This window comes from Dendropsophus ebraccatus, chromosome 5 (assembly GCF_027789765.1).
Source record: "Dendropsophus ebraccatus isolate aDenEbr1 chromosome 5, aDenEbr1.pat, whole genome shotgun sequence".
In the NCBI taxonomy this organism is placed as follows: domain Eukaryota; kingdom Metazoa; phylum Chordata; class Amphibia; order Anura; family Hylidae; genus Dendropsophus; species Dendropsophus ebraccatus.
This window is the reverse complement of record NC_091458.1, coordinates 99012523-99447417: the sequence shown is the minus strand read 5'-3', so window position 1 is coordinate 99447417 and position 434895 is coordinate 99012523. Positions and strand designations below refer to the sequence as shown.

The window sequence follows — 434895 nt, the reverse complement described above, 5'->3', positions numbered from 1 at the left end:
AGAAAAATCATGTGCTTCACCTGTTTTTACATGGAGCTGTGGTAAAAAGCACACGTTTATTGCATGGTTTTCAGGCTTGACGTGTGAACCCAACCTTAGTGCTCCTAATCTAGTGTTTTAGTAATAATGACCTTGTGGCCAATTGGTCTGTAATCCGGGTAACGACGTCCATTATATCATATGAAGAGACATTGTAACAACATAACCTTAGACAGAAATCTAAGTCTCCCTTAAGCTTGATGTCCCAAGGTCCCTAAAAGTAAAGAAGTCTTCGGCACTCTTGTTTTAGATGGTTTAGTGATGTACACACACAGTGTGATTAACACCTACAGATCCTCCTCTACACAGGCTGCAGCAACATTGAGAAAGGAGGCCCTGGCAGCAGCAAACCTCCCTCCAGTCGCAACTCCATATCCCTATTTTATACTATTGCATTATACTAGAAATGTGAACTTTCTGGTCTAGTAAAGTATATCACTAAAGCATTTAAAACAAGAGTCCTCCGGACTATATATTCTACAGAGTGGAAGCTCTTCCAAATAGCACCTTGGAATATACCTAATTGTGCACCCCTAAGGTCCTTAAATGGCATCTTAACCTACTGATAGATCCTAATTGGGGACATAAAGCGGTTCATGAGATTTTTTGTATATGGTGCTCTAATTCCCCCACTGTATGCATAAGGAGTAATAGTTTTATTAATATGCGAATTAGCCTGTTTGCTGCATCAGGGGAAGTCACCAACTTCTCTAGCACTGGCCCCAATGAATACTATACTGTCCCCCTGCAGCCACAGTCACTTCAGATGGGCAAATGTGCTAAATAGCATATTAATAAAGTTTTTATTAAATACTAACTGCACACTGGATGACTACAGTAACGGTCTTGTGTATGTCTTTGTATTTTCCCCTGTTAATTAAATTATATATACTGTAACTGCACTTTCAGGTGACTTTTCAGAACAAGTGGTCATGAGGGAGGATACATTTGTGGCCAATATAGAACATATGACATTTTTCACCAGTGTCCCAGTCTGCGGGCTCCATCTGGAAGTTGTCCTGAGCTAGTAGGTGGAGACTAGCTGCTTTAAGGACTCCGCCACACTGCACAGGCACAAAAAATCAGATCCTGCTTCTCTTTATCTCTATGGCACACTCTCAAAAACAGAAGCAAAATGATGGACATAAAGCACAACAAAAGCAGTGTTAGCACTGTGATGAGGTATCACATGCTGCAGTCTCTGGGGGACATTTATTAAGTCCGACGTTTTTTACACCAGACTTAAAAATGTCCCTGCATCTCTGGCGCTATAGAGATTTATGTAGAGGCGTACTGCCTCTACATAAATCCTGTGTGCGTCGGTGCGCATGGCAGAAAACCTACGCCACCCGAAAGGTGGAGTAGGTTTTCGGCGTATCTTTTGCTGAAGCAAAAGATAAATCGCGTGGACTCTGAGTCCGCGCCCCCCCGTCCCGCCCCCTCCACACCCCCACCCCGCCCCCTCCACACCCCCACCCCGCCAGTGGAAAGTGCCGATATGCGATTATTCGCAAATCGGCCATTTGCGAATAAAATAATACGCACTTTCCACCGATATGCACCTTAATACATGTCTCCCTCTGTGTCTTCTGTCTTCGCCTCCCTTTGCAGCTAATGCCTCTTCCTCCTTCACAGCATGTTACTAATCCTTTAGTGAGCTGATCGTCTTTTACGTCAGTCAGAATGGACTTTTTGCAGGTTTTCAGATTTACTTGTACGATTGAATTATGCAAAATTTATTCACAGTGCAGTGATCCTACAATGTGATATAGACTGTGATGTACGTTTTAAATATTTTTATTTATTTATTTTTTATTTAACAGTTCAATAATTCACAAAGAAGTTCTGAAATATTTTTATTTTTTTACCACAGTGAAATACAGCAGGTGTTCCTGAAATGTACTCAATGAACCTTCATACATACAATATTTCATATTTTGTACTCAAATGTACATTAGCAGAATAAAAAGAAGCAGATGAGATGTAGTCTGTAAAGTGCAGTGACAAGTACTTAGAAATCACAGGCAAATATTAACATAGTTCCCGCGAAAAGGGGCTATTTTAGCACAAATGTCGTCACAATATTATTGAGGAACAGTCAAATATTTTACAAATTATTTACAAATAACTTACAATGTATGAGAAGTCCACATCTGTACAGATTTCTACTCTTTACCACTGACTAAAAAAAAGTATATAACATCATCAAATTTGGGGGCAGTAAGAGATTGTCACTTGGCCCTGATTTGCTTCTCTGTTTGTATATACTTCAACACTAAGGTGTCCGCTATACATATGACCCCTTAGGAGTAACGGATAATGAAGGACTTTGTCAGTATTGGTAGCAGGAGCCAAAAGTGTTTCCCTAAAATATTCTAGATGTCCAAGAATGTGAAAGATTTATACAAGAAAAGATAAAAAATACTAATATTGGCCATAACAATAGAAATACCTACAAATAAGTCTACACACCACTTTATGACTGGCAGCAGTCCTTTGGCCAACAGCTACCGGAGCTGATGGGTGGCTAGTAGGCACATTTTACTGCATATCTCTGGATAGACTAGAGAACTAGACGCTGACTGGCCAGCTTAGAACAGGTATAAAAAAATCAAAGCATTTGTAGAACACATACTGAGGTAGTTGCATTGCTTAGGAGACCTTCCATGTAAAGTGTTAGCTCTGGGGATGTATACAAAGCACACCATTTAATGTCCTTTATTACATTTGATCATGTATTATTATTCCTTGGATCAGAACAAGCTGCAACTAATGGAAGCCTACGGGGGAGATTTATCAAACATGGTGTAAAGTGAAACTGGCTCAGTTGCCCCTAGCAACCAATCAGATTCCACTTTTCATTCCTCACAGACTCTTTGGAAAATGAAAGGTGGAATATGATTGGTTGCTAGGGGCAACTGAGCCAGTTTCACTTTACACCATGTTTGATAAATCTCTCCCTATATGTCTTGAAACTATGCAACTTGATGATTTAAAGGATTTTAAAGCCAATTACAGGTAGATTTCCTCACATGTTCTACATCGCTTTTTAGATTTAAAGAAAAACTGACAGCACGGCCATTACATTTCCCCTATTAAATGAGCGGGGTGCATAGATACCTTTATCTTTGTTGACTGATCCAGCACGTTTGTAAAAGCTGATCTTTATTTCGTGGCAAAAGTGTCACAGAGGCGGCTTTGTGACATTGTTTGTGCCTGCCCCGCTTACAGACTACAGCTCCGTCATTACGCACCCCCGACTCTCAGCTTGACAGCCAGCTTATCTTCCGCAACATTCTAATACTGAAGATGAGGCAGCTGTCAATCATTCTCAGAGGAGGCGAGGGCAGCGCGATGATGGATCCGTGGTCCAAGAGTGGGGTGGGCACAAACAATGTCACAAAACAAAGATAAGATATTTACATACCGCTCACTTAATGGGTAACTGGAGACTGGCAGCACTGGTATATGCATATCCATGCTGTCAGTTTTCCCTAAATACATAAAATTACAGGGTAACAAAAGCAAACATATCTCACTGGCTTTTGTCTTGCCTTGCCATGGATAATTGTTTTTTTCATTCATTGGCAAGGTTACTTTACTTTTCTATCTACTAAGGTCCTAAAGCAACAGCTCACCACTAGAGTGGACTGTGTATGAAATATATTGACCATGTGCATTTGTATCATTCAGAAAGGAAATTTAAAGTGTAAATCTAATTTCAGAAAACTTTTGACACACGAACATGTTAAACATTTTCATTGGGGGGGGTCCTGGGTGCTGAGACCCCCTGTGAGGAGAAGTGCTGAATAACGTGAAATTATAAGTACAATTTAAACCATATTACATTTCATATTTGATAAAATATTTGAAAATTCTGGAAGTGAAACTGAATGACAGATACTAGTGATTAGGTCTTTACCTTTTGGATGATAGACTAGTGTTTGTCTTTTATTTCATGACATTGGAGCTTCAAATTATAAGATGTAAAGCATCTCAATATATTTTAATAAGTCATGTCAGGTTCATATATTTTCTTTTACACTTGTATAGAAAATAAGAATATTTCCTGTACATATATAAAAATAAAGTTTGATTTCAAGGCAATAAACACATATTGCTCCTAGGACATTTTTGGACTCTTCTATCTTCTTGACTAGATAACAGTATATATTAGTCTTAGTAGTGTGTATAACTTAAATGAACACTGGATAATGCAGACAACTTACAGAAATGGCACAATACATTATGTCACAAAATATAAGGGAGGGTTATTAAGGCATGTGTGTAATGTGTAATGTCACACATTTCTGTGCAAGACTTATTTGTGCAAGAAATTACAACTATTTTACATCACACTGCCCAGTTTCTTAAAAATGTTGGCATGGCATAGTATAATGCCCCCCCAATAGCGCAACAATTACTGTGTAATGTATGGACTACCAAAGATATGAGAAAGTATAATTTGAAGTAAATTCCCCTATAATGTTCAGAAAGTAATGAGGGGGGGGGGGGGGGGGGGGGGGAGGGGCTTAAAGATGAGTGTTAGACCCGGAGCTGGTACTTGCATCTAGCAGACATTATAGCAAATTCTGTGACATATATGATTGAGATGGGGATACCTCTTTAAGGCTTTACTGAGACATTTTGTTTTTGCAGCATTACAAGAAACATGGAAAAACTGCATGTAATAATACAGCCAAAGGCTCAGGTATATGGCTGTACCATGTCCAAGGAATTTGTGCAGCAAGTCATGTTATCTCCCTAGTAAAAGTCCCCATACGCCTTTAATAGTTCAGATGTCAGTTATCTCTCTCCCGTCCTCCCAATGTACAAGAACATGCAGCACGGGTGAGCATTTCTGTGTTCTCTATGGTGAGGGGTGAGCCGTAGCCAGACAGCTCTGACTGCGGCTTATCTCTCCAAAAACAAAGGGGTCATGCAGTGATTCTCCATCACACCCAACCCCTATAGGGACGGAAGAGTCCCATACACCCTATACTGGGATCCGAACCCGCTGCAAGAGGTTTGTATGGACAACGAAAATAGGTGTATGGGGACCTTAAGGTGCTGTAATGCCTCTATGTGGTCTTTTACAGGCTCAGTCAGGTACAACCCATTGCTTGCTTCTAAGAGAGGATACCACCATACATATGAACTTTTATGGAACTGTCCATAATTTCATGAAAATCAGTGGCCTAGGAAAGTACAAAAGGAGGTTTTATGTAGCCATACAATAACCATGTATATAAGCTCTTAAAGCTAGACTAAAACAGATCAATTAATGAAATACGGTCTGCTATTATCCAAATGGTGACAGCAACTTGCTGACAGTGGTCCAGGCAAAATGTTCCCAGGTAATATATGTAAAGTAAAAATGTAGACAAATAAGCATGCAAATGAAATTACAACGACCAACAACGTTGTATTTTTTCTTACAAATTAAGGTGCTGAATAAAGAAATCAGTGACTGAGCCGCCTTTAAGGGTTATTCTCATTATATCTCCTATCTGGAGATCTGTGGATGGTCGACAATCTGATCTGACAGTCAATAAATCTGACAGTCAGATCCTCACCAATCTGCAGGTTAATGTGATGAAATGATAATACCCCTTTAAATGGTATACGGTTTGTACATGTTCTTTATACAAATGTGAAATTTTCCTATAAGATGACAGTAGTGTTCTATGAAAAGGAATAGAAACAGACAAGTGTAAACAAGCTCAGCAGGAGACAATTGGATGACAGGAGTGGTCTGCCCCTTTAGCAATGAACACAACCAGTTGGTAAAAAATGACTATAAACTGTGCATTGTACTTACATTCTGAAATCTACCATAGTCCCTGCTGCTCGTTCCTGTTGCATCCTCGGAAACTATCATGGTATTATATTATATCTATTTATCTATGAGGTATTATACTGCTAGGTCACATCCCCCCCAATAGCAGTAGTCTCTGGTGATGAATTCACTAAGAGGAACAAGGTGTCTGATGCATGTATGTGCCATCCTTATTGACAAAATATGCAACTGAGGCCTGCTGCTTATTGAGGACGCAGCCATTGCAGGGTAAAATTGGCAGAGACTGGCAGTGGTAGTCAGAGAAAGGATCAGGAGGGACAACCTCTTTAGGCAGGACACAGTGATCTGTTATCTGTAGTCATAGAATACTGAACCTGTACACATCTACCGTAGGTTCACAAATTCACAGAATTTTTATGTGCATTTTTAACAACTAGCAGGGATGAACCTTGGAGGTTAGAGAGGGATATTGCAAAACCTAATCTTTTTGTATAACCACTTTCGGCAATCTCTTCTATTCTTATAGATATATTCATTTATATCCTTTATATTCTATTTCTCTATACAAATATAAAAGTGCTGATCAGTGAATCATTATTTCCTGTACACCAGTAAAAATATCACCTATGAATAATAGAAAATAATTTGCCTACCCCGGGATGGCTGCGTTCACTCTCTACTGGCTAACCATATCAGCTTTTTAACTGCTAATTCACACCGACCACTAAACACAGTGACGTGAACTACAAATGCTTGGCCTGACAAGTGGAAAAATAATTTTGTATCAAATTGTCATGCTGTGAAAAACTTGACTTGGTTTTCTTACAAACTGCCACAAGATGGTGTCAGAAAAAAGGTGTGAAAGAAAAGAAAGTCTATTGAGACTGGTATTTACAGTACATCCGGCTGCAGGGAACTACAAAAACTAGTAGAGACACCATTTGAAAACATACCATGGAACAATATGGATGGCACCATTGCCCAGTAAGTCCTAGAGAGGTCATAAAACGTTCCACAGTATGGGTGAAATGCTGACGGAATAAACACTGTTTATAGATTTGTAAACTGGATGAAGTGCGGTGTTAAGACTTGGGTCTCTGGCACAAGACATTAGTGAACACCATTCTGCCCGGTTCTTTCCCCATAGGCCCTCTAGACGAACATGAAATTGACTGAGGCAAGAATATTGCCTTTTCTACTTCCATCCTGTTCTTCTCACTTGGCCTGAAGTCTGGGATAGCCTGGCCACGACACATCCGATTTGTGCACACACAGTTCACGTTCAGCTCTTGATATCAGAAAAGCTGGTGCAACTTGCATTGTAGCTTTCACTGCAGCTCGATGAGGTGCTTAAGGTGCTAGAAGCAGTTCCTGATTCTATACAGAGAAAAACAAGAACATTATCACTGCATGTCCAATAATCCGCTGCAAACAGGAACAGGCTGCAGGCTATCATCCTACCAGAGCTGCTGAGTGAATGCACTGACTTGGAAGCCCCAATGAGTATCATCAGGTTGCTGGCAGGCACTAATCCCTCTTTGTTGGTGCTCAGATTTTTTACAAACCTGGAATACATTAAACAATGGATAAACACAATCATGGATTTTAACAGATAAAACAAGTAGCATTAATAGCTATATCTCAGAACTAAGGTTGATTTATTAAAGTGGTTACTCAACGCTACACAAAAAAAAAATAATCCACCACCAAAGTACAAGCATGCTGATACCTGATCACAGCCATGCCAGAATTGCTGCCATCACTCTGCTTCACTTTGCAATGCCATATCACTATGCTATGTATATTCTTATTGACATTAGGGGAGGCTTAGTATTGCCACTTTATCACCCCTTACTGCTGCCCATTAATGAAAATATACTACACGACACAAGAAAGTTATACTACACAATATCCCTCCGAAATACCCTTTAAATTTAATCACTGTACCACTCCTAATATTTCTTGGTTTGACTGGTTATTTGAATATATACAACACTGATAAATGTATTAGTTATTTGTAGAAATGAGAAAAATCTACAGAAATCATGGTCCGATTCTTTCAAAGAGAACAGTGATTGAACAGTGGTAGTGCAGAAGCAGAGACTCCTCTCAAAAACAGGAGTTCCTGCTACTGTACAGTACATGGAGCAGCTGTAGAAATTTGCTAGGTGAATGCAGAGTGCCCTGCTCAGCTAATGTAATTGTGAGTATATCTGGCAATATATACAGCTTCACCACTTGTCTACAGACCAGTCAGTATACAGGAGTAGGAAACACTAATGATGTAGGGCACCACAGAAAGTGCATACAGGACTCCTGTACATTTCATGGTGCTGTGCACTATTAACATAAAGGGCCACAGATACAGTATCTAGGTGATTTACCTACAAAGTTGTAGATTCAGACAAATGCTAATTTTGGGGGGGAAAATTTGGAATTTATTTGATTAGTTTCAAATTGATTAGCTTATCTTTAGTTATTTGCTTAATTCATATTTTGGTTTTGGTGTGGTAAGAACTCAACCTGATACGAGTGCACTACTTGGTTAGCACCTGTGTACCGGATAAATTCGTGCGAAGTGGTAGGCTCTCTAGTAATCACCCTTTGTGTAAAAGGACTACATTAAGTATGATTAATTTAACATTTATATCCTTTACTTGTGTAGAAAAAAATTAATAAAACAAAGTTATAAATAGATTATATGCACATTGCACATTGACAAGCAGTATATAGCAATAAACTTAGTGTTATAAATTGTTAAAAACATGAAAAATAAAAAATTATGAAAAATAAAATATTATATTATTAACGTAGAAGTCTTGTGGTGAATACTGTATATATACTATATATATATATATATATATATATACAGTATTCACCACAAGACTTTCTACATTAATATAAGATTTTATTTTTCATAATTTTTTATTATTAACGTAGAAAGTCTTGTGGTGAATACTGTATATAAACTGAAAGTCTTGTGGTGAATACTGTAATAAACAGTCTGTTGTAGGCCAGCTCACCTGCCGTGGTATTGCCCTTGGTGCACGGTAAGACCCGGAGCCAGGGTCACAGCATACAAAAAAGGAAAAGTCCAGCACCAAAATGGCAAATCCCATAAAGCTTAGTCTTTATTGTAATTCTTCACATCAGGTACAGTCAATAAATAAAAGTTTACGCGTTTCAGCGCTTCTCGCGCCTTGTTCGCAACTTAAACACACTGGATGCAAACCCCATATCTCTATTTAACCCCTTAGCGACCCATGACGTATCTAATACGTCATGGCGCCGCGGGGGGTGTTCAGAGCGGGGTCCCGCCGGGACCCCGCTCTGAACGGCGCTGATCCCGGCTGACACGTGCAGCCGGGCAGTGCCTCTGTTAGCCGGCGCGGGTCCCGTTGCCGCGCCGGCTAATTAAGCACTTCAATGCAGCTGTCAAACCTGACAGCTGCATTGAAGGGCTTCAGACATCACATCCCTGGTGTCTAGTGGGTCGGATCTCCCCCCCGCGATACGATCACGGGGGGGAGATCCGTTCTTCTGCCCGTGCCGGGCCTCAGTGTCGGAATGACGCTGATCCCGGCTCGGCAATAGATTGCTATGGCCTGCAGCAGGCCATAGCAATCTATGACCGATCTCATGGATCTTTGCTGTGTATATACACAGCAATGATCTCTATGAGAGATCATTGCTGTGTATATACAAGCCCCCCAGGGGGGCTTCTAGTGTATGTAAAAAAAAAGAAGTAAAAAAGTGTTTTTATTAATAAAAAATCCCCTCCCCTAATAAAAGTCCAAATCACCCCCCTTTTCCCTTTTTATAAATATAAATTAATAAATAAATAAACATATTTAGTATCGCCGCGCGCGTAATCGCCCGAACTATTAATTAATCACATTCCTGATCTCGTACGGTAAACGGCGTCAGCGCAAAAAAATCCCAAAGTGCAAAATTGCGCATTTTTGGTCGCATCAAATCCAGAAAAAATGTAATAAAAAGCGATCAAAAAGTCGTATATGCGCAATCAAGGTACCGGTAGAAAGAACGCATCATGGCGCAAAAACTGACACCTCACACAGCCCCATAGACCAAAGGATAAAAGCGCTATAAGCCTGGGAATGGAGCGATTTTAAGTGACATATATTTGTTAACAATGGTTTGAATTTTTTACAGGCCATCCGATACAATATAAGTTATACATGTTATATATCATAGTAATCGTAACGACTTGAGGAACATGCATAACAAGTCAGTTTTACCATAGGGCGAACGGCGTAAATGCAAAACTCCCCGAAATCAAAACAAATTAGTTTTTTTTTCAATTTGACAGCACAAATGATTTTTTTCCGGTTTCACAACATATTTTATGGAAAAATTATGCCTGTAATTGCAAAGTACAATTGGTTTCGCAAAAAATAAGCGCTCATATACGTCTCTAGGTGAAAAAATGCAAGCGCTATGGACTTTTAAACATAAAATGGAAAAAGCAAAAGCGCAAAAACGAAAATTGGCTTGGACCTTAAGGGGTTAAGGATAGAGATATGGAGTTTGCATCCAGTGTGTTTCAGTTGTGAACAAGGCGCGAGAAGCGCTGAAACGCGTAAACTTTTTTATTCACTGTACCTGATGTGAAGAATTACAATAAAGACTAAGCTTTATGGGATTTGCCATTTTGGTGCTGGACTTTTCCTTATATATATATATATATATATATATATATATATATATATATATATATACACATACACAGTATATATACAATATTAACCACAAGACTTCTACGTTATTTTTCATGTTTTTAACAATTTATAACACTATATATTGCTATATACTGCTTGTCAATGTGCAACGTGCATATAATCTATTTATAACTTTGTTTTATTCATTTTTTCTACACAAGTAAAGGATATAAATGTTAAATTAATCATACTTAATTCATATTTTATTTATCAAAGTTTAAATGTAAATTTGTCAACATATACCGCACAACCAACCATAGTAAGCTGTGTTTGAGTTTCCATTTAGTATATTACATTTAGTATATTACATGTGTTGCCATATCTATTCATTTTGAGTGTGGCTGGATCAGCACCAGTGTACACATTACACATAGACTGCGAGCTATGCTACATTTCTTTTGAAATTTCACATTTAGCAATTAAAGGTCATTTACTTTACTTTATATGCATGAAAAAATCAATGTCACAAGTATCTGACTGAATTATGGTCAGGACAAATACATGAAACACTCAGAACAGTCCGTACCACGTTCCGTCCTCTTCTTCACGTATCAGCTGAACTACGTCTCCACTTTTCACCGGAAGGTCCTCTGACCCACGCTTTTCACAGTCAGCTACAATGGTATATTTACCTGGACTCTGAAATCACACAAACCATATTTCACAAGTAGTTCTCAAACACATGTAAGGCAAAACTAAAACATATATATGTTATAAGAATTTTAGATAGTGTGTAAATAAGAATTCTACAGATTACATCCATTTTGCAGCTACTTTAATACACTGTAGATTTTCTACACACTAATCTACTGCAGAAAATGTGCAGTGTCTATTGACAGTGTGAACCTACCCATTGACACACTGGAATGTTTCCTATATTCTAGAGCATTTTATAGGGGGATGCAGGTTTTAACATGACATTTAACAGCACTACAAAAACATGGCCACTTTATCCCCTCTCGTCTCCAGATTGGGTGGGGATTGGGACTCAGTTCCATTGAAGTAAATGGAGCTTAATTGCAAACCACACCTGAACTGGAGACAAGAGAGGGGGGAAAGTGTCCATGTTTTGTAGCGCCGGATAGCCCCTTTAATGTAGTAAGTGTGGGCTTCTATGGCGTTTACCAGCTTTTTCTCTGCAGTTTCTGTTGCTTCATCCTCTGCATCTGAAGAGTTCATCGGATCTTCTCCACTGGACCATCCATCGTTGTTCTCTTCTGAAGCATCTAGTGACTGGGATGTCCGATTCCAGCCTAACAATAAGTAAATCAAACCGATAACACACAGACTCAAGACAATATGCTGTCTTTTTAAAGAGATGACCTGATTGCAAAATTCAGCGTAAAAGTGTTTTTGTCTATTCAACCTGGCCAATATTCAGGAACAAAGTGGCACATTATTAGCTAGTGGTTGGCAAATCTATTTGTAATGCATATATCTGTAGTAGTAAATCCACACTCCATGCTATTAGGAATATGTATACGTTTCATGTATGTCATTTATAAGCCATGCCTCCTATAGTTCCTAGAGCCACAAGAAGATTAAAAAGCAGACTGTGTGTGCTACATAGATAAGTCATGAAAGGAAAGACACACATCCACTGCAAACTCCTTATACCTCTTCGACGCATGTCTGCTGAGGTCAGGTGAGATGTACTAAGCCATTTGGACTTCGTCAGAGTAAGAACTGAAGCCATATCTGTGAAAGAGCTTGTGATAAGTTCTCTAATCCTAAAAGCACTATTGAATGTGAATGTTAGGTTACTGTATGTTACTGAATTTTACTAAGCACTTAATTTTACTAAGCACCTACAAAGCTACAGGAGTTTTTAATTTGAGAAATATGATGATCCAATCCTACATCAATTGGGAACAAATATTATTAACACAAAACAGGTTAAAAAATATAAACATACAACCACTCATGTATCTATCAGTAACTTATATTGGTAATAATTCTTCGGAGGAAGAAAGTTCCTATGCGACATATACACTTGGTGCATGGCGTAATGGCAGTCTGAAAAATGAGACATTGAATCACTCTACCTCTTAAACCAAATGGAGTTGGGTCACTCTTTACTTCGTGGCGTTTAGTTTTTTTGTCGGGGCTGGTAGGAGAAGCTGCAGAAGGACGAACAGGAAAAAACATAGAAACACAGGTAGTGAAGATCCAGAGAGGATGGAATGATAAATGAGTACAGTTCATACCTTTGAGTTATTGTGGGATGCAGTTTGCTTTTTAGATTTCTGTTACACATGTGTACAATAGAGGCATATGCTATTCTTCATGCTGCCCATTTTATGCTGTGTTTCTTGCCTGTAGAATATTAATATTGTAGATGCCCTAACTTAAAGAGCACCATTTGGTGACAATACACTCTATTTGTTATCATATGTATCAGAATATCAATTATACCTATTTTGATTCCGAACTGACAAAAGGTCTAGATATTTAGAAACTCAAATTCTCATTATTCTCATGACATATGAATACTATTTTTCATCTATGTACTTGGCATGAAGACATCCAAGACCTCGGAAGATGCAGTGGATGCAAGTTTAATGAATACCCATTTAAATGTTTGGATTCCAACAAAATAACAGCCACATCTCAAGTCTAGTTTTGGTAAAAGTCTAGTTTTGGTAAAAATACAAAAACAACTACTTTTCTAGGTACTGAAGTTTGGAATTTTGAAGACTGTCAAAAGACTAGCACATAATGTATCATAGGTGTCCCAATGAAAAAAAGGTTATTATACGGGGGACCTATACTGTATAGTATATCAACTAGGATTCAGTCACCACCATAAGAAAGCAGCATAAGAAAGTGACAAAAGCTTTGATTTAAGCATTGTATCTGTTATACATTCGAGTTATGTACTTTTTGAGAACTTTACACTTTATTAGTTGCACCACTTACATTGAGCGGAAGCGGAAATCCTCAGTATTCATGAGTTGTGGACTCTCCCTGCTTCAAGCCACTTTCTTCCCATTGCTATGCATAAGGAGTAAATCAGTGGCTGGAGGGTTAGCACAGTAAGGGTCCTATTCCACGGGCCGAGCAGGGCCTGATAAACTATGTAAACGAGCACCGATCTGCTAGATCGGTGCTCGTTTACTGGGCCTATTCCACGGCCTGACAATCGTTAGCGAGGGCTGCAGGGACATCATTACCGATGTCCTTGCAGCCCTTGTTTCATACATTACCTTTCCAGGCGCAGGTCTTCTCCTTCTCCCGATCCCGCACGGCAGCATCAGCTTCGGAGCGGCCTGACTGAACTGACAAAACGCTCAGCCAATCACTGGCCCCGATCCTGGCCAGTGATTGGCTGAGCGCTCTGTCAGCTGAGACAGGCCGCTCCGAAGCTGCTGCGGCGCGGGACCGGGAGAATACCTGCGCTTGGACAGGTAATGTATGAGGTTTTGAAATCGACCGATGATTTTAGGTTTGAACCTAAATGAACTATCAGCCGATGACACGATTATCGGCTGATCGTTCTCTCTATTCCCAGAGCGATAATCGCCCAAATCGGGCCGATTCGGCCGATTATCGCTCCATGGAATAGGCCCCTAAGTACTGCTACTAAAAAAAGTGTAAATTTCTAAAAAGGACTACATAATATTAACATAAAACAATCACAACAATTAGATTATGTCTGTCATTTCCTTATTCTGCCATCAGAGAGGGGGACCATATATGCCCAGAAAATTCTCTGTTGGGAATGAGGACCAGTCCCCCATTCTGAAGATGAATGGAGCTCCTACTCACAGTCCCACTGGTTTTTGCAAGGTGGATCTACTAGAAAGTCTTTAGTTGCAAAATTCCAGCCACCAGGGACATTTGTGTATTTTTATAGATTTTCTTATGTAGCGGTTATAAAGATTTATATGAACATTGCTTCCATTAAAATACATGTGTAAAGGTTCCCTTTTCCTTCTTCCACAGTAAGCAGAGTAAATATACTAGAAGCTGCAAATGCTTACAGAAGGCTTGAGAAGATATAGGGCTCCTACTAGCAGTGAAATGAAGGCAAAAACATAATGTAGGTTGGACAATATAGGAGTCAGCACAGATTTTCTCAGGTGTTAAAGGGGTAGTGCACCCCAAATTTTTTTCTTTCAAATCAACTGCTGCCATGAAGTGCCAGAGATTTGTAATTTACTTCTATTAAAAAATCTCAAGTCTTCCAGTACTTATCAGCTGCTGTATGCCCAGCAGGAAGTGGTATTATTTCCAGTCTGGAGAGCAGGAGAGGTTTTCTATGGGGATTTGCTCCTTCTCTGGACAGTTCCTGACATGGACAGAGGAGGCAACAGAGAGCACTGTGTCAGACAGGAAAGAAAACACCACTTCCTGCTGGACACACAGCAGCTGATAAGTACTGGAAGGCTTGAGATTTTTTAATAGAAGTAAATTACAAATCTCTGGCACTTCATGGCAGCAGTTGATTTGAAAGAAATTTTTTTTGGTGCACTACCCCTTTAAGTCTGCAAACTAAGACTATGGCCATCTCCTTTATGCTCTTCACAGTGGTGCAGCTAGAAAACATTCCAGAAAAACTCAAAGGCTACAACACATATTTGTTTAGTACATGAAATTGTTAATACAGTGGGTTTGACGTTAAAAAGTGAAAGGTCCTTTAAACATTAGTATTTTATTAGTAACATTTAAAAGAAAGAAAAAAATACTGGACTGAACAAACTTATCCTATTTAGAATATTTTGGGGGAATTTAGGTATGTCTTCTTAAAGCTCCATTGTTCATTATAGTATCTTTTGCATGTTACGCTAGTTATAGCTATTGAATCTTTCTAAATAGAAAAGCATATAGATTCTCATGAAGTCAATGATAGGAACATCTACAGCTGCAAAGCGGTGCAATAAATATAGAGAAAGTAGGAGTTTTGCATCAAGCTGAACAAGAACAGAACTTTCCAACAAGACCCTAAGCACACAGCTGAGACAACACAGGAGTGGACTAGGGACATCTCTGTAAATGTCCTTGAGTGGCCCAGCCGAGCATTGACCTGAACCCGGCTGAACATCTCTTGAGAGACCTGACAGAGCTATAGAAAAGAAAAAGATCATACCAAAAAACACTGGAGTCTGTAATCGCTGCCAAAGGTGCTTCAACTAAGTACTAAGTAAAGGGACCGAATACTTATTTCAATGCAATATTTTAGTTTCTCCATTTTTCATAAATTAACAAAGATTTCAAACATTCTATTTTCACTATGTCATTATGGAGTATTAAAGGAGAAGTCCCACCAAGGTGAAAACATGCAGAAAGGCGGGGGTGGGGGGGGGGGGGGGGGGGGGTAAGGGGTGTGGGAAAATAATAAACAATGTAAACTTACCTATCCTCGTGCGCCATAGCACAGCTCTGCAATCTCATTGACAGCCACCGGTGTCCTGCAGCTCTTCTAGCTGCAACGTCATGTACCCAGCTGAGTGATTGCTCGCTCAACCAATCAGTGACTAGGGCAGGACACTGCCCCATTGACTGACTGGTTGAATAGGCAATCACTCACATGGGCCCTGATTTTGCAGCTTGAAAAGCTGGATACGTGACATACCCAGTTGCCAGCTGAAGATGACAGCCAGTGGCCATCAGCGAGACCCAAGAGTGGTGCAACAGAGGTGGGGTGACTTTACTTGTTTATTTTCTCGCACCCCCTGCCTGCCATTTTTCAATTTCTTGGGACTTCCTCTGTAAAGTGACACTGTCGCCCTCTTTTTGCATTTTAACTTACACAGGTGTAAAAGGTAAATTTAGCAGTTTTCAAACCTTATTTTATATCATACGTCATGCTGCTTGTTCAAGTAAGAAGTAATCTTTTATCAACTGCAGATTGTGCTAAGTGGGCGGCAACAGCGCCACACGGTCCCACCCCTCCATAATGTCATAGGCACATAGGCTCATGCCCCCTCACCGACTATTGGAACAGACTGGCCTAAAGGTTTAGGCCCGACCCCTCTAGGTCATCCCATACCAATGGGCGTCGAGGGGTGGGTCATATGTGCCGATGATGTCACAGAGGGGTGGGGCCAATAGTGGCGTTGTTGGTGGGGTGCTGCCCTGCCCACTTAGCACAATCTGCAGTTAATAAAAGATAATTTTTTTCAATTTTTGAAAACTGCTAAATTTACCTGTTACACCTGTGTAGAGAAGTCAGAATGCAAAAATGGGGTGACAGTGTCACTTTAAGAACTGAATCACAGGGAAAGCTTCTTCAAACCTAAACACTCTGCATTTAATTCCTGGCTGCTGGAGAAGTTGGGTACTGCCTTTGGGAGTTCTGGATAACTTGAATACTGCCATAGGCTGCATCCAAGTTTTCCAGGCAGTCCTCAGGCTGTTTCCACCTACTTTAGATGCAGGGAGTTAAATGCTGATCGTTTGCATTCTTTAAGACCATGCTGTTCATTATCTGATATACTGTATTAGTGGATGAAGTAAGAAGAAATATTAAGCAGAGTCAAGGATAGTATGGTTAGTGCATAGCATCTAACTGGCCTTAGATTACCTTTCTGAGTTTTGAGGTTAGGAAAACCCTGCAAAGTGAAGCGCTTTTTTGAAACTGCAGAAGATTCTGAGGTAGGGCTAGTTACTGTGCCATCTAGAAAGGAGAGAGACACAGGAGACAAGAGAAATAGAGCCATGTGGAATTCACATATGCACATGCAGCAGTAGGGAGAGCAGCAGATACATAAGGCACCAAAGCACAGCCATTAGATTGGAGTTTATTATAGGGTGCTAGAAGGTTGTATCTACATTTCATCTCATATATCACATTTATGTTTTTTTCATTCTTGTTATAAAAAGGACATAAACCATAGAAAACTTTACTCACCTTTACCTTTCTCAAGGTACTTTGGTAATGTTACTAAGGAGGATTCAGGGTTTATTAAAGGCTCAGTTTTCCTTTCCTCCAGTTTTTTGACCTTTCCAGACTTACTTCTTAAAGGACTGAAAAAATGGGTTGGAAAACTTAAGTAGTTAGCTGATGCAATGGTAATCTTAGCCCTGCATGAACTTGTTTTCAAGTACTTACCTGGTACTAGATGGAGTAGGTAATGGAGAACTGTTGGTCTGCTCCACTGGCTTGTGTTGACTGGCTTCTGCAAATGTATAACCGGTATAAGTTATTTTTAGGGAACTACAAAACACAAGCATGAGAACTGGCATACTATGTTCTCCTTGTTTAAACTAAGCCATGGTCAGGCATGTGCTTTGCCACTCCATACAAATTCATGGGCCAGATAAAGACAGCAAAATAAAGTGCTCGGCTATCTTCCTCTGGCTCATAGACTTGAATACAGCAACAGAGGAACATGAGAAAACATAGTTTCATTTACACAGGGAGACAAGGGGCCCTGATCTCATGAGTGGTGGGGGACCCGGCAGTTGGACCCCAACTAGTTAGACCCTCATTCCCTATCCACAGAATGAGAGATGTTTAATTTTCTGTAATATAAGACCCCTTTTCACCCTTATGTGTTATCTGACACGTCTAAACATATCACTACAGTCTTTCTTTATCCGATACAAAATTAAAAAATTGTGTATTTTTTAAACTTTTCAAACTACATAATATGACTTTCACTCATTAAAAAAACATTGTCACCAAGTCAGGATATTGAACCCTTATCAAAGACTAAGCCTCATTCCATCAATAAACCCCATATTTGTAGCTCATTTGATCTCTTCCATTACATTCATTTGATCTCTTCCATTTACATCACATTTTGGGGATAAGTAACCGATATATATGCCTGAATACTTTAAAAGAAAGTTGCAGACTATACGTCTTTGGACCCCTCTCACATGACCAATGCTTCTTTGCCGAGCACAGTCAATCATGCGGCCATTTCATTTCCGCATAGTTTGCAGCACATTCTAGTTACATGGGAAGATGTGCGGCTGAGTTTACACCACAGTATCTGTCGGAAACCTTTTTGAAAGTATTCTGATGTATACTTACAATGTAGCCTAAAAAGTTGAGTGAATGGGGCCCTGGGAGCACATCTGTTTGCATACTGAACAGGATCCCTAATTCATTATGTAAAACAATGGCAAGTGATACAAATATAAAATATCCATATCAATGAATCAATAACTGCAGAACTTGGCAAAGCTGAGAAAGGGGAGGACCCTGAAATATTGTGCCTAGGTCACTTCCTTCCTATGGGTACAGGGTGAAATATATTTGATGTCTTTGTGATTCTGTGAATTTACTCTTTTTGCAAAAATATAAGAATATTTGCTGGCAAGCTGCACACGTGTCCTATTTTCTATCTCTTGGATGAGTCTGTAGCTTGGGCTAGCACCTAGCTTTGTTGGACACTGCTCATTAAGTGTGTTGATTGAGGTTTGGGTTGTAAAAACTTTTTGTAAAGCAATTTGAGGCCAACTGAGGACATGAGCCTATGTAAAGAGAGGTGCTATGACATATACGTTCACTCAAAAAGGAGATCAAATAACATATATAGAATACACAATTACCTCTACAAGCCTGAAGCTGACTAGTCAGAACTTTTCTGATTTCATTTACCCAGGTGGCTTTTATTTCAGATGTTGGTGCCTGTAAGAAGATAGAGTTTTCTAGCAGGTGTCTTAGTTGAAATGGTAGACTAACTTGTATAAGAGAATACCTTTTTTGTTATAATGTTCTTCTTCTCTACATAAATGTTACAAATTTGGATTCCCACATATAGTATAGAGCACATAGATGTTTTACGCTGAATTTCAAATTCGGTTTTTACATTTTGACTATAGGATATTATGTGCAGATTTATGGGGTAAAATGATTTAATATAAATATAATTATAGTCAAATTTAATAAGTAAAAAACTGTACTTTGCTTTCCTTTCCACATTATGAAATATAGTACAAAAATCATACTATGTACAGTCACCATAACATGCTTCTTGTGTATTCCCATAAGAAATAACAGACTACATGTAAATCATGTTAGTTTAATGTTATCTTAACAAATCAACATTACCTGCACAATATATACTTCTTCTCTTGCATTGTACCAGATTTCAAATTTCCTATTGTCCCCTTTTACATACTCAGTAATTCCAACAGATGCCATCTGGCCAAAACAAAAATAAGATTCTGTTATAAATTCTAAATAGTATTTACACACCTCTTTGTACAACTTAATCAGGGGTGAGCAATTAATTTTCCCATGGGGCCACATGAGAAATAAAATGGTCTCAAAGGGGCTGGTGCGCATATCCCCACCCCCCCTCTGGGCCCTTACAGCATCTCAGTGTGGCTCTTGCCGACTCCAATAGCACTGCCCCACGCCTGGTGGTACATGCTGCCCTTATGTTTACCTGGCCCAGCGTAGTCCCTCAGTTTTTGTTCTCCTGGCTCTCTGGCACATGAGTGATGTCACTTGTGCGCCAGTGAGCATGGAGAGAGAACACCGAGGGTCTATACCAGGAAGAGTGAGGGGGAGTGTGTGCGTTTTGGGGTGGGGTGGGTGGTTAGAGCAGGGACCCATACACCCACGTACACTCTAAACAGTACGTTTTGTAGCCCCATGAATCCTGCACAGCATAAAAATAACATACAGAGTGCGGCTGACACTATGAGCTTATTATTGATTCAGCAGCACAGACGCTCTGATGCAGGCCGGTCAGAGTTAGTCAGTTGGCTGGATGTGTCCCCCGATGGGGGGGGGTGCACTCATACACGGGGTACAGGCTGGGGAACACTGACGGGGTACAGGCTGAGGAACACTGACGGGGTACAGGTTGGGGAAGACTGACAGGTCACTGTCACCAGGAGACAAGGAGCAGTGACACTGCTACACTCCAGAACTGGGGTCAATGTAAACCCTTACTGCTCCCTACATGTCATAGGGATCTGCTGGAACTAAGAATTCCCTGAACACCTACACAATTTAAAGCGGGCTTCCATCTTTAAAGGTAGGGCTTCCTAGTGCACATGGTGCACAGGATAGGGAGACACCAATGCCAGGACCACCAAACTGATGCCACGTCCCTAGCCTGCACACAGAACCCCCCCCCCCCCAGCTCAGTAACCCCGGCACTCAGCACTCATTGTGCCCGGTTTGTGGCACCTCAGGTAAATAAACACCAGCGACAGAAGACCGGAAAGTGCAGCTCCGCCCCGGGGTGGAATGTGTGAGGCGGGGGGCTGGATGGGCGATCTCCGCGGGCGGTGGTGTAATGTGCCATGGGCGGCCAGACGGGGGGGGGGGTTGGCGGTCCTCAGGCCGGCTATCCTGTGTGACGGGGGGGGGGGGGATTGCTGCGGGCGGCCGGGGGAGCACAGAGTGGGGGGAAATGGGGTTACACACTGGGGGGGCTGCTTTTAAAGAGGGATACAGTGATCATCATCAGCAGCAGCTGTCACTGTTTCAGTGTCCTCCCTCACTTCAGTGGACTGAGTAAGGGTGCGTTTACATAGAGAGATTTAACTGACAGACTTTTGAGCCAAAGCCAGGAACAGATTATAAAAAGGGAACAGGTCATAAAGGAAAGACTGAGATTTCTGAAATCCATTCCTGGATTTGGCTTCAAAAATCTGTCAGATAAATCTCTCTGTGTAAAAGCACCCTTAGAATCGCTAACCCAGTCCATTAAAGAGAGGGAGGACACGTGTTTCTGACTCCGAGGGTGGGGGCCAGGCATAGCCGGCTCCAGGTTTTTGTGGGCCCTTGGGCGAGAGAGCCTCAGCGGGCCCCTATGTATAGCACACCTCGGGGCACACCTACCAAATAAAGTTTGACAAAATACCGAAAAAACCCCCCGTAATTCAGTAACTCACAGGTGACGTCTTCTTTGATCTGAGGCGATTGCTCTCCGTTTCCTCTCCATCTGGCCCAGACCTCCATGATGATTTCATCCAGCTACAATTCATCTCTTCAGAACCTGTCAGACAGACATGTTCGGCTTCGCACATTTCCAGCCACTTCCTTCCCTTTTTCCCACCCATAGGCTCCTATACAGTAGTAACTCCACTGTTTGGTGTCATGTGCAGTAAAGTAAGGAGGTTTGTGGGTCCCGTGCTGTGCCCCCCATATAGTAATAATGTCCTAATGCTGTGCCCCCCATATAGTAATAATGTCCCAATGCTGTGCCCCCCATATAGTAATAATGCCCTCTGCCCCCATAGAAATGCCCCCTGCTCTGCCCCATAGTAATGCCCCCTGCTCTGCCCCATAGAAATGCCCCCTGCTCTGCCCCCATAGAAATGCCCCCTGCTCTGCCCCATAGTAATGCCCCCTGCTCTGCCCCATAGTAATGCCCCCTGCTCTGCCCCATAGTAATGCCCCCTGCTCTGCCCCATAGAAATGCCCCCTGCTCTCCCTCAGCACAAGAAAATAAAAAAATAAAACATACTCACTAATCCGGGCGGGGGACGGGTCCTCTTCTCCCTTGTGTGCGCCTTGTGGATCCACCAGCAGGCGTGATGACGTCATCGCTCTGCGCCTGTTGGTGAGAGCGCATCCATGCTAGAATGGACTAGAATGGAGGTGCTAGAAGGAGGTCGTCCCCCTGGAGTCTGTGTTCTAGCTTCTTCACCATAGAGAATGGAGTTACAATAAGAGACATTACATGAAGTATACCAGGGGGAACTACAACTCCCAGCATGTCCAGCCTGTTATTATGGGAGATCAGAGGACATTACAGAAGGAGATATAATAGGACTACAACTCCCAGCGTGTCCAGCCTGTTATTATGGGAGATCAAAGGACATTACAGGAGGAGATATGAGGAGAACTACAACTCCCAGCATGGACAGCATGTTACTATGGGAGATCAGAGGCCATTACAGGAAGAGATATGAGGAGAACTACAACTCCCAGCATGGACAGCCTGTTACTATGGGAGATCAGAGGCCATTATAGGAGGAGATATGAGAACTACAACTCCCAGCATGGACAGCCTGTTATTATGGGAGATCAGAGGACATTACAGGAGGAGGTATAAGAGAAGGACTAAAACTCTCAGCATACAGAGGGAAGGTATAAGTGAGCCCCGCCCCCTCATGTCACATGACAATGATCACAGGTCCTTCATCCATATGCAGCCTCTCCCGTTCTCAGCCCCGCCCCCTTATGACGTCACCACAGGTCCTTCCCCAGTGCAGCAAACACGGCAGGTCCTTCCCCAGCCCTCCCCTGGACTTGGGGTCGGCAGCACCCGCTCTCGCGGGGGTCGGTGATGCGGCGGGCGTCTGTCTCACTGCTTGGGCAAGTGTCGGGGGCCCCTTGGGCGGCCGTGGGCCCCGGCATTTGCCCGAGTATGCCGGGTTCTGACGCCGGCCCTGGGGCCAGGAGCAGGGAGTGTGTCGGGTTGGACTGAGATTTGATGATTCTATGCATTTGGTGGGGGTGAATGCACCTAGATAACAGCAAAACTGTGCAGAATCCATAATAACTTTATATTGGAAAGATGGAAAACTATAGGTGGGCAATGAATTAATGCAAAAAATAATTTTGGGGGGAATACCCCTTTAAGGATAGGTTCACACTGCATTTTTGCAATCCGCTTTTTTCATCCATTTTTTGCAAAAAACGGCTGAAAATCGGATGGAAAAAGCGGATGCATTTGTGTGCATCCTTTTTGATCCGTTTTTCCATTGACTTCCATTGTAAAAAAAACGGTTCAAAACGGATCCTTTTTTTTTTTTTAACGGACACAAAAGTATTGTCAGCTATGTTTTTGGACCCGTTTTTTTTACAATGGAAGTCAATGGAAAAACTGATCAAAATGGATGCCCACAAATGCATCCGTTTTATTCATCGTAAAGAACGGATTGCAAAAGCGCAGTGTGAAGCTAGCCTAAGCTGGTATTCTACTATTTTACAATTCTTCAGTACACAATAAGAGAGTAATGAATCAGGGGCTTTATATGCCACTATTTATATGCCTTTGTTCAAATTAACACTATGGTTTCTGTTAATATTTAAGCCATAACTGCTTTTTGGATGCCATTTTTTTGGGAAGGTCCTAAAAACTCCTAAAAGGTTCTGAATGACTTATAATGGGGCCCATCAGGTTTTGGGTTTCTGTTTTTGGAGAGCAAGAAAAACTGCTACAGAGAAAAAAAGCAAGTGAAACCTGAAGAAATAGTTGTAGCAGTGTGAACGGAGCTTTTATGCTCTCTGTTTTTTGTAAAGGACATTAATGGTTAATAAGTAATCCACTGTGAGATGGGGAAAGATTACTGCTAACAGTGAGGCAATCATTGTAGGGTGACGGTAAAGTGCTTTTAATCGACTTACATTCAAGGAATGTTTGAAGCTATAGGAAGGCGCCTTCTCATATCCCTCCCCATTCTCTTCTCTCTTCTTGCAGAACAGTACAGCCTTCTCATGCAGGAACAAATGCCTCTGCATGGGTTTAAACCTTGCCAGGTCCTTTACTTTGGAATGTCCCTTTTTATGTTCTGTCCAAACATTAAAGGACCCTTGCATCAAAAGTTTACCAAGATCATTCAGGTTTCCCTGGAATGGAGAATACATAATAATGGTAATCAAAACTGTAACAGGAATGTGTGTTGGACAGAATACACTATAATGCTTAAAAGGAAAAGGTTTCTTGCCCTGATAGGCAGGGCAATCCAGAGACGAGGGTCAGTAAAGTGTGAGCTACCCATTACTATCTCCATGAGCTAAAATATCCTCAATAGCTACACTTCTACAAAGATCCTCTTTCTGGGCCATTTATTTCACTGATCACATTTGTGTTGTGCTGTGCACTGTGGTAAACTAAGAAAATTATTGAATTAAAATTGGGTTTCCTTGGGATGTCTACTCTTTTCTCATTGAAATAAAAATTTAAATAATGTAAAATGTATAATGAAAATAAAAAAACAAAACAAAAAAACTAAGTGGCTATGAAGGCTTAGAAAATATACACCTACCTTCTTGGAAAAACAGCAACAGCCATTTTACAGGTTGTGAGTGGTATTAAAATTCAGCTCCATTCTCTTTAAAACAACTGAGCTTTAAAACCATGCCACACAAACTGGAGAGAAGAGTGGTGCTGTTTCTGGAAGAAGGTAGTCATGTTCTTCTAAGCCTGGATAACCCATAGAAACAATTCTATAATCCATGACTAGATATTCATGGCCTAGTCTGATGATAGGCCATCAATGTAAAAGTCCTTTGATAAACAAACACAATAACATACCATAGGAGTGAGCTATAGATGTCCGAGACCATACATTTATGCAAGTTAAAAAGTGGCACCAATGAAAATAACCACCTACTTCATATCCAGTAATAGCTATTTGGTGCATGGAGTCGTTGACAGCTTTGAGAATGCCAAGAATAGATGCCAAAGCTTCCTGCAAATCTTCAGCACCTTCACAGTTCTTACTGTACTTCAACATTTCCTATGTAGAACACACAATTAATGATAGATATTTTTAAGTGATTGCAGGATTTTTCCTTCGAAAATATCTGGCTCTGTAGTTCAGTTTCTCCTGTGCTCTCGTCTAATCCATGGTTTTTGGCATAAGCATGTCATATCAGTTCTTCAACAGAGCGGTGAGAGGCTATGCTGATCACCACAGGAACAAGAAGCTCCAGCATAGTCACCAACTGACTACTACACCTGTTTGTATGTGTGGATTTAATGGAATTTGCCTATTTTTATACAAATAGATATTAAAGCCTTAAGCCGCAATTACACAGGGCCATCAGAGGGAGCAAGTGAGCGCTGACCTGTCAGGTAAGTGCTCACTTGCTCCGCATTTCCTGCTCGTTGCCGGCGCTATGACATGCACCGACAGCAAGCAGTAAGTGCAGAGGGGCCGTGGAGAGATGCAGGGGGGCTCTAGATTGTCCAGGCAGTCTATTGGAGATAGCAGCGGTCTGCTGTCGCCACTACTACACGGAACGCCAGCAGCACATTATTGCTATTGTTGTGTTTCATGTTTCAACATGTTTGAAGTCATTAAAATACAACGATCAGCCGACATGGTGCGTGTCAGCTGATCATTGTCTTTTGTGCCTGCCATGTATGTGCTTTATGCAGCTGTGCTTGAGGCATGGCTATATAGCAGGGGTCCTCAACTGGCGGACCACAGTCTGAACGCGGACCGCAGAGGCCAGCTGTCCAGACCCCTGCTGCAGCTTACTATACCTGTATACTGAGCTGTGCTGCTCCCCATTCCCGATGCTGGACTTTGCACAGTAACTATGAGCGCTCTTACTACTGGGGGAGTGGACAGGGGGAGTGAACAGAGGGACTATATACTACTGGGGGAGTGGACAGGGGGACTATATACTACTGGGGGAGTGCACAGAGGGATTATATACTACTGGGGGAGCACACAGGGGGGCTATATACTACTGGGGAGCACACAGTACTATATACTACTGGGAGAGAGCACAAGGGGACTATATACTACTGGGGGAGCGCACAGGGGGCTATATATTACTGGGGGAGTGCACAGGGGGACTATATACTACTGGGGGAGCACAAAGGGGGGCTATATACTAGTGGGGGAGCACACGGTACTATATACTACTGGGAGAGAGCACAAGGGGACTATATACTACTGGGGGAGCACACATGGCGGCTATATACCACTGGGGGAGTGCACAGGGGGACTATATACTACTGGGGAGCGCAAAGGGGGACTATATAAGGGCTGGTGAGAGACAAAAAATGCCAGTTTTCCCTCTAATAAGCACCAGTTCTGTATGTAAATAGTTCAACAACGTTTGTGAGAAGTTAACAAAACAACACGTTTACTACTGATGTTCAGTTCGGACCTTCACATGACAATAAACCCCGGTAAGTGGACCTTCACTGAAGGTTGTTGAGTACCCCTGCTATATAGATTGCCTGTCAGCATTATGCCCTGTGACCAGCTTAACAGATTACAAGTCTATATGTATGTATGTATGTATGTATGTATGTATGTATGTATATATATATATATATATATATATATATATAAACATTATCTAAACAAACATACATATTTTGTATTGCCATGTCCATAACAACACTAACACATAACAAAATTATACTATTATTTATCCTGTATGGTAATATGGTAATATGTTAAATATGGTTAATATGCCTCACCCCAAAAATAATAAAATGTTATTTTTACTGCATGGTAAATAGTGTATTTTTTAAGACGCACAGGTAGCATGAAAATGATGAGACCATGCAGTTCCTGGCTAAGTCCGCCACAGTGGGAGCTGCTCTTTCTTAATGAGTCTGGCTAATAGAGGGATCATAAGCATGGGAATCCCTTTATAATATGTCTATATGCCCTAGCAGTGCCTATGGATATTTGTTGTTTTGTTGAGACAAACTCAAAATGATTTCTTTTGCACTAGAAAATTCAGTGTTACATTTATAATGTGTGCAATGACTAACGATACCTTTAAAAGCAATTGGTACTTTGTTATCCTCTGAACTGGTTTCAGTAGGTAGGAATCCAGGCTTAGCTTGTGATCCAGTTTCCTTTGACATTCCTACAAAATTCAGTATTTTAGTTAAACTGATCCATTAGATTACTTGCTGCATATATATATATATATATATATATATATATATATATATATATATATATATATATATACACAGTCTTACACAGTTACCTGAAAAAAGGCAGCATCAGAGCACTGGCGCCACAGACTCTCTGAGCGGGGCTTGTTCTGGCAGTACTTTTCATATATCTGGAAATCTTCCATCTAGGTTTGTTTGGAACCAACAACATAAATTCACTATTAAGTAATTCAGCCATAAACATAAGTGATCTACATATTCTGTCTTTGTTACATAGCAAGAAGTCTTTGTGTAACCATTATACATACCCTTTCTAGAAAACACCTCCCTACTAGCTCGGGAAAATCAATGTAGGTCTCCAACTCTCTTAAGAATATTCTAAAAAAAAACAACATAAACCCAAACATTTGATTAATAAACCTGTCACTTTTTACATATTAAAAGTATGTCATAAAATTGTATATCGCAAAAAAAAAAAAAAATCTATATCCTCTCAGATATGTCATTTATCTTCTGTTGCTGCTCTTAGGTTCTTCTCCATTCAGGAGACACCACATATATATTCATTTCTCCTTCATTTAAAATTTCTAGTGTGATTTTGGTCTGGATAACTGCTTATATTCTTGCAAAGATTTTTCCACTCTTATTACCACGGAAGAATCCCTACAACTATCACATCCCTTCTGCAAGGGTAATATCTCTTGCTGTCTTCCAGAAAACCCATGCGTGGGTTATAATGAAGCTTAAAGCGACTCTGTACCCACAATCTGACCCCCCAAACCACTTGTACCTTCAGATAGCTGCTTTTAATCCCAGATCTGTCCTGGGGTCCATTTGGCAGGGGATTCAGTTATTGTCATAAAAACAACTTTTAATCCGACAGTGCTGTATCTAACGGCCGGGGCTTACATTTGTATATGCATTAGACTGGCACACCCTCTCTGTCCTTCCATCCCACCCTCCTCATCATTAGGAATGCTCCAGGCAGATTGCTTCCTATTCCCCACCTGTGTGTATAATGAACATGGGCTGGATCGTTCATACACCTGTGCAAAGCTCAAACAGCAGTAAATGTTCCTGGATCATTCCTAATGATGAGGAGGGTGGGGAGGAAGGACGGAGAGGTGGTGCCAGCCTAATGCATATACAAATGTAAGCCCCGGCCGTTAGACACAGCGCTGCAGGATTAAAAGTTGTTTTTATGACAATAACTGCATCCCCTGCCGAACGGACCCCAGGACAGATCTTGGATTAAAAGCAGCTATCAGAAGGTACAAGTGGTTTGGGGTGGGGGGGCATAGTGTGGGTACAGAGTCGCTTTAATCCTTTTGGGAATATACTCTTCTGGGGGAAGGACCACTTTGCCTCCTTGTAGTGTTTGAAGTGTTTATTGTTCTTATGTAATTATATAGCTTTGTGGATACATGTATTGATTGTAAGCAAATGGTTGATGCTCCAGTTCCATATTCTTTTGCATTTTATGTACTAAGCCCAGTCCAATCAGTTGCTTCTCCCAGACAGTCTTACAAGAATGCAACATGTTTTCCTAACTTTACTTATATATAACCAGAAATGCAACAAACTTTTGTTTGGCCTTTATATTATAGCATCCTATGAAAAATTAGAGGCAAAAAAAAATCACCTGTTATGAAAGTGGTAAATTTCTTCCATGTTTCCAAACAACACATCCTTTTTGTTTAGAAGAACTGGAGTAAGGAGATGCATGGCTAAGGGATTCTCCATCTCGGCAGCATAACCCTACAGACATAAGAAGCCAAACATTAATTAACTACTGCATTGAGTGTAAGAAGGGAAGAGTCAGTGTACATCTGAAGATTAATAGTTGGCTCCAGAGACAAACACTACATACACTTTATGAGCGAGTTAGTGCTGTAAACACATTTTTTTTTTAAATGTTGTAGCTAAAGTATATTATATGCATATTATACTATTCTCAAATAAAATAAAAATACATTACAGACATTTACTTTAACTTTTCTTAAAGATTTTTTTGTATAAAGGCACATTTTTTGAAAATTTTGTGGAAATTCCTTACTGCAGTCCCTGGATCATTATCCAAAACACTGACAGTCAATAAAATTTCTAAGAAATACAAGATCTGGGTTTTATTAACTTCATTCATTGTATTATTGATATAATAATAGAATTATAGAGCATGACAAGGATAAGAACTCTTATAAGAATACTTTATTATAAAACATCATACCTCGAGCACAGATAGAAGCTCTTCCACATACACTCTTTCTGTCTCTAGGAGTTCGTTCATAACATGCCTTGAAACAAAAGAAAAAGTTACAAGATCTTTTTATTGGATTGTATAGCCCAGATAGAGTCCTCTAAACACCTTATAAGTATATAAACTAACAGATGTATTTAATACAAAACCAACATATGTAGTAGTTTAAAAAGGAGTGCACACAGTAAAAACCATCATACAACAGTATATGCTACGTACCTTCGTAGTACTGCTAAGTTTTCTTCATCTTCCATCATGGAAGAACTCCTAACTTGACCATCTACTTCAGTCTACAAGAAAAATACATGGCAATTTAATACAATTCTGCAAGAATAGGAGGCCCATCAAACACATTGAAGATGACCTGTCAACTGCCTTGACCTGTCCTTTATAATAAATACTTGCATTCACTATGAAACAACAAATGCATGGGATGTTTTTATCAACTGTGGAGAACTATACATTCTATTCTCTAAGGGCCCTATTCCACGGGACGATTATTGTTCGCATAATCGTTAACGATAAACGATCCATACAACCGCTATTGCGAAAGACCTAAAATCGTTCACCCATTTACATGAAACGATAATCGTTACTTATGATCGTTCTTGTGGTCGTCTTGTCGTCGCTATTGTGTTCGTCACTACTGTGAACGACTGAACAACGTCTTATTCAATGCGAACGATTTGCGAATGAGCAACAATAAAAATAGGTCCAGGTTTTATTAAACGATCAACGATTTCTCGTTCGGTCGGTAATCGTTAATTGCTATTCAACCAAACGATTATCGCTTCGATTTGAACGATTTGAATGATAATCGTCCCGTGGAATAGGGCCTTTTTTTTTTTTTTTTTTTTTTTTTTTGTAGAGTCCATCCGAACCCGAACGATCGGCATTTGATTAGCAGTGGCTGCTGAACTTGGATAAAGCTCTAAGGTTGTCTGGAAAACATGGATACAGCCAATGACTATATCCATGATTTCCACATAGCCTTAGGGCTTTATCCAACTTCAGCAGCCACCGCTAATCAAATGCCGAAAGTTCGGGTTCGGATCGACTCGAGCATGCTCCAGGTTCGCTTATCTCTAGCCCTTAGTTATTCCTCCTAGAAATTTATAACTACATTGTCAACTGGGTGTTTCCATTCCCCTATCCTCAAAGGAGTGTGCCTCTACATAGTCTGATAATGTTTGCACTTACTGGGCAGGGTCACGTTAGGAACAGACTACCTTGCTGTCATATATACCTAGATACTCAAAAAGAGAAACACCACACAGCAAGCTTCAGGGAAAATGCTCCAGAATTGTCTGAAGTGCTGACGAGATGAAGCTTTTTAAATCAAAATGTAACACACCTTGGCTCTTCGATAGTTCATTCTTCTGTGAAGAACATTTTCTGCACTACCTCGGTGTTCAGAGGCTCTCTGGAGAACTAGAGGGGGGGGGGGAACTATTGTCAATTACTTTGTTACACTATAGTATATCTTTTGCATATGTTAAAAGATAGGATAACGATCAAATGAATGAATGAAAGTAAAACTGACCTGGAGAAGAACTAGGGGACTTGGTATATGCTTCTGGCCTAGGAGCTACAGGCTGCACGGGCCGAGTTTGTTTGGCTGCCAGTTTCCGCAAGCTTCCTTTCCTCTTCTCAAACATCTCTTGCATACTCTGCTGCTTCTGGAACACTTTGTTGACATGTTCCTGTTGTGTAAAATAAAAAATAAATTTAGATTTATATCAGAATTTACAATTTCAAAGAAACTGCTCGAATAAATAAAATACCAAAAACTTGCCTGTAGTTCTGGAGTGAGAATCCCTTCATACTGGGTAAGAACACTTGACAAATCTTTAAGAGAGTTCTCTGTGCCACTTTCAAGGAACTTTTCAATCTCTTGCAGTGCAGATTCCGCTCCATCCTGAGACTGGAACTTATCCACAGGTTGAGAAGCCAACAGGAATATGCCCTCATCACACCACTCCATGGTCTAAAAAACATAGGTAAAATCATAAGGAAATACTACAAGTACTCTACATTTCCTAGTCATCCAAACACAGAGCTGAGGCAAATACAGGACTGTTCAGCTACTATTAGGTATTGCTTGCCTCTACTGTGATTGCAGCTACTCTACCTATGACACCAGTAGTTGATGCATATGGAACAGCAATGCCATTTTAATTTAGGCTACGATCACTCACAGCAAATCAAATACAGAAAAAATACAACCGTAAAATAGGTATAAAATACTGCCATATTTCCAATCTAATAATGTGCTACATTAAAGTATATGAAAAATAACACTTTGTAGACATATCATAAAAACTTTAAAGTAGCACTTTATTAGATTGAAAATATGGCTGTATTTTATACCTATTTTACTGTTGCATTTTACTGTGTGTGACTATAGCTGCAATTGGGAATTACAATTAACCATTGTTTTACAGATCTTGATAGTAACCATGTAGCAAAATAAAGAAAGCATTACAGGAACAATGAAGAAGAAATATAAGATATAGGCAATTATATAAACTAAATGGACAGATTAGCAAAAGGACAGTAAGGCTATATGCACACATAGTTCTGAATTAGTGTTAATTAGGGCTATTTTGCTGTGAATTAAAGAGTTTGCTGTAAAAAATCTCTAATGTGAACATAACCTAAATGCAATAGTTGGAAAGACAAAGGTGGGTAATATCAGGAATACAGATGGTAAGATTTGTGGAGGTGTCCTTCACAGCGAGAAAAAGGGGAGTAGACACCAAAAGACAGAAAATTGGTGCAAATAAAAATGTATAAATACGTTGTAAGCACACTAGCAATATCCTTACTGTCATTTAATAACTAGTTCTATAAGCTGCTATAGAAAATGTGCAAGGTAAAAAGCATATGATTGCCATTTATCACTAACCTTCTCCAGACGCCTGTGAAGTTCTAGAGACTTATGAAGCAGCTCCCGCCTTTCCTGGATATTACTACTGATGTCACCGCATAGATGATGAAGCTCATTGCACTTTGGGAGGATGGAGTCCACAGCATAGTGGTTATTTAAGATGAGATGGTCACCCTCCCTTGCTAAGACTTGTGCCATTTGTATATTTTCCTAATGAGAAAAGAGAATTCCTTTTTTTTACAGGCTGGAATAGCTGCAAGAGTATAAATACACAACAATATGTAAAATTGATTATGATTAAGCCTAAAATTTTATCAACCATATAAAAGGACAAATACTTTGGCAAGACAAAACTACGTACGGCATAATTATCCTGCACATATGGTTATAGTTTTATTTGGCTGTGTTTTTTCCATAACCATAGCAATAATGCTGCTATCTTTTATAAGAAATAGTTTTTTTTTGCTGCGGTTTTAGGAATATTGCCACAAGAAATGTAATGCAACTGTGCCACAGGAGAACAGCCTAAAGCGGGCATAAACAACAATAAAAGCATGTGCACACCCGGGAGGAGGCTGACTCCTCTGCTATGGCACACACTGCCTGTGCTGTAAGATGGCCAAATACAGGCACCATAATGGTGAGGAAGCTTACCTGTGCCCTTTCCTCAAATGTGCAAAGATCCTTTAATATGTGTTCCACATGGGAGCAGCTGTTCCCCACATCACTGAATGTTGATAACCTCTCATAAACACTGTCCAGGGTTGCCTTGATCTAAGTGTAAAAAATATTTAAAAAATTACACATACATTTTTACAAGGCCAACAGAGAATATATCGAAGATGTTTTTTTACCAATTTATTCAGATTATCTACCTCACCTCTCGAAATTTTGTCTCAAAATGTCGCAGTTGTAGGCACTGTTCAAGCTTTAGTTGATGCTTTGTCCAAAACTCATCAAAGGCTGTTTCTGTTTCATTTAGTTGATTAATAAGTCTACAGAAAGAGGAATACAAGACCTCTATAATGCAAGAATACACACAGAGCAAAATCACAAATGCCTCTAACATCAGCCAGTTTACCAAGTTGTAACTCTGTAAGGGGCCCTTACCAACTGTACACCATTTAGAATTCTTGTCTTATTTTATGGGGGACAGGGGCTTTGGTTCCCCTGTGATACAAAGTCATAAAAACACTATAGACAGAAATGCTGCATGCTCGGGTCTGCTAATCCAATGCTGCATGCTCAGATCTGCTAATTCAATGCCCAAGCATTCTCGAGTTGCGCTTATCTCTAGTAGAGTTCTTACATGAGTACAAATACATTTCTGAACACATTCCCCAGAATTAAACAGATGAAAAAGAAAACAGACTAAAAAAAAAAGAAAACCAAAAACACCAAACACCAAAATGGGTGGATTCAGGATTCCACAACTAGCTGCTGACGTTTGGTAATGTATCTGGTCTGTCATGTGACCATCTGATGACGTTCCTTTAATATCACTGATGTCATTTCCTTTTTGGACAGCTGTTAATGATCAGTGAAGTAACGTCTTATGATGTGGGGTGGTGAGTCATCATTTCTCTTGCTAATCAGTCACAGTGTTGTTGGCAATGATCAGTTAGATGTGATATGATTGGCTCATGTGTTGGCTTTGTTTGGGGTGGAGCCAAAGCATATTTATTGGTACCAACATATAAAAGGCAGCTAATAGTGAGGACCAGTGATTGCCTGTTTCTCCTGATGAAGTTGGTTAGGCAGTGAAATATGTAGAGGGGGGCTCTATCATTGTGATTTTATCAGCAATACATCCAGTGTGTTTATAATAAGCTAGGATTCTGAAGACATTGCTTGGCACTAATTATATTATACCTGTTAGGGAATTATTCACATCAATAATTAGCACTGGATGTATTGTGGTTTTAACAATTTTTTGCATCCATTGTTTTGTTATATTAAGACAATAATATATAAAGGTTACATTTTATGAAAAGAGGGTAGGGTTTGATTAAAAGGGGTATTGTACCCCGGGCCTTTTTGGCTTGTGGGTTTAGTAAATACCACTTCCTGTAGGACATACAGCAGCTGATAAGTACTGGAAGACTTGAGATTTTAAAATAGAAGTAAATTACAAATATAAATATAACTTTCTTAAACCAGTTGATTTTGAAGAAAAAGATTTTCGTTGGAGTACCCCTTTAATTAACTTTTCTAACCCATCCACCACAATAAGGACCCTGACATTAAACGGACTCAACTCTCTTGAGCCTTAAGACTACAAAATGTACCCTGTTATTCAGGATTCCATTTTCATGTATGGTAAATATACCAATAATGCACTTCTAAGTGGCTAAACACAAGGGGTGACTAGATGTGTAAATGCTCATCTTCTTAATAGCAGAAGCTACCCCCCCCCTTACACTTACACACAACCAGTAACTAATCCTCTATTCACACTACCATCATGGCTTGAGTCATAAATGGAAAACATAATTCCCTGTGGAAGCTGTTATACAATGGACACTATTGATGTTCAGTGGACCCCAAAACTTCTGATGGGGTCCACCAAGTTCTTTTATTTTGATAGGAAAAAAGCATTTAAAAAGCATGACAGCCTTCCCAATGTGTAACCTTAACCTAAATACTTTTCATGCTGCCCCCCACGTTTAAATGAGGGCTGTGCTCCAAATACGGCCCCGAGAATATTGAGCCTGATATTATTTTAAGCTAAAGCCTGGGTTTTAAAATACCAAGATCTAGCCCTTACCTTTAGCAAGCAACTAAAGGCGTGCCATAATACGTATGTTCTTAACACTGAAAAAGGTTAAACCATTTAAGTGAATGTTTTAATTTTCATACAGTACTATACAAAATGCCTCTTTAAATAGTAGACCTTAACTACAGGCCCCTAAAGATCACAGCCCCATCATATGGTTCTTGCTCAAGTAAGGAAGCTATGGGGAAACCTAATTCACTTGCTGTACAACAGGGGGGCAAAAATAGGTAGGATTAGAGAAATATGGTTGATTACTTCCAAACATGGAGTTTACTAATCTTGTACTTTCACAGCAGAGGAACTCTTCTTAGCATCACACCATACAATGACATCTATACAAAGAGTGTCACAATAACGTCATGCATAAAAACATAATGAGTGTATATACAAATCTGAATGTCCACACCTTTCTACTGTAGTTTGGTTATCCTGTTGGTCCTGGTTCATCCTATATTCAGGGTCCTCTCGAAGAGGCTGTCTGATCCGTTCCAAGATATCATGTCCCTGCTTTAATGCTAACCCCAGATCATCCTGCATCAAATAAACATGACCATCTATTGAATTAATACAAGTCATATGGCCTTAGAAAGGAGTATTGTCAAGGTTCAGCAAAGACTTGCAAAGACTTTAAAGAGTATCTGTCAATAAAAACATCTTTTGACACGTCATCAGACATGTCAAAAGTTATTGATCACAGCAGTCTTGTGGCAGCCGCTATGGAAATACAATCAGAGAGAATGACACGGCCGCCATGCTCTTTCCCCAGCTGTATCTCCTGATCACAGCTGATCTCATCAGAACTTTTGGCATGCCTGATGACACGTCAAAAGGTATTTTGTATGACAGGTACTTTTAAATATATATATTTAGAAATATAAATTTGTTATATGTTGCTGGAGCCACTATAAAAACAAAACAAAGAAAGGCATACTCACCTACCTAGGTGCCCTGCAGCTCCCCTTGTGACATCATCTGGTCCCCCTCTAATCACTCTCCTTCCTACTTCAGAGACAGACTTGTCTCATCAGTGATGGCATACTTAGCCAATCTCTGATTGAGATGAGACATCACTGCAGCCAGTGAGCTGCTATTGACCTAAGTAGGTGAGTATACCTTTTTTTTAATAGTGGGTCCCAGCAAGATATAAAGATTTTACATGCCCAGTACATACCTGTTAGACCACCAAACTTATTTCTATATTTTATAGAAATTTATAGAAATAAGAGCAAAGATTTTACTTGTAACATATTACTCCATCTTCTAGGGACACCTGACTTGTGAAAACTTTTACATGTTGTTACAAACATAATTATAGAATGTATCAAATATACTCGCCTTCATTTTATCTTTCTTTTCTGTGTGCACAGCTAAGAGAGAACTGGTGGTAGTCACATCATTGGGCAACTCTGTCTCAGCTAATTCTGTCCCAAAGGACTGTAGGGTCTGTGCTGTCTGCTTCACCATCAGGGCAAAGCTTTCTATAGCCTATGGGAACAAAGACATGGTAAATGTCAATGCAAGAATATATGATTCAGAAAACACTAAATACTACACCAAAATATCCCGCAATGTGTACAACAGTAGCTGCATGTAGTCCCAGAAAAAGAAATGTTATAAGGACTCACTGTGCGATGTAAGAGCCAGTTTTTATGACAATAATCCAATGTGCCACCAAGGTCTTGTGTCAGCTGTGACTTGTCAATATAGTTCTGTAATTCTGCTGCTGAATTCAGCATTATGATCTGCATACACAAGGGAAATACACTTTTTAAAAGAATGTTGGTGTGTCATACATAAATGGGTTTTTTACCTTCTGCAAACTCCAAATTCACAGTTGGTGCTTATAAGGTAAAGTATATGTGTCTTACATGTGTCTCTGTGTACTATACAACCATCTGCTAGGAGACTAATTTGTAACAGACAGGAACATACTGAGCATCCATGTACTCTAAAGGAGGAGTAAGGCAAAGCTGTGCCAAAGAAAAGGTATGTAAATCCTTAAACAGTGCATAGCCATCTGATGAGAAATAATATGGTATTGCTGTTGACGTTAACTGGACTTCTCTCAAGTTTTCTTTTACCACTTGGCTAATATATGTGCACACCCCATTACATAGATGGGTTTCCCATGTCAGCTACACCTATTATAACAATTGCTTCAAATGAAGCATGCAACAATTTCTACAAAAATATTACAATTAAGCCAGAGTTTTCCAACATGGCCCTGTCATAGGCTGTCATCCTTGCAAATCATGTTTGGCCAACTGTAAAATATACATAAGGAACCACCAATCGAATTCAAAGATTCAGAATAATGATATCAGCTGCTACCTATGTCGGAACACAATTCACTATACTGAAAGTGGTAGTCTAATTTTTATAGTGAATGCCCAGGGCACATTCCAGATCCTGTATGGATACTCTGCAAGAAGTCTATGCTTCCAAAGACATATAAAGTCTTATCACTTATTTATTACATACTTAATAATAAAACTATGCATTATTTCACTACTATTCTGGGACCTTCTTCAGACATAATAAAAAACCCAGCACCCTGTGTTTTCTACTTCATAATGGCGCTCAAAAGAGTGTATAAAACATACTATGCTTGATGGAGATCACAGAACAGCCTATGATGATATAATTGGGCAAATAAAATATAAGGGCAAAAAGGCTTTAAAAATGTTTAACTACATGGTTCTCCTGTACTTGTCACTTACCGGTACCTTCATTTTAAAGTCATCTTTGTTGAATTTGAATGCAATGTCTGACAAGGTTCGCTGTAATAATCCTGAGGGCCGCAAAAGAATAACAAGCTGCAGGTTCCCTGGGAATGATGCCTACAAGAAACAAGATGAACCCTGAATACAGGAATAAAATAACATAAAACATAATGCATGATGTAATGCTTTCCACTGCCCTATTTGCTTTTCACGAAGTCACGTGATGTGACGATACGCGTAGGGTCTGAAGTCCGGAGCCCTATTCCAGAGTCCTGGGTGATATACTATGCAATAGATATTTTTTCAGCTATTGACGCTCTGAATTTAGGGTGCCACAGCACATGGTCACTTTTTGGATAGGTTGATGAATTTTTTCACTGATTATTATACTTAGTATTTATTTATTCATGTATTTATAAGAGCACGTGCACTTTAGTAGATATTCACTATAAGTGTCAATGTCTGAGACATATTTGGTTATACAATATACAGGATCTGGAGCCAATATTGTTTTTCGGGCTGCGGTGGGAGCGACATATATATTTTCATGCGTGTTCCCAGTTATGGTTCACCTTTATTGGGTTTTTAGGTGTTTTTAAGTGTTTGTCCATTTGCTTTGTTTGTCATTGTATTTTTTGATAATAAAGATGCTGAGATATTGATTCATTTGTCATACGTTTGTGGGTGCGCCATATACTGGGCCTATATATAGTATGTTTTATTTGCTTTTCATGTCATCTATTCACTAGTAGTGTTGAACGGACCTGTCAAATTGTTTGGGTTAGGCAACATTTTTCTAACCCGATCATTCGGCATTTGATTTCCCACGGCTGCAGAAGTTGGATGCCCCTCTAGTGTTGCCCAAAGGCTGTATCCATGTTTTCCAGTACTCCCTAGAGTGGCATCCAACTTCTGCAGCCCTGTGGAATCAAATGGCAAGCGTTCAAGTTTGGAATATGTTGCCTAACCCAAACAATTTGACAAATCTATTCAACACTAGTAGTAAATAGATCAGTAGATGACGGAGAATCATATGCAGAGCGTTCAGGTTTGGAGAGCGTTGCTGAACCTGAACTGTTTGAATGGTCTGCGCAACACTATTCACTACTATCTGAATGCAAGTCTTAAAAGAACCCAGTGGGAATTTCAACCTTGCAGAAATTTACAGTATAATACAAGTGGAGGGAGCTTTTGTTTGTTTTTTTAGCTCCATTCACATCTACTACAAAAAAAAATCTGCATGGAGATCAGGGATTGCTATGTTTTTTCAAATATATAATATCATGGCATGGATTTCAACTTGTCACCGGAACAATGAATCAGATATGCTGGAGTCTAACACGTTAAGTAAATCCTTCCTATATCCAACATGGGCCATTGGAGGAAAATTGTGAGGACCCATACTGTGCACTGGAGTACTGGCTATCTAACATGCACGATCGGCTTTAATACTATAGGTTTCCCTGGTATTTTACTGACCCCAAAGGCAATCAGCTTTTTTTTTTTATAGGTGCACTAATGTGTATGTCGGCACTCCAGTTACTAAATATGCAACCACGGGCTTAGCCATCGGGGGTGCTCTGCTGTAGTCACAATTCAAAAATCAAAACAGAGAGAGTCAGTAGCGGCACTCACCCATAGGTTCTAGATGCTTTATTTCAAAGGCAGGTAACAGACGAATACAGTGCAATCCACAGGAAGAGCTACGAATCGTTTCACGCTACACACGCTTCAACAGGCTTTCTTTATAGTAGTGACTTTCAAGTAAAAATGGGTATGCTGTCCTCATACTACGACAATCTTTTGTGGGTTTTATTTTCAACTTTCTTTTATTTCAATTTTATACTATATTATATAAACCATGTGTGGTACAACATATCTATATATAATGCGGTTCAGGGAAGAAAAAGAGTGCTGCACCTCACACCTATGGCTGATACTAGTGCCCCTAGGCTAAATAAAAAACACATCAGAATTTTGTGTATGAATTGATCAAGCCATACTGCCCCATGTACCTCGTGCCGGTATCTGATACACATGGGTCCCTACACTAAGTCCACACCGTGCCAGTCAGTGGCGACCAACCCCGCAGGCACGCACAGTCAGGGAACGGGGGCCATGGGACGGCCCTGCGACCCCCATGTCACAGGACCAGACCCAAAAACACCACACCAGAACCCGGCCAGCACCGCCGGCGGAGAAGGTCGCCCCCAAACAGCACAAGTCTGGATGAGGTGTTGCACTCACCATAGCTGCGGCAAACAGAATGGGAAAAAAAAATCTATATATCTATATATAAAATGCCTATCCACACTCACCCAAAGGGTTAAAAAAGTATATTGTAAATAAATGGGGAAAGAATTTTTTTTTTCTCATTACAGTTAGAGGGTCAACTATTCCTATTATTTATGATAGATCTTGCAGCCAGGGAAAAAGCTTTGTGCACAGTATTAAAGGAGATTTTTAAAAAAACATCAGGTGGGAATATAATAAACAATCACTACTTACTGCTCTCCATGCCTCTGCTAGCTTACTGCTCCGGGACACCCGCCAGGCTCCGGGAATGACTTCAGCTGGAATGGAATCAGTGACTAGGGTGGTACACCTAGGCAGCCACTGATTGTCCTAATGGGGCAGTCCATGAGCCGGGTCAGTTTTTCCCCCCGAATCGTGTCGAAATCGGAAGTCGGGGGGGGGGGGGGGGGGAAGGGGGGGATTCCTTCTGGTGGGGGTCCAGGAGCCTGTGATGCGGTGAAGCAGAGGCACAGGGACAGGTAAGTAGTAATTATTAATTATGTAATTAATATGTAGTAATTATTATAACAATGAAGGCAATAGGGGTCCATATGGGAAAAGGCACTCTTATCCACGTGCAAGGCATGGAGAGGTTTTAATTTGCTAAAAATTAATTCATGTATAAAAATGTTAAGATGCAGTCAGCATGTTTCTGCTTGGGCCCATGCTATCTCACAGGTCTGTGCAGGCAATAGAAGTGATAGCAGCTTTAATTTTACTTTCTTCCCAAAACCCCAGGTGCTTAAGTGATCCCCATCAGCTGCATTTATCTTGTTTACCATTAAACAAGCGTGGTCTAACAGTTTGGGTAACATCAGAGCAAAAACAGTGGCACTTCTAATTAAAACGTAAACTTACTTAAAGCAACTCTGTACCCACAATCTGACCCCGCCAAACAACTTGTACCTTCGGATAGCTGCTTTTAATCCAAGATCTGTCCTGGGGTCCGTTCGGCAGGTGATGCAGTTATTGTCCTAAAAAACAACTTTTAAACTTGCAGCCCTGTGCCCATGGGAGGCAACCTGCCTGGAGCATTCCTAATGATGATGAGGGTGGGGAGGAGGGACAGAGAGGTTGTGCCAGCCTAATGCATACACAATCTAAGCCCCGACGGTTGGGCATGGGGCTGCCAGTTTAAAAGTTGTTTGTTAGGAAAATAACTGCATCACCTGCCGAATGGACCCCAGGAAAGATCTTGGATTAAAAGCTGCTATCCAAAGGTACAAGTGGTTTGGGGGGTCAGATTGTGGGTACAGAGTCGCTTTAATGTGTATCTGTCAGCTGGAAGTTTGGGTCTCCATGGACACGAACACACAATGAGACCGTAACATTGCGACGCCCATTCTGATCTGATGGGGGTTGCTGACATGTACACTTTAAGCCTCAAAAAAAAAAGTAGGTTGGGGGTATAGCTCTCAGGACAGTCAGGGCCACAGCTGTTTTCCTGCATTTATTGCTTTTAGTAACGGGGCAGTGTTGAGGGACCTAGGCATTGAGAGCACATAGCCTGCTACCCAGAAAACAGCTCTGTATAGCTCTGTTTCTATTTATAGAGCTCAGATTCCCCTGCTTCCTGGCATTGGTTCCACTACCTGAACTGGGTTGGTTTACAGTGAGCTTCTCCTATTGATGGCTGCAAGCCTCCAGAGAAATAGAACATTCTTTTAGGTCTCTAAAAACTTCACAAAAAGGCAGCAATAACCCTAGTGTACCCTAGATACAGATTCAGAATACCTTGGTATTCTACAAGATGGTAATTCACTTGCTCTCAAAAGGAGTTGCTGGTCCACCAGTAATGATTAGCTTATGGTGACATTTGCCACAATGACATAGGAATCAAAGGCATACTTACTATAGAGGCAGACCATATGGCTGCTATGGGGCCCTAGGAGAGAGTGGGCTCAACTGTGGATAATCCCATTCTTTTTGCTTCAGATAGGAAACTGTGCAGGATTCCTTTCGACAGGGAACTGTATTATCAGCAAAAAGGGATGGGGTATTGATCTAACGATCATGGAAAGCATAAAGGGATAAACTCCAGACGTTTCTGTTTTAAGATGGTAAAAACAGACCCTATGCTAGGGGACCAACTTTGATTTTAGCTGTGCGGTTCCCTTTCTGTTAGGAATGTAACATCCCATGGCAGCAACTTGATGGTGTGGCCATTTTGGTTGCTAGGGGTCCTTTTTACACGGCCCGATATGGGGCTGTGTATGGACCCAAATAAGCGCCCATCAGCAAAATTGGCACTTGGTTCCAGTGTCTTTATAAGGCACAATTAATTGTGTGGGCATTTAAAGTGTCACTGTTGTTATAACGTTCAAAATGTAAATCAACAGTAGATGTGATATCAAGCAAGTTTGCAATTTACATTATTTTTTGTTGTTATCATGCAGTAAAACAGAGCTATACTTACCAGAAATCCAGGTTAAGTCTCCTGAAGGCAGATTTTTAGTCTTGTGCTGGTTGGAAAAAAAAGAGACTAAACACTTGAAGTCTGAACTGTACCAAGTGTCACGATTCAATGTGTCCGTCATACAAATGACTGCCTTCTCTATGAGTGCAGATGACCTGGGAAACATGGGACTTCATGTGTTTAGACTCTTTGCAAAAAAAAAAAAAGAGTGCTGTGTTTTCCATAATAATAATAATAATAATATGAACGTAAATTGCTAACTGTTGATTTAGGTTTTAAAAGTTATAAAAACAGTGACACTTTAAATACATTATTATTGGCCACACACTGGAATTTAGTGGACTGGTGGTAAAAAGTCTGCAAGTAGTTAAAAACAAATACTTTTTTAACAGCTAATGGTCATACACAACATGGCAGGTAGTTACACAATGATGTACGATATGGAGGGTGGGGAAAATGTATAAAAAAAAACAATACACCCGCTACAAACGCCAAATGCCTGACAGAAACTAGTCCAGAGATTATCCAGAGCTGGACTACCGGAACACTCTTCTATGTTACAGACTAGTAAAGCTGCTGTCTGTGGATATCTGCCAACCTGGAATTACAATGGTTTCATGGCCTTAGGCCTAGTAGAATTTATCTTTTGGGATGACATCTACGTTTAAAAGGCAAAATCAATTTTTATCCTATGCAGACAATTATACCTAAAGGTCAGGCTATCTTGCCTAGTGTAATAATGCATACTTAAAGTACAGTCCATTTTGTAAAACCTGTTTTCATATACCCTTTTAGGGAATTCTGAGTTATGTAATATTTCCCACAGATTACAGCTGATCGTGGGAGGCCCCAAAAAATAGCTTTTTGTGATCTGCATAGTGTCACGGGTGACTGTCCAAAGTGGAAAACTCTTTTACATTGGTCATTACACAGGTATTGCCAAATAACTAGCAAGAAAGAAGAATACAATCTATACAATCCTTGTGTCCCCCTGACCATGGACTCTGTATCTGCCCTTAGCTCCCAACTTGTTTAGATATTTGGGTAGTCACTTTAAGTTTAAGTCTAATGTCTAGGTCTACATTTTTGTGCAGTAAATACAAACATGTTAGCTCTCCTATGATATAGATTATTAGTATATAATTATTAGGTATAGCAGGTTAGGTGTTTGTTTTGCAAACAGATCTACAGCACAGCATCCATGATGGGTATGTGGATCACTATTATGTAGGCCTCAGAATCTTTGGTTTCTACAGCATTGCAATGTTCTATCTATAAATACAATAATTTACTATATGTAGTTACAAGAACACATTAAGTTAATAATTAATGTAGATTTTACGGTTATTCTTCACACTCTAATTAGTGATTGCGACCTGTTTATTCCATCAAATTTCATGCATTGCTTTCGATTACATGTGTCACAAGAGTCATTTTTTTCTTTACCAATAGCAGATCACATGACCGTTATGGCAGTGCAGGCCTCTACAACTGAAGAATAGTGACACCTTATGATAGGAAATGCAGTAAGAATACATTTGGATAGATAAAGAATGGTGACCTTAGATGTTGTACAATGCCCTATAAACAGGAGAACAGCATAGTATTTTTTCTGTTATAAAGAGACTTACTGCAATCCTTAGTATTGATGCTTTTACAGATGTCCATTTGTCCAGCCTTCGGTCGATGACTAGGATGAAGCCAATTCCTGCATCTTGTAAACTAGGTGTAAAAATAGGAACAGGGAGCTGCAGTTATTATTATTCCACGTGCAGATGCTGCCTCCTAACTATGGTGCAGTTTTTTAACCCCCTCTTCTCCGAGCTGAAACAAATATTTACAATGAAAGACAAGCAGCGGATTTTGCCCAGAATCAATGTCACCTTCCCATACAGGGTCCACATAACAGGTTTCATGAGACCCATGCAATGTCGCTTATTCCATTTTGGTTCAGTCTGCTGCAGCTTGCGTGCTTTTAAATTCCCTCCTCACTGCAACTGCAAATGGTCTTAGGGAAGAGCCACCTCTCATCCTTAAAAGCAAATCTTGCATATCCATACAGCTGCATCAATTAAACAGGCCATACAATCCAGCAATTGGTTCCCGGGAATCCACCTTGTTTAAGCATCCGTTCACTTGCAGGTTAAATCTATTCACATGATGACGGTTCCAGCTTAATCATAGCAGCGTAACACATTTGGTTAGTGAGGGGATGCTCATCTCCGAAGAAAAGCCTCCTCATTGCTGGCTGACGAAATGACCTTTGTTTTTTCTCCTTTCTGCTCTGTTTAGCTGCATATGCTCTAGACAAGAGTATACATGGACATATAGCTAGCTGCTTCCAATCGTGGATGTCAGAGCAGGGAAATTGTGCAGTGCCAGCATCTGACTGGGGGTTGGGGCCAATCACAGCAGCTTGCAAGAATGAAAAGGCAAAAGCTTAAAGACTGACAAGAATAGCTAATAACCAGCACACTATGTGAGTGCTGGATTGCATCTTGGGAAGTGTTTCAAAATCAAACTGATGGACAGTAATTTTAACTATAGAGGGAGTCCCTCAAACTTATGCTGAGCAAATAGGAGATCACAAATTAAATGAGATTAAAAAAAAAAGAGGATATTTATATCTGATGTGCCAAAAAACCTGACAAATGTATTTCATGAGATTTGAACAGGAAGCTAAAAAAGCAAGTCATGATTGCAGCTTGTTGAATGTACAATTTACATAGGACAATTGTTGGGAATGAACAGCTGCACGAATGTACTTTATCGTCCTTGAGACCATTCACTTCTATAACTGTCAGCAGCCCTTATTTACACAGAATAAAGTGCTACCGATAATTTTCCTCTGATACAGACAATAAAGCATTTGCTTGTTTGTTGACTGACCACTGGGCCTTTTACATGGGGCTTTTATTGGGAATGCATATTCTGTTTGGCTGATATTCACCCAAGGTAAAAGGGCCTATTCTCAAAGCGTTAAACACAACTGATATCTTCATCTGACCTTTCTTTTTATTAAATGATTATGTTCTAGGCTCCAAGCTATATTGAGTTTATAGAGTTACAAAGTTGATAAAGTTAAGTTAAAGGACAACTCCAGGCAAAATGTATTTTTAATATGGTATCACATAAGGAAATTTAGACAAATTTCTAATATACACTAATTATGGGAAATGCACATAAAAAGTTATTTCCCTCAATTTAGTAGATCAGGCAGACTTCAATTTTCCAAAAAAAACGGTGACGTCACGAATCAAATAAGGGCTGGGTGTAATTCCTATGAAGCATCCAGCAGGGGGCGCAGTGTATAGAGAAATTCCATAGTAAGAATAACTATATCACAAGTGCCAGCAGCCCCATCCACGGCACATAGGATGGGGCTGCTGGCACTTGTGGTGCAGCTGCCCCCGTGCCAGCAGCCCCCCCAGTAAACACCTCCACCACTGGTCTGAGGTCTGCTGTCACGCGCGGGGGGGGGGATGCTGGCACTTGTAGTGCGGTTGCCCCCCCTACATCAGCAGACCTCAGACCAGTGACCCCCCAGGACCCCATAGCTTACCCCAGCACACCCCCTTTCACCGGCTGCCCCCCGATCCACACACAGAGGAGATGCATATCCTTGGGGGGGCGCTGGTCTGAGGTCTGCTGTCGGGGGGGGGGGGAGCACTACAAGTGCCAGCAGCCCCGTCCTATGCGCTGTGGACAGGGCTGCTGGCACTTCTGATGGGGGAGGTTTGGGTTTTTTTCAGGGTGGGTGGGCGGCTGGTCTGAGGTCTACTGTCCAGGGGGGCAGCCGCACTACAAGTGCCAGCAGCCCCGTCCTATGCGCCGTGGACGGGGCTGTTGGCACTTGTGATGGGGGTAGTTTTGGGGTCTTTAGGTGGTAGGGGTGTTCACTGAGGGGCTGCTGGCACGGGGGCAGCTGCACCAAAAGTGCCAGCAGCCCCGTCCTATGTGCCGTGGATGGGGCTGCTGGCACTTGTGATATAGGTATTCTTACTATGGAATTTCTCCATACACTGCGCCCCCTGCTGGACGCTTCATAGGAATTACACCCAGCCCTACTTTGATTCGTGACGTTGCGGTATTTTAGGAAAATTGAAGTCTGCCTGATCTACTAAACTTAGGGAAATAGCACTTTATGTGCATTTCCCATAATTAGTATATTAGAAATTTGTCCAACTTTCTTTATGTGATAACATATTAAAAAATACATTTTGTCTGAACTTCTCCTTTAAAAGACAAGAGTCCATCAAGTCACTCCTTTCATGGCAGGTGCAAACTACCCAATATTATGTAAAAAAAAATCCTTTATGACTTCAAGAATAGCAATTAAAATAAATCCCTGGATCAACATTCTAGCTCTATAAGTTCAGTAACTATAGTTTGTAATATGATATTTTTCAAGGAAGGCATCCAGACTTGTTGAATCAACCATTACAACATCATGTGGTGGAAAATTCCATAGTCTAACTGCTCTTACAGTAATGAATCCACGTCTGTGAAGATGGTGAAACCTCCTTCCTGTAAGATATGGAGGATGCCCCCTTATTACTATTACAGACCTAGGCATAAAAAAAAAAATAGAAAGATCTTTGTAGTGTCCATTTATATTCACTGCGATCAGATTGCCTCTAAGTAGTCTTTTTTCCAAACTAAATAACCCCTAAGTAACACAAAGGCTGTACGTACTATGTTCAGTTTAAAAAATTATAGAAAGGTTTATTGAGAAATGCACAGGTTATTGATATACTTTATTCCTTCCTTGGGCCAGCACTGTCATCATAGTCATCATAGCTATTGGCACATTGGTATAACGTGGTTTTAAACTACCTACTAATACTCCTATCATTTGATCTGCACCAGTACTACTAAAGCTTGCTGCACCAGCGCCTATGCACCCGAATCCTTGCTACTTGTGGACCTCCACTGGTATTACCTGCTTTACTCACAGTCTGCTCTGGGGGACCAGAGAGTCGTGAAGGCAGCAAACCGCTTAATCTACTTGCGCCCAGTGTTGCCGTGCTCGTAGCACGACCGCATCAGGTGAGTGTACGATTCTCTCACCACCTGTACCCCCTCTTTGTCAGTTTGCGGATTACACTTTGTGCGCCCTGTGGTACCTCTCCTTCTTTTCTTTGTAATTTTCTGGGTTGACACACACAATGCCCAAGTGACTACAAGGTGAGTCTTTCTCCTACCCCCTCTTTACCCTGTGGTCTACGGTATCACACAAGGTGCCGCCTCTTGCCTATTCTTTTCTTCATTCCCTTAATGACCTTGGTTTGCCTCCTCTGCACCTGCTATAATTCAACCATGTCCTTCTTATATGCAGGTGACAGTAGCGTAACTACTATAAAGGCAGACCACGTCACTGCTATGGTGCCCTTGCACGAAGGGGACCCACAGGCCCTAACTGTGTGCACTCAGGATGAACACTCATTTAATTTAATTTCTGCGGCTCTCTGACTAACAAAGCAAGAAGCCAGGGGCTTCCTGCCCTGCCAGTCTCGCTTGGCACCTCCAGCCACAAGAGGCCACCTAATACACATACCTACCTGGCCTGGTGAAGTCCCCTGACGTTTGTTCACCAAGCTTCTGTCTGGGGAGAACAAAGGAATGCTGGGGGACTGCGCCGGGCCAGGTGTGTGTGCGTGTGTGGGGAGGGAGACCATACAGGATTCATGGGGCCCCCATACAGTTTTTTGCTAAGGGGTCCCATGAATCCTTGATACGGCCCTGGCAGGTGCCCAAGCCAAACTATGTACTTATCTGTAGCATCTAAGTCTCATCATTTTACTTGCCTTCACAGCTGCTGCCTGACATTGCCCACTAACACCAACCAATACTCTGAAGCCCTTTTCTGGGGCCAGCTTACCCAGTGTATTACAGTGCTTCCTCAAGATACAATGGTCTCAGATTACTTGTTTTCATCATACAGTACAATGGTCCCTTTTGGATCATTATAACTTGAAACCATACTCGAATACAATGCTAGACTGTCAAGATCTGCAAAATGTGTCAATTAGAGATGAGCGAACCTCGAGCATGCTCAAGTCGATCCGAACCTGAACTTTCGGCATTTGATTAGCGGTGGCTGCTGAAGTTGGATAAAGCTCTAAGGCTATGTGGAAAACATGGATATAGTCATTGGCTATATCCTTGTTTTCCAGACAACCTTAGAGCTTTATCCAACTTCAGCAGCCCCCGCTAATCAAATACCAAACATTCGGGTTCGGATCGACTCAAACCCGAACCCGGTTTGCTCATCTCTAGTGTCAATGGATAGAAGATCCAGCCAATCAGATTTGGAATCTGACCAGTAAAACTCCAGTATTACTGAAGCACATGCACTGATCGGCTGTCTCTACAGTAGAGTGTAGTACCGCATGTTCTATACTACTCTTTACCTGTGCCGGGAGGAGCTGATCCTTTGGATACCAATGAAGGCAGCTCATTTGCAGCTCCAGCAACTCTTTCTGACTTTTGTATGCAACAAGTGGTTTTAGATGTATTAGCCATCTGTTCATTTTTCTTTAATCTTATTTTCTTTCTTTTTTTTTCAGTTGACATTTTCAGAACCAATTACCAGTTTTTAATTTGTGTTTTGATCTCAATATACAATATTTACAACTTACAATCGTCATCCTGGAACAAAATAATATTATAACCATGGTAATATTTAAAAATATAACCTTATATTGCCACATTAAACTGTGTCCATACCTATAGTTTTCACAAATCCTTTCCCCTAGTGCTACAATATGTTATCCTCCTCTGCAATAATTACCTTACAACGCTTAGTGTCATCTGCAAATATTACATTTCCACTGTCATCCCTCTAACAATGTTAACAATAAACATATTAAAAAGAAGAGGGCCTAATACTGACCCTTGTGTTACCCCACTAGTAACCCAATGTGAATATGTACCATCAATAACCACCAGTGCAATAATCGACCGAATAAGGCCGATACAGCCCATTATCGCTCTGTGTAATAGAGAGAACGCGTCGGGCGTGCATGGCTATTACATAGCCGACAGCTGATGATTGTAGTATAAAATAATAAAGTATTAACTTACCTTACCACTTTCCCAGGTGTCCTCCGAGGCCTCCCCACTGTCTGCAGCTTTGCCTTCTGTTCCAGTGTTTGCCCTGAAAGGCCACGACCGCTCAGCCAATCACTGGCCAAAACAGGGTGCCAGCTGCTCAGCCAATAACTGGCCACGGCCTGTCTGAGCGGCTGCAACCTGTCAATGCAGAGACTGGAACAGGAGGCAGAGCTGCAGACACCGGGGAAGGCCTCCAAGGACGGCCTCCGAGGACACCAGGAAACGTGGCAAGGTAAGTTAATACTTTATTATTTTACACTAAAGGCTAACGATGTCCGTGCAGCCCTTGCTGCCCAATAGTCTGCCTGTATAATAGCTCAGTAAACGAGTGCTGACCTAGCAGATCAGCGTTCGTTTACAGTTTATTATCGGGCCGTCTAATAGGACCCTAAAACAGTTACCCTTTAACACGTTTCTCCTAGTGCCAGTATTCCTATCTTAAAAACCGACCTTTCTTCAGTTTATCAGAAAAACAATAGTACATGACAGATTGGCATCCCAAACAGTAAACACATTTTACCAATATACTGTACATATATGATATTATACTTAACTTGGCACCCCATTTGCTATGTGTCCATGCTGGGGAACACACCCTGTCGTTCTAGAATCTTCCTTTATCGTGATACTTAATTACAAAAACTTGTGGAAGGGCGTCATCTGTACCCAGTGCTTTGTGTGTTTTTGTATTTTTAAGGCAACACTCCACTTTTTGCTGAAATAATCAGTGATATCGGAGACAACAGGAAAGTTATATTATCTAAATACTGTAGAGAAGGCATTTAATAAATTAGCCTTTTCCTCATCCCCCTCATCACAGTTTTATTTACCCACAATGGCTTACATCTGTCTCTTAATATGGTAATATGAATATGTTATTAATACCCAAAGGGTTAGTTACTGGTGTGCAAACAATAAACCCTTGGCCCTCCCTAGAATGGCCAGGACTTTGTATTGTATTTCTGGATGAAATAGACCATAGCTTAGTATAAACCAGAGCTCAGAGGGTGTCATTCTTGTGATGTATTATCACCTTTAACATTAGACCTAATCAACTAGCAGGAAGCTCTGGAAACCCATCCCAAGGACTTAGGGGATAAAAAACATAACTTGAACAATATTCTCTAAAGAATCCATAGCTTTTCCTAGATTGTTTTAACCCTTTTAACTTCTGGAGTGCAATGTGTGTGTTTAGTACCCATCGGCTTAGAGGGTAGTGGATGGTGGTAGAAGGTTTCGTACCTGGGGAATGTGGACTGTGTTGGTAGTAAGGGATTAACCAGTGGCGTAGCTACCATAGAGGCAGGGAAGGCGGTAGCTATGGGGCCCGTGGAGGGAAGATAAGAGCCTCCTGTGTCCTTTTGCTTAACCCCTTATGTACTGAAGTGTGTAAATGACCCAGTGTTCTCTTACATGCTGCAACACAAAAAAAAGGGTTAATAATTAGCTCTCTGCCTCACTACTCTGATAACCTCTGACCTCTGTTCTCAGAGGTCAGGGGTTATCAGTGAAGGAGAGAGATAATTGTCTTCTGTGTTAACCCTTTGTGTTGCAGCATGTAGGAGAACACTGGGTCACTTACACACTGCAGTAAATAAAGGGTTAAGCAAAAGGTAGTCTGCTCCTGCACCTATGTATATAACCATGAGGCTCCTAATACGCTGTTATAGTTAAATACAGTGGATGGACAGAACAAGCAGACATTGGCTTTCTCCTCTGCCAGTCACTGTTGTGGCATTCTGCCTCTAGCCACAACAGATTTTTTTTTTTACCACATCACCGAATATATATATATATATATATATATATATATATATATATATATATTTATATTTATTATTGTGAGTAGGGGGGCCCCATACAGTTTTTTGCTATGGGGCCCCATGAATCCTAGCTATGCCCCTGGGCAGTTGCCCCCGTCACTTGCTATGAAGATGTGTATATGACAGCGCTATGTTTTAGAAGGAGAAGCTACCCACTTCCTCCATTACTGGAATCACCATGTCAGGATAAAAAAAAAAATTAAAAGACAGATTTATCTAAACTACTTATGGAGAAAAGCGGAATAGTTTCCTATGTCACTTAGCCTGGCTCTGAGACCCTTTGGAAAATGAGAGTAAAAATGAGGGCAACAGTTACCCATCAGTCATTACTCTCAAAGGCAAAGATTCAATCAAGCACAGTGAGATATATGGGGTTCTCCCACAATGGCTGACTGCCCTAGAGGGAAGGTAAGAACCTCATGGGTAACCAGTTAACAAAAAAAAGCAGCTCCCATGGCAGCTCATCCAGCAACAAGAATGGCCAAAAAAAGCAGCAACTACTGGCACTGCCAAAGGTTTTTGCAGCTAGTTCCATGTTGAGTAGCTGACCACCAGGCCACGGTCCTCTTAGGTAGGGGGCACATTTATCATTATATGCCCTGGTACATGTCACGGAAAAGGCACAGATTCTTACCTTTTCTATGGCGTAAGTCCCATTCACCGGACAGGCAGGTGGGGGGCGGCAAGGTGGGGAACAGGCATGGCCTCCAAACACCTACGTTATTATGGTTTACTCCTGCAAACAGGCGTAAACCATGCCGAGATTTACACCTGCTCTAGAGCAGGTGTAGTTTTCGGCGCAGGTCCTGTCCGCTTTACTAAGAGGTGTGTGCCTCTAAGTCTATTCGGCCAGATACATAGGGGTGGAGCTTTATTGATGAATGTCCCCCACAGTATGTACACAAAATAGGACAAAATCCTCAAGAAAACTGCACAGCAATAGCTGAATGTAATGTAATCAATATGACTATGGAGATAGCGTGTTCTCACTTATTCAGATGAAACCCTCTAGTCTAGTAGGACATGCAGGAAAGCCTACAAAAGCTGTGTATCTGTACACGAAACAGCCCATTAAGAACTTAATAACCTTTACACTTGCTTTGATGCTGTGAACACCGTCCCCAGGCTGGAATGGATCAGTAGCTGAGAGCTGGCCAGAGACCTTAGATTATAACTAGGGATCAGAGACCACCTATTTGTAATGTCCTTTTGTTTCTTCTTTATACCCTGTAACACCACCAGTTCTAATGTGGCATACCCAATGGCAAAAAACTAGACCTGACCATACTGTATATAAGATATTCCGGCTGTAGGTTTACAGAGCTATGTGTTCATATTTTGTTAGAGTAACCGAGATGATAAAACTAGTCTTACTTTTTAATAGCTACTAAAAAAAAAAAAAATCATTCTATGACTGAATTCTAGTTGCCGGGTCCCTGAGGGGTAATGTTTCTATTAAAGTCTTCCCTTGAAGAAATGCTGGGGATATTCTGTCTCTGCAGCAAGAGCTGTCACATGTGATCTCAACAAGTGGAGGACTAGAATGCCTGCAGTGAGACCTCAAAGTGACGCTCTGTTATACAGCATGACACACTGCTGCAGCCAAATCCACCGCTCTCATGCCCTTTTAATGCCACTTTTACATATGAGCATATAGTCTATGTACATATTTACACCACCCATAATAAATACATAGCAATGCATACATCTTACTAGTACTAAGATACACCATGCATGTTATTCAGTGCACATAGAAAAACAATATAAACATAAAACGTTTTATAGCTGTAATTCAGGGGCCCTATTCCACCTGACGATTATCGTTCAGATTATCGTTAAATCGTTCGAATCTAAACGATAATCGTTCGGTTGAAATGCAGTAACGATTAACGACCGAACGAGAAATCGTTGATCGCTTTATAAGACCTGGACCTATTTTTATCGTTGCTCGTTCGCAAAACGTTCGCAAATCGTTCGCATTGAATAAGACATCGTTCGGTCGTTCGCAATAGATACGAACGCAATAGCGAATAAATACGGAAGAAGAAACGATCGCAATTACGATCATAAGTAACGATTATCGTTCCATGGAAATGAGTGAACGTTTTCAGGTCTTTCGCAATAGCGGTCGTTTGAGATCGTTAATCGTTAACGATTATGCTAACGATAATCGTCCGGTGGAATAGGGCCCTAAGTCACTGGCCCTTCTTTATAGTATTGTGACTATGGACAAAGACACCATCTGCATGGAGTCTGCACAATCTTTCAATGCTCATGGAATTCTCTGCAAGGTCCTGCCAAACATTTTCTGTTCCGGAAATAAGTGGTGAAGACACCCCCCCCCCCCCTACCCGTGAAGCACCAAAGCCGGGACCGCCCAGGACCTCAACGGCGCTGCTCTGCCCATTCATGATGGGAGTTGTAGTTTTGCAGCCTGTGGCTCTCCAGGTTGCAGAACTACAACCCCCATCATGTCATATTAGCAGTACATAATAGGGGTTGTAGTTCTGCAACAAATTTGAGGATGACACAGTATAGGAGGGGGAGCCAGCAGCACAGTAGAACTACATCTTCCATCATGGTGTGTGGACTACAACTCTTAGCATGGTGTATAGGGTAGGCAGTAGAACTACATCTCCCAGCATGCTGTGCGGGACTACATGACATAATGGGAGTTGTAGTTCTGCAACAGATAAGAGGATGGTACAGGACATGAGGGGGACACAGCACACAAGGGGGAGACGGACAGTGGCATGATACACAAGGGGGAGGTGGTGGCACGGTACACAAAGGGGAAGTGGTGGCACAGTACACTAGGGGCGATGTTGGTACATGTGAAGTATGTGGAAAGTATTTGTTCATATTGAAAAACTTCTTTTTTTTTTTCCTCATCAGGAAACCCTGAAAGCATTTCCTGGTGGTTTCCTGGAGGTAAAAACTAATTATTTTCAGAAAATACTGAAGCCTTTTGGGGTCTCTTAATCAGGATTTTCAGAAAGTATAGGGGAAATATGAAGGGGAGATATATAAATAAATAAATATATATATACAGTGGGGAAAAAAAGTATTTAGTCAGTCACCAATAGTGCAAGTTCCACCACTTAAAAAAAGGAGAGAGGCCTGTTATTGACACCATATGTAGACCTCAACTATGGGAGACAAAATGAGAAAACAAATCCAGAAAATCACATTGTCTGATTTTGTAAGAATTTATTTGCAAATTATGGTGGAAAATAAGTATTTGGTCAGTAACAAAATTTCATCTCAATACTTTGTTATATATCCTTTGTTGGCAATGACAGAGGTCAAACGTTTTCTGTAAGTTTTCACAAGGTTGGCACACACTGTTGTTGGTATGTTGGCCCATTCCTCCACGCAGATCTCCTCTAGAGCAGTGATGTTTTGGGGCTGTCGCTTGGCAACACGGACTTTCAACTCCCTCCAAAGGTTTTCTATAGGGTTGAGATCTGGAGACTGGCTAGGCCACTCAAGGACCTTGTAATGCTTCTTACAAAGCCCACTCCTTCGTTGCCCTGGCGGTGTGCTTTGGATCATTGCCATGTTGAAAGACCCAGCCACGTTTCATCTTCAATGCCCTTGCTGATGGAAGGAGGTTTGCACTCAAAATCTCACGATACATGGCCCCATTCATTCTTTCATGTACCCGGATCAGTCGTCCTGGCCCCTTTGCAGAGAAACAGCCCCAAAGTATGATGTTTCCACCCCCATACTTTACAGTAGGTATGGTGTTTGATGGATGCAACTCAGTATTCTTTTTCCTCCAAACACGACATGTTGTGTTTCTACCAAACAGTTCCACTTTGGTTTCATCAGACCATAGGACATTCTCCCAATACTCTTCTGGATCATTCAAATGCTCTTTAGCAAACTTCAGATGGGCTTGGACATGTACTAGCTTAAGCAGTGGGACACGTCTGGCACTGAAGGATCTGAGTCCCTGGCGGCATAGTGTGTTACTGATGGTAGGCTTTGTTACATTGGTCCCAGCTCTCTGCAGTTCATTCACTAGGTCCCCCCGCGTGGTTCTGGGATTTTTGCTCACCATTCTTGTGATCATTTTGACCCCACGGGGTGAGATTTTGCGTGGAGCCCCAGATCGAGGGAGATTATCAGTGGTCTTGTATGTTTTTTATTTTCTAATTATTGCTCCCCAGTTGATTTCTTCACTCCAAGCTGGTTGCCTATTGCAGATTCAGTCTTCCCAGCCTGGTGCAGGGCTACAACTTTGTTTTTGGTGTCCTTTGACAGCTCTTTGGTCTTCACCATAGTGAAGTTTGGAGTCTGACTGTTTGAGGGTGTGCACAGGTGTCTTTTTATACTGATAACAAGTTTAAACAGGTGCCATTACTATAGGTAATGAGTGGAGGAAAGAGGAGACTCTTAAAGAAGAAGTTACAGGTCTGTGTGAGCCAGATATCTTGATTGTTTGTAGGTGACCAAATACTTATTTTCCACCATAATTTGCAAATAAATTCTTACAAAATCAGACAATGTGATTTTCGGGATTTGTTTTCTCATTTTGTCTCCCATAGTTGAGGTCTACCTATGATGTAAATTACAGACGCCTCTCATCTTTTTAAGTGGGAGAACTTGAACTATTGGTAACTGACTAAATACTTTTTTTCCCCACTGTGTGTGTGTGTGTGTGTGTGTGTGTGTGTGTGTGTGTGTGTGTGTGTGTGTGTGTGTGTGTGTGTGTATATATATATATATATATATATATATATATATATATATATATATATATATATATATATATATATATATATATATATATGTTGTGCAAAAACAGCAGTGTGCAGAAACTTCAAAAGCATCAGGAGAATTGTTGCCAGGCTTTGCACACATCATCACGCAAAAATTTAAAAAGTAAAAATAAAACACAGATATACTGTACAAAATACAGTACAACAGCACCTGGAGCACAAGAGGTATCGGGATGGTAAGTATGTCAGTGTGGTACACCCATCTTTTTATATATAAAAAGTTTTTTTTTCTTTTTTAACTTAACTTTTTAACTTAACTTAACTTAACTTAACTAAGGAAGCATACTCCTTTAAAAATTTAGGCAGAATTCTTGCCAGCTACCTTCTCTAATATCAGAACAAAAAGCAGTGTAGTTAATAACTGAGGGCATTTATTCTTCCTTATTTATATGAGCTGCTCTATAATATGATTTGCCTTAACATAAAAGGCTTCATGGACTGGGTCCAAGACTGAATCTGGGAGTACCATTGCATTCTGTATCTTGCCATCTGTAAGGTCTCTACACATAAGTATATAAAACACCAGGAGGTTTTGCAACAGAATATCTTTGATGGCTCAACAACCCTAGTAATGGTGCCAGCAGACATTTTTATGCAAGAATAAAGCTCTCTTGGTGTTCAAGGCCGGCTTCCATCCTCACACCAGTGCAGCATAAGAGATGTTAGATGGACAATGACCATTAACTTGCTTCTACCTCCCCATTCCCCACAAATTTAGTTTCTTTTTACTGCACATATTTTCCATTTCTACACCTATTTGTCCCACACATTGCCACCTTAAAGGGGAACTCCGGATAAGAAAAACTTGTTTTCTATTAAAAGTACATTAAAAGTTATATAGATGTATTACTGTATCTGTGCGGTTCTGCCACACTGGTAGCTGATAGAAATCCAGGAAGTGAAGAAAATGGCCTCTGTGCCAATTCACATTATCTCCTGCTCCCATTGCTCTTCCCCCTTAGGAGACAAATCTTCCATGCCTCTGTCTCACATTGTGTGTGTTTGCTGAGCACAGAATGATGATGCAGACAGGGGGCAGGGTGTGATGTCACAGGAGGCTTGGCTGGATTCCCCAATCCCCTGAGTGATCCACCATCTCGGAATGGCCAGAAGTAGCTGCTGCACAAATTTTGCTGATTGTGATGGGTGGGGGACTGTGATGATCAGCTGAGGGCAGTGGCGGATTATGATGTGGGCGGTTTGGGCGGCTGCCCGGGGCCCAAGGCTCCAGGGGGCCCATGCGGCGCTGCCCACATTAAGATATAATATAGCAGCGCCAGCAGCACATCACTTTCAGGGCCCTGGGGTTGCTGGGACCGGAACATGGGGGCTGGGGGAGGCAAGGCTGCCTGGCAGTGGGACCGGACCGGACAATGATTATGGGGGAAGGCTGCATAGGGGGGCCAGAATGATGGCCATATGTTAAGGGCAACAGAAAACCAGGTGGCAAGATGTTAATGGGGGGAGGGCACAGCAAAGGACCAGGTGAGGTGGCAAGATGTTTATTGGGGAGGGCACAGCAGGGGACCAGGTGAGGTGGCAATATTATTGGGGGGTAGCAGCAAGGGACCAGACATTATGTTTATTGGGGCCAGCAGGGAGGGGAGGCAGGCAGTGTTTATTGGGGACAGGGGGGCACAATGTTTAATGGGAACAGCAAGGGAGGACCAGCCAATTTTTTGTGGGGGCAGCAGGTAACCAGGAAATGTTTATTGGGGCAATAGAGGCTTTCTATTATGGAGTCAGCAAGGGGGCTATTATAGTGGGTGCAGGAAGCAGCAGCCTAGGGGCCATCTTTTATATGTAACATCAGCACAGGGGTCCATCCATTACTGAGGAGGCAAGGAAGAGGTCTAATAATCAGGGCTGTGGAGTCGGTAAGCCGCAGCTCCGACTCCAACCCCGACTCCGACTCCTGAATTTTATCAGGACCGAATCCCGACTCCTGCTCCTTCATAAATGCCTGGTCAGATACCAGGGAGTTATTTATCACAGTGGCCCAGCAGCTTCTCCCTAATGTCCTACATGATCATGGGGCGACCTCTGAGGGAATAAGGAAAGATATAAAGCAGCTTCTCCTGTGTGCAGTGGATGCAGCCAGTCTCCAACCTCAATGCCCACTACTCAGAACTAGACTAGATGGAGCTGGTGGTCTTTTCCTGCTGACAATCTTCTATGTTTCTAACTATTCACCATACACAAAGAAACACTGCTAACAATGCCAGGTTCCTGTAATATAGAGGTCAGCCATAGTGATAGAGAGAGGGGGTCAAACATAGGTAAATAGAGGGCTTACTATGGGGACATGCCATAGCACACACACACACACACAGCCTGCTGCAGCCATAGTACACACACACAGCCTGCTGCAGCCATAGCACACACAGACTGCTGCAGCCATAGAACACACACACACACACACAGCCAGCTGCAGCCATAGCATACATACACACAGCCTGCTGCAGCACACACACACACAGCCTGCTGCAGCCATAGCACACACATACACACAAACACACACAGCCTGCTGAAGCCATAGCACACACACAGCCTGCTGGGGTGGACAGGGGGCAGGTTGGGTGGAAAGCCCGGGGCCCAGGGTACATTTAATCCGCCACTGGCTGAGGGAAAGCATTCCATTCTGGGAACTGCTCAACCAGGTATAGTTGCACTATAAAGGAAAATGTTTTTCCAGCCCTTGAATCCTAAAAAAACGTATCTTTGATAGCAATCCATAATATAAAAGCCACAGAGTGCGTTCTTGCCGATTTGCTAGATGTGTTTCAGTTTCCTTATAACCTTTATTACAAGGATACAAGGTAGCCGAGATGCATGCTGAAATTTTTTTTTCCTTTTTGATGCTTATTTCCCTGGTTGTCCCTGGGTTAAGTTTCTTGCATATCCAACCAGACCTCATGAATTCAAGGTAAAATGATTACATTATGAATTTTTAACGGCACATCCATGGTTGCAGCGGTTTGCACTTTGTTTATAACTGCTAGTTGCACTGTGGATGTGTTTGCCCTGTGACAGACACCATTCCTGACCTTCACCAATGGCTATAACATTGCTCATTACACATTGTAACCTACAGTAATAGCAGCAGCCCTGAGGCAATGATGAATTGCCTATACAGTGAAAACTTGGATTACAAGGAATGTGCTTGTAATCCAAATTATATATCAAGGCTAATTTTTCCATGAAAAATTATTAAAAAAGCAGATGATTCATTCCACAAAGAATGTGTTCTATATTAATAAAGAACACTGTATCAGTAAAGAAGGGGTTAACCAGTCAACTCTCCCTCCACACACAACTCCCTCCCAGCTGGTGCTGGTACCAGCTGGTACTAGTGCGGCTGCCTGGAGTAGCTATAGGTCCAGGAGTTAATTCAGGGGTCAGATGGAAGTAGCGGAGAGGTGAACAGGTACCGGATGAGAGTAGGAAGGCGTCCGCTCACTGGCAGTTGATCAGGTAGGCTTTGGCTTAAAATGAGAGTGCTTTCTGCTCAGTACAGTATTAGGATAGGGACACAGAGGTGCTTGTATTATGAAATCTAGCTAGTTTACAAAGTCACAATTTTCTTTTTAGCGTGTTAGCTTTTATTTTAGCTTGTTAGCTTGTCTTGCAAAGTGCTCTCAAAACCAAGTTACTTGTAGTCCAAAGTTTCACTGTACATAGAAACTTTAAGGGAAACTAACAGCAGGTCAGAAGACTCTATCCTGCTATTGTGGTGTCCCACTAGGGGTGTTACTGTTACATACACCCTTCACAAAAGTCTGTACTTTTTGTGGTCTTATTATGATGAAAGTTGTATTAAGAGTTGGCCACTAGATGTCGCTGTATAATGTGTATATATATCACCTCTCCTCTCTGTCCTTCTATTTCACTCTTTTGACCCAATCACAGTGCACCCTACACGCTGTAAATGAGGTTAGTCCCATGGGTGGGGGAGGAGCAAGAATCTTCTGTTCGGGGCAGTGTGGAGAAAGGACGCAAACTAGACAGCTCTCCACAGCAGTCCTATCTGGGCCTTGGCCCTCTGCCAGGTCCCAAAATAGTCAGTCTTAGCCAGTACCCCGCATGGGTAGGATGCAGGACAGTACAATGTTACCAACCTTCTCACAAGTACCTATACAAAGCAATATGCAGTGTTAAGCCTCTCAGGAGAGGGCTAGCCAAAAGATAACCTAAACCCACAACGTGGACAAGGAGAAGTCACAGAGCAGGACAGTATCCACTATAGAGCCAAAGAGCTAGGAACCGGTCCAGACAGAGCAAAGCTGCGATAAGCCCATGAACTCCATCTCGCGGCGCAGGGTGTCAGCAGGGAACCCTAAGCATTCCGCTCAATCCAGGTAACAAGGTCTGGGACCTGTGTCACCCATTAGTACGGTTCGGCCCACGCTAGTGGGCATAAGGTGGTGTGAAGACTGAAGTCAAAGGTCAATACACAGGAACAGGTTCTCTTCTTCTTATTATTCTTCTTCTAAGTATTCCACCTTATCCTCCAACATCCCTGGCTGAGCACATTACTACATGGGTTGAGACTCTCACGATATCCTCCTCTCTGCTACTCTACCTCAACACAACTCTAACAACACAACTATCTCCTACACTGCACTTATCCTACAGATTTGGTCGTCCTATGCTTAAGTATTTATTGGAACTTTGTCAAGTGTATGTCAGAGACCATCTGTATTGCCTGTTGCACCTTTACAAGTAGTAAACTAACTCAACGTTACTCCAAGAGTCTTTGGTTATTCATCACCACCTACACAGCATACACACCGCAACCTTGGGACACTTCCCCTTTCTGTGGGTGGCGGGTCCTGCTCTCCGGGAGGGTAATTATACCGCAGAGCAGGGCAGCCCAGCCTGGAGGAGGGGAGTTTAATTTTATCTCTATGAGGTACACAGGGAGCTGCTGTCAGTATATATATTGAGCGCAGTTACTAATACTGTACACTGACCTATTTTACTATAAAGTGGCCAACCCTTTTAAATCTTCAGTCTCATTATTAGGTAAATAAGGCAGTTTGGTGTACTGGGGTTGGAAATACAGGGGGCTGCACTGAACCACCCCTTCTGCCTCTTATCCCACACTCTACAGTGATGAGCACAAGAGTGATGTCACTGCTAAGTGCTGCCTCAATATTCACAAGGCAGATGAAGGGCAGATAGGACAGATCTGTGCCCCATCCCCTGAATACTAAAGCACCTAATTTATACATTACTTGGACTAAAGATTTAACTAAACCAGTGCTGGGGATGAACGTAAAAAACTACCTTTATTATTTGCATACCATGCTGTAAATGTAACAACATGTTACATTAATAAATTGTGCCCTGCCATTGGCACTCTAGGAGGTGCCACCTAACCCTAATGTCAGTCCTATAGGGAGGGGAAAAATGACTTTAATGTGGTGCTTCTTCAGAGGAAAAAAAATCCAAAATGGTTATCCAAATCTGCCATTCCCTGATTGCTTACCGAGTCGGTGGCACCACTGGATAGATATGAATAAAAACATTCAGAACGCACCTTTGCTGCCTGTATCTGCATTTTATTTTAAAGGAAAAAGCTCTTTATTTGAGAAATGAATAGTGTCAAGGAGGCAGGCCCTATCGTTCCCTGGGTCCTAGCACAGCTATGCCTCATTGAGCTGCAAGCACAGTGATCAGCCCTGATTAGGCAAAGGGGCAGGCATACAACACAGGCAGAACAGCGCTTGGACCCAGGGAGCCATACGCCCACCTCAGTGACATTCATTTACAGCATAAATTAAAGGGGTACTCTGGGCTGGGGTTATTTTTAAGGTATGACTGGGGAAGGGATGGAAATAGAGGCCGCCGGTCACTTACCTGGTTCCAGCACCGGGTCCTGGATCAGGCCGCCCCGTTCTTCCATCCTGCAGCCGCTTCCTGGTCTGAGCTGCGGCTTGAGACGTGACGTCTCAAGGCAGCTCAGCCATTCAGCGTACATAGCGGAGTCCCGCCTCGGTCGCTGAATAGCTGAGCTGCCTTGATCTGGGACCCGGCGCTGGAATCGGGGAGGTAAGTGAACGGCAGCCTCTATTTTCACCCCTTCCCCGGCCAAACCCTAAAAATAACCCCAGCCCGGAGTTCCTCTTTAAGGCTTTTTTTTTTTTTTTTTTTTCAAGGAAAATAACAAAACAGACACACTTAGCAAAGATATGCTCTGTGTCTTCCTTCATATCAATCCAGTGGTGACACCAGCTCAGTAAGCAGTCAGGGAGCGACAGATTTCCTTTAACAGTGGTGATCTGTCCAAGGATATGACTGGTACACCCACTGTACAAGGAGGTGAAAGTCTCAATGCACTACTGAGTATAACCATTATGTCCTGGAACTATTAATCATGGCAACAACAGGCTTGAGAAAAGGGATACAGGGAAAATGGAAGGGTGTAGCGTTACATGGCTGCACTATTTGTTCTGGTTTGGCTCTTTAACAAGGGCAAACAATCCATTTGTTTTCTGATGTTAATCGGTCCCACGCCCTGCAAAATAACATAGAAGAAGCTAATACTGACTGCAGGGAAAACATGACAATAGCTGATTCAGTCACCTATACTGTGTGCAGATGAAAGTATAACCTGAATGTATGACCACAATGTGTGGGCCTCTCATTATACTCCAGCAGAGCACATTCATACCTGGGAACACTGGTTAAATATGTCAGGACATTCTGGAACTCAGTCTCTGGGATCTCACTGAAGGCTGGATATTCCGGAAACGTGATGACCGGACAGCCATTTTCACCCCTTCCACCTATAAAGACAATGAATTTTGTGAATAACAGGGGTATTCATAAGGGTGGGGTCACAGGTGCTAGAAATGTAAAAAAAATATATATATATCATCCACACAATAAAGAACAAATAAGCACAAAACACACTGCTGGCAATTGACCTAATGTTTGAACATAAAATACACAGGATGTCAACTGTCAAAATCCACAATTAATCTACAGGGCTTGTGGATTTGCTGCAGAAACATATCCCTGGATGTTAATGCCTACATTTTATGTTTGATATCTTGTTTAGCATAGATATTATTTCTGGAAATGTCTAAACTTAGGCTGCATTCACACATCCATTTCAAGATCCGTGGATGAAGTCCACTATCTACCTCCGTGATCCGTGAAACTGATCCGTTTTGCAACAGTGTCCGTGTTTCTTCAAGCTTTTTAAATTACACTGATTACATCACATGTGTGTTTTTCAGGGATTGCACAGATGTCAGATCCGTGCAATCCATGATAAACATGGATCATAGACTTCTATGGGGGAACCTGTGCCATGATCTCGTCTGAGTTATGACCTATTTCCTATTTTTTCATGGAACAGATTGCGGATCTGTAAAAAAACACAACGTGTGAATAGCCCAATTGAAAGCTATAAAAATGTCCATGATCACAAATCCGTGGTCACGGACAACTTCACAGAACGGGTCAATGCAGCCTTAGTAAAGGGGTAGTTCAGCCCAAAAAAATTCTTTCAAATCAGCTGGTGCACAAAGTGCCAGACATTTGTAATTTACTTCTATTAAAAAAATGTCAAGTCGTCCAGTACTTATCAGCTGCTGTATGTCCTGCAGGAAGTGGTGTACTCTTTTCAGTCTTACAGAGTGCTCTCTGCTGACACCTCTGTCCATGAGAGGAACTGACCACAGCAGTAGCAAATACCTATAGAAAGCCTCTCCTGCTCTCTAGACTGGAATGAATATCATTTCCTGCAGGACATACAGCAGCTGAAAAGTACTGGAAGACAGTTGTTTTTATTAAATAAAAGTAATTACAAATCTCAGGCACCAGTTCATTTAAAAGAAAAAATATTTTGCTGAACTACCTCTTGAATCATTATTAGGTATATGGCCAGTATGGAAACGAAATGCCATAACATAAAATGCTATTTATCCAAGAGGATCTACTTCTAGATATTCGGGGTAAAAAAAAGATCTATTAATGTCTATCTCCTATGTTCTCCATGTTAGTGCTGCTATCTCTTGTCTCACTGTGTGAATTAGTTCTGATACAATGAGGTGTTCTATTATATGTACCTATGTATTACAATGCAACCATCACCGCAGTCTGTAGAGAGGACAGTGCTGAATGTATAATTCACAGTCTTGTTACTAGCAGACACTAGATGGCAGCTTAGGACTGTGCAGCAGATATTGTTATAACAAGAATCCGCCATCAACATGCAGTGACCAATATTAAAAGCCAGAATATATACAGAACACTAAATGTCATTTAACAGCTTAATATTAAAGGTAATATATCATCTAGATTTTTTTGGACTGATTAGAGGCAGGTACTAAAACATGTTTTTGTATTTTTTTTGTATAGCATTATGAGGTCTGCCATCTTATCTGAGTTATTGTAACAGAATTTAGAGATATACTTTAAAGCAAGCCACAAGGACTATAGGCAAGAATAGACCCAGCCTGTCCTATTCAGATAAATAACAAAGGCTTCTGAGCATGCTCAGTGATCTTTATAGGGGTCATTCTACAGGGCAGGAGGTCCAGAGTTGTGAGCAATGGCTATTGTGTGTACCTATATTATCTGTATACTGGAGGGCACTGAAGGGAAATCATCTGTACAGAATAGGAAGCCTTAGCTTCGTTTTAGCCCTAGTGGCCAGAGTTAAGACTGCAAGATTTTAGGATTTAAAACAGGGATGGGGAACCTTCGGCCCTCTAGGTGTTACAAAACTACAATTCCCTTCATGCTTGGACAGCCAAAGCTTTAGATTTAGCTTTGACTGTCCAGGCATGATGGGAATTGTAGTTTTGCAACACCTGGAGGGCCGAAGGTTCCCCATCCCTGTTTTAAAATATAGATAGTAAACTGCAAAATGGGTCAAAGTAGCACATGTTGTGTTTAACATAGTTGTGCATTTTATACAGAAATGTGAACAGCTCCATATACTAGCATTAGTTCTATATTACATTCCACACTCCTGTGTAAGAACTCCAAAGAGAATCAATATAGGAAAAGAATAGCACCATGTGTAAATACTCTACTGTAAGGGGAGTAACCATGTAACACTTAAAGGAGAAAGTACTAAAAGTCAAAAATCTCTCAGTTGTACCTGCAGCAGCCTCAGCCTTATTGGTCCTATATTATGACAACTCTGTTTGTTTTTCTATTATTAAAACATAAATCTGCTTGTCCTATAATGTGACTAGTTCACACAGGAACACATGTGGTTTTTGATGCATAATACATATATTGAATCCGGGAAAGTCCTTTCAAGGACAGCACATATCTGCAAGACACTTAAAGGGGGAGATTTATCAAACAAGGTGTAAAGTGAAACTGGCTCAGTTGCCCCTGGCAACCAATCAGATTCCATCTTTCATTCCTCACAGACACTTTGGAAAATGAAAGGTGGGATCTGATTGGTTGCTAGGGGCAACTGAGCCAGTTTCATTTTATACCATGTTTGATAAATCTCCCCCTTAATTGTGAATTTTTAGATTTACAATATGTAAGGCTGGGTTCAGACTGCATTTTTACAGTCTGTTTTTTTCATATGTTTTATGCAAAAAATGGATGAAAAAACGGATGAATTTGTGTGCATCCGTTTTGATCCTTCTTTTCCACTGACCTCCATCACAAAAAAGGTTCAAAAAAAGGTATAAAAACGCATCCTTTTTTAGCATACACAAAAATGTAGTCAACCAAATTTTTTGTGTACTTTACAAAAAATGTATGCGATTTGATCCTTTTTATGATTCATGTTTTTATAATGAGAGTCAATGGAAAAAAAGGATTAAAATGGATGCACACAAATGCATCCGTTTTTTTTTTTGCATAGAACAGACTGCTAAAAAGCAGTGTGAACCCAGCTTAAAGGGGTTATCCAGCCCTACAAAAACATGGCCACTTTTCCCCCCCACTGTTGTCTCCAGTTCAGGGGCAGTTTGCAATTAAGCTCCATTAACTTCAATGGAACTGAGTTTCAAAACCGCACCCAAACTGGAGACAACAGTAGGGGGAAAGTGGCCATGTTTTTGTAGCGCTGGATAACCCCTTTAAGGTATGTGACTCCCTGTAAACTACTTACTGTGCTACAGACACTCATAAATAAACCTTATTTAAATATGGTGACGTGAACTTGTGTATTGAAGAAGGCATAAAAAAAACAAAAAAAAAACTGGCTGTAACTTGGGTAAACACCCATAGATCTGTCACCAGTGTCTGGAAAATAAAGCGTGAACAGGGTAAAGTTGACAAGTTTACTTAGTTACACAGTGACACATATCCTGCTTCAGTGTGTAAAATTTATAGACACATGTTCATAAACTGCTGGAAACCTACAAAAGCCAATATAATGCATACAGCCTGTGCAAAAATATACTGACGTGTGAATAAAGCCTTAGAACCCACAGAATGGTCCTGTCCAGCAGTACAGAGACTCTCTGCAGGTAGAGCCAAAATAAGCAGCACAATCCACATGCATGCAGATTCTTCACTGTGGATCTCACCCCTATACACAGAAAGTAGTGAAACCAATTACAAATCCAAAATCTACAGAAAATTCTGCTGTTTTAAATGTGGATCAAACGAAGGGAAAATGTCATGGCAAATGAATGGCAACAACTGCATTTATCATCTTTGTTTTTATACTCCCTTAATTCTGCCCCCCCCTAAACACTGACTGTCATAGTCACAGGCCCCTAGGTGACAGCAAGTTACAGTACTTCAAGCCAATGCAATATACTCGCTTTTCATCCTTTGCAACCATGGTCAAACTATACTTGTCTGTCTCTCTAGAAAGGACACAATGCAACTGGAATAGCAACGTTTTAGTCTATCATTGAACATGACAACCCCCAAAATACATACACTGTTCACAAGAATAGCCTTTGAGGGAGAATGACAGAAGTGTATTTAGGCCTAATGTTCGGATTTCAAGGACCACAGTACTGCTGCATACAGGTAATCACGCATGGGCTATATGTAAGTACAGTAAAACTCCTAAACTATTAATCCAGTACCTTGATCTGGAAATCCCACTTACCCAACACACTGTACAAAATAGTCTCATGCTGGATTTACAGAAAGTGACCTGGTAGGATTGTGGAGATCAGGACTGCAGTGGTCATAGGACTGTGGTACAGATCAATAAGATTATGCAAGAAGATACTGTATGCACATATACACTGGTGTGTATATATAAATATATATTCACAACAGGCACACATGAGATAGAAAACAGAGTTGTTCATATAAATTATATATAAGACATGTCATGACACAGACTGCTGTGATGTGGTTGATTCTCTCACCTGACAAGTATGCAAACTGCTTCTTCAGCTGATCTTCAATATCAGCTGCACACATTGGGAAGGTATCCTGATGCATGATGTCATCTGGAAAATAGCAAGAAAATACAGGCATTAAATAAAATACAGTAAATCAATGTTTTAAATTCCAATTCCAACTACAGCATGACAACCACAGCAAAACTGCTTACACTTCATGAATGCATCAATTTGGCTGCACTTTATTTGTATAGTTTAAGTGAAACCCCACAAATGTACAAATAACAAGACACATCCACCATGACTTGTTATTTGCAAGTGCAATTTGCTATTTCACACACGACCATTTTAGTAACTTTAATTTGCCGGAACTAATTTCCGAGCCGACACCCAGTCTGTCAAAACTATTTATTTATAACAAGACGTGTTAACTCTGAGATCTTCTGATCTGTCCGCGGCTGACAATCTGAGATCGTTTCTGTATTCATTAAAAAGTTACTTAAACGATACATTTGCACAATGTCTGAAAATGACAAACTGGCAAGTAATAATTGCTGCAACATACTGCACACCAAAATACACAGCCTCACCCAATAGCAGTAACATAATACTAGCCATAAAATATTTTATGTTGTTGTTGAACAAATTTACAAGCCAGGGTTATAAAATAAGGTATACTCACCTGTTTTCTACTTGCTGCACCTTGCATTACTGTTTATATCCCGACATGACATGTCTTCAGTACTAAAGTATTGGCATGCCATGGCCCCCTTCTGCCAATCAGTGCTAATCGGACCACTCAGGCCAGTGATTGGCAGCTGGGTGAACTGGGGGAATGCATCCTTACATAAACTTGTAAGACTCTGCTCAGCATTAGGAGTATTCAGATTATAAAATTTAGGACTGTGGAATTTAAAGTCTGACAGTAGACTTGGCACCTGTTTATAGCTTTCTGTGTGATGTATGAGACTTACGGTGCGTTTACACAGGCAGATTTATCTGACAGATCTTTGAAGACAAAACCAGGAACAGACTATAAACAGGGAACAGGTCATAAAGGAAAGACTGAGATTTCTTCTCTTCTCAGATCCATTCCTGGCTTTGGCTTCCAAAATCTGTCAGATAAATCTGCCTGTGTAAACACTCCTATAGACTACAAACAGTAAAACAACAAATTAAAACATCAGCCTCATAATTCTATTTTATTTTTTTGTGTAGGCACAGGGAATTGGACTCATTAAATAAATTCTATATCACATTTACGTGTTTAAGATCATGTGCTCTTTGTTGGTATGGTGCCGACATGCAAGATAACGGCTGATCAGCAGTTTGGCAGAATGGCTGCAGCGGCACCTATACACAGGGAACAGTGCTGGCAGCGGAGATTCAGGGATGATGTATCAGGGAAACCAGCGGTGAGTGGCAAAGACCAGGAGCTGTTAGAAACACAGTGGAAGGGGGAATCAGGGCAGGAGAGTATGCTTGAGTTTTTATTTTCATAGCACCCTAACTCACTTTTAAAAATAAATAAATGGAATTCTTTTGCTTCTGTTGTCCTAATGGTCCCGACCTCAAGGAACCTTCACTTGCCCTCTTACAAAACATGTGTCATCTTGAATTGTTAATAAAAGGAGAAGTCCAGCAAAAATGTTTATTAAAGTATTGTATTGCCCCCAAAAGTTATACAAATCACCAATATACACTTATTACAGGAAATGCTTATAAAGTGTTTTTTTCCCTGCACTTACTACTGCATCAAGGCTTCACTTCCTGGATAAAATGGTGACGACCCAACTACCAGAGCAGTGCGGGCTGTGGCTGCTGGAGAGGATGATGCCACAGCACGCACTGCTCTGGGAGTCGGGTCATGAGCAGCCGGACAAGCAGATACAAGTCAAAAGTAGCCGGACAAACAGATACAATATGCATTGGAGCTACACAGATTTTACAGCAGTCAAAGGATAGAAATTTATTTTGATGAAGACTAAAGAAAGACTAAGGGTGCTATTACACGACCCGATCATAAACTGTAAACGAGTGCCTTCCTGCTAGATCGGTGCTTGTTTACTGAGCAATTACACAGGACGATTAGGCAACAAGGGCTGCACGGACATTGTTAGCAATGTCCGTGCAGCCCTTGCCTTTAGTGTAAAAAATAAAGTGTTAACTTACCTTCCCATGTTCCCCGGTGCCCTCAGGCTTCCCTGGTCTCTACAGCTCTTACTTCTGTTCTGGTCTCTGCACAGGCCGCCGGCCGCAGCCTGTCTCGGCCAGTAACTGGCTGAGCGGCTGCAGCGTGTCAGTGCAGAGACCAGAACAGAAGGCAGAGCTACAGAGACCAGGAAAGCCTGAGGACACGGGGGAACGTGGGAAGGTAAGTTAATACTTTATTATTTTATACTACAATCATCAGCTGTCAGCTATGTAGCAATAGACGCCCATTGCCTGATGATTCATCTCATCAGCTGATCGTTGTCTCTATTACACAGAACGATAATTGGCCGATTACCGCTCTGTGTAATAGGGCCCTAAAACGTTGCTTACTTCTGCATTTAGGAAGCAAACGAACAGCAAAAAAAGAATCAGTGCAAAGAAGCCCATATACTTATTTCCTTTTAGCAAAAAAACCCACTTCTTTTGTATGTTACAAACCATCATTTTAGATTAAATGAAATAATAGGAATTTTGCATTTTAATGGCATTTAGGAGGTCAAAACAATGAATGTGTCAGCAGATAACATAAAATCCTAAAGAATTCAGTTTGCTTAGTGCTCACATTATGTGTTATGTAAGATGACCCTGTGGCCATCACATCTGCCTATCTTTAGAAAATCGCTGCAGTATATATGGCGAATGGCTGAATAAAATGTAGGAATGCCTCAGACAAAATAAACATCTCATGCAAAATGAAATAAAAATGCAAAGGGTTACTATTCTCATTATTATTGCTATTCTGATATAAAAAGGGACATTGTAATTCATGATCTCCCCCCCCCCCCCCAACAAGCTTGGCAAGGCAAGTATACAATACAGGACTTTATAAAAATAAAAAAAGATTATTAACATCTCAAGAATTTTTATACATCCAGACATTAGTTATTAGTAAATCCAATCACAATGATCAAATATGCTACAGATACATATCTGTGATCCTGGACCACCGCTGATTACACAATATTACTCCCATAGCTTCCTTCATACATCGCTTTTTGGGGGAAGGGGGGAACATCATGAATATTTTAAACATGTTTTTTTTCAGGCTGTAACAATTCTAGCCAACCATACTATGCATAATGCATGTTGCATTAAAAAAAAACAAAACAAAAAAAACAGACACAACAAACACTTAAACAATAAGGAAAAACACTGGGGAAAAAAAGCAAAGGGAAAAGAAGAACAAACTTAATGGGGGGAATGTGCACTTATCTTTAGGCTACAAACCCACTTGACGGGTCTGCAGCGAGTCCCCTTGCTGCGTATTTGCAGCGAGACTCGCTGCAGATCCCGGCCCTATACTTTTAATGGCAGAAAAACACGCAGCAGGGATGTACATCCCTGCTGCGTGTTTGTCTTTAGCCCACCCCATTAACCCCGAGCTGATACTTCACCTGATCCAGGCTCCGGCGGTTCCCGATGTCTTCAGCAAGCCAGAGCGGGGACCAGGTGAAGTATATGCTCCAGCCAGCCGCCCGCAGCCCCTTTAACACCTCCCGCAGCCCCGGCCGCCTGATCGCCCCCCGCGGCACCGATCGCTCGCACGCCCCCCCGCAGCCCCGATCGCTCGCACGCCCCCCTGCAGCCCCGGCCGCCCGATCGCCCCCCCCCGATGGGGGCTGCAGGGGGGCGATCAGTGCTGACGGGGGGCGATCGAGCGGCCGGGGCTGCAGGGGGGCGATCGGTGCTGCCAGGGGGCGATCGAGCGGCCGGGGCTGCAGGGGGGCGATTGGGGGGGCGTGCAAGCGATCTGTGCTGCGGGGGGGGGGGGGCGTGTGATCGGTGCTGCGGGGGGGCGATCGGGCGGCCGGGGCTGCGGGCGGCTGGCTGGAGCATATACTTCACCTGGTCCCCGCTCCGGCTTGCTGAAGACATCTGGAACCACCGGAGTCGGGATCAGGTGAAGTATCAGCTCCGGTGGGGTTAATGGGGTGGGCTGCAGACAAACTCGCAGCAGGGATGTACATCCCTGCTGCGTGTTTGTCTGCCATTAAAAGTATAGGGCCGGGATCTGCAGCGAGTCTCGCTGCAAATACGCAGCAAGGGGACTTGCTGCAGACCCGCCAAGTGGGTTTGTAGCCTTAGGTATATAGTTGGATTTTTTTCACAGATTCTATTTATGAACCCTGTATTGGACAGGCAAATATTTTTTAGATGCAACTTTTTTTTTAATCTGCCTGTTATGAATATTCACCCAAAATGCATAATCTGGGCTTTGCGCCCAATTTACCATTTGTGACTTTTTAAAAAGTTGCAAAATCTGGTGCATTCCTACATGTAGTCAGTACCCGGTAACTCATTTACTATGAAAGTGTGACTTTTCCATAAACCACACACAATATATTGAAACAAAATAAACTGCAGTACCGTCCAGGATGATCTTCTCTGATCCCGGACGGGTCATGTATCGGCCAGTGTCTCACGCCATGTGAACATGGCCTAACAGTACACATTTCACAGAGTAGATAAATCTTTACACAGACTTTAGTGCTTGACCTTTTGTGCTTGAGGAGGTGCTTGAAAAGAAATAAAAGAGGTAGTTGTTGCAGTGCTTGTAGGGTATAGTGGAGTACAGTAGAGTAGCGTAGAGGAGTTGGCCAGAGGAGCCCCAACCCAGTGTAGCAATGTACTGTGCCGGAACCTGAAGACATCCTAGTAGTGAAGAATTACTTGTACTTGCGCATAGACTTTGGTCTGACCACCTTCTGCCCCTTGGTATCGCCGAACCCGTCCCAGTAGGGTAGTACAAGCCCCAGCTGTGGTTATATGGGTGTAGCTAGGTGTCCGAGGTGTCCCAGTTACCTGCACTGCGCTATAGGATACGCAGACCTTATTTACGGTGACTTTGTCCTATCGAGGCTAGTTCCTCTGTACTCAGGATACTGCCCTGCTCTGTTCTGACGGGTTCTGGTGTGAGTCAGGGTATCCCTTGGTTACCTCTCCCTTTAACCCTTAGGCGACCCTGGATGTACCCGTACGTCCAGGGCCGTCTCCCCGCGTTCAGAGCGGGGCCGCGCTCTGAACCGCCGTGATCCCGGGTGCCGCATGTAGCCCGCTACTCGGAGGCAGCTGTCAAAGATGGCAGCTGCCTCCGATTACTGGCTGCAGATGATCGGTGGTGGTATAGTGGGGAGATCGCTCCTCCGAGACGTTGTCCCGGAGGAGCGATCTCTGTACCTAATGCCGGCCGGGGACTGCAGCAGCCAAAAGCAAACGAGTGCCGATCTCATTGATCTTTGCTGTATAACTATACAGCAAAGATCTCAATGAGAGATCTGAGTGCATATGCTTCTAGTATATGTGTAAAAGTAAAAATAAAAGTGATGTTATAAGTAAAAAGCCCCCTCCCCTAATAAAAGTCAGAATCACCCCCCTTTTCCCATGTTATAAATAAAAATAAACAAGTAAATAAATAAACAAACATGTTTGGTATTGCCGCGTCCATAGTCGCCCGAACTATTAATTTATCACATTCCTGATCTCTCACGGTAAACAGCGTAAGCGCAAAAAAATCCCAAAGTGCAAAATTGCGCATTTTTGGTCGCATCAAATCCAGAAAAATCGATCAAAAAAGTCGCATATGCGCAATCAAGGTACCGATAGTACAGATCATGGCGCAAAAAATGACACCTCACACAGCCCCATAGACCAAAGGATAAAAACGCTATAAGTATGGGAATAGAGCGATTTTAAGGAACGTATATTTGTTAACAATGGTTTGAATTTTTTACAGGCCATAAGATACAATAAAAGTTATAGATGTTATATATCTTTTTATTTGTAACGACTTGAGGAACATAAGTCAATTTTACCCCAGGGCGAACGGCGTAAAAACACAAACCCCCCAAATAAAAGAAATGCGTTTTTTTTTTTTATTTCACCACACTTTGAATTTTTTTCTGGTTTCGCAGTGTAATTTATGCAAAAATTCAGCCTGTCATTGCAAAGTACAATTAGTGACGCAAAAAATAAGGGCTCATGTGGGTCTGTAGGTGGAAAAATGCAAGTGCTATGGCCTTTTAAACACAAGGAGGAAAAAACGAAAATGCAAAAATTGAAATTGGCCGGTTCCTCTAAGGGTTAAGGTGCTTAGCACTGCAGGAACTGTTGGTCTCTAACTGCATCTGTACACTTCCGTGACTAGACTGAACTGAATTGCACACTTCCTCCGCTAACTCCTCCTTCAGGGGTGAGTGTGTGTGGAGAGCAGGGAAAGGCAGAAAGAGAGAAAGCACCTTCTATTGGTCAGCAACAAACATATGGTATAACAAACATTAACCCATAACTTCCTGCAGCTATGCAAAGTAGGGTTAACCACTTTATTTCTCTATAGCTGAACAGTGAACCTCAAAGTATGTTTAGGATATCCTGGCTTGCGGCTAACACTGGTAGAGTGTGGTTAAACAACAGAGACTTTATGCAGCCCCCTAACATGAAGGGAGGAGACATCTATTCTGTATATTCTACAAAAGCGGCCTGCACACTAGAATGCTCTAAATAAGATAGATGCAATGGTTTATGGAAAGTCATAAGAATAACATTCCTGTCACAAATATACAGTGACAGCAGTCCCCTGTTATTACATAGTCTCCTCTGACAGTGAAGGCAGCAATACACACTTATTTTTATCACTTGATGTTTTCTTCTTGTCAACGCAAGGCAATGCTCTACATCTGTGCCATATGTTTACAACAAGTCTCCTCCTGCACGCGCTAATCTGTCATGTGACCCAATGACTAAGCATGGCCCACATTTATCTGCCTGAAATCAAAGATTTTGGGTTTTACACATAGCAACCAATCACAGCTCAGCTTTCATTTTACCAGAGCTCCTTGATATATGAAAGCTCTCTCCCTATGACTTTACATTTATTCACATTGAATCTCATTTACAGAATGGATGACCAAACACTCGCATGGTCTGAAACTTGCACCGTCTGGTTTTTCCCATGAGAAAGCAATTGGTTTCATTTTACCAGAGCTATGAAAGCTAAGCTCTGATTGGCTGCTGTGGGGAAAAAAACAGATAGATTTGATTTGATTGATAAATCTGGGCCAATGTTCTCTAAATACAGAACATATCAAAGACTGCCTTCAGTCCCCGCACATTACCCATACACTGGAAAAAGTAGTTACAGAATGGCATTTACTCAACCTCTTCCTGCAGTGTAAGGCCCCATTCACATCATGTTTGATATAAGCACAAAAAAATATCCACTGTGGGGGACCTTAAAGGGATTGGCCATCCTACAGCTGTTTAGTAAATGAAGTATTGCTGAAAATGCTAAACATATATGCTCTATAATAAAGCTCCACCCCCTCGTCCCTGCTGTCGGCTGGATGGCTCCTCCATCTATAAGATGGCTTCTGTTGCAGGGGCATGGGACTAGTGCACGTGACTCTGCTTCCTCCATGTGCATTCACCTGTTTCCTGGACACAGTGAGGGGAACCCATCTACCTCTTTAAGGAGGGCGGGAACTGTCCAGAACAGAAGAGCCTTTCTTTGGGGATTCCCATAGAAAACCTCTCCTGCTCTGGACAGTTCCTGTCTCGGCCAGAGATGTCAGCAGAGAGCACTGTGTCAGACTGGAAATAAAACAACATTTCCTGCATGACATATAGGAGCTAATAAGTATGGGAAGACGTGAGATTTTTTTTATAAAAGTAAATTACAAATCAATATAACTTTCTGACAATAGTTAATTTGAAACAAAAAGATTTTCACTGGACAACCCCTTTGTGTGAAGGAGCATAGGATATTTACAAGTACAGAAACATTACATATTACATATTACATAGATTGCATAAGGAGCGTAGTAAATACACACAAACTCTTTATTGCTGTCACTGAAAATGACCACAAAGATCAGAAATTATTATATATTGACAGAGCCGGACTTTGACTAAAAAGTAGCCCTAGCACTCAAACACAACACAGTCAATTTAGTCAATTTAAATAACTGCATGCAGAGCTGTAGTACTGATTTCTAGTGCTTCCATGGGCAATGTTAGGATCCTAAAACTCAGGGGCAAGGACCCCAAGGCATATGTCCCTCTCCCCCACATATATAGAAAATAATAAATACATACATATAATTATCAATATCAATTAAATACACTAGACCAAATACTATCTCAATACTGTTATTGAACAAAATACTTAACACAAAAACCAATATTACTAAATAAACCAGTATAACTATAACACCCTTCAGATCCTACAGTAAATACAGTACAATTAAATGGAAAAAGCTCAAATCAAATGATGTCCCAGACCACCAAAATGACTTAATTAAGCAACAACTTTCACATAGACTGTTCTCTTTTTGCATAGACTGCTTTATACATCCCCATCTTTCTCACAGACTGCTCCCATGGCCCCTCCTCTCTCACAGACTACTCAACATGCCCCATACTCTCTCACAGGCTGATGGACATTGTCCACCCTCACATTTTTAAATTACATTTTTCTATCAGTAACTTGATTGCGCATATACGACTTTTTGATCAACATCCCAACGTCCCGGAGGAGCGATCCACCCCACTAGACACCAGGAAAGTGCTGGATCCGGTAATCGGATGCAGCTGTCATCTTTGACAGCTGCATCTGATTACTGTATTAGGGGGCACAGCAATCGGACCGTACCTGCTAATACCTGCGGCCCCGGGCTACAAGCGGCACCCAGGACCGCGGCGGTTCAGAGCGGGGTCGCTGTGCAGACCCGTTCTGAACACCTCTCGGGGACATATGACGTACAGGTACGTCATATGTCCCTAAGAGGTTAAACAGACTGCTTTACAAGGTCCCCTTCTTAGACATAATGCTCCCATCTGCTACAGACTGCTCTCACTGGTTCACTCCCACAAAGACTGCTCACCCAACCACACATACTACTCCCAGTGACATTCTATGTCACACTATCTTTCAGTCCATGTATAGCAGAAAGCTAAACTGTTCAGTTTTTTTTCCCTCCCTCCAATGATCATAGAGATCAGTGCAGGGAAGGGATAAAGGGGACTGTGCAATTGCATTGGAACAGCCACACAGTTCTCTGTATAACTGCGCAGAGGGCTTTATCAGTACTCCACCTGATCACTAAGGCTGCAACATAGGAGGTTTTATTTTGTAAGAATAGCTTACTTTTATATTCTATTTTGTACTGTGTCCCTTGATGTTTTCTAACATCAACAGCTAGTAAGGCATCATTCAATGCACTGGTTATGGGAACATGTATGTTCAATTCTAAATACCATTTTACAGTTTATATATAGATATAACCTACTGAAATATAAATATAGCAAGTACATTCCCAAGGCTGCTAATGGAACGCATTATAATGCTTGCTGGCAGGCTAATACATAGCAGCTTAACCGAGCTCTTATAATGCAGTGGTATAATTAGTTTTTCCAAAATCTGATTACTATATAAAGATATTGAACAAGCAGAAAATGTCAGCTGTAAAAGCTCTAGAGTAAAGCTCTAGTGTGTAATACGGATGGATTCTCAAGATTAGTAAAAACAAACCGTATTTACTGTTTTATGTTAATTAATTCTTTATGTTAATGGGGTACTCTGGAAAAAAAACTGTTTTCAGAACAGCTGGTGTAAGAAAGTTATACAGATTTGTAAATGAATTCCATTGAGAAATCTTAAAGGGAACCAATCACGCCGAAATTGCCCCCATTGATAAGGAAGCGTGCTGGTACATCAGCCAGCACGCTTCCCAAACATCCCCCTGTCCCCTCTGTCCCCTCTTTTGTTAGCCCGTAATCTTACTTTTGCGATGTCCCGCGCCGTATGCTAATCAGCCCTAAGTAGTCCGGGTGGGCTGAACTAGTCAAGGTGGGCTGTACTAGTCACGGGCCTGGGCGCTGTAATCACGCCCAGAGGGGCGTGATTCAAAGACCTTCGCTCCACCGACGTCATCTCTGGCCCGCGTTCACGTCGGCGGCGCGCCGCGTCTTTCGCATGCCGCGCATGCGCAGTACGGCGGGAGAAGACGCTGACGTACTGCGCGTGCGCGGCGTGCGGAAGACGTTAGCGGCGCTTGCGTTCCAACGCCGACGTCTTCCGCACGCCGCGCACGCACAGTACGTCAGCGTCTTCTCCCGCCGTACTGCGCATGCGCGGCATGCGAAAGACGCGGCGCGCCGCCGACGTGAACGCGGGCCAGAGATGACGTCGGTGGAGCGAAGGTCTTTGAATCACGCCCCTCTGGGCGTGATTACAGCGCCCAGGCCCGTGACTAGTACAGCCCACCTTGACTAGTTCAGCCCACCCGGACTACTTAGGGCTGATTAGCATACGGCGCGGGACATCACAAAAGTAAGATTACGGGCTAACAAAAGAGGGGACGGAGGGGACAGGGGGATGTTTGGGAAGCGTGCTGGCTGATGTACCAGCACGCTTCCTTATCAATGGGGGCAATTTCGGCGTGATTGGTTCCCTTTAAGCCTTCCCGTACTTATCAGCTGCCATATGCCCTGCAGGGATGCATTCTTTCCAGTCATGGTGCTCTCTGCTGCCACCTCTGTCCCTGACAGGAACTGTCCAGAGTAGTAGAAAATCCCCATAGAAAACCTTTGGTGCTTTGGGCAGTTTCTGTCACAGACAGAGGTGGCAGCAGAGAACACCATATCAGACTGGTGGGAATACACCACTTCACCATAAAGTAGCTAATAAGTACAAGAAGAATAAGACTTTTAAATGGAAGTCATTTACAAATCTGAGTAACATTCTGATACCAACTGATTTGAATTTTTTTTCCAGTAGACTACCATTTTAAAGAGAAACTGTGCAGCCTTGTTAAAAAAACAAACAAAAAAAAACAACTTTCAAACAATGCAAGGTTCTTATCCATGTTCCCCCCTGACACTCTTTATGTGCTTTTACGGTAGTCCTGCTCTTCTGATGCAGTTCTCTGCCTGCTCCGTCTCTCTTGCTGTCCCTCTTCCCATGCACTGCTATCAGACTACATTTCCCAGTGGTCTTTGCAGTACAGTCAGAATGTCCTGTTTGTCCAACCCCCATACCCCCCCCCCTCCTGCACATACACTGCCCCTCCCAGAGGTGGCTCGGACTCCTCTGTCAGAGATGCTGCCTAATGGCTTATTCTTCAGCTCCTCTGTCTCCCCTTCCTCAATGAGAATCTGAGCTTTTTTCTATATAGACCAATGGGAATACAGAGACCTCTGCTTTTACCGCATGGTAGCTTCGTGGTTAGTACTTTAGCCTTGCAGTGCTGCCATACTCCAAAAAACATACTAAGGTTAGATTGGGAGCTTTACTGGGGACAGGTCTGATGTGACAATTTCTGTATAGCGCTGTGGAATACATTGGCACTTTATAAATGAGAGAAATAAGTAAAAGGTAAGAGAATAATAAAAAATGGAATTCAAAAGGGTTGATAGCCTTTAAATGCCACCATATGTACTTAAAGAGGATGTACCACCAGGTACATCCTCTTTAAGCTGAACCCACAGATCGAACGGCGCCGTCACGGGGAAGCCCTTAGAATGAATGGAGCCGCGTCATACAGGGGAGGGAACTCCCTCCCACTGGGGGCGGCCTGGCCGGCCTCCAGTGCTTGAGCACCGGTTGGTTCCGGTGCATAGTACGGCGCCATGCACGGGAACCGGGCCGCGGTCCGTTTTTCCCCATGATGGCGCCGTTCGATCTGTGGGTTCAGCTTAAAGAGGATGTACCTGGTGGTACATCCTCTTTAAGGTGTTTCCCTTATAGTAAGTAAAGGTATATTGTTAGGATAGACAACATCTAATCAGTGGGAGCCTGACCACTGGGATCCCCAGAAAATGAAAGGGCTATAGCTCAATCCATGTGAAAAGTGATATGTCACAATATGAAATACTGTATACTAAAGTACTGTAAAAGTATATGTAACAGACTGCAAACATTCGGCAAAGTAAAGTTTGGGAAAAAGGGCTATTTTCTCTTTATTCAGTCTGGCAGTGGTAACTGGAAAACAGCTTGCACAAAATTTACATATCAAGACTGGCAGTCCTAGAAAACGAACAACCATCTGGCATAAGAGAGCGCAGACAGCAGCTCCCATTAGTCCTTCTGCCTTTCTGAAAACTATGTTTGTAGATCCATATTGACTATTCAAATAAAGGTATAAATGTATAATATTTACTAAAGGATATATACTGTACACTATACATACACACACATGCATGGGCATAACTACCACCAAGCAATAGCGACCGCCAGATCAGGAGCCCGGTGGGCCACTCCTGCCATGCTCTTCATTATATGCAGCACCTGGTGGCTGGGCGGGCCTTTAGGCTGCTGCAAATGTTCCCTTGACATAAGCTCCTGTGTTAAAGGTTATGACTACACTTTGACTACAGGTTTGTGGTCAGTCGTGTGTGTGTGGGATCAAGAGTGTGCTATAGGGCCCAGCCATTTCTAGTTACGCTCCTGCACACATTCCAAAGGAACACTGTCTGGCTATAGCTATCTAGTAACCACCCTACTGTATCCATTAACAGTATTTACTCTAGCAAAAATAAAAAAAGAATAGATGCTGTTTTGAAGACAAAGGGTGGTCTACACCAAATAGTTAGATTCTCTTGTGTTCATTTATTTTGCAATTTAATTGATATAAAAAAAACCTTAGTACATTTATCTGTTGAAGACTCTCACGTTGCAGCATTTTTTCCTCACCTGCCTAGAACACTTTTGCACACTGCTGTATATACATGTAAAGATACATATTTGTGTAGTGTGTATATGTCTATATACTGCAACTTGACACCACACACATATTAGAGTAGAAGCCTGTTAGGTTTTAAATAGTAACAACGTCCTCTAAAGCTAACAAACATTTTACAAGGGAAAAAATAATAGACATTTGTTTGGCTGACATTGTTATAGGGAGTACAGTGTGGCTGGCACTCTCTTTATACAGGGTTTCTATTTAAAGCATACCCTGTTGTTATATCTAATGCAAACAAAAAACAAAAGTTAGCTCTGGTGAGCAGAAGGCTTCAGGTATTTGCTCTCCGGGCAACCCCTTAAAGTGGGTATTACAATGGAGTGCCGAACAAAGAAACAAGTCACTCCCATTTTCCTAATAGATAAGGGTTACACTTTTGAAACTCCAATCAGACATTTAAACAGGAATAACTAAGCAGATTGATATCTATCGTCATGGGATAGGATTCAGTATAAGCTGTAACATGTCAAAATCCCTGCTTATTCTGTGTTAAGGAGTCCAGTGGGCGGTGTCTTTCAATAGATTTTATTTCAATCAATAAATTACAAGTTATACTGAATCTTTTCCCATTAAGATATATATCAATCCTCTCAGCTCCTTCTGGTCTATAACAAGATGACAATAGCTAGACAGCATTTTTATGGTGAGGGGTTCCCTTTAATAATCTGACAGAGACAAAACTCTGTGCACATATACAGTCAAATTCAATGTGCATCTGAATATTCACAGCACAAATCTAATGTTAGCGGATTTCTTACCTAATGTAAATCAGCTATGTCAGGGCTTGGAATGCACAGTTATAGAGTTATTGTATGTAGACACTATGGAGCATTGTTTCCAACTGGCATTGTGCTGTTTTTCCAATGCTAGGAGGAAGATACTTGTCACATCACTGTTTGCACCTGGACCGTGATATCTGTGTATGGAAGAAAACGTTTCTGGCTTGGAAAGATGGCATGCGGTCCGTTCGGCAGGGGATGCAGTTATTGTCATAAAAACAACATTTAATCCGGTAGTGCTGTGTCTAACGGCCGGGGCTTACATTTGTATATGCATTAGGCTGGCACCACCTCTCTGTCCTTCCTCTCCACCCTCCTCATCATTAGGAATGCTCCAGGCAGATTGCTTCCTATTCCCCACCTGTGTGCATAATGAACATGGGCTGGATCTTTAAGACACCTGTGCAAAGCTCAAACAGCAGTAAATGTTCCTGGACCATTCCTAATGATGAGGAGGGTGGGGAGGAAGGACGGAGAGGTGGTGCCAGCCTAATACACATACAAATGTAAGCCCCAGCCGTTAGACACAGCGCTGCAGGATTAAAAGTTGTTTTTAGGAGAATAACTGCATCACCTGCCGAACGGACCCCAGGACAGATCTTGGATTAAAAGCAGCTATCCGAAGGTACAAGTGGTTTGGGGGAGGGGGGTCAGATTGTGGGTACAGAGTCACTTTAAGGCTGGGTTCACACGCTGTAACTGTGCGGCTGTTTTTTTTATGCGGCTGTAAATGTGCGGGTGAAACTCCGGCCGTGGGAAAAAATAGACATGCGGCTCAAAACATACGGTCATTTACTTGGAAATCTGGTTCAACTAAAAATAAGAAATAAAATGTTAAGAAAGTGATGGAAACACCTCTGGATGCATCTGGGAAAGCAGGGAAACAGTTTACATGAATTGCTATTACCGGGGTTTGCGATCCTCTGCACTATAGCCGATGTCTCTCATGGTTAATATATTGAATTAATAAAACACATTTTCTGTCTAATAAAGTCCCTTTTATTGTTCAATAATTAAATGTAAACGATTCCATCATTTTGCAATTAAATATACTGTTAAAATAAATATATATATAAATAAATGTATATTTATATATATATTTATTTTTTGACAGTATATTTAATTGCACAACGATGGATTCGTTAGAATTAAATTATTGAACAAAGAAACTGTATTTATTTCAACGAAAATGTGTTTTATTAATTAAATATTAATTAGTACAGGAAGCTCTATAAGCCGTTAATTCATATTCCCGGCAATAGAGCATTCTGTACTAATCATCACTTTACTTTAATGAAAACATCAAATGTTTCTTCTAATTATGTTATCACAATAGCATTATTAGAAGAAACATTTAGAATTATATGTGCGCTCAGCTGATTGGCTGTTCGGCTGAGCGCACATATAATTAGCAGGTCCGCAGTACAGTGACTTCATTGTGCTGCGGACCAGCGAAGAGGACACATCGGGACATCGGATGGTGAGTATAGAGCTCTCCCCACCCCCTCCCCGGCACTGCACCCCTCCCAGCAAGGAAGGGGGGTCAGTTAACCCCTTCCTTGCTGGGATGGGTGCAGTCTGACATCAGTCTGGCCCCCAGGGGGTTTAGGGGGATGCAATACATCCTCCCTTAACCCCTTGGGGGCCAGACTGTAAGCAGCAATCTGTAAAGATGCTGCATACTGTAAGGAGCACAACACCGCTCACAATGATGGGTGTTGTGCTCCTGTTTGTGTGTTTTTTTGTGTGTTTCTCCCTTTTTGTTTTTCAGATATCGGTATCCTGGGGATTACGTCGGATTCCATGGACTACGTCGATGACCAGCGGTTGTTCTTTGAATTTTTTTAATAAAATGGTCAATGAGGGGTGTGGGGGTGTTTTTATTTGAATAAAAAAATATTTTAAACTTGTGTCTTGTCTTTATTTCTTTACTTTATAGACTTAGTAGTGGAAGCCGTCTAATAGACGGAATCCATTACTAAGTTGGGGCCTAGTGTTAGCCGGTATAAAATGGCTAACACTAACCCCCTATTATTACCCCAGTACCCAATGCCACCAGGGGTACTGGGAAGAGCCGGGTGCCAGTGGTCCCGGAGTGTCAATATTGGCGCTCCTGGACCGGGCGGCAGCAGGCTGGTAAGATTTAGGCTGGGGAGGGCCTAAACCAATGGCTCTTCCCACCCTGGTGTTACCAGGCTGCTGTCGTTTGGTTTTTAACCCGGCTGGTTATAAAAATAGGGGGGACCCTATGCGTTTTTTTTTTATTATTTATTTATTTAAAAAAAAAAAACGCATAGGGTCCCCCCTATTTTTATAACCAGCCGGGTTAAAAACCAAACGACAGCAGCCTGGTAACACCAGGGTGGGAAGAGCCATTGGTTTAGGCCCTCCCCAGCCTAAATCTTACCAGCCTGCTGCCGCCCGGTCCAGGAGCGCCAATTTTGACGCTCCGGGACCACTGGCACCCGGCTCTTCCCAGTACCCCTGGTGGCATTGGGTACTGGGGTAATAATGGGGGGTTAGTGTTAGCCATTTTATACCGGCTAACACTAGGCCCCAACTTAGTAATGGATTCCGTCTATTAGACGGCTTCCACTACTAAGTCTATAAAGTAAAGAAATAAAGACAAGACACAAGTTTAAAATATTTTTTTATTCAAATAAAAACACCCCCACACCCCTCATTGACCATTTTATTAAAAAAATTCAAAGAACAACCGCTGGTCATCGATGTAGTCCATGGAATCCGACGTAATCCCTAGGATACCGATATCTGAAAAACAAAAAGGGAGAAACACACAAAAAACACACAAACAGGAGCACAACACCCATCATTGTGAGCGGTGTTGTGCTCCTTACAGTATGCAGCATCTTTACAGATCGCTGCCTACAGTCTGACCCCCAAGGGGTTAAGGGAGGATGTATTGCATCCCCCTTAACCCCCTGGGGGCCAGACTGATGTCAGACTGCACCCATCCCAGCAAGGAAGGGGTTAACTGACCCCCCCTTCCTTGCTGGGAGGGGTGCAGTGCTGGGGAGGGGGTGGGGAGAGCTCTATACTCACCCCGATGTGTCCTCTTCGCTGGTCCGCAGCACAATGAAGTGACTGTGCTGCGGACCGGCTCATTATATGTGCGCTCAGCCGAACAGCCAATCAGCTGAGCGCACATATAATTCTAAATGTTTCTTCTAATAATGCTATTGTCATAACATAATTAGAAGAAACATTTGATGTTTTAATTAAAGTAAAGTGATGATTAGTACAGAATGCTCTATTGCCGGGAATATGAATTACCGGCTTATAGAGCTTCCTGTACTAATTAATATTTAATGAATAAAACACATTTTCGTGGAAATAAATTCAGTTTCGTTGGTCAATAATTTAATTCTAACGAATCCATCATTGTGCAATTCAATATACTGTCAAAAAATAAATATATAGATAAATATACATTTATTTATATATCTATTTTTTTTAACAGTATATTTAATTGCAAAATGATGGATTCGTTAGAAATAAATTATTGACCAACGAAAGTGTCTTGATTACAAAGAAAATGTGTTTTAGTAATTTAATATATTAACTATTAGAGGCATCGGCATTCGGCATCATTGCCGGCTATTTTTGAAGTACTCCGTACGGACCGCCTGTCAATCCTCGGCCGCATGTTCAGCCGCAAACAATGGTCTTGTTCATTTTTTACGGGTCCGTTTACGATAGGGCCGTAGATAAAGACATAGTGTGCACTGTGCAGCCGCATATCCTATACTTCCAAGCATACACACGAACCACCAAAAATACCGCCGCACAATTACAGCCGCAAATACAGCCGCACTGTTACAACGTGTGAATAAAAGGTAAAGGAGTAAATGAGGTTCAAGAGGAAGTGTTTTTAGGAAACAACTGAACTCAAGAACAAGAGGTTAGTTGGGCGAAAGATCAGCAGCAACGTGAGAAAATGTTACTTTACGGAATGAGTAGTAGATGCTTTGAGGAAACTTTTAGCAGATGTAGTTAGTAAATCTACAATAGCCTGCCTGATGTATACATGTATCTATCCTAAGATAATAAAAAGAGAAATACTTATAGGGCAGACTAGATGGACCCAGTGGTCTTTTTTTACTGACAATCTTCTATGTTTGTATACTTCTATATAAAGCCCACACAAAGAGCACGTTAAATCACATCTGCGTGTTATTATCGGGTTAATCAAGGCAGTGAAAGAGTTGAAAATTATAGTTTATCATACCAATTATCTAACTTTTTTGTACTTCAACAGATATACCCACCGACTTAGAATTGGAGGCAGCATGCCGGTGAATGTTCACCTGCCTTAATGCAGCTAGTCACATGTTGAGAGGCCTGCAACTTGAGCTTGCAGAAATGCAGGCAATGCTGGCAAGGCGACACCAAAGCCAGAGTTAAAAAATTTTAAAACTTTTCTTAAAAATTATTTTTTTTATTGTTCATAAAAATCTCATTTATGTATTCAGTGTTTGTCTTTATTTTTTCCATTCCTTTTTATCATCGACCTTGCTGCATATTTTTCTCACATGCCCAAATCATCCAAGCACATGTTAATAATTATTTAATCCTACAGTACCAGTTGGAGGGCTGTAGGTATAGAGGATTCTAATAATGCACAGTTCACAGTTGAGCTTATAGGAATAGAGCTGTAATAACTAAACAAATGCACGTACACAAATGAGATGTACGTTTGATTACTGTATAAGAAATGTCTCCTATTTCATATTTTTCCTGATGGACAGAGGGCATTTTTCAGCTTATAGGAATACAGCTGTAATCACAAAACAAATGCATGTACACAAATGAGAAGTATGTTTAAATAATGTATAACAGATGTGAGCAGACCAAAATACACTTTTGGGCACTATGTAGGAATTGGCAAATCCAAATGAAGCCTGCAATCCCAAAGATACGTATTGCTGTGGCTGCAATGGTGTCTATGGACAGAAAAATGATTGTTGCAAATATGCTAGTGTAACATTGATGAACACCCCATTAATCTCTTTAATCTCACTACCTATCTGTGAGATAGCTGTCTGTACAGAAAAGTAAGGAGACAACGGCGCCCAGAACACAGCACAGTGACTACTCAAAATGGCTGCATGCAGTCAGATGATACACTGCGATAGCAGTCTGTACAGCACAGTAACTCAGTGAGTGAGTGAGGAGACAATGGCGCCCAGAACGCAGCACAGTGATTAATAGAAATGGCAGAATGCAGGCACACGATGGTACACTGAGATTGCAGTCCATAAAGGACGCTGAATGAAGAGCAAATGGCGCCCAGAACGCGGCAGTGTTTTTTATGTGACATGGTCATGTGATTTTAGCAGCCAATGAGACCCCAATGACGTTTATGCTCTGCACTGATTGGCTGGCAAAAAAGGCGAACGCTAACTCAAATGAACAGTAAAATGTTTGGTTTGGTTTGAGAAAATCGAGATGTTCGACTCGAACTTAACTTTTCTCACACAGTTCGATCAACACTAGTTCTGTATCACCTGTATGACCTATAAATATATATATATTCACACATGATGTATTGCAATGGCAATCTTCAAACTAGAAAAAAAAACAAGAGCAAGTCCTCAGGTAAAAAACGAACCTGCTTATCTGCAGCATCTACTCCATGGTGTGCAGATTACATATAATAGCCTACTAACTGGAGCTTGAAAGCTGAATTATAAAGCATTGGACGCTAAGTACCTGGTAGGCTGAATTACCATGTTGTATTTTACAAAGAACATTTTCTTTTGCATATGAATGTGAGCACAGCTGCCGTCTTTAACCTTACGTCTGCTTCTATGAATCACACCTCTCAACATCCTACAAACCATAATGGTTCAGGAAAAAAAATCAACACTAGCATTTTGCTCCCATCAAGCAAAACACATTACTAATATGTGACGGGAGTAAAGAAAGGAGTACACGTTCTTCAAGATGGTCAAATTAGAATCATAACCATTTCCCACAGCATGTGCAGACTCCTACACAAAGTAGAAGAAATGAACTGAAACATGCAATGGTGGATGTCAGGCAATATTGACTCATGGCTGCCTGGTCACTTAAGATTACATGATAACACACACACACACACACATATACATATATATAATATATATATATATATATATATATATATATGCGCACTGGACCCCTGCTGGGATTCTCAATCTCTACCCCCTTGCTATGTCATGACTAGAGATGATTGAACAGGGCCGAGGTTCAGGTTCAGGCTGTATCCCTGTTTTCAAGGCGGTACCCCGGGCTGTCTCCACCTTCCCCACGGAACGGGAAGGCAGCTGGAGTCAAATGCCGATGGTTTGGGTTCGTACGAACCTGAACTTCGGCCCTGTTCGATCATCTCTAGTATGGATGGTCCGAAACTGCAGAGGTTCGGGTTCATATGAACCCGAACGCTCGGCATCAGATTCCCGCTGTCTGCCCGCTCCGTGGAGCAGGTGGATACAGCGGGAGAACCGCCTGGAAAACTGGGATACAGCCTATGGCTATGGCTGTATCCCAGTTTTCCAGGCGGTCCTCCTGGAGCGGGCAGACAGCGAGAATCATTACCAAGAGTACGGGTTCGTACGAACCCGAACCGAACTCTGTTCGGACCATCCCTAATCTCTTGTCATGACTCAGCTGACGGATGCTCCTCTCAGCCAGTCAGTGACTGTCACTGATTAGCTAATTCCCCCTTTCCCACTGAGTTGAGACGTACTATCAAAGGAGAGAAGATGACATCCAGTGGGGTCCAGGAGCCCAGCGAGGGCATAGGGAAGCAAATCTTTTCATTATAATTTTGCCCTGTCAGTTCCATTTCTAATTTTGGTTAAAAAATTACTGAACAAAAGACTGATGGAAATAACAAATAGCCTTAAGGTGACACAGGGACATGTCAAAAGTTTTTATTGGTTGGGTCTGAGTGCTCAGACAGGAAGTGTCAGGGGAAAGATGTACTTCTCTATATGTCTCACTGCTTGCTGAATAAGATGGGCTCCATAGATGTAAACTAATGTCTGGCCCCTGCAGCTAGATGGGGAGAGAAGCACTTAGTGATTGTGGGGGTCTGTGCATCCATACGATGACCATGATCAAAAAAGTCTTAATGGCATGTCAGTTTTTTTTCAACATCTCTCTCCAGATCTGGTCAAGTTGTGATGGATCTCATTGGTTTGAAGTCCATTGTGATTGGCTGTGTATATGTGCTATTTGGTTTAAGGCCCCCTCCCCTTTCTCTGGATGAAATAGACAAAGTTCTCTCCATTTCCATGTGTTGTCACTTCCCCATACTAGTTCCAGCCTAGATAGTCTGTTTCTATAGTTACAATAATATTTTCAGGAAGAACCTAGTAAAAATGTCAGATATTACACTATATTGACACCACACCTACACTACAGTATATCAGTGATCAAAAACAAACAGAGAAAAAAACCTATAATCCTATATCTATTTTCAGAGCAGCTACTGTGCTTGGTGTTATCTCTAAACACAGGGAAAGTGACATCTTGAGTGGTAGAAATAAATAAATAAAAAACAAACTAAGATATTTACATGTTTTGGACTAAATGAGCTCAATATAAACTATGATTAAATGAGTTTTCTAGGCCTTAATAAAATTCCCTTATGGCTGGGACCAACAAGAAAAAAGACAAAACAAAAACTTGTACTTGTACTTGTTGGCAGCAAGTTTATGGGTAAGTAAAGGTTTTCAGTTTGGTGTAGGAAACTCTGAAAGAAGCACATGCACTACCACTATGTCATGCCGTCTGTTTTCACTACCATGCAGCGTCACCTGTCATCAGCCACTATCTTAAATTTCAGATTTCAAACTGCATCCTCTCCCTTTCACATCTGGTCTTAAAGAAGTCAGAGCAAAAAAAATCTGAACGGACAGGGGCTGTAAGGAACATAAACAACCTATACTTACTGGTCCCCGTCCCTTTGCAGCACCGCCGCCCACTTCTGGACCCCCGCCCGGGATGACAGTCAGTGACTAGGGCAGAACACTGCTGCAGAGACTGACTGGCTGAATGGGCTATCTCCCATAACTTTCTGCTACGTCGTCAAGTAGTAAATAATGGAGAGAAGATGACATCTGGGGGGTCTGGGAGCTACATGATGCAGCGCTGCAAGGGCACTGGGACCAGTAAGTATACAGTAGGTTGTTTATTATGTCTCCCCCCCCATTCCCTGCCAGACCTATAATTATGAATTTGGGCAGACTTCTTAAATCCCATGATGCACCAGCACAGCATCATCTCAAGGGCAGCTAGAGCCAGTGCCATCTATGTCTGCTGGGAAAGCACTGTAATAATCATATCTATATATCTGCAAATAATATATTCTTTATTCTTGAATATCTTCTAAATAGTCAGGGAGCAGGACTGGATCCCCTCATGTGGAATCAAGGAAGGCTGTATGAGCTATGCTGAACTTGATAAAACTGAAAAACACCACTCATCATTTCTCAATATATTAATATCTGTTGTGAAGTAAAGCCCCTTATCTCTATGTTTATTGGCTATATTAATAGATGACCTCAGTGGCAATAGATGACCTCAGTGGCAAGTTGTTGTCTACTTTTCTTTTGCACTAGTTACAGCCTATGTGTTCTAAAGATAAAATGCTTAATTCAGTGATGCCCAGATTATCTCAAGTAGGGGACAGCGCTCATCCAAGGGTATACAAGAAAAAAAAAGGGGGGGGGGGGGAAAGGAGGGGGGGGGGGGGGAAAGGAAGAGGAAAGGGACTTACCCAGTGTATGTGGGTATGGGGAATCCCACTACACCAGTATCCAAGAACACAATGTATCCCCGATCTCTGTTATATGTAACATCCACAAGGAGGGCGCTCAGCAATACCCGAGAAGGAGAGTCCACCCCGGTATATATATGGAAGAGATATGCTTCTATAGTCCCCATCTCTGAGCGCTGCATTTTTTGTATTTTATTCTCGCCCAGATTATCTGGTATATTAATGCTCCATAGTCATTTTATATGTTTTATTGTAGCCTTAAACAAACACAAGATGCGGCAAGCCTTGAGATATTTTTACACGGAATGCAAAAACCAGGCATAAGAGTTATATAATAGTGCGCTTAAGGGCTTAGATAAGTAATGAGGACTCTAAGCTCTGGGCAATTATATGATCTTAAAGTGGTCTTGCCACTTGGAATTAGCATTACTGCATTACAAATGATGTCACTTATTCCATCATGTTTTGTACATTAATTTTCACTGTTGCTTAATACATGGTCCAACATGTGGCCGTGCAAGGACGCAAACTAGAATTGATCAGCAAGATTACTGTGACTTTACACGGCACAATAATCAAGCGGCCGGGCCACACAAATGCTCCTTATATTGTTTGTGCAGCCATGGTTTGCATATACTGTACAGCAAACATTTGCATTTATCCATGCTATAAGTCTCCAGATCACACAAGCAATGAAAATATACTTACTGCGCTGCTGTGTGACCTGGCATCCCACTCTCTGACTCTCCCGTCCTGCTTTCTGGCTGTCACTGCCTCATCTGGCTATCAATCATTCTGAAGGTGACCACCTGAAGGTACTGCCAGTAGCTAAACAGCAGGAAAGAAGAGCTGAACAGTGGGATGCTGGATATCACAGCAGTGCACTAGGTATGTATGCACTGTGTGGGGCATCGAGAAACTGACAGCACGGATATATGAATAGCTGCGCTGTCAATTTCCCTTTGCTATAAGCCTGGTCCTGGTATGAGAGCCCTGCATCACCTTATTCCGAACCCACCAAATAAAGGTGTATGGGCAAAAATAAGGCCCCTTAGTGACTGCCATAAAAAGGCATATTGGCAGTTACTAAGGGGCTGAATATGTTAAATAGCTAAAAAAAGGTTCAGGAGGAAAGTGTTTTTATTTAAAAAATTAGGTTGGGGGGGGGGGGGGAGGATCAGAAGCAACGTGAGAAAATATAACTTTACTGAAAGAGTAGTAGATGCCTGGAACAAACTTTCAGCAGGTAAATCTACAGTACACAAATGTAAACCTGCCTGGGATAAACATATATCTATCTATCCTGAGATAATAATAAAGGAAATAATATAAGGACAGACTAGATGGACCAGGTGGTCTTTCCCTGCTGACAACCTTTTATGTTGCTATGAAAACAACTAAAAGTGTCAGACACTTTCCAAAGGAATACATTTCTAATCAGCAAGTGGGAAACACAAACAATCCTCATCATCACAGCCATCAGGCCGCTCAAGGAAACAGATTAGTGGACAATGGAGGTAATGGAAAGTTATTTGTAAAGGAACAAGTGATGCAAAGTAACATGAACACAACATGGAAGGCATGAGAGAGTGGATAAGGTCACACACTTTCTGGAGCAGAGGAAATAACATAATAAAAGGCACCTTTTATATGTATGCATATGGATTCTTGCTGTCATGTGTCTCTCAAACTATTCAATAATGCTCTGTCAAACATTTCTACTTCTTAAGTAGCGATTATCGTAAAAAAAAAAAATTGTGATTATCTGTCAGTGTAATAACACCCAATGATCAATGAACGATGAATAAAAATTCATTAATTTTTGTCTTTCAACATGTACCAAACATTACAGAGACCATTGTTTAAAACATGTTATAATCCCTGATGATCTTTGTCTTCAGTGGTGATAACTGGCTAGTGTATACATGTCCTTTGGTACTAGGGAGAGATCATTTCTCTGCTATAGTACACAATCTGATAAGGATAGTTTGACTTTGCTTTGGTCTATGCAGAGAATTTCCTGCTGCTAACAACCAATACAAGGTGACAATTAATATTTCTATATACATGAGAGTCAGGCAGTCACTTTTAGGTGACACAGGGCTATAAGACCCTCATGCTTAGTATAGTTGGCGCATGGTTCCTCATGTAAGACAAGGTTGTTCTCTTTAATCCATAGGACCTGGAGCCTAGATCTGGAGTCTCTTTTCTGATGTCCATTTTGCTCATTATACTTGCACAAGTTACCCATTATTTTTCTCTTATGTGTCCTATAAGATCAATGGCTCTACACCCCATTTCTCTTCCTCATAATCTCATGTCTGGATGTAAAGATACCTATACACCTTCAAAAGGTGTCAACCTCTCCCATTCACCCCAAATGTTAATGTGTTGCGAACCAGGAGGCAAGAGGCAGCTCTGGCTAATGTATAAATGTAAAAAAAATAAAATAAAATAAAATACAAGGCTTATCAATTGTGCAGGCAGGACTGATGGATTGTTTGTGCAGCCCTTTCCTGCAGTCATCCCCTTATTAGATGAGAAGATGTAGAGGTTATGAGATGTTTTTAGACAGCAATTGATTGCTAGACCTTTGTTTAGTTGGTGGCTGGCTGCTGGCCCTAATACACAGGGTGACAGTGGCCTGTTTGACTAGTAGTTGCCCTGTGTAATAGGGCCCTTGGTCTTCCTTTAGGTCTAGGCTTTTGCACAGTAGCAAATCAGTACAGGCAGAGCTGCACTGTAAAGCATGAGGGAGAGAGAGAACTACATCCTATGGTCCTGATGAAACAGACTGATTTCAGATGACATCAGACTTATTACTATTTACCACCATTACTATCAGGGCTACTGGTCGTAATGGAAGCTATGCAGCTAGGACAGATCCTGATTCACCAGACTGATCCAACTAACTGGAATGAAGTGCACCAAGGTCCAGTATCTATAACAGCAATAACAACGCTGCAGTCTGCAATATTCTTACTGTTACAATTACAGGAACTAGGAAAGGACCCCCACACCTAATGTATATGTGAATTCAGTATAAGCTACACAGTAGATCATAGCTTTGCGGACACACTGTACATGCAAATACTCAATACAAAAATAAAGATAAGCTTGCAGCTATTTTGGGAATATGGAAAAGAAAAATCAATACAAGCATTATATTAAAGGGAGGCCATGACTAATTACTGTGTATTGATAGCAAAAGCAGGTCAAACTAACAGGAGACGCATGTCTGTAGATGGAGAGCAGCTACACAGGAGGACGTAAGATGTCTATACACTGCACAACATCCCATTAATGTTAAACAGAACAGTGTAATACTTCACTTCCCTGTGGTGGTGCAGAAAAATAAAAACTGCTGCCGGAGTTCTGCTCCTGGCTTAATGCTGAGACTCCTCTCCTCCCCTTTGCCTCCTATATAGTTAGCTAGATATACAGAGCATCAGTCAAGCATGCACATGGCTCACTCCATACAAATCCTTAGGAGAAAATTATACAGTCTAACATTTATTACCTATTACATGAACTACTTCAGAAGTGTTTTCTGGGGCCTACTTTTATTGATAAATGTGTAGGGTCTGTGCATACTTTTTGCACGTATGAACATGATTTCTATAAATTCCATCTATGCTGCAAATTTTCCCCACGCGTCTGTCCGATATGTAACAGTGTTGTTATCATACTTTTGTGACATTTTTCAGCGGCTATATACTAAATAAAGCCCTCGATGTACTGAGTAAAGCCCTTGTCTGCCATGTACAGTGGTGTCAGTTAGTCAGCTAGCCTCTGCCATTGCTATGCATGACTGTTTACGCTGCAAACCATTATGTTCACATATACTGTCTCTCATCAGTTTGTGGTACTTCAGAGCTGCAGTCACGTGTTCACTTATAGTCAGCAGAATTCCCATTGACACAATTTTTGTTTAGTATTCGCATCTCCATTAATTTTAATTGTTTAATGCTTTTCTGTCCATCCCTGCAGACATAGGGGCACATTCATTAAAATTGTCTGTTGAATTTTAAATAGCTACTGTCATGGCCTGGGTCCAACCCCCCACCCCCCACCCCAGTGTTTGTTAGTGGTGGGAGAAGTGCCTGGTTAAGTGCTTCATTGCCCAGCTCATCACCTTTTCCATCTAAGAAACCATTCACACACTATGGAATCGGCACTGAAATTCTATGCGGAAACCGCCCTGCAAGGACTCCTGAATCCTGCCTTCTATCTGTTTGAATGGGAGGGCTTGCACGCCTCTCCACTCAAAGAATTGAGGCCTTCACATGGAATTTCAGTGCCGATTCTGTAGTGTGAATGGGCCCTTACTGCAGGAGATGTTCCCCATTGTAAGCATATGGAGCCTGTCTTCAGTAATGAGAAGACGACCACAGTGACCCAGGGGGCAATAGTATGTTTATACAGAGAGATTTATCCGACAGATTTTTGAAGTGAAAGCCACAAATGGATTTCAAAAGAGGAGAAATCTCAGTCTTTCCTTGATGTCTTTTTCTACGTTTAGGGTGCCTTCACACCTACCGGATCCGCAGTGGATCTCACTTCTGCGGATTCGCAGCGAGATCAGCTGCGGATCCAGTATCATTCACCCCTATGATAGCACATACTCGCTGTGAATATGTGCTTTAACTCCCCCCCCCCGCTGTCCACAGCTGAGCGGGACCGGAGCCGGGAACCTCACTGCAGCCGCGCCGCAGGGCAGGTACTGTATATGCTCTCGGCGGCTGGCTGCAGAATGCGGCCGGGGATGGGGGATGCGGCGGGGCTGTGGACAGTGAGGAGTCAAAGCACATATTCACAGCGGGATGTCAATCCCGCTGCGAGTATGTGCTATCATAGGGGTGAATGGTACCGGATCTGCGGATCCGGTAGGTGTGAAGGCAACCCTATAGTCTGTTCCTGGCTTTGGCTTAAAAAAAAATCATAACCATAAAGTTCTTATCCAAGCACTTTTCTTGCCTCTCTCTGACAATTGGTGAGGTTCAGAATACCCAGACCCCAGGTGTCATAAGTTTTTTTGTAAGTGACAGGGACACTTTAAGTCATGCCCCTTGTGCAGAAGCCATGTTCATTGTACAAAAAACATGTCTCTTTATCAGAGCAGAGGAGAAGGGTCTAAAACACATACTAAATGTGCTCAGCATGTGCACCAGCTCTTTGTGGTGTAGTTTCAATAGCAAATCTGCCCCATTGTTTAGGTTGAAACAGACCTTTTTTTTTTTTTTAACAAAACAGCCCACACGGTAACACTTGTATCGGCCACCCTGGAAACTACCGGTTAAATGCTATGAAATAACATAGTAGTGAAACACAATTATTTCAGTGATCTAAGACTGTCAACAAACTGCTTTTTCCTTACCATAAATGCAGTTAGGAATAACACTTTACATTGGTCAAATAATCTGTCTTTAGCCAGCATAGGTTAGATGTCACATATTAGAGGATATAAGAAAACATATGAGGCCAAGAAAACTGAAACAGGAGCTAAAGGATGCAGAACGGAGCAGGAGGCTTATACTCCTTTGTTCTAGCTCTCAGTGGGGGTCTCAGCACTTGGACCCCTACCAACCAAAACATAGAGCAGTGTCACAAGTTTCGTAAAATGGCAGTAACCCTTTAGAGACCATTTTAGAGTACACTACATTTAGTGAAGTAAACCAACTTGTGATTATTTCTGTATCATAAGGAACCTTTCCATCATTTGGGGATAAATCTTCATAGGCGCATGGAGAGCACTCAGTGTGATCATTGCTGAACAAAACTTTTATACAAGCCATGACTATTATAGTAAAATGATTATAAATACAATATAACTAGAGATGAGCGAACCTCAAGCATGCTCGAGTCCATCCGAACCCGAACGATCAGCATTTGATTAGCGGTAGCTGCTGAAGTTGGATAAAGCCCTAAGGCTATGTGGAAAACATGGATATAGTCATTGGCTGTATCCATGTTTTCCAGACAACCTTAGAGCTTTATCCAAGTTCAGCAGCCCCAGCTAATCAAATACCGAACGTTCAGGTTCGGATGGACTCAAACACGATTGGTTCATCTCTAAATATAACCTTTCCTGCAATACACCAATGTATTCCATAGTCAATTATAGTAAGCAACAAACAATGAAACAAATATGTACTGACAATGAAAATAAAGAAGAGGGATTTTATTCAATGTGTATGTTTATGCTTATTACAACAGCTACTCTTGTGTACAAAATGCATACCTTGAGCCTTATACACATGGCAGAGTTATATGTGCTTCCATGCCATTAAAGAGTATCTGTCTTTAGAAAAATGTTTTAAAAACTTTTGACATGTCGCAGAGATAGAAAGAGTAGAAGAGTCCTATAGCATCGTGTTATCAATGAATTAAAAGGGTTATCCAGCTCTACACAAACATGGCCACTTTTCCCTGTACTGTTGTCTCCAGTAGGGGGAAAGTGGCCATGTTTTTGTAGCGCTGGATAACCACTTTAATCTCTGTACCAGAACAGGGGAATAAACCTTCATTGATTATAATACCAATGCTACACAACTCTTATACCTTCTATGTCAAGTACCCACATCTGGAATTGTGGGTTTTCCAGCGTGCATCCACCCACTAGAATGACCATATTGGACCAAGTTCCCTGGTGCTGTGGGAACTGCTAGATCGTCGCTCGTTTACTGGACCTATTACATGGCCCGACATCGTTACCGATGCCCTTGCTTAACTATAAACATTACCTATCCACGTTCCAGGGCTGCTGCTGCGGTCTGCTTCTCCACGGGTCCCGCGCGCTCTAACTTCAGAGTGGCCTGTCAGCTGACAGGCCGCTCAGCCAATCACAGGCCGTGACAGCAGCAGCCTGTGATTGGCAGGGCGGCCTGTCAGCTGACAGGCCACTCTGAAGTTAGAGCGTGCAGGACCCGGGGAGAAGACCGCAGCAGCAGCCCTGGAACATGGATAGGTAATGTATATCGTCAGTTGCCGGCCGCACACCGCTATTACACGTAGCGGTGCGCGGTCGGCGCCCGACGAAAATAGGTCAGAACCAATATCAACGATCAGCCGAATATTGTTGTAATTGGCTGATCGTTGTATTTATGATATGGACCGATTCGGCCGATTATCGTTCCGTGTAATAGTACCCTAAGGGCCCTATTCCACCGGATGATTATAGTTTGCATAATCGTTAACGATCTCAAACGAACGCTATTGCGAAAGACCTGAAAACGTTCAGTCATTTCCATGGAACGATAATCGTTACTTATGATCGTAATTGTGATCGTTTTTTTCTTCGCTATTTATTTGCTATTGCATTCGTATCTATTGCGAACGACCGAACGATGTCTTATTCAATGCAAATGATTTGCAAATGTTTTGCAAACGGGCAACGATAAAAATAGGTCCAGGTCTTATAAAGCGATCAACAATTTCTCGTTCGGTCGTTAATCGTTAACTGCATTTCAATCGAACGATTATCGTTTAGATTCGAACGATTTAACTATAATCTCAACGATAATCATCCGGTGGAATAGGGCCCTAAGTCTATAGAGCCATCCAGCCATCACACATACACAGAGCATGAAGAGAAACACACAGCAGTGTGGTCGTTTTCTGGCTCATTCTACTGATCGGTTGCGGTCTGAACACTCAGACCCCCGCCTTTCAAAACTTTTGACACATCTCTGTGACATGTTAAAAGTCGTTTTTTTTTAAACTTACAGGTATGCTTTAAGTTGTAGACACTCCTTGTGCTGTCATATGAGCTCCATCCAGCGCCATATTACCACCATATTATTTGTCCCTAGAATCAGTCTGCCATATGTAATCTGATAGGACTTCCTATGTCTTTTTATGAAACTAAAGGCATCAGGGTGCAATGTAGCCTTTGATTCTTCCAGCTGACTTTCATTCAAGCAGGGTCAGGTATGAGAAGGGGGATGAGGAGATGTTAGAGGCCTCAGCATTTTAGGAGCTTGGGAAAGCCTCATTGCACAGGAGAATAGATACATTTCCTATGCTATGAAATCACAGGCGGATAAATAAAAAGGTACTACAATATGTGCCTCCTTGATCTAACAGCTATCGAACAGTGTCAGCAGTTTGAAATGTTTGCAGCTGACAGACTCAGTTTAACTTTATAGACACAGGAGATACAGAACAACATTAATGTATATCATATTTACATATACAATGTATAATTCATGGCCTACATAGGGAAATACTAATACCAAAAACAAAGCAAAATCACTATTAATGTCTTTGGCTATCACAATATTATTGTTGTCTTCAGGCATTGCTTATTGGCATTGGCATTAAAGGTTTGGTTGGCACCTAAAGCCATTTTGTTTAATTTCAGAAACTTCCCAGCAAACTCGGAATGTAGCAATGATAATCATCAATGGCATGGGGTCAATAACACTTAGCACCATGACCAGTACCATATCACTGTCTTTTGACTCCACTGTGATAATAGTGTCACTAGCAGTTGTCATTTGGGTTATGGTCATATACCAGGTACTATCTTCATTAGCAGCACTTTCATATGGAATATGTCCCTCTGAAATATTGTACTTGGCTGTATTTGACTGTAAATTGCTAAAAATCTCAGAAATCTTTCTCCTTGTGAAGACCTAGTTGGTACAGGGATATTTGTATGCAATGTGCCTTGGCAAAAATGTGGAAAATAGCTCTCCTGTAGAAGAAAGAAAATTCCCTCTTTACTGGAGATGAGCAAGCTAACAGTAAGTTTGGATTTGCACAAACCTGATTGCTCGGCACTTAAATCCCGCTCCCTGGAGAAGATGGATGCAGCCCTAGGACTGCCTGGAAAACATGGATACAGTCTATTGCGTGAACCCAAACTGTAAGTTCGCTCATCTCTAGTAGTTACACAATAAGCCAATGTCCAAGCCATAACAGAGTCCTGAGACAGGACTAGAGAAGAGCCTGAACCAGGGACACCCATAAGTAGACAGCATTGTTTTGGAGTTGTCATTCCCTATCCGTACAAAATAGGCTTCTAGTTAGTTGACAAATGCAAAAAAAAGTAACAGATATTGGAATTACACAATGCAATGGAAGCTAAAGTTCTCACCAATTTATTCAACACAGTTTGTCTAATAGTTAATATGATCCAACACCAGTTAATATTTGGATATGACACATGAGATAGAGAAGGCTGGAGGCCGCTGTTATTAAGCTCATCCTGGGATACTATATGCAGTGTGAAAGGTAAAATAATACAGTTCACAGGTAACCTAAGATTTTCCTCATTTAGTGAAGATTCCTAAAATCTTGGTAGGTTATATCCCACCCTGAGGACAGACATGAGGAGCATGTCATAAAAGGCATTATAACACACAAACTGGAGAGAGTGGAACGGCTGCACATCCCATCTATGGCTGATACTAATGCCGCTAGGCCTATATTAAAAATTAACACCAGAGTGTCTGTATATGAATTGATCAAGCCATATTGCCCCGTGTACCACCGCGCAGGTCCTCTGGTCCACACGGGTCCCTACACTAACTCCACACCGTGTCGGTCAGCGACCGCCAACCCCGCAAAGCGTGCACATGCAGGGAAGGGAGGCCATGGAACGGCCCTGCAACCCCAATGTCACAGGACCAGACCCAAAAAGCCCCACCAAAACCCAGCCAGCACCACCGGCGGGGAAGGCTGCCCCCAAAGACACAAGTATGGATATGGTATTACACTTACCATTGCTGCTCTCACAGAATGGGGAAGACAAAAGGTCCAGACATGTGAGCACAGACATATCCTGCTAATTTTGGTCATGTGGGTCTTATAAAGGAGTGCTAGCTGTTCAGAGAGGGAGAACTGTGAAACACGAACTGGAGAGAATGGAACGGCTGCACATCCCATAAACCCCATGCATTCAGCATTAAAGGGGTTATCCAGCTCTAAAAAAACATGGCCACTTTTCCCCCGCTCTTGTCTCCAGATTGGGTGGGGTTTGAAACTTAGTTCCATTGAAGTAAATGGAGCTTAATTGCAAACCACACCTGAACTAGAGACAAGAGTGGGGCAAAAGTGGCCATGTTTTTGTAGCGCTGGATAACCCCTTTAAAGCCAGCATGAAATCAACATGTAAGTGTGTAGCGATAATAAACTCCTGCTGCACAGCCCCACCTCCTAATCTCTTCTGCCCAGCCGCGGCATCTCTTCTGCTCGTCCGCAGCGTCATCACGTGATCAGCGCCGGGATCACCAGTGCCGTCAGTAGGAGGTCGGGAAATAGCATAGGAGGCGTATCAGCATGAGGAGAAGCTGGCACGTCACGGAGGGGGGAGGAGAGGGATGTGAATAACTGGAGCAGACTCAGCCTCCTGTGCTTGAGCACAGGTCATTAGCATATTACTTTATCGACGGTTTTAACAGCAACCGGACAATGGATTGAAAAAAGCTCCGCATCACTGGGTTATACATTACAGCGCATACACGGTGGTATGTATATTTCAATATAAGCTGTTTGGTGGTACATCCTCTTTAACCCCCCGCCACCGGAGCGTATACTTCATCTGCTCCCCGCTCCGGCTTTCTTCGGGGCTCCCGGCGTCTTCACGTCCCGTTCAGCCAATCAGTACGCTGTGGCAGGGCAGCACACTGATTGGCCGAGCGGGCCTGCCGGGAACCCCCAAAGCAAGCCGGAGTGGGAAGCAGGTGAAGTATACTCGGGCTGCTGACAAACTCCACATGTCCATCCTGCTGCGAGTTTGTGTGCCCAGAGTGTACGGGGCAGGGATCCGCAGAGAGAAATCTGCTGCAGATCCACCCAGTATGTTTGTACCCTTAAAGGGAATCTGTCAGGTTTCTACCAGGTACAGAGCTGCAGACAGGTGTGGCACTTCAGATTCCAAGGTAAATGCTACAAGCAGATAGCAGATAGAGGAACTTTTGAGGAAAAACACAGTTTTATAACTTTGCAAATGGCCATCAGCAAAGACAAAAGCATCACTTGTTTTATCTCCTTACCACCTACACCTATCGGCCTGTGTCTGCAGCTCTGTACCTGTTACGGACCGGACAGATTCTGTTTAAAGACAATAGTGATGGTGGGGGTCTTATATCAGGGCTTAGAATATTACCTGCCACAGGCACTAAAAATCCTAGTACTAGTAATTCAGTACATACAGTAGTTTTAAAATGGTAAGGAACCCATAGTTATATAGTATAGGGTATATATAACAAGCTGATCGGTGAGGATTTGATTGCTGGAACCACCACCAATTTTGAGAAAGTAGGTAAAATATCCCCCTAATGAATGAAGGGATGTTGGAAATAATCCATTAAAGGAGAACTCCAGAGATTTTTATACTTTTGAAATTCACTTCTTTTTATAAATCTCCACCCTTCCAGTCCTTATCTGCTGCTGTATGTCCTGCAGGAAGTGGTGTCTTCTTCTCAGTCTGACACTGTGCTCCCTGTCACAGACTGAGGTAGCAGCGGAGAGCAGGGTGTCAGGCTGAAAAGAAGACAGCATTTCCTGCAAAGCATACAGCAGCTAATGAGTAATGCAAGGCTGGATATTTTATTTTATAATACAAGAAAATTACCAATTGATTTGATTTGATTTTGATTTGAAAGAATTTATTTTTGCCAGAGTACACCTTTAAGTTATAATACAATAAGTAGTAATACTGGCTGAAGATACACCATTTGCAGGAGTAGGAGTGTCCAAGAAACTACCTTTGTGCACACTCAGCTGTGGCAAACATATCAACTTTCATCTATTAATCCGCTTCACAAAAGCAGCTCAGGTGTTAAAATACCAGCACTTCAGGCTGTAATACACACACCTCTGCAGAGATCTGACAAACACTATGGGGTAGCACCAACTAACTAGAGAAAGTACTCTGTGTGTGGAAGAGCAGGATCAATATTTGTGCAAACCCAGGATAAAGATAGCATACAGATGACATCAACATGAGCACAAAATGGTAACCTCTAAGGTTAGTGCAACACTGGGACGCAGTACTTGGAGCCCACAGGATTGCATACAACTGTAGCTGTAGCTCAATAGTTAAAACTGAGCAAATAGTGCCACAAAACGCTAGCCCAGGCCTAAATCTACCCACACACAGAGCCATCTTTCATCAGGATCATTGAAACTAAGATGGAAATTATTGTATACCTGAATGTCCACAAAGAAGAGTTTTCAATCTCACAATGCATCACCCCTATCTCATAGTTAACCAATATCTGATGTTTGATAGGGGGAAAGGTGGTAATGGACTAAAAGGTAAAGAGTATTTTCCAATAACATACATTTCACTAAATCAGATCATGCTAAAATAGGACATCATTTAATTGGTATTGAAAATGCATTGTCCAAGCGTTTCATTCACTTATTGTTGAAACTGCATTGTCCAAATGTTTCCAGCTTAGCAGGCCCCATGTCGCCATGGACAGGGGGGCTACTAAGAAAATGCACTCATGGTGGTCACATCCACCCGCGGCATTTGTTGGTCACACATGCGCTGTCCCTGTATAGTATCCCTTCTGTAAATGTGCAGAGAAGTTGTGGGAGAGTATCGGCACATCAAGGTAAATGTACAGCCCGCCCACATTTTCTAGACACAGCCCAGAAGTATAAAGATGGACGAACTGAAATTGTTACATTATAAAAATATCTTACCCATATAAAAAAAAAAATGTATCCTGCAAGTGGTGACAGTAACAGCTAATCTGTTAGTGGAAAACCCTTTAAGTCAAGTTTACATCATCAGATCAATTTGTAGCATTCATTTTGGTCAATTCATGTATCGCCAGCTTAACTGAGCTAAGACTGATGCAGAATACACAGAAACAACAGGTCAACCTGAAAGAGTTAACAAAAATAGGAAAAAACAACACACCTGTCCTTCTCTTGAGAAGCAGCCATAGTTCAGAGATGTCCTTACACAGCAAGGAGATGAGGCTTAATGTCATGTTGATCCAGACAGACTTCCTATATGGTCTCCTCTACAAAGTGACCTATTTCTCTGCAAGTTGGTCTGAAAAGTACAAAGAGAGCACCAAACTCTGCCTTTCAGTAGAAGCCAAGCAGTGAGGATACAATACCTTTCTTCAAATTACACGCAAAGCTAGTATGTTTTTCAGCTGGGCTGGCGTGACAGTCTGACAAGGTACAGCACCTTCCTTTCTGTCCACAATAGATAGTTGTAAAGAAGGCTGAAGCCTCCCCGGGCGTCATACCTCAGCACCGGTGACAGATACGCATCTGCTAAATGTTGCTGAGCCTCAAGCAGTGTTTTTAAGACAATTTCCTTACAACTTTGTTAAAAAGCCTCTTACCAATGGCCGTCAGAAACCTCCCTAGAGGGGCCCTTCATTTACTAACTATCGACCTCACAAGTAAAGCCATTCCTCTACCCTAAGGAAATATTCGGTAAAATAGACAGCTGTCCTCTCTGGTGAACTCTGACATCAGATGCACAGATACTGTAGAGAGATTCTATGTTTTAAACACATAAAGTCATAAAATGCTTGCATGGCATGAATGGACATGGGCCGCTGTAACTAATAATTGACAAAGGAGTTTAATGCACGTGGTTAATACCAGACAGGCCATCCGTCAGCAATGGCATAGACTTAATAATTGATATGTGGGATTACACTACTGCTGCTTTACCACTTGTAGGTTGTCTCGCTTTATAAGATGATTGCTCCAAAATAGAAACTCATAAAGCTGTGGCTACTGGTAACTAAAATACTTCACAATGTCACAATGTTACCTATGCTCTCATCTGAAACAAAAGCAGTTATCTATAAAATATTTATAGGAATCATGAAAAAGGGACAAATCTAGGCCAAGAAAGGCCCTTACCCTACAGTCCCTACCTACTGATATGTCCCTATAACGCATGGGGCGCTTAAGATGAAGGTACATTTCTTACCTTCATCCTCGGCATCCAGGGCTTATTAGTGCACTGATAACATGGATTAAGGGTGCCTTTACACATGACTGATTCCCAGCAGATTCCTGTGATGTCGGGAGACCGCCCCGTTAACCCCCGGCTGGCCGGAGTATATACATTACCTGCTCCTGGATCCAGCTTACTTCGGTGGTTCCCGGCTGCATGTCCCGCTCAGCCAATCAGTGTGCTGCGTTGGAGCGGTCTCCCGACATACTGCGAGTATGTCTGCCCATAGACTTTACAGGGCAGGGAACCACAGCATATCTCACTGCAAATTCGCAGCGAGAAATCTGCTGCGGATCCGTCATGTGTGAAGGCACCCTAAAGGGGTTATCCAGCGCTACAAAAACATGTCTACTTTCTTCCAGAGACAGCACCACTCTTATGGTACTTTTACACAGAGCGATAATTCGCCCGATCGCATGATTAACTATTCCGAATGAACAATGTGTTTTTCATAACGATCAGCATTTAGACGGCACAATATATCGTACGGAAAAATCGTTTTGCGATCATTTAAGCCTATCTCACACATAGGTTACATCGTTGAAAGACTGTTTACACGGAACGATCTGTGAATTTTTTGCGAACGACCAACAACGATTTGAGAACTTGTTGAAAGATCAAAATGTACAATTTCTCGCTTGTCGCTTGATTGTTCGCTGTGTTTACACAGAACGATTATCGCTCAAATGCGATCGTTATCGTGCAAATTCGAACGATAATCGTTCCGTGTAAAAGGACCATTAGTGTGTCTCCAGTTTAAGTGCAGGTTTTATAACTTAGTGAATAGAGCTTAAATGCAAACTACACCTGAACTGGAGACAAGAGTTGTGCTGTCTCTGGAAGAAAGGGGCCATGTTTTTGTAGCGCTGGATAACCCCTTTAAACTACAAACTCCATGAAAATGGCACCAAGGATGAAGGTAAGAAACATCCCATGCTGATATTTCCCATGCGCTATAGGGACATATCAGCAAATCAAAACAGGCAAGCAGGCCTTCACAGCGCTGCTCCGTGTCTCGCTGACAGACTCAGAATGTAATTTTTAACTGGAATCTGGATATGTCATGTACTAGGCTCTTCCAGTTGCACCATCACGGCCCAGCTGAGTAGTTAGTGACTGGGGTGCTGTCTTGCCTGAGTCACCGATTGGCTAAGCAGGCAATCTCTCAGCTGGCCACTGTGATAAATTTAGCAAACGCTCATTCATCGGCTGATTGAATCTTTTGTGTAGCCATATAAAATTATTGATAACTGGCTGCACATCTACTTGTCTGAATAGAGACGGTGCTGCCAATAACAATGGATTCAAATGGCCGTGCAAGTAATATAAATAATAGTAAAATATAAATAGTAGTTCATTGCCCGCTATCTCTTTCCCCATTAACTTCTATAAAGAGCAGCCACTGGGCAAGTGTTGCACTAAAAAAGCAACTCATGTGTATTTCCGCACTACAGAGTTTTCTGGTTATTTTATAGCTTTGCTCTTTACATATCATCTAACTTTAGTGCATTTTAAATAAAGTACAAAAAACAAATCCAGAATAGTATCATGTATTTTATCTTAAGAGACATCACACCTTATAATAAACTGACTAAAATAATTGCAGATAGCATCCCAACTGTGCCAGCTCTCGGGTGCAGAAGGCCCCTCTAACATCAGCTGAATTCATTGGGAAGACACTTCTTACAGTCTGTCACAATGCAGTCCTACATCACAGTAGAAACCACTATGAATGTTTCATGACAGTGCTGAGGAATTGGTGCATGAACATCCCGGGCTGTATTACCCCCTTCTTTGCTCAGAGAGATGCCTTGGACCAGTTGACTCAATCACTAAAAACGTTTTTGGCCTCGCTGGAAGAAACTTGGGCAGCATCTCTATTTAAAGCCTAAGAAACATGACAAAGCTAATGCACATGAAAATCTGCATCAAAGTGTAGAGGTTAGGCTCTTTATACACCATGTTAGTGGTGTCTGTTTAGTGTACATGTAAGTATATCTTCTATCGCATAAGCCAAATGTATTGATAGACCCCAAACACCTGATTGAGGCCAAAGAGGTGTAATTTTGTCCTCCAAGTAAAAAAGTATACAGAATGGTATGTATACCCCACAAACAGGAAAAAATGCAGTATGGAAATACTCCATACAAGCAGACAGTTATGCTTTTTATGTGAAGCTATATTATGATGACCTGGCTCAAGAGGACCAAGGTTCTGACAAAACATTGGGGGAATTTTATCAAGGGCTTTTGGGCTAAGTTTTATTTTGCCTGTTTTGAGTACTCACCCAAAAATTAGCAAAATCCAGAATTTGCGCCCAATTTATCATTTGCAACTTTTTAAAAAGTCACAAAAACTGGTGCAGGCTTACGTCTGGTCAGTACCAGGTGAATTTGTTTGTGACTTTTTTGCAACTTTTTACATAGAAGCATTTACTATGGCAGTGCGACTTTTCCATAAATCACACACAATATATTGGAAAAAAAAAAACAAACAAAAAAAAACACCAACCCACATTAGAATAGTCGCACACATTACGCTCCTACGGGTGCCTTGACACAGAGAGATTTATCTGACAAATTTTTGAAGCCAAAACCAAGAACAGACTATAAACAGGAAAAAGGTCATAAAGAAAAGACTGAGATTTCTCCTCTCTAAAATCCATTCCGGGCTTTGGCTTCAAAAATCTGTCAGATAAATGTCTGTGTAAAGGCACCCTGAGTATATGTACCCCAATGAGCTCCAAAGCTTCAGCAGACATCATCTTAAATGGATTTGGAGCCATTCACTTGCTGAATGGCTAGTATTATAGGCTGATCATACACAACCTTTTGAAATGTATTAGGGATATGGCATGTGTGCCACCTGCATGAATTAGTAGGGAATGAAAATTAGACACGCTTAATGGTAGGTCACATGGTCACACACGCAGTAATGTAATGAAAATGCAATGTTAATGCATCATTTAATTGTAGTAATTGATGGTTTCGTTATTAATCATTTCATTGCTGTCCAGCGGTCCTTAAAGTGACTCTGTACCCACAATCTGACCCCCCCAAACAGCTTGTACCTTCGGATAGCTGCTTTTAATGTAATATCTGTCCTGGGGTCCGTTCGGCAGGTGATGCAGTTATTGCGCTAAAAAAACAACTTTTAAACTTGCAGCCCTGTGGCAAACTGGCATGGCCTAAAGTGACTATGTATAAGGCTGGCACACCCTCTCTGTTCCTCCTCCCCGCCCTCTTCATCATTAGGAATGCTCCTATTCATCAGCTGTGTGAATACTGCACATGGGCTGGATAGTTAAGGCACCTGTGCGGTGTTCACTGGAGAGGAAAAGGAAAAATCCTGCCAGTGGCATTCCTAATGATGAGGAGGAACAGAGGGGTGGTGCAAGGTTAGGGCACAGATACTCTAGGCCACGGCAGTTTGGCTCAGGTCTGCAAGTTTAAAGTTGTTTTTTAGGACAATAACTGCATCACCTGCCGAACAGACCCCAGGACAGATCTTGGATTAAAAGCAGCTAACCGAAGGTACAAGTGGTTTGGGGGGGGGGGGGGCAGATTGTGGGTAAAAATTCGCTTTAATTGCGTTAACACAATGAAACTCCACCGAATATGGAAATCCCATTAGGCTATGTTCACACATAGCATGTAATTAGCGCTATTTTGCTGCAAACTGCTTGATTTGCTGTAAAATAGCGCTAATTAAACACTACACACCCACTGCTGAATGTCACAAGTTATAGTGCTTTTACACAGAGAGAGATTTATCTGACAGATCTTTGAAGCCAAAGCCAGGAACAGGCTATAAACAGATAACAGCTCATAAAGGAAAGACTGGAATTGATCCTCTTTCCAATCCACTCCTGGTTTTGGCTTCAAATATCTGTCAGATAAATCTCTCTGTGTAAAAACACCATTAGAAACTGAATTTGACACTGGTCCTAAGCATTTTTAGCTCCACATCTCATCAACTCCTGTAATCTGGAGTCCATTGCCCTGTGAATCTGCTAGTAGACTACAGACAACCATTTACACTAAGCACCTCATGTAGTATGTGACATTTACATTAGAAGCATAATAATAACAGTCACTGTATAGCTGGCCTTCATAAATAAGCTGGACCTATATAATCCATACGCTATACTAACCGCTGCATATTTATTTCATTTTCAGTCTATGCAAAAGTTAATATGGTTAAATGTTATGCACATTAATGGCAAACAGCTCGTTGTAAGCCAGCCTGCCCTCCTGATTCCCAGGGAACACAGCAAAGCATGAGATCACATGCAACTACTGCAGGAAAACAGCCTGCCACTTAACCTGACTGCTGAAAGACAGCTCTGCCATGTTACCCTTACCTGCATTACATCAGGACCACACCGAGCTGCCTCAGGTCTGGAAAAATTATAGCTATTAAACTGTACTCCAAAGCCAGGGAGAACATCTGCACACATCGCATATCTGCTGAATGTCACAAGTTAGAAACTGAAAGAAGTTACAACTGAATGTACATCACATGATACGGGGCTGTCCTACATATAGTATCTTTTACAGATTCTACATAACTAAGGCCCTATTACACGGAGCGATTATCACTTAGAGAACAATCAGCCGACAAAGTGATCATCGGCTGATCATTTCTTTAGGTCCAGACCTTAGAGATGTGCGCCCAAAGGTTTATGTGTAATAATGATACGTGTAATAATTAACTGGCCTTACCATGTTCCCCGGTGTCTACCTTCTCTGCACTGACAGGCTGCCAGCCACTCGGCCAATCACAGACCGAGATAGGCCACTTAGCCAATCACAGGCTGAGACAGGCCGTGGCCTGTGATTGGCTAAGCAGCTGGTAGCCTGTAAGTGCAGAGAAGGCAGAGTTTCAGATCTAGCAGATTGGCACTTGTTTAACCCCTTAAGGTCAACGCCAATTTTCGTTTTTGCTCTTTTGCTTTTTCCATTTTATGTTTAAAAGTCCATAGCGCTTGCATTTTTTCACCTAGAGACTTATATGAGCGCTTATTTTTTGCGAAACCAATTGTACTTTGCAATGACAGGCATTATTTTTTCATAAAATATGCTGCGAAACCGGAAAACAATCATTTGCGCTGTCAAATTGAAAAAAAAAAAAAGAACGTTTTTATTTCGAGGAGTTTTGTATTTACGCTGTTTGCCCTATGGTAAAACTGACTTGTTATGCATGTTCCTCAAGTTGTTACGATTACGATATGTAACATGTATAACTTTTATTTTATGTGATGGCTTTTAAAAAATTCAAACCATTGTTAACAAATATATGTTCCTTAAAATCGCTCCATTCCCAGGCTTATAGCGCTTTTATCCTTTGGTCTATGGGGCTGTGTGAGGTGTCATTTTTTGCGCCATGATGCGTTCTTTCTATAGGTACCTTGATTGCGCATATACGACTTTTTGATCGCTTTTTATTACATTTTTTTCTGGATTTGATGCGACCAAAAATGCGCAATTTTGCATTTTGGGATATTTTTTCCGCTGACGCCGTTTACCGTGCAAGATCAGGAATGTGATTAATTAATAGTTCAGGCGATTACGTGCGCGGCGATACCAAATATATTTATTTATTAATTTATATTTATAAAATGGGAAAAGGGGGGTGATTTGGACTTTTATTAGGGGAGGGGATTTTTTATTAATAAAAACACTTTTTTACTTTTTTTTTTTTTACATGAACTAGAAGTCCCCCTGGGGGACTTGTATATATACAGCACTGATCTCTCATAGAGATCAATGCTGTGTATATACACAGCAAAGATCGATCAGATCTGTGATAGATTGCTTTGGCCTGCTGCAGGCCACAGCAATCTATTGCCGAGCCGGGATCAGCGTCATTGCGACGAATGCAGAAGCCCGCGGGGGGGGGGGGGGGGGGGGGAGATCCGTCCCACTAGACACCAGGGATGTGAGTAATAAAGCACTTCAATGCAGCTGTCAGGTTTGACAGCTGCATTGAAGTGCTTAATTAGTCGGCGCGGCAACGGGACCCGCGCCGGCTAATAGAGGCACTGCCCGGCTGCAGATTGCGCCCACATCCCAATTCCTCAGAAATGAAGATCATCCAGCTGGTACTGCAGTATTGGCAGGGATGATCTTCTCTGACAATGACCTCCAGCGAGGAACCATAAGGCGGGGTCACTGTGACCACCACTACATGGTTGTGGGGAGTTTTTATTAAAGGGGATTAATATGCGGAGGAAATACCTGGTGGAGGGAGGGGGAGAGTCAGGGAGAGGAGGGGGTGGGGATCATAAGTATAAAAGGGAAGGTAACCTTGTCAAAAGCCGGACAAATTTTTCAGATCCCACCCACCCACCCTACTGTTTTGTTGTATGGTTCATTGCAATTGCAATTGTCATTGTTGATCCAGGGTTTTATTCTGATTGCCATTTTGTCCAGAAGGAATTTTCTCCCTGTAAAGGGGCAAATTGCCATCGGCCTCATGAAAGTTTTTTGCTTTCCTCTGGATCAACACAGTAGGATTATACTGTAGGTTGAACTTGATGGACTATTTTCCATCTTATCAACTATGTTACTATTATGTGACGTGGAAATCGCGATCCTTCATCCAAGGTTATTACGGGTGCATTAGAGGCCCCTTGGCAGGGACAGTTCTGCTTTGCGGTAGCGCTGCTGTCAAGGGGGGAGGGGCTGTCTAGCATACTACCCTCAGGAATGGACTTTCTAAGTTTTCTGGATAAAGGGTTGTGATTTGTGTTGGGCCTCCCCGTTTGTACTTTAATGTCTCGAATAAAATGCAGCCTACGCTGCAATACTTTCCGCCAAAGTATGTTGTGTTTGTATTCTTCTGAGTTTGTATTGTATAGGTTCTTGGATTATTGTAGGAGTGGGGTTAGCAGGGGTTAGCAGTGGGGTTCCCCCCTTACAACAGATACTGTGGGATCTGGCAAATCCAATGTGCCGTCATTGGGCTGGAAAAGTGAATTCCCAGAGTGGCCGTTTAGCACATCCTGATAGCAGGAGTCATATACTTTATTTATTGGCTACCATTATATTTGTGACTATAGATTAACATTAGCACAGTATTATAGATTACAACACAGATACAATAAAGATTTAAACTACGCTCATATGAAAACGGTCTAAGTCCACTACAAACTACAGAGCAATGCTAGTAAATAAGGTTATACCAAACCCCAAACACATGCAGCAGAAACAATCTGCCTATTAGTACCACATATAGAGTCCATATAACACACAGAAGGCTATTAGATGATTTGCAAAGCAGACTTTTTGTGATGTTTACATCCTCAAAATATGTGTATTTTAGGCAGGTAAATAGCTGACAAGAAGTAACTTGCACTTCATTTTATGTCTATAATTACTGTGGATGTAAAATCTGACACTTTACAATTGAATTTAAAAGGAATTCAGTAGGGAATCCAAAACAATAAAAAAAAAACAATCAATCTCCCAGTATTTGGATGTTTGTTGAGACATAAATGACTTATAGTTGGACTGTGGCACATCAAAAAAGGCCCAAATACAGTGTGTACACATAGCCGTACAGGTTACCTTCATTGTGACTAAATCATGTAAGGAGTTATAACTGGAGCATGTGAAAGGTGTAGACAACGTATTGCAATGTGGAAATGGAAGGGCACTATTACAAAGAATGCTCTTCTACCTATAAACAGATCTGGTTTTGCCTGTCGGCCTATAGCAGGGGAGAATATTCTGACTCAAGTCATTTATATTCTGCATTGGTGTGACATTACAGTTGTATCTAGCGCAATATCTCACAACAAACACAAGGACATTTGTTCTTGGCTCTTGAAAATGTTCCAAGTTGATAAACCTGGTGTACTGAGCATTACGACCAATGTTATAACCTCCTGATAATGCCTAGTGGTTGTGTAGACAGGAATAATACTAGCTATAAATATCATTACAATTATTTATTCTTCATAACATGTTCCAGGTGTCTCCTCATTTACCATCTGAGATCTTGTAGCAATGACCTTTCTGCATCACAGTAAATTTCTTTTCAAAGTGAATAATCTATCCTTTGAGTTAATCCTGTTTAAACCTGGGGAGATTAGAGATAAATACATTTGTTATAGGAATTTATATAATTGCTAGTTAACTGCAGAGCTTTGGTCACATGAAACACTATCTGCGTAAGGTTGGTGTTATCCACAGTGGCAATTCTGTGGCACGTTTTTCAAGCGGATTGAAGGGAAATGGTAAATATAAAGTTGATCAATAGTGGTTGCTCTTTTAGTTACATAATAAAGAATGACAATAAGCTATAAACATAAAACAAATAGGATAAAAAAAAAAAAAATTCAGACATTAAGAGTTGCCTTTAAGCTTCGTCATACCATAGATTGATATCTCCGCAATAGTACATAATATCCAAGTAACGTCAGTGATCCAAATATCCAAATAAAGTCAGTGGTCCAATATCAAAACTGAAAGCGGACTAGTGGCGGTTGACAAAAATGACAAGCACATACTCTTGGTCTAACACATGTATAACATGGAACGCCTTATGTGCCCTCAGGTGAAAAGTCTATCATGTGAACATAAATCCGCTGCACGGTAGTTTCCCCATGTTCTAACACTTGTAAGGTTACTTCTCTCTAGAACATATGGAAATGGATTTGTTTCGTTGCTAAGCTACTTTAAAGTTTTCCTCCTGCAGAGGCACTCTAGGGTTAGGTATAAATACTTAAAATACTTGTAATGCTCCACTCTACAAATATAGAGAGTTGTGGTCACTAAAGAGCCCTACCTGTATCCTATGTATATATTGGAGCAGATAAAAGGAGCATAATCAGGGGCTTAGGGGAGAAGACGAAGGCTGATAAAGACTGCATCAGAGAAATGCTTCTATGACAGACTGAAAGCAAAGCTGTACAACACAAACTTATTTTTTTTAATTAAAACCCCACGAAAAAGTGTTTTGTACCATAATAAGTACAAAGCAAGAATAAAAGATATTTTTTTCAAAAGGTGTCCTTGGCCAAAAAAAAGTTTAGGTAAATTTGTTAGATAGTCAGACTAGGGTTACCTGATAGCCCAGTGCAATAAACAACGTTTTCACGCTAGCAATGGAAACACACCACTTCCATGGCTTAGAGTTGTTTGCACTTTAGCTGTCACTTTGAAACATAGCTGAACTGACAGAATGACAGGGCACGATGACGCAGCATGAGACAGGATTAACACTGTGTTCTGTGGCAGATTACTCCCAAACATGGACCAGCATTAATTGGATACTGTAATGTAGTTACCTAAAAGGGCTGGCGCAAGAGCAAGCACAATCCTTTACCCTCCATACTAAGCAGCTTACATTTTTTTAACCAACAAAACAAAATTACAAATCAAGCCTGACTCTGTTTATGCATACAATGCGCATTGACAGGATACTATCGTGTAAAATTTTGTAACATGTTGATTTAAAACTGTAACAACAAAACCATGAAATGACTTAAAAAAAACATCATCATACAGGAATAATGGCTATGCCACTCAATACCTATGACCTGGCACCATATAGCTCTATCTTGTTATGCAGATTTCTTCACATACACATAAAACCAATGAAAAAGCATCCATGTAAACTCCCAGGCTGAGTTCCGGGTTACTGTTAGTCTTCTGCGGTTATGTCATCACTCTACCTTTGATGTATGAGCACGCTGGTATTTTCTCAGGTAAGAAAACCTGTTTCACATCCTTTTCCGTAATTTCCAGGAACTTCACAGTAGAGAGGTTTTCACAGATGGATGCTCCCAGAGTACAAGCATCAATCTACCCTGAGTACTTACACTGTACAGGTTGGCAGCAGTGATGTGGCAGTACTCTGCTAATGGCACTGACAGGCAGACTGAACGGGTCACTAATTAAGAGGCTGGGCATACAAACACTTCATCTTGGCAAATGCTGGAACGTGCACCTGCCTTTTCTGTGTTGAAGGTTGTTACAGAGACATGGTTAACTCCTTCCTGCTTGACTTTATCCAGGCTATGAGAATGACTGTAAGACTATAGTATACATACTTGATTATCAAATATATAAGGTTAGTGAGCTTCCTAATTCTGTGCTTCTGTTATCTGCATCAAGTTTTGTCACATTCACAGTTTTTACATAGTAGATTGTATCAATCAAATACTAGGTACTCATAATTTCTAGTTTAAGGCTATGTTCACACAACAGATCTTTTGCATAAATCACGGCCGTTGACGCAATTTGCAACAACGGTTGTGATTAATGCAGAAGATTCCTTGTATTTGAATGAATGGAATCCAGGCAGGAGTGTATACACATAGTATACGCTCTGGCCTGGATCCCTAGCGGCCGAACTGAAAACCAACATGTCAGTTTTGTACAGGTCACACAATGGAGAGTGCAGCTCCGACCACAATCTCTATTGTGTTCAACGGTGAATTGTGATGCGGGTGCACACGGATGCGCTCGCATCCCAATTCAATAGAATTGAAGTTTATAAACTTCACTGACACCGACCTAAAGGTCTAAGGGTAGAGCTACACAGCCACTGGTTGCTCAGTGGTTAGTACAGTTTCCCTTTACACTTGACCCAAATACCACCTAGGATAACATCTGTTTTATGTTCTCCCTGGGTTTGCTCAAATAAGCTGATAGGTCAGATTGCAGATTAGATGGGGACAATCTAAATAACAAGCAGAAGCTCTGTACAGAGGTGTGGATTAGAGTATTTATGGAATTTCACACAGTTAAAAATCTGGTCATAAGATTTTTGTCTGCAGATCCTTTATATAGGGGAAGGCTTGCAATACTAAAGTCTCCAAGGTCCTGTGGACCATGGGTGCTGCTGGTGTAGCCAACAAGACTGCTTTTATCTCCTGCTCATTCTGGACTGCTAATTCCCAGCTTGTAATGATTTTTAATTGCACATCTTTAAATTTAAAAAAAAGTCAGGCATTCGGATAAGCGTACCTTAGGATTAGCCTATTAATCTAAATTTCTAGACATTAATAGGGACTGTTTTGCATTCAGTTGTTTTTTCTTTTAGAAAAGACCAGGCTAGGTAATAAAAAAACCTGATCAACATTTCCTGGTCCCATTCTTGACAAACAGTAAATGCCCGCTTAGCCCTTTACTGGCGACAGTGGTGACCTGCCCAGCCTGCAATTGGCTGCACCTGCATTTTCTTGTGTCAGGATGCTGTGATCAGGGTGGAGCCGGGCACTGCCAGAATGACAGTGGTGGCTGCTTGCTTTCTACCCAGTCTGGCCCATATAAAAGTAACTAATGTCAGATGCCCTCTAACTTTTTTTTCTATAGTACAATAATGATTTTGAGCCTGCCATGTTTACATTACATGCCAAACCGTGTACAGTAGCCTACAATCCACAATGCCACTATAATTTGTACTTACGCTGCACAGAACAATCTAGGGTTATGCACATCTCAGACAGCCAGTGATATCTTTCCATCTCCTCAGTTGTGATCCTTACGTGATCCATTATGTCTCCAGTGTCATGCTTGATCCAAGATCCTTCTGCATTTTGTGCCTTCTTTCCCACACACAGCTTTCTATACCAATAAGGCAAACACGCACCGCTTTGTCATGTGAACTTTGTACCTCAAACAGAACAGGTCGAAACCATCTGTCTTCTGAAATTCACTTTTTGCTCCAGCAACTTTGTATCTTACAGTAATTATCCTGTAAGTAGCCTTTCCCGCCCCTCTATTATTTACTTACAGTAGGTGTGTGCCGTGAAAAGCTATTGAAGCATCGGATCTCAGGGCAGAACAGGTGGAAAGCTCACTACTGTACAGTCGTTTCCTATAAGATATGAGCAGCAAGTTTACATCTTAAACCTGTTTGACAAGCCTCCTAACCTGTCTTGGTCAGATGTCAACCCTATATAGCAGAGGAGACTGTCTATGTCCGCACACTGCACAGCAGAATCCTCTATGGATGAAGATTTAGAGAATGAGAAATTGGCTGAACATATTGTAAAGAGGTGTTCTGCCCTATACATGCAGGATTTGTATTACAGCAAGTACACTAAGAATAATGGGTGAATACTGTATGTAGTCCTTTTAAAATGATACTTTGATTCAGATTCTGAATCATGTTTTAGACTCCTCCAATCTTTATGATTATCTTTACATTAATGGGTATATAATAGGACATATCTAAAGGTCAAAGTTCATGATATACAGTATAAACTCAGAACATTTAAGTAGGTACTGTTTTGTATCTGATATTTTTGATACAGGAGTGAAAAGCAGAGCAGGAACATAGAAAAGATCGTGGTTAGAGATGAACTGGAGCACGCTTGAGTCCAATCGTTCGGCATTTGAATACCAGTGGTTGAAGAAGTTGGATGTAGCCCTAGGGAGTTATGGAAAACATGGATACAGCCTTATGGCTGCATCCAACTTCTTCAGCCACCCATATTCAAATGTCAAATAACTGGACTTCAGCATGCTTGAGCTGTAATCATGGTGTATTACACAGGTGCTATTGCAGCGGTAACTTGCCTAAGGGCACCACTCTCTGGCATAGTATTATGGGGCCCAATGGGGCACTTTCCTTTTGATGTTATTACTTTGTCAGCATTACTATTTGGCCTACATGTCTTCATTGCCTCTATGGTGGGAAATGCGACACCATTTTGTCGCTACTGTCTGGCCACAATGTGGGGACTTCTCAGATTGTAGGGAACTTTAAAACTACTTTAGGGTACGTTCACACGTATCGGATCCGCCGCAAGACCCGCTGCGGATCCTTGCCCTGTACGCCCTATGGGCATACAAATTCACGTTAACCCCCTGGCCGCTGGAGCCTATACGTCACCTGGTCCCCGCTCCAGCTTGCTTCGGGGGTTCCGGGCACGTCCCGCTCGGCCAATCAGTGCGCTGCTCCACCGCAGCGCACTGATTGGCTGAGCGGGACGTGAAGACACCAGGAGCCCCGAAGCAAGACGGAGCGGGAACCAGGTGAAGTATAGGCTCCAGCGGCCGGGGGGTTAACGGGGCGGGCTGCGGTCAAACTCACAGCGGGATGTGCATCCTGCTGCGAGTTTGTCTGCCCATAGACTGTACAAGGCAGGGATCCGCAGAGGATCTCGCTGCGAAGTGAGAAATCCGCTGCGGATCCGGTACGTGTAAAGTACCCTTAATGAGCTATTAAAGGGAAATTAACTGTTGGTTGCGAAAATTCTTACCTGCTATGTTCTCATAGTGCTGGGGACACTGAGACCACCCTCAATGCACAGATCCGCCACACTGAAGGGACTCTCCTTATAAATATTTATCAGATGCTCATCACTGCAGAATGCTGCTTCAATATTCATGAGGGGGAAGCTAGCGGGCAGGCGAGATCAGTGCACTGAGGGTGGTAGTTCTGTCTGCAGTGCACTAAACCACCTAATTTACATATTAATTAAACAGAAGATTTGACTATGGAGCTGAGGATGAAGGTAAGAAAATTCTCTCCAATTTCAGTGCCCTGTGTCCAGATAGTGCCTTGAGGTCCCGAGCCCATTTTTGAAATCTGACTATAACCTATCCTAGAAAATGGCAAGAGTCTGCAGCACACCGGAGTAAAGGTGAATAGTGTTTATTCCATCAACAGGTACAGGATACCTTGTGGCTCCTACCTTGCTCTATAACCTATCCTAGCAATTCTGAGACTGTTTTCTCATGACATATTGTACTTTAGGTTAGTGGTAAATTATGGCAGACATGTGAAAAATGCTCACATTTACATTCTACGGTCACCATGCGGGTTTATTTATGTGATAATTTTAATGGCATAGTCATTACGCACGTGGCAATACTAAACATGTGTACTTTTTTTATGTTTTTTTTTCCACATTAATTATTGCATTGGGGGCTATTTTGTGTGTTTTGAACTTTATTTATATTTTTATTTGTGTGTGTTGTTTTTACTTTCTCACCATGAGGACTTCACTATAGGGATTGCCTGATGACAGGCGATTACAGTGCAGTACTGATCTGCATTGCACTGTAACCTGCCTGTCATAGGCATTGCTTGAGACTTAGCCTTAGGACTGAGCCTCATGAGCTTCCATAGCTATGACACAGGAGGCCTCAGGGAAGCAGGGATGCAGGATGGCATGGGCGCAGCTCCTGTGCCTGTTTCATTCCAAGACCTAAGTGTACATCCTCGAGTGTAAAAAGTTACAGCTATGCCCTCAGTCCTAAAGGTGAAACTTTTGCCACTGACAGTGTACAGATAGTAGGCAAAAAAACACATTATCCAGAGAGTCTACAGTACAGTATATTGGTGTCCATGCTGTAAAGACTTGCCTTGACTAGGTTTACATCACATTAGTAGTCTCAATTTAAAGTATACACAGAGAAAAGCTCCTAACATATATGTTTAATAGAGACCATGATGAACACCATTCAAAATAATCCATCACCTACAGGCTGTTATAGCATTTGTAATATATGTTAAATCAGCCATAGATTTTTATGGTATCCATAAAATGCCCATGATATTTAAATCTAATGGATTCTTTTAAGGGAAGCCACACAGTGGCATCCAACAACCATAGGCTACCATGTGCACGAACAAAACAAAAAATATATATAGTACAGCTACACATTGACCTATGAGAAGAAAAGGACAGGTCTTCTGGCCTACTTTGAGCCAGTGCAACATGTATGTCAGGAGTTTTGTCAATGTAAACACTAAACTAAAATAAGTTTAAATTAAAGCGACTCTGTACCCACAATCTGCCCCCCCCCCCCCAAACCGCTTGTACCTTCGGATAGCTGCTTTTAATCCAAGATCTGTACTGGGGTTCCTTTCGGCAGGTGATGCAGTTATTGTCCCAAAGAACAACTTTTAAACTTGCAGTCCTGTGTCCAACGGCCGTGGCCTAGTATGTGTGCCCTAACTTTGCACCACCCCTCCGTCCCTCCTTATCATTAGGAATGCCACTGCCAGGATATTTCCTATTCCTTTCGCAGTGAAGACTGCACAGGTGCATCAACCATCCAGCCCATGTGCAGTATTCACACAGCTGATGAATAGTAGAAAATCTGCCTGGGGCATTCCTGATGATGAGGAGGGCAGGAAGGAGGGATGGAGAGGTTGTGCCAGCCTAATGCATAGTCATTATAGGCCACGGCAGTTTGGCACACGGCTGCAAGTGTAAAAGTAGATTTTTAGGACAATAACTGCATCACCTGCTGAACAGACCCCATGACAGATCTTGGATTAAAAGCAACTATCCAAAAGGTACAAGCGGTTTGTACCACTTGTACAAAATAAGTTTCTGAAACAATGAAGAATAAAGGGTGGAAACTATTTGAGACTATGACTACAAAGACTTTCCTATAAATATACAATCCATTTTCACCGATTTCATTTTGATTGATTTGTTCAATTTTTGAATAAGTCAGAATGGTAGATGGAATCAGTCTAATAATACGTCCAGCACATGTTCCTAAATCCTCAAAGGAAAGCAAAATGGAACTTATTGCTGTTCTGATTTCAGCCCTTCTGTTTTTCACATACTTCCTAAATACTGGACATGGATCCAAATACTTTTATAACTTTCGGTTGAATTCAACATATTTTAAGACTTGTCATTAAGTGGTCTACCAGGCAAAGACTGAGCCTTCCTTTGTGACTATATGTCAACGGTTTGCTATCACAATACTGTCACCCAAAGCTTTTTCACAATTCTATAGTGTAAGGTCATAAGTGGCCTTTCTCTGTACTGTTGTAAAATCTGATACCTGTACATCACTAGATACAGAAGCATCCTAATGATATGCATTTCCAACAATACAATAAATCTAATCGCATCTAACAGTAGCTTTCGGTCACAGAGCCTAAAGCCAAACACTAATAAGTACTGTAAAAATGACAAAATACAATATGTCAATTACTCTGCAGTGTAAGGATTGTATTCTACTAACATTACCATGGTACTGACAATACAATACCAAGTTGACATCTGGTAGCCAAGTACACAAACTTTGATGTAAGGTTAAAGGTACACATCCACAAATATTAAGGATTCCTGGAGATGAACAATGAAAGTATTAGCTCACCAGAAGTTGCTTGACTGGAGTTCATTCTCCCCCCTCTCCTAGGAAGTAAGCGGCGCATTGTAAAAGACACACTGCGATGGAATTGCGTGACCCTGGATGAGAACCTAGGGCCATGGCCTTCGGTCTTCTCTCTTAATCTATGCAACGACATGAGTGGTTCTTGGATTACAAGGTCATGTTATCACAAAGTAAAAGGATGAATGTCTTCCCTAGTATAGAAGTAAACCAATTTGATGTTCTGTAAAAAATTAAAAAAAAAAATAATAATTTCCACTGTTGAGTATACAGGTGAACTCCTCTTAAGATATCAAATCTCCTGTGCAACAGAAGTGACTTTAAGTGGTTTCATCTTCATTAACTTAATACATAAAATCCAATGAGAAAAGGATGCAGAATATTTTCTTCAGCTTTTTGCAATCATCGCAGTCCCAATAAAAAAGCAAGCTTCTAAGTGTCTTCCTGTGCATAGATGTGTAGGTTCCGTATTCAGAGAACTTCATGCACAAAGCGAGCAGTCAGAAGTCCAATACTCATCACACTCCCTTTTGTGTCATACCATGGTTTCTATCCTATTACTGGAGGCTATGACACACTCCAAAACATCTCAATGGGGAGATAAAACCACTTATTCTGCAAATAAATAATCCCGGAAGAAAGAAAAGCTGCTGCTAAACTTCCACATGTATTTTGCAAGATGCAGTAGGACGACAGCAGGGGAGAACGTAAATGTAAAAAAAAAAAAAGTTCCCAAAGAGCTTCCAGAAAACAGCAACGCCTGGAAGGAAGGGAGGGAAATGATTCTCTGTGTTCTTAAACATCACAATGAAGACTACTGCTGCCTTGGTTTGTTTTAAGAAAGACAAAAGGGGGAAAATGATTGTTTCAGATTTTTTTTTGGCAAGAGCAGCTATTTCCACCGTTCTGTGCAGCCTTGCCCTCCACAATGAGGGGTCTAAGTAACCTCACACCACCAAGAGAATGAGGCTGTAACCTGGCCGGGTGCATGAACTGGTTAACAGGTCTTCATTGAAGACACCTGCCTAATCCCTAGAGAGCTTATTACGAATGACACTCCATTTCCTAGGTGACATGGTTACAGAAATAGACTGTTTATCACATTAGCTGGCAGTGGAAAAAGATGGCAATCATTAAAAGAAAACTGTGATCAAGCCATATATATGTTATTTCACATATGTGTAAATGTGTAAGGATGTTCTTGCTAACAGCACCATACGTTTCATACATTTCCTATGTACAGTTATATGTGTACTGCTGAAGCTAAATATTCAGGCTCACTGCCAAGAAAAAAAAAAAACAGGAGACATGTTTCTAATGTACTCAGAATGCAGCTCAATGCAGAGGCCTGGATGACCCAGAAAGCCCTTTATAGAAAGACATTCCTCAGAACTGATGTCATGGCTGGTAAGATAAATACACCATTTACCTTGCATTTTTAACGCTATAAATTACACCCTGAACTACTCTGAACCAAAGGCGTACTCAGAAATTTTACTTGGAGGGGAAGTCTGAGGTCACATAGACTGATAAGTTAAGCTTTCTATCTAATGTATTAGACTGGTTTTGGGTGCAAATAAAAAGGATGCCAGCAATTTCATTATCACATTTATAGGCTAGCTTTTATTTCCATGTAATATGTCAGGCCAGGCTCATGGTGACAGTTTGAGTGAGTCTAGTCGTCTAGTCTGGGGTATTCTACTGGTAGTTCCTGGGTGAGTTCCTGAGAAGACCAGCACATAAGACAGGGTTCCTGAAGGAGTCCTTTCCACGGATTGGTCCTGTGGCCAGCGGCTGAGTGAACTAAGACTGTAAGCCAAAGGGATAAACTACTGCTTGCCCAGTCCTAAGGAAAGGTATGGTGGTGGGCTCTCCCCAGTTGTGCAAGTCTGCAGCAGATCAGCAGCAGATCCGCAGCAGATTGGATCTAAATAACTGAACACAGCATCAAATCTGCTGCGGATCCGGTGTGTGTGAAGGCACCCTTAAAGGAAATCTGTCAGCCCCCTACCTAGCCCCCTACCTAGTAAGGAACTGACTCATTCCTTTTACAAGATCAGGTAAAGAAAAAAAAAGAAAAAAAGAAAAAGCTCACAGCTGTAATTAATGGTCCGACAGAGGATAATATTTCTACAGCACAACAAACCACAGCAGCTCATCTATCTAATAAAGAGGTTTTTCTACCTAAATGGAGAATTTACAGCCACTTGGAATCTCTTCCGAGGTTCATCGCACCATCAGTGTCTAAACGTTGTGAGCTCATTCTGCAGAATAAGGTCAATATTTCATAATCACAGCTATTTACTTAGGTATAAGAAGATGGGTAGGGGGCAAGAATACAAAAAAAAGTTAAGTTATTGAGTGGTCTCCTGACATCCATATCCTAGAATATAAGGTTATAAGTCTTCTGCCCCCGCACATCAACAAGCAATTTCATTAATTATAATCTGATGTTGCAAAAACAGGATGGCGGGTAAAGTGGATTTACTTGGTTGAAAGCATAATAAATACTAATGGTGTGTATACACAGAGGGAGATTTATCTGACAGATTTTTGCAGCCAAAGCCAGGAATGGATTAGAACAGAGGAAAAATTTCAGTCTGTTCTCTGTTTATAGTCTGTTCCTGGCCTTAGCATTAATAATCTGTCATTTGTGTTAACTCCTGATCTGCTCTTTATATTAGGACACAATCCCCACACTCAGGAGAAGTTAAGAAAGTGAAGAAAAACTGCTGGCTGACAAGGATGAGTGAAGAAACTGTAATTAACAGAAAATATGATAAATGGGCACTAGCTGTAAGTGCCTGGCATGTTACTCGGGAAAACTATTGGTTATCAGACAGAAGTATGTTTCCATAGGCATGTATACCGTGGTCATAATTTTTTATATATATAATATATAGTGGTGCCCTGGATTATGTGCATTATTCATTCCGGGACTTTGCTTGTAATCCGAACCGCTCTTAAACCAAAGCAAATTTTCCCATAAGAAATCACTGAAATGCAGACAATTGGTTCCACACCCCAAAAATAATGAATTTTTATTCTGAATAACATGTAGAACAGGTGAAACAAACAATGATAAACAGCTGAATATGTGATATTATAAGTTACTGTACAGTATAACAATCAGCATGTGGAGTATAATGTATAGTAAGGGCATAAACCTGAAAACACTGCAGCAGTTTGTAGATACAGGATAGAGCTGCAGATCCTCATAATGCAGTAGCGTAGTACAACAGGCTAGAATAGAGAAGCAGGGCTGTCAAAGGTCTGGGTGGTCACATGACAGCAATGGGAAAGGGGCGTGTGCTCAGCATGGACCAATCAGGACGTGAGAATCACAGGAGCTGTGCAGGAGGACAGTGACAGAAACTCCTGTATATAGCACTGTGAATGGCTGAGTGTGAGTGCAGGCACATTATAGCAGCAGTGTGTATAGCTGAGTGTGAGTGCAGGCACTTTATAGCAGGAATGGAGAGGATTAGAAACACAAGGAATGACAGAGACTGCAGGACAGATGTGGGCGCAGTATAGCAGCACTCTCTGTCTGGGGAGAGAGGGGTTACAGATAAGAACAGATTACCTCCACAGTCCTCTCCCCTGATGCAAGCACCAGCCTGAAGTGGATCTGCTATGATTTGGAAGGTGAGGGAGACTTCCTGGGTCAGAGTACAGTGCTGTAGACCACACTATGCAGACCATGCACCTCCCCTGCTCACCCTCCTACCCAGTACAGGAAACTCTTAAACCAAGTCACAATTTTGAAAAACTGTGAGCTCTTCATGCAAAATGCTCTCAATACAAGTTACTCTTAAACCAAGGCACTACTGTATTTATATTAGAACATGCCTTAGATATGATTTACCTGATTGACAACACAGAGAAGCATGCATTCAAAGAGTGTATTCCTCCTGCCAATTAGGGAAGCGCAGTAAGCATGCCTATGTGATCAGGAGTGAAAATACAGATACAATAAACAGCTATAAATCCCAATCTAAAATCAAGAGTTCAGAGGAAACTTTCATCTCTGCTGTTTAAAGCGAATGTACCATTTTGCTTGCTAAAAATTTTTTTATACTACCTGGTCGATGCTGGCGCTTAGATCCCGGTGGTGTGGTCTGCACCAGTTTCTCGTTCTGCAATTTAGCCCGCTCTATGCAATGGATGTGGGTCAACATACATCTGGGATATCTCCTCCCCTGGATTACAATCCTCCATCAGAATCATGTCTGGCGGCGTCAACAAGGGGAGGGGATATTAGTGAATAGAGGGAGCTGGGCCCACCTCTAGTGCATAGAGCAGACTGGCGCAGATGGCAGGAACCGGGCGGCGATTTGAAAATGGCTACCGGGATCTACAAAAAAGTGTTTTCAGTAAATGAAGTGGTACATTTGCTTTAAAGCTGGGTTCACATCAAGATTGCAATTCTTCTGAGTAAGCTGTTGAAAGGACAGCCTGTTTGGCGAACTGCTGAGAGCAAGCTTGCAGGCTGCTCACCCTCTATTCAGTTGTGTTAGCATTCTTACAACTCTGATACAATTAAAAAGCTGGATGCTGTCAGGAACAAGGGCTCGCTTTGCTCTCTGTCCTGCCACTAGATACCACTTCTGTCATGTGGGACAGTACTATTAGCTCTGCCTGCCCATAGAAGATGTACAGAGGAAGGACTAAGGGACTATTAAATATAGATCCCAAAGCATTAAATAATAAAAACATATTTGGTATCATCATAACCATATAAACCTGAACAATAAATGTATAAGATCAATTACGATGTTTGGTATAGGTCATAAAATAATAAACAAAACTGCACTCAAACTGCTTTTTTATGCATGTTTGAAAAAATAAAAATGAATATACACTAAATGGCAAAATATATTTTAAAATAAATGTTACATATAAAGTACAACTCATTCTACAAAAAAAGCTGAAGAAAAACAGACCAGATTCCTTCAGCTCACGTTAAAAGATATTTCTTTTTATTTCTCAATTCATTAAAAAAGTAGCCAACCTTCTCCACAATTTTGCTCTACAAAAAAAGCTGCTTGACTTCAAAGAGGAAAAATAATAAAAATTGTTCAGGTCTTCAAACCCAAAACTGACTAGTGGTGACTGCTTAGGCTTATTTCGATGTAAATCCATAGTATACAAACAAAACGTAAAATAAATACTCCCTTGTGGCCTCACTCTTCTGTGCACAAAAGTAGAAAAATTATGCATTTATTACATCAATAATACAATCTGTCTTACATATTATATCAAGTGGAATGCGTACAATAATAAATGCCCACCTATCAAAATGACGACTGGGCCCATGAAGAGGAATCCCAGCTCAAGTTGCCAATGGGTGGCAGAACCTCAGACTCTTTTCAGCACCACATTTGCTGTATATGATGGTAAAGCTCCTGGCACATACAGCAAATGTATTCCCAATCACTTAACAGAGGACAGAAAAGTATCCTTTTGGCCTCTGGTTGGGTGGTGTTTAGAGGGGTCTGTGTTTTTCTGATGGATGAAATAGCTCTAAACTTCACTAATTCATAGAGCAGAATCCTGTAAATAATTCTGTTCTACATGGTATACATATTTTTAACAAATGAGTCTATATACGACTGATGCTACTACAAAGTATAATCCGTCATGGCTTTACAGAAGAGGTAAACTTTTAGAGTCCACTGACATTTATATCCATCAGACACCACAAACAATAGTGTGAAACGAGGTGGTTAGATTATGTTCACATTTCCATTTGTGGTGCTCCACCAGCAGTTTTGTTTCTTATTCAGGATCTAAGTGGACAAAAAATTACTGCATGCAGTTAAGTCAACATGATTTTTCAGGAGTCTGTCTGAATCAGTGCCTGTTATTGAATGGACTGCTTGGCCCTGTTCTGTGGAGCCAAACACTGAACAGAGTGTCGGCCCTCCTCACCACAATAGATTCTGTATGGGCCCCCATCTTTTAATAGGGGGAGTACATAGAAGAGAACATCTTACAAAACTTGTAGTTCTAAGGGCTAATGCTCACATCCGCAGAATTCAGTCTGTGCTCAAACTGTGTTCTGTGGACTGGCCCTCGAGCTCCCAGCATCATTAATTATGATGTCTGGAGCTCTGGTACTGTTTAAAAATTCCCACTAATGTACTGACACAGCAGTGTGGCAATTTTTCCCCTTTGCCAGTCCTTCCCTCTGTGCCTATCCTCCCCTATCTGTGCCAGCCTTCCTTGTTGGCCACAGTAAGCAGCTCGTGGCCTCTGGTGTCCATGGCTACCATTGGGGCCGGCAGTGCAAAGAGGGACCAAGACACAACCAAAGACACATCCCTAACAGCACCCACAACCTAAGACCTAACCACACCCAAACACTTCTCCCACAATAATAGGGCAGCACAACACTGATTTTCTTACAGCATTTTCTTCCCTCTATGCCAGTCCTCCCCTCTCTGTGCCAGTCTTCCTCTCTGCCAGCCCTCCGTAAGCAGCCAGGACACAGGAGGCCTAAGGCCTAGCGCCGATGGTGAACAGAGGTAGAATTCTCCCTCTGCACGTGCTGACTGCAGCATTTATAGAGTTACCTGTCAGCATCAGAGCGCGACTCCAGTGCTGACAATTGCGGTGGGCCCCACTGACTGTGTCATCCAAGACTGTTAATTAATGTTGTTACGGCTATATTAATTATTACAGTGCAGCATTGGGGGGGGGGGGGTCACTAACAGCCAGGGTCAGTCTGTGCTGGGTGTTCCAGTGGCAGGCTAGTGTGGCTCCCCGTACAACAACACAAGGCCAACTCCCAGCAACTCCCACTAAGTTAAACCAACATCAGTATTCACTTTCAGACACTATGTGGGATTTTCATATACATTGGCAAAGAGTACTTGGCTTTAAAGACACCACAACATCTTCAGGGACCACCAAGACACCAGATAGCATTATCATTGACTTGATCATCTTAAATATCATACACCTTTTTCCTTGACTTAGTAGACATGTAGGAATCCCATACAAACCTACTGCATGACAACCACAACCCTTCTCACACACGTTGACCCAGTGTAGGGATAGGCATCCTGCATAGGAATGCCCACACTGAGGATTGACATAGTGGTCAGGCAGGATGTCACAGGATTCACTATTTTTCAATACCCTTTCCACTTGTAAGTAAATTACAATAAATAAAAACTAAGTTTGACTATACTTGGTGTTGTACTGCAATTTCTCTCTGTAGGTTTAAATAGGCTTCATTCGAGAGGTAAGAACATTCAGTCTGCTTGTCTGATGTGCCTCAGTGGTTATTCATCGTGTCTCAGGTAACAGATATGCAGCGATCGAAGAATGTATATTCATATAACTGCTTTCAAACATTTGTGGTGGTTTGTTTAGCGGGTTGTGATGTATACCCTGTCTATGGAGATGTTTCATGCCTACAGCAGAGTTGTGATCGGGCCATAGTAACAGTGGATGATCCGTGAGAGTTATCCACAGGTCCACAAAGCATACTAATCTGATGACTACACTAAACAACTGTCCTTTTGACCTTGTAATAAATGACACATGCCACATATACTTAACCTAGTTCTTTATACCACAACTGAGTGACATAATTGTGTTTCATACCTGCATTGTTAAAAGCTAGGTTTTAACATGCATAGTGTCCTATTGGAGTTCTTCTTCCTTAGTTTAATTTGCGAATGTTCTACTGTAGATGCATTTTCTACAATTAGAAACCCAAGGCCAGTGTTTTACTTGGAAGACCAACAGAAAAAATCTGTAATCACAGTAAAGAATTCACCTAGCTGAGAGGAATATGGAGCGCAGCACATCCAAGAGTGTGGGCACCAGATGGAACACTGGTTGGAGAAGCAGTCCTCCAACCTCTGCCTTGAAACTGGAACAATGTGGATCTCAGGACTTGAAGACGACCCCCTCAGCATGGACAGGCTGGTTCCCTCAGGTGGTAGACGCACCTCTGGTGTGCTTAGCAAGGCATGCTAAATGATGACACTGGCTCTGTATACTGCAGGGTCAGCATACACAGGAACACTGGAACTACACTAGGCAACTACTGAGCACATGGCAATCTCCACCCTTTTTATTCTACAGGGAGAGGGCTCCCATTGGTATAGAAGAGCCTTCGGTAACCTGAGACTGAGGGATTGGACCGAACAGATGGGAAGACTTCGAGCACGTCTGTGATAGGCTCGTAGGCAGGTGAGGATGCTGACAAACCACCACTCAAACAGGTGGCAAAGGCAAAAATGTGCAATCATGTACACAGTTATTCCTTAATGTCTTGCAACATGTGCTTGTTGTAAGTGAATAGAACATATATAAATACACAGACAAATGCAGTTTACATACTCTTCATCCACAGGACACCCTCAAGTCTGGGGTTGGCAAAGTCTCCAAAAGCTCTCTTACACAGGTCAATCATCAGGCTTTTAAGTATGCTTAGGAACACTCATTTATGATAAGTGGCACATGTAAAAAGGCCAGCGATCAGCCAACAAATGAGTTGCCATTTAAATTATCGCTATCGATACAGATGACGTGTGGCTGACAGTGGTGAATTAAGTGGGCCATCTGACTGATCAGGCCTTGTGACAGCTCGGCAAATGCTTGCTGATCACTGAGACTGGCGCTCTTCATCTACAGCTCATTGACCATCCTAAAGCCTTTTGACCATTAGAACATAAAACTAAGTAGGGTTTCAATTTAATTTTTATGTATTCTAAATTTGTTTTTCTGAATCTAAAATTAAAATACTGTAAAGAACATGTTGCAGTTTGTTCCATTGAGGGTGTATACTCTACAGTAGGTGCGGAACCCAGTCCTTGTAACGCCCGGAGTAGTGGATCCACTGGACCGGGACCAGCGATGGCACAAACCTCACCAGGGAGCGGAGTCTAAGGGGCCGCTGGTTTTCACCAGAGCCCGCCGCAAGGCGGGATGGACTTGCTGCGGCAGGCGACCCCCAGGTCGCTACCCCTGGCTTGGTTGCTGGTGACGGCAGGCGAGGCGTGACAGGAGCAGGTACTGACAATGGCGTGTAAGCGTACCGCAGGTGACAGGCTGAACACAGGAACAGCAGAGAGACGGGAAGCAGGAACCAGGGACTAGGAGTAGGGACTGGGTAGCGGACAGGAATCAGGAACAAGGACTAGGGACCAGGTAGCGGACAGGTATTAGGAACAACAGGGAGCTGGGCCAAACGCTATGGGAAGCATGTAGGGGCTCCAACACAGGGAACAGGGCAAGCTGGGATTTATAGGGGAGTGATTAGGTGCAACTACCAATTAGGAGCGCACTGCCCCTTTAAATCTGAGACAGCCGGCGCGCGCGCGCCCTAGGAGGCGGGGACGCGCGCGCCGGCCGGCACAGCGGGAGACAGGAGCGTGGAGAGGTGAGGCGCCCCCCGGGGCCGAGGTGATAGCAGCGCCGGGTCCCCGACTATGGACACCGGCTGCTGCATGGGGCAGGAAGCGGTCGCGGCGGCGGCCCGGAACGCGGGACGCCGCCGCGGCTGTGACAGTACCCCCCCCCCTTTGGCCTCCCCCTCTTTCTTGCCTGCAGATGGCACAGGAAGCCACAAAGTCTTTGACATCTTGAAACAAACTGGACCACCAGTAGTGGCGAGAGATCCGTTGGCCGGTCTTACGGACTCCAGGGTGCCCGGCCTCCAACGAGGAATGACCCCACTTCAAAATACCTCTTCGAAGCGCAGGGTGAACATGAGTCTTTCCGGGGGGTACTCTCCGAAGCGAGGAGGTGACGACTGGTGCTAGGCGATCAGGCGGTAAAACATGGCAAGGGACTGTGGGTCTGTGGACGAGGACCTTCTGTAAGTTCTCCCGGTGGTGAGAGGACCCGACCTTAGTCTTGGGTACGGAGAGAGGGTACACCTCGGCAGAGAAGGCATCCGCCGAGTCTTGGTCTTCTGCCGGTAGGTCAGATAGAGGCTTGGCTGGGACAGGAAACGACATAGTACACTTGGTCTGAGGTGACCTGAGACACTGGTTGGAACAGTCCTGACCCCAACTGAGAATCTCCCCGGTTCTCCAGTCCAGTTGAGGGGCATGTTCTTGCAGCCACGGGAGTCCCAGGAGGACCGCGGGGGAAGAATGGGGCAGGACGTAGAAGGATATCTCTTCTTGATGTAAGGGACCCACCTGGAGGACTAAAGGTGCGGTCTGGTAGTACACACGGTCGGTAAGAATTTCGCCTGTGACCGAGGAGATAGTCAGGGGCCTGGCTAGTCGGGTCACGGGTAGCCGCCATCTTTGGACCAATGTTGCCGCAATAAAACTGCCTGCTGACCCAGAATCGAGGAAGGCAGTAGTCTGATGATTACGTCCTGAGAGAGTCCGGATGGAAACTGGCATAGACAGACTTGGAATGGTGGCATTCACACCTAGGGACACCTGTCCCACCGGACCTAGGTGCGAGCATTCTCCGGATGTTTGGGGACGTAGGGGACATCCCAGCCGGAAGTGATCGGAACCACCGCAATAGAGACAGAGATTCTGCTCCAGGCGCCGGATTCTTTCATCAGGCGTCAGGTGAGCCCGTTCCACCTGCATAGGAATCTCAGGAGAGGGTTGGGACATCGAAAGGTCAGGATTCTGGAAAACCGGCGCCAGCTGGGGATGGCGACGGGAACGGGTTAGTAAATGTTCATGCCGAACCTCCTCCTCCCTCTCCGAAAAACGAGTATCAACTCGGGTGGCCAGTAGAATGAGTTCGTTCAGGGAGGTAGGCAGGTCTCGGGCAGCGAGCACGTCTCTCACACGACTAGACAGGCCCTTCTTGAAGGTGGCCAATAGGGCGGCCTCGTTCCAGTCCAATTCGGCTGCCAGGGTGCGGAACTGGATGGCGTAGTCACCAACAGAGGAGCTGCCTTGAGAGAGGTTGAGGAGAGCAGTCTCGGCTGAAGAAGCACGGGCAGGTTCCTCAAAGACGGAGCGAAACTCGAATAGGAAGGCCCGGAGATTGGCAGCAACTGGATCATCACGGTCCCACAGTGGCGTGGCCCAGGCCAGGGCTCTACCCTCTAATAGGCTGATGATGAAAGCCACTTTAGAGCGCTCGGTGGAAAACTGACTACTCAAAAGTCAAGAATCCTCTGCACAACTTAGAGTCCCCAGAGTACTTGCTTGGGAGGGCCAGTCGGAGTGAAGAAGAAGCGTCAGGAGGTGGTGTGCGCTGGGCAGTAGTCTGCTGCTGTAAGGCGGCAGTGAGTTGCTGGATCTGCTGTGACTGTTTCTGGATTTGTTGCGCCTGCTGAGTGACCACTCTGTCGACGTCACGGAGATCGGGCACCTCGCCGGGATCCATGGTTGGAGCCTACTGTAACGCCCGGAGTAGTGGATCCACTGGACCGGGACCAGCGATGGCACAAACCTCACCAGGGAGCGGAGTCTAAGGGGCCGCTGGTTTTCACCAGAGCCCGCCGCAAGGCGGGATGGACTTGCTGCGGCAGGCGACCCCCAGGTCGCTACCCCTGGCTTGGTTGCTGGTGACGGCAGGCGAGGCGTGACAGGAGCAGGTACTGACAATGGCGTGTAAGCGTACCGCAGGTGACAGGCTGAACACAGGAACAGCAGAGAGACGGGAAGCAGGAACCAGGGACTAGGAGTAGGGACTGGGTAGCGGACAGGAATCAGGAACAAGGACTAGGGACCAGGTAGCGGACAGGTATTAGGAACAACAGGGAGCTGGGCCAAACGCTATGGGAAGCATGTAGGGGCTCCAACACAGGGAACAGGGCAAGCTGGGATTTATAGGGGAGTGATTAGGTGCAACTACCAATTAGGAGCGCACTGCCCCTTTAAATCTGAGACAGCCGGCGCGCGCGCGCCCTAGGAGGCGGGGACGCGCGCGCCGGCCGGCACAGCGGGAGACAGGAGCGGGGAGAGGTGAGGCGCCCCCCGGGGCCGAGGTGATAGCAGCGCCGGGTCCCCGACTATGGACACCGGCTGCTGCATGGGGCAGGAAGCGGTCGCGGCGGCGGCCCCGAACGCGGGACGCCGCCGCGGCTGTGACAGTCCTATAATATGCAACAACCTTGCAAGACTAGATGCTACCAACAATCTACAATAGGTAGAAAAAGTGTTCTAAAAAACTCAATTTAATCAAGTAATCTGCTAAAATTGTCTGTAGAATAGATGAAATATTTAGCAGAGCTGCCTCTGCCGGATGTAAACAATCTATTTGTAGCACAACATAATGAGTACAAGTACGCACTTCCTCTGAAGTGGATATAGAAGAACTTCCTGAAGCTCATTCTGCAATCTCCCATTCAGGAAACAGGTTAGTGTAGGTAGTCCTTTCTGATCATTACCTTTCCATGTCCCAGGAAATCAAAGTACAGAACAGTTTAGATTTTGTTTAATTTCCTTTAATTGTGAGTAATCAGTGGAAAATACTCAATGAAAATGAGGCTGTAATGTCTAAGATGGTCTCTGGCTATGAGGGAAAGCTTGTCACAAATTTCTCTAATTTGTTCTATACCTCTAAATACAAAGTCTTATTTTTTTTTAAATTAAATGCTTTTACATTTTTGTATTGATTTTTCAAAAAAACACGTACCAACTATTCACTCCCACCAGAGGTGTTTCCATCCCACCCTCTTAACTAGGAATGCAGAACAGAAATGCATGTGTACATAACAATGAGCAGTCACTCATAAGTCTCTTCCTTACATCTCCGCTGCTCCCATAGGCTTCATTCTATGTTTTGTCAGATTGCACCGACCGCCCAAAGAATGAGCAGTGGAGATGCACGCGGCAGCCAGCGGAGTCTGCGGAAGGTGTTCCGTTTAGATTTCGTAGTGTGCACATACCCTTACTCAAGGATAGCTTCAGCACTAAGTATCTCCTTTTATTGACAATCCTCAACTGGGCCTATACTCTTCTATCATTTATCTTTACTTTTGACAGGGTATTTCATTAAAGGAGTACTCTTTTTTTTTTTTTTTTTTTTTTAACCAACTGGTGTCAGATGGTGCTATACAGATAAATCTTCCAGTATTTATCAGCTGCTGTATGTCTTGCAGGAAGTGGTGTATTCTTTCTAGTACAGTGACACAGACCCTTTTCATGAGTAGGTAAACCCCTTACAGAAAACCTCCTTTAAAATGTAACTTTTATTCAATCAAATTAAATATATATTAACCGAGATGAAAAATGTGCCTTTACTATCTGGCACATGTGCAGTGTTCAGACGGATGATGATTAGAAGAAATACTGCCTGGGGTGTTCCTAAAGATAAGGAGGGCAGGGAGGGGGGATCGAGAGCCTAGGGCATAGACACTCAAGGCCATGCCAATTTGACACAGGGCTGGCAGTTTAAAAGTTGTTTTTTAGGATAATAACTGCATCACCTGCCGAACAGACCACAGGACAGATCTTTGATTTAAAGCAACTATCCAAAGGTACAAGCAGTTTGAGGGGCATATTGTGGGTACAGAGTCGCTTTAAGGACCATGCACACAACGTGGGTATAAGGCCTAAGTAGGACAATATATCTTTGGCTATTCAACAGTTCAGAATTACCACTTCCATTAAAGGGGTTATCCAGCGCTGCAAAAACATGGCCCCTTTACCCCGCTCTTGTCTCCAGATTGGGTGGGGTTTGAAACTCAGTTCCATTGAAGTAAATGGAGCTTAATTGCAAACCACACCTGACCTGAAGACTAGAGCAGGGCAAAAGTGGCCATGTTTTTGTAGCGCTGGATAACCCCTTTAATGATTGGTATGTTGGCTTTGGTGCCATTTTACATTCCAGAGATACATAGAGGGAACTTAAAACATTACACACACCACCACTAGGTTTTGGTGAAGGTGGCTCCAGTGTGAGTGGCCCAAAAATACAGATGTCTTAAAAAAAAAAAAAAGAATTTCAGAAATTAGCAGTCAATTCCAAATTAATATCCAATATCCCGCAGCTCTGGTCCCCTGGTCCCAGCCGCTTCTGGGAGTGGGGACCTGTGACGTGACGTGTGTGGCCTGCTCAGCCAGTCAGCAGCCATGGTGGGACCCTCCTACGGCCGCTCACTGGCTGAGCAGGCCTGACACGACACTTCCTAGGTCCCCACCCAGGAGTATAAAGGACAGAGGAACAGGAGCTGTGGGACACCAGTACCAGCAATGGAGCGGGGAAGGCGAGAGCATGTTACTTCTTTCATCCTACCGCTCCATGGCACTCTGCCACAAATCACCCCAGCCCACAGTTCTCCTTTACATTTTCCATGCCACATACATTTCACTACTAACTATACCTTGGTTTTGTCTTGGCTTTTGGGAACAAAAGCATCTGCTTTGCCTACTACCCTTGGTAGTTCTGCCCATGGCTTCTGGAATTATGTATATGTACATGGGACCCAAGGGATCCCATGACAATAGGGCTCTCAATAGCCAGCCCGGCCCCCCTGCACTCACCACATCATCGCTGACATCATGCCCCCCCCTGGGCGCAATAGATCGGACCCTGGATCCCACCTGATGTCGGCACCACTCTCCCTTCCTCTAGACCCCTCTGATTTCCCTAGGCTGCCCGAAGCACCCGCCACCGCTCTCCTCCCTTCCGGATCTCACCTCGCACATTGCTCTCTTCAGCAGAGCGATCCCCCATCAGGCGCTGTGATGACATCATTGCACCTGCTGGGGGATCCCTCTGGCGGCCGACAGGCTGGAGAGAAGAGAGCCAGAAGACAGGAAGACCGGCTCCCTGTCTGCAGGATTAGGTGAGTATAATGTTTTGTGTGTGTGTGTGTGTGTGTGTGTTTTGGGGCAATGCAGGGGGACACTATTACTATGGGGGCACAATAGGGACATTATTATTATATGAAGGGGACAATAGGGGTATTATTACTATATGGACGACACAGCAGGGGGCAATATTACTATATGGAGGGCACAGCAGGAGGCATTATTACTATATGCGGGCACATCAGGGGAGATTATTACTATATGGAGGGCACAGCAGGAGGCATTATTACTATATGGGAGCACAATAGGGGCATTATTAATATATGAAGGCACAGCAGGGGGTATTATTGCTATATGGAGGAATTAGCATAGGGCATTACTACTATATGGAGGCACAGCAGGGGACATTATTACTATATGGGGGCACAGCAGGGGACACTATTCGTATATGGGTATAGAAGGAGGACTTATTACTATATGGAGGGCACAGCAGGGGGCATTATTACTATATATAGGCAGAGCAGGGGCATTATTCTTATAGAGGGGAACAGTAGGAGGCATTACTACTATATGGAGGGCACAGCAGGGGGCATTATCACTAAATGAGGGCACAGCAGGGGGGCATTATACCTATATAGGGCACAGTAGGGGGCATTATTACTATGTGGAGGCACAGCAGGGGCATTATTACTAAATGGAGGGTACAGAAGGAAACATTATTCCTATATGGGGGACCAGCAGGGAACATTATTCCTATAGAAAGGGGGTAGCAGGATCCTAGATCGCCCACGTTATCCGAGTGGGTAACTTTGGTAAATACTGTTGTGTCCTATGAGAATTTGGTATTTAAACAAAGGGGGTGCCCTGCCAAACTCCAAAAAGTATGGGGAATGTGGTGTAAACACTCGGCTACTAATTATTCCGCGAATGGCTTTACTTGCCTTAGGGATACCTTGTCTGCCTCTAATTCTTAGTCTTATGTATATTTAGGATGTTTACTTTTACTTTTCTTTCCTCTTTTATGTACTGATAAGATTTTCTTATTTCAACGGTGAGTTGCGGAGTTCTTTAGCTCATTTTTTTTTGTGTTCTTGGGTATGTACTGACCTTGCTTTATGTTGATGTTTCTGTAGTATGCTTCTTGCCTCGTAACTAGAATTGGATCATAACTTGGACTATACTTTTGCGGAACCTTCTTGTATTCATGTCTTCCTGTATGCGAACATATATCCTGTATGTATTTACGATGCCTGATACTTTTAATAAACGAGTTTAAAAAAAGAAAGAAAGGGGGTAGCAGGGGGTATTATTCTTATATGGGGGCACAGCAGGGGGCATTATTACTATATGGGGGCACAGCAGGGGACATTATTCTTATATAGGGGAACAGTAGGAGGCATTACTACTATATGGAGGGCACAGCAGGGGGCATTATTACTAAATGGAGTGCACAGCAGGGGGCATTATTACTAAATGGGGGACCAGCAGGGGACATTATTCTTATATGAAGGGTGTAGCAGGGGGTATTATTCTTATATGGGGCACAGCAGGGGATTCTACATACGGGACAACCTAGATACCTACTGACTTTACCAAACAGCGGAATTACTACTAAGATGATTGTCTGGCAGGTTCTAAAGAGACAAATTGTAGCTGCAAGAAATTAACATGAAAGTCTAGGCCAAATGGAGAGGAAAAGGAAAGTGATGCCTCAAATCAAAGAAGACGTCACCTGTGAGTCACTGAATGATGTTTTTGTAAACAGTAGAACATTATTTGGTAGGGGTACAACACTGCTCTATACACACACTACTTGCTAGTAACCCGAATCTTGAGAAAAGCCCCCCTTGTTTCCCCAGGGCTGAACTGAGAGAGGTGTGGGGGGGGGGGGGCTTTTATCAAGATTTGCCCTGTAGCCAAAATGACCTAGAAGCTGTCTATAGATGGGTATTATCTCCCTAGTCTATTCCTGGCTTTGGCTTCAACAATCTGTCAGCTAATCTGTCAGACATCTGAACCCATAAGAAATATAGCATGGAGCAATGGCAACGGATCGCTGCTCTCAACATCGTTTGTCTTTCAACATGTTGAAAGACAATAAAAGACAATGATCAGCCGACATCGATCATGTCGGCCGATCATTTTATTTTATTACGGGAAGCGAAATCGTCTGTATTTGCTGATAATCGGCCAAATATGGCCGATAATCGCTTTGTGTAATAGGGCCTTAAGACTCCTTGTTGGAGTGAAACACGTGTGTTTACACAAAGAGATTTGACAGATTTTTGAAGCCAAAGCCAGGAATGGATTTGAGAAGAGGAGAAATCCTAGCCTTTCCTTATAAACTGTTCTCTGCTTATAGTCTCTTATAGTTTCTGGCTTTGGCTTTAAAATCTGTCAGATAAATCTCTGTGTAAACTTGAACATTACTTGAAGGAAAAGGTATTAATGGTGCGTTCACACCTACAGGATCTGCAGCTGATTTTCTGCAGCAGATTTCAGTTAAATAACTGAACACAGCATCAGATTTGATGCTGTGTTCAGTTATTTAACTGAAATCTGCTGCAGAAAATCAGCTGCAGATCCTGTAGGTGTGAACGCACCCTAAAGAGGTATTTTGCTTCCATAGGATTGAATATATGTCCCATGAATATTAAATGGGTACTGTCATTAAAGGGAATCTATCAGCTGTAATTTGCAATCCAAACTGCTGGCGCACATGATACCTTTCTTATTTACAGCTGTGCTTTCAGTGTGTGGTAACATGCTTTTTTATTCTCTAGTGCAAAGAGCCAAAGAGAATTTTCCAAGCTCCTGAAAATCTGCAAGCGGAAATGCTTCCTCTCTCTCAGTCAGTACTTGATTGACCCCTAAAGGTCCCAAGCAGGTTTAGGTATAGTGGTTTTACAGCTTGCTGCCCTTCAGGAACCTGGGAAAGCCTCTTTGTACCAGAGAATAAACACATTTTTTTTACATTCTGGAAACACAGCTGGGTATAAGAAAGGTACCACGTGTCTCTTTGACCTAATAACTATTTAACAGTGTCAGCTGTTTGTAACATGAATAACAGCTGACAGATTCCCTTTAATAAAAACTACAGGAAAGCTTTCCTGTACCCAAACATGTCAATAAACTGGACTCATTCTTCATTATGAATGCTGTTGGAACTTTGCTTACATTTATTTTGCCTACACGAACGATTGTGGGCTGACCGGACTGGCATTACTGCACTTCTCCTAAGGTGCTATTGGAACACTTTCTCGCTTTTGTGGATGGCGATGACTGACAGATGGGAAGTGAAGCATGCTATTGTGAGCTTCTCTCCCTGATCAGTGAAAGCCCAACCAATCAAAACTTATGACATGTCCCAGTGACATGTTCTCCTGACCTGTTATTTGATCCTGACAGCGGCATAATGTAAATCTCTGGAGCTAACTAGGTTAAAAAAAGAAATAGAGCTGGAAGTAAATGCGCAACACACAGATTTTTCCTGGCTCGTTCTCCTGATAGGTCGCTGTTTGAACAATCAGCCCCCAAAACTTTTTTTTTCCCATGACCGTGCCCATTTAAATGAAGATTCTTGGTAATTACTGTATCAGTGTGGCCAAACAAACCACTGAATTTAGGGGACTTGCAGAGATCAAAGTTTTGCCCTAAAAATTGGCTCTTTGAACTTGATTGTAGGAATAAATTATAAGAAAGTTGGCCTAGTTATTTTCGTTCCAGATTCAAACTTGCAGGGAAAAAAATCTAATTCACATATGCTAGACCTTAATAGACATCTGAGGGTGTACATCCACAGAACAGAGAGTTTCACTACAGATGATAACCTCTTCATTGTCTTTGCTGGTGTGAGCAAAGGCTACAGGCTCTTTAGGCCATACGGTAAACAACAATGGGGACTGCTAACATAAGAGACTCAGAAAGCTGTGTGGAGACTTTGACCATTCAAGCTCCACTTGGGATTCTGAGAAGGAGGATATAAAATGCAGCTCTCTGATTTTGGAGGTAGCATCATTGCTCTGTATTACATTCGCAATGTTGAAGGAGGCCCCGTTAACATTTTGAGATCATTCTACTAGAACAAGATCAACTTTATGAGCAAATGTGAATTTATTACCGTTTGGAGTCTTAGAACATGACTTAAGATATAAGCCAAGCTGGAAATCTCTCAAGAAGGAAAGACTAACCACCAGCTGTTTGGAGATATATCACCAGTGAGGGTTGGTTCACACTACGGAATTTGCACAGATAAGTTCCTGCAGATTCCGTGGCTCGTACCCGTTCACGGTGGTGTGCATATCCGCCCGTGCCATAGACACCATTCTATGGCCGAGCTGATACAGCGTTCCGTCAAAGAAACTGACATGTCTATTCTTTCGGTGGAACGTGGAATCGGGCCGGCCATAGAATGGTGTCTATGGAACTAGCGGATAAGCCGTGAACGGGTATGAACCACGGAATCTGGCGGAACTTATCTGCACGGATTCCGTAGTCTGAACCCAATCTAATGTTCTAAAACTCCAAGTCAGATTAAAACACTGACTTGAAGAAAAAGCTACCAAAAGGTGGCATTAGAGAGCTTCTTTTTATATCCTTATTCCCAAAATCCCAAGTGGAGTGTGGATGGTCAAAGTCTCCACACATCTTTATGATGCTCTCCTCAAGGAAAATAATTATCCCTTTGGTCCCACAATGATCGGCCTCTCTGCAGCCAACCCTGCTCTGGACTGACGAGGGGCAATATCTCTGGGTTGCCAGGATGCAGATAAGCTACACCGAATGGGCTAACTTACATTCAAAACCCAGGCCAAATCTACAGACTCTAAAGCGCAAACTACAGGGAAAAAACAAAAGGGCAAAAACAAAACCACATCAAAATACTGTAAATAAAATGTGAATAATTCCTGATATTACATGGTGTACATTAGTAATCCTTTCAGATAGTAGTTTTCACATTAATTCTGTTGGTTCACGCATATGTGAAAGAAAATGACCATTTAATAGTTTATGATATTTATCATTCAATTCTTTTTTGTAGGTTAGAATAATATCTAGGTATTGCAGTTTTTATACTGTAACATGCTCATGGTGTACAGGAGAATGAAGTACCAACCATACACGTAATCACATGAAGATGCAGTTCTCCCTTTAACCTTCATATCACATGTGAAAAGCCATGTGTCAGCATATTATTTCCATAGTAACAGAACCATTATGCTAGAACGGTCATTCACATAGCCACCAAGTATTGTTATCATGCAATTGTGATGTATGGTGCCTTTAATTAACACTTTAAGATGCAGTGCCTATTCCACACTGGGCTCTTAAGCTTTCACACATGTGATATATGACTCAGACGTGAAACAGCACAGAGTGATTACCACTGCAGGAAAATGCTCAATACAGAACCAATGCATATACAACTAATGGTATGATGCCAGTTCTAAAATACTGAAGATATCAATGTGATGATGAAGTCCCCAATGACATTGACAGCATGCATGGTAATACACTCACAACTTGCAACAATTAAACTTATACCATATGAAGGGCACTCATGCAGGAAGGTGATAAACAGGGCCATGTGCACACATTTGTCCCTAGAAAGCTTGGTAAGCCATGCATGACATCCAACGTCCCCAAGCACCTTTGAAAGGACAGCGTGTTACTAACGGAACAAAAAGATTAAGATGAGACAGCTCCTCCTACCAGTATTTTGAAAAACCGCATTTAATCTCCGCATCAGTTCTTCTATGGCCATCTCAGCATATGTCGATGTTCACTTGCAAAAAGAGAAAAGATCCACAGAAAGCATTTTCTTCTGTCTGCTAAAGAAGCGGCTAAGCTACAGCAGAGCTCCCCAGCACTGCATTTCAATGAGCTCCAGGTCCTTGCCTGACACAAAAGGAGGTGGTAAGTGAGCACATTCTCCTCTCTCCTCTGCAATACACAGGCGACTCGTTCACGATTGGAGGCACCATCATGATGAGTCTTTATCACGTCAGGGTCACTAGAACTTCACACCAATATCTATTTATGACATGATGAAGCATTGTTTTCTTACATTTTACATACTGTACTATATAATATCAGAGACAACACACTAACCCCTTGCACAGGGCAGGTGCATTGCAGAAGGAACAATTCTATAGTATGATGGGATTTTTGACACATGTACTATAGTGTGAGCTTTACTGGCCTGGGTTTGGTGACACACAGGTTACTATATTAGGGAACGGTAAGCAACAGTTACCTGTAAAAAAAAAATCAAAAAAAAATCTAGATACTGCTGAAGGGGCAGCCTATAGTTTGCCAATAAATATTCCTATTTCACTAGTTTATATGGTTAACACAAGTATAAGCCAAGTCCATGTGGTCTTTCCTCCTCCTCTCCCAATGTGGTGTACATTACTTCCTCAGGGTGCGTTTACACAGACAGATTTATCTGACAGATTTTGGAAGCCAAAGCCAGGAATGGATTTGTAAAGAGGAGAAATCTCAGTCTTTCCTTTATGAACTGATCTCTGTTTATAGTCTGTTCCTGGCTTTGTCATTAAAAATCGGTCAAATAAATCTCTCTGTGTAAACGCACCATTAGTGATGGCCATTTGCTTACACAAATTACTACACAAGGAAAGGCATCACTTCAGGCTATTTTCACACACAGAGTAAAAAAAAACCCACAATAACAACAATTGTCTGTAATTTTGAGTGAACAGTTGGGCAAAAAAAAGCATTTTTTGCAAAAGCAGGTTGCAAATACTGAGTATGTTCATTATTTGGAAGGTCAAAATCAATTACGGTCATTATTCTGTACTATGTGTGCACTGTCAACCAATTTCCAATTGACTTCAATGGAGTGCGTTATTATAGAAAATATGCCCATATTTTTATCTCCAAATTACAGCCGTTTTTTAGTATTTTTTTACTGTGTGTGACCATAGCCTCACTGAGATGGGAGCAACAGTAGGACAGCATACCTCTATGGTGCATGGCTTTATATCAGTTCATTATGCAGTAAATGAAAATGCATTTTGTAATCAGAATAGGGGGAATTTAACCCCTTAATGATCAAGCCAATTTTTATTTTTGAACTTCAGTTTTTTCTTCCTCATGTTTAAAAGGCCGAAGCTCTTCATTTTTTCATCTACAGACGCATATAAGATGAGGTGAAATTGAAAAAAAAAAAAGCTATTTTTCAAATCTGGGGGTGTCTTTACGCTGTCCACCATGTGTTAAAATTGACATGTTATCTATATTCATCAAGTTATCTATAATTATCATTTTACTACTTTAGTAAGTAGTACTACTTTACAAATACATAAAGTTTAAAAAATTGTTCTATTCTTTTGGCCTATGGGGCTTTGTAATGGCTTATTTTTTTGCGCCATGATCTGTCCTTTTTATTGGCACCACACTTGCGTATATGTGACTTTTTGGTCACTTTTTATTGCATTTTGTTCTGGGATGTAATGTGACTAGGGATGGTCCGAACCCGCCGAGGTTCGGGTTCGGCTGAAACCGAACGCTCGGCATCGGATTACCGCTGTCTGCTCGCTCCGTGCAGCGGGTGGATACAGCGGGAGGACCACCTGGAAAACTGGGATACAGCCTATGGCTATGGCTGTATCCCAGTTTTCCAGGCGTTCCTCCCGCTGGATCCGCCCGCTGAACGGAGCGGGCAGACAGCGGTAATCATTGTGGATGGTTCGGGTTCGTATGAACTCCGTACGAATTCGGTTCGGACCATCCCTAAATGTGACCAAAAATCAACTTTTAAACTTTTATTATGGAATGAGATTTATTGACACAGTTGTGTTCAAACATTTGCATACCCCTGCAAAATTTTAGGTTTCTTGTCCTTTTTTCAGAGAATATGAATGATAACATTTTTATTTTCCCACTCATGGTTAGTGGTTGGGTGAAGCCATTTATTGTCAAACTACTGTGTTTTATCTTTTTAAATCATAAAGACAAGCAAAAAAATCCAAATGACCCTGATCAAAAGTTTACATACTCCAGTTTTTTATACCGTGTATTGTCCCCTCTAACATCCATGACAACTTGAAGTCTTTTGTGGTAGTTGTAGTTGTGCATGATGCTCTTTATTTTCTCAGATGGTAAAACTGCCCATTCTTCGTGGCAAAAAGCCTCCCGTTCCTGTAAAATCCTGGGCTGTATTGCATGAACAGTATGCTTGAACTCTCCCCAGGGTGGCTCAAAGATACTGAGGTCAGGAGACTGAGATGGCCATTCCAGAACCTTCACTTTGTTCTGATATCCAAGGAATTGATAATGACAGTCAGCAGTGTTCAAAACTGTGATCAACAAATGTAAAATCAGAAGCTCTGTAAAAACCAAACCACAGTAAGGTAGACCAACAAAAATTTCAGCCACAACTGTCAGGAAAATTGGGAAATCCACAAGTCAACTGCTGGGAGAGATGTTATAAAGGGAAACAACAGGATATCTGTCTGTCTTTCACATGAACTTTCTGCTACCCAGCCAGCGAATAGAGAAACTAAAGGCTGTAGAGACTGAGACTTCACTGGCAATATACTCATGGACTACAGTAAAAATATTGCAATGCCGACTGCAGGAATACAAATGTTGGATAGGTACAGTAGTTCAAAATGGTAAAAAATATACAGCATTTGTCATTTTAAAAAATGCAAGAACTGAAACCTGAGAACCCACATATACAGGATATCATAGGCTCTGTGAAGATATAGACAGAGTCTATGACATTGGCGAGAAATGAAGACTCTTACTGTTAGATTAAGCACAAAGGATTTACACATTGTCACACACCAATGATGTGAGTCCATCTAACTAAAGAGTAAAAGGACAAATACACAGAATTGTTCAGTTGCCTTCTAGAACAGACATGTCAAACTCTGGCCCGCGGTGCCATTATTTTTGGCCCGCCTAGGAAATCCGAGGATTCCCTAGAGCTGGCCTGCGGTGCTATTATTTTTGACCCTTTTAGTGCCGGGACACTATCACCCAGCAGTGTCCCGGCACCTATCCCTGCGGCGGCTCTGATCTCCCTCCCTCCAGCAACAGCAGCTCACCCGCGATGCATACTGTGTGGGTGATGCTGCTGGGGGAGGGAGAGAAGTCAGGGCCGTTCCTATCAGCCGGCGACCACGGGAGGCACCGGCACTGACATCCCCCGGACCCCGCTCAGCTCTCCATAGTACCCCGACTCCCCTTCCCTGCCGGAGCGCACTGTGAGGATAGCAGCAGCCCGCCCTCCTTCTGGCTCAGCATCGGATGATGGGTCCAGGGATGTAAAGTGCGGATGCTATGTGTCGATTGCGCCCATGGTGTCAGTGCGCTCCGGCAGGGAAGGGGAGCTGAGTGGGGTCTGGGGGATGTCAGTGCCGGCGCCTCCCATCTCCTCTCCACCCCCATCATCTCCTCTCTGCCCCCCATCATCTCATCTCTGCCCCCCATCATCTCATCTCTGCCCCCCTCCATCTCCTTCTCTCTACCCCCATCATCTCATCTCTGCCCCCCATCATCTCATCTCTTCCCCCCATCATCTCATCTCTGCCCCCCTCCATCTCCTCCTCTCTACCCCCATCATCTCATCTCTGCCCCCCATCATCTCATCTCTGCCCCCCTCCATCTCCTCCTCTCACCCCCATCATCTCCTCTCTACCCCCATTACCTCCTCTTTGCCCCCCCCATCATCCCCTCCTCTCTACCCCCATCATCTCCTCTCTACCTCCATCATCTCCTCTCTACCTCCATCATCTCCTCTCTACCCCTTCATCTCCTCTCTGCCCCATCATCTCCTCTCTACCTCCATCATCTCCTCTCTGCCCCCATCATCTCATCTCTACCCCCATAATCTCCTCTCTGCCCCCATCATCCCCTCCTCTCACCCCCATCATCTCCTATCTACCCCCATCATCTCCTCTCTGCCCCCATCATCTCCTCTCTGCCCCCATCATCCCCTCCTCTCACCCCCATCATCTCCTCTCTACCCCCATCATCTCATCTTTACCCCCATCATTTCCTCTCTACCCCCATCATCTCCTCTCTACCCCCATCATCTCCTCTCTGCCCCCACTACCTCCGCTCACCCCCAATCTCCTCTCTACCCCCAATCACCTCCTCACCCCATCATCTCCTCTCTACCCCCATAATCTCCTCTCTGCCCCAATCATCCCCTCCTTTTACCCCATCTCCTCTCTACCCCATCATCTCCTCTCTGCCCCCGCTACCTCTTCTCACCCCCATCGCCTCCTCTCACCCCATCGCCTCCTCTCACTCCATCATCTCCTCTCTGCCCCTCCACCTCCTCTCATCCCCATCACCTCCTCTTTTTTCCTCTCCCCCTTCACCTCCTCTATCCTCCTCTCTCCCCTGTCCTTCTCTCCCCTTTCACCTTCTCTCCCTTCCTCTCCCCTTTCACCTCCTCTCCCTTCCTCTCCCCCTTTTACCCCCTCTCTCTTCCTCTGCCTCTTCACCTCCTCTATCCCCCTCTTTCCTTCTTTTCCCCCTCAGACCTTACTCTCCCCTTGATCTCCTTGTGGCTTGGAGGCTGGAGAAGAGAGGAAGACCCGCTCCATGCCTGGATTAGGGGAGTATGATTTTTGTGTGTGTGTTGGGGCAGGAGGGGGAGGGAGTAGAATGGTGGGTATTACTATGGGGGCAGGTGGCAGGGGGCATTATTACTATATGGGGGGTCATGGAAGGGGATATTATTTTTAAATGAGGGATCCTAAATACGGGGACAACCCATACACCTACTCACTTTACAGCGCATGACACCCAACATGCCACTCTGGGTCAGGGTGTTCAGACCCCCACCGCTCATTAGATGGGAGAAGCATGCTGAATTTCACTCCCTGGCTCCATTTTATCTCTGTCTCACTGCAAGAGACCTTCTTTATGTACTGATTGATGGCCCCAGGCAGAAGGTTACGAAATGCACATCAGGGTGGTGGCGTCCTGGAGGAAGCTGACCATTATTAATTCTAGGTAACATTTGTACTCTGTCTCAAACAAGTGTGGGATGTAATGTCAAGCTAAGACAATTGTGGGTCCAACAACAAGATAAGTACAATTAATCTGCATTTGCACTTTATTCTTAATATTATAATGTAGACCCTATATTGATTCTGTATATGCAACATGTCCTAATTATGTACTCTTTTGGTGGGACTGTAGTAGTGTGACAATACAATACTAAGTATACAGTATCCCCCGGGACTGATACTGTCTATTAATGCATTGCTCTTTTTTTTAATACATTTTTATGTGAAATATGTTTATTAAAGATGAATTTGCTATAGAAACTCAGTATTAGTGTTTTTGTATTTTCCATATTTGTACCCGAGGTAGTGTTACAACTGGTGCACATATATAGCAATTGCTAAGAGATATTTAATTGTGCATATAGAAAAATTGGGGAATCAATCCCAATTAGATGGGAGAAGCGTGCAGCATTTCACTCCCTGAACAACACAAATAAGTACAGTGCCAAGAAAAACACTGGGCTACTGGGCTATTTGTCAACACACATAAAAGCACAAAGGGCCATGAGCCCAAAAAGAGCCCAGATTACCCTGTGTAAACAATATTTAAAACCTAACTTTTACTAGTAGAAAATAAAATAATATAAGTAACATGTGACAAAAGGGATTAAAACTCCTATACCACAGCCTGAATAGTACCAGACAGTGGTACTAGGTACAAATCCAAAGTTAGCTGCAGACTAACTAAAGAGTAGAGGTGGTGGTAACAGACATTTAAAACTTATGGTCCTTTTACACGGAACGATTATCATTTTCACGATAACGATCGCATTTGAGCGATAATTGGCTTGTGTAAACACAACAAACGATCAAGCGATGAGCGAGAAATCGTTCATCTTGGTCTTTCAACATGTTCTCAAATCATCGTTGGTCGTTCGCTGAAAATTCGCAGATCGCTTTGTGTAAAAAGTCTTTCACAGATTCACCCTGTTTGTGTAATGGGCTTAAGCGATCTTAAAACGATCGCAATAAAAAAAAATTTCAAACGAATTATCTCCTCGTCTAAACGCTGATCGTTATAAAAACAAAATCGTTGCCTCAAAATCGTTAAACGATCAAATTATTGCACATCTGCAAAGAGTTTTTTATGTTCTCTCCGTGTTTGCGTGGGTTTCCTCTGCGTACTCCGGTTTCCTCCCACACCCAAAAACAACCATTAATTATAAAAAAAATATATATATATTGCCTAGTGTAAAAGGACCATTAGACACTGCCACCACAACTAATTTCACTCTAAGAGAAGCATCTTCAGGTGTAGGGCGAATTAATTTCCACCTGTAACATTGCGGCTATGTGATCCAGCCTGTGTCAAGCTTGATAAAAGACTATTGCATGGTCAGCACCCTTCTGCAGGTTGATACAAATGTTAAAAAGGACTTGAATCCTGGTGGTGCTGTTGGTGTAGTGAACTTTGTACTTAGCCCTCTGGATAGGCCATCAATGCTTGATCAGAAGGGTGCTGACACCTGGCACATTTGCTGATCAGCTGTTTGGCAGAGCTGTGGCTCTGGCACATACTCAATGAACAAGGCTGGAAGCCGGGTTACTGCAGCACAGCTCTCATTCACTTCAATGCCGATAAGACATTGATTGCCGTGATGATAGGCTATCAATTTAAAAGTCCAGGAATACCACATTCCGGCATCATAATGCTTATCCAAAAATTTCCTAAATATTTAAATGGGTATTCTGGTGATAGAATTTTTTTTTATAACAGTGGATTGAGGGCACATTACAAAAAATAAATAAGGTGGCATACCCACCTGCCCACAGCTGGTGAGTATGCAGGTGACAAAGTAAACAAATAAACAAACTGGTCCAATTGTTATTTTTACAGTTAGTGTTTAGTGTTTAAACAGTAAAAATCTCAGACTGCAATACCAGGTATAGACCTTACTAACTATATAGCACTCTCCCTGATAATCAAATTGGCAGCAGCAGGGGTGCCACAGGCACCACTGTGATATCATTATATAAGTTCTGGAAAAGCATTTTAAAGCAAATGAATCACTAGAAATATTTCCATATATACCAATTGGTGCGGTTATGCACATTGGAACGGTGCAGTCTATTCCTCCTATTGCAACCCAGTTCCGAAGATCTCCTTTGGTTTGTATATATGTATACGTTTAGTTTGGTGCACTGGTGTTTGCGGTGCTTTTTAAATAGTTGTGCATGTAAGTACAGTAGTGCGAATATCTAAAAAAAGTTGTACCCTTAAACAGTTTAAGAGCTCCCGGCATCATGGTGAATGATTCCAGGAGCTTCAAAACTATTTTAAGGCTGGGTTCACACTATGTATATTTGAGGCTGTATTTGGTCCTCATGTCAGGTCCTCATAGCAACCAAAACCAGGAGTGGATTGAAAACACAGAAAGGATCTGTTCACACAATGTTGAAATTGAGTGGATGGCCGCCATATAACAGTAAATAACGGCCATTATTTCAATACCACAGCCGTTGTTTTAAAATAACAGCAAATATTTGCCATTAAATGGCGGCCATCCACTCAATTACAACATTATGTGAACAGAGCCTTTCTGTGTTTTCAATCCACTCCTGGTTTTGGTTGCTATACAGCCTCACAAATACAGCCTCAAATATACATAGTGTGAACCCAGCCTAAAGGTGCAATACAGTACCTAGTCCCCTGCTCAGTAAAAATCCGCTCAGCCAATCACTGGTTGCACGATTCAGAGATCATTGGGGGGAGTGCAGACAGGTAAGTATTACTACCTATTGCATTTTTACGTTAGAATTTTGGCATATTTTGTCCCTTGTAGGGATGTTTAAATGAAATATATAAAAATTTGAGATAAATTGCAGATATACCACCAGAGTTCTAATGTGTCTTGCAGAAACTTATTACATTAAATTTAGTGTTGGTTGAGGCTCTTACCACCTGGACCCACACCGATCAGAATTTATCACATCAAAAGTTTCTCCATCCTTAACTTCTCATAAAATAGTTTGTTATGTTGCCGTGATCTAATCTGATATATATATTATATGTCTTAACTTGTAAATATTAAACATGTAGATATTTATTCAACAATCACAGTTCACTCCTCTTATCTGCAAACTAAAGAAGCATTTAATGAATTCTGACATTTTTACCTTTGAGTTTACTAGATGAGGTTTGGGCAGCCAAGCATTTACAATCATTCTTGCTACTGTTACTGGCTGCCTTCACAAACAATATGTAAGAGGCTGCAGATGTGGACCTGCTGTGCTACCAAACTGATCTGACTTTGGGCCACACCAGAAGGCAAAGAGCCCTCGAAAAGCCCTTATCCCGCTCCAGGATGTGGAAGCTGTAGAGCAGGGTTTCTCAACCTGCGGTACGCGTACCACAGGGGGTACGCGCCGCAGGTTGAGGGGGTACGCAGGAGGTGTGCAAAAAAATTAGCACTGTTAATCAGCAGCGGAGGGCTGAGGCTGGGCAGAGGACATCCTCCACATCGGGCCGCCAGTGTAGAGTTGGTGGTGGTGGGGGGTCACTTGTCATCCTCATTGGCTCCCCAGCAGCTCTCCCATCCTTGGGCTCTTCTCCTTCCCCTGTCATCTTGTGGCACAGGCTGTCTGTGCCGCAAGATGATGTACCCCGCAGTGCTGCGTGTTGGCCTTGGTTATGTGACAGGATGGACACACTGCAGCTGAGGAGCACCCACTGTTCCCGGTGCCCCCGCTGTGACAGACAGCAGGAAAACAAGTCCAGGGGCAGAGAACAATGTGGATGATCCGGGTGGCCACCCAGAAGGAGCGATGGCCATCCGATCCGCCCACATTGTACCCCTATCCCGCAGCTGCACATCACTGGCTCTGCCTCTGAGTGATGAGATGTGCAGGGGCACACTGACAGGCAGCACCACGTCGCGGGCAGATATGTCCGCATTAGAGACATGGAGACACATGAAGAGTGCAGAAACATCAGGGAGTGTGTGTGAGGAAAGTTTTTTCTCCCATCTATTATCATGAGTATGGGGGCTTTCTACAGGGGGCCCCATGCCAATGGGGAAGGGGGGTATACACAGGGGCCATATGCTAATGGGGGCTATCTACAGGGGGCCATAGGTTAATGGGGGTATACACAGGGGGCCATAGGTTAATTGGGGATATACACAGAGAACCATAGGTTAATTGGGGGTATACATAGGGGGCCATATGCTAATGGTCGGTATACACAGGGCCATATGCTAATGGGGGTATACACAGGGGGCCATATGCTATTGTGGGTATACGCTAATGGGAAGTATACACAGGGGGCCATATTCTAATCTGGGGTATACACAGAGGGCCAAAGGTAATGGGGGGTATACACAGGGGACCATATGCTAATGGGGGTACACACAGGGGGCCATATGCTAACGGTTGGACATACAGAGGGGACTATATCCTGATGGAGATTTGGGGCATAGGAAAACCAATTGGGGAACAGAGGGGGCATATAAAAAGTATATGGGGCACATAGGGGGCATATACAAAGTATAGGGGGCACAAAAAAATATTGTATTTAGTGGTCTGCAGAATTGTGCGTGCAGCTCTTGCTGTGATCAGTCTGAATCAGCAGCAGATGATTTTTAAACAGGTTTAAAGACAGTACTCGGTCAGCTGATGAGCTCCTCTGCCTTGGCTGATCGCCGCTGTCTGTATTACACCGGACAATATCTGCCTTATTTGACCGATAATCTCTCTGTGTAATAAGGCCCCAGTGATGAATGTATTCAAAGCGGGATAACAGGGGAACAGCACAATGACAGGAGAAGGGACAGATCCTCTGTCATGTATTGTACTTGTGACTGCGTCTAATCACTGCTATATACTCTTCTATAATCTGCAGGGTGTAATACTCTGCAGCATCTGTGCACACCTGGTATGTGGTATCACTGCTGTATACTCTTCTATAGTCTGCAATAAAGTGTAATACTCTGCAGCATCTGTATACACCTGGTATAATACCACTGCTGTATACTCTTCTATAGTCTGAAGGGTGTAATATTCTGCAGCATCTGTGTACACCTGGTATCTGATAGCTATATATAATGGCTGTATTATTGATTATATTGGTCGTGTACACTTATTTTTCTTCTGTGATAACTCTGGGCTTTACATATGTAAGAGAATGGTGACATAGTAGAGCAAAAAAATATTCTGCTCAACACAGTTAATGCAATTAGTGGTGGTGGGAGATATATATGTGGGCTGGTGGGGTTTGTGTGCCAGGGCTGCTTTTCAGTCCCAGTCCAGCCCTGCCTGGCTGCAAATGGAAAATGTATACATCTACAAGGGGCCATGTATCTGCTTTCAAGTGGTTCTATATGGTTCCAGGGGGACATGTATGTGGCTACAAGGGGGATGTATATGGCTGGAAGGGGACATTTATCTGGCTACAGGGGGCATATCTTTTTAGGTGCCTATTTGACTGCAGGGGTCATACCTGGTGAGGGACATGTCTGGCAGCAGAGAGCATACCTGGCTAGGGGCATATCTGGCAGCAGGGGGCGTGCCTAGCTAGGGGCATATCGGGCTGCAGGGGGCATGTCTAGCTAGGGGCATATCGGGCTGCAGTGGGCATACCTTACTAGGGGCATATCGGGCTGCAGGGGGCCTATATGGCTGCATGGGGCATATATGGCTGCATGGGGCATATATGGCTGCAGGCGGCATACCTGGCATCAAGAGACATATCTGACTGCAGGGGCCATACCTAGCAGAAAGGGGCATATCCAGCTACAGACAGCATGTCTGGCTGCAAGGGGTATATCTGACTCCAGGGGACATATCTGGCTGCAAGGGGGCGTACCTGGCTTGGAGCATATCTGGCTGCAGGGGGCATATCTGGCTGAAAGAGGTATATGTGACTGCGGGGGCATACCTAGGTGAAAGTGACATATCTAGCTACAGGCATATCTGGATGTAGTTGGCATACTTGGTGTATATGTCATAGCTTGCTTAACGGGGGATAACTGGCTGCAAGAGCACCTAGTGACTGGGAACATACGTGGCTGCTTGGGCCTGTCTAAATGGGGCATATCTGGCTTCAGGAAGCATTGCATCTAGCTACAGGGTGGCCATTAGTACTGGACACAGGAACTATTTTTGGGAAGAGGGCATTATTACTAGAGTAGGCGGATTTATTATTGGAGAAGGGGACATTAATATTAGACATTACTACTGGCATTACTGGGTCCTACAGATCAGTCACATTGTTATGGGCGGTCTGATCAGAACCTTTGGCTGCAGTGTGTGATCTTGGCCTTATTTAGGCAACATTTTTAATGAATCCCCTCTTGGGGGTACTCGGCTGGAGCATCTCATTACATGGTACTTGACATGAAAAGATTGAGAAACACTGCTGTAGAGGATGCCAGGTCACTCCATAAGTGTGCTCCCAGTGTGGGTAGTGGCTAGTCACAAGAACTAGACAGCGCCAATGCGGGGCATTGCAGAACAGGCAGAATAAGCATAGTCAGCAAGAAGGGTTTTCCATGAGAGAATTGGTACCAGAGTTGTTTGAGGATCGGAGCAGGCAACTTCAGATTCAGGTCAGACAGTGTAAGTTGGCAACAGGAGACAGACTGCAAACAGTACACAAAGGGTCAGGCAGGCAAGCGTAATCTGAAGAATAGGCAAAATGCATAACAATGGAGTAGCAAACACAGGAACACAAGGCTCCAACAATGCTCAGGCAAGGAGAAACAGACAAAGCAACTCTAAATAGGTGCAGACGTAACAGGATTGGTGGAAGGCAGAAATAGGTAAGGGTACATTGCCAGTAAGCAGAGTAGACAGGACCAGGACAGTGCTAGCAGCAAGTCGCTTCTGGCGTTACACAGTAGCGTTAGCAGGACAAGCAAGACAAAAAGAACCTAAAGTGAATGTATCTTTTCCTGACAATAAAGATGAAAGTATAGTTACTGCATTTTGTTTCGCTAGATGTGCAGGCAAAGAAGACATGAGACATTTGTAAAACCATAAAACTGGCATTATAGGGGTATTCCCATCTCGAGATGTGATCCCCTACAATCTACAACCCGATAGTCGATAAACTTAATGGCAAGCTCAAAAACATTCAACTTTCAACTCACTTTTATGAGTTAAGATATAATATTGAAAATATCTGTATATATTATGTGCTGTAAACACTCCTGGTATTGTCCTGTAAATATTGTAACAGGACACTGCCTAGGATAATCCTGTGTGCATCAGTCAGTCACTTTACTTTCAGGTATGAAAAAGCAAAGCACCATAATAAAGAGAATTCATCACATCTAACATGTCATCTTCTGCATGAACAGTATGGGAAACGCTAAGCGGCGTGGACATCCTGCCCTTCTGTTATGTTTTCTGTAATGCATGCTATGCTGACACCTAGTGGAAAAATACTGCTAGGACATTTCAAACACTTTTTTAAATACCATAAAATACATAACAAAACTGGTGCCGAGCAAATTATTGACCTACAGTAGATGTAAGCCAGTCATAAGGTGGCATAAGGATAAGAAATGTGTCAAGTGAAAGGCTAGCCAGTTGTTATGATTACATTACATTTAGCCACATTTTTATATATGTCACAGAGAGAAAGAAATGGTGTGCACAGCACAATGTTCAATACATAAATAAGTGTAGCAAAGAAAAGCCAAGCACCAACTAAGAGTTAAAAACATTTAAAATGAGACCGCAGATTTTAGGGTTTTTTCCAGTATGTTTGGACCATCTGCGGTCCAATTATAAATGTTTTTAACTCTTTGTTGGTGGTAAATGTAATAAAGATCATTTGTATATTTTTCCGATTACTTGGTGGTATTGTGTACATAATCATTTATGTTATGTTCGCTTTTCTTTGCTACACATTTTCCTAAATGTAGCACAATTTCTGACTCCTAAATTCACTATAGAACAATCTCCCCCACTGTGTGAACAGAATTTTACATTTTTCCATTAACACTTACTAGGGGAGAGGGATAGGTTGCTGTAACTCACCGATTATAATCTGAACCGGTAACAATACTGCAATTAATTACCAGCACTGATCCTACAGCTGAGCAACCCCCAAGTGGTTGACATTGCGTGAAAGACTACAAGTAGAGGGAGCACTTTGGCAGTATACATACTGTACTTGCAACACTTTTTTTTAGTACATGTCTGTACATTATTATAGGGACAGCCATCTTTCCTGAGCTGCCTCCTTTAACAGCATTGAGATATATGCTTTCCAACAAGCCTTGTGGACGTTGCCACAACTGACTGAATACAACTCAGGTTTGTGACCTGTGGAGGGGTCATGGTGAAAGGGAGGAACAACAATACTGTGCATGGCCCGGATACAATCTTATCTATATACTGGTATCAGTAACCTTTCATTGAAACACACTCTTTGAAGTGTCAGTTTAGTATTAACCTTAAAGACTGATTGCAAATTTCAAGATTTCAGGATTTCACCACCCCCCCCCCCAAAAAAAAAAATGAAATAAAAAAACACAATTTAAAATATATAATTCCTGATGACACAATCCCTTTGAAGAAGGAGTTGCCACTTTTCAGTGATGGCTAGAAGCAGAACATACCTATTCTCCGTAGGGTGTGTCCCAGTGCAACTCCCCCCTCCCCCTCTTTATCCTCACTATTATAATATTGGCTTGACATGATTTTTGGGACAAGCATATTATCCGCCTATACGCCTGGAGGGATAATACAATATGCCTTCTTGCTTTATATGAAACAGTACTATGATTTGTCATCATAATGTTTTATTTCTTATAGAACTTCTGCAGTACCAGCGGCTTTACAGCAATACAGCCTATGTATTTGTTGTGATCAGGAAGCCTCCCATGCAGCTTAGGTCTAAGCCGAGAACAATTGTTGTTTGTGTCTGGTTCTTGTACCAGTCTGGGAAATCATTGTATGTGGTGGCAATGTTCTCAGATATAAATTGCCTGCTATCACAACGCTAAGCACTAAATGTCGCCCTTGCACTCTGAGTCTTACATCTATTAAATGTTAATACTAATACTCTACATGTGAATCTTCAGCTATTTCCTAGTTCCAATGTAAAAGAAGTCAGTTCTATCCTCTGCTATGAAGCCTACAGAGCTGGATTACGTTCTGTGTATTTATGATAGCGAGTTACTTATTTACAGCGGTGGCGCTGATGGGGAGCGCCCCAATGAAGTGCCCCTCACTTGTGCTAGTCTGAAAGAATGCAGTCTTCCTAGAAAGAAGCAGACTTACCTCGCTAAGCCTCTCTCTCCTTCTCAAGACTCAGCAGGCTTCTAAGCAAACTGAAGAATATTACCAGGAAGTTATGTGCCGTCAGTCAGATTTTTTTTTTTCTTCTTTACAAGATTGTTTTTAGAAACTAACGATTTCTCCTATAAAAAAAAAAAAACACAAATCGGAAAACACCCGCCCCATTTGTATCCAAAGAACGGAATATCTTCTGCTAAATCTGAAGCCTGCTCCTATTCATAAACTCTCGAGGAGCCTAATGCAGTGTGCTTTCAATGCGTTCATCACCATGGAAACCACTCGCTGCAAAGTATGTCCCAGTCACAGGGAATTTACATGATGGGACAAAAGTTAAAGGGAAAATCTCCTGCATTGAGATGACCTGTATCTGCTACCATAACAATACTGCCTTTATGATAGAATATATATATATATATACACCATGATGTACAAATGATTAGGCTGAGCAGTCATGGACAGAGCGGGCATGTTCAGCAGATTGTCAAGGCCATGTCTACAATAGGGTAACAGCTGAGGGGAACAGTTGGGAAATCCTACACCTGACCTAATATCTTCCATGTCACACGCAGTGTTGGCTCGCTGTTATCTCCTGCCCAACAGTGAAGCAGATAGCTACAAAGGAAGTGACATGATATTATATCACAGACGTCTTCAAGGGGGTCTGGAAGCAGCCAGTACATAATGTAATGCATCATAAGAATTCATGCAGCCAGATTAATAATAAGCCTCAACTCTTAGATTAAACAGTAAAACCCTCCAACTAACCTAAAGGCAGGCAGCTGGGGTGACGCCACATAGTCATGGGAGGTTACTGTGGAGCTTCTCTCTGGGAAATCTTTGTATGCTGCTCTGAAGCACAGCAGACAGGAATCAAAGCCATCCCACCACAGGCTGACAGCCTTGTCAGGGGCATAACTACCACTGTAGCAGCCATAGCGGCTGCTATGAGGCCTGCCGCATCAGGGGGCCCTGTGGCCTGCTCCTGCAATACACTGGGCCCCCTGAGCGGTCATCATTTGCAGCACCAGGTGGCTGAGCAGCCCTCCTGGGATCTGTAAATGTCCCTTTAACTGAAAGCACTCCTGACAAGCGCTTGCAGTTATGACTACACTTGACAGCTTAGGGGGCATTCACACGTCCACAAATTTACAGACGGGGAAGGTTAGTAATGGTTTCGTTCTCCGCCCGGCATAATGCGTCAATATCACGCCGGCAACGGGGAACTTTTTCAATCATCACGTCTCTGCCATTACAGTACTGTGTCAATTCAAAGAGTTTGCTATGGGGCCCGGCCATTTCTAGTTACACCCCTGAGCCTTGCTTACAAGCAACACAAAACCAATTTTACAGTATTATATGTCTATTATGTAATTCGCCAGGCTGACTTTAACACAACTCAGAACACAACATGTAATACCACACTATACATTAAGGCTATGTTCACACTGCGTATGATTCCGTCCGTAGTGTGAACCGCGAATATACGCACGTAGTTTTCAGGTTGATGCGTTCACTTGAAAGTATACGATATACGGCCGCACAATGCACACTACGTATGAGCTTACGGCTGGATCGTATACGGCGCCGTGAAAAATGAACAAGAACATTGTTTGAGGACGGAAATATTCCAACTCACGGCCGTGGATTTCCATGCGGTCTCGTACGAAGTACTTATTTCAGCCAAATTGAACTTGATTTTTCGATCCAAAAGGTTCTGTGTGGTTTACGGGGCTGGGCGAAGATTTCCAAGTAAATGACCTGCCTCAGATTGCTTCGAAACAAGCTAGGGAAGCATAACTGTACTACGGGCGTATGTTCGCGGTTTGTACGCATCCGGCAGCATGTCTATTTTTCCCACGCCCGTAGTTTTAGCCGCACATGTACTGTGGCGTACAATCTACGGACGGAATCATACGCAGTGTGAACATAGCCTAAATGTGCATTCTTTAATGTCAGACTAGTATGTTCCCAATAAATTTAATATACAGTGGTACCTCGGTTCTCAAATTGCTCAGTTTGCTTTGGTTCTCAAACTCTTGCTTGGTTCTCAAACACTTTTCGGGCACCCAGTCTTGAAGTACTCGGTATCTGAACATTTTTGGGAGCGTGGATGGTGGGTTGAACCTGGTGAGTTTAGCACTTGTGAGGCTTCACATACAGTACAGTACTGTATAAGACTGCTGGAGTGCATATACAGTACAGTAGTAGTACAGACAGTGCACCATCATCTCCCATCCTGTACTGTATAAGACTGCTGGAGTGCATATACAGTACAGTAGTAGTACAGACAGTGCACCATCATCTCCCATCCTGTACTGTATAAGACTGCTGGAGTGCATATGCAGTATCCCAGAACAGCCCTTCTCATGCTCATATTTTTATTATAACTAGTTCTGTTCTGGAAAGCTATGGTCCACTGCAAACTGCGTGTATTGTGTCCCCCTTCTCAGTATTCAGGTCTGCCATTTCAGTCATTTATTGCATGTGTATTCAGGTATCAGTGTCTAAAGGTATTATGTCGCCTCCTAGTGTTCAAGGATGGTACTTCTCATGTATATTCCTCTGTATATGCCTAATGGTGTGATGATGCAATGGCTGGATGTCACGTGACTGTGCCCTGCTTCCATGGTAACACCAATGGTCATCGAGCTTTTGGCTGGGGTTACCATGTGACTTCCTGTGCTACCTCAGTCTATTCCCTGCCACAGAGGGGGTAGGTTGTGAGTCGAGTCTTGTCCTCCACCATCAGGAGACAAGTTGTGCTTTTGTCCTCTCTCTCCCTGCTAAAGAGAGAGGCCTCTGTGTGCTCTGCTGCTCCAGTCCACTGGCTGTGTTCCTGTCTCAAGTCTCAAGATTCTCATCTGGGTGTCGATTCTTCAGTCATTCTTCAATTCCTTTCATCATCATCTCCTCAAATCATCAACAGCAAGTATTTCATTCAAGTCTCATTCCACCCAGCATCTCAGCTTCAGTTTCACTACTACTCCCATCATTCAGCACGCTACTCTCACAGCCTATTGCAGCATCACCCATTACTCTGCTTTATCCAAGATTGCCTTATTCCCGGTTGCATCCGGAGAGACTGTTACTACTAGTTACCACCGTTACAATAAATATACAACTACCGTTGTTTCTGAACCTTGGCATTGGTGTGTTCATTGGTGCCCTGACTAAGGACAACGAAGAATCGCACGCCCAGTATTCCCGCATGGTCAGGAGCCCGGTTTCCAGCTGTATCACCCTCGTGCCTACACCGTGACCACACTACATCCTACAGCTGCCCCGGTTCCTGCACCCTCACAACATCTGCACTGCGGAAGTGGCCCCCAGGGGCCAGGGCGTAGCACATATACAGTACAGTAGTAGTACAGTCAGTGCACCACCATCTCCCATCTGTTACAGTGCTGGGGCGGGGGGGGGGGGACTCTATACAGCAAAGGATGAGTGAGGAGTTAGTGACTACTGTCTTATAATTGCTGGTGTTGTTGAATGTTTCTTGTATATAATGTACTGTACAGTATATAGTGCATCCCTGTAATGTCCTGTACAGAATAGTTCTGTTCTGTACCGTAGAGATTAAACTGGGCACTTTTTAATGTAATAAGTAAGTATTGTAGGTAATTATTGGTGGGTGCTGGAACAAATTAAACACATTTACTCATTTACTTTATTTCCTATGGGAAAATACTGCTCGGTTCTCAAACTGCCTTCGAGACAGAGGTACCCCTATATATATTCACACACACAGAAAAAGTATTCATCTGGTAAAGGTCTAAATTCTGGGCTATTGACTACAAACCTGTAGAGGTCTCAACTCCCTCAGGTCACCTTAACGTGGTGAGTTGGTACATTCTGTTTTATCAAATGGTTTGGTAAGAACCCTTATTTTTTATAATAATTTGAAAAAATTTGAACTGGTTTTTATTGTATGTATGTATGTATGCTGGAGGGAGTATATGCTGTCCTGACACTTGCAGTTTGCTGCAGCATTTTTCTATTTTTGTCTGTATGTTAGCCACAGCAGCGTGCAAACTGCATAGTGTGAACAAGTGTTAATGGAGTGCTGTATGATGTATGGTTACCTATCCTTTCAAAATTAAATGCTGCCATCTGGTGGTATGCTGTTGAATTGGCAATTAGGAGAATAGAACAATACTGTTTATATGATTTACTTGCATTTTACATTTTTGAAAATTATAATATTTAAGTTTTATAAAATTATATACAACATACCAGTTTTAATGAACAGTCAAAAGAATAAAAATTTAATCTATGTTTTATTTTAATGAATCCCTGACAAATATTCATAGACACCGTATACCAAAAGTTAGGGATATTTGGCTCGCAGGTGAAGTTTATGGAAAACGTAAAATGTTCCCACTCCAGTGATGATATATCATGAAAGTAGGACATTTAACCCATAACCCTTGGAGTTTATTACATTTCTGTTGTAAATGGAATAAAGATCTGGGGAGTTTCCTGGCTATGGAGAACCAGTTTAATGCAAATTGCCATTATAAAAACCCAAGCAGCAAACTTTGTGAAAACTTAATTAGTGTCAGTCTCAAAAGTTTTGCCATGACAGTAGTATTTCTTGGCAGCCAGTCAGACAAAATAGATCTCTGTTCTGGCTTAAAGAAGACGTCCTGAGTGGACAGCCCCCTGTGATATCATATCCATGTACCCTAACAAACTATTTATGTTTTATAAAACCTCAGTGAGGCCATGCACCTGAAGTGAACAGGAACTGCCGTACCAGGCACAGCTGCCTATATGGATGAGCCACCGTGCTTGTGTAAGCAGTTATGTAAATGGTGAGCTCACAGTTGGGTTTATAAAGGATGTAAGATGTGTTGGACCTGCACCAATAAAACATTGAGGGCCCGTGAAAAAATAAAATAGGGAAAAAATTTCATAAATGTTCAGACATTTTTTTTAAATAGTGCTGCTGTATCAGTAATGTATGCAACGTCCTGAAGTCCTGCATTATGGGAATGATGGTTCTTATCAGTTTAGTGCTGATATCAGCCCTAATTTCTTGTCATCAATCACAACTTCCTCTGTAACTATTAGGTCTTCCATGGAGGAGAGAATGGCAGAGTGGAAGGGGTGGGTGGAATATTTTTGTCTAGTGCAAAATATCTCCTGTTGTATCACTGACATTCCCTATGTCACACTGTCTGAATTATACTGACCACTTCCCATCAATATGTTTGCCAAGAGGAAGTCCTGAGGTCAGAGCAGGCGGAAAAGCCTCATTTATACCAAGAGGGTTCCATTTCACTTATCAAACTAAAAGTACCTTGCCTGAAATGTGTTTAAAATGACATTTACAACATATTCTGGTCTTTACTGGGCGATGTAGGAGCCATTAAAATAAATACATATACAGGTTTAAATAATAAATATGTATTTCAGAGCCCTGCTTATACTTTTAAAACAAACTAGAAGACGCAGTGCCAGTATGAATAGGACATCAAATGCTCCTCAAATGGGCTTGATCTACATATCCCCAGGGAGGGGGGGATATCTTGACCCCCACTATCAAGTAAAAATACCATACAACTACACATACAATTAAAAAGAACTCTAAACTTTAAAGGGTTCTCTCCCCTGATGATCACAGTCAAGACCAGAGGGATAGATAGGTAATTGGTACTTGTACCTTTGTAGCCCAGCTGCCAATCATCATTACCAATTAGCTCAATAAATTGGTGTTTACTATGTGGTTAGGAAAGTATCAATGAATCAATTAAGAGCACTGAAGGCAGAACGGCACAGGAGGATCGCATAGGAGATCGCATCCTTACCGCAGGAGGGGTCTGATGATGCCGCAGGAGGGGGTCTGATGCCGCCGGAGGGGGTCTGATGCCGCCGGAGGGGGTCTGATGCCGCAGAGGGGGTCTGATGATGCAGGAGGGGGTCTGATGCCGCCGCAGAGGAGGTCTGATGATGCCGCAGAGGGGGTCTGATGCCGCCGCAGGAGGGGGTCTGATGCAGCCGCAGGAGGGGGTCTGATGCAGCCGCAGGAGGGGGTCTGATGCAGCCGCAGGAGGGGGTCTGATGCAGCCGCAGGTTCAGACTGAGGAATTCTCGCGGAAAATGTCCGCGGAATTCCGTCAGCTGTCCGCCCGGAGATCCGGAGAACTATAGATCCCAGCACTTCTATATACTGCTGTGCACAATAGGAGCATGAGTTATCCATATTTTTCTACGGAAATACGGATGCCAAACATGTTGCAATCCGCAAACAATCCGTAGACAATTGATGTCAATGAGAGCATCCGTGAAAAAATCTGGGTCCGCACCCGGTCCGCACTAGGACATGTCCTTTTTTTTTTACGGATTGATTTTCATCCATTTCTGCTACTGATCGTGTGAATAGCCCAATAGACTTCAATGTGCACTAACTCGGATACGGAAATACGGATCCGTAAATTACGGAACGTGTGAATAAGGCCTTAGTAACTTTTTTTGCTCAGAAGATAATAGCTCTCCCCATTAACAGTTTTCTAGCAGAGTATATGAAGATGAATTTCCTGAATAAGACCAAATGATTATTATGAATTACAATTATCAATGTAACAACACTGCATCTCCCTCTTCCTTCTAGTTATACCTCTAGCTATGCTGCAAAGCATCTTACTGCTTTCCTTATACCCTGGCTAAACTAGTGAGAATCATAGGCTTTCAGAAATCACTACCGCTACATGCTTGTCTTCAGGAATCCTGAATAACACAGAACTGCAAACACACTACTCACTGCAGTCCCCATTATTTTCACATATTTTCCAGTAAAATCATTTTCCATATTACAGACATCTGCAGAAACATCAACCCTATTGCACACGTTTATGTCATAGACAAACAGATAAACCTTAACACCCCCACCAAGCCTCTTTCCCCAGAACAAGTGAATGCTTGTAGAGCCAAAAGTTAGTGTTTCTAGTGATAGGGAGAGACAGCTGTTGGCCAAGTGAATGTCTGGCCGGCAGCTATGAAAGTTGCATAGGAACCTGAAAGAGGTTGGCCCCACCTTATCCCCACTGCTCATTTGTAATGATTTTCCCCCTACAACAAGTTAAAAATTTACACCAGCTGGTGTAGATCCTGGATAGGGCATGAGGGCAGTGATTCAGCAGAGACCAGTGTTCCTTCCCGTTTATGCGCCCTACGGTTATTAAAGATGGATGCAACCCTTTAGTCTGGATACAGTGCTAGCAAACTCTTGGCCATAACAAAGAATTCAGTATTTAATTTATGCAATTATCAGAAAAAAAGAGAGCTCAAAATGGGGGGGGGGGATTTAAATATAAGAGGTCAGGTTAATGCATGTACATTGATCTGGCATAGTTGCTATCCATTGTTGTTATGTCGAATCAAATAATGTATCAAGCAGCATTGTTTTTCCTTTTTCCAACTATGCCACTTGGTCCCTATTAGTGATAAGCGAATAGTGAGATATTCAAATATTCGATATTCGTACGAATATCACATGAATGATCGAATATTCGATCCCATTAAAGTCTATGGGAACAAGTATTCGATTAGTGAAAAACATCTATTTGACCAGTTGGAGGGTAAAACGGAAGCTGGGGGATTTGAACGCGTATCGAATATTTATCGAATATTCGCGGGATATTCCTACGAATATCGAATATCTCATTATTCGATCGAATATCTATTCAATAGAACAGTATTCGCTCATCACTAGTCTCTATGTTGGTCCAATGGCATTCCTTATTTTAGTCCATGGGGCACCTGATGATGCCAGATACATTGGACCCAGCTTGTTGCATCTATGACAGCTCCAGATCATCTTAATGTGTAAATGTGTACCTAGCCTAAGAAAGTCTTTTTCATTATACAATGATTACTCTTACTTACAGAAAACAATTTTGATCAATATCACTTATTTTAATCATAATTCTACTTGTGAATGGCTTAATAGTTCACCTTTAGAATACACATTTGTTTCAACTATTTGTTATATAGTAAGAGGTGATATCTATACTCGGCAGAAGGGGCACGCTATCTAAACAGTCACTATTATTAAACTGCTAACTTAATGAGAACCTAATGGATCCCACAGTACCTGGAATGTCTTATTAAACTACATTTTATGCTCCACTGCCCTTTTACAGTAACAGTAAAAGCACAAGATGAAGAATCATCAACAGTCAACTCCTACATGGAGAGAGTTGGGCATCTCACATTTCATATACTGAAAAATCCAGATATTTCTCTATTTGCTTAAATTTTGTTTTATGAAGTTGCTGCTTCTAATGGAAAGCAAAAAAAAAAAAAAAAAAAAAGGACCTCAATGAGTGAAAAAGCAAACATTCAGCTCTACAGTTTGATGTCTTCCTACTTCCTAACTGGGGCTTTAAAAGAAAATATCAATTAGGAGCTGCATTACTAAACAAATATTTACTTAACTGGCCAAAGTATCAAAGTTTCTAGTAGTTTTGGTCAGGCAGGCTCCAAACAAACACATGAAGGTCAATAGAAAACCAAATGTGGCCTGAAATCCCACTACCACTGTCCATATTCTTGCCTACAGGTTACTGTATAACACACAGATTTGCAGCATGTTCAGACTCTTTAAATCCTATTCACATGTCTATGAAAGCAAATTTCAGTAGGTTTGGGTTAGCAAAAACGCTGAACGCTCGGGCATTTCACCCCTGGTGGCTGGAGAAGATGGATGCAGCCATTCGGCTGCCTGGAAAATGTGGACACACTGCACTTTCCCTACCCTCTATACAAAACCTCCCAACATGGTGCTCTTTAGGAACGCTTCATTCCTACCGGTATTTTGCTCATCAGTGTGCGGGGCTTTGAAAATTTTGAAACTGGGCTCATTTGAAAAAGGGTTTTGGTGCCAGTTGGAATCCACCGCTATTCCAAGAACCCAGCCAGAACCATTGGACGATTGTCAGCAGAAGCCTGTGCCTTATATATAGAGGCTAAATAGAGTTGTACATAAGCTTGTACATACACATGCAGCACCACGGTGTACTTTTTTTCCCCTCTTTCTATGTATTTATTACTTAATGTTGCCCCCTGTGCAACATCAAAAATGTTGTGAATGATTGTACATGAAAAAAAACCCTGATGCATGGGAAAAAAGTGTCTTCAGAAATTAATCATAGAAAAACATCCGTCTTTATTTGATTATTTCCTTTATATAATCAGGAAACTAGTATAGACCTCCCTAGCATCTGTTTCACATGAAACCTGCCCTCTTCAGCTTTCCATCCTCCTAAGAACAGCATAACAATCCAAAAATACTCAATAATCCAAAACACAGAAATATCTTTACTTTGAAATTAATAATTATTAAAGTACAAAATGTTTCAAATGGATTCTGTGCTAAAGTAGATGAATTATAATGATGGACACCATAAAAAGGAATACATTTCTCACTAAAAGTCCAATTAGAATAGAGGTAAAACACCATTACATAGTGTAATAATTACAAAAGCATAATAATTACCAAAATAAGCTGAAATAGTAAAATTTTTACCTTTTTTCTTTTAATTTTTCTTTCCTCAAGAATGCAGCACAGAAGGCATGTTCCATCCCCTTGTGTCCTTCCTAGAACTGCCCACCTAGAACAATTAAGCTAATTAGAGTTAGGGTACAGCATAAATATCCAGCAACCACCACTACACATGTATAATGAATAGACCAGACTTATGCAAAATTAACATTTACTGGGTGGGTATTTGTGTGCTGCCTTCCGACTTGAGGAAAGAAAAATTACAGGTACAAATTTTGACTTTCCTCATTGTCCTCAGGCAGCACAGAAGGGATATGCATAGCATAACACAACAAATACATGGGAGAGGTTAAGTTTGTAAAGCTGCACTCAACACTACTGTACCAAAGGCTGGATTTTGGTCACTGATGTCCAGCCTGTAGTGTTTAGAGAATGTAGATGCTGAAGACCAAGATGCGTCATTGCATACTTCCTGAAGAGGAACTTTCCCAAGACATGGAGATAGCATGAGTGGGCTTTGATAGGAAAGGGACGGTTCTTTGCCCTCAAGTCTATACACTTCGTAGTTCAACATCTTTATTCACTTAGCGAGAGTGTCTTTAGAGGCCTTCTTCCCCTTGTTTGAAACAAATTCTCCTACAGACGAAAAGGGGCAACCCTAGATGTGTAAAGGAGAAGAGCTCTCTTGATATCTTAATTGTGTAATCTTCTTCATTTTTGGATCTGGAAAGACCACAGGTTTCATTATTGATATTGTTATCAGACCCAACTTTTGGAACAAATAAGGGCACAATTCTTAGGCTTACTCAGTCAGGAACAAACTTGAGGTAAGAAGCACATGAAGATAGGGCCTGCAGCTCCAAGAGTCTTTTGGCTTATGTTATAGTCACCAGAAACAGAGCTTTGTATGATAGCCACTTGAAATCCACTTCATTCAGGGGCTCAAATGGAGAAGACATAGTACTTCTAAGAATAAGACTTAAGTCCCATGCAGCAACTAGAGATCTTAGAGTAGGCCTCAGATTTTTTAAGGCCTTGAAGAACCTTGTTATTAACGGCTGATTAGAGAACTTCCCCTCTGTAAACACATTGATGGTAGTCATAAGTGAACTTAAGGTATTTGCTTTCATACCTTTATCAAAGCCGCTCTGAAAAAATTGCAGGATGACAAAGACAACAATGTCTTCCTGGTTATGCTGCTGAACCCACACGTTTTCCACAATTTTCTATAGGTAGCACTTGTGGAAGGCTTTCTTGCTGCCAACAGATTGGTGATTATGTACTTATGCAGCCCTTGGCTTCCTAAATTGTCAGATTAAAGCAAAAGACCTTTAGATGTAATTTGTGAATTTGTGGATATAGGAACCTCTTCTGGTACAGTACATCTTTGTGAGGTGGTAATGTCCAATAGAGGCCCTGTGACAGCTCCAACAGGACTGGAAGCCAGACTCTGCAAGGCCAGTAGGGGGTCACTAGGAAGGTCTGTGGTTTGTACCTTCTCACTTTGGCCAGGATTTTGGGAATTTGAGGCACTGGAGATAGATGTAAAGAGATTTTCACTACCAAGACATGGTAAAGGACATCCAGATTGGGCCATTTGTTCAAAGAGCATAACCTGGGGACTGGGGACAATTGGATCCGGTTGCCGTAAAGTCCTATCTGTCTAAAATCTGCTTGAAATAGACAGGATTCATGGACTATTCGCTTGGTTTTAGTTGAATATGACTGAGGTCTGATTTGCTGTTGTCAATCCCTCTGATGTGAACCCCAGTGAGGGAAGACACTGCCTCCTCTGCCTCTGGAAGGGACAGAGCAAGAAAAAAAAAAACACATATGCAGTTAAGCTTACTCTAAATAGCTTAGTTGTTCTAGGTGGGCAGTTCTAGGGAGGACACTAGGAGATAGAACATCCCTTCTGTGCTGCCTCAAGACAATGTGTATTTTGCATATTCTTCGAGTACTCTTCATTTCACCGATTATTTTGCTTTTGTTCAAACTAACTCTCTTCTAGGGTACACACAACATGTAAAGGATCTGCAGCTAATTTTATGCTGTGTTTCAATTTAGTTACAATGATATCTGCAGTATCAAATCTGTGACAGATCCTGTATGTGTAAATGGAACTTTAAAGTGAATCTATCAGCCTACATGCTGATACAGTTTTGTGATCAGTGCTGCTGTACTTATTCCAGAGGTGCCATTCATTCAGTGATCTGTTGTGCCATTCTACAAATATCTCTATTTTTCGGTACACGCTAGTTAGCAGGTCTGGTGCTCTGGAGGTAGGCCCAGTGCCCCAGTTGACCAATATCCCCCCATTACTTTTTTTTTTTTTATAACTTACGTTTTATAATTTTTGAAACAAGAAATATAAAAACATCAATACAAATATCCTTTCACCTTTACATTATCCAATACATTATACCACGATTATCTTTGATTTGCTATAAAGACCGTATGTGAACGTACCCTTATTTTAGTTAACAGTGACAGCAGGAAGAAATGTACATTACTTGTAAATTATTGACACAAAGCTTACTCAAAAATTGTAAGCTGTGATGGACATAAAATTTAAAAGATAAAATACAAAATTGTTCTTCATATAAGCAGCATTAAATATGTAGGGACAAGTGAATAACTACCATAATTACAGAGCACGGGTGCAACAGTATAGCACCACTGCTATAGACAGTTACAGTATATACAATCAGTAGCAAGAGTTACATTCCCTGCTTCTGTGAAAACTGAGCTGATGAGATATGTAGTCTGGATGGGAGCCCCATAGTTATGTGATCAAAGGATGCTCCCCCAGCATAAAAAACAAATCAGGCAAAGGTTACTTATTACTAGGGTAAAATTATAACCCATCCCTGTTATTGGAAAACCCCTTGATATCAGTTCAGTGGAGAGGCTCCTTTATTAGGTAATGCTTTAAAAGACATTAGAGAGTTTAAACATGATAGAACTATCATTTTTCATGTTAAAAGATTCTCTGTATATCCAGTATTATAGCAAAATCTAGTCTACTCACTCGCAAAATCACTTTGACAGCAGCATATAATATAGCCCCATTAATATAAGTGGATAAACATGAAGCAAAATGTATCAACAAGCCCTGTCATTTTTTTTTTATAAAATAGTAAAACTTCCTTTGAAAATCTTAATCTCATTGATCCATGGAAGAAGCTTGTCATGTATTGCATTTGTTTTTGCAATGTGCCACCCTAGGGACGTTTCAGCTGACTAACAAAGCAACCAAGAAACCCATAGGGAGAAGAAATCCTTAGAAAAACTACTGCTCCCTTATCGAATAGGATGAAACAACAGATGCCAGCAAGTCTGGAGTCACAGACAACTCTCCAATGACTATCACAGCAGCATTTATATGAGAACACTCAGAATCTTACCTGCCAGCATAATAACACATGTACAGAAATAATGGTCACTATGTAAAGGTCTAGTGCTCCTATCTAGTAAAGAGACCAGAGTCTGCAAAAAATAATGAAAACTTATGTTGGCAATTGCAGTTCTCAATTAAGCCACATGACTCTTCTAATAACAATGCAATCATACATTATATGAGTGCAATGGTCTCTAGACATATGTGGAGATCATCCAGACTACCAGCAGAACAGGCAGATCTTCCATGTTGCTACATGAGCATCTGGCAGCTGCAGAGAGTCACTACTCACTCCCGTGGGTCAAAAGACATTATACCACCACTTACATGATAATGCCTTGAGGACAGTGGCCGGGTAGGAACAAGAAATAGTCTAAGCGATTTTGTTGTTGTTGTGTGCACCATTTGACTTATTATTTTGGCACTCTAATAACTTTCTTAGCACTCTGTCCATTATCATCATAAGAACTGTTAAAAGGAGCCATCTGGGAATATAAACGAGTGAGATTTTATCCCAAAGTCCATTCATAAAACAAAAATACTTTAATTTCCTATAGAGCCGACACCTCTACTATAAAATTCCTTTTAAAACAGCTCAAGCTGTCAATGACATGCTTTAAGGGTGCAGTCTGCATTTAATAGATTAAGATGGTAGTTATCTCCCAGATGTCAGATGTGCATATGTACTGTATGGGGGAAATTGGGGGAGATAGCTATAAGCCTTCAGTTAGCAAAAAGTAAACCAGACGCTTCACTGTTTCCACATTAACTGTGGGATAGAAGGGGTTTTTTTAGCCATTGAACTAAGCCACACAGCTAGTCGGATTTTAAGAACATCAACAACAAAGACAGTGGGAAAGAAGCTCACTGCTGCCTCAGAAATGGATGGGGCAGGACTATGAGATTATACCACCATACACCCCTTTTAATACATAAAACTTAGCACCTGCTTATCTGCTGCAGGTACCTTTTTTCTTGGTCAGAGTAAAATAAAACATCCTGATTGCTGCCCCTTATGGTGTGTTTACACAGACAGATTTATCTGACAGATCTTTGAAGCCAAAGCCAGGAACAGACTTTAAACAGGGATCAGGTAATAAAGAAAAGACTGGGATCTATCCTCTTTTCAAATCCATTCCTGACTTTGGCTTCCAAAAACTCAGATAAATCTCTCTGTGTAAACGCACCCTTAGGGTGCGTGCACACTACGGAATTGTCGCGTATGAGCCGTGGCGTATTCCGCCCGTGCCATAGACACTATTCTGTGCACGGGCGGATTACGCGTTCCGTCTAAAGAATGTCAATTCTTTCAGCGGAATGCGTAATCCGCCCGTGCACAGAATAGTGTCTATGGCACGGGCGGAAATGCGCGCCGCCGCCTGCGGGGACGAGCGACAGAATATGCCGCGGGTTATACGCGGCAATTCCGTAGTGTGCACGCGCTGAGGAATGAACATGTTCATTCTTCAGCACAGACAAAGCAGGAGAGCGCGCCTCCCATAGACTCCCATTATGAGAGGGAGGCTAACGGCATTCCGCTGCGAAATTCCGCTAGTTTTGCTCAGTGGGAATGAAGCCTTAAAGTATGCTGACACTGGCAAAAAAAAGTCCTGAGAAAAAAAAAAACACACCTCAAGATCAGGTTTGAATCTGCTGTATGATATTTGGTGCTGATTTAAATACATAAATGTACTGGTGCATTATATGAGAAATTAATGTAGAGCTGTTCATCTTTCAATAAAGCAAGTGAAGTAGATGGTGTGGATAAACACAATACTGTATGTCTGGGAGCTTATCAGAACAATACACTGTATACATATAGACTGCAATGTGCATTACCTGTTCATGTTAAACAACACTGTAAACATTTAAAGTTGTGCCTGATCATACGACGTAATAGACAGATCATACACATATAATAGCCCTGATAATAGTGCCACAAGCACTTTTGGGATTTGTATCTTCTGTAATATTCTTCTTGGCACAATAAACACAGAAAGACAAATCTAATGATACAATTAGAGGCCAATTAAAGTTGGATGGAGTGCAGGAGCAAATAATACTCCTAAAGATGAAAGGGGCTATAGAACAGGCATGAATTATAAGGATGACCTTCCTGATCCAAGTTAATATGTTCCCTTATCTGGGGGCCATCTTGCAGATTTAATCATGCATGTGTCCTGCAGAATCTCAGCAGACACACAGGACCCTTGTTTATGCTTCCTCAGTCCTCCATCTCTACAGAACATGCTAAAATCACATTGATGTAACAGTATAGTTTTAATAAGGATAAATAATATGCTTAATAATTATCATTGGTAATAATAATACCAACAATAACAACAACAACAATAATAATAATAATAATACTAATAACAATAATAACAATAACAACAACAATAATAATAATAACAATAACAATAATAATAATAATAATAATGTTATGTAAATAATCATTCACATAAAAAAAAAATAATGCCCGAAGGGGGAGTTTTTGAAATTGGTCATATAAGTGATTACAATATTAGGCTATGTTCACAAAACGTTTTTTCCGCTGTTTGCAAAAGATGCCTGAAAATAATGATCATGTTTAGAGATGAGCGAACCTCAATATTTCTAAAGTTATGTGAACATAGCCTTAGAGTGGAAAAATAAGTTTATTGGGGATTTACAAAATCAAACCAGTAGCTAATTGAAGAGCAGGATTAAAGAGCTCACCATGAGGCCTCAATACTTAAAGGGCATCTTTTAGCAACCGATCCCTGCCCGAGGTGCTGACAGTGTGCTGTAGTTAGCCGTGCAGTGGATTATACACAATCTTAGGTCTCCTACTGTAATGAAGAGTCAAAGAGGAGTTCTCAGTGTTTGTGCCTCACTCAGTGAACCATTTCCAGTACTGCTCCATCCAGCTCAGATAGTGGGTCCCAGTCATCAAACCCTTCCTTGTTATCTTTTATTATATGTATGCCAGAGCCCATGGATAATGTGGATAGAGTATAACTTCCCTTTAATACTTCTATCATTTTTGGTTTGACAACATACAAAGTTTTGTTAACTTTCTATAAGTAGAGATTTCCTTTCAAATTAAGCTGCACATTAAAATCACTTTTATACTTTGCAAATAAGTACATAGCTATCCCTGGTATGTTGTTCTTTTTGGCATTTTTTCCCTTACAAATTCCCCACCATCAGCAAAATATATGGGAAATGTATAGAAGCGCCTGTTCTGTTAATAGGCTGCGGACAGGGGCCAACACCTCGATGACAAGTGGTTAATGGATTAGAAAGAAAGTATTTCCCCACAATTACAATCCACTAGAATTAAAATAATCTTATGCTATAATAACATTACAGTATGTAAGAGATCTAGTACGGACAAAAAGAGAAAGGAGCTGCTGCACCTCACACCTATGGCTGACACTAACGCCTCTCGACTACATTTAAAAACCAATGCCAGGATGTTGGTATATAATTTGATTAAACCATATTGCCTCATGCACCACGTGCAGGTTCCCTGGCCCACATGAGTCCCTACACTAACTCAAAACTGTGTGCGACCTTAAACCCCGCAAAGCGCAAAGCAGGGAAGGGAGGCCATAGGGTTGGCGGTCGCTGACTGACACGGTGTTGAGTTAGTGTAGGAACTCATGTGGGCCAGGAGACCTGCACGTGGTACATGAGGCAATATGGTTTGATCAAATTATATACCAACATCCTGGCGTTGGTTTTTAAATGTAGCCGAGAGGCATTAGTGTCAGTCATAGGTGTGAGGTGCAGCAGCTTCTTTCTCTTTTTGTCTGTAAAAGATCTAGTAGTTATTAGTTATTAGTCACTAGTTTTTGAAAGAGGAGCAACATTAAAGAAACATTGTGATATTGAGACAATGGGAAATGAAGCCACTGGTTTTGTAACTCTGGACTTTGTGTATACCACAATACTGTCTTTTTGCTTGTAGATTTTATTACATGAGATTATTATGTAACATGGCTGAATCATAATGAATATGTAATATTATGAAAAGAATGTGAGGCGTTACTATTCACTATCATATTCCTATCCCAGGGCATGTCATTCTGTCCAGGGATTCAGCAGGGTGGGAAAGGCTAATAGAATCTGCTGCAAACACAGGATACACATTGCTAAAGGCTTTTACAGTCTTCCATAACATGAATATCCTATTGTATATCATGCTATATTATATACAGACAAGCACATATATAAAGTGCCTGATGAATGATAATATAATTGTGTGTGTCCTATCCCTGTACTTTATATTGTGTATATAAGTGAAATAAGGTCACACTCCAGTGTTGCCAAATCATTCATTATTGCAGTACTGAATCAGATGTCATGTACTAAAATAGTCCTGAATGGTGCACGGTCAGTGTCTAATTCAGATCCTTGCTGGAGAAGCCCTTCTCACCTCACATGACCTTAGGATCAAGCTAGCCATGCCCTCCAATGACATCTGCCATGATGAGTACATGCTAAGTAAATCAGTATGGCAGCCCATAGATTATCACCTTATAGAACAACCTAAGACCATTTACTACTAAACCATACTCTAAGACATTTTATGCAAGGTGACACTGCTATTTACTTCCAGAAAGCACAAAGAAGAAAATAGACAGTAAAGAATTACCACATCCTGCAGAATACTACAGAAAATAATCCTCGTATACATTATATATTGTACAGGTTATACAGGTAATACTTCAGATCCTTCAGCTAAAAACTGTGGAACAGTTATTTTACTTATGCAGAGGCAACACAGATAGAAACAGTGAAAATTCCCTAACAGGAGAATGCCGATGTATTTTGTCGTCTATTTACTGAGGCTGTTGCTGTGGTTTTGGGGGCACTTATCAAATATTTACGGATTTTGTGACTGCGCATTTAAGACGAGTGGAATATGTATAAAAATGCCTCAATACAGATGGTGATGATGCCGCTTAAGGGAACACTTACCACAACTGTCTGCTTACCTACGTTTCTAAAACGTGTAAGTCACCTATGCTGTCAAAATGTCTCACCCCATTATTATTTAGTGGGGTAATTGCCACTGCTCAGAACAATATTATGGCTCCAACCTATACAGAATTTATAGCTCAGAAGTGACAGAGCCTTATACTAAGAGCAATGTCTTCACTTTCTGTGGATTTTTTTTATATATAATTCCCTCTGATAAGTGGGGATCCGAGTGCTGAGCCCCCCCCCCCCAATCACTAAAAATGGGTGATCAGAATTACTTAGCTGAGTGCTGTGCCTATTCATTTCTGCTGTGCTAGTTGCATGGGCAGTGTACGGATTTATAGAAACTCCATATACTTTGTATACATCTGTGCACTGCTCAAGCTGCTCTCCAAGCAGAGCCAAGAGACGCAGAGATAAAACGAACCAGCACAGCAGTCAGATGAGCACTTCTGCACACCTATTCTAGTGATCATTGAGGGTCTCAGCACCCCGATTCCCATTAATCAAAACTTTTGACAAGGCCACAGTGCTGACTCACCTTAGTCAGTGACTGGCTGAGCAAGCAGTTTTTACAGGGATCAGATAGAGGCGATAATCAGCAGGGAAACGAGAGCTATCAAACAGCAGCTGCAGGGAATCGAGCTGGGTGAGTATGCAGTGTCCCAGTACAGGAAAGATTCTATATATTATAGTACTGGAACAGGTTAATGGCCACTGCAAAGAGCTCAGCTTATATTGCACCCCCCAGTGTTCAAGTTTGGTATCATCCTTTGTATTCCTCATATTCTCCTATGTATGTTAATTTGCATATTTTTATGTGCTTGTCACATGGTGTGGTGAAGCAAACGGCCTAGTGTCACGTGGCTTTCCCCGGCTGCCATAGTAACCCCAATAGCCGTCAAGCTTTTGGCTAGGGTCAGTTGTTCACTCCCCTTCTAGTTGGTTGTTCTCCCTCTACCTTCAAGAGGGAAGGACGTGTTCTCTGCTGCTCCTCAAGAAAGGCGCAACCTAGTGTGATCCTCTCCACTATCTCAGAGACATACTCCGGTCCAGTCCTGACCAGTCTCATTCTCAAGATTCTCCCTTCTTTTCAAGATCCGGGTACCGTTCTCCAGTCGCTATCTTCTTCTCATCCTCAACAGCAAGTATTCTCCTCAGTATCATTCCACCCAGCATCATTCTCAGGGAACTACTACCCTCATCCTCCGTTAAGATTCCTCTCACCCAAAGTGACACTATTACACTATGGCCTGTTGCAACATCACCCATTTGCTCAGTTATATCCAAGTCTGTCTATCACTGGTTGCATCCAGAGACTGTTGCTATTGACCACCTCCGTGTTGATAAACGCACAACTCCCGTTGTTTCTGAACCCTGGCATTGGTCTAGTTATTGGTGCCTTGACTAAGGGCAACGAAGAATTGTCCTGGGGTCCCAATGCTCAAGTTCCCGTGGTCTAGCCCTGCACCCTCGTGCCAATACCGTGACCATAACATCTCCATTCTCTCTCTTTTTTTTTTTTTATATAAATCTTTAAGTGAACCTGTCATCATATACACTGACCCGATAAGCATAAATCTATTCTGGCACCATAAGTTTGGGTATCCATGGATACGACTATACCAGGTCAGTTCTGTGCACAAGCTTTTTTTGGATTTGATCGGGCCTGAGCACAGTACCAACCCGGCGTGGTTGTATCCTTGCATACACAAGCTTCCTGAGCCCAAATGGATTTCACACAGATTGGGTCATAACAAGTGTATGTTAAAGATTTAGTCTAGGATAGAGTTAAAATCATATGGGACAGAAAAGTGGACAGTAGTGTCCTATAGAAGCCTGTAGATACTTTATACCGTATTATTGCTGAGTACAGCTTGGAGATTGTTTAGAGCTTTAGTACAGCCATGTGCATGAGGCCTGTATACCTGTCATGATGTACCCTGACTAGAGATGAGCGAACCTCAAGCACGCATAATTAAGTATCTACATGCTTCTATGGGACACTACAGTACCTCTGTATGACTTACATTTTTTACACAGAAGCCTATGATGGTCTTTTTCTGTTTGATACGAGTTCAACTAAGTAAATATTCTGTCGTAGAATAAATCTTCAACATACATTTATACTACTGAATCACAGGGGACAACATGTACCGCTGTACAGCCTCCTGCCCACAGCTCTGGGTATAAGCCTAAGACTTAGAACAGAGATCATTAATGTGCTCTAAGGACAGATACGTTTCCACAGAGATCAATACTGCAACAAATAGGAAGTGGCCTTGTGTAACATATACATTATTTATCAGGGGACATTGTTAGGCATTATTCACACAGATTAGACTTTTTTTGTTGACAAACACTGATTTTCTTTTTCAGAATTCAGTACATAAAAGAAAATCATTGCAAAAGTTTAGGAAAACTTTAAGGGGAAATGTTACATTACAGCATGGGTAAAAAGAATCATCCCAGGGCCTTCACTATTAAGGAGACTCTACCTCCCTGCCATACATAGCCTTCCTTAAAAGCTATCTACATCTAGGCATCTGCTAATTCTTGCTTTATATGTAATATGGTACAAAAAACACAAAACAAAACCGTTTCTACAGCCACCATCTTACATATATTGTGTGTCCTGTTTATAGAGTAATCCTTAAGAATCAGCCTGATTTTCCAGTCTCCATCCCTTATCCCTCCTCTCCTGAATAGTCCTCAAAATTGATTTACAACCAGATCTAAGGTCAACATTGATCAGCTTACAGAAAGGTTTTAAAAGCTATTACACTAACAGATATCTGACAGATTTTTGCAACCAAAGCCAGGAATGGACTATAAACAGAATAGGCGATAAAGAAAAGACTGGATTTCTCCTGTTTTCAAATCCAATCCCGGCTTTGGCTGTAAAAATCTGTCAAATAATCTGTTGGTGTAGTAGGGCCCTAAGCAAAAGTTTTAATGAAAACCTATGGAGCATGCTTTTTGTGCCCCATTTAAAGGCGCTGTGCAATGCCTTTCCACTTTTGCATGTGTATATACTTGCTCTTTACTTCTGGTCCTAGGCACTATATAGTAGTGTTACTTGGCACTGTTCTATTAATTGGGACAGTATTGTATTTGGAAATGTGATTAAAACTTCACGCTCTGAGCAATTCAAATACTTCAGGATTGTAACACTTTTTCCCCTTGTATCCCTTAACAATCCATAAAGAAAACCTTCTGTGTGTCTCGGTGTAAATTTATAGTCACACAGAGGTGCAAATAGTAAGCTAGGATCGTCACATTCAGGATCTTAGTGATACTGATCCCACCTACAGTCATGTGAATAAGTTCCCATCTACATAAAACATGTCTTTCTCTCTAAATATCAGCTTTCCAAAATGTTCTTCCTGATTGCAGAAAGCATTGCTAATAAATCTGGTTTAATTGTTTCCTTACCCGCTTGTGTATCCAGCTCAGGTTGGTCATCAGGGACGAGCTGGATGACATCAGACACATCCACCTGGTGATCATTCTCTTCTGTTTCATCCTCGCTGGAGGATCTCGGTGTAGCAAAACAGATGCTACTTCCAAGCTCTCGGCACAGAAAGAAGGTCCAACACTCAGGCATGAAAACCAAGTCAGCTCCTGAGACACAGGAAGACATGGTAACAATAACCAAGTAGACAGATTTTTATATCAAAAGATGATCATAACACAATAAAATTATATACAAATAGTGTTACCAGAAGTATAACTTTGGTGTTATTATTCAGTCTATGCAGTTACAGTAGATGAACTACTGATGATGTCATGACTTCATCCAGAAGTATTAAGCAAAAGGGTGTGTATGGCAGAGAATAATGATGCACTAACACGCTGTAATAGTGTTATACTAATGGGAATAGAGGCAAGAGCGAAAGCTACAACCATCAGGCTTAGTCAGATGAAAGATGAAGCTGTCCATATAGCAACAAGCTCATGTGATTTCCCATACAGGATATGGTGTGAGCTTGCTTACTCCTGAAAATATCACTAGAGGATTGCTTACAGGGTCATATTTTCAGCCGGAGCTTCCTCTATACTGTATGTATATTGTATCCCAGACAGGGAAAGAATGAGAATATACAGAGAATAGAGAATCATGGGGATCTTCAATCCATATTGTCACAAAGACAATGTCTATAAGGTCTAAATTAAAACTTCCCTGTTGTTATCACCACTACAAAAGTAAATTACAGGGATTATAATACAGGATGGAAGCAATTTTCATGTTTCAGGAATACCAAAATAAAACTCCAGATAAATCCTCAGTATGCCTGATTGGAGACAAAATAAAAAATTCTATTAAACCTGGTATACAGGTTAGAGAAAAGGGTTAATTCCTTGTTAGAAAACATAGTAATGTGCCCCACAGAAATCCTGTAGTTGTTTCCACTTGGTTAACGGGACAACACAGTCCAATGTGATCAGGAGTAATCCCCCCCTTCCCCCCAATTAACTTTGTTGGCACATCACCAAAGTGTATACCCGTAATGGTGATTGGCTCTAGCACAGCATAGACAGTAATCATCACTCACTGTGCAGAGGCTGACACTTTTTCAGTGCATCTGCTGTTTTGTTTTTTGTTTTTTATTGCAGGAGGTGTTCTATGTTTTTTTTCCCACAGAAACATTGGCATTTTCCCCCATAGACTTATAGGGGGGACAAATAAAAACTATATGTACAGTATGTAAGTTAATTGGCGTTTTTTCCCCCAATTCTTCGAAAGAAAACCTGCAATCACATTATAAAGAATCACATTACTGAACAAAAAAACAAAACACAAGGCTAAAACACCTACAGTAAGGCAAAGTAAAATGAGAAAATAGCAACAAAAAAAAAGCAAGAAAGCAGTTTTGAAGCCTTTTTTACCCCACAAATGAGTGCAAAAGCTGTGTCTAAGGGTATGTTTACACAGAGACATTTTGAAGCCAAAGCCAGGAAAGAGGAGAAATCTCAGTGTTTCCTTTATAACCTGTTCTCTGTTTATAGTCTGTTCCTGGCTTTGGCTTCAAAGATCGGTCAGATAAATCTCTCTGTGTAAAACGCACCATAAGGAAAGCCTAGGGATAAGTTTTCAATCTTTTGTTGACATTTATTGCACTTAAATTGATCAATCAGGAGATGCAACTTCAGCAAGGTCTATCTTATAGTGCGTTTACCTGAGATTTATCTGACAGATCTTTGAAGCCAAAGCCAGGAACAGACTATAAACAGGGAGCAGGTCATAAGGAAAGACTGAGATTTCTCCTCTTTTCAAATCCATTCCTGGCCTTGGCTTAAAAAATCTGTCAGATAAATCTCTCTGTGTAAACGCACCCTTAAGCTATGCCTATATGTGCCCTTTTTATCATTTTGTATGTGATTTTGCAGTGAATTTTCAGATATGTACAAAGTATTGCACACAGCGGGTCTCGCTGTATCTTCGTTTAGCAGTGTTATCAGTGCAGAGACCAGCTGTGATCAATAACTTTTGACATGCCTGATGACATATCAAAAGTAATTTACAATAACTTTAAAGTATGAACACACCTCAACAGGTTTGGTAAACTGTTTAAACAGAAACATTGTAACAGCATTTTAGTGTTATTCAGGATTAGAAAAACATAGTTGTTTTCTTTAAAAAAACAGCAAAACCCTTGTGCTCAGGTGGTGTGAGGTAAAACAACTTATCTCCATTTACATCAATAGAATAGCACACTGAACCCATGATGCTGCCCATGGTTTTCTACTGCTAGCCCATTGCACCTCTGAAAGCAATGCTATTCATTATAGTGAGGTTCAGTAAATAACAAATAAATATTTTATTATTGTTATGATTACCTGGATGGTAGTTATAACAATTTATTGAAAGTGCATCTAAGAAAGTGGTATTATCAGAATCAATGTGATCAGATATAATACTACATTGCCTTGTATTTCTGCTAACATCTGTTCTTTCAATGTATGCAAGACACCAGAGTACTGTAATAACCCCCCCCCCCCCCATACACACACACAAATTACGCTCTTAAAAAGTGTCCCATTACCCCACATTTCATAGCAGTTCCCAATCAGACACACTGTGACCCATGTATCATATGCACACATGCCATCATATACTGTAGGTTTCTCTAACGCTCCTGTATGACAGCTCTATGTGATTCATGAGGTTTATATAACCCTGGCTCACAGACACTGCAGGCATACTTGATAACACTTTCTAACAGGTGTGAATATAGTACATTTTCTCTTTGTAGATATCCCCCATGGCAGCTGAATCGTGTATGGTTGAGTTAAATATGAAGAGATTACAAATGAGGCCTGTGTGTGAAAACTGACATAGTGTAATATTGTTATAGTGTCATCACTAGGCTCCTTTCACACCATATTAGTAGTGATGATCGAATAGATATTCGATCGAATAGTGAGATATTCGAATATGCGATATTCGTACGAATATTCGATAAATATTCGATAAGCGTTCAAATCCCCCAGCTTCCGGTTTCACCCTCCAAATGGTCAAATAGATGTTTTCACTAATCGAATACTTGTTCCCATAGACTTTAATGGGATCGAATATTCGAATATTCGCGGGATATTCGTACGAATATCGAATATTCAAATATCTCACTATTCGCTCATCACTACATATTAGTAGTGTCCGTGTGCTTTATGCATTGGGAGATCTGGCACATAAAGCAAATTGTACCCATAGACCCCAATCACCTGATGGAGGCCAAAAAAGTGGTAGGAATTTAGTTTTTCTGCTGGGTGGAACAGTGCCAACCTTTCCGCTATTCCACCCAGTTGGGTCCTGTACAAAAAGAGGGAAAAAAGATGCCTTGTGGTATTTTATTTTAACATGGGAGTCTATGTATGAGGTATGTCACAAATGCAGAATAGCTATACAGCAAAGGTATATGGTAGATAACTCCCTGCTGGGGTGCAAAGACCCTTTTCCATTCTCTAACCTGATCTTTCATGGAGTTTAAAGAGCTGCAGGAAGCAGACCAAGCCAAACCTATGACATGTCAATTATTTTTAAGTAATATTTTAAAATCAATCATTAATTCACATAAAATCAAAGTGTAGCCCTGGTGTAAATGAGTGTGCCTGTGTGTTACTGTTTTTAAGCTATAAGTCCATTTAGCAGGAAGGAAGAGTATAAGTCCTACAGCTATAGTTTGGATATTTTTATTTAAATCCACCCCTCGTTTTGATAAAAAAAAACGGAAGGGAAAAACTGCAGTGGTGGTCAAATATTGTGTGTAACACCAACCTAAAGACAGATACAGTCTATAGGAATACAATGGGGCTTATTTCCTAATACTAATGTACACGTGAACAATACAGCACTATAGAACTGTACTGTAGCATACACTGTATTGCCTCCTAAGATCATGTTGCTTAAGGAATACAGGAACGCTACGATGTGCAAAAATTGTGGAAATCTCTGCTAAATAAGAGGCACTTGTGCCAGATACATTGGTGGTAGGCATTATGAAGAGGCTTTCAGCTTAAGCAAATGAGCACCATTGCTTTCAGTGGTGCACTACCTACTGTAAGAAGCAAATTCACAAAGAACTTGAAGTGAAGTCACCTTCAGGTCCATCTGCAGCTACATCTGAAGAATGCAATGACCCAGCAGATGCCGTTCACATGTGTCCCTCTGCACTTGGCCAGGTAGATGCCTATTCACATGTGTACCTCTGCACTTGGCCAGGTAGATGCCCAGTCACATGATGTGCCCCTCTGCACTTGGCCGGGTAGATGCCCAGTCACATGATGTGCCCCTCTGCACTTGGCCAGGTAGATGCCCAGTCACATGATGTGTCCCTCTGCACTTGGCCAGGTAGATGCCCAGTCACATGATGTGTCCCTCTGCACTTGGCCAGGTAGATGCCCAGTCACATGATGTGTCCCTCTGCACTTGGCCAGGTAGATGCCCATTGCCTCTTGCTGGGGGCATGGGTTACCCATCTGTCACCCCTGATGACTTGTGTATAGATCTGGTGGACCACCTCTAGGTCTGTGCCCACCTCCCTGGGTATCCCGGTGCAGTACCCAGCCCCGGCAGGCTGATCCGGTATGAGCCGCAGGTGATGCCTGCAGCTGGCGGGGATAATGCGGAGCCGCCTGTGCTCCAGGATCCCGGAGGATACCCGCACCTGCTGTCTGCTCCACAATAGCCGGCTGTGCCTGACCACTAACAATGCCGGCTCTGTGCCACCTATAAAGTTCTTACTGTGCAGGTGTATCCTGGTGCTGTGCCCTGACTGCCTGGCAGCATACTCAGCGCTGCACCGCCGGCACTCACCTCTATACAGGGAGCCCTCCACAGCAGCACCTCCACCGCCTGTCCGCTCCTATCCTTCTCCTTCCCGGACAAACGTGCTCTGCTCCTGGCTGCACAAGCCGGCTCCCTGCCCGGGCTGTCCGGCCATACACGGGCTGGAGGTGTGGACAGCGAAGAGGAGGTGGAAACGGGATGAAAGTCGCAGGAGCCCTGCGGACTGGAGGCAGGATCCGCAGTGACCCGCCGGCGACACCTAGCGGCCGCTGCTAGAACAGCCCCGACGGCTGCAGAGACAAGGACGGTGTGTGGTGACAGGCTGCGGCGGCTCCCTGCCCTGACTGAGCGGGGGAGCGTTTCCTTCAGGTGTGTATGTGCACATTAATGCGGTTATTGGTGTGTATGTACACTATATAAGAAAACAGTATAGATGAGGGAGATTTATGGAAACTGGCACATGACAAGTGGATCAGGCTACAATGTAAAGAAAAGGCGGGTGCCACAGATAACAAGTGCTGCCCACCAGCTCAGAAGCAATGTACCATAGAGACCACACTACATTACAAGCACAATAGATAGACACAGGTAAGAGAGGCTGCTAGGCTGCCTTTACACAGAGAGATTATCTGACAGATTCTTTAAGCCAAAGCCAGGAATGGATATGAAAAGAGGAGAAATCTCAGTCTTTCCTTTATGGCCTGTTCTCTGTTTATAGTCTGTTCCTGGCTTTGGCTTCAGAAATCTCAGCTAAATCTCTCTGTGTAAAGGCTCCATAAGATTGCATTCACACGTTCCGTGAATTCAGTCCGTGCACAGAACATATGCAACGGACCAGATTCACGAACCTCCTGGTATCATTTATGTGTATGATGTTGGGAGCATCGCAAGTGTTTAAATCTTTGCGGTACTGTACTGACATGGCCACACACCTTTTTCATTAAAACACCATGAAGATTTAAATAGGTTTGTGAATCCGTTACATTCCACATTTTCCGTGTACTATACTTAGTCCTGCTAAAAACGGTGAAAGGACGGCGGAAAAAAAACTGTGTGAACAACAATAAAATGTCTGGTGTTTGCAAAAGACGTCCGAAAATAATTGTCGTGTGCGCCCTAAATGATAACATAATAGCAAATATCTAAAAGCATGAATACTGCAATATCTGCACAATCTGAATTGAATTCGGACGTCTTTTGCAAACACCAGATTTTTTTTGTTGTTCACACACACAGTTTCTTTTCTTTTTTTTTTCGCCGTCCTTTTACTGTTTTTACTATTAAATTCAATGGACTTTTCAATTGAAGACACATCCAAAGGTCGATTTGTCCTCTGGAACTAGAATAATGTACCAACAGCCATCATTGCACTGACGGGCAGCCAAACATTGAAATGACCGACATTATTTTTTTCTTTTAAAAAATGGTGAGGAAAAAAGGTAGTGGGAACATAGCTAAGCAGTGACAGATATGGTCAATTACACACTTCTGCCTCCATATGTTTGCACAGTCGCAGCAGCCTAATTCATCTGCCACTAAGGGGACTGTCTACACCCGGACACCCACACCAAGGGATTTCCCACCAAGGGGTCCACGTCACTCTGTGAGTATGCTACATACGAAAACAAGCTTTGTACATACTGTAGTTTATTCACTCCTGACGGACCTGCTGTGTGCAGCACAGGCGTTGGGTTTTTGGGATCCTCTGCCCCATACACAGACATGGCAGGTTGTATGCTAATGTAAAATCTCCATTTCATATATATCCGGTGATATGTCCTTGGGTGGCTCTCTATTGGATTGTTTCCATCAGATATTGCTCTATTTAGCAGGACTAAGTATAATCTTGGTGGCTTATGCTGCGTTTACACGAAACGATAATTGGCCCGATCGTACAATTAACGATGTCGGAGTAACAATTTTTTTTTTTTATAACGATCAGCGTTTAGACGGTACGATATATTGTGCGGAAAAATCGTTTTGCGATCGTTTTAAGATCGCGCGCCCACAGCCCGGCCCCCCGCTCATCCGCAGCCTGGCCCCACGGTCAACCGCAGCCCCTTGCGCCGCCCCGATCGCAACCCCCGCCGCTCCGATCGCCACGCCGCTCTGATCACCGATCGGAGCGGCGGGAGTGGCGATCGGGCCGGCGCAGGGGGCTGCGGATGAGCGGGGGGGGGCCGGGCTGCGGATGAGCGGGGGGGCCGGGCTGCGGATGAGCGGGGGGTCGGGCTGCGGACGCCCGGACTTTAGCTCGACGACTGTTTACACGGAACAATCGGCGAATTTTTTGCGAACGAAAACCAACGATTTAAGAACAAGTTAAAAGATCAAAATTTCTCGCTTGTCGTTCGATCGCTCGCTGCGTTTACACATACGATTATCGTTCGAATTCGATCGTTATTGTGCAAATTCACACGATAATCGTTTCGTGTAAACGCAGCATTAGGATGTGCCATTTGTATGTTTTTTTTAATGCAGTTTGTTATTCAATATAAATTATTTCTATTCAGTTCTTTAGTGTGCTGAATCCCAGAGTCTACATGTATTATCTGGAGAAGCGGTGTGTTGGACTGTATTGTTATCTGGAGTAGCACCTGAAGCACCCAGTTTTTGATTATTCTTTACATTATTTAGTGGGGCCAATATAACTTCATCCCTATATAGGATTCTGGCTGGACCTATGGTGGAACTGCCTGGAGCATGTACTGTGCCTCCTGAGGTTAAATCGCCTCCACATCTGTAGACCATGATATCTATCTTGGTAGGTTAATGTGTTTCTCTGCAACACTGTCCAGCATTTTATACTGTATATTACATGCACATACTGGGCCTTTCAATCTCTGAGACCTATTGATGCCTCTCCCTTCCTACTACAGTATATTTAAAGTGGGAATCGTGAACGATCACTATGATATCTTCCCTGATATCCCTGATGAACTGTGGTAGGGTCGGGTACGAAGATTTATGCCTATGTCTTTTTAGTTGTAAGGTCTATCACTATTGCTCCATATCTATAATGCTGTGTCACTAATGGCATGATTTTGTGGAATCGTCATATTGAAGGACCACTATAGTTGTATATACTCATATGGGACATTTTATTTATGTACCATATACATCATTAGCTATCACTCTAACCTCCATTGCTTAAGACAGAGCCATAAAGGCCAAACACACCATGTATTAATATTTAGCATGTATTAACATTTGCCCCTCATCAGTACAGTGCTGGCTGACTGCAGGGATGCCACAATGATTGGCCTCTCTACAACCAGCCTGCACCCTGCTCTGTGGCAACAAACCCTAAACAGCTGTTTACAGATGGGTAACTTATCCATCTAGAAAATTTAGGCTTGGTTTAATAAATCCATTGTCATGTTCTTATTTTAATGGAATGTATTAGCTGTAATTCAGGTTTCAAAACAGCTAACATTGTCTGACAAAAAAGGTTAAGTCAATGAGGCATATGGTACCTTTGATATATCCATCTGTGCTTCCAGACTGTAGAAAAATGCAAAGATTCGAAGAGGCTTGTCCATGCTCCTAATCTGCTGCAAGCTAAAATGTTTCCTTGATCCCCCTCCTATCCCTGATCCTGCTTGGACCTCAGCCTTCAGCTAGCTGTCAAAAAGGCACTGGGATGGGAGGGAGAATAAGGAGGCAGACATTTTGCACAGAAAATATTTTCCTACGTTATGGAAGTGCAGACAGATATATGAAAGGTACTATGGGGGAGATTCATCAAACTGGTTTAAAGTAGAATTGTCTGTCGCCCCCTAGCAGCCAGTCAGATTCCAGTTTTCATTCCTCACAGATTCTTTGAAAAATGAAAGGTGGAATCTGATTGGTTGACAATTCCCTTGACCTAATAGTTATCTACCAGTTTCAGCAGTTTGGAACCTGAACTGCAGCTGACAGCTTTCCTTTTAAAGGGAACCAACCAGTAGTACACAACATATAACACTGTTAGCAGCTCTGCAGAGCCGCTAAAGCATTCTCTTCCCATACTTGGTGTGCCATCTATAAGGTATATAGAAGAAAACATTGTTTTATTTCGCTGTGCGCTCCAGGGAAAGGTGGGAACTAGTCATTTAAGCGGAGCTGGCCCTTAACTTTTCATGGCCCTCTGCCCATCAGCGTGCATAAAGAGGCTTCTAAACGGCCTCTTTGCCTGCCAAACATCCCTGCAGACAGGGTCGTATTTCCCACTAGGCACTCGTGGTCCAGTGCCTAGGGCAGCACCTTTCAGGGGGCAGCACCAGGAAGCAGGGGAAAGGAAACAACTCCCCCCCCCCCTTTTTTTAGTCTCCCACTTCCTGTTCCGCCTGTGGGGTGGGGTGGGGGGATGGGGGTTATGGTGGTAATGGTCAGGTCTGGTATGGCAGTGTTTCCAGTCACAGTATGGCGATATTGGTCAGGTCTGGTATAGTGGTATTGGTCAGGTCTGGTATGGCGGTGATATCCAGTCACAGTGTGGCGGTATTGCTCAGGTCTGGTATAGTGGTTTTGGTCAGGTCTTGTATGGCAGTGTTATCCAGTCACAGTATGGCGGTATTGCTCAGGTCTGGTGTGGCGGTGTTAAATGTGACCCCTGGAGCTATTACTTACCAATCCTGTGGTGAGAATTCCATCAGACAATATGCAGACGGCTCTAATCATTGATTTAATATGGAAATTTATGTTTTTAGCAGTTACAAATGATAAAAGTTATGATTCAGACAATGTTTCTACGTGTAGAGAAATGCAGGTGGCGAAAACCATGCTACCATTTCTTCCCCAGTAGTCATGTGCTGTTACCAGGATTATTGCCCATACACCTATTGATTACCGCATGAGCGTCTGGTTTCGGCTGGTGGTGACGTACAGTGTGGGAACAGGGCCTAAGACCAGACCATATCAGATATCAGAAACTAGAAAATCATGATGCTTATTGGTGAGTGAAGATGGGGCGTCGTCAGGTTTAGTGCCTAGGGCAGCAGCAGCTGTTAATATAACCCTGCAGAGTACACTGACAGGCAGAGAGCCATGACTAGTGACGGCCTCTCTCCCTGCAGCCTGCACCAGAATAAAATGTTTTCTCCTATATACCCCAACGGAGGGCGGCACACAAAGTATAGAAAGAGGAGAATGCTTTAGCAGCTCAGTTATACGCGTTGTAGTAGTGAGTGGTTCCTTTTAAGGAGTCAAACACTGATTTGAAGTAATAGCTACCGCTACAAGGTGGAGTCAGAGAGCTGCTTTGATTATTCTCCTCTATTCTTAAAGTGGTACAGCATAATAATTAGACAAATGGCCTTCTATAACTTTAAAGAACAGTGCAGCTTCTATTTTTCAAAATGACCACAGACCAGTATAAAGAGCAGCGGAATCATTTATTATAAATTCATATGGTACATAAAAAAGTAACTGTTCATAGGTGTGCCATGTATGAGTGCCGGAAGAGTTTGTACAGTACATGACTCATGATTAGGAGCCATACCGAGCTGCCTGGCTGCCATCCACACATTCCCCTTGCAGGTTGTATCTTCTGGTAGGTATAAATGGCACTGTAATAGTAAGCCATATGCTCTGGGCACGGGGTGCCAAACAACATGGTTTTGTAAATCAAACCTGTGTAGAATGCTGTGCAAAGGCTTTGTTAGCGGATACGCTGAATTTGTCTGAACATATAAGAGAATACCTCTTCTTATGACACATGGAGTTTATATGACAGAGCTGTAAGAGAGCAAAGCACAGTTATAATGCTTGACTTTAGAAGTAACACAATTGACAATGTGACAGGAGGCACTACATCTACTGGAATACAACAGCCACAATAATCATGGAGAGCCACATACTAATAGATACATTAAGGAGGTTTTCACTAGAGAACTTGTTATCAGGTTCTTTTTTGTATTGATAAAAAAAACTTATGTGATAAATAAGCTGTAAAAAGCAATCAATCATTTCAGTTAAGAGAACAGCAATAAAAATACAGAAAAACTGACTCATACAGTTGACATTGTATGGAATCCATGTCTTCATATGGTATGTAGTACAATCGACATAAAACTGGATGAAGCAATATACTCTTTTTTGATTTACCATTCGCTTTTGAATTCTTACATTAGGTAAAAGAGCTGGATTATCAGAGTTGTTGGTTTATTGGTTATTTGATTCGAGGCATCTCTGTTACAACAACAACCAATACATAATTATAATTTATGTACCTTTTATTTTATTTTACTACTCATATAACTTTTTTTTTCTATTATCTTTCAGTCTATGTGACTGTGTGGGGGCTCACTTTTTGCACTATGTGTAGTTTTTATCTGTACCATAAACTATATAGTGATTATTACATATATGTGACTGTTTCGGGTTAAGCAACATTCTACGAACCTGAACGCTCAGTATTTGACTCCCAGCTCTGGGAGAAGTTAGATGCCTTTATATACTGTATAGACTGTAGCCATGTTTTTCTGGCAGCCCTAGGGAGGCATCCAACTTCTCCAGACGGTGGGAATCATAGAGAATGCTACCAAACTCAGAAGGTCTAGCAAGTCTGCTCAACAATGATCATTATTTATCTGACTTTTTTCTGGGATGTGATATGAGCAGAAACCAGTAATTTTGGACTTTTGCCATATTTTTGCGCTTATTCTGTTTACCATGAAATATCAGGAATGTGATAATTAGTTAAGGTAATTCCACAAGCAGTGATACCAAGTGTGTTTGTTTATTTTTTTTTACATTTTTTTATTTGAAATATGGGAAAAGAAGTGTGCACTTTTATCGTACCCCTAGGGAACTTCTAGGAGCAATAACGTGATTGCTCATAGAAATCAACGCAGTACATATGTACTGCATTAATTCATTAAATCAGCATTCTTTTGCTTCAGCCTGCTAGAAGAGGCCTCGGGCTGCACTGAAAACAAATCGGCACCCTGCATCTCTCTGGGGAGGTCATCCAGACCATTGGACCACCAATGAGGTATGTTGGGGCCATTTTAATGACACTTGTCAGCTTTGACAGCAGTGTCTAAATGGTTAAATAGCTGACATAGGCTTTTGCTCTGTGCTGGCTATTAGCAGGGTTCTCCAGCTGCTTATAGCAGCTGGGAGTCACAGTGCCTTTTTCAACAGTCCTGAGCCTGCTTTACACCCTGATGACAGCACCAGGATGAGCATGGTGTAGATTTCTGTGTCCGCCATGAGGCAGGCTCAGGTCAGGACAGTTTTACTAAGAGGCGAGACCTCTTAGTAAATCCGGTGGGGCAATTGGAGACAGGGAGTAATTTAAGATCTTAAGATGTCCCCCACTGTGTTCGCAGCATGTTTGATGTTGCAAGTTTTCAGCTGCGTAGCTTTACTCCTGCTTGTTTCTATGCTTAAAAAAAATCTAAACAAAACATTCAGCAGAAAACACTGTATACATGAATGCACCTTTAATAGGCTTTACAAGAACGGCTTTCTATAATAAACAACTCCTTTACGACAACCTACTCCACAGCTTGTGAATTGGCATTGGTAGATAAGGGAGGGTGCATGGGCAACACATTTGTCAAAACATCCTGGTCAAACCCAGCTTCTCATGGCATTTATAGTTTGGAGCACATTTTTGGGCCAAATTACACCGCAAACAAAAAGATATACATAATATACCAGCTTTGTCTACATCAAAGTGTCATATTTATTAAAGGAAGAATGCCAAAATAATAACTGAGGTTAAACGAACAGCGGGGGGGGTCAGGCAAAAAGAAAGGAAAATGTGCATAGAAAATTTAGGCAAATGAGAGATGTATGTCTAATCAGGAATGCATACAGCAATTCCTAGTCCATAAAGCCAATATCTATGAGCTGTCATAAATATTTCACAGAAGATACCTGTTATTACTACTAGGTGAGAAAATTTAGATAAGATAACAAATATGAAGTGGCCAATTACTATTACTGTGATAAGTAATTCAGAAAACCTATCCCAGCATATGGACAATATATAAGGGAGCCCAGTGCTGCTTAAATATATTATTGGCTATGTATATAATACTGCTCTGAAGATACTGTATATGGTTGGCCAATAACAACTGATGGTGCTGGTTCTGGTGTGTTCAGAGATAGGACCTGTGTCACCACATCAGCTTCATTTAAATAAAGGGTTGTCATGGGGTGAATCATGTCTTTTTGCTGCGTGAGGCAAAATGTGAAATGGCCTTCCCCAACACAGATTTGCAGCAAAAAATATGACAAAGCCACAAAGTACAATAATCTTTGGGACTAATCTCTATGCAGCCGTGTGCAGAACTGCTGGGCTGGATGTTATATTGCTGATCCCTGCAGTCCTAGGGGAGGGGTGCCTGAGGCAAGAAGCTGATCTCACCTCATGGATGTTGTAAGACTGGTGGAGATGATCTGTTTAACATGTGGATAAGTTATTTATAAAAAATACTGTATATTTTACATTTTTTCTTTAATTGGCATTTATACATTATACCATTCCTTACAACAAAACTGATTTATAGGGATATACCCAGAATTTATATTCAATGTTACATTTCATCAAGTGCAGAAAAGTTATCATTGTTATTATGGGTAAAGTTTTTGCTGTGGTACCTCGATATTCGAGGCCCAGTGTGTATTGTACAGCTTAGATTTACCCATATAGTTTCTTTTGTAATAACATTGATACATCAAAATCACGCTTCTGTAAGCCCTTAATGTCAAGTATCATACTGAATATAACATTTTAAGAACTGGAATCGAAACGAAGGATAAAAAAGGATAAACCTTTCACTTAAACAGAGTTTACGCGTTGTATTTTGGTAACATTTTTACCCAAAACCTGGAATGGGTCAAAAACACAATAAGCCTATGTTCACACATAATTTGGTCAGTCTTTTTTTTAACCAAAACCAGGAGTGGAGCTCACAGGGTGAATTTATAATGGAAAGATTTTCATAGGTTCTGCGTTTTCAACACACTCCTGATTTTGGTTGAAATTAGACTGAGACTGATGGGAATATTATGTGTAAACATAGCCTAGAGGTGCAAATCTTTCCGTTATAGTTTTTCTTGGTCAGTTCCACTTTAGCTTTTGACTAGAGATGAGCGAACCTCGAGCATAAACCCGATCCGAACTTTCGGCAATTGATTAGCGGTGGCTGCTGAAGTTGGATAAAGCCCTAAGGCTATGTGGAAATCATGGATATAGTCATTGGCTGTATCCATGTTTTTCAGACAACCTTAGAGCTTTATCCAAGTTCAGCAGCCCCAGCTAATCAAATACTGAACGTTCGGGCTCGGATCGACTCGAACCCGAACCCGATTCGCTCATCTCTATTTTTGACTAAAAATACAGACCAAAATACTGCTGTATGTGTCATCATAAATTAAATCGGCAAATCGACAAACCAAACATTAAGTGGTCACTTCTATACAGCACTATCCTCATTTACATTATGATTATCTATGCACTCTTTAGTTTAGTCACAGCAATATTGTTAATAAAATATAGTTGTGCATACTCATACTTTTTTTTTATTTTACATATATATAGTGGTACCTTGGTTTAAGAGTAACTTGGATTGAGAGCGTTTTGTAAGAAGAGCTCACAGTTTTTCAAAATTGTAACTTTGTTTAAGAGCATTGCGTAGAGTGGTCTACAGCACTGTACTCTGACCCAGAAAGTCCCCGGATAGACAGTGCTGCTATACTGTGCCCACATATGCCCTGCTCATTCCTCCATGCTCCCTGCAGTCTCTGTCAACCCTTGTGTTCCCCATCCTCTCCATTCCTTCTATTATGTGCCTGCACTTACACTCAGCTATACACACTGCTGCTATAATGTGCCTGCACTTACACTCCTGCCCTCCTGCACAGCTCTGTGATTCTCACTTACTGATTGGTCCATGCTGAACATGCTCCCTTCCCTATTGCTGTCATGTGACCACGCAGACCTCTGACAGCAGCCCTGCTTCTCTTTTCTAGCCTGTTGTACTATACTACTGCATTATAGAGATCTGCTGCTGTTTTTTCATTCTTATGCACTTACTATACATTATACTCCACATGCTGATTGCTGTACTGTACAGTAACTTATAATATGATATATTCAGCTTTTTTTATGGTTGTTTCATTTGTTTTACATGTTATTCAGAATAAAAAAAAATTATTTTGGGGGTGTGGAACCAATTGTCTGCTTTTCAATGGTTTCTTGTGGGAAAATTTGCTTTGGTTTAAGAGTGATTTGGATTACAAGCACAGTCCCGGAATGAATTATGCTCACAATCCAAGGCACCACTGTATATATAATTTGCTCTTTTCAATAAAAGTAATTTCTGGTCAAAAATATTTTGTTCTCTTTGAGAAACAGTGAAATGAGAAATGTGTGCAGTGATTTGTAAATTCATTGTTAGGGTGCATTCACCCACACAGGATCTGCAGCAGATTTTATGGTGCAGACTTCTTTTCAAAATAGCCAGAGAGGAGTAGGGTAAACAAAAACAGCATGCACTTACCTCCCCAGCTCCAGCGCTGGGGACTGCTGTCTTCAACTCTGACTCCACTTCCCATGGCCACTTCTAGGTCTGAGTGGGGACCTGGGACAAGATGTGTCAGGCCCGCTTAGCCAGTCCATGGCCATAATGGGGTCCTGCCTCGTTCCAGGTGCTCACTCAAACCTAGAAGCGGACAGGAACCAGAGCGAAAGACAGCAGACTCCAGCACTAGGGCCGGAGAGGTAGGTGCATGATTTGTTCACCCACCTCCTCCCCATCTGTTTTGAAAAGAAAAGTCCTGCGTTCTTTGCCACTGCTATGATGGCAACTAGACATCCTTGGTGGCAACATTTTTATCAAAGTTGCTCCCCTAGTGTAGGCCGCAGAAAAGGTGCAGATTCTTAACCTTTCCATGGCATACGCCAGGCATAACCCCCGCTCACCTGATGGACGGACAGGGGGAGCGTGGCAAGGTGGGAAAAGGACCTAGGTTAACAAGGTTTACGCCTGGAAACAGAAGCAAACCTAGCAAAGAGTTACACCGAAGCAGGTATACATTTTTGCATTGTCCCTGCGACAGGAATGCGCCTCTTAGTAAATCCAGCTGGGAAAATGGCTGTGGGGCTTTATTTAAGACTGGCTTACGAGTACTCCAGACTTGATAAATGCCCCCCACCGAGTACAGACACAACAGATTCCATTGCATTCAGCAGCAAACATGTAATTCCTTCTTCAGTGTGGTCCTTCTAGCAATCTCTTTGAGCTTGGATCTTCAATCTCTAAAAATTATGTATTGGGAAATGAATTACTAAACGATTTTTCTGGCATAATACTTGAAATGATAACTTTTTGCCAGGGAACATTGAGGTCTCACTTTTTTTTGTCTATAAATAAGTACACAGTTTTGTTCACAAATGGTATGAATGACGTTTCATGAAAAAAATGTCCATGAAAATACAATTTTATTAAGATGATGTGAAAAATAGCTTTCAGCGACAAAGAAATTACACAGATAAAAAAAGAAAATTCAGAAAAGGCTCCATTGTATTATTCAGGTAAATTTGAAACTGTGTATGACTGAATTAAAGTGTTCCTTTTATTAGAAAAAGGTCCACACATGTTATGCAGACATGTCAAAGGTTTTGATTGGTTAAAAGACGATAATTGGCCGGTCCATTTACACAGAAAGATTATCTGCCAAAGATTTGAAGCCAAAGCCAGAAACAGACTATAAACAGAGAATAGGTCATAAAGGAAAGCCTGATATTTCTCCTCCTTTCAAATCCATTCCTGACTTTGGCTTCAAATCTTTGGCAGATAATCTGTCAGATAATCTTTCTGTGTAAATGGACCCTAAAGGTGGCAGCTATAAGCTGAGGAGCAAGAAAAACACACGCTCATCAGCTGATGGCATCTTTTGTGTGGGCGGGGAAGTGTGGCCAATAGCAATATATTTAAATGAGTGGAGGGCACTGCAAACAAGAGCTGATCTTGCGGAGAAGCACTTGTTTGTGGCCTTGGTTAGCTGAAGATCTGTTAATGTAAAAGGACCCTTCTGATATTTGGATATAGCCAGGAGAAATGTAAGAGTTTGTGCTTCACTCCCTGGCTCAATGCAATCTCCATAACTCTGCAGGATAGACATATAACAGAACTATATAGGATATAGGATATAACAGAACTTGTTTTCTACAGCAAGACAGAGATTGCACTGAGCCAGGGAGTGAAGGGCTCAGCCGTGTGCTTCTCCCAGCAATACATCCAGACCCTGGCGGATCCAAACGTTTGACATGTCTCTTAGACATAGCAAAAGTTTTTTCTAACAATAGGAACTCTTTAATCCCAAAGTAGTCATCTGAAGATGTGGTGATAAAGTAAAATATGGAAAAACTCTATACTTACAAGTAATATAGTTAGTGTCATTTTGGTCTTGAGAGCAGATCTTGGAGGACACAACTTCCAGTGTTAGTTTACACATACCACAAATGCATACATAAATCTATAGATGTATATGTATGCATTACACATCCGTAGACACTGTAACATATTGCTATACACAATGTAAGCACATCACATATTGACTTCAATTGCACTCACACAGAACCCGTTTATTATTCAACATTTTCCAGGTACTGTATTCTCTGCCAAAATTTGGTCTTGTGTTTTTCGTAACACACTAGCATAGTTGAGGTTATTGCCCCATATGACAGGTTTACTACACAGTATTATGGTGTAGCTAGGAAAGGCTCAAAGCAGTAACCTACAAATGTACTGTAGCAGACCTAAAATTGCCCTTTAAACCTGGGGGGCAGCATTGTATTTACTGAAATCTAATACCTTCCGCCCTGATATAAATATTATCCAGACAATGACCTATTAGTTCAGCTAACATATTTTTACACAACAATGTAAAATGTATTTTAAACTATTTATTTTTTCCCCTCTCCATGATATGTTTTCAGCAATGTCCATAGTAACATCAGTTGTAAATATGCACGGCTTGTAAGAAACAGTGTATGTCACAGGACACAGCACACATCTAGGAAGTCCTGGGAGAAACTACTGGGAGAACACAGGTATTACATGAACAGATTTGGCAACTTACAATGAAATGAGCGTTACACAGAGTTTCTTGAAAAGAAATGAGCACAAGAGAAACACCAGCTTGTTCTTTGGGAACCAGCAGAGGAGAGAAAGAGAGAGGAGGATCTTCAGTTAGCTGACATATTGTGCTCCATCAAATATCAACTAGTTGACTACAACATGTAGTAAAAATCATCCACGCACACAATTCAGTAGTATAAAACAATAAAAGCAAATGTGACTAATAAACCACATAAATCTCTGGACAGAGAACGGGGAAATGTACAGTGCTATCAGTTACACAGTACCAGACTGTGAAAATTGTTCTTTGCTTTAGTGTTTAAAAAATAAAATAAGCAGCAGCCTCAGGCTTCTATGGTCAGACAGCAAGTAGGCATCTGAGGGGCTACAGTTTTACTAGACAATCATTTTGCTGCATCTCCCAAATTATAAAATAAAAAATCAAGAGTTTGTAAAGGCTTGCAATGGTGATGTGTCACACGGATGTTTCCAAGCCTGACCTGCTGAGGTATGAGCCCGTGCTGGAGCTATAGCGGGTATTGGAATAGCCAAAGAGGGATGGGAGTTTGAAATAATCATTGCCTTGCCAGTGAGTGAGCATCACTTTTTTAGAATAATAATTAGACCTGCTGGCCGCAGCGCTGTTGAACTCGTTGCTTTGGTAGTTTGGGCTCTGCATGGAGGCTAGAGGTGTGAACTCAGAAACGTGGTCCTGAGACAGGCTGGAAGCATTCTGTCGAGAAAAAGAAGAATGTTAAGACACAGAAAACACTCAGGGTATGATCAATGATTGTGCGCAATGAAGGAAACCTTTTAGAAACATTGGGTGTATAGAAAGTCATTTTGCACTGTTTTCACTTTGAGCAATACAGGAAAAATGCTAGCCATGCTGTTGACAGATCTCATTGAATCTCTTTTTTTATTCTAATTTAGGTTAGACACAGGGACAGCTAAGCTCAATAAAATGTGAATATATAATACTAATAAATGGCCTTGTTCACACGTTTTTTCCTCTCCATTTTTGAAAAGAAAAAATTAAGTTTGAGTTTAAAATGATGTCCGTCATTTCGCTGTTTGGCCGCCCGTCAGTGCAATGATGGCTGTTGGTACATTATTCTAGTTTAGATGGACTAATTGGCCTTTGGTGTGTCTTTAATTGAAAAGTCCATTTAATTTAATAGTAAGAACCAGGGCTGTGGAGTCAGCAAGTCGCAGCTCCAACTCCAACTAGGACTCCTGAACTTTATCAGGACCGACTCCTGACTCCAACTCCAGCTCCTTCATAAATGGCCAGTCAGACACCAATGGACTTATTTGTCCAACTAGCGTAAAGTAGATCAAGCTCAGCAGCTTCTCCCTAATGTCCTACATGATCCTGGGGTGACTTAGGAGTGAATAAGGAAATATATAAAGCAGCTTCTCCTTTGTGTGCAGTGGATGCAGCTAGTCTTCAGCCTCCATGTCCTGAACTACTCACAACTAGACTAGATGGAGCAGGTGGTCTTTTTCTGCTGACAATCTTCTATGTTTCTAAGTAAATATCCACCATACACAAAGATACACTGCCAGGTATATACAAGTCCAGATACCTGTGATATAGAGGTCAGACATAGTGATATAGAGGGGTCAGCCATAGTGATATAGAGGGGTCAGCCATAGTGATATAGAGGGGTCAGCCATAGTGATATAGAGGGGTCAGTCATAGTGATATAGAGGGCTCAGCCATAGTGATATAGAGGGCTCAGCCATAGTGATATAGAGAGCTCAGCCATAGTGATATAGAGGGCTCAGCCATAGTGATATACAGGGGTCAGCCACAGTGATATAGAGGGGTCAGACATAGGGACAGATTTATCTGCTATCTGTCAGCGTCCGGACTCCTGAATCTTCGTGGCCCCACAGGAACTACCTCCTCAGCCAGTCAGTGACTGCAGCTGTGTCCCGCCTCACTGATTGGCTAAGCGGGCATTTCTGAGTGGGGCCATGACATCACAGGATTGGGAGCATGTTGCTCTGTGTGGTAAATCAGACTTCTTTATAATGAGCCCATCCCCTGTCCCCCTTTAATTTCTGCCTATCTCTCTAACACACACAGCCTGCTGCAGCCATAGCGCACACAGCCTGCTGCAGCCATAGCGCGCACACACAGATACAGCCTGCTACAGCCATAGCACACACACACATCCTGCTGCAGCCATAGCACACACACATCCTGCTGCAGCCATAGCACACACACAGCCTGCTGCAGCCATAGCACAAACACACACACACACACACACACACCCTGCTACAGCCATAGCACACACACACACACACACACACACACACACACAGCCTGCTGCAGCCATAGCATACACATACACACACAAATATGCCACTATCTGCATTTAAAAAGCATTTTCCCCCTCCTCTCCTTTCTGTCATCCACTGCTCAGAATCAGGAAATCTCGACTGTTTTTTTATCAGTCGGATCCTGTCTGACCTATTGAGAGGGGAGGGGGGAGGAAAGACGGAGGAGAAATGTTGGCAGCATAGAACAGAGGACAAAGGATTACTCAGTGGGGGAGCTATTCAGAGGTCAGAGAGGTCAGTGGTGACTGTCAGAGGAGAGAACCTGTGATGCTGCCGTAAATTAATTAATTTGTTGTCTGGTGCCTTGTTTCCCTCTCTCCATAGGGAAACCATGAAGACAGGGGGGAGAGCTTCAAACTGCTTTTTCATGATAAAAATTCATTTTTCGGCTAATAAACCCAATTACAAAGTTTCTTAAAATCGCCTGTACTATTGTTTTCAGCAAAAAAAAATTTAACGACAGTGACAATTTAACCTCTTAAGGACATATGACGTACCCGTACGTCATATGTCCTCATTAGCACTTCAAAGCACTTTGAAGCGCCGCGGTCCCGGGTGCCGCGTGTAGCCCGGGACCGCCGCTATTAGCGGCCACGGTCTGATCGCCGTGCCCGCTAATTAGCTAATCGGAGGCAGCTGTCAAAGTTGACAGCTGCCTCCGATTACCGGAGGCAACCGTTCCCTGGTGTCTAGTGGGGGAGATCGCTCCCGGAGGAGCGATCTCCGTTACTGATGCCGGCCGGGGACTCGTCCAAGATGGCGCCATCCCCGGCTCGGCACTCGTTTACTTCCGGCTGCAGCCGGAAGTAAACGAGTGCCTATCTCATTGATCTCTGCAGCATATCTATGCTGCAGAGATCTCAATGAGAGATCAAAGTATATATACTAGAAGTCCCCCAGGGGGGCTTCTAGTATATGTGTTAAAAAAAAGAAAAAGTGTTGTTTATAGTAAAAACCCCCTCCCCTAATAAAAGTCTGAATCACCCCCCTTTTGCCAGGTTTTAAATAAAAGTAAACAAATAAATAAATAAATAAACATGTTTGGTATCGCCGCGTGCGTAATCGCCCGAACTATTATTTAATCACATTCCTGATCTCGTACGGTAAACAGCGTCAGCGCCAAAAAATCCCAAAGTGCAAAATTGCGCATTTTTGGTCGCATCAAATCCAGAAAAAATGTAATAAAAAGCGATCAAAAAGTCGTATATGCGCAATCAAGGTACCGGTAGAAAGAACGCATCATGGTGCAAAAACTGACACCTCACACAGCCCCATAGACCCAAGAATAAAAGCGTTATAAGCCTGGGAATGGAGCGATTTTAAGGAACGTATATTTGTTAACAATGGTTTGAATTTTTTATAGGCCATCAGATACAATAAAAGTTATACATGTTACATATCGTTTTAATCGTAATGACTTGAGGAACATATATAACAACTAAGTTTTTCCATAGGACACACGGCGTAAAAATGAAGCCTCCCCAAGGAAAAATAATTGCATTTTTTTTTTCAATTTCACTGCGCATATAATTTTTTTCTGGTTTCGCAGCATATTTTATGGAAAAATTCAGCCTGTCATTGCGAAGTACAATTAGTGACGCAAAAAATAAGGGCTCATGTGGGTCTGTAGGTGTAAAATGCAAGTGCTATGGCCTTTTAAGCACATGGAGGAAAAAACGAAAACGCAAAAACGAAAGTTAGCACGGTCCTTAAAGGGTTAAGGGGTTAAGCTTAGGAGTCCAGTGGGCGGTCCTAATCCCTGATTAATAGTTATCTCTCCTAAACCCAGAATAGACAGATGTTCAGATGAATAAATAACTAGGAATACCTAATATGTTCCCATGATCATGTATATCAATATGCTAGGCTCTTCCTGCTCTGTAATATGCTGCTTACAAACTTGACAGCAATTTCAATAGGTGTGAACTTAATACCTAAAGGTATACATCTGGGAATAAACTGTGCTACATGAATATCAATGGATTAACCAAGACTTCAATCCTCAGACAAATCAGAGCATTACATACAAGGGTTATCTTATTGAAAAATAGAACAAATGACAAACTGCTAAGATATAACATAATATAATACACAGTACTCACCCGGCCGAGTCCAGCATCAATGTTATCTGAGTACCATAAGTACATAAAGGTGCTGTGGCGGAAATAAGACAGTGCTGGACTCAAGGTGAGTATAGCAGATTTTATTATTTTATACCAGTAACAGGCTGTCATGTTTTTTTTTTTTTTATTTGAAACCTTCTTCAAAGAAGTTGATAGAGAATAATATGAACAGATCTGTAAACAGCAGATTGTTGATGTTCTCCAGTTATATTTTAACCTTTTTTTGAGCTGTGTATTTTCGAAAAAATCAGGAAAGAAGCAGTCTGAATGCATCCTCACAGGGGGAAGTAATATTGCACTGTTGTGCAAGAGACACACTGTATTCAGGTTATTAAGGCTGGCTTCACCCACTTTAACATGAGAACAAACAGCCATTCACTAGATATAAAAGTATTTAACATTGTATAAAACACCTCTGTAGTCCTAACATGACACCCACTTTCCATAGACTGTAGTATAACACATTATTAGATTGGAAAGACAGACACCTTTTATATCTATTTTACAGCCCGGTCCCAATGTAAAATAGAATAAAATGGTGGTGAAAACAGATGTCACTCACAGCAAAACGTTTGGAGGAGAATGTCCAGAGTTTTATCACATCAGAAGGAAAACGCACATTGGTCACACCTATGTATCATTGTTACCTAGTCAGTGTATTTGTAGAACTTATCTGTCAAGCACTGGAATCTTCCAGAAGTCTCCTTTCAATCTCCAAATTTTGTTTCAATATCTTCTGTAAGGATGAGGAAAAACACTAATATCTGAACATGCATGAGTGGAAGATGTGTACTTGTATGGTTCATTGTGGGTCTATGACCAGTTTAGAACTTGCACCAAGCCAAATGCCACCGTAAATACCATTTCGATGGTTGGTTTGCTGAACTTCATGGTCTGACTGGTTTTTGTAGGTTTTTGTGCTTCAGATACAGGTACTGTAGCGGCACTGCATAATCACTGTAAAAGTACTGCTATATAATACTGGGAGAGTTACACTTTACTGACAAATGAGTAGGGAAGCAAAAGCCCACACACAAAAACCTACACTACCGATAAATCCTTAGCCCCCCCCCCCCCCCCCAATGTGTTTGCGTGTCAGTGGATAACTTGGCCTTGAAATCTTTGCACTGCTGTTGCCTGACCTCATGACACTTTGTATACGTATGCTTTATGTATACTTTCTAATGCAGGAGCTTCTCTTTATTGAGGTTGTCTGTAAAACATGGATACAGCCAATGACTATATCCATGTTTTCCACATAGCCTTAGGGCTTTATCCAACTTCAGCAGCCACCGCTAATCAAATGCCGAACGTTCGGGTTCGGATGGACTCAAGCATGCTCGAGGTTCGCTCATCTCTAGTTTTGACCCCTTGGCAAGTTCACATGTTTTTTCTCATACAAGCCTGTTTGGTGTTGACCCAGCCTGTCTGAACACTCTTCTCCACTGCCATGCACTTATCCCTGGCTAGATACTGTTGCCAGTTGTGGGGCTGTGGTTTCTGGCAGATTGAGTAAGTAGAGGCAATGGTGTGGGTGAGAGCATAGCTGTACTGATCCCTACCTGATGTGACATTATCACAGATATTCAGGGAAGTAAAGTGCAACTCTGTGGGGTAATAGGGTTATTTACTGGTTTATGACCTTGTTTTAATGTGAAAATACAGGGAAGCCCTACACAACAGTGTTACTCCATTGTATATGTACAGTATGTACAGTTGAAGTCAGAGTTTAAATACACTAAGGCTGAGGTTATTAAAACTCCTCCCAAAGACTCCATGTCAATAATTTATAATTTTAGCAAATTGTTTAGGATATCTACTTTCTACATGAAACAAACAGATCATTTCATTTATAGTTCACTATACTGAAAGTTTTTAGTTGATCAGAAATTTCCATACACCAAGCTGACTGTGCCTCTGAAAATCTTGGAAATCTCAATAATGTCCTGATTTTAGAAGCCTCAAAAAGACTTACTGACATCATTCATGACATAATGACATCAATGCTGAATGTGGCTAATGTGTATGGAAGCTTTTGACTTCAATTGCACCTGGTGAAATGTCATTCTGTCTATCCAGCCTCCTTAACCATGCATGCTTGTGTTTTTAGTAATGGTGGTGGGCTTGGTGAAGTATGTTATTTAATGTAGTATACAAAATATAATGACTGATACATGATTTCTTGTTTCTAGTGGCTTCTTTGGTCCATGCTGTAATAATGTATAATGTGAACATATACTGGAAGAGTGATGTCAAAAGGGTACAATGGTGAAAAAAAACGGTTTTCAACTCAACTGCTGTCAGAAAGTTACACATATTTCCATTTAAAAATCTGCAGGCCAGTACATATCAGCTGCTGAATGTCCTGCAGGAAGTGATGTATTCTTTACAGTCTGACGAGGTGCTCTCTGCTGCCACCTCTGTCAGTGAAAGGAACTGTCCAAAGCAGGAATGATTTTCTATGAGGATTTGTAACTGCTCTGGACAGTTCCTGTCAGGGACAGAGGTGGCAGCATAATTTACAAATCTATATAACTTTATGAAACCAGTTGATTTGAAAACTATTTTTGTATCAGTGTACCCCTTTAAAAGGAAAACCAGTCACTAGTTTCAGTACAAACCATGGCAGCATGAAATGCGGACAGACTCCCTTATTACAGTGATACATGATTCACTCTGAACGGCTCTGCCGATTCAGAGAAGTCATAGTTGTATCTTTGGCCAAGAACAGGGCTCTAAGACTCTGAGGTGGGGACTGTCCCTGAATGACACATCTCCTCTTATATAAGTATAGGATAAGCAGACTTTTCCAATTGCTTGTAGCCCCATTCTGAGCTAAAGTAAATTATGGGGGGAGATTTATCAAACATGGTGTAAAGTGAAACTGGCTCAGTTGCCCCTAGCAACCAATCAGATTCCACCTTTCATTTTCAAATAGTCTGTGAGAAATGAAAAGTGGGATCTGATTGGTTGCTAGGGGCAACTGAGCCAGCTTTACTTTACACCAGGGGTCCCAAAGCTCGCATTAGAGTGAGGACCTGAGGGACTACGTATCAGGGTGGTTTGGGGAGGCACCCCTTGGCAATGGGCTTCCTTCTTTGGAGAGAGGGATATCTGGCTATTCCCGTGTTTTGAGACTCGTAACTGAGGCTCCACGGACCCCTTTTTTGCATATTCAAATTTTGTAGGGGACAATCAATGGAGACTCGTAAATGAGTACTCCATTGGAATTTTTCACTGTTCTCCCTGAGTTCAGTGATTGTTGTGTTTTGTTGGTCTATTTATCATTGCCCCAGTAGCCAGAATCCTGCTCCACACTGACGAGGGGCAAATACCCCAAAACTGCAGTCTGTGGATGGATACCTAGCCTTGGTAACCCTTGTGTTATGTCGTTATACTCGCCACAGAGTTAGACTTTGACTCACAGGGGCCACCCTGGTGTTTCCCTATTTAGGTCCTAAAGCTCGCAACAGAGTGAGGACCTGAGGGACTACGTATCAGGGTGGTTTGGTGCTCTCCCCACTAGGAGGCACCCCTTGGCAATGGGCTTCCTTCTCTGGAGAGAGGGATATCTGGCTATTCCCGTGTTTTGAGACTCGTAACTGAGGCTCCACGGACCCCTTTTTTGATAAATCTCCCCCAATGTTTTCTTTGAAATGGCAGACTATTCAGTGTGAATCATATATCATTGTGATAAGTGAGACAGGCAGTGTTTCATGCTCCCTGTGGTTTAGGCAGCATGAAACTCTAAAAAGCAAAATGTGTGCCACGGGCATGTGAAAGCCTGGAAAGTCTGCTATAAAGTCTGATGTCAGCTTAAACATTGGTGAGCTCCAGCTTGAAGTTAGTTTCTTTTTTTAAGCAAGAGTGAAAAGTGATCTAAATGTGATTGCTTCAGAAGATTTTTTTTTTTTTGCAAGATAGAAGCAAAGCCTTGAATAATAGAAGCAGACACAAATAAAAGTAATCTCAAAGGCATATAAATCCTCCAAAGATTTTGCTGCTGTTTCCAGCCAAGCCTGCTCCTCCCACTGGCAATGATCACAAGCTGATGTATTACACTGGAAGGGGGCCATTACACAATAAGCAACACACACCCAAGTAGTGCACTAAACCATGCCGAGCAAATAATGACAAACTTGCTTCTTTTCTAATAGTTATCATCCTTGTTCTAAAGACTGCTCTTCTGTAATGAACTGAATGTGTTTATTATTGGCCTTAAGGTAACCATGCACATTACATAGCTCATGGAAGAACAGCTCCTTTGTCCTATAACTATCAGCCTGACTCCATCATTAACATACACTTTTAGTCTGGCTGAACAAACATGTTATTTCAGTAGTGCAGGGGAAGAGTGGCTGTCAGATACCATGTTCACACAACGTATATTTTAGTAAAAGTACGATGTGATTAATACGTTGCTGTATATGGAATCCTGGCCTGAGCTTATACACATGTTATACGCTCCGGCTGGGATCTCTAGCAGGGCCGCAAAAAACTGACATGTCAGTTTTCTGCGGCCGCTATTCATTGAATAGCGGCCGCAGAGAACCTGTCAGTGCACACAATTGCTCTGACCGCACACTCCATTGTGCCCGCATCAGAACTCAGTGGCGCTAAAGCACTGCGATACCGGATGGGATGATCTTATCTGAGACGGAACGGCTGGTATCATACAATGTGTAAACATAACTGTACTCTGTATCTTTGAGGAAACAAATGGATCCACAGGTAAATCTAATAGGCTGTGTTGACACCAGGCACGTTTGCACTGCACTTTGCAGCAGATTTTTGGTCTGGAATTTACAAGAAAAAATCTCTAAAAACCCTTACATTAGAGCTAATAGTAGGGCGTGAAAAAACTAGTGGCTGAACATCTCATGCTGCCATCAATATTCATACAGCATAATATAAACTTTTTGATCAGGATCTGGCCGTTTGCTGCATGCAAACCAATAGGGCCCTTAATCCTGGCATTAAATCATCATAAACATGCATATAAGTAGGGAAATACCGTATAGCATGGCAGAGGATGAAAGACAAAAAGGTATCAATGATGCCTTAGGCTATGTGCACACACAGTATTTTTACTCAGAATTTTGGTCAGTATTTTGCAACCAAAACCAGGAGTGAATTGAAAACACAGAAAGGCTCTGTTCACACACTGTTGAAATTGAGTTCATGGCCGTCATCTAATGTCAAATGATTGTCATTATTTTAACTGCTGGATGACCAGTGTAACAGACTGGGAATGTGCACAAGTTGCTATAGACTTTTTGTAGCTGCTGATACTATCTTATGTATTACTATGGGGCCTTGCTATCCTGTGTACCCAGAGTTAGCTTGATACCTACCCCTGGCATGAACTGGAATGTTTCATTACTAATAGTCAGTGTACTTTTCCTTCTTAGCTCAAGGCAGATCATTTCTGTTTTGATTTTTAATATAAACTATGAATACGTATTCTTTTAATACTGTAGCATGCTATACCAAATATAGCTATAAACAGCCACACAATGCTCCCGGTCTAAACACGTAGTCATTGCTAAGTAGATTAAAGACTGGCACATTTAGAAACAGAAACATAGAAAGAAAATCAGGAAATTCATACAGAAGTCAGAAAAAAGTATCACCTTTAGGTCCATTAGAAAGTTATATTGTTCGTGGTCTGAGAGAGCATAAAGATGGTGGACTGCTCAACAGAAAGGCACGGTTGTTTAGTCTGTGAGTTCCCCAGAAGGTGGCAGCAGGTGCCCACGTGCAATGTGTAAGCAAGGGAGCAGTTATTAACGCAAAGCAGGTAGGAGACAGGATAGGAAAGAAGCAGAAAGAAACACAAGGGATGTTTCATTAAACACTAAAGCAATGCTAATGCATGTTAGTCTAATATGAAATAAAAGCTCAATAACGTGAATGGATACGTTCTTCACATTAATATCAATGTGTAATGTACTTCAATACAGTGGGACTTTTTCAGGCAAAGGCACCACAACGGTGTGTAATGAAGCAATCCTATTGAATATACATTTTATGTGCATGTACTAATATTGAGCTTTTTTTTTTTTTACAGTACAGACATTGGTTACAAATCACATAATACATAAAGTTATAGGCCATAGAGGCTAGAAGCACAAAGCAGCATCTAAACATTAACTATACCGAAATATCTAATGCATAAAAGGGAAGCATGGTTGTTAGCTTACATACTGCAAGTGCAGGTTAACATATAGTTAGAGAGAAAACTACTGAATGCAAAACACAAGGTAAAAAAAAAAGGTTCTACATAATAATGTCTAAGAAGTGTAAAAAGAATGTTCAAAACTTTATTGCTACCAGGTTAGGCTGCTAACACATCACATTGTAGGGCTAAGTTACTGGTATTTCGACGTATAAAGTGGCATACCCATGGCCAAACCTTTATAGACTACATATAGTCTACTATTGGCCTGTATTCCAAACATCATAGTCTGCTTAGTTTTTGAGAAACAGACTGCTAGTAGACTTCTTTTGGTCAATTTAAGGTCTTGTTATGTCACAGTATACATCACAGTACATGAGAATGATCTGTTGCATAGCCCCAAAGCATGATGTTATTAGGGCCGTACTGCACAGCTCCAATAATAATGACTATATAGAATGCAATATAAATCACAAGGTCTGGAGCAATTTTTTTTTTTACCTACAACTATTAGTACAAATGGGAGGGTAGATTACCTGGATCCTTTCTGTTGCTGTAGGCCACAACTGTCTGCATATGACCTTCTTGAGAACATCAGGGAGAAGACTGACTGTAATAAGGAGTAGAATCCCCAGCCATGCAGGACCACTGGACAACATTTGCATGAACACATAATACATCCTCTGATAATTGAGAAAAGGCCTGAAATAGGATAAAATACATTAGCCAATACATAGTTGTAATTTGTTTGAAATGAAATGACTATGTATGAACATAAAATAACAAAACCATGTAAACATTTTCTGAATAAAACACAGATAATGGATGGATGCAATGCCTTTTCCTCCCATTAGAATCAACAGGAGGGCACAAAAATCACTTTGACATGATTTTTGTGCATTTGTGCAGAATGACATTGAAGCTAAACCTCTTACTAATCTGCAACAAATCTCCTGCCTGCTGGCAACAAATGCGCAGAATCTCCACAGCAGAAATGTATGGGCTCTGTGGGAGCTGGGCTGCAGTACCCAGCATGGCTACAACAAAGTATAGGAAGCTGTCTGCTTCCCATTTTGCTGGGGTTGTGGCTAGTGAACAGCTGACCTGTAAAGTTGCTTTTCTGGTTGGCAAATAAAGGTTTCACTTCTGAATTCCTTCTTTCTTTTATGACATAAAAGTACTTGATATGACAGGTATCATTAAATAAGAATATATTTTGCAAAGTATCAACAGCAGGTTTCAGACACAGAGCATACAAGACATGAACTGACAGTAACACAATACTGGTGTATAATAATAGCAAGCTGGCTAAAGTACAGGGAGCGTTAATAATTCATATCCGTCCTTTCTGCATTGTATTCAAACCCAGACATCAGCTGCAACCTTACTGCCAAATAAGTGTCATGGTACAAGAAAACAACACAACAGGAAAGCCTGATGTTAGAGAAATCCATTCTATAGATGTATATTATGGACCAGACTCATCATAAAAAAACAAACCATATATTAGTAACCCACTAAATATTATATATTGTATTGTACTGTTGCAAAAGGCTAAAAACCGCACCAGGGCTAACTCTTAATGAACTTTACTAACTGATTGTAAGTAAACAGCAGGGTGATCTTCAGGCCCCTCTAATATGACCTTACTGACATGCATATCTTATCAAGCAAGGCTGGTGGGGTAGGTCGAAGCCACTAGGGACCACCGCAATGTTCATAGTTCAGGCAGTATGAAAGTAATGACTGGTTCCCTTTAGGATATGCATGACAGTAGCCTAAAGTCATAGTATAGGGGCTTGAAGATCACCCTGCTATTTCTTTTTCCTAGTCCTTTCAGTTATGATTTAAAATTTTTAGCTGTGAAACAGTTTTTAGCTTTAGCACAGATCCTTATTGTCTATAACTAACATAGATAAGCTATTTAATTCATTGTATATTATAAAGAACAGATGGCAACATAAAATAATGGCTTGATTAACATAATACATTATAGCTAGAAATAGAAGGGGGAAATAGTGTTGCAGTTGTTGGCTTTGGCTGGGTTCACACTACGTTTTTGCAAAAAACATGCATTTGCATGCCTCCATTTTGATCTGTTTTTGCATTGACTTCCATTATTTAAAAAAATCAGTTTATTTAACATACACAAAAATGTAGTTGACCTATTTTTGGGGCCGTTAAAAAACTGATCCGTTTTTTTTAAATGGAAGTCAATGGAAAAACGGACCGGAATGGATGCACACACATGCATCCTTTTTTTCATTTTGCAAAAAAGGAAGAAAAAAACGGATTACAAAAACAAAGTGTGAACCCAGTCTTTCTCCGTCTGTATCTGATGCATGCTGCAGGGTAAAGGAACCTGAATTGCAAGGCTGGGTTTATATTACGTTTTTGCAATTCGTATTTTTATTCGCTTTTGCAAAAAAAAAAAAAAAGGATGGAAAAACAGGTGCATTGACTTTAATTATTAAAAAAAAAAAAAAAAAAAAAAAAAAGGATCAAAACGCAAGTGATTTTAAAGGGGTTGTCCAGCGAAAAACTTTTCCTTTCAAATCGACTGGTGTTACAAAGTTTTATAGATTTGTAATTTACTTCTATTAAAAAATGCGCCCCTTATGGTCTATGGAAGGGAATGAGGTGGATGAGTGAGCACAGAGAGGAGAAAAGGCAGCCCTGCACAGCACAACATCCTGCAATGTTATCTCACCACATTCCCAGACCAGCACTGGGCAGTCTGACTTGTGAATCCAGCGTTTTATGTACCCAGATAGTCTCCAAACTGCACAGGCTGTTTGTCTCTTCTACCTGCTGACTCATACCCCTCAGCCCCTCCCCCACCATAGGTTATAATGGACACAGCAAATGCATCTTTATTTTGCTCCGCTGTAATGTAGACAACTTTGCCTTGACAATGCACAGATAAGTGTGTGTGTGTGTGGGGGTGGGGGGGTGGAGGTAGGAAAACAGCTTTTTGAGTACCGAAGAAACTTTTTCTTAATTAAACATATTACAGAGTTTCTTAAAATCACTTGTACTATTGTTTTCTGCAAAAATAAATGAAATGACAGTTATACTTTAATTGTATCAGACTCAGCGCACACAGCAAAGCTCTAACATTAGACCAAGCATTAAAAAAACACTAACGTCTCTAACTTTAACATACCTCTACAACAGAAAAGGCAACCCGCGGCCCTCTAGCTGTTGCAAAAGTACAATTTGTGCCAAAGCTCTTGCTGTCCAGACATGATGGAAAGGGTAAATTTGAAATAACTGAAGGACCACAGGTTCCCCTTTCCTGTTCCACAGCTATAACTATCAGTATGCCTTATTGTATAATAACCAGATATAGAGGACATTTATCAAGACTGGCAGGACCTTGCGCTGGGCACTCCGCTGAGAGTAGTGGTAGATGGCAGTACCAGGTAGGATCCCGGGCAGCTGCCTGCCAGATGTTAGGTCATGGTTATGGCACGAGGGGATGCAGCTAACCAGCAGGAACCTGACCATGCGGAGCCCGAGCAATTCTTCGTTGTCCTTAGTCAGGGCACCAATAATAACACCAATGCCAAGGTTCAGAAACAACGGTAGTTGTGTATTTATGATAACGGTGGTAACTAGTAGCAACAGTCTTTCTGGATTCAACCGGGTATAAGGCAGACTTGGATAAGGCAGAGCAATGGGTGATGCTGCAATAGGCTGTGATGGTAGCATACTGAATGATGGGAGTAGTAGTGAGACTGAAGTTGAGATGCTGTGCGGAATGAAACTGAGATGAATACTTGCTGTTGATGATTAGAGAAGATGATGAGAGGAATGACTGAAGAACGGCACCCAGATCTTGTGGTTAGGATGAGAATCTTGAGGACTTAAGAATAGAGCACAGCCAGGAACACTTCTGGTGAAGCTGGAGCAGCAGAGCACACATATCTCTCTCCTGACATGGGAGAGAGGACACACACACAGCCTGCCCCCCTGAAGGTGGAAAACAAGACTGAGGTAAAAAAAAAAAAAGTCACATGGTATCCTCAGCCAAAGTTCGATGGCCATTGGGGTTACTATGGAAGCAGGGGCAGTCACGTGACATCCAGCCATTGCATCATCACACCATTAGGACATATAAGACCAAATATACATGAGAAGTACCATACTTGAACACTAGGGGGCGACATAATACCCTAAGCACTGATAACTGAATATGTATACAAGAAATGAATGGAATAGCAGACCTGAACACTGAGAGGGGTGACACAATACACACAGTTTGCAGTGGACCATAGCTTTCCAGAACAGAACTGGCTATAATAAAGGTGCAGAGATAAAGTGGCAAATAAATACTCGGTTCTGGGACACTGCACCTGTGCCTGTCATCTACAGTGTGTCTGTCATCTTTGCTGTTCTGCAGTAGGTATAGATTTCTGCATGGTTTACCACTGCCAAGCGTAAACCATGAAAACTTTGGACGAGAGGAGGTCACGCCTCCTAACCCAACTGCTGTGACCACCCACCCACCGAATGAGTGGGGCTTACCCCTGGTGTATGCCACCAAAAAGGCAAAATCTGTGCTTTTTCCATGGTGTACACCAGGGGTGCATAATGATAAAGGTGACCCATAGAGTGCACACAATTATTTAAACAACTGTAGGCTGCCCAGTGGAACAAGTTTTGTTCTTAAAGGGGTGCGCCATAAACTCACCAATCCCACACTGATTGTTTGATACCTTTCCCACTTGTCTACGCTTCTCCCGGTCCTAGATTTCAACTTTTTCAAAAGATCTCAGTTTTACATCATGGCACCCAGCTGGAATAGAGGGGGAGGACAGAGGAGTGGAGACAGAGAGGGGATTGAACGGGGCCAATTCTGTCTTAACTGGAGTTCCCCTTTAAGGAGCTGATAAATGGAGAACCAAAATAACTCTGTGGTTAGCACTGCGCTCTATAGATGTAAAAAAAAAAATACTGATAAAAATAAAAAGGTATTTACGGTCAATAACAGTTGTATGGGGTGTCATCTAGAATGGAATGTGTTGACACTTGGCTGTCATTTCCTCTATCATTAAATGACTGGTGAGAGGTACTTCTACTACTATTTCTACAGTTCTAGCTTTAAGGACATGCTATATATACATATGCCACAAGTGAATGGTAAATATGTTTTAGGAAAGCACCAGACTTACCAGACAATACCTCCCCAAAGCAATGAAAAAACAATGTAAAAAACAAGTGATCCCCAAATGACAAAATGGTTTATCCATGTCCAGTATTGTGTATCCAGTGCAAGCTAAAAACAGCAAGAAACAAACGTTATTTGGCTGGTATGTACATTGGTTTGATATATACATTTACAGTAAAGGCTGTTATAAAATAAGTTGAGAGGTGTCATAATGAAATGTTCAATACACTACATACCATTAGTTCTCTCCTGTCTAATGTTGATTATTTGTACTTTTTGAAACATTTGAAGGGATTGTCTGCTTTTGGTACCCATTTGTATATGTCCTGCTCTGGTATGCTCACCTTCACAGAATGACTCAGGGGTGTCTAGTCTGGACAAGTGAAGTTATCATATTGCTTTAGCGCTAAACATTTATCATAATTTAAATGGATTATCCAGCGCTACAAAAACATGGCCATTTTCTTCCAGAGACAGTCCCACTCTTGTCTCCATCTTGGGTGGGGTTTTGCTGCTCAGTTCTATTAAAGTGAATGAAGCTTAAAGTGACTGTACCACCAGGCCCAGGCAGAAGCACTGGAGGCAGGCCGACCCACCCTTAGTGGGAAGAAACTCCAGCCCCTCCATGACGTGACTCCATTAGAATCATTGGAACCCTATCATAGAGGGGCTAAGGTTTCCTCCCACTAAGGGTGGGTCAGTCTGCCTCCAGTGCTTCAGCCTGGGCCTGGTGGTACAGTCACTTTAATTGCAAACCGCACCTGAACTGGAGACAAGAGTCGTGTTGTCTCTGAAAGAAAGTGGCCATGTTTTTGTAGCACTGGATAACCCTTTTAATAAACCACTCTCACTTTAATCTCTCATCAATACTTAGCCATCCTTATCCTATGTTGTTAAAATACACATAAAAATCCTATTTAGACAGGAAGACATTAAATTATTAAAACACTGAAAAGTAAACTGGAGCAAAGTCAAAAGCAGATATATAAATGAATATACATGGCCCCTTCCACCTAAACGCTCCATTATAATACATATAATTTGGTTGAGTTTCAGTTTCAGTATAGCCAATGTCACCCATTACCTTGAGTGTCACTGTGAATACCAGGACAGTAAATACCAGTGTTCCAAAGGTCCAGTTTCCCAGCATCTAGTTAATATGACACAAAAGAAATAAGTTACTGAAATGGGTATTGACTCACAGAAACAATGATGAGACTACTAATGTACCTTTCATGACTGTCTGGTCAAAGTAGTTACAATAACCTCCGGAGATTGGAAATAGAAGTAAACATACTATTCACCATGGATACGAGTCATCGTATGGGCCCAGATTTATCAAATAAACTGGTGTAAACTGCCCACAGTAACCAATCACAGCTCAGCTTACATTTTACTAGAGCTTAAACCTAAGCTGTGATTGGTTGTGGTAGGCAGTTTACACCTGTTTCTGTCTTATACACATTGATAAATCTGAGCCAGTTGGCCTAATATATTACAGCAAAAAAAGTCAAACTATATCAAATAAGGTTGGTTAACACGTCACTGCCATTTTAGTGATCAGAAAAAGGGTAAGGTTAGGGTTAGAGACCCTAACCCTACTAACTCTGACCTCTAATTTATCCTCAACTTTGGGTTAGGTACACAGTGTGCTGTCTTGGTGATGAAAAATCTTGGACACAGCCATTGGGGAGCTCATACAACACTCTTCAGGGCACTTCTGCATGAATATATTTTTTCGAATTGAACGCTTAACAACTTTCTGAAAATGTGTTAAAGATGTACTCTAGCCATTTAAAATCTGAATGCGGATTGGCTGAGCAGGCTGTCACTGGCTTGTAAGTCCTTCTCGGCAGTAGCAGCGGGCGCATTTAGTGGAGGAACCATAGATGCCACTGGAGGACCCGGGGGATTGTGGTTAGGTAAAAATATGATGTATGTTATTTTCAATGCAGCACCATAACACAGTAACATTGAATTTTGCTCTGTGGCAAAATTTAGTGTTGAAAAAAATTCCTATAAAAAAGGATAGCTCTTATAAACATAGATAAATAAATAAATGCATCAATCAATCACACAACCAACCAAATAAGTAACTTTATATCCCTGAAATTCTAGTACGTGACCGGTTATGTCTATTAGATAAATAGTTACAAGCTGTACACATATCCAGTCTATGTACCAACATTCAAAAATAGTTCTCACATCTGGCCAAACTACTACTTAGCAAATACAATATAACACAAAGTGCATAATATAAAGTATCACCTAATGTAATATCATTGCTAGACATAATCAAATCTAATCGATAGTTCCCAGAATTAGTCATTAAATTAGATCAAAACATTCATTATTGCAGCATATACAGTATACACAACAAAATGTCAGCTTATACAGCCTATCTGCATCAAAAGACAGGAACACTGACCAGATCAATACTGCAGGAAGAGACCTTCATAATAAGTTAGGACAAATATATTTTTACAAAGTTGAATCATTAAGAATTTATAGGGGTTTTTCGGGACATTAAGAAATTATGGTAAGTGCAGGGGATGTTTAAAATAATGGAAAAAAAACCCCAAAAACTATTATTCACCTGTTTAAAGGGGCTGTCCAGTAAAAATATTTCTCTTTCAAACCAACTGGTGTCAAAAACTTATAATGTTGTTTTATTTTCTGTCTGACACAGTGCTTTCTGCTGACTTTTCTGGCAGAGACAGATTCATATAAAACCGAGACAGAGTTCCTGTCTCAGCCAGAGATGTCAGCAGAGAGCAGTGTCAGACTGAAAATAAACCAACATTTCCTGCATGACATACAGCAGCTAATAAGTATGGAAAGACTTGAGATTTTTAAAAGAAGTAAATTACAAATCTATATACTGTAACTTTCTGATATCAGTTGATTTGAAAGAAAAAGATTTTTGCTGGACAACCCTTTTAAATTCTTCAGCATCAACCCTACTGGTGTTCTCTGTAGGTTTTTCTTTATGTTCTTGCACCATTAACATGCTGTAAATCTACCTGACCACTGGAGCCAATCACTGGCCTCAGTCATGATGCTATCATGTAAGGCACATAGCCGCTAAGCCTAGTGATTGGCCACAGAGATCACATGGATATGCCTTATGTCAGCACTACAGAGGAGTGAACAAAGACCAGTAGGGATCACTGGAGCTAAAGAATCGATGAGTAATAGTTGTTATTTTATAAAGTTTTGTGCTCTTAGCCTAACTTCCACATTGGACTACACTCTTAGAAACACGTATAATATGTTTCAAAATTCACAATATTTCAAGTTCACCGTAAAAAAAAAAAAGCTCACTCATTGAGCTAGACACTAAGATTTTCCAGCTTGAAGAACCTATTGGAGTCAGGCATAATAGGCTTTTGCAGCTAGAAGCAGCTAATAAAAGTAGTAGAAAGGCACAGCATACCAAAATGGCAGATTCTTACCATGTATGTGTTGGTGGTCAAGATCTGATGAAAGCAACAGTGGCAAAAGCAAAAGAAACAGAAACATAAAAATGCACAGCACAACAGAAATAAAAAATAAATAAACCAGAACATGTAAAAACTGGAGGTCTACATATCAATGCAAAATAGGATCAATGAATGTGGCCAGTAACTAGGACAACCCACTGATGGGCCAAACTCTGTTCCTGTAATTTATAAGATTGTTTTTCATCTAGAAGAAGCTTGGGCAAAATGCACATCAGGACTCTATTGTATTGTGTTGCCCCCCCCCCCAAGAGTTATACGAATTACCAATATGATAGCAGAGAGGATGATGGCATCCCTCTGCCATCATCCTCTCCAGCAGCCACAGCCCGCACAGCTCTGGGAGTCGGGTCGTGACATCACCATGTTATCCAGGAAGTGAAGTCTTGATGCAGTAGTAAGTGCAGGGAAAAAAAGCACTTTATAAGCATTTCCTGTAAGCGTATATTGGTGATTTGTATAACTTTTGGGGGGCAATACAATACTTTAATAAAAATTTTTCACCGGACTTCTCCTTTAAGGAAGGTCCATTTATTGCCTGATTCACTATCAACTTATATCTACTTTGCGCCTTTTGCATGGTACAATTTCTTGTCTTTATGTTCTACTTATATAGTTAGGTGTTGTCCCTAGATACTGTATATTATTTAGAGATGTATGTTTGCTAGTTGTGTAGCTTTGCTTTTATTCTTTATTTGTTGGTTTGGTGTTTCTATATTTTGTTTTTGTATTCCAGGAGCGGTGATACATCAGTTAATTATTTTTAATATGTATTATTTCACATACAATTTTACACGTTCAACACACGTTCTCATATCTAAAACTGGTACCGGACTCGAACATTGAGGAGCTGTACTATAAAGGGAACATTTGTACTTTAATAAATAAATCAGTGAGTTTAATTCGACTAATAAAAAAAAAATCTGCCTCTTTTGCTTTAAAACGTAAACCAAGTAAACTGAAAATGGCTTAAAAATAACAGATGATGTAATGCGTCATGTCGTAAATAACATATTATTATTACCAATCATGATATTAAACAGTAACCTGCAAAGCGAGAAGCAGCAAAAACATTGCCTTATGACATGTAGGTTTTCAATGTGCCTTAATAACAACAAAAAACACAGTGGGGTACATTTATGCGTCCTGGCATACGCAACAGAAAAAGTGCAGATTTTTGATTTGCACAAAAGTCTGTGCCTTTTCTGTGGTGTACACGCTGCTTGCCTAATGGATGGGCAGGGGAGAACGCAACAAGGTGTGGAGGAGAATTGGTATTTATCATGATTTACCTCTGCAAAAAGGAAAAAAATTCTGCACCTGCCCTGCCACAGGCGCAGTTCCCGCTGGATTTACTAAGAGGCATAGTAAATCTGGCAAGGTGAATCGGGGCGAGGGTTTATTTAAGTCTTGATAAATGTTCCTTAATGACTACTCTCCTATTAAAAATGAAACATATGCTAAAGATACAATGTAGCATACACATGACACCCAAATCACAAAATCCATGGGGGGACATGTATGAAAAGGCGAAAATGCCTTTTTTTGGCGTAAAAATATTTTCAAAGGGTATTTTTGTGAATATTTTTTTGCATCTGCCCCATCTGCACCACTTTCGCCAGTGGGATGGAGAGGGGGCGTTACGGAGGTGCGGCTGCACATAGAGGGGGCACGGCCTCTGTGTGTGCTTCATTTATAATTTTTCCCTGGAAAAATGATACTAAAGCCTACGCCAGCTCTGAACTGGCGTAGGTTTTAAATGGCAATGCGCCTCTACATAAATCCCCTGAGCTCCGGAGCTGCGGAGACATTTGTAAGCCCGGACTTCATAAATCTCCCCCAAGGTCTTGTATAATATGCATTAAAAACAAATCTCATTTCTTTTCATTGTGTCTTGCTGATCTGTGGTTGTTACAGTACAGGTTCACCACCTTGATTTTCCCAGCCCTTACCTGCCCGTTGCTAGTCACAGTGGCATTGTCAAACAGAAAATATGCCCCAAAGAAAAATATGACGGCATCAAACAACCCCAGGAAGGTCCAATAAATAAACAGACGCCAGCGCAGTAGTGCATTCTTTGCAATGTCCCTGTGTAAGAAGAATAGATTAGTGAGATGCTGCCCATAGTATTCCTCTATGACACATCTACTGATTTAAACAGACATCATTAGGAAATTACTTTCTCATTGTGATTTAATCATCCTGTCAACTTACAGTATAGTACAGTGCTGCAGAGACTGGAACACCAGGGTGACATCATGACATATGGAGCCACCAATTTCACTGATGCAGCATCTTACATAAATCACAAAACCATTAACTTCCTAACAATGAGGAACATTTTTTTTTCCACTGTGCATTTCAGCAGCCTTACTTTTTTATTTTCTTTTTAGCTAAAACGTCGTTTAGCTCTTTATGTTTGTATTTTAGGTTATTTTTTTTAATGAAATATAGCCCCTATTGTTTTTATTTGTTTCATCTTTGTGTTATTGATCCTTCATAACATGTTAAAGAAATTGTTTGGTTTTTATAGCTTTATGAATGTCAAATACGTAAATGTTATATTTTTGAGAACCCCCAGGGCTGACTGTAGGAGATTTAAGGTGATGTCCGATTTTGTCACTAGAAAGCCATTGAAATACAGTAAGCAAAGAGGGAAGAGTATTCCAGTGTTACAGCAGCAGTCTGTCACCATGGTTGCGAAAGGTTGATAATAGGCCACAACATTGCACTGTGGTGTGGATTAAAGACATAAAGGGAGATTTATCAAACTGGTGTTGAGTATAATTGTCCTAGTTGCCCCTAGCAACCAATCAGATTCCACCTTTCATTTTTCAAAGAACCTGTGAGGAATGTAAAGTGGAATCTGATTGGTTGCTAGGGGCAACTGAGACATTCTACTTTACAACATGTTTGAAAAATCTCCCCCATAGATTTTTTTCTACTAAAATGCTGTCTCCATTACATTAGATTTTTTTGCGGATATTTGATTCAGTCCAGCAAGGCGTGCAAAGAACTGGGATGGTGTTGAGTAATTGTGCTGCTTATTTCTATTTTTACAGTAGTACACAGTCCACATGATTCTCCCCAGCAACCTGCCTTATATCTGCTCCCCAATCACTCCAGCCTGTGTGAGCTGTCCTCCAAGGTTTATGTCCTCATGTCCACCCTTTGAGCTGGTGTGTAACTAATTCCCCCTCCCTGATGTAATCATTAACAACGAGAGAGCAGAAAGTTTGTATGATTTCTCTTACATTCTGTTAGTAGATGCTAAATGGTAGGAAATTAACACCTTTTAGAAAGTCGCTTTACATTGCATACAGAAAACAAATGAACAATAGTGTACAGTTGGTTACTGCAAGCTATGAACAAAAGAGGGAGGTGTTGAAAGCAACCCCTATTGAACAAAGCAACAGAACAAGCTGTGTACAATTCAGACACTAAACGCAGCAGAGGGAGCAGGCTTAAATGGAATCTGTTAGCTGTTATTCATGTTCCAAACTGCTGACAATGTTAGGTGTTAGGCCAAGGAGACACATGGTACCTTTCATATATCCAGCTGAGCTTCCAGGATGTAGAAAAATGCTTATATTCTCTGGTACAATGAGTTAGAGAGACTTTTCCAGGTTGCTGAAAAGCGTCTGGAATGCTTCCTCTCTCTCCCTCCCTGCTTGCCCTTCCCAAGTAGACTCAGGTACAGAGGAGGGGGTATTATAGTTTGATGCACTTTAGGAGCTTGGGAAAGACTAGTTGACTCTTTATATTGCAGCATTAAATACATTAAACCTGGAAGCACGGACGGATATATGAAAGGTACCATGTGTCTCCATAAGCTATCTAATAGCTTCAGCAGTTGGGAACAGGAATTGGAGCTGACAGATTCACTTTAAAGAGTACTCACTCTCTCTATAGATAGATAGATAGATAGACAGATAGATAGATTAGTCAACCATGAACATTATACTTTCACATTGACTCTCCGTACCTGTATAGCGTTGGATCTCTTTTCAGCATTTCCATGCTGACATGTTGCTCAATTAGACTATACAATAGGATAGGCAGTGAAGTGAAGCTGATATTGTATAGTGTCAGATATGCAGTGTCATATAAAGGCTGTAAGACAACAAAAGCACAGGATGAGGAACTCTTTGTTGGACACAGATGTAAGAAAAATGTAAAGTAACAAAAAATCTGCAGGATATAATGTGTTGCATCACTGACCTGTTGTGAAAATCCACAGAAGAACTGGTATAAAAACTGAGGGAAAATAAAGCAGACATTCTGAAAGACAAGTACAAAGGGTTATGGTGTGAGGGACCTGCTACAAGCTGTGTAACACCCTTTATAGTCTGGGGTGGACTGTTCTCACCTTATAAAAAAAGTATTGGACAAGCTCTGCTATTCTAACGTAATAAAAATGACCATGGACAAGCAGCATCTTTTTTAAATGCTTGAATTTAGGGATTGCATAGTCGCTGTTTCTGGCTGCCTGTCGTCCTTCCTTCCCAATAATGCCTGAAACAAAAAAAGGTATAAGTATAGTAAGGAAATTTGCAGCCTACCTTCCTTTAAACTTTGGAAAGTACATGTACACGAGGGGTGGCACTATATCAGCCCAATTATTAATCTTTTATATGGCATTTCAGCAGATTCTTGTTTGCTTTTGTTGTCTTTTTCTCTCCTTCTGCACCCCCCCTCCTATCTGGCTCTTCCATATCGCCCCCTCCATACCTGTATCTAGAAGATAGCAGTTAAAGAGGTGGCATTTTTCTATGATAAGATATATTATAAAGTTTCTTTTATTTAGCTGTACTACAGATCTATGTAAAGTTTGCTGAAAAGAGAGTGCCTATTTACCTTAGATGCCCTATGGTCTCCACTCTTCATCTGCTACACTTTAAGTAATTTCACACAGCGTTTTTTTTCCCTCTTTGTTTTTGAAGAGAAAAAATGACGTCCGTCATTTTGAGGTTAAAATGACGTCCGTCATTTCACTGTTTGGCCGCCCGTCAGTGCAATGACGGCTGGTGGTACATTATTCTAGTTTAGATGGACTGATTGCCCTTTGGATGTGTCTTTATTTGAAAACTCCATTGAATTTAATAGTAAAACTGTGAACGGACGGTGAAAAAAGAAAAACTGCGTGCGAACAACTAAAAAACAACATCAAGTGTTTGCATAAGACGTCCAAAAAGAATTGTCATTAACATTTTGATGTCCGCACAGACAACATCTGTTATTTACTACACTATGTGCCATGAAGTCAAATAACTAACGGACGTCTTTTTTAAATAGCCTTATCTCTTCTTTTTTTTTGTCGTTAAGTGAACAGAGCCATATAGTGCATTCTGTTACATTCTGCTAAAATAAAAAGAGAAAAATCTAGTTTTTCCCATTATTCTGCACTCCATACCCCATAATAAGAAAGTAAAATGTTATACATTTTTGCTTTACTCTTTATTTCAGACACAATAGGTACAATTGGATTTAACTTTTTTCCCACCTCATTTAAAATAGCTTTTTAAAAGAGAGGGACATACTAAGGGTAAATTCACACGGGCGTCTCGCATAAAAAAACCGCAGCTAATCCGCAGCTAATCTGCACCTAATCCGCAATACACGTATTAATAATAATAAGAATAATAAATGTATTGCGGATTAGCTGCGGATTAATATTGTGCGAGACGCCCGTGTGAATTTACCCTAAGTTTGGTAAATACGTACCAATTCCAACATGTGCTTCAAGGATCATACTGACATCATTTGCACCATCTCCTATCGCAAGTGTAATTGGATGTTCTCTTGATGTCTTTATTAATTTGACAATCTGCAACACAGAAAACATCCATGTATGGGATAGATTTATATATGTTTCATTTACAACATTCCGGACTTTTTATGGTAAAAGATAAGAAACTTATGTGACTAAAATGTGGCAGCTTTTTTTAGGTGACAAACTGTGTCTTTTAGGGAATACATGTTAAGATATGTTATTGCCCAACGAAAAGGTATGAAAATGACTAATAGACACTTATTATGGGAAACGCACCTATAGTTACTTTTTCCTGCACTTACTACAACATGGCGTGTTCAGGTCTCTGTAAAGTTGGTGATGTCACATCACATAAACTGTCGGCTCCTGCTGCAGCGGTGGGACAGACTGAAGCAGCAGGTGTCAGCAGTTTATGTGATGTGACATGATCAACTTTACAGAGACCTGAACACGCCATGCTGTGGCAAGTGCAGGGAAAATAACTATCAGTTTATTTCCCATAATAAAGTGTCTATTAGTAATTTTCATAACTTTTGTTGGACAATAACATATCTTAAAATTATTTTGCCCGGACTTCTCCTTTAAAGTTGAAGTTATGTATTTAACGTCAAAGAGGTGAGAGAGACAACATGATACCTTTCATATATCCATCTGTGCTTCCACAACCTACAAAACACTTTTATTCTCCTATGAAAAGTGTCAGAGAGGCTTTCCCAAGCTCCTGATCTGCTGCAAGCTGGAAAGCCTCCTTGTCATGTGTGTTTCCTTGACCTAACAGCATTAGCAGTTTGGAACATGTATTGCAGCTTACATATTCACTTCAAAGTGTCATTGTTGTTATAACGTTCAAAATCTAAATCAACAGTAGATTTGAGATAAAGCAAGTTTGCAATTTACTTTCATTATTTTTTTTTCATAACACACTTCCTGTGTTATGACTTTTTTTCCCCAAAGAGTCAGAAAAACAGGAAGTCCAATGTTTCCCAAGTCATCTGTGCTCTCACAGACAAGGCAGTCATGTGATTGATGGACACATTGAGCCGTGATTCTCTGGACTGGACGGAATTCCTGTGTTTAGTCTGGTTTTTTTCTCAACCAGAAAATCTGCCTTCAGGAGACTGGACCTGGATTTCTTGTAAGTTCAGCTTTGTATTACACCATGATAAATAAAAAATAAAAAAGAATGAATGTATATTGCAAATCTGCTTTATATCACATCTACTGTTGACTTAGATTTTGAAAGTTATAACGACAGGTACACTTTAAGCCTATTCCTTTCCATTTGTGTCTTATATCAGTGCTGCATTGCCAGACAATTTACATTGTCAATAGTAACTCCACAGCTGTACATGCTGATATATGAGCTAGAAAATCTGCAGCTCTTTGTTGTCTTTGTAGTAGTATCTGTGCTGGGATAAGATTGCAGCTTTTATGGGACAATCATACAAAAGGTTCATTAAAGGAAAACACAATTGTTATTCGAAGGAGCTGGAAAGCTGAACCTGAATGTAGGGAAATGGTCTGTGCTTACGAGTTGTACTGAGCTCTGGGGCATTGCTGTGCACAGTAATATGCAGGCTTCATGCATAACTAAAAATGCACATGGCTTTGAGGTCAATAAATACCTGTGCTTTTTGCAAGGGGGCCATCCGGCAGCACAATACTGCACTACAGTTCCTGCAGATCTCTAGGAAAACCTCTCTGTAATTTGTAGAGCTCCCGTCCTCTCTGGGTTTCATTATTAATGAAAGTGCGGCTCCATCAATAATTAATCCGTAATCTTGGAAATCTGTTGAAAACCTACACCATTTAGGAGAAAAACAAACAGTATAAACTGGATGTAGTCATCCGTTACAGTCATTTGCCTAATGAAAACCAAACCTGAGCAGAATGTGACGATGAAGAAGGGTTTCTCAGGTAGTTCTACAAAAGCACTATTGATGGCAATGCAGATTTACATGCAAAACATATGTTGTCTCAATAATGGTAACTAGGTACTTGCTATGATAAGGTGGTAAAAGTTTGGGTTAGACAGCACTCACACCGGTAAAGAACAGACTCCATGATGGATATATATATATATATATATATATATATAATGAAACGCGACAAATCTGACTGATATATAATAGGTTTGTCAGGATCCATAAAGTTTATTACATTACAATAGCACACTCTGCTATTCAGCCATCAATGATCATCGAATCCTTTCTAATTGAATTTAGAGAAGTGTGAACAGAGCCTAATTAGTTCATTATAGGATCTGAAAGCTGCAATGCAAACAGTATCACAAAGAGGAGACTCATTTATTAGTGCATTCTCATAAGAAATTAGTTCACAACTACAGCTGATAACCTTATGTATTACAGATTAGTTAACCCTTTTAGGATCGGTAAAAAATGGCCTTAAAGTGACACTTTCACCCCCTTTGTGCATTCTGACATCTCTACACAAGGGTAAATTTAGCATTTTTCATACCTTATTTCATATCATACGTCATGGTGCTTGTTCAAGTAAAAAGTGTCCTTTTATCAAGTGCAGATTGTATTAAGTGGGCGCGGCCTCGCGGCATTAGCGCCACAACGGCATCGTTGGCCACGCCCCCTTGACACCCATTGGTTGGCCGACGTAAAGGGGGTGGGGTCTAGACCTTTCAGCCAGTTCCAAAGGCCGACGAGGGGGCGGGGGCCAACTGTGGCGTGGTGGGCGGGGCTAACTGGCGCTAATGCCGCAAGGCCCCGTCCACTTAACACAATCTACAGTTGATAAAAGATGACTTTTTACTTGAACAAGCACCATGACGTATGATATAAAATAAGGTGTGAAAACCGCTAAATTTACCCTTTACACCTGTGTAGAGATGTCAGAATGCAAAAAGGAGGTGACAGTGTCACTTTAAGGACCAGGGCCCATTTTTTAAAATCTGACCTGTCTCACTTTATGTGGTTATAGCTCTGTGACGCTATAACTTATCCATGCGATTCAGAGATGTTTTCTTTTGTGACATATTAGGTGACGGGTTAGTGGTAAATTTTTTGGCCAATATCTGTACAATTTTCTTGTGAAAAATGCTCAAATTCCATGAAAAATTGATAAAATTATCATTTTTCTACTTTGGATTTTTCTGCGGTCACAATGCAGGTTTTTTCATCTGATAATTTTATTGCCAGCTGTTAAGCACACGGCAATACTAAATATGTGTGCTTTTTTTCTACCTCATTATTGCATTGGGGCTATGGGGATTGTATTTATTCTTTTACTGTCCCCCCGTGGGGACATTATAATCTGATTGCCTGATGAAAGACACATTACATTGCAATGCTGATCTGCATAGGCACAACTGATCTGCCCCCAATTCAAAATAGCAGTAACTAGCAAGTATATTTTTTATAATACACAGTCTATATGTAGAATATAAACAACCATAATTTGTCTTGGCCTTGTTAGGTCCAGATAAAAAAAAGCCTCAATATGCCATATGTCAACTGAATATTAAATGGGTACGCAGGAAAAAATGTGTTTAAAACACTGCTTTAATAAACATATATTACTTTGTAATATACCATTATTATAAAAAAGTAATTTTTTTAATGTATATTTGCACTTACATTGACTGGCAGCAATGAAGGGCAACACAAACGCCTCTGCTGCTACTAACATTTGTGACAGGAACTGCATGGCTATCTAGGCTATGAGGTTTCTGATCCCCTGCTCTGTTCAAGCCCTGCCGCCCAGTGCTTTAAGGCCCTATTCCACCAACAGATCTAACGACAGATTATCTGCCAAAGATTTGAAGCCAAACCCAGGAACAGACTATAATCAGAGAACAGGTCATAAAGGAAAGACTGGATTTCTCCTCTTTTCAAATCCACTCCTGGGTTTGGCTTCAAATCGTTGTTGGTGGAATAGGGCCATTACTGAGTAGGGTCCCGACCCCCCACGTGTACTGTATATTATTATATACAGGGAAAGCTGCCCAACACAATCGCTGTGTCTGGTAGCCTCTGCACAGGGAGTGGTAACTGATATCAGTGCCCGCTCTGCTGCTAGCACAGTGGGCAGTGATAGTAATAGTCATAGCAGCATTTCAACACAGCAGGGGATCCAAAACTGCAGGACTTAAGGCCCTATTCCACGGGCCTCTCGGCGCTCGTTTGCTCCTCGCTCCCCGTTCACTGCCGCCGCTATTCCACGCGGCAGCAGCGAGAGGGTGAGTCCAGGGAGGGCCGGGGGGAGCTGCGGAGGGGCTGCTCGGGTGATTGCTAGATCGTCCGGGCAGCCCATAGCATACGGCAGCGTCTGCTGCCGCCACTCCTATTTAACGGAGCAATGGCAGCAGATCGTTGCTGTATCAGTAGTTTGTTTTTCAATGACTGCAACGATCAGCCGACATGAATGATGTCGGCTGATCGTTGCCTTCTATTCCACGGGACGATAATCGGCAGTAACGGCTGAATACGGACGATAATCGTTCTGTGGAATAGGGCCTTTTACATATCTCTGCACTTCCCGGCACAAATGTTGGTGGCAGCCAGGTTTGACCTTTGGGGTGTGCAACCTTCCCTGCTGGCGCATCACTCCCGGCTAGCTGAGAGGGGAGGGAGCGCTCCAGCAATTGTGGTTCGTTCCTTTACCCTCTCCTGCGCTGTATCATGATGTCACCTGGCACCCACGCTGCACGTTGCAGTCCTGATTGGCTTGACGTGTGCCACGGAAAGCCGCGGTGGTGCCTCTTGTCACCTCCTGCGCTCTGGGAAGTACTCTTAGCAGAGGGAAATGCTGGGGGGAGTGGGGAGCTGGAGTGGGTGGGTAATTGTTTTTTGTCCAGGGGGCTTGGGGGGCAGGTCAGGTAGTTGTTTGTATGTCTAGGAAGGATGGTTGGTGGGTGGTGGATGTTGTCTGGAGGGATGGGAGGCTGTAGGATTTAATCAATGTTACTATTAGGGGGTCTCACCAGAGGCCCTGGGAGGGGGGGAGGCATTTACCCTAAAGCCGCCCCGGTGCCAACATAGGGGGCTGTGTTATTTTATATTTAGTTGGCATACTCCATATTATATATACCTATATATGAACAGGTTGGATAATTTATGGTTCAAATGATAGAATCAGGGATTGATCAAATCCCGGAAAATGATGAAATGGCCAAGCCGTTCCATCATTTCCCTTAAGAAAGTAAGGGATTCAATCAAATCCCTGACCCCTTTCAGGGAAATGATGGAATGGAATTCTATCATTCCCCGCCGCAACATAAAAGTTGCTTACTGCCTGTCGGGAGGTCTGGTGCAGAAGGTCCTGGACGGGGAGCAGAAAGGGGGCAGCAGACGGGCGGACAGGGAGCAGAGCAGCGGCCTTTCACCCCTGTGACATACCTCTCAACAGGGACCTCCCTGGACCTACTAGCAGGCAGAGTGGCACGCACCGGACCTTCCGACAGGCAGTAAGGAACTTGTATGCTGCGGGGGAGATGATAGAATTCATTCTACCATTTCCCTGAAAGGGGTCAGGGATTCGATCAAATCCCTGACTTTCTTCAGGGAAATGATGGAACGTCTTGGCCATTTCATTATTTCCTAGGATTTGATCAGATCCCTTAATTCTATCATTTTACTGCATATATATTTAGGCTAGGTTAAAAATTCAGTTAGATAAAAGCAAAATGCAGCTGCAATTTTCAGTCAAAATAAACAGGTGAATATACATGTGGGAACAGGTAAAAAAATGGCGGTATTTTTTTAAAAGCAGGTTTTAAATAATGAGCATGGCAAGTCCTATCAATTACGGCCATTGTATACAATTTCTCATTCACTTTAATGGAACACATTATTATATTGAAAATACAGCTGTATATATTTTATATGAACAGTATATAACCTTGTGGGTTATATAGCATGTTAACATTATTATATAGGGTGCTACAATATTGTATCTGTAAAATTTTTGAGTATGTATTTATTTTGCAGTCCTCATTTATACCACTAGGGGTCTATAAACACGCCTGGGATAGACATATATCTATCCTAAGATAATAAGAAAGAAAATACTAAAAGGGCAGACTAGATGGACCCAGTGGTCTTTTTCTGCCGACAATCTTCTATGTTTCTATGTTTCTATAATTCTTTAGTATACTCAGTATACAAATTATTATTGCCTGTCAATAATAAACTAATAGAAAATCCGTAAGATCCTCCCTCTGGCACAATCAAATGGCCATATAGTCATGGCCATATAAACTGCATGCGGTTTCACTCATACAATACGCTGGACGTACCCTGAGAAATTGTCTCTGGTTAAGCTTTCGCTATGTCTGAGGACAGTCTTGCTTAACTCAAAGAGCACATCATGTAAACTTTGCTCCTCTATTTTCTTTGTAGTCAGCTCCAGTAGTTGGGTATTTCTTCTGAACAGTTTGCAGGCATAACAGGTGGCGGCGGCAGTCTCCATTTTGTCTCCCGTCAGTACCCATACTTTCATGCCAGCTTTCTGTAAAGCTTCAATTGTATCAGCTGCTTTTTCCTGGAGTCTGTGGATAGATGATAACAAAGTAAACTGTATCCTTATGTCTAGTTGTCATAATTGTATCTATATACAATGTATATATCTACTGTACTGTTACTATTACTGTAATTTATTTACACAGCGCCTTAGGCTGCTCATCGTGATCTCAAGTGATTCTAGCATGCATTATAACAAAAAAAAATTCATTGTTTACCAGACAAAGCCTGAGACTTCTAGCAGTGGCTGTGGTATACTACAACTTTATGCCATTCAAGTAAAAGGACTGAGCTATAATACTAAGCAAGAAAGCTAAGAGTTGGACATCAATCTAATATTGATGGGCTATTCAAAACCTAAGCTATCAATTTTAAGGAATAAGGAATCCCTATGAACCCAGGACATAACACATTCCAGTATTTGTACAGAACATTAATAATGTGTCAGTGAACCTGTCTTCTACCGCCGTGGCACCCAGTAGAATCAGGTTCTGCTCTATTTGTTCATAGGCCTCGGCCAGCTTTTTCTCTCTGTCTTGCAGGGCTAGCTGTGCACTCTTGAGCAACTTTTCAGCAGCTTCATACTCTTGTTGTGAAAACCTTTTGTATGCGACACATAAAGTCCTCAGGCCTTCCTGTAGAGATGAAAAGGACAAGAAAAACATTAGTCCAGTCACAGGAAAGCCATCCACAGGGTTGCATTGGTAAGCATATAAGAGTAATGATAGCATAACACTGTAAACATGACTAACAGTCTAACCTCCAGCTAGATACAATGGTTAAAACAATTATACCCTATAATCCTCTGGGCACAGTCTTCCGTCTCTGTGCTTCATTATTAAAACACCATGGCCTTGGGTATCAAAACTGTCTCTTGGAAAAGAAAGACCTTGGTACTCATAGCTAGCATTCAACTGCTATGTTGTAATCCAAAATAAGAAAGTGATGCATGGACTCCAATAAGGTGGTATAAATAAGATTGTATTCTAAAAAGGTTTTTGGTGTACGCTTAACATATGTATTAGGATTGCTCCTGACACATACGCATATATATCCATAGGGTCCTGTTCACTGTGTGTATATCATAAGAGTCGTCTTGGCATAAGTTCAGGATGTACTGGATTTGGACAAAACAGCTACAACAACTCTACAATAGCTCTATATGTGCATAGCTGAACTGTTTCTGACATGTCTTCCATCACAGGTAACATAGCCCTGTAGCTTATATCACTGTTCATAAATAGTGATGAGCAAACATGTTCATTCGCCGATCACAAACAAGTTGTTCGATGATTGAAATGGTCATAACAATCATTTTCGAACATATTCGAACTTGCAACTTGCGTAATTTAAACTTTGCACCTGACAATCTATACGCATGTGCGTAACTCTAGACCAAAATGTACGCAACTGTGTAATTTATGCTTTGCAACTATCCTTATCCATAAAGTTTATTACTTCTGCTGTTTCTTTCTGTTAATCTGTTGATAGGAACCTGCCAGGGGCGCCTGTGACCTGAGTTGCTGAGTTGAGGAGAGTATTGATGATCTCAGTATGCAAAAACTTTACAAAAAAAGAGTTTTATCAGTAAATTGTGAAAAGTAAATTCCTTTTGTATCCACAAAATACATTTGACATTTCTTTATTCCCCCTTCTTTTATTTAATAGAAAATACGCAATGAATCCACAATTTGGATGCTGCAGATTTTCAAATGACTTCAAATCCGGACTGAGAACCTTCTGCGTATCTGTCCTGTGTATGCATACCCTAAATGTATAATGTATATAATAGCTGTCTTAGCTACAAGAAGTTAAAATAAGTATTTTTGATCAAATACTACATAACTAATATATAGCTATTTCATGACCTTACGAGCAGCATGGGTAATATGGGCATTGCTAGTAGCCGCCAATGTTTCCCTTGCCAACAGCTATATGTTGTGACTGTACACAACAATTATAGAATCCCATTACATGTAGAAGCTATAAATTCACTGGGCACATCCCAACATGAATTACTTTACAATCTATTTGTGTTATCCTGTGCTCAGATCATTTTCTCATGCAACAACGGACGTAATTTGTACGGTGTGGAACACTGCCTTATCTGCTATGGGTTCCCAGCCGGAGAGTATACACATTGTATACACTCCGGCCGGGATACCATACTGCTCCGCAAAGAACTGACATGTCAGTTTTCTGCGTCTGCAATTCAGTGAATTGCGGCCGCAGAAAGACCTGTCAGTTCACACAATAAAGCGAGCGGCTCCGGACGCTTGCTTCATTGTGTGCTGTGTGAAGTTCTGATGTGGGCGCGCGCTGATGCGCCCGCATCAGAACACTGCGTCCGGAATGATCATCCGGCCGGTACTGCAGTACCGGACGGGATTATCTTTGCAGAGACCGGCCGTTCCATGACCCGGGCGGGTCACGGAACGGCCAGTCTATCACGTAGTGTGAACATAGCCTAAGGGCCCTATTACACCAACAGATTATCTGACAGATATTTTTAAGCCAAAGCCAGGAATGGATTCAAAAAGAGGAGAAATCTCAGTCTTTCCTTTATTCTCTGTTCTCTGTTTATAGTCCATTCCTGGCTTTGGTTTAAAAAAATCTGTCAGATAATCTGTTGGTGTAATAGGGCCCTAAGAGTGCATACCTGCCTCTCCAGCTCTTCTGGCCCCTGCTGCACTCCCATTCTGCCAGTTCCTGATGACATCCTGATCCCTGATCAGCCAATCACAGAGCTGAGCAAGACATCATTAGAAACTGGCAGAACAACAGTACAGCCAGGACCAAAAGCTCTGACAGCAGGAGCAGCAAGGAAGCAAGAAAAGTAAGTATTCAGGAACCATAATTTTTGAATGAAAATAAAACAATGTGTGCACAGAAGAAAAACAGTCTGTATTTTGCAAAAGCAGGTAGTAAATTACGCAACAGACTGAAGAAGAGAATAATGGTTCTATAACATTTGCATTTGCATAAAATAACAGAATATGAGCATTCAATATGCATTACCACAGCATTGCGTTCAACTCTGGCTCGTATTTGATCAACTTTGCCTTCTCTGACCCTGGGAAATATAGAAGAATCTGCCCCTTTGCAGAATAAGAATATGTCACCTGTAAGTAGAGAAGAAAGATGAGTAATCTTCCTGTAACTGAGAGGGCAGGGAATGAGTAATGCTTACAGACATGCAGAAAATGTACAGGGAAAAATGCATTCTGCTTTCACACCTTACTGACTAACCCCATGATCATTCGCTCCAGGGTCAGATCTCTTAACTTTTCATTATATGTAATGTAGTGACACACCCAAACTTTATACAAAGGATGATGTGTTAATGGCAAAGCAAATCCTTGGCAGATCCAGGAACAACAAGCGTGAACAAACAACGTAAAATCACCAACAGAAGTAAGAACTAGAAAACATTCTATGCATAAAACAAAATATGTGTCTCATTTTATAGGTTACATATGGACTAATGTTCTCTCTATTAAAGAAAAAAATATTTTTGAAGAGAAAGTAGAAGCTTTGTGCCTTTGTGTCACATATTTACTTATTTAATTCCATTAAAAGGTGGGAAATAAGGATGGTCCGAACCTGCCGAGGTTTGGGTTCGTACGAACCTGAACTCGCGGCAATGATTCCCGCTGTCTGCCCAATCCGTGGAGAGGGTGGATACAGCGGGAGGACCACCTGGAAAACTGGGATACAGCCATAGCCATAGGCTGTATCCCAGTTTTCCAGGTGGTCCTCCCGCAGACAGCGGGAATCATTGCCGAGAGTTCAGGTTCGTACGAACCCGAACCTCTGCAGGTTCGGACCATCCCTAGTGGGAGACTCAAAGCTATTGTAAAATACAAAAAAAAAAATCACTAAAAACTGATTTCTACCATATGTAAATGAACATGTGCTATTATTACTGTGTTTCCCCAAAAATAAGACAGGGTCTTAAATTATTTTTTTCTCTGAAAAAAAGGGCTAGGTCTTAATTTCAGAATAGGTCTTATTTTTTTCCATGAACACAAATGACACATTATGCTTCATTCCTTATTTGTACTCCACAGAGTAGTCTTTTCTTTTATAACTCTATAACTTTTATAACTCTGTCTGGGGATAAAAATGTACGGCTACTTATACAGTACACCCTATAGAGAAGAGAGAGTCCATTTGATTTGGGAGACAGAATACAGGACTCAGAGGCAGGCAAGTGGATTTTGCTGTGCCATGGAGGGGAGTGGATGGCAAAGGCATAGCCATGGCGGCGGGTAGTGGGGAACTTGTCCAGAATGGTTGGGACCTATGGTATGCCTAGTCTCCATTTCAGTAATGTCACATGACATAACTTAGCACTGGAGATTCTGACTATAACTAGGGCTTATTTTTGCACTAAGGCTTATATTTTAAGCCTACTCCAAAACCCCTGTAAAATCAATCTAGGGCTCTTCTTCATGGGGCTTATTTTTGGAAAAACAGGGTATAATAAGCTGCACTTAGGGTGAGAATGGGCACCTCTACTCATAATAGTATGCACACCCTTCCTGCTGCATTCCACAAAATTACACGTACAGTATATGGCTCTTTAATGAGTTAGGGTTAACCAAAACCACCATCTTAAATGGACATTGAGGAGTTGGTCTGTATGTTTTATTAGTCTTCAGGATGCTGTAGGAAGACATGACTAATACATTTTATGGACCTAATGTCTACAGTGCTGTCATCTGACACATCAGTCAGCCTAAAGGTACAACACTATTCAATGATATAAGCCTCGGCATACATTGTTAGAAATAGAACAATATGTTGCGTAGAACAATATATGCATGAAAGTGATAAAATACTATATCGGTGACTATGATAACTCTACCTGAGGCTGATTTCACTATGACACTCATACGTCTTCTTACTGAATCAAATGTTAAAACTTGTAGTAATTCAAATCTGTGAATTTAAAAGATAAGAAAGTAATGAAAAGTTATTATAGGATCACTAAAGAAAATAATGCAAAACTATACACATCGAGAGGCAACACTTAAGGCCCTATCATACGAAACGATTATTGGCCATTATGGATGATAATCGTCTTGTCTAATAGAAGGCAATGATCAGCCGACATGAATGATGTCAGCTGACTGTTGCTGTCGTTTGTCTTTTATCATGTTGAAAGACAAACCACTAATATAGCAGCGATCTGCTGCCGTCGCTCCGTGGAAAAGGAGCGGCAGCAGCAGACCACTGCAATCTGCTACGGGCTGCCTGGATGATGAAGAGATCACCCGGGCAGCCCCCCCACAGCTCCCTGCGGCCCCCCCTGTGCTCACCCACTCGCTGCTGCCGGGTGTAATAGCGCCGTCAGCGTGCGGAGAATGAGGAGCAAGCGAGCTCTGAGGGCTTAACTCTCCTCAGAAAGAAGGTAATTTTCTTACCTTGATCCTTGCCAATGTTTTTGAGGTATATGTAGTCTATTTATTATGCTAATGAAACTTTTTGGTGCAGTGGGTGGGTCTACTTGCCACAGTTAACTAATCCGCCACAGCTGGCCCCCTTCTTCTAACAAATATTAGCAAAGCGCTGCCCCAATATTTATTATAAGGGACCGGTGGATTGGTGCAACCTTTTCTCTATAGGGACATAACAGTAGATTACATGCTTCTAACCAGCTGGTAGGTTCCCTTTAAAGTGGTTCTTATTTTAGCCTATTCCTAAGCACATGACTGAATAACTAACTTCTGTTAGGTTCCTTACAGCTACGAATATCTGCTTGTGTACTGTAAAGGGCATCAACACAATCCCTTTCTACAAATGGTCTTTAAAGGACAAGTGCCATGAAAAACTTTTTCCCAGTAATTGAAGCACATTACAAAGTTATATAACTCTGTAATATGCTTCAATCACCTATCTGCCTCCCTTCCCTGTCTTTTCCCCCCTCCACCCCCCACCAGGAAGTGTCCTAACTGACACAGACCTAATGACTGCCGTCACCGTCACCAAGCTCTTCTCTCAGCTCCTTCTCCTGTTACAGCAACCCCCCAGCGGCTGCTGTAACAGGACCTAGAGCAGCCCTCCTGCTGATGACACCTCCTCACAAGAAGGAGCTGCCTGGTGACTGTGACGGCAGTCATTAGGTCTGTGTGAGTTAGGACACTTCCTGGTGGGGGGTGGAGGGGGGAAAAGACAGGGAAGGGAGGCAGATAGGTGATTAAAGCATATTACAGAGCTATATAACTTTGTAATGTGCTTCAATTACTGGGAAAAAGTTTTTCATGGCACTTGTCCTTTAACTGTACAGTACATTTACAGACCCTCTGTAGATAAACCCAGTTCTACAGACTTTAGGCTCCGTTCACACGGAGTAAAACTGACCGAGTTCCACCGCAGAAACCCGATAGCCTCCGTGTCATAACAACAATCTATGGGAGGCTCGGACAGGTCAATTCTTCAGCACGGAGAGAGGAGTTGGGGCGAGTCATTATGACACAGAGGCTGGCAGAATTCCGCCAGTTTTACTCAGTGTGAATGAAGCCTTACAGAAAAAAAAATGTGGTAAAGAGATGACTTGCCACCTCTACACCACGGCCAAGCACATGTAATAGTCTGTGGGATAGAATTATGACTAGCACTGTACCTTTAAATCTACAGACTTGGAGTGCACTCAGGATACCTTGGAAGGTCACCTATATGTCCCTATTGAATATAAACTAGAAGTCTCCATTTCATCTCAATCTTCAGTTTAATCTACTCCTAAAACTTTTAATGCCTTCTAATCTAAAGTATATATGTACTTTCTTTGCTACAGAAGTCTGGCTAGCACAGGTCAATGAGCATCTGGCATGATAACGTATTAATGTCTCTATAGTAAATGCCTCCGCAGCTTAACCTAGATTCATGGTTTCTATTTCTGAATGAGTCTCTGACACTTGCTGTATTATTCATGGATCCTGCTGAACATAAGCTATAAAGTCCACATGGATCGGTGCTAAAGAGCTATGGAACTGTAAAATTAGATGTCCAGCCACAGCCATCTTATATGTATTTTCATTAGATTTTTTTATTTCCTAGATGATTGAAGACAATAAGTCACAGTGACCAGTGAATCTGCTGACTCAAGTACCATACCTTTCAATGTCATTTTCCCTATTACAGATTTCCATGTAATTGTCTTTTAGTCTCAGAAATGTATAGCCAAGCCTGAAAGGAGAAAGAAAGGTCACACTAACTTCAGAACTTTACGATTTCATTCCAACTTAAGAGGCTATGCCTAAAAAAAAGAAAATAGCATTCTCACAATCTAAATACACTCCTCTTGCCTTGCAGCATAGTCCTCAACATCAGCATATACTAGAAGATTGCTATGGCACATTCATCTATTAGTAGAGCCTCCCATATAACAGTAAATAATTTATAGTCATCATTCTACCCTTGATGTAATGGAAATGAGCACTACATGCTCTGACTTTCATGCTGAGCCTAAGACAGACTTGGCTTTAGACAAAGCAGCCAATAAGAAGAGGCAGAGCTGCAGGGAAGAGAAAGAGAGGGGCCAATGATGAGACGGAGGAGGTGTGTTTGTGACTACCGCTGACTCCTTGTAGGCCAAACTTTAGTCAAAGATCACAGCCCTATGGAGCTGAGATATTATACTGTATGAATATATATACTATAGATATATATGTTTATACCAGGCACCTAGGTTTTTGAGTGATGGGTAGTGACCTAGACAAAGAGCATATCAGGGGAAGTTTTCTAAATTAGTATATTTTCAAAAATATTTAACTTGATAAGCCCTACGAGATTTAAGTGTAGCTTTCATTGGAAAAAAAAACATGTCAAAAGTTTTGATCGATCAGGTCTGAGTGTTCAGACAAAGACCAATCAAGAGAATGAGCCGGGAAAAGTACGCCCACAGCACATTCTCTCCTAGCTCTGTGCTATTTGGCCTGGACGGCCGCATAATGTAAATCTACAGTATGTAGTTGTTTAGGTCAGACAGACAGAGCGGGTAGAGGAGAGCATGGCAGTGAGGACCTCTCCCACCTTGTTCTTCTGATAAAACATGCAACAGCTCATCGCAATGACAAGATACAGACCCAATGCAGGTATGAAAATCGCTAAAAGCAGCCCCCCCCAACTGCTAAAACAAATCTCCATAAAAATAATGAGGCTCTTGGTTACCATTTATAAACAGTGTAAACCACCCCACCACGGTAAGGTGGCTCAGGATGGGTCTACACTGTACTTTAGCCTTTCCATGGCATATAATAAGCCTATGCTCTGGGCATGCAGGATCCAACTAATACTGGCAAAAATAATAACCACCTGGGGGGATGGGTGGAGTGCACAACCAAAGTACAGTGTAGATCCACCCCAAGCCACCTTATTGTGGTGGTATGGTTTACACTGTTTGCAAATGGTAACCAAAAGCCTTATTACTTTTATGGAGATTTTTTGGGCAGTTGGGGGGCTGCTTTTAGTGATTTTCATATCTGTATTGCGTCTGTATCTTGCCATTAGAGGTGAGCTGTTGCATTTTTTTTGTGTTTCTGAACTCTAAGAGTCGATCGATCAAACTTTTGTCAAAGGTTTTTTGTAATAACAAGTACTCGTCAACTCTGTTGGTTGAGACTTTAACAATTTAAAAATCTTTAATTTGTTTATTTACCTTATGATATATGGTAATAAAAGCATTATTCTAGATCAGGGGTAGAAAACCTTGGCTTTCCAGCTGTTTTAAAACTACTACTCCCATAATTCCTGGACAGTAAATGCCCTAGTAGTTTTGTAACAGTGGGAGAGCCAAGGTTCCCTACCCCTGTTCTAGAGTTTACCATCCACATTTCCCAATACAATGAAGAGGCAATAGGTCTCAATGCTATTTACTAAACTAATCATGCATAATGACTGTTAAAATTTGCCTTGAGTAATATGTGAGAGAAATAGATGCTTACCGTTGTATACCTTCAACGAGAGCCACTTCATCAGGAGAGGAAGAAATGTACACGCTGGATTTCCCAGACTGACTAGATTTCCTTTCCCCATCAGCATGGTCTTCATCTTTAACTTGCACAGTGTGGCAGAGGGTGAGTGCACGAAAGAAGAGTTCCTCCCTCTCCTGGGATTAAAAAAAGGGATCAATATGTATGAGGACAGGCTGCTTTACTGTTTTGTATGGTAATAGGTAATTATTCTAAGCTTCAAATAAATTCACTTTAGAAAAGTGCCCATTGGAGGTATACATCAGGATACTGGCAGAAAGGTAAGCCAACGTACATGACAATGTACCCACAGTGGGCCCATTCCCTTTGATTCTCAGTTTCTGAATGTATGACCATGTTTTTGGTCTCATATAAACAGTATACTTTTAAATATTGTATCATATGGGAACAATCAACAAGCAGTTTAGTATATTTAACACTTGTGGGATGAGTTCAGCTCTGAAAACTTGAACATCTGAACAAGCATCACATGCTTTAATATGTAAGTTGTAATATGTAAAAATGATACAAAAGTGGGAAGAGTGAACACAGTCTCGGGCCTCACACACAGCCCGGTATGCGGTATTATTATGGTACAGATCTGTAGTACTATACTTCATCATCATTTGGCCAAGTATATGAGGGATGCACCAAAAGTGAATGTGGCACAAAGCCTACTGTCATTTCTTTTTTGCTAATTGTACTGTTACTGGACACTACCTGGATATGTTAAAAAATTGACTAATGGGAGAATTGGCTCAAACATCAGCAGTGTGATGAACCTCCAGATATATACAGTATATGGATGCTCACAATACCTGAATGAACTACACTGGAACATTGGACTAGCCACACCAGAATCAATTAACCAATGTTCCACTTGCCACCACAATTGCCAGATCTAAAACCTTGCAACTTCCTTTTGTCCACCTATTATCCACCCACTCCCCCCACCCAAGCCACAGATCAGAATTAAAGGCAATGATTCACTAAAACAGTGAAGTAGATATCATCTAGACATCTGCTGTGTAACCATTGGAAATCATTTTGAAAATTTGTAGTGTATAGCTAAAATTTGGATAGCTAGTGTGTCTTGTCATGGTATGAATACTGAGGCTATCATTTTGCACCATGTTCTTTGAATCATCCTGCATTTTAAAGTAATTAACGTAGGAAAATAAAGCAGTACTTTTCCTCCAGATCCTGGTGATGAATCGATCATGTCAATGCCCATACAGTCAGGAAGGATCTGACCATTGCAGATGACATGTGGTATGTACACATGACCTTCAATGCAGCATTCAATAAACTCCATGTTGTTCTCTGTTAGAGTCCCAGTCTTGTCTGTAAATATATACTCAACCTATAATTCCATAAAAGCAGAAAAATAAAGACAAGAAAAGTAATGAAGAGGTCAACAGTGAAATACCAAACATAAAGTTAAATTATAGGAGAGAAGGAATCTTTATTATTTTTCCCTATTTTTTACTAGGCGTCATTGATGCATATTTTATACAGATTAATGAAAATATAGAATTGCTCACTTAAGAGCGCTTCAGCCATGAGCCCAATTACTGTCTGCGACTGTATTGTCTGAATCTATAAATACCTACTATTAAGATCCGCTAATGGCAACAGTGAGTTTATTAGAAAGATTCCAAACAGAAGGTGCTAATTATTTCCCCCCACTCATCTCTCCCTCCATATCAACATCCCTGTGTATTTACAAACAGTGCACTCAATCAGACGTAAATACCAGCTGCTTTCACCCACGTGGCTATGGATTCACGCTGAAAAGCAGATGTACCACCGCTAGTAACAAAATGGTCAGTCACTGCAGCTCCGGCAAATACAAAGAACTACAGTGCCTTCCCTGGATCAACACAGTAGGGTTTCCCTAGGTTGAACCTGATGGACTCTTGTCTTCTTTCAACCTTATTTACTATGTTACTATGTTACAGCGCAGTGTACAATATACCTCTATAATATGCTGGTGTGAAACGTTGTAATGACCTCTATGTGATCTACAGTGTGTCAGTGTCAAAGAAAAATCGAGATGCTTCACCTGTCCAAGCTCTTCATTCAGATCTGATGTGTTCACAAGTGGGCCTTCTCCTGTTGTCTCATCAAACATCTCTTCATCCCAGGTGAGGAAGTAAGAACCCAGGAATTTCTGCATTTCCACAGTGACATACATAGAGACAGGGATAATGTAGTTGAAAAGAACCATGAAAGCCAGGAAGTCTGTGAAAGCTCTGATAAACTGAAAGGGGACAAAACAGACATTTCATCTTCACAACTCCACAAATAATTATTAGAACAAAGTGAGGGGAGAAATAATAAAGTGGGTGCAAATAGAAATAGAGGTGTTAAAGGGGTACTGAGAAAGTTTATTTTTATTTTTTCAAATCAGCTGAGGTCACAAAGTTATATAGATTTGTAAGTTACTTCTATTTTAAAATCTCAAGTCTTTCAGTAACTATCAGCTGCTGTATGTTCTACAGGAAGGGGTGTATTCTTTTCAGCCTGACATGTTGCTCTCTGCTGCCACCTCTGTCAACCTCAGGAACTGTGCAGAACAGGAGAGATTTTCTATGTGGATTTGCTTCTGCAACAACTGTGTCAGACTGGAAAGAATAAATCACTTTCTGGTCTCTCACCACCTCAGAGGTCTTCAAACAGAGGGGATGTCATATGTGGTAACGCAGGTCCCGCTAATCCAGGTAGCTCCAAAGGTGAAGGGTAGGGACCTACTGTAGCCCTGATGGTCCCTAAGAAAGGTGCACCGGGCATAATAGCAACCATGTATGGCTTTCCAGGACAGCTGTTGCTCCGGAGGGCTATTATGCCTGGGTATTATGCGACGGGCCATACGCCGTGACGCTGCACAATTTAGAGGACGCTATAGACCATTATTTAGCTAGTGACTATACACCTGATCTGTATTTGTTGCACTTTTTACTCTCTCCCCTGATGAGTCCATGAGGATGAAACACGTAGGAAGTCTATGGAAGGGTGAGTGTAGGGTCCTGGCTTAGGGGTAGCACAGGGCAGGGTCCGCCCTTATTAGGACAATTAACTTGATGGGTTCCAGAGCGAGCGGGGATACACTGGTGCACCTTTCTTAGGGACCATCAGGGCTAGTTGTCCCTACACTTCACCTTTGGAGCTACCTGGATTAGCGGGACCTGCGTTACCACATATAACATACCCTCTGAAGACCTCTGAGGTGGTAAGAGTACCTGACCAGATTTTGTTCGGTAGTTTTTGGTACCTAGATGACTCTCTGTGTAGTACCACATGTATATATGTATATAGCCGGAGCTTTCCTGATTTATTTGCATATTGGTGCCCTTTTTCTTGAGTTTTATCTTTTAATGCATATCTATTAAATGCTATGTTTTAATATTGGGATACCACTCAGTGGTTATATTGTATTACCCGGGTATTGGAGCTATTGTGGCGATTGTTTCTGTGATTATTTCTGCAGGACGTACAGCAGCTGATAAGTATGGGAAGACTTGAGATTTCTAAATTGATCCTATGAATTTAGGAAGGTATTGGCAAACAGTCATCAATTCTGATTCCTTATGTGCATAGTTTTTTTCAAATGAGAAGAAAAGCAGTCACTTTTGGTTCTATATTTCTAAGATAGAACAGAGGATTAAGCAGAAAAAAATTTCAAAACATGATATCTAGGGCAAATATTAATGACTACAAAACATACACTGCACCATGCCAAGTGTATTTTCTCTGGTGAGTTTTGAGCTGGAATGTTCCTTTAAAAAAATGAGCTATGCATTTGGTAAATGAGGGCAACATTACTGTTACTATTTGTTCTACTTAGTATAAATCTCCTCCGTCATGTTTTAGAAACAATTGCACAAAAGTACGTCAATTAACATTAAGAATTGGAGTTATATATAGAACCAAGGAGCAGAGGAGCGCGACAGAGAGGAGAACAAATAGGACAAGAAAGCTTCTAAAATAAACAGTAATGAAATGAAAGCTACACAGGAGGAGAGCAAGAAACCTTAAGAAGGCAGGAGAGCGGAGGAAAGCGAGCACACACAGAGTGCGGCAGAGGGAAAGTGGGGCAGCCGAGGAGAACTGTGCAGGGTGACAGCTAAAAGAAAAATAGTATGCTAAAGAAAGGAGGGAGCGAGATGACTGTGTCCTCCGCTAACCATGGATATAGTCAACTACACTTATTCTTCTAAAACTGTGATTCAGATAACATTTCCCTCTAAAGTCAGAACATCTTTCAATTGTCCTTCAGACTCTCTACGCAGTTGTCTGTGATGTACAAGCTTATCCTCTTAGGATGGCTCCAGACATAATGCATGTGCTGCCACGACTATAAAAAAAAACATATATTTTAACTATATTGAAAAGTGTCACTAAATTCGATTTTTCAATAGAAGAGAGGAGCACAAAAGTGAAATAGGAAAAAAAGTCAAGAAAAAACAAAATGCACATACTATGGTATATATATTTTTTTGCTTTTTCCTTCTTTTAACAAAGGTATGGTAAATGGTAGGTGTATGCAACTGTATAGCCATATAGTAGTTGCACACATTTGCAAAGTATTTGATATCACGCTTCAAGCATTTCAATAATTGTATCTGTCTTAGGGCCCTATTAGAGAGCTCCAGGCTGTCTGTAAAGAAGAGACAGTCTTGGTGAGTCTTTACAAAACTTCATTAGTAGTGCAGCCCTTTCTGCCATTACTATTAAACGGACATGACAGCCAGTAATTTTTTTTAGCATTTCAAAAAAGCCTGATCAGCCAACATAGGAGTCTTTTCTCTTTTGTGGCTGATCGCCGTACTGATTCCCTTGCGGTTTTCATTGTCCTGTTTGGCCGATAATTACCATGTGTAATAGGGCCCTTAGAACCAACTGTTTCTAAGAATCCTGGTAACAACTCAATGGTATTGAGTACAATATTGGTATTGAATACAATGGTATTTAAAGGGGAACTATTAGCAGGTTAGACAAATCTAACCTGCTGATATGTCCCTACTGCACAGAAGACACCAAGGAGGAAGGTATGTGTCTTACCTTCCTCCTCTGTGCCGTTCTGGTGCATTTAGTAGTCTGCCCCACGGTCTGCTGAGACAGCTAAGAGCACTGGGGGGGGGGGGGGGGGATACCTAAAGCGAGAACAGTTGTGCTCAAGTTGGAAGTAATTGACTGAGCAAGCAGTCACAAGAACCAGAAAAAAAGAAGACAGCAGCTGTGGCATTGGCAGCTGAGTATAGTTGCATTTTTATTTAACACTGCATTGGGTGGCATTAGATGCCCCCCTGATGTAAAAAAAACTTTAATGCTATGTTTACACACTGTCAAAATGGTGTCCATTTTTTTCCGGATGGCCGTCATTTAGCTCTAAAAACGTTGATCTTTTGTTAATGTTAGCTACAATACAGCCACCACTGGTGCTAAATGACAGCCGTCCAAGAAAAAACCCACCATCATTTTGACGAACATTTGATGTACAAATGAGATCTTCTGATTTCAAGTCCAGGATTTCTGTGTCATGTATTTTGTTCTTTAAATATAAACTGGTGCACAGGATACCATTCAATAATGCTTCTGAAACAAGGTAAATGGGCACTTTTCTACGGATAATGAAACAAAAGAGTTGCTATAGGTATCAGTACATGAGAACTACCAGCATAATACTTCTAAAGCTCCAATATGTATCCCGAAATAATGCAGATCGATAACACTTAAATATGGCACTTATTGTTACAGTAAATACTGCTCTACATAACATCCCAGAACATCACACACAAGTCAATTCAATGATCAGTCCTCCTACAAAGTAACACAAGATTTGCAGGCCAGTACTGTTCTTATAGGCCAAAAACATTAAATATTAATTACACAATTTCAATCTCTTTTTATGATAAAGAGCATGCAGAACGTCACAGATCATTGAGTGCACTCTGCTGAGGAGACACTAGGAATGGACATGCAGGATGGATATCTATCTGATCTGGAAGCCACTTGGCTCATATTTCTGCTTACACTTACCGTATCCATCTACTCAGTATTAGAAGAAGTCATTATAGAACCTTCACTTTTGCACTTTTGTTAAAGCTAAAATGTGAAAAAAATGAACTCTAATTATTACCAGATTCCTTTGTCTTTCGGAGTCTGTTTTTTGGTTGTACCAAGGCTCATCACGGGAAGCCTCGCTTTGCCACACATACTTTAACACAGTGTTTATTAAGGCTTTGCTGATCAGAATACACAGGTACACAATGAGATAAGCATTCATGGACCTAGAAGGAAGACATTTTGTGTTATTTGCATGCAAACATGGAAACGACAATTACATTTGTCATCATTGGTGACATCATTTGTCATCCTTGTTTTAAAAGTGTATGGTGGCACCTACAGTATATATAAACAATTCCTAAACACATATTTTAACCATATTCTGTACTCATATGAGAGAAAGTGATTAGATATTATCATAGGCTTTCAAGGCTTTGGTGAACAAACTCACTTTTACCCTGTCAGCAGATTGCAGCCTGCCATTTTAGTCAATGCAGGAAATTATGAATCAGACTACTGATGGCATAATAGGAAAGATGAGCTTTCTTCAGTCGCTCCTCTAGGACATCCCTACACATCCTATTGAAATATATATGCTGTCCATTTTTTTCTTTACTTAACATTCAGGATATGCAACTGGAAACCCATACATATGTGAACTTGCCATAAATTTTTTCAGCTGTGTTTGACTTACAGAGGGGAAAATAAGTATTTGATACACTGCTGATTTTGCAAGTTTTCCTACCAACAAAGATTAGACGTCCTTACTTTTTATTCTAGGTACATTTTAACTGTGAGAAATAGAATCTATAAAAGAAATTTCAGAACATTATGCTGCGTTTACATGCAGCAATAATTCACCCAATCAAACTAATGACGATTTCAAAGTACAATGTATTTTTTTATTACCATCAGCATTTAGACGGAACGATATATCGTTTGGAAAATTCGTTATTGCGATCGTTTTAAGATCGCTTAAGCCTATCTCACACATAGGGTAAATCAGTAAAAGACTGTTTACACGAATCGATCTTCAAATTTTTAGCAAACGACCAACAATGATTTGAAACCATGTTGAAAGATCAAAATGAGTGATTTATCGCTCGTCGCGTGATCGTTCGCTGTGCCTATACGAGACAATTATTGCTCAAATGCGATCGTTATCACGAAAATTTGAACGATAATCCTTCCGTGTAAATGCAGCATAAGAAGCTCCTTCTACTCTGCACTCATTACCTGTATTAATCGCACCTGTTTAAACTTATTACCTGTATAAAAAACACCTGTCCACACAGTCAATCACACTCCAATCTCGCCACCATGGCCAAGACAAAAAAGCTGTTCAAGGACTCCAGGGATACAATTGTACACCTGCACAAGGCTGAGATGGGCTACAGGACAACAGACAATTGTTGGTACAATTATTAGAAAATGAAAGAAACACAAGATGACTGACAATCTTCCTTAGTCTGGAGCTCCATGCGAGATCTTAGCTTGTGGGGTAAGGATAATTCTGAAAAAGTTCAGGAATCAGACCAGTAATACTGTTATGGATGCACCTCAAGAGTGCTGTCATATTGACTGACTGTTCCAAATTACAAGTTATAAAGTTTATAGTGCGCACTGAGAATCAAACACCCTGTCATCTTTATTCAAAGATGGCAGCCAGTTTATATATCCTGGGGCATGTGTTCCCTAAGGCTCGTCTCAGTCTTTCATTGGCTGAGGTACAAAAGGAGTTAGTTACGTAGTGCTAGTAGCTTTAAGGAATTTAAACATCTCTACTTGTTTAGAAGGTCAGTGCCATATTGCAATGGCTTCACTAAATATACAAAATATCACATCCTTAACACTACTCAGGAGTACCTGGCCTATCATGACAATGACCCGGAACACACAGCCAGGGCAACTAAAGATGGAAACTAAAGAGTGGTTCCGCAAGAAACATTTCAAAGTCCTGAAGTGGCCTATTCAATCTCCAGACTTGAACCCAATAGAAAATCTTTGCAGGGAGCTGAAACACAATGTGGCTCAGTGACGGCTCTAAAACCTGAAAGATCCAGAGAAGATATGTATGGAGGAGTGGGATCAAATCCAAAAACTTGGTAAAGAACTACAGGAAAAATCTGAATTCTATAAATGCAAACAAAGGTTTCTGTGCCAAATATAAAGTTCTGTTTTTCTACGGTATCAAATACTTTTTCATGCAATAAAATGTTAAATAAATAATTAATTAATTAAAAATCAATCAGTGTGTCTGTGAATCTGTTTCTCACAGTTCAGCCTTACCTAATGGTCTGTTTACACAGAACGATAATTTGCCCAAGCGATTGTTTAACGATTTTGAAGCAACGATAACGATCAGCGTTTAGACGAAGTGAAAAACCTTTCAAAAAATCGTCATTGCAATCATTTTGAGACCGCTTAAACCCATCCCACACATAGGGTGAATTGGTGAAAGACTGTTTACACAAATCGATCTGCGAATTTTTAGCGAACAACCAATGATGATTTGAGAACCTGTTAAAAGATCACAATGAACGATTTCTCGCTCGTTGCTTGGTCGTTCGCTGTGTTTATACAAGCCGATTATTGCTCAAATGCAATAGTCATCGCAAAAATTGGAACAATAATCGTTCCATGTAAATGCACCATAAGGAAAACTAATGTCCTCTCCATTGTAGGTGGGAAAACTTGCAAAATCAGCAGTGTATCACATACTTATTTTCCCCACTGTACAAAAAAAAAGTAAAACAACAATTGACACCTTATAAGTGTGTATGTAATTTGCATCCACATACTTAAAGGAGTATTTCTATGGGGCAGACAGAGGGAGAAAAAGCTGTTTAGCCAGACAATATCTCCTCTAGGAAACATAGGAAACCAGATACAAGTGGCACCATAAGTCCCAACTAGCCCGAGGCCAATATCTCTTGGATGGCAGCAAGTATATTACAGTGGTGCTAGTTCCAAATTGCAACAATGTGAACAGTTCAGTAGGGACAAAGAAGGAAACGGAACTGCACTCACCGGTAAAAAGTCTTCATCTTTAATGGTCATCTTAAAATCCGATACATGTGGAAAAGGTGCAAGTGGTGTGCAGTGGCGGTCTTTGGCACCAAGCACCCCAAGCGATCGCTTGGGGCCCCCAACATCCAGGGGGGCCCCCACGCCCTGCTCTTGTGGTCAAGACCGCTGGACAGGGCCGCTGCCCTGCTCGTTGCTACCATCTGAACTGTAACTATGAGCACTCATAGTTACATGCAGCAGCACTGACAGGGCGGGAGACATTGGCTCCCTTCCTGTCAGTCACTCTTGTGGCCGCAGGAAGGGTTTTCCCTGCGGTCACAAGTGGCAGCTTTGTCCTTGTGGTGCCGGCGCTCCAGTGACATCACTGGAGCATCGGCGCCAGGACAAGTAGAGTGCGGCCTCTTGTGATCGCAGGGAAAACCCTTCCTGCGGCCACAAGAGTGAAGAGAAGAGGAGACGCCCGGACCCAGGTGAGTATAAGTGTTTGATTTATTGTGTTATATACTATATGGGAGGAGGAGCACACAGGGGTCTGTTTAACTGGGGGAGCACACATCGGGGGTCTATATAAATGGGGGGAGCACACAGAAGGGCTATATAACAGGAGGAGCACACAGGGGGGCTATAGACTACTGGGGCTTCACAGAGAGGTCTATATACTACTGGGGGCAGCACACAGGGGGTCTATATACTACTTGGGGCAGCAGAATGGGGTCTATATACAACTTGGAGAGCACACAGGAGGTCTATATCCAAGTGGGGGAGCACACAGGGGTCTATATACTACTGGTGGGGAACACAGGGGTCTATATACTACTGGGGGAACAAACAGGGGGTCTATATACTACTTGTGAGGCACACAGGTGGTCTATATATAACTGGGGGAGCACACAGGGGTCTGTATACTACTGGGGCAGCACACAAGGGGTCTATATAATACTGGTGGGGCACACAGGGGGTCTATATACTACTGGGGGAACCACACAGGGGGTTTATATACTACTGGAGGAGCACACAGGGGTCTATATCCAAGTGGGGGAGCACACAGGAGGTCTATATCCAAGTGGGGGAGCACACAGGGGGGCCAAATACCCCTGAGGGAGCACACAGGGGGCCTATATACTAGTGGGGGAGAACACAGGGGGCCTATATACAACTGGGGGCAGCACACAGGGGGTCTATATACAACTGGGGCAGCACACAGGAGGTCTATATACTTCTGGGGGAGCACACGGGGGGGGCTATATATAACTGGGGGAACACACAGGGGTCTATATACTAATGGGGGAAGCAAACAAGGGGTATATACTACTGGGGACAGGACACAAGGGGTATATACTATTGGGGGCAGCACACAAGGAGTATATATTACTGGCGGTAGCGCACAAGGGGTATATACTACTGGGGGCAACACACAGCGGTCTATTGTTTTGGAACGCATGTCGAGGGGGGGGGGGAGACATAACTTCGCTTGGGGCCCCAGAAATGCCAAGACCGCCCCTGGTGGTGTGGCAGACGCCACGGAGGTAGGCGACAGGCTGTTTCATGCCCTTCCGGCGCTTCTACGGTCCGTAGACCACTTGCACCTTGTCCACATGTATCGGATTTTAAGATGACCATTAAAGATGAAGACTTTTAACCGGTGAGTGCAGTTCCGTTTCCTTCTTTGTCCCTACTGAACTGTCTCCTCTAGGAAAATTAGCTCTTTGCCAGTATCCATGCCCACAACAATGAGCTCATGTCAGATAATGATGAATTGTGAAAGGGGTTGTCATATTAATCTACTGTATACATAGACCTTAAATAATTAAAAAAAAAAATGATAAAAAACCCATAAATTACATTTTATGTTACTACATTTAGTAACATAAAAGATAATAAAGTAAAAACTGAAATGCATTATAATGTGGTTTTAGAATCTCTACCTAGAAATGTGGGAAATAAGATTAATGTGTTGTAAATGTACTGTTTAGTAATAACCAAAAAAGTCATTCACATAAGAGCACGACTATAGAACTGGATATTCTGTCTATGAGATGTGGTGGGTGTCTTCCTACATTTAATTGTCACATGTGCTTGCCCTTATGAATAATGGATGAAAGCATTTTACTTTTCAACAGCAGATCTTTTCTGTGATTTGGACTGGTAATTTAATGCCATCTTGGTTTCCATCCCTGTATATATAGCAACACCTGGAGATAGAAAAAAAGTGTAATGGGAGATTGTTACTCGAGTGCATTGAAGATTAACGACTTACTCAATTAACCACCACACAATCAACAATATGGCATCCTATCACAATGTAATCACTATTTATATGCCTGCACTAAACTCCTATCAGTCTATCGTAAAAGTAGCATCTGCTCCTCAAAACTCATTTCTCCTTTTAAGATCTATTCAATCACGCACCAGCTTGCCAGAACAAACCCAGCAATGTTTAATATGTCACTTTTCCCAACTTGCTTTGCAGGTTTACACATAGAAACTCACAAAACGCAGAAAACGAGTATCTAGACTGTCCTTATATTACTTTCTTCATTTTTATTTTTGGATAATTATATCTTATCCCAGGTATTTTAACATACTGTGGACTTACAATTTTAATGTGAATGTATAACTTCTGATATGTTATAGCCACATGTCAGAGGTTTGTATTAGTAAGGCTGGGTTCAAACTGCGTTTTTGCTATACGTTTAACGTATACATTTCAAGGAAAAAACGGGTGCAAAAATGGATGCAATTGTTTGTCATCCGTTTGGATCCGTTTTTCCATTGACTTCCATTATAGAAAAAAAACGGATCAAAACGGATGCATATTTTTTTAATGGACAAAAAAGTAGTGTTGACTATGTTTTTCTGTCCGTTAAAAGTAACCAATTAAAAATGGATACATTGAACGGATTGCAAAAACGCAGTGTGAACCCAGCCTAAGGGTCCAGGTACTGAGACCCCCCACCGATTGCTAGGATGAAGAGGCAGAAATGTTTAGCACCACGCGCTCTTCCCCTTCATCTCCGCTCTTACTGCTAAAGTAGCAGTGGACAGCATTATATTAGAACCTATGGAACTAATCATGTCTACAGGAAGTTCCATAGGCACCATTATAATTTCGTCTTTTGCTACTTGAGATGTGAGATTGGAAATGAAGTGACGGAGCTCCCACTGCTAAGCACTTATGCCCCTTTGTTGGCCTGCTGCATGATGGGAAATGTAGTTTCCCGACCAGCAACATTTTGGACATAGACCAGGTTTTCTATAAAGTTGTAACCCAGGAACAGCGGTAGGTAATTGGCAGGAATTGGCTCAGGGGGGCTTGGTGTGTAAGACTTGAGAGGTACATATTTTTTTTTTAGCTCATGGGTGGAATACTCCTTTATGGCCCGCCAGGCATCCACTAGTTTGGGTCACTCATGCTCAGTTCATTTACAGTCACATGATCTGTCCCATTAGTTCTGGCAGTTGGTTTTAATTTCACATGCAGCAAGGAGGATTGTGAGAAAATGTCTGTACTGCTGCAAACAGCCACAGGGTCACAGTTTATAAAGGAAACCAGGAAATGAAAAGATCCATGGGAAAGAAAAATGGTACATGGATGTAAGCTACTTTACGAAAAACAGCATAGTTGTTCTCCTTTACATATATCTATGTGGTACACATCTTCTGAGTTTTATGATTTCTCTAAAAAGCTACATAGCGTTTTTTATTGCTTACCAAAGATTCTTTCTGTGTTTTTCAATGTAGCACCACGAAGTAACAAATTTTCTGATCCCAGAGGCCTAATAAAATACAAATAACACATACGGATGTAATAAACAGAGTTCGTGGAAACAATAATACTTCTAAAGTATTATTTTATGAACAAACATCTACAGAAGTGAAAGAAAAGGAGGCAAAGAAAGGTATATTAACTAACCTGGCAGCAGGGTCCTCGGTTTTACTATAAATGTTGATCCGACCAACAAATCTAAACAATAAAAGCATCATGTAAAATAAGTAGGCAAAGTAATACAACTGTAATAATACATTAGTGAATGCCAACAAAAGTCTGATACAGCTGCAGTGAATGCAGCTGATGCCGATATCTATGTTTCAGTGAAACACGGGTCCCTTAAATGTTTGTTCAGCATAACAATCCTCGATCGCTAGCCCTATTCTGCTTTTCTGGCAGATACACTTAGCAGATGTAGCAGGATGGGGTACATGCTCTGTTATGGAAGGCAATGGGATTGTTAACTATGTAGAGGGCAGAGTAAAGAAGTGTTGTGGCTGTCACTTTAACAAGAGCACTGTAGTATCTGCAACATGTTTCTCTCCTGTTTCTCTTCTGGTAGGTTTATATGATTGGACACTGTACAATACATATCATATAACATTGCTTTTTCCCATCTGTCTTTTTACTTCCTCCCTCCCCATTCACTTATTGTTCCTCTTTTGGTATACCTACTGGTCTACTCTACCATCATGCGGTATTGATATTCGTCATTGACAGGCATTCTTACTTGTAAAGATCTGGCTGAGGTTGTTCACACTCTATGGTGGCGTGCAGAGTGTCCATTTCTTGTTCATTGTGAAATGCTTTTGTGTCTTGTACAGAAAAATATGTCTAGTTTGGGGAACAGAAATATATAAAGTATATATGTATTTAATGAAGTGGGTTATGACTGTTAGCTACTGATATATCACATACAATACTGCAGAAGAAATCAGAATAACACAGCACAGGTCTCAGCACATGCACAGCTTGTTACCCTCTGGGACTGTATCTGATGTAATGAGTTGTGTCAACATAGTTCATATCACAAGACAGTTGTCTATGGCTGCACCTGTTTTTAGGATTAGTATGAGAGCAGCACAGTACTGAAGATTAAAATGTAAAATCTCTTAGTCAGAACATTATTTAAAGGGGTTATCAACACTGCCTTACTGTTACTCCCATACATTAAAAAAAAAAACAGTAAGAGATATTACTGTGACTTATACTAGAATTGTTTTCTACTGAGTATACATATTATAACTTATCATTTGATAATCATTGTGTCATGTGTCTTAAAAATGATTAAACATGGACGAGCTAAAATCACATTTATGCTTAAATCCTTCCATTATCTGTATAGATAACCAATACAGACAGTACAAATAACCCAATGAGACTGTCACCAACCCTGCTGACTAGACACTGATAGCAGTACAAGAAAGCATATATATTATGTATGACAATGAGTTGAAGGAAACATGTTGCTATGAGAACAATCCAACCCTTCTAAACACTAATATTTCTCTGAGATCTCTATACACATGGGAATGTATTGCAGTATTCGCAGGTATACAGAGCACTGCATAGGAGCTATCACTGTAGACATACTGGTAATCTACTCTCCCTGACGAATGGTAAAATTAACATGCTCTTTAACGTATACCAGTCATTAAAAAAAAAAATTATAGCACATCAAAGAGACCTGTCAAAAGTTTTGATCAGACAGGGTCTAGGTAGTCAGATCCCCACTGATTGCTAGAATGAGTGTGAACATGCTTAGTGCTAAGTATCTCACTGCTTGCTCTATAGACTAACGGCCTTATTACACGGGGAGGTTATGGTGCGAAAATTAGTTATATTGTTTGAATTTAAACGATAATCGTTCTGTGTAATTGCAGGCAACGATCGAAAAATCGTTCATATGTCATTGCTCGTTGATTTAGATCTGAACCTAAAATTATCCATAATCGTTCCCTGTAACTCCACATTCGTTCGCTCAAGTTCTGCATTTTTTCATTAATTGTTCAGTGTTTTTCTGGGATCAGAAGAAGTAAACGATCGTAACTAACGACCATCGCGCTGTGTAATATGGTGAACGATTTCAGGTTAACGATAAACAATCTTGTTTGCGATCGTTTATCGTTAGTCGTTAAAAATTGCTCCGTGTTATAGGACCCTTACAGTACTATAGAGACTGGAGTAATTAGGCAGAGAAGTGCTTAGCTGAGTGCTTCTCCCAGCCCATTCTAGCAATCTCATGTTCCTATGACATGTCAAAAGTTTTTATAGAGGAGAGTGACACTAATATATAACATATAGTAACTAGATGTAACATATATAGTGTAGGCTATCAGTGTAGTACAGCCAATATTATCCTCATAATACAGGAAGAGACATATGTGCTTACTTTGTGGCTGGATTCTCCATCCAAACTAGCTGTTGTAACAAAACACGTGCCATCCTCCCTACTCGAGGAAAGAAGTATCAGGTCACATGGAAAAACTTCATCTTCTTTTACCATAACAATGTCTCCAACCTAGAGTAGTAGAAAGAGGTGTAATAGAGAACATTTAAGTGTGTGCTGGCTATGCTAAACATAAGTCACAAGTTCAAAATCATAAGCAGACATAGCAGTATAGCCACAACCCATATTATCACCATAGTAAAGACACCAGAATTACAAACTGACTCTCACCCTAAGTTTCCGACTTTGCTTTCGGACTAACTTGCCATGCTGGATAACATGGACAGAATACTGGTTCATAGCATTATCAGCTTTGTGCCTCAACCAGTCTTCATAGCCCTGTGAAGGTAATAGAAGTAATAAAGTTACAGGGTATACACTTTTCATTTAAAGACATTGGATCTCAGGTGTCACATGAATCACTAACCTGTTTTATTGCAGTCACAGTGATGACAAAAAATAGTGGCAGGCCACTGGTTATTGGGCTGGTTGGGGTATCAATAATAAGCTGCAAGATAACACAAAGCAGAGTTAAACAGAATGTCAGTATTCATCTACTAATTTCCTGTGGCTTGATAAAAAAGTTGTTAATGGATTAAATCAGTGAAAATTAACCATAGTCACATAAGCAAATTCTGTAGGAGCTGTAGGCTCCCTGCTCCTCCAATTACTCTCATAAGCTACAGCCTCGGCTAAAGGGGTACTCCTGAGAAAGAAAACAGTTTTCAAATGAATTGCTGCCAGAAATTTGTAAACACTCATGCCCAAGCAAAATATAAAAAAAATCTGCATGCCAAGAGTACCCCTTTAAGTATTAAGGGCAATGCAACTTTCTGAAAATCTTCTATAGTGTTACAAATCTAAACACAGCATTCTTAGGAAATTTCCATTGGTTGGAGAGCAAACTCCTTATAATTATGTAATGCTATGTACAAGAAGCATCAATCAGCCTCCATCTTGTTGGTACTTTACATCCCAACAGTTTTTTCTCTTGTACTGAGGAACAAAGCAAGGGGTGTTTCACAGGAATTCTGGCGACATTTATAGAAACACAGTATTTGAGGATGAGAGGAAACTCCATTCTAGCCAGTTTCCTGTCTACTGCTTTGTAAAGTGTTTTGGGTTTTTGTAACATTACTATAGAAGTAGTTAGTTTGTTGAATTTGTTCAACTTTTAAAGTTTATGTACAAAAATAATGCCCATCATGAGTCTGCAACTAATTATATATTATTCTTTTTTTATATATTTATTATATATATATATATATATATATATATATATATATATATTTATTATTATTATTATTATTATTATTGTTATTATTATTAATATTATTATTATTATTGTTTTAGGCTGTTAGGGCACATATCCCCCTTGTTGCTGTCATGAGTAGAAGGGGCAGTTTATCAGAGCTGCAAAAAGAAGTAATAATTGTCTTTCAGGCCAATGTTGGCAGTATTTCTGAAACTGTACAGAAACTGTGTGACTTGTTGACTTGCTGCGGTGGTAATAAGTGTGTCATGAGTGGACACATAGCACCACTGAGAATAAGTAATGTGGAAAACTGCGAAGTATTAGTAAAACTGATGTGAAAGGTGACTGTCAGCTACGAATGTGCATGACAGCGGACCAATACACTACAGTGGAGCAGCTCATTGTCAAAGTGAACCAATAGCCTACCAGATGTGGGTCTAAAACAACAGTTCAGTAAACCCCAATGCTTATGGAAAACCGAAACCAATAGGTGGTCACCGCACCTCTGCTGATGAAGTGTCATCCGCAAAATAAGGCTTCAATTTTCACAATAGTATTGTAATTGGACCTTCACTGATTGACAAAGGAGTGTCTTCTCCAATGAGTCCCATTTTCTGCCTCATGGAACAGATGGACATTGGCTAGTCAGGTGAGAAAGGTCAGAGAACAAAGACACTGCAACCATTACTGGAATGACACATACTGGTGCTGGCAGCGTTACAGTCTGGGGAATGTTTTTGTGACATTCTATTGGTCCACTCTTCCATGTGGGAGACACTCTGAACAGATTTGAGTATGAATCCATCTTTACAAATCACATACATACTTATGTACTGAGATCCCTGAAGCACATGGGAACTTCCAGCAAGATAATGTAACAAGTTAAGTGGCTAGAAAGGTTGAAAGATCAAGACCAAGACTTCCAAGTACAAACATGCCCCCACAGTTCAGCAGGTCTGAATCAAATCAAGCATCTGCCAGACCAACTACATTGCTGTGATTGCTCTATAGATCCTCTGCCATGTATCCTACAGCAGCCATTGAGTACACTGCAGTCTGCAAGGCTCCAGATACCTGGGATATCCTACTAAGACCTTAGGAAGTCTCTGCTGTCCAAGTTGTACATATACACAAACAGAGATATAGCAGATCTCCCCTACACTACAGCCTATATGTGTTTTTATCCTGAGAAGGGGATATAGTATTGGTCTAATATCACTGGGTTCTAGTTACAAACACCACACCTATAAAGAAACAACTGAACCTCCATAACGTGTTAACGTACAAAAAATACTTTATTACATAAAAAAGCACATACATAGGGAATCGTACTACACAGTGAACTGCGACTGAGAAAATACATTAAAAACCAACAGAAAAAACATACAAATGAGGGGTGCTACTGTCAGGCAATGTGTAGAGAGATGATCAGGGACAAAATACAATTCATTGGTATACTACCATAAACCCACCCTAAACCAACTCCATCTTCACAATAGTCATACAAAATGTATTATCTTACCCAAATGGAGGTGATGTACCAGCCGGACAGTCGGCCCCACCCCAACGCACGTTTCGGTGAACAACCTTTATCAAGGTTTATCAAGGTTTATAAAGGTTGTTCACCGAAACGTGCGTTGGGGTGGGGGCGACTGTCCGGCTGGTACATCACCTCCATTTGGGTAAGATAATACATTTTGTATGACTATTGTGAAGATGGAGTTGGTTTAGGGTGGGTTTATGGTAGTATACCAATGAATTGTATTTTGTCCCTGATCATCTCTCTACACATTGCCTGACAGTAGCACCCCTCATTTGTATGTTTTTTCTGTTGGTTTTTAATGTATTTTCTCAGTCGCAGTTTACTGTGTAGTACGATTCCCTATGTATGTGCTTTTTTATGTAATAAAGTATTTTTTGTACGTTAACACGTTATGGAGGTTCAGTTGTTTCTTTATAGGTGTGGCCAAGTTGTACATAGCAGTTAGACTGGATATTATCTGGTGGTCTTAAAATGTGACTCAATAGTGTACATGCACCTTATAAAGTAGCTGCTCTAGGACTTAGGGCTCAGAGGTGAGTATAGTCATGTATACAGTACATATGTACATTTGTGGGTTATAAAGCAATATTGATATCCATCTATTTAGTTGAGTGCTGGGGAACACCAATGCACAGTCACTGTCCTCCAATCAAATCTCTGTAGGTTTCTACCACCCTATGCATATCATAGGATAAACAGAAAAGCAGGCGGCCATTTTCCATAAAGAATTGACTAGGAAAAAAAGGAAGTGCAACAGAAAGATGGAACGGGAGAGCATTTAGGTTAAATTTTATATTCAGTGTTTAATGTGAAGCATCCAATTGCCCTATACTGTATTCTGCAAATGGTTTTATCTGTGTTAATGCACAGGTAAAATCCACATCAAATATGCAATTAATATTTTTAGTTACATTTTTCATATTATAAACCTTTGCGTTAAAGGCTATGTTCATTCGTTTTTTTCAGCTCTGTTTAAAATTACGTCCGTCAAAAGTCATTAAGCTGTCTGGCTGTTGGTACATTATTATAGATTGTGTTACCAATTGCCCTTTGGGTGTGTCTTAATTAAAACGTCCATTGAATTTAATAGTTAAAATGGAGAAAGAACGGTGACAAAAGAAAAACTGTGTGTGAACAACAAAAAAAAAATGGCCACTGTTTGCAAAAGACGTCCAAAAATAATTGTCATGTTTAATTTTACATCTGCAGTGATAACGTCCGTTATTCAATACGTTGTGCATTGGACGTCTGTCTTTTCATTGACTTCAGGGCAGTGCCATAAATCGCGGCAAAAACGGACGTTATTTTAAATTGCAAAAGTGGCCGCCTTTTTTGTATTTTTGACATTGTGTGAACATAGCCAAAGCCTAAATTCTCTCATTAGGTAAAAAGTCCCCTATGCCATACTAGAACATAATGTGTATGACATAATATCCGTTCTAGAAGATTATACACTTTTGCTTTGGTAAAATAAAAATCTATACGCTTTCCTGGAGAGCATGCCCATCAACTTCTTAACAAGTAATACCAAGTAATTTTAGTTTTGGATGATTAATGTTCCCAATTAAAGATAAGTGTAGATATTGATAAAATGGAAAATGATCATAATATTATGGCTAAGTTATCAGAATCATAAGAGACATGGGCTTTCAATACCTGACATGCAATCTATAGTAATGATCTTTCCAAAACATATCTTCCACAGATACTTATGTATTAAACTAACTTCTTTTTTTTTCTGGTCTTGTTCTGTCTCGACATGAAAAACAGCTTGATTTCAAGTTGAAGATTGTAAAATCAATAAGTAAGAAATAACTTCTTGCAAGTTTCTCCCAAGAGTACTGGACATTTGGAAACATAGATGTGCATTCAATGACCAACTCAACAACTGGTTGGTTAACTTTTTTGGGCAATCATGGCTTAAAGAGGTCGGGGAACAGATTCTGCAAGATGGCAAGCTTCCTCCAAACTCAACTTGACCCACACCTTCTGCAGAAACTCCAACAGTTGGTGTCAATTTAAAAAAAAAAACGGGGCAGATCCCATAGCCTGTTCCATCATATTCCAAACATGTCCAATGGGGTTACAGACGGATGAGTTTGTAGGCTAAGGGTACTATTACAGGAGGTGATGACAGCCCGATCGATATTTGCTAGTTAGGCGCTCGTTTACTGGGCTTATTAAACGTCCAAGGCCGGTCATCCAAGCCCGATGACCTAGAGCATTGTGTTGTTGACAAGTGGCACTGTGGTCAGTAAAGACCTCTTGAAGATATGGGTGCAGAAAGTCTTTGGATATTAAATCCCTGTCAATTCAATGTACACCACATAGTTATTGTGGAAATTTGTCTTTCTTGGCCTGTGCCCACATTAGGCTTGGTTGATCCATTGTGGTATGATGCTGAGATACCAAATGTGTCACCTGACATTCACCTCTGGGATATAGTCTACTACTGATTGATTTTCTTTCAGATGTCTGTCCATGGTCTTTCCACACTCTTGATACCTCGGTTCGAGTATAGCCAACAAACAAGCTTTTAAGGCCCTATTACACTAAACAATTATCAGCCGTATTTGTCCGATATCGGCCGCTTCGGGCAATAATTGTATGGTGTAATAGAAGACAACGATCAGCTGTCATGAACGATGTCGGCTGATCATTGCTGTCATTTGTCATTCAACATCTTGAAAGACAAATGACCAGGATAGCTCAGTTGAACAGGAGTGGCATTAGCAGACCGTTGCTACCTTCTATGGGCTGCCCGGACGATCTAGCGATTACCCGGGCAGCTCCCTGCACCCCCCCCCCCCCCGGCTCTTACCCGCTCAATGCCGATGCATGTAATAGTGCCGGCAGCGAGCGGGGAACGAGGAGCAAACAAGCGCTAACAGCGCGTGTAATAGGGGCTTTAGAAATGCCAGAACCACACCTTTTGAGTTTCTGAAGTCACCACAGTTACCCATAACTGCAAAGAAGGTGTCAACACATTATCCTATTCACAACCTAATGTGTTGTGCCCATTGTATGATGTTGTTTTATTGGTCACAAGATGCCATGCATCAGCTGTTACTAATGAAGTCATACAGCTGTGCTGTTTTGTACTACAACTGAGAAAATTTACACTAGGTTCAGAAAGTGTATACATGGGTAATAACTTTAAAAGACCCTAAAAATATTTCATACCAAGACTTTATATCATCTCTGGATCCTGAAATCCCTTATGGAGTCTAACTGCTGGCATTGAAATTCTTTACGGTGATAGCTCAAGTTAATAAAAATAAATTAATGTTTGCAGTCTCCCATAAATAATGAATATGAGATGATCAGATTGACTGATAAAACATAAATCTATAAAATATAATCTCTGATCACTCCTGAGAAAGGAAAGTGTCTTTGTAGTTCAGCAGGTAAAGATGATAGTCTCCAAAAAATAACTACCTAGATTCACTACTAAAAGTGCAAAAGAATTCTGGCATAATTTGTTTAAAGAAATGGCTCACATACTGTGCGCTGCAGTACCAGTTGGATAACCTTTAAAGCTGCTGAATTCTGATGCAGGCGCATCCGAATTCTCCGAGGCACACGATGGAGCGTGCGGCTGGAGCCGCACACTCCATTGTGTGAACTGACAGGGTTTTCTGGGGTCGCTATTCATGACTCAATGAATAGCGCCACAAAAAACTGACATGTCAGTGTATACATTCCGGTCGGGATTCCCTCAGCGGCAGTACTACGTAAGTACCATAGGCCGTGGTCACTATTGTACTTACGTAGTGTGAACATGGCCTTATGCAGCATTGAACACTGACATCAAGAACATAAAATCTACTTTAACCTCCTGAAATATATATTTTTTTGTAATATCTTAAAGGGTTGTTTCGATATCGACACAATATGTCTTCATTGGACAACCCCTTTGATTTCTTAAAAGATTAGGAAGCCATTATATGTAAATATAATATAATGTGTTCTTTTTATTATTAAAAAAAATTTAAAAAAGTTTTAAAAAAGTATAATGTAAAAATAAATAAGTAGGAGACTGAAATTTGAATAGTAAAAATGCAACACAAACCATTATATTACAATATATTACATATTCAGGCGGTCCTCCCGCTTTATCCACCCTCTCCACGGAGTTGAAAGACAGCGAGAATCATTGCCGAGAGTCTGGGTTCGTACGAACCCGAACCTCAGCAGGTTCGGACCATCCCTAATATTGACATTTACCAAAAAACTTACCTGTACAAGGAAAATAATTAGAAAGTAAAAGTTTGCTATTCTTCTGAACTGTTCAAATAGGTTCTTCGGTATAAAGTTCCAAAATGTGTACTGAAGGAACAAACAAAAATCATGTGTTAATGTATTGTACTGGATACATTTCAGATTAGCGTAACACAAATGAACAGAACTCAAAATCAGTGCTCAATGGTTCAACCTGTTTTGCATTTACTATTATTTGTGAAACATAGAATATGTCTATAGGTATATATTGTGACAAAAGCACAGTGAGTGTACTATATCGGGTTATAGCAGGGCCTGTTGCTCGTTGCCATGCCCCACCTGTCCATGATACTGCAGGGAGGGGGGACTTTCAGGACGAACTATTATGGGGGTGACATTCATTTTAAGATTTGTTCCCCATAATGTATCCCCCCATACTGTAAAGAACAATATACAATGTCTCGACCTCTATAGCCACACAATTCACATAATCAGGCAGGGCCCCCCAGCCTGCATAAGGACAGCACCCCAAGAGTTACATGACTTACTACTAAGCTCTGAACTATAAGCCTATTGCTCTTATAGTGGAATTATGTTGGGCTGTCTTATGGGTAGATGTGTTTTATCTACCACCATAAAACACATTTCTTCATCCATAAACTTTCAGCGTTACTTTTTTACTCAAAAAGAAGCATACTTTACATATTTTATTGGTTTCGTACTTGTTTTATCTCTAAGAAAGCATTTGCTTTTCAACTCCGCCTATTTCCCAGTTCAACAAAGGACACTCAAATAATATTCAAGGAGCACATAACTTCAGCCTCAAACAATAGGAATGGAAGTACATAGCAACATTAAGTAGTAATACAATGTACCCTGCTATCTTGGAAGGTAAACACTTACATGCTCTCATTCTGAGAAGGGTTTCAACTCTTACCACTCCATATTTACTTTTATAGCATCCAGCAAAAGATAAAGAAGGGACGCTTTATTGTTTCTACAGTTTCATATCTTAAGTACTGTAATCTAGGTCAATGCACTTGTGGTTACACACCCTAATATAGCAGATTTACTGCACACTATCATAGAACAAATCTCAGACTTTCCTTGATTTATGTATTGAGTATATCACTTACACCATGTTAAATAAAATTACACTTCAAGAAAAATTTACTTTTTTTTTTCTGAAAAATCTACTTAAAAATAGGATCCAGGGTTATCAGTGAATTCTTTTAATCAGTTTCTGAGTTATCTTGGAAACTCATAAGTATTAACTCCCAATAGAAGCCATTCAAGTGTCTCCTATAGCTTTTCCAATTTAATGCTAACAGCATATTATAGCGATTGCATGTCTATCATCTTTAACTAAATTACTCTAATGCTAATGCCTGCTTATGCTTATGAGATGGACATTTTGCTCTCCACTCACCCTTTTTCTGTTTCAGTCTGTGTTGTATGCCTGACCCAATCACATTTTGGACCAGACCCCTGACCTCCTATATAACACCCCTTAGGCCCAATTAACAAACACGGCGGAATACCATGGCGGAGCTCTCCGACACTGAATCCCGCCGTGCTTAGTGTCCTTTACTGAGTGAATAGGAGGGTGCATGTGTGTCTGCATCCTCCCCTCTCCGCTCAAAGAATTGACATGTCAACTCTTTGGGCGGAGACACAACCAAAGAAATTGCACAAATAATCTAGAAGTATAACAAATCCTTTATTACCATATACATCATATACATAATATTAAAAACTCAAAGTTTCCATGGGGAATGACACAGATAACACTAAGGCCTTTGGGCGGAGAGCAGTGGGAACGGAGGCGCACAGGCCCTTCCATTCACTCACTGCAGGACACTGAGCTTGGCAGGATTCAGCAGCGGAGAGCTCCGCCGCAGAATTCTGATGTTTTTGCTCAGTGTGAACTAGGCCTTAGTCTATTTACCCCCACTGGCTATAAGACTTAGTCAAGTGTGCTTAGTGTACACCTGTTGCTATCTCCTGTATTGTTATTCCTGGCTTTTCCTGACCTCGGCTTTTGTTTTCCTGACTACTCTATGTGGATCCTGATTTTGTGCTGCACTGTTTGGTTTGACCACGGTGTATAAGACTATCCTTTGGTGTTTGTCATTCTTGCCTCTGTTCCATATTTCTACTATAGCCTCAGGTAATGGACCATCATCGTGGTTGCCTAGGGTAGTTTGAGGCAAGTAAGCAGGGTCAGATGGGTGGGACCAGGCTAGAACTCACTGCCTGTGCCCTCGTCCCTTCTCTAATCAATCTCACCTGCAGTCGTGTCAATTACAATAGGATTTTACATTAATAGTTGACTGAGAACTGTTCTGAGCACTTAAATGGAGACCATTGGTGGTTGTCACCCTACATGTAAATAACCAAGTATGTATTTATACCTGTATTTATGTTTCCAGATTTTTTATTTTTATTATAGGAGATGCTGGGGAGAGTGTGCATCACTTTATTAATTGCTAGAATAGAGAAGAAATCAGGCGATACCTTTTGGAGGCTAACTGAGTATATTTGATTGTAAGCTTTCGAGAGTCTAGCTCCCTTCGTCAGACATGATGTTATACAAAACTGAAAAAATCACAGACTTACATACACACTAGACAGAGATCAACAAAGGATTTTAGAAATTATTAATTGCTGTCACTCAGTGCCGGACTGGGGTATCTGGGGCCCACCAATGAAGAACCAGTGAGAAACAACATGTCAGTCATTGTTTGTGCAGGTTCTAGGGCTGGGGGCCCATCCTCTGGTCCTCTGGTGAGCCAGTCCGACACTGCTGTCACTTGTAATAACTTTTGATATGTCATCAGCATCAGTATCCTGCGATACAGTCAGCTATATATATATATATATATATATATATATATATATATATATATATATTTTATCCAACTTTTTTGCTTCAGAGACTATAATGAAGCAAAAGAGTCTGAGTTTAGGGAGAAACATGTGCTGTCACACTCTCTTCTTAGCTGTATCTCAGGATCGCAGTGGGACTCAGCAGTGAGACCCGCTGCCATCAATAACTTATGACATTTCTGGTGACCCATCAAAAGCTATTATAAATGACAGTTACATTTTGAAGGGTCTATCCAACATTAGAAAAACATTGACACTTTCCTCCACAGACAGCACCACTCTTGTCTCAAGTTTGTGTGTGTTTTTGCAACTCAGTTCCATTGAAGTGAATGTAGCTTAATTGCAAACCACATCTGACCTGGAGACAAGAGTTTTTTTTGTCTCTGGAAGAATAAGGCCATGTTTTTCTAATGCTGGATAACCCCTTTAAGTCCTGGTACACGCCTTTAAACCTACATACCATGCACCAAATTTTTGTTTGGAATATACCACAATTTTTCCTGCACCATGGAAGGTTACCCCAGCTGAAAAACTGAATGACTGGTCATAGGTCATGAAAAAAAAAAAAAAACAGGAAAAAAATTTCTCATTCCATAAGGTAACAGAGCAGAGTATTGCAAAATAAGCTAAAGTGGTATATCAATAAGGGTGTACTTTTAATGAAGGTCACCCTTACAGAAAAACAATTTTGGAAGTGTTTCTAACCATTGTGGCTAAGCCCATTAATTGATTTTCAAAGAACTGGTACCCTTGAGGACAAAGCAAGGTCGGGAAGGCCAAAGACTACTTCAGAATCCAAAAAGTACATCAAGTTCAGCTAGATACTAAGACTAAAGACATTTCATCATCAACAATTCATTATGATGCACATTCAATTATTAAGATTAGGAAAACAATTGTGCCTGGGAAAAATATCCGCTGGATATCTAAAAAGGCACAAATTAGGGGCCATTGATTTCCAAAATTATCAGCTTTTTCAGACACATAAAGGGAGAATTTATTTCATACATGGAGTCAGAATCTATATTTACTAATCTATTATGGCAGCACAGGAAAACGCAAATCAACAGTGTACACCTCACCAGGCCCGATCCAAGGTCCAGAAGTTGTCAAAATATGCAATCCAAGGCAGTACTGCCTTTATTCACATCATGTGCTGTTTTAATATACTGTAAAGCCATTTTTATTTACTAATCTCGGGGTAGTTTTTCACAATTCCCTAAACCACAGCTAAGGTTGGCAGTTATTGTAGCAGTTTTTCATTTAGTTCATTTTAATTTTTTGAGCCAAAGTCGATCAAGCAGAAATTATAGAAAGCACTGTATACTAATATGAAAAATAGGCACAAAAAATGGCAAAAATTAGCAGAAAAAGTTTAATCCTCAAAGCCCCCCCAAGCAGGAGGTTGTCTGCTCCTGCACCTATGTATTAAACCATAAGGGCTCCTAATGGGCCCTTATAGTTAAATTCACTGGACAGACAGAGCAAACAGCCATTGGCTGTTTGCTCTGCCAGTCACTCTTATGGCTGCACGCAGGATTCTGCCTCTGGCCACCACAGATTTTATTTTTTAGCCACACTGAACATATCTATTTATTGCTTTGTGTTGTGCGTAGGGGCCCCATGAATCCTAGCTACACCCCTGGGCCTGTGGCATGAACAACTTATATGCCATTTTGTCCATCTTCCCAGCATCTCTTTATAGTGCTACCTCAACAATTCAAAAAAGGAAAAAAAACAGGAAAAGATTTGTATGTATTCTATGTGAAATCTCTTTAGGGCAAATCGTTCTCTGTGGTTCTGCAACAGATCTGAAAAGTATATAGTATTTATGAAATGATCAATAGCCTCATCTTTACAGTACCAGTCTCCGTGCATAAAGATCCATGCCAGGGTCATAATGTCTCAGTCAATATCCATGTTTCTGCTGAGTGAGCGGATGGATAGCATTCTTGCAGTTCTCCATGTGCCTCTATCTGATATACTATAAAAGTTAACTCTCTTCTTTGTAAATTTGTCTTGTGTGGGTTATGGTGTGCACTTACCTTACAGTATGATGCTAAAAGTGCTAAAGGAGCACTGTGGTCTTTATAATAATAATATAATATATTATTATTATTATAATAATATATATTATTATAATATATATAATAATAATTTGTGTGGTCATGATCCATGTAAAACTGCAGCTCCACAGAGTTGGACAGTTTTCTTTTTTAGGCCCTCCCTTTCCTTCGCTATTAGTACCTGTACGTTTTGGCACTGTTGAGGGTCTAGATAGCCAAGGGTGCTGCCATAACTGCTCAGTTCTCAACATGGAGAGCCGTGACTGCCCCCTTGGCTAACTAAGCCCTCCCTATAGCTAGGAAGTGGGAAGGACTAAAAAAAAATCTATATAAAAAGCACAGAATATTTGAAACAGCTGTATCCATGTTATCCAGGCAGCCCTAGCGCTGCATCCATCTTCTCCAGCCACCGGAAGCATTTGGGTCAGCGCAAACCTTAGCTTAATGTCTATGGGACAGAAGCCACCAGGGCACACATTTGGGGTACTAAAGAAATAAAATGGTGGTCTAACAGCAAAGCTGTCTGGCTTTCCAACAGCAACTAATCAGAGCTCAGAGCTTTTCATGTCTTTATGAGTGCTGTGATTGGTTGCTTTGGACAGTTTTCTTTTCAACCCCCCCCCCCCCCCCCCCATTGTATAAAAAACAGCTTTCATTCTAATGAAAACCTGAAAAGGAGGCAAATGGAATTAATCAATTCAATCTTTAAGGGGTATCGAGGCGCTAAACAATTATTCACTAAATAACACACATTACAAAGTTATACAACTTTGTAATGTATGTTATGTTAGTGAATGACCCCCTTCCCCATGTTTCCCCCAACCCACGCCATGGCTGCAGCGAGTCGGCCGGCCTCCCGAAGATTGCATCGACAGAAGACGGGGGTCGACACACGTCAGGTATGTATAGCGCACCACACTTTCGGGTACACGTGCGGGGGTGGGGGGACACCAGAAAGGGGCGATTCACAGACATAACATACTTTACAAAGTTGTATAACTTTGTAATGTGTGTTACTCTGTGAATAATTGCTGAGCGCCGCACTACCCCTTTAAAGCGTAACTGTAATTTCAGGGTCATTTTTCTGAAAACATTAAATATCAACAGTACAAGCGATTTTAAGAAACTCTGTAATAGGTTTTATGTACTAAAAGAGTTTCCTTCTGGACTGAAAAAGCAATCTCCCAGCCTCCCCCCTCACTTCAGAAGAAGCAGGATTTCTGTCCCCATTATGTGGCTATGGAGAGGGGAGTCGCTGTTAGGAGTGACTGAGCACGGAGGATTTCTGCAAAGCACAACACCCTGCAATCTTCTCTAAGTAAGTTCATAGATAAGCACTGACCTTTCTGACACCTGAATTTAGAGTTTTAGGTGCCCAGACAGTCTAGAAACAGCTGACCTTCATGTCACCTCTTCCTGCTCCCTCATCTCCCTCGGCCCCTCCCCCCTCCATAAGGATAGAATGGCGAGAGCAGAACCCGTCTTCACTGGCTTCTCTGTAATGAAGACGTGTTTGCCTGATAATGCACAGATAAGAAGTCAGGGGGGGAGGCTGGGAGATTGCTTCTTGAGTACAGAAGGAGGCTTTTTTGGCTGATGAAACCTATTACAGAGTTTCTTAAAATCGCTTATACTACTGATTTCTGCAATAAAAAAAAACATGACAGTTACGCTTTAACCTCTCAAGTACGCATGACGTACCCGTACGTCATGTGTCCTTAAGAGGTGTTCAGAGCGGGGCCGCGCGGCGACCCCACTCTGAACCGCTGTGATCCCGGGACCGCCGCGTGTAGCCCGGGACCACGGCTATTAGCGGGCACGGTCTAAGTTGACAGCTGCATCCGATCACTGTATGCAGCTGTCCCTGGTGTCTAGTGGGGGTGAATCGCTCCTCTGGGACGTTGTCCTGGAGGAGCGATCCACACATCCTGCTCCGGCCGGGGTCTCCGCCAAAAATGGCGCTGATCCCGGCTCGGCACTCGGATGCTTTCGGCTGCAGCAGCCGCAAGCATCCGAGTGCCAATCTCATTGATCTTTGCTGTATAAATATACAGCAAAGATCTCAATGAGAGATCAGTATATTTATACTAGAAGTCCCCAGGGGGGCTTCTAGTATAAGTGTAAAAAAAAAAAAAAAAAAGTGTTGTTATCAATAAAAAGCCCCCTCCCCTAATAAGTTTGAATCACCCCCCCCCCCCCCCGCCTTTCCCCATGTTATAAATAAAAGTAAATAAATAAATAAACATGTTTGGTATCGCTGTGTGCGTAATCGCCCGAACTATTAATTTATTCCATTCCTGATCTCGCACGGTAAACGGGGTAAGTGCAAAAAAATCCCAAAGTGCAAAATTGCGCATTTTTGGTCGTATCAAATCCTGAAAAAATGTAATAAAAAGTGATCAAAAAGTCGTATATGCGCAATCAAGGTATCAATAGAAAGTAAACATCATGGCGCAAAAAATGACACCTCACACATAGACCAAGGTATAAAAGCGTTATAAGCCTGGGAATGGAGCGATTTTAAGGAACGTATATTTGTTAACAATGGTTTAAATTTTTTACAGGCCATCAGATAAAAGAAAAGTTATACATGTTATTTATCGTTTTAATTGTAACGACTTGAGGAACATGCATAACAAGTCAGTTTTACCCCAGGGCGAATGGCGTAAAAACAATAACACCCCAAATAAAAGAAATGTGTTTTTTTTTTTCAATTTCACCACACATTGAATTTTTTTCTGGTTTCACAATGTCCTTTATGCAAAAATTCAGCCTGTCATTGCAAAGTACAATTAGTGATGCAAAAAATAAGGGCTCATGTGGGTTTCTAGGTGGAAAAATGCAAGTGCTATGGCTTTTTAAACAGAAAAAACGAAAAAACGAAAGTGCAAAAATGAAAATTGGCTCAGTCCTTAAGAGGTTAAGGCCCTATTACATGGGCCGATCTGGAGGAGCAAGAGAGGTCCAACCTGTCAGGTCGCTGCCAGTGCTATTACACACACCGACAGCTAGTGGGTAAGAGCAGGGAGCTGTTCGAACGATCTTTAGATCGTCCACATGGCCCATAGAAGATAGCAGTGGTCTACTGCAGCAGACCGTCACTATAGTTCTAGTTTTTTTCAACATGTTGACAGACAAGGATCAGCTGACATTGTGCTTGTCAGCTGATTGTTGTCTTTTACCAGGAACTATTACACCAAGCGATTATCGGCCGTAACGCCAACAATCGCTTGGTGTAATAGGGCCTTTAGCATGGACTCTTGAACGACTTAAATTGACCTTTCTCATAGTAAATAATAAATAACTTCTTTTAGAAAGTTCTAGAACTTCCTAATTATGACATCTGATGATTATGCTCTTTTTCAATAATTTAAACCAGCACTACGATTATTTCATTAACTAATCATGACCTAGCTAATGCTAGATACACACAATGCAATGTGAACCATACGGCCATAATGCTTAATGTTAGCGGATGCCTGGATGAAGTTCTCAGTAATAAATTCTTTATTATACAATTTTTTTTTTGTTCAAACCAAATGTAATTATGTAATCCAATAAACATTTCCATGCAACGGAGATTAAATAAAATAAAATTGGCTAAAGAGGGTGATTTTCTGATTACCTACGCACGGTTAGCAGAGTTAATAGTAGTGCAACAATCAGCTGAGCATGCAGCTGTGCCGCTTTTCATTAGCTTCAATAGGAAAGTATCTCATTAACACTGGACAACCTATTCTACATAATCAATAATTTCTCTAATTATAAAGTTTAGGAATAACATAAGTCAGGGACCTGACATATAGACATATAAATCCTTGCTTACATCTGTTTAGCTACTGGTGTTTTCCTTTCTATTATTAACCCTAAACTACTGTATCACCAGCATTCACAAGCACATATATACAAAGTCAGGAACTGCAAATGACGCCTATGGCTATGGCTGTATCCCAGTTTTCCAGGCGGTTCTCCGGCTGTATCCACCCTCTTCACGGAGGCTGCAGACAGCGGGAATCAGACGCCGAGAGTTCAGTTTCATACGAACCCGAACCTCGGCCAGTTCACTCATCTCCACTGACAAGTTGTTTAAAACAACCTTCCTGCCGAGTTCCTACAAAATCTGTGTGTAAGTGTACCTAAAAGAACTGATGCTGTTTTGAAAGCAAAGGATAGTCACACCAAATACTGATTTTATTTAGATTTCTCTTTTGTTCAATTACTTCCCATTTGTTAATTGATCAAAATAAACTAATGGTGTGTTTACACAGAGAGATTTATCTGACAGATTTTGGAAGCCAAAGCAAGAAATGGGTTTGAAAAGAGGAAAAAACTCAGGCTTTCCTTTATGACCCATTCTCTGTTTATATGTTCCTGGCTTTGGCTTCAAAGAACTGTCAGATAAATCTGTCTATGTAATGCAGCATAACACTCCCATGTATTGTAAAATAAATCCCTGTGGACCTAACTGTGCTCTGTTTCAGGGGGAGGGGGGCAGGCAGGGGAGTTTTAACTTTTCTGAGAAGAAAAGGCCACAGTCTGGTCCACAGGGGGTTAATTTAACCCCTGTGGGCTAGACTGTGGTCCGTAGGTGGGTGGGAGGGGGTGACAGTCTGGTCCCCAGAGAGTTAAATTAACCCACTGTGGGCCAGACTGTGCTCCGTTAGTGGGGGAACGGGGGAGACATAGGGTTAACTTACACTCCAGTCTTCTACCGGTCTTCAGACAATCAGTGGCTGAGATGGGACCCTGCTGCAGCCGCTGATTGGCTGAGTAGACACTTGTACAGTGTCAGCTCATCCAATCAGCGGCTGCAGCGATGTCCTGTCGCAGCCACTAATTGGCTGATGGCAAATTTAAACAAGCAGAGCCCGGCATACTTCAAGCTCAGTGCGCCGGGCTTTGGTAAAGAAGGAAAACATCAGAGGTGAGCATGGACACTACCCCCTCCCCCCCCCCCCCCCCCACACACACACACTGCACCCATCCCAGCAAGGAAGGGGACACTTAACATCCGTCCTTTCGGGTATGCATGAATTGCATCCCCACTTAATGTGGCCCCCAGGGGATTGCATCCACACTTAACCTGCTGGGGGCCAAAATGATCTTACACTGTACCTATAGCAGCAAAGAAGGGGCTTAAGTGCTGCCCTTACTTGCTGGGATGGGTGCAGTGTGGGGGCAAGGGGGGAGTGTCTATACTCACCTACAATGTCTTCCTTCTTCACCAGAGTCCAGCACACTGAGCTTAAAGTATGCTGGGCTCTAGTTCTTCAAATTTGCCATCATTCAATCTGCAGCTGAGGAGGGACATCGCTGCAGCCACTGACTGGCTGTGTTCACACTGCACAAGTGCCTGCTCAGCCAATCAACGGCTGCAGAAGGGTCCCGATTCAGCCGCTGATTATCCGAAGGGTAAGTTAACCCTATGTTGCCCCCCATCCGCCCATAACGGAGCACAGTCTGGCCCAGAGGGGGTTTATGTAACCCTCCAAGGACCAGACTGTCAACATGTGGACCCCCTCTGACCCCCCTACAGACCTCAGTCTAGCCCACAAAGGGTTATGTTAACCCCCTGGGGACCAGACTGTGGCTTTTTCTTCCCAGAAAAGTGACACAAAACGCCACAATTTGCTGGAAAAACGCCAAACCGTCTGTGTTTGCTGTGCCTGCTGTGTTTTGGAAAAATTGACACATAGCCTCAAGAATGCCACAAAGGGGCAAAAACCCCACTCCAAAAAAAAAAACATGTGTGTAAGGGTCCATTTACACAGAAAGATTATCTGACAGATTATCTTTCAAGGATTTGAAGCCAAAGCCAGGAACAGACTATAAACAGAGATCAGGTCATAGAGGAAAGCCTGAGATTTTTCCTCTCTTCAAATCCGTTCCTGGCTTTGGCAGATAATCTGTCAGATAATCTTTCTGTGTAAATGGACCCTTATGCTACGTTTACACGGAACGATTATCGGGCAAATTTTTGCGATAACGACCGAATTCGAACGATAATCGTACGTGTAAACACGGCGAATGATCGATAAATCTTTCATTTTGATCTTTTAACATGTTCTTAAATCGTCGTTCGCAAAAAATTTGCCAATCGTTCCTGTTAACAGTCGTTCACTGATTTTACCTATGTGTGAGATAGGCTTAAGCGATCGCAAAACGAATTTTCTGTACGATATATCATTCCATCTAAATGCTGATCGTTATGAAAAAAAAAATCATTACTTCGAAATCGTTAATCGTACGATCGGCCCAATAATCGCCTCGTGTAAACTTAGCATTAGGCATATCATAAACTTCCATTGACTTCCTAGCTGCTGGCATTTTTGAAAAAAAAAAAAAAAAATGCCATGGTATTTTTATTGTCATTTTTTACAAATTCTAAGACAGTGTGAAGACAGCATGGCTATCCAGATATGCAGACCACAGGAGCACTGCATACATAGCTTTGGTTTGTATATGGTATATATACAGTATATTTCCTAAAACATTTTGCCCTGTTTTAAAAACCACAAAAGTAAATAGGATTTAACTTGGTTCTTATTTTCTTATTAAACAAGAGAAATATGAAAAATATTGTAAACCCCTATCAAATATATCTCGCCTTTATATAAAATGAGCAAAATAAACCAGCCTCTCAGGATTAGGATAGCCTGCCATCTCCACCTGTCACAGTAGAATGTTCAGTCAAAGCAAAGGATACAGAAGAAAATGACACCAGGCTTTTGTGTAGCACACATGAGTGCGATGCTGAGCCGCCCAGAGCTTAGAGCATCAATAATAAGCAGAAGCAGCTGCCGCTGTGGAAGGCTCCAGCCAGGTAACTACACAGGTGAGTTGATCTAGAACAGTAAACAAGCTTACCTTTGAGGAGACGATCCTGTTATCTGGATACCTCTGAGGAATGTAAGCTTCAGTGCCTGGAGGAGGCTCTTTGTGACCGACATAAATAGTGCGATTGTCTACCCAATTTTCTTCTCCAGCACACTAGGAAAGAACAAGGGTTTATTGCATGAGCTTGTTAGTATAAAGAAGATATTTTTCTGCATTCAGTTCAACAAATTATATATATAAAAAAAAAATTGAATCATACCATTAAAAGGTACTGTGAGCTTCTATTGTTTACAACACCACTTGCACTGAGCCATAAGAACAGAATCAAATTTTTTATGTTACTTAGGCTGGGTTCACACTACATTTTTTCTATCCGTTTTTGCAAAAGCATTTGATCCGTTTTTCCATTGACTTTCATTATAAAAAAAAAAAAAGGGTAAAAACGGATCCGTTTTTTCTTTTTTACGAACACAAAAATGAGGTCAACTACGCTTTTGTGTACATGAAATAAATGGATCTGTTTTAGGTTAGCTTCATACGTACCGGATCCGCTGCGGATCCTGTACTGTGAAGCTAAATGGGTCCCATACACGCAGTGGATGTCTGTATAGGACCCGGCCTCTTTAACCCCGCCTCCCGCCCGCAGCCCCGATCCCGACTCCCCTCGCTTCTCATCAGCCAATCAGTGCACGGCAGCACTGATTGGCTGATGGGTAGCGATGGGAGCCGGGATCGTCACACACAGCCGCGACGCAGAGCAGGTAATGTATCCTCGGGGCTGGCGGCAGGGGGGTTACAGGGGCCGGGTCCCATACAGGCATCCACTGCATGTATGGGACCCATTCAGCTTCACAGTACAGGATCCGCAGAGGATTTTGCTGCAAACTCGCAGCATGAAATCCACTGTGGATCCGGTATGTGTGAAGCTACCCTCAGGGTGCCTTCACACCTACCGACTCGCAGCGTTAATAACGCTTCAAGTCGGCTAGGTCCTGGCAGATCACTGTCAGTACATACACGCAGCGGTCTGGACGACCGCTGCGTGTGTGTAAATCTGCCGGCCACTTAACCCCTTCTGATGCCAGCCGGCCGCCTCCCGCTCAGCTCTGTATACATTACCTCCTCGCTCCACGGGGTCCCGGCGTCCTGCTCTCCCGCCTGGCCAATCAGTGGCTGCGGCAGGGCAACACACTGATAGGCCGGGCGTGGGAGCAGGACGCCGGGACCACGCAGAGCAAGAAGGTATTTATACAGAGCGGAGCAGGAGGCGGCCGGCATCATAAGGGGTTAAGGGGCTGGCAGATTTACATACACGCAGCAGTCGTTCAGACCACTGCGTGTATGTAATGACAGTGATCTGCCAGGACCTAGTCCGAGTCGGTAGGTGTGAAGGCACCCTCAATCCATATTTTCTTTATAATGTAAGTCAATAGAAAAACGGATCAAAACGGATTGCACACAAATGCATATGTTTTTCCATTCGTTTTTCATCCGGGAAAAAACGGATTGCAAAAACGTAGTGTGAACTCTAATCCGAATTTAGTTGTTTTTTTTTTTTTTTTTTTTTTGCATTTACTTTAATTTGTTAGGGTATGTTCACACTGAGTAAATCAGGCGGAGAGTTCCGCTGCGGAATCCCGCCTCAGTGTGCCATTGGCTGTCTCCTCCGCTGCCGCCACTCTCCGCTCGAAGAAGTGACATGTTACTTCTTCGAGCCGAGAGCGGCGGCAGCGAAAAAGCACGCTCGTCCATACAGAAGCAGTGTCACCCTGAGACGGACGGGGTTCCACCTGATTTACTCATTGAGAACATACCTTAGGGTCCATTTACACAGAAAGATTATTTGCTAAAGATTTGAAGCCAAAGCCAGGAATGGATTTGAAAAGAGGAGATATTTCAGGCTTTCCTTTTTGATCTGATCTCTGTTTACAGTATGTTTCTGGCTTTGGCTTCAAATTTTTGGCAGATAATCTTTCTGTGTAAATGGACCCTAAGGTATGATGTTCACAATGAGTAAATCAGGTGGAAGCCCTGCCGTTCTCGGCTATTAAGCAAAAAATGCATATTTTTCGGCGGAAAATGGCCACATGTGAATAAATTTATTCGCAAATGGCCATTTTCCGCCAGGGGGGCAGGTAGGGGGTTTGGAGGGGGTGAGGACTCTGAGTCCACTTAATTCATCATTTTTTTTTGCAAAAAAATTATCAGGAAACCTACTCCAGCTCTGAGCTAGCGTAGGTTTCCTCAGCACATATACTGGTGCGCATGGGATTTATGTAGAGGCAATGCGCCTCTACATAAATCTCCGTACTGTCGGAGCTGCGGGGAAATTTAAGTCCGGCGCAGAAAACGCCAGACTTAATAAATGTCCCCTTTAGTGTCAAGAAATTGTAGGCAACAATGTCAAACCACACAGTAGCTCCACTTCCAAGCACTAAAGTGTAAATGTACTACAGTGTGTCAGAAAGGTTATGTAAGGTCAGATCCCAATAAACAGTAACCCTGACTAGTAAAAACAAAAAAGGCTGCAATATTGCCAGAGCGTATTGATTCCATTTATCTATATACATGTCCCTTAAGCATTTAGGGGATTGATTGGTTGTGTCTGTACAGCTGGCACACTGGTCAGTTGCCGCATCCCATGAGATACTACATAAGGCTTGATAGCAACTGTGCTTCCTGAGAACTGAATTCCCCATGTACTGTATAAATAGCAGCAGAAAGAAAGGCAGGGGTATTGAGCTACGTTCGTGATATGTTGCAATACACAGTAAGCAAGCCTTTTCTATTGCTAATAAATGACTAAAAGTAAAAGGAAATCCTGGAGCAACTAACCAGTGTCAAATTATGTGATTTGTACAGGGGGGAATAATGAAGCATGTTAAAATGACCAGTGTATAAATTCTGCAAGCTGCTGGATACTCAGGAGTCTAGTATTTTTTACCACTGACAACTACAAAGGAGGGAAGGCAAATGATGTTTTACAATATCTGGGTGATTTAGATAAGATGGAGGAAAACCTGTGCCTATGTTTGTTGAAAAGGGGACTCTTGGTGGGGGAAAGAAAGCTCCAAGGTGAGAGAAGAGCACACCTCATAAATCACTGATACTGGAAAAGGAAAGTCCCAACGGAATATATGTGTCTTATGCTACATTTACACGGAACGATAATTCGCCCGATCGTACGATTAATGATGTCGGAGTAACGTTTTTTTTTTTTATAACGATCAGCGTTTAGACGGTACAATATATCGTACCGAAATTCATTTTGCGATCGCTTAAAGCCTATCTCACACATTGGTTAAATCAGCGAACGACTGTTCACACGGAACGATCTGCGAATTTTTTGCAAACGATCAACGACGATTTGAGAACCTGCTGAAAGATCAATCCTTGATCGTTCGCTGCGTTTACACGTACGATTATCGTTCGAATTCGACCGTTATCGTCCAAATTCGCACGATAATTGTTCCATGTAAACGCAGCATAAGGGCCCATTTACACAGAAAGATTATCTGACTGATTATCTGCCAAAGATTTAAAGCCAAAGCCAGGAAAGGATTTGAAAAGAGGAGAAATCTTAGGCTTTCTTTTATGACCTGATCTCTGTTTATAGTCTGTTTCTGGCTTTGGCTTTAAATCTTTGGCAGATAATCTGTCAGATAATCTTTCTGTGTAAATGGACCCTAAGCAGACAAGATTCTGCATATACAAACTCTACCCTATGACAAGCTTACCCACAGAAAAAAGAGAAATAATAAAGAACAGGTATGTGTTGTAGTGTCCTGCCACCAATGTCATAATAAATTCTATTATTCTTTGGTCGCTGCTCCACAACTTTATTTTAACCTTTATTAAAGGGGTACTCCGGCGATTTTATTTCTTTCTGAGATTTGAAATTTTACTTCTGTGTAAGTCCTACGGGAAATGGTGTTTTCCTTTCATTCTGAAACAGTGCTGTCTGCTGCTACCTCTGTCTGTGTCAGGTACTGTCCAGAGCAGTAGCAAATCCCCATAGAATATGTCTCCTGATCTCCAGACTGGAAAGAATACACCATTTCCTGCAGGGCATATAGCAGGCGACAAGTTCTTGAAGACTGTAGATTTTTTTTTATAGATGTAAACTACAAATCTCTGGCACTTTCTGGTACCAGTTGAGTTAAAATATTTTTTCCCTGGAGTACCTCTTTAAAGGGAAATTATCAGCAGGCCTTAATCCCACCCCTAAGCTTTATATTCACATCCCCCTAAGCCTGATTTCAGAACCTAACTTTATATTCACAGCCATGAGTCTGAACCACTTCCCTTTTCCTGAACGGTGAGATGAGAATAACTTTTATTTCATAAAGGGGTTAATGGCTAGCCTTATGGGGGACTGAGGCTAGCAGATATTTAATCTTGCCCGACAGTGCAGCTTTATCTATTTATTTTAATTATTTGGGAAAAAACACATACAGCTTTTCATAAGTAAACTAAAATTGATAACCAGTAGAGATGAGCGAACCGGGTTCGGGTTCGAGTCGATCCGAACCCGAATGTTCGGTATTTGATTAGCTGGGGCTGCTGACCTTGGATAAAGCCCTAAGGTTGTCTGGAAAACATGGATACAGCCAATGACTATATGCATGTTTTCCACATAGCCTTAGGGCTTTATCCAACTTCAGCAGCCACCGCTAATCAAATGCCGAAAGTTCGGGTTCAGATCGACTCGAGCATGCTCGAGGTTCGCTCATCTCTAATAACCAGCCATAAAGTATAGCCTAGTATAGCCTTGTCTCTATTGATAAAGGAAAGGTACCATAAGCATTCAGTGTATATAATGAAATATATGAATAATTTAAATTCACCATTGTAAAATGCATTATGTTAATGTACAGTCTACAAAGGTATGATTGACAAAAAGGGCAAAGTTACCTGCCCTGTTAACAAGAGATGTAAGCAGGGCAAGCCGTTTCCCATTACCGTATAACATCTTGTCAGTGTACCATAACAATTGGAAGGAAAGCAGACACAATGCTCAAATTACCCTGCTCCAACTGGCAGAGCAGACATGCTGTTTGACCTGACCGGCTTGCACTTGTAAACAAGAAATTAATGTTTGCAATAAAATGCATTCTGGGAGAGACAAAAAGTGCATATCAGTTATCATTATAGAGCTCTTCTAGCATGAGAACTGGATGAATAGAAGCATTACAGTCTATACAACATCTTAATGTAAATCATTCCATTTAAAATAAATACTACATTTAAAAGCCATTACAATGCTATCCACAAGCAACAAATGACATTTATTAAAGAAATGGTATCTGATGAATATGCTGTCTGACATTGATGGGTCTAATGTTTATATACAGTAATACCAGAAATCATCTTGTTTAGTAACTAGTGTTTTAATGAAAAAAAATGGAAAGGCCAGTTATAGCGCAGTCTGTCTGGGACATAAAACCATCGATTGGGCCGTTAAATCAAAGACATACAGTACGCTTGGTTCCTAGCCATTGATTCCCCTTTGTATTCGGTAAACACTACTTAGGGAAAAATGTGCTACTTTTGGATGTCTCTGATGTTTCTGAAATAAAAATAAAATATTAGACAAGGGGAACTTTACTAAATGCAGCTTTGAATTGTTCCTGAATATATTTACAATGTTGGGTCCATTCACATTACAGAATTGGCGCAGAAATTTTGTGCAGAACCCTTCCTGCTATGTGTTTCAATGGGAGGCCTTGTGTGCCTCCGCTCTCCGTGCCTCTCAAAGAATTGACATGTCAATTCTTTGAGCGGAAAGGCGCAGAGAGTGGAGGCACACAAGGCCTCCCACTAAAACACATAGCAGGCAGAATGTGGCGCCAATTTCATGGGCGGAGGTTCGGCACAGAATTTCGGCACCAATTCCATAGTGTGAATGGATGCTTAACCTCTTTTGCATAAAAAGTGGTCTTTCATGGGGGAGTGCAGTAACCTGGGGTTGCTTGGTGATAACAGCAGTGGGCTAGGTGTTGGTGTTTTGACTGGGCACTTGTCACTGTGGTCAGGAGTGGTGATGTCCAATCCGGAGTATACTAACACTATGCTTTTTAAAAGGTAGCACTGGGTGTATAGGAGTCCAGAACTTAACCAGAATAACACTAATCTTCATTGCAATACAGTTGTAGACTTTAAAAGTGAAAGTGCGCAAAAGGTAGTCACAAATATAGGTGGTAAGAAATGCCCTTTCCCTTGATGGACAACACAGAAAGCTTGGTTTGTGCGCTTGAGTGTTGCAGTGCTGACCACAAAATCATTGCCAGTCGCTGGCTAGTCAGTGTAACCATTCATTATCTCACAGGGATCAGTATTACATTATGATACTAAAATGATTGTATTCACGCCTTTTTGTAGCAATTTATCCTTTCATTTAAATATTTATTGTTTAAAAGAAAAATTAGTCACTTGTCAGTTGCTAAGCAATTGCTTAAGCGATTTAACTGTATGTGTAAAAGAACCCGTAGTCCCCAGTATGGCTCCCAATCTTATTCCTTGTCCCCAGCATGATTCTCCTTCTCATTCCTAGTCTACAGCATGACTTCCCATTTCATCTTATTTCTAGTCTTCAGCATGGCTTCCCTTCTCAATGTGGCTCCCACCATGGCCCTTTTCTCAATACTGTTCCCCAACATGGCACCCTATGTCACTCCTGGCCCCATGCATGGTTTTTACCTTATCTTTGTCTCCAACATGGCTCCACATCTCAAATCTGGTTCTCAGTATGGTTCCCCAAGTTCTTTGTATTTTTAGCATTCATCCCCATCTTATTCCTGGTCACATAAATGGCTTTCCACTTTATTCCTTGATCCCAGCATAGTTCCACTCATTTCTAATCCCCAACATAGCACATGACAGTGCTATATACTTACCTGTCCCACTCCGCCGCAGCTTCGTATTTCCAGGCCGTCTGCTCTCTGCAGCAGCCTGGGAACCAGCAGTAGCAGCAGAGCAGGACAGGTAAGTTACATCACTCTCATATCCCCCGTAGCATAGCAGTTTATGTGATTATCCCGGACAACTCCTTTAGCCATAGAACAGTGTCAATTTGGATAATGTATTGCTAATGTTAGATTTAGCACTGCTTATAAGCTCATTATTTTTGGTCTCTTCGTATTACTGTCCATTTTTTAGTTGAATGTGGGTCCTAATCATCACTCAAGTTAAATGTGGCTCATGGCCATGCAGTTTTGCCACAGATAGGTTTCCAAACTATAGCTTTACCAGCAAAACCATGTGTCCATTAACAACTTATAAACTGCGCTGATTTTTAATAAAACTGTATAATGTGTTTTTTATGTTGTAGACACTTGACTGCTTGGCAACCATGTTGTGTGGGTGCGTCGTAATACAAGACTGTGCTTCATATTAGGCTATCTCAAATAGATCTTATTGGACTCATGGCTGATATGTGCTATAAAGTATTTAAGTGATTGTTGGGGGTCCCAGAGCTTAGATACACATCAGTAACATATCAAAAAAATGTTTTTATTATTGAAGGCACTATTGATGGTAGGTTTTTAAATTTCTTTCTAGCCTATTACACCTTAGCATTGGACAGATGACAGTCGCCTTAAATCTCCTTAGGCAGATAACACAGATAAAACCTTGTTTCCTCTCATTTAAGACGTCTAAGGATAATTGGAATGTCTGTCCCTGTATACAGTAGACTGTTCAGAATTAGCTGACAAATCTCTGTGTAGCCAGCTTAAAGGGGCCCTTTGGTTCACAGTAAAAATTTCACAATTTATTTGGAATAAATGGTGCCCTCCTTTTCATCCAGAGGGGACTGGGAATGGGATGAATAGCAGCAACAAGACTAAGGCCCGTATTATACAGGACGATTATCATTTGAAAAATTGTTAGATTGTTCTCATTTAAACAATAATAATTTTGTGTAATAGCAGGCAATGATTAAACGACCAACAAGAAATCATTGATCATTTGATAGAATCTGGACCCATTTTCATCGTTGATCGTTCGAACATTATTCGGTGTAATAACCAGTGGTTCGGGCGTTCCCTGGTCTATCAGCCAGGAAAGGACGAGCACAAGAACGACCGTAAGTAACGATCATCATCCTGAGTAATAGGGTGAATGATTTAAGATTGTTTGTCGAGGTGGTTGTTTGAGATAGTTTATAGAGATGAGCGAACCGGGTTCGGGTTCGAGTCCATCCGAACCCGAACTTTCGGCATTTGATTAGCGGTGGCTGCTGAACTTGGATAAAGCCATAAGGCTATGTGGAAAATATGGATATAGTCATTGGCTGTATTCATGTTTTCCAGACAACCTCAGAGCTTTATCCAAGTTCAGCAGCCCCCGCTAATCAAATGCCGAACGTTCGGGTTCGGATGGACTCGAACCCGAACCCGGTTCGCTCATCTCTAATTGTTTATTGTTAATCGCTGAGAAATCATCCGATGTAATACCACCCAAAGAGATGAGCGAATTTACAGTAGTAGCAAAGCTAAGTGCTTCACTAGGCTCGGTGGTTGGCTTGTCAACCAGCTGCCTTTGAACTCTGTGGCCCTCCATGCCACTCTGCATGCCTGGAAAAGCTGGCTCCAGTCCCGGGAAATGGGAGAAGTTTCACAGAACTGGATCCAGCTTTTCCAAGCACCCTGAGTGGAGCAGCTCTAAGTTCAAAGACAGCTGGCTGACAAGCTGACCGCCGAGCCTAGCTAAGCACTTAGCTTCACTACTACTGTAAATTTGCTCATTCCTATTATCTATTCATTCTGTATAGATAATAACATTGCGTATGTGGACTTGGGTGTTGATTTACCAGTGCTTTCCTCCACGCTAAATCCTGTTTTGCCTCTTTTTAATTATTGAAGTATGAAGAACAAAATTATTTTGAAATGTTTTGTGATGAAATAACAATTTCTAATGGTTTTCCAAACATCTTAAAGGGGAACTAACCGCAGATTAGATGAATCTAACCTGATGACATGTCCCTATTGTGCAAGAGGCGCTGAGGATGAAGGAATATCTCTTACCTTCATCTCCGTGCCGTTCCTGTGCACATAGTCCTTCACTCCACAGTATGGTAAATCCGCTTGGAGCAGTGGGGTGCCGTTAGGAGTACTTCCCCACCCCCATAACAACGATCTATGCCTGCCCGACCGGGGGCAGGCTGGATTTTTAATGGTGGTGGGGTAGTACTTCTAACTGTGTTACCGGACCAAGGAGTAAATTACTAAGTGCACAGGAACTGCGCCAAATATAAATGACCCTTGGTGCCGAGTATGACCTTCATCCTTGGAGCCTTCTGCGCAACAGGGACATATCAGCAGGTTAGATTTGTCTAACCTGCTGATAGTTTTCCTTAAAAAAATTCCCAGTATGTTGCACTAGTTATGTTGGGAAATGTAGTTATTTTAACTTTCTGCTTGATGGTCAGTATCATTTTTCCACGTAGGGGACATAAAGAAACGGCAGTAAAAGATTTGATGCGTTTTCTGCTTTGGATAATCCGCCTCCTGCAACTTGCTGTATTGTATAAGGAAATCTTGCAGAAATTAGTCAGTTATTCCAGTAGTGCCTTTGCAGAACACACTACAAAATGCCCAAGGGCCATCAGCGTAAAGCATAGGAATACCAGGTCCTCCAGAGCAAGAAATTGTCTCTGTAGCTGTTGTGCAGTCAGGCAAATATATGAGGGTGCTGAACCGTCTGTGGATTAATTCCTTAGGAGTTTTCCCAACCACACAACCCCCTTATTCTTTAGTTATTTTACAATTGCCTTGCAAAATATCTTATAAACATAGTTAGAACAATAAGGTTTTCAGCAGTAGTGATCCAGAAGAGCCTCCTGATTTTGTGTCTGAGGTCAGCTAACCATTTTCAGTCTATAATCTGACATATTCAGCCTTCTACAGTTTGCTAACTGGATCTTGAATAAACCTCAAGGAAGGGACAAGGTAATATAATGACCACCCAAAAGAATTGCTGCATGAACAGTTTACACATCATTTTAAAAAGAACTGACAACCATTAACTTTACTTATTGATGGAGAAAGAAGTATTTATAGAATAGAATATTATTAATGTCTACCTGCTGATCTAATGATCTGTAAAAATAAATAGTGTTTGTAGCCAGAATTTGGAAAGTCATCATTACTGGGAAGAATCAATTTTATTCTAAAGGTTACATCACAAATGGCTGTCATTGCCTATGCTGATCCCGCAGGGGACCGTTTTGTTCCTCTTTTCCATTATCTTTCAGGCGACAGAAGATGCTGTACACTACAAATGCTGTATGAGATATTTATATCTCTGCATCCAAAGATTGTATTTATGGGACTGACATTGATGATGATAGTAATTTACTGAATTTGGCTTTCCTTGTACTAAATGTATACATTAGAGACTGTTCTGAACATCAAATAAGGCCATAAGCAAATCAAACCTTACAACTCCTTCTATGTATATAAGAAATACTGTCAGGTAAACGAGAAGAAAATCTATTTATACGTTTCTTCAGAAAAGAAACAAGTAGATCAGGCAAATACAATGCAGTGTTTTATACCTAAATGCAATATATGGTAACTACCGTATTTTTCGGACTATAAGGCGCACTTAAAATACTATGATTTTCTAAGAAATTGTAAGTGCGCCTTATAGTCCAGTGCGCCTTATATATGGACCGGGACAGCTCCGGCCTCCATGGCGCAGATAGGCTGCTGAGCTCACATCTCCCCGCCACACAGCACAGCGCAGCGCTCCCTCACCTGGACTACCGGCCCATGGCTCCGCAGGCCTGTCCTGCTGTCCCGCTCTCCCGTTGTAGCGCTGTACCGCTCTCCCTGCTCTCCGCAGCCTGGGTACAGGCTCAGGCATAGGCTTCAGGCATAGACTTTCATAAAATAACGCCACCTAGTGGCTGGAGGTTATAGAGCAAACTGTACTGTACTGAAGCTAACTAACTATGGTGGCCACAATGCTCCATGCAGAATTCTGCCAACGGGACTCGGTAGCAGAATTCTGCCTATCCTGCATGGTGCATTACGGCCACCATAGTTAGGAGCCTTAGTACTGTGACATAGTAAGGAGCTTCAGTAAATACAGTACTGTGATCAGCAGGTGACATAATAAGGAGCCTCAGTAAGTACTGTGATCAGCAGGTGACTTATGATTTCGTTCGTTCAAACTTATACACTATAATGCGGTGCGCCTTATAGTCTGGTGCGCCTTATAGTCCGGTGCGCCTTATGGCTGGGTTCACACACTGTATACTTCAGGCAGTATTTGGTCCTCAAGTCAGGTCCTCATAGCAACCAAAACCAGGAGTGGATTGAAAACACAGAAAGGCTCTGTTCACACAATGTTGAAATTGAGTGGATGGCCGTCATATAACGGTAAATAACTGCCATTATTTCAATATAACAGCCGTTGTTTTAAAATAACAGCAAAAATTTGCCATTAAATGACGGCCATCCACTCAATTACAACATTATGTGAACATAGCCTTTCTGTGTTTTCAATCCACTCCTGGTTTTGGTTGCTATACAGCCTCACAAATACAGCCTCAAATATACATAGTGTGAACCCAGCCTATATATGAACCTAGATGGCTTAGCAGGCTAAAATTGAAGGTGCGCCTTATAGTCCGAAAAATACGGTAAGTACATTTTTTGTTAATTTTCACAAAGGTAAAAATAAAATCAAAATAATTTAAAGGGCTAATCTAGAGACAAATAAAGTTTTTACTACATTGCTGTAAAAAAGTTGTATTACTTTGTAATATAAGTTTATTAAATATCTACTTCGGTCTAATGTTTGTGTCTCAGGAACTGCAGGGATATCTAAGATGTATAAGAATATACAGTATACGGAAGGGGGAAGGATACTGTTCTGCAAAGCACTGTTCAGCAATGATGAAACAGAGCAGGGGGTCGGAAAGTGCAGAGATTAAATAGTCCTACAGTTCCTGACATAAATGTTGGTGGCGGCACAGGGAGCAGTGTAGCCCCTTAATGCTGCCAGTCAACAGAAGTGGATATGTGTGTAAAAAAAATACAGTTATAGTATAAGGTAACTTGATTTTATTAAAGCAATGTTAACAACAATTTTTTGGTCCGCAGTACCCTTTAAAAAAAAATTAAAACTTGTATGTATTTAAAGGACAACTCTGGTAATTTTTTTTAAAGGCAATTGAAACACATTATAAAGTTATAGAATTAAGTTTTAATTACCCTTACAACCCCCCCCCCCTCCCCCGGAAGTATTGAAATGCATATGTAACTCATCCCTGTCAACCATGGCCGCCGCCCTCTTGTGTGGATCATGCGTTCACAAAGGGCCAGCTATACTGACCAAGCCGGCTGAGTAGCTGTAAGTCATTTGACGCTTGCTCAGCTCTGATTGGCTCAGCAAGCTGTCAGTCATCTTATGCTGCCAGCCGAAGAAGGAAACGCCGAAGGCATAAAGATGCCGAACATAGCTCTGGGGACCCACAAATGGCGGGAAAGTCAAATGAAGATGGACAAGAGAGTTAGGCACTGGGGTTACCCTTTAACACCATTTTATTTTTAATGTACCAATGTTTCCTGGAATGCTACTAATACTAATATAATAATGCTAGGCTTACAACAGAGTTTAGTAAGACTTTCTCTAAACACGGAAATTGGTTCAGAAGTTAAGGGTGCATGCTGTTACCTCATCTGAACAATTCTGGACTGCTAGCTTTTTTATTAAATTATTTTGAGGAATGAAACAAAGTCCATCCTCTTTTAAAGAAATGTACGTCACTCTGCAGTACTGCATGTTCATATTGGTGTCTGGTCACAGAGGAGTTCTGCTGACTCATATCCTGATATATGTGGCTGCTTCTTTTTAATTAACTTTAGTGTCTTGGCTCTATTGTATTCATTTTCCTATTATATTTTAAATGCCAATGTTTGTGGAGGCTAAAATCTCAATCCTATGTTTCTGTATTTCATTGACATCTTTTAACATAAAAACTAGCAGAAATTGAACATTTTACTTGGTCCACTTGGTCCATCTAGTCTGCTCTTTTAGTATTTCCCTTCTTATTATCTAAGGGTAGATATATGTTTATCCAAGACTGGTTTACATTCTGTTATTGTAGATTTACCAACCACATCTGCTGGATGTTTGTTCCAAGCATCTACTACTCTAAAGTAATATTTAAATACTTAAAAATTTCAATCATGTACCCCCTTTCCCTTCTTTCCTCCAGACTATACAGATTCAAATCCTGATATGTTCTATGCCTGACACCCTCCACTATTTTAGTAGCCTGTCTTTGCACCCGTTTAATTTGATCAATATCCTTTTATCAATAACCACAGTCAGGAATAGGCTGAACAGACACGTAGCTGGGGTTACAGAAACAGCTGTATTCATTGGGGCAGATATATAACCTGAGCCCCTGGCGTCGCCATGGAAAAGGCACAGATTTTTGCACAAACCACCCTATTTGGGCCAAAATTGAAGCCTTTTCCGTGGAGTAAGCCCCTCTCACCTGATGAGCAAGCAAGTGGTTGTGGCAAGGCAGGGAGGAGGCGAGACTTGCAAACAGGCTTAAACTGTGGCAGAAGTCTACACATACTCTAGAGAAGGTACAGATTTCTGTGCCCACTGTGCGGCAGGTGCAGGTTCCGCTGCATTCACTAAGAGGTGTGCGTACTGCATATTGCATACTGCATACTGGTACTCATATTTTTTAAAGATATTGCTGGGGCTGCATAGACAATAATAAGCAGCCTATTCTCACCTATCACACTCCTCTGGGGTCCGCCACTGACTGAAGTGGGACAGCACCATGGCCAGTGACTGGCTGAGCAGGTTGTCGCTGCCGAGATCTGTCTCGGAAGTAGCGGCCACAGCGTTAAGTGGGGGACCTAAAGATATGAGAGGAGGACCCCCTAGGAAAGTGAGAGTAGGCTTTTTATTATTTTTTTTATGCAACTCTAGCAATATCTAAAAAAACATATGAATCTGGAGAACTCCTTCAATTGTTGTAATGTATGGTGTGTTTACACAGACAGATATCTGACAGATTTTTGAAGCCAAAGCCAGGAAAGGATATGAAAATAAAATAAAATCTTAGTCTTTTCTGTTTCCTGTTTATAGTCTGATCCTGGCTTTGGCTTCATAATTCTGTCAGAGAAATCTGTGTGTGTAAACTTACACTTAGTGAACTGAAGGTGAGGCGACTACTAATTTTAAGTATGGTAGTCTGCACCTGACCAGATTCCCTATTGCCAATGTTTTGTATTATTATATCATTGGTTTCAAAGACATATATTTTCAGCTTTACAGGATTCTGCTTAGTAGTAACAACTGGATACTGTATACTAATCCATAATATATGAAGTTGTGAATGAGAAAATCACTAAAAGAAATAGAGACGCTTTTCTGATAGGGAATGTGATTGTTACATGATGTAAAAGAGTGTGTATTGTGTATCATAATCAGCAGGAAGCACACATATTAGGCTAACACCACTTAACACATACACATTCTCGAGTTTTTACAACTAATGTGCACATGTTATGCTAAGCTGGCACAATGATGAAACACATGCTTACTGATGCAGAAACAAGCCGATACAATAAATGTGATAATGTACAGATCCACCACTGCTAAATTTTAACATCTGAACGCCAAGTTTTCACAGTGTATTATACAACTACTTGTTAGATTCCTAATGCACATAGCATTCTATGCAGTAAAAATTGCTTGAGGATTTATTGCTGCTGATGAGTCTGAGAGGTTACATAGTTGTGGCCAGGGCATTTCACAATATCTCAACGTGCTCTTCATGTCGTCAGGCTCCACATTCTGGATTGGTTACCTAATCGCTTCCAAAACAATATGCCTACTTTAAAAATGAAACTTCTACATATTACTAAGTGAGAGAAGCAAATATGTAGTTGTATTTCCTGCCACTCAACATATTCAACAACACTGTAGATCACGCACATCGGCCCCAATCCCAATAGGGCTTACATACTGAATATCACAAACACAATCAGTTTCTTTCAGTGTTTGTAACCTTTTCTATCTATCACAGTTGTGCGTTCAGCTGCAAGAGGTTTATATGATGGACAGCCAGGATCTCCCAGAAATAGAATGTGTGAATGGATATTTATGGTCCATGGATACCGACACCTACCTGGCATCTGCCCACAGCTGTCCACATATTTGTTATACAGAAAAATAAAGGATCCATAAAGGCATTTCTGCTTTTCCTCCTTAGTGTTAAAAAGGATTTAAATAATCCACAAAATACGTTTGCAAAACAAGCATCAGTACTAGAGCTCCAATATGCCTCAACCCCTCCCTTATTGATCCAGTGATAGAATCAAATCTATTAAAAGGCAAACAGGCAGCTCATCGATTACCTGAAATAGCAGATTGATTTGAAGGCTACCATTAAAGTCCTGTGATTGGTAAATATAGCGAGTAGATTAAAGCTTTATTTCATCTGATTAAATAAATGCAGAGCAAAAATGAAGCCATGATACATCACCAGCTATCACTCTGAGGTTTACAACCTGCCGTTCAAAAGACAAGTGTAGCACAGGGACTTTACCGCTCCAGCACATAGTCTTCATGTTACATGACGATTTCTCAGTTATTATGTAATTAGACAAAGCCTCATCCATGGAGATCTTAGGATACATTCTTAGGCTATGTTCACACAAGATATGTTTTGCAACAACAGCCGTGATTTAAAAAACATAACACATGGTATACACTCCGACCGGGATTTCATCTGGCCGCATGAAAAACTGACATGTCAGGTCTGTGCGCTCGCTATTCATTGAATAGCGGCCGCACAGAACATGTCAGTTCACACAATGGTCCTCTCAAAAGAAAAAAAGCATATGCACAAAAAATGGTAGCACATCACAAAAATCTTCATTATAACACTATTATAATAAAGATTTTTGTGATGTGCTACCATTTTTTGTGCATATGCTTTTTTTCTTTTGAGAGGATGATGTACTACTTATATGCATTGGTTTAGCACTCCATGATTATTAGTGGTGCCCACTAGCTTTATATATGTAACAGTTCACACAATGGAGCGTGCGGCTCTGGCGGCATGCTCCATTGTGTGCAGCGGGACATTCAGATGCGCCCACATCCGAATTCTGCAGAAATGAAGATCATCCAGTCGGTACTGCAGCTCCTGCCGGAATGATCTTCAGTAACACTGGCCGTTCTGTAACCCAGACGTGTCACAGAACAGCCGATGTTATACGTAGTGTGAACCTGGCCTTAGGGAGTGTTCACATGTACCTTATCGCACTGAAATCCACAGTGATACTAATTCCCATTAAAGTCTATGGATTTCCATTCCACCACGAGAATAAAGTGGGGGAGCGGGAGATGGTGCTGGAGGGCATTGGAAGAGCAAAGACAAGGAAGAATGGCTATATATATATATATATATATATATATATATATATATATATATATTTATTTTTTATTTTTTTTATTATTATTTATTTATTTATTTTTTACTGTAACAGCAGCACTGTATCTTAACTTTTACACCGCTATGTCCATTCTCACAGTGGAATGATAATCTGCTATGGGAATGGTGTGCCAGAGACTTTAATAACAATAAGTATTGAAGTGGATTTCACTGTGAGAAACTTGCAGTGTGAATATCGCAGTATATGTGAACATACCCTTTCATCATTATAGTATCAGTGGCTCTATCAGTAGTTGTCACTTTTATACACAATTGCCCAGATTTATCACTCTGATGCAACAATCAGACACATTTTTGCCTCCGACAAACAGCAACCAATCACAGCTCAGCTTTCATTGCTATTTTAAACATAAATGTGTCTGATTTTTGTCTCGGACAAACTGATAAATCTCGGCCAATGTAGATGTCATTGAGGGTACATGGTAAGTTGCATGTATTTTGTAGAGGCCTATGAAGCCTGGTTTGCACAAGTCATTTTCTCCAAAAAGAAAAATATAAGGTCACAAGCAATTGTTTGCCATCATGTATCCTCATGGTGTCACCATGGCTGTAGTACATTGACTGTCACTGCTATACTGCCTTGTGCCAGTCATGGTAATGGGGATACTTTAGCTGTTATAGGGACACTGGTCAAGTTCCACAGTATAGTTGATAGTGGTACACATGGCCTAGTTTGATCAGCTATAAAAACACAATTTAATTAAATAAATTCTTTGCTCCCAGTGTAAAAATATATGTATTATTAAAGGTTTTTTTCAGGCAAAACAGTCTGCTGAACTCTCCATACGATAGGTCATCAGTCATCAATCGGCACCCACACTATGAAGGGTATGGGGCCAGTAGCAGTTGGTTTCATCCACTGTGTAGCGGTGGCGATGTGAACCAGGTGCAAAGGTTCACCTGTTTTGACCAGAACCCCCCTTTATTTCAGATTATAGTTAGTTTGTGTTTTGTGTTTTTTACTATGTCTAATACCACAAAGTAAATGAATAGGATTGTACAAGTTCGGAGTGAGAGAGAGTATTTTCTTAGAGCACATACAGAAGACCTATGTCATAAGCGTTCTCATCACATAGTCACAAAGCCAACACTGATATGCACATCTTATTAAACCAATAGCTGCACTGGCCTTAGGGTCTACTTGTTCCGGACTTACTCCTGTCAAAGCATGTTTACTAAAGACTCTGATCAGGAAACTATATATAAATCCTAGACACTTTCCCTAAATTCCAGACTGATAGCAGATTTAACAGTCTTGTTGATTTAAACTCCAAGTTACAAGTTTACACTGGGGAAATTATTGTCAGGGTTTGTTCATTTCCAAGGAACTATAATGAGAATAGCTCAATGTAAATGTATAGAATATCAAGATAAAACTGAAGGATTTATCCTCTCTTTCCCTGAGTAACAGCTAAATGATAGAAATTTGTTTTAATGAAGACTATTTAGAAAGTTGGTTCATTTTGCATTCGGCAAAGAATCCAACAATAAAAAAGTGTCCTTGCTCGCCAAATTATTCCATAAACATAGTCCATCAAACAAGGGTAGTTTTTACAATACATTAAATCTTCCATAGACTTCAATACAGTCCATAGACTTCTACATATACTGCGTCCCCTGCTGGACACTCCATAGGAATTACACTTGATTCGTGACGTCACGGTTTTTGAGAGAATTTGAACACTCCATGATCTACTAAATTAAGGGAAATAGCCCTATATGTGCATTTCCCATAATTAATGTACATTAGGAATTTGTCTAACTTTAAATAAGAAATAACATATTAAAAAATACTTTTGGACAAACTTCTCCTTTAAAATGGAACTATGCACAATTGTAACCGGCATTATTGAAGTCAGAAAGGAATGTTATTTCCCTTATGAAACATAATCGGCAATGTTTTACTTGAGTTTTTGTCTGCTCTCTTCCGGATCAATAAACTTATTTATAGAATAAGTATCTCAGCGGATTAAATGGAAGGTTGGTTGAATGTAGTGGAAATACTCCTCTGTTTCTCCTAACGTCTCTTACCACATTTCTAACGGGAGTTGGTTATGAATAATAAACAAATAAATACATGGAGACAAATATTACAGCTGGATATTTACAATTAGCGCGATCAGCGGGTTGAAGAAGAAAAAAGTAGTATTAACTTACTGGTAAGTATAATTAGGATTTCATATGAACACAATGGATTTTCTTCTGGGAGCAGGCTGGACATAAGCCTGTACTACACTATACATTAGACATGCATTGCAGTACTGGGTTTTTCCTCCTGTCGTTTTGGTGTTTTTTTTCTGTATATTACGTTTTCTGTGCCAAACCATTAAAAACACAGAGGAAAAGGTGAGATGGTAACTTATATAATAATGGGCATTCAAAACACCCAAAAATTTTACATAAGGCCTCATGCACACTTGTGTTTTAATCAGAGGTGCAGAACAAAACTTTGGTGGAGGTGCAGAACTTTTTCTCTATTTTTGTTCCACTACTGGTTAACTAATGCAAAACATTGGACAACATTTTGCCAAGTAAAATTGGTTTTAAGGTGGAAAAAACGTCTACATTGTAAATTCCGTCTAAAATAGAGTATGCTGGAGAACTGTTGAAAAGAGTGTTATTGTACACTCTTAATCATTCCTAAGGATGTGACATAGGGAAAATCAAGCCTATTCTTGGGATTATGGCCGGCGTCAGCACCCTGCAATATCTGGCAAGTTCAGGGGCCCTCTGTTTCTGGAGGATGGGGGGGGGGTGCCTAGTCTTTTATTTGTAAGGGCCCTAAATGATGCTGGTGGGCTGATCAGGAGCCAGGTGAGTGTTGGTGTTTGTTTCTGGGGGCCTACTATATATGGATGCTATGAATGCACAGATGGAACTAACTGCTATATGGTGACACAGAGGGGACCCAACTACTAGATAGAGGCACAGAGAGGACATAACTGTGACATGCATGCACAGATTGTGGCTAACTCCCATACAAAAGGTCTAACTACTAGATTAATGGACGGGGGAGTTACTACTACTATATGGGGGCACAGAAGGCACTTGAATATTATATGTATGCACAGAGGAGAATAACTACTAAATGGGGGCACACACTGGGATAACTACTATATGGGGACACAGAGTGACCTAACTACTATGTAAGGGCACAGAGGAGATCTAATACTATATGTGCCAGAGCAAGGAACCTAATAGATTTCTCTGGCAAATTCTGCAGAGAAGAGTTCTAGCCTGGGTCAGATGCAAAAGAAAAATGAACTGTGATCAAAGAAGACGTCACCTGTATCCTCATCTTTTAAAAAAAGTTATGTTTTAACAATTTCCAACTTTTGCATAGATGTGACTTTTTAGTTACTTTTTATTCTGTTTCCCTCTGGAATGTGATGTGACCAGAAGACAGCAAATTTAGACTTATTTTTTTTATTTGACATAATTGACCATATGGGATCAGGAATGTAATAATATAATAGCTAGGTCAATTCCAGATGCAGTGATCCCAAATATGTTTTTTTTCTGTTTTCGTAAGTCGGAGGCAGGAGAAAACTTCTAGATACTCCATTAGCATATCCATAGAGATTGACAACCAATCAGGGTCGGTGAGACAGGGAGAAACCTTCAGGTACCTGCTTGTGGTTGCAAACCCTGTTCCTGGCCAGTGTTGTAACTGTGATTGAATCATATATCACTATGCAGAGGGAGCTTGTTTCATGGTGCCCATGGTTCGGGCAGCATTAAACCAGTGACAGCTTAGCTATAGTAACTGTTCCTAGTAGCACTGAACAGGAAATATCCATTGTAGCATTGTATGAGAGACCACTGATCACAATAAATGTGTTTAATTAATAATTAACCTAATTTACATCTAGCCTGATATATATAGAGAAGAAATAATCAATACCACAAAAAATGTATAGGAAAAGGATAATAAATAAAAGTTTTGCATAGAACTTTACATGCTGGATGTCAACAGCCAACATTATAATAAACCGGAAATTTATTGTTGTACTCCACCATTGTTGGCAGCAGTCAAATGATATTTCAACAAGGTTTACTAGAGAGATAGTTAATAGTTGTGGATAAGCACAATTTCAGGCTCCATTTGAATCTTGTTTTTACTAGTTTCCTATGATGCAATTCTGAGATGCACTCATCTACAGCATAGCGAAATGCAGACAAATTAAGTTATCTTGTGGCTATTCCTCACATCAGGCATAATGACAATGCAGACTCTCATCTCTGGTAATATGTTTTAAACAATGTATAATGGTTCGGATTCAGATTTCAGTCACTAGCATTGGCATCAAATATCTGAATCTCACATTTAAAAGGTTATTTACTAAGAATAAACCAGAAAGATACACAGAGGTAAGGCTTTGTACATAAAGGTTTCATCTGTTCTGTTTTTACAGGATTCTAGTGGGATATATGTGTCTCCCCAACTGAAATATATATGTATATATAATGGGTCCTCCAGGTTTTCATGTTTTTATTTCATTTCTCCAGGTTACAGAAACAATGTAGCTAATGCTGCTATGCCATTTACCATTAAAATGAATTGGAATTACACAAACTGCGTAAAGCAGCTGGCTCAGCTGTTTTTGGTTTCCCGACCACCTTATGCAGTCACATGAAGGCTGGAGGGGGCTGGGCAGCCCTTATTCTAGAGAAAGAGGTGGGATCTGCATCTATCTGAAATTTATAGCATGTAGTATGGATATAACCTAAACCTCCCAGTTGAAAATAGCTCTTTAAGGCCGAATGCTTTGTCCTCCAGAGGTTAGGTGGCTGTTTTGGCAGGGAAGATCTTTTGATAAGAGACTAAGGGGCCTATCACACGGAGCGATTTTTAACGATTAACGACTAACGATAAACAATCGCAAATGAGATTGTTTATTGTTAACCTGAAATCGTTCACCATATTACACAGAACGATGGTTGTTAGATACGATCGTTACTACAATCGTTATTGCGATCATTACTATGATCGTTTATTCCTTCTGATCCCAGCAAAACAATGAACAATGTGCAATTACACTGAATGAGTAGGGAACAAATGCAGAACTTGAATGAACGAATGTGGAATTGCAGCGAACGATTAACGATAATTTTAAGTTCAGATCTAAATCAACGATCAACGACATACAAACGATTTTTCGATTGTTGCCTGCAATTACACAGAACGATTATCCTTTAAATTCGAACGATATAACGATTTTTCGCACAATAATCGTCCCATGTAATAGGGCCTTGAGGCTGCAGGGAAAATAACTGTGGATAATTGCTATCTGGATGGCACTTCACGGGAAGGAGGAAGTCCGGGCACATGGGAATATGGCAGCATTGTAGAAGCAGGCGGGTATGTATACCACTTTATTTTCCTGCCCAGCTTATGAAAATGTTTTCCCTGCGAGAACAACTCTTTAAAATACTCTTGATTCTCCAAAAAGTATATTACTTTGATTCTGGTCTTGCCAATTTCCAAGACTTCTTGCAAGATTTGTGCTAAATGCTGGATTTTTTAATTAATTTCATGACTATGGTATGGCAAATAAGAAAAATCCTACTTAGTTTCTTTATACATGACTTGTTGCAGGTGTGGTTGAATGCTATCAGCACTGCCTGGACAGCTGGCGCATGTATACCACACCCACTTGTGCTATTAGTTTGTCTAGAAAATGACTAATTTAGTTAAAATGTAACCTAAATACTGAACTTTCTTAAACTTAGTTTAATATAATATAGCGTCTCAGAGGTCAGTTCTATTTACTTCTGGCATGCAATTACAGTCCTAGATCTGTATTTCAGTGCCCAGACAACTATTAGGCCATTTTCACACTGCAGTATTTTAGACAACATTTAGCAGCTTCAATGAGAAATAAAACTCAAAGAGAAAAAATATACAGTGATAGAAAGAAAGGACCCACACCTACCGTAGTTAAAGGTATTTGTTAACTGTGTAAAAGAGCCTGATCAGCTGTTTCCAAAATTCTACCCACTTCCAACCATCACAATTAGGGGCCCTAAAGTTATCCAGCTCTACAAAAACATGGCCACTTTCTTCTAGAGACAGCACTGCTCTTGTCTCCAGTTTGGGTGCAGGTTTTGAAACTAAAGGCCCTATTCCACAGAACGATTATTGTCCCGTGGAATAGAGTGCAACGATCAGCCGACATCGTTCATGTCGGCTGATCGTTGCAGTCGCTTGTTTTTCAACATGTTGAAAAACAAGCGACTGATATAGCAGCGATCTGCTGCCGTTGCTCCGTTGAATAGGAGCATCGGCAGCAGACGCTGCTATATCCTATGGGCTGCCCGGACGATCAGCGATCACCCGGGCAGCCCCCCCGCAGCTCCCCTCCTGCACTCACCCGCTCGCAGCAGCCGTGTTGAATAGCGGCGGCAGCAAGCGGGGAACGAGGAGCAAACGAGCGATGAGAGCACTCGTTTGCTCCTCTAAACGACCCGTGTAATAGGCCCTTTAGCTCCACTGAAGTGAATGGAGCTTAATTGCAAGCCACACCTGAACTGGAGACAAGAGTGGTGCCGTCTCTGGAAGAAAGTGGCTGTGTTTTTGTAGCACTACATAACCCCTTTAAGGGTCTGTTTACACACACAGATTATCTGACAGATATCTGCCAGATTTTTGCAGCCAAAACCAGAAATGGATTTGAAAAAAAGAGAAATCTCAGTCTTTCCTTTATGACCTGTTCCCTGTTTATAGTCCATTCCTGGCTTTGGCTGCAAAAATCTGTCAGATAATCTGTGTGTGTAAACCGACCCTTATTCTCAAAATAGGTAATGATATATCCGGTGTATATGCCATAAATGTCTAACATGGGAATATCAATTTAAAGGTTACCTGTTATTATGTGCTGCCACTTGCTCTCCATGTGGCTTACAAGGACCAATAACTAATGGCAGATAATATATGACACTTTGGAGAGTCACACTTAATTGTAACTAATTCCTACGTATTTACTGTGGACTGTCTTAGTGGCCTTGTGGACGAAACATAAGCAGCGGAATACTGAAGCAGTAGAGTGGTTGAAAGTTGAACAAATCTCATACACATGCTGAGAAAATTTTCAGCATGTAATTAAATTTTTATTTTAGAAATTCCCAACCTGTTAAAGGATAATTCCAGGCTATGGTGATTTTTGGCAGAGTGCTGGGGAGGATTTAAGAAGTAGCATTCTCTCATTTCCCCCCGTTCCAGCGCTGATGCCATTACCCCTCAGCTGTAGTCCAGCTGTGACGTGCCAGCAGGGCCGCCGATAGGGCAGTACAAGTGGTACTGCCGTATGGGGCCCAGACCCTAAGAGACATGGGGGGGGGGGCGCACGGTCCCCCTTGCCACCTGTTTTTGAGCATCCCGAGAATGCTTCTCGGGATGCACTGATCACTTCGATGTTCCGCCCGCACATTGATCGGGCGGAACATTAAAGCGATCAGAATACAGGAGCAGGACCTGTCAGCGTCCTCCTCCTGTATTCCCTCCCATAGGCTGCCGGCACTTCATACCAGCAGCCTATGGGAGGCCGGGCCGTGACCTCTCCGGCAGGCGTGATCATATGACGTCATTACGCCTGCCGGAATTCCCGTCCCTGCGGCTCGCAAGATGGAGCCCGAAGAGGAGGAAGAGCTGCTGCCTGCAGCCACAGCGCAGATTAGGTATGATGTTTGGTTTTTTAGGGGCACCTCTGGGAGCATTATTAGCTCATGGGGGAACCTCTGGGAGCATTATTAGCTCATGGGGGGCACCTCTGGGGGCATTATTAGTATATGGGGGCACCTCTGGGGGGCATTATTAGTGTATGGGGGCACCTCTGGGGGCATTATTAGTATATGGGGGCACCTCTGGGGGCATTATTAGTGTATGGGGGCACATCTGGGGGCATTATTAGTTCATGGGGGCACCTCTGGGGGCATTATTAGTACATGGGGGCACCTCTAGGGGCATTATTAGCTCATGGGGCATCTCTGGGGGCATTATTAGCTCATGGGGGCACCGCTGGGAGTATTATTAGCTCATGTGGGCACCTCTGGGGGCATTATTAGTGTATGGGGGCACCTCTGGGGGCATTATTAGTGTATGGGGGCACCTCTGGGGGCATTATTAGTATATGTGGGTACCTCTGGGGGCATTATTAGTATATGGGGGCACCTCTGGGGCATTATTAGTTCATGGGGGCACCTCTGGGGGCATTATTAGTTCATGGGGGCACCTATGGGGGCATTATTAGTATATGGGGGCACCTCTGGGGGCATTATTAGTGTATGGGGGCACCTCTGGGGGCATTATTAGTACATGGGGGAACCTCTAGGGGCATTATTAGCTCATGGGGGCACCTCTGGGGGTATTATTAGCTCATGTGGGCACCTCTGGGGGCATTATTAGTGTATGGGGGCACCTCTGGGGGCATTATTAGTGTATGGGGGCACCTCTGGGGGCATTATTAGTATATGTGGGTACCTCTGGGGGCATTATTAGTATATGGGGGCACCTCTGGGGGCATTATTAGTTCATGGGGGCACCTCTGGGGGCATTATTAGTTCATGGGGGCACCTCTGGGGGCATTATTAGCTCATGGGGGCACCTCTGGGGGCATTATTAGTTCATGGGGGCCACCTCTAGGGGCATTATTAGCTCATGGGGGCACAGCAGGGAATCCTACATACAGGGGGCACAGCAGGGGATCCTACATACAGGGGGCATCCCACATTCCTACTCGCTTTACTGCACATAACACCAAACAGTGCAGTTACTATGGGAACCTACAGGGGGGAGAAAGGAAAGGAAGTTGCTAGAAATGTGCGGAGCCTAAATTGTTTGTCTCGCAGGTTCGGAAAAGATGAAACGTTCCTGGAAGAAATCATCATGGAGGTCTGGGCCGGATGGAGAGGAAAAGGGAAAGTGACGCCTCAGATCAAAGAAGACGTCACCTGTGAGTCCCTGTATGACACTTTTCTTATTTTGTAGAACATCATTTAGTAGGGGCGCCCCGAGGTGACAGCTACTACATTATCTGTACTCAGAGATATCACTGTGTTATCTGTGGTGTTACATAGGACTGCAGGTGACATCTACTACATGATCTGTACTCAGAGATATCACTGTGTTATCTGTGCTGTTACATAGGACTGCAGGTGACATCTACATTATCTGTACTCAGAGATATCACTGTGTTATCTGTGCTGTTACATAGGACTGCAGGTGACATCTACATTATCTGTACTCAGAGATATCACTGTGTTATCTGTTGTGTTACATAGGACTGCAGGTGAAATCTACTACATTATCTGTACTCAGAGATACCACTGTGTTATGTGGTGTTACATAGGACTGCAGGTGATATCAGGTGATTTCTCCAGGTTGCAGAAGTTCAAACTTCATCGTGCCCTGGTGTGCTGGTGTCTGTATACATGTGTGCTGGTGTCTGTATACATGTGTGCTGGTGTCTGTATACATGTGTGCTGGTGTCTGTGTGTGAGATCAATTCTAGAGAACTGGCTCATATACCCCATTTTCCCCAGTGGCTTAAAATGTAACCTCTGTTATACAGTTATAAAATTGTAGAACCTAAATGTGAACAAGGTGCAATTCAAATAGAAACTTACTTGTATAGCTGTCTCTTGTGCTCTGTATGCAGTGCATTATATTCACCCTTGCAACGTACAATTTATAGCGTGTCTACAAGCCCATCGGGGCTCATTATGATGGAGACTAAAACTTATACAAGAGTGGGGTAGGGGTTCCCCTGTATTCAGAATGCTGTTGAGTGCTAGGCAATGCCCCGTCTGGGATTATTGAATTTCGAGGGTCTATGCAGAGCAGGATAAAGACACCTCTGCTGCACAAACAGGATCTCCTAGAAAGCGTTCTCACTGCCATGTATTCGCTATCACTGGCTTGGGTGAGCTAAACTAGTCTGCCTGGGGGGCTGTGTGATTTGTATATGCTCACTAACATGGAACAGCCTCATTATATTAGCCTTATCAACATATTCTATGTTAGTGAGCATACCGGGGGGGGGGGGATATTGGTGAACATATACAAATCAAACAGCCCCCCCAGACCCTCGAAATTCAATAACCCCAAACGGGGCATTGCCTAGTACTCAACAGCATTCTGAATAAAGGGGAACCCCTACCCCACTCTTGTGTAAGTATTAGTCTCCATCATAATGAGCCCCGCTGGGCTTGTAGACACGCTATAAATTTAACGTTGCAAGGGTGAATATAATGCACTGCATACAGAGCACAAGAGGCAGCTATACAAGTAAGTGTCTGTATGGTGACATTTAAATTGCACCTTGTTCACATTTAGTTTCTACAATTTTATAACTGTATAACAGAGGTTACATTTTAAGCCACTGGGGAAAATGGGGTATATGAGCCAGTTCTCTAGAATTGATCTGAACCAAATTATACCTCCCAGCAAGGCGTCGGTCGAACACACAATTTATTTTTTTTATTAATGTGGGGGGCCCAGACACTTTGGTTGTATGGGGCCCCGAAATTCCTGATGGCGGCCCTGCGTGCCAGGCCCCCTCAGCCAGTCAGCGGCCAAAGTGGGGTCCCGCCTCAGCACTGACTGGCTGAGCGGGCCGGACACGTCACGGCCCAACTCAGACTTAGAAGTGTCCGGAACCAGGGGGGACAAGAGCTGCAGGATACTGGCATTAGTGCTGGAGCAGGGGAAAGTGAGAGCATGTTACTTCTTTCCTCCTCCCCAGCACTCTGCCAAAAATACCCTAGCCCGTAATTCTCCTTTAATTTAAGTTTCAGATCTTCAAAGATTTGTTGTGGTTTTCCCCATGTTATTCATTGGAAAAGTCAAAAGCTGCAATAAAACCAAGGCAGTTCCCTGAGGAAGATAACGAAACGTACGTAGGGACGTCTCTTTCTGGTGTTCTGGCAGCATGGGTGAGTGCAATAGAACTAGAGGATAATAGTAGCTAATTTTAGACCCCTTGTAATTTGTATGTAAGCATATGGGATATTAGGAGACTCTTTAGCTCCCAGATATATATACCCCTGTGCAGCATATTGAGGTAGAGTGCTAAAACAAAAGATATTATCATAGCTGCACCTTCCATGATGATTTATATCTGCTGACACCAGTTTTTTATGTAATGTTTTTTTTACTTTTTGTGGTCATTTTTTAATTTTACTTGAATGAGATATAATATGTATTTGGTACCAATGTATACATAATAAAAATTATATATATTTTTTATGAACTAAGCCCAGTGTTCGTTTGTATAAAATAAAACCAAGGGGTTGCAGATTTTGCTAAACATTTTCATTGCTGGAGATGGGGTGTACTGAGAATGAATGTGTAACTGTCTTCTGCAGTGGAAAATCCTCAGCAAAATCTGCACCAAATGAGCTTAATTTGATGCAGAATTTCTGGAAGATATACAGGACTGTGTAGCATTTAGGCTACTAGTAAATAAAATCATCCAAAGTCCAGTGCAGTAAACATTTTTGTCTACCTGGGGATCTAGGGCAGTGAAGGGGTTAATATGTTATGCCCAGTATGCCATGAGAATTAAAACAATGAAATTGTAAAGTGAATCTTTCAGCTGCAATTCATATTCCAAACTGCTGACATTGGTAAATAGTTGGTAGGGCAAGTTGACACATTCCCAGCCGGATTTACAAAGAGACGCAGGCACATTAGTAGAGACGGCTGGCCCTGCGCCTGGCCAGGCATTGAGCGATAGTCTACAACTGCTCTGGAGCAGGCGAGCGTTATCCAGGGAGAAGGCAACAATCAGCTCCTTCTTCATGACGTACGACTGCCCGAGGTGTATCGTTAATAGATCTCCCCATAGTACCTTTCATATATCCGTCTGTACTTCTATAATGTAGAAAAAGTCAAAGAGGCTTTCCCAAGTCCCTGAAATGCTGAGGGCTGTAATGCCTTCTTCACCCCATCCCATCTTTATCCCTGCTTGATTGACAGCGGAAAGGGATGAGAGAGGGCGAGGAGATGTTACAGCCCTGAACATTTCAGGTGCTTGTGTCTCCTTGCCCTAACAGTAATCTTATTGTCAGGAGTTTGGAACGGGAATTTCAGATGACAGATTCACTTTAAAGCGACTCTGTACCCACTGATTCCCCCCCTTCCCCCAACTACTCATACCTGCTTGTAGCTTATCTGAAGTGCTGTCTCCTGGTATGTTTGTCCCCTCTGTTTGTACTTTCTTTCGGCTAAAAAACCAATTTTACTGGAGTATATGCCGTGTCTAAGAGGCGGGCCGAGAGCGTTCGTGTCCAGGGAAAGCGCCGCCTGTGTGGTCTTGGGCTCGCCTCCCCCTGCCTTTCATCCTGCCCTCAGCCCGCCCTCTGCGCCAGCCGCCTCTGTGGTGTGTCCCTGCACCGCCTCCCATGCCTGTCTGTGGTAAACCCGCCCCCCAACACCCCCACCCCTCTTACGCTGTTTACGTCCGCTTCCGAGTCCTCTTCTTGGCTTCCGTTGTGCGCAGGTGCGAACGTATCCCGCGCAGGCGCATTGATGCAAGCGGTCTTCTCCAGCCAGTCTAGTTGGTCATTGCGCCTGCGCGGGATACGTTCGCACCTGCGCACAACGGAAGCCGAGAAGAGGACTCGGAAGCGGACGTAAACAGCGTAAGAGGGGTAGGGGTGTTGGGGGGCCGCACACAGGCATGGGAGGCAGTGCAGGGACACACCACAGAGGCGGCGCTGACCCGGGAACGTCGCTGACCCGGCAACCATGGCGCAGAGGGCGGGCTCAGGGCGGAACGAAAGGCAGGGAGAGGCGAGCCCAAGACCACACAGGCGGCGCTTCCCCTGGGCACGAACGCTCTCGACCTGCCTCTTAGACACGGCATATACTACAGTAAACTTCGTTTTTCAGCCGAAGAAAAGTACAAACAGAGGGGACAAACATACCAGGAGACAGCACTTCAGATAAGCTACAAGCAGGTATAAGTAGTGTGTGTGTGGGGGGGGGGGGGGGAATCAGTGGGTACAGAGTCGCTTTAAATATCAATATTCCTGGTTGCCTAGGTGGTGAAGGGGTTACTGTCAGAACCTGGCGGTTTAAGACAATGAGGTGATGGAAGGAATAAAAAAAATCATTCTAACTTGGTAAACTTGTTTAAGGGAAAATTCACACGTACAGCATTGCATGATATATACAGTATGGCCTATGGCTCTGCATTCTCACAGCGGATTTTTGTTCCGCTGCAAGAATATAGCTATTGCTTACTTAACTTATCAGCTGGCGGGCTTTAAACAAGCTAATACTTCACCTGAAATCTGCTGCGATACTGCAGGTGTGAATCTAGACTAAGGGCCTTATTCCACAGTAACGATAATCGGCCGGATCGGCCCCATTTGGCCTGATTCGGCCGATTATCGTTCGGTGAAATAGAGAGAGCGATCAGCCGATGATCGTGTCATCGGCTGATCGTTCATTTAGGGCCAGACCTAAAGTTTTCATTCCCCCACCACGCATCGCTACTGTTGAATAGCGGTGCGCGGCGGGCGACTGACGATTTGACAAGCAGCAGCATCATCATACATTACCTGTCCAGGCTCCTTCTCCGCGCTGTCTTCATGCCCGGGTCCCGCACGCTCTATCTTCAGAATGGCCGGTCAGCTGACAGAGCGCTCAGCCAATGACAGGCCGGGACCGCCGCGGCCTGTGATTGGCTGAGTGTGGCCTGTCAGCTGACCGGCCATTCTGAAGATAGAGCGCGTGGGACCCGGGGATGAAGACAGCGCGGAGAAGGAGCCTGGACAGGTGATGTCTGATGCTGCAAGGGCTGCAAGGACATCGGTAACAATGTCCTTGCAGCCCTCGCTCAACGATCATCGGGCCGTGGAATAGGCCCAGTAAACGAGCGGCGATCTAGCAGATTTACATCGTTGATCGGGCCCTCCTCGGCCTGTGGAATAGGACCCTAAGGCTAGGTTCACAGGTTGTATAAACAACGGTCAGTCTGCTGTGAACAGACATTGTTTAATGCTATCTACAGCCAGAATTAATCACGGTCATTAATTCCGGCCGTAGAAAGCGTTAAACAACATCCGTTCACGGGGAAGCCTAATACCCTAAGAGCACATTCACACGTTCCGTGTTCGCTGCATGAAACACGGACGACACTGACGGTGAATGCCTGTCCTGGACTATTTCCCCGCATGGTAATATAAGGATACATCATGCAGTGCAAGTAAACAGTCAAGGACAGGCGTTCACCGACTGTGTTGTCCGTGTGGGAAACCAGTTAGAATCTCTACCGCACTGTCATTACAGTCCAGGTCAGGCATTCACCCAGTAGTGGATTATAATAGGGGCGTTTCGGGTGGCAGCCCGGGGCCCTGAGCTCCTGGGGGGCCCATGACCACCCAAAAAGACTTATACTTTCAGTGGTGTACTGTCACCTGGCTACAGTTCCGCCATGATTTGCAAAAAATCACTGTTTTTTATGGCAATTTTGCACAAATCAGGACATCATGACATTATCTGTCCTGTACTATGAACGCCAGGCTAGTGCTGCCATAGTTACAGTGGGGTGGGGGGGGGCCAGGCTTGGTGAACAGCCCGGGGCCTATGGTACAGTTAATCCGCCCCTGCATTCACCATTCGTATTATCTGTGTCTATGGAGCGAACACGGAAAGTGTAAATGTGGATTAACACTGAAATTGATTACCTGCTATGCTGCATAGGTGCCCCACCAGTTTCACTTCACTTCCAGATTCCCTCTGAAACAGTAACGGATCTTTGCCCTTCTCTTTCTCTGTTTTATATGTGTTTCATTTGTTCTAGAACCAAATTAGTGTTTTTAGCCATTATTGTTGTAGATTTAGTATTCTATGATCTCGCTCTTTTCTTCTGAGACCGGTTTCTAGTGCACCTGCAAGCACTTTGTGATTTGCATTGTATAATCATAATACCTTATTTCTGCATTGTTGTCCAGCTATCAAATACTAATATGTGACATGGCACTGCAGTGAAAAGTTCTATGTGTTAGTAAGTAGAATTCTCTGATATAAAGAAGTGTTCATCTTTGGCACCTTACATTTATGTAATGAAAATAGCTTGTGAGTCACATTATATTGTTTATGCTGTTTTGTGATTAAAATGGATAAAACGAGTATAACATTATTTCACCTTAAAGAGATTGCCCAAAAACAGACCCACTTTGTCAGTCTCACTGTTTAGAGATTCCTGTTTACTGTCCCTACACATTAATTGAGCTGGCACCCAATATTTGTCAGGTGAAGAACAGGAAGCTCTCAGCAGGGGGATCAGCACTATCAGAATGGCACCTACAAAGGTTCAGCTACATCTTTAAAAAAAAAAAAAAATAATAATCCTGCTACCCTGAGCAGTTTTAAACATTGAAAAAAATCCCTTCAAAGGACATTTTCAATTATTAGTTTTTGTTACATTATTAGATATGACTGTAGACGGTTAAGTGTTTTTTATGTTGTAATTATTTACTTTTTTACTTTCCTGGGAAAGCCATATTTCAGACAACACTTTGTTGTTGTATTGTATGTATGGACAGTTTAGTCTGTGTTTCCACAAACTGTATATTTTCAAACTGCATTCTGAACTCAGTGGAAACCACGCCTGCATTTCTCTCCCAATAGCCTTGTGACGTTTACGAGATTATTGGCAACACTGCAAGGATATTGGGGGAGAAATGGGGGCCTTGCTTCCACTGTGTTAGGAAACAATTGTGATCACATGGTTACCCAGTCTTAGGCTGCATTCACACGTCCTGTAAAATTTTAGGAACCATTCAAATCAATTCACTCACATGATCCCCACCGTAATTAGTGACGTGAAAAAAAAAGGACAGGTAATAGTTCGGAGGAGGATCGCGGCACGGATCTCCAAATAGAAGTACAGCTCCCTGCCTTCCGGCAGCAGAAATAAGAAGAGCAAATAATCTGACAACTACTCTTCTATCACACGCACCCCCCCCCCGCCCCTGAACTGGTTGGCTTACAAATGTTCACCAGAGGTGGCGTGGTCCCCTCGTTGCCTTCTTCTCTCAGCATGGACCAGCGTAGTCCATACGACTTTCGGTGAACATGTGTAAACTTACTAGCACGGGGTTAGTAGTCGTCAGATTATGCGCTTCTGTCATCTCTGCTGCCAGGCGGCGGGGGGGGGGGGGGGGCTGCACTTCTATTGGGAATCTGTGACGCCATCCTCCTCTGGGCAAGACCTATTTTTTCACAGAGGGGGTCGCGGCACGGATCATATGAATGAGGCCTTAGAAGAGCACTTTATGGCAGGGATATTAATTTATAGAAAAATGTGACAGTGTATTCCATCAACAGGGAGTGATGGAGTACTGATCATCCTTCTTGTTGTGCATAGAATTGCTAAACTGCTTTACCTATGTCTCTAGATGTACAATATAGACGTCATTAAATCCCCAACCTCTAGTAACCCTGCCCCAGTTTACACAGCAAAGCTGGCATGAAAGCTGCAGAAAACATGAGGTGTCAGCCGTTTAATCACAAGTGTTATATTTTAAAATTTATATTTTATACAGTTACATAGAAAGGAAATCAAGGCACAATACCTATTAAACCCATAGGTTTAAAAGTAAAAGTCTGCTTGAAATACCATGGCACTTCCTGACGATACATTCTGTGCAGGTACAAACATGTTGTAAGATGTAAAGCTTGCTGTGGACATTCCACACTTTAGGAGATAAGACTTTGTCCACACATGCATTGGAGGCTATCAGCGTTGATGTAAAAAAATGATAAAAACACCACAACCAAACCCTATGGATGCCAAGACAATGGGGTCCATGAGGGGGTAATTAGACTTGGCGTGGTATAAGTCATGTGAACATAGCCCAAGAGCCCTATTACACCAACAGATTTCTGACAGATTTTTAAAGCCAAATCCAGGAATGAATTTGAAAAGAGGAGAAATCCAGTTTTTCCTTTATGACCTGATGTCTGTTTATAGACCATTCCTGGCTTTGGTTGCAAAAATCTGTCACATAATCTGTTGGGGTAATAGGGCCCTAACACTTTTTTTTATATTATTAAGGCTACAATTACACATCCATAGTCTTCTCCGCAGCCGCGGACTCACAGCTACAGACAGGACTACGGATGTACACCTGCAACCTGTCCATGGTTGCACGGGCCCCTTAAAGGAGGAGTCCGGCAAAAGTTTTTATTAAAGTATTGTATTGCCCCCCAAAAGTTATACAAATCACCAATATAAACTTATTATGAGAAATGCACATAAAGTGCTTTTATCTCTGCACTTACTACTGCATCAAGGCTTCACTTCCTGGATAAAATGGTGATGTCACGACTCGACTCCCAGAGCTGTGTGAGCTGTGGCTGCTGAAGAGGATGATTGCAGAGGGATGCTCAGTGTCCCTCAAGTGCCCTGTGTCCCTCTGCTATCATCCTCTCCATCAGCCACAGCCCGCACAGCTCTGGGTGTCGGGTGGTGACATCACCATTTTATCCAGGAAGTAAAGCCTTGATGCAGTAGTAAGTGCAGGGAAAAAGCCCTTTATGTGCATTTCCTGTTATAAGTGTATATTGGTGATTTGTATAACTTTTGTGGGGAAATACAATACTTTAATAAAAATTTTCACCTGACTTCTCCTTTAATTCACTACAGGTAAGTTGTGCCACAAATACATATCCATAAATTGATGGATATTTATAGGGTCCCATAGTAATGAGAAGGGTGCGCAATTGTGTTGCATTCTGGGAGTTCATTAACCATAACATAAAATGCATGTCAAAACTATAACAAAAATACACAGTGTGAACCCAGCCTTAGTGGCAAAAGCCCACGTGTTCCCGCTGTGCAAACCCATAGAGAAGTGAGTAATAGCAATCAACACTCCAATTAACCATAACACACAATGGTTAGTATGGCTGGGGGCTGTACTATCCATTGTTTGCACAGACTATTTTGTGTGGCCGCAATCCAGTGAATTTAGGCTGCACAAAATAGACATGTCAGTTTTTTGTGCGGCCAGAGAGAACAACGGCAGCACCGTATGTTCCATAGAAACAAATGCGGCTAGCCGCTGTCAATAAAAGTACGGCCATAGCTCAAATCTGCAACAACGACCGTTGTTTATTGATTTTTTACGTTGTGTGAATGTGGCAAAATGGTACATCTGTAATACACACATATTTACCATAGACATTAAAGGGGTTATCCAGCGCTACAAAAACATGGCCACTTTCCCCCTACTGTTGTCTCCAGTTTGGGTGGGGTTTTGAAACTCCGTTCCATTGAAGTAAATGGAGCTTAAAGGGGTTATCCAGCTCTACAAAAACATGGCCACTTTCCCCCTACTGTTGTCTACAGTTCAGGTGTGGTTTGCAATTAAGCTCCATTTACTTCAATGGAACTGAGTTTTCAAACCCCACCCAAACTGGAGATAACAGTAGGGGGAAAGTGGCCATGTTTTTGTAGCGCTGGATAACCCCTTTAATTGCAAACTGCACCTAAACTGGAGACAACAGTAGGGGGAAAAGTGGCCATGTTTTTGTAGGGCTGGATACCCCCCTTTAACATGCACCAGCTGAGAGGGCCTGTACAGGGATTGTGCAGAACTCTTTATAAGGCTTCCTTGTACAGTGCATCAACAGATGTGCAATGGGTGGATTGTACATTACATCTTCATAGACATCTAGAGAGGAACCTAATTGTCCTTAATCCTCTGTGTAAAATAGGTTACAGCAAATCCTCTTTCCATATCAGCAAGGGGATTATTCAGCAGCGCCAGTAAATAAAACCATCATTTTAGACAGAGTAGTTAGACAGGTCCCTAGAAAATCTCCCCTGTAATAGCAGAAATGGGTCTGTTAATTCAATTAACTTTGCTGCTGCTGATATTCTGGGAAAATTTATCCACAGTAATTATCAGGAACTCTTGGCTTAAACCACCATTTAATATTTAGCAACTGTAACACCCTTTTTATGGATGACCAAGTCTTATTGCATCTGATCAGTCTTTTCTATTATTTGACATAATGTATAGTGAACACTTAAGCTTAATACAGAAGACTTGGACAGCTAACATGTTGTTATTGGAATTGCAGCTACAGTGTATTTCAGTGCTTGCCAACTGTATAATCCTATTCCCCATTCATGACCTCCAGTAAACAAGTCATGATACTGTGGTTCATTAGGGTTCAGCTACACTTGTGGTGGATAACAGGTTAAATAACAGTACTTCTGACTAAATCTGTATCATTGATTTTTCTGTATCTAAATGCTAAAACTGAAATACCAAAAAAGTTGAAATATCTGATTAAAGGGAACTGGTTACATTGCACATGTACCGTAGTTGGGTCCACCAACATCATGTTATAGAGCCAGGAGGAGCTGAGCAGACTGACATAAATTTGATGGAAAGATTCAGTATATAACATTTATTCATTCATTTAAATCTCTAATCTTTCCATGCTTAGGGTTCCAGTTACAGGTTACAATACTTTCCCATAAAGATACATAACAATCTACTGAACTTCTCTGGCTCTATAATACAATGCTGATAGTTCCCTTAAAAATGAATACTGATGATTTTAACTCTTCTTTTACCATGATTCCTTTACTGGCCACATTTCCTCATGCAAGGCACTGGTCAATGGCAGATAATCTGTGAGCCAGGGAAAAGGTTGTGATTTATACCTCTACATCCTTATAGTTATGCCCCTGCCTCATAAATATTAGTCAAAAGTTTGTTTTTATGACAGTGCCCATTTTGTCTGGCCCAACTTGCCAATTTTGGTGGGACTAGCCGACCAAATAATGTGTATGGGGCCTGACTTCCCTTGGTCCTAAGCTCCACTTAGGACCCAGCCCTATTTAACAGGCTTGTAAATTACAATGCCCCTTACATTGTCTATGATAATATCTATGTAGTATATACCATTTAATTTAATAAGAACGTAGCCAGATATAAACTATCTCACTGTCCTCATGTTTTACAATCCTGTGTCTGGGAGAAGGACTGTGGAACAATACTGGGGTAAGCATGTTCTTTGCTTAGCAGTAGACAAGTGTAATGCTGCGTTTACACGGAACAATTATCGTGCAAATTTGCACGATAACGATTGAATTCGAACAATAATTGTACCTGTAAACGCAGCAAGCGAGAAATTGTTAATTTTGATCTTTGAACATGTCCTCAAATAGTCGTTTTTGTTCGCAAAAAATTTGCAGATCGTTCCGTGTAAACAGTCGTTCATCAATTTAACCTATATGAGAGATAGGCTTAAGCGAAATGATTTTTCTGTGTGAAATATTGTTCCGTCTAAGCACTGATCGTTATAAAAAAAAATCGGAACTTCGAAATCGTTAATTGTATGATCAAGCGAATTATCGCTCCGTGTAAACGCAGCATTACATAGCCAGATAAATGCAGTCGCTCAGTATATCAAGTTAATAAGTCTGCTAGATAGAATATTTAAATAGACTTCCTGTACAAATGTAGTAACTTATTAATTATTAAATATATCACTGTTCTCTAGGGTTTAAACACAGCCCCTTTCCTTCCCACATAGGCTGCGCTACCTGCCACTGTTGCCATGGCAACCCCAGCTCATTCAGAGTGACTACCTTCCTGGATGCCTGTGCCTGGATTCTCTATTACTTTCACTCAAATTATATTTTCTTAAATTTGAAAATACCTTCAATGGTGTTCAGTAATAGTTTCATCAGGAACATTAACACTAGATAGACATCATGACCTAGATTTTTCAGCTTGCAGCAGTCAGCATGCAGAGATATGCAATAGTTTTCTGTGGTCGTCTTATGACATACTCAGAACATAAAAGGGAAATCATTAACCAATATGAAAGGTGTTTTTGTGACTACAATAAACCTTTTTTTTTTTTTTTTGAGTGTTAGTGCAAGTTTCCATTTGGATATTGAGTCAGTGTGATCTATTCATGCAGTCAAAATGAATTAATAAGGACTTTTACTTCACGGAAATTGTAATAACATGCCCGTGACAGGTTCTAGTGTCGGTATAGGTTTTCATTCGGATTTCACTCTAGGATAACAGTCCAGCTAATAGCAAAGAAGCCTTGCCAAGCTCATAAAGTGCTGCAAGCTGGAATCCCTCCTCGTCCCCTATCCTTGCCTGCCTGACAGCCAGCTGAATGTAGAGTCCCAAGCAGGGTCAGGAATGGCGGGGAGGGGTGGCAAGGACAAGGAGCAGTTCCTGCTTGCAGCACCTCCGGAGCTTGGGAAAGCCTTTGTGACTTTTTGCCCTTTAGAATAGTTTTTTTGTTGTGCTCTGGAAGCATAGACCAATATGTGATAGGTAACAAGTGTCTCCTTGACCTAACAGCAGTTTAATAGTGTCAGCAGTTTGGAACTATAATTGCAGCTGACAGATTTACTTTAATTTACATTGTAAACCCCAGTGGGCACAGGACTCAAGATGAATGATGAAAATCTCTGCATAGGTGCACTGGACGCTCCATTTATTGCAGGGCGATTGGATTCCTGTTCTTGGGATCGGTAAGAGTCCTCATGGTCTAACTCACAGAGAGAAGCCTCTTATTCCCTATCCTATGGAGAACAAACCCAGATGAGAAAACCTCTTTAAAGGGGTGGTGTCATGAAGAAAACTAGTCTGATACATTATGCAAAATAAAACATATTTCTAATGTCCAATGCGGTTCCCAATATTTATTGTTTGAAAGATATAGTATTGCTAATCCTGCTTTGTTTCATAACCTGCTGCCTATGGTTAAAGGGGTAGTGCAGCGCTAAACAACTATTTACTATTCTATTTTTCTTCCCCATGTATCTATTCACTTCCTGGTTTCCACTCTGAACTGTGACCTTGCTGCTACCATGTAACAGTGCAGACATTTTCCCACAATCCTCCTTGCTTTTTTTGTGAGCTGAAAACCATCTGCCAATACTAAAGGGACAGATCATGTTACTGTGATTGAACTGAGCGTGAGTGATCCAAGAAAGTGGATGCCTGGCGGCCTTAAAGGGGGTAGTGCGGCGCTAAACAATTATTCACTAAATAACACACATTACAAAGTTATACAACTTTGTAATATATGTTATGTTAGTGAATGGCCCCCTTCCCCGTGTCCCCCCCCCCCACGGTAGACCCGGAAGTGTAGTGCTCTATACTCACCTGATTCGTGTCAACCCCCGTCTGCCATCTTGTGACAATGATGTCATCTTCGGGCGGCCGGCCGAACCCCTCCGACCATCCCTTGTGCCAGCCCCCCTCTGCTGCGTCATTAGCTGCTCTGCCGCGACTGGCTGAGCATAACTGTATCCACAGTATCATGGGGGGGGGGGCGGCACGAGGGACGGTCGGAGCAATTCAGCCGGCCATCTGAAGATGACATCAGTGTAACAAGATGGCGGTCGGGGGTCGACACGAATCAGGTGAGTATAGAGCACTACACTTCCGGGTCTAGCGTGGGTGGGGGGGAACACGGGGAAGGGGGCCATTCACTAAAATAACATATATTACAAAGTTGTATAACTTTTTAATGTGTGTTATTTAGTGAATAATTGTTTAGCGCCGCACTACCCCCTTTAAGGCCACCAGGCATCCACTTTCTTGGATCACTCATGCTCAGTTCAATAACAGTAACATGATCTGTCCCTTTAGTATTGGCAGATTGTTTTCAGCTCACAAAAAAAGCAAGAAGGATTGTGGAAAATGTCTGTACTGTTACATGGTAACAGCAAGGTCACAGTTCAGAGAGGAAACCAGGAAGTGAATAGATACATGGGGAAGAAAAATAGAACAGGGATGTAAAAACAGCACATTTCTTCTCCTTTACATACATGTATGTGGTACACAACTGATTATACCTTCTTTGCTTTGTGACTCCATCCTCTAGACGACTCTGGACGTACAGTTACGCCATGGATGTCTGTCACCAGACGACCCTGGACGTAACTGTACGTCATGGGTCTCTAAGGAGCTATGAAGAGCGTTCCGGAGCGGAGCGCGCTTCATAATAGGTGGGAGCCAGCTACAGTCAGCCCGGCGCCCTTACCGTTAATGACAGGCTGCACCAATTGGGCTGCAGCCTGTCATTAACCCCTTAAACGCCACAATTGCTGCGTTTAAGTGTATGTGACAGAAGCAGCTCCTGTCACTTAAAAAAGAGAATAAATTGAGGGCACTCACCGTTAAAATGAAAAAATCTTTATTTAATCTTCCTTTAAAAAACGTGTATTTCTTTGTGCTGCAGTGGAACGGGACGCCAAGCTACAGCTGATTACTAGTCATTTTAACGGTGAGTGCCCTCAATTTATTCTCTTTTTTGATGATATGCACATATTTTTTCCTGTGTGAGCACCTCCATAAATTTTTCCACCTCCCTACACTGCTACCATGTTATTAGCCATCCTAATCGGATAGTGCCAGACCTCTGCATCTTATAGACTGAAGCTCCTGTCACTTACCAATCGGGACCTCCACAGTGGGGTACTTACTAGTGGGGTACCACAGGGGTCAGTGTTGGGTCCACTTCTTTTTAATATTTTTATTAATGATCTTGTAGAGGGGCTACAGAGTAGAATCTCCATTTTTGCAGATGATACTAAACTGGGTAAAGTAATCAGTACAGAGGAGGATAATATCATATTACAGAGGGATTTGGAGAAGCTAGAGGCTTGGGCGGAGAAATGGCAAATGAAGTTTAATGTGGATAAATGTAAGGTTATGCATTTGGGCCATAGAAATAATAAGTACAGTTATGTGCTAAATAATAAAACACTGGGTAAAACTACTTCCGAAAAGGACCTGGGGGTATTGGTGGACAGTAAACTCAACTTTAGTGATCAGTGCCAGGCAGCAGCTGCCAAGGCTAATAAAATAATGGGGTGCATAAAAAGAGGTATAGATGCTAAAGATGAGAACATAGTTTTGCCTCTTTATAAATCACTGGTCAGACCACACATGGAATACTGTGTACAGTTTTGGGCACCGGTATATAAGAAGGACACAGCTGAACTAGAGCGGGTGCAGAGGAGGGCAACAAAGGTCATTAAGGGAATGGGTGGGTTACAGTACCAGGACAGGTTATCACGCTTGGGGTTATTTACGCTAGAAAAAAGACGTCTTAGGGGCGATCTGATCACAATGTACAAATATATGAATGGACAGTACAGAGATTTTTGTAGTGGTCTTTTTACTCCTAGGTCTGTAACAATGACAAGGGGGCATCCTCTACGTCTAGAGGAAAGAAGATTTCATCATCAGCATCGACGCGGGTTCTTTACTGTACGAGCGGTAAGACTGTGGAACTCTCTGCCACATGATGTTGTCATGGCTGATTCATTAAATAAGTTCAAGGGAGGCCTGGATGATTTTCTTGAAAAATATAATATTACAAGTTATGGGCATTAGATTTCTGGTGATACGTTGATCCGGGGATTGTTCTGGTTGCCATTGCAGTCGGGGGAGGGGGGGGGGGGGAGTTTCTCCCTGTGGTGGGGCGTTTGTCTTCTGCCCCATAGGGGTTTTTCGCCTTCCTGGATCAACACAGTAGGATTTTCCTAGGTTGAACCTGATGGACTCTTGTCTTCTTTCGACCTTATTTACTATGTTACTATGTTACTATGTTACAGTGTGACTACGAGAGTCCAGATCGCTTTCACGGACTGCCGAAGGTCTCTTACCTTCCTCTGCTGATTTAGTCTGCCACAGGCAGGCTCAATGAGCAGAGCGCCGATAACACTGAGCAATGCTATGCCTACGTGTTTGCAAGTGTATGCAAGATTGCAAGTAAAAGTCCCCCAGGGGAACGTAAAATGTGTAAAAAGAAAAAAAAAGGAAAATATTTTTAAAATCCCCCAATAAAGATTAAAATCACCCCCTATCCCATTATATAAATAAAACATATAAAAACAATTAAATAAATAAACATACTATATACCGTAGTGTGCGTAATTGTCCGATCTACTAAAATATAACTATCGTTATCCTGTACGGTGAACCGCGTAAACGAATAGAGGGGAAAAAGTGCCAGGATTACCGATTTTTTTGTTACATTATATATAAAAAAAATTCATAAAAAGTGATCAAAACATCAGAGCTACACAAATATGGTATTAATAAAAACTAGAGATCATGGCGCAAAAAATGGCACCCCATACAGCTCCATAGGTGAAAAACTAAAACCGTTATAAGAGTCACAATAGGACCATTTTATTAATAATATATTGCAAAAAAAAAGAATTTTATAAAAAAAAAAAATATATATATATATAATATTAGAAAATCTGTGTAAACCTGGCTGTGTTCGGACTGACCTGTAAAATAATGGCATCATGTCGCTTTTACTCTTAGAAGAGGAGGAGGAAAAAAACGAAAACGCAAAAATGAAAATTGGCGCGGTCCACTGGATCATTTTGGGCTTGGTCCTCAAAGGGTCAAGCAACTTTAGAGACTTTTCAAGTGATCAAGCATACAAATATTAGAGTGGTGGGCCACAATATTTCCCAACATATTTTCAAATCTTTCATTTGCTCATAGTTTGTATAAACTCTTTTCAACTATTTTGAAAGAAAGCAGTCATATGTATGTTATTATGTATGAGCATTTTATGGTTCATTACAAATCATTATGGTGGTCATCACAACCTATACAGTTACAGGCAAGCAATGCACAATATACATAATACAATATGTATAATATCCTGAACCAGGGATTGCACTTTCTTTCTTTAATATATTAGCACTTAGCTTATTTACACTTTAGGGCATCATTAAATGGGTTATTCAGGCTTAGAAAAACATGACTGCTTGTCCTCAGTTTGGGTGTACTTTTGCAGCTCAGGTCCATTGGAGTCAATGGAGCTGAACAGTAGTAGCATGCACTACCTGAGGACAGGGGTGGTGCTGTTTTTGATAAAAAGAAGCTGTGCTTCTTTCAAATCCTGAATAACCTTTAACTTTACATCTTTTCTACATTATTTATCTGCACTTGGGCCAGTCGGTGGTTTTAGGGGAACCTTTCTGGTCTTTGGAGCCCCACATACTGGATCCAAGACCTGACAGGAGAGGTCAGGTCTTGTACAGGACTTCTTGTACTGTACTTCTTACTTCTCGACAATGCAGCAAACAGCCAAAGAATAACTTAGGGCTCCTACCTGGACTGAGGCCATCAACCAAAGAGAGAAGAGCACAGCGAGCCTAACAGGAAAATAGGAGATACGAGAACAGAGTAAGGGCCGTAATACACGACCCGATCACTAATGTAAGGGAGCGCCGATCTGCTAGATTGGTGCTCGCTTAAGGCCTTATTACACAAACAGATATCTGACAGATTTTTGAGACCAAAACCAGGATTGGAATTGAAATCTCAGTCTTTCCTTTGTGACCTGTTTTATGTTTATAGTCTATTCCTGGCTATGGCTTCATTGATCTGTCAGATAAATCTGTGTGTGTAATAGGACCCTTACTTAGCCTATTACATGGCTCAATAAACGTTCAGCAATGTTTGCATGAACATCGAATAGCAATGTCTGTGCAGCCCTTGCCCTAGTGTAAAATAATAAACCTATACATACCTAATTGCTTCTGCCCTCGGCTCACAGCCGCAGCTGGAATCTCTGAGCTGGTCTCTGAAGTGACAGGCTGCTCAGCCAATCACTGGCCGAAATGGAAAGTAGTGGCAGAGGACAGAAGAGAGAAGAACACAGAAGAGCACGGAGAGGTATGTACAAGGTTTATTATTTTATTTTTTTAGCCATCAGCTGTACATGTAGCGATGCGTGCTGAAATAAGCTACTTTGATCCCATAGACATCAGAGATCCCATATATTTTATTGGCTAATCTGTACCATAATCACAATTGGTGATTGCGTATTACAAGGCCCGATCTTCACAGGGAAGCAATCGTCGACCTGTCAGCTGCCCATTGAAGACAGTGGCACTGCTCACATCGTGAAACACGGTCAGCCGACATTGTGCATTATTGTGGCCTTTCAACACGTGCTATTAAACTAAACAATTATAGTAATAACAGGTAAGGCCGATAATTGTTCTGTGTAATAGGCCCTTTAGAACGCTGTTCTCCTCAGCTGTTAGGTCTTGGGGCTGGTGTATGGGGCCCCAGGGATCTGTGTAAAGGGAATCTATTAGCAAGTTTGTCATGACTAACCTGCTAGTATGCCTTGTTAGAGCTCTTCATTTCTTATCCAATTGTGCCTATATTGTAAAATATTGTTTGGTCTGTTGCTCACTAAAAACCGAATCTGCTATTTAGCTACTTTGGTGTGATAGGAGCAGGCCACAGCCTCCCAGTGCACCACAACACTCGCAAGCAGCTGCTTCACATATTCCCCTATCCATACTCATTGGGGGAGATTTATTAAAGGGTGTAAAATTTAAACTGGTGCAAACTGCCCACAGTAACCAATCACAGCTCAGCTTTCCTTTCAGCAGCACTGCCTAAAGCTGAGCTGTGATTGGTTGCTGTGGGTAGTTTGCACCAGTCTAAATTTTACACCCTTTGATAAATCTCCCCCATTGCCTTCCAGAGGCCTGACATTGCTTGTCTGGGCTGCAAGATCCTGTGCATGCACACTGACTTCTCCTGCTCAGCAGCCCTGCAAAGTTAAAGAGGTTATCCAGTGCTACAAAAACATGGCCACTTTTCCCCCTCTCTTGTCTCCAGTTTGGGTGGGGTTTCAAATTCAGTTCCATTGAAGTAAATAGAGCTTAATTGCAAGCCCCACCTGAACTGGAGAAAAGAGAGGGGAAAAAGTGGCCATGTTTTTGTAGCGCTGGATAACCTCTTTAATGCGCATGTTGTAGCCTAGAAAAGCTATGCCAGGAAGACAAGGTATTTGGATGAAGCAGCTTGTAGATGGGTGTTGCATTACACTGGGCGGTCATCCTCAGGCACTAAAAGAAGCCAATGAGCATATTCTGTTTTTTTCTTGGCAACAAAGCAGACAATTTTTATAATACTTTAATAATTTACACAGCATTGGATTCAGGGTGAAGAGTTCTAAAAGGGGATACTAGCAGGTTAGAGGTGACTATCCTGCTGGTAGAGTCCCTATAAATACAATTTTACTCGCTTATTTACAAGTAGAGGAGTGATTAACTCCCTCCCTCATTTATTTATGTCATCATCTGTTCCCACCGGTTTCTACCATCAATTGATGAGTTCTAAATATACCAATTCCTAACTGCTTACATGGATTGTACTAGAAGCCACTTGTCAGGACGGGACGGCCCTAGGCAGCCATGGACAACCCCGATGACGTTCCCTATACTGAGTACAGGAAACACAGAACAATACAGACGGACAAACACAATAAAGGGTAGTCAATAAAGCCAAGTCAGAACCAAACGGGCAACGCGGTACAAAGTCAGCAAACAATCGGATAGTCAAAAGGTGGGAGGCCGCATAACAAGTCGAGCAAGGCAGAGGGATTAGGAACAGGGATCGCAGGAATAGACAGGGGAGCTGGGATCAGGGGATTAAACCTAATAGCCAGCAATCAGTAAATGACCGCTGGCTCTTTAAATACAGGACCAGGAGCCCGGACCCGAAGATCATTGGTCCGGACTCCTGAGTCCTGATCACAGCTGCCACTCGTCTGCCACTCACTCTGGGTGCCAAATACCGCTCAGCTGAGCGGCCGAGTGAACGTCGGGTATCCGTGACGTCATTCAGTAGGACGTCGGGAGGCGGCGCAGCGGCCCGGAAGCTGAGAGTGGCGTTGGATCACGGTCAGGTAAGTTCCTGACGCCACTATTAGGACCAGGATAAGGCAACTGCAATAGGTGTTCCATTCTGCTGTCTTGTGATGAGTTGCCATTGCTAGGCTGGGTTCACACTACGTTTTTGCAATACGTTTTTTGCAAAACAACAGATAAAAACGGATGGAAAAAACTGATGCGTGTGTGCATTAGTTTTGATACATTTTTCCATTGAACTCCATTATTAACCCCTTAACGACCGCGGGTGTATATTTACGCCCTGCGGCCGCCATGGGGAGTTTAGAGCCGCATGTAGACCAGGACCACGGCAATTAGCGGGCATGGTCTGATCGCCGTGCCCGCTAATTAAGAATTTAGATGCAGCTGTCAAAGTTGACAGCTGGATCTGAATCTTTTATGCAGGCTCATTCCTGGTGTTTAGTGGGTTGGAACGATCCACACATCCTGTACCTGCTGGGGTAGATCTCAATAAGAGATCAGTGTACTTATACTAGAAGTCCCCTAGGGGGAATAACCCTAACCCCAGGGGGGGCTTATAGTATAAGTGTAAAATAAGTATAAAAATAAATAAAGTGTTGTTATTAATAAAAAGCCCCCTTCCCTAATAAAAGTTTGAATCACCCCCCTTTTCCCATGTTATAAATAAACTAAAATAAACATGTTTGTTATCGCCGCGTGTGTAATCGGCCAAATTATTAATTTATTTCATTCCTGATCTCGCACGGTAAACGGCGTAAGCGTAAAAAAGTGGAAAATTGCGCATTTTGGTCGCATCAAATCCAGAAAAATTGTAATAAAAAGCGATCAAAAAGTCGCATATGCGCAATCAAGGTACCAATAGAAAGAACACATCATGGTGCAAAAAATTACACATCAGACAGCCCCATAGACCAAAGGATAAAAGCGCTATAACCTGGGAATGGAGCGACTTTAAGGAACATATATTTGTTAACAATGGTTTGAATTTTTTACAAGCCATAACGTAAAAGAAAAGTTATACATGTTACATATCGTTGTAATTGTAATGACTTGAGGAACATATTAAAAAAGTCAGTTTTACCCCAGGGCGAACGGTGTAAAAACAAATACACCCCCCCCCCCCCCCAAATAAACAGAATTTGTTTTGTTTTTTCAATTTCCCCACGCATTTATTTATTTTTTCCCGGTTTTGCAGTGTACTTTATGAAAAAATTCAGCCTGTCATTGCAAAGTACAATTACAAAGTACAATTTTTTTTTGCAAAAAACGGATGAAAAAGCGGATTGCATAAACGTAGTGTGAAATATCAAATACAGTAAATATCTCTAAGTGCTTTCATATACACTGGTAGCAGTACATCAGAAAACCTCCATTTTCTTTTCAACAAGCAGTTCTAGGAATGTCCTTCTGAGGCAAACTACACCACAGGTAAAAACTATTTTTGCTATTTTTATTTGACCTTTTTTGCCAACATTTTATGCACTGATGTCAATAGGGGGGAAAAACAGCAACAAGGGATAATGGATAGGACATGCTGTTTTTGTACTTTTTATCTAATGCATTTATCATAACTGTGCTCAGTGTCCTGTGCCTACCATCATACCTCTGCATCATGCTATTTTTAATACTAGAGCATTATTGATTTAAAATTACTTTGCAGGGTTTCCTAAAATAACCACTCTTTGTATTGTACAACCAATGCTCTCTAAATCAGTATGTACAAAGTCCACTCCACCATACAACTATACAGTATGGAAACACTATTAATATTATACCACCCTGTTACTTTTAACTTCATTTGGTAAGATATGAACATCTCGAATGGATAAACACTGCAGTAAACTTTCTAGAGTCTATACATTAAAGGGGTACTGCAAAATGGTATTACTTATATTTAAAAATCTCAAGCCTTCCAGTACTTATCAGCTGCTGTATGCCCTACAGAAAGTGGTGTTTCCTCAAGTCTGACCCAGTGCTTTCAGCTGCCACCCCTGTCCATGTCAGGTACTGTTCTAAACAGGAGAGGTTTTTTATGGGGAATTGCTACTACTCTGGACAGTTCCTATCATAAACAGAGGTGGCAGCAAAGAGCAGTGTTAGACTTTAAGGGTATATTCACACGAACGGGCTCGCAGCGAGAATCTCGCTGCGAGCCCGGCAGGTCTTGGCAGTTCCCATACACTACATACTTGCTGCGGTCTAAACGACCGCAGCGAGTATGTAATTCTGCCGCCCTTAACCCCTTCTGCTCCCGCCCGGCTGCCCCGCTGTAAGCGTACATTACCGGTCCTCGCTGCACGGGTCCGGCGTCCTGCTCTCCCGTCCGGCCAATTAGTGTGTTGCCCAGCCGCAGCCACTGATTGGCCGGACGGGAGAGCAGGACGCCGGACCCGTGCAGCAAGGACAGGTAAAGTATGCTTACAGCGGGGGAGCCGGGCGGGAGCAGAAGGGGTTAAGGGCGGCAGAATTACATACTCGCTGCGGTCGTTTAGACCGCAGCGAGTATATAGTGTGTGGGAACTGCCAGGACCTGCCGGGCTCGCAGCGAGAATCTCGCTGTGAGCCCGTTCGTGTGAATATACCCTAAAGAGGTAGTGTGGCGCTAAACAATTATTCACAAAATAACACACATTACAAAGTTATACAACTTATACAACAGTTATACAAATAATACACTACTTCTGCAGATCATACAGTAGCTGATACATACTGGTAGGCCTAAATAGAAATCCTTTACAAACCTGCATAACTTTCCAACACTAGTTAATAAAAAAAAATGTTTTCTCTAGAGTACCTTTTTAAATGAATTTTACAGGTCTGTACAGTCAGACATTCAACAATTTGAAAGACAATACAGATACTGATAACTTATTACTTAATGTTGTATTCCTGCTTAAAGGTTGTTCTGGGTCGGGTGGGCAATTAGGGACAGTATAAAAAAACGCATAATCATCTGCTGTGATTCCTGGCCATTGCTCTGCCACTAGGGTCATCCCTGCTGCTCAGTTTTTCATCATCTCCATCCCAACGCGGAGGATATGCCCACTCATCCAACCATTGGCCCCAGCGGTAACACCGCCTCAGCCATTGACCGGCTAAGCGGGCCTGTCACCAGAAAGAGTTGAGCAGAGGAGATCCAGGCTGTTTTGGAAGGCAGTGGCGGGGATCAGGCAGATAAGTATGCATTATTTTTTTTATTTTTAAGGCAGCTTGACTTTATTTAAAAATGTATTCCCTTTACCTTTTGGGAAAAAAAACTTTCAAGAGGTACCCAGGGCAAAATAAAAAAAAATCTGGAAGGGCAGGGGGTGGTGGGAACATAACAATCAACTCTGCTACTTAGCCGTCCCCTTGCAGCGCCACCAATTAGTCACCTGCTGGTCTCTTATAGCTCTCAATTCTTGTGTTGTCACAACCCCACAGGAACTACCCTCTCAGCCAATCAGTGACTCGAGAGGTGTCCTGCCTCAGTTACTGATTGGCTGAGCAAGCATTGTCGTAATGTCACAGGACCAGAAAATACAGGCCAGTGGGGGACTGTGAGTGCAATGCAGCAGCATAAGGACAGGTGAGTATTACTTGATTGTTATGTTCCCACCACCTCATGCCCTCCCTGGTTTTTTAGGTTTGCCCAGATTATCTCTTTAAATTTATTTTAATTTCATTTAATTTTGTTGTTCCAATAAGATTTTTAGTGTGACAATTGACAACTTTGTATATGTGTGAGCTTATATATGGTGTACATTCTCTTCCAATAAAAATCTTGTTTTAACCGTAAAGGGTTAATAAAATGGTGTGCAGAAGAAGTAATGTAGAAACAGACAAAATGGTCAAACTTTATGATACACACACCAATTTTGTGGGTACAAGGGGTACAAAATAGATGACCAAGAAGTGGCCTCTCAGGTGGTCTCTCTGTGTGATCCCTAGCCAATGATTTGCTCACCACAGGGACCTTGAATGATGGCCATTAGCACTAGTTACATTATGACACCTGCCTTGAAAATATTAAAGAAGTATTTTTCTTCAGTGTTGCTGAAAGCACAATACCAGTGTGTCAATTTTAAATGGAGTAGTTATCTGCAAACTGAAATGACATGATTTTGTGGTTCTCCACATTTAATAGTTCAAAAGTTGCTCTCGACTTTTACTCAAATTTTAATCTGACTTATATTTTATTGGGGACCTATATTTTATATTTTACTAAGGGTTGGAGACTTTCAATCTATAGCATACAACATACAGGTTTTTACAACTGGACAGATGAGACATCAAGAATATGTTTGCTTAGAGGGGGGTTTTGTGAATCAAAATTCCTTCCAATCTCCTGCTGTTCATCTCTTCTTCCTGCTTCTGTGGTGGCGCATCAATGCAGGACTTGCCTGCTCCATCACTGTCCGCTTAGCCCGCTTAGCCAATCACTGGCTTTCAACGAGAGACTGAAGGAAACAGATATATATATATATATATATATATATATATATATATATATATATATATACTGTATGTTCCAGTAATATCCCCTTAAGTAAGTGCCCCATACTAACCAAAGAGCCAGTGCAGATAGGTAGAAAAAACATGAGGGGTATATTAGACAGTCTGCATTGGCCTATATTTCTGATCTTGTCTTTGGATTTTTTTTATAAAAAAAATATTTATATCAAGTACAAGAATATAAAAAAATATTACCATAAAAATATATATAGCAAGCTTATTCTATGTAATGGCTATAGTAAAGCCCTGCCTGAGAGGAATACAAGTCATGAGACTTTGAAGACCTTGTGAGCAATCACATCCTATTACGGCTGCACACTGAGGCTACACTGGACACAGGGTGTATTGTTTGGAAGGAATGGGGAAGTTTTCAAAGTTTCTAAATAAATCACACTGTAGTCTGTGCTTCTGTTATTAACGCTTCACTTTACCTGGTAAGTACCAAGCATTTCAATGGGAAAATACCTAAGCAGATGTTCTATCTGATATCACACAAACACAATAGTGACACAAAAAGAGTCTGGTGTGTAAAGGTATCAGGGAATGAAGCAAGAAGGAAGCGTGTGTATTGTGGCATCTTTATGTAACCAGTGGTGGTCATCATGTGACTTATGTCTTGCATCATAAACTCAAGTGATGAAAATGTACTACATATTCCTTATGCAAACTGAGACATTCTGTGCCTATCATGTGACAGTCAAATCTAATGTTTCCATAAGTAAATTACCATTACTAGCTAAGTATGTCTGAGACAGAATATGACTGAACTGAAATAACCTATGAATATAATAGAAATACCCAGCTCCTTCTGGAGTCTATGCTCCACTAAGTCTCTTTAGGTGTCAATGTGGTGCATATTTGTGCATGTTTCCACCTGTTCAGGCCTTATTTATCTATCTAATATCTGCATAGAAAACCAGGCGGAAGAGCAGTTTAGAAAAGGAAGCATGCTTTACCCAACAGCTTAGAAAAAGACAAACCTTTCATTCATCCGGCAACTTCAATCAAAAGAGGAACATGTATAAAATCTACAGGTTTATCAGAGCTAAGCTTGGCATTCCCAGTACCTTTCTGATTATATATATCTATAGGAATGTCCATTACCAGGATGCACACCCTGAAGAGTTAATGGCATATTGAGTGCTGCTGCATGTGTGTGCCTGTGTATTCTCCTTCAGCCATTATTGTGCACACAGAAAGTATGTGGCCAGGAATTAAAGTTTAAAGAGCTAGTTTGTCATCTATTTGTCCCCCCCCCTAGCTTTTCTGTTCTCTCCAGGTACACACACCTTAGCAATATCATGCCTGGCTTTATATAATACAGAGATAGAAGCAGGCTGCCCTGAGAGGAGGACACAGGGTAGGAGACACATAGTAAACAATCGTGGACTTACATATCTGTGGATGAGGCTTCTCAGCAGGCTGCAATCCATGACTAGTGACAGATGCCCTGACTCCTCTTCTCCTCCTTCCCCTGATCACTAGTTGTTACTTTCCACATCCATTCACAGTGCCAATACAATCGATCTAGTCGATAGTCACAGATGATGAGGAGGATGGGGAAGCAGAAGCTGCAGGTTCTTGCCTAAGTCACAATGGATGGGGAAATTGCACATGGGTTATGTTATTTAACAAGTGAAAGCTGTGGTGCTACATTCTTCCCTGGGTGAGTGCCTCTTGCTTTCTGTGGCATTGGGTGGTGATCCCTGGGTGACTCTTTGGTGGAGATCTGTGTTGGCTGTCTGTGTCTGTACTAGCAGCATTCAGCATGCCCCCTCCTGTGGCTCTCTCCTACTAGATGCTGCTTGTTTCTCTTTGATGATGAGTTGCCTGTGTGCTTCTCCCTGTTCACCCCCCCCCCCCTCCCATCTCATGTAATAGCAGCCCTCCTCCTCAGTCAGTCAGCTCTCTGCTGGTGCCTCCTTCTCCAGGCTCTAGCTCTGTACCCTGATCCCTCCCTGCAAGTCACTCTTTGGTGACTACTCCACCCACTTTCCCTGCTGTCACGTCTTGTCACTATACTCCACCCTCAGCTTTTCCTCAGTGCCCCCTCCTCCCTCCTCTTCATCAATCTGTTCTAGTCCTGGCATCCTGAGCTATTTATATCTCATCGGGCGACTTATCCAGCTGCCTACAAAGAAATGAGGAAATGCCATCCCCATGCCTCCTCTTTATATTTATTTAGTATGGATTACAGAGCAGATGGATACAATGTAGATACAAAGTCACAATAGAATGAATGACAGGTGAAGTGTTCTTCAGCCTATAGGAGCTTATTTCCCCATGCATTCCCATGTGACTGAGTGGCTGCCTGCCTCCTGGATGGCTCATGTCCTGACTGACAGGCTGGGCTGATGGATCAGGTTGATAGTACCTTCTGGCAGCAGGGCCAGGCTGCCTCTCTGAACAATATCTAATCAGCTTGTTTGGACAAGGTGGCCTGGTTACCTTGTGTCATGCCAAGAGCATGTTCTATTCATTTTATAGTCATTTGCCAGATTTGTAGGAGACTATTGTTTCAAATCTCCCCAACCCCCATATGTATTAGACAGGTTTTCCAGATAAGAGTAATGTCTTTGACTGTACTAATGCAGAAACTGATATTTATGAACTCTTGTTAAAAATTCAATAGAAACTCCTACTTATGGATTAATCTATGCTTAGATTGCTAATAGTTATGGCAAAAAAAATGTACAGGGCGATTGCATGGCAGACATGGTAATGGCAGTGACTTCTGTATGGACATTGGTCTCCAGCCACCTGCTGTAAACATGTAACTGGTGGTTTGTTCTGCAGCTAACACACTGACATCATTTTGTATAGGATTTAACACAATGATCTATATGAAATAAAATGTGTCACCATATAAATCATACAGTAGGCTACGGGCACTATGTCTAAGGTCAGACTCTGGCTGAAATATTGGCATTATTTGTGCATTTTAGTTGTCTTGTCCAAATAAAGTAGCTCATCCGACTACAGCACTGGATTTCTTCTTTTTGTTTGGTAGATTCACACTTCAGGTGGTTGGAGCTGGACTTTTCTGTTTGTTCTTTGGCTATGGGCACTATAGCCTGAATCAGTACAGCATTTATTTCTAATGGTGGCTCTGATACAGCAGCTTTATAATGTCAGGAGGGGGTTTATGTCAGGGATTCCCCAATATATACCCCCAATGTATTCTAATGATGGATGACACTTAGTGCCATCCATCATTCATAGGACCCCACGTTACAAAAATGTATATCAAGCAGAACAAATTTTGTTGTATGAAATTTCACACAGAAAACAAAAACTCTGATGAAAACCAACCAGGGGCCAAAAGGATAGTCTTTTGACCTCTATCAGGTGGTCAGGGTTGTCTGGATAAGTTTACAATATACACTGGATAGATAATTGATGCATAAGGCAAACATGCAACATAAACATGGTGTAAAAGAGCATAACTCAGTTTCTGTATCCTGGTCCAGGGGTGTATTGATGACTGTCTGTAAATGGTTACTGTCCTTGCTCCAGTGCATAACTCTGTACAGTCAAATACTATATAAGTGTAACCTATATTACCAATAATACCAGTATACAAGGAGGAATATTAACCCCATACATATTATCGCCATGCTGTTACTGACCAAATCTAATATACCAAGAGCAATATTACCAATAATACCAGTATACAAGGAGAAAATTATTACCATACATTTTACCATCATACAGTTACTGACCAAATCCTTTATACTGAGACCAATATACAGTATACAAATATTACTGCCTCACCATGAACACTACTATTACAACCATACTGTTTCTGACCAATAATAAACAGTACCAGTTTACAAGGGATAAATATTACAACCACGTACTGACTAATGCCACCACTGTTACTGAATAAAATCCATATCACTTCATACAGTAACCGTACAGTAGATCCAAGCTCTACACAGGCTCTGCAGACAATATAAGTGATTACAGTGCAGTTATATCCAGCTACTTACAGGGGGCATCTGTACCCATGTAGTAGATGCACCCACTGTGCATTCCCCATATAGTAGATGGCCTCCCTCTGGGCTGCCCTCATATAATAAAAGACTCCTTTTGTGCAGTCCCTGTATAGTAGATGGCCCCTCTGTGCAGCCCCGCTTTAGTAATAGCCCACTTATAGTAGAAGGCCCTCTCTGTGAAGTCCACTTATAGTAGATAGCCCCACCCCATATAGCCCCACTCTGTGCATCTCCTATATAGTATATGGCCCTTTCTGTGCAGCCCATATATTTTAGGTGGCCCCCTCTGTGCACCCCATCATATAGTAGAATCCCCCCCCCCGTGCAGTCCACCTATAGTAGATGGCCCCCTCTGTGCTGTCCTCTATAGTAATTGCCCTTATGTACAGACCCCATGAAAAAAAAAGAAACCTCTGGAATTGATGTCATCGTGCACATTAAGACACACAATTGAATGGCATGCATATACAGCCCTGAAGCCATTGGGGTCTCAGACACTGACAGTAACATTACAGGACCAGGCCAATGCGCCCTCTAATGCAGAGGTAGTTCTGCCCTAAGTACATATTTTAAAAAAAATTTATTAGGCTATACAATCTGGCAGCTGATTAACCTGTTGTCAGGAACTTACCCGACCACGCTCCAGCGACGTCTGCTCCGGACGGAGTGCAGAGCCGCCTTCCTCTCCGGGGCCGGGTGACGTCACGGAGACCCGACGGCGTCCTTGGTTACCAGGGACGCCGCGGGCTCCGATGACGCGCGGCGGCTCAGCTGAGCGTTGTATGCTCAGCTGAGTAGTATTAGGCTCAAGCTGAGTGGCAGACGCCTCTGCCACCCGGCTTGCAGCCTACACATGTGAATTGATCAGGACTCAGGAGTCCGGACCAATCACATCCTGGTCTGGGCTCCTGGTCCTGTATTTAAAGAGCCAGCGGTCATTCACTGATCGCTGGCTATTAGGTGTATTCCTTGTCCCAGCTCTCCCTTGTATATTCCTGCGTTTCCCGTCCTATCCCTCCTACTGCTCGACTCGTTATTCTGACCTCCCGCCTGACTTGTGACTACTCTTTTGGATTGCTGATTTTGTACTGCGTTGCCCGTGTGGTTTGACCCGGCCTGGTTTACTATTCCTTATTGTGTTTGTCTGTCCGTATTGTTTTGTGTATCACGTATATAGCGCAGGGAACGTCTCCGTGGTTGTCCGCGACCGTCTAGGGTCGGCTGAGGCAATTAGGCAGGGACAGTGGGTGGTTCAGATAGGGCCCACTGTCTGGTTGTGTTTGTGTTAGTCTGACACCTGTTGTGTACTATCATTGGAACTCTGGCCTTTAGACTTTTTTAGTTAGAAATGTAATTTAAGGCTACGTTCATACGTATCAAAAATTCTGAGGCGGAGTCTATGGGAGACCGCCAGCCTCCCATAGACTGTCATTATGACAGGGAGGCTCGCGGCATTCCGCCACTTTTGCTACGTGTGAACGTAGCCTAAAACAGACTCCCCCCATATTGAGGGCCCATCTTTATATAAGATAAGTGAAGATCCAACTCCTGGCACCCCCAGCAATCACAGATTTAAAGGGCCACAGCGTTACAATTAGTGCTGCAGTCTATTTATTGTTTGTCATTTTATAGCAGCTGTGTTTTAGAGCTCAGGTACAGTTAAAACATTACACTATTGAAGTGATATCGCCATGTCAGTTCAGCCGTACTGCTGCAGACGCACTGGAGCTCAGTGCATCATAGTAAATTATGAAGCACGGAGTGCTGTAATAGGTGAAGCGTTCAGTCTGTGATATACATCCAGATTACAGACGTGTGAATCCAGCCTTTCACTTAGAATATGTTCAGACAGTCCTGGCAAACCCCTTAAAGCGACTCCGTACCCACAATCTGTCCCCCCCAAACCACTTGTACCTTCGGATAGCTGCTTTTAATCCAAGATCTGCCCTGGGGTCCGTTCGGCAGGGGATGCAGTTATTGTCATAAAAACAACTTTTAATCCGGCAGCGCTGTGTCTAACGGCCGGGGCTTACATTTGTATATGTATTAGGCTGGCACCACCTCTATGTCATTCCTCCCCACCCTCCTCATTATTAGGAATGATCCAGGAACATTTACTGCTGTTTGAGCTTTGCACAGGTGTATTAACGATCCAGCCCATGTGCCGGGCTGCAACAGGTGGGGAATAGGAAGCAATCTGCCTGGCGTATTCCTAATGATGAGGTGAGGGTGGGGAGGAAGGACAGAGAGGGTGTGCCAGCCTAATGCATATACAAATGTAAGCCCCGGCCGTTAGACACAGCACTGCCGGATTAAAAGTTGTTTTATCACTATAACTGCATCCCCTGCTGAACGGACCCCAGGACAGATCTTGGATTAAAAGCAGCTATCTGAAGGTACAAGTGGTTTGGGGGATCAGATTGTGGGTACGGAGTCGCTTTAATGAAATCCTCCATTAGAATGCATAGTAATATACTACTCCAAAAAGGCAGATGTGGATGTTTTTTTGTTTAACAATGTTTTAATAAAACAAGGTGCAAGGTTCAGTAGTTACAATATCTGCTAACAAAACCAGGTCTGGTGGTACTGTGTGTATCTCAGAATAATAGAACCAAGAAGTGGTGTAACATATACAATATAGGGGTGTTTTTACTGCATGCGCACAATCAATGATAAAATGTGCATTTTGCCTATCTACCATAAGGGAACAATTATGATTACTTTCCAACTACATTTAAACTAATATTGCTATATGTACATATAGTTTTTATATATACTGTATTGCTTTACCGTTGTGGTTCTACCCTAGCATCTAAGTGTATGTATTGCTTTACACTGCTCTCTTGTGTTGAAAAAGGTGAACAATGTATTTTATGGCTTTGTTAATTGCTTAGATAATTTTTTCTGCAATTCTAAATTGGAGGGCTTATGTGATATCATTTGAATAATTAAATTTTTAGTTGTGTTTTGTTAGATTGACCCTCTTTATTTCAAGTGGTGGGACCACAGCTGGGCTGTTTGCCAGTAGTATACACATAAGGCCTCCTTTCTCTTGCCAAACACAGCAAAGCACAGCACAGCACACACTTCTCTCTGTTATGCCATTAAACAGCGATGGACTTTAAGTAATATTGTGGCCCCCTTACTCTTTGTTGTTTTTTTTTTTATAAATTCTTTATTTAACATCCACATTTTCTAACAAAGGAAAGTTGAACAATCAAGGGCAAACACACCCCGAGCCAGAGAATTGCAAAGAAGATTTGTCAATGGGGATACATATAAAGGCACACAATAAAATAGTAAGGGAGAAAGAAAACAAGAAAAAATGAGCAGTCGTGTCCTACCGGACAAAAAGGTGCGTTGTCAGCATGCTCCCCAAATTATTGTGACAGCCCGGTGGCCGCCCCCCACCGTCAACCCCCTTGTCCTTTTCAGCTAAGGAACCAGATAGAGGAACTCCCAGCATAAGACGCCGAGGTTCAGGGGGTAGAAAAGACGGTAACAAAGAACAAGAAAGTAAGGATACACAAGGGGTTAGCGGACAGGGGGAAGGGGAAAAAGATCCGCAGGGGAGAATACGGGAGGATCGAAGGGGCAGGTAGAAGAAGAGCGAGGGAAGCAACTAAACTGGAAAAGAGAAGAAGAAAAAAAAAAAAAGGGGGGGGGGGGAGGAGGGGAAAAGGGGGAAGTGGGGGGAAGAAGGGAGGAGGTAGGGATGGCAGAGAAGGTCTGAGGGCGATGACCAGAAGTAGATGCCCCAGCCCCAGCTGTGAACCCTCGGGGTGACATCTAAGTCCCTCCAGAGTCCTGGGGGGGTTCTGGGCACAGCAAGGCTGCGTATTCAGCCGTGTCCTGAAACTCATTCTAGGCTAGCCATGTACCTGTGAAACAAGCGTTCTGATCGTGCAACACAGCAGTCAAGTCCTCCATTCTCACAAGTTCATTCACCTTAGTGACCCAGAGAGAAATAGGTGGCGGAGCTGTGCGCTTCCAATAGAGAGGGATGCATGAGCGAGCAGCCATCACCAGGAAGCGTAACAGGGAACGTCTGCACTTCTTTGTGGACAACTCAGTGTGGTGAAGTAGAAAAAGGGCAGGCGAGAGGTCCACCGAGGGGCCAATGACCCGCCGGATGGTCTCCTTAACCTTGTCCCAAAACGCTGCGAGCACTGGGCAGGACCAAAACACATGTAGATGAGTGCCTCCCGCAATCCTGCATCTCCAACACATCGGATCCACTTCAGGCCAGTTGTATGCATTCGCACCGGCACCCGGTACCATCGTGAAAGTATTTTATATCCCGCCTCTTGAAATCGTGAGCTCAGTGAGCCTTTATGGACAAGAGACATAATGTCAGTCCTTTGCGCTGGAGACAGAGAGAGGTGTAGGTCACTCTCCCATTTTGTCAAAAATGGAGGGGGTTCCTGGTCGGGTGGGATCAGCAGGTCGTTGTAGAGAAGTGAGAGTGTATGACGTAGTTGGCCAGAAGCCTCGCACAACGTCTCCAGATACGTCTTAGAAGCAGAGAATTGTGCCGCAGGGGGGAGAGTGCGCAGGAAATGTGTAAGTTGGTTAATACGCCACGCCCCTAATTGTCTTGGGTCAGAAATGGCTTCTAGAGCCGCAGGAGTCAGCCATGCTGACTGGGATATGAAGTGGGAGGCCCTGAAGATGTTGGCACTCGCCCACGCTCTAAAGCCCGGGTCCGAAATCCCAGGAACAAAATCCGGATGGCCAATGATCGGTGACATGGGTGAGTTAAGTGGGAGCAAGCGGTCACGGACCAGAGCGTCGGCGCAGGCCAGGAGTGTCGGGCCTATCGTTGGGTGTGAGCGTAGGTCTGTCAGGAGGGGGCCAGGGAGCCAGGTGATGCAGGCTAGAGGGATACCGGTGGAGGACTGTTCTATTTGGACCCATGGCTTCAGTGCGGCATGCCTACACCAGTCTACAACCCGGGTGAGGACCGACGCCAGGTAATACAGACAAATATCCGGAAGGGCGACACCACCTCTGTCTTTTTTACGACACAGTAAAGCGCGTTTAACCCGTGCTGGTTTAGCGCCCCATATGAATCTAGTCTGGGCGGAGGTCACAGCTTTAAGAAACGATTTCGGGACACGAACCGGCAGGCATTGGAAGGCATACAGCCACTTTGGTAGAAGATTCATTTTGAATATGGCACATCTGCCAAACCACGTGAACAATCCCTTGCTCCAATTGGCGCAACAGGAAAAGAGCTCCTTCGGGTCAGCAGTGAGATTGATCCCTAGGTACTTGAGCGTCTTGGAGGCCCAGCGGAATCTGAAAGAGGAGCGAAGTGACAACACCGTGTTAGGAGGCAATGATATGTTGAGCGCCTCAGACTTTGCATAATTGATCTTAAAATTAGAGAGTGAGGCAAATAGTTCCAACTCTCTCATAATGACTGGCAGAGTAACCTGAGGTGTGGTCACAAAGAAAAGTAAGTCATCCGCGTACGCGGCCACCTCCGATATCCGCAGTCCCCCGCACAATTCTCAAGAAGGGCTCCAGTGTCAGCACAAAAATGAGGGGGGAAAGAGGGCATCCCTGTTGTGTGCCATTGTAAATAGAGAAGCGGTCCGAGAGGACACCGTTCACCCGGACAGTAGCAGAGGGATTGGAGTAAAGGGACAGAATGCAAGTCAGGAAATTTGGGCCTAGACCTAAAGCCCGTAAGGTCTCCTCCATAAACGTCCAGTTGCATGAAAGCATGTCCAGAAGCATGAAAGGGGTACGGTGGGCCGAGGCATGGTGGACCAAGTCAACTGCATGAATGGTATTGTCCCGGGCTTCGCGTCCCGGTAGAAATCCCGTCTGATCTAGGTGAACGGCGCCTCCAAGGAAGGGGGACAGTCTAGAGGCCAGGATCTTTGCAAATAGCTTCAGGTCAACATTTAAAAGGGATATTGGCCTGTAGCTAGCACAAAGGGAGTGGTCATTCCCCTCTTTAGGGATGACTGAGATGATCGCCCTAGTGGTGTCAATGGGGAGCGAGGTGCCCTCAGTGAGCGAGTTGAATGCGGACGAGGAAATGAGGGGTTAGCAGAGGTTCAAGTGCCTTATAGTATCCCAGGGAGAAACCATCGGGGCCCGGTGCTTTCCCGGTCTTGGATGCCTTAAGGGCCGCACATAAGGCATCCGAGTTCCGTGTCTGAGAGTGGCTCTTCCAAAGAAGCGAGAGCCTCCTCAGGGAGACGCGGAAGGCCAGATCGGGCTAGGTAGTCCCTGATACGGGAACGAAAACCAGTGGAGTATAAATCGCGGAATGCCCGTGCAATGAGTCGGTAGCAATCTGAGGGACATAGGTCCGGGTGCGTTGGGCTCGCAGCGCCCTAGTGAGGGTCCGTCTGCACTTATTCCCAAACTCATAAAAGTGGCGCCTACATTTCACCAATGTGGCTTTGGCTTTGTCCAGGAGATGAGTGCGGAGGGACTCCCAAGCGGCCAGTAGCCTCACCGTAAGATCATCTGTAGGCGCAGATTTGTGGGTTTGCTCTAGGTCTCGCAATTCTGCCAGCAAACGGGCCATTTTTGCTGCTTTTTCCCGTTTAAGGCGTGCCCCGTGTTTCACCAGGATCCCTCTAGCCACGCACTTATGTGCCTCCCACACCACCATAGCCGAGGACTCCCCGCCTCCATTAGTACTGAAATATTCAGTTAGGGACTGTCTAAGGTCCGCTAGGACCACTATATCCTGGATCGAAGACGAGTTAAGCTGCCATTGCCATTGCATAGAAAACGGTTTGGGAGAGTGAGAGTGAGAGAGATCATGGCATGGTCTGAGAACGTGATGGTATCAATCGCAGCATCTCTGAACAAGGATAGGTGTCCATGTTTTAGCAGGAGATAGTCTAACCTGGAGTAGGTGTCGTGTACCGGGGAATAAAAGGAGTAGTCCCGGTCCCTGGGATAGCCAAGTCTCCAAGTGTCAATTAACTGATGTTCGTGTAGCAGGGCGCTCATGCGGGACAGGTGTGAGCGGCTAATATGCGAGGAACCTCTAGAGGTATCCAGAGATGGGTCTAACGCTAAGTTAAGATCCTCACCAACGACCAGGACCTCTGTAAAGTCATCAATTGCATCAAGGTACGTTTGCATTGCATGCGTTTGGCCTGAATTAGGGAGATAGAGGGAGGCAAAAGTGAATACCTGTGCGTTGATCCTACCCTTCACCAGAATCATACGGCCCTCTTCATCACACCGGGTATCTACGAGTTCCCAGGGCAGCGCACGAGAGATAAGAATGCTAGTACCTCTTGCTTTCTGGATCGGTGAAAAGCTATGGTAGGAAAAGGGGAACCAAGAGTTAGTCAGAGAGAACTTATGAGTGGAGAGCATGTGCGTTTCTTGGATAAAGGTGACATGGACAGCCTGTTTCTTGAAGAGATTCTTCATAATTGAGCGTTTGCCGCAGTCATGTAGGCCCTTAACGTTGAGGGAACCTACTTTCAGGTCTCCTTGTAGCCGAGAGGCCATTGCCCTCGAGAGAGTGGGGGTAGGAGAAAGGGGGGAGGAGGAATGAAAATGAGAAAAAAAAGGGGGGGGCAGAGGGAGAGGCGAAGGAGGGAAGGGAAGGAAGGCGGAGCAAGAGAGAACAAACGGGTGAGAGAAGGGGGAGGAGTGGACGCGTGGAGAAAGAGAGGTGAAGGAGGAAGGGAAACTAGGAGAAACAGAAGAGGGGGTAATGGAAAGAGAGGACAGATAGCACTAGCACGTGCTCAATGGAGACAGAGCTCCCAGAATGAAAAAGGGGGAAAGAGAGGAAAAGAAAAAGATAGTGTGGAGACGTAGAAAACCATGGGGTGGGGGGCCCCGGGCCACAACACACAGATCCAATAGAACCCTTCAAAACAGAACAAACACTGAGCCTCCACATCCCAAATTACAACAATAGGTGTGAGGGTGCAGAGGGCCCAGGGCAAAGACTTAGGTTACAACTAATAACAGTAAAAACAAACCACAATATTTGAGGCATCACTAGAGGGTAACAGTGGGCACCAATGTGGGACACATATACGAGTGAAAGTGGACCCATGCAGACCGGACAGAGCAGACCCTGAGGCTAAAAACTTAGTGTGTGATCAGACAAGAAGGGGAGTGTCAAGGTCTGCATGGGTCACCCCCAGCACGAGTCCAACCCTGCGCAGGCCCATCCATAGGGGTGGTCATTGAACCTGGCACCGGCAGGACGTGGTTCCCCCATACACAAGTCCTCTCAGTGCTTAGGGAGACAACATGACCATGCTAACCACGTTAAGCCAGGTAAGTGGTCAAATAGCAGGGCCATCTCAACAAAAACGGCTGATAACATGGTGGACACACGTCTCTGGTCAGGCTCAACGGATGTAGCTGGAGATGGAGGCCTGATCGTGGAAAACAGTGGGGACAGGTGCGTTTGTTTCGCAGCCGCAACTTCTAAGCTTCCATAGGGAGGCCCAAGGAGAGGTCCACAGTTGGTAAAGGCGAGCCCGGTCAGGAGTGATTCAGATCGGTGGAGACTCTGGACCTACGACGTCGTGATTGCACAGTTGGTGGTGGCAAGTCCACAGCCAGCCAATCCGGAATGGAGACTGGAGGCCTATCCAGGAAGGTGAACAGCTGCGGGAGATCCTTGTGACATCTGAGGAAAAATATAGCGGAGTCCTTGCGCACTATAACTTGGAAGGGATGGCCCCACCTGTATGAAGCTCCCGCCTCTTTGATTAGTGTCAGGAGTGGCTGCAGAAGGCGTCTCATAGAAAGTGTTCGAGCAGAGACGTCAGGAAAGAGGCGCACTGTCGTATCCTCATACTGTATAGTACCCGAGTTTCTCATGGCCGCCATTATGCCCTCCTTATCTGAATAGTAGTGTAAGCGGCACAGGACATCTCTTGGTGCAGCGTTTTCCCTCGCCGGTGCTCTCGCCACTCTGTGTACCCTGTCAATAGTATAAGTAGAGTCCAGGGGTCTGGAGGTAGCTATGTTAAAGAGCTCTGTCACCCTACGGGTCAGCTCATCGCCTCTCTGGAGCTCCGGCAGGCCTTTTATACAGACATTGTTTCGCCTCCACCTATTTTCCTGGTCATCTAGGAGGAGTGTGAGGTGGCGGGAGTGTTGGCGAATGCTTGCCATGTCACGTTCTAGGAGATCCAGCCTGGAGGACAAAATGGCGGATGATCCCTCAACTACCGTAGAGCGTTGAGCCAACTCCTCCACTTCCGTGCGCACCTCCGCTATAGCCTGCTGTTGTGCAGATTCTATGCGGCATACCACTGCGTCCAAGTCCTGTCTTGTAGGCAGGGCCAGTATGAGCTCCCGCAGGAGCTGGAAGTCTGAGGTCCGCGTGTCACCTTGTGAGGAGTCCTCCCCTGTCAGGCGTTGGTCTCGGGAGGGCTGCGGCATGGATGTCTCCGACCAGTCCGTTTGTCCCGCAACGTCCCCGGTGTCGGAGTCTGCCCATAACACTGGTGAGTGAGTGTGGTTGCTCGGGAGGGCACGGGGAGAAGGGGCCGGATGCGCAGCAGGCGCCATGTTGCTGCCGCCAGCGGCCTGTAGCCCGGGGCCTGCCGGCTGGAGGTACCTGTCTATGTGGGCGGATGCTACCGCCGAAAGGGTGGCCGGGTGCTGGGGTGTCCCCACTGTCTTCTCCTTGAGGTTCGCCATCTGAACTGTGTTGTAACAGGCTTGTGGAAGGGTGGAACTGCGCGAGGCGGCCCGGAGCTCCGACAAGATGCGTCCTCACGGATCCATAGCTAAGCCACGCCCCCGCCGCCTTATTCTATGTGCAGTTCTCCACACCATCCACAAGCTTAGATGCAGAACCTTTGATACATACCTGTATAACACTTGTCTGTATTTTCTTTCTGCTCTAAAATCACTTCATTTCATTGGTGGACAGTGTCACCTAGGTGAGGCTTTGCAGCAGTTGGGCCCTCTCCCCAGCTGGAAGATAGAGCCCAACTGCTGTTAAGTCCCACCTAGTTGACCCACTTATGAAATGAAGCTAACGTAAAGGGGGTGACAGTATTACTTTAACAGGCTGACATTGTATTGGGGAGAAGGCATTAGTGATGCTTACAGTGAAATGCTGTAAAAGTAAAGTACTGTACATGCCCAAAATGACATGCTTTGTCAATCCACCAGATGGACACCACTATGAAATCAGGGATTACATAAACTGTCTCTCAACATGGGTTATTTACGTGGCATGCTGTACACGCCCCAAGATCTATATTGGCAAGACCAGTTAACTCCTATGGAGAAGGATCTCCAAGCATATTAGTAATATTAACACAGGGAATGACACCTCCCAGGCTAGACACATGAAAGTGCCATGGTGCCACTTTGTCTACTCTCACATTCTGGGGTCTTTCCAAGCAGGGTCGGGACAATGAGTTTTGGTGCCCTAGGCAGAGAAGGCAAATGGCGCCCCCGCCCCTTACACAGACAAAGGAGCATGCTGGGAGCTGTAGTTCTACCTCTATCACACAGGAGCATGCTGGGAGCTGTAGTTCTACCTTAGTCACACAGGTGCATGCTGGGGGCTGTAGTTCTACCTCTGCCACACAGGAACATGCTGGGAGTTGTTGTCCAACCTCAGCCACACAGGTCATGCTGGGAGTTGTTGTCCTACCTCAGCCACACAGGTCATGCTGGGAGTTGTTGTCCTACCTCAGCCACACAGGTCATGCTGGGAGTTAATGTCCTACCTCAGCCACACAGGTCATGCTGGGAGTTGTTGTCCTACCTCAGCCACACAGGTCATGCTGGGAGTTGTCCTACCTCAGCCACACAGGTCATGCTGGGAGTTGTTGTCCTACCTCAGCCACACAGGTCATGCTGGGAGTTGTCCTACCCCAGCCACACAGGTCATGCTGGGAGTTGTCCTACCTCAGCCACACAGGTTATGCTGGGAGTTGTTGTCCTACCTCAGCCACACAGGTCATGCTGGGAGTTGTTGTCCTACCTCAGCCACACAGGTCATGCTGGGAGTTGTCCTACCTCAGCCACACAGGTCATGCTGGGAGTTGTTGTCCTACCTCAGCCACACAGGTCATGCTGGGAGTTATCCTACCTCAGCCACACAGGTCATGCTGGGAGTTGTTGTCCTACCTCAGCCACACAGGTCATGCTGGGAGTTGTTGTCCTACCTCAGCCACACAGGCCATGCTGGGAGTTGTCCTATCTCAGTCACACAGGTCATGCTGGGAGTTGTCCTATATCAGTCATACAGGTCATGCTGGGAGTTGTCCTATCTCAGTCACACAGGTCATGCTGGGAGTTGTTGTCTTACCTCAGTCATACAGGTCATGCTGGTAGTTGTCCTATCTCAGTCACACAGGTCATGCTGGGAGTTGTTGTCCTACCTCAGTCATACAGGTCATGCTGGGAGTTGTCCTACCTCAGTCACACATTCCACTAACACACACACTCCATTAGTACACACACTCACACACACACACTCCATTAGTACACACACACTCACTCCATTAGTACACACACACACACTCACTCCATTAGTACACAACTACTGACCCACCCACACAGCAGTCGCAGTGGAGGAGGACACTGAGGATGTTTCTGAGGATGCCGATTAGTCTCCTCATCGTTCTCTGTCGGGAGGGGGGTGGGGGGTGGGGGGGTTGGGGGATCTGCCATTTCACTTGTCCCTGCACTTCTCCCCTCTCCTGATTGGCTCCAGAGGTCATGTGACATTAATTAGAAGCTTTTCTTCAGCTCCGGAGCCAAGCAGAAGAGAGGAGGAGCAGCGCAGGTCCTGCCGTTGCGGAGCTGGAGCAGAGTGGAGAAGGGATGCTGCTGTGTGAGGTGGGGTGGGGGGATTTTTACGTGAAGCTACATTGCGCCCCCTGTAATTCACCAGGAGATGGCGCCCTAGGCCATCGCCTACCCTGGCCTACCCTTTGTCCCGGCCCTGTTTCCACGAATTAGGTCCTAGACAAAGTAACCTTGATAACAAACTTTTACGTGAACAGACAATGTGGATCTATTGGTTGAAAAACCTCAGTCCCTTTAGTCTTAATGAGGGCATCACATATTCCCCTTTTATCTAAGAACCAGCCCCTTTTCCCTATCATGTTCTTGCATAAGTATTTGTAATAATACACACAACACCATAACTGTGAGTGATCAATCTTTATCTATCAGTTGTTTACATTGTAGTGGATTAATAATTGGGCCATCATATGATCTAATAACAGGCATTGTGAATAATGCTCTTCTTCCTACTTACCATAGGTCTAACACGGTCCATAAGATTGCTGACATGGAGGAAGCATGTGACCAAGCCCCGCCCCCCAGTGTCCACCACTGAGCCTGTATATGTCTATGGAGAACACAGTGGACAGGGCATGGTCACATGCTCCTCCTTGTCGGCCATTTTATGGACTGAAACAAAACAGAGCAGGGCAGCCCAGCCTGGAGGAGGGGAGTCTGATTTTAGCTCTATGAGGTACACAGGGAGCTGCTGTCAGTATATACCTTGAGTACACTTACCAATACTGTACACTGACCTATTTTACTATAAAGTGGCCAACCCCTTTAAGTGGTACGCCATCCACTGGCTCCAACACTTGGTGCAAGGTGATTGGCCCTTCCTACATCCCAATAGAGTGGCTATTTTGGCTCTCAGTCAATATTGTTTCAAGCTGATTGGTTTATGGTCTAGATTGGTAAGGATTGGCAATCTGTCACAAACAGAGTTTATATCAACCCCATAATGACATGTTATCTCTTAGACCCTGTTACCTCTTGCCCAAGGCACTGGGTGTGAAACATGTTGAGGGAGGGCAGAGAGATTTGTATTTTAACATCACAATATTGAGCAGGGCACATTGAGATAGTAAGTGGAACTGCAGCCTCCCCACTACATACATACATACATACATTGCATTGTGGTACTTGGCAATGACATCAGTGTATTGAGGGATAGATTATATAATGTATGTACATCTCAAAAATGCCTGCTTTTAATAGTGTGTGGCACAAAGAGGAATCTGTAATGCCTGGATCCACTGAACCGTCACTAGCGATGGCACTAACCTCACCAGGGAGCGGAGTCTAAGGGGACGCTGGTTTTCACCATAGCCCGCCGCAAGGCGGGATGGACTTGCTGCGGCAGGCGACCCCCAGGTCGCTACCCCTGGCTTGATTGCTAGTGACGGCAGGCGAGGCGTGGCAGGAGCAGTAGGCAGGAGGTGCAGGCAGAGGTCTGTAGGCGTAACCGCAGGTGACAGGCTGAACACAGGAGCAATGAAGTGACAGGGGAGCAGGAACCAGGAACAAGGACTAGGGACCAGGTAGCGGATAGGAACAAGGAACAAATACTGAGGTCAGGAACAACAGGGAGCTGGGCCAAACGCTATGGGAAGCATGTAGAGGCTCAAACACGAGGGACAAGGCATGCTGGGATTTATAGGGAGTGATTCGGTGTAACTTCCGAATAGGGGCGGACTGGCCCTTTAAATCTGAGACAGCCGGCGCACGCGCCCTAGGAGACGGGGACGTGCGCGCCGACCGGCACAGCGGGAGACAGGAGCGGAGGAAGGTGAGGCGCCCCCAGGGGCCGAACTAGCAGCAGCGCCGGGTCCCGATACTGGGACACCGGCGGCTGCCCGCAGGGAGGAGGAGTTGCGGCGGCGGCCTGGAGCGCGGGACGCTGCCGCAGCCGTGACAGAATCTAACAACTATATTGAGCACAGTGGGGAATAACTATTTTCTAGGGCATAAAGGGAGATACCTACTGTATGGGGGCACAGGGCAAGGCTATCTTATATATGTGGCACAGAGGGGGCCCTATTACTGTATATATGCACAGAGGGTGGCGTACTTTTGTATTGAGGCACACCAAGATCTACTATATTGGGGAACAGAGAAGGCGTAACTACTATATGGGGGTACAGATGGGGCCTTACTACTGTGTGAGGGCACAGAGGGGTCTAACTACTACTTGAGGGCACACATTAGGCCTAAACGCTACATGGCCTCACAAACTGGGATTGTTACTGTGTAGAGCAATACACATTGGGAGTTTTCTTAGAGGTAAGTATGGCATTTGAATGGACAGAATATAATGTTTGTCTGGCAAATTCTGTGGAAACAAGTTGTTGCCATAATTCTTCATGATGGCCTAGTCCAGATGAAGAACAAGAAAAATGACTCCAATCAGCATACCTCAACTCCCAGCATACCTTGGGTGTTTCATAGGCTTGGAGTTGTAGTTTGTCACAAGGGAGTCGGGACACAGATACAGATAACTCTGGGCATGCCATTTCTCACTGGTTCTTCATTGTTGGGCTGCCAGGATCAGTTCTACTGATGGGCTCTAGGCACCCCAGTACCACAATGTCTGTCTGCATACATGATGTAAGAGAAAATGCGATTTGTCAGATCTGGCTACCTCCTTTTATTTTTTTAGTGATCATTTGTCTATTGTAGGCACTTGTGAAGGCGGACAGAAGACAGCATGGCACTCTGACCAAACTGTGGACACAGTCCCAAATACAGCTAGCTGTTATCATTTCACAACCACAGTAACTGTTCTTTGAGATCAAAGCACACAAGCTAGTCTTCAATTTCCACATGCATTAATGATGCCCAGGTTCACTGGTTGTTTTTCCCTGGACAGCTTTGGTAGATCACTAAATGCATACAACGCATTTGAAAATAACTTGCATTTTGACCAGAGGCAGAGAGGCTAAATTATTGGCAACAACAGTTCTTTATGCCTAGGTCAAATTGCTTTCCAAGAGTATGGCACATGATTACAATGTGCTCTTTTCATCTATAGTATTTGTTTGAAAAGTTGCCTTGAAAAGTTAAAACATAGGGGGACATTTACTACTAAGTCTAGAACGTGGGATTTGTCTGGTTTTTATCAAGATGAATAGGACAAACAAAATATTAATAAATTTGTGAAAAAACAATTGTCACAAAAAAAAAAAACAAACAAATTCAACTTGTACTGACAAGTTTGTGCAACCTTTTAAAAAGCCGCAAATGATAAATTGGATGCAAATCCCAAATTATGCAAATATTTGGGTGAATACTCAAAATAGGCAGATTAAAAAATAAGATCGAAAAAATATTTGCCTGTCAAATACTGGTTTATAAATAGAACTTAGACCAAAAACGGGCAAAAAATTCAATTATTCACCTTAAAAAAGGCGCAAAGCCCTTCATATACATTTCATATTATATTGTACAAAGAACAGATTTATCTTTGTCAGCATTGATCACTACATGACATCTTTATAATCACATTTTATATAGCTTTTATATATTTAACTGCACTGTACCTAGAATATGTTGACTGACAACTCCCCTGTGACTCAGTACTCTTTTTTTCTTTTTTTTATTGTCACTGGAAAACTAGTTCCCAACTTTGCAAAATGTGAGGGGGGGGGGGGGGGTGCTCTGGCAAAGAGATCTGTAAGTCAAGAGGATGTATATTAGATGTGTAGTAGTTATATAGCAGTTTGGGAGCAATGAGAGAGTAATATGCAGCTGGCATGACCACACAGTTTTATAAAAAGGAGATCCTATCCTCTATGGATTGAAGAAACCACAGTGCTCTTTAAATGGGTTATCCATCGCTACAAAAACATGGCCACTTCTACATCATTGCTAACGACGTCTTACTAAGCTGCGCATGCGCAGTACTGTGGGTGAAACCACTGCTGTACTACGCCGCCCAGGCGCAGTACCGCAGCATCTTCTCCGGCTGCACTGCGCATGCGCAGCTTAGTAAAGACGTCGGCCAGGCCGACGTGCAAAGCCGCCCCCCCCCAATGACGTCACAATGCGGCGCTTTCTACACACGCCAAGAGGGGCGTGATTACAGCGCTGGAGCCGGCCCAGGACACGGACTACTTGAAGAAGACACCCGCCTACCGTGACTACTTGAAGAAGCCGCCCGCCCACCGTGACTACTTACATGGTAATTTGCATAGAGCCCGGGAGACTAATAAACTAACTTTGCGGGCTCTATGTACAGGGGACGGAGGGGACAGGGGGATGGTTAGGAAGCGTGCTGGCTGATCTCCCAGCACGTTTCCTTAGCTTTATAGTCAATTTTTGTGTGATTGGTTCCCTTTAATCTCTTCAATGATTACCAGTGCTTGTACCTGCATAGCCATACTTTTAGTAGTGGTGGTGCAAGGTAGTGTAACCATGCCCCATTTAAGTGAACAAAGGTACTACCTTGCACTGCTGCTATGAAAAGTATGGTAGTGCATGTATGAGTGCTGTTACACATTGTATAGGCCCCTTCAAACAGCTGATTGGTGGGGGTGCTAGAAAACAGGCCGCTGCTTATCTAATATTATAAGGCTGAATAACCACTCTTTAAGGTGTCAAAAACAGTGCTGTACTTAGCACTCTCCACTCCAGCGCTGTCGCTGCTACAACATGACGCTAAATAGCTTATATACTGATTATGTTGTTGTTGGCAAGGATGTCCAGTCAGCATGGCAACTGGACACGATTTGATCACAGTGGCCTATTTAAGCAGGCTAGGTCTTCCAGAATGTTGCCCAAGAGTCATCATAGCACAGCTCAGTTCCTGTTCACTCTTTCTGGTTCTGGGCTCTCTTGCTAAACTACATAATAATATCAAGGCCTGCTAGATAAACCCAGTCAGGTATCTCACTCATGGCCTCAGCATAAAGTTTACAGTGCAATTCCTGATACAATTCCTGTTTCTGGTCACTGCCCCTAGTACCTACTGGTTTTGTTACACAGGTTCCTGGTACTTCCTGCTCCTGTCTGAGCCTTACCTCTATGCCCTGTTCCTGGCATCACCTGGTTCTAACCCTGGTCTGTTCTTTGCCAGTCCCCTCTTTCTGGTCTACTCCTAGTTTATACTCCATGTTTCGGTTTCTAGCTACTAGCCTGCTACTAGACACAGCCCTTTTGTCCTATGACCAGGTTTCCATTCCTTCTTCATACCTGTGTCCTGCCTGCTGGTGGTGATGCATCTTGCTGCCAACTGATGACTATTTTGAGAAATGAGACCTTGAAATCAGCCTGCAGCAAAATCTATATAGTCAAATACTGTACAGTCATGTGGGGATAAAAACCAGGGGAACCCTTAGTCTGCACTATACTGTAGGCAGCAGATGAGCAGCTTATTAAAAAACATTCTTGTTTTGCAATAATACGAATGGCATCAGAAATATGTGGAAACTGCTTAAATCAGGGGTGGGTAACCTCCGGCCTGCAGGCCGCATCCATCCCTTAAGATCCTCTGATGCGGTCCGCGGGAGCATGTCTGTGCAGATTGTCCAGAGCTGAAATACCTATTGGGTCTTGCGCTATAGTCGAAGTATTTCTCAGTGTATCGATTGTTAGCTGTTGCTGCCGTATGCAGTTGGAGTCCCGGGCACTACAGTCACTGCTGTACTACGGATCAGTTATGCGCTGCAATCTATTCCAATCCCTGAGGTTGTTAGGCTGGAGTGTACTACCTGCCTGGCTGAGCAATTTTTTATATGCTCTCTAGGTCCCAACTAGTCCCATCTCCGTTTTTGCCTATATAACACCTCTATTGTAAGCTCTGGATACAGTAGTTTAAACATGCCATGCCCAAGGGTCATTGTGCGTTGATGCCAGCAGCATGTCTGGCTGGTGATGCGCACTGTATAAGATTGACTGCGGTGGCCACTAGACAGGAGGGTACCATGCATGCTGGCTTCTGTACATTAGGGCAGCAAGAAGACCTGTGTTGCTTTGACTTAGAGGACAAAGCAAAAGACCAGGACAGCACTGGAACGAAGGAAAGGTAAGTAGGATGTTTTTTTTTTATTTGATAAGGACCAGAGGCACCATTGGGGATTAACTTAAAGCGACTGTACCCACACCTGCCCCCCCCCCCCCCAAACCCTTCGGATAGCTGCTTTTAATCCAAGATCTGTCCTGGGGTCCGTTCAGCAGGTGATGCTGTTATTGTCCTAAAAAACAACTTTTAAACTGGCAGCCCCATGCCCAACCCTAAAACATTTAATGAACCCTAAAACATTCCACCACAAACTCTTCCCTAGACTTCTTACCCTTTTTAACTCATTTCTTCGTGTAGAGGATTTATACCCACCATCATGCTTCATTCCTATATCACCCTTATACCTAAACCAAGTGCTCCAACTATTGTCCCATAGCCTTGCGCAACTCAGACTTTAAACTCTTTACCAAGATTTTGGCAAATAGGTTGGGTTATTGGCTTTCCTCTGTTATTGACAAAGACCAGTTGGGGTTCGTCTTGGTTCGCCAGGGTGCGGACAATACAAGAAGGGCAATTGATAACATAGATGTAGTCAAAAAGCAGTCAGACCAGATGCTCCTTCTCAGTTCAGATGCCGAAAAGGACTTCATCTGATCATCTGGGCTGGCCCTTTTTGTTTGAGATGTTGCAGTATGGTATGACAGGCTTCTTCTTAACAGCAATCCAGGGCTTATACCCACGGCGGCTGTTAAACTGCCAACTGTCTGACCACTTCCCCCTACGTAATGGCACACATCCTTTTGTTGCCCTTGCTGTTTGTTATGTGCATAGAGCCCCTGGCGTCTGCCATTTGGAATAATCCAGACATAAAGGATGTGACATTTAAAGGTAAGAAAGTTAAGATTATGCTTTTTTGCAGATGATGTCCTCCTCACTTCATCTGAGCTCCTAACTACTTATACACAACTTCCTTCACTCCTTCGGAGTACTGTCAGGTAAGGCTGGGTTCACGCTGTGTTTTTGCAATCCATTACCTGAATTCAGGTAGCGATGACTCACCAATTAGACATAGTTACAGGGATAGGTGGGAGGCTGTGTTGTCTAGACCACTACTTCTCAATACCAGTCCTCAGGCCTCACCAACAGGTCATGTTTTGAGGATTTCCCATACAAAGAACACCTGTGAGAATACCTGATGCACTGAGTATAATTATATCACCTGTGAAATACTAAGGAAATCCTCAAACATGACCTGTTTTTTTTTTATAAATGTATTTTTATTGAGAGTTTTAAAACATTTTATAACACAGTAATACACCAATGCGGACAATGCTAATAAAAACATGCCACGTGTGACAAGGTAATCCAGCATAGAGTTACAAAGGCAAAACATCATCTTCCATTGAAAAGTACAATAGGAGAAATAAAGAGTGCAATAATCTTTAGAGTTCCGCTTCACACACCACAAGACAAGACTGACAGACAAACAAAACTAGGGGAGACATACCAGGAAATGGGGGGGGGGGAGGGGGGGGGGGGGGAAGGAAGAAAAAGAAGCTCAGGTGGTCGCTCATCAAGTGTAACCCTGTGTGGAAGAATAAGCATCCCACGGACACCACACCTGATCAAAGACTTCTATCTTTTCATGTAGGGAGGCCGTAAGGTGTTCCAAGGAGCGTATCTCTTTAATTCTGGACACCAAATCTGTGAAAGGAGGGAGGGTCTGTTGCTTCCAGTGCCGTGCGATTAAAGTTTTGGCCGCGGTCAATAAATTTAGTAAGAGTTTGGTAGGTTTTTTGCCAAACGTTTTAGGAATCAAGTTTAGTAGGCACACTACTGGGTCGCAAGGGATAGGGTGTGCAAAAATAGTAGAGAAAGCGTTGCAAAAATTTGCCCAGTAAGATTTAACAACCGGACAAGTCCAAAAGATGTGATATAGAGAACCTGTGGATTGTAGACACCTCCAACACATAGGGGAGATAGTCCCATTCAGTTTGTGCAAGAGCTCAGGGGTATGATACCAGGCCATTAGTAGCTTATATTGTGTCTCCTTGTAAGTCACGCAAATAGAGGAAGAGGCGGCCCGGTCCCAAATAATGCTCCAACACTCCGGAGATATCACCCGCCCCAAAGCCACTTCCCATTTATCCATATACTTGTGACGAGTTGGGGTGTCGTCTAACGGGGAACCCAGAATTCCGTAGATATCCGAGATCAGACCTTTGGCCGATGGGCTATTTCTAATCCGCTGCTCGAACGCTGTTGGCCTAGAAACTGTGGTGGTGCCCAAACACCCCCTCATATAATGTTGTAGCTGCAAATAAGTATACCTTTCAGAAGAGGGTATGTTGTGTTTGTCAGCTAGTTCCTCAAAGGGTAACAGCGTACGGGTAACCGGGTTAACCACATCAGCAAATTGAAAGAGTCTCCTGCCTCCCCAAACACGCACAACACTTGATTCCAGCCCGGGGGCAAAAGATGGATGAAGTAGAAATGAGATGAGCGGAGGGGCAGGAGACACAAGCCGAAATTTTGAGGTGCAAGTAGACCAGATACATCTAGTAAATGCAATAGGACCTAGTAGGCGTGTGGAGACAGGGGAGGGGGGAGTGTGGTGCCACAAGAGAGAGTTGGGGTGCATGGGGGCCAACCATCTCTTCTCAATTTCCGCCCATTTGTTATAAGCGTGATATCTGGACCAAGAGGCGACAGGCCGTAGATGAGCGGCCCAATAGTAATGCAATAGGTTCGGTACTGCCATACCTCCTTGAGATTTGCTGGACATCATAACCGATTTAGGTATTCTATGACGTTTATCATTCCATATAAATTTGAAAAGGGCAGTTTGGAGAGATTTAAGTTCACGCATAGGCACTTTAACAGGGAGGGTTTCAAAAAAGTATAAAAGTTTAGGTAAAATGGTCATCTTAACTGCTGCAATGCGACCCAGAAGAGAGATATAATGGCCTTTCCATTTAGTGAGTAACACTCTAATTTCTTTAAACAAATTGGGATAGTTAGCAGAATAAAGTGAGTTATAGGAGGGTGTCAAGCGAATGCCCAAATACCGTATGGAGGTGGAGGACCACTTATACTTGAAATTAGAACATAAAGTTCGAAAGATTGGATCAGGTAGGTTGAGGGGCAAAGCTTCTGTCTTAGACGTATTCACTTTATAGCCAGACACTAAACCAAAGGAGTCCAACAGGTCTTGTAAGATCGGGATGGTAGTATGTAGGTTAGTCAGTGTAAGGAGGACATCGTCCGCAAATAACATAATTTTAAATTCTTTCCCTCGAATGTTCACTCCAGTAATATTCCCATTGTCTCTAATGGCCGCCGCCAGGGGTTCTATACAAAGAACAAACAGCAATGGAGATAAAGGGCAGCCCTGGCGGGTTCCATTGGAGAGAGAAAATGTCTTGGATTGGTGATGAGCAGATTTAATAGATGCAGTTGGTCCAGAGTATAGGTTTTTAATGGCAGTCAAAAAAGGTCCCGCAAAACCAAAATGCCGTAGGGTCTCAAAAAGAAAGGGCCAACCGAGGCGATCAAACGCCTTTTCAGCGTCAAGGCTGAGTAACAAGGCCTGGTCCGATTGCAAATTAACCGCGTCTACTATGTCCACTGCTCTCCGCGTATTGTCTGCTCCCTGTCGCCCCAGAACAAAGCCCACCTGATCAGCATCCACTAGAGTAGGAAGCCAATAACTGAGGCGATTAGCCAAGATTTTAGTAAACAACTTCAGGTCGGCGTTTAGCAGTGCTATAGGCCGATAACTGGCGCAGTCCTGCGGATCTTTGTCTGGTTTAGGGAGCAGAGTAATGAGGGAGTGCAGCATGGTGGGCGGTATGGGGGAGCCGTCAAGAAAAGAGTTAAAAAGAGAGACCAGGCGCGGGACTAGGTCAGCTGAATAAACCTTGTAGTACAGGTACGTGAAACCATCAGGGCCCGGTGATTTGCCCGGAGGCAGGGTCTTCAAGACCTCCTCCAACTCTTCAGATGTAATAGGGGAGTTAAGGTCAGCAAGCGCATCTACAGGGAGTCTAGGCAGGTGGCATTGAGCCAGGAAATCTCCAATCTTTCGCGCCCTGGCTTCAGGGTCTGAGGGCAGAGAAGATGGGAGAGAATAAAGCTTGGAAAAATAATCAGTTAGAATAGCTGCGGTGTCCGAGGGATGAAATTTAAGTGAACCATTATGGTCCCGCAGCGCTTGTGGAGACTGGGCAGCCGTGCGCTCCGTAAGCATGCGCGCCAGCAGGGTGTGGGCCTTATTTCCCTTCTCATAGAACCGTTGCTTCGAATAAAGGAGCAAGCGCTCTACTTTATGCATAGCCAGGTCCCGAAGGAGAGCTCGCGCCGCTATCAGTTTGCGCAGGACAGTCACTGAGGGTCTGGCTATTAGAGCCGCTTCCAGATCTTTAATTTTTTTGGTAGTATCAACCATCTGTGCCTGTCGATCCCTCTTGTGCCTGGCACTAAGCGCTATACAATGGCCACGAATTACAGCTTTGTGTGCCTCCCAGAGAACAGTCTGTGAGGACACAGAGCCTTCATTTTCTAGGAAATAGGAAGTTAGGCAGCTCTTAATGGAGTCTCGGGAAATCTGATGTTTCAATAGGGATTCATTGAGTCTCCAATGACATTGGCGAGTGGGGGTAAGGAGTGAAGCTACGGTGACAATCACCGGGCCATGATCAGACCACGAAATCGGGCCTATATCTGAGTCTTAAAGTAGCCGCACCACAGGTACATTCCCAAAAAAGTAGTCAATGCGCGTATGTGTATTGCGAGGGTGAGAAAAGAAAGAATAGGTGGCCTCGGTAGGGTGTCCTATGCGCCATAGATCATACAGGCCATATAACCGAATCAGTTTCCGGAACTCCGTGGAGAGCCGTCCCTGTTCCGAAGTCGGCGGGTGACCCAGCATGGAGTGCCTATCAGCCCGCTCCGAGAAGGGCAGGTTAAAGTCCCCTCCCACAACAAGGGGGGCAGGGGAAGACTTGGCCAGGCGCTTAAGCACCCTCCTGAGGAAGGGGATTTGGAGCCTATTAGGGGCATAAAGGTTACAGAGGGTTACAGGCCTACCTTGTAGTGTGCCTTCTACAATAACATATCTTCCCCCTGGGTCGGAAAATGCAGCTGTGACTTGAAGAGGACAATTGCGTGAGACAAGGATAGCCACTCCTGCCCGTTTACAGCCCTTAGAGGCAGAGTATACCACTGGGTAGTGATGTCTAGCAAAATTAAAATTAGCAGAAGAGTCGAAGTGAGTCTCTTGGATGAATGCTATATCTGCATGGAGGGTGCGAAGCTCTTGTAGGAGGAGGCGTCTTTTAGAGTTAGAGTTAAGCCCCCTAACATTCAGAGATACTAGCTTAGCCATAAGATCCAAAACTAATTAAAAAATGCTGATTATCCAACTTACCCAGTAGTGTAAGTAGCGGGAACAACAGGGTAGGGATCAACTTACGCCCAATAATCGGCACCAGAAGCAACTTAGAAGGATCCACAGTGAGGAACACCTGTGCAGGGGGGGGAAGAAACAAGAGGAAAAGGAAGAGACATAGACGCCACAAGAAAACAAACAAAAACATGCACAACATAGCAAATGAACCAATGGCACTAGACCAAAAACCTACAGCAAAACCGGTAGGTAGGGGTAACACACCTAAAATGGTGTGGGACCACTAAAATCTTCCAAACCTAGCAAAGGTAGAGGAAGACTGAAAAAAACCCCAAGGGGGATACAGAAAAACCAACAAGAAGCAAAACTGAGTAAGGTGATATGACAATTAAACCGTGGACTCCGTCCACACAGTAATAAAGCAAAAGATATACTGGTAGAGAAGGCCTATGTAAGACTTATGCATAAGTAGGCCTGCCATCAATCATAAAGGTAGCCACTTCAAAGTTCAACTAAGGTGGGTGGTCTGGAGAGCCTTGGAGGGAAGAGGAGGGAGTGTGAGACTTCGATCTACGGCGTTTCTGAGCCACCTGCTGCCACACCGTAGCTGGGGGAGGGGGGGGGGAAGAAAGAGTCCAATCCTCTATCTGTGGCACTGGGATCTCTAGTGAGGTGCAAAAGGACTCCAGATCCCCCAAATCCCTGAGGGTGGCTGATCTTCCATCTCTGCGTGCCACCAATGCAAACGGAAAGTTCCAGCGATAATTAATCTGTCGCTCACGAAGGATGGCTAGGAGCGGGCGCAGGCAGCGTCGCTTTTGCAGGGTCACCCAGGAAAGGTCGGGGTAAAGTTGTATAAGTGCGCCATCAAAATCAAAGTCTTTGAGCTGCCGGGATTTTTGCATGATCCGCTCTTTTAGGGCAAAGTCATGTATGCAGCAAATGACATCTCGTGGGGTGCCAGAGGTAGACTTTGGCTTCAAAGCCCTATGAGCTCTATCCAATTTGATTTTATGTGAGGACTGCTCTCCTAAAATGCCGTTGAAGATGGCTTCCAATGTGTCCTGTAGGTCCTCATCTTGAGTAGCTTCAGGAAGGCCCCGCACCCTGATATTATTACGCCTTCCTCGATTATCAAGATCTTCCAGATGGCGTTGCATATTATTTAGTGCTGTGGATTGGTGATCGACAGTATCCCTCAGTTGGGCCACATAGGAGCGAGATTGATCATGCTCTTCCTCTAATGTCTCAACTCTGGAAGTAATGTGCTGGAGATCTTTCCGCAATCCGGAGATTTCCACCCTGCAAGCATCTTGTACTTTAGTAATGAGAGCGTTAAAGTCACTTTTAGTGGGCAATTGAGAAAGCAGCTTTTGCATGCCCCCCTGAGTTTGTAGATCAGGGTGGGAAGAGTCAGAGTCCGAGTCCCCCTGTCGGGGCCAAAGGTCAAGTTGCGGGACTTCTCCTCTAGCCTTGTCCTTTTGTTTATGGGGAGTCTGTGAGGCCCTCTGCGCCCTAGTTTTGTCCCCCCTTGGGGGTTTGGGGGCTGCAGACATCTCGGTATCCCGCAATGTGGGATCTCTGGGAAAGGGCTCAGGGAGAAAGGTGCCACTAAAAAGATCCTGGGGGCCCCTCAGCAAGTCCAATCTGGAGCAGGAATAGGAAGCCACACACTCAGGGGAAGCCACACATTCAGGGGGTGTTGCAGGGGGGGAAGCCGCAGGACCACAGGGGGGCAGGGTAGGAGTATGGGCGGCAGGGGTTAAAGCAGGTGGCCACGTGCTTTGTGTCGGGGAGCTGTGCCCGGCAGTAGGCCCCAGGCAAGATGGCGCCCGCCTCTCTTCCCGCCCTGCTTCTCCCACACTCACTGTTTCCCCGCTGGGGCTGGAGGCTCTCCGAGGTGGCGACGAGGCACCGACCGATCCTTGCCCCTCCGGGCCAGCCACAGGTGAGCGAGTGTCTGGGGGTTGCCGGTGATCTCCCCGCGGTAGGCTGCGGTCCTCCAGGGAGCTAGGCGTCACGACGCTGTGGGGGCAAGATGGCGCCCGTCCTCCACTCCCTGCAGTCTCTTCGGCCCGGTCCGCGGCCGGGGTTGCGGCGGTCACCACCAGAGCGTGCAGGGGAGAATCCGCAGAGTCACACACAGGAGTAGCAGGGCGCCCAGGATCAGAGGTCCGGTGACGGTTTGGGACCAGGCGACGGCGGGGCCTCCTCAGATGCGGCGGGGAGCGCCGGGGCACAGCCGGATCAGGGAGCAGGTACCAGTCAATTGTCCGGTTGCCCGATTTTGGGCGGCAGACAGGTCCGGGTGGTTGCGGGGTCCCCTTAGAGGTCTTCCCCATAAGGGGAATCGGCAGGCAGGGCAGGTTATAGGCCTTTTTAGCTGGCTGTGTGGACGGAGCTCCTCACACACACGTCTGCTCACATCGGTGGTTCGCTCCGCCCCCAACATGACCTGTTTGTGAGGCCTAAGGACTGGAATTGAGAAGCACAGGTCTAGACTGGTGTCCTCAGAGGCTTGGCAGATCATCTGGAAGAGAACTTCCTCAATATGTACCAGCTACTCAGAGACTCATTATAAGCTTCTTATGCATTTGTATCATACCCCTGAGTTACTGAAAAAACTGAATAGCTCGGTTTCACCCACCTGTTGGAGAAGTTCTCGTGTTTGGGTCTCTTTATCATATCTTTTGGACTTGCCTAAACATCCAAGGATATTGGTCACAAGTTAGCACACTTATTAGAACAGTTTTAGACACACAGATAGGTTTGGGTCCTTTGGTTTATTTGCTAAATTTGACACCAAAAACACTTGGAAAAAAAACCGTTACAACTTCTCCCACTTTTCCAGGACTGGATCTATCTTTTCCCAGCACCCAGAGAGGAGCAGACTTCCAAGCCCGCAGCCTGATGAGCCTGATGTAGATAAAAAAAATAAAGCGCTTTGCTTTGTTCCTACTGTAACCTCTCTCATCTCTAATCATGAAAATAAAAGGATAATCATAGAGATAAAAGAAATAGAAGGATAATCATGGAAATTGAATATTTTGGTCATAATGTAAAATAGAAGACTATACAATATACAATATACATCACAAGTGTACAAGAGTATCAAAAACTAGATTTTAAATGCATCAGATAAAATGGAGACACTAGTGGGAACATGGGTGAATGTGAAGATATGCACCTATTAGTGTTCACTGGGTATATAAGCATTTAGTATTAAAACATGATAGTATTTAGGAAATATATTAGTCCCTGTGGCTAATCCTGTACATATCTGCACATTCACCCATGTCTTACATCTTACATAATTGAATAATATATTGAAATCAATCTCCATGATTATGCTCCTATTTCTTTTACCTCTACCATTATCCTTTTATTTTCATGATTATTGTTTTTGTTTTTAAGATTAATATTACCTGTTATGTTTCATCCATGGGGCAACCCCACTATGTTTCTTTATTAATATGTTTTTTATTAAAATGTGTCTAACCCAGTCCAGGGTTTCCTATCAGCCCCAAAACGATGAACTATGTGAACCATTTGACTGTGATAAAAGTATAATCCTCTACCTACTGACTCACATACTGATAAATAATGCCACTGAAGAAAGGGTATATTTTAGACTTCAAAACGTGTCTGGTTACAACTATACACCCCAAGACCAGGGGAGTCAAATATCTGCTTGTTTAGCAAAGATCAAAATTGGGGCCCTGTAAACATCTTATTGTTAGAAACCATGCACCGGCTTTAATCGCTGCTGCCACTACTCTAACTATATACCATCATTGCTACCACTACGCTGATTACAGAGCAGGAGTCCAAAGCGAGGACACGCTGCTGGCATCAACGCACAATGACCCTTGGGCATGGCATGTTTAGACTACTGTATCCAGAGCTTAGGTGTTATATAGGCAATAACAGAGATGGGACTAGTTGGGACCTAGAGAGCATATAAAAAAATTGCTCAGCCAGGCAGGTAGTACACTCCAGCCTAACAACCTCAGGAATTGGAATAGATTGCAGCGCAATTTGTGAAATTGCTTTTTTTGACCCAAATTGCCCCCATAAATGATATTTTGGGGTTCCGTCATTCATTTTATGGCAGATTGAAAGATGCCACTACAAAGTAGACCTGTTCCTGAAAACAAACAAGCCCCAACATGGCCCTGTAGGTGGAAAAATGAAAGTTATAGGTCTTAGAAGGTGAGGAGGAAAAAACCCAGAATGCAAAAGTGACAATTGTTTAACTCGCAGTCCAAACAGCCTCTCGTCCTCTGCATACACATCCACTCCATGCATCACCACCATCTCCTAAGACAGCTATGTGTTTAGGTTAATATCCTGCCGTCTATTATGGTCAGGATACTATACGCATTAGGATTCCCCGGCAATGGCTCTCTACCGTGCAGCCGCTATACTACCCGACCCTGCAAGGAGAGAGCGGAACTATAGTGCAGGGTACACGGGGAGCACATTACCGTTACCCCGCTCCTGCCCCCGCCGCTGCTGTCACCACAAACACAGAGAGGGGCATTGTGGGAACTGACAGCGGCTTTCGGCGGGTTCTGTTAAAATGGCGCCTCTGCAGTGACCGTTAACGGGCGAGCTCCGTCAAAATAGCAACCCCGGAAGGAGCGCGGTGACCGGCAGCCTCCGCTATGGCGACCCCGGACCAGAAGTCACCGAACGTGCTGCTGCAGAATCTGTGCTGCCGGATACTCGGCAAGGGGGAAGGTAATGCGGGCCGCACCATGCTCTGTCAGTCCCGCACTTGTCAGGCTGGGATCAGTCTGTCAGCAGGACTGTGTGTGTGCTTGGTCATTATACTGGACTCAGAGCTGTGTGCTGCCTCCCTGGCTCATTGCTTCCCATGTCTGTCTGTCTGTGCCGGAGATACTCCTATGTATAGAGTCTGTTATATTCATGTTGGAGCCATACAAGGACGGTTTAACGCTAACTGGTTGCCATGGCAACCCGCACTTTACTGCTTATGGTCCTGTACAGCTAGTAGTCAGTGGGGGCTGTCTGTCCTGCTGATACCATGTACACATATATAGGGGACCTGCACTAACCCTTGGTCTGTAATAAGAATAAACTGTCCAAGCTGCAGCCATCTAGGTCACATCACAGTATCAGCCTGTATGTCACTGGATATAAGGCCTCATTTACATTTATAAGTTGCATCTGTTTCAGTTTTTTTGTAAGATATTGACCACAACTGATGCCAAAAAAGCATCAGTTGTCATCCGGTTTTCTTTACTTTTTTCAGTAAAAACTGGCAGTTGCCATCAGTTAAAGGGAACCTGTCACCCCTGTGCCGGGGTGACAGGCTCCCGACCCCCCCCCGCTACAGCCCCCTATACTCACCTGGTCCCGCTTCTGGATCCGGTCGGGACCCGGCGCGCACTGAGAGATGAGTCCAACACTCATAGAGAATGACGGAGAGTCCAGCGCTCTGTCATTGTCTATGAGCGTTGGACTCATCTCTCAGCGCGCACTCCTGGCTGCAGCGGCTGAGATCTCAGTGATCCGACCAGATCCAGAAGCGGGATCAGGTGAGTATAGGGGGCTGTAGTGGGGGGTCGGGAGCCTGTCACCCTGGCACGGGGGGGTGACAGGTTCCCTTTAATATTAGTTGCCATACGTTTATTCCATCAGTTGTCGTCAGTTTTTTCCTCTATGGGAGCGGTGGGGAACCTCCGGCCCGCTGGGCCGCATCCGGTCCCTGAGACCACCTAATGCGGTCCGCGGCTCTCCTGTGATGTGCGCCACTCTGGTGGGGAAGGAGCCCCCATACACAGCATCCTCTGTGACGGCTGCCAGAGACAGGAGGATGCTGTCTGTGCCGGCTCCTTCCCCACCAGAGCGGCGCACATCTTCTATCTCCTGCAGGGCCGCACGCGATGACGTCATTTCATCGCGCGCTGCCCGCAGTAGAAGACGGGCACAGGCTAGAGGGGAGAGAGGAGGACCTGGGCAGTGGGGGAGCGGAGGAAACGTGAGTGCGATGTTTATTTTTTTATTTGGGACCGACACTGGGGGCTAGGTACATTACCAGGGACATGACTGGGGGGTTAGATAGACTCACTATAGCTACCAGGGGCATCACAGGGGGTTAACAATGACTGGCAGGGGCATCATTGGGGGGTTAACAATGACTGGCAGGGGCATCACATGGGGGTTAACAATGACTACCAGGGACATCACTGGGGGTTAACAATGACTAACAGGGTATCACTGGGGGGTTAACTAGACTACAAGGGACATCAATAAGGGGTTAACTACAGCTACCAGAGGCATCACTGGGGGTTAACTCTGGCTACCGGGCATCACTAAGGATTCACATTAGGTACAAATGCATCACAAAGGGTTAACCACAATAGCTGGGGCACTAGGGTAACAATACTTTGCCTTGCCCAGAGTCCTTCGCACCCACGTAACCCCGCTGCTGCGCACAGTATAACAATGAGTGCGGCCCTTGAATGATTTTATTAATGCCCGAATGGCCCTCGACACAGAAAAGGTTCCCCACCCCTGCTCTAAGGCATTACAGTGGGCCATCTATATAGTGGGCAGCCGCACACGGGAGCCCTCTACTGTGGGCAGCAATACATGGGGACATCTCCTATAGCAGCGATAGTGAACCTTGGCTTTCCAGCTGTTGCAAAACTACAACTCCCATCATGCCTGGATATCCCAGACATGATTAGAGTTTTGCAGCAGGTGGAGAGCCAAGGTTCCCTACCCCCGTCCTAAAGGGTGCTGCACCTGTACAGAGGAACTGGGGGGCTGCCGCTCCTGCCAGGGGCCACTCTACTGAAGGGCCAGGGTCACAAGGGTTAATGGGGGGGGGGCAGGGACATCTCTTCTTAAAATGCAGGAGCTCCATTGACTTTAATGGATGAGGGAGCTGACCGCACGTCAGGACACTGCAAGCAGCGTTCTTTCGTGCGGTCAGACCGGCGGTACTAATGTGAGAACGCATCATCCGAACAGTCCCATTGAAAACACAGAGATGGTTTTCCCTCGGGTGCTTTTCTCCTGCACCAGAGGAAAACGCCGCCGGATGTACTGTATGTAAACTAGGCCTAACATGTTGGTATATGTCCAGTCTAAACACAAGGGTACTGCTGGAGATAAGAAACCTTTACCTGTCCTCTGTTTCCCATTAGGCTATATTCACATGTGGCAATGTTTTCTGCCACTGTCCAATTCATCTCAATTCGGTTTGCAGAAATGAATGCACTTTCCATTAAATAAAAACCTGTCACCCACCGTGCTGGGGTGACGCGCGCGCCCGACCCCCCTCCACCATATACTTACCGCTTCCCCGAAGTCCCGCTCCTGGACCCGCTCCCGCGATATCGCCGTCGGAAGCCGTGCGCGTGCTCATCAGAGATTCGGGGAAGCGGTAAGTATGTGGTGCTCCATCGGGGGGTCGGGCGGGTGTCACCCCGACAAGGGGGGGTGACAGGTTCCCTTTAAGGTACCCCATACAGATATGTGGTCAGAAATTTGTGCAACAAATCCACCTATTATCATATCCTCACAGTGGAACTATATGTAAAACTGCTGAAAATATTAGGAGAAGCTCTGGGTAACTATGAATATTACTGCCATTACAGCTTCCAGTGCTTGTCTCTTTACATCCGGGGCTAAATTGCTGCCATTCTAGGCAGTTATGTTATTCAGGGGTGTAGGAAAGGCTTGACACCCACTGTGGAAGCCATGGATAGTTGTTTGTTAACTATACATCCCAGAAATAGGAAGAATAAGAGAATTGCTGAGCTCTTCTCACATGACAACCATCTGACTGCCCTGATGGCTAGAGGGATTTTGGGTCCGGCCCACACGTGTCCCCCTGTGACACTTTCTACAGGAGCCGTGTGGTATCGTGCTGACCGTTCTTTTAAGCTGCCATCTATATAATGTCTATCCAGGTCAATTCCACCATAGTGGAAGCCAGCGATCTGGAGCTGGAGCTAGTTTTGTCTGCAGTCGGAAAAAAATTATTGACTCCAGCTTTAAAAAATTCTTTCAAAATTTTATAATTGAATTTTCATATGAGGGTATTAGAAAAGGGTGGTAGGCTCTCAATAGGCAATTGGCGTATGTGAATTAGGATTTGTGTCCCAACAGTGTATATTCTTATTGGTCAGCACTTGATAAATGCCATAAATGTTAAAGTTGCAATCTTAAAATCTAACATATGAAATAAAAATGTTTTTACCCTCAACAGTGGCAATGTTTATTTTTATTTCATATGTTATATTTCATATGTTTTAATTTATATGATTCATTACTGCATGATGAAATAATAATATGGAAACCTAATACTTACAACTAACCAAGCATGCAGACACCAACAATAAGAATCTATACGGTTGCTATTTTGTACATATATACTGTTTTGTATCATTTATGTTGTACCTTTTTTACTCTTTATATATAAAGTTAGATTTTAAGATTGCAACTTTGACATTTATGGCATTTATCATGTGCTGACCAATTAGAACATACACTGTTTGGACACAAATCCTGATTCACATACGCCAATTGCCTTTTGAGAGCCTACTACCCTTTTCAAATACCCTAATCTTGTCACTTGAGACTTGGCCTATACCAGATCACCCATAGACTCTAGGTTGAGTACACCACATTATTCTCTTTTGAATTTTCATATGAATTTTATAAATGTTCTTCATTAATATATTTTAGGTTTCTAAGGAGCTTATTTATAACAACCAGAAAAACCCTTTCTCACATGCATTTAGTTTTCTCCATATATAACTAATAAAGCACTGGCCCTATTAAATAAGGGTGGTCGGGGGAAAAGTTGGTGATCACTATTTGGCAGTTTGTTTCTGAGCTGGAAGAGTCCATTGTGTGGGGGAAGATTTGTGCTGTTCTCTTCCTGGATGCTGGATGACTGTATATGAGCAGCAGTGTAATATGGAGATATCCTGTGTAATATAGAGGAGGAGGAGAAGAAGACATAAGTAGTGTAGCAGTAACCTCTGTCCTCAGTGTGGTGTTTTCTCTGTGCCCGCATGTGTGCAGCAGGCTCTGTGTGTGTATAGAGAGACAGAGAAATTAAAGGGGTATTCTCATCAACTGTAAAAAATCCAGGGAGGACAGGGGGTGGTGGGATCTTAATAAAGAAGTCCTATTTACCCGTCCCCATGCCGCTAAAGTGCATTGTCATGGCTTTTGGTCCCCCTCTGATCACCTTATCTGTGATGTCATGTCTAGAGATGAGCGAACCGGCTGAGGTTCGGGTTCGTATGAACCTGAACTAGGGCTGGGCGATTAATTAAATTAATTCCAAATAATTTGCCCAGAAAGTTAGAATCGATTTGATTTTTTGTGAAAATCGTAAATTCGATTTTCATAAAAAATCATTGCGGGCGAGCGGTGAAGGGACGGGCGGCGCGGTAAAGTGTCGGGACCAGAGAGTGTCAGGGCGGCGCTGTGAGGTGCAGGGCCGGCAGTCAGGAGAGATGTGGTACTGGCGGCTCCAGCCTCTCCACAGAGCCGCGGCTGAGCTGTCCCCGCCCCTTACACGGCAGAGGCGCACTGACCTGCGTCCGGTTCCCTTCCTGCCACACGCGCAGGTCCCCGGTCAGAGGAGGAGGCGGCACGGACTGCAGCAGAAGGAGATAGCGTTGCTGCCCGCTGTAGAGCTCCAGGACCCGTAGCGACGCTATCTCCTTCTTCTGCAGTCCGTGCTGCCTCCTCCTCAGACCGGGGACCTGCACGTGTGACAGGAAGGGAACCGGACGCAGGTCAGCGCGGCTCTGCCGTGTAAGGGGCAGGGACAGCTCAGCCGCGGCTCTGTGGAGAGCCTGGAGACGCCGGTACCACATCTCTCCTGACTGCCGGCCCTGCACCTCACCGCGCCGGACCCGACACTTTACCGCGCCTGCCTTAGTCCCCGTCAGCTGCCCCATACCTCCTCAGTCTGCCCCATACCCGCTCAGTCACCCCTAGTCTGCCCCATACCCCCTCAGTGACCCCCAGTCTTCCCCATACCTCCTCAGTCTGCCCCATACCCCCCAGTGACCCCCAGTCTTCCCCATACCTCCTCAGTCTGCCCCATACCCCCCAGTCTGCCCCATACCCACTCAGTTACGACACCCCTTATCCACTATACCCCCACTATTACACCCTACCTAGATGGAGGCACATAGAAGATCTCCTATACTATATGGGGGCACAGAGTACATAGGGCACATATTTGGGAAAACTACTTATATGGGACACAGAGGGGGCTTGTCTACTACAAGGGGGCACAAGTGGAGCACTGTTACACTGGGAAGCAATACAGTTGTTTCAAATGTTAATAAAATAGTATCTGATGCTGCAGGGAGAAAAATGTCCTGTTTATTTAGCAAAAAGAAAAAAAATCGAGATTTAAATCGAGAATCTTCCAAAATTAAAAAAAGAAAACGAGATTTTATTTTTTGTCCAAATCGCCCAGCCCTAACCTGAACTATTGGCTTCTGATTCCTGCTGTCTGTCCGCTCTGTGGAGAGGGTGGATCCAAACTTGAGGACCGCCTGGAAGCTCTCCATGGAGCAGGCAGACAGAGGGAATTAGAAGCTGATAGTTCAGGTTCATACGAACCCGAACCTCAGCCGGTTCACTCATCTCTAGTCATGTCCCCACTCAGAAATCACCCACTCAGCCAAACAGTGAGTGAGGCGGAGCACAGCTGCAGTCACTAACTGGCTGAGCAGGCAGCTCCTGTGGGGCTGTGATGATTCAGGAGTACAGACTCTAATGCTACGTTTACACGGAACGATTATCGGGCGAATTTTCGCGATAACAATCGAATTCGAACGATAATCGTACGTGTAAACGCGGCGAACGATCGATAAATTGTTCATTTTGATCTTTTAAGATGTTCTTAAATTGTCGTTCGTTGTTCGCAAAAAAATTGCCGATCGTTCCGTGTAAACAGTCGTTCGCTGATTTTTACCTATGCAAATTTTCTGTACGATATATCGTTCCATCTAAACGCTGATCGTTCTAAAAAATAAAATCGTTCTAAATCGTTAATCATACGATCGGGCCAATTATCGCTCCGTGTAAATTTAGCATTATGGTGCGTTTACACAGACAGATTTATCTGACAGATTTTAGAGGCCAAAGCCAGGAATGGATTTGAGAAGAGAAGAAATCTCAGTCTTTTCTTTATGATCTGTTCTCTGTTTATAGTCTTCCTGGTTTTGGCTTCAAAAATCTGTCAGATAAATCTGTCTGTGTAAACGCTCCCTAAGGGTAGCTTCACACGTACCGTATCGCTGCATTTTTAACGGTGCGTCTTTAACGGTGCGTTTTTGGTGCGATTTTTACATGCGAGTTTTGATTTTCACATAAAAATCATGTGAAAATCAAAACGCGCATGTAAAAAACGCAGCGATACGGTACGTGTGAAACTACCCAAAGGGTGGGTTCAGACTACAGAATTTGTTCGGATAAAATCCGGCGGATTCCATTGCTCGTACGCGCTCACGGCCGTGTGCCTTTCCGCCGGCCCCATAGACACCATTCTATGGGCTGGCCGATTCCGCTATCCGCTTTAAGAATTAAGGTGTCAATTCTTTCGGTGGAATTTGGAATCCGCCCGTGCATAGAATGGTGTCTATGGCACGGGCAGAGAGAGGCGCGGCGGTGAGTGCGTACAAGCAACGGAATCACCAGGATTTTATCCACGCGAATTCCGTAATCTGAACCCGCCCTAACAGAGCTGATAAATCTGGGCCTATGTCTGACCTCTATATCACAGGTATATGGCATTGTTAGCAGTGTATCTTTGTGTATGGTGCATATTTAGTTAGAAACATTGAAGATAGTCAGCCGCTCCATTTAGGGTGCGTTCACACCTACAGGATTCGCAGCAGATTTGATGTTGTATTCAGTTATTTAACCCTAGAATGCATACCTGGGGCCTTGCAGGCCTGCTCTGTTACTTGTTTTCTATTTACTGCAAGATTATTTTAGTTAGAATTCTGAAACTCTAGGTATTCCTTAGGTATATAGTTGTTAGTCATTTCCAGTTGTTCATATATTTTTATATTACAGGCATTTCTGTATAACAACTCTTTTTTGTGAATACCCCATATTCACATACCTGGGGCCTTTTAGGCCCAAACTAGGTTTACATGTGATCCTACATCTTTTTGTCTTTACTGTTTCCCCCATTAGCTACATCTGGAACCTTTTTATCAAGAACTCTACTAAGCATTACCATTCTAGTGAAAATGTGACAGTGGATGAGCAACTTCTTGCATTTAGGGGACCTTGCAATTCATTCAGTATATGCCCAGCAAACCTGCTAAATATGGTATTAAAATTTTCTGTATGTCTGATGCCACAAGCTTTTATTCTGGAAAAAATATAACAATTGCCAACTACTTCAACCATCTAGAACTGGCCAATTTTTTGCTTCAGAAACAAATTACACTTGTTGGTAAAAGGAAGCAAGACCGCAGAGAAATTCCTCCAATCATGAAGCACAATCAACATTGACAACTTTATGATCGTGTATTCGGCTTCTGCAATCAAGCGACAATGGTGTCTTACAAAGCTAAGAAAGAAAAATCGGTGATATTACTGAGTACAATGCACCATGATGCAAGTATAGACACCAATAACAGGAAACTGAAACCCGAAATAATCTTGCATTATAATAAAACCAGCAGGAGACAAGATGGACGAAATGATTGGAGAGTATGCGTGCAAGAGGCAGACAAAACGTTGGCCTGTAGTTCTTATTATAATATGCTAGGTGTGTCAGCCCTCAATTCCTATATTGTTTATAGTTAGACTCATCCAGAATTCCATGCCAACAGAAAGGACAAGAGACGTCTATACTTGACGGAACTTTGCTATGAACCTTCCATGATGGAGAGAAGCAGCACAAAATGCTTGCCAAGGCAAACAGAAGCTATGATCAGATGTGGTATATGTTTTCAGGAACATCCAGAGCCAAGAGATAAAAAAAGAAAGCGATGTTACATTTGTCCAGCAAAGAAGGACTGGAAATCAGAGCGTGTCTGTACTACTTGTGGACAAAATGTCTGCAAGGATCATTCTTCCGAACAGATGACGTGTGAAAGATGTTGCGTTCATTAGTAAATTCAAAAAGGAAACTTTGAAAAGAGATATTCCTGCAGCATGTTTACTGCAACCTTTATATAAAAAAAAAAAACTTTTAGACAAAAAAACATTATTATAAAGAGTTATATCGAATGTGTATATTGGGAGTTTTAAGCCCGTTCAGTTACTTTTTTGTTGTTTTTTTGCACGTAATAATGTTTTATTCACATCTTAGGATGCATTGCCACTAGCGCTGGTGTCTGCCAGGAGGTGATCCGTAATGCATCTGATCTCTTGGTATCTCCAGTTAAGGCTGCCGGAATGCTCGGATTCTACCAGCCTTAGCTGGCATCACCAGGTCGTCAGATCCATTACAGATCACCTCCTGGCAGACAGCAGCGCTAGTGGGAATGCATCTTTACTTTGCAATTTTCAAATAAACTTTGAAAAGTATTTTTATTTGAGTTATTTCATGTTATTTGCACACGGGCCTAAAAGCCCCCAGGTATGTGAAAGTGTAGATTTTTTATGGTCATGCATTCTAGGGTTAAATGAAATTTGCTGCGGATCTGCTGCAGATCCGTAGCAGAAAATAAGCTGCGGATCCGGAAAGTGTGAACGTACCCTTAGTCTACTTTTGAGTTGTTCAGGACGTGGAGGCTGGAGACTGGCTGCATCCACTGCACACAGGATAATCTGCTTTATATCTTTCCCTTATGGTGCGTTTACACAGAGATTTATCTGACAGATTTTGGAAGCCAAAGCCAGGAATGGTTTGAAAAGGGGAGAAATCTGTCTTTCCTTTATGACCTGTTCTCTGTTTAGTCTGTTCCTGGCTTTGGCTTCAATAATCTGTCTGTGTAAACGCACCAGAATTCACTCAGAAGTCTCCCTAGGATCATGTATTACATTAGGAAGATGCTGCTGAGACGCTTCTACATTACCCCAGTGTGATAAGTAACTCCCTGGTGTCTGATTGGCCATTTATGAAGGAGCTGGAGTCGGCCACTGATAAAATTCAGGAGTTAAGAGTGTAGCTGGGGCTAAAATAAAGGGATGGATAGTTTTCTATGTAACAGTATAAGCAGGTTGGGGGACATCTTTTCTAGCTGACAGTTTCCCTTTAATGTTTACTTATTAACTAGCTCCTGACAACATTCTAGCTCATGTTTCTTCACAATGTCTGCTCTATCACCACTGTTATGTGTGAATGTCTGGGGTTTTGCAGCTAGTTAATTATGTATAATTGTGTATCCTGTAACCTTACTGCGTGCTGTCTATCACTCATAGACCAATAGTAACAATGCTTTATAATGCATTATTAGGGAGAGAGCTTCAAATGCTATCCACTAATGTGCTTTATTGTTCTATCAGAGTATGTATTGAAAAGGAAATCTGTCACTAGTTTTGAAATGATTAGAGCCATCACTTAAGAACAGAGAGGAGGGTTTACGGTAAGGCGGACGTTACAGACATTACACTGATGCAGCAATTCAAAGAGTTTTCCCACTTCCGGCATAATATTGACACATCATGGCGGGTGGGGAACGAATCCATTACTTGCCTTTCCTGTCTGTAATGTCCGCAAAACTGCAGATGTGTGAATACCCCCAAGGATAGTGTCTCATGTTGTGGTTGGAACGTACAGGCAAAAACTCACCCACATGTGCTAGCCAATGGCCACCTAATATTGCCAATAAGGCTTTTTCACACCATGTTTAAACTTAGTAACAAGAAAAAGACAGACACAGCAAGGGTATGTGGATCTTACTGCTTTCTCTTCTGCAGCACTCTTCCCTTTGAAATGCTTAATAATGTGCTGTTTATTCCATAAAATACATAGGTGATCACAGGGAAATAAGCCAGACGCCATGATCCTCAGGGGATGGCTGTTTCGCACTGGACGTGTTTCTCCGGTCTGGAGAAGCTTGTTCAGCATGAAACAGCTGTCCCCTGTATCTGGTTACCTACCTAGCATTGTTACTTTTGGTGGCCAGTTCAAAAGTCTCCTTTAGGGTGTATTCACACGTACCATATCCACAGCGGATACCTTCCCTGCAATTTTCAATGAGACTTTATACTCGCAGCGGGGCCGTGCACTGATTGGCTGAGTGGGACAGGGACCGGGAGCCTCAGATGCCGGCGGAGTGTGGATCAGGTAAAGTATGTTCCGGGCGGCTGGGAGAAGGGGGTTAAGGGGGCCAGCATTTACATATTCGGAACAGGATGACAATCCTGCTGCAAGTATTTCATCTAATTAAAAATCACAGGGAAGCTATCCACAGCGGATTTAGCTGCAAACTTGCAGCATGAAATCTGCTGCATATACGGTACGTGTAAACCCACCCTTAATATCCAATTTTTATAATTGGTTTAGCAATCTAGCAACATGTGAAAATAAACTCATCAGATAGTAGATCACATTCTACCATTTGGCACACCACTCAAGATTATAGTTGACTGCTGTTTTCATGATGCATATCTATGTGCTTTATTTGTATTTATGTTGCGTATTGTATATAAGTACCTTATTCTACATAGTGTCTGTGGGAGGTCCATAAATGCAAGATCAAAACATCATGCTTCTAGGTTTTATTGGGATTCTATAAAAACAAAAACTATATTGTAGATGTGAGATCCTACTTGCACATCCAGATCCCTACCCAGATGCCCTTGAATACAGAATTTAGAAGTGGCTGAATAGCTGCAACTGGGGAGCCTTGCTGCAGTCAGGTAGGGGTTAACTAAAGCAGGAGACAGGAACTCCCCACCTCCCGATTCCCCTCTGACTGCAGGGCCTGCATTGAAAATAAACAAACTCACCTGTCACCCGTTCCCAGCAGCTCTCTTTGGCAGCCGCGGGTCTCCTGTTATGTTTCCGGCATAGGCAGCGTGATACAGAAACCATTCCTGCACTGGTAGTCCCCAAAGTCTCTGTCATTCTCCCGATGCTCTCCCAGCAGCTGGAAAAGAGGAGCTGCTGGAAACAGGTGAGTTGGATTGTTTGTTTTTTATAGCGGTCGCTGCATATGGCGGGGATGCGGCAGTTTTTTAGCTTCGGCGTTAAAAAGTCGTTGTATACGAGGGTGGGGGGGAATACATTACATAGTGTGAACATATATGTTTCATTATAATTTTGCCCTGCCAGTTCCAGTCCTGATTTTGGTTGAAGAAAGGTGGTGGAAGTGGTACGGTACGGTGAAGAGGAGCCGTTTGAAATTCCTGGCTCCCCTCTTCAGCCAATCAATGCAAGGCAGCACTGATTGGCTAAAGAGGGGAGCCGGGAATTTCAAACTGCTCCTCTTCAGCCAATCAGTGCTTAAGAGGAGCACTGATTGGCTGAAGAGGAGCCGTTTGAAATTCCCAGCTCCCCTCTTTAGCCAATCAGTGCACTGAAGAGGGGAGCCGGGGATGTCGAAGACCTGCTACGCGGAGCAGGTAACATTATGGGGGTGGCGATCAGAGCGGCGGCGGGGGTGGCGATAGAGCCAGAGCAGGGGCTGCGGATGATTGGGGGGCCGGGTGGCGGGCGGGGGGCGGCCGGACTATCGTGCGACGACTGTTTACACGGAACGATCGGCAAATTTTTTGCGAACGACGATTTAATAACTTGTTGCATGATCAAATTGAACTATTTCTTGTTAGTCGTTTGGTCGTTCGCTGCGTTTACACGTACGATTATCGTTCGAATTCGGTTGTTATCGCGCAAATTCGCACGATAATCATTACGTATAAACGCAGCATAAAGCTTTGGCTGTCCAGGCATGATGGTAATTGTAGTTTTGCAACAGCTGGTGGGCCTGAGTTTGACACCCCTGCCCTAGACAGCCTCCTTCTAGTGGCCATTTATTACCCTCCTATCCACCTATGTGGCTCTGCAAAACTGATGCATCACTGGCATTCGACTGGTTTTCCCTGGACATCACTGTTCCTGATTTCTGAGGATGAGGTGGTACAAGCTCTACAATTATTTTTAAAAGACAAAAACTTGACATTTTACAGGCATATGTAGACTTTATATCCACCGTAACTTTTTTGTTTTTTCTCCACAGCGGATGTAGCCCAGCAATTCCAGTATGCTGTCCGTGTGATAGGCAGTAATTTTGCTCCAACTGTTGAACGAGATGAATTTCTTGTTGCCGAAAAGATTAAGAAAGAATGTAAGTGTGAATTATGCTTTTAGGGCCTGTAGTTCTAGTGTCAAAGGGGCAAAAAATGGTAGAAGGAAACAAAAAAGTTACCCTTCTGCTACATCCTGGCCCAGTGTTGCCACTGTTCTGGATTCCCCAGTGCAAGTGTCCTGGTGAGGCCTCCATATGCTGTGAGGTCTCCAGAACTGCACACTGTATTCCAGATGTGGTTTCACAGTAGCTTCCTACTGGTTATACCTCTAGCTATACTGCCCAGAATTTGACTTGCTTTATCTACTACCAGTAGGTTTAAAATAGATGGGAAATGGGTAATTATGATGCGCTCAGTTACCAGATTTGTTATTTGCAATCATTTCTTGCCTTAAAGTGTAACTATCATTTGTAAAAACATCTGTCGTTGCGCCATGTCAGAAGCACATACCGGTGGGGATGCAGGTGTTGAGACCCCAGCTTATCGCTAGAATGAAGAGGCAGAAGTGATCAGCAGCGCAAGCTATACAAAGAGGAATTTGTTAGACTGCTAGTACGGGCAGTTTTCTGAATTAAAATGGGACTCAATGTAACTTGTGCCTGGAAGTTCCATAGTCTCTATTATAATTCAGTAGATTGCAGTGAAGCTATGTGCACACTACGGTATCTTAGCGGATCACCCGCAGCAGATTCCGCAGCGTGCCCCCTGCTCAGAGCCGTGTGCATTTCCGCCCATGCGATAGACTGTATTCTATGATAGGGCGGATTCCGCTGTCTGTCCAAAGAATTAACCTGTTCATTCTTTGGACTGACGGCGGAATCCGCCCAACCATAAAATGGAGTCTATGGTGCAGGGGCAAGCTGCGAAATCCGCCACGGGTGATTCGTGCAGATTCTGTAGTGTGCACTTACCCTTATAGCAGAAATAAAGGGGAAGAGCATCAGCTGCTAAGTGCTTCTGCCCCTTCATTCTAGTGATCGGTGGGGGTCTCAGCACCCGGACCCCCACCGATAAGCACTTCTGACATGTGGCTGTGATATGTCAAGTTTTTGCAAATAGTTACACTTTAATGAGGTTGTCCAGGAATAGTTTTTTTTTTAATGTATTTTTCTGGGGCTTTTTTGACTAATTTATATGAATTATTTATAAAAAAAAAAAATTATTTTTCTTTGGGTAATGATTTGTTCTCTTGCAGTTGTGAGGCAGAGAAGAGAAGCAGATGGTGCTTTGTTTTCAGAGCTCCACAGAAAGCTCCAGTCTCAGGTATGTGTTGGACAAAATGGGGGGGGGGGGGTGACTTGTAAAACACCCAAGTAAATTTGTCAGCTGCAATTCACAATCTAAACTTCTGACACTTACATCAGGGTTAGGTCAAAAAGACTCATGGTACCTTTCATTTACCCATCTGTGTCACCATAACATGCAAAAATGCTTTTATTCTCTGAAGAAAAGAGTCAAAGAGGCTTTCCAAACCCTGAAGTTCAGCAATCTGGCATGCTTCCTTTCTCTGCCCCTCCCTGCTTGATTGACAGTCAGACGATTAGAGCCAGATACCAAAACGTGTTCTTTTATTCTAATCTGTTTCTATTTTCTGACAAAAAATTTTTTTTTTACTTTTTGTTTTTTATTGGAGCTGCCATCTTGCCTTTGATTCTCTTTAGTGACATGCTTTACAGCAAGCCTCTTGGACATAGACTATAATAGACTCTGTCTCCTTTAGATGAATATGAAACATCGTTGAGCTCGTTCTGTGACCTTTTGAAAAGGTCATTTCACATTTAGCTGCTATTGTTTTGATGTTATCTATCTACTGGTGTTACTGAAAACAACGGCAATTCAAATAATGTCCGTTCTTTTACTGTACGTAGTGGGAACATAGCCTAAAGCTGTACAGAACAGCGGCTTTCCTTGGCCTTTTCTGAACCCTCCTCACAGTTTTAAACCATCTATAAAACTTTAGTGTTCCTTGTCTATGAATTGGCTGCACATGATGTTTGTGTATGCATCACAGCTGCTACTAGCAGATAGTCATAATGGTAAACATTTTTGTAAGATTATCTGCCTACATTTCATTCATAGCAGGTACTAAAGATGGAACTATGCTGATGATCTGATCAGACCTTTACTAACATTGATTTTATTAGAAGGACACTGTTCCTATTAAAGTTATTACAAATTATCCAGTATACAGGTGCTGCAGAAACTATTTAAAATTGGTCTTAGTAAATGTCAAGGATTCATATTACATGTAAGTGGATAGAATATATGTATACTTTTTATATTAAAATGTCAGAGGTCTTCGAATTGGCAGGGCTTGATGATTGATTGATTTGGTGCTGGACTTTAATGCAAGCATTGATGACATGTTGAAAGCCTTTTATAGCTCGTATCTTTCTGCTGTGTAAGTTGAATAGGCAATATTTTATGCAGACATAGGAAGGGCAGTGCTGTCATTATGAAAGCAGTGGGGTTTCTGTTGTTATTTTTGAACCATCAAACCCTTTTAGCATTTTTGATCATAGGAAACTTCTTGTAAAGAATAGATTTTTTTTTTTATTTGATATTTAAGATTATGCCCTACCCTGAGTTGTCAAGGTTTATTTTTAGGAGCATATGGTTTCTTGTGCCACAGATTTATTGAACCTTTTTCACATAGCAGCTTTTTAAGTAGCTTTTGCTTCAGACTGAAGGTTAAATACATTATTGATTCTTTAGATGGTGACTGAGAGAAAAAAAGAATTAGTTCATCATATTGAGAGATAATAGGGTTTAGTCTAGCAAAATCATACTTGTACTTCTGCTCTTAAGCAGGACTTAGTGTCGCTGTACTCTAATAATCGTTGCACACAAGGGGTGTAGTTTTTTATGTTAGGACTTCTGTTGATTTTAGTGTGGTCTCTGGTCCATATTATTCTGTAAGTGGAACTTAGAAATTTGTATTTAAAGGGAACCTGTCACCCCCCGTGCCGGGGTGACAGGCTCCCGACCCCCTGTTAGAGCCCCCTATACTCACCTAATCCCGCCGGGTCCCGCTTCTGGAGGTGGTCGGGTGATGAAGATCTCAGCCGCTGCAGCCCGGCGCGCGCGCTGAGAGATGAGTTCAACACTCATAGAGAATGACGGAGCGCTGGACTCTCCTGTCATTCTCTATGGGTGTTGGACTCATCTCTCAGCGCGCGCGCCGGGCTGCAGCGGCTGAGATCTTCATCACCAGACCACCTCCAGAAGCGGGACCCGGCGGGATTAGGTGAGTATAGGGGGCTCTAACGGGGGGTCGGGAGCCTGTCACCCCGGCACAGGGGGTGACAGGTTCCCTTTAAGTGATATAAGATCAGTCTGAAAAATCATATAGGCTGCATACAAGCCTAGAGGGACAATAAAGCTCACACAGCAATTTTAAAGGCTTTGTAAGAGAAAGCAAAATCTTAAATGGGTACTCTGGAGGCTGATCAAAATTTTTAATTTTGCCAATCACTGTTTGCTCTGCTTATAGCACACTGAGCATTGATGGCAGTCACCACTGACTGTGCAGAGGCTGACTGACATGGTCGCTGTGTCCAGCAGCCTCTGCGCAGTTAATGGCGACTGCTATCAGCACTCACTGTGCTAGAAACAGAGCATGCAGTGATACACCACACATGGGGGGGGGGGGGGGGGGGGGGGAATGCGGAGATGGGACCCTGCCCTGCATAGTGCTGTGCAGCAGCGCTAGAACAAAGTGGGGAATATGGAACTGCAGGGCTTTTCGGCACAAGCGGTGGCAGCAGAGTGGCTATGACCTTACTGTTGCTAGCCAGTAAAGGTGGATATGTGAATAAAAAAAATTATAAAGTTATATAACAAAGTAATATACCTTTATTACAGCAATATATTAAAAACTATATATTTTTCTGTCTCCACAAGTACCACTTTAATAAAGACTTAAAAAAATGTATATTTCCACCATAATAAGAACAGAACAATAATAAAAAATACTTTTAAAAGGTTAACTTTGCCTTTTAAAGACTGTTCCTGACTCATCCTGATACTGTAGGCTTCATAGAAATGTAACGTGCGTTGCCAAAGTTTGTCTGTTTATCTCCAGCTTAACTCCAAGAATTAAACTAAATGGGCTGAGTTTGGATTAGTAATGTTCTTTATCATAAACTATTTTAACAGCAATTTTTTTTTTATTTTTTAAAAAAAGGTTTTTCTCACATTTACCGGACATAATTTTTTATCAAACTTTATGTAACTTTATAAAGGACAAAAATGGTTGCTTTATTAAATGTATTGTTTTTGTCAAAGGATGTGAATTACCTTTTTTGTTTTCCTTTCTCTTAAAGGGTGTATTAAAGAACAGGTGGTCTATTCTTTACCTCTTGCTTAGCTTAAGTGAAGATCCACGCAAACAGCCAAGCAAGGTATGTACCAGTAAGAACCCTAAGGGTATAAACCCACACACCGTATACGCAGCGTATTTACTGCTGCGATACGCATCAAATACGCAACAAATACGCAGCAGATTAGATCTAAATAACTGAACACAGCATCAAATCTAAACCATCAAATCTGCTGCGTATTTGTTGCGTATCTGCTGCGTATACGGTGTGTGGGTTTGTACCCTAAGGGTACATTTAGACGTACCAGTGTTTTTGTCATTATTTTTTTTTTTTTTTTCTTGCCATAGATCTGAAAACATGCAGTGGCTTTTCTTGTACTTTTTTTTTTTTTTACTTTTAGAGTACCTTCACATGTAAGTTCAGCAGCGATTCCTGGTACTATGATTTTCTATGGGTTTCACATACTAATCATTGGCTGCGGTGGGGCAGCGAACTGATTGGCTGAGTGGGATACTAGGGAGCCGGGAGCTTGTGAAGTAAGCAGGAGCGCGGACAGGTAATGTATTAGCCGAACAGCTCTGGGTTCTGTGGGCACAGGCTTTATATACTCTGTGTAATGAAAAATCCACTACAAGTATGTAAACCCATAGAAAATGACAGTAACGGGAATTGCAGCCGATTTTGCTGCAGTCTGTGTTTGTGTGAAGCTACCCTTAAAGCATGAATGTCTTTTGGGAGACTGCTAGATTTTTGGCTACTAGTCCACCACCATGTTACATGATTAGGGAATGTCTTTCTAAACTTGACCTTGTCAGATGTATCTGTTTTAGCATTATGTATAATTTGGTATTTGTTGTATTTAGAATGCCCCAGAAAAGTCAGTCATGCACGTTCCCTTTAAGATACAGTGCCACAACAGAAGTCATATCCTTGACTACTTTTTACTTTCTTTCCATGTTTTACATAGAGAAAAATGGTTTAAATTGTAACAGTATGTTGTTTTCATCCTAGGTTTCCAGCTATCCATCTTTGTTTGCACAGGCTTTGCCACGTGATGCACACTCTACTCCGTATTACTATGCCAGGCCTCAGAGCCTGCCGCTAAATTACCAGGATCGTAGTGTGCCATCTGCACAAAATACTGCCAACTTGGGAAGCAGTGGAATTGGCAGTATAGGGATGTATTCCTTTAATGGGCCAACTCCTACACCCCAGTCATTTGTTCCTGGGTAAAGAGTTTTTTTCTGTTATGTTTTTATAAAGCTCATTAGTTTTCATCAACATAGTATGTGTTGTAAATGTATGCTAATGCCAGAAGCGCAGGTAATATATAATTATTAACTCAAGTTTACTGTAGAATGTCACAAAAAAATCAAGGGGTGGGTCTATGCCCTTCCAGAGATCTGTGTTGTGGTTAGAAAACAATCAAAGGCTGAAAAAAAAAAAAGTTCTGAAAAAGTATGTAACTTGTTCACGGGTAGGGTCGTATAAGCCAATAGAGAAGTGACAGAAAGGTGTTGAAGACTGAGAAGTAATTAGGAAAATTCCTACTCTGAAACCTATTGAAGTTGTATGTAGAGGAAATTATATGTAAGGATGTTATTGATATATCTGGATAGCAGTGAGGTAACCCCTTGCCAGAGATGTAAATCTAAGTGTCTTCACTGTAAAATTGGTACTAGATGCAATAGTATTCTGTGAGCTGTCTAAGGCCAAATGTATAAAATGAGAAGAATATGGGCCCCAGGACGGAGCCTTGGGGGGCCTCCAACACAGAGTGGGATAGGTGAGGAGGTGTTAATGAGAGAAAGACAATGAATGTATTTCTGGTAGGGAATAAGAGTATTTAGGAGAGTCTGGGTATAAGAGTATTCAGGAGAGTCTGTGATGCCGAGGTATGAGAGAGAGAAGTGGACAGGTGAAGGAGACTTGCAGAGTAAGGCTATGTTCACACAACATAAGTTTCCTATTAATCATGGCCGTTGTTGCCGATTTGCAACAATGGCCATGATTGATGGGAAACTTACGTTGTCCTGCCATCTATAGAAACCCATCTGGAGTGTATACACTCTGTATGCACTCTGACCGGAATCACTAATGGACGCACAAAAAACTGACATGTCAGTTTTGTGCGGCCGCTATTCATTGAATAGCAGCCGCACAACCCTAACAGTGCACACAATGGAGAGTGCGGCTCTGGCCGCACTGTCCATTGTGTTCAGTGGTGATTTGGGATGCGGGCGCACACAGAAGCGCCCGCATCCCATATCAGTACAAATTAAGATAATCTGGCCAGTACTGCAGTACCGACTAGGATGATCTTCACTAACACCGGCCGTTCTGTGACCCGTCTGGGTCTCAGAATGGCCAGTGTTTAACTTAGTGTGAACTCGGTCTAATGGTGTAAACTTTGACAGTAAATAGTTTATTGGTGTTTCAGGAGATTTTAAATGTGTGTGTACGTACTTTGACACTATTACATTCTGCCTTTTCTCCCCCTCCAGACAGCCTTATCAAACTCCAATGGGAGATGCTCTCCGCCAACAGTTGGGCACTCGTCTTGCATGGACTTTAGCAACTGGTCAACAGCCAACATTACTGAATGCTACCTCAAAAGCAATTCCTAATACAGTTGCCCGTGGTGTGCCAAGAACAAGAAGAGAGGGCGACACAAGTGGTAAGGCCCACCTCAGTTTTAGGCTATGTTCACATGGCGTATGAGACTGGCCATTCCGTGACCCTTATTTTTGTTTTGGCGATCAGCCGGATCTCCTCCAACAGCTGCATATAGACATCAGTTCAGCACCGGTTTAGCCACTTCTAGGTTATATCCTAGAGTATCTAATCAAGCTCCACCTTGGGACTTAAATGCGGATCTACATAAATTAACACTGTCGCTGCGGGTGAGTGGTGGTGGTGGGGGGGTTGTGTGCCGCTAGCGGTGGTGGTGGCGTATGAGGTGAGCCGTGGGTGACACACGTGTGGGGCGGCGGTAGTCAGGCTTCTCCCCCAGCCTCCTCTCATCCTTCCTCTCCCTCCATAGACAGAGCGGCGGTGGCGGCGGATGATCTGATCGCTGGGGCCGGTACCCGGGGTGTGATCCTCCCTCAATTCAGTAGGCAGGGTTAGAAGTCAGCCCATTGAAGAGACGGAGGACATGTGATCCCGACAAAGAGGGTGGGGGCCAGGAGCAGTGTCGGGTTGGACTGAGATTTGATGATTCTATGCGTTTGGTGGGGGTGAATGCACCTAGATAACAGCAAAACTGTGCAGAATCCATAATAAATTGCTATTGGAAAGATGGAAACCATGTGCAATGTATTAATGCAAAAAAATTTTTTTGGGGGGGATATCCCTTTAATGCTGTTTTCCGTCATTTGGTGACATTTATATTTTCAGCATCAAATCTCCGCCATCAAAAACTACTACAGATCTTTTACGTGTGAATGGACCCTAAATGAAAGTGTCTGCCTGTAGTTTAATTTTGATCAAATATGGAGAGCAGAGTTTGTCACCCGTCCAGTTTATTAAAGCCTATCTAAAATATGGATCAAGTTTTAAAAAGAAACATGACAAGTGATTTAAATATATAGCACTACCTGATCTTCTATTTATTGTACTAATACCTTTTTTATAATTTAGGTTTTAGATATTGTTTGTCATTGATAAGTTTTGCTATTTTCACTTAAAAAATGTCTTTCTTATGAAATTGCCCTTCATATAATTCACAAGATTTAAAATTGGTTCCCTTTTTTCAGGGTCTGTGGAAATAACAGAAAGCTCTCTTGTCAGGGACATTTTGTATGTGTTTCAAGGGATTGATGGGAAGTGTATCAAAATGTGCAATTCTGAAAACTGCTACAAGGTGGACAACAAGGTAAGTAACAGTGCTTCTAATGTAGGCTCTCTAGTAGCTGTAGTGCTCCTCTTTTAGTTGGCTTTATACTCAAACGCTACCTGTTATTTCTCTCCCTTTTGCAGTTCTGTATATCTTTGCACCCGATAGTGTATTACTATATAGAAATGTCCTCACTTATAATTTCCCTTGCTGTGCCCTTTATATCCTGTTTAATTATGTCACCTGTACGGGAAAAAAACCCGAAAAGAACCCCATATTACTTACCTAGTCCGAGCTCCCACCATGGATGGAGTGGCTCTTCTCTCGTCATGGGTGGGATTCCCAAGCAGGTGTCATGATATATCACCTGGTGACCTGGTAGAGATAACCGACAGCTCCCTGCTCCCCCCATTTTACTTTACTATTTCTGCTACCTTCAAGAGACAAATGTAGAAAGGTGACACTTGCCTGGGGCACCAGGACTAGAATCTGGGTTTGTACCCTGGTTTCCCAGTGCTAGCAGTGCCATTCCTTAGATTTCATGGTTACTATTGACCACAGCATCTAAGCCATTAGACAAGGAATTTCTGTCACCCATTCACCTCTGTATACTCATGCAGTGCAGTTAGGGATTGCTAAAAGGTTAACTTGTTAGCCAGTAGCCTATTGATATTACTCCTTGGCAGAGGGTGTAAACAGAAGGTCAGTAAAAGTACACTGCTTTGCTGCTTGTTAGTATTGCAGTGTGTGGGTGAAATACAGTCCTTTATGTTAATCTGCAAATATGACTTTAATGTCAATGCACAGTATAAAAAAAATAACTCTTGTAATGGCATGTCTGTTTATGACAGATCAGTACTGCCATCTAGTGGTAACAATAAAACACTGCTTTATATCTGATTTGTCCCTTTTCTATTTTTAGAATAACAGGAAATAATAAACTAATTTGGGGCTCTGGATGTTAAGATTTTCTCATATTTTACAAAATAATTAAGGTTATACAATTTTTTAATATACATGTTTTCTTATGTTCAGTGCAGTTAACATTCATGGTTTAACCCAACCACAATAAACATGTCTCCAGTCATGTTACCATTCCTGCCATTAAGTTAGCAAAGGGATATTATGATGAACCTTTGCTTGGTCAACACATCCATTTGCATCAGTAAATAGGATTAAGTGAAATGATGATGATTAATGTTAGGGAAGAATTAGAAACTCTAACAAATTAGATTAAATAGATTCAACCTTTTATAGGTAGGCATTAAAAAGTCAGAGCTTCATTTAGCTTGAAATTTATGCTCATAAAGAGAGCACTATGAAAGCAAGAGGTTAAATTAGATTCCTATGTGCCATACTCATGTCAGCATCAGGTATCTGTTTAGATTCACTTGCTATTGCAGGGAAAGCACTAAGCATTTAATTCATAGTTGGGCTCCTAAGGTAAGAGTTGCCTTTTTTTTTTAACCTCTTAAAGGGGTTATCCAGCGCTACAAAAACATGGCCAGTTTCTTCCAGAGACAGCCCCTCTCTTGTCTCCAGCTTGGGCGGGGTTTTGCTGCTCAGTTCCATTGAACTGAATGGAGCTTAATTGCAAACCTCAGCTGAACTGGAGACAAGAGTCGTGTTGTCTCTGAAAGAAAGTGGCCATGTTTTTGTAGCACTGGATAACCCCTTTAACGACGCATGACGGGTATACCCGTCATGCGGCCGTTAAGAGCAAACAGAGAGGGCTCCCGGCGTGAGCCCTCTCTGCAGCGCGCGGTCCCCGGTTGCTAAGTGCAGCCAGGGACCGCGTGTATTAGCCGGCGCGGCCGATCGCCACGGCCTGCTAATTAACTATTCAAATGCCGCTGTCAAAGCTGACAGCTGCATTTGAATAGCAGCTGTGCCCCCTCTCCCTGGTGTCCAGTGGGGGATCTCCCCCCCCCGCGATGCGATCGCGGAGGGGAGATCCGTCCTAATGAGCCGGCCAAGGCTCAGCGCCGGAATGACGCTGATCCCGGCTCGGCAATCTATTCAGATGGTTTGCAGCAGACCATTATAATAGAGCACCGATCTGATGGATCATTGCTCTATTATATACACAGGATTGATCTCATTGGGAGATCAGTTCTGTGTATATAGAAATCCCCCAGGGGCTTCATATTACTGTAAGGTAAAGTTAAAAAAAAAGTGTTTTTATTAATAAAAAATCCCCTCCCCTAATAAAAGTCTGAATCACCCCCCTTTTCCCATTTTACAAATAAAAATAAATAAATAAACATGTTTTTTATCACCGCGTGCGCAATTGCCCGAACTATTAATTAATCACATTCCTGATCTCGCATGGTAAACGGTGTAAGCACAAAAAAATCCCAAAGTGCAAAATTGCGCATTTTTGGTCGCATCAAATCCAGAAAAAATGTAATATAAAGCGATCAAAAAGTCGCATATGCGCAATCAAGGTACCGATAAAAAGAACACATCATGGCGCAAAAAAAATTACACCTGACACAGCCCCATAGACCAAAGGATAAAAGCGCTATAAGCCTGGGAATAGAGCGATTTTAAGGAACGTATATTTGTTAACAATGGTTTGAATTTTTTACAGGCCATCAGATACAATAAAAGTTATACATGTTATATATTGTTTTAATCGTAATGACTTGAGGAACATATCTAACTAAGTTTTTCCATTGGACACACAGCGTAAAAATGAAGCCCCCCCAAAGAAAAATAATTGCGTTTTTTTTTTTCAATTTCACTGCGCATATAATTTTTTTTCTGGTTTCGCAGCATATTTTATGGAAAAATTCAGCCTGTCATTGCGAAGTACAATTAGTGACGCAAAAAATAAGGGCTCATGTGGGTCTGTTGGTGTAAAATGCAAGTGCTATGGCCTTTTAAGCACATGGAGGTAAAAACGAAAACGCAATAACGAAAGTTAGCACGGTCCTTAAGGGGTTAAAAATATTTTATTAAAGGTTTTTTGTTATAACTGTACAAACATAAATTCGGTACATTTAGAATGGTGTACATTAAATCAAGAAAATTACATGAAGCCTGTAATATAAGAAGCCAAATGATGACGTAGTAAGCATGTTCCATCACATAATGCTTTCGTACATAGAAAGCAGTGTTGTACAGGGGGGGAGAAGTTTGAAGAACTATAAGGAAATCCTTAATGGAAATGGAAATCCTAAATGGTTATGTAACACATTTTGTAAATAACAAACAAAACAGGTAATAGAGAGGAATACAGAACGGATCAGTATATGATAGGAATACAGTTTGTGGATATCAGTGTAATTTTTTATTATATATTCAGTTGGATAGATAGTTGGGTAATAAAGATTTGTAAATCAATATGATTAAGGTAATTTAGTGAGTATAGATTCTCAGTAGGTGATCCAAGGCGACCATATATTCAAGAATTTGTGTTGGGTGTTTGATTCCAATGTGAATTCTTCTAGTCGAAATATTTGGTCTACCTTTTAAGAGCCATGTGTTTAGGGAAGGAACTTCCGTAGAAATCCACATAGTAGGTACTAATAGACGGGCAGCTGATGGAAGGTGTCTAAAAAGTAACATTTGAACGCCTTTTATCATAATCAGAAATGGCCTTGCTGCAAACAAAGGAATGTCTCTATAAGAGCTCCTATGCCCTTCCCTATTGGCACATCATTGTCCAGTAGTCAGCCTGCAAGGGAAGCCCAACCAAATAGAACAATATACGTATATGATGTGAGTTATAGATGCTAATCTGCCTGGCGGCACCACACTGGTCTTTACTTATGGCAGTACACTGCTCACTAGCAGCAGTGCTAAACTTGCCTAAAATTGCCATGGTGCGCAATGCTGACAGTGCTACACTGCTTTCTGTTTGATACTGAAGTGCTTAGTATCTCTGTTAAAGTTTAGCGTGTTCCAAAACCCAGCATCCTGCAAGGGGGGGGGGGGGGGGTGATTGATCAAAATACCTAACTTACCTCTCCTCATATGCTCTGTGAGCGGCGGGACCCCCAGCAGGCTCCGTGATCTCCAGGGTGTCCATGTCATGACAAGTTAGTAATTGTGATTAATTTAAATGTGTGTGTGTGTAGGGAGGGGGGCGGGGTGGTGGTGGTACGATATAGCAAAGGTGTGAGTGTATTATGTTGCAGGGAAATGATAGAATCATGGATTTCATTAAATCCCAGGAAATTATGAAATAACCACACCATTACATCGTTTCCCTGAAGGAAGTCAGGCATTTGATCAAATCCCTCACCCCTTTTAGGGAAATGATGAAATGGACGAGTCAGGAGTCACCCGGCTCTATGTTTATTTATTAAGTAATACGACAATGTCCATTGCAACACAAATTATTTATTTGAAACTAACAAAGGAAATGGGTAGTTATGCTGATATTTTACAGAATGCGATTAATAATCACGTTCATTCTTTTTTTTTTTATTTAAACGCTGTTGCGGCATCTCTAGTTGCAGAGTACCTTAATTTTTTTTTTACAGGCATATTTTTTTTGTGTGTTACATTGCATTTTGGACTGTTCACAGGAACATTTCTTTAAATCCATGACCTCCAAATGAGAATTTCACTGCAATCTCAGGCAGACCTAGGCCGCACTGGGGAACTGTTTCGGTAAATATTGTAGTAGCTACTTGAAGAGGTAGCCAATCTTTTGTAATTCCGTCTGAGGTACCGATCTGGTATAATTTTATTTTTTTTTTTACATCTTTTACGATCCCCATAAAGGTATTTTTATCTAATGGGCCTTGGGTACATACACCAAAACTGTGGAATCCACTGACACGTCTCTAAATTTCTTCAAAGAAACTTCTTTAATTTTTTTTCAGCCAATCTTTTGGGGTGTTTTGCTGCATTTTCCCTTCAATCTTTAACGCTCTCTGCTTTTCAGCATATATAGCACTGAATTTATACTTCTTCTACGGTTTTGCCGCACATATATCACGTGCGCATATATGTACGTTACATGAATGGGCACTTGCTTTACTGTCGCTGACAGCCGCTTCCCCCTCCATTGTTCCAGATTCCAGTGGTTGTGTACTTTACAGCATTGTGTTTGGTGATGTAAGGTTTCATGCAGCTGCTCGGCCAAAGAAACTCGTGCCATGAAATGCAAAATGTAGAGGACGAGTACTTGTGAATATATTTTTTTTTACTTTCAAGTTTAAGTTCTACTTTTTATGCTAGGAATTGTAAAACCAACCCTAAATATTGATCTTGTTCTTTTATATTGCTTTACTATTTAGGTTGCACTGTCTAAATCTTTAAAAGATACTACAAGCAGACTTGCAGAGTTGGGATGGCTTCACAATAAAGTAAGAAAGTATACAGATCAGAGGAGCCTTGATCGAGCGTTTGGACTTGTTGGACAGGTATACATTTTATTAATGAAACATTAACTGCGTTTTTATTTCATTTTTGTTGTCTATACTTGTGCTGTGGTCCCCGAATTGGGGAACAACTACATATCATACAGTTACATACCGAGCCTCCATTGCTGTCTGTTCTAATGCCTGTTAGCATTAAAATAGACATTACACTTGGGGAAGTCAGTAGCACTGCAGCCACAGCAACCTGCAGCAGAGTAAACAGGGATAACTGACAATGGCCATTTTCCCTGCTACAGGCTGCTACACCTGCAGTACCACTGACACAGAGGGCTTTTACAAATGTAATGGCATTTCTAATACTAATATGCATTAAATTACAAAACAGGAGAGGCACAGTACTACGGTCGTCTGAATTAGGCCTAAAAAATAAAATAATTTGTACATTTTTACATCAAAACATTACATCATTCATTGATTCTAATGGAGGCACGCCACAGAGGAGAGGGGATAGTGTCACACTGTAGTGCGGGGCCCGACTCCAGCGCATAGAGCAGAGCCAGTGCATGGGATTAAAACGGTGTCAGGCGATGCTTTGAAAAAAGGACCATGCCACCGGGATCTCCATGCCAAAGCTAACCAAGTAATGTGTTAAAAAAAAAAAAAAAAAAAAAAAAAAAAAAAAGATCATACATTCGCTTTAAAAAAAGGTACAAAATATAGTTATTTAAGATATAGAAATAAAGGTGTTAAAGCACCTCCACACACAAACTTATACTTTAATATTGAAGGATGTTTTTTAATTTAACTTTTTTTGTGCATTGCTTTTTGTTGTTGCATTGCTGTTTGACCTTCAGGCTTTCTATTGACAATACAATTTTTATCTTTACCATTCATATTCAACAGCCAGCACTACTATAATGCTTTGCATCTTTCAACAGAGTTTTTGTGCTGCTTTGCATCAGGAGCTGAAGGAATATTATCGCCTCCTTTCTGTTCTGCATTCTCAGGTAATATATTTATATATAGTGGCAAAAATCTTTGCTGCTCTTTTTTTCCCTTTTAAAGGGAAGCTAACAGTAGGTTAGAAGACTCGTACCTGCTGCTATGGTCCCATAGGGCCGAGGATGCTGAAAATAAGTGGTTTTCTTATAGGGCTTGGAAAGCCCTCTGCACTGATGCACGTTACTAAATAGTGCCATCTTAACTTTCATAAATTTGGGGGCAGTAGTCCCACCCCCAGTTCACCATTTACATATTTTTAAAATAAACTGGGACAAAAGGTAAAAAAAACCACTACCTTCATTCTCAGTGTCTCCGACCCTAGAGGAACATACCTTGTGCCCCCCCCCCCACATTATATATTAAGGGTACAAACCCACTTGACGTATTTGCTGCGTGAATCAGTCTTAAAAATAAGCAGGCAAAACGCAGGTTGGCTTTATACAATTGTTCTGTGTTAAAATACGCAATTGCGTATTTTTGAAGCATGAAGCTACATGCGTTTTTAGCACAGGTTGTTAACAACTGATGCTTTGCTAACAACAAGCTTCACACTTCAAAAATACGCAATTGCGTATTTTAACGCAGAACAATCGTATAAAGCCAACCTGCGTTTTGCCTGCTTATTTTTAAGACTGATTCACGCAGCAAATACGTCAAGTGGGTTTGTACCCTAAAAGATAAATAAATAAGCGAACAAAACATCCAATCTACACAAATATGGTATAAATAAAAACTAGAGATTACGGCTCAAAAAATGAAACCTTACACAGCCCCGTAGGTGAAAAACTAAAAGCATTATAAGAATGACAACAGGGCCATTTTATTAATAATTAATAGCAAAAAACGGATTTCATAAAAAATAAATAAATAGAAAATTAGAGAATCTGTGTAAACCTGCATATGGTTGTGTTCGGACTAACTTAAGAATAATGGTATCATGTCTCTTTTACCTTATAGTGCATTACGTAGACACAGGAACCCCCCAAAAGTTTTATAATATTGCATTGTTTTTTCCTATTTTACCAATTTTTATTTTCATAAATAATATATATGGGGGTTCCACCATACATGTTATGGTAGAATGAAAGGCGCCATTATAAAATACACCTATTTCTGAAAAAAAAACAAGCCCTTACATGGCCCTGTAAATAAAAACATGAAAGTGCTAGAGCTCTTAGAAGGGGAGGAGGTAAAAACGAAAACACAAAAAGGAATATTGGTGCCGTCATTGGGGTCATTTTGAGCTGGGTCTTGAAGGGGTTAATGTTCTAGTTTTTATACCAGGGCTACTTTATTTTTTATTTAATTTTTCCCAACTGTGGCCTCATCAGTTAGAACATGGATACATTTTAAAACTTATTGGAATGAACTCAGGAATCACTATCATTTAATTAAACTTCGGACATGTCATAAGTTGTGATCATTGAGGATCTGGGTGCTGAGAGACCCCCACAGATTGTTGAAATGAAGGGGCAGAAGCACTTGGCTGAGTACTGTGTTTTCTTTTTCTGCTCAGCTCTGCTTGTAAAAGTTTGTATATGTATTCAATGAAAGTCTATGGACTTTCTGCACATCTGTGCACAGATGTGCTGAGCAGAAAAATAAAGGGATGCAGCACCCTAATTTCCAGCAATCACCTTAACTTGTTACATTGCACACTCTTTCTCTGTGGTCGGTAATTATTTTAGTATGTATTCTTTCTATCAAGTTGCAGGTCGAAGATGACCAAGGTGTAAATTTAGGTCTTGAAACTAGCTTAACTCTTAGACGTCTGTTAGTGTGGACTTATGATCCCAAGATTAGATTGAAGACTCTTGCAGCACTTGTTGATCACTGTCAAGGTAAGATGAAATCACCTCCTGATGCTGCTCCTTTTTCAATACATTTTCAACGATAATTGTGTTTTAGACAAATTAAATTGTATTATTGTTCCAGGAAGAAAAGGCGGGGAGCTGGCATCTGCCGTCCATGCATACACTAAAACTGGCGATCCATACATGCGGTCTTTGGTGCAACACATTCTTGGTTTAGTTTCTCACCCAATTTTGAATTTTCTTTACCGCTGGATATATGATGGAGAGTTGGAGGATACTTATCATGAGGTAAGGTGTGTGTATGTAGGCATTCAAAAATATGTGTGGAATATATACCATATTTTTCACTTTATAAGACGCACCCCAGATTTAGACCACTGAAAACAGGGAAAATATATTTCATACAAATTTAAACTTCCCTGGTGGTCTAAAGTCTTGAAGGGAATAATGCAGTGAAGGGGGTCAAAGTTTATTAAAATGTCAGTGCCCTGTACCTATCATGAAAGTTTAAATCTCGGCACTCACCTTTTTCACTCACCTTCCAGAAATCTTTTATTATAGAAAATTTATCAGATTTTTTTTTACAGCGGTAAAAAACAGGACGTTTCGGCGTCAAGCCTTCCTCAACTGTGCCCTGTACCTACACATACACAGCTGCTGCATGCATAACACACACTCAGATCTGCTACACCATACACACTCAGCTCTTCTATGTCATATACACACTTGGCTCTGCTACACCATACACATTCGGCTGTACTATGTCATATACGCCCAGCAACATCATACACACTTGGCTCTGCTGTATCATACACACTCTGTGTAAACACACGCTGTACAAACATATCCGCAGCCACACATAATGTTGTATCAACACATACAGGGTAACACACATACCTCTGCTGCTCTGTAGTTTTGATGGTAGATGCTAGAGTGTAGGACCTTTTGGGATGTGAGTCATGTGATTAGTCACATGACTGTGAAATCCCTGAAGGTCCTTTAGCTCTGTAAGTTGCCGTGCATATCCCCTCCTGATTTCTCTCCTGCAGGGCACTGATCAGTACTGACAGGAGAAAGAAGAGGACTGCACAGCTTATGGAGCCGTCCAGCACAGTAAGCACTGTGCCCGCCCATCAGGGATGGAGTCAGGGCAGTCTGACAGTGTCAGGCTGCCCTGTCTCCTGAATAGAAGACACAGGCACTTTTAGCAAGATATTTTCTTGCTAAAAGTGCGTCTTATAAAATGAAAAATATGGTGATCTTTTTCCATCTATGTTTTAGCAAAATGATTCAGACTGCCTCAAAGAGGTGGTGTTTATGAAGTGCAAAATTTATTATTCATGGTCCACGCTCATAAAGTTTGCAGTGTTTACACATGAAAAATTTGCTACATATGGCCCCGGAATGGCGCGGCAGAGCTTTCCGCCGCTCAGTGTCCTGCATTGTGTCAATGGGAGAGCGCGTGCCCCTTCGCTTCCTCTCCTCCTCTTGACAAGTCAATCCCTCGAGCGGATAGCAGCGGAGGCACGTGCTCGCCCATTGACACAAAGCATGATACTAAGCGCGGCCGAATTCCGCTGTTTTTGCTCAGTGTGAACGGGGCCTATAAGTTTTTTTTTTTTTTTTTTTCCATTTTGTTTTTATTATCCCTGAATGTATGTATTAAGCTAGATTCACATCGGGAAACTGCTATGTAGTGCATGTCCAATGCATCATCCGGATTGCAGTATTCAACCCTTTCTCTTTTTTACTTTTTACATTTTCCCCCATAATGAGAAAGTGAAAACAAAATTTTTAGAAATCTTTGCTAATTTATTAAAATGGAAAAAGTAAAATACTCTTGTCTGATGAAACAAAGAACTTTGAAGTCAGTCAGAGATCATTTGCTCTGGACCTCAGACTGGCAAGTCGGTTATCCTAAGCATACAATCAAGACAACACTGGTTTCCTAGGGACAGCTGTGGATGCTGTTGAGTTGACTTGAGCTCAATTGAGCATCTCTGAATAGACCTGACAATGGCTGTCCCCTGACTGTAGCCATCCAACCTGACAGAGCTTGAGAGGATCTGCAGAAAATCCCCAAAGCCAGATGTAAAAACCTTGTGGCATCGTGCCCAAAAAGATTGAAGGCTGAAATCAACAAATTGCAATCCAATCCGCATAACTGATAATACCCAGAAAAAATTAAAGGACAACTCCGGCGAAATTTTTTTTTGGCTTATTTAACACACATTACAAAGTTATATAACTTTGTAATGTGGTTAAATACCCGGTCTGGCCCCCTTCCCCCACTTTCCGACCCCCGACCCCCCACCCCGGAAGTTAAAGAATGCATACATTACCTATTACAGTCGTCACGGTCCTCTTCTCTGGTGTCGGGTGACGTTAGAGCTGGGGGGCGGTCCGGGTCTTCTTCCTCTTCGGCGTCTTCATTGAGAGTGAATGGGAGAGAAAAGGCTGCTGGTGCACATGCGCACCAGCAGCCTTTTCATTGGCTGGAGCGCATCACATGGCTTCCAGCTTGCTCAGCCCTGATTGGCTGAGCGCACTGGCAGCCTTTTCTCTCTCATGGACCCGGAAGCAAGAGACATCGCTGGACGGCGGACGCAGGTGACGGTGAGGCGGACGGCGGGCGAATGGAGTTTCGATCGTCACCGGAGGGATGGTGAGTATGGTGTCTGTGTGTGTCTGTGGTTTTTTTTTTGGGGGGGGGGGTCCCGCCGGAGTTGTTCTTTAATCCAAAACTGGGGCAATAGAAGAGTTCGAGGTAGACATCTGCTGGCGTTCTACCATGATCGTCATAGCCCTATTTATCTGCTGTTCTAATCCATATTATGCCGAGTATCCCTCAACTAATGGTGCTTTAAGACAAAGCGATTTATCGTTTCTAGCGATAATCTTTTTGTGTGAACACTCCCAGCGATTGAATGGTGAGTGATAAATCGCTCGTCGTGATCTTTCAACATGTTTGCAAATAGTCATTGGTCGTTTGCTGAAAATTCGCAGATCGCTTTGTGTAAACAGTCTTTCACCGATTCACCCTATGTGTGAGATAGGCTTAAGTGATCTTAAAACAATCGCAATAATTTTTTAAAACTATATATCGTTTTGTCTAAATGCTGATAGTTATAAAAAACATCGTTATTTCAAATCGTTAATCGTTCGATTGGGCAAATTATCGCTCCATGGAAACGCATCACTAGTAAAGAGAAATGAGTTACCAGCCTCAAACGGCAAATTAATTGCACCACACCTGAGATTCGAGCCCATTGAAATGCTATGTAGATAGCACCAGGTACATCTCATCATCCACAGCGAGAATCAGGCCTTTATGGTTGAGTTGCTGCAAAGAAGCTACTACAGAGAAACCGCAAAAACAACACAAGGAATGAGCCTTAAGCGAGATTAATGGAAATCCATGTATGAATAAGAACCAGTCGCATTTAGTGCATGAACCCTATTTGCTGTTAATGATTATTTAAGGCTGATGGGTGGGTATTAAAGGCACTCAAGGTATATTGTACGCAGACACAAAGCATTTCTCTAAGAGGTGAACTTTTTAATTTTTTTTTTCTTGTTTTTCCCAATGGTCATAATGTAAACAGACGGTTTTCCTGATGTCTGAAACATCAGAACAGAACCACAGATTTAGCCTGCACGCTCTGGGTAACTATCTGTTCAGGCGTAAAAGATTTCCTATAATCATGTCAAGCAGTAATGCTGTTTTTGGTGTTTAATAGCTGACAACATGTGGAAATGACTGCTATTTACATTTTACTTGCTTGTCCTTGGCATTTACCCAATAATTAATGAGAAATCATAGTACAATTATCCTTCTTGCTCTTGAATTTTTCTGCATGTCATGATGAAAATCATACAGCCTTGAACAGGACATGCATCAGTACATCAGCGTATAATAACCTTGATTGCTTTTGTTCTTTTTTTTTTTTTTTTTTTTTTTTTTCCTTTTTAATATAAATTCACTAATAATAGATCCCTATTTTTTTTCCTCCATCTCCATGGTTGTTTCTTTGTGATTTCTAGGTGCAGATACTTTGTTCCCAGAGTGTAATTAATTCTATATTTTTAATGTTTCTTTTCAGAAAGCAATTTTCATTTTTAAAGCATTTCTTACCAGTAATATATTCCTTGTGTAATAGCTGTGCGTACAGAAGGAAATTGCAATTTTTGTCTTCTTTGGTCTGAATAAATTCAAGCACCAAAGGTTCAATATGGAATTGGTATTTTTGTGATACAACACAGACCTCATCATGAACCTAATAAGAGACACCTACAGATACCTCCTTTAGGAAGGACATCAAGCTAATTTACTTTGGAGGGGCTTCAAAATGTAACTGCCTGTTTTAACTGGTAAAGTGTACATTTTGTGGAACCAGTGTAGGTTCCAAATCTTGTGGATGAACAGCAATTTCATTGCCATACCCTACCTACACAAGGCAAATGCGGATTAAGTTGGGCTATAGACTGTCATGCAAATTTTAAACCTTTACAAAAAGTATAAATATTGGGTAACAAAAATCTGATATGCAGAGTTAGGTTTATTTTATTCAGTTACTGTTAGGAGCATTGTAAGGCCAGCTGAACTCTTAACAGAAATGACAGACATGCAGATTTAATGTACTAGATAGGTATCCATTTTAGGTGAGGAGCCATGCTTCCCTATTAGCGTTGAGCGAACACTTAAAGTGTCACTGTCGTTTGCAGAGATCAATACTACAGGCGATTTTAAAAGTCTTTGTAATTGTGTTTATTAGCTGAAAAATGCGATTTGAAGCTCTCCCCCCGTCTTCATGGTTTTTTATAGAGAGGGGAGGGGCGGAGGAAGATGAGGCACCAAAACAGGACAACAAGGAGTTAATTTACAGCTACATCACCAGGCTATCTCCTCTGAAGTCAGCAATGACCTCTCTGACCTCTGAATACCAGCTCTCGCACAGCTCCCACTGTGTAATCCTTTGTTCTCTGCTGGCAACTAATCTCCCTCCTTCCTCCTCCCCCACTCAGTAGAGCGGAGCGTGTGTGGTTAGCCTATTACTTTAGTTTGTTTTAATTTTTGTATATTTTGTCTCTTGAAGAAATGTTTAAATTAAAGTGACACTGTCGCCCCCTATTTGCATTTTGACTGCTCTCCACAGGTGTAAAGGGTAAATGTTACAGCTTTCAATATTTATTTTATATCACACCTCATGGTGCTTGTTCTGGTAAAAAGTAGTTTTTATCACCTGTGGATTGGTATATGTGGGTGGGCCTTTGTGCCACATCGTTCCGCCCCTAGCACCACTTAGCCCCGCCCCATCCGTCATGTCATCGCCACATATGCGGCCATTGGTGTGGGACAATCTAGGTGGTGGGGCCTTGAGCTTTAGGCTGGCTCTTCCAATGGCTGCTGAGGGTACGGGGCCTGTGCGACGATGGTGTCACGGATGGGGCGGGGCTAAGTGGCACAAGGGGCGGAGCAATGTGGCACAAATGCTGCCAGGCCCCGCCCACATGTACCAATCCACAGGTAATAAAAGTGATTTTTCTACCAGAACAAGCACCATGATGTATAATATAAAATAAGTAATGAAAGCTGTAACCTTTACACCTGTGGAGAGCAGTCCAAAATGCAAAAATAGGGTGACAGTGTCACTTTAAGTATACAAAAATCAGAACAAAGGAAAAGGTAGTAGATTTTTGGGGGATATATAACTGCCATCAGTTATCAGTTTAGGTGTATGGCTACCTGAACACTACGCTTGCTTAACTTTATTCCCTATATTTCTTAATGGTAAAAGGGATCTGTGGAGTAGTTAATTCACCCAGTAACTTTAAGATTTTAACCAGTTGTTCATATGTGTATAGAAGTAAAAGAAATGACAATAGACTGACCAGGTAGTGTGTGTTTTGTGTTTTTTTTTTAGTTTTTTGTAGCTTCGGACCCTACAGTAAAAACAGACCGACTTTGGCATGACAAATATACTTTAAGAAAATCTATGATTCCATCTTTTATCACTATGGATCAGTCTAGAAAGGTAAAAATCATTTATTGTCATACTACTAAGAGAATTTGTCACATTACTTGCCATAAAAACTATTGGAGGTTAATGATGTATAAATTTAATGGATGCCTGTGTCTTTTGGCCTCCGCCTAGCAGTGGTAGTTATGGATACATTGACTGTGTATGCTATGCTGGCAAATTTCCTAAGACCCCCTTGTTTTTTTGTTTTTGTTTTTTTGCTACATTCCATAAGAGCTATAACCTTTTATTTTTACATTATCAGCGCTGGTTTTCTCCTTGTTCCTCGCTCGCTGCCGCTATTGCACGCAGCAGCATCGAGCTGGTGAAAAACGGGGGGGGGGGGGGGGGGGGGCTGCTCGGGGTGATTGCTAGATCGTCCAGGGAGCCCATAGCATGTGGCAGTGGTCTGCTGCCGCCGCTCCTATTCCACGGAGCAGTGGCAGCAGATCGTTGCTGTATAAGTCTGCAACGATCAGCCAGCATCGTTCTTGTCAGCTGATTGTTGCCTTCTATTACACGGAATGATTATCGTCCAATAATCGTTCCGTGTAATAGGGCCTTTACTTGATGAAGGTGTCTTTTTGCCTTGAAATCTTACAAACATAATTCTGCCAAACAAACAAAAAATTTCACTCCTGTAAGGCTGGTGTTGCACATATATATTTTAGAAAATCACACTTTTTATGTTTTTTATTTTTTATTTTAATCATCTGGTTTTTCGAGCCAGAAGTGGATTTAAAGGGAGCCTGTCACCCCTGCACCCAGAGCAGAACCCACCTTACCCCCTATAGAGCCCACCATACTTACCCCCTCCAATATACAAATTAGAAGAGATGAGTCCTATGTCCGTAGGAATCACAGTTCCAGTGCATCGGGAGTGGGACCAGCAGGGGGCTTTAATGGGGGGTCAGATGGGTTCCACTCCAGATGTGGGGTTGAGAGGTTCCTTTTAAAGAAGAGCTCTGACCAAATGTAAAAATCCAGGGCATAGCTTGTTTACACATTTATTATTTTTAACTTTATTTCAGGTTCTTTTGATTGGAAAATCCATTAACTTTCTACATCAAGTGTGCCATGATCAAACTCCCACTGCTAAGATGATGGCAGTAACTAAAACAGCTGAGTCCCCCAAAGATGGTAAGTCACAAATAGGAGAACAGCTGGTCAGGTTGTAAGAAATTGTGGGGGAGATTTATCAAACATGGTGTAAAGTGAAACTGGCTCAGTTGCCCTTAACAACCAATCAGATTCCACCTTTCATTCCTCACAGCCCCCCCCCCCCCCATGCCTCCATATAGTATAGATGGTCTTCTCAGTGGCATCCCTGTAACTGTATACTGTGAGGAGACGTTAGAGGAGTTGACCACTATATGAATCTAGCTGGTTGGCTACTGGAGGAAGACTAAGACATTTTAATTATGGTGTTTTTAACCATAGCGGCTTCTGCAGCAAAGGCTCCCCCAGATGTGAAGGCAACTACAAGCTCTTCATCTGATGTGGACAGTTTCGATACAGCTATTATTGCAGGTGTAGTATCTGCTGTTTTCGTAATAGTGCTGGGGCTGATCTCAGTCTACCTGTACAAACACGAGCACCTACCATACTCATGAGACAAATGAGGAATTTGAGGCACAGAAGGCCTTACCTATAAACAATGATAAGAGAAGGAATATGATGGTGAAGAAGAGAGAGAATATTTTATGTAATTTTGGCCCAGTATTGACCAAAAATTATTGGCTAAATGAATCCTATTTATTTGTTATGTTATATCATTGACCTATACCAAAAAATGCAGTGGAGGAGCAAATACTCTGGATGCCTTTTCTGTGGACATGGGGCTGTGCAACACCAATCAATCTGCTTTTCCTAAAGCATAAGAAATTTAAAGGAATTCTGTGTATATACTTTTTTGTTCTGAGTAATTTTAACACTAACCACACCTATCCCCCACACCACCTAGGTCTTATTGTTGCACTGTTTGTATAATATATAGTTACAGTCTGTTTTTTTTCTTGTAAATATTGCTAACTTTTTTGTTATAGTCTGTTACTTGTTTCAAAACTGTTACTGTTTCAGAATTTTCAGGCGTATAAGACTGCTTTCTAACCCCGAAAAATCTTCTTAGAAGTCCGGGGGCTTCTTATACCGGGTATGGTCGCCCCATACGGTGGTGGGAGCTCAAAAATGGCTCCATGCCCACTGTATGCTGCGACTGCTATAAAGAAAACAAACAAAAAAAAAAACAGCAAAAAACAGTTAACTCACCTGGGGCCCGCTACTGGCCCGTTCCCGGCGCATGCAGTGTGAGGTACACTGCCTGCACCGGAGGTCCCCAAAGCTCCCCCGTCACCGAGCTTCTCCGATGAGACGCTTGGCGGTCAGGAGAGCTTCTGGAGAATGACAGAGGCTTTGGGAACTTCCCTCGCCTCTGTCGTTCTCCCGAAGCTTTCCGGGCAGCCGAACATCTCCAAGCTTCACCGATGAGATGCTCTGCTCCTGGGGATCTCGAGAACGGGCCCCAGGTGAGTTAACTGTTTGTTTCTTTTAAATTTAGGTGCAGTTAACCCCTGTCTGACCGCAGCAGGAGTTAACATTTTCCGGCGTATAAGGTGAACCCTTGACAATCTTCTTAAAAGTCAGGGGTTGCCTTATACGCTGGAAAATACAGTATGTGAAACTTGGTGTAATACTGCATCCATGCTTGATTCAAAATTTGCCTGAATAAAAGTATTGTTTTTAGAGCCAGCCTCATTGTGTAAATCTAAAGTAACTGTATTTCGCTTTAGCTGCCGACCTGTTCACAGATCTTGAGAATGCGTTCCAGACTAAAATTGATGCTGCATATTTTGAAACCAGCAAATACCTGCTGGATGTCCTAAACAAGAACTACAATCTACTTGAGCACTTACAGGCAATGAGGCGCTATCTCCTGCTGGGACAGGGAGATTTTATACGCCATCTTATGGATTTGCTTAAGTAAGTGTTAAGTGTAAAACATTGTGTTTATAAAATGTTTTTATGTCTACCGAAATGACACTAATTAATCTAATATAAAAATTGCTGCATCATCCAAGTATATTGTTTGTTTATTTTCCAGGTCACATCCAAAGGGTAAAATATAATTTCACTTTAGTGTAATTGGTTATATTGTAATCTAATATTTGTAACACACCCTAAGTCCTACATATTAAATGAATTTTACTAATTTTATTCATCTAAGCATGAATGTTATTTTTAATCTAAACAGTTGTTTTCTATTTTTAAAAGTCGTAACTATAAGCTGGTTGCAAGCTGTTGTGGTGAAACAAGACAGTTGTAGGGCCACCACAATGTAAATAAGGCGATACAGTTTGCTCATTTTAATAGATGAAGGTACCCCACTCTGTTTGGGCATTTTATAATCTCTATTCTGAACCTGGAAACTAATAGAAAGGGAACTTGTCACATCTGTTATGCCTAGTATTTCTAGTGTTCTTTTCAGTTTCCTCTTTGACAGCATGCTGTGTAGTCGCTGCTACGTGCCGGGTGTATAAAGAATTAACTGCCAGGAAAAAACATACCTCCGTTCCTGGCAGTAGCAACAGATTCCTGGGATTACATCTAGGATCCTGCTGCATTTCCTCTGTCGTACATGTTAAGAGTTTAACTGTCAGGAATGGACTTTCTGTGTTGCAGCATGGTTCTAGTCTTGTGTTTTATAACTGGGATCATGCTGCCAAAACTAGCACAGTGGTGTAATGCTTCCTCCCAGCAGGCAGCTAATTGGTTAAGTAGGCAGTGGCTACATTCTCACAGTGGAATAAAATTTTTAACCTCTTCCCACAGAATGACATCCTTGCACATCCTGCTGCAGGTGGGGAGGTTCAGAAAGGGGTCGCTCTGTGACCCCACTCTGAACCGCAGCAATCCCAGGTGCCTTCTGCAGCCTGGGACCGCGGCTGTTAGCGAGCGGCCGCATCTGCTAATAAGGACAGTCAAATGCGGCTGTCAAACATGACAGCTGCATTAAAATGTCCTTTATAGCCCCAATCCCTGGTGTCTAGTGGCTGGATCAACAATGCCCCCCCCCCCCCCCCGGAGGGGGATCCCTTCCTCTTACCCGCCCTGGACTCGGCATCCCATTTTCCCATTTTATAAATGAAAATGAACATATATGCTATTGCTGCGTGCGTAATCGCCTGAACTATTATCAAAAAGTTGCATATACGCAATCAACATACCAATGGAAAGAACAGATCATGCCGCCAAAAAGTGACACCTCACACAGTCCCATAGACCAAAAATATAAGCTTTATAATGATGGTAATAGAGAAATTTTAAGGAACATTTAGGGGGAGATTCATCAAACTGGTGTAAAGTAGAAATGTCTTAGTTGCCCCTAGCAACCAATCAGATTCTACCTTTCATTCCTCAGATTCTTTGAAAAATGAAAAGTGGTATCTGATTGGTTGCTAAGGGCAACTAAGACCATGCTACTTTACACCAGTTTGACAAATCTTCCCCTTAATTTTTTTAAGGTTTTAATTTTTTAAAAGCTGTCAAAATATGCTATTTTATCATTTTAGTCTTATTGACTTGATGAACATGGATAACGAGTCAGTTTTTCTATAGAGTGAATGGTGTAAACATAAAACCACCCCAAATAATCAAACGAATATTGTGTTTTATTTTCAAATTCACAGCACATATAATTTTCCAGTTTTTCAGCATATTTTATGCAAAAATTACGTTTGCCATTGCAAAGTACAATTAGTGGCGTAAAAAATAAGGGCTCATGTTGGTCTGTAGGTGAAAAAACAGGAGAAAAAAACAAAAAGGAAAATTAGCCCGGGAGGAAAAGGGTTAAGACTTTATTTATTATTTTTTTTTTTTTTTTTTTGTTAATGAAGGTTCAAATGGTCTTGTGCCATATGTAAATGAATATTATATAGGCACATGAATCTGAACAAAACATGTAAGATTTATACTAGTCACCCAAAAATCATATTAATAGCGTTTGCTGCCACAAATAGAACATCATATATCTAAATATTTAGCAGTGCCGATTTTTATTCCCCTTTCTTACGATAAATTTAGAGTAAATTTAGAGTAAAGAAAACACATGCAACTGTTTTTTGATGTGTTGTGTGTTTGTTTTTTTGTTTTTTTTTTATATGGCTCAACTGCAGTCCTACCAGTTTTCATAAATGCTGCTCTTGTGTAGAGGCTGCTTGACTTTGAACTGAAGAATCTTTATTTTCATCGAGCTTTTTAAAATTCTAAAAACTGCTTTTAATGAAAAATTATTCTCTCTTTCGTACTTGTTTACTTGAAGAATTTGTTTAGCTCTATGTTTGTATTGATTTTTGCATTTTTTTCCCTCTCAGGCCAGAGCTTGTTCGTCCAGCAACAACATTGTACCAACACAATCTTACTGGAATACTTGAAACTGCAGTGAGGGCAACCAATGCTCAGTTTGACAATCCAGAGATTCTTAAACGCTTGGACGTCAGGCTTTTAGAGGTAATGTGTATTTGTGGAATAAACCCCTATCTGCTTGTATTTTAGACCTCAAAGTTATTAAGTTGCCATTTCTGTCTCGATTATAAAACTTTCTTTGCTTCCCAACTCATGCTGACAATTGAGATGGCTGACATCACATCTCGGTGTAGAAGGGTTATCAACCTTTTTAGTTGTGTTTTACTGTTATCTAGGTTACTTAGCATTTTATGACTTTAGGAAAGCTGCTTGACAACACGTGATGGCTCTTCGGGAAACAAGAGGAGTGTTTGCTTTGTGTGTGTGTGTGTGTGTGTGTGTTTTGTTTTTTTTTTTTTAGGGGAAAATGCACTTTACGTTTTCTATTGAATGGAAATGGACCTGACTTTTAATTTGTAGGTTTGTTGGAAACTAAATTTTCAAACAGGATCCAGTAGACTTTTTTTTTTTTTATTTTTTTTTTTTTTTTTTATTAAATCATAAATCTTTTCATTACTGAAGCATCTTTTCAGGAGTCTTGTATTTTTGCAGGTTATAATGTGCATCATCTGTAGCAGAGTGTCATTGAATTTAAAAGATAAATTGTACAACTATCACTGACACAGCACTGCTGTAGTGGAATGGTTTGTTCTAAACTTAAAGTACGTATTAAACTAACAGAAACAGGATGTTTTTGGTGCATAATTGCCTGTATGTCATGCAAAATACCCATGTATTAAATGTAATTTTCTTGTATTTTATTGTGTGGAAATGCACTAGACTAATACCTAGGCAATTGCATACAAATGCCTGCATCCTAAAACATTTACAGTGTTTAATTCAGCAGTACCTCCCTTGCCAATATAAAGTAATAAACAAACATCCTTAGAGCTGGCAACTAAAGTGCTGCTAGACAGAGCACATAATAACCTCAATTTTCTTTTGATGATTCAAATGGGGCCATTTACGAGAAATAAGAAGACATTATTTATTGCATTTATCTGCACTGTAAAAATCAAAATAAGAATCAAGGCCTCCTCTTTAAAATAAAACTCTCTTGTTATTGAGCGTGCCTGCAAGCTAATAACTCAGACGGGCCTTTAACAAAGAGGAGACTGAAATATGTCACAAGACCAATCAGTTTCCCCCCTGTGCTTATACTGCATATTGTTTATACCAAACCTTTGTCAAACATTTTTTTCTGTGTGTGTGTTTTAAATTTTCCTTCCTACCATCTAATTGGCCGCTCCAGTTTAGAGCTTTTTGGGCATACTTTTTAAGAAAAAAAAAATCTGTTTTGGTAGAATTAAAAGCAGGAAATGTGCTTTGTATCGCTCAAAAACAGCACTTTATAAAAGCATATATTTTTGCCGTCTAGCATTTTAATAATTTCATGTGTTACTTTATGGCAGGAATTGATACACTCTAAATGATATAATACAAAAATAAAATACAGAAGGCTTTTTTACTTTTATAATGGTTTTCTACACTTATACTCTGCAGACATTTTTAAGATATACAATTTGCTTTTTTTCATGTATTTTATTATTTGTACTCCTCGAAACGCTATGGGCTTGTGTATAATGGGGTGGTAATCTGAAGGATGGCCAACATTAGGATAGAGCCACACAATGGCAACATGTGCACTTAACAAATGGCTCTATTCCAAACAATTTGGGGAAGCAGTTGAAGTACATTTGACGAAAGCAGTGCTCTTATATTTCATATTTTTCGGACTATATGATGCATAAGACAACTGAAAACAGGAAGATATTTAATTGCTAATTAAATGTCCCTGGTGCTTTAAGGCAGTAAAGGGGGCGGATGAGAAATCCTGTTATCTTTGTTTCATCATCTTTTGACCACTGATACAAACTGCAATGCTGTATGTAGTTGCCAAACTGCATTTAGCCATCCAGATTAGGCCATTTTTACACAAGCAAAACATGGGGGCATTTCTGAGTCTGTACTTTGGCTTGAAGAGGTATTCTGGTCAAAATATACTGATGAGCTATCTATGGTATAGCATATCAATCACTGATCAGCATGGTGCATACACCCGGCACCTCTGCTGATTAGCTGTTGGGCGCCCGCACTACACTTGTCTCCATTCACTGTGTAGTGGCTGTGCCTGGATACTGCAGCTCAGTTCCTGTTCACTTTAATAGGAACTAAGCTGAGGTTATACATCACTACCGCTACCCAGCGAACAGAGACAGATGTGCAATTCGGCTTGGACCTAGAGCCATAACACAGACACACCACCAGTATTACGCTTGTGAAAAACTTTTCATGTGTCATTTTAATCAGTTGGATTGCTGAGACCCCTACATACCACTAAAACAGGTGGGAAAAAGCATATGGCTAAGTGCTTCTCTCCCTGTCTTTCTGCGTACTGCCGGAGACTGGTTCTTTAAAAAAATCTTTGGGATTAAACTCCTGCAGTTAGCAGAGACTTGGAAAGAAGCTCTGGGTCTTGTGCTTTTTTTTTTTCTTTTTGGGGCGGGGGTGATGTGATATGTTGCTCTGGAATGCCTGTCTTTTTTTTTCATTATGGAAACTGTGTGTGCTTGTGTGTGTATAATTAATGTAAATACCCATATACATACACACACACACACCACATATACAGACACATGGCTCTGTGCAACCCATATACACACGTACACACAGCTCTGCTGCATACCTAAAAGCAGGGTTAGAGTATGTCACTCCTGAGGACCTTCTGCAGTTTTGCACTCTCACAGATCACAGTCTGGCTGGAGAAGGAAGAGGACTGTGCATCTGAGTCACTACACAGTTTTCAAAGTGCATCTTATAGTCTGAAATATAAAGTACTATGCTCACCAGTGCCTGCATGGACTTCAGTGTCCATTTTATTTTTTTTTTCCTTCTAAAATCCTTCTAACAATTTTTTTATATCTTATGTTTCATCACTTTAGGTATCACCTGGAGACACTGGATGGGATGTATTTAGTTTAGATTATCATGTGGATGGACCTATTGCCACAGTAAGTTGGAATAGATTTTGTTCAAGTAACATAAAACACAGCTCTCTGCTTGGTGACTGAATCTCTGTATACTTGATTTGTTATGGCTGCACTTGGGACGTTGTAGGTGGGATAATGTGGTCAGTTTCACAGCTGCTTAATGCCGACTCTCCCTCACATGTCTGTTTTAGTAAGTGCTTATGTATGACCATACATTGTTGGGGTATTGGGTTGTGTTTTGTTCTTAAAGGGGTTATCCAGCGCTACAAAAACATGGCCACTTTCTTCCAGAGACAGCCCCACTCTTGTCTCCAGCTTGGGTGGGGGTTTGCTACTCAGTTCCATTGAAGTGAATGGAGCTTAATTGCAAACCGCACCTGAACTGGAGACAAGATTCGTGTAATCTCTGATAGAAAGTGGCCATGTTTTTGTAGCACTGGATAACCCCTTTAAGTTATTTCCCTTATAAGGAGTGCAGTGGGAGAGGAGTAAACTGGTTGGGAGGGCTGAGTGAAAACATTCCAACTGCTTAACCAAGAAGTAGTGGGAGAACATGGTAGGGCAAAGTATTACATACAAATGGATTCTTGGTGATTTCAGAACTTTGACAGACAGGTAAGCAATGTTAGGGTAGGGTAGTTCCAGCCTAGACAGCCTTGCAACACTAGAAGATTCTCTTCAAAGGCAATCTGTCAGCACCTGGACCCGACCAGTGTGCGCATATTGTGACAGTTTATTAGTTAGAAGGGAAAATTTGCTTTCGCTCTCGGGGTGGGGGGGGGATGCTGCACAATTTCATATCTTCTACTGTAATCAAGAGTCAAAGAGGAGTCATGATAAAGCGCTCCTGCCGCATTCTATCATGTCTCACCACTCCTTCTTCCTCCCCTTTCTCTGTAAATATTGAAGGACTGCCTGACAGTTTACACATGCGCCACTGATATCACAGGCCGCGCACCTCCTCTTCTCTTATTCAGAGGAGTGAGCAGTGTGTCTGCTGGTGTACGGTGGGAGTGACATCAGCAGTGAACTTTCACACTGATTGGTGTGTGCTGTCCCCCAGTCTACAGCACCCGTGCGAACTGCACAGTGAGAAGGTGCACGCGACTTTTCATATTACCTTGACTGCCCTTGAGGCAGGCCCGCTCGGCACAGAATATTCATGGAGAAAAGGGAGGAGGAAGGAGTGGTGAGGTGTGCCAGAGTGCGGCCTGAGTGTTTTGCCACTCTTCTTTGACTCTTGATCACAGTGGAAGACCTAAGGCAAAGGTATCCTTCTAACTAGGAAACTGTCACTTAATGCACACTGTCTGCACCTCTGGTTAGGGTGCTGAAAGATTCACTTAATAGCCCTATTTCACGAAACGATTATGGTTCATAGACTCGCTCAAACGACTGCTCGTTAACGAGCATTTAACGATTTTTTTAAGCGAACGATAACACAATACGTGTGGGAACGTGAACGATATCTGTAGTGTAACGATTTTTGCGGTCGTTACATCGTTACATGGTCTTTTAAAACTTGGGGAAATGTAGGTATACATTTCAAGAACGACTGAAAGATTTTTTATTCAACGAAAAGATTAGCGAATTATTGTTGAAAGACCAACAATTTTTTTTCGACATGTTGAAAAAAGATAGTGAACGACTCAACGACGATTTCGCTGTTGTCGTTCGCTCGTTTATAGCTATTCCACTGAACGAATATCTTTAACGAGCGGTCGTTTGAACGATTTTATGAACGATAATCGTTCGAAAAAGTTCCGTGGAATAGGGCCTTTAGGCTTCTTAGTATGAATCCATGAGAATAAGGCTTTGTTCACCTCTGCATTGTTGAAGCCCCAGTTTCAGATTCCATGATATTTTTTGTCAAAATGATGGACACCTTAGTAGAAGCCAATGGTCTTATTACAAATGAAGGGGTCCCTCATCTGTGGTTTGGCTGGTCCAGCATTGCATCATGGTTTATATTATATGATGCAAACAGAGATTCATTTGATATGCTTTTCAGGATGATGTATGAACCATGTATTGTTGATGATCAGCATCGCTTTATGAACACATTTCTATCTGGAAATATGACACATTAAAATTATGTAACAATGGGTTGATGTACAGTGTGATCATAGGAATCATATAGGATTCAGTGAACCAAATAAACACTTCCTGTCAGGCACGAATAGTAGAACAAGTTTGCACATTTGGGTACATTGCTTTGAAATGTTTTTAATCAGTAGACGACACCACCTGTGAACACAACCCATCAGTTTAAAAAAAAACCTAAAATGCCTAAATGTTAAATTAAATCTATGTATTTTTATTAATCTAGACTATAAAAGAATTTTTTATTCTTCTTCCTGCATTTTTCCCATTATGTATGTACAAGAAGTCTAAGGCCGGGTTCCCACTACGTTTTTGCAATCTGTGGTGTTTTTTTTTTCATCTATTTTTTGCAAAAAAAAAAAAAAAAAAAAACTAATTAAAAAAAAACAAACAGATCCATTATAAAGAAAATAAAAAGGGATCTTAAGGGCCTTTTACGTGGGCCAATTATTGTGCAAAAATTGTTAAATTGTTAGAATTTCAGGGTGGATCTGGTGTTGTTCTGGTGTAAATGTGGCAACGATCAAACGACTATTTGTTCTTATGACGTTGATCGCATATTTTCAGCTGACCTTAAAATCGCTCATCGTTTGCAGTGCTTACAAAAATTCATGTTGTGTATATATATATATATGTGTGTGTATATATATAATTAACCCTTTGAGGACCAGGCCCAAAATGACCCAGTGGACCGCGCAAATTTTGATCTTAGTGTTTTCGTTTTTCCCTCCTCCCCTTCTAAGAGCTCTAGCACTCTCAGTTTTCTATCTACAAGGCCATGTAAGTGCTTGTTTTTTACAGGAATAGTTGTACTTTGTAATGGCGTCATTCATTTTACCATAACATGTATGATGGAATTCCAAATATATTATTTATGAAGATATAAATAGGTGAAATCGTAAAAAAGAATGCAATATGGTAAGGTTTGGGGGGTTCCTGTGTCTACGTAATGCACTATATGGTAACAGCGACATGATACTATTACTCTATAGGTCAGCCCGAACACAACCATATGCAGGTTACACAGATTCTCTAATGTTATATATGTATTTTTTTTTATGAAATCCTTTTTTTTTGGCAATTAAATATTAATAAAATGGGCCTATTGTGACACTTATAACGGTTTTATATTTTCACCTACCGGGCTGTATGGGGTGTCATTTTTTTTTTTTATTAATACCATATTTGTGAAGATCGGACGTTTTGATCACTTTTTATTGATTTTTTTAAATATATTATGTAACATAAAATCGGTAATCCGCGCACTTTTTTCCCTCTTTTCGTGTACGCCGTTCACCGATCACAATGACGCTTGTTATATTTTAATAGATCGGACAATTACGCACGCTACGGTATATTATATGTTTATCTATTTATTTATTTTTATATGTTTTATTTATATAATGGGAAAGGAGGGGTGATTTCAACTTTTATTGGGGGAGGGGTTTTGGGTTAGTGTAATAGTGTTTTGAACTTTTTTTTTTTTTTTTTACACATTTGAAGTCCCTTTGGGGGACTTTTACATACACTACTTTGATTTTTACACTGACCATTGCTATGCCATAGACATAGCATTGATCAGTGTTATCGGCGATCTGCTCATTGAGCCTGCCTGTGCAGGCTTAGTGTAGCAGATCGCCGATCGGACCGCACGGAGGCAGGTGAGAGACCTCCGGCGGTCCGTTTCAACAGTCGGGACCCCCGCAGTCACACTGCGGGGGTCCCGATCGGTAAGTGACAGGGGACTCCCACTGTCACTTGCACTTAAACGCAGCGTTTAAGGGGTTAATGACACGCGGCAGTGCGATTGCTGCAGCGTGTCATTACCGGTGAGGTCCCGGCTGCTCACTGCAGCCGGCCCCCACCTCCTATGAAGCGCGCTCCGCTCCGGAGCGTGCTTCATAGCCGGAGAAACACCCAGGACGTGGGGTTACGTCCAGGGTCGCCTGGGGACAGACTTCCATGACGTAACCCTACGTCCAGGGTCGTCTAGGGGTTAAAGCAATTATGAAAATATTTGCAATCATATGACTTTTCTTAGCAATTTATCTCTGTCTAAACACCTGTTTAAAGAAAAAAATAATTACCTGACGTTTATGTATCTGTACATGTAAGAGGACCCAAAGAGAAAACTCTGAATCTGTGAGCTTGCAGTTTGGTGATCAAAACAAAAATCCCATTTCATAATCCCAATACATAATGGGGAAAAAGGCAGCAGGAAGAGTAAAAATGCTTTCATAGTCCAGATTAGTAAATTCACAATATTTTCATTAATGTTTACCCAAGACATTGTATGCAAAGAATATTGTTTCTTTGGCTCGGTTCCCTTTTCTATGTACAGTAATATGAAACTTGTGATTAAAGCCATCACTTGGCATCTGTGAGTGCTCCAGCTATAATCTCACTATTTTTCTAAATTTATAATATGCAGATAAATGCCTTTTATTGAAACCATTTCTTATATATTTAATAATTCATTTTTTCCCTTTCAGATTTAAGCATGTCCTTAATGAAATAGTTCATTCATTGTGTTCCATTATTCATAGACTATCAACTAATTTGAAATAATTTGCCAGGCACTGTAAAATGTATTTAAGTACTATCATATTTGTACTATTTAAAATAAAATATGATGAAGGATTCATTAGATTTGATTAGAAAATAGCTGGTTTATTGTTCAAAAGCGTTTTATCACGTAAAATCTGTATTTTACCTAATGAACTTATTATAGCGCTTTGTTCAAGGAGCAAGTGGTATCTTTTTACTTGAGTATGTTTGTACTGGGGTCTGATCTAATTTGTATCTACATTTAAGAGGAGTCTGCATTTTCTTTTCTAGTGAAATAAATTGCCTTTGTTTATTAAAAAATGTGTGACTCTTAATATACTTATGTGGTATATATTTCATTGTGCATGTATATGTGTAAGAGTGTTATAACGTCTGTGTTTATCACCTTGGTGATAAAGAGGCTGATATAACCAGTTGTCCCTGCTATCAGTTCATCACTGTATGGACAATACTGCTGTGTCATGACATAGTGCTGGAGAAATTGCACTGGACTTAACTGGGTGGCAATGTGCTAGGGAATGATTTAGGGTACAATATTATGTGTGGCATGTGAGGGGAGAAGGGTTATTGATGCACTGGCTTTTCAAGGTGCTGTGTCAGAAAGGATCACACCAAGAAAGGGTAACGCAACAAAAGCAGCCCTGGTATAAGCACTAAACTGCTGAGCACAATGAGGTGCTGGCCAGAGTTTGTAGGTGGTAAGTTATTAGAGATGTTCCTTGATTTATTTTGAATGTACCATGTGGACCTTCTAGAGGAGACAGACAGGCTCAGCTTGCATTTACACAGTTTAGTCTTTCTCCTGCACATAGCATTTGCTAAGCCCTGCCCCACTTCCTGTTTTCTGTCTTGGTCTCTCTGCTGCTAGAGATGGAATTCCCCTAACAGGCAGTGAACTACAATTTGTTGGTAAGTGACACACCTATGTAGGCATCTCCAAAGGAGGCAGGGGTCGAGACAAAGGGGTGCCCTGGGGGCTGAAGAAGGCCCCCCAGTTCTTGTGCCTAGCTTATTTGCATGTTTGCTTTTGATTAAAGTTCCCCAAAATGGCAGGATCTAAAAGAAAAAGAAGACCGATTCCAGAAACATGAGGTACGCAGCTGCGGTGGGATATCAGCAGGTTCGTTTGCATGAGCCTGCTGAAATTTTCCCTTTCAAGTATGTTAATTGTCCCATCATCTCCATGTTTTCACGTCTTTTATGGGCCATAGCAGGTTTGAGAAAAAGCAGATACATTTAGCTTATAGCCCAGGCTTTTAAATTCTGCAGCCATGTCTTAGTTTGGTAGCTTTTTCAATATTAACTACAGTCTTGGTAGCAAACATGTAATTATTGCTCCTTTCTTTATATTTAATTCCAGGTATTTACCAGAGAGTGCATGAGTCACTATCTCCGAGTGTTCAACTTTCTATGGCGTGCAAAGAGGATGGAATACATTCTAACAGACATTTGGAAAGGGCATATGTGCAATGCAAAATTACTGAAAAGTATGCCAGGTATGTCATAGAATACATGCTTATGAAAATATACCAGTGCAATGGATATATCTGCATGGTGAAAATATTTTTTTTGCCAAATAAAGCCATGCATTTACAATGGTTGCAAGATAAACATGCAGGTTTATCGCAAGAATTTCACAGATTTATCACAATTTGGTTCCCATCATTAGTCAGTGGTGGTTTCTTTTTTCTGTGTGGAACCTCACTGCGCGGACTCTGCATTGAATCCTGCCGCCTTTCAGTTTAAATGAGAGGGCTCGTGCGCCTCCGCGCCTCTCCGCTAAAAGAATTGACATGAGCAGAGAGGCACTGAGAGTGGGGACGCACAAGCCCTTCATTTCAAACTGATAGAAGGTAGGATTTGGCGCAGGGGGTGGGGTTTGTCCCACCTCCAAATAGAAAGTTAGGAAGTCTTGTGAGAGGTCTTCTGTGACAAATTAAAAGCAGACACAAATTAGATATTACACATAGGTAAGCAGTATTATACAGCACAATATATTGCACATTTAAATTAATATATCCTTTACGAATATTGCACTAAGTATTGCATCTCTATCTCTCTCTCTATAGATAGAGATTATATATATATATATATATATATATATATATATATATATATATATATATATATAAAATCTCAAAACAATAGCTACAAGCTATTACACTATTGACTATAGACTATATTGCACATCTTTTATTTTCACATAATATCACAACCACTAACTAAGACAAGTGTCCCACAACACATCTAAACAGAGAGGCTACTGCTTCACAAAAATACTCCAAAATTGCAAACTTCATTAAGACCTCTAGGGTAAAGTGAATCAGAACAGTGAATTGGAACACTAAAGAATAAATACAATGTAACCAAATACTGGTACCTGCAGTGGTGTTCTGTAGTTTTAAATCATATCCCTTCAGATATTTTTTCCTTTAGGCATCAGAAAATCTGTATGTAGGGAAGTGTGTTAGAATGTATTTTTACTTAGTGACACTGTCACCCCCTTTGTGCATTCTCTACATCTCTACACAGGTGTAAAGGGTAAATTTAGCGTTTTTCATACCTTATTTTATATAAGTCATGGTGTTTGTTCAAGTAAAAAGTGTCCTTTTATCAACTGCAGATTGCTTTAAGTGGGCGTGGTCTCGTGGCATTAGCGCCACTTAGCCCTGCCCACAGGGCACCGTTGGCCCTGCCCCCTTGACGCCCATTGGTTGGACGACGTAAAGGGGGTGGGGTCTAGATCTTTCGGCCAGTCTGTTCCAATGGCCAGCGAGGGGGTGGGGCAAACTGTGGCGTTGTGGGCGGGGCTAAGTGGCGCTAATGCTAAGTGGCACAATCTGCAGTTGATAAAAGATGACTTTTACTTGAACAAGCACCATGACGTATGATATAAAATAATTTTTGAAAACAGCTAAATTTACCCTTTTACACCTGTGTAGAGATGTCAGAATGCAAAAAGGAGGTGACTGTCACTTTAAAGTAGGTTATGGCAAAGAACTGTTGTGGGCACATTGTAAAGATATTAAAATCCTCCTCCTTTGTGTTGCTCTAAGTGGAGTTAAATTCATTGTATGTCAAAGTCAACTAAGCAATTCATTTAGACTAAATACAGCAGAGTGCTTTAATAAAGTGGCATTAGTTATACAGATTAATGTACTATTAAGGTAGGATCAATTAGTTATAAGGCAGAAAGTGATGAAAATATGAAATGAAATATGCAGAATAAAGGCAGTATATGCACCTCACCTTTATCTCATATTGCTATATGCATATTGAATTTACTCAGCAGTGTTAGACAGTGTCCACATTTAGTACATGTCAGCAAATACTTTGCCTACGTTAGTAGACAACCATATTATGAATGATGAAATTCTAGGTTTCTGAGCTAGAGGGGAAACACAACAGCGTTTTGCAAGTTTATAGACTAGTCAGTCTTCAAAAAAGATATTGGGTGATCAAGACATCTTTCATCTGTTAGGCGGAATGTGAAATTCTGCCCTCCCATTTTTAAAAATCTATTTAAACCTGTTATTTGTGCCACCGCTTACATCTTGAAGCAATGTCCCTTTAAACTGGAATGTTAGCAAAATCCATGTGAAGTGCACAAAACCTTACTAAGTCGGCACTGGGTATACAGGACCCTGAACCAGAATGTGGGCGGCAGTACAGGGCATTAATAATATGGATGAATTGGATGGTTGGGTGTTTTAACAGGGAAACCCACAGATGTTAGTCTGTCTCCTCCAGTCAGCATCACTAGAAGTTTGTAAGATTTTGAGCATTGCAGACAGTACTTACCTAAGGCCTAGACTAAGATAAAGGCCCTATTCCACGGAACGATTATCGGCCGTATTCGGCCGCTACGGACGATAATCGTCCCTTGGAATAGAGTGCAACGATCAGCCGACATCGTTCATGTCGGCTGATCCTTAAAAAACAAGCAACTGATATAGCAGCGATCTGCTGCCGTCGCTCCGTTGAACAGGAGCATCGGCAGCAGACGCTGCTATATCCTATGGGTTGCCCGGACGATCAGCGATCACCCGGGCAGCCCACCCGCAGCTCCCCGCTGCCCCCCCCCGCACTCACCCGTTCGCTGCTGCGTTGAATAGCGGTGGCAGCGAGCGGGCAATGAGGAGCAAACGAGCGCTGACAGCGCTCGTTTGCTCCTCCATGACGACCCGTGGAATAGGGCCATAAGGCATAATAAGGGGTCGTCTGTTGAGTAGAAGACTGCTAAAGCCTTCTGCTCTTGGGAGCTGAAACTTTTTCTCTCCCCCCCCCCCCCCCCCCTTTTCCAAGACGAGGAGGGGCGGAGCTAAGGCATCACTTGCAGGCTAAACAGGCCCACACATAATGTCCAATAGCTGCCCATTTTTATTGCAGTATCGGTAACGCTGTGCAGCTATTTGTCATGATGTGCGAGCATAGTTTTGCCCCCATGTGATGATCGTGAGGAAGAGAGCGCTGAGGAGCAGAAGACTGCTAAAGACAGATAAACCCCTTTTAAGGCTATGTTCAAATCTGCATTAACATTCATGAAAATGAAGGGGGCACAGCATTTCTAAAGTTATCTCTTCTACAGCAGTGAATGAGGCTGGCTGGGTTCTATGCAAAGCTAGATGGCTAAGAGCCGGCTGCTGTGCATTAAAGAACTCGTACACCCAGCACTGCGTTCCCCTCAACAACAGGATGCTCAAAAACTTTAAAGTGATAGCACATCCAGTATTATGCCATCACTTCATAAAATGGGGGGAAAAAAACTTTACAAATTGAATGGTGTGTGTGGGGGGGGGGGGGAGGTTTTGAGAAGTTCCTGGCTTTGCACCCTTCCAGTTGGAATTATAAAATGTTGGATTATTTTTATGTAAAGTCATGGAACTTTCATGTCTGGAGTTACAGTTCATCTTGAAGTTTTTGTTTCTCAAGGGAAAGCCTGCTAAGGATATTCACACTAGGAAGTGTCCTTCCTACAGCAATGTCAAAACCTGGGTTTCTCATTTCAAGAATTGCGCATTTCACAGTTGATGATGAAGCCTGATGTTGGCGCCCCACGGGGGACGGGGACGGACTCAAAATTTTTGGTAGATGGGTAGTCTTATATGGAGAGTATATACGAAACTCTATATTTTAACTGGAAAAGTTGGGGGGTCGTCGTATACGCCCAGTTGTCTTATACACCGGAAAATACGGTAATTTTTCAATTCCAACTGGAAGGGGCAAAGCCAGAAACTTCTCAGCCCCCCCCCCCCCCCCCCTTTGTATTCTTCACACATACAGCTAAATATATATATAATGCTGTCTAGATAAGTCTTAATACATATTGATACATAATTTTATTGCTCATTTACATTACAGAGCTCTCTGGGGTGCTTCATCAGTGTCACGTCCTGGCTTCAGAAATGGTTCATTTCATTCATCAGATGCAGTATTACATCACATTTGAGGTACAAAATTCTGTTTTTACTTTTTAGGTTATATATATATATATTTATATATAGTATATATACTGTATAAATATATATACACACTGTGTGTGTGTGTGTGTGTGTGTATATATATATATACATATATATGTATGTATGTATGTATGTGTATATATATATATATATATGTATATATATGTATATATATATATATATATATATATATATATATATATAAAATATAATAATTTTTTTTTTTGTTCTTAACGTACTGGTGACCATCTGTGTGCATTCCTCAGGTTTTGGAATGTTCTTGGGATGAGTTGTGGAATAAAGTACAGCAAGCACAGGACCTGGATCACATCATTGCTGCTCATGAAGTGTTTTTGGATACCATAATTTCTCGTTGTCTTCTAGATAGTGAATCAAGGGTAAGCTTTTTTTTATTTTTTTTTATTTATTTACAATTTTTAGATAAAGTCCTGCCTATAAAATATGACAGATCATGTTTGCCTCTATGCTTTGCTTTTTTTCTGCACCCCATTACAAGTTAAGTTTTGCTCAGTAGAGATCCAGGTACAAAGCCCCACCACTAAGCACTCTTTGGTAAGCCAGGCATTCAGTGTACAGCTTCATGGAAAGTCTTACAGGCTTCCACTGAATCCATACACTGCTCACTCTGCTCTGAAGAAAGCCGATAAGAAACTAAGGGTTGCAGCACTCCGCTAAGCCCTTCTGTATCTTTGTCTTAGTGATTGACTCTTAGAACTCAGACCCACACTAAATAGAAGTCACATTTTAACTCTGTGGGCAGCTATTCTAAAGGTTTCAGATAGACTGTGTGCATGTATCCCAAATAGAAATATTCACCATAGTGTTTTTTTTTTTTTTTATCATGTTCTCTCCTCAGGCGTTACTAAATCAGCTTCGTGCCGTATTTGACCAGATAATAGAATTCCAGAATGCTCAGGAAACCATGTACAGGGCTGCTCTTGAGGAATTACAGAGAAGATTACAGTTTGAGGAAAGGAAAAAGCAGAGGGAATCTGAGGTGAGATCTGTCAAACTGCACACACTGCCTTATTTTATAATAAACTGATAAAAAGAAAAAAAATTTGGGAAAGTGTAATGAAGAAAGTGCTCCTTATTTTCACCGGGGGTTTTACTTTTAGGGCCACATCTCAGTATAATGCTAAAGGAGTTATCTAGCGCTACAAAAACATGGCCACTTTTCCCCCTACTATTGTCTCCAGTTCAGGTGTGGTTTGCAATTAAGCTCCATTTACTTCAATGGAACTGAGTTTCAAAACCCCACCCCATCTGGAGACAACAGTAGGGGGGAAAGTGGCCATGTTTTTGTAGCGCTGGATAACCCCTTAAGCTCTGTCTTACCTCATCCACTTTTTTTAAAGGAGTTGGCCACTGTGTCTTTCATTTAATGCCAACATTTATTGTCTCCTGCTGTGCCACATATTCATAATAAGAGAAGCCTCACAATTAAAGTGTTCTCTGCCCCATCCTTATAAATACTTTCATACTGCCGTCACATCCATATTATGGCGGCGCATGCATACATACGTCATTCAGCATTTTTCATATGTGTATACAAGCGGAGTGGAGGATGCATGGTCATTTGCTTCTTTATGGTCGGCCATATTACAGATGTCCTTGCCAAATTCACTGCTGATATTGTGGAAACTGGGCACAGCACGAAGTTACGAAATATGAGTACAAATCTCTATCTTTAATTTGATAAAAGTACTGTAACTGAAAAGTGACCAACCCCTTTAAACCTAAAGGTTTATTATAAAGATGTGCATCTTTTTATTCATTTATTTTATTAAAGCTGCTTAATACAAACAGATTCTGAATGACTGATTCATAAAGGGATTATTTTTGTAACCAACTATTAACTAGTTTTCTAAACGTAATTTATAGGGTGAGTGGGGAGTTACAGCTGAAGAAGAAGATGATGAAAACAAAAGGGTTTTGGAGTTCCAAGAATCAATACCAAAAATGCGTTCACAATTGCGAATTCTTACTCATTTTTATCAGGTAATACCTTATTAATGACATAAATTAGACTGAAAATAGTGTCACATAGCAAAATCTTAACAAAAAAAAAATGCAGTCACATATGTGAGATTACATAGCTAACAGTAAATTGTGCCAGGTAATTATATTTTATTTAACATTGTTTTATAGTCCTCATAATTAAAATCCAGTATTAAGACACTAATTGTAGCAGTCTTAAATTTCTAAATATAATATTTCTTCACTAATGCTGAAAGGTTCAGTGTACACATTCATTAAATTCCTCAGAAAAATGATGTATACATTAATGATATAATTTTCACATTTTATGAAAGTACAAAAACCCTTTTTAAGGATTTTTAGCATATTTTTATGGTGCTTTCCCCATCTGTACATGTTACTTTTTAGCTTGCATAGGGTTAAAAACACACAAAAGAGCTTCTTAGATTGGTGTTATGCTTCTTCTTTGCCTACAAGGAAGATTTACCACTTTAATCAATAAAAAATAATGGAACGTGCATGGTAGGAGGAGTATAACCCCTTTATGAACAATGTCATTGATGCCCGGATGTCCGGGTCAAATTAATGCAATGTTCCTTCTCGCATTCTAAGAGCTATAGCTTTTTTATTTTTACACTTACAGACCTGGTTGGGTGTCATTTTGTGATATGATCTCTAGTTTTTATTAGTATCATATTGGTGTGAGAGAAAATTTTGGATCGCTTTTTATTAATTTTTTTTTTCCTGATATATAATTAAAAAGAGAAATCGGCAATATTGGTGTTTTTTTTGTTTTTGTTTTGTTTACACCATTCACTTTTTTTAGAAACAATAATGTTAGGTTTTAATAGAGTGGACAATCCTGCACACTACGATAATATAATATGTTTCTTTACATATAATACTTTTTTTTTTTTTTTACATATTTTTATTTTTATAATGGGCAAAGAAACTTCTATTCTTTGTAGGTGGGAAAATTGACAGTGTATCACATTCATATTTTCCCCACCGTATGTTGTACAATTATATAACACTGACATAGCAGGTGAAGAAAGCATTACGGAATATATCACTTTTCTCACCATAAAGATTGTAAGCTCTCATTGACCTAAAGGGGTTATCCAGCGATAATCTTTTTTCTTTCAAATCAACTGGTGTCAAAAAGTTATATAGATTTGTAATTTACTTCTATTAAATCTCAAGTCTTCCCATACTTATTAGCTGCTATATGTCCTGCAGGAAATGTTTTATTTTCAGTCTGACATAGTGCTCTATGCTGACATCTGTGGCCATTCGGAATCTGGTGGCGCCTAGTAGGGTAAAAAAAATCTAGAAGAGAAAGGAAGAAAAAAGTTACCGTCCCTAGTAATGGCATCTTTAGATGTGATAAAAGATTATGTAAATGTTGTAACAATGGGGTTGACAAATTTCAATCCAATATAACAGGCAAAAAATTTCCCATAAAGCAGCATTTAGATTGTTCGTCTTCTTTCGTGATTTATTTGTTGAATTGTGAGTGCGGTCTTCAATATATAAGACGCACAGTACAACCATTACATAAACAGATCAATTCTCATAGATATAATGCAGTAAACCTTTTTCTTAAACATAGTGTATCGAGACACCTTTCGATGGAGCATAGTGGAAATTTCCGAAAAATTACTATTTTCCCTATAGAACAGATTGTAGAATCCAATATCAATAGAATTTACTTTTATGTATATTTGATAGTAATGTCTATGTCCTTTTACTAGGAGTCATTCATCATCTGTTTATTATTCTAAATTTTTGATGACTATTTATTTTTATTTAACTATTTATCTTTTTGCCAGATTATATAGATGTAATTGGACTTGTGCTCCCAATATTTGCTGATGTTGTTCAAGTTTATTGATGTATTAAAGTGTGTATCACGAATGTAAAGTAATGAGTACGGAGACACTTTGGGACTGTCAGCGCTGCAAACCCGATCGCACCTTAGCTCAGACGGACTACAGTTGGGTGCGATGGGACCTGTGGTGCGCCAGCCCGTATGCCTCCAGAACATATTTGCAAGTGACGCTTGCGGAGCAGAGAGTACGCCATTTGCGTACACTGTTGGAGCTGGATACGCAAGTATTGCGCTCGATGCTGCTTCCGCCTCGGATCCTGGAGTCAGTGACGCTGTGAACACAGAGTGCGATGCATCGATACACTGTGAACTGTGTAATTTAGTACTGGAAAAGGATTCTTTGAGATCATGTGTGGATGTCGACTGTTGAAAATGTGTGCGATATACTTAGTAGTTTATACTACTAAGTTTGTAGTACATTTAAATGCTGTGGTATGAACTTGTTTTTATTGCTTGAGAAAGGCCCCCATGTAATAGGAGGCCGAAATGCGTTGCACCCCTGTAATTTTTTTTATCTTGTATGGACATTAAATTTTAATATCATAGGAGCGCTGTCTCCTGAGTTGTGGTGACTTTTGCTACGTTAGTACACCACATTTGGACTATTTTTTTATATCACCTGCGCCCCTCTGGAGTCAGAGGATTTTACCACCCTCAGGTCCGTTGAGGTCTCTTCTCCACAATTTATCATTGATGCATCAGTGATTGTCCCTCGGCTGGCTGCGGTGACAGAGATACGTGCTTAATAGAGTTGTGCCTATTTCTATTGCACAACTTCACCAGGTGAGTGCGTTCTGTGATTGAGCACTCTGTCTGGCAATACCTGCTTTACTGCACAAGGAAGCACCCTTCTCTTTCCTTCTCCCCCCCCCCCCCCCCCTTCCCTCACTGTTTTTTAGACATCTGTGGCCGAGACAGGAACTGTCCAAAGCAGGAGAGGCTTTTTATGGGAATCGCCATAGAAAACCTCTCCTGCTCTGTACAGTTCCTGTCTCGGCCAGAGATGTTAGCAGAGAGCACTGTGTCAGACTGAAAATAAAACAACATTTCCTGCAGGACATATAGCAGCTAATAGGTATGGGAAGACTTGAGATTTTTTAATAGAAGTAAATTACAAATCTATATAACTTTCTGATATCAGTTGATGTGAAAGAAAAAGATTTTTGCTGGACAACCCCTTTAATTCATGTTTATTGTACTGCCTTTGTCTTATGTTATGTATTTAACCCCTTATATGTGCGGCTCCCTGGAATTAATAACACTTTAAAATAAATAATAATGGTAAATCACATCACTTCGTATGTTTCGAGGGGTAGGGTTTATATTTAGTATTTGTGTTTTGTTGCTTTTTTTTAAGCAGTTTTTATCTTTTTCCCCCTTAGGGTATTGTTCAGCAGTTTCTAATTTTGCTGACAACAAGTACAGATGAAAGCTTGAGATTTTTAAGCTTTAGGCTGGATTTCAATGAACATTATAAAGCTAGAGAACCAAGGCTTCGTATGTCGCTGGGTTCAAGAGGTAGACGCAGCTTACAAGTCTGAGTAATGTGGTAAATGTGAAAAGGAGCTCAACTCTTCCTGTATGTTGTAGACCTTTTTCCTCCGGCGGAAGGAATTTATTGGATGCAGCGTAAGAATGGCTAAGCCTGTTTAGTGGATACATCGGTATTATCACCAGGAGGTTTTTTTTTACTATTAGTGGATGCTTTGCTTATAAAAGAATGCTAATGAACAGCAATACACAAGATGACTCTGTACACATCAAGTAAAGTATTTGCAATGTAAGTACATTTCAGTGCACTAAGTGTTGTCCACACAAACCTCCACATCCTTAAGACCACGATATTCACTCTGTAATAAACACAAGCAAACCAAATAATGTGCAGTGTTTTGCTTATATTTAAGACTGTAGGGGTCCCTATATGTATGTATGTATGCAACACACTGATGGGGGGATGCTTTTTTTATATATATAAATTGTAATCAATTTATGAAACAGCTGGTTTATATTGTATATTTACTTTGTATATATGTGTGAATTTTTTTAAAAAATTGTGTTTAACTATTTTCGAAGGCGAAGATAAAATGAGAAACCATCAGACCATATTGCAGTTATCCTGTATTCTTTCATTATCAAAGGTTTTGTAATCTCAGAATGTTAAGCCACTTTACCATTACAGTTTTGTGTTTACTGACTGATTTAGTTTTTAATGGAAATTATTTATGTTTAAAGCATTCCTTAGAGCAAAGCAGACATTGTACTTTTTGCCCAGAAATATGGTGGTGTATATGCCACCAATGTTTTTCGTATTTCAAAGTGTTAGAGATAGCATGGTGTTGTCTTCAAGGTCAGTGTTTCTCAACTTCATTCCTCAAGATCACCCAACAGATCATATTTTGAGGATTTCACAGGTAATATAATTACAATCAGTACAGCAGGTATAACCGCATCTGTTCTCTATATGTGATACCCTCAAATCATTTCCTGGTAGGGGGTACTTAAGGACTGAACTTTAGAAGCACTTTTTTAGGTTACAGCCTAAGGCCTGATTTTCATAACGTGAGACACAGGCTGTTCTGTGACCCGGACGTGTCACAGAACAGCTGGTGTCGGTGAAGTTCATTCTGGCCAGTACTGCAGTGTCGGCTGGATGAACTTTAAAGAGGACTTGTAATCAGAGATGAGTCCGGCGCTCATAGAAAATGAATGGAGCCGTCATTCTCTATGAGCGCCGGACTCATCTTTGATAAGCGCGCGCTGGGCTTCCAATGGCGATATCTCTGTAACGGGAGCAGGTCCAGGAGCGGGACTTCATGCATGGGGTAAGGATAAGGGTCCCCACTGAGGGGTTGGCCAGGCTCTGCCCCGGCATGGGGGGTAACAGGTTACCTTTCATCTTTGTTGAACTGGAATGCTGTCGGTTTTTAGTGTGGCTGCTAGGAATCCTGGCCGGAATGTATACTATGTGTGTACGTTCCAGCTGGGACTCTCTTGCAATAATGGCTGTGATTAATTCAAAAGATACGGTGTGTGAACATAGCCTAATACTGTCCTGGTCCATTGCTCCCTAGCAGCATTGTCACAGGGCTGTCCTGATTCTGCCAAGAAATACCTTTTCAAATTAGAATGTAGGGGGGGAGTATTTATTTTTCACAAAGTCTTGGAGGATGGGATGTCATCACAAAGTTCATTGATATAGGTATTATCTCAAATGTTTTGTCCTAGGAGAAAAGATAAAACTTCTAGTGCTTTGCCACTAAAATAATTGCTGCAAAGTGCATGCCTCGTTCATGTTTACTTTTTGCCTTGTCTTAGATATGTTTTTTATAAGTTAATATAAAAAAAAGTCCTAATTTAGAAATGTAATGAGATCTATTGTCTTCTGTAGTATGAAAATCAACAGCTTTGTCATCGGTGACGGTGATCTGAAGTAATTAAGTCTATTTTAACGTTGTATATTTTTCCACTGTAATTATTTATAACTGTCTTTAGTTCTCCTCTTTGTAATATGTAAATCATGTATCAGTTTGTTTTACTATGTTATAAAAAAAACTCAATAAAAAAAACTTTTTTTTTTCCATTTTTTTCATAAGTTAGAGCAGATACAATGGTTCACATGATTGTACGGTCTATATAATGAAATGTCTGCCTTACTTGAGGGTGACTAGCTTGTGATAATGTATTTCTATTTGATTATATCATGATGCTTTATTTCTATCTACAAATTTCTAAAAGATAAAATATATCTGCCTTAACATTGTACAAGCATTCTGATGATTGTAATGGTCACCTTGTAAGACTATATTCACAAACATAAAATAAAAGCAAAATGTGGCCGTACTTTGGAGTGAAAGTAAAACTGTGTTAGGCCATGTTCAAACGCTGTATGAACATGGGCCATTGTTTGAAACAGCCACAGTGTCAAACAACGACCAGATCTCAAATCTCAGATGTTCACGCTTTCGATATTGAAATATCGGCCGTGTGAACATCACTTCATTTTAATTGGAATGCGGGCGTGTTCGGATGTACCCACACTCCAGTTAGCCGCAGAGCACAATGTAAAGTACATCTGGGAGCCTTACTTTACATTGTGTCCACAGGCTTAAACGGCCGCTGTTCACTGAAAAGCAGCCGCACAAAATAGAAATGTCAGTTTTTCTGTGCGGTAGCAGAGAACAATGGCCACAGAGTATACATAGTCCAATGCATTCATACAATGAAAATTGGAGCCAACGTGCATAACCTATGCAACAATTATACGATGATGAAAATGATAAAGAAGCAGGAGAGAGACTCACTTATTGCCGTCTTAATATTTTATTCATTTTCTTCGTATTTTCGGCTGAGGAGGCTTAGGAGGTCTGCATCCACGGAGTTGGCGTGGGTCCCGTCTGCCACGCAACGTTTCGAGGGCGTGTCCCTCTTACTCATGCGAGGGACACGCCCTCGAAACGTCGCGTGGCAGACGGGACCCACGCCAACTCGTGGATGCAGACCTCCTAAGCCTCCTCAGCCGCAAATACGAAAAAGTAAATGAATAGGGGCGGGTTCACACTACGGAATTCTCGCGGATAATGTCCGCGGAATTCCGTCAGCTGTCCGCCCGCACATCTGGGCGCCTTTCCGCCGGCCCCATAGACACCATTCTATGGGCTGGCGTATTCCGCTATACGCTGAAAGAAGTGTCATGTCACTTCTTTTAGCGGATCGCGGAACACGCCGGCCCATAGAATGGCGACTATGGAGCCGGCGGAAAAGCGCGTGCCCGTGCGGGCGGACAGCTGACGGAATTCCGCGAGAATTCCGTAGTGTGAACCCGCCCTAAAGTTGGAAGACGGCAATAAGTGAGTCTATCTCCTGCTTCTTTAGCATTTTCATCATCGAATAATTGTTGCATAGGTTATGCACGTTGGCGCCAATTTTCATTGTATGAATTTATCGGTGACGAGTGGTGGTCTACAATTGTCTGAGCCAGACCCTCTATATGGTTCACATTCACAGACTTTACCTGAATAACATTGTCCAATACACACCAAATGGCCATTGTTTATGGCAAAAATACGTAGTGTTAACATGGCCTTAACCCCTTGCCTCTTCAGCCTGTTTTGGCCTTAAAGGACAAGTGCCATGAAAAACTTTTTCCCAGTAATTGAAGCACATGACAAAGTTATATAACTCTGTAATGTGCTTCAATCACCTATCTGCCTCCCTTCCCTGTCTTTTCCCCCCTCCACCCCCCACCAGGAAGTGTCCTAACTCTCACACAAACCTAATTACTGTCGTCACTATCACCAAGCTCTTCTCTCAGCTCCTTCTCCTGTTACACTAGCCTCCTCCCTCCTCTGCCTTGTCAGGTGACAGGCTTGCTCAGCTGCCATTGGCTGAACAACTGCAAGCCATCACTTGTCACATCTCACTTGCTTATCTTCCCTCAGACTGACTCCAACACATAGGAAGCTCTCCCCTCATACCCTCTCTCCTGCTGCCGTGGACTCAGTGAAGGAGTCATGTCACTAGAGAAGATAAGCTGAGCAAGCAGAGTCACCTGACAAGGAGGGGGAGGGGGAGGCTGGTGTAACAGGACCTAGAGCAGCCCTCCTGCTGATGACTCATCCTCACAAGAAGGAGCTGCCTGGTGAGGGTGACGGCAGTCATTAGGTCTGTGTGAGTTAGGACACTTCCTGGTGGGGGGTGGAGGGGGGAAAAGACAGGGAAGGGAGGCAGATAGGTGATTGAAGCATATTGCAGAGTTATATAACTTTGTAATGTGCTTCAATTACTGGGAAAAAGTATTTCATGGCACTTGTCCTTTAATACCCGGGGCCTATTTTTTAGGTCTGACCTGTCTCTCTTATGTAGTGATAACTCTGCGATGCTTTTAACTATCGCGGTTATTCTGAGATTGTTGTTTCGAGACATATTCCTCTTTATGTTTGTGGTGTATTTTGGTTGATACACTCAGTAATTTTTAAAAATCACATTTGCGCAAAAATTTGAAATCCAAAACTCTCTTTTCCTAAGAAAGATAGCCATGCCACATGAACTAATTATTAATGCAACATCTACAACATGTCTGCTTTATAGTGATGTCATTTGGTGAACGTCCTTTTACTTATTAGGCTGTTAGAGGGCTTCGAAATTCTGCTGCGATTTTACCATTGTACCATTGTAAGCCATTATACCATGTCACAGAGGCCTTGCGGTGCCAAAATATTTGTGTAAGACGAGTTGACGTTTCCATCGGTACTATTCAGGGGGACATGACACCCTCATTTTTTTTACATTTTTTATGAGGTGTTATGAATAAAAAACAATTTAGCAGCAGTTTTTTTTTTTTTTTACCATTTTTTTTGTACGCCATTTACTATACGTTACATATGACATGTTATAATTCGTCAGGTTGGTACGATTACAGCGATATCCATTTTATATAGCTTTTGTTATAGTTTATGGCATTTATACTATAAAAACTGTGTCTTGCATATTGTAAGGGAATTTATTTATAAAAGTTTTTTTTTTTAATTGTTATGGTAGATATATTGATGACTTGCTATTAATTTGGAGGGGGACAGAAGAGGACTTGAGAAAAAGTTTGTCTTTTATTAACCCCTTCACGTCAGCAATCTGTATTTATACGTTCCTATTGCACATACCCTGTGCAGTAGGAATGTATATATACGTTCCTGACTGACAGAGGCTTTGTGATGAGAGCGGGATCGCTGCAGGGATAGCGATTCCGCTCTCATCTGAGTGAAGCACCGGAGATAATGAAAATCAGCTGCGATCCCGCAGCTGACCCCCATTAACCCCTTAGTGACCGCTGATACAGTGGTCACTAACGGGCCGGTGCTGGCGCTGCATTTCATGAAATAAGTAAAATCAGACCCCAGATCAGCCCCCCTAGTGCCCTGATCACTAACCCCCCCTCCCCGCGGTGGCCATCAGATCCAAGATGGCCGCCGCCATCACTGTGAACAGACTAATGTCTGTTCACAGTGATCAAATAGTAAAAATGACTGTAAGCCCTCCTGTGGGGTCCCGGTACAATATCATGATATTTTGATGTTTTTCACAAAAAACACACAAAGTAGTGACCAAATTTTGCCACTAATATAAAGTGCCATATGTGACGAAAAAACAATCTCAGAATCGCTAGCATACATTAAAGCATCACTGAGCTATAAGCGCATAAAGTGAGACAGGTCTTTTAGGTGCAAATAGGCTTGGTCTTGAAGGGGTTAATAATCAATGGGGTCTTAATTTTGTGAGAATTTTAGTAAACAAGAAATTGCCTTTTTAGATTTATGTATTTTATATAAAAGATGGAAGTATCAATACAAAAACTTTTAAACCTATCAATGCCAACAAATATCTGCATTTTAACAGTAAACACAAAAAAAAGTTGGAAAGAAAATATCCCATTTGGCCAAAAGATACACATGAGAAGAAATTGCACGGAAGAAAGAGCGTTTGAAGAACAGACAAATATACTTGAAGAAAGGTTTTTGCCGAAAAAATTTCCTCAGAGTATTATAGAAGGAGCAAGAAGAAAAGTAAGAGATCTGGATAGAAAGGAACATCTATGAAGAAAAAAATGAAGAAAAGAAAGAGATGAAAAAGAAAGTAAAAGAGAAGGAGAAAAATTATATTAATTTTATTACTAGGTACTCAGTAAATCATGCAAAAATAAAAAATATCCTGGAGAAGAATTGGTCTCTTCTACAAAGAGATCCCTTCTTAAGTGAGTGTGTAGGGAAAGGTTCGAATATGATATACAGTATAGACGAGCCCAAACGGTAGGACAACAAATAGCTCCCTCATATCCAAAATTAAACTTAAAAAAAAACAGGCAGAAAATACGATACAAAAAGGTAACAATGGTATTTTTAAATGCAATAAAATGTGCTGAACTTGCCCATACCTAGAAAATAACAAAAAAAGCATAGTGAGTACAGTGTCCAAAGTATAAATAGATATCTCAGACCATCTAGATTGCAGTTCGGATTATGTTATATATGTCCTGGAGTGCCTATGTGGCCTCCAGTACGTGGGTAGGACAAGTCAAACTCTACGTAAAAGATTTAATACGCACAGATTTAATATAAGACACAAATTTGCTACATAGCGTGTCCCGACATTTCATAATACTGATAGTTTGCTTAAATGCTGGGTTTACACAGAGCAATAATTCGCCCAATCGTACGATTAACGATTTCGAAGTAATGATTTTTTTTAATAACAATCATCATTTAGACGGAACGATATATCGTACAGAAAAATCGTTTTGCAATCGCTTAAGCCCATTTCACACATAGGTTAAATTGGTGAACGACTGTTTACACAGAACGATCTGCGAATTTTTTGCGAACGACCAACGACGATTTGAGAACATGTTCGTCGATTGATCGTTCACTGCGTTTACACGTACGATTATCGTTCACACGATAATCATTCCGTGTAAACGCAGCAAAAGTCTATCCACTAAAACAAATTCATTTTCAGTTACATAGGTTCACCAAGCTTTGTAAGAGAGAGAGTTTTTTTTTTTTTTTAACTTTAGATAATTTTTATTACAAGAAAACATATTTCCAAGTACATAAAAAATACACATAATCAAGTAAAGTGTCACCAAGCCTAGTATACATCATAAAAAGATAAGCCGGGCTCCAGCCTTATCGGCCGAGTCCTCAACCTATCCTATACATCAAAACTTCTATGCTGGATCACGCTAAAAAAGCCCATATCTATCCTCCAACATATTTCAGAATGGGTCGAATAAATTATACCCCAACCTAAACATTTATACCCCCCCCCACACACACACACACACACTCTCCTCTCCCCTTCCACCCCCCCTAATCCCCCCTTGAGAGCAACAGGGGCAAACCAACTTAACACTAGCAAGGGAAAAAAAAAAAAGGGAAGAAGAATAGAGATGAGCGAACCTCGACCATGCTCGAGTCCATCCAAACCCGAACTTTCGGCATTTGATTAGCGGTGGCTGCTGAAGTTGGATAAAGCCCTAAGGCTATGTGGAAAACATGGATATAGTCATTGGCTGTATCCATGTTTTCCAGACAACCTTAGAGCTTTATCCAAGTTCAGCAGCCCCCCTAATCAAATGCCGATCGTTCGGATGGACCCGAACCCGGTTTGCTCATCTCTAAAGAAGAACTAAATAGTTACTCAGTTATTCCAATTCTGCCTCCCACTCTAGTCCAGCCATCCTCTCCAGATCCCCTGGAATATTACTTCACCTTTCCTCTTTCGTGAGAACCAAACTTTTTCGTATTGGCAAACTTTGCTTATCCTATTACTCCATTCCAGTAGTGATGGGGCTCCCGAAGCAAACCAATGGCACAAAAGCGTCAATCGTGCGTAAAATAAACACCTACAATTTGACAAAATGTCCTGAAGTCCTGTGGTATCTCCCAATATTGCCACTACCGGATAGTAAGGGATCTCTATTCTAGTTTTCGCTTTCAATTCTCTCCATACCCCTTGCCAAAACGACTCTATGTGACCACAGGACCAAATAACATGTACCATATCCGCTTCAGGCTGTATACATCTAGGACAGTCAGATGTCCTCCACCTCCCCATCCTGTGCAGAATCTGCAGAGAGGAGTAGGTCATCCGAATAATACTATACTGTATCAACCTATGTGCCTCACACATGGAAACTAGGGAGATGTTCTTCCCAATAACTTCCCAACTGTCTTCTGTTAAGGGTCCAATTTTATCCACCCATCTCTGGAGTATTCTACTTGGACCTTTACTAAGATCTTTACTGGTAATAATGCTTCTGTAGATCAGAGAGAGTCCTTATTTAGCTTTACCCATTCCCAAAACTACTTGTAGTACTCTGTGGTGACTTCTAGTGAACAATTCTTTGTTTACAGTGTGCTCATATGCATGCTTTACCTGTAAGTAGTAACCCATATTTTCCACAAAGGTCCTGGAAGCTAATAATATCCCCACCTTCGAAAATCTGTTGTTCTTTAGTGATTCCATATTTAACCCTTTAAGGACAGAGCAAATTTCGATTTTTGCGTTTTCGGTTTTTCCTCCTTGTGCATAAAAGGCCATAGCACTTGCATTTTTCCACCTAGAGACCCACATGAGCCCTTATTTTTTGCGTCACTAATTGTACTTTGCAATGACAGGCTGAATTTTTCCATAAAGTACACTGCGAAACCAGAAAAAAATTTAAAGTGTGGTGAAATTGAAAAAAAAACGCATTTTGTTTATTTGGGGGAAATGTGTTTTTACGCCATTCGCCCTGGGGTAAAACTGACTTGTTATATATGTTCCTCAAGTCGTTACGATTAAAACGATATGTAACATGAATAACTTATATTGTATCTGATGGCCTGTAAAAAATTTAAACCATTGTCAACAAATATACAACACTTAAAATCGCTCCATTCCCAGGCTTATAGCGCTTTTATCCTTTGGTCTATGGGGCTGTGCGAGGTGTCATTTTTTGCGCCATGATGTGTTCTTTCTATCGGTACCTTGATTGCGCATATACGACTTTTTGATCGCTTTTTATTACAATTTTTCTGGATTTGATGCGACCAAAAATGCGCAATTTTGCACTTTGGGATTTTTTTGCGCTGACGCCATTTACCGTGCGAGATCAGGAATGTGATTAATTAATAGTTTGGGCGATTACGCACGCGGCGATAGCAAACATGTTTGTTTATGTATTTATTTATTTACTTTTATTTATAACCTGGGAAAAGGGGGGTGATTCAGACTTTTATTAGGGGAGGGGGATTTTTACTATTAACAACACTTTTTTTTTTACTTTTACACTTATACTAGAAGCCCCCCTGGGGGACTTCTAGTATAAGTGCTTTGATCTCTCATTGAGATCTCTGCAGCATAGATATGCTGCAGAGATCCATGAGATAGGCACTCGTTTACTTCCGGCTGCTGCAGCCGGAAGTAAACGAGTGCCGAGCCGGGGACGGCGCCATCTTGGAGCGGTCCCCGGCCGGCTTCATTTGCGGAGATCGCTCCTCCGGGATAACATCCCGGAGGAGCGATCTCCCCACTAGACACCAGGGATGACGCTGCGTCCGGTAATCGGATGCAGCTGTCAACTTTGACAGCTGCATCCGATTACTGTATTAGCGGGCACGGCGATCGGACCGTGCCCGCTAATACCTACGGTCCCGGGCTACACGCGGCACCCGGGACCGGCGCGGTTCAGAGCGGGGCCGCCGCGCGGCCCCGCTCTGAACTCCCTTACCGGCATCAGGGCGTAAATTTACGCCCGATGTCGTTAAGGGGTTAATCCAAATTCCCCTAGTTCCTCATTCTCCCACAAGGGCGTGCAAGTGAGATTACCCTTTACTTTACAAAGTGACTTAGTGTACCACCATACTTTATTCAACCTACTGTATACAAAAACGTTTTCGAGCCTTTGTGTTTCAGCCGTCCTTACTCTAATAGTTCAAAAAAATCCCTCATCTTGAAACAAGTACTAATGTCAGTGCAATAACAACAATTTTTCCATCCCGCAATATAATTAAGTGTGCATGATATAAAATATATTCTTAAATTAGGCATATCATATCCCCCATCCTCTCAACGTGAAGCAAAAATGTTATATTTTAGCCTTACTCTCTTGCGACCCCAGATCAAGTTCCCCAACATCGTCTCCACTTTGTTCATCCAAGTGTTACTAATCCAGATTGGAGAGGCATTAAAATAAAACAATAATTGAGGTAAAATTACTAATTTTATAATTGCTAGCCTATCGGCCATGCTTATCGGCAGCTTCTTCCGGGTTTCCACCCTCTTCTCCAGAGCTTTAATAAATGGGTTTAGATTGCTCTCACTAAATCTCCCCCCATCTGCTGTAATGTTCACACCCAGGTATTCCAGCTCGTCCCTGCGGCCCAATACTTTCAACCCCCCTGCTACCCCTTCCACTTCCTCCTCCCCTACTGGCAGCAGGCAGGATTTGCCCCAATTTATCTCAAGGCCAGACACACTTCCAAATTCTTCCAGAGCACTCATAATTATAGGTAGACCCTTTTGTTCTTTTAGAAAAATTTATATGTCATCTGCATAAAGAATGATTCTATCCAGACTGCCCCGCACTCCAAATCCCTCATAAGTGAGACCTTGCCTAACCCACACTGCTAGAGGTTCAACATATAGAGCATACAACAGGGGGGATAAGTAAGTGCAAACGCATCAGATGGTAGTTCATTAATAATTACTCTTGCTTCAGGCCCCGCATACAGTAATTTAACATACCGAATAAACTGATCCTCTAACCCCATTCGGGAGAGAACAACCCAAAGGTAGTCGCACTCCACCCTATCGAACGCTTTAGTAGCGTCTAAAGACAGGATGGAGTGGGACAGCCCCTCTCCCGACTGGATATTTGCAAAGACCCTGCAGATTTTATCGAACCAAGGAGGAGATGACTTTTCCCAATCAGTGTTTAATAGTGATATCGGTCTGTATGACCCAACCTCTGCAGGGTCTTTACCCTTTTTTTTTTTTTAATAAGTACTATATGTGCCATTCCCATAGAGTCTGGTAGTCTCCCCCCCCCCCCCCCTTGCCCAGGATTCAATAATAGTTTCTAGCAGTGTGGGTAGGATTTCGTTATTATAGTCTCTATAGATTTGGAATGGGAGGCCGTCCGCTCCCGGAGAGGAGTTTCCAGAGACGGAGTTTAGTGCTTCCTGTAATTTAGACAACGTAATAGCCTGGTTCAACTCCACCTGGTCTAGATCAGACAAGGGTGGGGGAGGAATTTTGTCAATGAATGTCTCCAACCTTTCTCTACCTTTTCAGGATTTTACCCAAGAATTTACTAGGTTTGCCCCCCCCCCCCCCCCCGCCAGGAATCTATTATAACCCTTAAAGAAGGCACGATGTTGTGACTTTGCAATCATAACATTTTAAAGGCGGCCCTGCGCGTCCTTAAGGGCCTCCCAAGCAGTTGTGTTACCCTGTGCGCTAAAGTCCTGGGTCCTACCAGCTACCTCCCTTCTAATACTCTCTTCTTCCTCCCTGAATGACTTTCTAGCGATCTTAATCTGTTTCATAAGAACCCCTCTCAGGAAAGCCTTGAAGGCATCCCAAGAGAAAGAGAGAGAAAGAGACCCCCGCTCTAACAAGCCTTCTCTTTGCCTCTCTACGTTTTAACTGGGTTTCCCTTGAGTAGTCAGGATACAGAGATAATCTATTTCCATTGTACTTTACCTCCCCTAACTCTCTTGCTTTTTTCAGGATTTTGTCCCTATCATTTGAGCACAACACTTTGACTAGTATTGTTCTTGGAGCGCTCCCCGGGGGAGGAGCCCTGAAGGGCACCCGATAGGCCTGCTCAAGACCAAACAGGGGGGATAATGTCTGCTCACCCATTGTTTCAATAATCCACTGCTGAAAGAGCTGCACTAGATTGTTGCCCTCAGAGCCTTCGGGAAACCCACCCTGCGTATATTACACCGCCGATTGTGGTCTTCCATATCCACCAATTTAGGTTTCACATAAACATTCTCCTTTCTTAGCTCCTTTATATCTGACGTTGCAGCGTCTATCTTGGTTTCCAGCTCAGGTAGTTGTTTTTTAATCATAAAGACTCTATCCCTCACTACCTGGGAATCTTGCCTAAGTAGGTAGATATCAGTAGAAACAGTACCCACTTGCGCGACTAGTTTCGTTATCATATTATTGCATTTCATCTCGGCCAGTATCTCCTCCAACCTCTCCTTGGGTGCAGTGCCTGTCTCCTCCTGTGGGGCATCACCCTCTTCCTCACCTGCTAGCAGAGCGAACCTTGAGCCCGGGGACGGTCCTCCAAAGGAGACCCTCCCCGTGCCCTGAGCCCCACCTCCGCCCTGCGACTTCAAGTATCTATCCATATTCACAGAAGTGTTCATTTCCTTAATTGAGGCCCCTCCCCTTCTCCGAGTTGGACCCCTGACCGACATTACACCTTGCCACCTTCTAACTAGTCAGAGGAGGTTAAGACCAGACCTAACCAATCCAGTACAAGACTTTCCACAAAAAAAAGGTTGGCCTGGCAAAAAGTATGGCACGATCAAATGGGGTAACAGATAATCCGGGGCAAATGTCACCAATTCTGGCACAACTACTGGGTCCCACACTGTCACAGACTGTCCGCCCAGATTGGACAACTAGATGTTACAGACACGCTATAATACACTACTTCCAATGGAGAGTCATGCAGCCCATCCGCGGGCCATATAACAAGTATATGTGTACATATACAGAGTTAGCACGTCAATCGGCATATCACAGTTCATTAGATCTTTGATTCTTAGGGCAAAAACACGAGGCAAATTTCATTTCAATATCTTTAAACACTTGCTCTTAGATGTACAAATGCTGCTGCAGGCAGTTGGAAGATCTGTTCTTCTGGTGCTGTCCTCTTATGTTCAAGGCTCCAGACTGATTTTTGCTTAAAAGAAGAACAAGTAGAAGGGAATAATAGCAGGCTGCACAACTATTTGCTGACTCTTCTCACTAGATAGTTCATATGCATCCATTATGTAGTAGTCATACGTTCCCCTAATGCAAAACATTTCCCACATTCTGAACATGAGTATGTCTTATCTCCTGTGTGGGTTCTCTAATGTCTTTTACGATATGAGTATGTCAAGTCAAGCATTATGAGCAGACATAAAGCTTCTCTCTTTCTTCGTACATAAACAGGATTTGTTTTTGTTGTAAAACCTTTCCCACATTTTGAACAAGAGTCTAGCTTCTCCCTATAATCCATGGCAAAGGCAGAGCAATGATACACAGTACTAAGCAGTCACCTGTTTCTCTTGTCCATAGATGATTACAGAGTGTCCCAACCGCTCCTTTCTTCAGATTTTAAACACGATTAAGGAGTATATAGATCTGGCAATCATGGAGTAGGAGCCTACAAGGAGAAGGAGCTATAGTAAACCTGCCCCAGTCCATTTCCATAAGTATCAGGACTCATTCCTTACAACAGGAATATACCTTTTTAGAGAGCTGCTGACACTTATATCCCCTTCTGCTCCGGTCCAGTTGTTGACTTTAACTGCCAAGATGTGACCCGCAGTAGGGAAGTCAGTAGCAGTCTAATACAGGCAAATACAAGAAAAACAGTCATTTGCTTGCGCTTGCCGCAACTTATTGCAGTGTTTCTGCTGCCCACCGCAGCTCGTCATAGTCTCTTACCGCCTTACTTTGTAGCCAACTTCCTCAGACAGCGCCTCCTGCGCAATGCCCACTTGCTCCGGTGTTCCATGGCGTGCCACGTGTCGCACGCCGCACGCCTCCAATCGTAGACCGCACACCTGGCACGCAGCAGACCTGCGTCATACTGCCTGCTGCTCCGCTCAAGGGCCCGGGACTCTCCCCGCAACGGCCTTCCGCCCCAGCAGCACCGGGAAGCACATCCGTGCAGAAGAAAGTCGTCCCCATCGGCCGCCGAGAGATCCATCTCTTGGTCACCCTGCCGGCCCGCCTCACCACCAGGCACACCACAGGTCGCTCCAAGTACTGGCATCAGAACCACAGCATGTGAGGTGGATGGGAGAGACCAGACGTGCGCGGCTACTCCGTGATGCCAATGGGCCCTCCTCCCCGAAAAGAGAGAAAGTTTTTTGATTTTTAAATTAAATACTTTAGTGCTCAACGGACTAAATGAAATGTTAGAGAGGGTATAGTGCAATAAATGTTTTTATTAGTGTAATTCTTATTGGTGTAATTTTATTAGTGTTATAATTTAAAAATCTAAAAAAAAACCCCGGAAATGAAGTCATAGGTGGGAGGGGATTGAGTCATGCATATTGGTAGTGGAGTATGGTGGTTGGAGATGTATCATTGTCCCTGCTGAAGGAATTTGAGGTTCTGACACGCGTTGGACAGAATAAAGCTTTTTTTTATATTATATATAACTCACAGTTATCATTCCAAGTGTGGTTCAAACGGCTCCAGTGAGATTGACATGGGAGTTGTCTTCCATTGAGCACTGGGTGTGTACCAACTTCACAGCAGAGAGCCCTGGTCTGAGTATCAGAGTATGGAAACTGTTCTCCAGAGAAGCTAAACCAAGGAGTGATATCAGTGTTCACAGCAGAGAGCCCTGGTCTGAGTATCAGAGTATGGAAACTTCTCCAGAGAAGCCAAACCAAGGAGTGATATCAGTGTTTCGGGCAACAGGGGGGAGTAGGTCCATCTCCCCTCCGAGAAGTGAGTAGAATTATATGCAATATTTCATGCTTTAGAGTCGGTATTAAGAAAAAGAGATCGCTCCCCACTTTTCTCGCTTTTTTTTTGCTTTTTTCCCTACATATTGTAAGAGCAGCAATATTTTTATTTTTTCGCCAATGAGTTATATGAGGACTTTTTATTTGCGGCATAAGCTGATGTTTTTAGTGGTACACCTTTTGGGTATATGTGACGTTTTGATAGCTTTTATCTATATTTTTTAAGGGGTGGGATTAACAAAAAATTGTCATTTTGATTAGTTTTTTATTATTTTTTTACGCCGTTAATCGGGCGGGATAATAAATGTAATGGGTTAATAGATGGGGTTATACGGATGCGGCGATACCAAATATATGTATCTCATTTATAGGGCATCATGTATAAAGGGGGATGGGAGATGTGTATATTTATTATTATTTATCTATATTTTTTATTTATTTATTTTATTTATATGTGTATTTATTAATTAATTAATTTATTTATTTGTGTATGTATGTGTGTGTGTTTCACTTTCACTTTACAGGTACCTCTATAATACATTACAGCACACCCCCGGCTGCTCCATAGACACGACGGTCGCCCCGACCGCGGTGCCTATGGGGTTAACTGCCCGGGGGGGGGAGAGGACGGCTCCCCTCCGATCGCTGCTAGGGACAAAGGGGGAAGGCAGGGAGAGAATGAAGTTCTGGGAACGTCATGGGATGCAGGTAGTTTCCGCAAAATTACGTTCCCCGGAACGTCACATTGCGGCAAAAATGTAAAAAAAATGAAAACTTTTTTATTTTTTAAAAGCAGGTTGTCAATGAGCAAATGCATTATTTTGACGGTTGTAATCACGTATGTATGGTTGTTCTGTATGGTGTGTGCACTGCTGTCTAATTTCCCATTGATTTCAAAAGAGTGCATTATTACAATAAAAATACGGCTGCATTTTGATATTTTGCGGTGTGTGAACATTGTATTTCCCCAGGTGTAAATGCAAGGAAATTGAACACTTGCTGCAAGGTTCTCCTACAGATTGCAGCTGATCATGCAGAGGCGTAAAACAACAGAAGCTGATGGCACTAAATGTGATTGCTAGGCACCCAGTGTAAGGCTGCATTCACTCGTTCAGTGTTTTTCCCGGTCCGTGATTGTGGTCCGGCAGCAACCTGCGTGATCTGTGCAAAACAGTCCGTTTTTCATCTGTTTTGCATCCGTTTTGTATGTGTCCGTTTTTTTCTCTTTAAACAGTTTTTTATTCAAGACTTCAGCATAATCAGAACTTACATGTAGTCAGGAATGTAAAAGGCATAGAAAGGCACGTAGGTGATACACGAACCTAACAAAGTACTATGATTAGGAACAATTGCATCAATTAAGTTCAACATGGAAAGGTCTTTAGCAGTTGCTGAAGCTTGTTAATACAAAACGGTAAAGTATTAGTAAAAACAAGGGAAGAAAGGGAGGGGAGGGAAGGGAAATGCCCGTGGGTCTCCGCATGCTCCTGAAGGTGCCCTAAAAAGTGGTTAGGTTTCCAGTATAATCCCATGAGATTGCATTAAATTGGCGGGTCATCTGCTAGTTGTCTGGTAAGGTACCAAGACACACAAGCAGGGGTAATGCACAGCCAAATCAAGGGTGCTCATTATGTAGCATACAAAACAACAGTACTATCACATACAAAAAAGGACAGATGTATGCTATAACACACTATAGGCACACCACTATTCAGTCGGATGAAATAATATAATCTTTATTAACAATATACAGTACAAAACAAAGCACCACCCTACACAGACCCTACATTAAAATGTAGGGTCTGTGTAGGGTGGTGCTTTGTTTTGTACTGTATATTGTTAATAAAGATTATATTATTTCATCCGACTGAATAGTGGTGTGCCTATAGTGTGTTATAGTAACATCTGTCCTTTTTTGTATGTGATAGTACTGGTAAGGTACCATGTAGTGTTTTGGAAGGTATGTTTAATTTTGTCCTGGATTCGGAGAGGCATGGATCTGTGTTAAAGCATTTTAAATTACATTGATTACATCACATCCATGTTTTTCACAGATGAACACGGATGTCACATCCGTGTACATCCGTGAAAAACACGGATCTCATTGATTTCTATGGGGAATCCTTTCTGTGCATCCATTCCGAGTAATGACGTCCTATTTTTTAACGGAACGGATCAAGGATCTGTGAAATCATGGAACATCTGAATAGCTGTCAGGATGGTATCTTTGCGGAGCGTCATGCGTCCCTCTGCTCATGCTGTGCGGCCGAGAAGGTGCTGATTTTCTTGCATTCTGTTTCTGTGTTTTGTTTTGTAGTGTGTGAACACTGGTTAATTGCTCACCTTGAGAGACACACCCGACTTTACCTGCTGAGTTCTGTCTGGCCATGTCAGGGTTAATCTGTGTTTTGGTTCTGCTGTGACTGACAGGTCTTCCTGCCAGTGGATCTGTTTTGTTCTCAGGTGTCTGTGCTTGGAGTTCAGGGGGATGGTCCAATGATGTTCTGGATCAGAACCCTGGCCTCCTATATAACTACCTCAGTCTGGGATATCTTTGCTGGATATTGAGCTTGTCTCTGCCTGGTTCTGTGTTTCTATTCTTGCTCTGTTTATTCTGACTCTGCTTTGTATTTCTGACCTTTCCTGCTTGCTGCCTGCCCCTGACCATACTGCCTGTTTTTTGACCTTGCCTTTGGATTGTGATTTTGTACTTTTGCTGCCCGATTGTTGTGACCCGGACTGTCGACCATTCTTTGTGTTTTGTCTGTCTGTCTTGTCCTTGTGTCCCACCTAGCCAGTGCAGGGACTGACGCCCAGTTGCTCGCCGCCATCTTAGGGCGGATTGTGGCAAATAGGTAGAGGACAGTGGGCGGGGCTGAGCTTAGGGCTCACTGTGTTGTCTTGTCCTGCTGTCCGGTTCCTGACAATAGCTCAATAGAAAGCAATGGGCTGTAAAATTGTCCGTGCGCACGGATCCGTGAGCACGGACAACTTCCCGGAACGTGTGAATGCAGCCTTATTGTAGCAGTTATCCTGCAGCTTTTATCCTTTGAATGGCAAAGGTTAAAAACAGTGGGTAAACATGCAAGTATAGCTGGCGTAATGGGGTATAAAAACCAGCAGTGCGGGTCACCTTGCACTGTGGGTTTTATTAATAGCATGTGGATTACTGGCAATTCCAGTATACCAAGATCATTATAGTATTACCAATAATACCAGTATACAGGAAACAAAGGACAGTGACCACTGCCATTACCACTATAGTATTAAAGGATAAAATCCTAATCCTATCCCCCTTATACAGTGACCATACATTGTTAGATACCACACATTGTTAGTTACCACACATTGTTAGTTCCACACAGGCTCTGCAGACTGTGCAAATGCTGATTTATACCCACTTACAGGTGGGACTGTAGGATCCGGGAACAAAAAAAATCTATGTTAAACAGTACTACATAATGTATCAATATCATGCTGAGAGCGGGGAAAGTGTTTGAATCTTTGCGGCACTGTAATGAAACAGCCCCACAGCCCACAGCGTCTGTAAAATACAGGATGTGGGAATAAGCCCTAATACTCTTTCTTGTTCCAGACCAGATTTTTTAGTAGTCCAGTTGGTGCATGCTTTATTGTGTAGTGCTTATGTGTCATGTAGTTGTTGCTGTTTCTCCCAGTTTGATCTGGCTGCGTTTCTTCCTGAATGTAGTACTGTTTGGCCTAGATTTTTGTTCTTGGATCCTACAGTCCCCCTGTTTTTGTTTCAGTTTTCATTACGAATATTTTCAGGGAAAGGGAGGCTCTATAGTTAGTGGTTTCTATCATCATCTGCTGAGGTCCTGTTTTTATTTGTTAAGGGGGAACTATCAGCAGGTTAGACGAATCTAAACTGTTTATACCTTCTTCAGCGTCCTCAACGCTATAGGGGGCTATGTCTCTTACCTTCCTCCTCGATGCGGTCCCAAACTGTTAGTCGGGGTAAACCCCGCTCCGGAGCACCGTTTAGAAGCACTGCCGTGTCATCTGGCCTGTCCCTTCTGATGATAATCAATATAAGGGGCGGGCCGGGTAAGGCGGCAGTGCTCCAGAGTGGAGTTTACCCTAACAGCATGCGAACGGCGCCGAGGAGGAAGGTAAGAGACTATCCTCCTCAGCGTCCCCGGCGCTATAGGGGTCTATCAGCAGGTTAGCTTTAACACCTTAAAGACGTTGTCCATTGAAAATTGACACAGGATAGGGGAAAAGTGGGAAGTTGCGGGGGTTCCAACTACCCCCTTTGCACTCTCTGTATCAGGCCCTGCTGGCTCTGGAATGACTAGAGCTGGGGGGGGGGGTCACATGCCGGACCCCAGGGCTCTATTCACAACAAAGCCGGTGGCGCCCGATACAGAGTTCGCCGGAGGGATCAGAGGTCGGACCGCCTGTGACCTCCGACACTTTCCTTATCCTGTTGGTAGAGGAAAAGTCATTTTTTTCTCAGCAACCTCTTTAAGGACAAAGCCAATTTTCATTTTTGCACTTTTTCTTTTTCCTCTTTATGTTTTAAAGACCGTAGCACTTGAATTTTTTCACCTACAGACTCACGAGTCCTTATTTTTTTGTGACACCAGTTGTACTTTGAACAATAGACTTAATTTTCTCATTAAACTATTTTCCCATTAAACTATGAAAAAATTTATTGGTGCTGTGAAATTTAAAAAAAAAAGAAAATTGCTTTCATTTCAGGGAGTTTCGTGTTTGCACCGTTTGCCCTATGTTAAAACTGACATGTTGTCTATGTTTTTCATGTCAGTATGATTACAATGATGGGAAACTTTAATTTTATTTGATGGGTTTAAAAAAAAAAAGGAAAAACCTTTAAAAAACAAAAAAACAAAAAGAACAAACTAAATTTGTTTTAAATTGCTATATTACCATCCTTTTATTTTTTGCTGATTGAGTTATATGAGATGTCATTTTTTGATCCATGATCTGCTCTTTCTATCGGTTCCTTGCTTATATATATATATATATATTTATATATGACATTTTGATAACTTTTTATTCCAATTTTTCTGGATTTGATGTGACCAAAAATTGGCAATTTGGCGTGTTTTTGCGCTTACGGCATTTACCATACGCGATCACAATTTTTTTTTCACGGTAACTAGAAATCCCCTGATGTCCAAATGAGATTAGTGATACTGTACATTGCTTTGGGCTGCTGGAGCCCAGGGCAATGAATTGCTAAGCCGAGATCAGTGTCATTACAGGTTTGACAGCTGCATTTAAATGCTTAATTAGCGTGGCGAGTGGCCCGCACTAGCTAATAGCAGCTGATAGCAGCTGGGAGCTGCGCTGTTCAGAGCGGGGTCCCGGAGCGACCCCTCTCTGAACCTCACTTGCACTGCCATGATGTACGGGGAACATCATGGGACGTTAAGGGGTTAAAGTCGTGTTGTAATGCAAAGTCCTCTTTTCCCTTGTGGTAGTATCTAAAAGTCGCCCCTAGACACCTGTTACATTAATAGTAATCACTGTCCACTGTTTTAACAAATACTGACTCCTGCCCCTTGTTGCTGTATCTGTTATCACAATAGAAGAATTAAAAGATTGCTACCCATCCCAGCAAGGAAGGGGGGTCACTTAACCCCTTCCTTGCTTGTATGGGTGCAGTCTGACATCAGTCTGGCCTCCAAGGGGTTAAGTGGGGACCCTTACTTAACCCCCTGGGGGCCAGATTGTCCAGTATGGCGCCCAAAGTGTTAATGCAATGCATCCTCCATTAACCCCTTGGGTGCCACACTGTAAGCAGCAATCTGTAAAGATGCTGCATACTGTAAGGTGCACAACACCGCTCACAATGATGGGTGTTGTGCTTCTGTTTGTGTGTGTTTTTGTGTGTTTCTCCCTTTTTTGTTTTTCAGATATCGGTATCCTGTGGATTACGATGGATTCGGTGGACTACGTCGTTGACCAGCGGTTGTTTGAATTTTTTTTTTAATAAAATGGTCAATAAGGGGTGTGGGGGTGTTTTTTATTTGAATAAAAATATTTTTCACTGGTGTCTTGTCTTTATTTCTTTACTATATAGACTAATAGACGGAATCCATTACTAAGTTGGGGCTTAGTGTTAGCTGGTATAAAATGGCTAACACTAACCCCCCAATTATTACCCCAGTGCCCAATGCCACCAGGGATACTGGAAAGAGCCGGGTGCCAGTGGTCCCGGAGCATGAAAATTGGCGCTCCTGGAGTGGGCGGCAGCAGGCTGGTAATATTAAGGCTGGGGAGGGCCAAAACAAATGGCCCTTCCCACCCTGGTGTTACTAGGCTGCTGCTGTTTGGTTTTTAACCTGGCTGGTTATAAAAAATAGGGGGAACCCTATGCATTGTTTTTTTTTTTAATAAATAATTTTGAAAAAACGTGTAGGGTTCCCCCTATTTTCATAACCAGCCAGGTTAAAAACCAAGCAACAGCAGCCTAGTAACACCAGGGTGGGAAGGGCCATTTGTTTTGGCCCTCCCCAGCCTAATATTACCAGCCTGCTGCCGCCCAGTCCAGGAGCGCCAATTTTGACGCTCCGGGACCACTGGCATCCGGCTCTTCCCAGTACCCCTGGTGGCATTGGGTACTGGGGTAATGGTGGTGGTGGGGGGTTAGTGTTAGCCATTTTTATACCGGCTAACACTAAGCCCAAAATTAGTAATGGATTTCGTCTATTAGACGGCTTCCACTACTAAGTCTATATAGTAAAGAAATAAAGACAAGACACAAGTGAAATTTTTTTTTATTCAAATAAAAACACCCCCACAACCCTTGTTGACCAATTTTTTTTCAATTCAATATACTGTAAGTAAATATATATATATATATATATTTTTTTTTTTATTAACAGTATATTTAATTGCAAAAGCATTGATTCTTTTTAATTATGCTATTGAACAACGAAAATAGCTTTATTAGAACGAAACTTTGTTTTATTAACTAAATATTAACTATTACAGGGTGCAGTATTATTGCCGTCAATTTTTTTCACTATTTTTGCACTTTGATTTTTTTCCATTGTAATAGCAACTGCAACTAAACAAAACTATACCCTATCAGACTCCCACTATTGTAGCTGCAATTATTCAGCCGTTACAGCAAGGTTCGTTTTAGGTTCAGTTCGTACGAAACCGAATTTCACAAACCTTCGCCGGATCTAACCGAACCGAACTTTTCAAAAGTTAACTCATCCCTAATTATAACATATAATAAGACCAGTCAGATTTAAAAGATATGTCCTGGTCCAAAAGCAGCTGCTGAGACAAAGGGTTAAATAAAAAATATATATATATATTTATATTTCTTTAATATGTCATTTTTTTATAGCAGTAATAAGGGCAAAACTATCCCTTTACCAATAGCAGTGTTGGGAACTGTAGGATTGCTCAAGCCCTGGTACTGCCACAGTTACATATCGCTAGTGTTGCTGCTGCATGCATCTACTGAGCCCAAGCCTTCCCTGATGTCTATAATTATGCATATAAGTATTACAAAAGATATTACACTTGGGGAATCTACCTGTGCCAGTAGCGCTGCAGAGTAGGAATTACTGTCAGTCACCGCTCGCTCTGCTACACTGTACCATGACTCCATCATTACTGAATGGGGAAGGGAAATTGATCAGTGATTTCTTCTAGCTAGATTTTTCTCTGAAGTTCCGTTTTAAACAAAAAAATAGAATACTGCATTTCACCATTGTATTTCTTCTTATGTATAATTATTTTTGTTTTGGAAAAATTACTACTGATGCGGTTTATTTCCTCCTAATTTTGTTTCCTAGTTTGGGCTCATTTTGGTAGGCCATGCTGTAGAACTGGTTCATACTGTATAGTGGATACACATTTTTCTATTTAACCAGGCTAATTTGTTTTACTTCTGCTACATTTATTAAAGTGGCGGTGGTGCGGAATAAGTTCCTCATGGATGACGAAGCAGACAAGATGATAATTGGGATGCAACTAATTCCATCAGAGAAACATTATATTTATTTCATGTGTCAAGATCTTTTCCAGGATAGTGAGTAAGAAAGGATAATTAACTCTAAATAGCATGTCATATGTACTAGTCAAATTTCCCCGAGGCACTTTAAGTGAATGTCATTCCAATTGAATGGAACATTGATTGCTAGATCCTAAATAACATGTCACTGAGTTAATGCTGAGGACTTCTCACTTATAACTATTGATTTATAAATTTGATAGAGATTCAAACAGGTTACGTTCATACATTAGCTTAGACATTATAGTAAGTTATTTATATTCCTTGTCTGCAAATAAAGCTTATTCTCACCTGACACAAGTTATTAGCTATGGTTATAAACCATTTCATTGCACATTTATTAGATCATTAACCATAATTAGCAAATGATTTACATTTATTTCCTTGTGGTCATAGTTTTATAATAGCCTAAGTACAAATGAGAATATGAACCTTTCTAGTGTGTGTGTGAGGCTAGGTTCACACTGCGTTTTCAGCATCCGTTTAACGCATCCGTTTTTTGCAAAAAACGCATGAAAAACGGATTGCCAAAAACGGATTCATTTGTGTGCATCCGTTTTTCCATTGACTTCCATTATAAAAAAAAACGGATCCGTTTTTTTTGGCGGACCAAAAAACGTTGCTGACCCTATTTTTCTGGACGTTAAAAAAAAAGGATCCGTTAAACGGATGCTGAAAACGCAGTGTGAACCTAGCCTAATATCTTATTCCGCAGCGTAACAAGCATTTTTTTTTAACTAACCTTTTTGTTTGTTTGTTTATTTTTAAACCATCATTTTGTGTCTACAAGCCTATGTATCTAAATGATAGTACTTTGTAGTGTGATCCTACAGCCATAATCCCTTTCATCAGTCCTCTACTTTCTTCCCTACTGAATAAAGGAGGGAGATCAGAGTCAGACAACATAGCATTTGTCTGCAGATCTCTATTATGTCCATAAATAAGACCAGTTCTTATGTAATAGTGTCTGGTTAAAGGGTTATTCCCACCTCAACCAACACAGGCTATCTCGTAGAGTTCATCAAGTTGAATTTTTTTTCTAATTTATTTAGCAAACTTGCTTTCTTATCCCGATATGCTGCTCTTTCCCTTCCATTATTGATAGCTTGTCATCTAGGTTACAGACCACCACCACTCTGGTGGTGTGGCTGGTGTATGTATAACTATTATTTAGATGTATTAAGATATACTTTATGTATATATGTTTTTTTTTCAAACTGTTTTTTTTTTTTTTTTTTGAGAAATTGAAGAGATATAAGAACATAATCTGAAAAGACAATAACAATGGTGACACACAGGGCCCAGTATGGGTTACAAAGCTTCCAAGATGTTCTTTGCAGTAACCAAGTATTTTCCATTTTATAACTTTTTGTGCTAATATTAACTCGAATAACAGTCTTAGAAAAACAAAAAACAGATCATAAATTTTGCAATCTCATACAGAAAGGAGACATACAATCTGGAGAACGAAAACAATTTAGTTGGTAGCAAAAAATAATTAACTAAGGAACCCTGTTGTTACATGTTATTTTGTGACTTAGTTATTATTGGGTTAGAAATGTCAGGTACCTAATAAAATGGGTAGGATCAGTGTCCTAGTTCTATCCCTAGTCCATTTAGTTACTACCTGTGGGAGCCATGGAATCATTTTTATAATAACTATCTATCTGAACTTTATGTATACTGTGTGTGTGTGTGTGTGTGTGTACATTTTAGCTATATACGCACCAGCCACACCACAGCCTTTAAAGCAGAGAAGTGGTCTGTAACCTAGACAGCAAACTGTCAACAGTGGAAGGGAAAGGGCAGCATATGAGGAGGCAAGTTTTCTAAATGAATGTATTTGCAAAAATATTTCACTTGATGATCTCTAAAAGTTAACCTATATTAGTTGGGATGAAGATACTCCTTTAAGGAAGTTGCTTAGGTTTAGTTGCTGATATGTCACAGTGAAATACATGCTTTTGGAAATATATGCATTAAAGTGTAACTGTCATTTAAATAGCATTTTTCACATTAAGCAAAAGAGTTTCCTTCTGTACTCCAAAAAGCTGTTTTCCAACCTCCTCCCTTACTTCAGAAGAAGCAGGGTTTGTGTCCATTATGGTCTATAGCGAAGGGAGGGGTCGAGGGGGATGAGTGAGCCCTAAAGAAAACCTCTCCTGCTCTGAACAGTTCCTGTCTTGGCCAGGGATGTCAGCAGAGAGCGGTGTGTCTGACTGAAAATAAAACAACATTTCCTGCAGGATATTTAGTAGCTAGAGATGAGCGAACCTCGAGCATGCTCGAGTCAATCCGAACCCGATCGTTCAACATTTGATTAGTGGTGGCTGCTGAACTTGGATAAAGCCCTAAGGTTGTCTGGAAAACATGGATACAGGCAATGACTATATCCATGTTTTCTACATAGCCTTTGGGCTTTATCCAACTTCAGCAGCCACCGCTAATCAAATGCCGAATGATCGGGTTCGGATGGACTCGAGCATGCTCGAGGTTCGCTCATCTCTATTAGAAGCTTATAAGTATGGGAAGGCTTGAGATTTTTAAATATAAGTAAATTACACATCTATATAACTTTCTCACACCAGTTGATTTAAAAGAAAAAGATTTTCACTGGACAACCCCTTGAACTCCCTCCTGTCTGACTCTTTCCCACTCTCGAGAGGGACAAGGCAAGGATGTCCAGTGTCCTCCCTTTTATTT

The 434895-nt window shown here is 42.0% G+C and overlaps 3 protein-coding genes across 22 annotated transcripts; 1 reads left to right on the top strand and 2 right to left on the bottom strand.

Moving 5' to 3' along the window:
- Positions 1–4564: 4564 nt before the first annotated feature.
- Positions 4565–181414, bottom strand: MCF2L (MCF.2 cell line derived transforming sequence like). Of its 12 annotated transcripts, none has more exons than XM_069970783.1 (33): positions 181269–181414; positions 176387–176575; positions 67512–67595; positions 62864–62978; positions 44093–44183; positions 37748–37867; positions 36653–36769; positions 36363–36512; positions 35434–35558; positions 33132–33246; positions 32906–33025; positions 32270–32461; positions 31157–31348; positions 30905–31064; positions 30716–30792; positions 29581–29651; positions 29332–29398; positions 28747–28862; positions 27413–27482; positions 27197–27289; positions 26978–27070; positions 24841–24966; positions 23852–24073; positions 19586–19678; positions 19084–19162; positions 17633–17699; positions 17432–17547; positions 17105–17197; positions 12624–12698; positions 11704–11831; positions 11105–11217; positions 7301–7404; positions 4565–7216 (listed from the first exon to the last, which is right to left on the bottom strand). In XM_069970783.1, the coding sequence occupies exons 2-33, from the start codon at positions 176556–176558 to the stop codon at positions 7122–7124; spliced, it is 3651 nt and encodes a 1216-aa protein (XP_069826884.1). In that variant the 5' UTR covers positions 176559–176575; positions 181269–181414; the 3' UTR covers positions 4565–7121. The 12 variants fall into 12 exon arrangements, with proteins under 12 accessions (XP_069826884.1, XP_069826890.1, XP_069826889.1 ...); XM_069970789.1 differs by lacking the exon at positions 181269–181414 and adding an exon at positions 142793–143093 and having other exon boundaries at positions 176387–176470; XM_069970788.1 differs by lacking the exons at positions 176387–176575; positions 181269–181414 and adding exons at positions 142793–143093; positions 155058–155295.
- Positions 181415–186600: 5186 nt separating this feature from the next.
- Positions 186601–320578, bottom strand: ATP11A (ATPase phospholipid transporting 11A). Of its 7 annotated transcripts, XM_069970779.1 has the most exons (31): positions 320130–320578; positions 269047–269169; positions 257243–257332; positions 250633–250713; positions 250437–250544; positions 250149–250277; positions 248487–248590; positions 247901–247951; positions 247699–247763; positions 246098–246179; positions 241031–241181; positions 236954–237151; positions 236078–236251; positions 234862–235025; positions 233033–233104; positions 230784–230857; positions 228932–229035; positions 226367–226548; positions 225691–225942; positions 221048–221222; positions 219374–219476; positions 218019–218164; positions 217871–217930; positions 217635–217762; positions 215602–215737; positions 211234–211299; positions 210154–210257; positions 205513–205678; positions 194950–195056; positions 194325–194389; positions 186601–186959 (listed from the first exon to the last, which is right to left on the bottom strand). In XM_069970779.1, the coding sequence occupies exons 1-30, from the start codon at positions 320166–320168 to the stop codon at positions 194338–194340; spliced, it is 3486 nt and encodes a 1161-aa protein (XP_069826880.1). In that variant the 5' UTR covers positions 320169–320578; the 3' UTR covers positions 186601–186959; positions 194325–194337. The 7 variants fall into 7 exon arrangements, 5 of the variants coding, with proteins under 5 accessions (XP_069826880.1, XP_069826881.1, XP_069826879.1 ...); XR_011363186.1 differs by having other exon boundaries at positions 193622–195056; XM_069970780.1 differs by lacking the exon at positions 194325–194389.
- Positions 320579–341218: 20640 nt separating this feature from the next.
- TUBGCP3 (tubulin gamma complex component 3) lies at positions 341219–410748 on the top strand. 3 transcript variants are annotated; one of them, XM_069970776.1, is made up of 22 exons: positions 341219–341355; positions 363040–363147; positions 364305–364372; positions 367435–367512; positions 368443–368660; positions 369936–370108; positions 371190–371308; positions 376525–376650; positions 377547–377615; positions 379325–379451; positions 379546–379712; positions 385349–385459; positions 386476–386584; positions 388234–388423; positions 390814–390949; positions 393847–393915; positions 399926–400061; positions 403927–404015; positions 404294–404425; positions 404905–405045; positions 405933–406049; positions 409302–410748. In XM_069970776.1, the coding sequence occupies exons 1-22, from the start codon at positions 341253–341255 to the stop codon at positions 409458–409460; spliced, it is 2745 nt and encodes a 914-aa protein (XP_069826877.1). In that variant the 5' UTR covers positions 341219–341252; the 3' UTR covers positions 409461–410748. The 3 variants fall into 3 exon arrangements, with proteins under 3 accessions (XP_069826877.1, XP_069826876.1, XP_069826878.1); XM_069970775.1 differs by having other exon boundaries at positions 379319–379451; XM_069970777.1 differs by lacking the exon at positions 341219–341355 and adding an exon at positions 350356–350617 and having other exon boundaries at positions 379319–379451.
- The last annotated feature ends 24147 nt before the right edge of the window (positions 410749–434895 follow it).

Bases quoted from the DNA above. Each gene is read 5' to 3' on its own strand.
- MCF2L (XM_069970783.1), bottom strand. From the start codon at position 176,558: ATGCCTGAGTGTTGGACCTTCTTTCTGTGCCGAGAGCTTGGAAGTAGC. The intron at 35,559-36,362 runs GCGAGTATATTT...TATTTGATGCAG, and splicing joins AAAAGAAAGATAAAATGAAG to GATGATCTGGGGTTAGCATT. The intron at 27,483-28,746 runs GTGATTTTTTTT...GTTTTTTTTTAG, and splicing joins ATTTACCACTTTCATAACAG to AATATTCTTAAGAGAGTTGG.
- ATP11A (XM_069970779.1), bottom strand. From the start codon at position 320,168: ATGGATTGCAGCCTGCTGAGAAGCCTCATCCACAGATAT. The intron at 236,252-236,953 runs GTGAAGCATCTC...ATGGAATTATAG, and splicing joins TGAATGAAGAGCTTGGACAG to GTTGAGTATATATTTACAGA. The intron at 230,858-233,032 runs GTATGGTACTTG...TTAAATTCACAG, and splicing joins AGGGAAAATGACATTGAAAG to ATTTGAATTACTACAAGTTT.
- TUBGCP3 (XM_069970775.1), top strand. From the start codon at position 341,253: ATGGCACACATCCTTTTGTTGCCCTTGCTGTTTGTTATGTGCATAGAG. The intron at 379,713-385,348 runs GTAAGGTGTGTG...TTTTTTTTTTAG, and splicing joins TGGAGGATACTTATCATGAG to TTTTTTGTAGCTTCGGACCC. The intron at 388,424-390,813 runs GTAAGTGTTAAG...TTTCCCTCTCAG, and splicing joins CATCTTATGGATTTGCTTAA to GCCAGAGCTTGTTCGTCCAG.